This window comes from Ovis canadensis, chromosome 23, assembly GCF_042477335.2.
Source record: "Ovis canadensis isolate MfBH-ARS-UI-01 breed Bighorn chromosome 23, ARS-UI_OviCan_v2, whole genome shotgun sequence".
NCBI classification, from domain to species: domain Eukaryota; kingdom Metazoa; phylum Chordata; class Mammalia; order Artiodactyla; family Bovidae; genus Ovis; species Ovis canadensis.
Window position 1 is genome coordinate 20821776 of NC_091267.1, and position 576716 is coordinate 21398491.

The following is a 576716-nucleotide window of genomic DNA, read 5'->3' on the forward strand; positions in this document are numbered from 1 at the left end:
CCGCCTGGAGATGCAGGAGACCCCGGTTCATTTCCTGGGTCTGGAAGATCCACTGGAGAAGGGTTAGGCTACACACTCCAGTATTCTTGGGCTTCCCTAGTGGCTCAGCTGGTAAAGAATCTGCCTGCAATGCTGGAGACTTGGATTTGACCCCTGGATTGGGAAGATCCCCTGGAGAAGGGAAAGGTTACCCATTCCAGTATTCTGGCCTACAGAATTCCATGGACTGTATTTTTTAATATTCCAGATATTGAAAAATACATTGAATAAGACCATTACCCTTTAATCTCATGACCGAATAAGACTGAACTCTCCAGTTTACTCTCAATGTTATTAAAATTTCTAGCTGCAGTTTTTGATGTGGCTTCAGTTGAGCTAATTTATCTTACTTTTAACTTTTATCATTTCTAATGAAGATCTTCAGAAGCAAATTTGAATTTTTTTAGCTCACGTGGTAAAAGGACAAAGTGGTATAATGGCTCAGTAGTTTGTAGAGACATACAAACTTTGAGCCTTTTTATAATCTTGGATGTCTGTTTGATCATCATTTCAATGGCTAATGAATAGCAAGATATTATAAATTTGGTTTATTGACAAAAATATCATTATATTATTTTGCTGTGCACTGTCATTCTCAAAGCACTTTCTTATGTTATTCCATTTAAGTTTTAAACAACTCTAAGATGTAGGCAAGGTAAATATTATTATCCCAATTGACAATTGAGGCAAAAAAAATCCAGAGACACTGTGTGTCCAACTGTGTTTTGTCAGTTGGTTTAACTGAGGAACTCTTACATCCCAGAATCTCCTTTTTAAATATGATTATGGGTTGCTGCTGCTGCTGCTAAGTCACTTCAGTCGTGTCCGACTCTGTGTGAACCCATAGACGGCAGCTTACCAGGCTCCCCCGTCCCTGGGATTCTCCAGGCAAGAACACTGGAGTGGGTTGCCATTTCTTTCTCCAATGCATGAAAGTGAAAAGTGAAAAGGAAGTCGCTAATTATGGGTTAGAATTGGCCAAAATAGAGCTTTCATGAGATGTGGGCCACTGGGTATTGCTCTCTGTAGGTCATTTTGGGAAATGTTGATGAACAATTGGAGAAGGTCTAGCACGTTCTAGTTTGTCTTTGCCCCTCTATTGTATGTCTTATTTTTCTTATCTTTTCAAAGAATCAAATTTTGGTTCCATTGATTTTTTTCCTATTATTTTCAATTGCATCGATCTGCTCTGTTTTTAAAATTATTTTCTTTATTCTGCTTGCCTTAGGTTTATTTTGTTCTTTTTCCTCTGGTTACCTAAGGTGTAAGCTTAAGTTATTGATTTTAGATTCTTCTTCCTTTTCAGTCTTGGCATGTGTGTGTGTGTGTGTTAGTTGCTCAGTCATGTCTGATTTTTTGCAACCCCATGGACCACAGCCCACCAGACTCCCCTGTCTATGGAATTCTCCAGGCAAGAACACTGGAGTGACTTGCTATTCCATTCTCCATCAGTCTTGGCATACAATGCTATAAATTTCATTTCATCCCCCAAATTCTCTATGTGTGTTAGTCACTCAGTCATGTCTCACTCTTTGAGATCCCATGGACTATAGCCCACGAGGCTCCATGGAATTCTCCAGGCAAGAATAGTGGAGTGGGCAGCCATTTCCTTCTCCAGAGAATCTTATCTACCCAGGGATCAAACCCAGGTCCTCTACAATGCAGGCAGATTCTTTACCAGCTGAGCCACTCTGGTAAGCTATAATTTTATTTTTATCAAATTAAAAAATTTTGGATTTCTCTTGAGGCTTCTTGGGTTATTCAAAAATGTGCTTTTAAAGTCTCTCTGTATTTTTGGATTTCTCTGCTATATTTCTCTTATGGAACTCTGATTTAGTTTTATTGTAGCCTGAAAATATTATTTGTATGATTTCTCTTCTTTTAGATTTATTAAGGTGTGTTTTATGGTCCAGAATATGGCCTACCATGGGGAATATTTCATGTGAGCTTGGGAAGAATGTACATTCTGCTGTTGGATGTAAAATCCTATAAGTGATCAGTAGATCAAACTGACTGATAGTGCTGTTCAGGTCACCATACTCTTTCTGATTTTCTCCTCGTTTGATGGATCACATGCGGATAGAGGCAGGTTGCAGTCTCCAACCATAGCTATGGATTCGTCTATGTCACCTCTAATAGAAGAATTTATAAACGTCACACAGACATCTTATCAGCTTTTGCCTCATGGATTTTGATATTTTGTTATTAGGAACATATGCTTTTGGGACTGTCAATTTTTTTTTTTTCTTTTTTTGAGAATTGACAACCTTTTCACATACGATGTGCTTTTTATCCCTGATAACATTCCTTGTTCTGAAGTCTGCCTTGTCTGAAGTCAAATAGTTGCTCTGGCTTTCCTTTGAATAGTGGCAGCATGTCTTGTCCACCTCCGGCTGTGGGCTGAACCATGGCAAACGCCCCCCAGGAGCCCTCCCAGTGGCCTGGATGCTATGCTCTGGAAGCATACTCACTCTCAGTCCGTGTGTGTGCGTACATGTCCCCCCCTTGGCTGTGGCCATTCCTTCCCCTGCACGTCCTCTGGCCCAGAGCCTGGTCCCCACAGCTGGCTGTGCCTTCGAGGTGAGACTTCAGGGCTCTGTGATTCTGACCGAGGGTTGGGAGCCCTTGGCATTGACGGGGGCTTGCTTGAGAGATGGCACGAACCAGCTCCTGTACTGACAAGTCTAGAATGAGGGCCCCCGGCAACTGGGGGGGTGGTGCCCTGGTGTTTCTCATCCAAGGGCTCTCATTCTTACCCCACCCCTCACCCCACCCAGGAGCTCCTGGGATCAGGAGACATGGGGCTCCGTTGGGGATGAATGTTCCTGACACTGACTTGGGCCTTTTCTGGGTTCCTCTTCGCTGCCCTGACCCTCTGCACACCCCAGCTTGTTGTGAGCTTCTACCTGGACCTGCCTTTTACTCCCCACTAAAGTGTTGTTGTTCAGTCGTTAAATCATGTCATACTCTTTGCGACCCCCATGGACTGCAGCATTCCAGGCCTCCCTGTCCTCGACTCTCTCCCGGAGTTTCCTCAAATTCATGTCCATTGAGGTGGTGATAATATCTAACCATCTCATCCTGAGTTGCCCTCTTCTCCTGCCTTCAGTCTTTCCCAGCATCAAGGTCTTGTCTAATGAATCAGCTCTTCGCATCAAGGGGTCAGAGTATTGGAGCTTCAGCTTTGGCATCTTTTCTTCCGGTGAATATTCCTTTGGAGTGTAGGTCTTTGTTACAGAGAAGGCTCTCAGCTTGTTTCACAGTTTGATCCTGTTCTTTCCTGGCTAGATCTGTGAGGGGGTCTTGGATCCTCTTGGTGAGAATTTGGTGGCTTTCGGGTCCCTCTCAGACTGTGGTCCCCATGAGTTTCTCACACTCATATTAGTCCACAGCTGTATCCAGCAATTCATCCAGCTGACTGTTTAGATGTCCCTGTTAGTTTTCCGCCACAGCACTCTGTGTGAGGAGACGCTGCTTGCTGTAGGTCTCTGGATGTGTCTCTCTGCAGATTTTGGGGTGGAGGTTTGCCTTGGAACCTCAGTTTTCTGATAGGTTCAAGAAAAGAGATTTTAGTTTGTTCAGCTTTTTCTTATCATCATGGCCATTGCCAAGTGCTTTCTATGTTGGCATTAAAGCCAAAGTCCTTACCTGAGTGTTTTTGATATGTATGTTTCCTGCTATCTTGGTTTCTGACCTCTTTTTCTGTCCTGATCTTGTGGTGCTTCAGTAGGGTGGTCTGACACTAGACCCCCATGCTTCTGACTCTCTCTGTTCCATACTGATTTCTGGCTTCCTTTCATAAGCTACAGATCTGGCTGACAAAAATTTCTATGGTTTATTAAAATTGAGCACAAATAAAACATAGACTATAGTTGGAAGGTTTGTGTGGATTGTATGGTCATACTCAGTTTCCCTGACTATTCAGATCAACATCAGGCCTCCTAAACTTTTAGTCCAAAAAGAATCAAAAAGGGAGGGAGGTTCAAGTGGAGGGAATGTATGTATACCTATTGCTCCTTTGCAGATTCATGTTGATGTATGGCAGAAACCAACACAATATTGTTAAGCAATTATCCTCCAATTAAAGATAAATTAAAAAGAAACAAAAGGTAGTAAAGAGACATTCTATCTCAAGCCACAAGAAGACAGTAATATGTCAAGTCTACCAGTCGGCAAAAACTAGGTCAGAGGCACTGTCAGTAACACCCACCCAGAGAATACAGTCTGTCTGAGGCACCAGACTTAATGATTTTTTTTTTTTTTTTTGGATTCTACTAAAATGAATGAAATGTGAGTCGGGAAAGTGTTTCCCTGGTTACATGTATTAAGTATTAATTTATTTTAAAGATTATTGCACAAAAGGTAAACGAGAGTCAGAAGAATGCCCGGCTAAGAAGAAAGAAGGCAGTCACAGCATGATCGGGGTGTATCTATGAGCATTTGGTTTCCGTGGAAGAAATACACAATGGAAAGCAAGGCAAACAAAACAGAATGGCAACCTGAGAAAGTCCATACATCCAGAGTTACACAGTTCTAGTTAGTTATATGCTTTTATAAATGGGTGAAAGTGTCACTTTAACATGAACAATAGACCCAAGTTATAATTGCCTTATAGCTTCTTCACTCCATAGGGCCATAAACCAAGATTTTCTCGATAGATCACTGAACAATTTCTTCTAAAATGTTACCCTCTTTCTCTTTACATGTTAATGGGGTGGTACTGAAGTTGAACATTTTTATTAAGTTAGACTGAAAAACAGACAACCCACTACAGCCCAAGTCCTATTACCATCACTTCCCGATCAGATCACAACGTTAATAATGACCACCAGTGGTTACTGTAAGAATCACACGTCATTTAAGGAAGAGATGGTGTCTAGACAGGAAATAAAAAAGACAAAGATGATGTCTTTTACTCGAGTCATCAGCAATGGCCTGAATTATTTGAGAGCTCACAGAGTTCTGACTCATTCAAAATAACGCTCCCATCTCTACCCATCAGCCCAACTTAAACACTCAGTTAAATATAGCATATAAATATTATTGCTTAAAATATCACACGTCGTAATATAAAGTCTCTCTGGGGCTACAGTGCCTCTTGGATAAATATACATCTTAGGTCTACATTGAAGAGCTGGGAAGGACAAATGTAGCACAAAGGATGGAATTTCTACATTTTGTTCATGTATGTAGTGAGCAGGTTGTACTATAGGCAATGTTAATTTTACCTGAGATATCAAATATCACCCCAAGTAAGTCTATGCTGGGCACAGTGTTAAAAGTAGCAGTGGGCAAGCTTTCCTGTGTCATACCTAGTCCTGCCACTTCCTATTTCTAAATTTATGATGATTTATTTTAGTTACACTCCTTAGAATCCTCAGTGGTCCATGCAGTTTAAAATTTAGAATGTCATTCCCTGTCAGTATTCAGGAAGAGGGACCAATGGTGAGGAAAGGGGGGTGGTGCGGAGCTGAACAGAACATTCACAAAATCTCCTTTGTGGCATTGTTACTTTAGATTATATCCCTGACAGTGAGGTGGCTGTAGTTAGAGTGAGTGAAATGGATTATTTCTGGCTAATGGACCTAATGGGCTTCCCTGATGGCTCAAAAGTAAAGAATTCACCTGGAATACAGGAGACGCAGGAGACGTGGGTTCAATCCCTGGGCCAGAAAGATCTCCTGGAGGAGGACTTGGCAACCCACTCCAGGATTCTTGCTGGGAAAATCACTTGGACGGAGGAGCCTGGCAGGCTACAGTCCATGGGATCACAGAGTCAGACATGACTGAAGCAACTGAGCTGAATGGCCCTAATATTTATCGTTTTTGGATATCAAACTCTACTTCAGTTCAGTTCAGTTCAGTTCAGTCACTCAGTCGTGTCCGACTCTTTGCGACCCCATGAATCACAGCACGCCAGGCCTCCCTGTCCATCACCAACTCCTGGAGTTCACTCAGACTCATGTCCATCGAGTCCGTGATGCCATCCAGCCATCTCATCCTCTGCCATCCACTTCTCCTCCTGCCCTCAATCCTTCCCAGCATCAGAGTCTTTTCCAATGAGTCAACTCTTCGCATGAGGTGGCCAAAGTACTGGAGTTTCAGCTTTAGCATCATTCCCTCCAGAGAAATCCCAGGGCTGATCTCCTTCAGAATGGACTGGTTGGATCTCCTTGCAGTCCAAGGGACTCTCGAGAGTCTTCTCCAACACCACAGTTCAAAAGCATCAATTCTTTGACGATCAGCTTTCTTCACAGTCCAATTCTCACATCCATACATGACCACTGGAAAAACCATAGCCTTGACTAGATGGACCTTTGTTGGCAAAGTAATGTCTCTGTTTTGAATATGCTATCTAGGTTGGTCATAACTTTCCTTCCAAGGAGTAAGCATCTTTTAATTTCATGGCTGCAGTCACCATCTGCAGTGATTTTAGAGCCCCCCAAAATAAAGTCTGACACTGTTTCCCCATCTATTTCCCATGAAGTGATGGGATCAGATGCCATGATCTTCGTTTTCTGAATGTTGAGCTTTAAGCCAACTTTTTCCCTCTCCACTTTCACTTTCATCAAGAGGCTTTTTAGTTCCTCTTCACTTTCTGCCATAAGGGTGGTGTTATCTGCATATTTTGAGCACCCTCTTCCAACAACACAAGAGAAGACTCTACACATGGACATCACCAGATGGTCAACACAGAAATCAGATGGATTATATTCTTTGCAGCCAAAGATGGAGAAGCTCTATACAGTCAACAAAAATAAGACCAGGAGCTGACTGTGGCTCAGATCATGAACTCCTTGTTACCAAATTCAGACTTAAATTGAAGAAAGTAGGGAAAACCGATAGACCATTCAGGTATGACCTAAATCAAATCCCTTATGATTATACAGTGGAAGTGATAAATAGACTTAAGGGCCTAGATGTGATAGATAGAGTGCCTGATGAACTATGGAATGAGGTTCCTGACATTGTACAGGAGACAGGGATCAAGACCATCCCCATGGAAAAGGAATGCAAAAAAGCACAATGGCTGTCTGAGGAGGCCTTACAAATAGCTGTGAAAAGAAGAGAAGCAAAAAGCAAAGGAGAAAAGGAAAGATATAAGCCTCTGAATGCAGAGTTCCAAAGAATAGCAAGAAGAGATAAGAAAGCCTTCCTCAGCGATCAATGCAAAGAAATAGAGGAAAACAACAGAATGGGAAGGACTAGAGATCTCTTCGAGAAATTAGAGAAACTCTACTTAGGTCTCTGAAATAAAAATGTATTTGTTAAAAAACTATAAATTTCAAAAATAGCAAGGTCCTTAAAACATTTTTTTAATGAATATTGAAACAAAGAAGGATCAAGTGACATTAGCTGAACAGCGCTAAACTGAATATACCTGCTTCATAACTTGAAATCCATCCATTTCCTTAAATAGTGAGTTCCTTAAAGGATGATCCAAGTCTTATTCTCTTTTGAATACCCAGCTCTTAGAAGATTCAATTAATGTTTTTTAAAATTAAATTTTGAGATAGTAGGTTTTTTTTCTTTTGGCTACCTTATAATCAAAGTTTGCAAATATTCAGAAGAGTATTAGGTATGTAGAACAGGTCTCTGTAAAATTCACACAGACATAGAAAGTGATGGAGAGCCCGTATGTGTCTTATGTACATATTTGCATCAGGAGGAATAGAGGATTTTAGAGAAAGTGGTTTAGCAAAATTTATGACTGAAATAGCAAGAAGTATTTTTGGAGTTATGTTAGACTGCTGCTGCTGCTGCTGCTAAGTCACTTCAGTCTCTGTGTGACCCCATAGACTATGCTGCTTAATAATTTCTTGTGATTAAAAAAAAAGGTGGGTCTAAATATTTAGAGAGAAAGAGATAGAAAAGAAGGAAGAGGAGGGGGGAAGAGGAAGGGGGAGGAGGGGGAAGGTGGGAAAGGAGGGGGAGGAGGGGGAAGTTGGGAAAAGAGGGGGAAGTTGGGAAAAGAGGGGGAGGAGGTGAGGGTGGGAAAGGAGGGAGAGGAGGAGAGGGTGGAAAAGGAGGGGGAGGATAGGAAAGGAGGGGGAGGGTGGGAAAGGAGGAGGGGGAGGGTGGGTAAGGAGGGGGAGAGTGGATAAGGAGGGGGAGGAGGGGGAGGGTGGGAAAGGAGGGAGAGGGTGGGAAAGCAGAGAAAGGAGGGGGAAAGTGGGAAAGGAGGGGGAGGGTGTGAAGGAGGGGGAGGGTGGGAAAGGAGGGGGAGTGTGGGAAAGGAAGGGGAGGAGGGGAAGGGTGGGAAATGAGGGGGAAGAGGGGTAGGAGGGGGAGGAGGGGGAAAGGAGGGGGAGGGGCAGAAAGTGGGAAAGGGGGAGGGGGAGAGGGTGGGAAAGGAGGGGGAGGGTGGGAAAGGAAGGGGAGGAGGGGAAGGGTGGGAAATGAGGGGGAAGAGGCTGAGGAGGGGGAGGAGGGGGAAAGGAGGGGGAGGGTGGGAAAGGAAGGGGAGGAGGGAGAGTGTGGGAAAGGAAGGAGAGGAGGGGGAGGGTGGGAAAGGAGGGAAAAGAGGGGGAGGAGGGAGAAAGGAGGGAGAGGGCAGAAGGTGGGAAAGGAGGGGAAGGAGGGGGAGAGGGTGGGAAAGGAGGAGGAGGAGGGGGAAGGTGAAAAGGAGGGGCAGGGTAGGAAAGGAGGGGGAAGGGGGGGAGGGTGGGGGAAGAGGAAATGCAGAGAAACAGTTTTGAGAAAGGGATTTGGGGAGCCTGATGAGGCTGGTCTTTCTTCCTTTCCCTGCACCCTTATTTCTAGTCATCTCAGGTTTTGCGTGGAAGCCACACGCTTTGCCATCAGAGCTCACACCTGGCACTGATACGTATCAAGAATATTTCAAAGGAGGTGAGAACAAGAGCCAAGAGGTATGGGCTGTCCTGTACTCATGTTCTGTTGGTAGCAAGCATTCAGGAAGTACTTATCCACTGACTCGCTTTTGCGATTATACAAACCAGCAGCCTGATTTCCTAAAATACCTAGATATTAGGATAATTCATGTTTCCATGAATATTTAGATACTCTATCTAGTTCTTGCTCAAACATTGATTTTAAAAATTACCATATGGATATCAAAATTAGGTATATTGGTCTAATATTTTCTTGAATACTTGGAAATAAAGATAGCAGTTTTTCCATCTTGGGAGAATTACCAGATTTGGTTTTTTTGTACATTACAAAAATAGCATAGTAATTGCTTTTGGGCTGTACCCTCCGACCTGCATTTATTCAATGTCTTGCTGCTGCTAAGTCGCTTCAGTCATGTCCGACTCTGTGCGACCCCAGAGACGCCAACCCACCAGGATCCCCCGTCCCTGGGATTCTCCAGGCAAGAATACTGGAGTGGGTTGCCATCTCCTTCTCCAATGCATGAAAGTGAAAAGTGAAAGTGAAGTCACTCAGTCGTGTCCGACTCTTAGAGACCCCATGGACTGCAGCCTACCAGGCTCCTCTGTCCATGGGATTTTCCAGGCAGGAGTACTGGAGTGGGGCGCCATTGCCTTCTCCACTCAATGTCTTATGTCGGCTCTAAACTTATACAAGCTTTTGTAATTTTCATACGCTTTCCCCAGTAAACATGATCCCCATGATTTTAATAGTGACAGAAAGGGAAAGAAAACTCCATCAAGTTCACATCAATTTGCTCTGGAAGCACATAGAAGTCATAGACAGAAGCAGCTGTTTCATTCAGCATTTAGAAAGAATGAGTGTTTGCACCACCATCGCCCTCCTAAGCATTTTCAGCCTTCTACTGGCTGCGCAGAATTGAAAACAATCATACATTTTTCATTGCTGTCCTCCAATTCATGACCTTGCCAGACCTGCTTGAAGCAGGACATTTCAGCACTAGGACTGACCTCGTACTTCAAGCTTCCTCTCCCGTTTTGATTTCTATGATACTATGGAAGCTTCACTTTCTCTCTCTAAAGCCATGACTCTACAAAAGGACAAAAATATTCCTAACTAATTTGGTAATAGCGAATAAGAAATGCCCAGCTAATATTTAAAGATTAAGTTTGAGAAACAGATTCTGCAAGTCTAAATCCAAGTCACAAAGGATTCTGTGTCACAAGAGAGAAAGTAGTAAAGAAAGCCACTGATGTCTAGCACAGTCATGACCACACACATTTCACTTTGGACGTTCAATCCTTTTCTACCAAATGCTCATTTTCAATAATTTTCTTTATTTATTAGAGGATGAGCATGGTTCTGGAGGAAAGCTGTTTTCTAGTTGTCTGACACTGCGAAAGCCACTTAAAAATTCTGGATATGGCTTCACTAGTAAATGTGTTGATTGCCAATGTCATTTTCAACATTGATATTCTATGATTCTGTCAAACCAGAGTCAACCTAATAAAAATTATATTATACCAGAGTTAGGAAAACACTGGAAATGCATAATAAACTCTCAGTAACCGTACATTAAATAAAGGCCTTCTTTTACTTTATTTTGAAAATAGCAAGCCAGTAAGTGAAGGAATAAGTGACATTTTAAAGGTTAGCAGAATATGATTGTCAAAATTCTGTTTAATTACATAGTTACAGCTCATCACACAATAACAAAAATTAAGGAAATCATATACTATTACAGTTTCAACAATATCAAATAACTTGTGAGTAAAAACTATCAATTTAGATGTTCAAAGTCTTGATCATGCAAAGTTGTATTCTTGAACTGCTTTTCCTTTTTTACAGTGGGGTGGGGGAAATTTTAATACTGTGCAACTATAACATCTTCCTGGTAGTCATATCTTTTGTAAATTGCTTAAAATTATGAATAAGATGTTAATAAGTTTCCTCTATTAAGAATTGAGATATAGAAACTATGAATTCAGAAGATGGTAATTCTTGAGCTATGCATTTCATGTATTTTACCAAGGGGAATAATCACACAGACAGATTTTTAAATAATTTAATTTCCTAATTTTATTATTGCCGCATTATAATAATATTTTCTGTTCTGCCAGAAATTCACATTTAGTTTCCAGGGACAGCTCTTTCCTTGCATTCGTTTTCCAAAGGTGGCCCAATGTTAAGTAGAGATGTCCCCAAACTGTTATTTATCTGGGATAAATTGTGATTCAAGATAAAGGATGTCAAATCACATATTTTCCAAAAGAAGCAAATTTGCAATGGATATTTTATTTCTTAACAAGGGCCTAGTGTCCAGTTATTTACCAAAATGCTCATAAACAGTAAATGGAATCAATGACAAATGACATATGTTTACAATGTACCGTATAAAACTTCACAAAGTATATATAAATTAATTTAAAAGAGTTTTACATAAAGCAAACATATAGCACACAATTTAATATAGTTTGAAGATTCATAGGGATGAGGAATTTACAAGATGGGATAATTCTGTGTAGACCTAAGAAAAAGATCATTGTAGTGGAACATAGACTGTAGGTAAAAAGTCAAAAATGTGTGTGCGTGACAGAAAGATAGGGCATGTGTAGAGTGAGAGAGAGGTTCTCTGCAGGTCTCCTGTTGTCTGCAGTAAAGATGGTACTGGCTTTCATGCATTATTTATTGTCAAGGGGTAGACTGATTTGTTGCTATGATTTATATACTGCCTGCTATAACTAAAATAATTGTATCATAACTGGAAAGAAATTCTATTTCAGGTTGTCACAAAAAGTTGGAGCTCCATTTTGCCCCCCTCTGCCCACCGATACAGCCATATATATTTGTGATAAAAGAAAGCATTGTTCCTTGAATTATGCAATATATATGTAAATCTAAATTTTATTAATCAAATTATTTGTCAACCTATATCAGTCATACTAATTTCAAATTCATATTTAATATTAAGATACCCCTGTCATTTTCACTTTTCCTGCCTTTTCAGCTTCTGTCAAATAGTTAATGATATTGAAACACCATAAAAACCTTCTTATAATTTTTTTTTGAGAGAAATCCTACAGTGACTTAAAAAAAATTCTTTAAATCATCTCAGTTTTCTTTTCCTCCTGAATTTAGGTTTTAAATGTCAGATTTCTGAAAATAAGCAACTCTTATGAGTCTTATGTGGATCATTTGAGTGTTAAGATAGTAATCAAGTTCCAGCATGAACACAACTACAGAGCTAGCATGGAGACCTTGTGCCATTTGACTCACAATTCTGTGTCTACAAAAAGGGTTGAATTTATGTTCCTTAAAACCATCCTAAAATCAGAGCACAGACTGAAAAAGCTAACTGTGTCAGCTACTAAACCTACCAAAATAACTATTAGAAAATTTAAATCCAGTCAGTTTTCTTCAAACCAGAATAGCAGGCAGAGAAAACAAAGCAAAATAAAAATTTGCTAGGTAGAATTAGTAGAATAAAGTTGGTGTATTTTGATTACAAATGTATTTTTCCTCTCCTTTAAGTGTATACAAGATGTTAAAATCTTCAACAAGAGAAAAGTGTATGAAAATCACAAGTAAAATGTGTTTTTCATATTATTTAATAATTTAACTTATTTACTTATCTAAAGTTAATTTAAATAATTGCCTACTGAAGTATGTAAGAAAAAACTTGATATTTAAGGTATTTTAATGTAAAAAAATGCCATTCCCCAAATTTCAGTTGAAAATGGAAGCTTTTTGAGTTCCCAGGAAAAAAAATGTAGCCTAGATATTATTATCTAACAAAGCTGTGACAATTGAAATAAATAATGAAACAAAAGTGCTACAGAGTGATAAAGATCCCGGAAACAATACTCATAAATATATATGATGAACTGGCAGGAATACAAAACATAGACATCTACTTAATTTTTTTTGTTCAACTATCACATTAGGATAAGTAAATCTGGATTTCCAACAAAGAACTCAGTAATACTATAAAAGTAATAAAACTTATCTTAATCACTTATGACCTACAACCAGTCTAATGAATTGCCTCATCAAGCCTTTCTATTGAACTAGTGGTGATGGGTTCAGGAAGAGTTAGAAACATCTGAAAAACATCTGAAAAACAGGGAGAGACACTTACACGTGCAAGGGCCTATTTACTTGTGTGGCATTTCTCAGCTCCCACCATGTCTCACTGGGAGATGCCATGGAGCCAAGGAAACATTCCTGGATTAGAAGCCTGAAACGAGGCAGGACTGTTCCTGACCATTTCTTTGCCTTTACATGAATTACAATACCAACAGGTTTGGGTTTTCTCCTGAGCAGAGCATAAAGTGGAAATGTTCTCCTACGTGATTGCTTTCAGAGCTGGCTAGCATTCCATCTATCTAGAAAGGGTGTCCAACATCTAATGATACTTCCCCAAGAAGTATCCTGTGTCTCCACTAATTGTAATAGTTGCAGAAATGTACAACAAAGATTCACATTCTCAGGTAAGAAAGGGAGGATTTGTGGTCATTTCAGAAAGCAAAAGTGGGTGACTCTTTCCAATAGACTGATAGGGAACACACATGTGAGGCTGTTGACCTTTTAATTAGCCCCCAAGCAGTGTCACAGCTAATAGACCTTTGTGTTGAAACTCAAATGAGGTTGACTGTACAGAGATGATCGTGTTACTGAAGAGATGTTTAACCATGGGTGTTTTGTGATACACATTCTTTTGTGTGCGATAATGTTCACTAAACCGAAGGAAGCATACTTGATACGTGTTGTCTTTCTGTGGTGACTTCAAAACCTGATAAACTGACGTCTTCTTTTGATTGCATACTTAGTGTGAGGTGAAACTAGTAAAGGCCACATCTGTGACATAGAACTGAGGTCAGAATGTGAAGACAGCAGAGTCTGGGGTCATGCTGGACACTTCCCTGGAGTCTTTGTAACTTTGTCTGAACTGTTGCTCTCCTGACTCATCCCGTCATCTTGTTCTGCCCACCTCCAGGGGACACTGCACTCCACACGTTACATAGGCTAGAGGCATATTACCTGCTATAATTATTAACATAGGTCCAGTGGCAAATTTTTATCTATTTTGAGAAGGCCAAGGTCAGGGGATTGTCAAGTATATTAATAATTGGTAAAGTAATTTGAAATTGAAAGGTATTCAAAGTCATCACTGATTTGGAGAAAATGTCTAATTTTCACTTTGAGCAGTTTTCAGTATAATATTTGCTATAAGACACAAAGTGTTAGAGGCCTAAGTTCAGCCCCACTGAATGTAGACTGCACATTTATTGTGCTGTGTTGTAAAAATAAAATCTGGACTATAATTTTTTTTTACAAGAATATAATTTTCTCAGCTTCTTTTCACTGTAGCATTAGCAGTCCATTTTAGTAAATGGCTAAAATAACCTAGGGAGTAGGGTACTCATGCTTTTTACTGATTTTCTGAGATTCTGGCCAAAGAATGAGGGGCAGACATCAATTTTTATATTTTTAATATCTACTATAAAGATACCACATGCAATAAATTGGATTTGTAGAAACTACTAATAGTGCAAAGTTATTTACCCATCCACTGCTTCTATGCTGGACAAAAAGAATAAGTGGTTAATCATTTTATAGGTGATAAATTATTTTCAAAACATAATTGCCCAGTGAAGACAGAGGAAAATTGTATAAGATACAAGGACTAGCACTTTTTCACTACTTGGTGAAAAAGATGAGGTTTACTTTTAATAAATACATTTCACTTTATTTCACATGCTCTATCAAACAGCATCTTCCCTAACATATAAGTAAATAGGTATTTCTTATTTCATTAAGTTCAAATGGCAGTAGTGGCCAAAACCTACTGATTCATAAGTATTTATTGTATAAACAATTTAGTTCTGATTAGTATCATTTGATGAATAAGTGAAAGAAATGTTTTCTTTTTCCCTCCCACCAGGATAAAAAACCATTGGGTCACAGTTATTTTGTACTTCTCTGCATAAATATAACCTCATGGCTTGGTCGTGTGTACAGCAATTAATATTATCAGAAGAAAAAACGGGGACATAAAAAAATAAATCCCTTCAGATAATCTTTCCATGAAATATGTGTGTCTTCCAGGCTTTCTCTGCGCTCAGAAGAGCCTCTGTGACTTGTGTTGGGTTCTTTGACCACGAGTTTCTTCCAACCCGATGTGGGAATTCTGACCACCTTCATCCACCTGTCTAAATCTGGGTGGAAAGCCATCTGAGTTTCAGAAGGAGTCAAAAGATGTTTTTGGTTTGTAACTGTCACTACCTCATGATGAAAAAGTCACATGTATATTAAAGAAGAAGATAGTTTCTGAAGGGAGAGAAATGCTTGCAAAGTGTAGAGGCATCTTTAGTCAAAAACCTACAACCTCGAGTGAGCTGGATACACGCCTATGACCCCTCTTCTGACTGCTATGGTTCTGGCTTTACGAAGTTCCAGCAGACTGGTTCAGTAACTTCATCTTTGGTTTGTGTAGAACATTTATCTGCTTGTCACGCTGATTACAATGTGCATTGCCTTATGCCAAGTATATTAGGTTAATATAAATTGTCCTATCTGTTCATTTAACAGTTTCGACTTAGTTACAATTTTAAGTATAGCTAGAGGAGTAGGCTAGAATAAGTCTCCAAAAATTTACCACGAAATCTTTTATAGCATTATTCTCATTGTGATAAGATTGGGTTAAGGACACAGGAAGGAAATTTCTCTCTCACTGACTCCTTTTATGACATGATTCTCTGAATGAACTGGCCCAAGGTTATGCCTGATCTTTGGGACCCCTCCTCAGTTACACTCACTGGTAATGATCACAAGCAAATGGCCTTCTGGAAACTACTTCATGCAGGTATCCTGTCTCCCGCCAAACAGACACAAGAGCAGACTCGTCTAATCAGCAGAATCTCCCCCTCCCGGCCCCCTCCCCAGACCTGCTGTCTGTACTGCTGGCACATTAATAACGCTGAGACGTAAATCAGGACCTCTGAGGGTCTCTCCCCCTAAGTCCCTTGTAGAAACTTGTGGTCTCTAGGCAACAGCTCTACCGAGTGAGCCGCAGGAGGCTTGCTGTGAACGCGGCACCACTAGGAGCTGGGCTCAAATGGTCTCAGCCAGGAGTCGCTCTGATGTGTTTCTTTAAGGGCATTTCCAACGCAAATGCCACGTGCTCAGGTAATTCGGAGGTGTTCAACCCTGGAAGCTGGGACTTCAGGGAAGGCTGTATGAACATCAGCAACCCATCTCCTGCTCTTCTGCTGTGTCAGCAAAAGTCACAGCACAGAGCGTTTGAGTAATTTTCTTTTTACCCCTGAAAGCTTAGGATAATTATTTTTCACAACCACATTAACTCTTATGATTAGCATCTTGATGGCATTTTCAAACTCATCTGAGAGATGTGGAGAGTCTAGGTAGTGGCTATAAGTGTGAAATTTTTCAAGGAGGGACTGGATACTGCTTTTATCTAGTAGTAACTGTCTATAATGAACTGTCAATCTGCATTCAAGCTATGCCCATGGGTGAAAGAACAGTCTCATCACAGGTCAGCAAATCAGGTACCCTTTCAATAGACTAACTTTGAAAGCTTAAACAATTTTGATATTGAAAAAAAAATCAGGTTTTCATCTTACAAGACCTAGGATCATGGTTCTTTAAATCCACCTTGGAGTGTTGGGAGCTGACCATTTTAGGCATGTGGCATCAGACAATTCAGGCAGAATGATTTTTATTTTTACTTGAGTAAACTCTAAACTAGAAAAAAATATCTATGTTGACCTGAATTAGCCAAACTTCTCCAGTTCATGTGGGAATCACCACTTCCTTTTAAACCTTATAGGTCTGTCATTAGTCTCAGGGATGAAAAAACTTTTTGTTGTTGTTGGATACATTTTCTCTTATAATCCCAGCCAACCCATATCCAGTCAAAGGAGAGTAAAACCCAGCTAATTCTGGTTATGTAGTAATTACAAGCCCCTGATGGCTATCTGAGAACAGCATCTCTAATGCTTAAGAATGATACCTACCATCCTTTCCATGCTCTTCTTCTCTTGACTGCAAAATGTCTGAGTTCTTTTAAAGTGTATTTTTTTCCCCCTTAATCAGATTGTCATTTAGAGTCCTTTTCCTCCACGTTAAGTGGAAGCTGATTGGGGATCACACCCTATCTTCCCATGTAGCTCAGAGGGGGCCCAAGGGAGAAACATCATCAACAACAAGGGGTACTTAAACAGAAAGACAGGGCCGTGACGTGACGAGCAGGATAGCCAGATTGCTTCCTTCGCTTCCAGAGTAGTTCCCCGTTCTCACACTGTCACCTCCGTTTGTCATAGGAGCAGACGTGAATACATAAATACTTTGCTGATAAGAAGCCTTTTTTTTTTTTTACAGGACTATTTTAAAAATAGTTATTCAACATAACAATCTTAATTTTAATGCACCAAATTACAGTTTTCAACAATTTAAGTGAGCATATCCTGTCACTCTCGGCACACATGGATATATACGTGTTAGATATAGATGGATACAGCAATATCCATATCTGTATTTGTCTACAGACACACACACACACACACACACACACACACAGCACACACACAGAATAGAGCTACAAGGCCCTGGGTAATAGTGTTCTAAATTTTGTGTTCCCTTAACTGTCACTGGGCTTACTTATATGGAGAGTTGTGATACCATTTGTAGAGCTTACTGAATTTGTCCCTGTTGAAACTCTCCAAGCCACACAGCTTGTGGCGGGTCACCTTTCTGCCCAAAGACAGACCTCTCATCAGGTGGGAGGACTGAGCCCAGAGTAATAATGCCAGGGGTAATGCCCTCACCCAGGTCTGGTCCAGTCCAGCTTGGCAACTTCTCACCCTGCCCAGGTTCCTGCTGCTGTCAGACCCAAAGAATTTTATTTAAATGACTGTTCAGACGATTTGAATTCTATTTTTGTAAAACACCGACTCCCCCCCCTCCCCCCCACCCCATCCCAAGAAACTCAATAAATAAAGGACTTAGCCACAGAATCAAGGGAGCAGAACTCCAGTTTTGAACCTTCTACCGGGACTGGGGCCAGACCCGACCCAGGTCAATGTTCCCTGCAGTTGGTCCTCAGAGGGCGCATGCCCCGCAGGCAGGCGGTCCGGACAGACGGTCTCTCTGGTCTCAGCCTCGCCCTGGGTGTCACTGGATGAGGCTGGAACTGTAGCTGAAGCCGTAGCTGCTGGAGCGCGATAGGGCCGGCTGCGTCTCCTCGCTCTGCTCCGAGGCATAGCTGGGGAAGGTCTGCGCACGTGACATCTTCGAGGGCCCGAAACCGTGACCTGGAGGGGACAGAAGGAGAGCTGTTACGGGGGGGCTGGCTTGGTACCGGGGGCTGGCTCCGAGGGGCGCCGGGCGAGGGGGCAGCGAGCGCCCAGCGGCTGGTTCCTGGGGGGTGGCTAGGATGTGGTCTTCAGGGCCCAGTTTTGGACCCGGGTGGTGTCAGAAATTCTGGATGCCGGAGAGCTAGGGAGGACTTTCTAGGGATCTCAGACTTCTACTGTCCTTCAGTCTCTGGAACAAAAGCACAAAATCTCCCCCCACGACCAAAAGCTGCTTTTGGTGGAGAATCTGTAAACGCCTTCTTTTCTTTGATGGTCCCTTTTCAGCATACAGGAAAGAATGATACACTCCTTAAAACCTTTTTGAGCAGCCAACTTCATTTTATCCTAACCAGTGTCAATATCAGGAAAAAATACACAGGGGGATAGCGTTTCAGGAGCCCAGGTGAGTAAAGGCACCCACTTCATGATGCAGTTATTAACCCAGTTAGAGTGGTCTAAAAGCTAACTCTTATGGACAATTTATTAAAAAATATATATATATCTACGATTTTATAGCATAGATGTAAACCTGCGGTGAGAACTTTAATGCAAAATCCAAAGGTGATTACTGGGAAACTAATGGCACCCCACTCCAGTACTCTTGCCTGGGAAATCCCATGGATGAAGGAGCCTGGTAGGCTGCAGTCCATGGGGTCGCTGAGTCGAATAGGACTGAGCGACTTCACTTTCACTTTTCAATTTCATGCATTGGAGGAGGAAATGGCAAGCCACTCCAGTGTTCTTGCCTGGAGAATCTCAGGGATGGGGGAGCCTGGTGGGCTGCCGTCTATGGGGTCGCACAGAGTCGGACATGACTGAAGCAACTTAGCAGCAGCAGCAGCAGTGGAATGCTAACATCAGGAGAAAGGATGCATTCTCTGGCCTCAAGTGGACTTCCCAGGTGTCTGTTCTAAATGAATCAGGATTGTTCTTCGCACATGAGGATGAGTATCTGATGGATGAGCTCAGTGCAGAGAGAAGATGGAATAGATGCGGTGTGCTGTGCTCTCGGACCATCTGCATCACACAAAGCAAGAAACGCACTGAGTCTGGTTGATACGTTTTCTGGTCTCTGTGGCGAGAAACCCAGGGAAGACGGTCTGCTAAGACAGAAAGAGCAAACTCTGCTCCCTTTACAAGCTTACGCGCTTAAAGCCGGTCTCAGCATCTTCGGGTGTGTCTGAGGACCCAGAACCCTATCCTTGTTGAGATGTGGGGAGGAAATGCAGATACATCGGGTAATAATAAAAAGCTAATTAAAGTGGTAGAATCTCCTAACATTAAGAAAAATCGTGAGAACGGAGCCTTCTGTTCGAGGTAAATACCCTTTTAGGGGCACTGTTAGCCCGGTTCTCTGGGTGAGCCTCAGAGCAGGGCAGGGCGGAGAGGGCCCCACCGCCCCTGCCAGCCTGCGCATCTCCCGGCCTCCAGAACTTCGCACTCCCTCTCCTCCCTCTCCGGGTCCAGAAACCCCGTCTCCTCTCTCTGCTCCTTCAGGCCTGAGGGTGGCGGGCTGCCTTGCTTCTGCCTGTCGCTCATGTGTCCTCATCGGCTCAGTACCTGGATCCACAGCTCATCCAAACCTCAGCTGAACGTGTCTTCTCTTTCCTGTTGGACCATGAAGATGCTGTGAGGAAAGGGAAGCTGGGTGTTGGGGGGAAGATGGAGCCACCAGAGGCGAGGTCAGGAGTGGGGTCTGGGGAGCTGGCCCCGCGTGACCGGCTGTAACTGACTTTGAGAGACTACTGGTGTCTGGGTTTGTCCGTTCCCTTCTCTGCACGGTCTGTATGACAGCAGTGGTATAATATGGCTTTTTGAGTCTGAAATCAGTGTGTATCAATTAAATTCATACATGTAAAATGCATCGTCCCTGGTGGCTCAGTGGTAAAGGGTTTGCCTGCCAGTGTAGGAGATGTAGGTTTGATCCCTGGGATGGGAAGATCTCCTGGAGAAGGAGTTGGCAGCCCACTCCAGTATTCTTGCCTAGAGAATCCCATGGACAGAGGAGCCTGGTGGGCTCCCGTCCAAAGGGCCACAGAGTCAGGCATGACTTAGCGACTAGACAATAACAAGTCTGTCATCCTAGCAAGAAACAGATGCCATGAGGGCCCTCCTCCAGTAGGGCCACCACAGGGGCAGTCAGTGAAGACTTCCCTAAGGAGGTGGCCTTTTTACATGGTGCTTGTATGACAGGGTTAGGATACACTGACCTGATACTGGAAACTTCACTTAAAATTTTAAAGTTTGCTTCCTTATCTCACCATTGACTTGCTGGATGATAATTCATAGTTCTTATAGGAGGAGAGACTAGCATTCATGAGCAAAAACCAGTTGGAAGTCCTAATGTTAAGACCATGTTACTGGCCTTGGTTTTACCTTGTTACTTAAAAAAAAAAAATTAGAAATATCTGAAAGAGAGCAATGTGACAGCATACCTTTAGTTCACATTACTTGTGGCCTGAAGGCTAAGGTTGGAGTTGTGAAGATAGAAGCGTCTTTGCCCACCCACACAGGTTTTGACCCTGGAATCTTGGTGTAAAACTTCAGTCATTTAAGTAACATTTGCCAAGCAGCTACTAAAACAGTTCAAGATTCCACAGGGAAGACAAAGTAGTGGAAACCACGGTCCCTGCGTTTCTGGGGTCCACAAGCTGCTTTGGGACACTCATTAGACAGGGACAGGCAGCAGCAGACAGCCAGTGCAGGGTCTGCGCAGCCAGTGCTGTCTGGGAGCAAAGCGGGATGCCAGCGTGGCCCATGGGCTTGGTTCCAGGGCTGTACACGTCAGTCCAGCCATCACAGTGATCCCTGCTCCAGACTGTGCAGACCCGCCAAGCCCTCAACGGAAACAGCCCTGAGTTCAAATCCAGCCCTACTATCCCTTTTTGAGCCTCATTTTCTTGCACAGACAGGACACACTTTCCTAAGGTTTTTTTTTTTGGGGGGGGGGTCATGCTACATGGCATGTGCAATCTTAGTTCCCCAACCAGGGATCGAACCCCAACCCTTGCCCCCTGTAGTGGAAGCACAGAGTCTTAACCACTGGACCACTGGGGAAGTCCCCTTCCTAAGGCATTTTGAGGGTTAAACAAAACAACAGGTAGCACAATGGGAAAAGAATCTGCCTGCAGTGCAGGAGACCCAGGTTAGATCCCTGGGTCGCGACAATCCCCTGGAGGAGGAAATGGCAACCCACTCCAGTATTCTTGCCTGGAAAATTCTATGGACAGAGAAGCCTGGCAGGGGTCATGGGATTGCAAAGAGTTGGATATGACTGAACACACACACATACTTTCAAACGAAACAACATACAGGAAAACACTTGGGGTGGTAGGTGCCTAATAAATGTTAGTTTTTCCCCTTCTTTCTACATTGAATGCGTCCACACTCTTGTCTGACTTCCTATTCAGTGTCTATACTTTCTCCATCATCGCTGTGTGCCGTCCTCATTATGACAGGCTTTGAATATTGTTCTCATTCAGTCATCTTGAAGATTTCATCATCTCCTCTACAAAGAGTTTCTAGTCTAATTGGAAATGGTGAATTTTTCTTACCTCAGTCATGTCTTTACAGTTGATAAGTGATGCTATTTAATACTTATCACAAAAATAATATACTTCAATCTGAGCTGAACTTATGCTTAATAAATGCTGTTTGATTTTGGCAACTATGAGTATGGGAAGAAAAGAGAGAAATAATTAATCATTTTCTCAACGTTCATTTGAATTCTGCCCCTAGGCACTGTTGATGAAAACAAAACAAAAAACAGAAATCAACTTTGTGGCTTAAAAACTTCCTGGAATAGACCTGTTCACTCCACTCAACAGAGACTCTATTTCAGTTCTTTCTAAACTTCCCCTCCGGTGCCTTGCGCTCAGTCCTGTCTGACTCTGTACGACCCCATGGACTGCAGCCCGACAGCCTCCAGGCAAGAACACTGGAATGGGTTACCGTGCCCTCCTCCAGGGGATCAGGGACTATTATTTTCTTGACTTTTTCTCTGGGAGGTATTTGTACTTGCTAATGAAATTCTTTAATTTGCTTTAAGATTACATAAAATGATTAGACATAATGTGTAATTTTTCATCTTCAATTATCAAAAAAGGAAAATTTTAAAAGTTCATGCTACCATGTTTCTGATATAAATTGCATCACACTAATTTACATTCCCACCTAGAGGGTATTAAAATACTTTTTATCCTAATGTTAGATAGATCTGGATTATTAGATTAAAAAATTCTGCCAACTTGAAGGATAAAAAATTGCATCTTGTTTAATTTCTTTTTGCTACAATTAAGTGTTTAACTTTTGTAGTCAAGTGTTTGTGGTTTCTGGTTTTGTGTCTTGAAATAAGTCCTTCTTTTATCACCTTATTAAAATATTTTCTTACAAGTTGTTTTCACATTTTCATAAATTTCCTCTACTATCTTCAGCTTTTTAATTCATTGTAAATCTCTCTCGGTTCCTGCCCTGAGGATCCTGTGTTGTGCGATGGTTGATCGTGTTAGCTCTGACGGAAGAGGACACGGGTTTGCGTTCTCACTCTGTCCCTTGACACTTCTGTCCCTCAAGTGTATAATGGCAGTTGTAATAGTTTCTGTCAATAGGATCATGTGCTAAATGTGTTAATTCATGATAGCACAGTCTCATAGTGTATTACATTCGTGTGTGTATCACACAGGATTAACACTGAGAGCAGGGTATACTGTGGTACACACACACGCAGCCCACCAGTTCAGTCTTCACAGCCGGCTACTGGGGAGAAGCAAAGCGTTTCCAGTAACACCTCTCATTAATCCTTTGTTATGAGGTTCATGAGTCTCAGTGTGGGTATTTTTCCGAAGGCGTCATGAGGTTTTTTTTTGTTCAATCAAGGAACAAAGGTGTCTAATTTCTGGGAAATACTTCTGAATTATTATTATAATTTTGGTTGATTATTTCCCTCCCACCATTTTTCTCTGCCCTCTCTCCCACCTTTGTTCTTTTTCTAACCTTCTATTATGTATATGTTCCAGGGCTGTTCTAACAGTTTTCCGGTCTTTTCCATCTTCACTCTCTTTTGTGCTGCTTTATTTTGTGGATTTGAGGTTTACTTTACCTTCCAAGCTTACTAAATTATAAAAAAGATTCTGCTACTCTAATTTTAATTTCAAAAACCTTTCTTTTCCCTTTGTCCTTCCCTGCTTTGTTCTCCTTTCTTTAATATACATTCATATATTTTGTTATTCATCATGGCACTTTCACCCCCAAAATGATGGACCTTTTTGGCTTATTTCGTAAGTAGATATTTAAATATTCCTTTTTTTTTTTTTAGGTTCTCAGCCTTTTAATGCATTTAGCATCTGAGGGATGTAGACTTCTCTGAAGATTTTGGGAACCAAAACACTTGGATTCTAGAGGCTTGCGCTAATGGTTATCTCACAGACACTCCCTCCGTCTCTCCCTCTGTCTCTGAGAAGCAGCACATGGCTGTTCATTTCCTGACGGAGAGCTCCCGGGACTTGGATGTTTGCGATGGATGCCCTTTATCTTTGGAACCCCTTCCTTCCCTCATTGGCAGAATCCAAATCTCTGGGCCTTCCGCCACTCATCTCTTTAAAGATTAGAACATTTTGAATGGAAAAATGCATATTATTTAATTCTATGTAGTACCCTCCTCTAGTTACGAAAAACTGATGAGTTAGCAGCCACATTCTCATGCTGGGAAAAGAAAAATCAAACACAATATCCTTCTAATACTTTAATTTGCCTTAAAGATGGTTTAATTTGATTCAGACAGAATTATGTTTTTTAATACCCATTTCATAAATTTTCTAGATCAAAAATAGTCTTCTATTATTTTGGTTGATGTACCATTTATTTATTCCTGTTGCGTACATTTCATTTCTCTTGTATTCTAATTACCTACTGGGATCTAATTTTATACAGCTGTGATATTAATTTTCTACAACTGTAAAATTTAGTTGAACTCTGTCAGTGGACTGCATTTGAGTAGCTGTGGAATTTGTAAGCAATCTGTGGCAGCTGATAAAATGGTAAATATTAACATGGGATAATCAAAGTTGAAACAGTAGAGAATAAAAATTATTCTATTAACTAGTGAAAAAAAGTTATTAATGGTGCTCAAAAAGAGGAATGGGACAATATTATAAAAATTAGATATATTTAGTTTTTGAGCTATAAATTTTTCATTGCTATTTTCAAGAGTTTAGGTATAAATTTTTTAATATAATGTTAATATAAATTTGTTTAGTTGCTAAGTTGTGTCCAGCTCTTTTATGACCCCATGAACTGTAGCTTGCCAGGCTCCTCTGTCCGTGGGATTTCTCAGGCAAGAATATTGGAGTGGGATGCCATTTCCTTCTCTGTTAATATAAATGAGTTACATATTGATACACCTTTTTCCCATTTTGAATGTATTTATAGAAAGTTTTAGCAATCAAAGAACTATTAAGGATCATGAAGCAGGGTGTGCCCAGTTCAAGCTGAGATCGGCAGAACTAGTATCTGAAGCATTTTAACAAATTTGCTACCTAGTCACATTAATTGCCTGCAAAGTAATTACAAGAATACATATCAGCTGATCATCCTTAAGATGACATCTTAAGGAGAAGATGGAGAATTTCATTTGCTGTAATTCTTCTCTAAAGATTTTAAACAAATGCATAGAAACACTTTTCCAAGAGAGTGAGGCTTTCCTATATAGTATACGAGATTTATTATGAGTTATAAATTATAGATTTGATTTACAACAGAAATAGAAAAAATTGAATGTCACATACATTTACACAGGAGGAAGTTTGCAAAAAAAAAAAAAAAGACTAAATTGAGGGAGATAAACAAGTTGACTGAAAATTTGCTGCCAGGTTTTCATATAACGTGGTGCAGTTTTATTCTGCGGTGGATACAATGAGCTTGCATTTAGTCTGAGGACTCGGAGATGAGTTTGAGGATGTGTGTCCAGAAACCTGCTTAGCACTCAACACATCTGATTTCTCATCTCATCCTATGAAGAAATTTGCCTTGAACTTCTCCTACTAGTAAGGATTAGGTTGATTTTTCAGAGACCTGGGAAACATTCTGATAACCACAAACAAAATTATGTCTTCTTAGGTTTTCTAAAAATACTTATTTGACAGTGTTGGGGTCTTAGTTGTGGGCCCTTAGTTCCCTGACTAGGGATCGAACCCACAGCCCCTCTATTGGAAGGCGGATTCTTAGTCACCGGACTACCAGGGATGTCTCTGTCTTCTTAGATTTGTAAACGTTTTGTTTGTCTGCATAAGACCACAGTACCCAAACAGTCATGGCTTTCAGACTCTGTATCTCATCATTAGGAATCAGGCCCTCCTGATGCTCATGATGAAAGATAAAGCTCTGGATGGTGAGTTGTAGCAGGTGAGATGGAAGCATGGAGAGGGCACACCCTGGGGAGTCTGTTACATCTTATGAAGCCGACTGGATTTTTTTTCTAATGGATGAGGAAGAGTTTTGAATGATTTGAAGATGAGTGATTGGATCAGAGTTGCTGGCTTACTCAATGAGACTACAGAGGAGCTGTTGGCAATCCTTTCCCACCACACAACTGAGAGATAAAATTCAGCCCCAGAGAGAACAATTTCTCAGAGAAGGTGTTTCGAAGGTAGAAAGAAGCCTCTGATTTTATGTACATTTCCTTAGGTTTACTTATCATTCTTCCTTATTATCTCCAGCTAATCAGCATTCCTCCAAGTCCAATAACAGAGATGAAAACTGCTGGTATCAACTTGCACAAGAATGAGGCCAAAATGAGTGGGTGTAGTGAGAAGTGAGGATGTTTATTCTTGCTGCGAAAGACTTATGAGTACCTCTCAGTATAATTATATTCAATATTTTAAGTTTCCTCATGTAGTCAATAAACTGCGAGGATTTCAGAACCTGGAAATCTGAAGCCTAGAGTTTCTGGTTAGTAGTGCTTCCTGGTAGGCCGATATTGCAGTGATTTCTCTAGTTGCTTTGAAAATAGCCAGATAAATAGAGAATAGGAGATCTGCGATTCATGAAAATGGAGTTAGGGAGTATAGAGCAAAGGAGGTGATGTGGACATTTCTTTTATGAAAAAGTACTGCCAAAATTCCAAAGCACTTTTCCAGGCGGGCTGAGAAATTGTTGGTATGCATTTTACCATCCGTGTACCCAGCAGACAGCAATGAAAGCCGTCTTAATCCCCAGTTAGTTTTTAATTAAAAAAATTAATTTTATTGTGTTTTTTGGCTGTGTTGAGTCTTTGTTGCTGTGCAGGTTTTCTGTTTAGGGTGAGAGGGGGCCACAGGCTCCTCCTGTGATACTCGTTGCAGGGCACCAGCCCCCGGGCGGACGGTCTTCAGTAGCTGTGGCTCCGAGGCTCGGTAGCTGTGGCGCATGGGCTCAGTTGCCCCGGAACTTGGGATCTTCCCGGACCAAGGAGCAAACCCACGTCCCCTGCACTGGCAGGTGGATTCCCAACCACTGGACCACCAGGCAAGCCCTTTTAATTTTTAATTAGTTATCTTTATGTTAGCTCTGTGAGAGATTGAAATGTATTTTCATCAGTTATTTTTTTTAACAGTAGTACTCATGTCAAAAGGCTGAACGATGTTTGTGGAATTATTGCCATTGTATAATGTCACGTTGCCTGTAGTCATATCACTGAAAACAGGCTAGGACAGGGAAGGGTTGGGAGCACAGCCACTGAGGCTGGTACTGGCCTCACTGGGTGACCTCGGGTCGGATACGATTGGGCATTAAGTAGCTGAGTGCTCGGGTCATGATATTACTGCTCATTAATATGGAGCACTAACTGTGTCCCAGGAAGTGGCAGAGGTTTCACTTGCATTGATTGACTTAATCCACCTGGTAGCCCTGCAGGACTGGCCCTCTTGCCCTCTCTCCTGGGCACACAGACACCATGGTTGGAGGCCAGGCTGCTGGCTCTAAACACTTCAGTGACCCCAGAAAGTTGTCTACCCCACAGTTAGCACAACAACCAGAGAAAGAGGCATGATTTTGAAAACAAAAACATATTTTAGAGGCAAGGGAGCAAGCAGGCCTCATGGCTTTTTTTTTTTTTTCTTATAATTCCCCTCAGTTATATTCATTTTCTAAAGAGCACAGGATAATCTGAATTACTTGTATTTCATGTTTCTTGATAATAAGAATATGGAGATTCACTGTTTTTTCCCCCCAAAAGTCTATATTTCTTTATGTTTTACTTCAATTTTATAATTGTGAAACTCAGAAGTGTTAGTTTTTATCTTTTTCTTTTTTAATATTTAACAATCACTTACTAAAATAGCCTCAATGGTAGAGAATCTGCCTGCCATGCAATCGAGATGCAGATTTGATTCCTGGGTCAGGAAGATCCCCTAGAGAAGGAAATGGTAACCTACTCCAGTGTTCTTGCCGGGAAAATCCCATGGACAGAGGAGCCTGACAGACTATAGTCCATGGGGTTGCAAAGAGTTGGACATGACTGAAGTGACTCAGTAGCAGTAGCAGCTTCTAGAAATAGGATGCTAAATCTTATAAAATTATCAGTAACCCCTTTGGATTGATCTTAGATTATGTCCAAAATGGTGAATTGGCCATTGTTACCAAATTCACTCATTTTCACTACCGCTGTGGAACATAATATTTTAATGAAAACCATTTATGTTTACATAATTAATAACATTAACTTAGTATAAATTGATACATCATGTAAAAATTAAAATTTGTAATGAAGTCAGAGACAGAACAGCTTTATGGTTGCTCAAGTCTTCATGCCTCTATATAAGCCTATTCTAATTCTTATCGACTTCGAAAAACTTCTAGTTCTGGGAAATTTGGCCAGCTCTTTAAGGAAACATACTAGTTTATATTGTTTCCTATGTGATATATAAAAATAAATTGCAAAGACCTTGAAAAGAAGTGAAAAAATAAGCATTAAAGATCATTAGAAAGAAACTTAGGAAAATAGTTCAAATTGGGAGATTTTTCTAAGTATAAAAGCAATTGAAGTTAAAATACAGGATCATTTGTCACTGTTTGACACCAAGTCTAAAAGGATGAAATTTTGAGTTTAACCCCCCTGAAGCTGGACAGCATTCAGTTCTTTGAAGCCTCAATTTTAATGACTTTCCCAGGAAAGCATTCATTAGCTCTCATTTATATGTCAGAAAACATTTCAGCTGGGCTGATTCACTGAGGGGTCCTGATAGTGGTGGTGAGGGGCCTTGAAGTGGTCATAAAACTATTTTTGTTAAAAAATTTACAGGAAGTTACTTTTTTACCTAAGACAAGGCTGCCCAATGTGAGTACATTGTCTACTTTCTTTGCTTTGGATGGATATATAAGTATAAATATATATGGGCTTCCCTAGTTTTGGTAGTGGCAAAGAATCTGACTGCCAGTGCAGAAGATGCAAGAGACATGGGTTCAATCCCTGGGTCGGAAAGATCCCCTGAAGGAGGGTATGGCAACCCACTCCAGTATTCTTGCCTGGGAAATCCCATGGACAGAGGAGCCTGGTGGGTTACAGTCCACGTGGCCACAAAGAGTCAGATAAGACTGAGCAACTGAGCCCATACACACATAAATATATATTTGTGTGTATATATATATTTGTTTCAGGCTGGTAATACTATCATCTGACGATTGCAACTTTGGGTCTTGAGTCATGTGTATTTTTAAAACAGCATTTTTTTTAATAGACAACGCATTCCAAACATGAATCCAATGAAATGATAATGAAAGAATCAGTGAAGATGCGTGTAGCAACTAAGACAAAGAACAGGTATCTCGCAGGAGCTGGAAACACGGAATCATAGACAAGGGACCAGGAGGACGCTGAACAAAGAGAAAGGAGAGCATTTCCGCTTGACCCCTTGAATTCCATGCAGTCCTGTATGAATTCGGCCACAGCAAATAGGCCCTCCTGTTTCCTTTCATCAGGAGGAGATTAGAAATTGTCATTCTTAGAAAGAAAATGAAGCTGAGAAGTTCAGCTGCGTAAGAAACATATTCCTCTCAGCCTGGGAGATGGGAGCTTGGACCTTGAGAACTGCTGCTTTGGGCAGACCAGCAGCCTTTCCTTGGTTTACGCCTCGAGCAGAGTTACCAGACAGCAGTGAAAATGGTTTCGGCAGGCTTAGAAACACACTGAGATGGCAGAGTACTACACCTTTTAGAAACGCTGAGGAGAAACTGGATGGGGCACACAGGAACGTTAAATAATTTGGGGTGTGATAGACTTGAGTTCAGCATCCTGCTGTAACTGAAGCCTGAGGTTCCTCTCTGTCTGTGGGATGAGAAGGGGCCTAGAAACCCCCCAGAGCCTTGAAGCAGAAGTGAGACAGTAACTAAACCAGCACAGGGGGCGGATCCCCCCATGGTGCGCTAATGCCTTCATTTCTGCTTCCCTTTTATTTGCAATGTGTTTCTAGATATTGTTGAATTGACTCAACGAGGCGCTGATACACTGGAGAGATAATTTTTTTTTCTAAAAATGGAGGAGGGAAAAGTGAGTTGCTTTGGGGGTTCTTGTTTGGAAAAGCCTGACAGCTGGAGGTCTGATGGCTGCAAGTTCTCTGTCACCTACGGACAAAGAATGAGAGGCTTTAAAAATGAAGAAAATGTTCGTGCCTCTTCATCTTGGCATTGGTCGCTGAAACAGGAGAGCGTGGCCAGGAGACAAAAGCTTGTCTGGTACTGAGAAGGGGTGTTTCAACACTGAACACAGGATTCTTGCCTAGTTTCCTGGCCTCCTGGACTTGCTGTTTTGGTGAGCAGCACCCATCAACGGGACAGCCCGGGTCAGCGAGCTGCGGCCGGTCTGGTCTGAGGGCTCTGCCACCATTAGCCACTGAGTCCTGCAGTTTCTTCCTCCCTGAAGCCTCGTGAATCCACGTGCTTTCTTCGTGCTCACTCCCTTCACCCTAAATTTCCCACCAGGTTTATGGCTGCAGCCGCCCATCTGGTCTTCCTGACAGCAGTGTCTCCCTTCTCGGATCTGTTCTTTGTGGGGGTGACTGTGAGCATCGGGGCGTCCCTCCCCTCCACACCGGTCCAGGATAAAGGCAGACTCGCCTGCACAGCACCTATGTATACAGGGTCCTCAGTGCTGGTGACACGGGTGTGATTAGAGGACTCTTTACTCAACCCCCACGTGCAAAATCCATCAGTTCCACCCCTTTCCAATAAAACTCCTCGTAAAAAACATTGTTTCATTTATAAATAAGCTCTAGACTTCCTCTAGGGCTTCCTTTTCAGGGAGGGGGATGTATTTCCCTTTTATTGATTTATTTAAATTAATTTTTACAGGCGTGTAGTTGGGATGAGGCTGGGAGAGCAGGCGTGGAGGTGGAGATTGGGAAAAGATGAAGCTGGAGAAGTGAGCGTGGCTCAAATTGCGTGAATATATGTGGAACCCAGGGCTTTCTTTTAACCAGACTGTTAAGCCTCAGACTCTCTCATACATAACATATGTTTATAAACATGTCAGAACTTCCCCTGATGACTCTGATTTCAGCGTGCTCCACCCCACCTCGGCTCCCCCAGCCCCTTTCAAAAGGACACGCAGTTCCCCAGGAAGGCAGTTCCCTGCCTGTGGCCTGGGCTCCTTCCCCCCGCGGCAGTGTGCCCCCTCGCCCTCTTTTGCACCCACTCTTTCAAACTGGTTCCTGTTTTTCTTAAAGAATTCACGTAGGACGCCTCAGAGAGTTCTGCACACCATCTCACCTGGCCTGATCCTGAGCCGCTACATGGCACTCTTACCCTCTCCTGCGTATCCAGCTCACCTCTTAACTCTTTGCCTTCATATCTCCTCTGTGAGCTTATCCTGAATGTGAGGAAAGAAGGTCTATTTACCTTTGTGTCTGTGGAGCTTGTGAAAGGCCAGGCTCCCAGAGGGCACTCAGTAAATGTTAATGCATAAAACTGTGAGAAATGCATGCAGCAGCTCTATGCAGAGAAGGTAGACTCATGTCTCATGGATCTCCTTGCACATGTTTGGTGGTCAGTAATTACTTTGTTGAATCAGAATAATTGAACGATATGGCCTGGTTCTGGCCAACTGGGAAATGATAATCCTTTTAAAAATAAGAACTTTAATAATAGTGTAAGACTATATATGATTGTCAAATGTATGCCATAGGTGTATAGGAGAATGAGGAAATGATTATTTTTAGCTGCCTCATAATATACTGATCTCAACAAATATACCAGTTTAAAAGGTTTTTCACAATCTAAACAGATGTGAGTTGAGTGGAAAAATGAGGAAAGTAAGAGTTTGCTGGTAGACAATCCTGTCTGAGCCTCCCTCCCCTCTGCGTGTTTTGTGAGCAAAGGCAGGGAGGGCCCTTGTTCTGAAAGATGGAACAAGCATCTCCCTCTGGAGACGAGGGAAGATTATGTCCCTCACAGTAAGGATGTCTCCCTCTGGGACAAAGTGTGGGCTGGATCATAAAATACAAGGGTTCCCTATGCTGTGATTCCTTTCCTGTAACACAACCTTCTTCATATTGGGTGTCACCTGGCCCTCTCTGCACCTCCCTGTGAGAAATGGGACTCAGGAACCCGACAGAAATGCTGGTGCACTGGCTAATACTATTGCTCTGAGTAATAAAGCTTCCTGGGTCTCTGATCCAGGCATCCCGCCTCTCCTGCTGGCATCCATGAAACTGCGGCAGGCCGACTGGCCAGCTGGTACAGGGCGTGAAATCTTAGACCCTCACAGTTCTCGACAGTATTAATACATAGTGATGCTTAATGCTTTTTTACCGTAAGGGTGGGCTTCCCTCGTGGCTTAGATGGTAAAGAATCTGCCAGCAATGTGGGAGACCTGGGTTCGATCTCTGGGTTGGGAAGATCCCCTGGAGGAGGACATGGCAACCCGCTCTAGTGCTTTTGCCTGGAGAATCCCAGGGACAGAGGAGCCCGGCGGGCTACAGTCCACCGGGTCACAAAGACTTGGGCATGACTAAGCGACTAAGCAGAGCACGGCATAAAGGCAGTGACTCCCAGTTTCTGTTGGATTTTTACACTGACTTATTATTTAGTAATACTTTGCTAAGCTTCAGTGAAATTCTTCCTTTTGTGAAATCATCATGGCTTTATGAAATAATTTCATGATAGTGACCAGCAGCACAGTTTCAGAGAGAGAGCTGAATAACTCCTTGATATGTGAGAGAGAGAGAAAGAAAGAATATGGATATGTTGGAATTCTTACTGGAGAACAGAAAATTAGGTGAGTGGTTCTCTTACCACTCAAATGCATGGGGAAGAAATAATTATTAATGGAAATTAATTTCCAATAAAGGTAGTCCAGTCATCTAAGAAGAATTATCCAAACTGTTTCTTATAAGGCACATAGATTTTTGTTGCTGCTACTGCTTTGATGTGGGGAATCTCTTTTTCAGATATTTTTTTTAAACAATAGCATGCTCTCAATGTAAAAATAAAATGGGGGATAAAAATCAGAGTGCTTATTTGATTTTCCCAGCGAAAAAAGAAACACTTGTTTTAGGACAAACACAAAGCAGAGAAAATGAATGATTCCTGCAGTTTTAGAATGAAGCTTTTATCTTGTTAGAGTCTTTGTTAAGAACAGCGAAAAGCAAGTTTAAATTCTGAATATGGAAAATTGTTCTCGAAGATTTTCTGCCCTTTAAAATTGCTCTGAGAGATGATTGCTACACCACAATAGGGAGCTTTAAAGATAGAAAATAAAGAGATTACAGGGTAAATAGCCTGCAAGCTGTGATGGTTAACATTCAGGGGATGCGTCACTGGTGAATATATCATTTATCAGAGTTCTTTGGTGAATATAGTTTCCTTTGTTTCCTTGACAGACAGTTAAACTGAACTGAGAAGATGCAGTCAATGTATTTTAGAATGTCCTGTTAACCACTGTCAGAATGTGGAGTGGACAGCAGAGAAACATGGCCCATACAGGAAGCATGGTGCAGGGGCTGTGAGAAGCTGGTTGACAATCAGACAGCTCTGTCTATTGATAACTTTCAGTTACCGACTCGGTTCATTATTCTTAAGCATTTTAACCACTACGTGTCATTTTCACAGGATGGTTGAAATGTGAGTTGATTGAAAAAATTTGATCCTATAATAAGTGACTGGTCGATGATTGTTATTGATATTCACAAACTTTTGAATGATTTTCCCTTTCGTTTAATAACAAAAGGTCCTGACAGTGTTTATGTATTGCATCTGTATGTTTAAATTTAAATTTACCAGTTAAAGTTAGCACGGGCTTCCCTTGTGGCTCAGCTGGTAAAAAATCTGCCTGCAATGCAGGAGACTTAGGTTCAATCCCTGGGTTGGGAAGATCCCCTGGAGAAGGGAAAGGCTACCCACTCTAGTATTCTTGCCTGGATAATTCCATGGACTGAATAGTCCATGGGGTCACAAAGAGTCAGACATGACTGAGCAACTTTCAAAGTCAGCACAACTTTAAATCTCTTGAGTAGAAAGAGATATGGTATAAAAGCAGTAATCAGTGTGTGTTCAGTGGCTTGATCGTATCTGACTCTTTGTGACCCCGTGGACTGTAGCCCACCAGGCTCCTCCATCCACTCCTGGTGGTACCGCTGGACACCTGGGTGTACTTTTTAAGAATATTTTTTGCTTCTGTAAATATAGGCAGACATTCTCTGATACCAGTACCAATGACAGTAAAACCGAAACTCTTGTATATGTGCAAAATGTTTCTTTTTGGTCTCTTTTCACATTGTTTCATGAAGCCTGCCCGGTGGAGAACTACTTGTAGATGTCCTTGGGGTTGTGCCGCCGTGTCTGGCAGCCTTGCAGGGAGGGAGCGCCTGCAGGCTGGGTGGTCTTTGCTGAGTGTGAACTTGGCTGGGCCACAGCCCTGGTTTCAATCAAACACTAACTTAAGTGCTGCTCGGAGGAGTTTCGTAGGTGTGATTAGAGTCCACAGGGAGGGAGATGATCCCAGAGAATCTGGTGGAGCTGATTCCATCAGGTGAAAGACCAGCACCGAGGGTTTCAGTCCTGCCTGTTAACAGCAGCTTCACATTTGATAGTCAATAAAAAAGTGATACTCACAAACTTATGAATGATTTGCCTTTTTGTTTGACAACAGAAGGTCCTAGAAGTGTTTGCATATTGCATCTATGTGTTTAAATTTAAATTTACCAGTTAAAGTAAGCACAACTTTAAATCTCTGGGTGGAGAGAAATAGGATATAAAAATAGCAATCAATATATGCTCAGTTGCTATGTTGTGTCTGACTTTTTGTGACCCCTTGGACTGCAGCCTGCCAGGCTCCTCTGTCCATGGGATTTTGCCGGCAGGAATACTGGAGTGGGTTGCCATTTCCTTCTCCAGGGGATCTTCACATCCTAGAGTCCCTACCTGCTCTTCCTGAGGTTGTGGTCTGTGGGTCTGTTTTAAAAATAATTCTATTGTTTGTTTATTTTGGCTGTGCTGGGTCTTCGCTGCTGCAGGTGGCCTTTCTCTAGTTGTAGTGAGTGGGGCTGTTCATGGACCGGCGGCAGGATGCTCACTGTGCATGAGCTTGTGATGGTCAGGACGCTGGACTGAACTCAGCGGTTACAGGACTGTGGTGGACTGAACTGTGTCCCACTAGATTCACTGGTTGAAGCTCTAACCTTTAGTGTGACTGATTTGGAGAGAAAGCTTTTAGGATGTAAGTTAGTTGAATGAGCTTATAAGAGTGAGTCCTAATCAGATAGCACTGGTGACTTCATGAGAAGAGAAAGCAGTCTATCTACACTCACTGAGCAAAGGTCATGGGAGTTCACAGCAAGAAAGCAGCCATCTACAAGCCAGGAAGAAAGCTCTCACCAAAATCTGACCCTGCCGATGCCCTGATGTTGGACTTCCTGTCTCCAGAAGTGTGAGAGAATCAATTTCTCAGGTTTAACCACTTAGTCTACGGTATTTGGTTATGGCAGCATCAGTAAATTGTGGAGGGATTGATTTTAGGGCCAAACATCCTCAAGGACCATTTTCATTATTGCCTCATTTATTAAGAAGAAAACTGAAGCTTTTTCACTTAACAAAGAGCTAACACATCTGAACTGATCAGCAGTAGTGATCAGCGGTGATTGCTGACTGGCTACTGGAGGTGTACAAGGCGTTTCAGGAAAGAATAAGAAAAAAACAGAAAAGCTGGGCTCAGATTCAACGAACGAACACCTATGTGCAGGAACAGTCAAAATGTAACACCATTAAAAGCTTAGTCTGCACGTCCTGCTGATGCTCGTCGAAGCTGTGGGTCTATTGTCTGGTAACGGGGACGTGCAAGGATTGTCTCCTCCATAAATAACATGTCGAATGCACAACGTTCTCCTTCGCGGTTTTCTTCAGGCTCAAGCTGGTGGACACAGCTGTCACTTTTGCTGCAGTGGCCCTCCTGTAGCCCTCGCTGGGGCCTCTGCTGTGGCCCTGGCTGTCTCTTCCTTTCCGTGGTCCTCCTGGCCTAGCTTTCAAAGGTCAGGAACAATTCCTAAACCAGTGGCTCCAAAGACCTCCTCTACAGTGGACAAGCTCTCAGACCAAAGGCAGGATTTGCTGATCTGGATTTAAATCCTGTTTGCCTGTAACTGGAAGTCACTGAAAGGCCCCAGGTTTTGCATTTTTTAAGTGGGGGTAATATTTACCTTGTGGCTTAGGTTAAGTAGAAAGTGTTTTAAACAGAGTGACCCATGTGAGGGCCTCCCAGGTGGCATTAGTGATAAAGAATCCAGCTGCCAGTGCAGGAGACTTGGGTTTGGTCCCTGAGTTGGAAAGATCCCCTGGAGGAGGAAATGGCCATCCGCTCCAGTATTCTTGCCTGGAGGATCCCATGGACAGAGGAGTCTGGTGGGCTACAGTCCACAGGGCTGCAGAGAGTCAGATGCAACTGAGCACATGCATAACCCATGAGAAGTTCTTTGCACAGCACTTACTCCTGTAAGTGCTGCAAACACATTAGCTGGTTATGTTTATGACCATGGAATAAGATACCCCAGAGCAACAGATCTCCAACTTTCCTGGTCATAAAACATCATCCGTTCACTGCAAATCTGCTTTAAGGCTGTGGAGTTAATTTGCTAATTTGCTCATGGGGAATGGGTCTAATTATTGTGATATGTGTGGCCACTGTGTATTATTATGCACAGTTCTTGTGTTTTGGAAGAGGAGCACACTGCACTGGAGGTGGAAAATGGTCAGTTCTGTTGGCCAAGAGACATGTAGGAGCAGCTACTGTCATCCAATGTCCAGCACATCAGACTAGACAGGAGCTGGGCAGTGCCCAGGGTGTTCACTGCTGGAATTTGATTCTTCAGCAACCCAAAGTAGGACCAATGGGATTACCGAGGGCCTCCTAATGGATTCAGGAGATTGTTTTATGTTTTAAAAATTATCACTGAATGGAGGATATGAATTAGGATGTTTGATCTGTCTCTAAAACTGCTATTTGTTGTTGTTCAGTTGCTAAGTCATGTCTGATTCTGTGACCCCATGGACTGCAGCATGCCAGGCTTCCTATCCCTCACCATCTCCAAATGTTTGCTTAAACTTGTGTCCACTGAGTCAGTGATGCCATCCAACCATCTCATCCTCTGTCTCCCCCTTCTCCTCTTGCCCTCAGTCTTTCCCAGCATCAGGATCTTTTCCAAGGAGATCTTTGCATCTGGTGGCCCAAGAATTGTAGTTTTAGTTTTATCATCAGTCTTTCCAGTGAATACTCGGGGTTGATTTTCTTTGATTGACTGGTTTGATCTCCTTACAGTCCAAGGGACTCTCAAGAGTTTTTTCCAGCATCATAGTTCAAAAACATCAGTTCTTTGGTGCTCAGCCTTTTTTATGGTCCAACTCTTACATCCATACATGACTACTGGAAAAACCATAGTTTTGACTATATGGATCTTTGTCAGCAAAGTGACGTCTCTGATTTTTAATATGCTGTCTAGTTTGGTCATAGCTTTTCTTCCAAGGAGCAAGTGTCTTTTAATTTCATGACTGCAGGCACCACCCAAAGTGATTTTGGAGCCCGCCCCTCACCTCCCGCAAAAAAAAATCTGTCACTGTTTCCACTTTTTCACCATCTATTTGCCATGAAGTGCTAGGACTGGATACCATGATCTTAGTTTTTTGAATGTTGAGTTTTAAGCCAGCTTTTCAGTCTCTCACTTTCATCAAGAAGTTTTTTAGTTCCTCTTCGCTTTCTGCCATTAAAGTGGTATCATCTACATAGCTGAGGTTGATGATATATATCCCAGCAGTCTTGATTCCAGCTTGTGAGTCATCCAGCCCAGCATTTCACATGATGTACTCTGCATATAAGTTAAATAAGCATGGTGACAATATACAGCCTTGATGTACTCCTTTCCCAATTTTGAACCAGTCCATTGTTTCATGTCTGGTTCTAACTGTTGCTTCTTGTCCTGCATACAGGTTTCTCAGGAGGCAGGTAATCTGGTCTAGTATTCCCATCTCTCTAAGAATTTTCTATAATTTGTTGTGATCTACATAATCAAAAGTGTTCAGTTCAGTCACTCAGTCATGTCCGACTCTTTGTGATGCCATGAACTGAAGCACGCCACGCCTCCCTGTCCATCACCAACTCCCAGAACCTACCCAAACTCATGTCCATTGAGTTGGTGATGCCATCCAACCATCTTATCCTCTGTCGTCCCCTTCTCCTGCCTTCAGTATTTCCCACCATCAGGGTCTTTTCCAATGCGTCAGCTTTTCACATCAGGTGGCCAAAGTATTGGAGTTTCAGCTTCAACATCAGTTCTTCCAATGAACACCCAGGACTGATCTCCTTAAGGATGGATTGGTTGGATCTCCTTGCAGTCCTAGGGACTCTCAAGAGACTTCTTCAACACCACAGTGCAAAAGCATCAACTCTTCAGTGCTCAGCTTTCTTTATAGTCCAACTCTCACATCCATACATTACTACTGGAAAAAACCATATCCTTGACTAGACAGACCTTTGTTGGCAAAGTAATGTCTCTGGTTTTTAATATGCTGTCTAGGTTGGTCATGACTTTCCTTCCAAGGAGTAAGCGTCTTTTAATTTCATGGCTGCAATCACCATCTGCAGTGATTTTGGAGCCCCCCAAAATAAAAGTCAGCCACTGTTTCCCCATCTATTTTCCATGAAGTGATGGGACTGGATGCCATGATCTTAATGTTCAGCTTTAAGCCAACTTTTTCACTCTCCTGTTTCACTTTCATCAAGAGGCTCTTTAGTTCTTCTTCACTTTCTGCCATAAGGGTGGTGTCATCTGCATATTTGAGGTTATTGATATTTCTCCTGGCAATCTTGATTCCAGCTTGTGCTTCATCCAGCCCAGTGTTTCTCATGATGTACTCTGCATATAAGTTAATTTAGCGTAGTTAATGAAGCAGAAGTAGATGGTTTTTTGGAATTCCCTTGCTTTTTCTATGACCCAGCAGATGCTGGGATTTGACCTCTGGCTTCTCTGCCTTTTTTAAATCCACCTTGTACATCTGGAAGTTCTTAGTGCACATACTCCTGAAACATAGCTTGAAGGATTTTGAGCATAATCTTGCTAGCATGTGAAATGAGTCCAACTGTATGGTAATTTGAATATTCTTTGGCATTGCCTTTCTTTGGGGTTGGAATGAAAACTGACCTTTTCCAGCCCTGTGGCCACTGCTGAGTTTTCTACATTTGCTGTCATATTGAGTGTAGCACTTTAATAGCATCAAGATATTTGATGATGACTTTTCTTAAGTCATATTATTTTTGGATAGCATAATCATATCCGTAGAAAATAGCATTTTTCAGAAATCCTGATGCTGCTGCTAAGTCACTTCAGTCGTGTCCGACTCTGTGCAACCCCATAGAGGGCAGCCCACCAGGCTACCCCATCCCTGGGATTCTCCAGGCAAGAATACTAGAGTGGGTTGCCATTTCCTTCTCCAATGCATGAGGACATAAAATGTAGGAGAGAAAATACAGTTGCATAAATTGACACCTGTGCAGATTATTTTTCATGCAAATATGTTTAATCAGTGAAATGAAAATGAAACCAAAAAACATATTTTAACCAAATACTGATAAATCTCAAGGCATATTATCTATTCAATAGGAGGATAGGATTGAATCCTATAATATTTCACTTTTTAGGTTATGAACTGTAAAATATCAGAAATATGGCATGCAAGCCTAAAATACATACATTCAGATTTTAAAAATGTGATTATAACAAAGTTTTTTTGGTCATCTGTCAAACTTGGTTTGCTTTCATTTGCATGATTTATTCCTGTAACCATATTCTTATATCAGAGCACGGCAGTCATGTAGGAGCTGCAGTGCTAATCACGTTAACTCTGCAGATGCTCAGACCTTCTTCCTGGCCCCAGGTAATGGCTTCAGTGCCAATTTTAGCACACAGCTCCATAACATAGTATTGTTTATATTGATCTCTCTGTCTAAGGAATCCCTGGTGGCTCAATAAAGAATCTTCCTGTCAATGAAAGAGATGCTGGTTCGATCGCCGGGTTGGAAGATCCCCTGGAGAAGGAAATGGCAATGAGCTTGCCCGGAGAGTCCCACGGACCGAGGAACCTGGCGGGCGACAGTCATGAGGTGGCAAAGAGTCTGACAGGACTGAGCGGCTGAATCACCACCACAGCTGTCTGTTTGGCTGCCTCTTAGTTGCGGCACAGGGACTCTCTAGTTCTAACCCGCGGGCTTAGTAGTATCAGCACCCAGGCAGAGTTGCACCTCCTCACAATGAATCTTAGCTCTCAGGGACTGAACCTGTGTCCCCTGCATTGGAAGGTGGATTCTTAACCACTGGGCCGCCAGGGAGGTCCCTACGGTACTGTTTTTTATTCACATTTCTTTTCTCTGATGCATTTCCAATCACAGAAGGATTTCCTGTTGACTGCAGGGTGAGAAACCAAACGATATGAAGATGAGTAAAAGCAAGCCCATGTTCCCGCCTTCCTCCATTCCCCGCTGAGATGCTGCCTGTCTCTCTGCAGCTCTACCCCGGGGCCTCCGACCGCACCTGCCCCGCGGCCTCCCTCCCTCCCGGAGCTTCGCTTTCCTGCCCCCTTGGCGGCTTCCCCGGGTGCACCAGGCCCTGGTGTGCCCCCGCACCTTTCTGCTCTGGTCGCAGTGCCCGGTGCCCGGGGACCAGCCCGTTTCCCCTTTCATTCTTACAGAGGTCAGATTTTCAGACTGCCTGCAGTGATTTCAGAATTATCGAAGAGAAATGAAAATCCAGCCCCGACTCCACTGTACCTTTCTCCCTTATCCGGCCACTCTGGCTCTACTGGTCCCATGCCCCCTGAGGGGCTGCGGCTTCATTTCTCACAGCACCCCTCCCCCATGTCTAATGTAGCCTTTAAAACACGTATTTGTTGTTGAGGTCCAGCTTTGCGATCAGGAAGCTCTCCTTCTGCCCACTCCTTTCACTTCTCTTTGCGGTTGGTACTAGTTTCTGATTGCTGGCTCCTATATTTTTAATCAGCTCTTCTTCTAATTGCTTTTCTCAAGGCCACCCAGCTCTACGCCAGGGTCTGTCCCTTCTTCTCTCCTGGGGCCCCGCCCATCACTCCCCCAGCACCTGCTCCCATCACTTCCGGGTTACACCCTGTTCCTTCCTCTCTCCTAAGGCTGCACTCATCACTCCCTCAGCACCTGCTCCCATCACTTCCGGGTTACACCCTGTTGGCCACAGGTCTCAGTTTTGATCAAAGTAGGAAAATGTTTATATGTGGCGGTCAGGCTTCAGATATTTTCACAGATAATTACTTTTTCAATTTTAAAACCAGCACTGAGAAGTAAGAGGGAAGGCGTTGTTACTTGGTACTTGGAGTGACACCCTGGGGGCTGGTGTGACATTGCTAAGGTCTGTCAGGTGCCCGTGAGATTACAGCTCAGATCGCCAAATTCCTGGTTGTGTGTCTGCTCCCTCACATCATGCTCTAGGTGTCCTCTGAGCTCCGCTTCGTGGAGGCTGGAATATCAGATGTCTAACGACAAAGCTCTGGTTAGTCCCCTTCCTCCATTTTACTCCTCAAATGAGGTCCAGTTCTGCCACTCAAAAAAATGCAGTCATCTCTGTGAATAGTACAGGATATTCTCTGGGAAGTCAGATCTGGGAGTCCTTCTGACTTTATTGTCCAGTGATTTGTGTCAACCTGTCATTCAAAAAGTGGAACAAAATGGGATGGGGTTGTTTGGAATTTAAGCATTTATCAGAATCACCTGAAGGTTTGCTGCACACGTCTCCGGGGCTCCACCCCTAGAATTTCTGACTCAGTAGGTCTGGGCTTGCATTTTTGACAAGTTGCCTGATGCGAATGCTGCCGACTTGGGGATAACACTGTAAGAACTACTTTGTTGTTTAGTCACGTTAGTCGTGTTTGACTCTTTTGCGATCCCGTGGACTGTAGCTCACAGGTTCCTCTGTCCATGGGGTTCTCCAGGCAAGAATACCGGAGTGGGTTGCCATTCCCTTCTCCAGGGGATCTCCTGGACCTAGGGACTGAACCTGCTTCTCCGGCATTGGCAGTCATGTTCTTCACCACTGAGCCACTTGGAAGAACACGTGCCCACGTAATTTCTAAATTCCTCTAAATACCAACCAGTTGTGATTGGGAGTGACAGCGCTCACCATCAGTGAGCTGCTGATGACACCACATCCCTTGGCGCTTTTGATGACGGTCAACTGGAGGCTGGAGATAGAGGATGTGCATAATAACACCCCCAGCACTTCCTGCAGGCCTGCTTGAAGCTAGGTGTGAATCCAGTGTTGGTCCTCTTTTCCATTTGAATGTATGATGAACTTGGATGGCTAGTGTTTGTTTTAGAAATTTGTAGAGACATAAAAGCCAGTCTGCATGCAATCTGATTCCTGAATGAGCTTGTCACTTAGCATAATAGTGTCATATAATAACCTGCCTGGTGGTGTAAGTCTCCAGTTACCTTGCCTGCCTTGTACAATACTGATCCTTAAGGTTGATGGTAATGGGACTACAGTGACTGATGAGTGGGATTTTATTCTGTAATTCTGGGTCTCAGAAAATTACACAGAAAAGGAATTTATTTGGGTTCTGTAGCTGGTTTCTAGTCAGGGCAGGAGCTGCAAAATTTATGTTTCTTATCTATGATTCTGCTAGGTTCATGGGTTCTGAGGGAAATAATCCTATTTTCCTGCTAATAAATACAGGGTAAACTCATTAATTACACTGAGATTAATCTGGCATTTAGCACAGACACTAAAAGAGCACTGCATTGAGTATTTGACCTTTTACAATATTAACAGTTGGAACGGGCTAAAATTTAACATACAGCACAAGTCCAAAAATAGAATTAGCAGCAGGCTCCAGAGAATTTTTGTATTTCATTCAGCTGTCTTCCCATAAGAAATTACAGGCAGTGAAACCATCTAAGAAGACATAAATAAAACTGATTTTCTAAACTGTGTGGATACCATTAAATATATCATTTATTATACTAATTATATAATAGTAATTCTCTTTGGTGCTTTGCTAGGTTAGAGAGCTAAAAAGAGGCCAGATAAGAAAGACATTTAAATGGGTGTAATGCAAATTTCAATTTATAACTTTGAAATATATCCAAGAAATCTTGAAGGAAAAGTAAACAGTAAGGCTACACAATCTTTTTGTTTGGTTCTGTTTTTTTTTTATTTTTTTATTTTTAGTATACACATCCACACAACATAAACTCAGTTTCAGAAACCAAATAATAATAAGGGAAATTATTATAATACCATGTCCTTTAATAATAAAATGAAAAAACTTGTTTGAAAGGACAGATACAATTAATGACTTTTCTTCAGAGTTTATTCATATATTTGTACCCTAAGAAGTTTCAGCTAAGCCTGTGAACCTTTGGCCAAAGTTCAAGAAAATGTTTATTGCTTGTTAATGGACAGTGTTCAAACATTATCATGTATGTGCTTTCTATCAGATCAGGATTTATTTGGGAGAAGATCTGTTTGGAAATACTCTGGCCTGTCTTTTTTCTTTTTTTTCTTCCTGTGTGTAAGAGAACCATCTTAATAGTGCTGTGGTTTATCTGGAAAACTGAATGAAGATTACTGAACTGTAGAAACAAGTTCAATCCAAATTATAGCACCATCTATTTTGCATGTGGCTACGTGTATTGAAAAAGAGCCAAGTCTGTTTTTTGCATGGATTTTACATGGATTATTTCATCAATATTATTATTATTTCTTTCTCATCGCTCATTTCTTTCATGAAAACTCTCAGTGGCCTTCATACCCCTCCTCTCATCTTCATCCTCCCCTCACAGTACATAACAGGTGAAATAAGACCACCGTCTAGGTGCTCATGAACCTCCCTCCTCTGAGATGGAAGTACATCCCTCAGTGATGAGTTTTAATGTCTCGCCAGCATGTACGCCTCCCTTTAGATTATAAACCACAGGTGCAGGAGCCATGTCTCTTTATGTGCTGTCCAAGTTCTGACTTCTGATGGCACTTAATCATAAGAATCATCAAATGAGCGAGTTAGAAAGTGCTCTTCCAAACGCCTCCATCTTGGCAGTAAAAGGATTAACTACAGCTTGCCCTGAACTGTCGCCCTGACGTGCTTCCAGGGTGTAAGGAGTCCCCTTACCTTCTGAGCAGAAATGTATTTTGACCCTTCCCCTGTTGCTAAACTTCTTCATTCTTTATTTTTATCCTGCCCTGCAGAGACTCCATTTGGTAGATACCCTGCACCAAAGTTAGAAAAAATTTATGACACAGAAAACACCAATACCAGTTGGCAGTCTGTGTTAATATCTAAGATGGCAGAGCAAGCATATGTGAGACTAAGGAAATTCATGGCTTACGGTTTCCTGAGGAAGCTTAAGAGGTAGTTTGGGTCCAGTAATAAGATACCTAAGTTACGGGGATATGAAGCACAGCACGGTGACTGTAGCTAACAATATTGGATTGTATTTTGGAGGTGCTAAAAAGGAGATGTTAAAGGGTCTCATCACCGGAAAATTACTGTGATGTTTAACAGCAAAATAAACAGAAAACCAAACCAAAAAACACAAACATGAAACAGTCTAAATGTTTGACAGTTGGAGTTGTTTATATGGATTAATCTACAGACCTACTGCTTGGAATATCATTTAGCTATTATGAGTGATGATGTACAAAGATATTAATGATGTGGCATTAATATCAGCCATGACAGACTGTTAAGGAAAAGGCTGATTAAAAAGTAGTATTGAAGGTAAGATGCGCTGAGTAAACAATTCAAACCAAACGAAAAGACTGGGTATATCTTTACACATAAATACAACATGACAGTCTCTGGGAGATGGTTTTTGTTAGGGACCAAACGACGGGCTCTAGGACCTGAGTCATGTTTACCAGAAAGAGACAGGATATGCGCTCATCCTGCCTGGCCAATCATGTAACGCCAGCTACTCCTGTAACTGAGACAAAGAACTGCCTGTATATAAGCCGCCATACTCCTTTGTTCGGGGCTCTTGTCGGATTCCCTTGTGTGGGATGAGACTTGGGCCCTAGCGTGCTAGAGATAAACTCCCTTCTTGCCCTTGCATTACTGTGGTGGACTTGCTCTCTCTCTCAGTCGGTTCAGAGATACAGGCTTGGAGCATAACATTTGGGGGCTCGTCTGGGATCTCCATCCCGCTGGGGAGGACAACTCTCCTGGTAGAAGGGAGTAACCTTTTTAGGAGATAAGAGCTCTGAGCACCGGTGCTAACGTTGCAGAAGCCCAGATTAAGTCCAGCGTAAGGCCGGGGCCCGGTTTTGTGCTGGGGAGGCAGCTGGCTCTGTGAACATCCTGCAGGTAAGATTGAGTGCATTGTCGGTGGCCACCTTGTGTTTGTTATCTGTTTGTCTATTTGTGGTGTCTGCGTTGCTCTTTGTGTGCTCTGTTGGCTCCCAGTGTACTTCTCTGTGATCATGGGACAAACAACTTCTACTCCTTTATCTCTTATGATTAACCACTTCTCTGATTTCAAGTCTAGAGCACAGAATCTATCACTGCTGGTGAAGAAAAGCAAGTTAGTAACTTTTTGTTCTGCCGAGTGGCCTGCTTTTGATGTCAGCTGGCCACAAGAAGGCACCTTCAGCCTGCCTACTATTCAAGCGGTCAGAAAGAAGGTGCTCACTCCCTACCCTTCGGGACACCCAGCCAGACCAAACTCCATACATTTTGGTCTGACAGGACCTGGTGGAAAACCCCCTGGCCTGGCTAAAACCTTTTGTTTTTCAGCCCCTCACTTCCCTTCCCTCTTCCCCGCCCTTGCTTCCACAGGTTCCACAGGTTTCATCGGGAGAAGCCAGAAAGAGAACCAAGCCTTCAGCTCCTCCCAGAAAAAGGGGCCCCGCCTAGGGAACTCAGGGAAAGGCAAAAAAAAAAAAAAAAAAAAAAAAGGCCGGCGTAGCGGAAGAAGACCCGGAGGTTCCCTCCTCCACAGTTCATGCGTTTCTGGTCCGGGCGGAGCCAGCCAGAGAGGGTGGAGGACGGACATATCAGTATTGGCCCTTCTCCACTAGTGATTTGTACAATTGGAAAACCCAGACTCCCTCCTTCTCTGAAAAACCGCAGGGTCTTATTGATCTTTTAGAGTCTATCCTGTTTACTCACAATCCCACTTGGGATGATTATCAGCAACTGTTACAGGTACTTTTTACTACAGAGGAGCGTGAACGGATCCTGTCAGAAGCCCGGAAAAATGTGCCAGGGGCGGATGGGAGGCCCACAATACAGCCTAACCTCATTGAGGAGGGGTTCCCCTTGGTGCGACCCAACTGGGACTTCGAACGCGCCGAAGGTAGGGAGCGTCTCTGAGTGTACCGTCAGACTCTCATGGCTGGCCTTAGAGCGGCCGCCAGAAAGCCAACTAATTTGGCCAAAATAAATTCAGTGAGACAAGAGCCAAATGAGAGCCCAGCAGCCTTCCTGGAAAGGATAATGGAAGCTTTTAGACAGTATACCCCTATGGACCCACAGGCAGATGAGTCACGAGCGGCAGTTATGTTACATTTGTAAATCAAGCAGCCCCCGATATTAGAAAAAAGTTACAAAAGATAGAGAGGTTAAGTGAACAATCCTTGCAAGATCTAGTGAGGGCAGCCGAGAGAGTTTTTAATCATAGAGAGACCCCAGAAGAGAGAGAGGACCACATTAAAAGAGAAGAAAGAAAATTTAGAGCTGAAGAAAACCGTAAAAATAAAAAAGAGCTGGCCCAGATATTTTTTGCTGGGGTTGAAAACAAAAACAGGTTCCAGAAAAAAAAAAAAAAATTAGACTCAAAAACTGAAAAAAAAAAGTAAGCTTAAAAAAAAAAACCAATTGCGTTTAGTAGAGTTTGGACATTGAAAAGATAAATGCCCCAAGAAAAATCTAAAAGAGGGGCCCAAGAACCCCCAAAACGAGACTCCCTCCCTAGACAGTCATATCCTCTACGCAGGTGAGGATAGGGACTAGGGGGGTCAGGGCTCAAAGCCCCTCCCCAAGTTCTGGGTAACTATAAATGTGGAGGGGAAACCGGTTGGCTTCATGGTGGACATGGGGGCCCAATACTCAGTCTTAAACCAAAAAGATGGACCTATGTCTAAAAAAAGTAGCTGGGTGCAGGGAGCAACCGGGACTAAACGATATGGATGGACTACAAAACGGTAAGTGAACTTAGGGGCCCACCAGGTGACCCATTCTTTTCTGGTGATATGTGAGTGTCCAGCGCCCTTGTTGGAAAGGGATTTACTGTCTAAAGTAAATGCCCAAATTCATTTCAACCACGGACAAGTGTTGGTTCTAGATGGGACCGGGCATCCTCTTCAGGTCTTGTCTCTGGCATTAAAAGATGAATACAGACTCTACTTGCCAGAGGCCCCAGCAACAATAAGCCCCAAAGTACAGCCATGGGTTCAAAGATACCCTCAGGCCTGGGCTGAAACAGCAGGAATGGGACTAGCCAAACAGAGGCCCCCTATCATTGTGGAACTGAAAGCCAGTGCTTCCCCGGTGAGGGTACGACAGTATCCCATGAGTCAAGAGGCTCGACAAGGAATTACTCCTCATATACAATGCCTCATAGACGCTGGGGTCCTGAAAAGGTGCCGGCCCCCATGGAACACTCCCCTGTTGCCTGTGAAAAAGCCTGGGGGAACTGATTTTAGACCGGTTCAAGATCTACGAGAAGTCAACAAACGGGTGAATGATATTCATCCTATGGTTCCTAACCCTAATACACTGCTAAGCAACTTGCCTCCAAACTACATTTGGTACACTGTTTTAGATTTAAAAGATGCCTTTTTCAGTTTGCCTCTTGCCCCCACAAGCCAAGAGATCTTTGCCTTTGAATGGCAAAAAGACGGTGGTCAGACCCCTGTGCAGCTGACATGGACTCGCTTACCACAGGGTTTCAAAAACTCGCCAACGTTATTTAATGAGGCCCTGGACGAAGACGTCCGTGAGTATCGGGTTGAATACCCTACCATTGTTTTATTACAATATGTTGATGACCTTATGCTGGCAGCGGCTACAGAGAAAGAGTGCCAAGAGGCAACAGGTGACCTTCTCCAAACCTTGGGGACTTTAGGTTACAGGGCCAGTGCCAAAAAGGCCCAGATTGCCAAGCAAGAGGTTACATACCTCAGTTATAAGATAAAACAGGGCCAGAGGTGGCTAACACAGGCTATGGAAAAAACCATCCTCCAGATCCCTGAGCCGGCTAACCCTAGACAAGTGAGAGAATTTCTGGGAACTGTGGGATATTGCCGGTTATGGATCTTGGGGTTTGCAGAAAAGGCCAGGCCCCTATATGAAGGGACCAAAGAAAACAAGGACTGAAAATGGACTGAGCCAATGAAAGAGGCCTTCCAAGAGCTCAGGCGAGCCTTGCTAGAAGCTCCTGCCCTTGCCCTCCCTGATCCATCTAAGCCTTTCCAATTATTTGTAGATGAAAAGCGGGGGATAGAAAAAGGGGTACTAACACAGAGATGGGGACCATGGAAGCGACCTGTAGCTTACCTTTCCAAGAGACTGGACCCAGTGGCAGCCGGATGGCCACCTTACCTCTGTATCATCGTGGCCACCACGCTCGTAGTCCACGATGCTAATAAACTGACTTATGGACAGAGACTCTTGGTCTACACTCCTCATGCCATAGATAGAGTTTTAAAGCAACCCCCAGGTAAATGGATTTCTAATGCCGGCTTGACGCACTACCAGGCCTTGCTACTTGACACCCCACGCATTCATTTCCAAACGTCCTGCACTCTAAATCCGACCACTCTTTTGCCCAATCTGGAGGAAAATAGCCCCCTCCATGATTGTGATGAGATACTGGCCGGGGTAACAGCAATGCGAAAGGACTTAACCGATACTCCACTGGATAACAGTGAGCTAAAATGGTTCACAGATGGCAGCAGTTATATAAAAGATGGACAGAGATGGGCGGGAGCCGCAGTAGTAGATGACTCTGGACAGACAATATGGGCAGAGGCCCTTCCCCTGGATACCTCAGCACAAAAGGCAGAGTTAATTGCCCTGATTCAAGCATCAGAGAGAGCCAAAGGAAAAAATAACTATTTTCACTGACAGTCGCTATGCTTTTGGCACGGTACACATCCAGGGCCCGATATATCAGGAACAGGGGTTTTTGACAGCTGAAGGAAAAAAAATTAAAAACTTGCCTGAAGTCCGTAGACTTTTAGAGGCTGTACAGATGCCTTGGGCTGTGTACACGTACCTGGACATCAGAACGGTGACAGCCCCACAGCACGAGGGAATCGTGCCACAGACCTGGCAGCTCAAAAAGTAGCTGATGAAGATTTCATCACCCCTGTGTTGGCGATCGGACTTCCACCTCCAGGTATGGGAACTCTGCCCCCAACCCCTGAGTATTCATCCACAGACCTTTCTTGGATCCAAAAACACACCAACCTTCAAAAAGGTGAAGATGGATGGTACCGAGACTCAGACGGCTGCTTGATACTCCCTGCTCAGTTGGGACGGCAACTATGTGAGCATTTACACTTGTCTACTCATCTGGGAAAAAAAAAGACTCTGATGCTCTTTCAAACTGCGCACCTGCGATTTCCCCAGCACCAGACAACTGTAAAGAACATAGTGCATGCTTGTAAGGCATGTCAACAGATGAGGCCAGGAAAAGGGCAACATGCAGGACTGAGGTATCGGGGAGAAGGACCAGGGCAACACTGGGAAATAGATTTCACCGAGGTAAGGCCAGGCAAGTATGGTTACTGGGACTTGTTAGTGTTGGTGGATACCTTCTCAGGGTGGGTGGAGGCTTTTCCTACAAAGGGAGAAACCGTGATGATAGTGGCAAAAAAGATTTTAGAAGAAATAGTTCCCAGGTTTGGCCTGCCAGTGACCATCGGCTCTGATAATGGACCTGGTTTTGTGAGTCAAATAGTTCAGAGCCTTGCCCTAGTGCTGGGGACTAAATGGAAGTTACATTGTGAATACAGTCCACAGAGCTCAGGGCAAATAAAAAAATGAATCAGACTCTAAAAGAAACTTTAACTAAATTGGCTATAGAGACTGGCGGGGACTGGGTGACCCTCCTTCCCTTCGCCCTCTTCCGTGCGCGTAATACTCCTTATCAACTTAATCTGACCCCATTTGAAATTCTGTATGGGAGACCTCCCCCTGTATGTCCAATATTTAAAGGAAAGAAACTACCGCCTCCCACGTTGGGACAATTCTAAGAGGCCTTGATGGCCTTAAGCAAGGTGCACTCTCATGTCTGAAAACTGCTCCAGAAAATACATGTGGGTCAAAATAAAAAAACTATTCCCTCACATGACATTGGCCCAAGAGATTGGGTATGGGTCAAAAGGCACCAAACCAAGGCACTAAAACCCAAATAAAAGGGTCCTTATGTTGTTCTTCTTACCACCCAACTGCCCTAAAGGTCGACGGTATCAGGCCTTGGGTACATTGCAACCATGTACGCCCAGCTACTTCAGCAGAACAAGGAGATGCTAAAAAAATAAAAAGCGTCTCTACACCCGTCCAACCCCCTGAGGCTGAAGCTCCGGCGTCGTTGACAAGACCAAGACAACTTGTCTAGACCATCTTATGGATGACCATGTTACTCTGCTCCGAAGCTGCCAGCGTGAACCTGCACCAACCCGTCAGAATCACCTGGAAACTGCAAAATGGACTAACACGTGAAATGCTTAACTCCACCACTGCAATACATCCACCAAATACTTGGTGGCCGGACTTATACTTTGACTTTAAGCCGGTGGTAAATGTACCCTAAAAGAGGGGCAAGCTCTGAAATCATGCATTCTGGGCATGTCCAGGTGCGCCCAGGCATAACTAAAAGATCTGTGGGGGGATTCAGGGGGGACTCTGTGCTGCCCTAAAAAAAGAGTGTTGTTTTTATGCTGATCACACAAAAATAGTTAAAAAATCTATGGCCAAAATAAGAGAGGGACTAGCCCAACATAAATGAGAACGTGAGGCTCAAGAAAGATGGTTTGAGTCTTGGTTTCAACAATCCCCTTGGTTGACCACCCTAATCTCCACCTTGCTGGGACCCCTGCTAATACTTTTACTAATGCTTACCTCTGGCCCATATATTATCAATAGACTTGTAGCCTTTGTAAAGAAACGCATAAATACAATACAGCTGTTTGTGCTTCGACAACAATATCAAACTGTGTCTCAGGACCAAGAGAAAGATTCCTCTATATGATCTAAGGTCAGGGGGGAATATTAGGGACCAAACGACGGGCTCTAGGACCTGAGTCATGTTTACCAGAAAGAGACAGGATATGCGCTCATCCTGCCTGGCCAATCATGTAACGCCAGCTACTCCTGTAACTGAGACAAAGAACTGCCTGTATATAAGCCGCCATACTCCTTTGTTTGGGGCTCTTGTCGAATTCCCTTGTGTGGGATGAGACTTGGGCCCTAGCGCGCTAGAGATAAACTCCCTTCTTGCCCTTGCATTACTGTGGTGGACTTGCTCTCTCTCTCAGTCGGTTCGGAGATACGGGCTTGGAGCATAACAGTTTTAAACATTTTATTTTATTCTCATTTCTCATTTTATTCTCAGTGCTTTATTCTTTCCCCAAATTTTCAATTCCCCAAAATTATTTTAATCAGAAGTATTTGTACTTACAGATAGATGTAAAATAGTAACTTGCTTGAATAAATATTCTTGGAGAGTTTATAATTTTGTAATTCTGTTGTCCTAAAATATGCCAGCTACTGTTTACTGCCTAGACAATTGCCCATTTTGCCTTTTCTCCTTGTGGTAAGAAGCCAGGGTGGAAATATTTTGATCTCAGGGAAGTCAGGATTTTCCTTCAGCCAAGGAGATAAATAGTGACTATGACTAGTAAGCTCATCACAGCAGTTCCTTCCTCTTGGCCCAGTTACTAACTTTGCTAGCCTCCCTTGTCCACAGAGATGCCCATAATTTCAGAATTCTGGCCCATTAAATGGAAGACGTCTGCATGGAAATTTGGAGAGATTTCCTTCACTGATTAAAAAATGAATAAGCCTCATAATAGAAAAGCTTCTTGTTTCTTCCTTTTGCATTTTGAGAGTGAGTGTGAAGCCTGGAGCTCTGGCAGTCATCTTGTGAGCAAGAGTTACAAGCATGAGGGCAAAAGGAAACTGGCTAAACACAACATAACAGAAGCATTGAAAGAGACTGGATCCCCAGTGTCACCACCGAGCTGCTAAACCCGCAAGAGCCTCCAAATGATCAGGCTTTTTTATATGATAAAGAAATGAACTATTGGTGTAAATGTCAGTTAGTTTTAAAAACTAACAAAAAAATTCCAAAGTATTACATGAAGTCCATTAGCAAAATTAGATGGTGAGATTGTAGCTATCTTTAAAAAAAATACTCTTAGAGTACCCCCACCCCATAAACACATTTTTTGAAAATGTATTTGAAAAGAGAGAATGTTGTAAACAATGTATTTGTTATAGTGCAGTCTGGAGTTGTTTCTCTTTCTAATGTGTTTGAGACCATGGTATCTGGTCCCATCACTTCATGGCAAATAGATGGGGAAACAATGGAAACAGTGACAGACTTTTATTTTGGGGGGCTCCAAAATCACTGCAGATGGTGACTGTAGCCATGAAATTAAAAGAAGATGCTTGCTCCTTGGAAGAAAAGTTATGACCAACCTAGATAGCATATTTGAAAGCAGAGACATTACTTTGCCAACAAAGGTCCATCTAGTCAAAGTTATGGTTTTTTCCAGTAGTCATGTATGGATGTGAGAGTTGGACTATAAAGCTGAGTGCCAAAGAATTAATGCTTTTGAACTGTGGTGTTGGAGAAGTCTCTTGAGATCCCTTGGACTGCAAGGAGATCCAACCAGTCCATCCTAAAGGAGATCAGTCCTGGGTGTTCATTGGAAGGACTGATGCTGAAGCTGAAACTCCAAAAATTTGGCTACCTGATGCGAAGAGCTGACTTATTTGAAAAGACCCTGATGCTGGGAAAGATTGAAGGCAGGAGGAGAAGGGGATGACAGAGGATGAGAGATTGTTGGATGGCATTACTGACTCAATGGACACGAGTCTGAGTAAACTTGGGGGGTTGGTGATGGACAGGGAGGCCTGGCGTGCTGCAGCCCATGGGGTTGCAAAGAGTCAGACATGACTGAGCTGAACTGAATGTGTGTGTCCAACTCTTCGTGACCCCATAGACTGTAGCCCACCAGGCTTCTGTGTCCATGGGATTCTCCAGGCAAGAATACTGGAGTGGGTTGCCATGCCCTCCTCCAGGGGATCTTTCCTACCGAGGGATCCAACCCTGTTCTCCTGCATTGCGGGCACATTCTTTACCATCTGAGTCACAAGGGCAGCCCCTCTTTCCTAGTAGTGGTGCCCAAAATGTTGTTCCCCTGACACCCAGCCAACTGGGGGCTACTCTCTGTTTGTGAGGGGACAGAGGCGGGTGGTGGCTTCCTGCTGTCCTCGGGCACCTGGTGTGGGAGATGCTGATGCACTCCGCTATAGCACAGTAAGTCTCGGGGCGGCGCTGGCCCCCACGGGCTGCCTGCTCAAGGCTCAGCTGCCAGCCTTCATCTCAGGCTTGAGCTTTCAGCTCACATGAATACTACAAATGTCGGTTTTGAAAAATAAAAAGAAAAAAACTTAAGTGGCCTTTAAAATTTTATTTTTGGCTGTGCAGGGTTTTGTCTACGTGTGATGAGCAGGGGCTACGCCAGCTGTGTGACTGCGTGGCTTCTCTCATTGCTCAGCACTGGGTCTGGGCACACAGGCTCCAGCAGTTGCGGCACGTGGGCTCAGTAGTTGCGGCATGTGGGCTCAGTAGTTGGGGTGCACGAGCTTAGTTGCTCTGTGGCATGTGGGATCTTCCTGGATCAGGGACTAAACCTGTGTCTCTTGCTTGGCAAGTGGATTCTTTACCACTGAGCCACCAGGGAAGCCCCAGTGGCCTCTTAAACTGTGGAGAAATAGTTGTCTTTTTTGAATTTTTTTTACTGGAGTACACACTGCTTTACAATGTTGTGTTAGTTTCTGCTGCATGGTGGAGTGAATCGGTCACATGTATACATATATCCCCTCAAGAGGGAGGGGGCAGACATGTAGAGCCTCGAGCTGACCGCCCTGTGTATACAGCAGCCTCCCACTAGCCGTCTGTTTTACATATGAGGGGGTATGTGTATCAGTCCTGCTTTCCCCGAATTTTCATCTTCGATAGTTTTTTCGACAGTTAAACAAATTCCCAACTATGTGGTAGTGAAACAAAAGCCCAGCATTCTCTAGCACAGAGGTGACCTCAAATGGGCAGTGTTCTCTGTGGATTAGCCTAAAATGTGATGAAAAGTTTAACAGCCAGAGAGTCAGAGCTGCAGTGATAGTTCTTGTATCCGGTCAGGCGACTGTTTTCCTACTGCTGCTGTAACGAATGGGTACAGACTTAAGACCTTTAAAAGCACTGACTATTCATGGCGTCGCAAAGAGTCAGACACGACTGAGCAACTGAACTGAACTGATTCTCTTGTAGTCCTGGAGGTGGAGTCTGAAGGGCATGTCCCTGCACAGAAAGGCCAGCAGGTGGCGCCAGCTGCAGCCTGTTTCCTTGCCTCGGCCGGCTCCTCACTGGAGGCTTATGACCCTAGAGCCTCATCTTTCCTCCGTCTGCTCCCACAGTCAGCTCACCTTGTCCCTATTCTGTAGCCACATCAGGTCTCACCAGTCCATATCCTTAACTGAGTCGCCCCTGCAGAGTCTCTCTGTCATGTCAGGTCCTGGGGATTTGGACACGATGGATGTCTTTGGGGAACCATTATCCAGCCAACGGCAACAGTCAGACCATTAAGTAAAAATAATACTGACAACTGAGCCCATATTGTGTTCCATGCATTATTCTAAGACCTTGAAAATGGGTAAAGTGAACATTTAGGAGAAAAATATTAACGCACTTTAATACTTGTGTCTTTATGTGATTAAGTACTATAATTATTCTCATTTGACAGATGAAGATAATAAAGTATAGAGACACTAACTAGTTTACCTGAGACCATAACGCTTGAAGAGGCAGAGGGGTTCTTCAGTCCTAACCAAGAATCCCTGCTCCTTCTCTGTACCACATGCCACCTTGATCTCCTGTGACTGGAGGTTCATGGGGTGATGGGAGGGTTAGCAGAACGAGATAAGCTCTATATTTCAGGTTCTAATGGATTCTTTCCAACTTAAGGTCCTAAGTACATTTTGCCCAATGAGAAAAATTCTAATGGTATCTTAGTTGTAGCAGCAAAGTCATTAAAGCAAATGTTTCAAATTCATTCATTATATTCTTTGGGAAGAGTCTAGTGTAGGGGGAAAGTCACATTTTTTAAATACAGACTTCACCAAAATGTTAGTAATGACATGTCTAAGCTGGCCCAGAGTGAGCTTTTCACAGGTGGGGTCTGAGAGGCCAGATTATGTATCAGACAGCTGATAACTAGTGAAAAAGAAACTCCATGTTTTTCAGAGGCCATGTTCATAAATGAATTTTAAAAATCTAGCATTCTGAAACTATTATGAAGCCAACAAAGGAGAAGTCTGGAGAAAATAAAACACATGAACATTTTTTATAAAATTATTAATTCTGACAAAATAAAGTAACAAAACTTTTTGTGTTAAGGCAAGCCTATTAGATATGTATACAGATAGAGTGCATATGTTTAATAATAGCACTTAATATCTTTCCCAGAAACATAATGGGCAATTTCTGAAGCATAAGTGATTTCTGAAAAGAGGAACTAAAAAGAGGAAAAATAAATGTAGATATAATTTAACTTCTTTGTTATAAGCAATTTGAAAATATAATGGGGGAGAGCAGAATGTGATTGTAATGTAGAATGTATTTTAAAATCCCATTTATTGAGAAGCCATTTGGTAAATGGTATACCTAAAGAAAAATATTCACATACTTTGAAATTAGGGAAATTCATAGATTAGTGGCTTTAGAGTTCATTTACTGTTTCAATGCAATAGAAAAAGGAAGCCAAATTGGCTCCAAATGTTGTGTTTTTATAGCACATGTGGAGATAAAGAAAAGCTAAGACTAGTAAAAATAACTCCATAAAGATAAGCTGAATGTTTCTTTCCTGCTGATTTCAGTTTGTTGCCTTAAAATTGTAATAGGCTGGGGACGGACTCCCACCCCTTGAAAGACGGCTGTTATAATTACTCCTCTTTGCTTTTATATTCAAGTCACGGGGCTTGGGGAATGAAGCTGTGCAGCTCAGTTTAGCGGGTTTCTCAGCTGACGATAGCTGAGATCCAAGCAGTCAAGTGTGAGGAAAGTAACAGAGGTAGGTCGTCAGGCCGGGCATGGATGCAGACGAGATGGGCTCTCCGCGGAGAACCACAGCTCGGGTTTACTACGCTGTGTCCTCCGCAGATGACGGAAGCAGCCTCGTTACTCAGGACGGTGATTCTTCGTGACCAAACCATTACATTTCAATGCCACGGCCAAAACTTGTTGTTAGAGTAGTTTCCTTTGTAGAGCTAACTCACTTGTTAGGGGCACTTCCTGAGCTTGGATGCTCGTCAAGAAAATGTCAGAGGTGCTCAAGCAATGCTAAGGAAGTATAGGTATCTTTCCTTATACCTTTTATGACCTTTTTCAGAATGAACAGTTTCAGTGATTTTAGAATGGTGTTTTTCAAAGCCCATTTGTTGTCTTTTGGGTCATAGGCAAGTCAAAGTTAATGACTTTATTTATGTATGAAACGAGGTTAGGCGTTCCCAGATTTAAAAATATTGAGTCTGTTTCACATATTGCTGCTGACAAAAATTTTTCTAAAAAAAAAAAGAGCTGCTAATTTTGAAATATCTTAATGAATTTTGAAAGAACATGATTACAGTATTTAAAATTCAAGTGAAAAAATTTCCTTTTAGCTCGCAACTCTACTTTCTTGCTTCTTGGTCCATATATTAGGATTAGGAGTAGTAGTTAGCAGTAGCAGTAGAAGAATGATCATAGCACTCATTTTAAGTTTATGATGTGCTAGGATTTATGGTTTCTATAGACATATTAAATTCTGTTTACAAGCCAGTGACTTGCTAAAAAGATTTTTAGTTCTGTTTTGCACATTAGCAAACAGATTTATGGTAGGTAAGTTTTCTGCCCAGACTGTAGAGCCAGTACTCTAGTAATGTTGGTTTGGCCTCAAAACCAACGCCCGCATCCCCTCCAAAATGCTACAAAACATGAAGTGAAAACAGTTGTCTCTGTAAACTGAAAACTTAGAAAAAAAAATAAGCAGGGTGTTTCTTTCTAAATTTTATAATATTAAGAATAATATCAATGAATAACACACTATTGTTTCAGTTTATTTAAGAGATTCCAAAAGTATACAAAACAGAAAATAAAAGAATTCTGTTCTCCTCAAACCTGGTAAGATCAATTTATGGCATTTTTGATAGCCAAATTTTCACAAAGATTTGATGACATTTTAATATGCAAATATTATGTAATTAATCGAGTTAATTTTTAAAATTATGATTTTACTTTTTTGAGTTGTTTTAACTTCACAGCAAAATTGCAAGTGCAGAGATTTCCCATGCTCACTGCCCCTACACAAGTGTAGCTTCCCCTGTTATCAACACCACCCACTAGATGTTACGTTTGTCACAGTAGATTAGCCTAATTTATTTTAGGGTTCACTCACGGTGTTGTACATTCTATGAGTTTGGACAAATGTATAAAGACATTTATCCATAATTATGGTATCATACAGAGTATCTTCACTGTCCTAAAAATCCTCCTTGCTCTGTCTGTAAAACTCCCCTCGACTGACCCTGGCAACCACTGATCTTTTTACTGTCTCTATAGTTTTGCTTTTCTCCAAATGTCATATAGTTGGAATCATAATTACATAGAAAGCATAGGTTAGTGAATTACTACAAAGAGAACACAATTAAACCCATCATTCAGGTTAAGCAACGTAACTGTGTCTTCCTGTCCTGAATCATTCAGTTTGCCCATCCTCATCACAGTCCTCTCCCTCCAAAATAACCCCTGTCCTGACATTCACAGTTGCCAGTTCCCTATGTTTCTCTATGGCGTTAACCGCTCAAGCGTGCATTCCTAGTCAGCGTGGTTCATTCTTGCCCATTTTAAAAAAGCTTGACTATATCTTTTATGTCTCTTTCAGTCCACAGGTTCTCTCTCTCACTTTATTCACCTCACCATTTATCCGTTAAAGACCCTGGACTGGCTGACCTGCAGGGTTGAGGGGCCCACAGGCTGGACTCCCCGTGTCACGTTTATATATGTGCAGGTCAGTATATTCTGCTCTTCTTCATTTGCAGAAAATTAGCTGTATATGGAAACTTTATCAGATATATAAGATTGACAACTTATATAAATGATTTTTGACTAAGATGCCAAATCAATTCAGTGGGGGAAAATGAAGTCTGTTTGATTTTTGAACAGCTTGTACTAGAACAACTTAGTATCTATAGAGATTTGGGGAAAAAAATCCTCTTCCTACTTCACTCTTTGTAGAAAAGTCAATTTGAGGTGAATCAAAGGCCTAATTGTAATAGTGAGACCACAGGGCTGCTAGGAGAAAACTAGAAGACAGTCCTTGTGTTCTTGAGGTGAGCAATGTATTCTCAGACAGGACTGAGCACAAAGCACAGAAGAAAATGGTGTGAAGCTGGAGCTTTCCAAAGTTAAAAACTTCTGCTCCACAAAGGACTGCAGTCAGCAAGTGCAGAGGCAAGCCACAGCAAGGGAAAGAGTTTGCAATATTTATACTTGACAGACAACTTATATCAGGAAAATACAGAGAACACCTATAAATCAAAAATAACGAGACCTAAAACCCAGGGTTGAAAGAAGCAAAAGGCTTGAACAGAAGTGGGCACAGGGAAAGATGTTCAGCTTAATACTCACGTCACTGCAGATAAAAAACTGATCTAGAGCAGCACACCCAAGGAGAATCACTGAAGGTGAAATCTTGAAACACCAAGATGGGATGGGAAACTGCGGTAACTACACGCCCACCTGAACGACTGGCATAGGAGAGATGGACAGCATCAGACGTGGAAGAGCAGCTGGAACTCTCCCAGGTGGTTGGTGGGAATGTAAAGTAACAGGCTTGGGGGTTTCCTACAAACTTAAACACACATCCAACTTATTACCTAGTGATTCTTCCCCGATTATTTACCCAAGAGCAATGAAAACATATGCCCAAAAAGACTTGTACAAGATTGTTTTTCAGTTTTACTCATGATAATGAAAACTGGGAATAATTCACAAAACAATCAGCAAGAGGATTAATAAATTGTGTACTGGACAATAAGGGGGCAATATTTAATTAAAAAAACCCCAAACACTATACTGTACAACAGTCTAAGTATCAAAAATGTGTTGTGAGAATGAAGTCAGAGATGATGATATACAACGTCTGATTACATTTTTAGAAGTCTAAGAACAAGTTAAATTTCCATGGTGATTGAGGTCTGAAAGGAGTTGTTTTGTGGTGGGGAATTTGACTGGAAAGATACACAAGTGAACTTTACGAGGTGATAGAAAGGTTCTGTGTTTAGATGGTGGTTATGTGAGTGTAATTTCAAACCTGGAAAATCTGAACTTAACCATCTGTTGATTGTATGTAAATTATAACTATAAAAAATTATATGGGAAAACAAATCAATCAAGTTGGTTTATTGTAAGAGCCTGTATCAAAGTCCAGAGTGTAAGCTGTGATGAAAATCTGCATCAAGAATCATGTTGAAAGAGGAAAATTGTATGGAGGCAACACCTTATTTTTCAGGCTTAAAGATTAATAGATATTTAATGAAAGAATGAACAGAAAGAAGAAATGAATATAAGACAGTGATAGGTGAGGAAATGAAAAGATGCTCACTGCCAACTTCTAGAGAAAATAAACTATGTAATACTATTTGTAATACAAAGTATGGAATAGTGTCAGCAAAGAAAAAGAAATGTGGCAGTTCAACAGTGAAAAACACTGTATTGAGTTGGGGGAATCTGTGATAGAGAAAGCCTTAGTAGAAGAAGTAGAAGATAACTTACCTATGAAAATTTGCATTAACAATTCACCTGTATTGTATATTTTAAACTTAGTATATTAACAATTTTGAGCTATATTTTCCCTAGCACTGAAAAATAGAAGATTCTGGCCCTACCTTGATGTATAAGGGTATTTTTTAAAGGTTAATGTCATTTCAAGATGTTAGCATCCTGAGGTGACATTCTGACATTTTTATAGGCATCCTGAATGGAAATAAAAAGCCAAAAGGCAATTCAGAAAATGAGACATGGCTTATCTAGCATGTGGTAAATAATTTTCAGGCAAGTGTAACAAAAATGTGACAAAAATGAAAGTAAAGCAAACAATGACACACACTTTCCTAGTTGTTCTATTTTTTTTCACATTTAATATGCATTTGGTGAGTGCATATGACATTTTCTGACTCCAGTGATGGTGGCATTTTATTCCCACAAAAAGGATACAGCTGTTTTCTTAGAGAATTCTAGAAGAATTATGCCACAAAGAATTTCTACATCATTTGTCTTCTTCCTTTCAGTTGGTGAGAAGACCTATCCCTCAGGGTAGGTTTTGTGCACGAGCAAATCACTGGTTTCTAATTCACTTCTCTAAAGTATAGGCAGTGGCCACAGGACTGGAAAAGGTCGGTTTTCATTCCAATGCTAAAGAAAGGCAATGCCAAAGATTGCTCAACCTACTGCACAATTGCACTCATCTCACACGCTAGTAAAGTAATGCTCAAAATTCTCCAAGCCAGGCTTCAACAGTACGTGAACCATGAACTTCCAGATGTTCAAGCTGGATTTTGAAAAGGCAGAGGAACCAGAGATCAAATTGCCAACATCCACTGGATCATCGAAAAAGCAAGACAGTTCAAGAAAAACATCTATTTCTGCTTTATTGACTATGTGAAAGCCTTTGACTGCATGGATCACAACAACCTGTGGAAAATTCTGCAAGAGATGGGAATACCAGACCACCTGACCTGCCTCTCAAGGAATCTGTATGCAGGTCAGGAAGCAACAGTTAGAACTGGACATGAAACAACAGACTGGTTCCAAATAGGGAAAGGTGTACGTCAAGGCTGTATATTGTCACCCTGCTTATTTAACTTCTATGCAGAGTACATTGTGCGAAATGCCAGGCTGGATGAAGCACAAGCTGAAATCAAAATTGCTGGGAGAAACATCAGTAATCTCAGTGATGTGGATGACACCACCCTTATGGCAGAAAGCAAAGAAGAACTAAAGAGCCTCTTGATGAAAGTGAAAGAAGAGAGTGAAAAAGTTGGCTTAAAGCTCAACATTCAGAAAACTAAGATCATGGCATCCAGTCCCATCACTTTATGGCAAATAGATGGGGAAACAATGGAAATAGAGACTTTTGGGCTCCAAAATCACCGCAGATGGTGACTGTAGCCATGAAATTAAAAAGATGCTTACTCCTTGGAAGAAAAGTCATGACCAACCTAGATAGCATATTAAAAAGCAGAGACAAAAAAAACAAAAACAAAAACAAATAAAAAGCAGAGACATTACTTTGCCAACAAATGTCTGTCTAGTCAAAGCTATGGTTTTTCCAGGAGTCATGTATGGATGTGAGAGTTGGACTATAAAGAAAGCTGAGTGCTGAAGAATTGATGCTTTTGAACTGTGGTGCTGAAGGAGACTCTTGAAAGTCCTTGGACTGCAAGGAGATCCAACCAGTCCATCCTAAAGGAAACCAATCCTGAATACTTACTGGAAGGACTGATGCTGAAGCTGAAACTCCAATACTTTGGCCACTGGATGTGAAGAACTGACTCACTGGAAAAGACCCTGATGCTGGGAAAGATTGAAGGCAGGAAGATAAAGGGAAGACAGAGGATGAGATGGTTGGATGGCATCACTGACTAAATGGACATGCGTTTGAGCAAGCTCTGAGAGTTGGTGATGGACAGGGAAGCCTGGTGTGTTGCAGTCCATGGGGTTGCAAAGAGTTAGATATGACTGAGCGACTGAACTGATTGCCAGTTTCCAGAAAATAATCGCCATAGTGAGGCTGAGTTGTCACGAGACACGAGCTGATTTCAAGAATCTTCCTAAAAAGTATTCACATGGACCTAGGGTGCTTTTAACCCGAGTGTACCCTCTGCGCAGGATACCACCCTCTGCAGGAATCATGCAACAGCAAATAGCTCCCTTATCCTTATCCTAGGCTGCCCCAAAAGTAGGCCATGAGGATCAGAAGCCATGGCCACCTGCAGCCTTGTCGCTGGCTTGACAGTTGGGGGCTCTGACTACGCTTTCTTCTCTGGAACAGTGCTGAGCCCCTAACTGGACACGTACATTTCCTATGTTCATTCATGGCAGGAAATTTCAGGGAGTTGCCAGTGACTTTTAAAATTTTTCTGTAAACTATTATGGAGCAAGATTTGCTCTCTTTTGAAATGTATCGAGCTCAGCAAATTCTGCTTCTAAGGGTATGTGCGTTCAGACGTTAGATTGTCCCAAGCTGACAGCGTTCCCTCCGAGACAGTGGTCTTAGGCTCAGAAGGCTGGTTTTGGGTTGGCCAAAATGTTTGTTTGAGACTTTCTGCAACATCTCATGGAAAAACCTGAACTTTTTGGCCAACCCAGTACACAGGTGAGAGCCGACAGAAAGGATGTCATTTCTGCCAAATTCATGTGTTAGACGTACATGCAGCCTTCCCAGGTGGCTCAGTGGTAAAGAATCTGCTTACTGATGCAGGACTTGCAGGAGACATGGGTTTGACCCCTGGGTCAGGAAAGATCCCCTGGAGAAGAAAATAGCAACCCACTCCAGTGTTCTTGGCTGGAAATTTCCATGGACAGAGGAGCCTGGTGGGCTACAATTCATGGGGTCTCAGAGTGGGACATGACCGAGTGACTGAGCGCCATAACCATAGACTTAATATGTTGGTGTGCTCAGCCGTGTCCGACTCCTTGCGACCCCACGGACTGTAGCCTGCCGGGCTCCTCTGTCTGTGGGATTCCCCGGGCAAGAGTACTGGAGTGGGCTGCTATTTCCTCCTCCAGGGGATTTTCCTGACCCAGGGATAGAAGCCGCGTCTCCTGCATTGACAGGCGGTTTCTTTACTGCTCAGCCACCTGGGGAAGCCCCTGTTAGACTTACAAAGAGTACAGTGATTGGAACCAAGGGCAAGCGCAAATATCCCCGGAGGCGGATTCACAGTGACAACTTTTCCATCGTGTGCAAAGGCAGAGTTAAGGTTAGAGGAACTGGGACCGTGGATCCCAAACATCCTGAAAAGCAAGCCAGGCTCTCTGGTGTTTCCAGGGCCTTTCTCCGGGTTTCTTCTCCGCTTCCCATCATCCTGTCATGAGGCCCTCCGGAAGTGCCAGGGACCCGCCGCTGTCTAATCCACTACTGGGACTTCCCTGCACTGCCCACCACCCAGGTCACCATTGTGACATCTCATTTCTCCTCTCGCAGAGACACTCAGGCAGAAAGTTCATTCTTTTAGAAAGTGCCCCAAGCCCTGAGTTACAGGACAACTGTGGTTCACAGGGATGTGACCAGCTCTGTCTCTATGTGGTTGGATTACTCAGAGGAAGAATAAGCCTGGACAGATACACAGAGCTGTTTCTCCCTGCTTTCCCACTTATCAGTAGGTAGTTACAAGGGGATAAAACTTCTCGTTAAAGACCCTTACTTTGAGTGCAGCAAGACTTTCTATTTACCCTGCCTGCCAAATGAGTAAAATTCCCAAACTGTGGTCTCATTAAGTGAGTCCGTTTGTATAGCAGGAACTTGGTCATACAGAAGACCAGGCCCTTTGCCTGGGGGTACAGTCAGTACTCAGGCAACATGTTACATGGACACAGCATCAGAACTGGACCCCTCTCCTCACATTAAACAGTGTTTTCTGAGCTTTTTAATCTTTATCTCTGCTTTCTCTGATGATCAGCTCATACCATCTTTCAGTGGATCGTTATTAAATCTTGCAAACTGTTTGTACCTGCTGTTTCATAGTTCAAAATAAATAAATTCTTAGCTCTACAGAACTATCCCCATATCCTTCATCACACGTTTAAAGAGATTGAAGGATTTCTACAATCACTGTGAAACATACTGAGTGAGGTAGATTGAAGGGCTGAGCGTACCAAGCTCACCGGACCTCAGCTACACCTGGTCCACATTTTACAAGAGAACTGTACAGTTCCGAGAGGTGGTCAACTTGTCCAGGGTTGTGTGAGAAGCTAATGACAGAAGCGAGATGAAAACCCAGGTCTCTCAGCATCTGGAATAACTGTCAGCAGGACCTGAAGACCACAGGGTCGGAGAGCATAGCGTCACTCTGGTCATTTGGCATGCCTGTTCTGAAATCCCGAGCTCTGTCTCCATCTGCAAACTAGGATGTGCTGTCGCTACTTCCACTGCCAGTAATCTTAAGCCAAAGTAGCGCTTCATTTGAGGAAATGGTATCACTGGGTTTTAAAGCTGAAAAATCAAAATGAGGGGGAAAAGCACATTTTTTGTCCGTTTGAAAAATAGATATTCACTTTCCATAGAATTACTTTCTCCTTTACCTTCCCTGGTGGCTCAGAGGGTAAAGCGTCTGCCTGCCAATGTAGGGGACCAGGTTCAAATCCAGGGTCAGGAAGGAAATGGCAAGCCACTCCAGTACTCTTGCCTGGATGGAGGAGCCTGGGAAGCTACGGTCCATGGGATTGCCAAGAGTCAAACATGACTGAGCAACTCCACTTTACCTATTGACATTAATACATACCTCTGTAGGGAGGTAACACGCAGCCCAGAACACCACAAAATATTTTGCAGAAACCAAGCTAAAATGTTTTGGATATCTGGTAGATCTATATGCTGTTGAATAGTCCTATACAATAGTGCTACAACTGAATAACCACACTTGTTGTGCTAGCAATGATGATGGGACCCAAGTGACAGGAAAAGTGGGCGGGATCCAATGACCACGAGACAAATAATATTCTAATACTTGTTTAAATAGACCACACTCATTTTCAGTGGAGACTACTCCTATTTTTCTAGAATTTGCATCATGTAAAATTTATTTCCTAAAGGATTATTTACCAAAATGATCATGGACGACAAAACCTAAGTGAGCATGTGATGTGCTGTCATTACAAAGCTCAAGAACTGACTGTTTTTATTTGTGATAGGTGATATTCACCCACACACCAGGATCTGGTTCAGCCCTGTGTGACTGCACGTATGCTAAATATAGATGACTGAGATCTAAGTATCTTCCATAGAGTTTAAAAGGAATTGCAAACATTCTTACGTAGAATGTTGGCTTCAGCTACTCAGCACAGTTAGAAACATGGTCTAGATTTTGTCATGTGATTCTCAAAAACACCACATTTTAAATGGCAGAGATGCCCAGTGCTTTGGCCGAATGAGAAGACATCCTCTCCTTTGAGAAGATCCCTGACCACAGGTAACAGAGGGCTAGGGGTTTAACCTGTGCTCTGTTCAACTGTGAGGACGTGGGGCTTGTCATCTGCTGTGGCCACAAAGGGAAATTGGTGGTGATTTTCAGCATGTGACTATGTCACAGAGGAGAGGTGTTTTTGCCTCTCAGACACAGTATCTCCTCAGACTCGCTGCATTGCAGCCTCTGCTCACATGCTCACAGCTGTGTAGGGACCTTCATGGCAGAATGCCTGCTGGATATTCAAATTAAGAAGAAAAAATGTTTAAAAATTTATTCTGAACATGAGATTCAGATAGTCACAGCTGAAATCTTAGTGGTTACCCACAGTTACATTTGGAATAAACCTAGGTTTAATATATTTAATCTGGTTGGATATCACTAGTAAATTGATACATATTTCAGGAAAAGTATTGCAAAGTATGGCTGTGTTAATGTTCCTTAAAATGTTATTTTTAGCAGCTCTGACAATCACAACCATAGTCGCAGTTACACTCAGTTATTAAAGAATAAATGTAGGGGGTCTGATGAGCATAGGGATTGCAGTTGATGTATTATGTACTTGCAAGTTGCTAAGACAGTAGATTTTGAATGTTTTTTGCGCAAAAAAGGGTAATTATGGAAGGTGGTGGCAGCGTTAAGAAATGCTATGGGAGTAATCATTTCTTAGTACAAAGTATATCAAATTAACACATACACCTTAAACTTTCACAATAGTATATCTCATATATAAAGTTTTAAAAATTATAAACAGATATACAGTTAAAATTGGTGATTTTGTGTTTGGGGTTACTGCAGCCTACCAGGCTCCTCTGTCCATGGGAGTTTCCAGGCAAGAGTACTGGAGTGGGGTGCCATTGCCTTCTCCACAACAATATAAGAGATGATAATTTCATTTTTAAAAGTTTTTTAGTTACAGACACACACACATCTTACCAAATGGTCACACATCTGTTTATAGTGTATTTTGTGAAAATTTGGGGAGGTCTGCCAATGTCTTGGACTGGCCAAAAAGTTTGTTCGGCTTAAAGTAAAAGATTTTTCCATTTTAAACAAGAACTTTATCCATTAACATATTCCCTAATGGGATGAACTTTTTGGCTAATCTAGTAACTTAAGCATTTTTAAGATAGAGAAATTTAAATGGGGAACAAAAGAAAACTAAGATATATCCTACAAGATAGATGGTTTACTTGTAAAACCAGTTTATATAAATATGTTATTTATTTGACATAATAATTTACATAAATTCTATCAGTAAGTACTAATTACTCTAGTGAAAAGAATTCAGAATCAGGGGTGAAAACTGTACTGCCTTCATTTTTCACAAATCATCATACACACTTGGGCTTTTACGATCATGTCTGTAAACAAAATATACGGGCTTGGTTTTGATTTGGCAACTTTTTAAAATGGCAAAACATTATTTACCGTTAAGACCGGCACTGAATGACGCTCTTCTCTTTCCTGTTGTAAGATATATGGGGCATGCCAAGCAGGTTGAAGTGAGCGGAAGAGAGGGACTCCATTGTGTTGTAATGAATCACATTATTTCTGTACTTATGAATGCCTTGCCAGAAGTGAAAACACAGGGAAGTGAAACCAATTTTTTACCCTCCTAATTTACAAAGTGGGACTATTACAGAAGTAAACGAGACAGCCAATTCTGATCAAGTGCTCCACCCTCATTACCTGGCAGTGACTGTTGCTGACATGGGTGCGTTTCGGAGGCGTGGTGACCACAATCCACACTCTGACTGCACTCGGCGCAGTGTTTTACAAGCCAGCCCCTCTGGCCAGTGTTCCAGACGATCAGTGAGGACCACTTGTACGGCTTTATTCAGAAGCGCCAAGCTTAAATGGATCCCATGCTTCACGTGACTTTAATGCTGGCATCTCCACCTACTCCTTCATTTCTATTTGCTGCAGAACACTGGAAGCTTCCCTCCTGCCCCTCTGTTCCCCGACACGGCATAAATGGAACGGAGCCCTCTAATCTCTTCTCATGACGAGGAGCCGTTTATGCTCCTCAGCTGGGCCCATCCCCACAGGAATCCATCATTACTCTGTGTGTCTGAGCTAGGCGGTTGCTCAGGGGTGAGGGGGGCTCCAGAGACCCCTACGTTTCTGCTGACATGGGCGCACCCCCTGGTCCGGTGTGGTTCTGCTCCCTGGAGGGCTGGTTAATTAACCTGCTCTGTGAAGAGAACTTCATGACCCTCAGTTCAGGGGAGACCCACATCACCTTCAGTTTTTCTAAAACTCGTTAGCACTTCAGAAACTGAAGTACAAGACAAGGTGTTGATCTTTAGAGGTTTGAGGGTTTCAGACAGGGTCCTCTCCTGTTTAACCCACGTCCACTGAGTGGGTTCAGGAAGACTGTGCCATTGGAGGGTTTCCTAGGGGCGCCGGTGACTCAGTGCTTCCTTCAGAAACACTCTAAGAGAGGCTCACAGACTTAGAGAACGAGCTTCTGGTGGCCGGGGGAAAGGAAAGGATAAGTAGGGAGTTTGGGATGGACATGTACATACTACTGTATTTAGAATGGATCAGCAACAAGGCCCTATGCATGGCACAGGGAGCTCTGCTCAACGTTATGTGGCAGCCTGGATGGGAGGGGAGTTTGGGGGACAATGGATACGTGCATATGTACAGCTGAGTCCCTCCACTGTGCACCTGAAACTGTCACAAGGCTGTTCATTGGCTATGCTCCAGTACAAAATAAAAAGCTTAAAAAATACTCTTAAGGATGCTAATAAGTAAACAGGAACCAGGGTATGGACACCCTCAGAAGCAAGTGTAATTTTGAAGCTGAATGTATTTAAAATACACGTGGACAGAAAAGGGAGGAGACTAGAGATGAGTTATAACTTTTCAAGGTGAGACTCGAAAGATCCTTTGCTCCTCTGTTGGGCTGACTTGGGTTTCCCCAGACCCTGTAGGGACCCAGAGCCCCTCATCTCTGCTCACGGGGCCGCCTTGGGCAGAAGAGTTTGACAACAGGTTCTGAGTGATACTGGAACCACCTTTTAGATGGTCATTGTGAAACAGCCCAGAATCCCACTACTGGCAGTGATGGAGGACTGGGCTGAATTTACTTCCTGATGGTGCTGTGCACGCTTAGTTGCCCAGTCGTGTCAGACTCTTATGACCCCGTGCACTGTAGCCCACCAGTCACCTCTGTCCATGAAGATTCTCTAGGCAAGAATGCTGGAGTGGGTTGCTATGCCCTCCTCCAGGGGATCCTCCCAATCCAGGGATCTAACCCAGGTCTCCTGCTTTGTAGGCAGATTCTTTACCATCTGAGCCACAAGGGGAGCCCAAGCATACTGGAGTGGGTACCCTTTCCCTTCTCCAGGGGATCTTCCCAACCCAGGAATGAAACCAGGGTCTCCTGCATTGTAGGTGGATTCTTTACCAGCTGAGCTACCAGGGAAGTCCACTTCCTGATTTAGTTCAGTTCAGTTCAGTCGCTCAGTTGTGTCCAACTCTTTGTGACCCCATGAATTGCAGCACACCAGGCCTCCCTGTCCATCACCAACTCCTGGAGTTTACTCAAACTCATGTCCATCGGGTGGGTGATGCCATCCAGCTGTCTCATCCTCTGTTGTCCCCTTTTCCTCCTGCCCCCAAGCCCTCCCAGCATCAGAGTCTTTTCCAAAGAGTCAACTCTTTGCATGAGGTGGCTAAAGTACTGGAGTTTCAGCTTTAGCATCATTCCTTCCAATGAACACCCAGGACTGATCTCCTTTAGAATGGACTGGTTGGATCTCCTTGCAGTCCAAGGGACTCTCAAGAGTCTTCTCCAATGCCACAGTTCAAAAGCATCAGTTCTTCGGTGCTCAGCCTTCTTCACAGTCCAACTCTCACATCCATACATGACCACTGGAAAAACCATAACCTTGACTAGATGGACCTTTGTTGGCAAAGTAATGTCTCTGCTATAAACAACTAAAAAAAGTAGATACAGTATATGAAACAACTGACTTTGGACAGTAGGCTGCATGAGAATGTGACCCCAGACAGAAGTAGAACCCGTGAGGTCCGCGTGAATCCTCCTCTTTGCACACAGATTCCCTGGCCTTTCTCGCTGCCACATGGACAAGGGTAAGAGTGTGAATGGAGGCCCACAGCCCATTTCTAAATGTTCATATGTTATAAATAAAGCCTGCATGTTGTCAAAGCACAGATGCTATAGCCCCTGATATTGACAAATAAACATTATGACAAACCAAGTGTATTGATCTTGCTGCTGGTGACAGTTATTTTGAGAAAATCGTCAAGCTGTACATTCGGATCTCGGTAGTTTTCTAATTCGGTTGATTCATATGGAATTGCTTTGGGACTACAAAAATGGTCATCATGTGGCTCATCTTTGTATATATTAATATATGGTTTTGGTATGAATAAATGTCTGCAAAGTATCAAAGTTTACTGATTTTAATGATTGAAATAATCCCAAGTACTTTTTTTTTTTTTAGCACAAGGAAACTAGATATACGTAAGATAATGAAAATGGGAAAATCAACAAACATGAAAATAGTAACAAACTCTTAAGGAGTGTGAGAATGAATTACAAGCTTGTTTTTTTTAAAAAAATCATTTGTGACCTATTGTAGTATTTTTTTAAAAATAGAAATGGTTCAATAAAACAGAACTTGCTCTTTCCTCCTGGTGCAGCTTCTTCAGGGAGATGAATGAAGCTTTAGAAAATATTAAACACATGAAATTTCCAGATAGCTCTAGGTTTAAAAAATTTTTCTCTAGACATAGAGAGAAAAAGAGGAGCTCACTTCTTCAAAATGTCTATTCTTTATTTGGTCTCTATGTGCATTGATTCTATGCTCACGTGCTCACTTGTGTCTGACTCTTCGCGACCCCATGGACTGTAACCCGCCAGGCTCCTCTGTCCATGGATTCTCCAAGCAAGAATACTGGAGTAGCCGTTTTCTTCTCCAAGAGATCTTCCCCACCCAGGGATTGAACCTGACTCTCCTGCTTTACAGGTGGATTCTTTACCAACACAGCCACCAGAGAGAAGCCATTCTCTCTATAATGTCTCCATTTTTTCCCCTTTGTAATTAAGATGCTTTATTAATTCTGGACCATAATAAAACAGCTACATTATTCTTTCCGATCTCTTATTTATCCTAAGCAAATCCCATATCACAAATGTGAATAACGGGCTGTCCAATTTTGCAAAGAACTCCTTTTCTTTAATGAAATCTCTCTCTTCTGTTATAAAACATGTTACTTGGGACTTTACAGGTGGTCTAGTGGTTAAGAATCCACCTTCCAATGCAGGGGGAAGGGGTTCGATCCCTGTTCAGGGAACTAAGATTGCACACGCCATGGGGCAACTAAGCCTGAGTGCTGTAACTAGAGAAGCCCTTATACCACAACTAAGACCAACACAGTCAAACAAATAAATAAGAGAAAAAAGTAAAACACGGGGGAGTATGGCTACCGTGCCCACCTCTTTTAACGGGTGGGGCCCGGTCACCTCTTTATAAAACAAGAAAGAAAAGAAAATATATAATTTTAGTTGTTTACAACAAAGTTTTCTTTCAAAGGTAAATACCATGTCAAGGTAGTCATTTAGATGAAAAGGTCATTTGTACTTTGATAAGTTTGCTTTTGACAGAGGAAATGTCACCATCTTAGAAATTTATCTTCCAAACTACTTCCTTTTGTATAACTCAACATGATGATTTTAATCATACAAAATTCAACTAAAATGATCATTATTGTATAATCCCATTGATTATCATGTTAAGTGTACTTTTTAGTCTAGCTTTTCCATCTGTAGTGGAGACATTTATCTGCGTAATAAAGAAAAATCTATTTAGTTACACTAGTAATGGAGTGTTTTTTCATAATTTTACCTATATATATATAATATATATATATAGGTATATAACATACCTATATGTTACATAGGTAAAAGCCTTTGTTATATATAGGTATCCTATATATCTATATATTATATAGGTATATTGCTGTGCTGTGCTTAGTCACTCAGTTGTGTCTGACTCTGTGATTCCATGGACTGTCGCTCACCAGGCTCCTCTGTCCATGGGGATTCTCCAGGCAAGAATACTGGAGCGGGTTGCAGGCCCTCTTTCAGGGGGTCTTCCCAACCCAGAGATCGTATTGGAGTCTCCTGTATTGCAGGTGGATTCTTCACCAGCTGAGCTACCAGGGAAGCCCATAGGTATATTATATAGGTAAAAACCTATATTATAGTTTTGCCTTCTCTGCATAATTATAAGTTTTAGATAAGTAAATCATAACATCACTAACATTTACTTCTGACCACATACAATGTATCGCTGATTAGCACTGATAAAACTGAGCTAGTTTACTTCAAGTTAGTGATAATTTTGCAAGTAAAAGTATCCTATGAACAGACAGTGGTGACAACTTCCATATTTTGTTCACGAAATCTAGAGAAAGTCACAGGAGAAAACATCACAGTCACACTTACCCACCAAGGCTATGTGCTTCACTCTTCTTTTGGAAAACACTTTTTAAAAATAGCACTAAAGAACAATTTCTCTCATTTAAGAGTGCAAATTATTTAAGTTAAGGAAAACAATCTTCTGACATCCTCTGAACATTCTAAAGAGAACAAGCAAATGAAGTTGAAATTTGGAAACTGTTCGCAAAGTATTTTCTCTTGTTAGCCAAGTGCCTGCAGGTATAGCAGAGACAGTGCATAGTATAATATTTCCAACAGACGGCTGCCTGCCACTCTGTGAGCAGAGAAATCCACAGAAACCTCGCCAGGCTAAACTAAGGAATCCCACATGTGACTCCACAGGAGACAGACCACAGACATCCACACCTTTGGGGCCACTGAAAAACAAGCTGACCCCAAACACAGAACTTTCCCATTCTATGTGCTTTCAGAAATCTAAAACGTGATTGCCTGGTTTTCACTTAAAATCCTAGTCCTATTTTATAATTTGCCCTGATCATGGAGTCAACTGTATAATGAATTCTCATACATAGCAGGAGATATTGTCTACTGTTCTGTGTTGTATGCAAATAGGTTGTGTCTGCCCCAATTTTTTATTCTATGTTCAGTTCAGTTCAGTCGCTCAGTTGTGTCTGACTCTTTGCGACCCCATGAATCGCAGCACGCCAGGCCTCCCTGTCCATCACCAACTCCCGGAGTTCACTCACACTCACGTCCAGTGAGTCGGTGATGCCATCTAGCCATCGCATCCTCTGTCGTCCCTTTCTCCTCCTGCCCCCAATCCCTCTCAGCATCAGAGTCTTTTCCAATGAGTCAACTCTTCGCATGAGGTGGCCAAAGTACTGGAGTTTCAGCTTTAGCATCATTCCTTCCAAAGAAATCCCAGGGCTGATCTCCTTCAGAATGGACTGGTTGGATCTCCTTGCAGTCCAAGGGACTCTCAAGAGTCTTCTCCAACACCACAGTTCAAAAGCATCAATTCTTCAGCACTCAGCCTTCTTCACAGTCCAACTCTCACATCCATACATGACTACTGGAAAAACCATAGCCTTGACTAGATGGACCTTAGTTGGCAAAGTAATGTCTCTGCTTTTGAATGTGCTGTCTAGGTTGGTCATAACTTTTCTTCCAAGGAGTAAGCGTCTTTTAATTTCATGGCTGCAGTCACCATCTGTGTTACTGACACATAACCTTCATTCCTAATTATAATTTTAGAATTACATATTTATGTTTAAATATATTAAGTAATATATTGATATTAAATATATAATATCATATACAGGATACTACAAGTTATATTAACACATATTAATGTATTATAGTATATTATGTTAATATGTTATAATTAATATATTAATATATGTTTCATATATTATTATTTATTCATATGTAAAGGTGGGCCCACGTTTTCATGTCCTATTGTTTATATAATTATACAATCATTTATATAATTCAGATAAAAATAAGATATTTTCTTTTTCCAGTAATAGTACAGTAAACAAGATGCTTTGGCTTTGCAGGTGGCTCTAATGGTAAAGAACACACCTGCTAACGTGGGTTCAGTCCCTGGGTTGGGAAAGTCCCCTGGAGGAGGGCAACCCACTCCAGTATTCTTGCTGGAGAGCCCCATGGAAGGAGGAGCCCAACAGGCTGCAGTCTATAGGGCTGCACACAGTCAGACATGACTGAAGTGACTTAGCATGCACACAAGGCCTCGTCACAGCTGGTGTGAAAGGGACATGACTTAAAAACATTTCCCTGTGTAAGCAAAAGCTGATTCTATTACAAGTAGCAAACTTGAGTTGACTTGCCTCCTATTATTAGCTGGGATTAGTGGGCCCAGCTGCAGCTAGGGAGCTGGCTGACCACAAACAGGATGCTCTCACTGGATTCAGATGATTTTTTTACAAAAGTGAAAATATGAAAAATATGTCAAATGTAGACTCAAAAGACAGAAAAGGTCAGGTTCAGGTTTGAAGGACTCTGAAGGCAGAAGTCGCTGGGCCGCTAACATCATTTACCAGGAAAAAAAACAGGGAAGAACGTCCTATATATGAAGTCAAATGAATTATGGTACAACGGCAGGTTAAACACACACACAGAGAAGGACAGGGAGCTGAAGAGGGAAACCAAGCAGGACCCTGTGGGGCTTCTGGGCACAGAAGACTCTGTGTCCCCTATTTCTCGTTTGTTGGAAACAGACTCCAATCTCTTGACCCTCCCTGAGTTCCAAAGGGCAGGGAAGAGAGAGGATGCAGAGACAAGGAAGAGCAGTCAAGAAACAGGCCCCCGCTCTGCCTCAAGGGATACACATAACGGTATCTTCAAGCTCTTTATAGCACTAATGAGGGTGAAAGAGGAGAGTGAAAAAGCTGGCTTAAAACTCAACATTCAAAAAACAAGGATCATGGCATCCAGTCCCATCACTTCATGGCAAGTAGATGGGGAAACAGTGAAAAAAGTGTCAGACTTATTTTCTTGGGTTCCAAAATCACTGAAGATGGTGACTGCAGCCATGAAATTAAAAGACGCCTGCTCCTTGGAAGAAAAACTATGACAAATCTAGACAGTGTATTAAAAAGCAGAGACATTACTTTGCTGACAAAGGCCCATATAATCACAAGACGGCAGAGCAGAAGGATGTGCGCTCATCTTCTCATGAGAGAACTCCAAAATTACAACTTGCTGCTGAACCACCTACAGGAGAATGTTCGATCCCACCAAAAGAAGATACCCACATCCAAGGGCAAAGGAGAAACCCCAGCAGACTGTAGGAGGGGCAAAATCTCATTTAGAATCAAATGCCACACCAGCCAGAGAAGCTCAGAGGGCTCAAACAAAATCTAGTGTGCACCAGGAGACACCACAGAGACTGACCAGACCTGCCTTTGAGTGTTTGAGTGTCTCCTGCGGAGGCACAGGTCAGCAGTGGCCTGCTGCAGGGGCACAGGCTATGGGTACAGCAGTCCTGGGTGTGGCAAAAGCTCTCTAGGAGGAGGTCGCCAATAACCCCACAAAAGAGCCACCAGAACTTATATAGGACTTGGGGAAACAGACTCTTGGAAGGCACAAACAAAACCTTGTGTACACCAAGACCCAGGAGAAAGGAGCAGTGACCCCACAGGAGACTGACCCAGACTTGCCTGTGAGTGTCCAGGAGTCTCTGGCAGAGGCCTGAGTTGGTGGTGGCCTGCTGCAGGGTTGGGGGTACGTTGTGTAGCAGTGCCTGCATGGGACCTTTTGAAGGAGGTCGCCATTATCTTCATTACCTCCACCATAGTTTGGTCTCAGGTTAAACAGCAGGGAGGGCCAAAGCCCTGCTTATCAGCAGAAAATCTAATTAAAGATTTACTGAGCATGGCCCTGCTCATCAGAACAAGACCCAGTTTCTCTTACAGTCAGTCTCTCCCATCAGGAAGCTTCCATAAGCCTCTCATCCTTATCCCTGTCAGAGAGAAGACAGAATGAAAACCACAAGCACAGAAACCTAACCAATCTGATCACATCGACCACAGCCTTGTCTAACTCAATGAAACTATAAGCCATGCTGTGTAGGGCCACCTAAGACGGACGGAACATGGTGGAGAGTTCTGACAAAATGTGGCCCACTGGAGAAGGGAATGGCAAACCACTTCAGTATTCTTGCCTTGAGAACCCCATGAACAGTATGAAAAGGCAAAAAGACAGGACACTGAAAAATGAACTTCCCAGGTCGGTAGGTGTCCAATATGCTACTGGAGAAGAGGGGAGAAATAACTCCAGAAAGAATGAAGAGATGGAGCCAAAGTAACAACAACACCCAGTTGTGAATGTGACTAGTGATGGAAGTAAAGTCTGATGCTGTAAAGAACAATATTGCATAGGAACCTAGAATGTTAGGTCCATGAATCAAGGCAAATTGGAACTGGTCAAACAGGAGACAGCAAGAGTGAAGATCAACATTTTAGGAATCAGTGAAGTAAAATGGACTGGAATGGGTGAATTTAACTCAGATGATGATTATATCTACTACTGTGGGCAAGAATCCCTTAGAAGAACTGGAGTAGCCATCATAGTCAACAAAAGAGTCCGAAATGTAGTACTTGGATGCAACCTCGAAAACAACAGAATGATCTCTGTTCATTTCCAAGGCAAACCATTCAATATTACAATAATCCAAGTCTATGCCCCAACCAGTAATGCTGAAGAAGCTGAAGTTGAATGGCTCTATGAAGACCTACAAGACCTTCTAGAACTAACTCTAAAAGAAGATGTCCTTTTCATTACAGGGGACTGGTATGCAAAAGCAGGAAGTTAGGAGATACCTGGAGTAACAGGCAAGTTTGGCCTTGGAGTGAAAAATGAAGCAGGGCAAAGGCTAAAAGAGTTTTGCCAAGAGAACTCACCAATCATAGCAAACACCCTCTTCAAACAACACAAGAGAACAATCTACACATGGACATCACCAGATGGTCAATACCCAAATCAGATTGTTCATATTCTTTGCAGCCAAAGATGGAGAAGCTCTATACAGTTAGCAAAAACAAGACCAGAAGTTGACTGGCTCAGATCATGAACTCCTTACGGCAAAATTCAGACTTAAATTGAAGAAAGTAGGGAAAATCACTAGACAATTCAGGTATGACCTAAATCAAATCCCTTAGATTGTACAGTGGAAGTGACAAATAGGTTCAAGGGATTAGATCTGATAGACAGAGTGCCTGAAGAACTATGGATGGAGGTTTGTGACACTGTACAGGAGGCAGTGATCAAGACCATCCCCAAGAAAAAGAAATGCAAAATGGCAAAATGGTTGTCTGAGGAGGCCTGACAATTAGCTGAGAAAAGAAGAGAAGCCAAAGGCAAAGGAGAAAAGGAAAGATATGGCCATTTGAATGCAGAGTTCCAAAGAATAGCAAGGAAAGATAAGAAGGCCTTCCTTAGTGATCAATGCCAAGAAATAGAGGAAAACAACAGAACGGGAAAGATTGGAGATCTTTTTAAGAAAATTAGAGATACCAAGGGAACATGTCATACAAAGATGGTCACAATAAAGAAATGGTATGGACCTAACAGAAGCAGAAGATACTAAGTAGAGGTGGCAAGAATATACACAAGAACTACACAAAAAAGATCTTTATGACCCAGATAACCACGATGGTGTGATCATTCACCTGGAGCCAGACAACCTGGAATGTGAAGTCAAATGGACCTTAGGAAGCATCACTATGAACAAAGCTAGTGAAGGTGATGGGATTCCAGTTGAGCTGTTGCAAATCCTGAAAGATAACACTGTGAAAGTGTTGCACTCAATATGCCAGCAAATTTGGAAAACTCAGCAGTGGCCATGGAATGGAAAAGGTCTGTTTTCATTCCAATCCCAAAGGAAGGCAATGCCAAAGAATGTTCAAACTACTGCACAATTACACTCATCTCACATGCTAGCAAAGTAATGCTCAAAATTCTCCAAGTGGGGCTGCAACTTACTTCCAGATGTTCAAGCTAGATTTAGAAAAGGCAGAGGAACCAGAGATCAAATTGCCAACATCCATTGAATCATTGATAAGGAAGACAGTTCCAGAAAAACATCTACTTCTGCTTTATTGACTATGCCAAAGCTTTGACTGTGTGGATCACAACAGACTGTGGAAAATTCTTAAAGATGGGAATACCAGACCACCTTACCTGCCTCCTGAGAAATCTGTGTACAGGTCAAGAACCAGCAGTTAGAACTGGACATGGAACAACAGACTGGTTTCAAATAGGGAAAGGAGTACATCAAGGCTGTATACTGTCACCTTGCTTATTTAAATTATATGCAGAGTACATCATGCAAAATGCTGGGCTGGATGAAGCACAAGGTGGAATCAAGATTGCCACGAGAAATATCAGTAATCTCAGATATGCAGATGACACCACCCTTATGGCAGAAAGCAAAGAGGCACTAAAGAGCCTCTTGATGAAAGTGAAAGAGGAGAGTGAAAAAGTTGGCTTAAAATTCAACTTTCAGGAAACTAAGATCATGGCATCTGGTCCCATCATTTCATGGCAAATAGATGGGGAAACAATGGAAACAGTGAAAGACTTTATTTTTGGGGGCTCCAAAATCACTGTAGATGGTGACTGCAGCCATGAAATTAAAAGGCACTTGCTCCTTGGAAGAAAATCTATGCCAACCTAGACATCATATTAAAAAGTAGAGACATTACTTTGCCGACAAAAGTCCATCTAGTCAAAGCTATGGTTTTTCTAGTAGTCATGTCTGGATGTGAGAGTTGGACTATATAGAAAGCTGAGCGCCAAAGAATTCATGCTTTTGTACTGTGGTGCTGGAGAAGACTCTTGAGGGTCCCTTGGTCTACAAGGACATCCAACCAGTCCATCCTAAAGGAAATCAGTCCTGAATATTCACTGGAAGGAGTAATGCTGAAGCTGAAACTCCAATCCTTTGGCCACCTGATGCAAAGAACTGAGTCACTGGAAACGACCCTGATGCTGGGAAAGACTGAAGGTGGGAGGAGAAGGGGACGGCAGAAGATGAGATGGTTGGATGGCATCACCGACTCAATGGACATGAGTATGAGCAAGCTCTGGGAGTTGGTGATGAACAGGGAAGCCTGGTGTGCTGCAGTCCATGGGGTGCAAAGAGCTGGAGATGACTAAGCGACTGAACTGAACTGATGGTTTTCTGATAGTCATGTATAGATGTGAGAGTTGGTCCATAAGAAGATTGAGCACCAAAGAATTGATGCTTTTGAACTGTGGTGACGGAGAAGACTCTTGAGAGCCTTGGACAGTAAGAGCATCAAACCAGTCAATACTAACGTTAGTCAACCCTGAATATTCACTTGAGGGACTGACACTGAAGCTCCAATACTTTGGCTACCTGATGTGAAGAGCTGACTCATTGGAAAAGACCTTGATGCTGGGAAAGACTGAGACCAGAAGGAGAAGGGGACGACAGAGGATGAGATGGTTAGACATCATCACTGACTCAATAGACATGAGGTTGAGCAAACTCTGGGACTAGTGAACAACAGGGAAGACTGGCATGCTGCAGTCCATGGCGGTCACAAAGAGTTGGACAGGACTTAGTGACTGAACAACAAGAACAAGAACAAAACTTATGCAACCACAATTTAAAGTTTTAAAATATTGGATGTTTTCAGTTTGAAGTAGTAAACTTTGAATTAGCATGTATTATTTATAGAGCAGTGGGGTAAGTGCCAGAACTTTACTGAAGGCCACATCCCAGCTTAAATTTATATTAACTCTGCAGTATAATTTTAACATCCCTGGAAGAGGGCATGGCAGCTCGCTCCAGTATTCTTGCCTGGAGAATCCCCCGGACAGAGCCTGGTGGGCTACAGTCATTAGGGTTGCACAGAGTCAGACATGACTGAAGTGACTTAGCACGCATGCATAATTTTAATGATGTGAATTTCCTGATGTTTCTCATTTTTTCTTATTCTCCAATCATGACATCATCCAGATGTCATATTCTTTGGCAGATAAAAGAAAATAAGGCGACTTAGCAGCAGCAGCAGCAGCAGCAAGAGGTAGAAATGAGGTTAAAAAAACAGAACAAAAAACAGAATCAGGAAGAAAAATACAAGTGAACTGTTTTTCCTCTCAAGATTCTTCTATGTAGTTTCTAGTTTGTGAAGCATAGCTTAATAGGTACATTTTCAAGGGAAGTGATAAACAGTGGACAGCAATGAGCCAAATGGTCCTGTGTGTGTGTAGACGTGTGTGTGTGTGTACATGTTTGAGCATATGCACCCAAATCCATGACAGAGACAGCTGACCTTCTGTCGTGGTTGTGTTAACCTTTCCTTGAGCTAATATTATGTACCAATTTTATCCCCTACAGAATAAAATGGAATATATTTTTTCCATAAAAGTTTGATTAATATAGAACTACATGTGTTACCTACTGCGTTTTAGAATTGCACGGTAGAAGCTTGATGGAGGAAAATCAAGTAGAGAGACCAAGTTTCAGGTTTAATTCAAGTCTGAAACTGAAGTTTCAATTCCAGGTTTGAATCAGAGAGTGAAGCAGTCTGTTTGAATAAGGCCCTCGTTAGATTATCGCAATCCAATATACTATCTGGAAGCTCTGTGCCTTTTAGTAACTACTTTTTATACCTAATAGGCCAGGATTAAGTGGCTGTTGTATTTCACACTGAGTTATATTCCATTTTCACTGTGCTAGACTTAATTAACTAAACTGTGCCTTTCACCTGTGGTCCAGCCAGTAGAATGTACCTGGTGATGAACCCGACTTGGTAATAATGGGATCAAGCAAAGCTGGTCTACCTGGGGAGAGAGGCTGTGCCTGGGGCAGGCACCAAGTGCTCAGAAAGGTTCTCAGGAGACAGGACGGGTGAGTCGTCAGAATGGATCTTGGGTGGGAGTGCAGGCTGCGGTGGGTTCACCTCTTCGTCACTGAGCTGGATAAAGTCCTTCAGGAGTTTTTAACTCCCCAGCCTGGAAAATGGAGTCCTGTTTTCCTTAGGCTACATGGACTGTGTGATGCAAACTTGGGAGGAGTGTCACCTCCTTAGAGGGTAAGAGCTGGCTTATACTGAGGGGGGAAAGAAAAAACCAATGAAGACTTAAGCCTGACATTGTCCCTTTTCCTCTTGCATCAGAAACTTAGGTTAGAGTTAGTTTTTCTCGAATTTCAGATGCTGGAAATGTATTTCTTTTTTTAATTTTTAATTTTACGTCCTTAAAAAATTTTTTTTCTCTAATTGGAGGATAACTGCTTTACAATGTTGTGTTGGTTTTTGCTGTGTGACAGTGTGAATCAGCCATAAGTGTACATATATCCTCTCCCTCTTGAGCCTCCCACTCCCGGAATAATATTATTAAAGCTAGATTTTTATAACGTCCTTAGAACAAAACAGAATTCTTCATGCATAGTGGAAACTCTATAATAACATTTTAAAGTAAAAAAGTGGAATAAACTGGAGTAGGATAGCATGATTCTCTGTCTGGGAAAGAAACTTCTCAGCGTGAATTTAATTTACTTCAATATATTGACAATGGTTAATGACTAGGGAACCTTTACGCCTCATGTGGACAATCTCATTTAAGCACCGTAATAGGTACTATTATCCTTGGTTTAGAGATGAAGACAGTGACGCTTAGAAAGATTAAGTAAATGGCCCCAAGACACACAACTTAGCTCTGGTAAATATTCAAACTCTGATTAACTTAGCTCCCAAACTCAAGACTGTAGCTTCTGCAGGTAGAGCCTCTTCATCATGACTGAGCCCCCAAATTTGGTGGCGCCATGGGGATAAAAAAAAAAATCAAACTTGCTACCTCACAACCTAGTGGAAGAAGCAGGTTTGTAAACAAATACATTGATGTATGAAAGTTAGACTTGAACGTCTGGGAGCCTGGAAGAGCGAGTGACGGACTGTGCGTGCAGTGCACGCTGAGACTATTGTAGCATTTTTATCTGACGTCTGTTTTGGGGGTGCAGATACCCAGGGAGGCCCTTCCCTGCACTCACCCTTCGTAAGGCAAGGCCATGCTGTAGGCGTCATGCGCTGTTGTGCTGTGCTCAGTCATGTCCCACTCTTATGTGACCCCGTGGACTGTAGCCCACCAGGCTCCTCTGTCCATGGGATTCTCCGGGCAAGAATACCGAGTGGGTTGCTGTTTCCTCCTCTAGGGGAATCTTCCTGACTTGGGGATCGAACCCACATCTCTTGGATGGGCAAGCAGATTCTCAACTGCTGAGCCATCTGGGAAGCCCACCATAAATGTTCACATAGATGAAAACTGATGATTCTAAAAACTAGCTCTTGTTTTTAATGGTTGTGGTAGAATCTCCAAAGGCAGGCCCCGGCCCTAGGGAAGACGTGTGATGTATTTGGCTGCCAGGGACCCAGCCAGACTGACTCACCCCACAACGTGCAGATCACATTCTGGGAAGACACGTGGCTCATGAAGTTCCTTTCTACCACTAGTGCAGAAGTCTCTGTGTGTTTTACTTGCTGCAGGAGGCTTTCATTAACTTTGCAATTTGGAAAACATCATATCATGAAAATTTAAACAGAAGACCTCGATGGAAGCAATTTAAAAACCACGCAAACGAAATTGAATGGGCAGTAAAAGAGGACAGAGGGTCAGAGCCGACGAAGAGTAAGTAAATCCTTTGATTTACCTCCCTCGTCTCCGCCAGAACTCTATTTACTATCTTCCGAAGGTTATCTCTAATTCTAATTGCCTGTTTGCATCCTGTCCTTCGGAGAAATGGGCGCCGCGGATGCCCTTTCGGCGAACCTAAACTGCCTTCGGTGTAACCAGGTGCGCTGCTGTGCTAACTCGGGGTCTGAAGCTAATTATGGGCGATGGGCAGAGGGCGGGCTTAAGGCAGTTCAGAACTGGCACGTGAGTATTAATCAGCGTTAATAAAAGCAGAACTCCAAAGTTATCACCTTTACAAATGGCACCTCCAATGGTTCTTAATTCAAAGAGCAAAGCTGTTCAGACTGTTCAAAAATGAGTCCCAGCCTATCTCATAAAAACTGGTGCAAAAAAGGAGTCAATAAATGTATCAGGGAACTTTGACGGGTAACACCAAGTCCCCTAAGCCGGTGCACGGGGCTCATTTCCGGCCCATATTCTCGAGGCCCCTTCCATCACTGTGACGTGTGGGAGAACTCACCCCGGAGGGGAGCGGCAGACGGAGACAGAAACCTGGCTACCAGGGGCAGGAGCCTCGGCATCTCCTGGCGCCTCCTGGGCCACCTGAGCGAGGACCAGCAGCTGCGAGCATCGGTGTCCAGGGAGAATGACGGTCCTTTAGCGAGCAGCAGACATGCCAGCTGTTCAGGCAGGCAGCCTGGCTGTGCAGGACATGGGCCGCCGGGCCGCTGGGGCTGGGTGCTGCTCCTTGAGACACAGGCTGAGGACTGTCCTCAGGGAGCGGTATCGACGCTACCCCTGCCAATAGCTTTTCAATGCATTTTCTATGGCAACCTGCTCCGGTATTCTTCCCTGGATAATCCCATGAACAGAGGGCCCTGGCAGGGTGCAGTCTGTGGGGCCGCAAAGAGTCGGATATGACCGAGCGACTAACACTACTACTACTAAGTTTAAAGTGGGAACGCTTTTAATAAGAGGTGTAAGTAAAGATGACGTCAGCTTGATGTCTGATGCAAACTTGATTCCTCCCATAATCTATTTAAATTCGTACTTATGACACGTTTCTTTGTTAAATGCGGCTGCTTTTTTGTTAAATGCAGCATTTCACCATTGACCTTCAGGCTTCAGACTTTCCCCAAAGCTCTGTGCTCCAGAGCTCTGAGTGATGAAAGCCCCAAACCTTTTGACATTCTCTGGGCGTCTCTGGTGGCTCAGATGGTAAAGAAACTGCCTACAATACAGGAGACCCGGGTTCAAACCCTGGGTCAGGAAAATCCCTTGGAGAAGGGAATGGCAACCCACTCCAGTATTCTTGCCTGGAGAATCCTACAGACAGTGCTTGGGGGGCTATAGTCCATGGGATCACAAAGAGTCAGACATGACTGAAGCGACTGACTCTGTTCCATAATCTGTTGTGTACATAAGTAGAATTGTGATTAAAAGTCATGTTGATGTATAGCAAAAACCATCACAATATTGTAAATAATAGAGTAACTAAAAAGCCTCTTGATGAAAATAAAAGAGGAGAGTGAAAAAGTTGGCTTAAAGCTCAACATCCAGAAAATGAAGATCATGGCATCTGGTCCCATCACTCCATGTGAATAGATGGGGAAACAGTGTCAGACTTTATTTTGGGGGGCTCCAAAATCACTGCAGATGGTGACTGCAGCCATGAAATTAAAAGATGCTTACTCCTTGGAAGAAAAGTTATGACCAACCTAGATAGTATATTCAAAAGCAGAGACATTACTTTGCCGACTAAGGTCAGTCTAGTCAAGGCTATGGTTTTTCCAGTAGTCATGTATGGATGTGAGAGTTGGACTTTGAAGAAGATCGAGCGCTGAAGAATTGATGCTTTTGAACTGTGGTGTTGGAGAAGACTCTTGAGAGTCCCTTGGACTGCAAGGAGATCCAACCAGTCCATTCTGAAGGAGGTCAGCCCTGGGATTTCTTTGGAGGGAATGATGCTGAAGCTGAAACTCCAGTACTTTGGCCACCTGATGCGAAGAGTTGACTCATTGGAAAAGACTTTCATGCTAGGAGGGATTGGGGGCAGGAGGAGAATGGGACGACAGAGGATGAGATGGCTGGATGGCATCACTGACTTGATGGATGTGAGTCTGAGTGAACTCTGGGAGTTGGTGATGGACAGGGAGGCCTGGCATGCTGCGATTCATGGGGTTGCAAAGAGTCGGACACGACTGAGCGACTGAACTGAACTGAACTGAAGGACAACTCTGACTCCCTTACTGGAAGCAGCTTCCATGTCCCTTTTGTTTGTTTATCCCTGTTTTCCTTAGACTTTAATCATAAAGACTGGATCGTTAGACAACAGTTAATGTAGCTCCTGATTTCTGCTTTCCTAAATATACACCTTAGGGCTTCCCAGGTGGCACAGTGGTAAAGAATTCATCTGCTAATACAGGAGACTACGGTTTGATCCCTTGGTTAGGAAGATCCCCTGGAGAAGGAATTGGCAACCCACTCTAGAATTCTTGCCTGGAAAACTCCATGGACAGAGGAGTCCATGGGGGCTAGAATCCACGGGGTCGCAAAGAGTAGGACATGACTGAGCACACACACAAAAGCGTACACTTAATCTAGCCTGTTGATTCCTTTCCTAGATTAGAAGGAATAATTAAGTAGTTAAAGAAGCTAGGTCTCTACCCTTAGCTTCTTCTCCTTTGCAAATCCCCAGGCCGACTCTCCTGGCAAGACAGCATCCTAAGGATGATGGGGAGAAGTCAGCAGGCCTGCATGCAAGAGAAAATGATGAATAATCTGACTTCCTGCCTCAATGATTAACTGAGATTGTTCCCCCTCTTTTCCCTTTAAAAGCTCTCATGGCTGAGCAGAATCTTGGGAGTTGGTTTCCAGACATGAGGCCACCATCTCCCCAGATCACCAGCTTTTCTGAATAAAGTTCTTTCTTCTCTACCGAATTCTGCTCCTCAATTTCCTGGCTGTTGAGCGGTGAGCAGCTGAACCTGTACTCGCTTACATTACGGACTTTTTTTTCTTTTTCTCCCTCCCTTTCTTTTTGCTTTTCTGAGTGTTTCTCACCTTCCCAACACATTTTCTGCTGAAGGCTTTAGAACTAAAATCACAGTTCTGATATGAGTAAAACAAATAGTGTGTTTTAAGCCTTCACTTTTGGACCAAGAGTTCCTTGAGACTAGAAAGAGCATCATGAGAAGGTGCAGTGACATAAATGTTTGTCATAAATGCAGAAGTTAGAGACATAGAAAAACTACCTTCTAATAAGAATCAATCATCCTGACTGCCCACTAAAAATCGAGAAGTCTTTATGAACACCCTCTGCAGGAAGGGGAGTCAGAACCCATCACAGCCGTTTAGGGGCAGAGATTTTCAACAGCAGCAGCCTTGGATTTAGCCACCTAAAGGTGAATTATTCTGTTTGTCAATTTTTTTTTTTTTTTTTTGACTCCAGAGAGCTAGTGTCCAACAGGGAAGCTGTAAGAGCCCACTCTTTCTGAGCGCCTAGTGGGAGATCTGGAAGATTACATTGCACCTCTTTTCCAGACATTAGTGTAAACACAGGATGTCAGTATTGATATGTCAATCTCTTAAGTCTATCTTGCCTCTACGGTTATAGAGTAGATGACAGAAATGAATACAGTAAAACCAAAGAGAGTGCAGTTTTGAGGGTGATAGGCAGCTGAAGTTATAGGTAAGTCCTGTAGAGAATGGATTTGGTTTCACACCAGGAATTTTTTTTTTTCCACTTCCAGTACATGTGCTGCTTATTAATGAATTCCAATCTATTAAACTTTAAGCATATTAACTTCCCCCTATTACCTTGTGAATGAAAGCCTGATGAATTGAATTCGTACTGGCCTCAGCTCCACGGTGAGAATGCTCACAGTAGGCTGGAAAGACCCTAATGATATTTTTAGTCCCCGATGCCACCTGCGGTTTACTCGATGATGTGTCTCCCCCCAGTGTCAGTTGTCCTCGGACTCTGGACGATCAGTGACGGCAGCTGCTTGACCATGTTCCCCTCCTTGTAAAGAGGTGGTACCACTTTAAGGAGCACAAGTGAGGACTGAGATGCAAAAAACCACACTTGTATATGTAGTTTAGTGGGATGAAGGGGTGATGAGATTGTCTCTATTTTCCTTCTCTCTCTTTTTAAACATCTGCCTGCAATGCAGGAGACCCCCTGGTTCAATTCCTAGGTTGGGAAGATTCACTGGAGAAGAGATAGGCTACTCACTCCAGTATTCTTAGGCTTCCCTCGTGGCTCAGCTACTAAAGAATCCACCTGCAATGCAGGAGACCTTGGTTCGATCTCTGGGTTGGGAAGATCTCCTGGAGAAGGGCATGACAACCCACTCCAGCACTCCAGTATTCTGGCCTGGAGAATTCCATGGGCTGTATAGTATATGCGGTCACAATGAGTCGGACACAACTGAGTGACTTTTTTCACTTTTAATTTATTTGGGCTTCTCAGCTGGCACAGCAGTAAAGAATCCGCCTGCCAATACAGGAGATGCAAGAGACATGGGTTCGATACCTGGGTCAGGAAGATCCACATCCTGAGGAGGTGGATGAGGAGGAAATGGCAACTCATTCTCTACAATATTTTTGCCTGGAAAACTCCATGGACAGAGAAGCCTGGTGGGTTACAGTCCATGGTGTTGCAGAGCTGGACATACCTGAGCACGCAGACGAGGTATGCAATGCAAAAATAAATGCCCAGCAGAGTGAAATGTACTCTGCATTGAATACATTTTATAGTTATCTGATTTACAGTAATTACCTTCATCAATGCATTTTTTTTTGTCAGCTACAAGCAACAACCAGAGAAGAATGTGACATTGAGATTGAAGGGGTTCAGAACAAGCCTCCCCAAAATGTTCCACCTTGGCCAGTGGATTATTTTGAGCCAAAGACAATCAAGGCCCAGAAGACACAGGAAGAGTTTTTAACCTCCTGTTTAATTGCCTAAAAGAATCCAGACTGAGTGCCTGGCTCAGATGCAGAGCTGTTACCAGAGATAACTTTTATCAGAAGGACCAATCTGTGTGGCAGGGCAAACATCTAATTACCAAACACCTGCCCTTCTTGTCACCTGTGTCCTGCCACCCACCTCTACCCTTGGAAGCCCTAGGCCCTGTCCCTTCCCTTAGCTCAGAACACTGGATAAGCCTCAGCCACCATTCTTGGCTTTGGGTCTCATGGGAATCCCTAATGTATACCATTACATTTATTTTTCTCCTGTTAATTTCACATCAATTTAATTATTAGACCAGCCAAAGAACCCTGAAGGGTAGAAGGTATATTTTTCCTCCCCAACACAATCATCTAAATAGATCATAACTAATAAGGCATTTGAAACCCTTAACTGGAAATATTAGTGAGATAAATCTTAGAGTATCTAATCACTTATTGATTCTGTTTTATTGTGTAAATCACCACTGTCCTCCAACAAGTCTCACGGCAATGTTTTCAGCAATTTCACTGCCTTCTGGTATTTTCTGTTGGGCGCTTATGACATTATTTTGGAAGTTATCCACCTAAATCTTAATACTACCTTCAGAGAAAAGTTTTCCATGTTACCATGAAAATCACAATCTTTTATTTGCTGGAATTATAGACCAAAACCTTGTTAGAACCCAAAGTTATCAGTAGAGTTGTTCCAACCCATTTCCAACTTATTTGTAGTAGTATTTATACAACTTATTTGCAGTAGCTTAGAGATTTAGTTGTTTTTGTTTTCTTCTTTGAATATTCCATATTTTTAGTTTTCTTCTATTGAATATTTACAGATATATGATTATATTTAAATAAAAATAAATTTATATTAAAAGCATATTTTCTAATTATTTCTAACCACAGGAACAAGCAAGATGAATATTACAAGATCACGACTCGGGCAATTTAAGTGTGTAGTGCTGGCATTTCTGGAGGGAACCAATGGAATGAGAAGCACATCTTCTCTGATTCATGAACTGTCAGAGCAGTCTCCCCTCCCTTTCCCAGTCCTCTAGTCCTTATCCTATTAAAGATCTTCTCATACAAATAAATAATACAAAAAATAATCATGACCTGTTAAATACAGTAGTCAAGTTGGTGGTAAGACAGTTCATTTAAAATATCAAATGCAATTATCTTCCATAAATGACTAAAATGGTTTTGCTTTTTCCTGCAGAATGTATCTTAATCATTCATTCCCACTCATTGAATCTCATTATTCTAGGTCTGAAACTCTGGCAAGCAAATATTGCTTAAAAAATTACACTATTTCAGGTTGTTTGTCACCATTTTTTTTCCTCTCAAAACATTTAGTGTTGTTAATACGAGCAAAAGTTAATGCATAAAAAGAAGACTATTCTGAGTGCCTAATTACGTTGAAGGTTATAACGGTCATTCCTTCACCTGATATTTACTGGGTAGCCCCTACATTCAAGCCTCTTGTGCTCAAAAAAAGGTTTGTCTGATGAGAGTTTTCAGCTGTGTGTGTGTTTGGTTTTGTTTTAAGCCTTATTTTCCCTAGTTCCTGCTTCCTCCTCTCTTGGTCAGTTATTAGTTTCTTGCAGCTGAATATTTTATTTGAAGGATAAGTTTATTCATTAAGGACAGAAGGGAAGAAACAGGAAGAGAACTGTGGAAGCTGAGTTCTGCTGTTATTGATCAAATACCTGCCACTGTTAATCTGATTCATCTGCACGTCTATGCAGTCAACCATTTACCATTAGGAAAAATACAGAAGCAACGGATTTACACTCCTCTCCTCCTGCTCTGCTCCCTCCCAAATGGTTTCGACATCAACCTTAAAACTGTAAGAGTTCATGGAGCATCTCATGATGGAGCCAGCAGTCAGCCTCCTGAACAGAGAGTCAACCCTCTTATGGCAAAAAGATGCTAAGAGGCAAACCCTTGGTAAGACACAGCAGGAAACAGACCCTGGTAGTAGCCACTTTTAGCTTCTGACAATGTTTGTATCATTTTTTCAGTTCCACTCCTTCGCCAAAGCAGTTCCTCGGCCCTTGGTTAGCTTTGGGATAATTTTTACCATGAGTCTATGAAATAATAATTTTAGAAAAGCCACGGTAAGTCTCAGAGCTCCCACTGTGGGCGGGGAAAGCAGATAAGTGAAAATGGGGGAGAAGCAAGCAGGGCAAATACAAAGCAAACTGTGTGGCTCCTGGTTTCACCCCCAGGAAGCCCACTTGCCTTGCAAACTGTAGATTTCTCCAACGCTGCTCTGCCGGGTGATGTGGTGCCAGTAAGCACTGCGAGGAAGAGAGATCGATTTGGATAACGTCATGGGTTCCGTCAAGCTTGTCTGGAGCTAAAAGAAAAAGAAACTGTGTCTCAGGCTTTACTTAAAATATGCAATTGAAATCGGCTCTTGAAAAAGTTCAGGGTTAAATATGAGTGACATATAATAGACTCTGTTACAGGTTCGTGCATAACATGCTGTTTCAAGATATCATTGGGGGGTGGGCTGCGCTGGGCGGACTTGAAGGATCTTAGTTCCCTGACTGGGGATTGAACCCGGGGCCACCGCAGTGAAAGTGCTGAGTCCTAACCACTGGATCGCCAGGGAAGTCCCAAGATCGTCATTTTCAAGTAAGGAAAATTGTGACTTAAAAAAATATGAAATGAACACTTGTAAACAATTGATCTCATTAATTCAGAAGTGAAGTGAAGTCGCTTAGTCGTATCCGACTCTTTGCGACCCCGTGGACTATAGCCCACAAGGCTCCTCCGTCCATGGGATTCTCCAGGCAAGAGTACTGGAGTGGGTTGCCATTTCCTTCTCCAGGGGATCTTCCCGACCCAGGGATCGAACCCAGGTCTCCTGCATCGTAGTCAGACGCTTTAACCTCTGAGCCACCAGGGAAGCCAAAGTTGGTCAGGAACGCGGGTGAAGAACCACAGTGGTGATCCATTCTATTCCACCAGATAAGTTTATCTACATTTCTATAAGCGAGAATTACCTGCATGACTATCAGCGCTCTACAGTTTACTGGACTGTAAAATAACTCAACAAATGGAGGTGCAACCCCTATCAGAAACAGATGCCCAAAATAGCGGCAAATGCAAGATAGCATTTCCTTTTCACCCATTTGAGTGTCTGTTGGGCTGCACCCCCAGACCTATTCTAGGCTGAAGAAAGAGCCCAGAGTCAGAGACATCAGTGGTTTAAAGGCCACAGTCCCCAACCTTTTTGGCACCAGGACCGATTTCCTGGAAGAGAATTTTCCCACAGATGGGGTGGGGCAGATGGTTTGGGGATGGTTCAAATCCATTACATTTATTGTGCATTTTATTCCTATAGTTATTACAACAGCCCCACCTCAGAGCATCAGGCATTCGATCCCAGAGTTTGGGGGGCCTTGGTTTAACGGATGGGGAAGCTCACATGTTGGAAGCAAGGTCCTGGAGTGACGCCCCACCGTGTGGGGTGAATACAGCAGCAGTGTTTGCTGGGGCGGGTCGGAGATCGCCAGTTACAGTGGGATGGACGTCAGGAGGGCTTGTTAGTTACCAGGGTAACCAGCAGAGGTGCCAGAGGCTCCTCAGCACCCCTTTGATTAGGGCAAGCACCAGGGGGGGCTGGGGTGGGCGTCCCAGGTGACTCTAGTGGTAAAGAACCCATCTGCCAAGGCAGGAGACTCAGGTTCCATCCCTGGGTCGGGAAGATCCCCTGGAGGGCATGGTAACCCACTCCAGTATTCTTCCCTGGTGAATTTCCACCCTCCATAGGGTTGCAAAGGGTCGGACAAAACTGAATTGACTTAGCACAGGGCCTGGGGCAAGTGCTTAGGCAGGTCAGTTATGCGAGCAGATTGTAGGTGAGGCAGACACCAGCCAGGCAGGGGACGGACAGAGAGCAAGAGGACAGCCATGCTGAGGAGCCTGACCACACAGCATCGTCCGTTGTTCCTGACACCCGCTCCCAGCCTCGCCCCATGGCTCCTTCCTCAAACAGACCTTATTCCTCACTCCTTGAATAGAAAAAGTGCTTTCCCTGAGAAGTTCTGTGATAAAAGGGTGCTGCGTGCCTGGGTGCTCAGCTGCTTCAGTCGTGTCTGACTCTTTGTGACCCCATGGACTGTAGCCCGCCAGGCTCCTCTGTCCATGGGATTCTCCAGGCAAGAATACTGCAGTGGGTTGCCCTGCCCTCCTCAAAGGGATGGTATCTTTTCTGATTTGAAAGATAAACTTAAGGTTAGTGACAGAGATCCACACATCACGTCAGGTAATGCTCAGACACATGATTAGTTCAAAGAGAATGATACTTTACATTGCATTTTTAAGAAGAAATTCATTGTTATTGATTCAGAAGTCCTAGAACTGGTTTTGTCTGGCCTTGGCGTACATTTCTCTGATGTAACCTGAGTCAATGTGCACTTTCTGACAATGGGTGATCCTCTAATTAATAACACTGCACACGTCCCCTTTATTTAGTGACTGACTCCTGGCAAAACTGGGAGTCATAAGGTCACCTTGGAGTCCCATTTGCTCGCTGGTGGTGGACCCTGCCCCATGGGACTTGTATGTCACATCCGGAGTCATTGCCCTTCCGAGAAGGTGCCGTCCAGAGCCCCTGATATGATAAGTTAACAATAGGGCCTTAAAGCCACATAAAACTAGAAGGGTTTTAAATTTTAACTAAAGATGAAGCCATAGGATTGGAACGTATTTGTTTGATTTCACTTTTTAGTAGGGAGGACTGCTGTGTCTTGCCCTAGAAGTGCCCTACTTGCTGAATCTGAGAGTCTAACTCTCTTGAAGGTCTTTTTCTTTTTTATAAAGGATGGCTCCAAACATAGCAACAATGCAGCCAATTTTTCAAAATTTGCTGTATTTCAAAATTGTTCTTTTTTATTATGAAATGGGTATACTAACACACTGACACGCCATGGTTGGTAGACAGGGGGTATAAGTGCTGTGCCAAGTCCCTTCAGTTGTGTCTGACTCTTTGTGACCCCATGGCCTTCCCTGGTGACTCAAATGGTAAAGAATTTGAAGCAGCTGCAATGCGAGAGACCCAGGTTCAATCTCTGGGTTGGGAAGATCCCCTGGAGAAGCGCATGGCAACCCACTCCAGTATTCATGTCTGGAGAATCTCATGGATAAAGAAGCCTGGAGGGTCGCAGTCCATGGGATTGCAGAGTTGGATATGACTGAAGCACTTAAAGTGAAAGTGTTAGTCCCTCAGCTGTGTCCGACTCTTTGGGACCCTATGGACTGTAGCCCGTCAGGCTCCTCCATCCATGGGATTCTCCAGGCAAGAATACTAGAGTGGGTTGCCACGCGCTTCTCCAGGGGATCTTCCCAACCCAGAGATTGAACCCCTGTTTCTTAAGTCTCCTGTATTGACAGGCGGGTTCTTTACCACTAGCGCCACCTCGGCTGTTAGGGAGAAGCCAAAACGTCTGGGTCACAGAAGGGCAGTGGAGGACTGACAAAGTGACAAAGACAAAGTGAAGTCACTCAGTCGTGCCGGACTCTGGGACCCCATGGACAGTAGCCTGCACCAGGCTCCTCCGTCCATGGGATTTTCTTGGCAAGAGTACAGAGTGGGTTGCCATTTCCTTCTCCAGGGAATCTTCCCAACCCAGGGATCGAACCCAGGTCTCCTGCCTTGTAGACAGATGCTTTATCGTCTGAGCCATCAGGGAAGTTCTTGACAAGGTACTGAAGACCGCTGCAAATTATTGGAAAGCCTGCATTCAGAAACAGGGCATCTAGGTTCCAACCTTTCATGGCTGGGCTGGCTGGCGACTGCTCTGACCGATAAGGGCTGGTACTGTGACACTGTCCGTTTCGGGCACGCCCTTTAAGACCCTGAAGGCAGTCTCTTCTTGCCTCCCTTGTTCTGGGTCACCAGGTGAGCCTCACTGCTCTGAGGCTGCCGTGGGCTGAGGAAGCCCCAGCTCACGGTGTCCACAGGCCATGTAAATCGTGGTTTGACTCCCAGAAATCCAACTACGTTCATCTTACAGATGGAAAAATCCAAGTCCAGGAAAATTCAGGGATTTGCTCCAGGTAAAATCCCGCGTGCAGAACCCGCAACAGAAAACAGTTCTCCAGACTTCTGAGTCCACTGCTCTTTATCCCATTTATATGCTGATCTCTCCTGGGAAGGCGAGCTTCCTCCTGCATGAATGACGACATGTGACAACACAGCCTTGTGTTTCGAGAGGATTTTTGCTGCCAAGAAGCAGCAGGAAGCGCCTGACCACTGATGTGACTTCTGTGATTTCACTGATGTGATTTCCCAGCACCTCTTCCCATTTTACTATTTTCCAGCTTATACCCCTGCGTCCTGCAATTTCCCTTCGCTGTTCTGGGACCCTGCTGGCCCTTGTGATAAAACTTAATGCTTATTTGTGTTCACCTACATAAAATTCATGTGTATTTTTAAAAAAAAACTGTTAAAAATCAATTTTCCTTTTGTGCTGACTCTCCCTAATTATTGTCTTGAATTTTAAAAAATCATATTAGGACAAAAGTTACCATTTATAGATGAGCAGTTAGGAGTCATTCTCTATGTGCCTTGACCTACGCAAATTGGTTTCACAGGTTATCTCCTTTAATATCCACATAAATTATCAACAAATGTGCCATCTGACTTTTATAGACAAAGGAGATGGGGCCCTGGGGGGGTCATGGGACTTGTTCACGGTGCCACAGCCAGTGGGCAATGCCTCTGGGCCTTGGAGCCCATGACATCCTTCCCTCTTTACCATAGTTCATTGTAAAATAATTGATTGGAAACTTCCTATTCAAAAAGCAGGTAAGATGAGAATTACACCAGTTGGGTCAATTCCACTGGACTGAGGCAGGAACGTGAGCGCCTCTCTCCTATGTTCAAAAATAGAAGACCACGATTTGTGTGGCAGAGTCACAGAGCTAAGCCCACTGGCTTTGTGGTCCGCAACTTGTTATCAAAGATCAACACCACAGTCGCCTAGCCATTTGACTTCAGGCAAGGTATGTAAACTTTTTTTTTTCCCAAGATTCAATTTTTCCTTATCTCTAAATTAAAGATAAGACACATTAATACAATGTGCCTTCAGTGTTGTTGTAAATATATGATGCTTTTAGTATGAAAAGCACACTCATGTCCAAAGCGCTCAGTGAAGACCACCGATCTAAGTCTAAGAGCTCAATAGAAGTAAAAAAACTCATTCCACCCTCTCCTTCCCCTGCTGTATTTGTAAGTCCATCAGTTCAGTTCAGTCGCTCAGTCGTGTCTGACTCTTTGCGACCCCATGAATCGCAGCACGCCAGGCCTCCCTGTCTATCACCAACTCCCGGAGTTCACTCAGATTCACGTCAATCGAGTCAGTGATTCCATCCAGCCATCTCATCCTCTGTCGTCCCCTTCTCCTCCTGCCGCCAATCCTTCCCAACATCAAAGTCTTTTCCAATGAGTCAACTCTTCACATGAGGTGGCCAAAGTACTGGAGTTTCAGCTTTAGCATCATTCCTTCCAAAGAAATACCAGGGCTGATCTCCTTCAGAATGGACTGCTTGGATCTCCTTGCAGTCCAAGGAACTCTTAAGAGTCTTCTCCAACACCACAGTTCAAAAGCATCAATTCTTCAGTGCTCAGCCTTCTTCACAGTCCAACTCTCACATCCATACATGCCCACAGGAAAAACCATAGCCTTGACTAGACGGATAGACATGCAGCTTTGGAGAAGGCAATGGCACCCCACTCCAGTACTCTTGCTTGGAAAAATCCCATGGATGGAGAAGCCTGGTGGGCTGCAGTCCATGGGGTCGCTGAGTCAGACACGACTGAGCGACTTCACTTTCACTTTTCCCTTTCATGCATTGGAGAAGGCAATAGCAACCCACTCCAGTGTTATTGCCTGGAGAATCCCAGGGACATGGGAGCCTGGTAGGCTGCCGTCTGTGGGGTTGCACAGAGCCAGACACGACTGAAGCGATATAGCAGCAGCAGCAGCAGCAGCAGACATGCAGCTTATCAGAAACACATAACCCAATCAAAAAATGGGTGTAAGTCCTAAACAGACATTTCTCCAACAAAGACATACAGATGGCCAACATACCTAAAAAAGATGCTCAAAATCGCTCATTATTCGAGATCTGCAAATCAAAACTACAATGAGGCAACACCTCACAGCCATGAACATGGTCATCATCAAAAAATGACAAACAAAAAATGCTGGAAAGGATGTGGAGATAAAGGGAAAACCATCTTGCACAGTTGGTAGGAATGGAAATTGATACAGCCACTCTGGAGGATCCTTAAAATACTAGGAATAAAGCTACCATATGACCCAGCAATCCCACTACTGGGCATGTACCCCGAGAAAACCAGTCTTCAAAAAGACACAGCTTCTCTGTACGATGAAGAGTTAAAACATGCCTCACATGGGCACATATGCTGACCAGGCCCTGGTTTGTCTGAGACAAGGGGAATGGGTGGGGAAACCCTGTAGATGAGACGCAGGGCAGAAATCCAGGTGGTGGGGCAGAGTGTTCATGTGATGTGGGACATGCTGGTCAGCGTAAGAAAAAAACACGCTGCTTCATAAGGAAAAGCTCAACACCAGTGCACTCCCTCAAGATCAGTTAGTTTTATTTGTTCTTGGAAAAGAGCTCATGAAACTCGAAAGCTGCACAGAAATCGAAGCCCAGGAGACCGTCCGCCAGCCAAGCTTGGCACTGTTAGGGTTCTGCCAGTCCTCTGGAGCTAGAAAGTTTATGGATGACAGGCTTCTCACAGACTTGACTTAATTCTCAGTAGGGGACACACTCTTAATCTTCCATTTTATTCAACATAAATGGGAAAAAAATAGAATACACCTTGCTGAGTATGCTGCTGCTACTAAGTCGCTTCAGTCGTGTCCGACTCTGCGTGACCCCATAGACGGCAACCCACCACGGTCCCCCATCCCTGGGATTCTCCAGGCAAGAACACTGGAATGGGTTGCCATTTCCTTCTCCAATGCATGAAAGTGAAAAGTGAAAGTGAAGTCGCTCAGTCGTGTCCGACCCTTAGCGACCCCATGGACTGCAGCCTACCAGGCTCCTCCGTCCATGGGATTTTCTAGGCAAGAGTACTGGAGTGCGTTGCCATTGCCTTCTCCTTGCTGAGTATAAATGCTCACAAATAAAACGTAGTTTATATGGTTGTGTACTGGAAGTTGTTAGGTGACGTTTAAAATTGGACTTTGTAGGATAGTATTTTCATTAACTTGAAACAAAATAGATGTCATCAGTACATATTTTAAATCGCATATTGACCAAAATACTTTCACAGGGTGTGAAAAAAAGCTGGACTTTGGAATAACATCAGAAATTATTACAAACATCTACATAAATACTTTGAATGCCACTCTAACCTATAGTCAGTAAGGTTTTTTTTTTTTTAATGTTTATCGGCTTGCATCTTTTGCCTCCTTTTTTTTTTCTTTATGGTATTTTGTTGTTGTTTTAATCTGTTTAGCTTTAGGCCATGCCATGCAGCACATGAGATCTTAGTTCCCCAACCAGGGATGGGATTCACGCTCCTGGAGTGGGAGCTCACAGTCTTAATCACAGGCCCACCAGGGAAGTCCCAGTAATGCTTTTAAGAATAAGTATTCTTTATCTATCTATCATCTGTAAGCAGATACATTTACAGAGCTACCCTTTGAATCTAAGGAATATGATGAATACATTAAATTAAAACATTAATTAAACATTAAATTTCATAGGTGTTTTAAATAAAAGTTTTGCTGTCATTTGATTTTGAAGTATATGGAGGCCGTAATACGTGTATGTAATTAATTTCCAGTGTATGCATATAGTGAATTCTGGGATGAACTTTTAAAATTTTACCCATTTAAAATGAAAGGTTTTCCTTTTGCCATGTTCTGAATTACCTATAATTACTGAGCTTTCACTAAAGACCAGGTGGTAGCCTGACCCTCTGAAGTGGATCTTATTGCTCCTTCTTCCTTCTTTTAAGGAGAGGTAGCCAAGACACAGTGGAGGTAAGTGACTTGCAGGAGGTCACACAGCTCTGCTGGTGTTTCCCTAGAGTCTCCCTGGTTACCGACCATGCTGTGCAGCTTCCACATAGTGTGTGTGCATCCAGGGATTGACAACTATGCTCACATTCTTTAACTGTAGCCTGAATGATCTTCTCATGCAATTCTTACATCAATTTCTTAGATTTTTGTTTGTCTCTACTGGCCTGCTGCCCCACACCCATTTTACAGCATTGTCTCTAAGAGGAGTTGGTCTGATTCTTTGGGTTGTATGCATATATGTCATATACGTTTGTATGCTGAGTCATTTTGACTGACTTTTGAAATGTTTTTTTTTTTTTTTTCCTCTCTTAAGGATATTACTCTTGTAATTGGGGCTTTCCTGGTGGCTCACTGGGTAAAGAATCTGCCTGCCAAGCAGGAGACTTGGGTTCGATCCCTGGGTTGTGAAGATCTGGAGAAGGAAATGGCAACCCACTCCAGTATTCTTGCTTGGAGAATCCCATGGACAAGAGAAGTCTGGTGGGCTACAGTCCCCAGAGTCAAAAAGAGTTGGACACGACTCAGTGACAAAAAAACAACACTCCTGTAATTGCCAAGAGCAGACTGTATGCCTCTGAATAAGTAAGACTACTATAGTTTAAAGAAATGAAAAAGAACAATATTTGTAGATTTCTCTACTACTGTTCTAGTCTAGCAATATAAATAAAAGAAACAAAATTGTGTCTTTTTAAACACAGTTGAACTTTTTAATGTTAAACATTAATTTTTCTTATACCTTATAATTGTAATCAAGTTGATTATATGTTATACATATATGATATATAACACATTTTTTGAAGTAACATCTAGAGTCATAGAAACTTCTAAAGAAAAACAAAACACACAATCTAAATAAAATTTTGACCATCACGCTATGTCTCAGCATGATGTATTAGAAAAATTACATACTGCCTTCCTGTCATTTCCATCTCATTTGTGTATTTATTGCAGATAGAAATTAGTATTTTCTTTGTTTTTGTTTTTGTTTAGAAACTAATTTTCCTTTAGTGTTCTGAAACATCAGGAACACAGGCCCATGTTAGTTATCAACTCTAATAATTTGTTCTAACTGAGCTTGTGTTAGTTTAATCAGTGTCGGCCAATCAGTAAAAGAAAATTTCACAAAAATGCAAACAGCATTTCCCAGCAGGGAACTGGTCATTGTCAGTAATAATGAAGGCTCTTATCTGCTGGTTAATAATTGATAATACTGAGCAAGAGAGTCAAGAATAGAACTTTGAAGAAAGAATTCACAAGCAGATATTCCTATATTTTGGTTGTCACATACCATTTGCCATCATAAATCACATATTTAAGCAACTTATAGAATTTCATAACATTCTATGACTAAACCTAGAAAAGAGATTGCAAAAAATGTTAACATTTTCCTGTCTATAGCTTATAAGATTATTTTGCTTCCAAATTCTTCACCTTTTCAGTATGGGAGAACTAGTTTTTTTTTCCCCTCATAGCTGATAGAGATTCACATAAAATGCAGGTATGAAGAACGCTGTCACTCAAAAGAAAGCCAAACTGCCCAGGACAGGTCCCATTCTGGAAGCTTTCCTATTTCTTCAAAATGTATAAATGGGCACACTGTACTCCCCGCCTCGTTAGACAGGGACTCGAAAAGAACTGAAAGATATAATTTACTGCCAGTTGGGAATAACAGTTTAGAGTCTTCAGAATACTTACGACAAGTATTATGGTATTTTATACACTCCAGGATGCCATCATTAGAAAGACACATGATTTTATGGAGCACTAGGAAAGAACAGTGCTGCTAATTAAACCGTTAACTCTCATCTGACTTGAGAGACATTAAACTGTGAAAAAGATACCCAGCTTGGAGTTCATGCCATGGAATAGCATTTCCTTGGTCATACAGCTCCTTAGACAAGAACTATTTCATAGGCTGGTAGCAGTGAATACCTGGGTAAGATCTGTGATCATGTATAAATCTGGAAGGGCAAATACACTAACTTCGAGTCGCAGTCTAAGTCAGTTGTACATGAAACAGCTTTGTTCTCCCCTCTCCCCTTGCGCTCCTCTGAGGCAGGCGGCATTAGACCTACTACGTGCCAATGGGGTGGCTGGAGAGACAGACAGTGCTGCCTCCTCACCAGAAATTACTTTTCATCTTACATTATAAAGTGAAATAAGATCATTTGTTTTTAAATGCTTACTGTTCAAAAGGCTTACTGTTTGGGGAACAGTAAAAGTTTCTAGTTTGTTAAATGTGTGACTTTAACTCTCTTTTACTTCTAGCAACAAAAGCAAGTAAAATGACAGCTCTTAGAGAAAGAAAACTATTTGTTTTCTAGGAAGGACATGCTACGTGAGACTTATGTTGTTCTTCTCCATCCACTGGAGCTTAGGAAGACCACAGAAGTGACAATTTTGGACAGTAGCCCCTTTAAGTCCTGCCAGTGGTGTTTTTTAGGCATTACCATGGTTTGCTATCTTGCTCATATTTCAACACCACCAATGCTGTAAAAAGCCTCTTGATAAAAGTGAAAGTGGAGAGTGAAAAAGTTGGCTTAAAGCTCAACATTCAGAAAACGAAGATCATGGCATCTGGTCCCATTACTTCAAGGCAAATACATGGGGAAACAGTGGAAACAGGGTCAGATTTTATTTTTGGGGGCTCCAAAATCATTGCAGATGGTGACTGCAGCCATGAAATTAAAAGATGCTTACTCCTTGGAAGAAAAGTTATGACCAACCTAGATAGCATATTCAAAAGCAGAGACATTACTTTGCCAACAAAGGTACGTCTAGTCAAGGCTATGGTTTTTCCAGTGGTCATGTATGGATGTGAGAGTTGGACTGTGAAGAAATCTGAGAGCCAAAGAATTGATGCATTTGAACTGTGGTGTTGGAGAAGACTCTTGAGAGTCCCTTGGATTGCAAGGAGATCCAACCAGTCCATTCTGAAGGAGATCAGCCCTGGGATTTCTTTGGAGAGAATGATGCTAAAGCTGAAACTCCAGTACTTTGGTCACCTCATGCAAAGAGTTGACTCATTGGAAAAGACTCTGATGCTGGGAGGGATTGGGGGTAGGAGGAGAAGGGGACGGCAGAGGATAAGATGGCTGGATGGCATCACTGACTCGATGGACGCGAGTCTGAGTGAACTCTGGGAGTTGGTGATGGACAGGGAGGCCTGGCATGCTGCGATTCATGGGGTAGCAAAGAGTCGGACACAGCTGAGTGACTGAACTGAACTGAACTGAACTGATGCTGTTTGTCCTTAAATTGTGCACAGAGCTTTTCAGGTGACGAGGAAGCAAGAATGACTGAAAACAGGAGCATTCCAGACACTATGTTTTTAAAGGACAAACTGTAACTTTTATTATGGGGGGTTCTTTGCTTTTAAATCACATTGTTACAAAGTTAGAAATGACTAGCCCCTCTTCCTTCACTTATTTTTGATAAGCTATAAGGGAAAACCTGGGTTTTGAAAATTTCATTTATGTCTTCTCATCATGTCCCTGTGGACATTTCATAGCACTTGTAAAGCTTAAGAACATACAAAGCAAATTAAAACAAGAAGTTTCTTTTAAATTATTTGTGTTTGTGTGTATAATTTTATGTGTATGTGTGTAACAGATCCATTGAAATCCAAAATTAAATTATTTCAGGACCTTTGAGGTCTTGTGGACGATGAGGTCAGCCTACACTCACCCTCCAGGGGCCGGGCCATGCAAGCACCTTTGACATGCGTGTTTTGATGAATGGCTGTTATCACTGAAACAATGGAAACTTTCCTTAAAAATGTTGCACATGCAAAGTGGAGCACCTTTGTTTTTGGCAACAAAATTAGAAGAACTTGGAGTGTTTTATCTAAGATTATGACCTCCATGAAAGTGAAAGTGAAAGTGAAGTTGCTCAGTCATGTCTGACTCTTTGCGACCCCATGGACGGTAACCTACCAGGCTCCACAGTCCATGGGATTTTCCAGACAAGAATACTGGAGTGGGCTGCCATTTCCTTTTCCAGGGTATCTTCCCAATCCAGGGATCGAACCTGGGTCTTCTGCATTGCAGACAGACGCTTTACCATCTTAGCCACTAGGGAAGCCCAATAGAAACAAATTCGAGAGGTGCCACTGGTTTAAATATGTAGCTTTAATAATTTCCCTTGTGTTCTCAAATAATTTGAAAGTTGATAGTCACACTTTTTCACCCAATTTAAGCCACTGGATGGTCAAAGATGCCCCGAGCCTGCTATTTTAATATCTGTCCCCTTCCCCTTCCATCTTCAAGCACCCAGGTCTATGGTGTACCCCGATCCTGGCTTCTACTGCCTGAGATCTCAGTTGGTGGACCTTCCATCTGTACCATCTCCATCATAGCAATAGCCTCCCTCCTCTCCCCTTGCTTCTCAGTGGCACAGGATAAGACAAAATACAACTGCATCAAAGGCAAGGGGGAATTAAATTTGGTGTTGCAAATCTTTTGGCACAAGGTACAGGTGTACTTGAAAGGGACAAACATATTACTGAGCTACAGCTGGGAACAAAAATATCGTGTCTTCACCACCATTGCAGATCTTAAAATTGTTCAACATCACCATCATAATAATGAACCTTTCACAGTACCTCCTGTGTGCCAGGTCTGTTCTCAGCACTTTGTATGCATTAATGCACAGATACATCATTATAACCAAATCAGTAGAATGATTATATACCCATTCTACAGACAGAGGAAAATGAGACATTTAGAGGTTAAATGAGCTGCTCAAGATTATATAGTCCATGAGTAGGAGAACCAGAATGGGAAGCCAGCACACTGAGTGCTGTCCTTACTGCAGACAATTACAGTTGCTTGAAAGAGCTCCTGGACTCTCCTTCATGAAAATACCATCTAAGAGCCTCTACTTATGAGCATTTTGCCTGCTCAGAACAACCAGAAGTAAAGAACTACACTTATTGACTAAGGCTTCCCTGGTGGCTTAGAGGGTAAAGCGTCCACCTGCAATGCAGGAGCCCCGGGTTCAATCCCTGAGTTGAGAAGATCCCCTGGAGAAGGAAACAGCAACCCACTCCAGTACTCTTGCCTGGAAAATCCCATGGACGGAGGAGCCTGGGAGGCTGAAGTCCATGGGGGTCACAAACAGTCAGTACTCTTGCCTGGAAAATCCCATGGATGGAGGAGCCTGGGAGGCTGAAGTCCATGGGGTCGCAAAGAGTCAGACATGATTGAGCAACTTCACTTTGACACCTGTTGACTAATAGCAAATGACCTCACAGTTGTTAATTTTAGGTGAAAATGAACACTAGCAGATTATAAATATGGGCTGATAATGATTGTGCCAGTTACTCAAATAATTTGAAATTTGGTAGTTATACATTTTTTTCTCCCAATTTAAGCCATTAGAAAAATGTCATATTAATTAGATAATTATTAAAATAATTTAAATTTAACCCAAATCTTTCTAAAGACTAAACCCTACCAACCTCCTGGTGGTGCTTCATCAATTAATCCCGAAGTCTCATATTAATAATCCTCTTTATGTTCTAGCTACTCTTTTACCTCCCACTGAAGGCCAAATGGAAGCGTGACTTGCACTTGCCACCCTTAGATATTCGGAAGGCTCTTTAAACCATATCTTGGATAGAGAGATAAAAATGTATATGTAGTATTGACAAAATTTGAAATGTATTAAGAATAATGTAAAATCATTTCTTAAACCACTTTGTCTTCTTACATTTAAAAGATAATTTTATATTTCAAGTTATTACGTATTTGAAATTTTTTAAAGTCCAAATAAAATAATACTACATAGAAAGCCCCATAGTCTTTTAATGGAATAGAATTATGAGTATTTTTCTGGGTAGTGACCCATCTATTTCTCAAAATTCTACTTTTGTTCTTTCATAGATGGGTTCTTATACATCCCTATCAATTCTGCAGAAAGACAATATTGATCTCTTTTGATGATCAATGACCAATAATAATTCTTTTGTTTGCTTTTCAAAGAAGTTAGTAGTAAAGCTTATATTGTTTTCCAGATACTTGTAAATTTTGCTATTTCAGATTCTTTATGAAATTATTTCTAAGCTCGACCTCGAAACTACAGCATAGTTCCAGGACAGGATAATAGACAACTGGTAAACAGAATAAGTGCCTTTTGAAAACATTTTAGTATTGGCTCTGAAACATGGACAGAAAGAGCTAGAAGTTTCAGAGAATTTAAAATAAATACAAAGACAGAAAGAAAAATGGAATGCTTTCTGGTAGAAACGTATTTTCCTTGTTATTGTGGGTCCACATTCACATCGCTGATTGTCTGGCTACGTGTGGAGATATGCAGAGAGCACCACTCCGTTTGACTCTCTGGGCACTCTATCCCTCTTTGGGTAACCATGGCAACAGGTCATAGGTACATACACAAAGTGCATGGCTCCCTGCAGTAGCCACAAACAGCTTCTTTTGTCATAAGCTGGATAGAATATTCGAGAGATGAGGTTCGGTAATTGGGACAAGCTCTCAGGGCCGGGGTTGGGGGTGGACACTCAGGCGCTGGCCTGAATGGGCCCACATGTACACGATGCGCATTGGAGCTCAGGGACATTCATTTCCAAGCTGTTAGGTTACCAAGGAAGGGGCCTTACCCGGGCCTTCTGCTCCATTTCTAGCATTAATCTCTCATGCTGCTCAGCTATGGCCAGTGTCGCAGAATGGACCTTCTGATAGATCATTTCTCCTTCCCTTGTTTGAAAAGTGAACAGGCCTTCTCCTGTGTCACACATTCTGTGAGAACAGAGACAGGGAGACAGATGGGTCTTCATGTGCTCAAGTGCTCAACAGTTGTCGCCCTGTAACCCCCTCCGCCTTGACCCACACAGGCATGAGTGAAGCAGATTCATCCTGGACCAAACCAACCAACCAACCAGCCGGCTAACCAACCAATGCGTCTATAAACTGTGCACGAGGATGACACTATGGGTGAATATCCATGCACATTTGGAATTTTAAAGATGAAGTGTTCACAGCACTGTAAAAGCAATTTCAGTTATGACAGTGCATGTCTTACCAATATTTAAAGAATAAAAACAAACTGTTGTTTTAAGAACCTTCACATTGATATCATAGCACTATCTCCTATGACTTGATAGCTCTTGAAATGTTAAGAATGAAAATCTGCAATTTTATACTCATTGCAGCAGGAACCAAGGAGCAGACTTTAAGGATCTGCATACATAGGTTGAAGCTTTTATTCAAACTGAAGAATCCTTACATAAATCTCAGTATACACTAAGAGACAACATGCCAGAGAGGAGACTCAACATGGATGTATGAATATTTGTTTGAACCTTGGCTCAGCCACTTACCAGCAGTGTGACCTTGAGCAAGATAACCCTCCTTTCAACATCTCCAGCAGGAAAAATTATAATACACATGTCATAAGATCATTATGACAGTTAAGAGATGACACAATATTTTTAGTGTCATTTAGCATGTATTAAGTGCTCAAAAATGTTGGTTACTCTTATTTTCATCATACAGAAAATATGAAACTAATCTAAATATCCACCATACAGAATCTGTTTGTGTAAATATAATATTTTTATCTGATGGACTATTACAAAGCTATTATTGTGTCATTTATGAAAGCACATAATAACATTGAAACTCTTTTTCTTCTTTTGGCCATGCCACATGGCTTGTGAAATCTCAGTTCCCTAACCAGAGATTCAACCTGGACCACAGCAGTGAAAGCACGGAATCCTAACCACCTGGCCACCAGGGAACTGGTTAAAATTCTTACAATGTAAATTCAAGTGGAAAAAAAATCAGAATACAAATTCCTTTTCAATTATTTAAGTATGATGACTTTTTAAAATGGGGTTTCCTAGGTGGTGCTAATGGTAAAGAACCCATTTGCCAATGCAGGGGACTTAAGAGACATGAGTTTGATCCCTGGGTCAGGAAGATCCCCTGAAGGAGGAAATGGCAACCCATTCCAGTATTCTTGGCTGGGAAATCACATGGAGAGAGGAGCCTCATGGACTATAGTCCCTGGCATCACAAAGAGTAGGACGTGACTGAAACGGCTTAGCACTCATGCACCTCTAAAACAATTTTTTCTTGGAATAAAACCACTGACAGTTTCTCAGGCAGCAAGATTATGGATATATTTTATTAACCAAGACTAATTCAACTTTATTTTTTTGGGCTCCAAAATCACTGCAGATGGTGATTGCAGCTATGAAATTAAAAGACGCTTACTCCTTGGAAGAAAAATTATGACCAACCTAGATAGCATATTCAAAAGCAGAGACATTACTTTGCCAACAAAGGTCCATTTAGTCAAGGCTATGGTTTTTTTTCCAGTGGTCATGTATGCATGTGAGAGTTGGACTGTGAAGAAAGCTGAGCACCAAAGAACTGATGCTTTTGAACTGTGGTGTTGGAGAAGACTCTTGAGAGTCCCTTGGACTGCAAGGAGATCCAACCAGTCCATCCTAAAGGAGATCAGTCCTGGGTGTTCATTGGAGGGACTGATGCTGAAGCTGAAACTCCAATACTTTGGCCACCTCATGCGAAGAGTTGACTCATTGGAAAAGACTCTGATGCTGGGAGGGACTGGGGGCAGGAGGAGAAGAGGGTGACAGAAGATGAGATGGCTGGATGGCATCACCGACTTGATGGACATGAGTCTGGGTAAACTCCAGGAGTTGGTGACGGACAGGGAGGTTTGGTGTACTGTGGTTCATGGAGTTGCAAAGAGTCGGATATGACTGAGCAACTGAACTGAACAGAACTGAATTCTAAAATAAAAATAATTAATTAGTATTTTAAACCGGCTTTTAAAAGTAGTTGGAGGCCTTCAAAAAGAGGCACTGAGTATTAGTATGATGTTCCCATTCACAGACTGGATATTAACAGGACTGCCGTGTTGGTGTTTTCAGGCTGTAATACCAAAAGATCTGCATGAAATACTCATGAGGCCAACCTCCATCTTCCATCACCAAAGAGATTTTAGATTCTTCTCTGTGATTTTCCGAGGAGTTTTGGTAGAAAATAAATGTCTCAAGAGGCTTTAGAAATTACAGAGGCTGCGACTGCTAGCCCTTAGGGCCCCATAGAGCCAGCACTTAGCTTCTGTGAAAGAGATCTTAATAAAATTCACACAGCGTGAAATGGAAAGTCTGAGGGAAAAATGAAGAGTTTTCACAAAGTGAAACGAATGAGCTTTCTTTGTTGATTCCGAGGAGTAAAGAACTCCAACAGGAAGAGCAGGCAAAACATTGATAAACGGTGAGCCCATCTCATTTAAGGTTGAGTTTCGTTCACTGTCACTGGAAAAACACTGCTTATTAGCCTTTGGAAATCAGATAATGAAGATACAAATTGTTATTTTATACCTAGTCACTGAGATGCACAGGTCTAACCCTTTGCCACTTCCTGGGACTTAACTATGTATGCCTAGTGGGGGTGTCTGAAGGCATACAGAAGGGATTGTATTATTTTTCCTCCAACCTCTGAAATAAAAACTTCATACATTGGTCAAGAAACCAGGAATTAGAACACACTGGCTTAAAATAACAGAGAACATTTGGGCAGAAGATGCTATTTTCTCAACAGATACCCAAAGCCAAGGTGAAATTACACTTCTTCAGTACAGTTGGCTTAGATTTATGACTTCTGTCAGCAGTGTTGGAATAAACAGTTTACGTTTTTCCTAGTTACTATTTAAAACATTTACTCTTGGGAGTGGTAAGGAACAGATAAGATCTTTTCCTTATATGTCTAAACAGTTTTGTGGTAGTAAGCCAGTGCTAGAGAGGACAAGATGAGACATGAAATCACTGTGATGACCGATGCCTTGCTCCTCAACGTGGTCCCCTGACCAGCATCACTGGGAGCTGTCCAGAGTGCTGAAGTGGAACCTTCATTTTGACATTAAAAAAATTTTTTTTTACATTGGAATATAATTGCTATGACAAAGGATGCAAGAAGATACAATGGAGAAAAGAGAGCCTTTTCAATAAGAGGTGCTGGGAAATCTGGACAGATGCATGTAAAAGACTGAAATTAGAACAGTATCTAACACTATACACAAAAATAAACTCAAAATGGATTAAAGATGTAAATGTAAGACTGGACACTGTAAAACTCTTAGAGGAAAACATGAGAAAAACACTCTTTGACATAAGCCACAGAAAGATCTTTTATGACCCACTTCCTAGAGCAATGAAAACAAAACAAAAATAAACAAATAGGACCTAATTAAACTTAAAAGCTCTTTGTACAGCAAAGGAAATCATAAACAAGATGACAGCCCTCAGATGGGAGAAAACATCTGCAAATGAAGCAATGGACAAAAGATTAATCTCTAAAATATACAAGCAGCTCATGAAGCTTGATAAAAACAAGCCAATCAGAACCTGCATTGTGACAATATGCTTGCACATACATTATAGTTTGAAAAATACTGGCGTATAGAACTCTTTCCATAGGTCACCATGTCATCCAAGGGAGTGGGGGATGATACTTGGGACACATAAGAGGAAAAATTAGGAGTGATATTTGTGCAGTTTAAGACTGTGACCTGTGGACCTGAAAGAAAGGAAGAAGTATGACAAAATGGACAAAAAGCAAAAAAGAACACTTTCCGTAACTTGGGAAGAACTAAGATAGTCACACATAGTAAACAACAGAGTCTGAAATGCAGTACTTGGGTGCAATCTCAAAAATGACTGAATGATCTCTGTTCATTTCCAAGGGAAACCATTGAATATCACAGTAATCCAAGTTTCTGCCCCAAATAGTAATGCTGAAGAAGCTGAAGTTGAATGGTTCTATGAAGACCTATAGGATCTTCTAGAACTAACACCCAATAAAGATGTCTTTTTCATTATACGGGACTGAAATGCAAAAGCAGGAAGTCAAAAGATACCTGCAGTAATAGGCAAATTTGACCTTGGAGTACAGAATGAAGCAGGGGGAAATGCTAACAGAGTTTTGCCAAGAGAATGCACTGGTCATAGCAAACACCCTCTTCCAGGAACAAAAGAGAAGACTGTACACATGGACATCACCAGATGGTCAATGCTGGAATCAGACTGATTATATTTTTGGCAGACAAAGATGGAGAAGCTCTATACAGTCAGCAAAAACATGACCAGGAACTAACTGTGACTCAGATCATGAACTCCCTATTCCAAAATTCAGATTTCAATGGAAGAAAGTAGAGAAAACCACTAGACCATTCAGGTATGACCTAAATCAAATTCCTTACAATTATACAGTGGAAGTGAAAAATAGATTCAAGGGATTAGACCTGATAGAGTGACTGAAGAACTATGGACAGAGGTTCATCAGACTATACAGGAGGCAGTGATCAAGACCATCCCCAAGAAAAAGAAATGCAGAAAGGCAAAATGGTTGTCTGAGGAGGCCTTACAAATAGCTGAGAAAAGAAGAGAAGTGAAAGGCAAAAGAGAAAAGGAAAGACGTACCCATTTGAATGGAGAGTTCCAAAGAATAGCAAGGAGAGATAAGAAAGCCTTCTTCAGTGATTAATGCAAAGAAATAGAGGAAAACAATAGAGTGCAAAGAAATAGAGGAAAACAATAGAGTGGGAAAGACTAGAGATCTCATCAAGAAAATTAGAGATACCAAGGGAACATTTCATGCAAAGATGGGCTCGATAAAGGACAGAAATGGTATGGACCTAACAGAAGCAGAAGATATTAAGAAGAGGTAGCAAGAATACACAGAAGAACTGTACAAAAAAGATCTTCATGACCCAGATAACCAGGATGGTGTTATCATTCAACTAGAGCCAGACATCCCGGAATGCGAAGTCAAGTGGGCCTTAGGAAGCATCACTATGAACAAAGCTAGTGGAGGTGATGGGATTCCAGTTGAGCTATTTCAAATCCTAAAGAATGATGCTGTGAAAGTGCTGCACTCAATATTCCAGCAAATTTGGAAAACTCAGCAGTGGCCACAGGACTGGAAAAGGTCAGTTTTCATTCCAATCCCAAAGAAGGGCAATGCCAAAGAATGTTCCAACTACCACACAATTGCACTCATCTCACAGGCTAACAAAGTAATGCTCAGAATCCTCCAAACCAGGCTTCAACAGTACATGAACTGTGCACTTCCAGATGTTCAAGCTGGATTTAGAAATGGCAGAGGAGTGAGAGATCAAACTGGTAACATCTGTTGAATCATCAAAAAAGCAAGAGAGTTCCAGAAAAACATCTACTTCTTCTTTATTGACTACGCCAATGCCTTTGTGTGGATCACAACGAACTGTGGAAAATTCTTCAAGAGATGGGAATACCAGACCACCTTATTTGCCTCCTGAAATCTGTATGCAGATAAAGAAACAACAGTTAGAACTGGACATGGAACAACAGACTGGTTCCAAATCGGGAAAGGAATACATCAAGGCTGTATATTGTCACCCTGCTTATTTAACTTCCATGCAGAGAACATCATGAGAAATGCCAGGCTGGATGAAGCACAAGCTGGAATCAAGATTGCCGGGAGAAATATCAATAACCTCGGATATGCAGATGACACAACTCTTATGGCAGAAAGCGAAGGAGAACTAAAGAGCCTCTTGATGAAAGTGAAAGGAGTGAAAAAAAGTTGGCTTAAAACAACATTCAGACTTTATTTTTCGGGGCTCCAAAATCACTGCAGATGGTGACTGCAGTCATGAAATTAAAAGACGCTTACTCCTTGGAAGAAAAGTTATGACCAACCTAGATAGCACATTCAAAAGCAGAGACATTACTTTGCAAACTAAGGTCCGTCTAGTCAAGGCTATGGTTTTTCCTGTGGTCATGTATGGACATGAGAGTTGGACTGTGAAGAAGGCTGAGCACCGAAGAACTGATGCTTTTGAACTGTGGTGTTGGAGAAGACTCTTGAGAGTTCCTTGGATTGCAAGGAGATCCAACCAGTCCATTCTGAAGGAGATCAACCCTGGGATTTCCTTGGAAGGAATGTTGCTAAAGCTGAAGCTCCAGTACTTTGGTCAACTCATGCGAAGAGTTGACTCATTGGAAAAGCCTCTGATGCTGGGAGGGATTGGGGGCAGGAGGAGAAGGGGACGACAGAGGATGAGATGGCTGGATGGCATCACGGACTCGATAGACGTGAGTCTGAGTGAACTCCGGGAGTTGGTGATGGACAGGGAGGCCTGGCATGCTGTGATTCATGGGGTCACAAAGAGTCGGACACGACTGAGCGACTGAACTGAAGTGAACTGAAAACAACATTCAGAAAACTAAAATCACGGCATCCAGTCCCATCACTTCAAAGTAAATAGACGGGGAAACAACGGAAACAGTGAGAAACTTTATTTTTGGGGGCTCCAAAATCACTGCAAATGCTGACTGCAGCCATGAAATTAAACGACGCTTGCTCCTTGGAAGGAAAGCTATGCTAACTTAGCATATTAAAAAGCAGAGACATTACTTTGCCTAAAAAGGTCCATCTAGCCAAAGCTATGGTTTGTCCAGTAGTCATGTCTGGATGTGAGAGTTGGACTATAAAGAAAGCTGAGCGCCAAAGAATTGATGCTTTTGAACTGTGGTGTTGGAGAAGATTCTTGAGAGTCCCCTGGACTGCAAGGAGATCCAACCAGTCCATCCTAAAGGAAATCAGTCCTGAATATTCATTGGAAGGACTGATGCTGAAGCCGAAGCTCCAATACTTTGGCCACCTGATGCAAAGAACTGACTCATTGGAAAAGACACTGCTGCTGGGAAGGATTGAAGGCGGAAGGAGAAGGGAATGATAGAGGATGAGATGGTTGGATGGCATCACCGACTTGATGGACATGAGTTTGAGCAAGCTCTGGGAGTTGGTGATGGACAGGGAAGCCTGGTATGCTGCAGTCCATGGAGTTGCAGAGGCAGACACGACTGAGTGACTGAACTCAACTGAATTGAAAATAGAGGTGCTACTTACATCTGAATATCCTAATTCCCACCAGTAACATGTACATTCCTCAACTGCACTGATGTGAAGAATAAGTCACAATAGGGACAATGTCTGTGTGTCCTGATTGCAAACTTGAATTCTTTTGAAATGTATAAACAATGACAAATGTTATCTCTCTTCATACTTAACAAGGTAGTTGCACAAAATTAATACTTCTTATCTAAAATAAGAGGTTAAAGAGTAGAAACTCTAAGGTCACTTTCAGCTTTAAAACAGTCTGGGGCCACATAAAATTCTCAGAAGTAAATAGGAATGGGCTTAGTTGCTCAGTCACATCTGACTCTGCCCGCCAGGCTCCTCTGTCCATGGGATTCTCCAGGCAAGAATACTGGATCTTCCTGACCCAGAAATCAAACCTGCATCTCTTATGTCTCCTGCATTTCAGGCAGGTTCTTTACCACTAGCACCACATGGGAAGCCTAAAGATACAGACAAGCTGGCAGCTCTGGGATTCAAACTGATGCCCCCAAAGAGACTGGAGCCTTAATCCAGCACCTTTGACTGCTTGGCCACGTTACCCTGCTTGTCGTAGGTTGTTAATATATTTTGTATGTATATTTGATGTATATTGTATGTATATTTGGATGTAACAGGAATAAAAACAATCTTAGTCTTTTTGTTCAATGGCTCTTTTGCAAATTCCATTCCTCTAGGGATTTGAGGGCATGCTCTCGCCTCACCACTCTAGTCCAGAACCCTTGACATGGCAGTCTTGTCTCCACTGTGTTCTCCTGTGGTACTATTTACAATAGCCCAGATGTGGGAGGAGCCTAAAGGTGCTGACAGATGGATCGAGGACTTGTGGTACACATGTACAGTGGAATATTCCTCAGCCATAAAAGAAATGAAATTGGGTCATTTGTAGAGACATGGGTGGACCTAGAATCTGCCATACAGAGTGAAGTAAGTCAGAAAAACAAATATCATGTTTTAACAAATAAATGTGGAATCTAGAAAAATAATACAGGTGAATCTATTTGCAGGGTAAGACTAGAGACACAGACACAGAGAACACGTGGACGTGTGGACACGGCGCGGGAAAGGAGAAGGCGGGATGAATGGGGAGAGCAGCTCCAACAAATACCCACTACCAAGCGTAAAACAGGTAACCAGTGGGAAGCTGCTGTCTGGTACAGGGGGCTCAGCTTGGTGCTCAGTGGTCACCCAGAAGGTGGGATGGGAGTGAGAGGGAAGGAGCTTCAGGAGGGAGAGTATACATGTATACAGTGACTGAGCCACTTCCTTGCACAGCAAAAATGAACACAACATTGTAAAGCAATTACATGCCAAAAAAAAAAAAAAAAAAAAGAGAGAGAGAGAAAGAATCAGAGTTCACTGTGAAGGTCTGTATTCACACGAAACTGAACTCCTTCTGTGAATGCACTCACTCTGTATCAACCTAGAGAGGTGCATGGGTCCAAAGTTTCCTTCAAGGGGAGAAGAAACCCTAAAAGATGGTGCCATGGAGGCAATCTCACTTGAGAAAAAGCCCCTGTCATGCAGTCACTACACCACTGCCCTCTTTTTCTTGTCCTTAGGTCTCAAAATCAGCTTTTTATTTTTTCCACTTTTTAGTTTTTTTTTTAATTGAAGGCTAATTGCTTTACAGAATTTTGCTGTTTTCTGTCAAACCTCAGCATGAATCAGCCATAGGTATACATATATCCCCTCCCTTCTGAACCTCATTCCCATCTCCCTCCCCATCCCACCCCAAAGAGCCCCTCTTTGAGTCTCATGAGCCTTAGAGAAAATCCCATTGGCTCTCTATTTTACTTATAGTAATGTAGTTTTCATGTATGGATGTGAGAGTTGGACTGTGAAGAAGGCTGAGTGCCGAAGAATTGATGCTTTTGAACTGTGGTGTTGGAGAAGACTCTTGAGAGTCCCTTGGACTGCAAGGAGATCCAGCCAGTCCATTCTGAAGGAGATCAACCCTGGGATTTCTTTGGAGGGAATGATGCTGAAGCTGAAACTCCAGTACCTTGGCCACCTCATGCAAAGAGTTGACTCATTGGAAAAGACTCTGATGCTGGGAGGGATTGGGGGCAGTAGGAGAAGGGGACGACCGAGGATGGGTAGCTGGATGGCATCACGGACTCGATGGACACGAGTCTGAGTGAACTCCAGGAGTTGGTGATGGACAGGGAGGCCTGGCGTGCTGCAGTTCATGGGGTTGCAAAGAGTTGGACACGACTGAGCGACTGAACTGAACTGAACTGACTGAATGTAGTTTTCATTGTTACTCTTTCTATACATCTCACCCTCTCCTCTCCTCTCCCCATGTCCATAAATCTGTTCTCTATGCCTGTTTCTCCATTGCTGCCCTGTATGTAAATTCTTCAGTACCATTTTTCTTATTCTGTATATATAGATTAGAATATGATATTCATCTTTCTCTTTCTGACTCAGATCACTCTGTATAATAGGTTCTAGGTTCATCCACCTCATCAGGACTGACTCAAATGCACTCCTTTTTATGCCTGAGTAATATTCCATTGTGTATATGCACCACAGCTTCTTTATCCATTCCTCTGTCGATGGACATCTAGGTTGCTTCCATGTTCTAGCTATTGTAAAAGTGCTGCAATGAACAATGGGATACATGTGTCTTTTTCAATTTTGGTTCCCTCAGGGTATATGCTGAGGAGTGGAATTCCTGAGTCATATGGTGGTTTTATTCCTAGTTTTTTAAGGAGTTTCCATACCATCTTCCATAGTGGCTGTATCATTTTACATTCCCACCAACAGTGCAAGAGCATTCCCTTTTCTCCACACCCTCTCCAGCATTTATTGTTTGTAGACTTTTTTTTTTATCATGGCCATCCTGACCAGTGTGAGGTGGTATCTCATTGTAGCTTTCATTTGCATTTCTCTAATAATGAGCGATAAGGAGTTCATGACCTGAGCCACAGTCAGCTCAATGAAGATTAGCGGGAAAAATATCAATAACCTCAGATATGCAGATGACACCACCCTTATCGCAGAAAGTAAGGAGGAACTAAAAAGCCTCTTGATGAAAGTGAAAGAGGAGAGTGAAAAAGTTGGCTTAAAGCTCAACATTCAGAAAACGAAGATCATAGCATCTGGTCCCATCACTTCATGGGAAATAGATGGGGAAACAGTGTCAGACTTTATTTTTTGAGGCTCCAAATCACTGCAGATGGTGATTGCAGCCATGAAATTAAAAGATGCTTACTCCTTGGAAGGAAAATTATGACTAACCTAGATAGCATATTCAAAAGTAGAGACATTATTTTGCCAACAAAAGTCTGTCTAATCAAGGCTATGGTTTTTCCTGTGGTCATGTATGGATGTGAGAGTTGGACTGTGAAGAAAGCTGAGTGCTGAAGAATTGATGCTTTTGAACTGTGTTGTTGAAGAAGACTCTTGAGAGTCCCTTGGACTGCAAGGAGATCCAACCAGTCCATTCTGGTTGATCAGTCCTGGGTGCTCTTTGGAAGGACGTATGCTAAAGCTTAAACTCCAATACTTGGCCACCTCATGCAAAGAGTTGACTCTTTGGAAAAGACTCTGATGCTGGGAAGATTGGGGGCAGGAGGAGAAGGGGACGACAGAGGATGAGATGGCTGGATGGCATCACTGACTCGATGGACATGAGTTTGAGTGAACTCCGGCAGTTGGTGATGGACAGGGAGGCCTGGTGTGCTGGGATTCATGGGGTCACAAAGAGTCGGACATGACTGAGTGACTGAACTGAACTGAACTGAATAATGAGTGATGTTGAGTATCTTTTCATGTGTTTGTTAGCCATATGTATGTCTTCTTTGGAGAAATGTGTTTAGGTCTTTCTCCTACATTTTGATTGGGTTGTCTGTTTTTCTGGCATTGAGTTGTATGAGCTGCTTGTATATTTTGGGAATTAATCCTCTGTGAGTTTTCATTTGCTATTATTTTTTTTCCCATTCTGAGGGTTGTCTTTTCATCTTGCTTATAGTTTCCTTTGCTGTGTAAAAGCTTTTAAGTTTAATCAGGTCCCACTTGTTTCCTTTTCTTTTTATTTCCATTACTCTAGGAGGTGGGTCATAGAGGATCTTGCTTTGATTTATGTCATCGAGTGTTCTGCCTATGTTTTCCTCTAAAAGTTATATAGTTTCTGGTCTTATATTTAGGTCTTTAATCCATTTTGAGTTTATCTTTGTGTATGGTGTTAGGAAGTATTCTAATTTCATTCTTTTACATATAGCTGTCCAGTTTTCCCAGCACCATTTATTGAATAGGCCGTCTTTGCCCCATTGTATATTCTTGCATTCTTTGTAAAAAACAAGGTACTCATAGGTGCATGGGTTTATTTCTGGGCTTTCTATCTTGTTCCATTGGTCTATATTTCTGTTTTTGTGCCAGTACCATCCTGTCTTGATGACTGTAGCTTTGTAGTATAATCTGAAGTCAGGCAGGTTGATTCCTCCAGATCTATTCTTGTTTTTCAAGACTGCTTCAGCTTTTTGGGGTCTTTAGTGTTTCCATATGAATTGTGAAATTTTTTGTTCTAGTTCTATGAAAAATGCCATTGGTAGTCTGATAGGGATCACACTGAATGTGTAGATTGCATTTGGTAGTACAGTCATTTTCACAATATTGATTCTTCCTATCCAGGAACATGGAATATCTCTCCATCTGTTTATGTCATCTTTGATTTCTTTCATCAGTATTATAATTTTCTGTATACAGTTCTTTTGTCTCCTTAGGTAAGTTTATTCCTAGATATTTAATTCTTTTTGTTGCAATGGTGAATCAGATTGATTCCTTGATTTCTCTTTCTGATTTTTCATTGTTAGTATATAGAAATGCAAGTGATTTTGTGTATTAACTTTGTATCCTGCAACTTTGCTGAACTCACTGATTAGATCTAGTAATTTTCTGATACTACCTGTATGGTTTTCTATGTACAGTATCATGTCACCTGCAAACAGTGAGAGATTTACTTCTTCTTTTCTGATCTAGATTCCTTTTATTTCACTTTCTTCTTCTTAGCTAGGACTTCCAGAACTATGCTGAATAATAGTGGTGAAAGTGGACACCCTTGTCTTGTTCTGATCTTAGGGGGAACGCTTTCAGCTTTTCACAACTGAGAATAATGTTTGCTGTAGCATTAGTTGCTTGGCCATGTCTGACTCTGTGACCCCATGGACTGTGACTCACCAGGCTCCTTTGTCCATGGGATTCTCCAGGCAAGAATAATGGAGTGGATTGCCATTCCCTTCTCCAAAATGGGTGCTGAATTTTATCAGAGGCTTTTTCTGCATCTATTGAGATGATCATATGGTTTTTATCTTTCAATTTGTTAATATGGTGTATCGCATTGATTTGTATATTGAAGAATCCATGTATTCCTGGAATAAACCCAGCTTGATCATGGTATATGAGCTTTTTGAATTGCTGCTGAATCCTGTTTGCTAAAATTTTGTTGAGGATTTTTGCATCTATGTTCATCAGTGATACTGGTCTGTAGTTTTGTTTTCTTCTTCTTCTTCTTCTTCTTTTTGCATTGTTTTTGTCTGGTTTTGGTATTAGGGTGATGGTGGCCTTGTAGAATAAGTTTGGAAGTGTTCCTTCCTCCACAATTTTTTGAAAGAGTTTTAGAAGGATAGCCATTAGCTTCTCACTAAATGTTTGATAGAATTCTCCTCTGAAGCCATCCGGTCCTGGGCTTTGTTTTTTGGGAGATTCTTGATCATGGTTTCAATTTAAGTGCCTGTAATTGGGTTGTTCATGGTTTCTGTTTCTTCCTGGTTCAGTCTAGAAAGACTGGACTTTTCTAAGAATCTGTCCATTTCTTCCAGGTTATCCATTTTATTGCCATATTGCTTATAATCCTTTGTGTTTCTGCATTGTCTGTTACAACCTCTCCTTTTTCATTTCTAATTTTGTTGATTTGATTCTTCTTTTTTTCTTGATGAGTCTGGCTAAAGGTTTGTCAATTTTGTTTATCTTCTAAAAGAACCAGCTTTTAGTTTTATTAATTTTTACTATTGTTTTTTATTTATTTCTGCTTGGATCTTTATGATTTCTTTCCTTCTACTAGTTTTGGTTTTGTTGTTGTTCTTCCTTTTCCAATTGGTTTAGGTGTGACGTTAGGTTGTCTATTTGATGTTTTTTTTTTTTTTTTCCCCCTTGTGGTAGGATTTGTATTGCTATAAACTTCCTCTTAGAACTGCTTTTGCTGCATCCCATAGGTTTTGAGTTGTCACGTTTTGTCATTTGATTCTAGAATTTTTTTATTTCCCTTTTGATTTCTCCAGTAACCTGTCGGTTATTTAGAAACATGTTGTTTAATCTCCATGTGTTTGTGTTTCTCACAGTTTTTTTTTTCTTGTAATTGATATCTAGTCTCATAGTGTTGTGGTCAGAGATGCTTGATATGATTTCAATTTTCTTAAATTTACCGAGGTCTGATTTGTGACCCAAGATGTGGTCTATCCTGGAGAATGTTCCATGTGCACTTGAGAAGAAGGTGTATTCTTCTGCATTTGGATGGAATATCTTGAGGATATCAATGAGATCCATCTCATCTAATGTATCATTTAAGACTTGTGCTTAATTATTAATTTTCTGTCTTATTGGTGTGAGTGGGGTGTTAAAGTCTCCTTCTGTTATTGTGTTACTGTCTGTTTCTCCTTTTAAGTCTGGTAGTGTTTGACTTATGTATTGAGGTGCTCCTATTTTGGGTACATAGATATTTACAATCGTTATGTCTTCCTCTTGGATTGATACCTTGATCATTATGTAGTGTCCTTCCTTATCTCCTGTAATCTTCTTTATTTTAAGGGCTATTTTGCCTGATACGAGGATTGCTACTCCAGCTTTCTTTTGCTTCCCACCTGCATGGAATATATTTTTCCATCCTCTCACTTTCAGTCTCTGTGTGTCATGAGGTCTGAAGTGGGTTTCTTATAGACACCATATCTATGGGTCTTGTTTTTGTAACCATTCAGCCAGTCTGTGTCTTTTAGTTGGAGCATTTAATCCATTTATATTTAAAGTAATTATTGATATATATGTTCCTGTTGCCATTTTCTTAGTTGTTTGGGGTTGATTTTGTAGATCTTTTTTCTTCTCTTGTATTTCTTGACTATGTAAGTCTCTTTGACATTTGCTGTAAAGCTGGTTTGGTGGTACTGAATTCTCTTAACTTTTGCTTGTCTGAGAAGCTTTTTATTTCTCCATCAATTTTGAATGAGACCCTTGCTAGGTACTGTAATCTTGGTTGTAGATTTTCTTCTTTCAGTTACTTTAAATATCCTGCCATTCCCTTCTGGCCTGCAGAGTTTCTGCTGAAAGATCAGCTGTTAAATGTATGGGGTCTCGCTTGTATGTTATTTGTTCTTTTTCCCTTGATGCTTCTAATATCCTTTCTTTGTGTTTAGTTTTTGTTCGTTTGATTAGTATGTGCCTTGGTGTGTTTCTCCTTGCCTTTATCCTGTATGGGACTCTTTGTGCCTCTTGGACTTGATTGACTATTTCCGTTTCCATGTTGGGGAAATTTTCAAGTAAAATTTCTTCAAAAATTTTCTCATATGCTTTCTTTTTCTCTTTTTCTTCTGGGACCCCTATAATTTGAATGTTGGTGCATTTAATATGGTGTCAGAGGTCTCTGAGACTGTCCTCAGCTTTTTTCATTCTTTTTACATTATTCTGCTCTTCATAAGTTATTTCCACCATTTTATCTTCCAGCTCACTGATTTGTTCTTCTGCTTTTGATTTCTTCTGGAGTATTTTTAATTTCTATCATTGTGTTGTTTGTGTATTTATTCTTTAATTCTTCTAGGTCTTTGTTAATTGATTGTTGCACTTTCTCCCTTCTGTTTTCAAGGTTTTTGATCATCTTTGCTATCATTATTCTGAATTCTTTCTCGGGTAGTTTGCCTATTTCCTCTTCATTTATTTGGACTTCTGTGTTTCCAGTTTGTTCCTTCATTTGTATAGTATTTCTCTGCCTTTTCATTATTATTTTTTTTAACTTATTGTGTTTGAGGTCTCCTTTTCCTTAAAGGTTGAATTCTTTCTTCCTTTTGGTTTCTGCCCTTCTAAAAGGCCCAGTGGTTTCTGTAAGCTTCGTATAGGGTGAGATTTGTGCTGAGTTTTTGTTTGTTTGTTTTTCCTCTGATGGGCAAGGCTGAGTGAGGTGGTAATCCTGTCTGCTGATGATTGGGTTTGTATTTTTGTTTTGTTTGTTGTTTAGATGAGGCGTCCTGCACAGGGTGCTACTGGTGGTTGGGTGATGCTGGGTCTTGTATTCAAGTGGTTTCCTTTGTGTGAGTTCTCACTATCTGATACTCCTTCGGGTTAGTTCTCTGATAATCTAGGGTCTTGGAGTTAGTGCTCTTACTCCAAAGGCTCAGGGCTTGATGTCTGGTCAGGAACAAAAATTTTACAAGTGGTTTGTTATGGCATTAACTGAGAGTAAGACAAATATCCAAAAATTAGAAACCAATGATGAATCCCTGACAAATGGCAGTTACAAAATCAGGCAAATAATAATTAAAATAATAGAATATACACATATACATATACACTCTTGAGCAAAGTCAAAACAGTCCAAGAAAAATAAAGTACAGTAGACTGACCCAGCGAACAGAGGAAATAAAAAATTATATTTACCAGTTAAGAACAAAACTAACTAAAGCACAAACTGGAAAACAAAACTAAAGCAAGGTGCCAAGTGGGGAATAAAACAATGAAAACACAACTAATAAGTATGTTGAGAGAAAAGGAAAGAAAGAATAATATGCAAAGTTAAATAGAGGTAGATAAAGATTTATATACATTAAAGATTAACTGCAAAGGGAAGAGAACAGTAGGACAAGCAAACAAAGGAATAAATGTAGAAAAAATAATAATAGGTTTAAAAAATTAAAAATTAAAATTAAAAGAAGAGAAAGAGGAAAAAAAGGAAAACTCCACAGAATTGAAAAAGCCCAATATAGAAGCAGAGGTTTATAACAACAATAAAAAATGTGACTGAGGAAAAAAAAATAAAGCTCAAAAGTTTAATTAGATTTCATAGTGCCAATAAAATCAACTACAACAGAGGGGGAATAAAAAGAAAAAAAATCCAAAAGAATCTACATAACAAGTCAAAACATAAGAATAACAAATGTTTTTCTTGAGTCACTGCTGTCAGGGTCCTTTCCCTCGCTGGGAGTCACAGTCCACCTCATCTTCCTAGGATGCCCTCCAACACTGTGCTGGTCTCTGGACCTGCTGCAGGGGCAGCCCAGGTTCTAATCTGGTTCTACTGCTCTGTGTTCTTGACTCCAACATCCACAGCTAACAGAACTAGTGCGTTTTTTTGTGTGTGTGAGCTCTCAATGACCTTTTATATATTCCATAGACACCGTCTGCCTAGTTGATCGTGTGGATTTAATCTGCAGCTTGTACAGCTGGTGGGAAGGTTTTGGGTCTTCTTCCTTAGACACACTGACCCTGAGTTTCAATTGTGGTTTTATTTCCACCTCTGCATGTGGGTGTCCACTGGGGTTTGCTCCTGAGGCTGCTCTGGAGGGCTTGGGTCTGCCCCAGTGAGGGCCAGGTGTGGAGGTGGTGCAGCTGCTTGGGTCACAGGGGTTCTGGCAGCACCAGCTACTCTGGAGTTGGCGGCTAGGGCAGCAGGAAATATAGTGCTCTAGAAGGGTATGGCAACCAGTATTGGCCAATACACTCCAGTATTCTTGCCTGGAGAATCCCCCCTGACAGAGAAGCCTGGCAGGCCACAGTCTACAGGGTCACAAAGAGTTGGACATGACAAAAGCAACCCTGTGTGCGTGGACACAAGAGTTTTTTCCCTGCGGCAGCTCTGCCCCAGTGAGAGCTGAGTGTGAAGGTGGTGCAGCTGCTTGGCTTGTGGGGACCCTGGCAGTGCCAAGTGTGCAGGGACACAGACTGCTTCCATGGCAGGAGTTATGGCCCTATCAGAGTCTTTTTTCAGCCTCTTGTAGCTGGTGATCAGAAGGCCTCTTTGGCCAGATTTTCTTCGTAGCTCCACCCATTCAGGCACTTAGAGGGCTCCCTTGCCTGGGATCCTTCTCTGTTGTTTGGCACATCTGCCCCCTGGCTGGGGTCCTATTCTGTAGATTGGCGCATCAGGCACTTAAAGGGGCAACCTGGGTGTGGTCCTGCTCTGTAGTTCAGTGTGTCAGGCTTTTGATGGGCCAGCCTCTCTATTGTTCAGCTGCTGATGCTGGCCTGTGAGGAGAGAGAGGTTATGGTGATGGCTCCACCCCCTACACGTGACTCAGCAGTATCACCTTGCTTCCATGGCTACCCAGCTTTCCTCCACAGGCATTTCCCACCATGATCTCCTCCCTCACATCCCCTCGATCTGTCTCTCCACAGTCAACCACAGCCCTCACCCTGGGACTGCTCCACAATCCCTAAACTCAGCTCCCAGCTGCTGCACCTTCCAGGGGATCTGTGTCCCTGTCTGGGGTATGCATGGCTGGGGTGAGGACTATCTGATTCTCATTCCATTTAGGTTGCCACAGGTCAGCTCTTTCACTCTAAGCCTTAAATGTTTCCCCTCTGACTCAGACATTTGCCCTGATGTGCAAATCAGACCCCTGCTTCAGTTCCCCCACCCGCAGAGGGCAGGTCCAGTCCTTCTAACACTCCTGTTTTCCCCCTAGTTTCTTCATCCTACTGAGTTTTGCATGGGTCTATATATTCCTTTCCACTGGCCAGGTCTTCCTGCCCGCTTTCCGGTGGCATTCGGCATGCACATCTGTGTCTGAAGCTGTATTCCTGATGTATTCGTGGAGAGAGATGTACTCCACGTCCACCTACTCCTCTGCCATCCTGTTCTCTCCAAACTCAGCTCTTTATGAATGAGTGATGTCAGAATTCCAGCCTTTCCTCCAAATGACAAGCAAAAGAATTCTGCCAAGAAGGAAACAGTTTAAGAAGTGAAAATGGATGCTTTTAAAATAATTCTCTATGGGTCTTTAGATAAAATTAGACCTGTAGACCTCTGGCAATTCGGTCCATCTTCACACTGTGTCATTTCATTCCTGCAGTATGTTTTGCGATTTTAACCTTTATTTAGTGACTAGATATTTATTCTCTGTTCACACAGAAATTCTAACTCTCTACAATGGTGTTAAAACAGGAGCACTTTCCTGAAAACCCAGTGGTGCTTCTTTCATTCATTTAATGTTTAATTATGGAAAGGAATGAAATTCTTAAAAGCACAACTCTTCTGGAGAACAGTGCAAACCTATTAACACTTTTTTTCCTGATAACAGTTTAATTTTTATTGTCACTCAACAATGCTAGCATTTTACATCTTTTTTTTTAGCAGCTATGAAAAAGGCTGAAGTTTCTGTTTAAAACGTTGGTAAGTCAGATGTTGCTTTATGGTAAGAAATGATAAGCAAAATTGACAAACAGATGAAAGCAAGAGTAAGGAAAGTCTAGAAACAGACTCAATTCATACGAGAGTTAAACATGTGATACAAGTGTCACCTCATATCTGTGGGGGAAAGCTGGACTGGTCAATAAGCTGTGTTTGGACAACAGCCATTTGGAAAAGTATTTCAATCCATATTTCTGCTTCCACTGCTATAAATTCAAGAAACAACAACAGCAAAAAAGTAAGAGAAGAAAGTAGGAAAGAATTCCTAAAGTTAGAAAATAGCAGGGTTTCAAGCTACAACCCAACACAAAAAGTGACAAAAGACTAATAAATCTGCCTGTGAATTACTAGCATGAACTAGGAAATGGCAAATTAAATACTAGGAAAAATATTTGAAATTCACAACACTGATAACTTCTGATGCCTGTAAGTTAGGTATACTATCAGTAAGTACTTTGTTTATAGGGTTTGTTTGATCATTAAATGAACTAATACATGTAAATTTTAAAACAGTGTTTATAATTATAACTCATGAAATAGTACTTCTATTCTTATTACTACTACCAAATGGATATCTAAAACACTGCTAAATTAGTAAAAAAAACAAAAAGGTGACTATAATGTTTATAGTGTGCTAACAGTTTTGTAAAAAAAAGTACATGGGGAAGAATTTATATAAATCTTGACTTATATGTACATTAAGCTGTGGAGGAATGCGCAAGAACTGTCTTATTAGTTGGGGATGAAATGAACATGACTGGCACTCCATGAGTATGGGAGAGACACTTTCCACTGATTCTTCTTTATGCAAACCGTCATATCAAATAAAGGAACGCTATCAATTTATTAATTTAATTAAATTAGACCACATTAAAACTTAAATCAAAGGTCCAAAGACCCTCCCTTACAGGGTTTTTTTGTGCAGATGTGGCGCTTACAATGTTCTCAGCTCAGTCCCTTGGCAAATAACAGGCTGCCCTTGGCAGTCATGGGGGACTGGCTCCAAGGGTGGGTACCCAAATCTAAGCATGCTCAAGCTCCTTATATAAAGTGATGCAGTACACTCAGCCCTCAGTATCAGCAGTTTCCCATCTGCGGATCAATGCTCAGTTGATTAAATTTGTGGATGTGGAACCCGCAGATAATGAGTGCCGACTGTACACCTTGCTGTTAAATTTGTACAATACTGTAGTAGTGACTTAAAGGCCTCCCTTCCAGCTTAAACACACCCACAGCATATATACATTTATATGCACATTTACTCTCTTTCCAGTCAGCACAGGCATCTCATCTGATTTTCAAGGGGACCAAGATTATGCAGAGTTCTGGCTTATAAATGGGCTTCCCTGGTGGCTCAAACAGTAAAGAATCTGCCTACAATGTGGGAGACTCGGGTTCAATCCTTGTGTCGGGAACATCCCCTGGAGAAGGGAATGGCTACCCACTCCAGTGTTCTTGCCTGGAGAATCCCACGGAGAGAGGAGCCTGGAGGGCTGTAGTCCATGTGATCTCAAAGGGTCAGACACGACTGAGTGACTAGTACCACCATCTGGGTTGTAAAGCACTGAGACAATACCCACTACCCATAGCAATGTTGCTGCTGCTGCTGCTGCTAAGTCGCTTCAATCATGTCCAACTCTGTGCGACCCCACAGATGGCAGCCCACCAGGCTCCCCCGTCCCTGGGATTCTCCAGGCAAGAACACTGGAGTGGGTTGCCAGTTCCTTCTCCAATTCATGAAAGTAAAAAGTGAAAGTGAAGATACTCAGTCATGTCTGACTCTTCACAACCCTATGGACTGCAGCCTATCAGGCTCCTCTGTCCATGGGATTTTCCAGGCAAGAGTACTGGAGTGGGTTGCCATTGCCTTCTCCGACCCATAGCAATGAGAGGAAATGATAACAGCCAGCTTTTGGGGGAACACCTATAGTGCCAGGCGTGGTGATAAATGCTGTGTGTCCATTACCTCATTGAGCTTCACAACACTCTACAAGGCTCCCATCATTCTGTTTTACAGAAAAATACCATGCTAAGGAGGCTAAGAAATTTGCCCAAGGTCATTAAAATCGAGGTGGCTGAGCCATGATCTGAACCCAGCCATATGATTTTGGAGTCTAGGCTTACTACCACTTAGCTCGGTTGCATTCATTCAAGATGAGCAGCAGAAAAGCAGGCATAGCTGTTTCATCATGACGCTTTTTGTAGTGGCATGACAAACCATAGGACAGGGCTTGGGATAAAACATCTTAAAAGCACTCTCCTTTGCCGCAGTTCCATTTTGATCAAATCAGCTTTTCAAGACACATACCTCAATGGCATGGAGGAGGGCATGGCAACTTATTCCAGTACTCTTGCCTCGAGAATCCCATGGACAAAGGAGCCTGGAAGGCTACAGTCCATACTGTTGCAAAGAGTTGGACATGACTGAAGTGACTTAGCACACACACACATCTCAAAGGCATATGTGCACCAGGAAAATGCACATTAAGGTAAATTGATCAGAACTGTCAAACTGGACTCAAACATGCTCTGGACTCCCAGCTTCTTGTCAAGTCCTTTGTAAGGAGGAAAATATAATAGAACATCTGCCATCTGTCTCCTGACTGGACGACTGTACGTGTTTAATGCATACGGTGGCTGTTCTTGCTTTTATCACTGTTGGTACCTTAGGGCTACAAAGCTGTCCATCACACAAGCTGAAAAACTCAGTCCTACAAGGAGATCTAGATTTTAGTCCAGGCTCCATTGCAAATTAGCCTGAAGTGACACTTTTGATCCTTTATAAAACTAGGTTACAATGAAAGAGTTGATATAATGATCTCTAAGGTACGAATTTCTTCCAATATTCTATAATTCCTCCACCCATGTACTCAGTGATGACCAAATTATAATCACACTAATTAAAATATCTCCATCTGTACACAATTTTCCTACTATTCTACTCTATTTACTTTTTCTTATTGCCAAATGTTCTCTCTTGGTTTTTCATCTCCATGAAAAAGCCAGCCGAGTCTCCCAGAAGCAGTCTGAAGTTCTGGCTTCATAAAATCCTTGAGAAGATACATATATAACATGTTCTTTTTCTTACTTTCTTTCCTACCTCAAAAGTTGAGAACTGAAAAGTCCACCAGGTGAGGATGTAAATAAGCCATAACACTTTAGTTGCTATTTAGAATCTCAAAATTTGATCCTAGGGCTTCCCTAGTGATTCAGTGGTAAAGAATCTGCCTGCCAATGCAGGATGGAAGTGGAAGTGTCAGTCGCTCAGTCGTGTCCGACTCTGCAGCCCCAGGGACTGCAGCCCTCCAGGCTTCTTGCCTGGGCCTCTCCAGGCAAGAATACTGCAGTGGGTTGCCATTCCCTTCTCTAGGAGATCTTCCTAATCCAAAAATTGAATTCATGTCTCTTGTGTCTCCTCATTACATGTGGATTCTTTACCACTGAGCCACTAGGGAATACTGATAACTGTATCCCCTTAGAGCAAAAGAACAAGTAATCAGGGTTTAGAAATTATATTTTATTCTCTTTTTGCTCCAAGTGTAGTTAATTAAAATAATTTTTTAAATTATTTGAAAGATACTTTCACTGTTTCAAGTGACTATGGAGGAAAGTGCTTAAATTATAGCTAAATGAGAAAAAAAATCAAGCTTATACTTGATTTTATGTTGGTAATATTGTCTTTTCTTCTCTGCTTATATTTGGTGATGGTTTAGCCACTAAGTCATGTCTGACTCTTGTGACCTCATGGGTTGCAGCCCACCAGGCTCCTTCGTCTATGGGGCTCTCCAGGCAAGAACAATGGAGTGGGTTGACATTTCCTTCTCCAGGGGATCCCTCCTGACCCAGGGACTGAACCGAGGTCTCCTGCACTGCAGGCAGATTCTTTACTGACTGAGTTACCAGGGCAGCCCAATTGCGTATATTTATTCATTTGATGACATTTTTTGAGGAGCATCAGTTAATAATGTGTCAGGTTCTATATTAGCTTCTAGATAGTATTTTATAAATCATATTTTTAAAACAAGTAAATAATAAACATTAACTCATGAGCTGCATCTGCTTTCATTATCAATCTACCCACCTACCTACCTATCTTTCTGTGTGTTTACTTTTTCATTTAAAAACTCAGAAAATGAGTAGATGGCTATATGAAATACATGACACAATAACAGATTTTGAAGAACTGAACTGGTTATCAAATTGCCAACATCCATTGGATCATAAAAAAGCAAGGGGATTCCAGAAAAACATCTATTTCTGCTTTATTGACTATGTCAAAGCCTTTGACTGTGTGGATCACAAAAAAGTATGGGAAATTCTTCAAGAGATGGGAACACCAGACCACTTGACCTGCCTCCTGAGAAATCTGTATGCAGGTCAAAAAGCAATAGCTAGAACCGGACATGGAACAACAGACTGGTTCCAAATCAGGAAAGGAATACGTCAAGGCTGTGTATATTGTCACCCTGCTTGTTTAACTTATATGCAGAGTACATCATGAGAAACACTGGGCTGCATGAAGCACAAGTTGGAATCAAGATTGCTGGAAGAAATATCAATAACCTCAGATATGCAGATGACACCACCCTTATGGCAGAAAGTGAAGAGGAACTAAAGAGCCTCTCGATGAAAGTGAAAGAGGAGCATGAAAATGTTGGCTTAAAGCTCAACATTCAAACAATGAAGATCATGGCATCCGGTCCCATCACTTCATGGCAAATAGATGGGGAAACAATGCAAGCAGTGAGTGACTTTATTTTTTGGGCTTTAAAATCATTGCTGATGGTGACTGCAGCCATGAAATCAAAAGACGTTTGCTTCTTGGAAGAAAATCTATGAGCAACCTAGACAGCATATTAAAAAGCAGAGACATTACTTTGCTGACAAATGTCTGTCTAGTCAAAACTATGGTTTTTCCAGTAGTCATGTCTGGATGTGAGAGTGGGACTATAAAGAAAGCTGAGCGCCAAAGATTTGATGCTCTTGAACTGCGGTGTTGGAGAAGATTCTTGAGAGTCCCTTGGACTGCAAGGAGATCCAACCAGTCCATACTAAAGGAAATCAGTCCTGAATATTCATTGGATGGACTGAGGCTGAAGTGGCAACTCTAATACTTTGGCCACTTGATGCAAGAACTGACTCACTGGAAAAGACCCTGGGTCTGGGAAAGACTGAAGGCGGGAGGAGAAGGGGACAATGGAGGATGAGATGGTTGGATGGCATCATTGACTGGATGGACATGAATTTGAGTAAGCTCTGAGAGTTGGTGATGGACAGGGAAGCCTGGCATGCTGCAGTCCATGGGGTCGCAAAGAGTTGGACATGACTGAGCGACTGAACTGAACTGAACTGGTTGTTCTTATTGTGTTAAAGTTTTCTCTAGAGGCTTTTAGTTGATAGATCATTGATGCAGTATAACTTTCAGACTTTTACTGCCACTATTAAAACAAGCCACCCAGTCAAATGGTACAACACATATCATTCTAAGACACTGAGGGAGAATACTGACTGGTATCCCAAAGGATGTGGGCATATCTGTATACTACGGCTTTTTCATTTGTTTAAAAACAGAAACTAAAATTAATACCATTAAAAAACGAAACTACTAAAATTTTTAAAAATTAAAGAATTTCAAATGTAGACACTTAGATTTTTAAAAATAATTTCTGATGCCATCATTCCAGGTCAGAAAACTTTAAACCTTAATTTTGAAACTTCCTTTATAGTTTAAATTGCATTCTTTAAAAGTATCTGAAGTGAACATATGGTGAGCAGAGAATCTAAATTACCTTCAAAGTAGAAGTTAAAAAATGAAATCAATATTTCCCCTCAAATAAAAATACCAATTTTTTATATCTCTCAATATTATTAATCTTAGGTACAAGATTTTAGTGCTCATTAAGGTTCAGATTGAGGGCTGCCCCAGTGGCTCAGTGGTAAAGTATTCACCTGAAATTCAGGAGATGTGGGTTTGATCCCTGGGTCAGGAAGATCCCCTGGAGAAGGGCATGGCAACCCACTCCAGTATTCTTGCTGGGAAAATCCTACGGACAGGGGAGCCTGGTGGGCTGCAGGGCAGGGGGTCACAAAGAATCGGACATGACTGAGTGACTGAGCACACATCAGTATTAAAGAAGCTTTTGTCATTGTCAAAAAACCACAGGAAGAGCTCAAACCTAAGAGGTATTCTCAGATGTTGAGCGTAGAGGTTAGATGTGCTAGAACAAGCCCCAGTGACCTAGATTTCAGACACTTCAGAGAAGAGTCCACCTGGAGGAGGGTCAGGGGGTCAGGCATATTCGGGCGCTGCAGTCCTTTCATGCTGGGAGTAGGGGAGGATGAATTAGTAAGCTACAAGTGATCTCTCGGGTGAGATTCACACTTGGTAAGAAATGGGAGAAACAGTACGGAGGGAGAGAGGGAGCAGCAAATCAACAAAAAATTTAAGAAGAAAAAAGACGCTCAGGAAAGGTCAGGGAGTCCAATAGTGATAAACATCCACAAGGAGTGCGTGGAAATAATGATTATTCAAGCGGGAACGTCCTTCAGTGAACAAGCTGGCTAAGTCCTGAGGACACAGAAGGTTCTGAGAGCCAGACAGGAGGGAGTGAGGATCAGCACGAGCCAAGGAAGTAGCTAACTTTAATATGTAAGTGTTATTTTCAGAGTTCCATCATCAGAGAATATTCTGGATTCTCCCGGCTCGTCCTGTCGACAGCCCTGGCTGATGCACTGAGTGCATTGCCCTGATATTTTAACGGAGTGGGTGGGTGAGACCATCAAAGTCTCCCTGTTTATTAACAACTTCAGCTATGAGGCCCGGGGGGTAATAAAATCAGGGTTAGATGCTCAGGTGTGAAAGGAGAGACTTAGCGAAAAGGTGAACAGAGCTGGGCGAAGGTGTGCAGCCTCTTCCTGAATTTTTAGCTCTGCTTAATTTTGTCTGACTCCAGGTATACTTTGTTTCATGTGTTCAGGATAATGGGGATTGATCCTGTACATTAAATAAATACTATAGGTGATACTTTTGCCGATTTCAGCATGAAACTATTTCTTTTAGAGCACATCGTGATGGTTTCCTGCTCCACCGAATGTAGACGAGAACTAAGGGCTCCACAGAACCTTCTCGCAGGACCAAATGCTCATTAGCTTGTTTATTCAATCAACAAACACTTATTTGTCCATCACTGCATGCAAGGCATACAGTGCCTGACTCTTCACCTGACTCTGCAAATGGCTGTGTAAAGCTGGGTGGTGATTTGGAAAAGGAACCCAAATAAATGAGATTCTGGTACTTTATATGAGTGGTTTATACTCTATCTGCCACCTCCAGTTCACCAGTGTCTCCAGGCCTGGACCCAAATACATTCCCTTCATGTTTCCAGAAATATCTTCAATCATTAATTAAACATCTTCAGGGAAGTTAAAGGTCTGGTGGTAAGAATGAATTAATCACTTGGAGTAACTGAGACGTATTTATAGAAATAGAGTTATGCTTTTTCTGGAAAGGGCAATTTCAAGTCTTTAGCAGTGGAAACCACTGTAACGTTGGTTTTAACTAGCCAGGGGGCTGCCTGAAGATACTGGTGTCCTAGTGGGTCAGATGGAGGAAAGGAGAAGACACAAAACATCCCAGGTAACAGATGATGCCATCTTAATATTCCTCATGATTCTGGCAGGAGCTGGTTAAGGCACCTCATGCAGTTGGCTGAACAACTGGACCTTTCTTAGGCTCTTTGAATTCTCCGTAGCAGAAGGGGCCAGCAGAGATGGGAGAACGCAGAGGAGCTGACTACCAGCATCCTCTTCTCTAGCTGCCATCTCTGCTCAAGATGAAATACTGGGGAAATGTCAAGGAGGTGGGAGTTTACTGGACTGTTTTCACTGTTCTCAGTCCAGCCCCAACTGCTGTAAAGAAATGGAATAAAAATGCCACAGGGCAAAGTAGTTGAGAGAAATTTACTCTTTCACCCTTGAGATCTAATGGGAATTCAAACAGTATACATTTTATTTCATTTTTCTTAATGGTCAAAGCCTTCGGCTACTTCTTGTAAATATCTATCACGAATGGAAGCAATCATAGTGAAAAATATCCCTTTCCGCTTTGCTAGTAGCTCAAGCTCCATGAAGCTCTCGTTTGAAATGCCACCTTCTCTATGGACAAAAGATCATCTGTTGCTAAGGAATATCTATATGATTTCCCTTTTCTTATCACGTAAAAGGATGTTGCATGTGTGCGTGCTAAGTTGCTTGTCGTGTCTGACTCTTTGTGACTCTATGGACCGTAATCCGCCAGGTTCCTCCATCCATGGGATTCTCCAGGCAAGAATACTGCAGTGGGTTACCATGCCCTTCTCCAGGGGATCTTCCCAACCCAGGGACAGAACCCATGTCTCTGATATCTTCTGCATTGGCTGGTGAGTTCTTTACCACTAGAGCCACTTGGGAAGCCCCATGTAAGGATGTTACAGAATCTCAACATTCTCGGTTGCTTTGTTGTCTATCATTCTAGATGCTTGAGGTGTAAAGTTATCTTATGTTTATAGTATAGTATAGTATGAATTATATAAACATAAGTAAGATATGTTATTCAATTATATAAATGAATTTATATAACTCATTTTTTTCTATCTAGGGATTGATCCCTGGTTTTAATTCCCAAGGATTGTTTATCTCACTGTTTTCATTAGGTTTACCTACAGATTAAAGGTGAGAGGAATTTGCAAGGTAGTGAACAAAAGAGCACTCGAAAGCACAACTCCTCCAATTTGTGTTTAAGTCAGAGGAAGCAGTCAAGGTTTGGGGACCAGGGTTAAGAGTCCGAGCAGCCCTGGGTTGCAGGGGGTGGAAGCCACAGGGATATACAAAGCCTGGAGCAGACACCCAATGTCCCAGGAGAACACACGGAGGAGCCAAGTGGCTCGGGCTCAGCCTGGAGGCCTTGGGAAAGTCAGCTGACTTCAAAGTTGGGCGCTCATCAATAAAAACCATGCCTTTCTTTCTCTTGTCTATAGCAACTTTCTTCATAATTGCCAAAGAAGGCAGTGGCCCCCACTCCAGCACTCTTGCCTGGAAAATCCCATGATCGGAGGAGCCTGGTAGGCTGCAGTCCATGGGGTTGGAAAGAGTCGGACACGACTGAGCAACTTCACTTTCTCTTTTCATTTTCGTGCATTGGAGAAGGAAATGGCAACCCACTCCAGTGTTCTTGCCTGGAGAATCCCAGGGACGGGGGAGCCTGGTGGGCTGCTGTCTGTGGGGTCGCACAGAGTTGGACACGACTGAAGCGACTTAGCAGTAGCAGCAGTCTTTATAACTGCTTAATCTTGAATGCAATGAAAATATCCTTCATTAGGTGAATGGATAGATAAACAGTGTAAAACCATTTGTCCCACACTCTAAAGGACTGCTATGAGGATCAAAATGTGGAGGCATCATGGAAACCATTAAGGACTATGAAATGCAGGGCGTTATTATCAACAGTGTGATTCTGCGAGAAGGTTCGGCCAGGGCACTCCTGCATCTGGGGAGCCCCTGCTTCCTCCTGGGCTATGTCTTCTGGCTGCTCTGGAATAGCACCCGCCTCTGCTGCACCTCCCCGGTGAGGCTACATTGTGAACGTTTGGAGATGATGCTTCCTGTTATCAAACTATGGCTCGCAAGGCCTCTGGCAGGCTCGATCGCACCCTGGTGAATACTCTGTCCAACCAGCAATTGTCCCCGTCAGAGAATTTGCCTGTGAAACACAGTTTCCTCTGGTAAAGTGGCAGCTTTCCACTGGGGAAACATGCCACTCGCTGCCACAAACACAGACAATACTGGAGAAGGGAACAGAAAGCACTTTGCTGTTTCCCCAGCTCATGTAAAGGTCTTTACTCAACCTGTTTCTCCTGCAGTGGAAGGTTTGATTTGTATGGCTCTAGCAATGTTGCCTTTTTGGAAATTCATCGTTTCTCAAGGGCTGTGCTGTCTTCCCCCTACACCAAGTTTCACTATGTTTAGTGCAGAATGTGTAAGTGATGTAGTTAGAATTGCAGGCAAAATAACCTATTCCCATTGAACCCAGGTCTCCCGCATTGCAGGCAGATTCTTTACCAGCTGAGCCACAAAGGAAGCCCTAAATAACCCATTACTACACCTATTGTCAACTTTCTGCATATTTAATAGAAATGCAGGCTATAAAACTATGTACAGGTCATCAGGACTGGCCTGAATGAAATGGCTTGGTTTCTGACTGGATTTGGGTGACCTTATATATTTTTCTCTGGGGTTCTATTTAAAATATGGCAATTCACTTTGGCACGAAGAGTAAGAAAACAACTTCTCTTAGTGAGAATGATTTCTTAGTGTTCCTGTTACTGTGAGTTCACTCTGAAGTAGGTTTACAGGTAAGGGGAGTGATGGGACATAATTCCTCAGGATGCTGTGTTGTCATTTTAGATTTTGGTGCCAAATACTTGTCATTAATATTTTAAATTAACATTAATGTGATTGAATCTAACTTTAGAAATATCAAGTGTTTTGCTATTAATGCAAACACAGAGGAAAGGAAAGAACAATTTACCATTTAAATCGTGTGGACTAGAGTCTTACCAGAGAGAGAGCACAGGCTTCGAACACACTAGAGGTTTGGCTTAGAGGACTTCTCACTCTGGGCTAAAGAGTATCTGGATGGAAGATGACACCACAGGTCCTGTGCTCAGGACAGTAGGCTTAGCCTCAGCTCTAAAGGTTATCCAGACAGCCTTCTATCCTGAGGCATGACTGCCTGGGGAGCACGCCCTCAATAGCGTGGATCCTTCAGAAAACTGTGATAATGATCAGGCAGAGAAATTTGAGAGCTGCGTTTTAAAAACTGGATGCTCGGTACATTCGAAACGTCATGCTTGTCCAGTCCCTGCCAAGTCTGAGAGGTGCCGAGGAGATGGGCATTTTGGGGAAAAAACATGGCAGTTGTCACTAAAGCTGAGTCACTGGTGTCTTCTGAGGTTTAGATCAAAGGCTGGGACCCGAGGCTGGCATCCGATGCCGGTGTCTCTACATCAAGAGGGAGTTGCTAGACTCCTTGAGGGCGCTCATTTGAAGTTAAGAATAATAACTTACTTGGAAAGCACTCTCTCCTATAAATATGAATGGAGATTTCAAAGGTATAAATGTGAATATGTTCCTAAAGAACATATTCAGGGTAGCACAGCTTTTCAGCAGTGACCCAGACTCAAATATATGATTTCATTTTATTGTTTTTCAGTCGCTAAGTCAAGTCCAATTCTGTGACCCCATGGGCTGCAGTATGCCAGGGTTCCCTGTCTTTTACTATCTCCCAGAGTTTGCTCAAACTCATGTCCATTGAGTCGGTAATTGATGCCATCCAACAATCTCATCCTCTGCTGCCCTCTTCTTCACCTGCCCTCAATCTTTCCCAACATCAAGGTCTTTTCCAGTGAGTCTGCTCTTCATATCACATGGCCAAAATACTGGAGCTTCAGCTTCAGCTTCAGTCCTTCCTGTGAATCTTCAGGGTTGACTTCCTTTAGGACGGACTGGTTTGATCCCCTTGCAGTCCAAAGGACTCTCAAGAGGCTTCTCCAACACTGTATTTGAGAACATCTTCCAGTAAAGAATCTGCCTGCCAGGAGACGTGGGTTCAATCCCTGGGTTGAGAAGATCCTCTGGAGAAGGAAATGGCAGCCTATACCAGTATTCTTGCCTGGAGAATTCCATGGACAGAGGAGCCTGGCGGGCTACAGTCCATGGGTTGCAAGGAGTCACACATGACTGAGTGGCTAACACTTCATTTTATTACTTGGAATTAAATTAAGATCTTCACTGAAAAGAGATATAAGATAACCCTGCATCTTCTCTGAGGGAGCTTTTAATTCCCTCCCAAGTTACCATAACATTCCAAATCGATGGATACCCTTGAATTGACCATTTTTTAAAATTTGTTTTTAATTGGAGATAACTCCTTTACAATTCTGTGTTGGTTTCTACCATCCTGTTTTTATTCTAAAAGTTCTCTTATAATTTAAGCCTCTGTTTAAAGACAGATCAAGCAGGTTTTACCCAGTAGCTCTCACTAGAGAGGATAAACTGTTAATGATCCTTTGACTTCTTTCTATTTAAAAAGACAACACTGTTTATATTATTTATATTTTTATGCTGTCTTTTGTAACCTCAAGAAAAATCACTCTTTTCTATTTATTTTCTCTGTTTTTATTGTTCTCATCAATAAATGTACAAAATACATACTTTAAGTAAATTCATAATAATGCCTCCGCTGCATTTAAAAAATTCTTTCCAAGGCAGCTGGCTTAGGAAAGAACTAATATAATTAGCATTTTTTGATGGATGGCTCGTGTCAAGACAGAGAGATGAAAATGCTTGCTGCAGTGAAAGAATATATCTGAACGTGCACCGCATGCAACAGAAGAAAGTGACTGAGGACAGTGAATTAAGTTTCCTTTTTTTTTGTTTTACACAACTGAAGCATTATTCTTCCTAGTTTTAGAATTTATATCGTCATAAACACATTTTTATTGAAAAACCTCCTCTTTATTTCCATGTTGAGTTTTGGCTAGATCTACACCTAGCTGCTCTGGTGAGCACTTCATGGAGTCCCTGCCACTGGAAGATGAGGAAAGTTAACAAAACAACACAAGACCCTCACTCCTCAAGTCAATATTTAACTTAGGCCACAAACAGCTTCAGATAATTAAGCAAATATATTTTGTATGTCAGCTATGTCCCAGGAATATATATGCTTGTTGGCAAAAGGAAAAGTAGGGATATGTTTTACAACACTTACTAAAGTGATCTTCTGAAAGAATATTTTAATCTAGACATTGGTGTAATATCTTAGGTACGTAGTGATAGGCTCTTCTTATTTATGGCCTGATGGAGGCAAGCTTTAAAATTTATGTGCAGTTTTTATGCTGGTGAACACAAACAATATTAAGATGAAAATTATAAGAAAGTCAAGATTGAATCTCAAATACATTTTTGGGGAAAGCTGTCCATGGGGCATTTCTAAGATATACAGGTCATTCTTTTAGATTGTATTTACTCTTTTATATAGAATTCATGCTTTAGATTTTAATGTATGTTCATTTGATTAAAGCTGTCACTCTCGATGAACATAGTTAATTAGCATCCTAGGTGTTTGTCCCTCCCAATTCCTACACCTTCCATGTTACACTATGATTTAACCAGATGTTTACGGCAACAGCGTTCTGGGTTGTCTTTAGTTTTTCATGTAATTATGCATCACAAGCACCATAGGTTAGCTTTCCAGGTGGCGCTCAAGGTAAAGAATCCGTCTGCCAATGCAGGAGATATGAGATGAACGAGAGGTGGGTTCAGTCCCTGGGTTGGAAAGATCCCCTGGAGGAAGAAATGGCAACCCACTCCAGTATTCTTGCCTGGAGAATCTCACCGACAGAGGAGCTGGGAGGGGCTACATACAGTCCACAGGCTGGCAAAGAGTCGGACACGACTGAGCACAAACATTGTTGGTAAGCATTGATGATTTTCCAATTTCATTCTTTTGTGTTTAGCTTCTGCTTACTCAAAGTGAAATGTTCATTGTTTCTGAATTATCCTATTTAACTACATAAATTACTTCTCCATTCTAGTGCTAAAGCACATTCAGGTTATTTTCATGTTGTGGTTCTTACCACGTATATAAATACTTGAATCCATGTCTCTTGGTGGACACGTGCAACATTTCTATTCTATATATAATGTGGCACATACAAACCCTTATATCGATTTTTGTTTTATAGCAAAGATAGTAGTAGAGAATACTGGAGAATGGTCACTGTTTTAAATAAATGGTGCTGAGTCAACTGGATAACTGTAAGGAAAAGACGGGCTCGATAAAGGACAGAAATGGTATGGACCTAACAGAAGCAGAAGACATTAAGAAGGGTGGCAAGAATACACGGAAGAACTGTACAAAAAAGATCTTCACGACCCAGATAATCATGATGATGTGATCACTAATCTAGAGCCAGACATCTTGGAATGTGAAGTCAAGTGGGCCTTAGAAAGCATCACTACAAACAAAACTAGCGGAGGTGATGGAATTCCAGTTGAGCTATTTCAAATCCTGAAAGATGATGCTGTGAAAGTGCTGCACTCAATATGCCAGCAAATTTGGAAAACTCAGCTGTGGCCACAGGACTGGAAAAGGTCAGTTTTCATTCCAATCCCAAAGAAAGGCAATGCCAAAGAATGCTCAAACTACCACACAATTGCACTCATCTCACATGCTAGTAAAGTAATGCTCAAAATTCTCCAAGCCAGGCTTCAGCAATACGTGAACCATGAACTCCCTGATGTTCAAGCTGGTTTTAGAAAAGGCAGAGGAACCAGAGATCAAATTGCCAACATCCGCTGGATCATGGAAAAAGCAAGAGAGTTCCAGAAAAACATCTATTTCTGCTTTATTGACTATGCCAAAGTCTTTGACTGTGTGGATCACAATAAACTGTTGAAAATTCTGAGAGAGATGGGAATACCAGACTACCTGACCTGCCTCTTGAGAAATCTGTATGCAGGTCAGGAAGCAACAGTTAGAACTGGACATGGAACAACAGACTGGTTCCAAATAGGAAAAGGAGTACGTCAAGGCTGTATATTGTCACCCTGCTTATTTAACTTATATGCAAAGTACATCATGAGAAACGCTAGACTGGAAGAAATATAAGCTGGAATCAAGATTGCTGGGAGAAATCACAATAACCTCATATATGCAGATGACATCACCCTTATGGCAGAAAGTGAAGAGGAGCTGAAAAGCCTCTTGATGAAAGTGAAAGAGGAGAATGGAAAAGTTGGCTTAAAGCTCAACATTCAGAAAACGAAGATCATGGCATCCGGTCCCATCACTTCATGGCAAATAGATGGGTAAACAGTGGAAACAGTGTCAGACTTTATTTTGGGGGGCTCCAAAATCACTGCAGATGGTGACTGCAGCCATGAAATTAAAAGATGCTTACTCCTTGGAAGAAAAGTTATGACCAACCTAGATAGCATATTCAAAGGCAGAGACATTACTTTGCTGACTAAGGTCCATCTAGTCAAGGATATGGTTTTTCCTGTGATCATGTATGGATGTGAGAGTTGGACTGTGAAGAAGGCTGAGTGCCAAAGAATTGATGCTTTTGAACTGTGGTGTTGAAGAAGACTCTTGAGAGTCCCTTGGACTGCAAGGAGATCCAACCTGTCCATTCTGAAGGAGATCAGCCCTGGGATTTCTTTGGAAGGAATGATGCTGAAGCTGAAACTCTAGTACTTCGGCCACCTCATGAGAAGAGTTGACTCATTGGAAAAGACTCTGATGCTGGGAGGGATTGGGGGCAGGAGGAGAAAGGGACGACCGAGGATGAGATGGCTGGATGGCATCACGGACTCGATGGACATGAGTCTGAGTGAACTCCGGGAGATGGTGATGAACAGGGAGGCCTGGCGTGCTGCAATTCATGGGGTCGCAAAGAGTCGGACACGACTGAGCGACTGAACTGATTGACTGATGTGTCTTCCAATGGACAAACATGTATTCCTCTGCTAATGCTATGCTGCTAAAAATAATTTAACTTTATAATATGTCTAATTATCTGATAGGACTTGCCTTCTCAGCTTGTTCTTTAAGAATGAATTGGAAAACTCATACAACTTTTCCATTTTCATTTACAGATATTTTTTAGAATCAGCTTTTAAAGTTTCACATCTTTACTTATTTCATTTATCTTTATTCAATATTTCATTTCTAATCTTCTGTGAATAGTTTCCTTTGGCATGACGTCCATCTTTCTATATATTTATATTTCCTTTGGCAAAAAGTCTGCTATCTGAGTTGGTATGTATGAAACATTTTAATTTTGCATTTATTCTTGAATAATTTTTTTCCAAGAGTAGAATTCTGAGTGACAGTTATTTCTCTTTAGTACTTCATAGGTATCATTCCATTTTTTTCTGGCTTTCATAATTTCTGTTGAGCTGCTAGCTATAAATTACACTGTAACCTCAGAAAGTAACCTATTTCTTTCTAAAGGCAGTGCTCTTTTTATTTATCCATCTTAGGTTTAGTAGAAATTCTTCACTCTATGATATGATGCTTTTTATTTTTGAAAATTCTCGGCCATTATATCCTCAAATGTTGCACGTGTCCGATTTTTCCTGCTCCCTTACTCTAGAACTCCAATAAAGTAAAGGATCTGCCTGGTAATGCAGGGTGACATGGGTTTGAGCCCTGGTCTGGGAGGATTCCACATGCTGTAGAGCAACTAAGCCCGTGTGCCACAGCTATTGAGCTGTGCTCTAGAACCTGGGAGCCATACCTCCTGAATCCCCTGCACCCTAGGACCTGTGCTCCAAACAAGAGGCCACCGCAATGAGAAGCTGGAGTCCCACAGCTAGAGAGGAGCCAGTGTAGCAGTGAAGACCCGGCCCAGCCCCCCAAAAAATAAAGTAAGTAAAATTATAAATAGAACATGGAATAAAGGCTTTAACATTAACAGAAGTAATTTGCTGCACTAGGAGAGTGCTGGAAGGCTTGGGTCACAATGAAGGAATTACCTGTAGACAGGGATGGGGAAGGGAAAAACGCATGCTGCATGGAAATTGCCCATTTTCCTCAGTTTTCAGACAGCTGCTGCGTGCTCCTACTCCAAGAGTACTTACTTCAAGAGTATCTACTCTTTTCCTCTCTTTATGTAGGCAGATATATCCCTATCTATTTATCTATCAAGAAATCATTCATAAGTATAACACCATAACATCTTGTGAAGCCAGTAGCTACTATGCTTAAAAACGCAAGTCAGATGATAAAGTACATAAATACCACCAATAAAGTCTTCTGTTTGCTAACTCAAGGTTCCATGCTTAATCTTTAAAGCATGTTTTGTTCATGAGAATTAATGTTAATGTAAACCACTCATCACCCACATGGAGCCTAGATGTTGATTACAATTTGCTTTCAACAATTTAGTTCTATTCTTTGCTCTTCTAAGACTATATAATTACTAAGGTTCAGAATATAGTAAACCATTATTTTGTACTCCCTATGTCTTAGCTCTTTAGGTTTTGAGCAGACTCCAGTTTTCATTTTTGTCAGAGTCTAGTACGTTGATGTACCACTTTGGATGGTTATCCTGGTTCTCTTTGCCAGTACTGACCCAGGTCAATGCTATCTCTGATCTCATTAAAAATTAGAGGTAAATAGAGCACTAGTGCACGGGAGATGAAGTAAGTGTCCATACTGAATACTGCTGAATTTATTTGACAGGTGGAACTCGTGGCTACTATAAAACACCAGGCAAGTTATCCTCTGTTTATGAGAAGTAAAGGTGTTAATGGGCTTCCCAGGTGGCATCAGTGGTAAAGAACCCCCTGCCAGTGCAGGAGACAGAGGAGACATGGGTTTGATCGACGATCCCCTGGAGGAGGGCACGGCAACCCACTCCAGTATTCTTGCCTGGAGAATCTCATGGGCAGAGGACCCTAGCAGGCTACAGTCCCTGAGGTTGCAAAGGATTGGACATGACTGAAGCGAGTTAGCATGCACGCACAAGGCCATTAGTACAATGAAAAGTGATTACTCACCCTATGAGCATGCCACAAAATATGTTTCCTTTTTTAAAACTAAATAGGGGCCTCATCATAGTAGTGGAGAAACAATTTCTGTAACAATTTAAAAATCTTGTTCTTTCCAAACCCTGCCTCAGTTCCTTCCTTGACAAAACGTGCTCTATTGTTACTCCCAATTCACAGAAGAGTTCCTGCTTTCTGAATAATGACTCAAATGACTCAACACTTCCTCTGGCTGCGTGGAAACTGCCTGTTTCCCTCAGCTGTCACACAGCTGCTGTGTACTCTTCCTTCCCTTCCATCCACTGCAGACCACTTCAAACGCACCAACATGCAAATCTACTCCTCAGGTTTCCAAGGCTTCATGTGGACCCCTCAGGTTCCTTTGTCTTCATTCCCATCTCCTGGGGTGACAAGGATTCCGCAACTTCCTACTGATTGTAAATACATTCTTGCTGATTGTAAATTGTAAAGAAAGAATTACATTTCTCAATGGAATAAACCTTAAAATATATTACTGTATTAACTATATCTTTATTTTCTGTGTTCTGATGCTTTGATTGTTGTTATTCAGTCTTTAAGTCATACTTGACTCTTTGCAACCCCATGGACTGCAGCATGCCAGGCTTCCCTGTCCTTCGCTATCTCCTGGATTTGCTCAAATTCATGTCCGTTGAGTCAATGATGCTAGCGAACCATCTCATCCTCTGTCGCCCGCTTTTTCTTTTGCCTTCAGTCTTTCCCAGCATCAGGGTCTTTTCCAATGAGTTGGCTCTTTGCATCAGGTGGCCAAAGTATTGGAGCTTCAGCTTTAGCATCAGTCCTTCCAATGAATATTCAGGACTGATTTCCTTTAGGATTGACTGCTTTGATCTTGCTGTCCAAGGGACTCTCAAGAGTTTTCTCCAGCACCACAATTTGAAAGCATCAATTCTTCAGTGCTCAGCCTTCTTTATCATCCATACATGACTACTGGGAAAATCATAGCTTTGACTATATGGACCTTTGTGGGCAAAGTGATGTTTCTCCTTTTTAATATACTATCTAGGTTTTTCATAACTTTCCTTTCAAAGAGCAAAGGCCTTTTAATTTCATGAGTGCAGTCATGATCCATAGTGATTCTGGAGCCCAACAAAATAAAACATTTAGGGTTTTGCAAACCCTAGAGGGACAGCCCCTCCCAGGGTTGGCTGATTCCTAGAGATAGCAAACCACCTGTAAGGACACTTCTCAAATGCAAACCAACCAACCCAGAGTCCATATCCCCAACCACCTTCTCTATGGGGCTCTCACACCTGAGCCACTACTCACAGATTCAGGGTCTTTACCAATGAGTTAGTTCTTTGCATCAGGTAGCCAAAGGATTGGAGTTTCAGCTTCAGCATCAGTCCTTCCAATGAACACCCAGGACTGATTTCCTTTAGGATGAACTGGATGGATCTCCTTGCAAGTCCAAGGGACTCTCAAGAGTCTTCTCAAACACCACAGTTCAAAAGCATCAGTTCTTCAGCACTCAGCTTTCTTTATGGTTCAACTCTCACATCCATATGACTACTGGAAAAACCATAGCCTTGACTAGAGGGAACTTTGTTGGCAAAGTAATGTCTCTGCTTTTTAATAAGCTGTCTAGGTTGGTCATAACTTTTCTTCTAAGGAGCAAGAGTCTTTTAATTTCATGGCTGCAGTCACCATCTGCAGTGATTTTGGAGCCCCCCAAAATAAAGTCTGTCACTGTTTTCACTCTTTCCCCATCTATTTACCATGAAGTGATGGGACCTGATGCCATGATCTTTGTTTTCTGAATGTTGAGCTTTAAGCCAACTTTTTCACTCTCCTGTTTCACTTTCATCAAGAGGCTCTTTAGTTCTTCTTCACTTTTTGCCATAAGGGTGGCATCATCTGCATATCTGAGGTTATTGATATTTCTTGGAAACTGTCAGTGATCAATTATCTTTTCAGTGGCATTCATCTGATCCATAGGCCTCACCATTCTGTGTTGTGCTTAGTCACTCAGTCTGGACCGATTCTTTGTGACCCTATGGACTGTAGCCCACCAAGCTCCCCTGTCCATGGAATTTTCCAGGCAAGATACTGGAGTGGGTTGCCAAGTCCTCTTCTGGGGGATCTTCCCAACCCAGGGATCAAACCCAGGTCTTCCGGAATGCAGGTGGATTCTTTACCATCTGAGCCAGCAGGGAAGCCCAAGAATATTGGTGTGGTTAGCCTATCCCTTCTGCATGGGAGCTTCCCAACCCAGGGATTGAACCAAGGTCTCCTGCATTGCAGGAGGATTCTTTACCAACTGAGCTATCTGTGAAGCCCAGGCCTCACCATACTTAGATATTAATAAAACCCACTAAAATGATTACCCACATACTCTGATTCTTTTGTTTATGAGAACTTCTTGGGCACAATATGAAATATATTTCCCATTTTTCCTATCATTTTTATAAAATATTTATTTTTTAAAGCTTATGTTTTATTCACAGAGAAATATATTTTTAAATGTGTTGTAATAAATACTTCTGCATATTATTATTTGTATTTCAAAAGCTTTTTGTCATAAGATATTGTATTGCATGGGGCTCCCCGGGTGGTGCTAGTGATAAAGAACCCACCTGCCAATTCAGGAGACATAAGAGATGCGGTTTCGATCCCTGGTTTGGGAAGATCTCCTGGAGGAGGGCGTGGCAACCTCTCCAGTATTCTTGCCTGAAGAATCCCAAGGACAGAGGAGCCTGGCAGGCTATAGTCTGTAGGGTTGTAAAGAGTTGGACTTGACTGAAGCGACTGAGCATGTGTGCACTGTATTTTTTATATAGGGTTTCAAATTTAGTAATATGTCTATATTTGGAGTACAGAAATTCATGGAATCAAATGAATCAGGCTCTGACTGTGATGCAGAAAGTGTGAGAGAATTTTCCTTAAAAGCAGAGCTCACTGGTATATGTGAAACAAGAAACTACAATCTGTTTAAACTTCTGAAACTGGTATATAGATAAAAGAGCTGTAGTATATTCACACCAACTCCACTCTTGGGTATATATTCACAGAAACATGTGGTCCGAAAGGATACATGTACCCCAATGTTCACTACACCACTTTTTAAATAGCCAAGGCATGGAAGCAACCTAATTGGCCATTGACAGGGGAATGGATAAAGAAGATGTGCTTTATATATATATATGTATAATGGAATATTATTGAGTCATTAAAAAGAATGAAGGGCTTCCCAGGTGGCTCAGGGGTAAAGAATACACCTGCCAGTGCAGGAGACATGGGTTTGATCCCTGGGTCATGAACAGCCCCTGGAGAAGGAGATGGAAATCACTCCAGTACTCTTGCTTGGGAAATCTCACGGACAGAGGAGCCTGGCAGGCTACAGACCATGGGGCCACAAAAGAGTCAGACGCCACTGAGCGACTGAACAACAAAAAAGATGGAATAGTGCCATCTGCAGCAACATGGATGGACCCAGAGACTATCATACTGAGTGAAGTCAGACAGAGAAGGCAAAATATTGTATGATATAGCTTTTATGTGGAATCTAAAAAGAAATGGTAGAAATGAACTTATTTACAAAGCAGACTCATAGGCTTAGAGAACAAACCTACAGTTATGGGGAGAGGAGAGGGATAGTCAGGGAGTTTGGAATGAGCATGAACACTCTGCTATATTTAAAACGGATAATGAACAAGGACCTACTCTATAGCACATGTAAAACTGCTCAATGTTGCGTGGCGGCCTGGATGGGAGGGGAGTTTGGGGGAGAATGGATACATGTGTTTGAATAGCTGAGTCCCTTTGCAGTCCACCTGAAATATCATAACATTGTTAATTGGCTATACCCCAATATAAAATAAAAATTAAGGAAAAAAGGAATAGACTCCTGTATATGAAGCACTATGTGTATGTGTTAATTGCTCAACTATGTTTGACTCTTTGTGACCCCAAGGACTGTAGCCTGCCAGACTCCTCTGTCCATGGGATTCTCCAGGCACAAATACTGGAGTGGGTTGCCATTTCCTTCTCCATGGATGAAACACAATGGAAGAGTCTAAAAAGTCATTATGCTACGTGAAAGTAGCCAGACATATATTGAAATGATATTCTGGAAAAAAACCAAACTTTAAGGATAGGAATCAGGGGATGGGGGTGAGGTGGGTGGTTCTGCTTGCTTGGTATTCATTTGGCAATTAGAAATAATTCACAAATGATTCTTAGCAGAAATAGAAGAATTTAAAACGCCACTCTAGTGCAGTAGTTATAAGTAACCAGGGGAGGGTAGTTCTGTCAATTTTGCAGAGCCTGCCATCGTAAAGCAACTCTGAACAACTGAAGCATCTGAGAATGTTCTTGAAACAACACAGGGACATTTTAAAGGTGGACATTTATAGGAAAAGAATAGTAAGGGTGTATAGCAGAATCAGCAAAATTTGTACAGCAAAATTCTGTACAAATAAAGACAGAAAACAAAACTCTAGTAGGTTGAGATTTTCACCATTTCTATAGTAAAGAGGAAATAGAAAGATCTATAATATTAATAGAACTTCACTGTGACACATTTATATTAACAGTTTGTCATTTATAACTGGTAATCAAAGTCAGCAATCTACTGAAGCGCTCCCCATTTCTCATTACACAGTGCCATTCTCACCCAAAATTTTCAGTGAACTCCTCAAAGTGGAGCTTTGTAGAATAATATGGACTAAGTGGGCTTCAAATAAGGAATCCCCTCAATATTCAGGTAGGTAGAAAAAGAGACAGAGTTTTATCTGGAAGAGTTCTCTGTTCACTCTGACCACCGCCCCCGCCCCCGCCCCCAAGAAGAGAGAAACTAGTTTTTACCCTGCTACGTAAAGGTCTGAGGAATATAAATGAATCCATTTGAATAGTTGGGATTTGACTGCTGAAATGATGTTGCCGAAGAATTCCTTTCCCTTTCTTCAGACTTTATATTCACAAAGGTGAAAGTGTTAGTCGCTCAGTCGTGTCTGACTCTTTGTGACCCCTAGGACTGTAGCCCGCCAGGCTCCTCTGTCCATGGGATTCTCCAGGCAAGAATGCTGGGGTGGGTAGCTGTTCCCTTCTCCAGGAGATCTTCCAGATCCAGGGATCGAACCTGGGTCTCCCACATTGCAGGCAGATTCTTTCCTATCTGAGCCACTAGGGAAGTCCATATTCACAAATAAAGTAGCTAATTCCAGCAGAATTATGAATGGCTTATCTTCTGACTCTTGCTGAGTGAATCAGTTTCTGCAGACTGTCTTAATAGCAATACAGTGAATGCAAACATAGTCACCTGAGAATGCATAAGTAGAGCGGGTTCAGAGTGGTAACAGGGAAACAAATAGACAGTAAGTGGGGACTTCCAGTGCTTACAAGGCCCATCTGACTTGTTTGAAACACAATCCCTTGACAGAGCAACAGGGAGTGAGTCGTTCAAATGTAACATTAGAGAGAGGCTTTTATTTCAAAGGCTGTAAGATTGGAAGAATTCATTCATCTGCAGAGCCTAATGTCAAAAGTTGTGCTTCTCATTCCTCACCAGCCCTGTGGTTAACAATGCACTTGACTGACAGTTCTGCCATGCAGAACAGGGTGTGAATGTGTGCGTGTGTGCTGGGGGGTGGGGGCAAACTGAGGCCTCGGCTTGAAAAGCTGTCAGTCCCCATGCTGCCTAGTCTGTTAGCATGGGTGCACAGCAAGCTGGGGTCCAATTCCTAATTTCTCTTTTAAAACAGAAAACTCTGGTGTCTGTTAAGTTCAGATAGTGCCTTAAAAATTTAAAAGACACAATCGATCTAATTAATAATAACTGGGGCTCCTGTATACTGCATAGCATTTAATGCTAAAAATGACCCTATGGCCTCAGCAAAATTCATCTCCAGTTTTCAGATGAGAATCTGACATTTAAAGGAGTTGACGCACAAGAGAATTTTAATCCAGAATCGATTGCCTGAGATTTCATATTCTAGTCTAAACCACTTCCTTACATGAACTTAATGTGAGAAATTTATAATACCACAGTGTCAAAGTTGGTCAGAGAAAAAGGTTTTTTCAGTCTAATGCTTTTTCGTAGGGAACAAGTTTTCTAAATTACATTGATCACAACAAATATAACAAATAAAAATAAATATACAGAATGAATTTGTGGCAAGATTTGATTTATGCACATACATATTATTCATAGCCAATCTTTCTTGATTCATATACCCTTGGAATAATTCTGTGAGCCAATGAAAACATAATTCAACTTACGTAAGTTCTTTACATGTTGACAAATATACTCATCATATTTTAGAGAATGTCACTGCATTCATAAAATATTTATTACTTAAAAATATTGCTAAATATTTAATAATCAAGATGAATTGTCCTTCAAAATCTCCTTCTCAGCTCTTTTTATCTAACTAGGGTGGTATATTGGTATTCACGTCTATTTGAAACATGTTTTTTATTTTTCTTCTGACGCGTGTATGTGCTCAGTCATGTTGGACTCTTTGTGACCCCATGGACTGTAGCCTGCCAGGCTCCTCTCTCCATGGGATTCTCCTCCAGGCAAGAATACTGGAGTGGGTTGCCATTTTCTTCTTCAGGGAATCTTCTCGACCTAGGGATCAAACCTATATCTTTTGCATCGGCAGGTGGGTTCTTTACCTCTAGCACCACCTAGGAAGCCATATATATTGCTAAACATATGTACATTTAGGGATTGATCATTTATAAGAAGTGTTAATGGATCATAATGTCTTTCTGAATGCATATGATTTATTCCCTGTCAACCATCTTTGAGCATATTGGGGATGAGCCAATCCAAAGGGTCAGACCATCAAGAGATTTTACTGAACATAAAATCTTACCCCAACCAAGAGGCACAGCCAAGGCAAGAGAAGTGGTCGAGCCACTCTGCACCACTGAGAGCAGCTCCTCAGGACCTCCCCCCACTGCTCATGCGCACAGTCAGCTTCAGACTACGTGAGTTCTCGGAGTGGTGCGTACGGCAGGCACACCCACAGGGAGGTAGGAAAGATGTAGCTTTATTTCCTACCCCAAATATGTAGTTTAGGTGGTATTTAGCCTAGGGAGCACTGACTCAAGCCCACTGGTTGTAGGACTGCTGATCACAGGCAGTCTTAAACCAGGAGCATCCTGCTAAAAGCATCCTACAAATATCCTTTGTCTATTTACTAGGAGGGCTGTAAGCATGTTTGGGGTTTCCCAGGCAGTGCTGGTGGTACAGAATCCTCCTGCTGATGCAAGAGATGTAAGAGACAGGGGGTTTGATCCGTGGGTTGGGAAGATGCCCTGGAGAAGGGAATGGCAACCCACCACAGTATTCGTACCTGGAGAATCCCATGGACAGAGGAGCCTGGTGGGCTACAATGGGGTCACAAAGAGTCAGACACAACTGAAGTGATTCAGCATGCACGCACACACAGTAACCAACTATACAGGACTAGACTGGACCACTTGCTTTCTTTCTGTCCCCTGGATGTTCCTTCAGTGTTACTCAGGAGAGAAAGTGGATCCCAGACCAGGAGCTTTATTAACTCCTCTCTCCACAGTCTGATACATTGTTGAACCTGTAATTTTTAAAAATCATTTTTCTTGGACCTTTGTCTCCTGCATCAGCAGGTGAATTCTTTACCGCTAAACACCAGGGGCAAGCCCAAAAATATTTATGAATTTTAGATCTCATTAGAGTCATGGGCTTCCCCAGGAGGCTCGGTGGTTAAGAATCTGTCTGCCAAATACAGGTGACGTGGGTTTGATCCCTGAGTCGGGAATACCGTCTGGAGAAGGAAACGGCTACCCACTCTAGTATTCTTGCCTGGAGAATTCCATGGACAGAGGGGCCTGATTGGCTACAGTCCACGGGGTTGCAAAGAGTTGGACACAACTGAGCACAATCCATATTTCTGCTTTTTGTTTCTTTGTCAGGCTTTCCTTGAACCAGGTAACACATTCTAGGGATAGACTGTAAGCTAGGTATACTATATATCCCTTCAAAGAGTAAGGGACTCAGTAACATTTTTTGTGTAAGAAAGAGTAACAGACACATTTTAGTCTACATAACCTAGCATGTAAAGTATTTTTAAATTTCTAAATTAAAATTTTAGTAAATGTAGGATCCTGTGGCCTCATATATAAATTGATGTTATACATTCTTCTGTTTCAGAGTTCTAAGAGATTGTTTTTTTTTTTTTTAAGTTCATGAGTGGTTTATTTGACTTGATTTTTTTTTTTTAGATAGATATGCTTTATTTATCAAGATACATATGCCTTATTTGGTCTTCCCAGGTGGCCCTAGTATAAAAGAACCTGGCTGCCAATTCAGGAGACATAAGAGACCCAGGTTCAATCCCTGGGTTGGGAAGATCCCCTGAAGAAGGAAATGGCAACCCACTCCAGTATTCTTGGCTGGAGAATCCCCATGGAAAGAGGAGCCTGACAGGCTACAGTCCATGGGGAGCAAAGAGTCGGACACGACTGAGCGACTGTTTATTTACATTTATGCTTTATTTATCCTTTTGCTGCACTGCACGTGGGATCTTGGTTCCCTGACCAGGGATGGAACTGTGCCCTCTGCAGTGGAAGCGCAGAGCCTTACTACTGGACGGCCAGGGAAGTCAGAGACTGTCTGCTTAGGGAGACTGACTTCTCGTGCAATTTAACAAGTTTTAGGAGGGAAGATCTTGGAGAGAGTGTGACATTTTGGAGGGACTGGATCAGGACGTGTCAGGTTGAAAAGAGACAGGGACAGCAAAACAGATGCAAAAGTGGATACTATTCACTGAAGAGAAGGAAGAGAAAGGAGAGAAAGGGGAGAGGTGTGGGGAGGGAAGGAGGGGAGGGAGGGGAGAAGCCGGAGGTGCAGAGGGAACCTTCTGTGAATGAGGAAAGGCAGGCGGAGTCCCACACCTCGGAGAGTGTAATAATGAAAGGACGATGCAGGAACGGGCTTCCTTTCTTCCAAATTCACCCTCACTTCACGAAACAGGAATATGTCACCGGCAACTGAGACACCAAAGGAATGAAAATAATACTCTTTCTTAACACTCTTCCCGTGATTTGCAGCGCAGCTTATCTGTCAGATTTTGTTGTAATAGGATCTAAGTGAAGAAAACACCAGACAGTTGGAAATAATAACTGAGGTTTTGCTCTCACTTGTCTGCCTCCCGAAGTGGCGGAACTGTCGCTATTATCTCTGCTGTCTCACTAGAGTCGAAAAGGCCTGCCTTAGAGACGTCTTGCTCCCTGCTTGACTTGACTGAGCCAGAGAGCCGCAGAAGCGGAGCCCGGCTTCGGGTCTTGCAGGCGACACTGCCCTGCTGGCCAGGGATGGCCACTGCCCTCGCTCACCCCGCAGACTTTGATGGCAGAGCCCCGGCTCGCTGCAAGCAGCAGCCTCTCCTCTGAAACGGCTCTGGGGGCAGCGGGAGGCTGACAGGCCGTGCGGGACTCTGCCATCCGTGTTCAGTCTACGGGATAGAGGATCTGTGTGGGTCAGTGTGGGAGCATCCAGTTTGATGCATCCAGGGAGCATCAAACGACTGTGTATGCGTGAGCGAGAGAAAGAGAGAGAGAACAAGCGAGCTGTGGAGGGTGGGTTAGGAGGCGGGCAGTTCCAGGGGGACCAGGCGACAGGGACAGAAGTGAAAGAGAGCCGATCGCAGGAGGTGCAGAATGACAGGCGCCCAGGAAGCGTGCTGGAAGGAGGGGCGCCCCCGAGCAGCGCTCAGCTCCCTGAGGAGCCCGAGAACGTGCCAAAGAGGAGGCGCACAGCAGAGGAGGGCCGCGGCCATCCAGGGGAGCCCCACGGCCCCCAGTACGGCCACTCTGAGGGCAGGACCCGAGCGACGGCAGAAGCGGGGTCTGAAGTGGACGGCCCGAGCTGGAGCACCGCCCGGCTCGCGCGTGGGGCCGCGGAGACCCGACGGGCAGGAGGCGGGCCTCGAGCAGGAGAGCAGCCGAGGTGCAGCTGATGGTAACAGGCCGCAGCGTGCTCACCGGCGTCCTCCCTTCCTGCTGCGCTGGGTTCATTCGCTCTCTGCAAACAACTGTACCCCACCGTCTCCTGCATCAAGTCTTGGACTACCTTTCTCCAGCCTCACAGTTACCTTGCTTCCTATTTGACCAAGAAAAGAGACGTGATCAGAAGACCACTTCCACACGCCTCTATCCGATCCTCAAATGCCTGCCTCCCCTTATTCCTCCATTATATCAGCCTCCATTACACTTTCCTGTTTAAAAGGATTTTTTTTTTTACATGTAGCCACTGACTTGTTCACTAGATCCTGTTTCCTTTCAACTCAAAGATACTGATTAGTGATGTTTCCCTCTTTCTTCTGTTTTATTTTTTCCCTCTTCATAGTATGACTCCCACGTGCATGCAGATTTTTTTTTAATATAGCTTGCCTTCAAAACAATTTAACGTCACATTCTTTTACAGCTACTTCTGTTTCTGTTATCTTCACAATAAAATTTCTTGAGACGTTGTCCTTGCTGACTCCACTTTCTCTCCTCTCATTTTCTTTGGAATCCACTCCAATCTTCTTTCCCCACGATTCCACTGAAATAGGTCTTTCCAAGTCTACCAGTGGCCTCTGATTTGCAAAATCAACATGACACTTCTCAAGCTTCACCTTACTCATCCTGTCTGCAGCACTTAACACGGTTAATATTATCTACTTCTTAAGGCACTTTTGCTTCCAGAGTAAGTAATAGATGTTTGTATCTTCTCTTCTCAAAAGTGAGGCATCCAGGTATATAACTTAAAAGCTATCTACATGCTGGGGATTCTTTCCTGATATACAGACACATACATACAGCCACTTTCTGAAATTCCCCCTGAAAGTCCACAAGGTATCTCCAACTTACCAAGTCAAAAAACAAACAAGACTCAGGCTCACTTGTCATGGATTATTATGTTATCTTTTACAGGCACAGAAAGAAAATCTAAGTAAAATAAGGTAGCCAAGGAATTTATAAAACCTTTGCACATACTGAGTCCAACTCTTCTGAATCAACTCAGAATTATCAATGTCCTTTGGTTTTCTTTTTTTCACAAAATATTATTCTATTTGTCATCAGCAAGTTAGTGATACACATTTCTTCATTAAAGAGTATGCTGATTTTGACTTTAAAATTTTCTTCTGAACCCCTGACACCTACTTTACAAGTTTTATGCTGCCTGGTGGATATTTTGTCTACCAGATGGTGCTCACAGTTTTGTTTTTCTCAAATGGCCCTAAAGGTTTCTTGAGTGAAACGCTGGAAAGCTGACATGGTACTGAAATATAATTAAACTCAAGAAGTAAAGCACCCACATTACACATAGGTTCAAGAGAAGGGATGAAAACTCTGGCATCCATGACTAAGGCTGTGAACCTGCGACAATGGCAACTGTACACTTCCGCCCCCTGCTGGCCACCATCGGATGATGCCATTCAGTGTAAGGTGCAGTAGTAGCAGGGGCTTCCCAGGTGGCTCAGGGAATACCTGGCAATGCAGGAACCGCAGGAGGTGCGGGTTCAATCCCTGGGTTGGGAAGATCCCCGGTGAAGGAAATGGCAACCTACTCCAGTATTCTTTCCTGGGAAGTACCATTGACAGAGGAGCCTGGTGGGCTATAATACATAGGGTTGCAAAGAGTCAGACAAGACTGAGCAGGCCATGAGCACACTGTGAGCACACATGGAATTCTCCAGGCAAGAATACTTGAGTGGGTAGCCAGTCCCTTCTGTAGGGGATCTTCTCGACCCAGGGATAGAACCTGGGGTCTCCTGAATTGCTGGCAGATTCTTTACCGTCCAAACCACCAGAGAAGCCCCGTAGTAACTACATATATCTCAATTCCAGACATGTGAAAATAAGTGCATCTTTTGAATGAAGGAATCAATAAGCAATAAAAGAATGGTCCAATTGTTCTAAAGAAGCCAGCCTGCATCTCCTGTGAGATGAGAGTCTCATTGGTGGATGTGGAGACGTGCCACCATCCAAGGAGATCAAACCGGAACTTCTCATTGATTTTTCTTCCTCTTGATTCCAGCAATCATTCCTTGATTGAATGACTATTACTAAAGTTTAGGAACTTTCGAAGGAGAATTAAAAAACCTAAAAGGAAGGCCAAACCTGTCATTGGAATCCCTATAGACCAATTAATGAAAAGCAATTCACACTAAAGCATGTGTGGGTTCAATAAAAATGTACTGAACTTTAAAGTTAATGGAGCAAAAACTAAGATCAGAGCCTCCATTTCTTGATAAGAACAGTTTCCTAAGTCATTTAATTAATGCTTTATCCTAGGGGGAAAAAATTAGTCCCAGCGTTGTAGTGGCAAGAGATTTAGCAAATTAAACACACACATAGAAGACACCAGCATCCTCAAAGACTTTGTCTTAGCTTTACTTCTCTGGAATTAAAGAAGAGCTTACGTAGACATGTGAATTTTTAAATCACATATATCCTTGATGCAAATTTTCCAGAAGGAGACCTTTCTTCCCTATACTCTAATAGTTAAAACTCAGTTGAATATGATAACTTAATCTTTTTGTGACATCAAAAATCCCATTAATGTTCTAAGGTGCCTCCAATCATTTATCAAATACCATGATGTTTTAGAGAAACAGAGAAGAGTAACACATACTCCCTGTTTTTAGTGAGCTCATAGGGTTCTTGGAGAAACCGATGGACCAATGGTTATAATACAAAGTAGGAATTGTAATAAAAGATTTAGTGAGTAGGTATTGAAATCACAAAAAGGTTGTGGATTAGGAAAATAAACCACACATTCCATAGGGTCGCAAAGAGTCGGACACTGCAGAAGCAACTTAGCACAGATGCTCTCACAGGCTGTGTAAGTAAAAACAAAAAAATAAAGCTTCAAATAATAACTTCAAACCTCAATGCCTTAACACAACAAATGTTTACTCCTCATTCAAGCTATGTGTTATGCATCTCTGGGCAAATCACCAGGGCAAAGTGGATTCAGAAACTGAGGCGGCTGAGATCCCATGGTTAAGACATCTCAACACTAGAACATTTCAGCTGTACAGTGGGTAAAAGGGATGGGTGACCCCATGGACTGCAGCACACCAGGCTTCCCTGTTCTTCACTATCTCCTGGAGTTTGCTTACACCCATGTCCACTGAGTTGATTCTATTCAACCATCTCATCTTGTCCCCTTCTCCTCCTGCCTTCAATCTTTCTGGTATCAGGATCTTTTCCAATGAGTCAGCTCTTCACATCAGGTGGCCAAAGTATTGGAGCTTCAGCATCAGTCCTTCCAATGTACATTCAGGGAATGATGTCTCACGTGGCCCCACCTAATTGCAAGGGCAAAGGTAAATACAGGGGAGGAGGTGGAAATTAAAACACGCTTGCTCCTTGGAAGAAAAATTATGACCAACCTAGACAGCATATTAAAAAGAAGAGACATTACTTTGTTAACAAAGGTCTGTCTAGTCAAAGCTATTGTTTTTCCAGTAGTCATGTATGGATGTGAGAGTCCATAAAGAAGGCTGAGAGCCAAACAATTGACGCTTTCCAACTGTAGTACTGGAGAAGACTCTTGAGAGTCCCTTGGACTGAAAGCAGATCAAACTAGTTTATCATAAAGGAAATCAATCCTGAATATTCGTTGGAAGGACTGATGCTGGAGCTGCAACTCCAATGCTTTGGTCACCTGATGCAAAGAGCTGACTCAATGGAAAAGACCCCAATTTTGGGAAAGTTTGAGGGCAGGAGGAAAAATGAGTGACAAAGGATGAGATGGTTGGATGGCATCATCAACTCAATGGACATGAATCTAAGCAAACTTTGGGAGATAGTGAAGGACAAGGGCGGTTGCTGTGCTGCAGTCCATGGGGCTGCAAAGAGTTGGACACAGTATAGCGACTGAACAACAACAAACAGTAATATTGGAGACTGTACACTTAATCTCTTCTTTTTCTTGTGGCTGTTTTAACTTACTCTTGTCACTTAAAAGACTTCCTTAACTTTATCTCTTACTCTTTTGTGACTCAACATACTTATCTTTCCAGGGTTGCAGGGTTTTAATTTTTTTCAAATCCCTTTCATCTTTGCTTGCAAGTTCTCAGATTATTCCCGAGATCCTTTCTTTGTGGTATCTGGACAGCCAACAAACATTTTGTTTTCTAACTTCTTCCCTTTGATACTGTTGGGAAACACAATTAAAAACAAAATCTTCCAATCTAGAAATCCTCTCCACAAAAGTAATAAAGAAAGAAAACACTCTTGTTATTGTTTTCATGTTAAACCAGAATATGATACACATTTCAGGCAATCTGCTGAGAGATGGCAAAGACAGAAAGACATCTCGCCCTTTTTATAGTTAAAAGCAGATAGAAGGCACTATGTACATGTTCTCAAGATAAACGACACTGGTCTCAAGGGATGAGAGGGCTTCACAGCACCATTTTCCAGACAGAGTTCATTCTCGATTCACCTGGTAACTCTAGTGACAACCCAGACTAGCTAACTGGCTTTATCTAGAGGAAAAACAAACTTTTCACACCTTTATGAGAGAAGAGGGTTTTGCAATGTGGAGTCAAGTATCAATGCAGTTAGGTTCCTCCCCTCCCACAGCAACTGGGGGTTAGGGGGGTTCTCTTCTTTGATGTTTAACTTTCAAAGATGTGGCTCCAGAGTCCCTGAAATAAAGGCACTCCTGGTTCTTAAAGCTGACAAAAGCCCATTTTGTTTTCAAAAGGGTTTATATACATTTCAAAGAGAGAAATCTTAGGGCTTCCCTGGTGGCTCAGACAGTAGGAGAGACCCGGGTTTGATCCCTAGGTTGGGAAGATCCCCTGGAGAAAGAAATGATAACTCCAGTATTCTTGCGTGTGAAACCCCATGGATAGAGGAGCCTGGAGGGCTGCAGTCCATGGGATCACAGAGTCCAACATGACTGAGTGACTAATACCACTTCAAAGAGGGAAGAAAGTACTAACAATTTTGTTGTGGTGGATTCATGTCAATGTATGGCAAAACCAATACAGTATTGTAAAGTAAAATAAAGTAAAAATAAAAATTAAAAAAAAATAAAGTAAATGTTCTAAGAAAAAGGAAGGGGAGAGCAATCTTTCCCTGATTTTTAACAGAGAATGAAGCCTCTTAATTTTTAGGTTTTTTAAAAATGTTTTTGAGGAACTGCCATACTGCTTTCCATAGGGGCTCTACAAACCTTACATTCCCACCAATAGTGCCCAAGGTTTCCGAGTTTTCTACAACCACACCAACACATTGCTATTGTTGTGGTTATCATTATTTTGATTGTAGCCCTCCTACTTGTGTGAGGAGGCATCTCATCATAGTTTTAATTTGCATTTTACTGAAAGTTTCTTATAGGTGCTTTTAGGACTTTCTTTTCAGGTGCTATTGTCTGTCTGCATATCTTCTTTGGAGAAATGCTTACTTAAGTCATTTGTGCATTTTTTGTGTGTGTGTGTGTGTTGTTTGTTTTTTGTTGTTATGAACTTTTTGAAGTTCTCTCTATACTCCAGACATTAACCATTTATCAGATATGACTTGTAAATATTTTCTCCTGATTTACGAGTTGCCTCTTTACTCCATTGATATTGTCTTTTGATGCACAAATTCCTTAAATTGTTAATAAGTTCCAACTTGTCTGTTTTTTCCTTTGTTGCCTTTTTGTGTCATATTCAAGAAATCACTGCCCAATCCGAAGCTGTAAAGTTCTGCTCTACATTTTCTTAGAGGAGTTTTATAGTTTCAGATGTTAAATGTAGGTCTTCGATTTGTTTTGACTTAATGTTTGTGATACACAGTAGTGATGGGCCAACTTCATCCTTTTGCGTGTGGATATACAGTTTTTCCAATTATCTGTTGAAAGACTTTCACCATTGAATTTTAGCAGCCTTGCCAAAAATCATTTGAGCATACATGTGAAACTCTTCCCTTTTTTAAAATTTACTTTTAAATTAAAACATTTCCATCTAGCAGCATTCACTCTTTGTGCTAGACAGTTCTCTGGGGTTTGACAGATGTATAGAATGACGTATCCACCACCACCATCAGGATAAATATCAGTTCCGCCACCGCCCTGACATTGCCCTTCTGTCGTTCCCCTGCTTCTGCACAGCACCCCCTCCACGGCAATCACTAGTCTCCCTCCTGACCTCATAGCTCTATCCCCCATGTGCGTGGCATCATAGCGTACGCTGTTTGCTGGATCTGGCCTCTCACTTAGAACAAGGCATCTTTGATGCACTCATGGTGTATGTCATGCACTCCCTTTTGATGCTGAGTAGCTCTCTATAGGAGAAGGTGATGGCACCCCACTCCAGTACTCTTGCCTGGAAAATCCCACGGACAGAAGAGCCTGGTAGGCTGCGGTCCATGGGGTCGCAAAGAGTCGGACACGACTGAAGTGACTTGGCAGCAGCAGCAGCAGCAGCTCTCTATAGATTTATCATAGTTTGTTTACCCATTCAGTGAAGGATACTTGGTTTGTCCAGTTTTGGGCAATGATGAATAAAATGGCAACACTCATGTACAGATTTTGGTATGAGCATGTATTTTTATCTTTTGCGAGATAATACCAAGAAGTAGGAACCCGGATCAGATCTTCAGGCAATGTTGAGGTTTCTTTTAAAAACTTCAAAGTTTCTTTCCAAATCACTGTAGCACGCTACATTCCCACCAAAACTGTATGTGTTCCATCTGCTGTGCATCCTGTCTGCATTTGGTATTGTCAGATTTTCCTTTTTAACTTTAGCCACTATAATAGCTATGCAGTTGTATCTCATCATAGTTTTAATTTGCATTCCCCTAATGAATAATTAGAGAAGGAACTGGTAACCCACTCCAGTGGTTTTGCCTGGAGAATCCCAAGGACAGAGGAGTCTGGTGGGTTAGAGTCCATGGGGTCGCAAAAAATCAGACACAACAGAGCGACTAACATACACACACAGCAAAAAGTTAGGTTCGGCATCTTTTAGTGTGATTATTGATCAGTGAGATGTCTTTTTTGGTGAAGTATCTGCTTATATTTTTTGCCTGTTTTTAAAGCTGGGTTTCATTTTTTCTTATTTTTGACTTGGAAATTCTTTATATATTTTCGATACAAGTGCATTGTCTAATACGTGACTTCTGAATATCTTCTCTAGATCAGTGTCTGGACTTTCAGTCCCTTAAAAGTGTCTCTTGCAGAGACAAGTTTTTAATTTTGATGCAGTCTAATTTATCTTTTGTGGGGAGGGTAATCATGCTTTGGTATCCTATTTAAAAACTCTCTGCCTTACCTTTTATTATAACTGAGTGGTCATACATAACAGGAGGAGGGTTTCTCTCTGCATGACTGATGGAAAAGCTTTTTAAGGACTGAACAAGCCTCTGTGACATCAGGGAATCCTTGATTATAGCACACAGAGCATTTGCTTCCATTCACCATCTTCCTGTGGGAACTGTACTGCTTTTTATTTCCAATTATTAAAAATCTGTAACCAGATTGTTCCCAGGTTTCAGAGACAATACTATCAGAGTTAGTAAGACATATATTTTAAGCACCAATTGTTATATTAAGTGTTTTGCTGAATAGAGAGGTTATGTTTTGAACAATAATGTTATAAAAATTGATTTGGAGATCGTTTAATCTTGTTCTGCAGGCCTTTGAGCTCATCCTGACTTTTGCTTACAATACTTATAAGTTTCATTAAGTGGAAAAGCCCCATCAGCAAATTTAAAAAGTGCTTTTATCTTCTACAGGGTAAAACTGCACATTATCATGACTCCTGTGACATCCTCTGCAGGTCTGGATATCTTGTTTTGATTTTTTGATTAAATAAGCTTGCATGATAAACCAGGTTGCTTTCACTTTTAAAGTGCTCTTTTATGGTTAACTAGAAGGCAATGGCACCCTACTCCAGTACTCTTGCCTGGAAAATACCAGGGACAGAGGAGCCTGGTAGGCTGCAGTCCATGGAGTCGCAAAGAATCGGACATGACTGAGTGACTTCACTTTCACTTTTCACTTTCATGCATTGGAGAAGGAAATGGCAACCCACTCTAGTGTTCTTGCCTGGAGAATCCCAGGGACGGTGGAGCCTAGTGGGCTGCCATCCATGGAGTCACACAGAGTCGGACATGACTGAAGCGACTTGGCAGCAGCAGCATCACCAGCAGCAGCAGCAATTACTCTAAGCAGTCAGGAGGCTGTGACTTCCTCTCCCAGGCCATGCCCTCTGAGTGAGGGCAGTTCCCAGTGAAAACTCCCTGGTCCTCCTCTCCTGTCCTCACCTGCATGGGCGTATGAGTACAACTGTCGGGATGCGAGAGGTGTGTTCCTCCAGAAAGAATGATCTTGCTCCATTTCTACCATTCATGCTTATATTTTATTGGTACGGTAGAATTTAAAATGCATTTTTAAGAAAGCTCGTCAGTAGGGAGCCCAGAGCCTGGGCTCTACAAGAGAAGTCCTTGCAGTAAGCCCGTGCACTGCCGCTGAGGGTGTCCCCGCTCACCACAACCAGAGAAAATGCAGGCAGCAACAAAGACCCGGCGCGGCCAAGCAAATAAGCAAAGTTGTACAAGGCCTGTCAGTAGAAAAAAGGCTAGTTTGACACCCAGTTTTATCACTTTCCAGTACATGCGGTAGTACAAGTAAACGGCTAGAAACTGCCTCCAAATGCTGTGCTCTGTGCGGAGAGGCACAAAATAAAACACAGAAGATGGAGCTCTTGAGCTCAAGGTCTGCTGTGCTGACACCACAAAACTGACCTGCCAGGTTCTCCTTTAAACTGTCCCGTGTCATCACCCATGCCCCCCCACACCCCTTCTCCCAGTCCTGACTCGGGGAACTGGGTCGAACATGAACAAAACTTTCTGATCTTGGTTACCTTTAATAGGAGTGAGATCTTTTGGAGTTTACAAAATAGATGCACAGAACAATGGTCAATATTCCAAGGGCAAGGGACACCCAAAATGCAGAGAAGGAAGAACATACAAGTGAACAGTACCCACAAGGACAAACCTCTAAACATAAAGAAACAGAGGAGAAAAGAAAAAAAAATTAACAAGATATCCAAGTCCTCTCTTAAAATAGAATCATCTAAATCATCTTTTTAATGCCTGTAGTTATGGGGTCAAGAACGCTCTTTGCACCATTAGAGGGTGTGTGAATTGAAACTGCTTTGAAAGCAATTTGCTATACTGTGAAGAACCTATGGCTTTTGACCCAGGAATTCTGCTTTAAAAAGGCTCTGCTAAGAAAATAATCAGATATTTGTACATCTTTTCACAGATGGTCAGTGTGGCTTTATTTATAATAGTTCATTTTGGGAACACCCTAATGTTAAATTGATGACAGTACAGCGATATGTTCAGATACCATATGGTCACAAAAATCTTGACTTTATACGACTTTACAGAAGATTACTTCTCAATATAATATTAAATGAAAATACATTGATTTTAAAATACATTGGAAGGAAGTACAGCAAAATATTAAAAGCCATTTTCTCAAGATGCAGAAATAGTAAGTGATTGTAAGCTTTTCTTTCCAACTACTCCCTCAAAAGCCTGGCTTGACTTTTAAAATCAGACGATATAAAGTATTTTTTAAAAAATATTCATTTATTTCTTTGGCTGTGTCGGGTCTTAGCTGCCTCACCCAGGATCTTTGGTTATAGCGTGCTGGCTCTCTATCTGGCGCATGCAGTTGTGGCAATCAGGCTCAGCTGCCCATGACATGTGGGATCTTCATTCCCTGACCAGGCATCGAACCTGCACCCCCGGCCTGGCACGGAGGATTCTTAACCACCTGGTGGAGCTAGTGGTAAAGAACCCGCCTGCCAATGCAGAAGACAAGAGACGCGGGTTCAATCCCTGAGTCGGGAAGACCCTCTGGAGGAGGGCATTGCAACCCGCTCCAGTATTCTTGCCTGGAGAATCCCATGGACACAGGAACTTGGCAGGTTAAAGTCCATAGAGTCGCAAAGAGTTGGACACCACTGAAGGGACTTAGCATGCAGACCGCTAAGGAAGTCCCAATGTCAAGTATTAAAACATCTCAATACTAAGGAAAAAGGGAGACCTACAAGGAAAACGTAAAAAGTGCAAGGCCTGCCTCAGGTTACAAGAACAGACTTCTGCCCTTACTGTACCTACCTAGGAATCAAGGCCCGCTGTCGCGCACAGCTTCAAGGAGCACCCTCAAAGCTCCATCCAGAAATGCTCACAGCTCTCTCCCCTTCCTCGGCCTCATTCCTCCCAGGGGAAGTGTTTTGTTGTAAAAGTGACAAATGCTCACTGTCAAACCTCAAACAGTGTAAAAGTATATAAAATAAGAGTAAGTGCCCTCCTGCTTTCCCCCCACTTTTTTTTCCACGTTAAAAGCACTGAGGGACAATTTGCATGGAATGATGTGCACTGATACCAAGTAAACAGCTCCACGGCTCTCGACAAATGTCAGGATACAGGGCACGGCCACCCCCCACAGGTCCTGTGTGTTCCCTGGAGTCCATCCTCTCCCGACCCGAGGCAACCATTCATTTGCTTTCTGTCGCTATAAATCAGTTTTGTCTGTTGCACGGTTTCTTACCAATGTTACAACGACATTTTGGAGATTCATCTGTGCTGTGTGTGTCATGGTAGGTAGAACTCTGTTGCATAACTGCCTTCATTTGTCTACTCAGTCACATGGCGACCTCATAATTACCTTATAAGGCCACTGATTCATTTTTAGAATGTGATAAATCATATCCCCAAGTGTGAATACATTAGACACTTCTGATATAGAATCCCCAAACCTAAGTCTTATCTTGGATGAGTGACAACAATATCACAAAGGGGTCACAACATAATGACTTGATACAGTTGATTGAAGCTCATGTCTAAATCCATATCTGTGAATAATGATTGTGAAGCAAGCATTTATTTTAGACATTTATGGATTCCGACCATATGCTGTGATCAAGAAATCAGTGTATCTGTCTTGACATACTACATTTAAAATCTGAGTCACACATTCCATAAATTATGGATTTGCCAACTTTCTTTTCAGTCATTCTGAATTAATATCAATATTTATACTTGACTAATGCTATTAACATAAACATCTGGATAAATGAATATTGCATTAAATTATCTCAAACCTAAAAAGTAATATTTAAGCAATTTTATATAAGACTCCTTTCAACATTTTTTCCTTAAAAAAAAAATCCACAAAAGTAATGCCAGTAAGGACATGTTGACTTTTATGGAAATCCTACTGCACCAAAAATATAGAAGGATGCACCCAAAATCTCACAAATATACTTCAAGATAAAAAATAATTATGAAACTACTTTGATGCCAGCACAAAAGACTGAAGTTATTTTGAATGGGGTAATTAACCTGCCATAGAATTAACACAGTTTCATCCAGATTATCAACAAGGATCTAAAGAAATTATACTTTTGGTGACCTCTAACCTTTACGAAAACAACCATCTATCTGAGCACAGAACCTTGGTCCCAGGCGCCCCCTGCATGTTGCTTCTGCCCTCAGAGCTTACCTGCCCGACTCAAATGTGAACCACGTCGAGTCCCGCCCATATCTCCTCAGTGAGCTGAGGGGCCACATCACCAGCTTGACCTTGGCATTGTGGATATCCCAGAGATAGATATTCTCGTGTGTGATCTGCATTGTGCATTCGCCATAAATGTCCAGATTTGGTGTAGGCATAAGGTACACATTGAATCGTTCTGCAAAGAAACAAGGGATGGAGGCAATGAAGTGAAAAGAGGTGTGACTTTTACGGCAGCACTATGTTAACCTGTATACCTACCTACAGCCTGCAAAAAGGGTCACTGTGTTCCTTGGTGACACCCATACACATTGTGAAACTCTCTTTTTCCATTTTGTGGGAAAAGGGGTTGATGCATTCTTCATCATTCAGTCATTCACTCATTCTTCAACTTCTTGTGGCTTGTATCCTGTCTGTGTGTGTGTGTGTGTGTGTGTGTGTGTGCGCGTGCGCATGTGCTCAGTTGTGCCTAACTCTGAGACGCCATGGACTGTAGCCCACCATGCTCCTCTGTCCATGGGATTTCCTGGGCAAGAATACTGGAATTGCCATTTCCTTTTCCATGCATCCTCTATGGTGTGGATTAAATGGTTAAATTGTACCATGGGAACATAAGGGCAAAAAGCTAATTGGAGTCTCTGCCCAAATGGTGTTACTGTCTGCTTCTTCACACAATCTTAAGTGGATGTCATATAAACAACTCCAGGGAGGAATGCCTTATCTAATTTACACAAGAACTTACTCAATTTTACCTCTGTGGCATGAAGTGTTTAATGCCCACTCAGATTGACTCTCCAAGCACAGAGTACTCATGATCAAATTCAGCATATGATAAATGCAGATATTCGTGACTGCCTTCTGCAGAACTTCAGCCATTGTTCCAGTAAGCAAAATAAAACCACATAAATGCTTTCATTCCTGGATATTTTGTAGTTGAAAATCTATTAGGCAATGATTCCAAACCCTTTATAAATGTCTATGTATGTCAAATGCCATTGCAAAATTCTGCAGCCCTCAATTCCCATTTAAATGCATTAGAATATACTTTATTTTGAAAGATAAGGCCAGTTGGTAAGTTCCAGGAAGTAAAGAATTTGGTATGACCTACAAAGGGTCTTTATAAAATATCCCTAATTCCTAGCACCTTATCTTTGGTATGCACCAAAATGTTAACTAATAAATTAAGTGAAATAAACATATCCCAAGAAGAAGTAAATATATCCTTGTCAATCTTAAAAAAAATCAACTCTGACTATTCATTGAAAAGACTGATGCTGACCAGGAAGCTCCAATACTTTGGCCACCTGATGCAAAGAGCTGACTCCTTGGAAAAGATCTTGATGCTGGGAAAGACTGAAGGCAGGAGGGGAAGGGGCAACAGAAGATGAGATGGTTGAATGGTATCACCGGCTCAATGGACATGCATTTGAGCAAACTCAGGGAGATATAGAAAGTCAGGGAAGCCTGGCATGCTGTAGTCCATGGGGTCTCAAAGAGCGGACATGACTTAGTGACTGAGTAACAATATGACGAATATCAGGACTTCCCAGGTGGCTCAGTGGTAAAGAATCTGCCTGCCAATGCAGGAGACGCAGGTTCGATCTCTGGATTGGGAAGATCCCCTGGAATAGGAAATGGCAACTCACTTCAACATTCTTGCCTGGGAAATTCCATGGACAGAGGAGCCTGGCAGGCTACAGTCCTTGGAGTCTCAAAGAGTCAGACAGGACTGAGCGACTAAAAAACAATGAATATGGGCTGCAAGAATTGAGGAATTACAAAAAAATGAGTCATGACAACAGAAAGTTTAAGAATTACTAGCAGATACATCTTCGTGAGTTTTAACTTAATTGTGAACAGTGCTTTAAAGGCAGAGCTGTCGCATGAATTATTTGGAGAGGCATAATCGTGCAGCTGCAGTTGGTCAAGGACTGAGATATTTTCAAATATGCTACCATCCATCAGAATGTTACAGTCTTAGACACTATATATTTGCTGGTCCTGAGCTGCAACTCAGGTGGTTGTAGTGGCCGTGCAGGCACAGGAGGGCCTAGAGGAGCTATCCCACGTTGAAGGTCAGGAAGGGCAGGGTGAGGAGATACCCTTCATCCAAGGTAAGGAGGAGCAGCCACGCCTTGCTGGAGCAGCCATGAAGAGATACCCTATGCCCAAGGTAAGAAAAACCCAAGGAAGATGGTAGGTGTTGCAAGAGGGCATCAGAGGGCAGACACCCTGAAACCATACTACAGAAAACTAGTCAATCTAATCACACTAGGACCACAGCCTTGCCTAACTCAATGAAACTAAGCCATGCCCACGGGGCAACCCAAGACAGGCGGGTTATGGTGGAGTGGTCTGACGGAAAGTGGTCCACTGGAGAAGGGAATGGCAAACCACTTCAGTATTCTTGCCTTGAGAACCCCATGAATAGTGAAGACGCAAAATGATAGGATACTGAAATAGGAACTCCCCAGGTCAGTAGCTGCCCAACATGCTACTGGAGATCAGTGGAGAAATAACTTCAGAAAGAACGAAGGGATGGAGCCAAAGCAAAAACAATACCCAATGGTGGATGTGACTGGTGATAAAAGCAAGGTCCGATGCTGTAAAGAGCAATATTGCATAGGAACCTGGAATGTCAGGTCCATGAATCAACGCAAATTGGAAGTGGTCAAACAAGAGATGGCAAGTATGAAGGTCGACATTCCAGAAAGCAAACTAAAATGAACCGGAATGGGTGAATTTAACTCAGATGATCATTATATGTACTACTGCAGGCATGAATCCCTCAGAAGAAATGGTGTAGCCATTATGGTCAACAAAAGAGTCTGAAACGAAGTACTTGGATGCAATGCCAAAAACGACAGAATGATCTCTGTTCGTTTCCAAAGCAAACTATTCAATATCACAGTAATCTAAGTCTATGCCCCAACCAGTAACACTGAAGAAGCTGAAGTTGAACGGTTCTATGAAGACCTACAAGACATTTTAGAACTAACACCCAAAAAAGTTGTCCCTTTCATTATAGAGGACAGGAATGCCAAAGTAGGAAGTCAAGAAACACTAGGAGTAACAGGCAGATTTGGCCTTGGAATGCGGAATGAAGCAGAGCAAAGACTAATAGAATTTTGCCAAGAAAATGCACTGGCCATATCAAACACCCTCTTCCAACAACACAAGAGAAGACTCTACACATGGACATCACCAGATGCTCAACACCGAAATCAGATGGATTATATTCTTTGCAGCCAAAGATGGGGAAGCTCTATACAGTCAACAAAAACAAGACCAGGAGCTGACTGTGGCTCAGATCATGAACTCCTTATTACCAAATTCAGACTTAAATTGAAGAAAGTAGGGAAAGCCGCTAGACCATTCAGGTATGACCTAAATCAAATCCCTTATAATTGTACAGTGGAAGTGAGAAATAGATTTAAGGGCCTAGATCTGATAGATAGAGTGCCTGATGAACTATGGAATGAGGTTCGTGACATTGTACAGGAGACAGGGATCAAGACCATCCCCATGGAAAAGAAATGCAAAAAAGCAAAATGGCTGTCTGGGGAGGCCTTACAACTAGCTGTGAAAAGAAGAGAGGTAAAAAGCAAAGGAGAAAAGGAAAGATATAAGCATCTGAATGCAGAGTTCCAAAGAATAGCAAGAAGAGATAAGAAAGCCTTCTTCAGCAATCAATGCAAAGAAATAGAGGAAAAGAACAGAATGGGAAAGACTAAGTTTTCTCTTCAAGCAAATTAGAGATACCAAGGGAACATTTCATGCAAAGATGGGCTCAATAAAGGACAGAAATGGTATGGACCTAACAGAAGCAGAAGACATTAAGAAGAGGTGGCAAGAATACACTGAAGAACTGTACAAAAAAGATCTTCACGACCCAGATAATCATGATGATGTGATCACTCATCTAGAGCCAGACATCCTGGAATGTGAAGTCAAGTGGGCCTTACAAAGCATCACTACGAACAAAGCTAGTGGAGGTGATGAAATTCCAGTGGAGCTGTTCCAAATCCTGAAAGATGATGCTGTGAAAGTGCTGCACTCAATACGCCAGCAAATTTGGAAAACTCAGCAGTGGCCACAGGACTGGAAAAGGTCAGTTTTCATTTCAATCCCAAAGAAAGGCAATGCCAAAGAATGCTCAAACTACCACACAATTGCACTCATCTCACATGCTAGTACACTCCAGTACTCTTGCCTGGAAAATCCCATGGATGGAGGAGCCTGGTAAGCTGCAGTCCATGGGGTCGCTAAGAGTCGGACACAACTGAGAGACTTCACTTTCACTTTTCACTTTCATGCAATGGAGAAGGAAATGGCAACCCACTCCAGCGTTCTTGCCTGGAGAATCCCAGGAATGGTGGAGCCTGATGGGCTGCCATCTATTGGGTCGCACAGAGTTGGACACGACTGAAGCGACTTAGTAGCAGCAGCAGCAGCACATGCTAGTAAAGTAATGCTCAAAATTCTCCAAGCCAGGCTTCAGCAATATGTGAACCGTGAACTTCCTGATGTTCAAGCTGGTTTTAGAAAAGGCAGAGGAACCAGAGATCAAGTTGCCAACATCCGCTGGATCATCGAAAAAGCAAGAGAATTCCAGAAAAACATCTGTTTCTGCTTTATTGACTATGCCAAAGCCTGTGACTGTGTGGATCACATTAAACTGTGGAAAATTCTGAAAAGGAGATGGGAATACCAGACCACCTGACTGCCTCTTGAGAAATCTGTATGCAGGTCAGGAAGCAACAGTTAGAAATGGACATGAAACAACAGACTGGTTCCAAATAGGAAAAGGAGTACGTCAAGGCTGTATACTGTCACCCTGCTTATTTAACTTCTATGCAGGGTACATCATGAGAAACGATGGACTGGAAGAAACACAAGCTGGAATCAAGATTGCCGGGAGAAATATCAATAACCTCAGATATGCAGATGACACCACCCTTATGGCAGAAAGTGAAGAGGAACTAAAAGGCCTCTTGATGAAAGTGAAAGTGGAGAGTGAAAAAGTTGGCTTAAAGCTCAACATTCAGAAAACTAAGATCATGGCGTCTGATCCCTTCACTTCATGGCAAATAGATGGGGAACAGTGGAAACAGTGTCAGACTTTATTTTTTTGGGCTCCAAAATCACTGCAGATGGTGACGAGCCATGAAATTAAAAGACGCTTACTCCTTGGAAGAAAAGTTACGACCAACCTAGATAGTATATTCAAAAGCAGAGACATTACTTTGCCAACTAAGGTCCATCTAGTCAAGGCTATGGTTTTTCCAGTGGTCATGTAAGATGTGAGAGTTGGACTGTGAAGAAATCTGAGTGCTGAAAAATTGATGCTTTTGAACTGTGGTGTTGAAGAAGACTCTTGAGAGTCCCTTGGACTGCAAGGAGATCCAACCTGTCCATTCTGAAGGAGATCAGCCCTGGTATTTCTTTGGAAGGAATGATGCTAAAGCTGAAACTCCAGTACTTTGGCCACCTCATGCGAAGAGCTGACTCATTGGAGAAGTCTCTGATGCTGGGAGGGATTGGGGACAGGAGGAGAAAGGGACGACAGAGGATGAGATGGCTGGATGGCATCACCGACTCGATGTACGTGAGTCTGGGTGAACTCCGGGAGTTGGTGATGGACACGGAGGACTGGTGTGCTGCGATTCATGGGGTCGCAAAGAGTCGGACACGACTGAGCGACTGAACTGAACTGAACTGAACTGAGCTGCAACTGTCTATATAATGGAAAGAATTGTTACGGTTGCAGGTATTTTGTAAAGCAAAGATTTTCTGATGCCAAGTTGGTTACGTTAAACTTAAGCACAATAGTTTGAAATTTAGTAACCATATGGACACTATTTATGTTCAGTGTCTAAATATTTTGGGACCAAAAATAATGATTCAATATTTTACCTAGATTGTTGACCCATGAAAGTATTATAGATATAGATTTCATATAATAATTATTTCAAATAATTACAGTTATTTCCTAAAGAAAAAGGCACAATGAGGTATGTTGTATAGCTGAGAAATGAAGAAAGGACACTGTCCTATCAGTTATCTTCAATGAAAGCCTGTATCTGTAGCTCCATGTTGCTACTGTTGTTCAGTCACTAAGTCATGCCTGACTCTTCACGACCTCATGGACTGCAGCATGCCAGGCTTCCTTGTCTTCCACTTTCTCCTGAGCTTTTCTCAAATTCATGTCCATTGAGTTAGTGACATCATCTAACTATCTCATCCTCAGTTGTCCCCTTCTCCTTTTGCCTTCAGTCTTTCCCAGCATCAGGGTCTTCTCCAATGAGTCAGTTTTTCGCATCAGGTGGCCAAAGTATTGGAGCTTCTGCTTCAGCATCAGTCCTTCCAATGAATATTTAGGACTAATTTCCTTTAGAATTGACTGGTTTGATCTCCTTGCTGTCCAAGGGACTCTCATGAGAGTCTTCTCCAACATCACAATTTGAAAGCATCAGTTCTTTGGTGCTCAGCCTTCTTTATGGTCCAGCTCTCACATCCATATATGACTACTGGAAAAACCATAGGTTTGACTAGACAGACCTTTGTCAGCAAAGTGATGTCTCTGTTTTTTAATATGCTCTCTAGTTTTGCATAGCTTTTCTTCCAAGGAGCAAGTAAGTGTCTTAAATTCATGGCTGCAGTCACCGTCTGCAGTGACTTTGGAGCCCTATAAAATAAAATAAAATCTGCCACTGTTTCCATTCTTTTTTCCCATCTATTTGCCATGAAATGATGGGATGAGATGCCATGATCTTAGTTTTCTGAATCCTGAGTTTCAAGCCAACTTTTTCATTAATGATATCTGTCTGCAATTTTTTTATATTGACTTTTTCTGGCTTCAGTATCTGGTTATAGTGGCTTCATAAAAAGAATTGTGAAATAATCCCTCCTCTTCTGCTTTCTGAAAAAGTTTGCATAGGACTAACATTATTTCTCTTTTAAACAGAATTCAAGAGTGCACAGTACGTGACTGGAGTTTGAGTATGGGATGTTGTACATTTTTCATTTTAATTTCTTGAATGGATACAGGGATCTTTAGGTTTTCTATTTTTTTCTTGAATCGTTTGGGTAATTTGAATCTCTATTAAGCAATAACAGTTTTATTTACAAAGTCTATAATCAGAGATAATATTTTCAATTTTTCTTTTATGGCAGATGGAAATTAAAAACATTTTTCCCCATTTTCTGCTCTGATTTTAAGATTTATTATAATCTGAGCTCTGAGAATGTTATTACTACAATTAGGATTTTAAACTATGCTGAAAGAAAAATGCAGAACTTTACAAAATATATTTTAAAAGTGAAAGGCTGAAAATTAACGATCTAAACATCTACCTAAAAGATTCGAAAAAGAATCCTGCAATTAAACTCAAAATGGCGGAGCAACTAACAGTGATTAGACATAGTGAGTGAGAGCATTTTAAATTATACTGAAAAAAGTTTTAATAAATAAGTTACCATCTGATGATGCCAATTAAGAGGGAAAAAAGCCATAAAGAACCCACAGGAAGTATAAAAGGAGCTATCACTACAGTATAGACAGATATTAAGAAGGTAATACAAGGATGTTGTTATTAAATTTATGTCAGTAATTTTGAAACTTTGTAAGAAATCCAAGAAACTTTGTAAGAAATCATCCAATCATTTTAGGAATGATTTTCCTAAAATCATTGGTAGATGTTCTGAAGCTAATTATAATCAATAGTTTATTACCCTGAGTTTTCAAACTTTAGTGCATATTAGGGCTCCTGGGGTTATCAAAATAACAGACATCTGGCCCCACATCCCAGAGATATTTACTTTAAAGGTGTGGGGCCCAGAATTCTGTTTAATGCACACTTGATGTGAATGAATTGAAGACATTCAGAATATGCTAGAGAAATACTGTCTTTCCTGGTGGACGTTGTGCTACTTGCTTTCAGTTCAGTTCAGTTCAGTTCAGTCGCTCAGCCATGTCCGACTCTGCGACCCCAAGAAGCACAGCACGCCAGCCCTCCCTGTCCATCACCAACTCCCGGAGTTCACTCAAACTCACGTCCATCGAGTCAGTGATGCCATCCAGCCATCTCATCCTCTGTCGTCCCCTTCTCCTCCGGCCCCCAATCCCTCCCAGCATCAGAGACTTTTCCAATGAGTTAACTCTTCGCATGAGGTGGCCAAAGTGTTGGAGTTTCAGTTTTAGCATCAGTCCTTCCAATGAACACCCAGGACTGATCTCCTTTAGGATGAACTGGTTGGATCTCCTTGCAGTCCAAGGGACTCTCAAGAGTCTTCTCCAGTACCACAGTTCAAAAGCATCAATTCTTTGGTGCTTAGCTTTCTTCACAGTCCAACTCTCACATCCATACATGACCATAGGAAAAACCATAGCCTTGACTAGACGGACCTTTGTTGGCAAAGTAATGTTTTTGCCTTTGAATATGCTATCTAGGTTGGTCATAACTTTTCTTCCAAGGAGTAAGCGTCTTTTAATTTCATGGCTGCAATCACCATCTGCAGTGATTTTGGAGCCCCCAAAAATAAAGTCTGACACTGTTTCCTCTGTTCCCCATCTATTTGCCATGAAGTGATGGGACCGGATGCCATGATCTTAGTTTTCTGAATGTTGAGCTTTAAGCCAACTTTTTCGCTCTCCTCTTTCACTTTCATCAAGAGGCTTTTTAGTCCCTCTTCAACTTTCTGCCATTAGAGTGGTGTCATCTGCATATCTGAGGGTATTGATATTTCTCCCGGCAATCTTGATTCCAGCTTGTGTTTCTTCCAGTCCAGCGTTTCTCATGATGTACTCTGCATATAAGTTAAATAAGCAGGGTGACAATATACAGTCTTGACGGACTCCTTTACTATTTGGAGCCAGTCTGTTGTTCCATGTCCGTTTCTAACTGTTGCTTCTTGACCTGCATATAGGTTTCTCAAGAAGCAGGTCAGGTGGTCTGGTATTCCCATCTCTTTAAGAATTTTCCACAGTTTATTGTGATCCACACAGTCAAAGGCTTTGGCATAGTCAATAAAGCAGAAATAGATGTTTTTCTGGAATTCTCTTGCTTTTTTGATGATCCAGCGGATGTTGGCAACTTGATCTCTGGTTCCTCTGCCTTTTCTAAAACCAGCTTGAACATTTGGAAGTTCACGATTCACGTATTGTTGAAGCGTGGCTTGGAGAATTTTGAGCATTAGTTTACTAGCGTGTGAGATGAGTGAAACTGTTTTGCACGTGGTATTTAATCCTTACTACCATCCTGTGGGATGTGTACCAACAGTATCATCCTCAAGGGCAGGAATTTGAGATTTAGAGCACTTTAGTCCCTTGACCCTGGCCCCAGAGCCCATGAGAAGTGGACACTTATGTTCCTCAGGCTAAGGGTCTGACTTTCAAGCTTTACACTATAGTTTTACTGTAGCAGGAAAAGAACAAATCATCAAAAGTTGGATATATCCAAAATGACATTAGTGAACACTGAGATTTCTTTTCTCTTTGTGTGTGTGTGTATGTTTGTGCTTGTTTTCTGTGAAATGAGGAGTCATTTAACTTGGTTTTTCATCACAGTTCCATCTATCCATCTTTCTTTGTGTGAACCAAGAGCACAGCATACCTATGGCTGTTTCACATTGATGTATGGCAGAAACCAACACAGCATTGTAAAGCAGTCATCCTCCAATTAAAAATAAATTAACTACAGGTTTTGGGTTGTTGTGTTTTCATTTTCATTAGTTTCTATGCATATTTTGATTTCTTTTTTGATTTCTTCTGTGATTTGTTGGTTATTCAGAAGTGTGTTGTTCATCCTCCATATGTAGGAATTTTTAATAGTTAATAGCAATACAGGCATACCTCAAGAAACAAGAAAAAAGTCAAATAAATAACCTAACTCTACAACTAAAGCAACTAGAAAAGGAAGAGTTGGAGAACCCCAGAGTTAGTAGATGGAAAGAAATCTTAAAAATTAGGACAGAAATAAATGCAAAAGAAACAAAAGAGACCATAGCAAAAATCAACAAAGCCAAAAGCTGGTTCTTTGAAAGGATAAATAAAATTGACAAACCATTAGCCAGACTCATCAAGAAGCAAAGAGAGAAAAATCAAATCAATAAAATTAGAAATGAAAATGGAGAGATCACAACAGACAACACAGAAATACAAAGGATCATAAGAGACTACTATCAGCAGTTGTATGCCAATAAAATGGACAACGTGGAAGAAATGGACAAATTCTTAGAAAAGTACAATTTTCCAAAACTGAACCAGGAAGAAACAGAAAATCTTAACAGACCCATCACAAGCACGGAAATTGAAACTGTAATCAGAAATCTTCCAGCAAACAAAAGCCCAGGTCCAGACGGCTTCACAGCTGAATTCTACCAAAAATTTTGAGAAGAGCTAACACCTATCCTCCTCAAACTCTTCCAGAAAATTGCAGAGGAAGGTAAACTTCCAAACTCATTCTATGAGGCCACCATCACCCTAATACCAAAACCTGACAAAGATGTCACAAAAAAAGAAAACTACAGGCCAATATCACTGATAAACATAGATGCAAAAATCCTCAACAAAATCTAGCAATCAGAATCCAACAACACATTAAAAAGATCATACACCATGACCAAGTGGGCTTTATCCCAGGGATGCAAGGATTCTTCAATATCCGCAAATCAATCAATGTAATTCACCACATTAACAAATTGAAAAATAAAAACTATATGATTATCTCAATAGATGCAGAGAAGGCCTTTGACAAAATTCAACATCCTTTTATGATAAAAACTCTCCAGAAAGCAGGAATAGAAGGAACATACCTCAACATAATAAAAGCTATCTATGACAAACCCACAGCAAACATTATCCTCAATGGTGAAAAATTGAAAGCATTTCCCCTAAAGTCAGGAACAAGACAAGGGTGTCCACTTTCACCGCTACTATTCAACATAGTTCTGGAAGTTTTGGCCACAGCAATCAGAGCAGAAAAAGAAATAAAAGGAATCCAAATTGGAAAAGAAGAAGTAAAACTCTCACTCTTTGCAGATGACATGATCCTCTACATGGAAAACCCTAAAGACTCCACCAGAAAATTACTAGAGCTCATCAATGAATATAGTAAAGTTGCAGGATATAAAATCAACACACAGAAATCCCTTGCATTCCTATACACGAATAATGAGAAAGTAGAAAAAGAAATTAAGGAAACAATTCCATTCTCCATTGCAACGAAAAGAATAAAATACTTAGAAATATATCTACCTAAAGAAACTAAAGACATATATATAGAAAACTATAAAACACTGATGAAAGAAATCAAAGAGGGCACTAATAGATGGAGAAATATACCATGTTCATGGATCAGAAGAATCAATATAGTGAAAATGAGTATACTACCCAAAGCAATTTACAAATTCAATGCAATCCCTATCAAGCTATCAGCCACATTTTTCACAGAACTAGAACAAATAATTTCAAGATTTGTATGGAAATACAAAAAACCTCGAATAGCCAAAGCAATCTTGAGAAAGAAGAATGGAACTGGAGAAATCAACTTGCCTGACTTCAGGATCTACTACAAAGCCACAGTCATCAAGACAGTATGGTACTGGCACAAAGACAGACATATAGATCAATGGAACAAAATAGAAAGCCCAGAGATAAGTCCACACACATATGGACACCTTATCTTTGACAAAGGAGGCAAGAATATACAATGGAGTAAAGACAATCTCTTCAACAAGTGGTGCTGGGAAAACTGGTCAACCACTTGTAAAAGAATGAAACTAGATCACTTCCTAACACCGCACACAAAAATAAACTCAAAATGGATTAAAGATCTAAATGTAAGATCAGAAACTATAAAACTCCTAGAGGAGAACATAGGCAAAACACTCTCAGACATAAATCACAGCAGGATCCTCTATGATCCACCTCCCAGAATTCTGGAAATAAAAGCAAAAATAAACAAATGGGATCTAATTAAAATTAAAAGCTTCTGCACAACAAAGGAAAATATAAGCAAGGTGAAAAGACAGCCTTCTGAATGGGAGAAAATAATAGCAAATGAAGCAACTGACAAACAACTAATCTCAAAAATATACAAGCAACTTCTGCAGCTCAATTCCAGAAAAATAAACGACCCAATCAAAAAATGGGCCAAAGAACTAAATAGACATTTCTCCAAAGAAGACATACGGATGGCTATCAAACACATGAAAAGATGCTCAACATCACTCATTATTAGAGAAATGCAAATCAAAACCACAATGAGGTACCACTTCACACCAGTCAGAATGGCTGCGATCCAAAAATCTGCAAGCAATAAATGCTGGAGAGGGTGTGGAGAAACGGGAACCCTCCTACACTGTTGGTGGGAATGCAAACTAGTACAGCCACTATGGAGAACAGTGTGGAGATTCCTTAAAAAACTGCAAATAGAACTACCTTATGACCCAGCAATCCCACTTCTGGGCATACACACCGAGGAAACCAGAATTGAAAGAGACACATGTACCCCAATGTTCATCGCAGCACTGTTTATAATAGCCAGGACATGGAAACAACCTAGATGTCCATCAGCAGAGGAATGGATAAGAAAGCTGTGGTACATATACACAATGGAGTATTACTCAGCCGTTAAAAAGAATTCATTTGAATCAGTTCTGATGAGATGGATGAAACTGGAGCCAATTATACAGAGTGAAGTAAGCCAGAAAGAAAAACACCAATACAGTATACTAACACATATATATGGAATTTAGGAAGATGGCAATGACGACCCTGTATGCAAGACAGGGAAAGAGACACAGATGTGTATAACAGACTTTTAGACTCAGAGGGAGAGGGAGAGGGTGGGATGATTTGGGAGAATGACATTCTAACATGTATACTATCATGTAAGAATTGAATCGCCAGTCTATGTCTGACGCAGGATGCAGCATGCTTGGGGCTGGTGCATGGGGATGACCCAGCGAGATGTTATGGGGAGGGAGGTGGGAGGGGGGTTCATGTTTGGGAACGCATGTAAGAATTAAAGATTTTAAAATTTAAAAGATAAAAAACTAAAAAAAAAATAAAAAAATAAATTAACTAATTTTTAAAAGATTTAAGAAATACAGAAAAATAAACAATGATTGATACACCTTGTGGGTGTGAGTTTGTCTTGCTTACTACTCTGTAAGCTTCTTAAAAGTAATGGCCCTACTTTGTATGAAGGGAACGGCAACACACTCCAGTATTCTTGCCTGGAGAATCCCATGGACAGCGGAGCCTGGTGGGCTACGGTCCATGGGGTCACGAGAGAGGGACACAACTTAGTGACTAAACCACATTTCCTCAGCTTAGTTCTCACACAGCACAGCCTCAGAATTCTCTGATGAATGAATAATGAATGAGTGAATGGCATACAGGGGTGTCTGAGTGGAATGTAGGGAGCATGGTTACTGGGGTAACCAAAGTAAATAATTTGCAAACAACGCTGGAGTACTGTTTTGCTCCCGGAGAAAGGTTATATGCATATTCTTTGACTAAAAGAAGGAATTCATGAGAATTCTAGCCCATTTCTAAGCAGGGACTCTTGGTCCTGGGAAAAAACCAAACCCTCAAATCTGACTCTGAATTAACCCAATGACAAAGTCTGAGGTCACTTCTCCATTTTGTTCTGGAGGGTGATCTCTTACATGAATAGCAAAACAGATCCTTGAATCCACTTGCAGCTGTAACAGCAGGAACTTCCTACAAGTGGCTGGCTTCTTGGTTGTGATGCTTACCTCTGCTACTAGTGATTAATACGTAACATTTGTTTCCTAGGATTGCTATTATGTATTGTGAGACTCCTTTCTAAATAAATATGACTGTAACACTGAATCAAAATGTTTTCTAAGGTCAGCATGAAATCGGTCAGTCGTGTCCACTCTTTGCGACCCCATGGACTATACAGTCTATGGAATTCTCCAGGCCAGAATACTGCAGTGGGTAGCCTTTTCCTTCCCCAGGGGGTCTTCCTAACCCAGGGATCGAACCCAGGCCTCCTGCATTGTAGGCGGATTCTTTTTTTTTTTTTCTTTTACTTATTTTGCTTTACAATACTGTGTTGGTTTTGCCATACATCAACACGAATCCGCCACGGGTGTATACGTGTTCCCAATCCCGAACCCCCCTCCCACCCAAGCTTGGCAGGTGGATTCTTTACCCGCTGAGCCACAAGGGAAGTCACAAGGTCAGCCATGAGGTCAGCACAGGCTATCTTAAATACAGCTGAAAGATGTGAAGAGTCTGAAAGCTGTAAGAAGTTAAAAGTTGAGATTGTCCACTTAATATGCACTCTTTTGTGTTATCTGAAGTCTAAGAATAAGTATGCGTGTGTGTCTGTGTGTGGGTAGGTGGGTGTGGCATGCTAGCCTCCCTTACTTTCCGTATACCATGCAGATTCTGAATCAATAGGGAAACAGCTGACAGCACTAGCCAAAGATGATTAATGCAAAGAATTTAATCAATAATCACTTATCTTAGCAACACACGTTATACCTTTAAAAATTATTTGCAGGGTATACAGTGGTGGTTTAGTCACTAAGTTGCGTCCGACTCTTGCGACCCCACGGACACAAGAACCCATCAGGCTCCTCTGTCTGTGGGATTCTCCAGGCAAGACTACTGGAGTGCATTGCCATTTCCTTCTCCAGAGGAACTTCCTGACCCAGGGATTGAACCCAGGTCTCCTGCATTGCTGCTGCTGCTAAGTCGTTTCAGTCGTGTCCAACTCTGTGCGACTCCATATACGGCAGCCCACCAGGCTCCCCTTTCCCTGGGATTCTCCAGGCAAGAACACTGGAGTGGGTTGCCATTTCCTTCTCCAATGCATGAAAGTGAAAAGTGAAACTGAAGTTGCTCAGTCATGTCCGACTCTTAGTGATCCCACGGACTGCAGCCTACGAGTCTCCACCGTCCATGGGATTTTCCAGGCAAGAGTACTGGAGTGGGGTGCCATTGCCTTCTCCCTCCTGCACTGCAGGCAGATTCTTTACCAACTGAGCTACAAGGGAAGCCCCTGCAGGGTATATGAACTGGGCAAACTCCGGGATGATGAGGGACAGGGGAGCCTGGCGAGCTGCAGTCCATGGAGCTGCGAAGGGTCAGACACGACTTGGCAACTGAATAAAACCATGCCCAGTATATTAACAATGCATATATATGGCACCTAGAAAAATGGTATTAATGAACCCATTTGCAGAGAAGGGATGGAGATGCAAAGAATGTCTTTGTGGATACGGTAGGGGAAGGAAAGAACCGAACATGGAGAAAGAAGCATGGACATATATACACCACAATGCGTAAAACAGACAGCTGGTGAGAAGTTGCTGTGTAACACAGGAAGCCCAGATAGGCGCCCTGTGACGGTCTGGAGGGGTGGAGTGGGGAGGGGAGGGTGGCTCAGCAGCGATGATATATGTGCAATTACGGCTGAATTGTGCTGTTGTACCGCAGCAACCATGACAACACTATAAAGCAATTTTCCTCCAATTAAAGAAAAAATAAACAAGTCGCACAAATGTTTGTTGTTAGCTAGTCTCAGAGTAAATAAGACCAAGCTGTTTGAAGAGTCAAGAAAACCTTCAAGGACAAGTAGCAATTTTGAATGTCGAGAAATATGCTGTGGTCGGGACTGAGCAGTGGGTCTTCTCTTGGTGATGGGACTCCACAAAACCACCATGAGCCACAAATGATACAATAATTTATGACATCAATTCTGCACACATGTGCGTCTCATTGCTTAGGAGTAATTTCAAATGGAATCCAAGCCCATCATTGATAACATATTAAAATAATGTTTCTGATGAAAAAGAAATGGTAGAATAACTCTGAAATGCCTGAAGGAGAAACCCCTGAATCTGTAATAACAAATCTTTCATAAAGGAATGATTGTAATCTGAATGTATTAATGACTTCAAGCATGTATCAGGAAGTTAAAGTTTTGTTTACATGAACAGATGTTATGATTAAAAACTGTGGAAGGACAGTTTTACAAGATAACATTGTTTTAAAAAATACTTGCATTAGCTAAACCAACAAATACTTTCCCTGCATGTAGTGAAATGAACAGGTGTCCTGTCTAACAAACAGATGTGTCCCTAAAGCAATTCTAGGGCTCAAGGGAGAGGATACACATTGATTAACAAGCACTCTTAGTCTTCAGCATGAGATTTTTATGGATTACTTCTAGTTATTTCAGGGCGGATCTTGAAATGGGATTATCATATTTATGGAAGAGGTCCATTGATTAGGAAGCGACAAAACTGGGGAATGCCAGTAACAACCTGTGCCAATCTGTGTGTGTGTGTGTGTGTGTGTGTGTGTGTTGGCAGCATGTATACACATATTCACTGGGATTTTTAAGCTACCAATAGTTGAGGCTGCAATTTTGACATTCTGTTGAGATTTATGCCTTCCGCATTGTCCTATGGTATAAATCACTATCTTACAAAGTTGTAGCTAGAGTTCAATGGGCCAAAAGAAATGGAGGAAAAATGCTGTTATCTGGACTTGACGAAGCATTTTAAAGAAAGTGTATGAAGACTGGAAGAGGTGGAAGGAATGGCTATGTCCATGGCCTTGGGAGTCAGGGAGAAATTCTCCCACGTGGAAGGTGTTTCCTGGGGAAAAGAAATCCTCCCAGCTAGGATTTTCCTTTGAAAGCTTAATATGGAAGAGTCTCAATGTGTGTGTGAGTATGTGAGTGTGTGTGCGAGTATGTGTGTGTGTGTGTGTGTATGAGTGTGTGTGTGTGTGTGTGTGTGTGTGTGTGTGTGAGTGTGTGTGATGTCTGCTAGTTTCCTTTAGGGTACCATGTACTTTCAGGAAGTCATTTAAATGGATCAAACACTACCTTCTCTAACTATTACTATATACTAAAAGCACATATAACCCTTTGTATGAATTTAGGATTATTTAAAAATATCATTATTTAAAAATATCATTATAATATCACTGGATGATATTATAACTTTAGGTCTTCTCTAAACTATATGCAGGAATTAATTTTTGATTTCTTTATTTTTACTTGGGCTTAAATAAGCAGACTTGTGCTTTTTTTTTTTAAATCTAAGCATGAGTTAGTCTTTATTTTATATTATCTCCTGTAACCATCATGATAACACCATAAATCAGTTTATTTTCACACAGTAGCAAACTGAAATTAGAAGTGACTAAGGAACTTGATCTATTTAAGGAGTGTAGCCCACATTCAAGTTGCATCCTAAGGAGTTTACTTACTAGGCTAAATCTGCTTTTGCTTCTTACACAGCTCTTGCTATTTAATTCTGTGTTTGTCCTATCCTAAAAAATTTATATTAAAATTTTACCTTTATATAGTAGGTAAATTACTTTGACATTATTATCAAATCAGCAATAAAAATTATAATAATCAAAAGAGTACATTATAGGAACCATATACAACCCCAGATTTTTAAGGTAAAAGCATATAACTCACACTAAACAAGTTGCACACAGCAATGACTCCACCCACAGGCCTAATTTATTCACTTTCTTCATATTTTCTGTACGTAGTACTTGACGAATGTTTATTGGTAAAGAGTTTTTTCCTTCTTCTCTCAAACAGAATGAGCAGCATATTTTAAGCAATATGATTATGGATGCTCTGTACTTAGCACAGTTCTCAGAAAATAAGTCAGAGAGATGAAATCCAAGGAAGTGTGGGAAAGAAACTGAAATATCAAAAGTAAGCTAGAAAAAAAGTCACAGGAATGCCTTCATGACTTTCTGAAACTAGCAACATGGGCAAAATTTGCGCCTGTATATGTTCATGATTAGTTAGGAGGGGAAAAACATTTTTTTCAGTTCAGCAAAAAACAAAAAGCAATGATTTTTAATGGTCTATAAGATATGATGGTTATCAGAACATTATTATATATAATGAAGTCACCATCAGTGTTATCCTGATATATTTTTACCTGTGCTGTCTAGTGTATAACCACAGATTATTCCAGAATTTCTTTTAACAACTAGTGTCAAGCTTCACCAATATCCCTCATTATTTTTAAAAACACTAGTCATTAGAAATTAATAACATTGGAAAGTTACTATTTTCATACCACTAGATATTCCAGTGATGACAGTTCATTTTAAAAGTGGAGGGGAAAAAGCTCGTTACACTACTCTGATTGCATTATTCAGAGGCTTTAGACAAGAAGATGCAGCATAAATTCTTAAGAGACATCAGAAAAGTTAAACTAGAGAATAGTACAGTAATATGTCACATAAACCTCAATTCTGTTATCTACACTCTGAGTTTTCAAGCATTCTACTTCCTCAGGTGTAGTACAGACTTCCCTTGTGGCTCAGCTGGTAAAGAATCTGCCTGCAAGGTTGGAGACCTGGGTTCAATCCCTGGGTTGGGAAGTTCCCCTGGAGAAGGGAAAGGCTACCCACTGCAGTATTCTAGCCTAAGAATTCCATGGACTGTATAGTCCACAGGGTTGCAAAGAGTCAGACGTGACCGAGGGTCTTTCATTTTCACTTTCAGGTGTAGTATGGAGGTGTAGTATGAAATTAGAAGTGGTCAAATAGGAGATGGCAAGAGCAAACATCAACATTTTAGGAATCAATGAACTAAAATGGACTGGAATGGCTGAATTTAACTCAGATGACTATTATATCTACTACTGTGGGCAAGAATCCCTTAGAAGAAATGGAGTAGCCATCACAGTCAACAAAAGAGTCCAAAATGCAGTACTGGATGCAATCTCAAAAACAACAAAATCATCTCTGTTTCCAGGCAAACTATTCAATATCTACATGGTAATCCAAGTCTATGCTGCAACCAGCAATGCTGAAGAAGCTGAAGTTGAATGGTTCTATGAAGACCTACAAGACCTTCTAAAACTAACACCCCCAAAAGATGTCCTTTTTATATAGGGGACTGGAACGCAAAAGTAGGAAGTCAAGAAATACCTGAAGTAACAGCAAATTTGGCCTTGGCGTACAGAATGAAGCAGGGTAAAAGCTAACAGAGTTTTGCCAAAAGAACGCACTGGTCATAGCAAACACCCTCTTCCAACAACACAAGAGAAGACTCTACACATGGACATCACTAGATGGTCAACACCAAAATCAGATTGATTATATTCTTTGCAGCCAAAGATGCAGAAGCTATATAGAGTCAGCACAAACAAGACTGGGAGCTGACTGTGGCTCAGATCATGAACTCCTTATTGCCCAAATCAGACTTAAATTGAAGAAAGTAGGAAAAACCACCTGATTATTTCAGTATGACCTAAATTAAATCCCTTACAACTATACAGTGGAAGTGACAAATAGATTCAAGGGATTAAATATTACAGAGTGCCTGAAGAACTATGGATGGAGGTTCCTGACACTGTACAGGAGGCAGTGATCAAGGCTATCCTCAAGAAAAAGAAATGCAAAAAGGCAAAATGGTTGTCTGAGGAGGCCTCACAATTAGCTGAGAAAAGAAGAGAAGCAAAAGGCAAAGAAGAAAAGGAAAGATATAGCCATTTAAATGCAGAGTTCCAAACAATAGCAAGGAGAGATAAAGCCTTCCTCAGTGATCAGTGCCAAGAAATAGAGGAAAACAATAGAATGGGAAAGACTAGAGATCTCTTCAAGAAAATTAGAGATACCAAGGGAACTTCTCATGCAAAGATGGGCTCGATAAAGGACAGAAATGGTATGGACCTAACAGAAGCAGAAGATATTAAGAAGAGGTGGCAAGAATACACAGAAGAACTATACAAAAAAGATTTTCATGACCCAGATAATCACAATGGTGTGATCACTCATCTAGAGCCAGACATCCTGGAATGCAAAGTCAAGTGGGCCTTAGGAAGCATCACTACAAACAAAGCTAGTGGAGGTGATGGAACTCCAGTGGAGCTATTTCAAGTCCTAAAAGATGATGCTGTGACAGTGCTGCACTCAATATGCCAGCAAATTTGGAAAACTCAGCAGTGGCCACAGGACTGGAAAAGGTCAGTTTTCATTTCAATCCCAAAGTAAGGCAATGCCAAAGAATGCTCAAACTACTGCACAACTGCACTCATTTCACACATTAGCAAAGTAATGCTCAAAATTCTCCAAGCCAGGCTTCAACAGTACATGAACTGTGAACTTCCAGACGTTCAAGCTGGATTTAGAAAAGGCAGAGGAACCAGAGATCAAATTTCTAGTATCCGTTGGATCACTGAAAAAGCAAGAGAATTCCAGCAAATCATCTATTTCTGCTTTATTGACAATGCCAGAGCCTTTGATTGTGTGGATCACAACAAACAGAAAATTCTGAAAGAGATGGGAATACCAGACTACCTGACCTGCCCCCTGAGAAATCAGTATGCAGGTCAAGAAGCAACAGTTAGAACCAGACATGGAACAACAGACTGGTTCCACTGGGAAAGGAGTAGGTCACCGCTGTATATTGCCATCCTACTTATTTAACTTATAAGCAGAATACATCATGAGAAATGCTAGACTGGATGAAGCACAATCTGGAATCAAGATTGCTGGGAAAAATATCAATAACCTCATATATGCAGATGACATCACCCTTCTGACAAAACAAAGAACTAAAGGGCCTCTTGATGAAAGAGAAAAAAGAGAGTGAAAAAGTTCCTTAAAACTCAACATTCAGAAAACTAAGATCATGGCATCTAGTCCCACTACTTCATCAAATAGATGGGGAAACTGGAAACAGTGAGAGACTTTATTTTGGGGGGCTCCAAAATCACTGCAGATGGTGACTGCAGCCATGAAATCAAAAGATGCTTGCTCCTTGAAAGAAAAGTTATGACCAACCTAGACAGCTTATTACAAAGCAGAGACATTACTTTGCCAACAAAGGACGGTCTAGTCAAAGCTACGGTTTTTCCAGTAGTCATGTATGGATGTGACAGTGGGACTATAAAGAAAGCTGAGTATCAAAGAATTGATGTTTTTGAGTGTTGGAGAAGATCCTGGGACTGCAAGGAGATCCAGCCAGTCCATCCTAAAGGAAACCAGTCCTGAATATTCATTGGAAGGACTGATGCTGAAGCTGAAACTCCAATACTCTGGCCACCTGATGTGAAGAACTGACTCATTGGAAAAGACCCTGATGCTGGGAAAGATTGAAGGTGGGAGGGAAGGGAGTGACAGAGGATGACATGGTTGGATGGCATCACTGACTTGATGGACATGAGTGAGTAAACTCCAGGAGCCGGTGATGGACAGGGAGGCCTGGTGTGCTACAGTCCATGGGGTTGCAAAGAGTCGGACACGACTGAGCAACTGAAATGAAGTGAACTGTTGCTGTGGACTGAACTGTGTCTCCCTAAATTCATAGGTTTAAGCCCTAACTGCCAAGGTGATAGGATAGGAGATGGAGACTTTGGGAGTAATTAAGTTTAGAGGAATCATAAGGATGGGGTCCTCATAATGAATGAGCACCCTTCTAAGGAAGGATAGGAGACAGTTTGTTCTTCTCTCCCTCTACCACATGGGTCCACAGCAAGAGCTTGGCCTTCAAAGCTGTGAGGAATTCACTCCTGTTGTCCGAGCCACCCAGTCTGTGGTATTTTGTTATGGCAGCCTGAGCAAAGATATACTATTCTCCATATTCCCTAAAATCTACTGAAAATCAGCATAAGCCAAGATTGTTTATTTAGACTCCAAATCTATGACAATGCTTCAAGAAGAAATGTAGGACTACTACTGTCCATTCAAAACCTTATGTACAGTGAGTTAATGTATTGATTATTTATTGAAATAAATGGCAATGTCACAGAGCAAGAATGTAGGGGACCTGGGCTGTACCTTAGCATTTTTCTAGGTGGTATGCAGTCTTGAGACAGATCCTTAAAAGCTGAGGTTGATCAGTATACTTTCCTTTAAAGGATTGGTCTGATGTAACCCAGTGTTCATAGCAGCATTATTTACACAGCTAGGATATAGCAGCGACCTCAATGTCCAACACACATAAATGGATAAAGAAGCTATAGGACATATATACAATGGAATATTACTTAGCAATAAAAAGGAATGCATTTGAGTCAGTTCCGGTGAGGTGGATGAACCTAGAGCCTGTTATACAGAATGAAGTAAGTCAGAAAGAGAACAATAGTATAGTAACGGATACATATGCAATCTAGAAAGATAGTAATGATGAACATATTTGCAGGGCAGGAACAGAGACATAGACATAGAGAACAGACTTTGGACACAGTGAGGGATGGAGGGGTTGGAGCAAATTGAGAGACTAGCATTGAAACATATTCATCACCATATGTAAAACAGAGAGCTAATGGGAAGTTGCTGTATAATACGGGTGCTTGTCCCACAGCTCATCCTGGTGGTTTGTGACAACCTGAAGGGGTGGGATGGGGTGGGGGCTGGGGGGGAGGCTCAAGAGAGAGGGGGCATATGTATACAAGTGGCTGATTCACGTTGTTGCACGGCAGAAGCCAACAGAATACTGTAAAGTGATTATCCTCCAATTAAAACTATTTTTTTTAAAAAAAGATTGGTCCCAAACATTTCTGAGATCCTTTCAGTTTCAAAGTTCGACAACTCCCCGTGCACTTTAAAGGGAAGGACGGAGCCGCACACTTACCGTTCTGCTCCCTCTGCACGCCTGCCGCCAGGAGATCGGGCTCCCCGAGGCTGATGTCATTGAGCCGGGTCCCCAGACACTCCATGCAGAGGTGTTTGCACCACTCCTCAGCCTCCAGCTCTGAAAAGAAGCACAGGCCATCAGAGTCAGGCGAGGCTGCCTGGGAAGGATGGAGAGGACTGCTTCCTGAACCAACTACCCAGGCAAGTGGTGAGCCTTAAAAATCCACTTTAAGAAAGCTAGAAAGCTGTATTCAAGAAGTGAAATAAAACAGCCTCCATGACTGTTGCCCATGATTTGACATTATAACATTATGTATCTATTGTATCTTAAAGATATTTTAAGTTATCCCTATGTAATTTACGGAGAAGGCAATGGCACCCCACTCCAGTACTCCTGTCTGGAAAATCCTATGAACGAAGGAGCCTGGTAGGCTGCAGTCCATGGGGTCGCTAAGAGTTGGATACGACTATACGACTGAGCGACTTCCCTTTCACTTTTCACTTTCATGCATTGGAGAAGGAAATGGCAACCCACTCCAGTGTTCTTGCCTGGAGAATCCCAGAGACGGGGGAGCCTGGTGGGCTGCCATCTATGGGGTGGCACAGAGTCGGACATGACTGAAGTGACTTAGCAGTATGTAATTTATCTTATTTATAAAGAATAGACTGAGAAGATTTGTTTACTATCCAGTATACTTAAGATTGATTTAGTTTGAGGAGAGAACGCACTTAATTTAAATATTAAATATAAAAATTATGAAGTATATAATATTTAATTAAATATAAAGTAAAAATATGTAAGTGAAAAGCTGGAAAATGTCAAACTAAATGTGCGAATGTCTTCCTGAATGTAACGTTGGTTTGTGCAAACGGAAGGTCTGATCTTTGAGCCATTCTGAACTGCAGTGGATCACAGATCAATGAAAGAACGTGACCATTTTTTTTCCTACAAACATCAGAAGTTTGTAAAGTAAGGGCCATCCTTACTTTAAAAACGTAGGGATAGGATATTGAAAATAACTTTCCCCTTTCAGTTCAGTTCAGTCGCTCAGTCGTGTCCGACTCTTTGCGACCCCATGAATCGCAGCACGCCAGGCCTCCCTGTCCATCACCAACTTCCGGAGTCCCCTTTAGAAAGCTACAATTGCCTAAAGATATTGATTAGATCACTCTTTACTGCCGTTACTCTGCAACTTCTCGGTATCTGTGTTTTTCCTTTGCTGAAAACATGAGAGTATCTCACACCTCACTGAATCTTGCAGTATTAAATGCTTCCACAAACATGGATGAATTTGAACCTAATATAAGACCTAGGTGGGCGAGATGGTTAAGGATTAGTGGCATACCTGTCTCATATCCTAGCGTGGGTCAGCACCAAAACAGAATTGGAAGCAAAGAGTTCTAACTATTTTTGTATCCAAAAGAGTATGAGGTTAGAAATTTGGGGCCAAGCCCTCAAATCAATTCACAGAAATTGAATAAGAGCTTTCCAATGACATCTGCCTAGAGAATAGAACTCTGTGGGAGACTGTGGGTTCTTTTTACTTTCTAACAATATTCCATGGTCTTGATAAAAGGGGAATTTCTGACTTTTCCATGTAGCATAATTCTGTACTATAGCCATTTAATATAGATTTCCTTTAAAGTTCTTGCTGCTCTCCGTGGATCACATTCCAGCCCTTGCCTTGGCATTTTAAATCCCCATAACAATGTCATCTGTGACAAGGTTTCTTGACTCCAGGGATGTGAGCACCAACTTCTCTGCTCCACGGCCAATGCCATCAAACCTGGCTAACACTTTCATCCTGTGCTGGGTCACTCTGCCTTAGCATCAAGAATGAGTTTCACCAATGAGATATCAAGTCAAATTTGTCATTTATTTTTACTTTTATCAAGACCATGGAATATTGTTAGAAAATAAAAAGAACACACAGTCTCCCACAGAGCACTATTCTCATAAAAACAACAGTTCCCATGTTCCAATCACAAAAGTGATTTTTCTTCACAAAAGGTATGGTTAGTATCCTTCAAGGATGGTTCTCTGTGATGTTAGTCACTGCGCCTGCCTACATCAAGGAGAAGGTAGATTCTCATGTGGCCTGGTTTGGGTGATGGGCTTTTCCTCAGGAATCTAGAAATAAATCTAGAAAATAAACCTTCCCATTCACTCTATGATGTTTAGTTGCTAAATTGTGTCTGACTCTGCAACTTCATGGACTGTAGCCCACCAGGCTCCACTGTCCATGGAATTCTCAGGCAAGAATTCTGGAGTGGGTTGCCATTGCCTTCTCCAGGAGATCTTCCCCACCCAGGGATTGAACCTGAGTCTTCTGCATTGGCAGGCAGAGTCTCTACCACTGAGGCACCAGGGAAGCCCAGGACTACTATAATGACAAAAAGGCGTGGGGAGACTCACAGCTTTCTAAAAAACTCTTTTTCTTCTAGAAACAGAATGCCAGCATTCATAGAAAAAATTTATAGAAGCAACAGCAGCACATATCAAAAATAATTTTTATTAGGTATATGAGTTTCGACTTAGATAATTTATGAAAGTTTTGAAAGCTTCTCTAACAACGATCAGAATCTCAAGCCAATTTCCATGACATGTCTCTAGAAGTCCTTGACATTTCTGGGAAGGGACACAACATGACTCCAGCTTTTTCTTTTTACATTTCAATGTTTTGAATGTTTCTCAGAACTATAATACTTTAAATCACTAGTGAAGTCACACGCAGGTAACACCTCATCTGCAGGACTACCTGGTAGTATTTCCAGGACCCCAAAGACAGAAAGAAGAGTATCTACGATGCTATTTGAGGTGAAAATAAAAGTGTTAAATATGACAAGGCATCTTTGCACCAACGTTCCTTTTAATGTTTCTGGCCTCATGGTCCAGTGGTTCACGGGGTGTGGAGCTAGGATTCTCATTATCAAGATTTCCTGGGAGTTTGTTGAAACTGGAGATCTCCCCATTCCAGTCCTTGCTTGTTTGTTTAGTCCCTCAACTGTGTCTGAATATTTGCGACTCTTTGAGGGCAGGAGGAGAAGGGGACAGCAGAGGGTGAGATGGTTGGATGGTATCACTGACTCGTGGACGTGAGTCTGAGTAGGCTCCGGCAGTTGGTGATGTATAGGGAGGCCTAGCGTGCTGCAGGCTATGGGGTTGCAAAGAGTTGGACACGACTGAGTGACTGAACTGAACTGAACTGAGGGCTGTGGCTGAGCCTGGAGGAGCAGGGCTCTAGGACCTAGGCTGAGCAGCAAGCAGGGAACCTGTTCAGGGACATGCAGGGCGAGCAGCAAAGGGAGGGTGTATGTGAGTGCGTGTGTTGGTGTGTGTCTTTGTGTGAGTGTGTATCAGTGCATGTGAGTGTGTCTAAGTGTCTATCAGTGCACGTGAGTGTGTATATGAGTGTGTCAGTGAGTATTTGTTGGAGTGAGTGATGAGTGAGTCCGTGGGTCTATGTATCAGTATGTGAGTGTGTGAGGCATTTGTGTCAGAGTATGAGTAAGCATTGTGTGTCTGTGTGAGTGTGTGTCTGCACCGATGTGCTGGAGGAACCAGGCTGCATGGATGGTGGCCAGGACTGAAATGGGGAGGCAGGTCCAGGAGCCACACCGCTGCCTGTGACCAGCGCGGGTCAGCCCTGAGGTCACGGTCAAGTCTGAGAAGCAGTCGGCACTCTGGCCGTCCTCTTCTGGGTTGTGTTTGGCTCAGTTAGATCAGCCCCAAACGTGCACGTCATGTCAAAAGTGTTCACCTTTGTAGGCTGCACGCTTGATCTAACAGTCTTGCAGACAAGTACATTTGTTTGGGAATTATACAAGGCTTTGCGGTTTAAAATCTGTTTTCAATGGTCACATTTCAAATAATTATAGCTATGCTTTTTGTTTTTTTTTCTTAGGCAAATGCTCTGTATTGAAGTCCTTTAATATCTTTTATTGCATGTTAATTTACTTTGTCCCATCATTATTTAACTAGCCTTTTTTCTCCCAGTTAACCTTACATCATTCACCTTTCAATTTTCACAGAACTGAGCAGATTAAATACATGGGCAATAATCTCAACCCACTGCATTTTAAAATAATTATTTTCCCATAGATTCAGTGCCTTTTGTCTTCATTTTATCTTTCAAACATCTATCTTGCTCTATACATAGTGTGTAAATAATGAAATTTCTTTGTGGAGAAATAAAGGCAGAAAATGTTCTACAACGTTTTCTGCATTTTCCTCTTCATGGTGGAAGTGCTTTTTCATTTACATGTCTTTTTTGGGTAGCCTGCAGCTATGTTCAAATTCTTAATTCAGATAAATAACTTTTCTCTGGCACAGAAACCTCAATAACATTTTCATTATGTATAGGATTAGTTAAATAGAGAAATCTGGCAATTTCCAAAAGAGAAAAGCTGAAAGATGTTTATGAATAACATGACAAATAGGAGAGAAGAGACACTAAACTAACTGAGTGAATTATGAGACAAACGGGTTATTGATTGTAGGGAAAATGACGATCAGCAGTCCTGCAAAGGAGAGATACAGTCATAGACGGATGGCCACTCCTGAGTGTCTTCCCATCACTTCTTTTTAGAATTCTGGGGAAAGTACAGTTATATTCCTCTGCATAAGAGGAGGTCTTTACACCAGACTCTTAATAAATACTTACTGAATAAATGATTAAATTTAAGCTTAATTACTTTCACTAAATTTAGGCCTTAGGATAATGACATGAGCGTTAAATGATCCAAAAGGAGCTTTGAAAACAGTGAAAAATTTTCTCCCACATATACAGAAAACAGGCTGTCAGCTAAAATCGTATAGCAGAATTAAAAATAGCACCAACTCAGTCTCATGGTAATTTATTGTAAGATGCAGGCAAGACTAGCTTTATGTGGAAATAAAAAATTAGTCCTCATTAAATCTGGCTTTTATTGAAAATCTTAGCAAAATGTAGGTAAAATAATACTGCTTTGTCTTCAGCAAAATCAGGAACTTTTAAGTATACGTAATTTTTATCTGCTGGGCAGATTTTCCATAAATCGGTGATAAATGTTTTTTTGTGTGTGTGTGTTATTAAAGTCTTCTTCAGTTCAGTTCTGTTCAGTCACTCAGTCATGTCCGACTCTTTGCGACCCCATGAATCACAGCACGCCAGGCCTCCCTGTCCATCTCCATCTCCTGGAGTTCACTCAGACTCACGTCCATCGAGTCCGTGATGCCATCCAGCCATCTCATCCTCGGTCGTCCCCTTCTCCTCCTGCCCCCAATCCCTCCCAGCATCAGAGTCTTTTCCAATGAGTCAACTCTTCGCATGAGGTGGCCAAAGTACTGGAGCTTCAGCTTTAGCATCATTCCTTCCAAAGAAATCCCAGATCTCCTTCAGGATGGACTGGTTGGATCTCTTTGCAGTCCAAGGGACTCTCAAGAGTCTTCTCCAACACCACAGTTCAAAAGCATCAAGTCTTCGGCCCTCAGCCTTCTTCACAGTCCAACTCTCACATCCATACATGACCACAAGAAAAACAATAGCCTTGACTAGACGGACCTTAGTTGGCAAAGTAATGTCTCTGCTTTTGAATGTGCTATCTAGGTTGGTCATAACTTTTCTTCCAAGGAGTAAGTGTCTTTTAATTTCATGGCTGCAATCACCATCTGCAGTGATTTTAGAGCCCAAAAAATAAAGTCTGACACTGTTTCCACTGTTTACCCATCTATTTCCCATGAAGTGATGGGACCGGATGCCATGATCTTCATTTTCTGAATGTTGAGCTTTAAGCCAACTTTTTCACTCTGCTCTTTCACTTTCATCAGGAGGTTTTTTAGCTCCTCTTCATTTTCTGCCATAAGGGTGGTGTCATCTGCATATATGAGGTTATTGATATTTCTCCCGGAAATCTTGATTCCAGCTTGTGTTTCTTCCAGTCCAGCGTTTCTCATGATGTATTATGCATAGAAGTCAAATAAGCAGGGTGACAATATACAGCCTTGACGTACTCCTTTTCCTATTTGGAAGCAGTCTGTTGTTCCATGTCCAGTTCTAACTGTTGCTTCCTGACTTGCATACAGATTTCTCAAGAGGCAGGTTAGGTGGTCTGGTATTCCCATCTCTTTCAGAATTTTACACAGTTGATTGTCATCCACACAGTCAAAGGCTTTGGCATAGTCAATAAAGCAGAAATAGATGTTTTTCTGGAACTCACTTGCTTTTTCCATGATCCAGCGGATGTTGGCAATTTGATCTCTGGTTCCTCTGCCTTATTGAAAACCAGCTTGAACATCAGGGAGTTTACGGTTCATGTATTGCTGAAGCCTGGCTTGGAGAATTTTGAGCATTACTTTACTAGCATGTGAGATGAGCACAATTGTGTGGTAGTTTGACCATTCTTTGGCAGTGCCTTTCCTTGGGACTGGAATGAAAACTGACCTTTTCCAGTCCTGTGGCCACTGCTGAGTTTTCCAAATTTGCTGGCATATTGAGTGCAGCACTTTCACAGCATCATCTTTCAGGATTTGAAACAGCTCCACTGGAATTCCATCACCTCCACTAGCTTTGTTCATAATGATGCCTTCTATGGCCCACTTGACTTCACATTCCAGGATGTCTGGCTCTACGTGAGTGATCACACCATCATGATTATCTGGGTCATGAAGATCTTTTTTGTGTAGTTCTTCTGTGTATTCTTGCCACCTCTTCTTAATATCTTCTGCTTCTGTTAGGTCCATACCATTTCTGTCCTTTATCGAGCCCATCTTTGCATGAAATGTTCCCTTGGTATCTCTAACTTGCTTGAAGAGAAAAATTAGTCTTTCCCATTCTGTTCTTTTCCTCTATTTCTTTGCATTGATCACTGAAGAAGGCTTTCTTCTCTCTTCTTGCTATTCTTTGGAACTCTGCATTCAGATGCTTATATCTTTCCTTTTCTCCTTTGCTTTTCACCTCTCTTCTTTTCACAGCTAGTTGTAAGGCCTCCCCAGACAGCCATTTTGCTTTTTTGCATTTCTTTTCCATGGGGATGGTCTTGATCCCTGTCTCCTGTACAATGTCACGAACCTCAGTCCATAGTTCATCAGGCACTCTATCTATCAGATCTAGGCCCTTAAATCTAATTCTCACTTCCACTCTACAATTATAAGGGATTTGATTTAGGTCATACCTGAATGGTCTAGCGGCTTTCCCTACTTTCTTCAATTTAAGTCTGAATTTGGTAATAAGGAGTTCATGATCTGAGCCACAGTCAGCTCCTGGTCTTGTTTTTGTTGATTGTATAGAGCTTCTCCATCTTTGGCTGCAAAGAATAGAATCAACTTGATTTCGGTGTTGACCATCTGGTGATGTCCATGTGTAGAGTCTTCTCTTGTGTTGTTGGAAGAGGGTGTTTGCTATGACCAGCGCATTTGCTTGGCAAAACTCTATTAGTCTTTGCCCTGCTTCATTCCACATTCCAAGGCCAAATTTGCCTGTTACTCCTAGTGTTTCTTGACTTCCTACTTTTGCATTCCAGTCCCCTATAATGAAAAGGACAGCTTTTTTCAGAGCTGGCGCACTGAGCGCAGGTGGCTGCGAGCTGGTGCACTGAGCATGGCCGAGAGGAGCTACCCCACATCTGAGGTCAGGGGCAGCGGCCTAGAGTGCCTGGCTGCGACGGCGCAGAAACGGCCAAGAAGAGCTACCCTGCGTCCGAGGTCAGTGGTGCCCGGGAGGAGCAGTGGCTGTGCTTTGCTGGAGCAGCCGTGAAGAGATTACCCACGCCCAAGGTAAGAGAAACCCAAGTATGATGGTAGGTGTTGCAAGAGGGCATCAGAGGGCAGACACACTGAAACCATACTCACAGAAAGCTAGTCAATCTAATCACACTAGGACCACAGCCTTGTCTAACTCAATGAAACTAAGCCATGCCTGCGGGGCAACCCATGATGGGTGGGTCATGGTGGAGAGGTCTGACAGAATGTGGTCCACTGGAGAAGGGAATGGCAAGCCACTTCAGTATTCTTGTCTTGAGAACCCCATGAACAGTATGAAAAGGCAAAATGATAGCATACCGAAAGAGGAACTCCCCAGGTCTTTAGGTGCCCAATATGCTACTGGAGATCAGTGGAGAAATAACTCCAGAAAGGATGAAGGGATGGAGCCAAAGCAAAAACAATACCCAGTTGTGGATGTGACTGGTGATAGAAGCAAGATCCGATGCTGTAAAGAGCAATATTGCACAGGAACCTGGAATGTCAGGTCCATGAATCAGTGCAAATTGGAAGTGGTCAAACAAGAGATGGCAAGGGTGAACGTTGACATTCTAGGAATCAGCGAACTAAAATGGACTGGAATGGGTGAATGTAACTCAGATGACCATTATATCTGCTACTGCGGGCAGGAATCCCTCAGAAGAAATGTTGTAGCCATCATGGTCAACAAAAGAGTCTGAAATGCAGTACTTGGATGCAATCTCAAAAACGACAGAATGATCTCTGTTCGTCTCCAAGGCAAATCATTCAATACCACAGTAATCCAAGTCTATGTCCCAACAAACAACGCTGAAGAAGCTGAAGTTAAACGGTTTTATGAAGACCTACAAGACCTTTTAGAACTAACACTGCCCCCCCCCCCAAAAAAAAAGTCTTCTTAGATACACGCTTTTCTGGAAAGTGAAGAATAAAAGTCTCCTGATGTAGACTGTTGCTTAAAGACTACAAAGAACTCTCTTATTGTTATTTGAAATTTATAGGGCCATTAAAATATACATTTTGATGATACTTTTCATTCTGAAAAATTGGCACCTACTTGTTACTTAGCTGGCCTTGTGGATGCATTATGGGCTTTTCTGTTTGTCTTACTTTTTCTGTAGTAGGAAGACAAGAAGACAGTGACAGCTGACCTGCTCACTTCAGCTAAGACAAGAAGAAGGTTGAGCTCACAGCAATGAGCCCCATCTGTTGAAGTCCGATGGCCAGGATTGATCCGTTTGGAGATGTGGAACTTTTCGTTTTCTAAAAGAACCTGTTTTGTTTGGTTCCTTCAGACCCAATTTTGGATTTCACATCTTTCCTTTAAATCTCCATTTCATTCTGTGTTTACTGTTATCATAGCCTTTATGAGGTGGTATAGCGGTTTAGTCATTCAGTCATGTCTGACTCTGCGACCCCATGGACTCTAGCCCACGAGGCTCCTCTGTCCGTGGGGTTTTCCAGGGAAGAATACTTCAGGGGGTTGCCATTCCCTCTTCCAGGGGGAACTTCCCGACACAGGGATTGAACCTGTGTCTCTTGTATTGCAGGCAGTCTCCTGTCTTGCAGGCAGATTCTTTACTGACTGAGTTACAAGGGAAGCCCCATAGCCTTTATACTACTGAGCTATTTGTCTGTCCTTCCAAAACCAATATATTCTGATATCGGAGTGAGGGAGACACTGATATAGTCTAGAATGGGTGCAGCACTTGGATATGGAAACTAATAAATGAATGTGGAGGGACTTCCCTGGTAGTCCAGTGGTTGAGAATCTGCCTTCCAATGCAAGGAAAACGGATTTGATCCCTAGTCCTGAAACATTCGACCCGTCATGAAGCAACCGAGCCTGTGTGCTGTAACTACTGAGCCCACGCTCACTAGAGCTGGTGCTCTGAGACTCGAGAAGCCACTGCAACAGAAGTCCGTGCACTGCGACCAGAGAAGGCCCACGTGCAGCAGTGAAGACTCAGCACCGCCAGAATGAGTAAATGGAGGAATGATCGTAAAGACTCAGCACCGCCAGAATGAGTAAATGGAGGAATGATTCTAGAAAGACTCAGCATCGCCAGAATGAGTAAATGGAGGAATGATTGTAAAAAGACTCAGCACCGCCAGAATGAGTAAATGGAGGAATGATTCTAGAAAGACTCAGCACCGCCAGAATGAAGAAACGAAGGAATGATTCTAAAAAGACTCAGCACCGCCAGAATGAAGAAATGAAGGAATGATTCTAAGAAGACTCAGCACCGCCAGAATGAAGAAATGAAGGAATGATTCTAAAAAGACTCAGCACCTTCAGAATGAAGAAATGAAGGAATGATTCTAGAAAGACTCAGCACCGCCAGAATGAAGAAATGAAGGAATGATTCTAGAAAGACTCAGCACCACCAGAATGAGTAAATGGAGGAAACATTCTAAGAAGACTCAGCACCGCCAGAATGAGTAAATGAAGGAATGGTTCTAAAAAGACTCAGCACCGCCAGAATGAGTAAATGGAGGAATGATTCTAAAAAGACTCAGCACCGCCAAAATGAAGAAATGAAGGAATGATTCTAAAAAGACTCAGCACCGCCAGAATGAAGAAATGAAGGAATGATTCTAGAAAGACTCAGCACCACCAGAATGAGTAAATGGAGGAAACATTCTAAGAAGACTCAGCACCGCCAGAATGAGTAAATGGAGGAATGATTCTAAAAAGACTCAGCACCGCCAGAATGAAGAAATGAAGGAATGATTCTAGAAAGACTCAGCACCGCCAGAATGAGTAAATGGAGGAATAATTCTAAAAAGACTCAGCACAGCCAAAGTGAATAAATGAATGAGTAGATAAGTAATTTTAAAATGACTCAGCACAGCCAAATAAATGAATGAGTAGATAATTTTAAAAAGACAGCACAGCCAAAAACAAATAAATGAATGATTCAATAATAATTTTTTTTTCTAAAATAGAGCTTTTGTCTTAGTCATGTTGTCATAAGGCCTAAAAGCAATTCCTTTCTACACAGCAAACATGAAGTACTTGGGAGCAGAAAGGAAAACACTTGAGAGGAGAGCAGAGTGTTGGAATATGGCAATGTGGCCAGTGCTGTGGTTAGCTGTGGAAGACTGTGACAGAAACCACACAGAGCTCTGAGACAGTTTCTCTTGGTGGAGCACAATTGATTACAGAAAGCCTTGACGGCCGCTCAGAGTATGGAATGGTACTTGGTCAACAGCCCCAGTGAACCTGGGCTTGTGTTATCCTCAGAGCTCCCAGAAAGGAACGCAGCCTTGCCGGCCCTTCAGTTTCTGCCCAGTGAGCCTGCTGTTAGACTTCTGTCCTTTAGAATTCTAAGATGATGAATCTGTGTTGGTTTAAGCTGCTGCGTGTGGTGTCCTTTTTAATGTAAGAAACGGGACAACAAAACAAACAACAAAGGCCAATTAGTCTCTTCCTTTCTACCAGGAAAACCTCCAGGCAAGCAAATTAATTTAAGGGGATGTGATCTGTGAAAAATTAGGAGGGTATATAGATCTGGATGGAGCATGATGTGATTACATCTGTTTGAAGCTTAAGAAATAAAATAATGAGGAAAGATTTGCTACTCAACAGTGGGGTTAGGAAGTCTCAAAACAGAGAATGCAAGAACTGCCAAGAATTAACCAAGAAAAAGCAGGGGGATGGGGGAGGGATGCTGAAAGAGGACTGAGGTGAGGTGGAGCAATCACTGCAAAGGTGAAACTCAGCTAGAGCCTAAAGATTTAAGAAAGGACCAGGTAACTGGGTACATGATCTACAGGGAAGGGATGTAAAGGATGAAGAGAGATCATATAAAAGGCTAATACGACTTAAAGGGACACACTGGGTTTAGAGGATCAACAGTGGTTTTTGTGGACAGTCTTCCAATTATATAACCTTCCAGGGAGGGGAAAAAAAGGCCAAAAAGGCCAAAAAGAAGAAGTAGCCTTTAGCAACTGGGTGGCGGAGAAGAAAAGAAGAAAAAGTAGAAAATGTATATATGTGATACCGTGCAGCATTTGTCTCTCTCTGTCTGGCTTATTTCATTTGCCACAATGCCTCCAGGGCTTCCTTCTTTTTAAGGCTGAATAATATCCCATCGCATATGGACCACATTTTCTTTATCTGTTCAACTGTTGATGGACATTTAGGTGCTTCCATACCTTGGCTTGTGTGAATATGCTGTCATGAATAGGGGAATAAATATATCTCTTTGAGATAATGATGTCTTTTTCTTTAGATATATTACCAGAAGTAGGAAATGGCAACTGTTCCAGTATTCTTGCCTGGATAATCCCATGGACAGAGGAGCCTGGTAGGTTACAGTCCGTGGGGTCACACAGAGTCAGACACGAATAAGTGACTGAGAACCAGCAGGCAGGAATACAGCCCATGTGATGGCTCTATTTTTAATTTCTTGAGGAACTTCCACACTGTTTTCCATAGTGTGTGCACCAAGTTATATTTCCGCCAACAGTGTACAAGGGTTCCCTTTTCTCCACATCCTGGCCAGCGGAGAATTTGTTATCCCTTGCCTATTGCATATATGGTCAGTTAATTTTCTAAAAAGGCACCAAAAATACACAAAGAAAAAGTTCTTCTTTATTGAAGTAAACTTTATAATACTGGCGAAAGAGATTAAAAATCCATAGGATTCTCCAGGCAAGAATACTGGAGTGGATTGCCATTTCCTTCTCCAGGGGATCTTCCTGACCCAGGGATCGAACCCGGGTCTCCCGCACTGGAGGCAGATGCTTTAACCTCTGAGCCACCAGGAAAGCCCCTCTTATGCTTAGATTCAGCTAAAGCTACCACCTCAATATAGTTAAATATCCTCACATTCTGAAAACATTCTGAAGAGATCCATGACTCTCTCATCCATTCACTCATGATCTAAAAGTAGAAATGTAAGACCAAGTGGCCGCCTTTGCTTGCAATGTCTCCCGATACCCATGCTGGAGTAAACCACCACCACAGAGACTAAGGGCAAGGATCTGAGTACAGATTTGGCAGCCTAGGAGAGAGGACCACGGAGATTCCTCTAATTCTGAAAGGGAGGCGCCACACACCCTATTCCTCACTCAAGCCAAGGGAGGGTGTGCTCCTGTGCATCTCTGGGTATGTGTGAGGGGAGGCTATGTATCCATGGTGATAGAACCTCTCCTACATACATATTAGTGACTAAAGCTGTTGTTTTCACTCTTGGGATCAGAATCTCCTTATTGAATTTTCTGTTCTACCTACTTGTCAATTAGGTGAGGAGAATGACTGGAAAGAGACCCAAAGCCGGCACTGGAGACTGACGGACATTCTCAGACAATAGACGGCAAAGATAAAACTTTAGTGTGTCCCAAGCGGACCCTGCTGAGGTCCAAGAGGGCTGTCCGCTGGCTGGACAGGAGACCCAGGGACAGGAAGCTCTGCATATACCCTGGTGGTGGTCGCCAGTAGGGGTCAGCAAGGGACACTCAGCGGTGGAGTGCAGGGAGGCGGCCATCTGCTCAAAGAGCTCCCAAGACCCACCCAAACAGACCCTGCAGCTCAGAGACCATGCGTGTCCATGGCTCCTAGGCTGGCCAATCAAACAGGCGGCAGGGTCCCTGCTTCCATCCTTCTTCTCTGGACCCAACACTACAGTGAAGCCAGAATGTGCGGGTGAGGAGGTCATGGAGAGGTTATGCCCCATCTTCCCTGAAGCCTGAGTGGGGGAGAGGGAGCTGTGATCTAAGTCAAAGTCTGGCAGGCCTGGATTTTAAGACCAAAGTGACCCGGGAAGGAGCTGGGGAGGGCAATCTGACAAGAGACAGCGGAAGCTACACTGAGAGAAAACACCAACCTCCCCAGAATGCAGACTCCACACTCTTCTGGTTCCATGCAAGTTCCCCAGTCACATTCTGATCAAAAAGGAAATATCCTTGCTTAAAGTAATTTCCTTAATAGGGAGAAAGAAAATATAATAAAATGGTGCTTTAAACTATGAAGAGTTTAAAGAGATTTTATATAAGAATAGAGAGGCTTAACAGACAAAATTGGTCAGGAAATATTCTCTGACATTAAGATTGGGATTTGTTAAAAGCTCCACTTCAGTCAGTACAAAACACATAACTGTTTCAGGGGGGAAAGGATAGCAAAACTCCCCAATTCTTTTTGGAAACATTGTTGTTTAGCCACCAGGTCCTGTCCGACTCTTTGCGACCTCATGAACTGTTGCACGCCAGTCTCCCCTGTTCTCCACTATCTCCTGGAGTTTGCTCAAATTCACGTTCATTGAGTTGGTGATGCTATCTAACAATCTCATCTTCTGCCACCCTCTTCTCCTTTTGCCTTCAATCTTTCCCAGCATCAGGGTCCAAGGGATTCTCAAGGGCTTTCTGTACGTCTCCAGAGTGTCTTAGTTAAACATTTTCCAAACAGCAGTGCTCCACAATGTGTCTGTACTGTCATAATCAACCTGAGGATAACACAGGGACCATCCAGTTATTATCTCTCACTGGCGTCTGTTTTCACATCCCAGGTGGATTTTAGATTGAAGAGACTTCCTATGCTCAATTGACTTGTGAATTTTAAATTCTCTTGCGGAATCTTAAAATAAAACTAGGGAAGGCATGGCCCCAGAGCATAGCAAGACTTGGAGGATGGGGTGAATGCAAAATTGCTTCTGAGTACAGCGTGGTTTAGGGTTTTCCCTGCGGCCAAAGGGATTGGCTGAATCCATTCCACTTTTTAACCGAGTCCCTAAGGGCGACATTGCCCAGCGTATCTGCAGGTACAAGTTGGCTTTCACTTTCTTGTCTTTGTTAATAACTGCACTATCTTTTAAGTGACTTGAGAACTGAAACACTGTTCCAAGGAGATAGCAAGAAATAATTTCCAAGCAGCTTAGGGATGTTTCCGAAAAACATTCTTTCATTTCCTTCATTAGCTTTGAACTAAGATGAAAAATGTCACCTTGAAGGCTGGATCCACCCTACGGCTTAAATTCATTTGTCCCCAGTAAGTATTTCTATGAAAGCAACTATTTTAACTTGGCTGAAGGTCGGTTTTGTAGCAATATGTTTAGTATGGCTGTTTGATTATTGTAGAGTTGGTGAGAGAACAAAGCTACATTGACATGGCACAAGAGATTAATTTTCAAATCATTATCACTTTGCTTATTTATGGATCACAGTTGATTTTTTCCCCTAAAGTACAGATTTTCAACCTGATGATAAAAAGTTTCAAGTCAACTGATGCACACTCATGCAAAATTTGGTTTGGTTAGAATGAATCAATGTGAAACTGTGTACAAATATTTTCTATTTGAAAGAAATCATCTCTCAACAAAGACTGGAAGATAAAAGACACAAATAAACAATAAGGAGAGAGCTTAAAATCTGGAGAATATAGTTAAGTTAGAAGAAAAACATTTTCAAGGAAAGACTCTCTTTACAGGAAATGGCAGTAAAGAAAGCAGTAAGTTGTATTAGGATCAAGTATTTAAAAAGTACCTAAAAGTACATGCTGATTAAAACGTGAGTCTCAAGTCAGAGTGTGGGAGAAAGGAGAGAAGAAAACAGATTTGCTCCTGGAATTCTGAATCAAAATGCTTTGGGGAGATTCAATCCTGGGTTTATTTAGAAGAACTAGCTTGAGAAACCTATATGCAGGTCAGGAAGCAACAGTTAGAAATGGACAAGGAGCAACAGACTGGTTCCAAATAGGAAAAGGAGTCCGTCAAGGCTGTATATTGTCACCCCGCTTATTTAACTTATATGCAGAGTACATCATGAGAAACGCTGGGCTGATAGAAGCACAAGCTGGAATCAAGATTGCAGGAAGAAATATCAATAACCTCAGATATGCAGATGACATCACACTTAAGGCAGAAAGTGAAGAGGAACTAAAAAGCCTTTTGAGGAAAGTGAAAGAGGAGGGTGAAAAAGGTGGCTTACAGCTCAACATTCAGAAAACAAAGATCATGGCATCTGGTCCCATTACTTCATGGCAAATAGATGGGGAAACAATGGAAACAGTGTCAGACTTTATTTTTGGGGGCTCCAAAATCACTGCAGATGGTGATTGCAGCCATGAAATTAAAAGACGCTTACTCCTTGGAAAGAAAGTTATGACCAACCTAGACAGCATATTCAAAAGCAGAGACGTTACTTTGCCAACAAAGGTCCGTCTAGTCAAGGCTATGGTTTTTCTTGTGGTCATGTATGGATGTGAGAGTTGGACTGTGAAGAAAGCTAAGCGCCGAAGAATTGATGCTTTTGAACTGTGTTGTTGAAGAAGGCTCTTGAGAGTCCCTTGGACTGCAAGGAGATCCAACCTGTCCATTCTAAAGCAGATCAGTCCTGAGTGTTCTTTGGAAGGACTGATGCTAAAGCTGAAACTCCAGTACTTTGGCCACCTCCCGTGAAGAGTTGACTCATTGGAAAAGACTCTGATGCTGGGAGGGATTGGGGGCCGGAGGAGAAGGGGACGACAGAGGATGAGATGGCTGGATGGCATCACCGACTCGATGGACGTGAGTCTGAGTGAACTCCGGGAGTTGGTGATGGACAGGGAGGCCTGGCGTGCTGCGATTCATGGGGTCGCAAAGAGTGGGACACGACTGAGCGACTGAACTGAACTGAGGTTGAAAATAGGCTATTTCTCTTCCTATTACTGTTTGTCTTTTGCTAAGTCCAGAAGTCAGCTTCTCAGAGTGGTCGCGAGGTGAGTGTAATTATGATTCAGACAAAGAAATAAGAAGATGTCTGTAATGTGCATTTATAGCCTGGGGTGATTGATTACAATCTTCATGTATTTTAAGCACTCTTTCTAGTTTTCCTTCACACTGTATCTATGTTTTTATTCAGTTTTAAAAGTTAACCCAGTAAATTAAAATTATAATTTAATAAACAATTATTTTAGGCAAGAAGACCAAAATTAACTAGATGATCATTAATTATACTACATTTTGATATTTTCTGATAAAAATGAGCTAAATTTTACAACCATTATCCCAATGATTGCACAGAGAGAATTTTGACTTATTATTCTAAAGTGTAATGGGAAGGGGCTCCACCTTTTTGACCCTCTCAACCAACCTGGACGTCTAGCACCATGAATCTATTCTCTCCCTCTACAAGCCTGCTTTGGTTTTTTGTGTGTTTTGTTTTTAGATTTTACATGTAAGAGATCATAAGGTGTTTGTCTTTTTCTGCCTGACTTATTTCACCTAGCACAATGTCCTTGAGATCCATTCCCACTATTGCAAATGGCAGGGTTTTATTATTTTTTATGGCTGAATAATATTCACACACACATATATACACACACATATATACATATGTATACATACATATATATATAGCTGTCCAGTCTTCCCAAAATCATCTATTGAAGAGACTATTCTTTCCTAATTAGAGAGGGGTTCTTCCTGAAATTTTAGTTCTGATGATTGTATCATTTGAGAGAGAAATGTGAAATTATTTTAGTGATTGTGTTAGGATCAAACTCCCCACGAAAGCCAGCCTCCTGCATTGGTTTGCTCCATCCTAAAACAGAGAATGAGAGAGAGAGGATGGCAGCCTCTTTGAGCTTTGTATTTTGGAGTCAGAACCTACAAGCTGGTACTAATCTTCCATTCATTAATTTTTGCTCAGGTAGACACAGACACTGCATCCTACTCCTCTTACCCTGCAAAGTAACACATTTAGTTGTTAATTCAGGTCCACGACCCCAGATATGAACAACTGGTGTCCCTTCCAGGCTGTCACGCACAGTGTCTGTCTCAGAAGCGCAGAAAACATCCAGAAGAGACTTAAAAGTGGCCTTCAGGGCTGCCCCGGCGACTCAGATGGAAAATAATCTGCCTCCAGTGCAGGAGACTGGGGTTTGATTCCTGAGTCTGGAAGATCCCCTGGAGAAGACAATGCAACCCACTCCAGCATTCTTGCCCAGAGGATGTCATGGACAGAGGAGCCTGGCGGGCAGAGTTGGACCCGGCTGAACGACTACCAGTTTCGGGAAGGAAGTCCACTGGGGCCTTTCCTGTCAGCCAGCGGCTTGCACATCTATTTCTCACACGCGGAACAGCCGCTCCCAAGCGGACCTGGGGATGTGCTGAGGGTGAAGGGACGCCACAGCAGAGGCACCCCCCGCCCCTCCTCACATGTTAGGGACACACCCTGAGCTTCCGCATCAGCTGACTCAATTCTACTCTTCACTGCTTATAACACAACATGGGATTTCTGACTGTTCATCCAACTATGCTTAAAACCTAGTACTTACTCAATGTCCAGAAAGATAGTCTCCTAGCAAGTAATCGCAGGTCCACCCAGATTAAGGTCACTTTAGCCATTTCCAAGACACGCCCAGACACACCAGGGCTGTAAAGCTCTAGGCAGTGCGTGTTACCGCTGTCTGAGGCTCTAACTACCGTCACTGAGTTTAACGGTTGGCCTGTTCCTGTCCACAGCGCCCTTGACTTTATCTCAGGTGGCTTCACTGACAAAATTCTGCTGGTAAATGTGAGCACTGCACATAGTTTCTCAGGGAATTGACTCTTAAATAAAAACACAAAAGGAATGCGTTGTGCAGAAACACGTACCATTATGTGATTATCTTCTTTTGCAAAATAACAGCATGTATAGCCTTCTTTCTTCTGTTACTGGTCAGTTCAGCTCCTTCTTAGGGACCCTATCTTTTAATACTTTACCCTGCCTCCTTTTTAAAACAATCACCTCTTATAATAGCAAAGCCTGGATGTTGCTAGTTTCTTCTGAAAAATCAGAAGCGGAGAAAGTGGGGGTGACCCACGGGGTTAGGAGCTGGAGTGGCGGGAGCCCAGGCTGCCAGGAGCCCCCTTTCCACGTGGATTTAGGGGCTGCAGAACCAGACGCGGTGATTGCACGTGTACAGAGTTCTACCATTCGACTGCAAAGTACGAAGGAAGTTTTCAAACTCTGTATATTTGCTTTTAATATGTTTTCAAATGTTCAGAGTAGGAAAAAGTATCCCCTTAAGGGAACTGGAGGGCATTGGAAAGACTGATGCTGAAACTCCAAGACTTTGGCCACCTGACGGGAAGAGGTGACTCACTGGAAAAAACCCTGATGCTGGGAAAGACTGAAGGCAGGTGGAGAAGGGGATGACAGAGGAAGAGATGGTTGGCTGGATGGCATCACCGACTCAATGGACATGAGTTTGAGCAAGCTCTTGGAGATGGTAAGCCTGGCGTGCTACAACCCATAGGATTGCAAACAGCTGGACACGACTTAGTGACTGAACAACAAGGTACAATTCATCTTTCCTCATTCCTTTTATTTCTATTACCTGGGACCTAACTTTTGTGTGTGTTTATCTTGTAAGAAACAAAATTAAAAAAAAATTTAAAAAAAAAAAAGAAAGAAACATATAACCAGATTTTTCAAACCAATGTGATATCTCTTTTAAAAAAGTGTAGATATTTACATTTATTTGGATTTTTATCAACCATTTCAAGTTTTCCGCTTGTAAATACAGCCTCCCCACCCACCTTTCCTTGTTCTCTTCTCTACCGAAGGTTCTCAGACTTTGCTGAGCCTTCGAGTCACCCGGAGAGCTTGTTCAGTGGATTCTTGGACCCCCCACTCACAGAGGTCCCGATTCAGCAGTTCTGAAGTGGGGCCTGAGAACCTGCACTTCTTACAAGTTCCCTGTTTTGCTGCTGATGTTAAGACCATACTACCCGATTTTCTTTATTTTCTTTATTTTCTACCCTTCTCGTGTAGAAGAAAAAAGTGATCTTAAAACACTTCAATAATTTCCTCTCCTCTTTGAAACATATTATTTTCCTGTAACATTTGTAACTTAAGTCTCTTATCTTTAAAGTCCTAAAATAGTGATTATTTTTAGCATTTTATATCGAAGTTACTCCAAATTTGCTGCTAAGTCACTTCAGCCGTGTCCCCACGACTCTGTGTGACCCCATAGACGGCAGCCCACCAGGCTCTCCCGTCCCTGGGATTCTCCAGGCAAGAACACTGGAGTGGGTTTGCCGTTTCCTTCTCCAATGTATGAAAGTGAAAAGTGAAAGTGAAGACGCTCTGTCATATCCGACCCTCAGCGAGCCCATGGACTGCAGCAGCCTTCCAGGCTCCTCCAACCATGGGATTTTCCAGACAAGAGTATTGGAGTGGGGTGCCACTGCCTTCTCTGTACTCCAAATTTAGCAACTGTTTATTTATTATTCTTAGTCAACATTTACTGGACTTGTATTAATACTATTAACACGTGAAAGTGCTTTGCAAGTATTGACTTGTTTCCCTCTCATAAGACACTCGTGATGCAATTGCTATGATCACTTTCGTGTTTATTTTATATGTAGAAACTGAAGCACAGAGAGGTGAATGAGTTTTCTCTTAGCCACGCAGCACGGCTGGCTCTGGCACCTACGTCCTTAACCACCCTCACCACTGAGATGTGCAACCTTCTGTTTTCAATTTCCTTCTTCCTAAAGAATACATTTTTAGTACTTTTTGTGAAGTGTCAGGTTAATACATTTCCTCAGTTTTCATATTTCTGAAAATGTCTCTCTACCTTCACTCTTGAATGACATTCTGACAGTTATTTTTCTCCAGCATTTAAAAAATATTTTTCTAGTGTCTTGCTGCTGACATTGAGGTCATCTATTCATCTGCCATTTCTTGCTAAAGGTAGTCTGATTTTTGGGGGGTGTTGCTATTAAGATTTTTTTTGCTTTATATTTAATCTTTCATAAGTTGGTTTTATGTTAACGCTTGAAGACACATATCTTTCTTCAGTTCTGAGATTTTTTTCATCTATTTTGAGTTTTGGCTCTCTCCTATTCACTCTGTTTCTTTCTTGGAAAACTTGTCAGATGTATGTTAAGCATAATTTGGATATTTGCTTTCTCTTTTAAAGAGTTATGTCCCATAACCTAATATTTCTGTCTCTTCATATTTTGTGCTGCATTCTTGATTTCCTCAGATTCATCTTCTAATTAACTTGTAATTTCTTCAGTCTTTTTTTTTTCAGTCCTTTCAATTTCAGTAACTTAAAAAAAATCTAGAAATTCTAGTGATTTATTTTGTCTACATCCTGTTTTTATATTACTATGTTCTTCTGACGTGATGTGTATTTGTTTATCATACTTATTTATTTTAAATGCAAGTATAATATTTAAGATTCTTTTTAAACTTTTCCTATTATTTCTGGTTCTTAGGGCACTAATATACCTTTTTTCAATCAGCTGACTTTTTTTCATTGTGACTTTTTCATACGGTTTGTACTGTTTTATTGTAATTTCATCTTCAGAAAGTTTTTCTCTCCTCTGGAAATCTTATAAGCCTAATAGTCTTAAAGTGTCTGAACAAAAAACACTGTTTTGGTTTTGCCTTCTTCAAAATACTACAGCAGTAAGCACCTCTGGATAAACTCTGAGTCTAATCCCAGCTTGGGATTCTTTCCTTATGCAAGTAGCTTCTATTAATACATTATATTCATCTGCGGGGCGAGCTCTCATTTCTGTGATTCATTTCCACCTCACCTCTGAGATGAATGCCAGCCCTTCTCACTGCCTTCTCAGTCCTTTGTTGATCAACAAAGGAATCTCTGTCCTACTTCGCAGAGGAAATAGAAGTCATCATTACGGAAGACTTCCCATTACAAAACATACAAACATCTGCGCCCGTCTTTTCTATGAAGCCCCCTGCTAACAACAGAGGTGCCAAGAACAGCAGAGGTAAAAGGGCAACGAAGGGGTTGGAAGGCACAACAGAGCCCATCAATATCCTGCAGATGGTAAAACAAACTGACCGAGAGGCAGAGGTAGAAGAGGCAAAAATAATTAGACTCTCTATTAATCAGTGGAATGAGAAAAACAACAGAAGACATTGTCAAATAATATTTTAAACACGTCCAGTGATGAAAGGCAGGAATCAAGCTACCTTTTTGAGTACCAAAAATAAAGGGATGACTCAGAGATCTTTCAGTGAGAGAAAAAAGTATGCCACAAGCAACAACCACCTATCAAAAATGGCTATTTCAGCTGTGGCATCACAAGCAAGAATGCAGTGGAAAGATGTCTTCAGAATTATAAGATAAATTTTTATCAATCTATTATCCAATGCCTAGATAAATTATAGATTAAACATTAAAGGAAAATCAACAGCTTTTCCTCACATATATCCTCAACCAAGTTCCAAATATTCATGAATCTTTTCTGGACTATTCCTTCTGGCCCTCTCTGATACTGGTCTGTTTGTTTATCCATCACTCGCAAAACATAGTTATAATAACTGTGGCTTCTTAATATGTTTTGCTATCAAGTGGGACAAGTCTCTTCTTCTCCCCTGTCTTTATCCAAATTTTTCTTATTTTTTAGTATTTTCCTTTTTAATTTTGGTAAGAAGGCTCACCATGTTCTTATTAAGAGGTCTGTCCTCTTAATGTTTCAAGTGTACAACACAGTATCATGAACTGCAGTCACACTGTTGTATAGAAGATCTGTACAAGTTATTACCTTACTTAACTGAAACTTTATACTCCTTGGATAGCAAGGGTTTCTCCCCTTCACTGGATATGGTCATTTTTGATCCATTTATACCAAAATATCACTGAAAATTTGAGAAGCCAAGACACAAACTTGTGAAAGTCTTTTCAGTTTTCTATTATTCCATATTAAATGCAGAGCAAGCAACCTCCAGACATTTTCTGCACGGCTCCTTTCTGTTTAGGGCTGGCGTGGCTCAGCCAGGATGGGGAAAAGATGACTGGACTGCTATCCACTCCCGGGGGCAGACGCTCTGCCCACAGAACCTGGAGGCCACGATCGGGGCAGGCGGTGTCCTGACCCTCTGTCACTTCTCTTCCTCTCATTTGTGAGTATACTACGGTCCACGACACACCCAGAAGCAGCGCACCCTATATTCTATCCACAGATACATAAAATCAACAATGCTTTCTTTTTGTTTTAACAAGAAGGGAACTTTATAAGGAATTTTCAGAAATTCTTGTCTTACATGTGCCTGTCTCATTGTCTTACTTTACCTAAGAACAAAAGACAGGGGACACAGAGTGTTAATCCTAGGTACCTTTTCTTGGAAAGGAAATCCATTCCTTGGTGGTTTTTGGGCATCTAAGCTTCATGCAGGGGACTCTTAACGGGTGTCTCTTGAAAGATCTATGTTAGAATCAGTGCTCATGTTTTATTTTTTAAATTGTGATTATTAGGGTTCCAGTGCACAAACAGATGAATATAGAAAGACTAAACATAATTTACATTCTATAGAGACTTACATATTTTTATTCAGGTCTTATATGTTTCTCAAATTGTTTACTTTGAGGAATATGATGAGAATGTCACTTCAAATCAGTAAATTTGTTTTCATTACCTTTTATAAATATGTATTGCTTCTTTGTAAGTCTTTAATTTCCATGTATTGATTTTTTATCATGCCACTTTACTAAACTCATTAATTTAAATACATTTTTTATTGATTTTATTTTGCACTTTCTAATTATACAGTCAGAATTTTCTGTGACTCAACTATTTAAAAAAGACAGTCATGCAGAATTTCCTCATGGCAACATAAATTAATTGCCAAGCTCTGAAAGTATCTATTGAGGTTGACAAGTTTCTTCATCTTAAAAGAAGGGGACAAACTCCTGCCAGTGAAAGGGACGCAACCATGGGACACATCCCTGACGAACGACCCCTTTTCTCATCATTACTGTGGATTTGTGCAAATTCAGGCCATTCAATGAAGAGCATCAGTTTTTAGAGCTCTGACCAGGGACTTGGTTTATATCGTCACAAAGTATTTCTGTAACAGCGTTGTTGTGACTATTTTTAAAACAAATATAAAGTTACTATTTCTCTTTTGTACATGTAGACAAGCCTTTTAAATATAATGAGTGACAAGTATTGAAAAAGTACTAACCTCTCTCTCATGCCTGAGGTTTGCCTGTATTCCTAGAGAGAGATGCAGTCACAGACCCTCAAATGGGAAGTTGTATGGATAATGAGAAAAGTTAGGGGCACTCTGGTGCCAGGAAATGATTAGGCTATGCCATCTGGATAACACTATGCTCCAATAATATCATATCCAGTGGGACTGTGTGCTTAACAGCACAAACTTTGTCTCTCTCTCTTTTAGTAAATTCAGCTCATGTTCTCTCTCAATTTATAGGTTTTAAAAAATACTGTACATCTGAAATTGGCCAGGGATTTGACCTCTTGCATAGAAACCAAGAAAGAAAAAAGAATCTACTGCTGTTTCCAATTGCTGATGGGAATAGGAGGCTGTTTTGACTACTTTCCACGGCCCAGGTCTAGGTACAAGCAGACGCATATTGGCACTTAGTCAAGGAAAACGTGCCTGCTCCAGACTGCGGAATCCCAGGTACAGAGGTGCTTCCTACCAGTTACTATGGGGTATTCAGGGCACTCGTTCCCACACCCTCACACTGCCTAATTCTCAGTTCTTATTCTGAAGATACTAGAGCATCTTGGCAGCATGAGATGCTCCCGTTGTCTCTTCCTTTCAATCTACAATTAGTAAGACCTCTATAAAGTAACAAAGGTGCCTCTGTCCAACATGCCAGGATGCTGGAAAACTTCACCCACCTGCGCATCTGAAGGTGGGTGAACGGGAACACAGAGAGGAGGTGGAGCTGTGGGAACAGTGGACGAGGTGCCGCCAGTGCTGGCCCTCCAGCAGCGGCAGCTGAGCCCACAGCCCCAGAGAATCTGGAGCAGCAAGGGAGGCAGTGCCCCTGACCCCAGCCTTCTGGCTGTGGCAGCACGTGGCCATGGGGAGATGGCAGCAGTGCCCGTGGCTCCTATGACCCCTTCCTATGGCTGCAGAAGCTCTAGCAACTCTGCCCCCTGTTCCTCCATGGACAGCTCCTGTGGACCTGCTAACCTCACCACAGCGGACACACGCATGACCTAGCACCCGCTCGCCCCTTTCTTCCCCTGTAGCGGCAGAGCTTGTGACACCAGAGACCCCAAACGTAGTGTAGGTACCTGCCATCCCTGTGCCCCAGGTGACAACCCTGGTGACACCTGTGGCATCAAGGTACCAACTACCCAGAGGCACAAGCAGTGACAAGATGCTCCAACGCAAACAGAGGCAGCCCAGGTAAGGGACACCGAAAACTTGCCCCTAGTGCCGCATACTGGAAAAGAAGAGAAAGGACCCTAACTACTAACCTGCTGAATCATTATGTGTGTATGCATGCTCAGTCACTCAGTTGTGTCTGACTCTTTGCAACCTACCAGGCTCCTCTGTCCATGGAATTCTCTTATAATCAGGTTATAAAAGCTTCAGTTAAAGAAGAATGGTGTTTGCTATTTCAAAGAGGAACAGCAAGAAGAACAACTCATCAGGACTTTTTAGAACCTCGGTAACATGGCATCACAAAAAGAAAATGACGATTCTTCAGAAACCAAAATGAAAGTAATGGAATACTGCGATCTGATAGAGAATTCAAAATCCCGACCCTGAAGAAACAATGAGCTACAAGAAAACTCAGAAAGGTAGTTCCATGAGCTCAGAAATAAAACTGATGAACAGAAGAAATACTTTACTAAAGATACTGAGACTTTAAAAAAAGAACCAAAGAAAGTCTGGAACTAAATAACTCAATGAGATGAAGAATGCGTTAGAAAGCACTGGAAGTAGAGAAGACCATAGGGAAGAGAGAATTCGTGAGCTTGAAGATAGAAATCTAGAAATAATACTGATAGAAGAAAAGAGAGAATTAAGAGCTAACGAAATGAAAAAAAAAATTAAAACTCTATCTATCTATTAAGAAGAGTAACATTAAGGTAATGGGTATCCAGAAGGAGAAGAGAAGAGAGCTGTGTGTTTATCTAAAGAAATAATAGCAGAAAACTTCCCAAACCTGGGGAAGAAACTGGATATACGAGTTCACTGAGCTAAAAGAACACTCTCAGAAGTCCATGACAAAGAATTTTAAAGGTAACCAGGGGAAAAAAGGATGGTAAATGCAAAGAAATCACCCTAGAGATTTCTCAGTAGAAGCCCTACAGGCCAGGGGGAGGTGGAGTGACATTCTCAAATACCAAAAGATAAAAACTGTCATTGAAGAATACTCTATCAACATGATCTAGGCTTTTGCAAACAAACAAAACAAAACAAAACAAAATAAACAAAAACTGACGGAGATCATCAACACCAGATCTGCCTTAGAAGAAATGTTGAAAGGAGCTCTTCTATTTGAAACAAAAGGCAAAAGTACACGAAGCTTTGAGTAATATGAAAATGGACAGAATCGGAAAACTGCAGCACTATCCCAGATTTAGTTGCTAAACACTTAACTATAGCATAACTGTTAAAATAACTACAGATACCTAGTAAAAATAACTATAGCTACCCAGGCAAGAATACTGGAGTGTGTTGCCATTTCCTTCTCCAGGGAATCTTTCCATCCCAAGGATCGAATCTGTGTTTCCAGCTTTGGCAGGCAGATGCTTAACCAGTGAACCACCAGAGAGGCTCTATAGCTACTTCAACTTGGTAACAAATTTACGACATAAAAAGAGGAAAGAATGCTTCTTCACGCATTTTAAGAGGCCAACACTACCTGATACCAAGACCAGACAAAGACAATACACACAAAAAGAAAACTACAGGTCAATATCTATGATGAACAAAGATGCAAAAATCCTGAACGAAACAGTGGCAAAGTGAATGAAGTAACAATTACAAAGATCATACACCATGATCAAATGGGTTTCATTCACTCCAGGGATGCAAGGATGGTTCAACATCCACAAATCAGTGCGACAACACATTAACAAAATGAAGAATAAAATGCATATGGTCATCTCAACAGATGCCGAAAAAAGGATTCTGATCAAGTTCAGCATCCCTTTATGATAATAAATTCTCAATAAAATGGGTATAGAAGGAACGTACTCCAACAGAATAAAGGCCAAATATGATAAACCCATAGCTAGCATCATACTCAGTGTTAGATACTGAATTTATCCTTTCAATCCTTTATTTTCCCAACAGAAAAGATACAAAAAATGTGCTTTGGTTTTGTTTGTTTGCTTCTTTTCGGGAGCAGACACATTGTAACCCTGGTTTGCATTTAACTTACAAATATTCTGAAATTCAGCACAATAATTTTGAATTTAGTTTTTTAATAGTTACCTCAGCTATTATAGTACAGAACTGTAGGAAACTAAAATCCGTATGAAGATGTGAATGTGATCATAGTTTCCCTTTCTAGGTGTATGGAGACAAAGGTAAAACAAAATTTTGAAAGCGCTTTGCAACAAGAAAAAGAGGAAAAAAGGAGGTCCCAAGCTTCGTGATTATTCTAAACTAAGTATCTTATAGCCTCTACGTCACTGTACACTGGTTCTAAAACAAAGCTGCACATGCACAAATGAATAAAGATGAATTCATCCTCACTCTGCCTGGGTGGTTCAAACCACTGCCTTTACAAGTAGGGTCCAGTTTGCATTGTCCCTGTCTGCAGTCAGAGGAGGGACTTTCTGTGGCCCATTCATCACATTTTCTACTGCACTGTTTATACTGCCACATGCTATTACCCTGAAGGCATGGAGCTGGTTTCCAACACTTCTGTTTTCAGACGTGTCTTTTAAATATGTAGGACATAAGCTTCCATGTCACCGAAGTCTCCCTAATGCATTTGAATCCTCTTTTCCATACCTTCACCTAAAAGTTTATAGGAACATAGGAAGTTCTTGGGCTAAGTGGGGAGTAGTGTGTTGAAGAAACAAGATCATACTGTGTCTCTCTCTCTCACACAGACACACATACACATACACACACACACCTTCCTCTAAAGTCTTAGGTGTCTTACTCCCCGTGGTGGTATTCATCTAGCTTCGAATCTCATTTCTCTGTTTGTACATTCATATAACAATATAATTAACTATGAAGGAACTAAGATTTAGCTTCTTTATTTAGATGCTATATATAAAAAGCAGAGGCATTACTTTGCCAACAAAGGTCCGTCTAGTCAAGGCTATGGTTTTTCCAATAGTCATGTATGGATGTGAGAGTTGGACTATAAGGAAAACTGAGTGCTGAAGAATTGATGCTTTTGAACTGTGGTGTTGGAGAAGACTCTTGAGAGTTCCTTGGACTGCAAGGAGATCCAACCAGTCCATTTTAAAGGAAATCAGTCCTGAATATTCACTGGAAGGACTGATGCTGAAGCTGAAACTGCAATACTTTGGCCACCTGAGGCAAAGAACTGACTCACTGGAAAAGACTGAAGATACTGAATCTTTCCCGGATGCTGGGAAATATTGAAGGCAGGAGGAAAAGGGGACGACAGAGGATGAGATGGTTGAATGGCATCACCAACGAGAGTTGGTGATGGATGGGGAAGCCTAGTGTGTTGCAGTCCACAGGGTCACAAAGATTCGGACATGACTGAGTGACTGAACTGAACTGATAGCAATTCCACCTGTTACCCTTTCATGGATGCTGGCTGATGACAAGAAACTCTTGGGTCAGAGAAAAAGGACTTTACTACTGAAGACATAGCAGTCAGCATCAGTATCAGGAGGTTCTGAGAAGCTAAAACACTCTTAACAAAGAATAATAAAGTCGACAGATTCACTCTACTCAACATTAAGGCTTATGATGTAACTACAGTAATCAATGGTACAGTCTTGGCAGGAGGTAGATCATGGCTCACGGACTTACAAGTAAAAAGCAAAACTATAAAACTAAATTGCTGGGGGCCAGTGTGAGGAACTCCGCCCATGGCAAAGGTCATGAGGAAGGAGGCTTGGCATACGCAAAGGTGTGATCAAGCCTCAGGAAACCCTCTGTTTCCCGAGCATCTACCCCCAAAACCAGAGTCTGTTTTATGCTCTCACCTACACCTCTGACTTTATGGGGGGCTCTCCCCCATAACCATTTCTCTCGGAGAAGGAGTTAACTTGCAGCTCCAAGTCAATAAAAACTCCTGGGCGTGACAAGAGTGTTTCAGCTTATGAACTCCTCTGAAGGTTATCTAGCCCACCTGTATAGGTTCGTCCGGCCACATGTGATTGTTTACAGCCTCCCAACCTGAGAGGCATGAGATGTTTTAGACTTACTAAAGGCAAATTCTTTTGGGGACTTAGAAATTATTAGTATAGTGGGTTGGTTAGGAATTATATTGGTGAAGAGTTTTTTCATTTGTTGTGCCAATAATTGCTGCTAATTCCCTGCCCTGGGTGGGACAAGGGTGTCTCAGGTCAAACCTCTCTGCTGGCAAACTAGCTTGTGTGACAGGATTATCCATGCTCCTGCCACTACGCACATGCCACCATAAATAGCACAGAGAGTTTTGGAGTATTTTGAAAGTCTTAATTAGCATAGGGCTTTTCTCATTGTTGAGTCAATGATTGCCGCCAGGCCTCCATATCCTTAGGCACCTGGGAATATATTAACCAATGTATTTGCAATATAGAAAAGGAAATATAGTAGTTTTAAGGTTAGCAATACTAGACTTTTTGAGTTAATGAATTTTCTCTTTTGTAATAGATCACTGTACTTTGTTATAAATCACTGTGTCTTTGCTATGTAAAAATGTAACTTTATCACTATCTTAAGGCTAAATAGATCTTAAGGGGAGCATTGGTGAAAGGATTTTCATTTGTTGGGCTGATGTTTGCTGCTAAATCTCCATATTCCCTGTCCTTATAATGAATATAACTAACATATAGGTGAAATAAGTATTAACCTTTAAGCATATAGGAGAAATAAGTATTAACCTTTAAGATTAATCATGTTAAGCTTGGGTTAAATAAATTCCTTTTTTGATTGTAACTCACTACACCCTCACCCTATAGGAATGCAACTTTATTTGGAGGGTGGTGCTTGGTTTAAGAAAAAACACCCTTGGAAAAAATAAGTTTTTTGGTTATCAGAAAGAAAGGATCATAAAATGTCAGCAGGTCTCATGGCCAGAAGATGATGTAAATTCCCTAAGACCTTTTTATGTGAAGTACCTGATTTTGATAAAGGTCAGGACTGCTGACCCCGCGTGACTCTGTATTCATCCCTATGTGTAACGAAAGGTATATAAGCAAACCCCAAAATAAAGACATCGGATCAGTTTCCGGAAAGACTGATTCCCCATGTCGCTTCTTTCTTGCTCCCCATTTCTCTAGCTGAATTCCCATCTGGAGCATGGATGCTATTCCACGTAAACCAAGTTATTCAGCCTCTTTTTCTCCACTAATTTTCCTACTACACTATCCATTTCTAATCTCTCTATATATCTGTAATTAAATATATATTTTTCCAAGGATGCTGACTCCGTCCCCACCTTCGAATCACCCTGGATCCACTGGGGCTGGACCCCGGCACTAAATAAAAAGTAGAAAAAAATCTTGAACAAAGACTAGACAAAGAATTCTTAGGTTTGACGTCAAAAGCATGACTCATAAAAAGAAAAAGCGGATACACTGGGCCTCATCAAAGTGAAAAGCTTTTTTCTCTTTAAAAGTTCATGTAAAGAAGATGAAAATAAAACCTACCCACTGGGAGAAAAAATTTATAAACCACTTATCTAACAAAGCACTAATATCTAAACAGTATAAAGAACTTTCAAAACTTAACAGTAAAAATAGTTTAAAAATCTAGTTAGAAAATGGGCAAAAGATGCAAGCAGATATATGAATGAAGAGAACGCATGAATGACAGATAAGAACATGACAAGGTGCTCAGCATCCCTTACAATTAAGGAAACATAAACTATGAACACAACGAGGTATCATTACACACCTATCAAAACGGCTAAAATAAATAATTGTGACAACAACAGATGCTGGGGGGCATGTAAAATGGGACAGGCATTATAAAAACCATGCACCTACTATTTTAACCAGCAGTGGATCTCTTGAGCATTTATCCTAGGTCAATGAAAACTTATGCCCACACAAAAACTTACACATGAGTACCTATATCAGCTTTATTGTCAAGGCTCCAAACTGGAAACAACCCATAGGTCCTTCAGCAGGTGAATGATTAAACATATTTCAATAAAATCACATAATGAACGGAGAAGGCAATGGCACCCCACTCCAGTACTCCTGCCTGGGAAATCCCATGGGCGGAGAAGCCTGGTAGGCTGCAGTCCATGGGGTCGCTAAGAGTCGGACACGACTGAGCGACTTCACTTTCACTTTTCACTTTCATGCATTGGAGAAGGAAATGGCAACCCACTCCAGTGTTCTTGCCTGGAGAATCCCAGGGACGGGGGAGCCTGGTGGGCTACGGTCTATGGGGTCGCACAGAGTCGGACACGACTGAAGTGACTTAGCTTAGCAGTAGCACGTAATGAAACACCCAGGAGCAAACTACTGACATATGCAGGGAGGTATCATTCTACCTGTTACATGAATATAACAAGATATTTTCAAAGGGACTGGGTTGAGTGACAAAAGACAGTTTCTAAAAGTTACATACTGTATGATTCCATTTAGGTAGCACTTTGAAAGTGAAAATTTAGAGATGGAGGTCAATTACTGTGGGTTAGAGACAGGGGTGGGGTGGGGTAGGATAAGAGATGGGTGTGGTTATAAAAGAGCAACAGGAGAAATCCTTGTGATGTTGGAGTGGGTCGATATCTTGATTGTGGTGGTGGATACACAAACCTACCCAGGTGATAAGTGTATAAAACTACACACACACACACACACACACACACACACACACAGGAGAAAAATCTGAATAGACTGGTGGATTATAACAATGTCAGTATCCTGGTTGTGATATTACACTACAGTTTTACAAAATGCTCTCATATTAATTTCAACTGCACATGAATGCAATAACCTTAATAAAAATTTCAATTAAAATAATATAAATGGTTTATAACAGTGAGTATAAAAGGAATCCATGAGATCATAATGCTACTAGGATCAGAAAGCAATCAAATAAAAATACATAAATAATAAGGAAAAATTCTTCTTTACATACTAAGGCCACCTAAAGATAGAAGTCATAGTAAAATCTCTGTTTTGAGGTTATCAGTGTGACATTTGATTCAGACATTGATCACCGATGGATATTTAACCCACTGGGCTCATGTTTGTGAGGAAAACATATGAATTACAAAGGGGAAGAGTTACTTTTACAGAAGGGAAATTTGGCAAAGTCTACCATCTCCAAAGGACATCAGCTGTAAACCCCCATAAGGGGACAAACTGATATTGTGCACCTTCTAATGACAGGCCGCATCACTCACACAGTTATTCTTGAAAAAATGTTTAACCTGAGGGGAAAATACAACAAATCCAGGCTGAGGGGTATTGTGAAAGACAAGTTCCTGTTCTCTTCCATCATCTCAATATCTTGGAAGACAAAAAGGAAAAATGAAAAAAGGCGGGGAGATTAAATAAAGGAGATTAAAGATGACAACCAATGCAATGAGCCAGTTTTGGGAGAACAGAATACGAAACAGGGACTCTTATTATTTTACCAGTATTAAATGTCTTGTATATGACAATGCATTGTTGTTTAGTCGCTAAGTCGTGTCTGGCTCTTTTGTGACCCCATGGACTACAGTCTGCCAGGCTCTTCTGTCCATGGGATTCTCCAGGCAAGAATACTGGCGAGGGTTGCCATTTCCTTCTGCAGGGGATCTTCCCAACCCAGGGACAGAACCTTCATTTTCTGCTTTGGCAGGCGGATTCTTCACAGCTGAACAACCTGGGAAGCCCTTGATAACATATTGTACTCACATAACATTTTTTTTAAAAAAATATTGAAATATACACAGTAGATATGATGATGTCTACAATCCACTTCAAAAATTCAGTTGAAAAGTTCGGAGAGGTACACAGAGACAGGGAGAGGGAAAAGAAGTCAATTAATATTGTAAACCAACAGCCACTGGGCTCAAGTGTAAATTATATTCCTCCAATTTTCCTCAAGTTTGCAATTTTTCAAAACACAAAAACCCAGGGGCTATTAAATTCCCCTAAATAAAATTTCTAAATATATTGGCATTGTTGCTCTCAACAGAGTAAGGGAGGGTGGCTGGGAAGGAAGAGAACAGAACACACAGTTTCACCCTCGGGTAATTATTCTGCAGAACACTTCTTATGTTTTCCATGCTATTCCTGTGCATGGCAAGATGGCTGTGGTAGCAGTTGGCTCTTTGGAGATTTAGGATCCTATGTCATTAAACACTGATATTTAAGGAGCTAGTTGAAAATTCAAGTCAAGAAGCCATATTTAAAAATAATAGTCATAAACATGTACCCTAATATTCACAGTAGCATTGTTTACAACTGTCAAGATATGGAAGCAACCTAAGTGTCCATCAACAGACAATGAATACATATAGCATCTCTTCAGTCAGTCAGCTCAGTCACTCAGTCGTGTCTGACTCTTTGTGACCCCATGGACTGCAGCATGCCAGGCTTCCCCGTCCATCACCAACTCCTGGAATTTGCTCAAACTCATGTCCATCGAGTTGGTGATGCCATCCAACCATCTCATCCCCTGTCGTCACCTTCTCCTCCTTCAACCTTTCAACCTCCTCCTTCTCTCCTGCCTTCAACCTTTCCCAGCATTAGGATCTTTTCTAATGAGTTAGCTCTTCCCATCTGGTGGCCAAAGTATTGGAACTTCAGCTTCAATGTCAGTCCTTCCAATGAATATTCAGGGTTGATTTTCTTTAGTATTGACTGGTTTGGTCTCCTTGCAGTCCCAGGGACTCTCAAGAGTCTTCTACAACACCACATTTCAAAAGCATCGATTCTTTAGTGCTCAGCTTTCTTTATGGTCCACATCTTACACACACACATATACAATGGGATACTACTGAGCCATAAAAATAATTAAATTTTCTCATTTGCAGCAACATGGATGGCATTGGAAGACATTATACTAAGTGAAATAAGTGAGATAGAGAAAGACAAGTACTGTATAATATCACTTATAAAGTGAAGTCTGAAATAAAACAAACTAGTGAATATGACAAAAAATAAAATAATAGTTATTTTGGGGTAGTGTTCTTATTGTAGAGATTCTAATATAACAGAATTACCACGGGCAGCTGAAATCTAGCTCACAAGACAACTCATGATGATACAAATACAGAATAATAACAAGTTTGAATTACTTTCATGGTTTATCATCCATTTCTTTAAGCAGTTTCTAAGCCTCGTTCCAAACTTAATGAATTAAAAACTCTGTGGGTAGCTCTGGACTCTAAAATTTAGTCTAATTCTTCAAAAACATTAATCAGCTGAGGTCTGTGAACCACTGGCGTAAGGTGTTATTGCTATTGTTCAAATATAAAAACAAATGCAGTTATGTTGCCCATTACAACATCTAGTCAATGGTTTAACTGCAAACTGTTCATGGAATAACTTTGGCACTACTTCCTGTTTGTTTCATCATTAAACTTGTGTTTAGTTTTTTATGGAGATAAGCAGAAAACACGTATTTTAAAGCACACAGAGGAACTTTCTTGGCGGTTTAGTGGTTAAGATGCTGCTTCCACTGCAGGGGCCACTGGTTCGACCCCTGGTTGGGGAACTGAGATCCCACAGGCCCTGTGGCACAGCCAAAAAAAAATTCCTGTATGCAAGACAGCAAAAGAGACACAGATGTGTAGAGTGGACTTTTGGACTCAGAGGGAGAGGGAGAAGGTGGGATGATTTGGGAGAATGGCATTGAAACATGTATATTATGATGTAAGAAATGAATCGCCAGTCTATGTCTGATGCAGGATACAGGATGCTTGGGGCTGGTGCACGGGGATGACCCAGAGAGATGTTATGGGGAGGGAGGTGGGAGGGGGGTTCATGTTTGGGAACACATGTACCCCTGTGGTGGATTCATGTCAATGTATGGCAAAACCAATACAGTATTGTAAAGTAAAATAAAGTAAAAATTAAAAAAAAAAGTGTTTAAGAATAGCTCTGATATATATTTCACTTCTGTTAAATTGGCTAAAATAAAAAAAATTAAAAGCCAGTGAAAAGCAAGCAATTTTACTAATCTGTTACTGGGCAGCCAACATTGTTTAGAACAAGTGAAGAGTACACTGTTAAGAAAGAAAGAATAATGAACAGCATTCTGAAAGAGATGTCAGATGGCTAAATGGTTGTATCATTTTATGCTCTTGGAATAAGACTGTGTTTTTCCACGTCTTGTTAGCCACTCATCAAACACAGACACTTGGCCACTTCCTTTAGTAAAGTTTGAGTCCTGATTCTACAACTATGAAAGCCCACCTACAATCCAATGGTCCTTCCATCCCCCTCCTCAGTCTCCTCCTCTCTTTTTCCCAAAGTATGTTGCTGTCACTTCTGTCACTCAGCTAAGAGGTGACTGAGTTGCTCTGAGCAGGGAGGTTTTTCAGTTGTTGCTGGCCATGCACAAGTGAACTACCACGCCATTTTCTCCATTCATCAATATACACCACCGTATGTAAAGCAGATAGTGGGGATTTGTTACATAACTCAGGGAGCTCACACCCTGCGCTCTGTGAGAACCTAGAGGGGTGGGATTGGGTGGGAGGTGGGAGGCAGGGGACATAGGCACACCTATGACTGATTCATGTTGATGTATGGCAGGAACCAACACAATACTGGAAAGCAATCATCCTTCAATTTAAAGTAAATAAGACAAAGAAACAGAACTGAGCTATCACACTGCTGTAGAAACCATGCTGCCAGCTTGGAAACAGAGACTCTGAATGGCTGGGCATTTTATCCAGTGGCATGGAGTGGAATACAGCACAGTCTTTCTGACTCCAGAGTGCTCTTACACAACTCTGCCTCTACGAGGTTGCTGTTGTTTGGTCACTAAGTTGTGTCTGACTCTTTGTGACCCCATGGACTGTAACCTGCCAGGCTCCTCTGTATGGGATTTCCCAGGCAAGGATACTGGAGTGGGGTGCCATTTCGCTCTCCAGGGATCTTCCCAAACCAGGGAATCAAACTTGTGTCTCCTGCATTGGCAAGCGGATTCTTTACCTCTGAGCCACTAGAATGAGAAAAAAATTGCTTACCAGGAAAACTCAAACTGATGAGGAAGCTTAAAGGCAGTCAGATTCTCTTTGAGATAAAATCTGAGTACCCCTTTCAAAGAATAGATGAAGAATTGCCAAGGAAAAGAGTGGGAATACCAGACTGAGCACGTCTGTGAACAGCAATTTCTCAGGCAGCTGGCAATAAGACAGTAGCCCTCAGTAGGGCCAGAGAGTGAGTCTAGCTTGGCATGCAAAGGGCTTGGGGGCCAGCCAAATTATTCAGATTTTACTAGGCAATATGGAAACATCAAAGGCTTTTTACTAGAACTATGCTATAGGTTAATCAAACATTTTCATTTACAACAAATTGAGCAGAGATGCCAGAATCAGGAGAACTAGATAAAAAGATCACCAAGAAACATTTGCTCAATGCGCTCATGGTCACCTGGAAACCAACTGTTGACCCTCATCATCAATTAATAGGGCCATGATCTAGCTATGAAAATCAGAAAAGGACGAGGGACATTGTGGGAGATCATTCTCCTCTAAGTTAGGGACAGGAAAGAAACAGTAATGTAAGGGGTGAAGAAACTCAGATATCTCTTGGCCAATTAATACTGATGTCATGTCTCATGTGTTCTGTTGACAGTCACATTTTTTTCTTTCTTTTCTCTTTCTGACTCTCCTTCCCCTCCCCACACCCACATCCTTTCTTCCTTTTTTCTTGAATTCATTAAGTTCCCTCCAAGCATTAGATGCCGTGCTTTGGTCAGCCCCTAACCAAAAGGAGTAAAACAGTAAATAAGGCTTCTCATTAGGATCCTGTTGTGTCTTACAGCAGAATTAGAAAGGTGTGAATGAGGACCAGCATGCACAAAGATGCAAAGGTGTTGGCCAGGGTGTCAGAAAGCTGTACGAGAACAGCTGGGAAAGACTTTATAGAGAAGACAGGTGAGGAGTCAGTTCCGTTGACTTCACAGGAACCCCTTTACCAAATTCTCCCCAGCCCCTTCCGTCATCCCCATGAAGCATGGGCTCCTGCTGGTTTTCTTAAGTTACAGAAAGGGTTCTTCATGGCTGCAAAGTGTCTGCACTACAGCAGCCACAGGATTGGAAGACACTTAGACTTTTTGCAAATCTGTTTCTTGAAGTGGCTCTTAAGGGTCTTGGATTTCCTTCTGTTCACACACTACTGGAGAAATGGACTCCCTGATGAAGTTTTCTCCTTGATTCATATATGCTTCTAGCTTCTGTTATTACCTTTCTTTTACTCCTCTCTCCTTGACTGTAGGAGAAAGGACACAGAATTTGACATTTAAAAATCCCAGTTTCATTTACCAGCTGTGTGACTTGAGCCTGTTTTTTCAGCTACAGAATGAGGACAAAAGACCTACCTCCCAGGATGGCAAATATCAAGTGAGAATCATGTATCCTGTCAGTGGTGCAGCAGCACATTAATTCCTATTACTATTCAATAGCTTTATAAAACCTCATTTCTAATTAGCCATCATCTCTCTTGTAATATCACATATACATCATCTGTATGTACATATACACATACTTATCTTTTACATTTCCTTAAGTAGGCATCTGGTCCTTTAGAGTAGGGGTCCCCAACCTCCAGGATCTAATGCCTGATGACCTGAGGTGGAGGTGATATAATAATAATAGGAATAAAGTGCATAATAAATGCAATGTGCTTGAATCATTCTGAAACCACTGCCCTCTTGCTGGTCTGTGGAAAAACTGTCTTCCATAAAAACCATCCCTGGTGCCAAAAGGGTCGGGGACTGTTGCTGTAGAGGATGAGCCTTCATCTTTCTTTGAGCTACTCTAATAAATAGCTAAAGAACCAGGAATAAATCATTTAAGAGTTCACATAGCAACCAGGAACATAAACTTAACCACAAATCAATAATATAAATCATATTAATCTGCTAAATCAAATCGAAGCCAAACACTAAAGTCCTCTTGACTCAACCTTGACCTGATATGTTTTGGAAAAGTCATTATTAATCACTTAAACCTGATTTATTTATGGAAATAAACATTTGTGGTTTCCTAATATTACAAAGCAAGATAACTATACCCTAGGCCAGTGTTTCGCCAACTTGTCCCGTGGCCAAAAAATCACCTGATATGTTTGAAAAGAATGAAGATTCCTGGGCTTCACCCTACATTAGAATCAGAAAGAAAGGAGACGACAGAATCTGTGAAAAAATGAAAGTGTTATTTCCTCAGTCGGGCCCATGCTTTGCAATCCCCTGGACTGTTGCCTGCCAGGCTCCTCTGTCCATGGAATTCTCCGGGCAAGAATACTGCAGTGGGTTGCCATTCCCTTTTCCAGGGGATCTTCCCGACCCAGGGGTCAAAGCCAGGTCTCCTGCATTGTGGCAGATTCTTTACTGCCTGAGCCACCAGAGAAACCCACCAGTTCATCCCAAAGGCCAGGTGATTTTTATAACCTGGGAGATAGATGACAGAGTGCATTATAGAAGCAGTTGGCCAGCTATAGCTTCGAGGCCAAATCCAGATTGTTCCATGCTTTTGTAAATAAAGTTTTATTGGAACAGAGTCACATTCATTTGTATTGTCAATTGCTGCTTTCACACAGCTATAGCAAAGTTGAGCAGTGTCAACAGAGACTGTATGACTCACAAAGCCTACAATATGATCTGGCTCCTTGTAAAAATGGTTTGCCAACTCCTACTCTAGAGAAACATCTAAGGCAATAGGAAGATCATGGATTAGGGAATCAGGAACTGTGAGTTTATAGTTTACAGTTCTACAAAAAAACAGTGGGCTCTAGGTAGGACATTCAGTCTTTGAGAAACCAAAGCTTGTGATCTGAAAATAGCTAAGCACAGGTAAAATGTAGATCTGCCCTTAGGAGATCATAGAAAGAAGTCTTTTTTTTTTTTTTCTGAAAACTTAGAAGTCTTCCAACTAAAATATCAAGATCCTTTGATATTTTGCTGCAAGTACTACTAAACCACCAAAATAAGTATGTAACTCAAAGGCTCTGAGAGGTAGCTCTTTAACCCTTTGCTGAATAAAAAAGGAGAAATCATTTACTGAGTGATTGATAGGATACTTCTCTCAAAACGTGTAAATATGGGAAGAAGTTAAAAATTTTTTTGTGATAAAATGTTTGAGAACTACCAAATTAGATGTTCTCTGATGTCCCTTTGAATTCTAAAATTCCGTGAACGCAAATACACCACTTGGATACTTCAAAGGTATCATGATCACTTCTCTTTTTTTCTTCCTGAATGATGAGAAGGCCAAGGCACTGGGAGGGGAAGAAGGTGAATGGCTAAAACAAAGATTAAATGGAGTTATGTATGTACATAAGTCTGGTAACTGCTGAACTGAAAAAGGATAAAAGTGTCTTTTCATTGCTTTTCTACTCTCTTTTGGAAGCTTTAATATGTAAATGTGCCTGATGTATTTTCAAAAGGGGAGACATAGTATATTGTATTTCCCAAACTCATATAACTGTGAACACTCATTTTTCTGAACATCTCTTGTGACCTCTTTTCTACAGAAAACACTGCTTTAAATAATGATGATCAGTGGGCTGTTACATTGATTTACGATAGAATAAAGCTGAGTGGCAAGAGCAATTTGGTTGTAAGATCAAGAGGATGGGGGGCAGTGGGGAGAGGTTGGGGATCTCTATCCTGCAGGCTCCAGGTAATGCCTCTGGTGCCAGGCAGTTGGTGCGGCATTGGAGTGAGGCAGGGGCTCTGCATTCAGGACAGAAAAATAAAGTCTTTCAAGTCCACACACACACTCAATCATCACAGAAACACATACTACGTGCTAGACTGAAGTCACTCCACCTACTTACACCCTCACTTTCCAGGCTGTATTTTTGCCTCTCTGACCTTATCTTGGCTTTTAAAATGACGATGACCATCTCTGAGCTGGACTTCATTTGCATAAGTGCGTGTGTTCTGCAGGTGTTTAGTCGCTAAATTGTGTCTGACCCTATTGAGGCCCTATTGACTCTACTGCAGCCTGCCAGGCTCCTCTGTCCATGACATTCTCCAGGCAAGAATATTGGAGTGGGTTGGCCACATCCTTCTGGGGGATCTTCCCGACTCAGGGATTGAACACTTGTCCCCTGCAATGGCAAGTGGATTCTTTACCATGAGCCACCAGGGAAGCACCGAGAATTGGGCAGTTAAAGCTTTAAGGATATTTCAGCTTTGGAACACATGATGTGCGTGGGCATGTTAGGAAATCAATACAAAATGAATCAGCAGTAAGGCTCCAGCCGAAGTGAGAGTCACTTTAGTGTGATTCTTTGACTCTTCTCAGCATTATGCCCTTGGCAGAGAACAGATAAAGCTGTTACTGTGGGAAAGATAGATTTTATTGCTGGTACAGCGCACACAGCATACAGAAGGTCAGTGGGATGAGGGGGCCAAGAGAGCTTGGATCTTGAACCGTGGTGGTTGGATATACCCAAGAAAACCAAAGTGACACTGATAAAAAGAACATCAGAAGGCTTATACTACCTAATTTTGAGACTTACTATAAATAAAACCCTAAGTAATTAAGACAGAGTGGCTTTGGCATAAATACAGACAGATAACATCAAAGAGGAAGAGAGAATCCATAAAGAGACCCATACATGGATGAATGATGGATTTTCTTTTAAAGCATTAATATATTTCAAAGAGTAAGACAGTCCATTCGAAACATGGTGTTGGAACAAATGCGTATCTATATAGAAAAATGAACGCTGACTCCTTTCTCACTCCATACGCTAAAATGTGAATGGATGATGGCCCTGCAAATGAAAGCCTTGCGTTCACACTACCAACTCCACACCAGTGTCCACACTAACTCTTCCCCTCACTCGCTCCTCTCCAGCCACACCGCCCACGTTGGTGCGTAGGCACGTGCTTCCCTCTGTCTAGAATCTCCAGGTCTGCTCACAGCTTATTCCTTGCCCAAGTCAGGTCTTGGCTCAGTTGTCACCATTTCAGGTAGACCTTTCCTGAATGGGCAATGTGGGAGACCCAGGTTGGATCCCTGGGTTCGGAAGATCCCCTGGAGGAGGGCATGGCAACCCATTCCAGTATTCTTGCCTAGAGAATCCCATGGACAGAGGAGCCTGGCGGGCTACAGTCCATGGGGTCACAAAGAATTGGACCCAGCTGAGCGACTTACGCCTTCCTGAATACCTCACTGGAAACTGTCTCTGTACCCTGGATCACTTCCCAGTCTCTAACCCTGCCATGTTTTTGTTCATTGCCCTTATTATTACCTGGAATTACATGTTCATTTTTTTTACTTGTCCTTTTTCTGTCTCCCCATCCAGAATGTTTTCTCTTGGTCTGAATTTTATCTGCCTTGATCATTTCTCAAACCTCAAGCAAAGAGTAGGCAACCCGTAACTATTTATTGAATTAGTAACAGTAACTGCTATATGGAGAAGGCAATGGCACCCCCCTCCAGTACTCTATAAGCTGAGTCGTGTCCTACTCTTTGTGGTCCCATGGACTATAGACCACCAGACTCCTCTGTCCATGGGATTCTCTAGGCAAGAATACTGGAATGGGTTGCTATGCCCTCCTCCAGGGGATCTTCCTGACCCAGGGATTGAACCGGCATCTCTCATGTCTCCTGCATTGGTAGATGGGTTCTTTACCAGTAGCATCGCCTGGGAATCCAGTTCACCCAATGCCACACTACAGTTCTGTGTAGGGCATAGTACTGAACTCAAGTTATCTAACTCCCCTATTGGATATTTTATTCTTGAATTTGTTTTTCAAGAGGAGAAAACACAGAACCACACTGCATCTTTCTGGCTGGAAGATAGCTGTCTGATATTCCTCTAGTTGAACTTTTGAACTGTGGTATTTTTGAACTGTAGTGTTGGAGAAGACTCTTGAGAGTTCCTTGGACTACAGGGAGATCAATCCAGTTAATACTAAAGGAAATCAACCCTGAATATTCATTGGAAGGACTGATGCTGAAGCTGAAACTCCAATACTTTTGCCACCTGATGTGAAGAACTGACTCACTGGAAAAGACCCTGATGCTGGGAAAGGCTGAAAGTGGGAGGAAAAGGGGATGACAGAGGACGAGATGGTTGGAGGGCATCACTGACTCAATGGACATGCGTTTGAGCAGGCTCCAGGAGTTGGTGATGGACAGGGAAGCCTGGTGTGCTACATTCCATGGGGTTTCAGAGTTGGACACGACTGAGTGCCTGAACTGAACTGATTCTTCTAGCTATGATTAGAACAAACTCACTGCTAAATTAATAGCCTATTTTTCTTCTCTATTCTCATGCAAGCCTTTCAGTATTTTTTTTCCCTTATTTATTCTTTTCTTTTTCCCTAAAGACTAGAACCGGTGAGCAAATGACAGCCATTTAAAAATGTTCCCATATTCATTATTTGACACAGAAGTTTATGTTTTGAGTTAAACTATTTGTTACATGATCTCACAAACATCTTCCAATACAAACTACTCATTGTACCATCCACTTTTGCCAGAATTCAAGAGTGGAAATGGCAACCTGGGTATCACTGAGTGATGAGTTAGATGGCTTTCTTTAATCCAATAAGTAAATGGCTACATTTTATGAGTGAAAAGATTTATTTAGATATAATCTGCTTGAATCGAATCACCAGTCTATGTCCGATGCAGGATACAGCATGCTTGGGGCTGGTGCATGGGGATGACCCAAAGGGATGTTGTGGGGAGGGAGGTGGGAGGGGGGGTTCATGTTTGGGATCGCATGCACACCCGTGGTGGATCCATGTCAATGTATGGCAAAACCAATATGGTATTGTAAAGTAAAATAAAGTAAAAATAAAAATTAAAAAAATAGATTTGAAAGAAAAATATTAATTTTTAAAAATTCAAAATTCCTGGTCAATAAATATTTGGCATATAATTCTAAATTGTGGCCAAAATAATTTACAAGTTAGAACTTGGCTGCAGAATTGATTATAAGAGAAGATAAATGGAAACCTATAGGGAAAAATATACTCTGCAAGACAAAATGAGCTATAGTCTCAAAAAGTTTAGCTTCATGGTTAGCAGTATAAGTTTTGCAAGAAGTCTTTGGGCTTATATTTTAGCTCTGTCAGTTATAAAATGTATGAGTCTGAGCAATTTCTTAAACTGCCTTACCAACATTTCCTTGTCTGTAAAATGTGAGTGTTCATTGCAGGTGATTATTGTGAGGAAAAGTAAGTTGAAAGTGTGAGTTGTTCAGTCATGTCCAACTCTTTGCGACCTCATGAACTATAGCCTGCCAGGCCCCTCTGTCCATAGGATTTTCCAGACAAGAATAATGGAGTGGGTTTCCATTTCCTTCTCCAAGGGATCTTCCTGACCCAGGGATCGAACCCGGGGTTCGATCATGCTATTCTAAACTATCATGCTATTCACTGAAGTCCTCCAGTCACACATTAACTGTCAGTGCCTCAAATTCCATTTATAAATTACTGTCAGGATTCTGTTGGCCAGCCATTTGCTAGAGGTATCCATCAGTCTCAGAAGATACTGGGCTTAGACATTAACAATGATATCTTCTGTAAATCCATAGTGCTTGGATTTTCTCATCCATGGGGACAGTTAGCAAGCATGCTTTTCCAGATAATCTCTGTTTGGTGTATCCATGGCTGATGCTTGATTGAGGAGGAACACTGAAATGCATTTTTAAAATTCAACACAAGAGTTGCTTTTTCAAAGCAGATTTAGCTAGAGGAAACTTATTAGAACAGGAATAATTCCCTGGCAAAGAAATGCATCCTAATTCAACAATGAATACCACATTGGATGTTGCTTATTTAATGATTTTAGTTGACTCCTTCAGACTGCAAAATAACCCTCAGTTACTGGCATTTTTAAATATTGAAAGTTACTTGGGGGCATCTACTTTTTACAGCTTCAAGAAATTATCTGAAGAAAAGGCCTAAGAATTTACCTTTTCCTGAATAACACACAGTATTCAGGAATACCCAAAACATTTTGCAGAAGCATTTCATGGGAATTTGACAAAGATTTGTAATGTACAAGGCAATACATGCAGTTAGAGTATAATTTGACCATTCAGCAGAGAACAAAAAAAAAAAAATCCAAAATAATGCCTGGAGCTTTGAAAAGAGAAATGCATATAATGATTAATGCTCTATGAGACTTGGGGGACATTTCCTCAGGAAGAACCATATATCTACCCCCCATTATTATGATTTCAATTTTTTATGGCACTTTACATGGTAACAGCGAGGCTCTTAGTCTAAATTCAGCCCTTTGGCTATCTTTTGACAGTCTATTTGTGTTCTGATTTCATGAATAATAAATGACTGAATGTGAAGAAATATATAGCCTTTCTCACTCACGCAAAAAGTTTCAAGATAAAATACATTTAAAAACTTTGCTTGTTGTTTAGTCACTAAGTCATGTCCAACTCTTTTGCAACCCCATGGGCTGTAGCCCACCAAGGTTCCTCTGTCCATGGGATTTCTGCCATTTTCTTCTCCATTTAAACGTAAATGCTACTGTTTTTTTTTTTTTAATCCAAAATAATAAAATTAGACAAAGTGAGCCATTCTCCACCCTCCCCTCCATTCCAAAGAGGCATGGTGTAATAAAAAGAGCAATGGAGTCAAGAAGTCATTTTCCAGCTGGTCTTGGAAACACCATTAAAATGATCAGAGTCTGGCTGGATCCTTCAGGCATTTCTTGAGTGCTTTACTGTTCACAAGTAGAGACATGCCAGGGGGATATGTGTTCAGGGTAGACTTGCCTTCTTGTCGTTCAGTTGCCAAGTCGTGTCTGACACTTCCTGACCCCATGGATTGCAACACGCCAGGCTTCCCTGTCCCTCACTGCCTCCCTAATAGATTGTCAACAGGAACTAAAAAATTATTAAAACATGACAAATGCAGAGTTGACTGTATATTACAGTTTCTCTTGGAACTGTGCTGGAGAGCTGAAGGTAATGAAGATCTGGGGCTGAAGGAAGGTTTGAATTGGGGTGCAGCATCCTCAGGACCCATATGTCATCCCAGAATCAATCTTTCAACATAGAAATGATGGCTTCCAGCCCTTAACTACATGGGGATGGGCTTCAACAAGAAATGATGGATTCCAGCCCTTAAGTACATGGGGCGGGCTTCAACAAGAAATGATGGATTCCAGCCCTTAACTATATGGAGACAGGCTTCAACAACCTCCATTTAAATGTACTGCTTTCTCTTCTTACTTCCATGTTGACATGATTTATCTAGTTTTTTTGCTGTTGCTCAGTTGCTAAGTCATATCTGACTCTTTGTGACCCCATGGACTGGAGCATGCCAGACTTCCTACCTCACTGTCTCCTGGAGCATGCTCAAATTCATGTCCATTGAGTCAGTGATGCTATTTAACCATCTAATTCTCTGCTGCCCTCTTCTCCTGCCCACAGTCTTTCCCAGCATCAGGGTCTTTTCCAATGTGTTGCCTCTTCACATCAGATGGTCAAATTATTGGATCTTCAGCTTCAGCATCAGTCCTTCCAATGAACATTCAGGGTTGATTTGCTTCAGGATTTACTAGTTTGATCCTAGTTCCATAGGAATTGTCAATTCAAGTCTCTAGCTAATGGGAACAATGTTGTCCCCATTGGGCCATCCAAATGGAAACTCGTATAGGACCATGAATCTATTGTGGTTGGCAGTTATAAAAGAAAAATATTAACTAGCTCCTCAATGCCAAGTTCAGATGATGGTTTTTATCCCACTTCTAAGTAAATTAATAGCACAATAACATTATATTGCTAATTTCTCTCTCAAAAATAATGACAGATGCTGGGAGAAAGATGAAGGAAAGGAGTCTGTCAGGCTGCCACTCTTCTAATTAGGTACAGAATGTGGGATGCAAAATATGTCAGGAATACGTTTAATATGTGACCATGTAGTATGATAGGGAAAAATAGCATATCAGAAGTGAGCAACAATCATTTCTGACATCTTATTCTGAAGCTCAGTGAGCTTCCATCTGAGCTTGTGTACACTGAGATTACAGAAAGACTGCCACTTGCTGTGTCTCTGAAGACCATGACACTCTTCTGCATTGCTCCAGGGGGAGCAGGCTATAAAGACCATAAAATGAAGCTACTGGATAGGTTTGGAGTTGCCCCAAAACTCTCAGAACAGCTGCCGGGTTAATTTGGCAGGAACCATAATCCTCAAACTGGCAGACCCTCAACATTCCCTCTGATTAGCTATGAGACCCTAAAATATTTCAGCCTTTGTGAATAAATTAGCAGTTGTTTTCCTACTATAGGATCATTTTTCTAGCCAAGGAATAGGTGCCCTCTGGTGCTGTGACTAAGCACTTAACCTTGATGTCTAATCAAGCATTTTTTTTTTTTTAACTTTATGTCCTATATACTAATTTAAAATTTTTTCTTTTTTTTTTAAACTTTCTATTTTGCATTGGGGGTATAGCCAATTAACAATATTGTGATAGTTTTAGGTGAACAGCAAAGGGGCTCAGTCATACATACACATGTACCCATTCTCCCCCAAATTCCCCTCCCATCCAGGCTGCCACATAACATTGAGCAGAGTTCCCTGTGCTATACAGGAAACTGTTGGTTACCCATTCGAAATATAGCAGTGTGTACATGTCCATCCCAAACCCCCTAAATATCCCTTCCCCCACCCCAGCAACCGTAAGTTTGTTCTCTGTTTTGTAAGTTCATTTGTATCATTTCTTTTTTAGATTCCACATATAAGGGATGTCATATGACATTTCACCTTCTCTGTCTGACTTCACTCAGTAGGACGCTCTCTAGGTCCATCCATGTTGCTGAAAATGCCATTATTTCATTCTTTTTAATGGCTGAGTAATATTCCACTGTATAAATGTACCATATCTTCTTTATCCATTCCTCTGATCAAGCATCTTAATGTTCCCCTAGCTGGACTCTAGGCCTCTGATACCCTGCTTTCCATACCCTGATTACAGAATCCAGATGGCCTAACCACAGATGTCCTTCTCTCCCTTTTCCTAGAGCATTCACTTTGTCCTTTTATAGGAGTTAAGTCTTTTTAAGAGTGTGATTCCTGGTTTTACTCACCAAGAATTATTTGACAGAATCTGTTTGAGACGGAACCATCTCCTAGTGTCTGTGAGAGGGAAACAGCCTCTCTTCCCTGGATGCCTTGCTCCAAGTTGCACAACTACCTCCCAGAGATAAGTACTTTTACTTTCCTCTGGGTTAGACCAGTTCTTCCTGATTCTTGCTCGTTTTCTTGACAGCACTTATCACCAACCTATTAAACATTTTACTTATTTGTTGTGATTATTTTTTTAGCCTCCTTCAACTAGATTATGAGCTTTCCTGGTGGCTCAGACAGTGAAGAATCTGCCTGCCAATGCAGGAGACCTGGCTTTGACCCCTGGGTGGGGAAGATCCCCTGGAGAAGGGAATGGATACCCACTCCAGTCTTCTTGCTGGAGAATCCCATGGACAGAGGAGCCTGGTGTGCTATAGTCCGCGGGGTTGCAAAGAGTCGTATGACTAGGTACATGCACATGTGAGGATGTCAACCTGATTAAAAGCTCTTTGCAGACATGAATCTCCCTCTGCTTGTTCACAGCTGTATCCTTAATGTCTGGAACCAAGCCTTTACATGGCAGACATTTAATAAATAAATTATTTTTGAATTAATGAAGGAAGAAATATAGAAAGGTGCACATATTCTTTTCATTGTTGTCAACTAACTTTACACCTAAAACAACTGGAGAAAAGAGAACGAGACCCGCCCCCGCAAATTAGCAGAAGGAAAGAAATCATAAAGATCTGAGCAGAAGTAAATACAAAGAAATGAAAGAAACAATAGTAAAGATTAATAAAACTAAAAGCTGGTTCTTTGAGAAGCAAAATTGACAAACCTTTAGTCAGATTCATCAAGAAAAAAAGAGAGAAGAATCAAATCAACAAAATTAGAAATGAAAAAGGAGAGGATACAACAGACAATGCAGAAATACAAAGGATTATAAGAGACTATCATGAACAACTATATGGCAATAAAATGAATAATCTGGAAGAAACGGAGAGATTCTTAGAAAAGTTCAGTCTTCCAAGACTGAACCAGAAAGATATAGAAATCATGAACAACCCAATTACAAGCACTGAAATTGAAGTTGTGACCAAAAATCTCCCCCAAAACAAAAGCCCAGGACCAGATGGCTTCACAGGAGAATTCTATCAAATATTTAGAGAAGAGCTAATGCCTACCCTTCTAAAACTCTCTCAAAAAGTTGCAGAGGAAGGAACACCTCCAAACTCCTTCCACAAGGACACCATCACCCTGACATCAAAACCAAAGACAACACACAAAAAGAAAACTACAGGCAAATATCACTGATGAACACAGATGCAAAAATCATCAACAAAATATTAGCAAACAGAATTCAGCAACACATCAAAAAGCTCATAAACCATGACCAAGTTGGGTTTATTCCACAGATGCAAGGATTCTTCAGTATACACAAATCAATCCATAAGATACACATATTAACAAATTGAAAGATAAAAACTATACGATCATCTCAATTGATGCAGAAAAAGCCTTTGACAAAATTCAGCACCATTTTATGATTAAAACTCTTTAAAAAATGGGCATCAAAGGAACCTACATCAACATAGTAAAGGCCATATATGATAAGCCTACAACAAACATTATTCTCAATGGTGAAAAACGGAAAGCATTCCCCCTAAGATCAGGAATAAAACAAGGGTGTCTACTTTCAGCATTATTATTCAACATAGTTTTGGAAGTCCTAGCTACAGCAATCAGAGAAGAAAAAGAAATAAAAGGAATCCAGATTGGAAAAGAAGAAGTAAAGCTCTCACTGTTTGCAGGTGACATGATAAAGACAGTAGCAGAAAAATACTAGAGCTAATCAGTGAACTTAGCAAAGTTGCAGGATACAAAATCAATACACAGAAATCACTTGCCTTTCTAAATACTAACAATGAAAAATCAGAAAGAGCAACTAAGGAATCAATTGTATTCACCATTTCAACAAAGAGAATAAAATATCTAGGAATAAACTTACCTAAGGAGACAAAAGAACTGTACACAGAAAATTATAAGACACTTATGAAAAAAATCAAAGATGACATAAACAGATGGAGAGATACTCCATGTTCCTGGGTAGGAAGAATCAATATTGTGAAAATGACTATACTACCAAAGCAATCTATAGTTTCAATGTGATATCTATCAAATTACCAATGGCATTTTTGACAGAACTAGAACAAAAAAATTTCACAATTCATATGGAAACACAAAAGATCCTGACTAGCCAAAGCAGTCTTGAGAAAGGATGGAACTAGACGAATCAACCTTCCTGACTTCAGATTATACTACAAAGACAGTATCATCAAGACAGTATGGTACTGACACAAAAACAGAAATATAGACCAATGGAACAAGATATAAAGTCCAGAAATAAACCCATGCACCTATGGGTACCTTATTTTTGACAAAGGAGGCAGGAATATACAATGGGGCAAAGACAGCCTCTTCAATAAATGATGCTGGGAAAACTGGACAGCTACATGTGAAAGAATGAAATCAGAACACTTTGTAACACTCTACATAAAGATAAAATGGATTAAATACCTAAATGTATGACCAGAAACTATAAAACTTTTAGAGGAAAACATAGGCAGAACACTTGATGACATAAATCAAAGCAAGATCCTCTATGACCTGTGTCCTAGAGTAATGGAAATAAAAGGAAAAGTAAATAAGTGGGACCTGATTTAACTTAAAAGCTTTTTCACAGAAAAGGAAACTATAAACAAGGTGAAAAGACAACCCTCAGAATGGGAGAAAATAATAGCAAATGAAACAACTGACAAAGGATTAATTTCCAAAATATACAAGCAGCTCATACAACTTAAGACCAGAAAAACAAACAACCCAATCAAAAAGTGGGAGAATGACCTAAACAGACATTTCTCCAAAGAAGTCACTAGATGGCTAACAAACATATGAAAAGATGCTCAACATTGCTCATTATTAAAGAAATGCAAATTGAAACTACAATGAGATATCACCTCACACTGGTCAGAATGGCCATCACCAAAATGTCTACAAACAATAAATGCTGGAGAGGGTGTGGAGAAAAGGGAATGCTCTTGCACTCTTCGTGGGAATGTAAATTGATACAGCCACCATGCAGGATGGTATGGAAATTCCTTAGAAAACTAGGAATAAAACCACCATCTGACCCAGCAATCCCACTCCTAGGCATATACCGAGTGTTAGTTGCTTAGTCGTGTCCAACTCTTTGCGACCCCATGGACTGTAGCCCACCAGGCTGCTCTGTCCATGGCATTTTCCAGGCAAGAGTACTGCAGTGGGTTGTTATTCCCTTCTCCAAGGCATACACCTTGAGGAAACAAAAATTGAAACAGACACATATATCCCATTGTTCGGTGCAGCACTATTCACAATAGCTAGAACATGGAAGCAACCTAGATGTCCATCAACAGATGAAGGGATAAAGAAGCAGTGGTACATAAATACAATAGAATATTACTCAGCCATAAAAAGGAACACATTTGAGTCAGTTCTAATGTGGTAGATGAACCTAGAGCCTATTATACAGAGTGAAGTGAGTCAGAAAGAGAAAGATAAATATCGTATACTAATGCATATGTACCGATTCTAGAAAAATGATACTGAAGAATTCATTTGCAGGGCAACAAAGGAGAAAAAGTAAAAGAGAATAGACTTATGGACATGAGGAGAGGGGAGGAGAGGGTGAGATGTATGAAAGAGTAACATGGAAACTTACATTACCATATGTAAAACAGAGAGCCAACAGGAATTTGCTGTATGGCTCAGGAAATTCAAACAGGGTCTCTGTATCAACCTAGAGGGGTGGGATGGGGAGGGAGATGGGAGGGAGTTTCAAAGGGATGGGATATATGTATATCTATGGCTGATTTATGTTGTGGTTTGACAGAAAACAGTAAAATTCTGTAAAGCAATTATCATTCAATTAAAAAATAAGTAAAATTTTAAAAAAGAGTCAGTGTGGATGGATTGAGTGGGGGTTTAAAGTTATAAGGTGAGAGGGCAAAGGGCAAAGGTTATGTTAACTAGTTTTTCTAATCAGGAGTGAATGGTGGAATTAGATGTTATCTGAAGTCAAGGGTGTTAGCAGCATCTTTGATGTGAAAGTGAACAGAGGTATGGGGCCAAGAAAAGAGGTATGGGGCCACATTTCCCTACTCCAAGTCTCAGAATTCACTTAGTTCAAGCCATGAAAATACTTCCCTGGTGGGTCAGATGGTAAAAGCGTCTGCTTGCAATATGGGAGACCCAGGTTCAATCCCTGGGTCGGGAAGATCCCCTGGAGAAGGAAAAGGCAACCCACTCCAATATTCTTGCCTGGAAAATGCCAAGGATGGAGGAGCCTTGTAGGCTACAGTCCATGGGGTCCCAAAGAGTCAGAAACAACTGAACAACTTCACTTTCACTTTTCATGAAAATACTTAACCTTTTAGTGACTTTGTTTTCACAGAGATATTTATGAGATAAAATTTTGAAACAAAAATTAAACAGGCTTTAACATCATAGAGCCTGAGTATGTGAACATTTTCTCATAGAGAGCCAGTATTTGAGGTGAACAGTGAGTCCTGGTCCAAAGAAATCATATGAAAATGATAACAGTGCTGCTATTACTGACATAGAAAAGAGTTAAATGATCTGCATCTTTTCTGAAGCTAATTTAAGACACCTTGGGAAAAAAAATACTTCTTAAGCTTTGAATACTTCTTTCTATCTTCAGGATTTGAATTTATACATAGGAGCATATCTATTTGATGTTAGACTTATGAAACAAAGATAAATATTTATTATCAATAACAGACATAAGGAGTCTGGGGCAGAGTTGGCTGATGTTGATGGGCCCTTGTTATGTGTAGGACCTACTGTAAAATTTATTCTTAAAAGCAGAGTCTCAACCAAGACAACTGAAGGTGAGTCGCCCTTCTGAGAAACACTATCAGAGAACTGGATCAAGCCATAGATTTTTATTTCCCTGACAAATTATAAAACAAACTTACTCTCTGGCCATAAAACATGCTCCTCTTAGGATTTTGACTCATGAAAATGTAATAAAACCACTCCAACTTGTGACCTTAAAGTGAATTCTAATTTGGTCTTGACACTAATAAAGAGTTTACTGCATCCTCAGGTCACCTACTCACACTGCTTTATAGCCTTTTAAGTGGCACTTGGGGTATTACCTATGTGATAAGGACATGGACAATGCTAGGAAAAAAAAAATAGAAGAAAACTAGTTTGCAGATCTGAAGAGTTGCCTTGTCAAGTTATTCTAGAATGTATTTCAGCCTTCAGTATATTTTAGTAATGACTTTAAGAGCAGTATTTAAAAGATAAAAATTTATAGGTGATACCCAGTAGAATGAGATGTAGAGAGGCTTTAAAAAAGTACTGACCTTCAAAAAAGTTTGGAAAAGCAGATAGGAGGAAAAAGGACCATATGGATAAAATTAGGTATAACTCCTACAGCATAGTGTAAAAGAATGCACAAAATACTATTTTATACGTGCAAGTTGGGAAGAAACTGGCTTCTAGTATGTAATCTAAAGTGATTCAAAATCAAGATTCATTATAAAATGAAGAGCAAATAAAATGACATAAGAGAAAAAAATACTTAGTGATAATTAATTTAAAACTATGGCCCCTAAAAATAATCAGAAAGCAATTCTGTCATGAAATTCATGGCTAGGTTTTTGTTTGGTTAACTGGATATGGTTTAGGTGAAACAGGGCAAGACTCTATGGTTCTTGTCCCCCACGTCCTCCACCTGCCTTTTTTTCTGTGGAAAAACTTTAGCAAAGAAATAGTTTAATCAGAGAAATGAGAACATGCAGACACAAAGAAAAACAGCCAAAGGAGACCAAATAATAATAGTTTAGTCATTAAGCTTAGTCAAGGACTTTTAGTTCCTGCTCAAGGGCCATACATAATATTCTGAGCCATATCCTATGAGCTGTCTTATAGATACTGAAACCTCACCAGGTGAAAGAAGCTAATGACATGATGACCAGACTGTAGCTATGACATAAGCTGCTGGAATTCTGAGAATTGGTCTCAAAGATATGAGAACAAACTGCCCTGGAGGTTAACTGCACTTAAAACAATTAAGATGATGCAGGTCAGACCACTGATAACCAATTTCAAGATGACCGTCAGAGCTGACTGTGCTGTTTCTACATGTAGCCTCCTCCCAGCCTATAAATCTCTTGCTCATTGATTGTCAGTGAGGGGGGAGTTGACACTTGGGAGAGCTGTCTGCCCCATTCCATTGTTGGCATCCAAAAGAAAGCTAACTTTTCAACTTACCTTTACATCAATCTGGGCTCTTTACTGTCTTCTGAGTGATGAGCAGTGGACCTGGGTTTGGTAACACAAGAATCTAATGGAGAGCCAAAGATTAAAGGAAGAGATTTAACATTTCCCTGGGTTCCTATCTGGTTTTAGATTACCAATGAATAAAGCTTGAAATACAATTCTGCTGCTGGCATTTGCTATAAGAAAAGCTTGCTTTATTTTAAACCTATGTTAGGTCATTGTCTTTCTCAGCTGATAGGTGAGAGAAGTAGAAGTCATAATGATTTACTAAATCTTCTGGCACCAAAAGGGATGATGACACAGCTTTAAACTAACCTTTTTAAGGACAGATTTCAGAAAGGGGGAGAGAATTTCAGGGGCCAAAAATTAAGGCAAATCTACTTCTAAATTGTCTTTAGATTTATCTAAAAACATCACTTTTCCAACAAAGGTCCATCTAGTCAAGGCTATGGTTTTTCCAGTAGTCAAGTATGGATGTGAGAGTTGGACTATGAAGAAAGCTGAGCGCCAAAGAATTGATGTTTTTGAACTGTGGTGTTGGAGAAGACTTTTGAGAGTCCCTTGGACTGCTAGGAGATCTAACCAGTCCATCCTAAAGGAAATCAGTCCTGAATATGCATTAGGAGGACTGATGTTGAAGCTGAAGCTCTAATACTTTGGCCACCGGATGCGACCCTTTTGAAAAGATCCTAATGCTGGGAAAGATTGACGGTGGGAGAAGGGGATGACAGAGGATGAAATGGTTGGATGGCATCACTGACTCAATGGACATGAGTTTTAGCAAACTCCAAGAGATGGTGAAGGATAGGGAAGCCTGGTGTAAAACAGTCCATGGGGTCACAAAGAGTCAGACACACCCGAGTGACTGAACAACAACAAAAACTCCCCAAATACTGAAACGGCACTGGTCCCTTAGTCTACACCAAAACTCGAGAGAAAATTGAGCCAAAAGTGGTGTAGTTACCACAACGGGCTTACTCTATACTAAGGATTATATATCTACAACGTCTTTCTGTATATGTTTGTTTGTGTGTGTGTTCTAATACATTTATTAGAACCCACTCTAATATTCTTGCCTGGAAAATTCTATGGACAGAGGAGCCTGGCAGGTGACAGTCCATGAGGTCACAACGAGTTGGACATGACTGAGTGACTAACACACACACACACATATATACTTTATATCTATGCTGCTATTCGTTAGCAGCACTCTAAATTATTCCTTTTTGCAGATGCCAACATCAAATTTAAAATATATGTAATGCAGCAACTAGGACTATAGTTCCCCAATTCACATTCCTGGCTCTAGCACTTACTAATTATGGGCATCATCGCAGCTTCCCTGTGCCTTTATTTCATCACCTCTAAGATGGGAATGACTGCCTGTTACAAGTTCTGTGAGAATTGCTGTGAGATTGAAATGAAGCCACAGCACAGAACACAGTGCTGGAAACACAACGCATGCATGGCTGCCGAGTTGCTTCAGTCCTTTTAGACTCTTCGCGACCCTATGGACTGCAGAGTTCCAGGTTCCTACGTCCGTGGGATTCTCCAGGCATCCCAGGTGAGAATACTGGAGTGGGCTGCCATTTCCTTCTCCAGGGGATCTTCCTGATTAACCTGCGTCTCTTGTGTCTCCTGCATCAGCAGGCAGGTTCTTTACCACTAGCTCCACTTGGACACCAACCATAATTAAAGGGATTTAATCTGTTGCTTGGAGTCACAGAGGAAATAATTGGCTGAACGGGATTCATCTGTTTCCTCTGCTTACTTTCTTAGAAGACGGAGAACTTCTCCTGGAAATATGATTGTGCATATTATGAGCCAATATTAACTAGACAGCACAGATGTTTAATAAATTATTTAGACCTAGGTTGAATTTTACTCCCCTAGTTATGCTTTCAGAGAAGAAAATGGCACCCCACTCCAGTACTCTTGCCTGGAAAATCCCATGGATGGAGGAGCCTGGTGGGCTGCAGTCCAGGGGGTCGCTAAGAGTCGGACACGACTGAGCGACTTCACTTTCACTTTTCACTTCCATGCATTGGAGAAGGAAATGGCAACCCACTCCAGTGTTCTTGCCTGGAGAATCCCAGGGACAGGGGAGCCTGGTGGGCTGCCGTCTGTGGGGTCGCACAGAGTTGGACACAAATGAAGCAACTTAGCAGCAGCAGCAGCAGTTATGCTTTAGTTAGATTTTAACACCTTATCCCTATATGGGAAAACTTCCCCAATATAATACATGGAAGTTCACATTAATTATCATAGTCTATAAACAAAGTATTGTGGAAATAGGGAGATGGCAATTCCAATGTGAATGGGTTTATTTCACTTTTATATGATTCAAGAGTGGTAGTGATAAACATGAGTGATTTTTTTGCTTCCCAGTTGGGTCAGCTCAGTTCAGTTCAGTTGCTCAGTCATGTCCAACTCTTTGAGACCCCATGGACTGCAGCATGCCAGGATTCCCTGTCCATCACCAAACCCTGGAGCTGCTCAAACTCATGTCCATTGAGTTGGTGGTACCAACCAACTGTTTTGTCCTCTGTCGTCCCCTTCTCTTCCTGCCCTCAATCTTTCCCAGCATCAGGGACTTTTCCAATGAATCAGTTCTTTGTATCAGATGGCCAAAGGATTGGAGCTTCAGCTTCAACACCAGTCCTTCCAATGATGATTTCCTTTAAAATGGACTGGCTGGATCTCCTTGCAGTCCAAGGGACTTTCAAGAGTCTTCTGCAACACCACAGTTCAAAAGCATCAGTTCTTCAGCGCTCAGCTTTCTTTATGGTCCAACTCTCACATCCATACATGACTACTGGAAAAACCATAGCTTTGACTAGATGGACCTTTGTCAGCAAAGTAATGTCTCTGCTTTTTAATATGTTGTCTAGGTTTGTCATAGCAACAAACCTATAAATTCTTATCTTCCTGAAGTTCACAAGTGAGAGCTGGCCTCAAGGTCAATGGTTTTGTTTGTTTGTTTTTACACTTGTATCCCTTAAACACTAACAATAGTTGTTGCACCTACTAGTTGTTCGAATCTCTGAATCTCAAGTTTCTTTGTGTCATTATGCAATTTCCATTCAATGTCTGCAAGCTCTTTACCTGAAGAGGCCATGGTGACTTGCATAGTCTAATTTGCTGCTTACGTCTGCCTCACTATTTATAAATGATATTAGTATGATTTAGTGAATGATGACTATGTTGTTAGAAGTAGTCCACCTAAAGACAGAAAAACATAGCTTGAAGCAAACGGCAACAGAGTATTTAAACACAGAATCCTATTGCTCATTTCATAGCATTTTTCATGACACACTAAAAAAAGATGCTTTGGGCTGCAGACATTAACAGGCAGCTTTGTGATATATTCTGCCCCAAAATTATAGTTATCAAAACAAATAAATCCTTCAGATGTCAATGTGATGTACGTCCATAATACAAAGCTGGAATTCACAGGAGACAAAGGTTATCAAACAGTGGACTAGATATAATTCTCCAGTCTCTATTTTCTTTCCTTATACAGCTGGTGAACATCATAAAGATACAGTGATAGCTTTATAAATTAATAAGAAGGTGTGGGCCTGGAAAAAACAAAAAATAGGAAAGAAATTTAATAGGATTTCCCATGAGACATTTCTTAGCATAGTACCAGGCTCAGTGGATCGTGTTTCTAGCATCTAAATCTGTTGAAATGTGAAAAATTCAAAAGGGAAATTAACACACTATGTTTTATTTGCAAGTCATAAAATTAAAATAGTATATTTAATCATCATAAGATTATTATAATATTATATTGGTTTATCTTCTACTGCCTGTGTGCTCAGTCGTGTCTGACTCTTTGTAACCTTATGGACAGTAGCCCACCAGGCTCCTCTGTCAGTGGGATTCTCCAGGCAAGAATACTGAAGTGGGTTGCCATTACTTCCTCCAGGGAATCTTCCCAACCCAGGGATGGAACCCAAATCTCCTGCACTGGCAGGTAGATTCTTTCCTACTGAGTCACTTGGGAAGCCCCATAATATTTTAATATCATTATAAAATAATAATATTTTCCTATTAAAAAATTATATGCTCCCAATAAAGAAACACAAATACAACAGGATAAACTTTTAATGATATTTTAAATATACATATATTTTTTTAATTTTTATTTTTACTTTATTTTACTTTACAATACTGTATTGGTTTTGCCATACATTGACATGAATCCGCCACGGGTGTACATGAGTTCCCAAACATGAACCCCCCTCCCACCTCCCACCTGATATCATCTCTCTGGATCATCCCCGTGCACCAGCTCCAAGCATCCTGTATCCTGCATTGGACATAGACTGGCGATTCGTTTCTTACATGATAGTATACATGTTTCAATGCCATTCTCCCAAATCATCCCACCCTCTCCCTCTCCCTCAGAGTCCAAAAGTCTGCTCTACACATCTGTGTCTCTTTTGCTGTCTCGCATACAGGGTCATCATTACCATCTTTCTAAATTCCATATATATGTGTTAGTATACTGTATTGGTGTTTTTCTTTCAGGCTTACTTCACTCTGTATATTGGCTCCAGTTTCATCCATCTCATTAGAACTGATTCAAACTATTCTTTAGAACTGTATTAGAACTGTATTAGAACTGTATTCTTTTCAGTGGCAGTCATTTTCTCTTTCAAAACATGTGATTGGTAACAACATAGTTTGTGTGAAACTAATATGTGCCAGCCATCATCTTTTCTTGTTTAGGAATTAATTATTTCTCATAAGTGAAATTTCCAAATAACTGAAGTTTGTATCTTTCATTAAATCTATTTTCACATATTCCAGCATCAAACTTCACTTATTTTTTTCAGTTGACTCCACTGAGTATCTCAGCCCTACATCCTTGAACTCCATCCCAACTACCAATCTACTGCTGATTCTACCTTATTTTCAAACTCAGTCACCCCCTCATGGCCCCACTCTCATCCTTATTCAGTTTAAACGCTAATGTCAACCATGATAATCACCCCAGACCCCCAAAGTCAACTTCCTTGACTCTCTCCCTTGCTGCTTCTTATTCACTTGCCAAAACAAGACAGAAAAATACATACATTCCTAAGCACTCTGAATAGAGAGAAAAAGAGAAAGGCATACAATTAAATGTTAGTAATGAGAAGAGAACTATACAAATGAAAGGAAATTAGAATAATAAGTTACATATTAATAAGAGCTAACACTAACAAGCACTTATGAAGCCCAGTTAACCTGCTCAGTGATCAACAACTTTAGTACTTTATGTAATTGTCCTTTTAAAGATGACAAGGGCAAGGTTTGTGAAAGGGAAGTTCCTTTTTCCCAAACACATGACTAGAAAAGGGAGAATGGCATTGAAACGTGTATACTATCATGTAAGAAATGAATTGCCAGTCTAGGTTCGATACAGGATACAGGATGCTTGGGGCTGGTGCACTGGGATGACCCAGAGAGATGATATGGGGAGGGTGGTGGGAGGGGGGTTCAGGATTGGGAACTCATGTACACCCGTGGTGGATTCATGTCAATGTATGGCAAAACCAATACAGTATCGTAAAGTAAAAAAAATAAAGAGCAAAAAACAAAACAAAACAAAACAAACAAAAAACAAAAAAATAAAGATAGGAAAGCCATTTTTCAAGAAAAAAAAAAAAAGAAAGTAGAAAGTCAGTATTTGAACTCAGGCAGTTGACGGAGGCTGTGGTCTTGCCTGGTCAGACACAAAGAACTCTGAAAACCAGGATAAAACAAACAGTGTTTCAGGAAAATAAAATTACCACAATGCCTGCAGCTGGAAGCAGAACGCCTGCCTGGCCAAGAAGTCTATAAACAAAATAACATGGTTTCAGAAGCAACGTGGAAATAATATTTCACTTGTTTTCTAAACTGTTGGCGAGCTTAAAAACATGAATACTTGGACATTCATTTTTATGAACATTGATAATATTCTGATATCAAAGCCTGTCTAGGAAAGTAACAAAAATTCATAGACCCCCCACCTTAACTGTGAATATAGTTGTAAAAATCCTGTTAACAGAAAATTGAATTTGTTCATTAAGAATAATGCTTCAACATGTCCAATTGGGTCTGACTCTTGAAACATAAAGATAATATTCACTACCATTTGTCAAATGCTTAATATGTACCAGGTGTTGTTCTTTTGATACTAAATCTTTATTACCCCATGAGGTGAAATTGTTATTGGTCCCTTTTACAGAGGAGGAATTGGGACGCAGGGAGCATCTGAACTCAGACAGGGTGGCTCCAGAGTATGATTTTGGCCATGACTTTGCAGGAAATATATTATCATAGTTCATCCTATTAACTGTTTGAGGGAAAAGAGCCATGTAATTATACTGCTGACTTTGAGGGAATCGACATATTTTAAGAACATGACTTTTCTATCAGAAATAGAGCATAATATAGCCCTGTAGTGATATAAAATGAAGGAACTAGGATCACAGAAGATCACAAATATGACAATGAGGAAAAATAGCAACTTTCCAAAGACTAGAGGATGAAACACAGTTTTACAAATTTCAAAAAATATGTAAAATAATAAGCCATGATTCTAGAAATAAATGTAAACATAATAAACCCATAATTCACAAATGTTTAATAACTAAAACATGTAATTACAATTTTAGGGATTATACAACGGCAGCCAAAAGTATGTGTCACCTATTTATAGTGTATTTGATTTATTTATTCCTTAAGGCAGTTGTTGGGCCAGTGGCTTATAATATTATTACTTATTTTTTGTTTATGTCTGTCATTTTAATAATATATATTAATATTCTAATAAAGTAATAAAATATTACTAAAATAATATTCTAATAAAGTAATAAAATCAATAGACAAATTAAACAACTTTTTAGACAATAAAGATAAAAGAGAACATCACTGATATTTCTTAACCAAAACAAAGTCATAAATATGAATTTCAGTCTTTCATGTTTTATGACACACAGACATATTTGGGTGTATATGCGCCTGTGTGTTTACATGTGTTTATACACTTGTTCAAAATACTGGATCACCTTATAGCACATTTTATGAACTGCATTATTCACTTAATAAATGATCTCCATCTTTTCAAGTTAACCAATAGAAATTTACATCATCAGTTTTAATTGCTGCAAATTATTTTTTTTTAATCAGTGACAAACTAGTGGACAATTACTGTATTAAGTTTTATGTTTCATTAAAAAGCACTGTAGTGATCTTCCTTGAACATAAATTTGTCTATATCCTAACTTTGATCCATGGCGCTTATTTGCTTATAACTTGATATCTTTACTGGCAAATCCCTATTTTTGACGTTACTTGTGGGACTCCTGAGAAATTATGTGCCATTGAAGGAGAAGTACCAATACTGAGTCATTTTAGATAAACTTTTGGGCTTGCAATGTCCAGAATCACAAAAGTGGTATAATGTTACAAAAATTCCAGGGAGGGCAGGAGAGGAAGCCTAGGAGAAGAAGTCTCCTAGACATTTTTCTTTTCTTGCATTTGAATATTTTTAAAATTAATGACTTTTTACTGAAAGCTTTGAATTCTGTTTCCCTAGTTTGTAGGAGCCCAGGAACTGTCTGCTGCTCCCAAGGCACAGCTGTGAGGAGCAAGGCATGTCCCATGTTCATTATAGAGATGAACAAAGGCTCCCAGGTCTTGAAAGCTTTCTCCTCATTCCTTCTTTTTGTGGTACTTCCTTGCTCCTTAGAAGAAAAGCTATGATCAATCTAGACAGCATATTAAAAAGCAGTGACATTCCTTTGTTGACAAAGTTCTGTCTAGTCAAAGCTATGGCTTTTCCAGTAGTCATGTATAGATGTAAGAATTGGACTATAATGAAAGCTGAGCACCACAGAATTAATGCTTTTGAACTGTGGTGTTGGAGAAGACTCTTGAGTCTCTTGGACTGCAGGGAGATCAAACTAGTCAATCCTAAAGGAAATCAACTCTGAATATTCAATGGAAGGAGTGATGCTGAAGCTGAAACTCCAATACTTTGGCCACCTGATGCAAAGAACTGGACTCGTTTGAAAAGACCTTGATGTTGGGAAAGATTGAAGGTGGGAGGAAAAGGGGACAACAGAGGACGAGATGGTTGGATGGCATCACTGACTTAGTGGACATCAGTTTGACCAAGCTCCGGGAGTTCGTGATGGACAGGAAGGACTGGCATGCTGCAGTCCATGGGGTCACAAATAGTCGGAAACAACTGAGTGACTGAACTGAGTTTCTCTGTCTCATAAGCTGAAATATGCACTGGAATATTTGTTATATTTTGCTTAGTGCTTACTTCTATTTTCAGTACATAAAGCAGCCTTATTTTTGGAGACAGGAAGCCTGTATCCCTTTGATAATCAGAAAAAAAAGTTTTTAAAAAATAACTTTAATTTGCTCCATTTGGACATGTTCAAAACAGCATCCAAACTCTGGAGCTCCTCTCAGCTATTTCCATTCCTCTTCCTCTGCTCCCAAAACTACTTTGAAAACATGAATAAATTTCATCATTTCTTGTTTAAATTTATACTCGAAATTATTTTTTCTCTCCACTGATCTGTTGAAAGCCATTCAAAGCCCTCCACAAATGACATATTATATATATAAAATATGGAAATATATATATATGTATATAGGGATGTCTTTACTTTTTAAAAATGTTGTTTTATTCTTTATTCATTTATTCAGTTGTGCTGGGTCTTTGATCTCTGTTGTGGCATGTGGGATCTTTAGTTTCAGCATATGTGATCCAGTTCCCTGATGAGGGATCAAATCCAGGCCCCCTCCATTGGGAGCACAGAGTCTTAGCCACAGGACCATCAAGGAAGTCCCTAATGACATATATATATGTCATATATATGTGTGACATAATGACATATATATATTTCTTAAATATATATATATATATATATATATATTTAAACCTGATTTGGAAGAGCTCTGCATTAGTAGTAGGACTGCCAACTAAACAGGCTGGGTGGTTTAATGGTGTGTGTGCTCAGTCATGCCTGACTCTTTGTGACCCCTTGGATGGTAGCCCACCAGGCTCCTCTGTCCATGGGATTCTCCAGGCAAGAATATCGGAGTGGGTTGCCATTTCCTTCTCCAGGAGATCTTCCTTACCCAGGGATCAAACCTGTGTCTCCCACGTCTCCTGCATTAGTGTGTGGATTCCCTACCACTGAGCCACCGTTGAACATTAATTGTTTAAAACATTTTCTAGAAAGCTTAAAGAAGACAGTCTTACATATTTTTAAGCCTTTTTTTTTAATGAGATGAGTTGCCTCTTTAAGAAACATACTCAGTTCTAAGTCTTCATTCAGCACTTCAAATTAAAATTTTTTTCTGAATAAAAATATTCAAACCACTTTTCTGCTTCAAAGATTTCAAAAGTCTGGCGCCCAATTATAGATGGCTTGCTATCTCAGAAAAAACAGTTCCATATAACAGAATAACATATGGTACAATTTTGGAGTGACACATCAAAGGTAATAGTCTTTATGTAAATTCTGAATATAAAGCAAAAGTACATTTTCTTAATGTGCAGGAATAAGGAATGACAACGATGCCTTCCCATCTGATCATTTCCCAGCTGACACCCTGTGGTAATTGTTCATAAAACTTAAAAAATATTTTGTGCAGTCTTGCCAGGAGAGCAGTTAGTTCTAACTTTCCGCAGCTTGATTGACTTTGGGGGAAATCTACTTGGTTCGCTCCAAGAAAGAGCATGAGAGCTGGATAGGGTTTCACGGTATGAAATGATAGGTAGAGAACCACGCAGAGGCAGCCCCTCTGAGGGGCAGCGTGCTGGACCCAAAGATGGCATGACAGGGTGAGACAGGGTCCTGACCCAGCAGATAGTCAGTTAGCTGAAGCTCATTTTAGTGTGTACAAAGTTCAAAAGTAGGGATCTAAAGCAGGTGAGGGCCTCCCAGGTGGTGCTAGTGGCAAAGAACTCACCCGCTAACGCAGGAGATGTAAGGGACTCTGGTTCTATCCCTGGGTTGGGAATATTCCCTGGAGGAGGAACTGGCAACCCATTCCAGTATTCTTGCCTGGAGAAGCCCATGAGTAGAGCCTGGTGGGCTACAGCCCATGGGGTCAAAAACAGTTAGACATGACTGAAGTGACTAAACAAAGGGGTGAAGGAGAGGGTGGGACGAATTGAGAGATTAGCACTGACATGTATACACTATCATTTGTAAAATAGTCAGCTAGTGGGGAGCTGCTGTATAGCACAGGAGCTCAGCTCGGTGCTCTGGGATGACTTAGAAGGGAGGGGTGGGAGAGGGAGGGAGGCTCAAGAGGAAGTGGATGTATGTATACATAGAGCTGATTCAAGCTGCACAGCAGAAACCAATGCAACACTGCAAAGCGATTATACTCCAATAGAAATAACTTTTCATTTATCTTAAAAAAAAAGAAAGTAGAGCCAGGGTAAAACTGAAAGAGCAAACCACTGGAATTGGAACTTAGACAGAAGACTCTAGGGATATGTGTTAGGTTTTATTCTCCAGTCACCAATTTCTAGAGTTTATCAGTCTTGGGTGAATAAAGCAGGATATGTCAGTATCACACATGTTACACTTTATAGTATATGCTTTCGTTGTTGTTCAGTCTCTTAAGTCTCGTCTAACTCTTTGTGACCCATGGACTGCAGCACACCAGGCTTCCCTGTCCTTCACCATCTCCTGGAGTTTGCTCACACTCATGCACATTGAGTCAGGGATGCCATCCAGTTATTATATCCTCTGCTTAATATAACTGTTAATCAGCTTATACAGTTTCTTCTCATAACAAACTAATTTGTCTTTATTTTCAATGTCTCAAATCAAAGAACCTCTTTCAGGTGATGGTGCGTTAGTCCCATTCACCTTCAGTCAATTCAGCTGCTCAGTCGTGTCTGACTTTTTAAGACCCCATGGACTGCAGCACGCTGTGGGGTCGCAAAGAGTCAGACACGACTGAGGGATTGAACTGACTGAAGGTGAATGGGACTAATGTAGTCATCTCAAATGGCATCAACTCACCTCAGCCACAATTCTAGTGTCTATGAAGGGACTGCTCTGGACTGAATCTACAAGACCACCCCACTTATCTCCATTACACATCAGTACCTTGACACTGTAGAGTAATAAGTCATTAAATTTTGCTTAAACCAGTTCTATCTGATTTGTTAACTAGCATACCAATCTTATAAAACCATGTCTAAATTTTACAAGATGCATATAGTCTTGTTATGAGAGGGTGCAACTGGAGGTTTGGCATTTTTATTCCATGTGAATCTGAAGGAGCATTAAAAATTCAAAGTCTCATTACACTGTCACTGCTACACAGCGTTTCACTTTCTCTAAAGAAATAACTTGGAGATCACAATACATTTCAGATCACATAGGGCCACTAGCTTCTGTTTTTTAAATCACTTCTTCCAAATCTCATAGCAGGATAGCTAAGAACCAGATGGTTATAAATGGGCAATTCTATTCTGCAGTGACTGAGTCAGCTACAAATATAAGTTGTTACAACTTCATTCAAGTTGTCTTTTGTATCAAACAATCGATAAACCAAAAAGTCTCCCATTATCCCCAAAGTAAAAAGACTGCTCATAAAAGAGCCTTCCTGACATCACTTGAACTTGAAGAAGTATGTTTATCCACAGACCATGTGACTGAGCAGCTGCAGGGAACTTTTTTCTAATGTCACACCCTGATTTGACTTCTTAAAGTGTTAGTCACTCCATCATGTCTGACTCTTTGCGACCCCATAGACTGTAGCCCACCAGGCTCCTCTGTCCATGGGATTTTCCAGGGAAGAATACTGGAGTGGGTTGCCATTTCCTTCTCCAGGGGATCTTCCTAAACCAGGGATCAAACCTGGGTCTTCTGCATTGCAGGCAGATTCTTTATCATCTGAGCCACTAGGGAAGTTGACTACTTAAATGCAATACTGCCGGGAGCCATCACGGGAGATCCCACCCATGACAAGGTCATGTGGAAGAGAACTGTTAAACAAGGCTTCAGAATTCAACGGGCTCCCTAGGCTTTCTCGAGCATCTACCCCAAAACCAGAATCTGTCTGTTTTACTATTTCATGACTTTCACCAACTCCTCTGACATTAACAGGGGGCTTTTCCTGACCACCTTTCTCTGGAGAAAATTAACTTAGGGCTACAGCTAATAAGTCTCCTGGACATGAGAGGAATATTTCCAATCAAAACCCCTCTGTTAGCATTTTAGCTTGCTTGGCAGATATATCCAGACTCTTGCAGCTACACATGTGATTATTTACAGCCTCCCGACTGTGAGAGGCACAGAAAGCCTAAAACATAGAGCCTTTCAAAGAGTTAAGTTATTAGAGTAGTGCTAATGTAGGATTTCATTATTGGGCCAATGCTTGTTGCTAAGTTCCCATATCTCTTATCCACTGTGCACTGGGAGTGCATTAGTTATCATAGTTGGAAAGTAAGAAACACAAGTGTAGCCTTGAAATTAACCACATCAAACTTTTGAGCTAATTGGTTCTTTCTTGTAACTTACTACACCTTTGCTCTGTGAGAAATGTAACTTGTTTAATATTTTTTGAGGCTGACATAGATTAGAAATATAAGAAAAAACATTTCAAAGGAAAATAAGTTTTCTGGTTGAGAAGCCTTTATCAAAAGAGGGTCATAAAATGTTCACAGACCTCCAAGGCCAGAAGATAATGTACACAATATTGTTTATGGGAAAGGTTTGCAGAAAAAATCCTCGTTTCGATAAAGACAAAACAGATGTAGTGTTTGGGCTGACTCTGTATGACTTTGCATCTTTCATTTCCCTCTATGTACAAGTAAAGGTATAAAAGACCCTTTTGAAAATAAAAACAATGGGCCTCCCTTGAAGAAGCTTGGTCACCCCGTGTTTTTCTTTTTTCTCTTTTTTTTCTCTCTTACTTTCTTTTTTCAGGTTGATCCCTTGGAGCATAGCGGCTCCCTGCGTTCACTTATCTGCCCGGGTTTCTAAGACCTGAACGGGAAGGCGCTCTGCGTCTTCACTCCCTCGGGAGACCGGGAGGGCACCTGTGGCCTCCGTGAACAGGGCAAACTTCTTGTCTCGAAGTTTTATTGGCTTTCTATGTAAACCAAGGAATATCAGCCTCTTTCTCTCCTCTGTTTTCTTATCTACAATATTCTTTCCTTATCTCTCTCTAAATCAATCGCCTACGCCGTTTTTCCTTCAGGTTCCCCTGGGTCCTGCAGGGCCTGGACTCCGGCACAATACAATTGACATCCTCCTTACTGGATAAATACCAGCTGTTATTTTAAGCTCTGCAAACCAGATTTTAACAACTGAAAGTCATATTTGACTATGAACTGAACAATCATCAGAATTTGTGAATTGTTGCCCTAGCTTACTTTTATCAAATTAAACTTAATACTACAAACTTGAAAACTTCTATAACCTGGGGCCATACTTGAGGAGACTTTCCTTCATCCTTAAGCAGAAGTTGAGCCCTATATTATTATTATCCTATTATTATAACTGCAATTTAATTACTATTAAGTAATCTACATGGTTCAAAGGAGTTCTTAATCAGGAAAGGGGAATTTAGAAAAATCAAATAAAAAGCATTTTTGGTAAAATAACACACACATATTTTATTATAATATTAATGAATAGTAATTGGAGTTTATAGTAGTCCAAGAACATATTCTTACTCCAGTGCTTCTAAACCTTTAATGCAGGTGCATAACCAGTTCATTTCTAATGTTCACAGGTCCGATGCCACAGGTGGGAGGCAATACAGGTTTTGCAATTGCATATACAATAAAAATGTTAGGCAAAAATGGCTTAAATGTGTGCCTATTACCTGTCAATCTAAATTCAAGAGTGATCTTTGACTGCATCTTTTTTGGACTTATTTGTGGGAGGAAAGAGTATTGGAAACCTGAGAAGCAGAAAAAATCATAGAAAATCCTCTGGAAAAAGATGTCTTCTTAAAACAGTAATAAAATATAAGATACAGGTATATTTTACTGACAAATATAAACAATTACAGGGAAAGACATTATTTTAAAATATAATGTTTTCTTGGAAACAAACCTAAAGGATTTGGAAAATACAATGTGAATAAACTGAAACAGGTATTAACTGATATCCAGGTATTCTAGGTATAAAGTATTACTTGTGTAAAAATTTTTAAAATTTTAATGATAAACATATCAATATATTGGATTTGGGTTTTACACAAATATTTTTCATTTTACTGTGGGAGAATTTATTCAATTATGAATATTCTATTATAAATTCTGAATGGGAGAAATTATAAAAATAACTGTATTACAGAATAAATTCAATGCTTCAAGTAATTATTTAGGAAATTAACTAGGTTGTTCAGACTTTAAATATTATTTGTTCTAAATTATTTGGAGATAACTTTTCAGATTTCATATACTGACAAAGACATAGCTGAGTTGTTTTTTCCTTTTCTCTTTTCCTTAATGAAGATAACAGAAACTATTACCCAACCTCTGGGTTTCCAACAGCTAAGCAATCTGCTTATTCACCAGAAGGACTGATGCTGAAGCTGAAACTCCAATGCTTTGGCCACCTGATGCTAAGAGCTGAGTCATTTGAAAAGACCCTGACGCTGGGAAAGATTGAAGGCGGGAAGAGAAGGGGACAACAGAGGATGATGAGATGGTTGGATGGCATCACTAACTCGATGGACATGAGTTTCAGTAAGTTCTGGGAGTTGGTGATGGACAGGGAGGCCTGGCATGCTGCAGTCCATGGGTTCGCAGAGTCAGAGACGACTGAGCGACTGAATTGAACTGAGGCAATCTACCCCTTTAGTCACTAGGAAACGAACATACTCCAAAAACAGAAGAATGAACAAAGGCTCTCTTTTCAGGGAATAGCAAATGTAGAAATTTTCATTTGTATTGAAGAATGTATTACTCACAGCAGTTACAGCAGACCTGGTGGGCCGTGGTGATTTGCACACACACACAGGACACTGATCACCATCCCCCACTCACCGTCACAACACAGAGCAATCTGTTACTTGGCAATTTAAGCAATTTTTCCCATGAGGCAGTCAAATTAATCTCTTAAACTTGTTTTGAAAAAGGAGAATGATAAACATATCATGATAATAAAAATTAAGTATAAATTTTACTCATTGACTAATTCAACAAATGTTCCTTAGCACGGTGGGAGGGGAATTTTTGTGGCGTGGGGGAGAAAGAAACCAGAGTCATGTTTTCATTGAGCTTAAAATCTCACAGAGCAGAGAGATTCTGAAGAGAGTACATGAAGTCCAAGCTCCAGTGCTAAGGGCGGGGGGTGTGGAGGCATGCCATCCTAAGCTGAGGATGGAAGGAAACAGGGAAGTAACTGGGTGAAGTGTGTGTGAGGGCTGACTAGGCTGGGGGAGCCCGTGCAAGGACCACAGGTTAGGAAGGAGCAAGACGCCCATGTGACCGAGTGCACATGTGTCTCTGTGCTCGTGAAGCATACACAGGCTGCACAGGTACACATTTAGATTTGTTTTTGTTGCTTGTTGTGATTACTGTCAGTTTCTTTATAGAATATTAGAATATACCACTTCCTATTTCTGCAATTCTCTGCCTACTCTGTTTTTAACCTAAAAATACATCATCATCTAGATGGCTAGTGCAAAACCGCTATGTAAGACAGGGAGCCAGCCTGGCACTCTGTGATGACTTGGAGGGAAGGGATGGTGGGAGGGGAGGGAGGTTCACAAGGGAGGGGACATATATAATTATGCATGGTTTGCATTGTTGTAAGGCAGAAACCAGCACAGCATTGTAAAGCAACTTTCCTCCAATTAAAATATAAATGAAAAAATATATCATAGATGACCTTACAGATAACTGATATAGATCTAATATTTTATTGCAAATTTTACTGAGATAATTGTAGATTCGTACATAGTAGTAAGAAATACTACACAGAGATCCTGCGTATATTTTGCCTACTTTCCTCCAGTGTTAGTATTCTGAGGAAGTATACTACAACATCATAACCAGGAGATTGACGCTGGAAGACCACTGATTTTATTCAGATTTCCTCAGTTTTACCTGTGTGTGCGTGAAGTCTGACACAATTTATCACTCGTGTGGGTTGTGTATGCACCACTATCATCAAGATAACCACTCAGTTCCAACAGAAGCTCATGTTACCCTTTTATGACCACACAGTCCTGCTCTCCACACACCCAGTTCAGTTCAGTTCAGTTCAGTTCAGTTGCTCAGTCGTGTCTGACTCTTTGTGACCCCATGAACTGCAGCACACCAGGCCTCCCTGTCCATCACCAAGTCCCAGAGTTCACCCAAACTCATGTCCATTGAGTCAGTGATGCCATCCAGCCATCTCATCCTCTGTCGTCCCCTTCTCCTCCTGCCCCCAATCCCTCCCAGCATCAGAGTCTTTTCTAATGAGTCAACTCTTCGCATGAGGTGGCCAAAGTACTGGAGTCTCAGGTTCAGCATCATTCCTTCCAAAGAACTCCCAGGACCAATCTCCTTTAGAAAGGACTGGTTGGGTCTCCTTGCAGTCCAAGGGACTCTCAAGAGTTTTCTCCAACACCACAGTTCAAAAACATCAATTCTTTGGTGCTCAGCTTTCTTCACAGTCCGACTCTCACATCCATACATGACCACTGGAAAAACCATAGCCTTGACTAGACAGACCTTAGTCGGCAAAGTAATGTCTCTGCTTTTGAATATGCTATCTAGGTTGGTCATAACTTTCCTTCCAAGGAGTAAGCGTCTTTGAGTTTCATGGCTGCAATCACCATCTGCAGTGATTTTGGAGCCCCCCAGTATAAAGTCTGACACCGTTTCCACTGTTTCCCCATCTATTTCCCATGACATGATGGGAGCAGATGCCATGATCTTAGGCCCTATCCCTAATCTCTAGCAACTAACATGTCCTCCATTTGTAAAATGCTTCCTTTTACAGATGCTGTATAAATGAAATCACAGAGTGTATAATCTTTTGGGGCTGTCCTTTCTTCACTGGGCATAATTCACTTGAGATTCCTCCAGACTGCTGTATGTATCAAATGTTTGCTCCTTTTTACTATTGAGGAGTAGTTCATGGGGTCGGTATACCACAGTTTGTTGAAGCATCTCTGGGCTCTTTCCAGTTCTGGACTATTATGAATAAAGCTATTATGAGCACTTTTTGTACAGGTGTGTGTTTGTGTGTGTGTGTGAGTATGTTTTCTTTTTTTCTCTTCCTGAGATACATATTCAAGAGTGCAATTGCTGGACTGTGTAATAATTACATATTTAATTGTATAAGAAGCTGCCACCCATTTTCCAGGGTGGCTGTACCACGTGACATTCCTACCAGCAACGTATGAGTTGATCCAGTGTTTCCTGCAGCCATATGAGCATTCAGCGGTCTCACTTTTTTTTTTTTTTAATTTTAGCCATTTAGACAGATGCATAGTGATGTCTCCTTATGGTCTAACTTGGATGTCCCTGATGACTAACTTTTCAAAAACTTCATGGTTACATTCACATATGCCTGTGCCTGTGCTAAGTCACATCAGTCGTGTCTGATTCTTGTGACCCCACTGACTGTAGCCCACCAGGCTCCTCCATGAAATTCTCCAGGCAAGAATACTGGAGTGGGTTACCATGCCCTCCTCCAGGAGATCCTCCCGACCCAGGGACAGAACCCATCTCCTGTGCCTGCTGCATTGGCAGGCAGTTTCTTTACCACTGTGCCACCTGGACACCTCACATATGCATAATTTCATACAAATGGGACAGTCTGTATGCTGGATATTTTTTTCTGTTCACTGTATTTTCTTACTTTTCCTTTTTGCTTGCTGATTTTACCCATCTTCCTTTCTATCCGACTTCATTATCATCTCTTCTCACCCAGGTAATGCTTGTGAAGACACACACTCTTTCTCTCACTTTTTCTTTTACAAAATGTGACTCAGTACATACTTCTCTGCTGGTTCTTTTGCCTGAAGAACTACACTTCACAAAATGCCTTTAAGCTAATTGGGTTATTTAGAATTCTTTCTAGTGATTGTATAATATTTCATGATAAGGATATACTATGATTTATTCAATAATTTTCTTGATAGGCATTCAGCAATTTTGTTATCATTACACATAATGTATAATACACCAAATACGTTACCCAAAAGGTTCACTGAGTCAAGGGTATACATGTTTACAACAGCAGTTGTCAGTTTTCTTGAAAAAATAATTGAAACAATTCACATTCCCACTAACCATTATGACAATTTTATCTGCATTTTCATTCCAAATAAATGTGAGAGCTCGTTTTAATCTTGGCTTTAATCTTGTTATTTTGATTTTCACAACTCTGACTGCTTTTCAGTGTAGTCTGTTTCCATATAATTTTGTCATTTTGATAAAAGATATAGACTACTGCATCTTAGTATCTATCCAAAAAACATAACTTCCGAGGAAAAGTACTCAAATTCCTTATCAGTTTTTAAGTACTTCCTTTTTTCCCACTGGCATGCCATGAAGTTAAGACAATTTTAAAAAGCTGTGCCATGACTTTTTAAACATTTTTACTACCATCTAAAAGCAGATTGTTACATCTACATATTAAAAATGGTTTAAAAAATAATACCCTCAAATTAATCATAATTTAAGCTAGCTGAAAACTCTCTGCAAGAATTGCACACAGAAGCATTCTTCATTTTTACACTTAGATCGTGCCTCAGCTTCACTGTCAGGAAACTCTTCTCTTGGAATTTAAGGCCATTTTCTTTGAGTGAAGAGACCTTCATTTCTCAAAATTCTACCATGAAACCACCACCAATGACAACGTAAATAAAATCTTCCAATTTCAGACTTGGGGTTTACAGCTGTGAGCCTAAATTTCAGAATTAGAGCAGAAACCAACACAATGTAAAGCAACTGTTCTCCAGTTAATAATAAATAAATTAAAATAAAAAACAAATTTCAGAATTATGCAGAAACATAATTCAATATCCTTCTTATCTGAAATAATAGCCTCCAGTACTGTCTCTGTACCCGAAACACAACTCAGGACAACTGAAAACTGTAAAACAACAGTGAAAACCGAAACATACAAACAACAGAGAAAATGATATTTTATCTGTTTTGGAAAACTAGTTTTCTGGGAGTTATTAGGTTTAATCTAAGACATTATTTAAGAGCTCAGAGAAAACTGAAGTGGTCAAGTAGTAAGACAGTGAACAAGAAGGCACAGATGTTAATATATGATTATTCATGGATATTAATATATGATACTAGCAAGGCTGGGACAGGTTCTATTATCACATGGGGATTTATATTACCAGAAAGACTTCTATTCAACCACCACAAAAGTCAATTCTAAATGATGAAATGAGGTCAGATGGCAATTGAAGAAAGTATATAAAAAGGATAAAGGCATTCAAGGAAAGAGGAACACTTTGACACATTCTAATTCAATTTAGCAAAACTAAGATAAGTGCAGGTGAGTAGGTATGAGCAATTTATTTAGGCAAAGTGACCTTATCAGTCTTGAATAATATAATCCAGTAATAAATACACCCATAAACTTTAACCATAAATACAGAAGGTTTACTCCTTTTAAAAAGTTACTTAACAAAGCATCTCCTAAAGACTTAACCATGATTTTAAGTTCACATCTTTCAAAGACGTAGTGCTTTCTGCTTCCATCCAGTATAAAATGAAAACACCATTTCATTGAGAAAAATCTTTAAAAAACTATAATAAGCCAACTAATATATTACACAGTACAGGGATTCCAGGGCTTCTCGGGTGGCTCAGCTGGTAAAGAATCCACCTGCAACGGGGGAGACCTGGGTTCAATCCCTGGGTTGAGAAGATCCCTTGGAGAAGGGAACGGCTACCCACTCCAGTATTCCAGCCCAGAGAATTCCTATGACTGTATAGTCCATGGGGTCACAAAGAGTCAGACACGACTGAGCGACTTTCACTTTTCACAGGAATTCCAAAATGAGAAACACCATGAGTTCCAAAGATAAACTGCCTAGTGTCTCAATAACGTCAGAGTGCTTTATGAACTGGGATGCTAAAATTCAATCTGAAACGTATTTAACTTGTAATACTGAGGATCTATGAAAGCAACCAATTGCTCACAGGTCTGCTCTGGAGTGTCTAGGGACCGTGGCTGTGCTCCCGTGCCACACTTTTACACTGTTAACGCCTTACCACCTGCCTCCAACGGCACTTGGCAAGAGCCAGAGCACATGTCAGGAGCTTGCTCTAACAAACACCCCCACAGGCATTGTTTGCTTAATTCTCCAAGCTTGGATGGAAACCTCAGAAGTCCTCAGACCACCTGGGAACAAAATCCAGACACAGCCAGAAAACAAACAGGCACCCATAAGATCTGTAGCAACAGAGAGACCAAGCTTACTAATAGTCTTCCACAGCACATTCTCACCACAATAAGCCATGCAGTTCATAGGTGGATCTTAATCCATCTGGGCTATTGTCTCAGAAGCAGCTCCAGGGCTGTGATTGCTTACCTGATTCACACGCAAATGTCTTTGACGTTTCATCATGAAAGATAATTGCCACTGCATGCTTCTTTGTCTCTCGAGGCAGCCTGGTTATATTTTTGATGTTGTGCAGTTCAGTTACCTTGAACAAAAAACATTTTAAACTTAGCATACAGTACATGCTCTATGCTGGGTGCTCACACAAAATGATCCGTTATTACTGTCCTAAGTCACTTTCCAATGGATATTTTTACTTGTTTCTAATTAACAGGAGTCAAATACCATGCGGAATGAAAACAAAATACTTTTTCGGTGCCATCAATTGTGGTTATGCTTTGCTCAATTTTGAAAGAGTCTAAAAATTATGTAGAAGAATAACTCTGAAAGCAAGGACTCCTGTGTTTTTTAAACATTGTATCTTTTACAAACAATAGCCAGTATGACACACAGAAGAGTCTCAATAAGTTTCCATTAAATACGGATTGGATTTAACATCTCAGCTGTCTTCTAAAACCCACTCATCATGCAAGTCCCTGGTAGAAATGCAGTCTAACTGACACCTGTCAATCAGCAGACAGTGACTCTAAAATTCTGGTCTGGAAACATTACATATAAGCAATGGACTTCCATCCCAGACCAAACCACAAAGTGTTCACGGACGCTTATACCCGTGACTGCCACCCTGTTCTCTCACCAAGGCTCATTCGTGATTTATGGACCCACGTTAACACCTCTACTCTTTTGGCAACTAATAATTGTAATGAACAAGTATTTTAGCTCTCAGTTGTATGGGTATAAGGCTTTCTGCTGTAACTTGTGCATTTTTATTTCTCTTCACAGTCCCTAGAAATGAGCAGTTTGTCTACTTCCCCACTTACTCTGCAAGTACAACTTTACGATAAAAATGTGTGAGTTAATTTCTAAAATGCCCTCAACATGCTACGTCAGTATTTTCTTCTAATAAAAGATCCAACAGGTTCATTTTCATTTCCATTTATATAAATACTTAAAATTTTCTCTTCAAGTTTCTTTGACCTATGTGCATTGTTCACTCTCCAAGTATTTCAGAATTTTCTAGCTATTTTCTATTATTGGTTTCCAGTTTCACTGCATTCTAGTTTAATTTCATATGGTAGAGAGAAGGTACGCTACGGTTTCCATTTTTTAAAAATTGGTTATGTTCTATAGCCCAAACTACCGCTCAAACTAGCGCACAATTGCATTCATCTCACACGTTAGTAAAGTAATGATCAAAATTCTCCAAGCCAGGCTTCAGCAATACGTGAACCATGAACTTCCAGATATTCAAGCTGGTTTTAGAAAAGGCAGAGGAACTAGAGATCAAATTGCCAACATCCGCTGGATTATGGAAAAAGCAAGAGAATTCCAGAAAAGACATCTATTTCTGCTTTATTGACTATGCCAAAGCATATTTTGAATATGCTTTCTGAATAGTTTAAGTCAACTTTTTGGCTTAGTTTTAAGCCAGTTTTTTCACTCTTCTCTTTCATTTTCATCAAGAGGCTCTTTAGTTCTTTTTCTGACATAAGGGTGGTGTCATCTCCCTATCTGAGGTGTTGATATTTCTCCTGGCAAACTTGATTTCAGTTTGTGCTACTCTGCATATAAGTTAAATAAGCAGGGTGACAATATACAACCTTGGTGTACTCCTTTCCCAATTTAGAACCAGTCTGTTCCATGTCTAGTTCTAACTGTTGCTTCTTGACCTGCATACAGATTTCTCAGGAGACAGGTCAGGTGGTCTGGTATTCCCATCTCTTGAAGAATTTTCCACAGTTTCTTATGATCCAAACAGTCAAAGGCTGTGGCATATTCAATAAGCAGAAGTAGATGTTTTTCTGGAACTCTCTTGCTTTTTTGATGATCAAATGTTGGCAATTTAATCTCTGGTTCCTCTGCCTTTTCTAAATCCAACTTGAACATCTGGAAGTTCATGGTTCATGTACTTGACTTGGAGAATTTTGAGCATTACTTTGCTAGTGTTTGAGATGAATGCAATTGTGCAGTAGTTTGAACATTCTTTGGCATTGCCTTTCTTTGGGATTGAAATGAAAACTGACCTTTTCCAGTCCTGTGGCCACTGCTGAGTTTTCCAAATTTGCTGGCATATTGAGTGCAGCACTTTCACAGCATCATCTTTTAGGATTTGAAATAGCTCAACTGGAATTCCATCACCTCCACTAGCTTTGTTCACAGTGATGCTTCCCAAGGCCCACTTGACTTTGCATTTCAGGATGTCTGGCTCAAGGTCAGTGATCACACCATTGTGGTTATCTGGGTCATGAAGATCTTTTTTTGTACAGTTCTTCTGTGTATTCTTGCCATCTTAAGGATTCTTGCCATCTTACAGATATGAGAGTTGGACCACAAAGAAGACTGAGTGGCGAAGAATTGATGCTTTTGAACTGTGGTGCTGGAAAAGAGTCCTGAGAGTTCCCTGGACTGCAAGGAGATCAAACGAATTGATCCTAAAGGAAATCAACCCTGAATATTCACTGGAAGGACTGATGCTGAAGGTGAGGCTCCAGTATTTGGCCATGTGATGTGAAGAGCTAACTGATTAGTTAGAAAAGACTCTGATGATGGGAAAGATTGAAGGCAGAATGAGAATGGCAGCAGAGGATGAGACGGTTTGATAGCACTGCTTACTAAATGCACATAAATTTGGGCAAATTCTAGGAGATAGTAAAGGACAGGGAAGCCTGGCATGTTGCCGTCCATCAGGTCAAAAGAGCTACACATGACTCAGTGACTGAACGACAACAAAGTATGATTTTCTATATCCACATATTTTTAATTTATAGATGTCTTAACATTTACGATGGGTTTCTTTATGACAGTGTATAGTTGCATCTTGTTTGATCCACTCTGACAATCCTCATCTTTTAATTGGTGCATTTAAGCCATTGATATTCAAAGTAAATATCGGTGTAACTGGACTAATATATAGAATATTTGTACTGGTTTTCTATTTCTTGTCCGTCTTCTTTGTTTCTATTTTATCTTTCACTCTTTTCCTGTCTTTTGTGGTTTTAATTGTGAATTTTATATGATTCCATTTTTCCTCCTTTCTGACATGTTATGACATGATGTCATATATGACATCATATATATATTTTTATAAATGTATACAAAATCAAATATATTGTTGATGCTATTTTGAACAAACTGTCACCAGTTAGATCAATTAAGAATAAGAAAAAATGAAACTTTTTATTTTATCTCCACTTACACCTTTTTGATGCTTTTCCTTTCTTTATATAGATCTGAGTATCTAACCTACATTATTATTTTCTCTAAAGAAATAATTTTAACATTTTTTACAAAGTCTTACCAGCAATAAATTCAATTTTGTTTGAAAAAGTCAATTTCTGCTTCACTTTTAAAGATAATTTTACAGGGCATATAGAACTCTAGGTCGATGGGTATTTTTCATCTTAAACATTAAATATAGTTAGCTCTCGATATCCTAGGGTTCCACATCGTCAGATTCAACCAACCTTGGATGGGGTACTACTTTTACGATCCACAGCTGGTTGAATCCGAGGACATGGGACCTGCAGATATGAGACTCAGCTGTGCTTGCTATTTTATGTAAGGGTTTTAGGCATCCATGGATTTTTGTATCTGTGGAGGATACTGGAACTGATTCCCCGTTAGATACCGAGAGATGGCTGTGTTTCACTCTAATCTGTTGCTTGCATAGTTTCTGAGGGAAAGGTAAATGTAATTCCTCTTTGTTCCTCTATGGAGAAGGTGGTTTTTCCTCTCTCTGGTTTCTTTCAGGATTTTTCCCTTGATTTTCCATAGTTGAAAATGCCTAGGTATACTTTTCATTCATTTTTTTTTTGTGGGGAGCAGTAATACTGCTTGGGGTTCACTGAGATTCCTGGATCTGTAGTTATGTGTCTGACATTAATTTGAGGAAAATTGCTAGTTATTATTGGTAGAATTTTTCTTTCTTCTCATGTTGGTACTTCCATTGTGCGTATATTATACCTTTTATAGATGTCCCAACAGTGCTGGAGTATTGGTTTTACTTTTACTATTTCAGTCTCTGTTCCCTCTGCTTTTCAGCTTTGGAGGTGTCTTTTTATTCATTTACTTATGGCTGTTCTGGGTCTTTGTTGCTGCACAGGCTTTTCTCTAGTTGCAGTGAGCGGAGGCTACTCTCCAGTTGCCTTGCAGGAGCTGCTTACTGTGGTGGCTCCTCTTGTTTGCAGCACAGGGTCTAGGGCACAGGCTTCAGTGGCTGCAGCACATGGCCTCAGTGGTTGCAGCTCCCGGGCTCTAAAACTCAGGCTCAACAGCTGTGGAGCATGGGCTCATCTCCTCAGCGTGTGGGATTCTTCCAGATCAGGGATTGAACTCATGTCTCCTGCATTGGCGGGTGGGTTGTTTACCACTGAGCCACCAGGGAACCCTGGAAGTTTCTACTGAGACATCCTCAAGCTTGTAGATTCTTTCATCAGCCATGTCCAGTGTTGATGCAGCCATCGAAGGCATCCTTCATTTCTGTTACAGTATTTTTTCTTTTTTTGGTTCCTTAGACTTTCTGTCTCTTCTGACAGTTCCCATCTGTTCTTGCATACTGTCTACTTTATCCACTAGCACCCTTAGTGTAGTAATCATGGTTGTTTTAAATCCCTGGTCTGATAATTTCAACATCCCTGCCTTTTCTGATTTTGATGTTCCATCTATCTCTTCAAATTGTATATTTTGAAGAGATATTTTCAAATATCTTTGAAACGCTATTGGTGTTTTATCTTTTGGTCATGCCTTGTAATTGTTTCTTGGTAGTCATTGACTTTTATTTTTTTGGTAATATTTTCTTTTAAAATCTGTGATGATTTGGACTTCTAGCCTCATAAAATAACAAGCTTATCACTCAAGGTTGCTGTGCAGTCTGTCCAGAGGGGCCCTTATGGTCTCTGTCATAATAAATTTATAGTCTATAGTCTACATGCTGGAAAAATTATTTTAATATTTAAAAATACTTATTTTTTCTCTCCTTGTCATTATTTCATTTAACATGCAAAACTAAAATTGGTAAGACAAGTAATTTTAAGTTAAATAAACTAAAAATGGTTTGCTTCATATATATGCATGTATAAAAACACCTACATATGTGTATATATGCATTCATATGTGAATTTATACATATACTATAGCTATCTATTTATCTAAAAAAAAAACTCATTTTCTCTTCCACAGAAGAAAAATTAGGCACTAGTATCTTAAAGTGTCAGATCCCGGGGAGAAAGATGAGAATTTTTTTTGGAACAATGATTTGTATATTATATTTGAAGTACATTAAAGCATACTCTCAACAATAATACTCTTAAATTTTTAAATCATTTGATAATGGACTCAAGTAATAGTTAAGCCAAATTTTATTCTAAAATAGTAGATTAAAGATATTTTAAAAAGAGACATTATTTCCACATGGTATTAATTTTAATAAGCAAATGATCTTACCAAAATTAAGTAGAGTTTAAAAGCAATGAAGATCATGTGTTGTTTAAGAACAGATACTATCTATGTTGCTGCTGCTGCTGCTACTAAGTCGCTTCAGTTGTGTCCGACTCTGCGCGACCCCATAGATGGAAGCCCACCAGGCTCCCCTGTCCCCGGGATTCTCCAGGCAAGAACACTGGAGTGGGCTGCCATTTCCTTCTCCATGTTAGGTGAGTACAAAAGTAATATGCCACTATATAAGATATATATAATATCAAGTTGTGTCAAAAAATATCATAAAAACTTTATTATTCTGCTCCAAGGCCTTTTCAAAATATTTTTATTTACAAATATAAAAGAATATTGGAATATTGCATAGGACATCCTTTTTTCACCTCATAGCAAAAAATCAACAGAGCAAATTAATAAACAGCCTAGCAAAATGCAGCAAGCACTAGAGATTTTCTAACTTTTGTGCCACAGGCAATCAGACAAACAATGTAGTTCTAACAAAGTGTTTGGTCTTCTGTAAAATTCACATTTAGAAATGCAGAGAAGCTCTTCAAGCAGACATGGTTACACTGGTTTCCACAACAGCGTGAGGCTTTTTGTTGATCAACAGTGCAATGCTACCCACTTCAGTGTGTGCCCTAACAAACTGAAGGGATACCAGGAAGCAGAGCACTCACGGAGGCATAAAATCTCACCTCTCAGATTGTGGTTAGGAAGTTCAAGAGTTCTGTTAGATAACAAAATGTTACAAAATCATACTGGAAGATTTTCTAAGGACTTGGTATATCTTTGGAACTTGCATGCATGCATGCTCAGTCGCTTCCGTTGTGTCGGACTCTGCGACCTTATGAACTGTAGCCCGCCAGGCTCCTCTGTCCATGGGGATTCTCCAGACAAGAATACTGGAGTCAGATGTTACGCCCTCCTGCAGGGGATCTTCCCAACCCAGGGATCGAATCTGCATCTCTTATGTTTCCTGCATTGGTGGGTGGGTTCTCTACAGTCAGTGCCACCTCGGAAACCCCTTGGAATCTGATATATCTTTAATTCAAAATTTATTTTAAAAATATTTAGAATCATAGCAATTCAGGTCAAGATATATCTGAATCTCTTGTCCTCACTTTCCACTTTCAGTACTAAATGATTTTATGACCCAGTACAAAACTGTTTGCATTTTCTTAGAGGAAGGTAATTTTTAAAATAATATCTTTAAATGCTTTAAAATAAAAATATTTTTATTGGTCTACAACCTAACAGTGTGACATAAAACTGTGAACTTATTATTGAGTGTGAAATCCTTGTGTGCATGCTAAGTCACTTCAGGCCTGTCCGATTCTTTGAGACCCCATGGGCTGTAGCCCACCAGGCTTGTCTGTGGGATTTTCCAGGCAAGAATACTGGAGTGGGTTGCTATGTGTTTCTCCAGGGGATCTTCCAGATCCAAGGATTGAACCCATGTCTCCCGCATTGGCAGGCGAATTCTTTACCACTAGCACCATGAAACCCTAGAGCATTTCAATAATATATATCTATAAATTATTACATCATTTAATAATTCAACCCATATTTCTGAAATATTAATTTTTCATATTGCCCTAAAAGGATAAAACAGTTTAATAATAAGGCATTAAAATAATTAAGTATGATATCAGCAGAATTTAATTAAAGGAAAAATTACTTGAAAATAATTCAGGTTGTTCAAGTCTTAAGTCAATAAATGCCATGGTCAGTAATTTAAAATACTGAGGTCTAGTAAGTGTATGTAGGTATGCAAAAACAGCATGTTTTACACCTTAAATATATACAATTTTTATTTTGTTATTTTAAAAAGAATATAGTAACTGGACTTTCTTGGTGACTCAGTAGGAAAGATTTTTGTCTGCAATGCAGAAGACGCAGTTTTGATCCCTGGGTCGGGAAGTTCCCCCAAGGGAGGAAATGGCAAACCCTCCCCAGTATTCTTGCCTTGGAAATTCCTTGGACAGAGGAGTCTGGCAGGCTTTGGTCTACGGGGTCGAAGAGCAGTGGACACAACCTAGCGACTAAACAACAACCTTGTTTGGAGCCACTGCCTCGATTCCTGCTGCAGTTTTACCTATTATTGCCTTTGCTCCAAAACAAAGTGAAAATGACAAGTAATATGTTAGTGTTACGATGAAAAGAGTGCTGCCTGCAAGGACAATTCTGAGGTCCACTGTTTCAAACGCAGGCTTCTCTCGGGCCCACAACACCTGCTCTGTCCTGAAACTCTGCCAGCATCTATTTCATGCACACACCCCTTCTCCCTTCCCCTCCACAACTTCACTACTGCCCTTTCTCATCTCAAATATTTCCATTTGTTTTTCCATCTGCCTTCATACCCTTCATCTTCCATTGTCTTGTTCACACTGGTCTTAGACTTATATTTTTAACCCAAACGTTTTATCATGCCCCTTCATTTATCATGCCTTCAGTTAGTTAGTCAGTGTTAGATGCTAAGTCGTGTCTGACACTTTGCAACGACTGTAGTCTGCCAGGCTCCCCTGTCCAAGGCATTCTCCAGGCCAGAATACTGGAGTGGGTGGCCATTTCCTTCTCCAGGGACTCTTAATCCAAAGATTAAACCTGGGTCTCCCACATTGCAGGCAGATTCTTTACTGTCTGAGCCGCAAGGCATTAAAACCATTTAATTACACCTTAAAATTAAGTTCTCACTCCTTAGCAAGGACTCAATGACTTTAATGACTCAGTTCCTTCCTGGAAATTGAATATCATCTTTCTCTACATTAACCTTGAACATAAGTTAGTGTCCAGCCATGTACAAAGTCTTTGAGTTGTCTTGAATAGAAATGTGCTCTTTAAAGGTAATGCTAAAGCTGAAGCTCCAATACTTTGGCTACCTGATGTGAAGAGCTGACTTATTAGAAAAGGCCCTGATGCTCAGAAAGATTGATGGCAGGAGGAGAAGGGGGTGACAGCGGATGAGGCGGTTAGATAGCATCACTGACTCAATGGACATGAATTTGAGCAAACTCCAGGGATAGTGGAGGACAGAGGAGCCTGGCGTGCTAGTTTATGAGCTTGCAAAGAGTCAGACACGACTTAGCGATGGTACAACAGCATTCAAAGGTTACAGAGTCTTTAACAGAATAATCTTCTTGGAGCTTCCTTCAGCTTCCTATCAAGCTCACAATCATTCATCAAGACCAACAAGCCTCCCTTAACCTTCCCTGAATGACTCATGCACAGTTAATAGCCTGTCGCTGATGGTGGTGGTAGGTGGTGTTTCTCAAGCCCTTGACAGTGTGATCTGAATTTAGATGGCTTCCTGACTCATTATGAAATCTGGTTGTGTTTGTACAGTGGACTCAGTAAGTAAATTATTGAGTTGTTCCTTTATTAATTCATGTCATTTATTTATCAATTCTCTACATAACTAGACTTCTATATAGGATTTTTTTTTTCATTTTAAATATATGCTTTTCTCAGTGAAGACGAGTAGACACCTGTTAAGTGATTGGCTCTTTCATATCTGATGAGAAAAGAAAAGATTAAAGATAAAGAAGAGGATAGCATACCACTTCACTGCGCTATATGTTCTGAAATGGAGGGCATATTTCTGTGTATCACTTAATAAGACCAAACAAAAGAGAAGCTGCTTCACTTGCAGATGAAAATAGTTCATTAGATTTTAGTTGTTCTACCATTACTTAGTTTGTAGAACTTTCAGGAGGAATCTGATATGGGCTAAAGGGCATAGTGATATTTTCTCCAATTAAGCCCAAGTTTTTCAGAGAGATCTTCTTTGCATACTTAGCAAAGTTAGGATGAACAAATTAAGGTTTACAGTAAAATTTAAAAATTACCATACTATTATGCTATATATCTTTCCCCTTAGCCTAACTGTGCATATTAAACTATTCACTTTCAGTTCAGTTCACTCACTCAGTCGTGTCCTATTCTTTGCGACCCCATGAATCGCAACATGTCAGGCCTCCCTGTCCATCACCAACTCCCGGAGTTCACTCAGACTCATGTTCATCGAGTCAGTGATTCCATCCAGCCATCTCATCCTCTGTCGTCCCCTTCTCCTCCTGCCCCCAATCCCTCCCAGCATCAGAGTTTTTTCCAATGAGTCAACTCTTCACGCTGAGGTGGCCAAAGTACTGGAGCTTCAGCTTTAGCATCCTTCCTTCCAAAGAAATCCCAGGGCTGATCTCCTTCAGAATGGACTGGTTGGATCTCCTTGCAGTCCAAGGGACTCTCAAGAGTCTCCTCCAACACCACGGTTCAAAAGCATCAATTCTTCAGTGCTCAGCCTTCTTCACAGTCCAACTCTCACATCCATACATGACCACAGAATAACCATAGCCTTGACTAGACATACCTTAGTCGGCAAAGTAATGTCTCTGCTTTTGCAAATGCTATCCAGGTTGGTCATAACTTTTCTTCCAAGGAGTAAGTGTCTTTTAATTCATGGCTGCAGTCACCATCTGCAGTGATTTCGGAGCCCCCCAAAATAAAGTCTGACACTGTTTCCACTGTTTCCCATCTATTTCCCATGAAGTGATGGGACCGGATGCCATGATCTTCGTTTTCTGAATGTTGAGCTTTAAGCCAACTTTTCCACTCCCCTCTTTCACTTTCACCAAGAGGCTTTTTAGTTCCCCTTCAACTTTCTGCCATAAGGGTGGTGTCATCTGCATATATGAGGTTATTGATATTTCTCCTGGCAATCTTGATTCCAGCTTGTGTTTCTTCCAGTCCAGCATTTCTCATGATGTATTATGCATATAAGTTAAATAAGCAGGGTGACAATATACAGCCTTGGTGTACTCCTTTTCCTATTTGGAACCAGTCTGTTGTTCCATGTCCAGTTCTAACTGTTGCTTCCTGGTCTGCATACAGATTTCTCAAGAGGCAGGTCAGGTGGTCTGGTATTCCCATCTCTTTCAGAATTTTCCACAGTTTATTGTGATCCACACAGTCAAAAGCTTTGGCATAGTCAATCAAGCAGATATAGATGTTTTTCTGGAACTCTCTTGCTTTTTCCATGATCCAGCGGATGTTGGCAATTTGATCTCTGGTTCCTCTGCCTTTTCTAAAACCAGCTTCTCACAAGCATAAAATAAATTTTCAGTAATTAATATACAGATAAATAACTGAAAAAAAGCCTGTTAGGTGAATATTTTTTTTAATTTTAAAGTATCTCATCAGTTTACTGTCATGACAATTGAGATTAGATACTGCCTATTGAGGCATTCAGTTTCTTCCTTTAAAGATAATTATATTTTGAAAAGTTAAAGAACTTAACTTTCAGATTTTTTTCAAGTATATTCAAATGAACCAGAATACAAACTGCACTCTTCTTTCTTATTAATCTTACTAATAATTCTTATCTCTCCTGACATTTTACTAATCTCCTATGGTGGTTTTAATTAGGTTAGAGTTTTTATTTTTGGGAATAAACACTTTAGAAGATAGTTTAATAAAATTCTCTTCATTGGGATAGAGAATATTGATTTTCCAGTAAGAGAAAAGGTGAAAAACTTACTAAAGTTGTAGATTATTTCAATTATTACATATCAATCTCTTTTGAAAGCCCAAGTCCTAAGTGTTCATAATTATAATTTAAGTATTGGTGTTACCCTATATATTGTATGCTTTAATATTCTGGTCACAATATTTGAATAGAAAGTGTATAATTGCTTCCTTCCAAAAATTTTATATCTATTTTCCAATAGCTGTTTCCTTATATTTATCTATCACTGAAAAATATGAAATGTGTACCATTGAAGAAATCAATATAACTCATTTTTTAAGCTCCTTGTGACACACTTTCAGGTTTGCTGTCTGACAATCCCAACATGTTCATAATCAATAACCACAAAAGTTCTGTTGTCAGCTGGCAGAGTTGTAAAGAATCTGCCTGCCAATGCAGGAGACACAAGAGACACAGATTTGATCCTTGGGTTGGGAAAATCCTTTGGAGAAGGAAATGGCAACCCACTCCAGTATTCTTGCCTGGAAAATCCCGTGGACAGAGAAGCCTGGTGGGCTCCAGTCCACAGGGTCACAAAGAGCCAGACGCACCTGAGCAAGCACACGCCACTCAAATATTAAACTACATTACAAAATGCATCTTCTAGAGAAAATAATTATGGATAAAATTACAGTAGACTTAGAATTAACTATAACAGTCACCGTTGGCTGTCTACTCAGCATCCCGTTCCAGCTCCTTCATTCCTAATAGAACCTGATTTTGTTTGTTGTGCACCCCTATGTCATGTCACCCATTTACCCAGGCATCGCTCACTCTCAGTATCATGGCAGAATCTGTTACTCCTGGGGTTATAGTCTCCTTGCTCATGATTAGTTTAAGAAAGACCATATGACCTAAATATAACCAGTGTCTTGTGAACAGAAGTCTTCTGGTGGCTTCAGAGAAATGTTTTCCAATCTGGAGGTAACCACCAGATGAATCTAGCCCCTTCTCCAGGGGATGCTGTGTTGTCTGGGTGTCACAATTCAGAGATGCTTCAGCTATCATTCTAGTAGACTGAAGATGAGGGCAACCATACAAATGGCAGAGCAGAGACAGGAAAGAGAGGAAAACAACAACAACAACAACAACACAGGTCCTTAATTTTCATTCTTGATCAAGAATTAATAATGAACCTACCCTGGAGCCATTTTCTTTTTCTGGACATGCTGCAATACGTGAGCATGCTCGTCTTTAAGTTGTTTGAATTGGGGTTTCTGTTGCTTTCAACCAAAATCATTCTACCTTACAACACCGAGAGCTGAGCTGTCCTCACTTCACCAAAAGGAAACGGCTGTCCTCTCGGGGTGGCCAGCACAAGCTAGAGTGATGACCAGAACCTGGCCACGCCTCCTGCTTCTCACACTGGTGCTCTTCCCACCAGTTTATGCGATAGCTACTGCTCTGAAATCCATGCTATTTAATAATGGCAAACAATGGCTAATTGAGACATCATCCCAGGAAGGAGAATTCAACTACAAAAGAGCCTCAGATTGCAGGAAGGATGAAAGGTATCCCAGAAAACTCTTTATGTTATTACTCCAAAATTATTTTGAAGTTGTCTATTACAGAAAAAAAAAAAAAGAAAATCTATTTTCAGGGCTAAGAAATGCAGAACATCAGTACAAAGGAAAAATAAGCACTAAACAGGAAATCTCCATAGCTCTTTCCTCCCCCCTCCCTCCCACCACCGCCCCCCCCCCCACCCCATCCTGGTCTCTCTCTCAACATGTTTCATTGACTCTAAAAACAAAAAGGCATGAAACAGGTCTGTCAGCTCTCACGTCATTCTCCCCTTGAGAGGCAAAGCTTTGCTACACAGATACTAGCAGAGATACCACAGCTTCTAGGACTTTACTCAGTAGATGCACAACTTTAGATATTTTAGTGACAGTAATGAGTAGAAGAGCGCCCTTCCCAGTGGTATGTCAGGTCCTAAACCCCAGAACCTGTGACTGGGAACTTATTTGGGAAAAGGGGTCTTTGCAGGTGTGATTAAGGGCAGGACCTTGAGAGGGGTGCATCCTGGATTCAGTGAGGACACTGATGACAAGTCCTGAGAACAGAAGAGCAGAGGGAGCTGTGAGGCAGGACACAGTGGACACGGCCACGTGCGTGTAGGCTGAACGGACCCCTGGAGCCACCAGAGGCTGAGGATCCTCTCAGAGACTCTGGGGGTGCAGCCCAGCCAACACCCTGACCCTTGACCTCTGATCCTCAGAAATTAGAGAAAATAAACTGCAATTTTAAGACAAATCTGCAGTAGTCTGTTAGGCTAACCTAGGAAACTTACATGATTCAGTTCAGTTTAGTTCACTCAATCATGTCCAACTTTTTGCAACCCCACGCCATGCCTCCCTGTCCATCACCAACTCCTAGAGTCTACCCAAATTCATGTCCATTGAGTCAGTGATGCCATCCAACCATCTCATCCTCTATCGTCCCTTTCTCCTCCTGCCTTCAATCTTTCCCAGCATCAGGGTCTTTTCAAATGAGTCAGTTCTTTGCATCAGGTGGCCAAAGTATTGGAGTTTCAGCTTCAGCATCAGTCCTTCCAATGAACACTCAGGACTGATTTCCTTTAGGATGGACTGGTTGGATCTCCTTGCAGTCCAAGGGATTCTCAAGAGTCTTCTCCAACATGATTACACAGTGTTATTTGAGTTTGGACAACCAATTTGTGCTTTAAAGTCAGTTGTCCTGAGTGAAGGTAAAATGACAGGAAGAAAATGACAAAAAATGTCTACAGAGACCTATTTCTCTAGATATTAGTTTCCTAAGAAGCAAAGAACACATCTGTATTTACCTTGAGTCACCTAAAGCATAGCTAACATCAGAAAGTGTCTAAAAGTAGTTCTCAAAATTGATAGACTCCATGAGAAAAATCACATGGTTACCTCGGCAGGCTGAAAAAAAATAATATCATTGATACAGTTCAATACCTTTATGAGAAAAAGACCCCTAGATATATGAAGAATAGAAAGGGATTTTATTTACAATTGATTCACCAAAACTTGTTTTACTCTATGCACAAGTACTAGACACAGTCCCTTTCCTACTGGAAGAATGGCAAAGGGGCTCTTGATCAGGTAGCACAGGTCCTGGACAGGAAGGTAAGAAAAAGACTAAGAAAGGAGGAGACAGAAGTATCCATATTTGCAGACGGTATGATCACCGATATGAAAATACAAACAGCACTAATAGGAAAAAACTATTAAAACAAAAGTATACAGCAGTTATCAAATATAGTTAACGCAAGAGACTAACAGGATCCGTATACACAAACAATTGTTAATTAGAAAAAATTACCTTCACTATAGCAAGAAAAACTGTAAAGTACCCATGGATTTTTTTTTTTTTTTTTTACCCATGGATTTTGTTGGAGAAAAATTTAAAACTTAAAGAGAGAAGATAAAGTAAAGTGAAAGTGTTAGCTGCTCAGTTGTGTCCGATTTTTTGTGACCCCACAGACTGTAGCCCACCAGGCTCCTCTGTCTATGGGATTCTCCAGGCAAGAATCCTGGAGTAGGGTGCCATTCCCTTCTCCAGGGGATCAGAACCCAGATCTCCTGCATTGCAGGCAGATTCTTTACTGTCTGAGCCACCAGGGAAGCCCAAAGTAAAAAAAAGCATATTCCATGCCCTTAGATAAATTGCTAAGGTACCTATGTAAAGTAAGAACTGAGTGTGTTTGGGAAACAATTGCTCTAGAAAATGCTATAACATCATGTGATCTGGTGGCAGTTTAAGACAAGTGGCATGTTAGTGGTCCAAGAACAAACATCCAGACAGTACAGAGTAGAAAAATCTGAGGAAAACGTTACGTGTGCGAGTATCGCCTCCTGGGAAGCCCTGTGAAATACATGCCACCACAATAACTGAGAAAATAGCTCATTTAACAAATAGACTAGTGAAAACTGAGTCCCTAAGTATTAAAAAAAATGGAGTTCCTAACTTCATATAAGATCTGGACACCAGATAGATGAAAGACAAAACTATAATCCTAATTGAATAAAATGCCAGATGATACCTTTGTGATGTATGGTGTAGGGATGTAGGGAAGTATTTCTTAAAGAAAGCTTCTGAAGCCTAACTGGCAAAGGGGCAAATTTGAATACATCCAAGTTTGGAGATTTCTGGACTCCAGAAAGTGAATAGACAGTTGACAGAGGTGAGAATTTATTTATAATATCTAAAACTGAAGTAAGACTAGTGTTTAGAATAGACAGAAAACCTCATAAAACAGCCAGAAAAATAAAGGGACCCCAGTATGATATGGACCAATGATACGATCAAATGGTTCAGAGAAGAATAAATTTGGAAAGCAATTATGCATAGGAAGAATTTCCCAAATTCACTGGCAATAGAAAAACATTATGCTCAAACACAATTGAATATCACTTCACACCCAGCAGATTGGGAAAACTTAAAGAGTAACGGTAGGTGTCAATGAAAACGTGAGAATACAGAACCGTCATGTACCAAGTAGATAGATAGAGTGGAGATGCTTTCCGGAAATTCACCTGGTTGCACATATTCAGGCACTCCCACACTCAACACAATGATCTCATTCTTTTTATATATCCCAGAAAACTGCTCGCATTGGGTCATAAAGACACAGAACTAAAATCTTAATTACCGCAGTCTGAGGTAATGAGCAGTAGGTGGCTATCTAGTTTCTATCACTGGGAGAAATGGAGAAGTTTGCCCAATGGATGCAAACCATCGGGCTCAGTGTAACAGAAGCAACTGACAAACAGGTCTTAAAAGCCATAATGCAGCAAGAATTAAAAATAAGAAGCACAATAAGTTATAATACAATATCAAGTGAATTTACAAAGCAGGACATGTTCAAGAAATCAACCGTATACACTTATAAGATTCACATAAAGTTTTCCATCAAACTCATTATAATGATAATGGAAGTGGAGAGATGAATGGGATTAGAAATGAGAAGAAAATAGACTAATCAATTATAGAGATGAATGATGATAGCAATTAAATCAATCTTTGCAGCTGAGTTCTATCACACTTCAGTTCACTTTCAGTTCAGTTCAGTCGCTCAGTCATGTCTGACTCTTTGCAACCCCATGAACGCCAGGCCTCCCTGTCCATTACCAACTCCCAGAGTCCACCCAAACTCATGGCCATTGAGTCGGTGATGCCATCCAACCATCTCATCCTCTGTCATCCCCTTCTCCTCCTGCCCTCAATCTTTCCCAGCATCAGGGTCTTTTCAAATGAGTCAGCTCTATGCATCAGGTGGCCAAAGTATTGGAGTTTCAGCTTCAAAATCAGTCTTACCAATAAAAACCCAGGACTGATTTCCTTTAGGATGGACTGGTTGGATCTCCCTGAAGTCCAAGGGACTCTCAAGAGTCTTCTCCAACACCACAGTTCAAAAGCATCAATTCTTCTGCACGCAGCTTTCTTTATAGTACAACTCTCACATCCATACATGACCACTGGAAAAACCATAGACTTGACTAGATGGACCTTTGTTGACAAAGTAATGTCTCTGCTTTTTAATATGCTGTCTAGGTTGGTCATAACTTTCCTTCCAAGGAGCAAGTGTCTTTTAATTTCATGGCTGCAATCACCATTTGCAGTGATTTTGGAGCCCAGAAAAATAAAGTCAGCCACTGTTTCCAGTTTCCCCATCTATTTGCCATGAAATGATGGGACCGGATGCCATGATCTTAGTTTCCTGAATGTTGAGATTTAAGCCAACTTTTTCACTCTCCTCTTCACTTTCATCAAGAGGCTCTTTAGTTCTTCTTCACTTTCTGCCATAAGGATGATGTCATCTGCATATCTGAGGTTATTGATATTTCTCCTGGCAATCTTTGTTTTTTTTTTTTTAGTTTTTTATTTTTTAAATTTTAAAATCTTTAATTCTTACATGCGTTCCCAAACATGAACCCCCCTCCCACCTCCCTCCCCATAACATCTCTCTGGGTCATCCCCATGCACCAGCCCCAAGCATGCTGCATCCTGCGTCAGACATATTCCAGCTTGTGCTTCCTCCAGCTCAGCGTTTCTCATGATGTACTCTGCATATAAGTTAAATAAGCAAGGTGACAATATACAGCCTTGACATACTCTTTTTCCTATTTGGAAGCAGTCTGTTGTTCCATGTCCAGTTCTAACTGTTGCTTCCTGACCTGCATACAGATTTCTCAAGAGGCAGGCCAGGTAGTCTGGTATTCCCAACTCTTTCAGAATTTTCCAGTTTATTGTGATCCACACAGTCACCGGCTTTGGCATAGTCAATAAAGCAGACTTAGATGCTTTTCTGGAACTCTTGCTTTTTCAATGATCCAGCAGATGTTGGCAATCTGATCTCTGGTTCTTCTGCCTTTTCTAAAACCAACTTGAACATCTGGAAGTTCACGGTTCATGTATTGCTGAAGCCTAGCTTGGAGAAATTTGGCCAGTCCTGTGGCCAGAACTGGAAAAGGTCATTTTTTTCTTTTCTATCACACTAGAAAAACAAAAAGAAGGAAGGAAGGAGAGGGAAGAGGGGAAGCGAGAGAGGGAAGAGAGGGAGGGAGAGAGGGAGGGAGGGAAATCCACTTTCCATAGAAAGTCAACTGAATGATATTCTAATGAAATTCTAGCAGGTCAACTGCTATTAATTATATGACAATTATAACTTCCCAGTGCTCTGAGTTAGTCTTCCGCTCAGCTCTCTATGGCCTAGTATGTGATAACTCCTAATATAGCTAATGGGAACAATTATGTTTCTTTAGTAAAGGACACAGAGTGGAAAAGAGTATGATCACTGGTTTAGTTGTTTAGTTGCTAAGCCGTGTTCGGCTTTCTGCAAACCCATGGACTGTAGACTCCGCTGTCCATGGAATTTTCCAGGCAAGAATACTGGAGTGGGTTGCCATTAAAGTGAAAGCAACATTCCAATTATCGTTCGAATGTGATTATAGTGCATAATATATCCAAGCTTGGGGGATAATAATGGGTCTGACCTTGTGAGTTTACTTGCAAGGTAGAACTGGAATAAAAGAGAGCAAAGCTGACTTTTAGGTCCACCATCAGCGAGTCAGGTGTACCAGCTCTAAGACTATGAGAACTTCCTGGTAGCTCCAAGATTAGGACAATTCCCAATACACCAAGAAAACCTTTTTATGAAAGGGTAAAAGGATTAGTGGAGAAATACAGTCTACTGCAAATCCGATTAAATTTTAATTTTATAGTACCCGGATTTCTATGATTAACTTGTTTCAAAGGAAAACTAGGGGGAAAATAGTTGCATAACACTTAACAATCTCTCTCTTATTTTCTTTCTTTGTCTCCAAATAAATAGGGGAAAAACATTAATTTCCCTGAATATTGTATATAAGGAATTCAATCACCTCTTCAGTCTAGACATCAAATTATGTATAAAAATAATTTTGATTTCAAAATTATTTCTACACATAATTTAACAAATGCAATAATTATCATCAAAACAAGAATTTCACTGACTCTCAAAGCCTATGGTTCCTTGAACTAAGAATATGTTCTCTAAATAAAATCAGGTTAGAGGATATTATTGGTTTCTAACTTAAGACTGTTTCATGGGCAATTAACATTTTACCTTTTGTTACTGAAGTATTAGATGTAAAAAGGATTTATAATTTTTAAAATATTATATAAATTTGAAACAAACATTAAACACCATTATTTATCAAAGATGCTATATAGATATTTATAGCAAGGCACAAAGTCATAATTCAAGAATAAAGTCTCACTGAAACATCCTTAAAATTGTAAGTTGTAAATAAATATGCATTCATTACTTGAAATGTAATACATAACATTCCATTAATGATAGAAAAACAATTTATCCTCAGTGAACATTATGCAATTATCGTTTCTCCTGCTGCATCTGTCAGATATTACACAATTAAGTCGAGTTTGTTAATGGGTAAAAGGAGATTTTGAAAAACTCCAGATGCATTGATGATATTCTGAAATAATAATTAAGGGCATTGGATCTAAATCCATTATATATATGTAAAAATGCTTCAGAAATGATGGAAATAATGTCATAACAAAATCATGCTGTTGAATATTCTTTCTCAAATTACTATCTGATATACCAGGGAAAATGGCTTGTTTGAAACTACAAATTACTTTATCATGCAAATTGGTCTCAGAATTTTTCTAAAGTTGGTATGAAAAATGTCCCTGGTTTCAAAGATGCAAAATCTGAGGCAGAAATGACTTGTATAACCCTAACTGTTTTATATTTACACATCATCTTACATGAAATTGTCATCTTACTTTCTGAGCTATAATATTATTTGCATTTTGCAGATAGGAAAGTGAGAGAAAGACATTGTTTAAATCACACTACACTTTCTCCTGATGTAGTACCACTGTGTATGACAGCCTACACACAAGTGAGTAGTTTAAAAAAGTGAACAAAGACAGTAATTTTCCTAACATAAATCTTACTGCTGCATACTCTAAATCAAGCCCAGAATACTCTTACAGCTATTTTCTAAGAGTGTGATTCCTATTTCTCACAGAAGAGATGACTCTCATGGACCAGTAGGTAATAAACAAATCATAATGACTGAGTGGTTGCTTTTCTAAGACTTCCTTAAACCACACAGAACGATCATTACTGAAGATTTCTTAGATGCTGCAAAATTTCAACTGGCCTTGACTCAAAATTACAAAGATCAAGTCTACCTCTGCAAGTTCCTTATTGTTTTGGGAGCACAACTTCACAAAGTCTCTCCATCCAGAAGTCTTTACCCATGGCCTTTCTGCTGATCCCCACCTCTGTCAGTCAAGTATATCCAGCCTTGGGCATAGCCCCCCTTCATCTTATCCCACATCAAACCAACATTTTGTATTCCATTTCTATGAGTCTTCCCTGAATGACTAGCACTAGCACTCAGATATTATGAGACAATTAATAGATGACCATGGAACCAGGAACCAAGGTGTGTGTCCATGGAAGCTTCTGTTCAAGAAACTGAGAAGTCTTCAAACTAAGGGATTATACGAGGATGAATGAATGAATGAGTAAATACACAAGTGGATACAATGCCTTAACCTGAGTAAGTGAATATCACTCACTTGTTCCAGTGAACTTATCCCAGAAGTTCACTTACGGGAACTTCTGGAGGGGTTTCAGGAGGATCTGCACCAATGATTATTCTTCACATGGTGCCCAGGAGCTGCTCATCTAAGCATTAAGCTATTTCTTCATGGAATCAAAGCGAAAATCTTCAAGACATCACATTGTACACAGTGCTACTTTCACATTTCCCGATGCTTTTCCTTCTAGCAAAAGGATATGCTCTATTTATAGGTGGCTAGTCTTCATAAGGACATTTTCATCTTTTCCCCAATTCTCTTGGATGTTTACATATAGTTAAATACTGACAACTCCAATAGGAGTAAAGAGGATGGAATAAAATGATGTTTTCAATGTCAGGTTGTCAGCGATTTAGAAATAAGACTGGTCCCAAAACGAGCATTGCTTTTCTTGCGTCACGTAGAACTTCGCATAGGTCTATCTTCATTCATCCTTCTAAGGGACTTTATTTATATTTTCCTCCCCACAGACTGCACTCATATTTACTTTGTTAAAATTTCTATAAACTGTTTCTTTTTCATCTGCTTAGGAAATTAAGGAAAATTTATTTGCTGATTCTATGTAAATTGCTTTAGCTCAGTTTTCATTGAGGATAAATTTGTTTTGAATATCTGTTATGACAATTATATACAGCCACATTTTCAACCCTAATGCATTTTTAATAACTCGCTTCAGCAGCTAGTGATTTGAATTTCAAATTTCTTTCTGCCAAGAAGTAAAAAAAAGTACATACCATCTTATGGCAGTTTCATATAAAAATTGATTTATGCTGAAAGATCTCTCTCACAGTAAACATATCAAATGTCTAAATGAGATCATTAATACTCATAAGCTCTAGAATATGTATGTTCCACATAGAGTATAGCATTAATTTAAACTTGGTGCAGAAATAATTGTATCTTTAGATTATTTTTCAGAAGCCCCTCACTTAGGTTCGAAACATTTCATTTGATTGATTATTTTAATTAATTGCTATTGAACACTACAGAGTATTTTAGAACAAATCAAAATAACTGACTAATCACAAATTTAAGGTATTTCAGTTCAGTTCAGTTACTCAGTCGTGTCTGACTCTTTGCGACCCCATAAATTGCAGCATGCCAGGCCCCCCATCCATCACCAACTCCCGAGTTCACTCAAACTCGTGTCCATTGAGTCGGTGATGCCATCCAGCCATCTCATCCTCTGTCGTCCCCTTCTCCTCTTGCCTCCAATCCCTCCCAGCATCAGGGTTTTTTCCAACGAGTCAACTCTTTGTATGAGGTGGCCAAAGTATTGGAGTTTCAGCTTTAGTATTTAAACATTAACAAATTGAATAATTTGGAAAATCCATAAAGGTCTATATCTTTAGGCCATCTTGAAAATGAAGTCTTTTTTCCCCCCAGTTCTGGTGATCTGATAATTGGACTGACCATCAGTGCTTGAGGGAAAACAAAGATTTTTAAATATGCCACATTTTTTCACACAGAGGCCTTTCTTTATTGACCTGCCTGGCAGAGGCTGTTGCTGTTGCTCAGTCTCTACGTTGTGCCCGAGTCTTTGTGGCCCCACGGACTGCAGCACACCAGGTTCCTCTGTCCTCCACTGTCTCCAGAGTTTGCTCACATCCATGTTCGTTGAGTCGGCCATGCAATCGAACCATCTCATCCTCTGGGTTGCCTTCAATCTTTTGTCTCCCCTTTGGTCTGCAATCTTTGCCAGCATCAGGGGCTTTTCCAGGGAGTCGGTTCTTCTCATCTCATGGCCAACGTGGTGGAGCCTCAGCTTCAGCATCAGTTCTTCCAATGAACATTCAGAGTTAGGACTGACTGGTTTCATCTCCTTGCTGTCCAAGGGACTCTCAGGAGTCTTCTCCAGCATTAAAATTCCAGAGGACTTTAGAATCATCTCTTTAGAATTTTTCCATTTTTCAGCTAGTAGTATATTTAAAGAGTCCTGGTAGTGACTATACATTTTATAAATAATACTGGTTAGGATTTTCATGTTTATTTTACTAGCAGTTTCTCACTTAAACAGGACTTTTCATAATATTCTAACATTCCTTGAATTAGCTGTTTTTTTTTTTTTTTTTCAGTCCAAGTTTCTACTTTTTGGTTTGTAAGTCTAGATAAATTTATAATTAAAATATCTGTGAAATATTCTAATGTCACCCGAAGGTTGGAACTAAGCTTAGTATCTCTTAGGAAAATGGTTTATTTTATACTGATAAGGGGCTTTCCTGATAGCTTAATTGGTAAAGAAACTGCCTGCAATTCAGAAGACCCCAGTTCAATTCCTGGGTCAGGAAGATCATCTGGAGAAGGGATTGGCTACCCACTCCAGTATTCTTGCGCTTCCCTTGTGACTCAGCTGGTAAAGAATCCTCCTGCAATGCAGGAGACCTGGGTTTGATCCCTGGGTTGGGATGATCCCCCAGAGAAGGGAACAGCTACCCACTCCAGTATTCTGGCCTGGAGAATTCCATGGTCTGTATAGTCCACGGGGTCACAAAGAGTCAGACACGACTGAGCGACTTCCACTTTCACTTCACTTCAAGGTTTTACAGATGTTAATATACACTCATCTTCATAAGAATTCTCTTCAATTGATCTCCTGGGTAGTTTCACTATAATCTGGCTGCACTTCCAATTGTTTAATAGTAGATACGTGTATATACCATATATAAATACCTCAAAATCTAACATGTGAACAATGACCTTTTCTTCACCCTGTCTCTGTGAACAGCACGACCACCCATCCCTCATCCAGTTCCTGAAAGGCATCAAGTCTCACTCCTGTCTCTTCCATTTCCCCAATATCCAATCAGTCACTAAGTCTTTTTTCTTACTGCAGGTGTTTTGCAGGGCAGTGTTAGTGCCTCCTGCGCGATAGTGCGCAGCGGGTGTATGGAGACGCGCGCCCGTGCCTCGTGGGCCCCTCTCCCATGCCCAGTCCGCCCCTCTGGGCGAGCCCGGGCCCCGCGCGGAGCCCGCTGTGCTGTGCTGCAGGTCCCCACTCTCTGACACGCGGCGGTGCACGTGTGCCAGTGCCACTCTCCCAGCTCATCCCGCCCTCCCTGCCCCCTGGTTTACATGCCCGTCGTCTACATTTGCATCTCCAGCCCTGCCCTGGAAACCAGTTCATCTGTACCATTTTCTAGATTGCACATATATGCACTAATATATGATGTTTTGTTTCTCTTTCTGACTTACTTCATTCTGTATGACAGACACTAGGTCCATCCACGTCTCCAGTAAGTCTTCCTAATTCTCCTTGACTGTATCTGGAAAATATCACCAAAATCTATCTCCTCTTCATTCACTTCACCTTTCTCCATTCAGGAGTGTGTTGTCTATTTTGGGGAAATGACAATATTACAGCATTTAATTATACTGTTTCTCTATGTATATTCTATTAGCCTATCCATTTGACGTGATGTCACACAAACTGTTTTTTTCTAAATACATATTTGATGATATGAAAAACCATTTAAAACCCTTCACAACTGCTCTGTTGCTTAAAGGACAAAGGTCAAAGTCACATGGAAGGCATTTATGACCCTTCACTGACCCCATCCACGTCCTTCGAGCTTACCATCCATCACCGTAGTCCTCGCAAGCTTTGCCAACACTAGATAGATACCTCAGATTTTCTTCAACTCACCATACAGTGTAACTTTTCAGTATGTTTATTCACCTTTTCTCCCTCATATAATGCATTCCTCTCCATTATTTTGCTTTGTCAAAAACAGAGCGATCTAAAGAAGCGCCTTGGAAAGTCCTGTTCTCCAGAGATAGACAACCGTTCCCTTGTACTTTTATTACCACTTTTCATCGTATTTCATTACAGTTAGCCATTTATAACCTTACTTTCTCAGATTGTAAAACCATACGACGATAATGATAAGAACTCAACATTTTCTGACTGCTCTAGCCTCAGAGAGTTCACAGGTAGTATCTTCTTTATGGCTCAGTACTCATAGAGAAGGAGGGCGACTCTCCCTACCGGAAAAAGAAGAAGAGCATCTTATCTTCACCCTCTGAACTTCAGTATCTATTTTGTTACTGGACATTGTTGTCTCACAGAACAACGTATCTTGCTGTTGCTGTTCAGTCACTAAGTCGTGTCTGACTTTGTGACACCAAGCAAGGACTGGGGCATGCCAGGCTTCCCTGTCTTTCATGCGCATTGAGTCAGTGATGCTATCTGACCATCTCATTTTCTGTTGCCTGCTTCTACTGCCTTCAATCTTTCCCAACATCAGGGTCTTTTCCAATGAGTCAGCTCCTTGCATCAGGTGGCCAAAATATTTTATATATCTAATTAAAATAGCACTTTATTTGTTCTACTGAATTGGGTTTGATTGTCACCTCCCAATATTCAGGGCAAGCCTCTTTTCCTTCGTAGCAGAAAGGAAATTACTTTTATAGGCAAGATGCACCCGTATGTTCCTTATCTCATCCAGTGAAAGCAAATATTTACATGGAAAGTTTTTACTTTAACTTGAGGAACATCAGAGTTGCCTAAAGGTGATATAATTTTGATGGCTAGGTACAACTTTATTGTGTGTGAGTGATAAAGAATGGCAGTATTGACTAATAGAAGAGATGATAAATGAGACTTTAAATAATGCTAGCTGTATATTAAGAAAAAAAAGAAGCAAAAATCAGTGTCATGGAGCTACTTAAGACTGTAGGAAGAAGAACAGAAGTAGTGAGGTTGATACGAATATTTTGGTTTGGATGCCTAAGAGACATTTCAAACTTAACATATACAAAGTGGAAAGCTTGTGATTTTTTTTTTTTTCACTCTAAGCCTATAATAAGATAGCCAGTCAAGCATTAGGCAAAACTTGCTAAAAGAGTATTAAAATAAGAGAAGAGACCATTTATATATTTTCCTGAAAGCACCCTTTAAGATTTCTTATTACTGATGAATCATGACGAAATTGTTCTTCTATATCAAAACTGGTCTAACTTCATGGTATTACTTTGCAATCACCAAAGAAAAAATAAGATAAAATTTCTGAAAGGAAATTTAAATCACTAGGAAACAGAATTAGGCTCTCGAATGCTGTGAAGGATAAGTTGCAATAACAGAAAACTTTAATCTTCCTAACACACCCACCAGAAAAGTACATTTTAGCTGTCACATACACTGAATCTAGTTATTAATGTGCTTTAGGAAGCTCCAAGCTACAGTCAGTGATATCTGTTTAGTTATTTATTAGAAGATGAACCATTCCTATTCTCACTGTGCTCCGCAGGATCTTTCGTGACTCAATTTTCACAGACTGGAGAAAGCTCACATACATAAATTGTGTATGTTTTAAAAGTGTTAGTGATAGTTTTCTAACATTAATTTTTATTTAACCCATTTATATCTACAGTCATTTTCTTCTTCTTTTTTTGTTAAAATGAAAGCTCTCTGGTTCTGTTAAAGACCAAACCCTATCATTATACAAAGGAAACATCTAATCATCGCATCTTTGGTCTACTAGATTATTCCCACTGGCATACAAGGATATTAAATACATTTCATATTTTAAAAACAACTGTTATACACAGGCTCAATTTTACAGCAAAATATCTTGAAAATAATTGCCTGGGTTGCTATTTGTTTTTTCCCCCTCAATCTCCTGCAAGCTACTCCAAGTGAAATTAGTCCCCATATTTCATTGAAAAAATTCTTGGCAAAGCCATCGAAGACCATGTTATAAATCCAACAGTCCCTTTTCTGTCACCTTTCTCAATCTCTAAAACTAGACACAGATGACCATTCGTTCAGAATTTTTAAAAAATGTATGTTCAAGTGTTTTTAGCACAGTTTTCTCTTAGTTTCCAATGGTCTACCCTTCAAGTTATTCTTCTGCTCTTACTGCCTGCTGTTCTCAGCTTTCTCTCCTGGACCCTTCACCTCTGCTAATCCTTTAAGTGTTGGAATGTTAATTATCTCCTTTTCCTTCATTTTCTCCTAATGACATTTTATCCAGTGCTCCAGAGTAAAGTACTATCAACAGGCCAATGACAGTCAAATGAATAACTTCAACAGTGACATTTCTCCCACCCAAGCCCACATCTGTTTATCTAATTGACTACTTGACATTTTAGTTTGAATACCTAATATACATTTCAAATTTAACATATGCTAAGTGAAATCTTCTGATTTGTACTCAAAGGCTGCTCTTCTGTTTTCCTCGTCTTCATAAACTGCACCATTCCTCATCTCTGTTGCTCAAGTACATGAATCCAACCCTTCATTTACACACTACATTTAATCCATAATTACTTCCAGTCTGTTTTCACAAACTATACCCAAAATTTGTCCTTTAACCTCCAACTTCAATACTATCAAATTCATTGAAATTACCATCATATCTAGTCTAGATGAATAATGGCCAGTATTTGCTAAATTAACCATATGACATCTTTGTCTAGTTTTGGTTTTCGGTTTTGGTTTTATCAGTCTGATAAAGTGAGTTCGAAAGGGTTTCCTCTTTATATTTTCCTTAAGAATTTATGTGGATTCTTTTTTCACTTTAAATATGTTATAGTATTAATTAACAAGTGAAATGATATGGAGATCAAGTTTTTTGGTAGGAATATTATTGAACTGTAAGTTAAAAGTTTTTATTAGATCTTGAACTACTGAATAAGCCTGGGTGGTTTGTGTCTTTCAAGGAGTTTGTCTATTTCATTTAATTTGTCAAAAATTTTAAATCACATTTGTTCACAATATACTCTTATTATCCTTTTAATATTTGTAGAATTTGTAGTGGATAACCCATCTACTCATCCCAGTCTTTGATTTTTTAAAATATTTTTTCTTGATAAATTTGCTTAACAGTTTATCAAGTAAATTTTTTTTTTTTAAAGAAGCAGCTATGGACTTTATAAAATTTCCTTATTATTACTTTGGTTTTTATTTCATTGATATTTTCTCCTCCATTTATTGTTTCTTGGTAATGTAAGAACTTACAGATATACATTTCCCTGTAATTACTCATGTAGTTCTATATTCCACACATGTTGATACTTGTATTTTATGATTTTTGAGTTTAGAATATTTGCTAATAGCCTCTGTGACTACTGCATTTCCTTTTTGATTATTACCCCTTGGAATATGCTAATTCCCAAATAATTAGCATTTACTTGATAACGCCAACTTCTAATTTAAATTATTTATGGTCAGAGAACACACTCTTTATGACTTCAAGTCTTTTCAATTTATTAAGACTTGCTCATATTGAATTAAAGTTATCTGCATACGGGTGTCTTTTCACTGGAATACAAACTCTTTCAGGGTACGTATATCTCAGTATCCCCAGTGAAGAGCCCAGGGCAAGGTATAAATCAGATACCTTATTTCAGTCTAAACTATTAACCTTAATAAGTGGTTACAATACTGGAATGTTGCCATTTGTCAAGTAAAAGATGGCTGAGTATGAGGACTCTAGATGCACTGGCTAGAAAGTGGGCAGCCAGGATACATCAATGACCAGCAGGCAAGTGTTCTGACCAGGAATCCACAGAACACATACTATGCTTAGTCTTTCAAAATTTTACTCAAAAACTAAATGTCACAGACATACCTGGTAGTTTCTTATTAAGTCAGGTTTAAAACTATTGCCACGATCTTTATCATCAAACAAAATATCAACATGACTTCAGGCTACAAATATCTTTTCCTCTAAAAACAGACATGTGATATAACGATTTTAAAATCCATGTACTCAAGAGAAAACCAAACTCCCATGAGCTTATAAGTGTTTTGGCAGGAACTTAAACTTGGATTCTCCAGTTATAAACGTGTATGAATATATAGACTACCTCATAGAGAGTTAAAGAAGTTCACATTTTAAGCCTTATGATAGAGGTTCAAGTCTAAAACAAATGACTGCTGGCTATTTGTGTAATAAAATTGGTTAGCACATGATTGCTGAATAATCTATTTCTAATAGATTTTACCTTTCAGAGCAGTTTTATGTTCACTGCAATACTGAGCAGAAATTACAGAGATTTCCCTTTTACTGCCTGCCCCCCTATGCATGTGGGCTTCCCAGGTGGTACAGTGGTAAAGAATCCACCTGTCAATGCAGGAGACACAAGAGATGCAGGTTCAATCCCTGGGTCAGGAAGATCCCCTGGAGGAGTGCATGGCAACTCACTGCAGCATTCTTGTCTGGAGAGGACCATGGACAAAGAAGCCTGGAGGGCTACAGTCCACGGGGTCGCAAGAGTCGGATATGACTGAGCACACACACACACGGACAGCCTCTCCCATTAGCAACATCCTCACCAGATGGCACATTTGTTATAACTCACGAATGAATCTGCTTTAATATAACATAATCACCCAAAGTTCATATTTTATAGCAAGGTTCACTCTTGGTGTTGTATGTCTTATGGCTTTGGACAAATGTATAATGGCATACATTCACCGTTATAATAAAGGGTAGTTTCACTCTCCTAAAAACCTTTGTTGTTCAGTTGCTAAGCTGTGCCCAACTTTTGCGACCCCAAGGACTGCAGCAAGCCAGGGCTTCCCTATTCTTCACAAAAAATCCTTGGTGCTATGCTTATTTAGCCCTGCCATGCTCCTCGTCCCTGGAATACACTCTATCTTTTAATAAAAGAAGAAATAAGAACTATATATCACAGAAAATAAGTTCCACAGACTCATTACAGTATTCAGGGTAACTTATTCTTTGTTACCGCCGTGAAGGAATTAAGCTCTTCCCTAAGCTTATGTGGGCATTCTGTCAAAAAGCAACACTGCTCCGCAGTTCTGCATTCTGATCATGAATCCTCCATCTTACTAGCAAATACCTAACTTGTTTTGACATTATCACCAGAGATAACTTTCAGCAGCACATTCAGCATCATTCTACGGTGATTTCTTACATATTTTTAACTTTCAACTCATACTCACATATTTTTAGGAAATTGATATTTGACTCATAGGATTTATGCCACATCTCTACATATCAGCATGCACAACGATCTCTTTCTTGTGAAGCTGTAAACATCAAGTGCTTTGAACATTAACAGTGTCATTAACACTGCTCACACCAGCCTCAAAAGTTTTATCTCCTAAACATTGCCCACAGTTAAAATCAAAGTAACAAATGCACAATTAACCTGAACAGAGGGAAACTGCCTACTCAGCACCTTGGGAAATGATCTGGTTGAGTTATGAGGCATCTCATTTTGCAAAGTAGCAATAAAAATGAGCCTTTCATTTTGCAGAGGTACCACTGGCATTTACAGTAGATGATTAAAATAAAGGAGAAAAATAACTTTTGCATTTTATCAGCACAGGGACGTTTTATCCTAGCCATGCATTATGGCCTCTGCAGATTTTATCTATCAAAAGAAATGTCTCCACAGTTGTTGCCAAGGGTCCAGTTATTCCCCAGAGATTCCAGAGACCATGACTTACCTTATGAAAGTTCCTGAAATATGCTGCCTTCTCATCGGGAAATTTTTCTAGCCTTCTGGGTCCTTTACTAGATGCCTTCTTGAAAACCAACCAGCAACGTCTGAAAATCTGAAAGGAAATACAGGAATCTTATTCTCTCTCTTTTTACATGCATTTAGTAGCATCAGAGGTTTATCTATTCAACTAAGCCAGTGGGAATAAATTGTTTTAAATGCACTTGTTTTACAGAGAGAAAAAATTGGGATCATAGGCATGTTATTCTTTCATATATCAGCAAAACTTTAAAACCATATTAAATATAAAATTTTATGTGAAAAAAATTTGTGTTGTGAGATTTTCAGTGCACTGGTTCCAATCCTCTTCAGTCTAATTAAATCATCTGGGTATCAACACCATAAAAAATTCTTACATTCTAGTGACGCACAATTCTGTTTTCCATGATAATGAAGTAACAATGGACTAACTTAAGTACTTTCATAATGCTCAATTTACTATTTTTGGAGAGACATCACATTTAAAAATTAACTTATCTTGTACTATTAATTTTAAAAAACCTAAACGCTCATATATTACTTTAGAAAATGAAAGAGATGTTTGTTATAATGGATACATCTATTTCATCCTTTATATTTTCATAGCAACTAGTATTTATTAAGTTCTTATTGGTGCAATAAGCATTTTAAAATAAATTTTAAGTAAATTAAAAAATTTAGACACATTAATCCTCATATTCACTATATGAGGTTGCCAGCACTTTAGGATAGTTAAAAGTATCAGGATTTGAACATACATCTGTCTGAACAAACATCTCTTCAGCTTTAGTTTAAAAAAAATAGAGGAATGTATTATACAAACACAGGCCCTTCTCTCTGGACTTCCTCCTGACTTACAGGACTGATTCTTACACGATCAACTCAAGCCCCGCTTATCACCCTCCCTCCGCAGGCATGTTTAAGGCAAAGTAATTAAAAGAGTCTCCTTTTCAACCACCGAAGAGGTCCAGAAATACAAATTTCCTATTTCAAAGTCTTATAGAAATGTATATTTTTGCGGGAGTTAATATTCTCCATTGCCGGAAAATCAGATCACTCTATTTCTTTTCTATGTCTTTATTTAAACTGCAAAGTGGCTATGCACGTGCAGGTTAAGTAGCTTCAGTAGCGATTGACTCTTTGCAACCCTATGGACTGCAGCCCTCCAGGCTCCTCTGTCCATGGGATTTTCCAGGCAAGAATACTGGAGTGGGTTGCCATGCCCTTCTCCTGGGGATCTTCCTGACCCAGGGATTGAACCGGCATCTTTTAGGTCTCCTATACTGGCAAGCAGCGTCTTCACCACTAGCGCCACCTGGGAACTAATACAGGCCAGATACTGTAATTCCTCTGGAGTGTGCATTGTTCGTTTTTCACTAGAAGACAGTCTTTACCCTGTTCAAAGGCACTCAGAACAGTCACGTGAAGACCTTTTCATCATAAAAGCAGAATAAACAGAATGATTCAAATACACAATTTCACTTTACTCTTGCCAGCTTTTCCAGCTCCTTCCTGGTGGCTTTGCAAAGTGAGTGAAGGGCAGCCCCGGGCTTCCAGCACATCTGACTGCATCTCTTCTCCACCAGGTGGAGATGTGTCTCCTCCCATCACAAGTCTCCTAACCCCTCACTGGAAACAAGGAGTTAGCCTTTCAGAGCTCCAGCTCTTCTTTCTACATGCTTGCGCATCACACGCAAAGTTCTAGTTATTTATTTGCTGACCCCTTATTAATCTCCATCCCAAAGTAAAACATTAGAAGATGTAATATAAATGTTGATAATAATATGATATCAGCATATGGTTTGTTGGATTCCTCAGCCCAATGTGATGGTTTGGAGGTGGGGCCCCTAGGGAGGTAATTAGGATTAGATGAGATCTTGAGGGTGGGGCCCTCAGGATGGGATTAGTGTCCTAATGGGTTATGTCCTTATGTAAAGAATCTGCCTGCAGGATACCACCTGCAGGGCAGGAGACTCAGGTTCGATTCCTGGATCAGCAAGATCCCCTGGAGAAGGAAATGGCAACCCACTCCAGTATTCTTGCCTGGAAAATCCCATGGACAGAGGAGTCTGGCGGGCTATAGTCCATGGAGTTGCAAAGAGTAGGACATGACTGAGCACCTAAATCATCACCATCAAGACAAGACACCAGAGAGCATGCCCTCTCTCCATGCCCTCACAGAGAGGTCACGTGGGCATGTGGTGAGATGGTGGCTGTGGGCAAGCCAGGAAGAGGGCTCTCCTTAGAACCTGATGACACTGGCCCTTGATCTTGGACTTCTAGCCCCCAGAACTGTGAAAAAAATTAATGTTTGTTGTTTATGTCACCCAGTCTACAGCATTGCATTATGGAAGCCCACAATGACTAAGACAGATACTTCTCCAGATTTTGTTTTATTAGCAGAGTAGTAGTCATAGTAGTATTGTGAAAGTGAAAACAGTTACATGAATCTGAGTAGAAATTTGAGAGATTAGAGGTATATAAATAAACATATAATTTGCAAAGTGGGACATATATAGTTATTAGTGGGGCATATATAAATTAGTAGTATTTATCTCATGATTATTTTTAGTGGGTTGGGAATTCTAGTTGAGGTAGAAAGATCCTGTTTGAATGGAACTGAGACCCGAAACTCTGGTAATACAGTTGCTGTTCTTTCCTACAGAAGAATTATTTTCCTTGTACCCTGCGCACTTTATTGCTCAGGAACCATGGTGATGTTCAAATGAAGTCTTGTAATGTTCATGGAAATACACAAATACACTGACTGCAGTGTCCCAGCTATGGGACAACACTATTTTCTGCTAAAGAGAGAGATAAACATTGTCAGAAGGCATAAGTATTTCCATTTAGGCACTCGATATTGCTATAGAACAAATCTGATAACAGATAATAAGGGAAAATAGATTTGGTATTTTTGATAGTATCTTATCTCTTTGCTATTACATTAACAGGCAACCACATATAGATAAAACTGATTGCTAAAGACACGATGTAATAGACTGTTTGCCAAGCAAAGGTCTTCAAGTTATTATTTCCTTGCTTTGGGATAATTCTAGATTTATAAAACACTAGCAAAAATGTAAAAGATTTCACCCAACTTCTCCTAATATTAACATCCTCAATAAACATGATACATTTTTCTAAAACTGAGAAATAAACATTGGTAAAATGCTATTATCGAAAATACAGATTCTTTTCAGAAATCAGTTTTTTCCCACCAATGTCCTATTTCGCTTTGGGCCCAGTCCAGGGTTTCCCTGGTGGCTTAGAGGTGAAGAATCTGCCTGCCAGTGCAGGAGACACAGGTTTGATCCCTGGGTCAGGAAGATCTCTGGAGAAGGAAATGGCAACCACTCCAGTATTCCTGCCTGGGAAATCCCATGGACAGTGGAGCCTGTCCATGAGGTCTCAAAAGAGTCAGACATGGCTTAGCGACTGAACACCAACCAGGTGACCATGCTGGACTCAGTTTCCTGTCTCCTTGCGTGTGGACAGTGCTCAACCGTGTCTGGCTCTTTGCAAACCCACGGACCCTCCAGGCTCCTCTGGCCATGGGATTCTCTAGGCAAGAATAACAGAGTGGGTTGCCATTTCCTACTCCAGGGGATCTTCCTGACCCAGGGATCGAACCTGTGTCTCTTATGTCTCCTGCACTGGCAGGCAGGTTCTTTGCCACTGCGCCACCTGAGCTTCCTGTCTCCTCCCCTGTCTCCTTAGTCTCCTCTGATCTTTGATAGTTTCTTAGCTTTTTTACTTTTTATGACCCTGACAGTATGGAAGACTATTGGTCAGGCGTTTTGCAAAAAAGTTCCTCAATTTCTGTTTATCTCAATAAAATAATTTTTGATATTTCAAAAGTCTAATGAAAATCTCACAATAAAGTGATTAAAATAAAATAATTTACTGGGAAAAATAGTACAAATTATCATGACTGTGGACTAGTTATATTTTGATGTTTATTTGGTTTTTAAATTATTTCATAAATGCTAATAAATGCAGAGGGTTTCATTTTTGGCTTTTATTGTCTTATGTTTTTTTCAAAACATTTTGCTTTGTGATGGGAGTCAGATAATAAAAAGGGACTTGATGCTGAGAATTTGTAAGTACCATTCTGTGTCAATGTGAAGTCAAATTCAGCACGACTCAGCACGCTGAAAGCCACCTTCAGACCAGAAACATGCAATTCATGGGAGCATGAGGAAATCACCTCTCTGTTCCTCTTTACCAAGCAGGATTTCAAAGTGTGCTATGCTCTGCTTTAGGCCCTATAGCTGATGCCTGATATGATTATGTTGGCAAAATTCTGGAGATGAGCAGCAAAAATGACTGCTTTAGTCCAGGAGGGCTGTAAGCACTTGTGGCACAGTGGTAAAGAATCTGCCTGCAATGCAGGAGACTCGGGTTCCATCCCTGGGTTGGCAAGATCTGCTGGAGAAGGAAATAGCAGCCCACTCTAGTATTCTTGCCTGGAGAATTCCACAGACAGAGGAGCCTGGCAGCCTACAGTCCATGGGGTCAGAGTCAGACATGACTGAGCAACTAACACTTAGACCTCCAGGAAATCACTCCTCTGAAAATAAAAAATAAAGGAACAGGTCTTATTTTGCTTATTTTTTGAGTGCATGAAACAGATCCATACTAATTAAATAGGTATTTTTATTTTTGTTCCATGAGACAGGACATACGTCAGTGCCCTTCATTAGCAGCGTGTGGGCGGACAGATACTGCTTGGCTGTTCAAGGGCATGCGAACATGCAGGGACCATTTGGCTGGTTATCGACAGGATTAATTGCCTGCAGGAAGATTCACCTTCTCAAGAGTCCTGTCCCTTCTCGGAAGACATGCCTGCCATTGCTATTCAAGATGCTGCTTCATTCTCTCCTGGGGAATTAACCCTTATCACCTTCTCATTCACAGCTATCTCCTAAACATGTCAGTGGTCTCACCAAACAGGCTCCTGGGTACCTTTCGGGTTTTCCTTCTAGAAAATTCCATGTTGCTGCCAGGAGTGCAGGAATCCCCAGGATGCAAAACTGCTCCACACCTCAGTTTTCTACCGCATTAGCCAGCCAGGAAGCTTGCCATAGTCAAATACCGGCTGGATTCCCTGCCACCTGATGAAAACCCTCTTGCTGCTGCTGCTGCTGCTAAGTCGCTTCAGTCGTGTCCGACCCTGTGCGGCCCCAGAGATGGAAGCCCACCAGGCTCAGCCGTCCCTGGGATTCTCCAGGCAAGAACACTGGAGTGGGTTGCTATTTCCTTCTCCAGTGCAGGAAAGTGAAAAGTGAAAGAAGTCGCTCAGTCATGTCCTACTCTTTGCAACCCCATGGACTGCAGCCTACCAGGCTCCTCCGTCCATGGGATTTTCCAGGCAAGAGTACTGGAGTGGGGTGCCATCGCCTTCTCCAGAAAACCCTCTCACCTCATGAAAGAAAGAGATTGCTATGAAAACCCTCTTACCTCATAGCAATCTCTTTCTTTCATGCTGTCTCCTCTCCAAAGTAATTTTACACAAAGGGCATCCTTTTTCCATTTAAGACTCACTGTGATGTAGGCGGTTTGATTTCTTGGCTGGAGTTCCTAGCCGTAACAGTGCTATTTACCGAGGATCCATTCCTAAGATTTGACTTGACTAAAAATTGGATCTAATGGGACTGTTCCGTCACAAGATGGTGACCTAATGAACTCTGCACTTCAGGTAGGATTTTGGTTAAAACACTTGGGAGAACTTTTCATTATACAAGTTGTCAAATGTGAGGGTCCATTGCCCTAAATGGAGTGATAGAAATTTCATTTCTGGGGATTTCAGAGAATACAGAAGACAGTGGCATATCCAGAGCATCTTACATTTGTTTTCCCTTCTGAAAGCAAGATACTATATATATAATTACTTGGGCTATAGGATTCAATTGTTTACTTATAACTGCATATAAGATGACTATATCAAGACAACAAATAACCAACCAAGTAAGTAAAGCCCATTCAGGAATAGTTACTGCAGGCTCATGTTATGAGTAAATTCAATTACTTAGTCCTGGGTCTTTGTCCTCTCACAAAATGTATATGGTACTATGAAAGACACACTGTGTTTTTGCAAAAAGTTAATATACAGGATTAAGCTTAATGCACAGATGAGTTTAGCTTCAGCTATCTCTTCAGCAGGGATATGAACTTTCAATACTGACATATTTAATTGCTGTCAAATATATACCAATATTAGAATCAGTCTCAACCATTCATTCATTCAAAAAAATACTTGAGAGCTCTTTGTTCCCTGGATATGGTAGTAAAAAAAAAAAAATACAGATTAAAACAGTAACAGCAACCAAAAGCACAAAACTTTTTGCCCTTACGGAAACAGAGTTTCTGCCTCTTGGAACATCCATTCAACTGGGTAGCCAGATGATGGTAGATAAATAAGTGCATTTGTAAATAGCATTTTTCAGTTGTGCTAAGTGCTATGGAGGGGTGGCAAGGGAAGGCTCACCCATGAGCCCACATTTCAGCAGTAGAAAGGGTGATGCAGACATTTGGGGAAAAGGTGCTTCAGTAAGACAAAACTATAAGAGCAAATGCCCTAATGAGGGAGTCTGCCTGAACTATTATTCCAAGAACTGCAAAGAGCCAGTATGGAGGGCGGTGAACCACAGTAAGGATTGTAGGAAATAAGAAAAATATGGGAGACCCAGGTCAGGGAAGATCTCAGCTTTAAGAATTCAATCAGATTCATCAACTCTTTCTCTAAGTTATAGTAGATGTTCTTAAACTGAAGTCTAAGCAAATTTAGGATTATAAATTAAACAAAAGTCACAAACAGAATGAAATTAAAAAAACAGAGGTACAGGGTCAGAAATCTTAGGCATTTCAGATTGATTTCTCTTAAATGCCTAGATTTTTCAAGGCACATGTCATCTCTAAACTGTAAGACCTGCAGTTGTCAATTTGCAGTGTCTACAGTCCTGTGGCTTCTGGGTGTCCAGAGAATAGACTACTAGAATCAAGTATAGCCACTGTGAGTCCTCCTTTGTATACACTTGTAACTCTGGATATAGTTCACAGCCTACTGAGTTCCCTGAAACAAATGCAGTGGCTCTCTGATAAATGTAAACCCAAAGGGTTTTCTCTAACTGTGAACTGATTAGAAATACTTAAGAATACAAAAGCAATGAAAAGAAGTGAGCCAAAGGTAACTTTAAAGGTTTTATAAGGGGAATCTTGGTGGCTCAAGCAGTAAAGAATTCACCTGCAATGGAGGAGACCTTGCTTTGATCCCCCAGTCAGGAAGATTCCCTGGAGAATGGAACAGCAACCCACTCCAGTATTCTTGCCTGAAGAATTCCATGGACAGAGGAGCCTGGCAGGCTACAGTTCATGGGGTCCCAAATAGTCAGACAAGACTGAGCAACTCACACTTTTAAGCAGCCCACAGTGTAAAAAAAGCAGAGTATATTTTTAGGGATGGGGAGATGAAAATACGTTTTCTTAAATATCTACAAGTCTAAATACATTCATTTTAATCTGTAACTTAATTTAGCAAAAAGCTAATATCTCATAAAATGTAAGAATTCATATCACTAGTTCAAAGATTGTTTTCATTAATATTTTAGTGTTTTAAAAATACTTCTACTGGCCATTTCTGTTTTAGATTATATAATATTTGACTGTAAAAAGCAGAGATCATCAAGGATGAGAGGAAGCAGTGTATACGGCTATCCATTTATGTTTATATATAAATGCATTTGCCCTTACATCTATTTGCCTTTTAAAATCTCAGTTTACATATGTATATAAATAATACATATAAATCTGCAGCAATCTCTATGTAAACACTCACCTATTTAAATATAAACCATATAACAAAGAAATTAAAAACTTCTTTCCTTTCTCCTTGGAGCATAATTTAAGTTTAATTTTAAAAGAGAAAGTTCTCACCAATTTTGTTTACTCAAAACTTTGCACCATTCACCACTGTTAGATGCAAAATATAAATATTGCTATCCATTAACAGTGAAATATGCATATCTCATTTTTTTTCATTTCATGGTTGGAAAGTCCAAAATAAGTGTTCATCTTTTCTGTTTCTATTGTCTTGCTTTCTCTTTATCTTAATAATCCAGAAGAACAGTTGGAAATTCACAAAAGGCAAATGATGATTCCCCCAAGTCTCACCATTCCCAGTATTTGTGGAGGCCGACTGTTTTTTGTTTTCCGCCTGAATATACATAGTTCTCTCTACTGCATTTGTCTACCAGGCCATCCATGAAATGCTGGGAGAGAACACACACATGGTTGAGAGTCAGAGCCAGAAATGGAACGCTTCACAGCAGCACCAAGGTTTAGATGGAGAGTGTGAAATTGTCATCATCATGAGAATGAAAACCAGTTGTCCAGCAGACCTGGGACGCAGTAACCCAAGCAGGTAGCAATTTTTAGAAACCATTACAGCGCTGGAAGGATACCTACAATTATTAACCCTCTCTTCTTGCTCCCCACTTTCAGACATGATACAGAACAAAATACCCTTGCTCTTCGCTCAAAATCTCCAGGAAAGAACCATGTCTTCTGGCTTTTAGTTTATCTAAAATCAGAGTAACTCTTTGGCTCTATCAACTTAGTTTTTGGAAACTGATGGTGTTTTATTTTCATCAGTCAGCTGTAGAGGCATAATGCTACTGTAAGTGAAAACTCTATTCCCAGGTACAACCTGTATGCTTCTGTTTTATGGACTCAGTTACTATGGGGCTCAAGGAAGTACAAGTCAAACACGCAAATCACAGCTCAAAATATTTCCTCTTCAGTTTACTTCTCCTTTCGTTTTTTTTTTTTTATATTTTCTCCACGTTAACCATATTTTTAGTCACATAAGCTTCAGATCTTGGTGCTGTCATTAATTTTCCCCTTTACCTGCACCATCTCAAAATCTGTGGGCAAAATACAAAAACGAGAGGCTCTTGTGATGTAATAAGAATGGGCTGAATTGAGGAAAACACACATACACACACAAACACACACACACAAACATACCCCCTTAGGAAAGAAACAAAAGATATAAATACAAATGGCAGAAGACCTTAAAAGCCAAAGAGAGTTTTCATTTCATGCAGCAGAAAATGGACTCAACAGTTTCACATACACATACCCCCTGAGGAAAGAAATAAAGGATATAAGTACAAATGGCAGAAGACCTCAAAAGTCAAAGAGAGTTTTCATTTAATGCAGCAGAAAACAGAGACAACAGTTTTATTAAGCGAGTGATATTATGGGACTAATATTTTTAAATATTAGATCAGTAGCAAGGTTCATATAATGGTGCCCTCAGTAGCTCAGTTACGTCCGACTCTTTGTGATCCCAGGGACTGTAGCCCACCGGGCTCCTCTGTCCATGGAATTTTCAGGCAAGAATACTAGAGCAGGATGCCATTTCCTTCTCCAGGGGATCTTTACGACCCAGGGATCAAATGACAATAGAATAATTTCTTTAGATAATCAGTACATTCACACCAGAGGAGATGAGAACTCAGCCACTGCTGAGGGCAGCAGAGAGAGAGGAGATGAAATCCAAGATGAAAAGCATTACAAGAAAAATTTGAACTTCATAATAAACTTAATACAAGTGAAGAACTAAAGATATATCTAAGTTTTTATACCTAGATAGCTAAGTGAATGATGGCATTCATGCAACTGTCACAAAACCTAGAAATGAGTTCAGTTTTAGATATGCTGTTTAATATGATATTTAAACAACTGTGCTACCAAAACTGTTCTGAACAAAGTTAAAAACTGCAGTCTTCTGCAAAATGGATGCTTTCCACACTTCCCAAGAATAACTTCTCACCATTAAACTATATCCTCCTTGTGAAAACAGAAAACTTCACTTTCTGGACATAAATTTGCAGTTTCATTCAATGTTGATTCAACATCCAGTGCTTTTTTGAACACTTACTGCCTCTTTAAAACTATAAAGTACAATATACTTAAAATGTTGAATCAGCAAACACATTTCCATTACTTGTTTCAAATTGGTGTATCAACCTGACTTAAATCTACATACCTGTGAACTGTCTTGAATAAAATGTTTAAACCCAGCATAGAATTATTCCATGCCTCTTGTAATCCACTGTTTTTTAAAGGTAATGGTATTATTCAGATGTTGCTTTCAAATGAGGAATATATAGGAAGGTTTCAACTGATAAGACATGAGTTTTCTGGCAACAAATTTGATTATATCTGAAGGTACCTTTTTGTTGTAGAAAGGGGACCCCTTTCAGGGCCTGAAAGGGGCTCTTGTCTAACATTTGGGAATGAGTTTCTGAGGAGACACACATGCTGACAAAGCAAGCTGGGAAGGGGTGCCCGACGAGTGGAGAGCCAGAGGGTAACGGAGCCCAGGGGGGCTGCTCCACCACGGGACTCATGCTCTCGGGTTTTATGGCAATGGGGTTAGTTTCCAGGTCGTCTCTGGCTGCTCACTGACTTAGGGGCCTTCCTGGTGGTGCCTGCATCTCTCAGCCAAGGTGGGCGCCAGTGAGGAGGATTCTGGGAGCTGACAGGATGTGTGGCGTCACCTTTTGACCTTTCCCACATTCTCCCAGTTGGGGGTGGCTGAAGAAAAGTTATGACCAACCTAGACAGCATATTGAAAAGCAGAGACATTACTTTGCTGACTAAGGTCCATCTAGTCAAGGCTATGGTTTTTCCAGTGGTCATGTATGGATGTGAGAGTTGGACTGTGAAGAAGGCTGAGCGCCGAAGAATTGATGCTTTTGAACTGTGGTGTTGGAGAAGACTCTTGAGAGTCCCTTGGACTACAAGGAGATCCAACCAGTCCATTCTGAAGGAGATCAGCCCTGGGACTTCTTTGGAAGGAATGATGCTAAAGCTGAAACTCCAGTACTTTGGCCACCTCATGCAAAGAGTTGACTCATTAGAAAAGACTTTGATGCTGGGAGGGATTGGGGGCAGGAGGAGAAGGGGACGACAGAAGATGAGATGGCTGGATGGCATCACGGACTCGATGGATGTGAGTCTGAGTGAACTCCGGGAGTTGGTGATGGACAGGGAGGCCTGGCGTGCTGCGATTCATGGGGTCGCAAAGAGTCGGACAGGACTGAACTGACTAACTGACTGAGAGTTCTGTGTTCCTTACCAGGACCTTACTGTCATAAAATAACTCACATGAACGGTTCCTATGGTGCCTGGCCAGGGTCGGAGGCATCAGTCAGTGTGCTTCCCTTAATAGTTTCATTTCAGTCCGCCATAAATAGCTGTCAGGTTTAGTAATTAACTTAAAGAATTATGAAAATGTCAGTTGCCAGAGAAGTTCTGTAATGACCTTTAAGAAATTCCAGAACTTGTAGGGTCAGTAGTTACTAACCTTTAAGTTCTCATTTTCATATGTGTACCGCATATGACATATCCTGGGCTTCCCAGGTGGCGCTAGTGGTAAAGAACCTGCCTGCCAATGCAGGTTATGACGTTAACAGATGTGGGTTCAATCCCTGAGTCAGGAAGATTCCCTGGAGGAGGAAATGGCAACCCACTCCAGTATTCTTGCCTGGAGCATCCCATGGGCAGAGGAGCCTGGTGGGCTACAGTCATAAAGAGACAGACTTGTCTGAAGCGACTTAGCTCACACACATGCATGCCATATCTTAAAGTTAATGTATATCCTTCCAATCAAAAACTTTAATATATCAACTATATCTGATACCTTTATTAACAACATTAATTAGTTTTTATATTTCACATTGTGCAAGATAGTATAAAATGTTACATATGAAACATTATAAAACCTAACACTTCCAATTATATGACAGAGCTTGTTGATATACTATTTTGTTGTAGACAGTCCTTGCTCTCAAGGGCTGGAAACTAGCCAGTGAGGAAGAATTACCCATTTATTCTGATAAACTGAAAACTTCAGCACAGCTACAACATTTCATGTCTAAAAACTCAAGTGATGAGAGAGACAAAAAAAAAAAATGCTAATGAAGAGTGAAAAGAAGAATGATCTGAAACTGACTTTCCTTCTAAAGCCTACGAAACCTACAGGCAACACGGGGCTTGCTTGTCAGTATACCCACGAAGAACTCTTCAATCCAAGTGCTTAGTTATAAATAAATGTTTGCCTCTCAAACAGACTGTTCTGAAAATACCCATTTGAACCTTTGTATCCTGTCATTCTAGAATGAAATTTTGTCCAGAAATAAGTGATTTTTTTTTAAAAAAAGATCAAGAATAAAGAAAGTATCAAGATCTAAACTAACTGGTTTTGAAAGTATGGGTTTCTTGAAGCGTTAGGCATTAATCCATGCTCCATAGCTGAACAGAAGCTTATTTCCTCATAGCATGGAAAAGACATGAAAGCTTCAGGAGTTTGAAAATCCAGGGAAGAAATAGCTTAAAGGGTGACTGATTGCAAATGTATAAAGCTCGTTTTGAAATGAAATGTCTTAAGTGAGAGGTTTTACTCAGAAAAGAAAATTAATTTCTTTGCAAAATGTACACAGTGTTTCTTATCTACTTGACACTTTTTTTTTCTACTTTACATTTTTGTGTCTCTCATGTGCCCTAATTTAATTTTAGCTGCTGTTTAAAAAATGTACTGGCTTTCTGTTTAGAGCTACATAATTAGATTCGGATGCTCTTTTCTTGATTTAGTGTTATTTGAATTTTGTGGTTTAACCTGACTTTTTCTCTTTATTCATCATGTTGGGCATCACTTCAATCATGCAGCAGCAGCAACGCTGACTTTCAGTAATAGTGACGATAAAGGTGGCACCTCAAACGCAGAAAGGATAACAAACATTTTAAATTTGGAAAAAAAGTATCAAATTTGTATCCATGACTTTGACCCAGCATTCTCTCATTCTGAATTTTACACCATCAATTCATTTGCATTCATAACAATGTTATGTGGATAAATGATATACTACAGGGTTGCTGGTAATAGCAAAGTAACCATAATACCTGTTGATAAGAACTTGCCAAATACACTATAGTACATTTACAAGATGGGTAAGACAGCTTTCTACATTCTGATTGAAAATATCTCCAGCTTATGTTTATGTGTGGAGAAATGCCTTGCTTTTTCATACACATGTGTCTTTTGCACGAGAAAGAAAGCAAATGAAAAATATTCTGCTACATGTTCTTGGATCTCCATAAAGGAACACTAGAACTGCAAAAAAGAACTTTAAAAATTGGTTCCACCACAGGATTGATGGGTAGGGTCTAGGTCTACCAAGATGAGGGTGGGAGAGATACTTTTCAATTCATGAATTATGTACCACTAATATTCCTTACCTACCTGGTAAGGAATACTAAAATATGATCAACAAGGGTTTAAAGCTCCATAGACATATTTTGACTGCTGAAAGAAAATTTATATGGGCAGCCAATGGAGGCTCCACGGTCACATTTGCATTTTAGAATGGCTGACTCTGGCATTGAGGTGCAGAGTAGGTTGATGAGGAAATGCCTGAGGCATGGAGGTCTCTTACTTTGGCTTTACTTCTAAAAATAATTGCCATTCAGTACCCAAATTTGTCATGTTAAGTGCTTTCTTACTCAACCCTCACACCAATATTGTGTGGTAATAACTGCTATTATTTCCATTTTACTGATGAAACAACTGAGGCTCAAACTGTCTACCAATCTTGGAGGACCAAGGACAACATGTTGCATGGGGGAGGGGAGAGAAAAGGGAGGGGGAAAAGAAGAAGGGGAAGCTGGACATTTAAAGGGAAATGGAGACACTGTACTGTACATTTGAAAGTTGCTAAGAGAATAGATCTTAAAAGTTCTCAACATAGGAAAAAAATTGTAACTATGCACAGTGGTGTATGCTAACTAGTTTTGATAGTTCTTTGCAAAATATATACATGTATCAAAATCATTGTTAAACTAATACAATCTCATATGTCGACTATTGTTGTTGTTCAGTTGCTCTGAAGCATGCCAGGCTTCCTGGTCCCTCACTATCTCCCAGGGTTAGCCCAAGTTTATCTCCATTGCGTCAGTGATGCCATTCAGCCATCTCATCCTCTGACACCTTCTTCTCCTTCTGCCCTCAATCTTTCCCAGCATCACAGCATCAAGGACTTTTCCAGTGAGTCGGCTGTTCATGTCAGATGACCAAAATACTGGAGCTTCAGCTTCAGCATCAGTCCTTCCAACAAGTATTCAGGGTTGATTTCCCTTATGATTGACTGGTTTGATCTCCTTGCTGTCCAGGGGGCTTTCAGGAGTCTTCTCCAGTGCCACAGTTCGAAGGCATTGATTCTTTGGTGCTCTGCCTTCTTTACGGTCCAGCTCTTACAACCATACATGACCACTGGGAAGACCAGAGCCTTGATTATACGGACCTCTGTTGGCAGAATAATGTCTTGGCTTTTCAACACACTGTCTAGGTTTGTCATAGTTTTCCTGCCAAGAAACAGTCATCTGATTTCATGGTTGTAGTCACTATATGCAGTGATTTTGCATCCCAAGAAGAGGAAATCTATCATTGCTTCCACTTTTCCCCTCCTATTTGCCATGAAGTAACGGGGCTAGAAGAAGCACAAGCTGGAATCAAGACTGCCAGGAGAAATATCAATAACCTCAGATATGCAGATGACACCACCCTTATGGCAGACAGTGAAGACGAACTAAAAAGCCTCTTGATGAAAGTGAAAGAGGAGAGTGGAAAAGTTGGCTTAGAGCTCAACATTCAGAAAATGAAGATCGTGACATCTGGTCCCATCACTTCACGGGAAATAGATGGGGAAACAGTGGAAACAGTGTCAGACTTTATTTTGGGGGGCTCCAAAATCACTGCAGATGGTGACTGCAGCCATGAAATTAAAAGACGCTTACTCCTTGGAAGAAAATTTATGACCAACCTAGATAGCATTTGCAAAAGCAGAGACATTACTTTGCCAACTAAGGTCTATCTAGTCAAGGCTATGGTTTTTCCAGTGGTCATGTATGGGTGTGAGAGTTGGACTATGAAGAAAGCTAAGCGCCGAAGACTTGATGCTTTTGAACTGTGGTGTTGCAGAAGACTCTTGAAGGTCCCTTGGACTGCAAGGAGATCCAACCAGTCCATTCTGAAGGAGATCAGCCCTGGGATTTCTTTGGAGGGAATGATGCTGAAGCTGAAACTCCAGTACTTTGGCTACCTCATGCGAAGAGTTGACTCATTAGAAAAGACTCTGATGCTGGGAGGGATTGGGGGCAGGAGGAGAAGGGGACGACAGAGGATGAGATGGCTGGATGGCATCACTGACTCAATGGACATGGGTCTGAGTAAACTCTGGGAGTTGGTGATGGACAGCGAGGCCTGGCGTGCTGAGATTCATGGGGTCGCAAAGAGTCGGACATGACTAAGCAACTGAACTGAACTGAACTGAACTCAATGGGGCTGGATGCCATGATCTTAAGCTCTTTTAATGTTAGTTTTAAGCCAGCTCTTTCACTCTCCTCCTTCACCCTTATCAAAGGGCTCTTTAGTTCTTCTTCATTTCCTGTCATTAGAGTGGTATTATCCACATATCTGCTGATGTTTCTCCCACCTATGTCAGTTGTATCTCAGTTAAAAGTATACATAGAGATAAAGGGGAAGAGTGGTAACTGGGATAGATTGGGAGTTTAAGATGGACAGGTACACACTACTACATTTACAGTGGATAACCAACAAGGACCTACCATATATCATAGGGCCCTCTACTCAATATTACTAACAACTTAAATGGGAAAACAATTTGAAAAAGAATAGAACAGGTACATGTGTAACTGAATCACTTTGCTGTACACCTGAAACTAATAAAACATTGTGAATCAACTGTACTCGGATACAAAATAAAAATTTAAATATGCAAAAAATAATAGAAGGGAATGGAGGAAAGGAATTCCCAGGAAGACAATCAGAAAGGGAACAGGAGTTAACTGAAGAGCTAATATTCAGTAAATAAGACAGTAGGAATATAAGGGTGATGAAGTAGAAGAGAAATCTTCTAAGGAACCTATTTTAACTATTCCTTTGGGGTAAAATAAAATGCAATGTGTAGCCTGCATGAAAGAAATGACATTAACAATGAGACAGCAGGTCCACGGTGGTCTCTGCTGTAATGTAAATGTTACAGGATTTGCTTATCTGTTTCCTCACTCTTTTCATATTTATCTTCTATGTAAGTTCTCATACATCAAAATAACATTTCTACTGTCAAAATGTATTTTTCCAACCAACAAGATACTTGGAAAAAGAGCGTACTTAACTAGTTTTTGAAAAACTAATGACAGCCCTGTAATTTCACGTATCTGTCATGTGTCACAGTAGTAAAATCAAATTGAACATAGCAGGTTTATTTTAAAATCTCTGCTTTGATACAAGTCCTTATGAAAAATCCTTCAATCATTCCTTTATAAAAAATAGTAATACAAAAAGCTTCTAAGAAGCTTATTTTTACTAGAAGCTCTATCTCTGATACATCTTAGATACCATGGACTATATATAAATGCAATTTTAAGATGTACTGTTATAAAAAATCATACAAAAGCAAAGAAAATTCCCTCTGCAAAAGAGATTTCATTGGCATCTTGGCCTGGCAACCCCTGATGATGTCTCTGAAATGTATTTGCCAGATAGCAGGCATAAATTATTCTTATTTAAAAGCATAAAATCAGAAGAGGAATAGAAGCCTGCATATTTGTATAAAATTAACAGCCTTCTAGATGTAAAGGACACAATGGATATGAGTTTGAGCAAACTCTGGGAGTTAGTGCAGGGAAGCCTTCACTGTCAGGGAAGCCTGGCAAGCTGAAGTTCATGGGGTCACAAAGAGTTGGACACGACTTAGTGTCCAAAACAAGACATAGAGGAATAATCCAACTCTTTATCAGTACATCTTATTCATACTAGTGTTAACTGCTCAGTCATGTCTGACTCTTTGAGACCCCATGGACTGTAGCCCTCCAGGCTCCTCTGTCCATGGGACTCTCCAAGCAAGAATACTGGAGTGGGTTGCCACTCCCTTCTCCAGGGGATCTTTCCAACCCAGGGATTGAATGCAGTTCTCTTGCACTGCAGGTAGATTCATTACCATCTGAGCCATCAGGGAAGTCTTATCCATATTAAATGCTCAATAATTATCTGAGAGTATAGATCCTTAAATGCAAATCAGCTCAATAAATATTCACAGAACACTGACTATAAGCCACTGTACTAGGCACTGGCCAATGCAATAATGAATGGATCCTGGCTTGATGGAACATGCAGTCCAGTGGGGCAGAACAGCACGCAAAGACTAATTTCAACTCATTAAAGAGCACCACAGTAGTGATGCTTTCAATGCACTGAGACAAAGAGGAGCATTTGATACAGCCTGAGAAGAAAGGCTGGATGAAGAAAAGCTGATTAGAGAGAGAGAAGCAGGCAACATCAGCAGCAGGAAGCAAGTCTTTTATAAAATCAAATTGGTATCATCTGGTGAATCATTTTCCTTGTAATTACTTGAATAGGATTTAAATAGTACTTCTTTCTTGTATGTTAATGTGTATATTCTTTTGTCTGTATGACAGTTTTGATGAATTAATTTCAGATATATGAAATTGGTCCCTCGTTCATACATTAACTAGCTACGCGATACTGGTTCCAAATCACTTGAGCTTACTTATTCTCTCCTATAAGATGGAGTTGAACAAGTCATTTAATTCTTTAGTCACTTCAGTTCAGTTCAGTCACTCAGTCGTGTTCGACTTGTTGAGACGCCATAGACTGCAGCACCCCAGGACTCCCTGTCCATCACCAACTCCCGGAGTTTACCCAAATTCATGTCCATTGAGTCAGTGATGCCATCCAACCATCTCATCCTCTGTTGCCCCCTTCTCCTCCTGCCCTCAATCTTCCCCAGCATCAGGGTCTTTTCAAATGAGTCAGTTCTTCACATCAGGTGGCCAAAGTACTGGAGTTTCAGCTTCAACATCAGTCCTTCCAATGAATACCCTGTACTGATCTCCTTTAGGATGGACTGGTTGGATCTCCTTGAAGTCCAAGGGACTCTCAAGAGTCTTCTCCAACACCACAGTTCAAATCAATTCTTCAGTCCTCAGCTTTCTTTATAGTCCAACTCTCACATCCATACATGACCACTGGAAAAACCATAGCCTTGACTAGACAGACCTTTGTTGGCAAAATAATGTCTCTGCTTTTTAATATGCTGTGTAGGTTGGTCATAACTTTCCTTCCAAGGAGTAAGCGTCTTTGAATTTCATGGCTGCAGTCACCACCTGCAGTGATTTTGGAACCCCCCCCCAAAATAAAAGTATGCCACTGTTTCCATTGTTTCTCCATCTATTTGCCATGAAGTGATGGGACCAGATGCCATGATCTTAGTTTCCTGAACATTGAGCTTTAAGCCAACTTTTTCGCTCTCTTCTTTCACTTTCATCAAGAGGTTCTTTTTTTTTTTTTTTTATGTGTACGGGCCTGGACTCATTTATTTATTTATTTTTTTATTTATTTATTTTTTTTTTAATTTTAGTTTTTTATTTTTTAAATTTTAAAATCTTTAATTCTTACATGCATTCCCAAACATGAACCGCCCTCCCACCTCCCTCCCCATAACATCTTTCTGGGTCATCCCCATGCACCAGCCCCAAGCATGCTGCATCCTGCGTCAGACATAGACTGGCGATTTATTCACATGATAGTATACATGTTAGAATGTCATTCTCCCAAATCATCCCACCCTCTCCCTCTCCCTCTGAGTCCAAAAGTCCGTTATACACATCTGTGTCTCTTTCCCTGTCTTGCATACAGGGTCGTCATTGCCATCTTCCTAAATTCCATATATATGTGTTAGTATACTGTATTGGTGTTTTTCTTTCTGGCTTACTTCACTCTGTATAATCGGCTCCAGTTTCATCCATCTCATCAGAACTGATTCAAATGAATTCTTTTTAACGGCTGAGTAATACTCCATTGTGTATATATACCACAGCTTGCTTATCCATTCATCTGCTGATGGACATCTAGGTTGTTTCCATGTCCTGGCTATTATCATTATTAGAGAAATGCAAATCAAAACCACAATGAGGTACCACTTCACACCAGTCAGAATGGCTGCGATCCAAAAATCTGCAAGCAATAAATGCTGGAGAGGGTGTGGAGAAAAGGGAACCCTCCTACACTGTTGGTGGGAATGCAAACTAGTACAGCCACTATGGAGAACAGTGTGGAGATTCCTTAAAAAATTGCAAATAGAACTCCCTTATGACCCAGCAATCCCACTGCTGGGCATACACACCGAGGAAACCAGAATTGAAAGAGACACATGTACCCCAATGTTCATCGCAGCACTGTTTATAAGAGGTTCTTTAGTTCTTCTTCACTTTCTGCCATAAGGGTGGTATCATCTGCATATCTGAGGTTATTAGTATTTCTCCCAGCGATCTTGATTCCAGCTTGGGCTTCCTCCAGCCCACCATTTCTCATGATGTACTCTGCATATAAGTTAAATAAGCAGGGTGACAATATACAGCCTTGACATACTCCTTTTCCTATTTGGAACCAGTCCATTGTTCCATGTCCAGTTCTAACTGTTGTTTCCTGACCTGCCTACAGGTTTTTCAAGAGGCAGGTCAGGTGGTCTGGTATTCCCATCTCTTTCAGAATTGTCCACACTTTATTGTGATCCACACAGTCAAAGGCTATGGCATAGTCAATAGGGCAGAAATAGATGTTTCTCTGGAACTCTCTTCGATGATCCAACGGATGTTGGCAATTTGATCTCTGGTTCCTCTGCCTTTTCTAAAACCAGCTTGAACATCTGGAATTTCACGGTTCAAGTACTGTTGAAGCATGGCTTGGAGAATTTTGAGCATTACCTTGCTAGCATGTGAGATGAGTGCAATTGTGTGGTAGTTTGAACATTCTTTGGCATTGCCTTTCTTTAGTCACTTAAGAGTCGTTTAAAACAAAACACATCATGATTTATTGTGGATATATTAACACTGTGAATACACAGGCTATATCTCTGCCATTTATTGTTTAAAATTAAGAATGATTAAGAATAGTGATGTGAGAAGTTTTATAAGATAATGATATCTATATTATAAAATTTTCAAATAGTATAAAAGTACATAGAAGACAGAAAGCCATCTAGCTATCAGAAATAACTGTCATTAATAAAGTGACCAACATTTTATACAGATTCTTTCAATGAAGTCAGAGAATTTTACAAAAATGAGATGTTTAATAAAACTATATTTAATTTAATAATAGCAAAATATTCATTCTACTTTTCTGTTTTAATATATTTTGTTGTTCATTTGCTAAGTCATATATTTAGCAGGTTGTATTTCATTAGTCATATTTTTACATATCCAAATGTATGGCATTTAATTTGTACTTTGGTAATAACTGAATAAAGTATACATAAAGATAAATGTACATAAAGATAAATGTACTCAAAACTATTTAAATTCTCTTACCATAGATTCTCTATTCCTGAGTTAATTATTCCCATGCAGTTTTCAGTGGGCCTGATTTTATTGCCAAGTTATTTGTTCTAAGAAAGATCTGTAGGTGTAATTCCTTGAATTCTTACATATTGAATACTGTCACATGTCCTCTTTATATTCATTGACTATTTAGCTGGATTGAATTTCGTGGTAAATGCCTGATTCTGTGAGACTTACAGACATTGTGTAATTATGTAGATATTGCATCTGGCACTGGTCCTTTTCTATGACAGCTCCATTTATTGCCTGGCAGGATTTGTACTTCATTATTATTTTTTAAGAATTCTTTCTAGGTGTTATATAATTCCTAAGACATTTCATGTTTAAGAATATAAGTCCGTTCCACTGACATTTGGGTAACAATTTGGCCAAGTACTAATACAATATTTTTTGGAAAACATTTCCTATCACTCAGAACTTTGTAGGTACTGATATACTATACTCTAGAATCCAAAGTTGCATAAGAAAATTTTAGACTCATTTGAGTGATCCCATTGTCAATTGTTTTCTTCTCTGGATGGAAATCTGAAGAACTCAAGATATTTCTTAGTATAGTCTAAGAGTAAAGACACTAATAATAAAACACAGAGGTAACATCTTTGAAATCAAGAACATGATTAGAATGTCCAGTGTCATATATGTTACATATAATTCCTAGAAAGTTCATTAATCAAGAAAAAGCTATATAAGTGTTAAGAAAACATCAAGGAAACAGAAGTGATCATTATTTATAGTTTATAGAAATTATATTGCCTGCATTAAAAAAAACAAGTTATAATAATCATAATTTTTAAAACCTCTACATGGTATTTTATGCAACTTTGTAAATCTGAAATCATGGCAGGTGTTAAAGAAGAACAAGGTAAAGGGTTTTCCCATTCTGCTATGAAGATTTAAGGTGGAGGTACGGTAATTAAGACATGTGGTATTGATACAGAGACAGATAAGGGACAAGTGGAAACTACTATGGGGCCACCAACTGGCAGACACATGTGGGACACTGAGGCATGGCAGAGCTGGGATTCAGAACAACAGAGTTAAAGCCTGCTCAATAAATGGTAAGGGGAAAACTCATTATTCACACGGCAAAAACAAAGACTATGTTTCCAACCTCTCACCTTATACAAAATCAGTTCCTGTGAATAAATACTGTAAATAAAAGAGGCAATGCTTTAAAACTTTTAGAACCAAATAAAGGATAACAAGTTCATTATATACATACTTGAGAAAGAATATTTTAAGCCTTACATCAAACTCACAAGATATAAACACAAATATTGAGGGACATAACTATATTGAAATTTACGGGGATGATCCGGAGGGATGATGTGGGGTGGGAGGTGGGAGGGGGGTTCATGTTTGGGAGCTCATGTACACCCGTGGCGGATTCATGTCAATGTATGCCAAAACCAATACAGCATTGTAAAGCAAAATAAAGTAAAAATAAAAATTGAAAAAAATAAAAATAAAAATAGAGTGCTATTCGTCAAAATATATCATTAACGCTTTTTAAATTCCTGGAGATGATATGTGAAACAGATAAGAGATGACAACATGTATATGACTTATTATGCACATCTGGATATTCTGAGTGAAGGCCAGTAGTAAGCCAGGACACATGAAAAAATACACAAAAGGTATTCAGTTGTAGATAAAAAAAATTCTTCTAGATTTGTGGACAATATTTAAGTATTGATTTTTTAAATTATTTAAACCTATGAGTGGTTTAAACATTGCAAAAAAAAAAAAGACTTTAAGAGAAGAAAAATTTTAATTTTATTCAGTTCACATTGGAGCATTTTATCATCCCAGTTCCTGCTCTCTCTCAAACTTGGGGAAACTAAATATTACTGCTTGTAAGTTATGGGAGTTTCCCTGTCTCTAATAAGAATCAGAAAGAATCCAGACTTTATTAGAATTTACTGTTCTAATGGGATAGTTTTGACGCACCAGAGATTAGTTAGCTACTTGAGGTAAAACTCAGGGCATTCAATTCAAAATTTTCAGCATGTGGGCAAGATATGGCCAAGAATCACTGTTAGGCTAAATTAGAGCCTGAATTGAAACACACAGAAAGAACAAGGACTGCGGCTGGGAAAAAGAATGGAGCTACAAAAGCAAACCGGGAGCGGATGCCAAATATAACAGATGTTCCAGAGGTGCAGGGCAGAACCATCAACACAGACAGGCATGAGAGAGGGCAGAGTGCAAAATTCCTTAGCACCTGGTGAGAGTATCAGATTGCATTCATGTATCAGTAATTTTACATCACATTTCTCTAAATCTCCATATGTCCTGGCTCTCAGAGCAATCACTTTATGTAGCTGATAATTGGAGCATGGCTTTCCCATGCTGTGGACTGACCAAATAACACATTCATGTACTCAAACTCTCAGGAAGTATATACAAATAGAAGGTTCATTTTGAATACATTTTATATTAACTGCATCAAAATTTAAAAATAATTTTGTCTGATTCTTATTTATTAGGATGAAAAAGTAAAAGATGTTTGTTTAAACATCATTCATCTAATGAGATCATCTAAATGATTCTAGCTTTAATTTCATACATGTGAAAAGGGGGACAAAATAACTGCCCTAAAATCATCCTCACTTCATAATTAAACATTTAGAATTAGAATTTAATTCTGCTAATCTTGAGCTAGTATTATCCCCTTATTCCATATACCTTCCTATTAGAAAGTGAGACAGTAACACAGTGCTTCATACAGGGTACCTTGTTGATTGGCTAATTTAATTTTTATTATATATAAAATGTCACACTTAGATGAATATTTAATAACAATCATGAAAAATTTTAATATATAAAATATATACAATTTTGTTGTTATGCAGTTGCTCAGTCATATCCAACTCTTTGTGACCCCCATGGACTGCAGCATGCCAGGCTTTCCTGTCCTTCACCATCCCCCAGAGCTTGCTCAAACTCATGTCCATCGAGTTGGTGATGTCTACCAACCATCCTGTCCTCTGTAGTCTCCTTATCCTCCTGCCTTCAATCTTTCCCAGCATCACGATCCTCTCTAATGAGTCGGCTCTTCATATTAGGTGGCTGAAGTATTGGAGTGTCAGCTTCAGCATTGGTCCTTCCAATGAATATTCACGGTTGATTTCCTTTAGGATTGACTGGTTGGATCTCCTTGCAGCCCAAGGGACTCTCAAGAGTCTTCTCCAACACCACAGTTCAAAAGCATCAATTCTTCGGCACTCAGCCTTCTTTATGGTCCAACTCTAACATCCATACATGACTACTGGAAAAACAGCCATCTTGCACTTATATCATATACAACAGTATATAGAAGTAATATAGGCTATATAGGTTTCCCGGGTGGCTTAGCAAAAAAGAATCTCCTTTTCAGGAGATGCAAGTTTGATCCCTGGGTCAGGAAGATCCCCTGGAGAAGGGAATGGCTATGCATGCCAGTATTCTTGTCTGGAGAATTTCATGGACAAAGGAACCTGGTGGGCTACAGTCCATGTGGTCAAAAGTCAGACACGACTGAGTAATTAACATTTTAACTTTTCTTTCACCTGTGAATTCATGTATAGGATTAAGCATCTTATTTCCTATGTTACAGAGAAATATAATTCTGGAGAACAGAGAGAGATATAGCCAGAGATCTGGGTTAAACATGCTACTAACAGCAGCAGAACTTGCAAACTAGTTCTTACTGTCTTACTTAGTGCCTCTTCAGTTTTGCTAGATTCAGATTCAAGACAAGGATGAGTCATCCCACCAGAGGACAAATGCTCTGGCATGGACAATGATGCCTAGAAGTAAACAGAAGGCATAAAAATTGGAAAGGAAGAAGAAAACTGTCTTCATTTTCAGATAATATAATTTTATATTTTAAAGAGCTAAGAGACGTCTAAGGAACAAGAGCTAACAAAATAACTATGTTGAAAACAGGAATTCTACTGAAGATCTGAAATAACAAAGATGACTGCTTTTCTGTATAGTAGTAACCGACAGTGGGAAAATAAAGTTTAAAAGATAAAGCAATATAAAATACTTGGAAAAACACATACCAAGATCTAAGAAAGACCTCTATACTGAAAACTACACAACTCTTGAAAGAATTAAAGAAGCTGCATACAAAGGGACATCGCCAACAAAAGTCTGTATGGTCAAAGCTATGGTTTTTCCAGTAGTCATGTATAGATATGAGAGTTGGACCATAAAGAAGGTTGAGTGCCGAAGAATTGATGCTTTTGAAATGTGGTGTTGGAGAAGACCCTTGAGAGTCACTTGGACTGCAAGGAAATCAAACCTGTCAGTCCTAAAGGAAATCAACTCTGAATATTTATTGGAAGGACCGATGCTGAAGCTGAAGCTCCAATACTTTGGCCACCTGATGTGAAGAGCTGACTCATTAAAAAAGACCCTGATGCTGGGAAAGCTTGAAGGCAGGAAAAGGGGCTCTAGTTAAGTATTTAACAACTAAATTTGGTGTACAACTGGAGTGTTCCAATTCTGTTCATTTTCAAATCTGTTGTTTGGTCGCTGAGTCATGTCTGACTATTTGTGACCCCATGTATTGCAGGATACCAGGCTTCCCTGTCCTTCACTGTCTCCTAGAGTTTTCTCAAACTCATGTCCATTGAGTTGGTGAGCCATCCAACCATCTCATCCTCTGTTGTCTCCTAAGCCTAATGGTTAACAGGTACATACTATTTATATTCTCGAATTTGGTTTTTGGCTTTATAAATATGCTAGTTACAAAGTGAATTGTGATTTGTTTTATTCTATTTAAAATCATCTTAAATACCCTAGTTATAGTGAGGGCTTATAGCCTACTCAGAATGCAACGAAGCCAGACTGTTCTGTGTGAGTCTATGTGTCTTTCAGTATCATGCTCAGTCACTCAGTTGTGTCCAACTCAGCGACCCCATGGACTGTAGCCTGCCAGGCTCCTCTGTCCATGGGGTTCTCCAGGCAAGAATACTGGAATGGGTTGCCATTTCCTCCTTTAGGGGATCTTCCTGACCCAGGAATGGAACCCACATCTTCTGCATTGCAGGCAGATTCTTTAGGACTGAGCTACCCAGAAAGGCCCCATCTTTCAGTATATAATCAGCACACTGAAAGTTATTCAAAAAACTATATCCTATCTTACCCCACTTTTTGTCTTGAAGGGACTAGGCACACAAACTCTTAAATAAATAAATTTGATTGTCTTAAATATATCAGCATTTATTCAAAACCAACTAAATCCAAGACCCAGAATATTCAAAGAAGGGATGAACAAGGCTTGGTTCTATGCAGATTAGCTACACTAACCATGAAATAATATAGCTGCTATAATTTGAGTAAACACAGAAAGATCTGGAACTACAAACAAACCGTGTTTTACTCCGCTGCTTTTCTTTCCAATTATTTTAAGTCCTTCTAAATAACTGGAGAACAAAAGTCTTAAGTGATACATTTTGTTATAATAATATATCACATTTAACATATCCACAGGTCAGACAAAAATCTGACTTCCTTTATCTTAGAAAACTTATAAGAACAGATCCATACATGGCTGATCTGATTATATGAGTGGTTCTATTCAATCTTGCTATTTGAAGACATACATGTACACAAATATACCCACAAAGGGATTTCTGGTGGTTCCCTCCATCCTCCAGACATTTGCTGGTAATCAAATATTTCTATTAAAGTATAAAAGACCAATGTTTTAGGAATTTTAAAAAGAAAGAATAATTTCCTTGATTTCAAACCAAGGGAGAAATAACTTAAAGAGAAAATAAAGCAGTTTGCTTTAATAAGAATCTTATAAAATTTAAAATTGTATAATAAATTTATAAATTATATATTTTCATTAAATACTGAAAACAAAATAATGAATTTGTCTATATGGAATGTATTATAACATGTACTTCTTCTTTGAATAAAATAATTACTGAAGTTTCTTTCCTGTAGCTGTCAGGTTAATGATCATATTTGCATAATAGGAATCTATTCTATTTTTTTACTCTTTTCTGTGCATAATTCTTAGTATCTTATTTTGATTCAGTTTGACTGAATAGAAAAACCTGTTGTCATAACGTTTGTTATTGTTGAGTCACTAAATTGTGTCCAACTCTTTTGTGGTCTCACGGACTGTGGCTAGCCAGGGTTCTCAGTCCACAGAATTTCCCAGGCAAGAATACTTAGTGGGGATAAGGCTCTTTGCTAAGAAAATATTGCTTATTTTGAGAAATATTCAATCACTATTGAAATCTTATTTTTAAAACAATTTTAGTTCCATATATATCCTAAGGCCATTGACAGACAATACTCATTTAAAGTATCACCTAATTTGTTAAGAAAACTATTATCTGATCCCATGTATCCAATTACAGTTTTGAATGATGATGAAATACATTCTGACCAGAACTGACAGGAAAAGCCTTTATTTTCTTCTTCTTTTTTTTTAATGAGAAAATGCCCCTTCTTTGGCTATTGTTTCATGAAGTAGTGCTGTGTAGACTGAAAATGGTATGGAGAACTTTGCCAGCACGTCTTGATTAAAGTTCTACCTTCCCAGGGTTAATTGCAAAACTGAAAAGGGAGGAGAGCTCTGTGTTTAAAGAGGGCTCTCAATGGCCCCCCACTCCAGCACTCTTGCCTGGAAAATCCCATGGACAGAGGAGCCCGGTAGGCTGTACTCCAGGGGGTCGCTAAGAGTTGGACACAACTGAGCGGCTTCACTTTCACCTTTCACTTTCATGCATTGGAGAAGGAAATGGCAACCCACTCCAGTGTTCTTGCCTGGAGAATCCCAGGGACGGGGGAGCCTGGTGGGCTGCAGTCCATGGGGTCGCACAGAGTCGGACACGACTGAAGCGACTTAGCAGCAGCAGCATCACTGAATTCTGACAGAAACCTGCGAGATGTACTTTCACAAGTAACATCTAGTGTTTCCAACAGACAGGCATGACCTTGTTTTGCTGTGCTTCATGTTGTTGGGATTCTCAGACATTGCATTTTCTTTCCAAATTGAAGGCTTGTGGCAACCTTGTGTTGAACAAGTCTGTAGACACTGCTTTTCCAACAGCACTCTTTTTAAACTAAGGTATGTACACTGTTTTTTAGATATAATGCTATTGCACACTTAACAGACTACAGTACACTATAAATATATAACTTTTATATGTGCTGGGATTAAAGAGTAGGGCATGTATTAAAATCACATAGAAAATTAACAAGTTTTTAATGTGTATATATGTCATACAAAAAATTCTCTTGTTTCCTTATCAAATTATGATAAGTATTAAAGTCTTTATTTTATTAGTGGCCAATTAGGAAATTTGATTTGGCATACATTTATTTTCAAGGGCTCAGCTTAAATTAATATTAAACTATGAAATCAGCAGGTTCTTCCTGATGAGTGCCATTAGCCTACAAAATTACTGCCTGATGAAAATTGGCTCCCCAATGAAAAATTCATTCATAAAGTTTAGAAATTCTTAAGAAATAAAAGGTTACATTTATTAATAACTCTGATTGGTAATGCCCTTTTAAAAGAAATTCTCAAACAGGAAAACTAACCAATGGATTTATTCATTTATTTGTAAAATACCTGTTGGTAATCGACTTACTTTTAATCTGTAAAGATGAGCCAATTCAAATTTCCTAAGCAAAAATTAAAAACAAAAAGCTATTGTACTTTTCAGAAAATCACTCCAGGTTACAATATTGATTTTCTGCTTAGTCAACATATAGATGAAAATGTTATTAACATGCTGGCATACATGCATTGTTTCCATCAATTTTTAACCATTTAAAGAATCCATCAAAAAATTATGCTTTTATTACTTGCTGTCATTATCTTCCAAAGAAAACATTCTATACATACCTGGACAATTAATTTTCTCATACAATTTGAACAAATAGCATAAGAAGAGCCTAGGAGTCTAGGCTGACTCTCTCTCTGGGATCCCTCACAAAGAAAGTAAGCTCGTGAACCAGTTGTCAACACACAGCCTCCTAGGGCAGGTGTGTGGTGCCCAGACCAGCAGTTTCAGCATCACCTGGGAAAAAATGATGAATCAAAATCCCTGAGGGTGAGGTCCAGCAGCTTACATTTCAACAATCCTTCCAAGCGATTCTGACATATATGAAATGTACTATTTAAGAATGTATTTTAAGGGACTTCCCTGACGACCCAGTGGTTAAGACTCTGTGTCCCAGTGCAGAGGGCCCACTGTCATTCCTTGATCAGGGAACTAGATTCCATATACCACAATTAAAGATCCTGCTTGCCACAGTGAAGACCGGGCACAGCCGAACAAACAGACCAATAAATAAAATTAAAAATAGCTCATCTGCAATATCTTTTTTAAAAAGAATTCACTTTAAATAGAACATTAGATCATTCTTTGAGTCCACACACAAAAATAAACTCAAAGTGGATTAAAGACCTAAATGTAAGACTAGATACTATAAAACTCTTAGAGGAAAACTTAGGCAGGATTTCTGACATAAATCACAGCAATATCTTTTTCCATCCACCTCTGAAAGTAATGGAAATAAAAACAAAAATAAAGAAATGGGACCTAATTAAACTCAAAGGCTTTCGCACAGCAAAGGAAAACATAAACAAAACAAAAGACAACCCAGAGACTAGGAGAATGTTTGCAGATGATGTGACCCACAAGGGATTAGTCTCCAAAATTTAGAAACAGCTCCTGAGGATTAATATCACTGAAACAAACAACCCAATCAAAATATGGGCAGAAGACCTAAACAGATAATTCTCCAAAGAAGACACTGCCAAGAGTCACATGAAAAGATGTTCAATATCGCTAATTACTAGAGAAATGCAAAGCAAAACTACAATGAGGTATCACCTCACACCAATCAGAAATGGATATCATCAAATAGTAAATGTTGGAGAGGGTGTGGAGAGAAAGGAACTCTGCTACACTGTTGGTGGGAATATAAACTGGTACAGCCAGTGTGGACAACAGTATGGAGGTTCCCTAAAAAATGAAAATAGAGTTGCCATATGATCCTGAAATTCCACTCCTGGCACATATGGTCCAAAAGGATACATACATCCAAATGTTCATTGTAGCACTGTTTATAGCAGGTAAGACGCAGAAGCAACCTAAATGTCTATTGACAGAGAAATGGATAAAGAGGATATGGTACATATATACCATGAAATATTACTCATCCATTAAAAAGAATGAAATAATGTCATTTGCAGCAACATGGATGGACCTAGAGATTGTCATATTGAATGATGTAAGTCAGACAGAGAAAGAGAAATATAGTTTGATATTGCTTATATGTGGAACCTTAAAAAACAATACAAATGAACTTATTTACAAAACAGAAACACACTTACAGACTCAGAGAAGGAACTTATGGGGGGAACGGTGTGAGGGGAGGGACAGTCAGGGAGTTTGGGATTGACATGTACACACTGCTACATTTGAAATGGATAACCAACAAGGACCTACTGTATAACACAGGGAACTTGGCTCAGTATTATGTAACAACCTATATGGGAAAAGAAATTTGAAAAAGAAAAGACATGGGTATTGGGTTTGCCAAAAAGTTCACATGGGTTTTCCATAAGCTGTTATGGAAAAACTCAGATGAACTTTTTGGCCAACTCAGTGTATGTATAACTGAATCACTTTGCTGTACCCCTGAAACTAACACAACATTGTTAATCAACTCTGCTGCTGCTGCTGCTGCTAAGTCACTTCAGTCGTGTCCAACTCTGTGCGACCCCATAGACGGCAGCCCACCAGGCTCCCCTTTCCCTGGGATTCTCCAGGCAAGAACACTGGAGTGGGTTGCCATTTCCTTCTCCAATGCATCAAAGTGAAAAGTCAAAGTGAAGTCACTAAGTTGTGTCCAACTCTTAGCGACCCCCTGGACTGCAGCCTACCAGGCTCCTCCATCCATGGGATTTTCAAGGCAAGAGTACTGGAGTGGGTTGCCATTGCAACTCTACTCTGATATAAAATAAAAAGTTTAAAAAATGTATTTTGTTCAGCAATAATAATGAGCAAAGATTTAAAGGAAGAAAACAGAGTCTTTGGGGCAGAAGGTACTTATGTTGTGGTATACCTGGTGTGATATTTTGCAATTACTGCCTCATACAGCAGAAGTTGGAACCCAGAATATTTGTACTCCTTTCCAACTCAAGGACAGGATTCCTTAATTGAGTGTTACATGCATAAATAAGTGGAGATTGCAGAGGGAAGCTTCTTTAGAGAACACAGTTTGGAGTTCACTGAGAAATGAAAGCAAGGTCTGAAATGGAGGTATAAGATTGTGCTGATGATGGGAATTCAAAAGAACTGGCCAGCGGAAAAAGTTGTAAAGCAATGAAGAGTTACTGGTTAGTTGGACAGGAGAGTAAAGGAGAAAGAAAGGAAAACTGCAATTATTAAACAAAGACTAGAATGGAATTTATGGCACTTTCAATAATGCTTGGTGTATTACTACAATTTGGTTTAGGTGGTAGGTCATCTAATTTACTATGGAATTTAATGTAATTTCCTTTCATTACAGATGGCGAGGAGGATATAAATAGAAGTGTTGAGAAAGAGAAAAAAAAATCACAGGGAAAACTGTAATACTAAACCAATACACAATGTTCACTGCAAGATTTGACCACAAAAATCCAGAAATGCAGGTGGTTTCTGTCTGGTGATTTATGCAGTTCTTGATTCCTTTTATACTGCTAGATCCATTGTGTTTTGTTCTTTGGACCTGACAGGGCAACAGAAATTCACGTTTGCTTTCTTTTTTCCTGGAAAGAGGTGATAGTGAGCAACACAATGTAAGCACTGCCAGTTGCTCTAAAGCATTGCTTGTTTTAATAGTTTCCAACCGAGAGAGATATTGAACAACGTTACATGTGTCATGATGGTGCTACAGATTAATTAACGTGGTCCAGGCAGAATTACAGCAGGAATGATGAACACTTAGATGACGGAGATCCAATTTTATCAAACCTCACATTTAAATAGAAAGTTTGAACAATAAATGCTGGAGTGGAGGACTATTTAGAGATCCTTAGCATTTTAAAAACTGGCAAGATGAGAGCCTTCCTTGAGAGAGGAATTGTTATAATCAGTGAGTTAGGCTACAGTTCGGGGAATTTCCTGTATCAATGCCAAACACAAAGTCCTTGCACTAATTCCCTTTGATTCAGAAGTCTAATATACTGTTAGAACCCCTCAAGGAGTAATTTGTTTCAAAGTTATTTTCTGCCTTATACAAACTCTAGTTATTTTGTGTGCTAAATCACTTCAGTCTTGTCTGACTCTGTGTGATCCCATGGACCATGGCCCACCAGGCTCCTCTGTCCATGGGATTCTCCAGGCAAGAATACTGGAGTGGGCTGCCATGCCCTCTTCCAGGGGTTCTTCCCAACCCAGGGATCTAGCCCATGTCTCTTATGGTCTCCTTCATTGGCAGGCAAGTTCTTTACCACTAGTGCCACCTGGAAGCCCCTGGTTATCTTAGAAAAGTTGAAGTCTGAAAGGAAAATGATTAGAAAATATTAGCTGATACTGTATCCAAGAGAATAGAAGATAAGAACATTCTTCCTAGAGTAGCCTCAAGGCTAATCTGGTTTCACTGTTAATTTACTATGATATTAATAATTTATATATCTCAGTCTTGGTTTATGCATCTGTAAGATGAAGCATTTGTATTAGAAGACAGCTTTACAATTATGCTTACAACTAAGTTTAAGGTTCCTTAATGGTGACTATTATTAAGGCACAGAAAACAGAATCACTAGTTTTTATGTCAGAGAAGGCAATGGCACCCCACTCCAGCACTCTTGCCTGGAAAATCCCATGGACAAAGGACCTCGTGGGCTGCTGTCTATGGGGTCGCACAGAGTCGGACATGACTGAAGCGACTTAGCAGCAGCAGTAGCAACAGCAGCAGTTCTTATGTGGAAAATCAGATCAACAAAAGCTCAGCCATTTGCCTTATAAAAGTAGGCTCCCTATTTTTGTACAAGTCAGTAGTAATTAAAGGATTTTCAATTAAAAGTATGTATATCTAAGATATATTTTCTTGGACTCCAAAATCACTGCAGACAGTGACTGCAGCCATGAAATTAAAAGACACTTACTCCTTGGAAGAAAAGCTACAACCAACCTAGACAGTGTATTAAACAGAAGAGAAATTACTTTGCCGACAAAGATCTGTATAGTCAATGCCATTATTTTACCACTAGTCATGTACAGAGTGACAGCTGGACCATAAAGAAGGCTGAGGAACTAAAGAACTGATGCTTTTGAACTATGGTGCTGGAGAAGACTCTTGAGAGTCCCTTGGACTGCAAGGCGATCCAACCAGTCCATCCAAAAGGAAATCAGTCCTGAATATTCATTGGAAGGACTGATGCTGAAGCTAAAGTTCTAATACTTTGGCCACCTTATGGGAAGAGCCGACTCACTGGAAAAGATCCTGATGCTGGGAATGACTGAGGGCAGGATGAGAAGGGGACGACAGAGGATGAGACTGTTGGATGGCATCACTGACTCAAAGGACATGAGTTTGAGTAAGCTCCACGAGACGGTGAAGGGCAGGGAAGGCTGGCATCCTGCAGTCCATGGGGTTGCAGAGCTGGACTCTGCTTAGCAACTGAACAGTAATAACAGTATCTAAGATAGAATGTAGAATGTGACTAAATAATATACATGTTTGAAATGACCTCACTGAAGTGGACGCTTTTGAACTGTGGTGTTGGAGAAGACTCCTGGGAGTCCCTTGGACTGCAAGAAGATCCAACCAGTCCATCCTAGGGGAGAGTCCATCCTGGGTGTTCATTGGAAGGACTGATGTTGAAGCTGAAACTCCAATACTTTGGCCACCTCATGCGAAGAGCTGACTCATTGGAAAAGACCCTGATGCTGGGAGGGATTGGGGGCAGGAAGAGAAGGGGACAACAGAGGATGAGATGGTTGCATGGCATCACTGACTCGATGGACATGAGTTTGGGTAAACTCTGGGAGATGGTGATGGACAGGGAGGCCTGGCGTGCTGCAGTTCATGCGGCTGCAAAGAGTTGGACATGACTGAATGACTGAACTGAACTGAACTGAATTGGATGAGGGAATAGGTGCTGAATTAAGTAACTTTGAAAAGGAGGGGAGACTGTGAGATTAACAGCAAAAAGAATAATACAAATCACAGACTCTTATGGACAAAGCTGCTTCCCACAGAAGTTGCCGTTGTTGTTCAGTCACTAAGTCATGTCCGACTCTTTGCGACCCCATGGAGTGCAGCATGCCAGGCTCCTCCCACCTCTGCTATCTCCCAGTTTGCTCAAACTCACATCTGCCCACAGAAGTACAGGACAATCATTCTGAAACTATTATACTCGTAACCTGGAATTAAAAAATTAGGCAAAGATGGTGGTGGTAGGTACCAGGTTTCTTTCTCACTGTTGGAATGGGAGGTCTCAGATAAGCAAGGGGAGATGGAAGGATCGACCTGATGATGAATGAGATATGGAGACATCAGTAGGAACTCAAGTTTCACTTAATATAGAGATTCATGTTTATAGTTATAAGTAGTTACACATATGAATATATACATGGGTTAGTATACACCCCTATATTCCCTGTTCTCCCAGCAACTTAATGTAAAACACATATATTCTTCTCAAGTGTGCATGAAACAGTGTCCAGGATAGACCATACACGGAACCATAAAAGAAACCTTAACTTTAAATGGAATGAAATCACACAAAGTTCCAAGACTACAGTGAAATGAGATTAGGAATCACTAACAAAAGAAATTTGGAAAATTTCTATATGACTCTCCAACTCCCCTGCTAGAGCTTTATTCAAGAAAAATGAAAACACAGGCCCACACAAAAGTCTGTATATGAATGTTGACAGTAGCATTATTAACCATAGTCAAAAAGCACAAACAAGCCAAATGGCCATTACATGATGAGTAGATAATCAAAGTGAGAGACCGCCATGCAGTGGAATACCGTTTGGCAATATACAGGAACAAAGTACACATACATGCTGCAGCACTGACGAACCTTGAAAACATGATACTAAGTGAAAGAAGTCCCCAAAGACCACATATTGTATGCTTCTATTTGTATGAAATGTACAGAACAGGCACATCAATAGAAATCACTCATCAGCAGCTGTCTAGGCTTGCAGAATTGCGAAAAAAATGGAAGTGAAGGGTAATGGTTATAGAATTTCTTTCTATGGTGATGAAAACGTTCTAAATTTGATTGGGTGATGCAAGAAGAAATCTGTGACTATTCCAACAATCATTAAATTGTACACATTAAAGGGGTAAACTGTAAGGTTGTCATTTATTTCTCAAAAAGCTGGTATTAAAATATAGCAAGGAAAGGAAGAGTATGTATAAATTTATTACAAAATGCATTTTTATAAATATGACTTACTGAATAAATTTTAAATTGTGTCCTCTTTGATTTCTTTCATCAGTGTTTTATAGTTTTCTATATATAGGTCTTTAGTTTCTTTAGGTAGATATATTCCTAAGTATATTTTATTCTTTTCATTGCAATGGAGAATGGAATTGTTTCCTTAATTTCTTTTTCTACTTTCTCATTATTCGTGTATAGGAATGCAAGGGATTTCTGTGTGTTGATTTTATATCCTGCAACTTTACTATATTCATTGATTAGCTCTAGTAATTTTCTGGTGGAGTCTTTAGGGTTTTCCATGTAGAGGATCATGTCATCTGCAAAGAGTGAGAGTTTTACTTCTTCTTTTCCAATTTGGATTCCTTTTATTTCTTTTTCTGCTCTGATTGCTGTGGCCAAAACTTCCAGAACTATGTTGAATAGTAGCGGTGAAAGTGGACACCCTTGTCTTGTTCCTGACTTTAGGGGAAATGCTTTCAATTTTTCACCATTGAGGATAATGTTTGCTGTGGGTTTGTCATAGATAGCTTTTATTATGTTGAGGTATGTTCCTTCTATTCCTGCTTTCTGGAGAGTTTTTATCATAAATGGATGTTGAATTTTGTCAAAGGCCTTCTCTGCATCTATTGAGATAATCATATGGTTTTTATTTTTCAATTTGTTAATGTGGTGAATTACATTGATTGATTTGCGGATATTGAAGAATCCTTGCATCCCTGGGATAAAGCCCACTTGGTCATGGTGTATGATCTTTTTAATGTGTTGTTGGATTCTGATTGCTAGAATTTTGTTGAGGATTTTTGCATCTATGTTTATCAGTGATATTGGCCTGTAGTTTTCTTTTTTTGTGACATCTTTGTCAGGTTTTGGTATTAAGGTGATACCATGTTCATGGATTGGAAGAATCAATATAGTGAAAATGAGTATATTACCCAAAGCAATTTACAAATTCAATGCAATCCCTATCAAGCTACCAGCCACATTTTTCACAGAACTAGAACAAATAATTTCAAGATTTGTATGGAAATACAAAAAACCTCGAATAGCCAAAGCAATCTTGAGAAAGAAGAATGGAACTGGAGGAATCAACTTGCCTGACTTCAGGCTCTACAACAAAGCCACAGTCATCAAGACAGTATGGTACTGGCACAAAGACAGACATATAGATCAATGGAACAACATAGAAAGCCCAGAGATAAATCCACACACATATGGACACCTTATCTTTGACAAAGGAGGCAAGAATACACAATGGAGTAAAGACAATCTCTTTAACAAGTGGTGCTGGGAAAACTGGTCAACCACTTGTAAAAGAATGAAACTAGATCACTTTCTAACACTGCACACAAAAATAAACTCAAAATGGATTAAAGATCTAAATGTAAGATCAGAAACTATAAAACTCCTAGAGGAGAACATAGGCAAAACACTCTCAGACATAAATCACAGCAGGATCCTCTATGATCCACCTCCCAGAATTCTGGAAATAAAAGCAAAAATAAACAAATGGGATCTAATTAAAATTAAAAGCTTCTGCACAACAAAGGAAAATAGAAGCAAGGTGAAAAGACAGCCTTCTGAATGGGAGAAAATAATAGCAAATGAAGCAACTGACAAACAACTAATCTCAAAAATATACAAGCAACCTATACAGCTCAATTCCAGAAAAATAAACGACCCAATCAAAAAATGGGCCAAAGAACTAAATAGACATTTCTCCAAAGAAGACATATGGATGGCTAACAAACACATGAAAAGATGCTCAACATCACTCATTATTAGAGAAATGCAAATCAAAACCACAATGAGGTACCACTTCACACCAGTCAGAATGGCTGCGATCCAAAAATCTGCAAGCAATAAATGCTGGAGAGGGTGTGGAGAAAAGGGAACCCTCCTACACTGTTGGTGAGAATGCAAACTAGTACAGCCACTACGGAGAACAGTGTGGAGATTCCTTTAAAAATTGCAAATAGAACTACCTTATGACCCAGCAATCCCACCGCTGGGCATACACACCGAGGAAACCAGAATTGAAAGAGACACATGTACCTCAATGTTCATCGCAGCACTGTTTATAATAGCCAGGACATGGAAACAACCTAGATGTCCATCAGCAGATGAATGGATAAGAAAGCTGTGGTACATATACACAATGGAGTATTACTCAGCCATAAAAAAGAATTCATTTGAATCAGTTCTGATGAGATGGATGAAACTGGAGCCGATTATACAGAGTGAAGTAAGCCAGAAAGAAAAACACCAATACAGTATACTAACACATATATATGGAATTTAGGAAGATGGCAATGACGACCCTGTATGCAAGACAGGGAAAGAGACACAGATGTGTATAACGGACTTTTGGACTCAGAGGGAGAGGGAGAGGGTGGGATGATTTGGGAGAATGAGATTCTAACATGTATACTATCATGTAAGAATTGAATCGCCAGTCTATGTCTGACGCAGGATGCAGCATGCTTGGTGCATGGGGATGACCCAGAGAGATGTTATGGGGAGGGAGGTGGGAGGGGGGTTCATGTTTGGGAACGTGTGTAAGAATTAAAGATTTTAAAATTTAAAAAATAAAAAACTAAAAAATAAAATAAAATGTAAAGCACAAACATGAAAAAAAATAAAATAAAAATAAAAAATAAAAAATTAAAAAAAATAAATAAATTGTGTAGCTCAGTGGTGTTAAAACTTTATGTGGCCCATACAAAGTATAGACCACGGGCCAGATTTATGCCTGACTCAAATGGCGCAGTGGTAAAGAATCTGCCTGCCAATGCAGGAGGTACAAGAGACATGGGTTCAATACCTGTGTCAAGAAGATCTCCTGCAGTGGGGAAATGGCAACCCACTCCAGTATTCTTGCCTGAAAAGTCCTATGGACAGAGTAGACTGACAGGGTATAATTCATGGTGTCACAGAGTCAGACACAACCGAAGCAACTTAGCACGCAAAGACCCAAGAATAATTTTTACATTTCTAAATGACTGAACAATAGGAGAAGACTATTTCATGACAGGTGGAAATTATATGAAATTCACATTTCAATATCCATTTCATTGGGCCCTAGCCATGTTCATTCATTTATGCACTATGGTAGTTTTTACAATACAGTGGCTCAGCTGAGTGCTTGTGACTTTACGGTCCACAAAGGAGCCTAAAATATTTACTATTTGGGTTTCTGCAGGGAAAAAATGGCTATATTTCCCAGTCACGGTAAGGAGCCCAGAGCAGGGAAATATATAGTTAAGTGTACTAGTGTGTATCAGAACTAAAGCAGTGAAGATGAAAAAGAGATATTGGATTCAAATTAAACAGCATGACAGATTAATTACACGTCTCCTGTGCTTTCTGCATGGCAAGTGGATTCTTTAGCACTGAGCCACCAGGAACTCTAAAGTGAACATTACTTAGAATCTACTTAGATAACTGAAGGCCCTAATGCTATATCCATACTCTCCAGTTCATTAAGTCACTACACATTCTTACTCAGGAAAGACGACGTAACTGACACTCAAGCTTCACCACCCGACTTTGGAGAAATGCTCTAAGCACATTAAACTGTGTACAGCCAAACCTCGGAGGTATTATGGGTTCGATTCCAGACCACCAAAATAAACAATATCACAATAAAGCGAGTCCACATGAATTTTTTTATCTCCTGGTGCTTATATGAATTATATTCATACTATACTGTAGTCTACAAGGTGTGCAGTAGAATTATGGCTTAAAAAACATGCATTAATTAAATATATTAATGAAAAAATAATCTACTGCTAAAAAATGGTCAACTATGCCCTCAGTGAGTCATAATATTTTTTCAATAGCTACATCACAGATCATGGTAATAAATACAGTAACAAAAAATTTTGGAATCTTGTCAAAACTACCATAATGTGACACAGACGAAATGTGAGCAAATGCTATTGAAAAAATGGTGTCGATGGACTTGCTTGATGCAGAGTTGCCACAAAACTTCAATTTGGAAAAAGATCCATGATTTGTGAAGTGCAACAAAGCAAAAAACACAATAAAACAAAGTACGTCTGTATAATAACACATGAAATAGAAGAAGGTTTGATAAAAGACACTTTCTGCTCAGGGGTTGTGACACACAAAACATTTGCAAAGTACTGCTTGTTCAGGTTGCTTAATTTATAATACTTTCAAGTTTTTAATTTTTAATAATTCACTCTGTAGCCTCCATTCTTACCAGAACTGTCCACTTTGACCAAAATAGCAGCAAAATCACAAAATTAATGTGTTCTTCAAACAAAAAATAAAGATTTCATCCATATAAGGGTAGAGAAGTTACTGCATAAGACATACACGGATGTGAATAGAATCTTTGATAAGAGTTAGACTTCTTCACCTGTGCATTTGAAGACATCACCTCTTCACTCTCCCAGCTGCTGAAAAACTGAGATGGAAGTTGGAAAAACATTTGAATGTATAAATTTAAGAACCAGGAATACCTTCAGATCAATTTTCAAGTCAATATTTAACTTTTAAATCACGTGGACCTAATGCATTTGCAGATGGTGTGCTCAGTCATGTCTGACTCCTTTGCTACCCCATGGACTATAGCCCGCCTGGCTCCTCTCTCCATGGGATCTCCCAGGTGAGAATACTGGAGTGGGTTGCCAGTTCCTTCTCCAGGAGATCTTCCCAACCCAGGGATCAAATCCATGTCTCTTGCATTGGCAGGCAGACTCTTCATCACTATCACCACCTGCACATGGAAGTTCCATTTGCAGATTATGAGCAGAAAATTCCTGTAGCTCAGATGACCATAACCATTACCAGAAAGAACGCATGCTTCATGAAATTATCAACAGCACAAACATCAATGCTGCTGACACAGCAGTTCTCCTTTGGCCCAGTTAATATATACAGAAAAACATAAACAAATAAAACTAAAGAAACAAGGGGGGAAAAACCTCACATAAAGAAAAAAAATGTTTTTCTTTCACAGCAGATCAATATCTACAATGTCTGAAAAAACCATTAAAGTGAAAACATTTTTAACCATCTAGCAAAGATCTGTTTTGAAACCAAAATGGAAAAGCTGGGATAAACCAGTAGATCATATCTATGGCATTCCAATCCCAAAGAAAGGCAATGCCAAAGAATGCTCAAACTACCACACATTGCAATCATCTCATATGCTAGCAAAGTAATGCTCAAAATTCTCCAAGCCAGGCTTCAACAGTATGTGAACCATGAACTTCCAGATGTTCAAGCTGGATTTAGAAAAGGCAGACGAACCAGAGATCAAATTGCCAACACCTGTTGGATCATCGAAAAAGCGAGAGAGTTCCAGAAAAACATCTACTTCTGCTTTATTGACTATGCCAAAGACTGTGTGGATCACACCAAACTGTAGAAAATTCTTAAAGAGATGGATACACCAGACCACCTTACCTGCCTCCTGAGAAATATGTATGCAGGTCAGGAAGCAACAGTCAGAACTGGACGTGGAACAACAGACTGGTTCCAAATAGGAAAAGGAATACGTCAAGGCTGTATATTGTCACCATGCTTATTTAACTTATATACAGAGAACACCATGAGAAATCCTGGGCTGGATGAAGCACAATCTGGAATCAAAATTGCTGGGAGAAATATCAATAACCTTAGATATGCAGATAATATGACACTTATGGCAGAAAGTGAAGAAGAATTAAAGAGCCTCTTGATGAAAATGAAAAAGAAGAGTGAAAAAGTTGGCTTAAAACTCAACATTCAGAATACTAAGAGCATGGCATCTGGTCCCATCACTTCATGGCAAATAGATGGGGAAACAGTGGAAACAGTGGCTGACTTTATTTTGGGGGGCTCTAAAATCACTGCAGATGGTGACTGCAGCCATGAAATTAAAAGACACTTACTCCTTGAAAGAAAAGCTATGAGCAACCTTGATAGCATATTAAAAAGCAGACATTACTTTGCCAATAAAGGTCTGTCTAGTCAAAACTATGATTTTTCCAGTAGTCATGTATGGATGTGAGAGTTGGACTATAAAGAAAGCTGAGCGCTGAAGAATTGATGGTTTTGAACTATGGTGTTGGAGAAGACTCTTGAGAGTCCCTTGGATTGCAAGGAGATCCAACCAGTCCATCCTAAAGGAAATCAGTCCTGGATATTCATTGGCAGGACTGATGCTGAAGCTGAAACTCCAATACTTTGACCACCTGATGCAAGGAACTGACTCATTCGAAAAGACCCTGATGCTGGGAAAGATTGAAGGCAGGAGGAGAAGGCAGAGGATGGGATGGTTGGATGACATCACCAACTCGATGGCAATGAGTTTGAATAAGCTCTATGAGTTGGTGATGGACAGAGAGGCCTGGCATGCTACATTCCTTGGGTCACAAGAGTCGACACGACTGAGTGAATGAACTGAACTGACTGATGGCATGTATTACACTAAACTAATCTTAGAGAGTTTAAATTGAGATTTGTTTCTCTGGAGGATAGAAAAGGCTATAAGTTATTTTTCAAGTGAAGTACATATTACGCATGTTGCTTGATTTTTCTAAAAAATAATTGGTAACTACTCATGGAACATAAGCATTAAAATAGGTTCATTTAAATTTTTCAATCAAATCGCCTCATTCCTCATCCACATTTCATAAAATACTAATTTTAGATCAAGTTGGTGGCTCTGTGTACAACTTCTGTTGGTGGACTGTGTCATTCATGAAGATGAGCTTTATTGAATCAAAGCTTAGAAATATGGGCTTCAGTGAAAAATCTGTGGGAATCTGAGAGGCATTACATAACAAGTCAAAAATAAAACAACGTAGTAATAAATTTATGTTACACGTTTCCAGCCACTCCAACATTCTGTTTTGCCAGTCCACTGACTTCCTGGATCCCACCCACAACCCCTAGCTTTCTTTCTGGACTCTTTCTTTCCCTTTCAGAGCAATTAACCCTTGTCTCCTTGCCTCCTTTCTTACCCATCATAACCATACGGCTGCTGCTGCTAAGTCACTTTAGTCGTGTCCGACTCTGTGCGACCCCATGGATGGCAGCCCACCAGGCTCCCCTGTCCCTGGGATTCTCCAGGCAAGAACACTGGAGTGGGTTGCCATTTCCTTCTCCAATGCATGAAAGTGAAAAGTGAAAGTGAAGTCGCTCAGTCATGTCCGACTCTTAGGGACCCCCTGGACTGCAGCCTACCAGGCTCCTCCGTCCATGGGATTTTCCAGGCAAGAGTATTGGAGTGGGGTGCCATTGCCTTCTCCATAACCAGGTTCAAAAAACAAGACAAGCTCCTGTTGCCATGATTTATCTTCCTTTGAAAGCAGGAAGGGAATTAAGAAAGATAGATTTATTTTCCTCTGTCACATTTTTGAACTGTAATTCAGTAAGTTTTGAAAAGCTAGAAGATAATTTAATAACGTGGAACAATACTCCACATCTCAGAAGATATCATGAAAGCTAGATAGAATCATATCTATAAATTTCACGAGAACTATTACTTTTGCCCAAACCAAGTCAGTTACTGACATAAAAATGTTTATATGAAAACAATTTATTTTAATTAATGAATCCAGAATATAGACAATCAATAATTCTATTTCCCTTGGAAAGAATAATTTAGTTGTGCAAGTATCTATGTATTTTCTCCTAAAAGAATAAAGGTCTATTGTAAACTTTTGTTCCACAGAAAATTTTGAGCCTCTGTGTTATCTTCTCATTGTCTGTTAAAAATGTACTTAAAATACTATGTTTGACTTTAAAAAAATCCTTTCTTAAAGGTTGCTGCAAAGATGGAAATAAATCCACAAGTTTAAAAAATAATGGTAAATTTCAAGATATTAGATGCGGCAAACTTTCTAAAAGAACCCAGAACACTGTCAAAATAATGTTAAACGATTTGGTTGACTTTTGTCTCACATGACTTAAGATAAAGATCTTTGATTATTGCTGTTGTTCATTTGCTCAGTCATGTCCGTCTTTTTGAGACTCCATGGATTGCAGCATGCCAGGCTTCCCTGTCCTCTATCTCCCAGAATTTGTTCAAACTCATGGCCATTGAGTCAGTGATGGCATCCAACCATCTCATCCTCTGTCGTCCCCTTCTCCTCCTTCCCTCACTCTTTCCCAGAATCAGGTCTTTTCCAGATGATAAAGAAACTAAATTATATACTACCTCACATAGTGTCAGAGGTTAAGTATATATTATTATTTAAAACATGCAACAGTAAAATAAAATCTCAGACATTTATTTCTAAAAGTGAAATTTGATAGTACATATAAATATTTAAGCAAAATTTTAAAATGCAGAATATCACTTTGCAACTGCAGTGCCATCTCATATATAGAATAGATATTTTATCAGAACAATCCATTAAAAACTAAGCTTTATGGACTAATATCTTTTAATTCATCAGTGTGTTTATTGTTATTACCATCCTATATTTTATATTTCATTAACTGCTTTTACATCCTGCTTGTCAAAATATGAACCATGTAGTGAGAGACCAGGTCTTTTTAATCATTTTATCCCACACAGTTTAGGTAGGACTTCCCATATTTCATAGTGGTAAACTGAACTGAACTGAAAGAAAACATCCTGGCTGACCTCACCCTATTACACAGTTTTCTAAAGCAAAATTAAAAAAAAAAGATCTGAACCAATCAGTGATTCAAAAAAAGAAATAAATTAAGATTTAAAAACCTTGAGTCTACAACATATATAATACTCAAGTATATTTAAAAATATACGAAGAAGATGATATGATTTAAATCACTTCAGCTTACTCTAATAATACTTCACCCAAATCCAATAGTGTAATAACTATTTTTAACCAGGGTAATTAGTAACTAAGTCTTTTAAATAAGCAAATATACTTTCTTTAAAAAAAATCACCTTCAGAAACATGATTTCTAAATCATGGAGGGTAACTAAAGCGGCAAGGAACTATACAATGCACGCATGCCAAGTCGCTTCAGTCCTGTCTGATCTTTGGACACCTATGGACTGTAGCCCGCCAGGCTCCTCTGTTCCTGGGCTTAAGAACACTGGAGTGGGTAGCCATGCCCTCCTCCAGGGGTCTTCCGGACCCAGGGATCAAACCCACGACTCTTGCATCTCCCGCCTTGCAGGCAAGTTCTTTACCACTAGTGCCACCTGGTAAGCCCATAAAATGCATCAATTACCCTTAATGTAATAAACATTAAGGTTTTCGTATATAATGAATTGAGATTAGAATTCAATGTATTCAAAGGTATTTCATTTGCACAGAATTTTATTTATTTCACGACACGACTGAAGCAACTTAGTAGCAGCAGCAGCAGTCTTACTTTAATTATGCTGCTCAGACTAACAGTGTCCTAGACACATTTTTGGCAGTGTTATTTTATGCAATTAAACTGTAACAAGCAATAAAATTTCCCTTTAAAAGTGGAAACTAAAAAACCCCCGAAGTCCTACATTAAATTATGTAACCTTTCTACTGAAGGCTCTATTATATTAACAATGCCGATGTGACAGTTTATATTGATAAATATTAACACTAGTTTTCTTTATAATCATATTTATGCCATTTATACAAGATTTATTATGCTATTTCAAACACTCAAGAAAACTTTTTCTAGTTGTAAAAGTAATATGATGCCATTATTGAAAATTTAGAATAGTAAAATTTATAAAAATCATATATTTTAATGTTTACTTCCAAAGTAGCTTTTTTCAATATTAGTATATTTTTCCAAATTATATTAACATTTTTCCAAAATTGTGGAGCTCCTTTTTAATGAGCTTTTTACGCACTCCATTTTAATCAACATCTTCCTAAAAATCTAAGCAATCTCCCCAAATCTTAATGTTTAATAACTCCATACAAATCCAATAAATGGATTTAATTTATTTAAATTTTGCTTATATTTGTGGCATTCAGTTAATTTTTATGATATATGTGAATAATGAAAATATTCTTGTATCTAAATTATTTTCTTCTGCTTCTTTATTTCAATTGCTTAGTTTTACTAGTAAGTGACTATAACTGTAATGTGGCACTTGAAGGCTTTTTTAAAAATTCAAGAGGAAATATTAAATTATCCCCCCCAAAGTCTACACCAATATACATTTATCTTCACAGTTTGCAATTATGTTCAACACAATTTTATGTTCTAAATAATCAAAACATAAATATTTCTTCTATATTTGTTTGTATATAATGAAACTTTAAATATATAATTTTCAAAGTTATACTGAGTCAGTGTCCTTCACTGGGTTCATTCTATCAAATAACCCTTTCTGCATAGCATGATTTTAATGTTTAATCCTACCTTTTACTCTTTTAAGACATATTCTGTTTTCTTTAGCCAAGAAGATGAAGTTCTGCAAAGATTCAGTTCAGCTCAGTCATGTCCAGCTATTTGTGACCCCATGGACTGTAGCATGCCAGGCCTCCCTGTCCATCACCAACTCCTGGAGTTTACTCAAACTCATGTCCATTGAATCAGTGATGCCATTCAACCATCTCATCCTCTGTCATCTTCTTCTCCTCCCACCTTCAATCTTTCCCAGCATCAAGGTCTTTTCCAATGAGTCAGTTCCTCACATCAGATGGCCAAAGTACTGGAGTTTCAGCTTCAGCATCAGTCCTTCCAATGAATATTCAGGAAATATGATTTCCTTTAGGATGGACAGGTTGGATCTCCTTGCAGTCCAAAGGACTCTCAAGAGTCTTCTCCAAAGATTATCCTCGTATTATCTTGCCAAATATCTATGAATTTTCTGCTGCTGACTCCTCACATAATTTTCACATAAAATTTTCAAATTCAAATACCTGAACAACAGTAATAATGATTCTAGGCAAAATGATCAATGTTGCTACCTAATTTACACATTTAAGTGTTTAAAACATGATGTACTGAAGTGCTTGCTCATAAATGAGCATAAAAAGGAAGATGCCTAAGAAGGAAGAGGAGGATAATAAGCAGATAGACAGGGAGAGGAACCTGCGCTGGGGGCAGGACACATCAAAAAGTAATAATAATATTGAAAGGGATGAGGAGGGCTGGAAAGGATACCTCGTTTAGGCATTCTGTGTTGGAGTATGCATATTTTTGGCTTCCCAGGTGGTGGGAGTAGCCTCAGTACATCTGCAGGTTGGCTGTGAACTCCTCTGGAATAGAAACTTAAATCGTGTTGGAAATTACAAAGCTTCAGAAAAGTGAGAATTGATGATCAGTGTCTCCTAAATAATGAAACCAAAACAATATATACTAAAGTGAGTACTGGTGAAAATTAAGCATGGTCTAAAGAATATGGAAATGTATGACCCTTATCTGTCTGAGAACTTTATAAGACATATTAGTGTGCTTGAAAGCTCTATAATGATGAAACATTCCCTCAATTATAAGGCTTCCTAAACTAATGGAGAAGGTGATGGCACCCCACTCCAGTACTCTTGCCTGGAAAATCCCATGGATGGAGGGGCCTGGTAGGCTGCAGTCCATGGGGTCGCTAAGAGTCGGACGCGACTGAGCGACTTCACTTTGACTTTTCACTTTCATGCATTGGAGAAGGAAATGGCAACCCACTCCAGTGTTCTTGTCTGGAGAATCCCAGGGACAGGGGAGCCTGGTGGGCTGCTATCTATGGGGTTGCACAGAGTCGGACACAACTGAAATGGCTTAGCAGCAACAGCAGCAGCAAACTTAATTACAGAGAGAGAGAGAGAGAGAGAGAGAGAGAGAGAGAGAGAGAGAGCGCCTATTATTATTCTATGAACCTAGTGTTACACAAAAGGTTTTATTTTTCCTCAAAAAAGGCTGATGTAAAGTTACTCAGCCAGGGCAAGTGAAGTCAAAACACCAGTGCCATGCATGTTCCACATCCATATTATTTCTCTGTGGATTTCTCTGATTTTTCTCTCTCCTCTGTTTCATTTTAGACATGTTTATTTTTCCAAATTCATTCTATTTTTGTTTCATCTGAGGTGTAGCAGAAACAAAGAGTATTAAAAATAGCTTGCATGATCTTTAACTCATGCCTGCATCCCTCATTTATTCAGTATGTCACCGGCTTTGTGCTAACGATGCCCTCAGAGGGCTGAGAAACAGAGGGAGACAAGACAAATGACTGACCAAGCGGTAACAAAACGGGAGCTTATCTGGTGACTATCAGGAAACACTGAAGCTGGAGGGATGCTGAATTCATTACCAGGTTCACCGTAGAACCAGAAAAAAATAGCTGATCTTTCCTCTTATATGCATTAGAAAGGTTATCTGACCACAAACATATGGGAAATCTCTCTTCAGTTATACATATTTATATAATATAATGCTTTGAGGTCTAAAAGAAGTCTCAGAAGAAATGGTAGATGTGATAAATTGTACACAATTAAACATGTTGGATAAAATAATTTTGGTGGAAAAATACTTGTTTCATACAGTGAAAAAAAGGTAAGGCAAGGTGAGGTAAGGTGAAGTCGCTCAGTCGTGTCTGACTCTTTGTGACCCCACAGACTGTAGCCTACCAGGCTCTTCCATCCATGGGATTTTCCAGGCAAGAGTACTGGAGTGGGTTGCCATTTCCTTCTCCAGAGGATCTTCCCAACCCAGGGATCGAACCCAGGTCTCCCGCATTATAGGCAGACACTTTACCGTCTGAGCCACCAGGGTAAGCATGTTAAAAAAAAAAAAAAAAAGAACCAAAACAGAAGACTTACATTATCTTGACCTTAACAAGAGAATCCACATACAAAGAGCCAATTTGAAGTCATTACAAATTCACCAATCATTCTAACAGTTACCCACCACCCACCATGTCATCCAAGTAATTTAGGGGAACTTCCAATTAGTCTGAGATTATAGACAGAAAAGACAGATCTGAGTGTTGTTGAATGGCGCCACCTACAAAGGCATATGCTGATGACCTGTGTGTCCAAAAGAATGGGGAACTCTAGCCATGACTGGTCTCAAAAGGAAGGGAACACACTTCCCAGTTACTTGGCAAGGCAGGGCACATAGGGAAGCGACTTTGTCTTTCCTGCTGGCAAGAAATACAATTTAATGTTTAGATAAAAATGGATTCTTAAAAACATAATTTTTATGAGACAAATGATGTGTAATAAACTAATACACTTGTAGCTCAAATGACATCAGTTATGATTTTGAAAGTTAATGAGCTAATCCCCTATTTGTTTGTTAACATCAAGGGTATCTATATGTGTTATATGGACTCTGTTTTCATTTTAAAGTTTCTGAATACATTACATGGTTTATTCATTATCTTTCAGGATTCAGTCAACTATTTGGCTAATAAACAATTTTACAACATGATATCCTATTAAAATTTTTAGGAATTCACCTCTCAAGAGGAAAAAAAATCTAAATGGAAAATGATCTTATACTTTATCCTTTTTGCATATTTGACTCTGGATTGACGTTGCTTAATGTCTTAAAATATATACTCAACAAATTATATGCATTAACAGGAAGTTAAAACCTAACCAGAGAGAATATATTTTACCTTAAAATGGACTTTTGTGTGTGCATCTTCAGTCGTGTCCAGCTCCTTGTGACCTCATGCACTGTGGCCCACTAGGCTCCTCTGTCCATGGGATTTTCCAGGCAAGAATACTGGAGTGGGTTGCCATATCCTCCTCCAGGGGATTTTCCCCACCCAGGCATTGAACCCACATCTCCTGCACTGGCAAGCAGGTTCTTTACCACTAGTGTCAGCCAGGGTGCCCAAAATGGACTTGGTGTTTATTAAATTTTAATCTGTCAAATGTTACCATGAAATGAGAAATACATTTGATTGCAGAGAGCTTAGTTTCTAGAAGACAATGCAATTATATTCTAAAGATAAAATATATTTTCACTAGTTTACTAGCTTTTAAGATAAAATTATAATATAGCAGTCTTACAATACTAAGAAATGTGTTGGTCTTCTAGTAAGTAAGAACTATTTATCATTGAATTTTTTAAATAGCTAAGCTATTGAGTCAAACTAAGATCTCACGATAAAAAATGATGCTACACTACTTCTCTGCTGGTTTGCTGCCCTAGAATTTTACCACAATGCATATATTGACAAAAGTCTCTCCTATTATGCAAGATTTTCTAATGATAAAAATGTCTCTTTGTGTTTTATCAGAGAATGAAATGTAGGCATTGGACCCAAAAGGAAAATACTGTTCTTCATCAGTGTTAGGTTGGATAGAAATGAAATGATTTTTTCTTTGTTTGGAAATTGCTTAAAGCTGGAAATTCTCATTATCTGGAGTGACTGCAACTTTCCATAAGCAAATTATGGTCCCTACGTGCTGAGGTCAGTTGTACCGAAGGGTGTTCCTCTGTCAAAACCCTAAATTAATCAAGTGCCAAGCCTGACTGCACTTATGTAACTCTGTCAGACATTTGCATTTGCATTTTCATATGTGCACATTTGCATTTTCATATGTGTACATACGGACAGACAGGACTGAGTGACTAAAACAAAAACATCAAAGAGCACTGAGGCAAGGCAGACTCAGAGACTTGGAAAACAAATGTATGCTTACCAAAAGGGAAACACTGGGGAGGTATAAGTTAGGAGTTTGGGATTAACACTTACACACTAGAAGGAAGTGTTAGTTGCTCAGTCGTGTCCTACTCTTGTGACCCCGTGGACTGTAGCCCACCAGGCTCCTCTTGTCCATGGGATTTTCCAGGCAAAGATATTGGAGTGGGTTTCCATTCCCTTCTCCGGGAGATCTTCTGGACTCAGGGATTGAACCCGGGTCTCCAAATTGCAGGTAGATTCTTTGCCGTTTGAGCCACCAGGGAGGCCAACATACACGATACTATATATAAAATAGACAACCAACAAGGACCTACTGCATTGCACAGGGAACTCTACTCACTATTCTGTAATAACGTATATGGGAAAAGAACCTGAAAAAGAACGAATATTTGTATATGTATAATTGAATCACTTTGTTGTATGACTGAAACTAATACAACATTTTTTTAATAATTTTTTTTAAAAGAGGATGCTTTTTAATTCCAAGGACAGTGGGGGTGGGAGGGTGATAAAAAGAGTGAACAGAAAATCAACTAATATCCACTATAATCAGCATTCCTGTGACTGTCAGGATCAACTTAAAAAATCTGCTCAACCATAACCCAATGGGTACTACCAAACAAACCTCTCTTCCATTCTGTATCCAAGCTGTACCAATTCATGGATTTCTCAGGGTTATCTAACACTCTGCTAAAATGTGTTAATATAGGTGTAATAGGTTTAGTCTATTGGATGCTTAATTTATCACATTCTAGAAAAGATTTAGTGAAAGACAATATTAAGATAGCTGTATTGTATATCTGCAAGGCAAACTGTTTAAACTTTTGTAGGATATTTCCTAAATATGGATGAGATGTTTCCGAGGTAACAATCAGTGGGATCACCAAATTTGAAACTTTCAATATGCCATGTGCCTTACCCAAATGTTGCTCCTACTTGTGTTATTGTTATTTTATAATAACAATAATAAATTGGAATAATGACAATGTGCCTGTGTGTATAAGACTGCATCTCCCTAAGTGAGTATCTGCATAAAAATGATAAAATCGAAGGAAGGGTTTATAGACTTAAGTTCTCTTACTTTTTTTTTTTTTTAACATGAGCCCTTCAAGTATTTGTCCTTAATTCCTAGGCAAGTAGTTACTGTATCTTAACTCCCCAATGAAATTAAGGCTGAGTTAAAAATAATTGAAAAGAAATAGTCCCACAAACACAGTATTACAGATCTGTACCTTGTTCCTCATTTGGAATGTAATGCATCCCTAAAATAAGGGACTGTCATAATGTATTAGAGCAATGTGCCAAGATATAAACAGCAGGTGATATGGGAGAGACATGGTTCAAGGTCATGAAGAGTTACATAATGCTATAATAATAGGGTGTGAAAGATATGAGAGAAGATATGAGAGAACTCATGCAAATAGGAGTCACCTGTTTGCATAAATCACCTCTACCTCCAAAATTAATTTCCTCTGCTAATGTTTTGTTTCAATTTTGCATTTTTTATTAATTAGATACCATTGCCAGAGAATTTGTACTCTTCCCTAGCCTGCCCACTTAACTTCACTCAGTCAATCAATTCTGAATATTCACTGGAAGGACTGATGCTAAAGTTGAAGCTCCAATATTTTGGCCACCTAATGCAAAGAGACGACTCATTGGAAAAGAAACTGATGCTGGGAAAGATTGAAGGTGGGAGGAGAAGGGGATGACGGAAAAGAAGATGGTTGGATGGCATCACCAACTCAATAGACATGAGTTTGAACAAACTCCAGGAGACAGTGAAGGACATTTAAGCCTGGCATGCGGCATGCAGTTCATGGGGTCACAAAGAGTCATACACAGCTTAGTGACTGAACAACAACATGATTTGGTAACATGTATAACTTTGTCCAAATAAAAAATAATTTAGACAAAGAGAAAAAAAGAAGGGGGCCAGAGAAAAGATGAAGCTGAAGAGGAAAAGAAAAAGCAAAGGTCAATAAATCAAAATTAAAATAATTTTTTTAAAAATTAGTACAGTAATGTAATCCTTGAGTTAAAATTAGTTGTTAAGTGGGTTTATAAAATGAGTGATTGATCAAATTGACTAAGTCAAATCTGATTTCCTTTCTCTTTTATAACAATTTAGGATAATAACACTTATTGTATGTTGAGTAAAGGTAATTTTAAAACCCTTGTATTATTGCCAATATACAGATATATACATCATTTTGGATACAATACAAATTTGTGACATTCACATTGGTAATATCCTTTCAGAAAACCTTTAAAAATTTTAAAAACAATTGGGCTCAGTTATTTGGCATTGAAATGTAATAAGCTAAACAACAAAACTCCAAATCATTTCATTCATTAAAAAACATTTGGCATTAGTGTTTTAAAAGTAATTAGTGAAGAAGTTAATATAAATGCAGGTGTCAATATTCACAAAAGCAAAACTGATGGGACAATCAGTGAGAAGCAAGGTACCTTGTCAACTGATTAAAGATGTTTTCATTATTTAATGATGGGTATTACCAAAAAGCAATATTGTACAATTCTAACATCATGAAAAAGAAATATACTAGTAATAAAGAATTAAACAGACAATACCCAGCAGCTCCAATTCAGTGTAATAAATTTACATTTTATTGCTTTTTGTGCTTAATAAGAATTCCGGGATTCATTTGTTGAAAACATTTTCAAATTTTAGCCAAAATAATTCTAAAATAATAATAAGATCATGAAGCACAAATTAGGGTATTAATCTCCTAGGAGAGTAATCGTAGGGTAAACTTTACACTGAATCATCATTTTTCCATTAGACTTCTGTGCTGCAACACTGATTTAATAAAACTACCATCCAGACAGAGCCGTTCAACCAAATTGAACGTTACTAGCATAAAACTGTTGCTGCTGCTGCGGTTCCCATAAAATGTCTTGGAAATAACGACAGCATTGCACATCCATTTGCTGATGCATAAAGGCACAGGACCCTGAGAGCATCAATAACAGCATTAATTGCAATTTAGTTGTATTCACTCAAGAATAAAATCCTATAGGGAGTGCTTTATTTAAACTGGAGGAATCATATTTAATATAAGTGTATATATTACTCATATTTGGGGAGTGTTGGGGAATATTTTATGGGTGTGAAGGAAATTAACATGCTTTAATCAAGCACTTATATATATAAATTTATTGCTTCACTCTGTATTATGTAATTTCATATTCAAAGTCCTCAAATTTTTATTGTAATAAAATTGAGATATTAATGGAAAACTGGGGAAAACATTTAAATATTTTTCATGTGAAATCTCAAAATCCCTAGATCACAAGACCTGTAAATGATCAAAAATTCTTTAAAATTTATCTGAATGACCCATGTCTTGAAAACATATGTTAGGTGTTAAACTATCATAAAGTGATATTCATATAATCATATGTAAAAAGATGCTTCTTTTCTTTAAGAAGGAAAAATATTTCCTCTTGAATAGATTGCTAATGAGGACAATCTCAGAGACCTCTGGGACAATGTTAAACACCCTAACATTCGAATCATAGGAGTTCCAGAAGAAGAAGACAAAAAGAAAGACCATGAAAAAATACTTGAGGAGATAACAGTTGAAAACTTCCCTAAAATGGGGAAGGAAATCATCACCCAAGTCGGAGAGAGTCCCAAACAGGATAAACCCAAGGTGAAACATCCCAAGACACATATTAATCAAATAACAAAGATCAAACACAGAGAACAAATATTAAAAGCTGCAAGGAAAAACAACAAATAACACACAAGGGGATTCCCATAAGGATAACAGCTTTCAATAGAAACTCTTCAGGCCAGGAGGGAATGTCAGGACATACTTAAAGTGATGAAAGAAAATAACCTACAGCCCAGATTACTGTACCCAGAAAGGATCTCATTCAAATATGAAGGAGAAATCAAAAGCTTTCAGACAAGCAAAAGCAGAGAGAATTCACCAAGACCAAACCAGCTCTCCAACAAATGCTAAAGGATCTTCTCTAGACAGGAAGCACAAAAAGGGTATATAAACTCGAACCCAAAACAATAAAGTAAATGGCAACAGGATCATACTTATTAATAACTACCTTAAATGTAAATGGGTTGAATGCCCCAACCAAAAGACAAAGACTGGCTGAATGGATACAAAAACAAGACCCCTATATATGTTGTCTACAAGAGACCCTCCTCAAAACAAAGGACACATACAGACTGAAAGTGAAGGGCTGGAAAAAGATATTCCATGCAAATAGAGACCAAAAAGAAAGCAGGAGTAGCAATACTCATATAATATAAAATGGACTTTAAAACAAGGCTGTGAAAAGACACAAAGATGGACACTACATAATGATCAAAAGATCAATCCAAGAAGAAGATATAACAATTATAAATATATATGCACCCAATATAGGAGCACTGCAATATGTAAGACAAATGCTAACAAGTGTGAAAAGGGAAATTAACAATAACACGATAATAGTGGCAGACTGTAATACCCCACTCACACCTATGGACAGATCAACTAAACAGAAAATTAACAAGGAAACACAAACTTTAAATGATACATTAGATCAGTTAGACCTAATTGATACCTATAGGACATTTCACCCCAAAACAATGAATTTCACCGTTTTCTCAAGTGCACATGGAAACTTCTCCAGGACAGATCACATCCTGGGCCATAAATCTAACCTTGGTAAATTAAAAAAAAATTGAAATCATTCCAAGAATCTTTTCTGACCACAATGCAGTAAGATTAGATCTCAAATACAGGAGAAAAACAATTAAAAATTCCAACATATGGAGGCTGAACAACACATTGCTGAATAACCAACAAATCACAGAAGAAATAAAAAAGAAATCAAAATATGCATAGAAATGAATGAAAATTACAACACAACAACCCAAACCCTGTGGGACACTGTGAAAGCAGTGCTAAGGGGAAGGTTCATAGCAATACAGGCATATCTCAAGAAACAAGAAAAAAGTCAAATAAATAACTTAACTCCACACCTAAAGCAATTAGAAAAGGAAGAAATGAAGAACCTCAGGGTTAGAAGAAGGAAAGAAATCTTAAAAATTAGGGCAGAAATAAATGCAAAAGAAACAAAAGAGACCATAGCAAAAATCAACAAAGCCAAAAGCTGGTTCTTTGAGAGGATAAATAAAATTGACAAACCATTAGCCAGACTCATCAAGAAACAAAGGGAGAAAAATCAAATCAATAAAATTAGAAATGAAAATGGAGAGATCACAACAGACAACACAGAAATACAAAGGATCATAAGAGACTACTATCAGCAACAATATGCCAATAAAATGGACAACTTAGAAGAAATGGATGAACTCTTAGTAAAGTACAACATTCCAAAACTGAACCAGAAAGAAACAGAAAATCTTAACAGACGCATCACAAGCACAGAAATGGAAATTGTAATCAGAAATCTTCCAACAAACAAAAGTCCAGGTCCAGATGGCTTCACAGCTGAATTCTACCAAAAATTTCGAGAAGAGCTAACACCTATCCTACTCAAACTCTTCTAGAAAACTGCAGAGGAAGGTAAACTTCCAAACTCATTCTATGAGGCCACCATCACCCTAATACCAAAACTTGGCAAAGATGCCACAGAAAAAGAAAACTACAGGCCAATATCACTGATAAACATAGATGCAAAAATCCTCAACAAAATTCTGGCAATCAGAATCCAACAACACATTAAAAAGATCATACACCATGACCAAGTGGGCTTTATCCCTGGGATGCAAGGATTCTTCAACATCCGCAAATCAATGTAATTCACCACATTAACAAATTGAAAAATAAAAACCATATGATTATCTCAATAGATGCAGAGAAAGCCTTTGACAAAATCCATGTATGATAAAAAACCCTCCAGAAAGCAGGAATAGAAGGAACATACCTCAACATAATAAAAGCTATCTATTACAAACCCACAGCAAACATTATCCTCAATGGTGAAAAATTGAAAGCATTTCCCCTAAAGTCAGGAACAAGACAAGGGTGCCCACTCTCACCACTACTATTCAACATAGTTTAGGAAGTTTGGGCCACAGCAATCAGAGCAGAAAAAGAAATAAAAGAAATGCAAATTGGAAAAGAAGAAGTAAAACTCTCACTATTTGCAGATGACATGATCCTCTACATAGAAAACCCTAAAGACTCCACCAGAAAACGAGCTAATTAATGAATATAGTAAAGTTACAGGATATAAAATCAACACACAGAAATCCCTTGCATTCCTATACACTAATAATGAGAAAATAGAAAGAGAAATTAAGGAAACAATTCCATTCACCATTGCAATGAAAAGAACAAAATACTTAGGAATATATCTACCTAAAGAAACTAAAGACCTATATATAGAAAACTATAAAACACTGGTGAAAGAAATCAAGAGGACACTAATAGATGGAGAAATATATCATGTTCATGGATCAGAAGAATCAATATAGTGAAAATGAGTACACTACCCAAAGCAATCTATAGATTCAATGCAATCCCTATCAAGCTACCAACGGTATTTTTCACAGAGCTTGAAAAAATAATTTCACAATTTGTATGGAAATACTAAAAACTTCAAATAGCCAAAGCAATCTTGAGAAAGAAGAATGGAACTGGAGGAATCAACTTGCCTGACTTCAGGCTCTACTACAAAGCCACAGTCATCAAGACAGTATGGTACTGGCACAAAGACAGACATATAGATCAATGGAACAAAATAGAAAGCCCAGAGATAAATTCACACACCTATGGACACCTTATCATTGACAAAGGAGGCAAGAATATACAATGGAGAAAAGACAATCTCTTTAACAAGTGGTGCTGGGAAAACTGGTCAACCACTTGTAAAAGAATGAAACTAGAACACTTTCTAACACCACACACAAAAATAAACTCAAAATGGATTAAACATCTAAATGTATAACGGAAACTATAAAACTCTTAGAGGAGAACATAGGCAAAACACTCTCAGACATACATCACAGCAGGATCCTCTATGACCCACCTCCCAGAATATTGGAAATAAAAGCAAAAATAAACAAATGGGACCTAGTTAAAATCAAAAGCTTCTGCACAACAAAGGATATTATAAGCAAGTTGAAAAGACAGCCTTCAGAATGGGAGAAAATAATAGCAAATGAAGCAACTGACAAACAACTAATCTCAAAGATATACAAGCAACTCCTGTAGCTCAATTCCAGAAAAATAAACGACCCAATCAAAAAAATGGGCCAAAGAACTAAACAGACATTTCTCCAAAGAAAACATACAGATGGCTAACAAACACATGAAAAGATACTCAATATCACTCATTATCAGAGAAATGCAAGTCAAAATCACAATGAAGTACCATTTCACACCAGTCAGAATGGCTGCTATCCAAAAGTCTACAAGCAATAAATGCTGGAGAGGGTGTGGAGAAAAGGGAACCCTCTTACACTGTTGGTGGAAATGCAAACTAGTACAGCCACTATGGAGAACAGTGCGGAGATTTCTTGAAAAACTGGAAATAGAACTGCCGTATGACCCAGCAATCCCACTGTTGGGCATACACACCAAGGAAACCAAAATTGAAAGAGACACATGTACCCCAATGTTCACTGCAGCTCTGTTTATAATAGCCAGGACATGGAAGCAACCTAGAGGTCGATCAGCAGACGAATGGATAAGCAAGCTGTGGTACATATACACAATGGAGTATTAATCAGCCATTACAAAAATACATTTGAATCAGTTCTAATGAGGTGGATGAAACTGGAGCCGATTATACAGAGTGAAGTAAGTCAGAAAGAAAAACACCAATAGAGTATAATAATGTATACATATGGAATTTAGAAAGATAGTAATGATAACCCTGTATGTGAGACAGCAAAAGAAACACAGATGTATAGAACAGTCTTTTGGACTCTGTGGGAGAGCGTGAGAGGTGGATTGTTTGGGAGAATGGCATTGAAACACGTATATTATTATATGTGAAATGAATCGCCAGTCCAGGTTCCATGCATGATACAGGTTGCTCGGGGCTGGTGCACTGGGATGACTCAGAGGGAGGGGATGGGGAGGGAGGCGGGAGGGGGGGTTCAGGATGAGGAACATATGTACATCCATGGTGGATTCTTGTCAATGTATGGCAAAACCAAAACAATATTGTAAAGTAATTAGCCTCCAATTAAAATAAATAAATTTATATTAAAAAACAAAACAAAACCAAAAAAGAATAGATTTCTAAAGAATATGTATTCATATAAATACATTTTATATTTGAATATTATTCATTATATCCCTTTCATTCATAATATTAATTGGGTGAAAAATGTTTATTACTGAGCTTAATAAGTCCATTGATCTAGGTTATAAGACTACAAATGGCAAACATTAAAATAAGCACTAACCAAAGGCTAGGGTGAGATAAGTATTAGGCATGTGTTTAAATACTGAATTAAACTTCTTATATACTGTCTATTCCCTCCTTAGGTTAATTTCAAGAAAAGTTGTGTTTCTTAAGAATTGTTGTACCTATTTTAAGCAATTCTGGTGTCCTCTCCTTGCTTGTATTTTGTTAAATGGAATGAGATGATTTGGATAATTTCAATTCAGACTTGGAAATTTGCACTTAATAGATTTTTTGGACTCACATATTTCTAAAAGATTTTTTTTGGAGACAACTACTCATCTAGCTGCCAAGATTAAATGACAGTTCTCTGCATTACAGGTACCTCACTAACTCTCAGAGTAGACATGACTGTCACCTAGATTGGTAATCAGTTAAATATTTGACATGAAAACCTATTGTATTATAACTTTCCATTGTGACTCTATGTGGAGGATATGACTAAAGATTCATCATCTGAATCACTGAAAACTCACAGAATTTCTTTACTTCTCAAAAGTTATTTTTCTTGAAACAATCTTTTAGCCATGAATATAACATTTCCTCTATTATTCAAGAAGAAAAGTGACTGCTTATTCTTTTTTCTGTCTTGGAATAAAAAATCAGTCTAAAAAATATTACTGAATACAAAATGACATGTTTTTCAAATTATATTTCTAAATTTCCTTTTTGTAAATGAAATTAAAGATTTGTATTCTTTGTTAAGGTGATGATATTGGTTAAGGTAAGAAATATTAACCAAAAGGAAATTCCTGTTTTTAAAAATACCACATATATTGAGCTGAAAAATAAATATTTGTGCTTATAAGATAGTGTAAAGTGAACAATGCGAAGAAATAAAGGAAAACAATAAAATGGGAAAGCCTAGAGATCTCTTCAAAAAAGCTAGAGATACCAAGGGAACATTTCATGAAAAGATGGGCTCAATAAAGGACAGAAACAGTATGGACCTCACACAAGCACAGAGATTAAGACGAGGTGGCAAGAATACACAGGAGACCTGTACAAAAAGGTCTTAAAGACTCAGATAACCACAATAGCGTGCTCACTCATCTAGAGAGAGACATCCTGGAGTGTGAGGTCAAGTGACCCTTAGGAAACATCCCTATGAACAAAGCTAATGGAGGTGATGGAATTACAGCTGAACTATTTCAAATCCTAAAAGATGAAGACTGATAAAGTGCTGCACTCAATATGCCTGCAAATTTGGAAAACTCGGCAGTGGCCACAGGACTGGAAAAGGTCAGTTTCCATTCCAATCCCAAAGAAGGGCAATGCCAAAGAATGTTCAAACTACCACACAATTGCACTCATCTCACATGCTAGCAAGGTAATACTCAAAATCCTTCAAGCTAGCTTTCAATAGTACATGTGTGAACCGAGAATGTCCACATGTACAAGCTGGATTTAGAAAAGGCGTCTGACTGCAATGCAGGAGACGTGGGGTTTGATCCCTGGGTTGGGAAGATTCCCTGGAGTAGGAAATGGAAACCCACTCCAGTATCCTTGCCTGGAAAATCCCATGGACAGAAGAAGAGCCTGGCAGGCTGTACAGTCCATGGGGTCACAAAGAGTCAGACATGACTGAGCGACTAACACACACAGAAAAGGCAGAGGACCCAGAGATCAAACTGCCAACATCTGTTGGATCATCAAAAAAGCAAGCGAGTTCCAGAAAAACATCTATTTCTGCTTTATTGACTATGCCAAAGCCTTTGGCTGTGTGGATCACAACAAACTGGAAAATTCTTCAAGAGATGGGAATACCAGACCACCTTATCTGCCTCCTGAGAAATCTGCATGCAGGTCAGGAAGCAACAGTTAGAACCAGACAGGTAGTGATTGTGGCTATTAAGACAGATAAGGCAGGGTTAGGAAGGTGAGAGCCAGCACAGTGAGTATATTTCTGTGCATTTGACAGCCTTCCTCCTGTTTGGTGGGTCAGATGGTAAAGAATCTGCCTGCAATGTGGGAGACCCAGGTTCGGTCCCTGGGTGGGGAAGATCCCCTGAAGAAGACAATGGTAACCCACTCCAGTATTCTTGCCTGGAGAATTTCATAGACAGAGGAGCCTGGTGGGCTACAGTCTACAGTGTCACAAAGAGTCAGACACAACTGAACAGCTAACATTGACTGATAGTTATTAACTAATTGGCTGCTCATATTTTGACCATTATCCTTAGTTGCTCTATCTAGAGCAGTGGCTCTCAAATTTTAGCACGTATTAAAATTCCCCAGAATGCTTATTTCAAGACCTTTAGTGCTCTACCGGCAGAGCCTAGGATTCTACAGAATCATAGGCTAGGAATTTGAGCTCTAACAAGCTCCATGTGATACTAATGCTACTATTCCAGAACCAGCATCGTTACTGCTCTTGGGTATTTAAGGAAGTGATGTGTCTAACACTTTTCCATTGTGTATGATATAAGTTTAGATCAACAATTGGATGTCACCAAACTCTCATGTAAAAATATTGTTATTTTTATAACTTTAAATATTTTAAACTGTGCATTTTCAAAAAAAGAAATGTGTTATTCTTCCTACAGGCTTTATGTCGCTACATGAGATAATTAGAAATACAGATGCACAACACTCAACTCTTCAGTTTTCTGTCTGCTACTGGCCAGATGATTATCTCTGCACTAAAAAAAGAGATAGATTTGGGAATGAATGCTTTCTTACAAATATAGCCATAATGAACCTATCTGAGCTCTCAGTTTAGAGATGTCTATTATTAATATCTCTGGTTCTCTGCTGCACATTGATTGCCATTTACTGAGTGGTAACGTCTAGCCAGTTGGCAAAAAAAAAAATAATGATGATTTATATATTTAGATAGCATGTTACATTTCTGAAACATGCGTAGGCAACCTATTACACACAAATTCAAATTCAACAGATACAATAAACAACCTCCTACTACATACAAATTCATATTCAACAGATACAATAAACAACCTCCAAGACCAAAGCTGTGTGCAAAATAACACCATGATAAATGATTACTGCAATTGAGAAAACCCTCAGTCATGCTGGAATTAATATTCAGCACTGATTCTTAGTTCTTCCTTAGGAAATATACAGATAAAAAACTAAATACTTCGCCAATTTATGATCTTCAGTACATCACACAAAGGATATACAGTACACTAATGGGAACAAAGAGATGATATTTCAGAATCTCAAATTTAGCCACATGCCGTTTTATTGAAATTTCAGAAAACACTTTTTCTAAGCCTGAAGCTATTTTCAGAATAAGTATTCAAGAACATATTTTTTTAAAAAACCATTATATAATGTACACAAAACATGTATTTATTGTGTCATAAAATGATAGGCAATATAATTTCTCAGTTGTTGGCTTTTTTCCTTTTGTGAAGGGCATTTGAGCCAATGAAGACAGCAAAGGGCAAAAGCTATACATTTCCTCTAGGAATTAGTCAAGAAAAGTATTCACTAATGATTTAAATAAACTCAGCAGATGTTCTGTACTGATAACATTGTTCAGTTTAGACAATTTCCATTTCATTGGTGTTATTACTATTAATAGCTGACATTTACTGAGTGCTTAGTATATGCCATGCCATGTGTGGTAATTTTACATTTCAACAAACTTTTTATTTCAAGAAGTAGAGAATACATAACTTTCAGCCCCTGGTATACAATTGATTTTGAAAGTCATGTATGAATTTATATAATCACTGATAGTGTATAAATAATTTTGCACATTCCTTTCCATATTAGAAATTATGTATACAAATTTTTCTTACCTTTCGGTATGCGTTCTTATATGTTTTGTGGAAGGAGAAAATTCTTATGTAGTTTGTTAATACTGTTTTAGTGAAACAGCTAACTGTATTCCTATCTTAATTAGTATATACACTCAAGCAATGTTGTGAGCAACCCCAGAGAATCATTTCTATAAAGAAATACATTTAAGTATTGAATCCAATTAAACTTCTGCAACCCTGAAAATTATAAATATATAATGCTAATACATTATCTCGACATATGATGGGGGCTTCCCTGGTGACTCAGATGGTAAAGAATCCACCTGCAACGCAGGAGACCTAAGTTCGATCCCTCGGTTGCGAAGATTCCCTGGAGGAGGGCATGGCAACCCACTCCAGTATTCTTGCCTGGAGAATCCCCATGGACAGAGGAGCCTGGTGGGCTACAGTCCACAGGGTCACAAAGAGTTGGGCATGACTAAGCGACTAAGCACACACGTGCAGACAAATGATAGGCTAACTTTGCCTACTAATAATTCTAGGGAATTTTGAGAGAGTAATGTTTGTTATTTGTTTAAAAAGCAAATCCAAAAGAGAAAAATAATTTTTCAATGATGATTTTCATTTTCTTTAGTATATTCTTACTGTTGTATTTCCTATTTTTTATAACAAATATCTACTTAATATATAGTTGGAAAACACTTAGGCAAGTAAAGTTTATTCACTGGAACCACTGAACTGGAAGTGACTGAGTAAACATCTACTCCAGTGGTCAATCTTTTCTGCAATCATTATTTATTTTTAAATAAAATATTTCTTGGAAGCCAAAATGAATAAAAGCAATGAACCTTCTAGTTTTGCAAAATTCTATCATTTGTGAAAAACAATTCCTTATTCATAGAAACTCTAAACATTTCTGTGTTCTGACAAACACCCCCAAGATCCCCATGCAGACACCGTTTGCGGTCCTCCTGATTTCTCAGCCAGGTTTGTTGTTGTTTAGCTGCTTAGTTGTGTCTTTGTGACCCTAGGAATTGTAGCCCACTGGATTCCTCTGTCCATGGAATTTTCCAGGCCAGAATACTGGAGAGGGTTGCCATTTCCTTCTCCAGGGGTTATTCCCAACCCAGGGATTGAACCTGTGCCACCTGGATTGGTAGGTAGATTTTTTATCACTGAGCTAGCAGGGAAGCCTCACAATTTCCTACCAATATTTATTTCATTCTAGAGTCTATCAGATAGAAGAATCATCTCTCCTCAAACTGAGTTGCATATTTGAATATCTTATCCTCTGTTCGCTAATCTTAATTTAAAGCCCATTTCTGGAATTTCCTCCTGGAAGCTGGGGGACCCTCTGACAACCTTGACCAACAGCATCTGACACTATGAAGCATTTCCAGTCCCAGGCAAGGCAGTGAATGGTCTAGGAGCTTCTCTCCAGTTTGCTGAAAGCCAGCTGGCATGTAAGGGTGTGACTGTACCAGGAGAACCAGGCTTGAGGAGCTTGAGCCCCAGGGGAGAGGCTGTGGAGGTTGAGGCGGCCAGAGGAGAGGAGACATGTGAACCAAGAAACCAAACAACCTGGAAAGAGATCCCAGCCTCAGGGACTCCCACTGGCACCCCATCCATCAAGGACAATCCACTCAGCAAGCCCTTCCCCATGGTGGCAAAATTTGAATAAAATAGAATCATTGTTTCTAGCCTCTAAATTGTGGGGTAATAGATGTGGTAGCAATAAAAAGCAAAACAAATGATGTTTCTGTCATTCTAACAATTTTGTGTTATATGAGCCTATCTTAATTTGTCCAGGCATGAACTTATAAACATATAACCAGTTCCATGTGGTTAATTATTCAAGGCACATGGCCCAGCAGCTTAATGCCTCTTTCTTGTTGCCAAAAAGGTTACCCCAGGCTTAAAAGAGCCTGGTACCATACCAAAAACAAAAAACAAAACACACACACACACATACACACACACACAAAACACCAGCAATTTCTTATTTTCAATGTGCAAAAGAAAAAAGCAAGAAAGTTTAAATATATGAATCTTTATCTGGTTGTCATATTTTCCCACACACAATTTCTATCTAGAATAGTAAGTTTTGAGTTTATTTCTGAAAATTTCTGTGATTCAATACATTACATGCATACTTGAGAAAATAAGAGAAGTTTAATATATATAAATATAAAAGCATTTTCCTCAAAGGTCACAGGAAGACTAATTTGTTTATCAATTGATTTTCCTCTATCTTTAGACTTTTAATCTGAAATGTATCTTAAATATTAAACAATGGAAACAAATGTTTCACAGGGGAAATAAATGTCAGAGGCTTAAACAACACTACAGAAATTTCTGTCAATGATTTAAACTTCACTGTCAAATATTTACATAACATAGTTTAAATGAAAGCAAAAACTATGCACTTACTGTGAATGAAGTGGCTTTTTCCAAAGGATAATTCTTTTTAAGAGCTTGTTCAAAATCTATTGTGGATGATTTAATAAGATTTCATTATTTCGACTCTTTTGATCCCAGCAACTGTAAGATTTTTCTGCATTTTCACAGTTCCTTTATTAACTGTGATATATATATAATTCTATACTTTCTGCATTCACTGTGAAAATATTACTATAAAATTATTAAACCACAAGCATCCCCTGCTTTTCAAAAGTTCCCATTATGCCATTTCACTTTTACAAAAATCTACATTAGTAGCTGTTTTCGATAACCAAAAGAAATCTGAAGAGGATATTTGCTTTCACTAAAGGTGAAAAGCAAGAACAGGATTCAGCACTGGTTTTCCAAGGAGCCAATTTCTGGCGTGCTACAGCCCATGGGGTCGCAGGGGTGTCAAACACAACTGAGCAACTGAACACGAAAAATAATACAAAGGAAGCATCCCCCTAGAGAAGCGGGACCGGGGCAGCCAAGCTCTTTTCCTGGTGACTCTCAGCATCTCAGTGTCAAGCCGCCACAGCTTTAATCTGTGTCTATGAGCATCTGCGCTTTATCTTGATCTACTTTGTGCCTCCGTTAGCAAGATGTGTCCTAATGTAACTGCTTCTTCTCTTTACACCATTTTGGCTTCTGAAAGCTTTTGTAGAACATTCTACCTTCAGACAGTGTGGGAAAGCTGTACCATGACTTATGCTCTTTCAGTGATTAAGGTCTTTACTTATCATCAGTGATTTCCTCATAAAAACACAATTCTCACATATACAACCATGTACTCACACTCAGTTACTTCAGTTGTGTTAGATTCTTTGTGACCCTATGGACCAGCCTGCAAGGCTCCTCTGCCCTGGGGATTTTCCAGGCAAGAATACTAGAGTGGATTACCATGTCCTCCTCCAGGGGATCTTCCTGATCCAGGGAATAAACTCTCATCTCATGCATCTCCTGAACTGCAGGTGGATTTTTTACCGCTGACCCACTGGGGAAGCCTTATATGGCATTACAGATTAGAAAGTTAATTTTTAGATTAGAATTAGATAATTAAAATACTCAAACATCAAGTAAACAAGAATATGCTTGTCACAAGTGGATTCAATCGCTATGAGAAGTCCTTCAAAGGTATATGTGCTCATACTTTGTTGAAATTTTAAAGACACTGTTGACAAGAAGCTCAAATTCCATTTTTTATACCATTTATCTTAAAATCAATTCAGTGATAAATATGAAGTGATTTTCTATTGGTTTTCAAATGATCCTTCAGTAGCAAAAGTTTTGGGGGGTAAGGGGGATGGTAGGAAAACCTTCCTCACAATTGCAATGAATGAAACAGCGGAGGGTATCTCTGTTCTAGGGGATGGAGGCTGGGGACTGGGCCTATTTCTGCCCCTGACCTCCCTCTTCTGCTGAGATAACTCCAGTGTATCTGGAGTTGGAAGCATCAGTATCACTGATGTTGGAAGCGCCGGTATCACTGATGAAAATCACTGTGTCTTTTGGAGTGAACAATGAGTGGGTTTAAACAAAACGTCAGTTAAAAGTCATCCACATTTGTCACGGCCTGCCAGCAAGACACACGACACACCAGTGAGCTGAGCACTAGTTGGAAACTATTTTCAGGTTATAAACAGTGTCCATTCTTCGAGACGAGAGACCATTCACCAAACATTCTAGCTGCTCTCCCTGCTTCCTGGCCCTTTGCCCTTATGGAAGCAAAGGCTCCCATATTGTGACTCATCTATAAAGCAACATCTGCCGCCTTCAGCTCAGATAGGGGAAAGTGCTTGCGAGATCCCGTAGCCTCCTAACCATCTGTGATGCCAGCCAAGAAGACCTGTGTCAAACGGACATGGCGGCACTTTCATCAACTGGCTCCCTGGTGACCACACGAAGCAGGCCCCAAACCAGCCCAAGGCATTTGTTACACATTTGCTTCAACTCTTCAAACAGAGGAATGATCTTCTCTCCTAATTAAACACTCTTATTCTTCCACTACTTTTTGACAGTGTGACACAGAGACTGATAATCAGCCATCTATCTAGTAGAATTTTTCAAGAATGTGCCTGACCTAATCATTTGTATTGGAGTCACTCTATCTCCTTCTCCAAGTGCTGTACAAATTCTCTATTTTTCAATATTCATATATATTACTGCCTATAGGGCTTGGACCTCCTGCTCAGTTGCTAAAGAATCCACCTGCAATGCAGGAGACCCCAGTTTGATTCCTGGGTTGGGAAGATCCACTGGAGAAGGGATAGGCTATCCACTCCAGTATTCTTGGGTTTCCCTTGTGGCTCAGCTGGTAAAGAATCTGCCTACAGTGCGGGAGACCTGGGTTTGATCCCTGGGTTGGGAAGATCCCCTGGAGAAGGGAACGGCCATCCACTCCAGTATTCTGGCCTGGAGAATTCCATATACAGTCCATGGGGTCACAAAGAGTTGAACATGACTGAGTGACTTTCACTTTCACTATATAGGTCTTAATAGAAATTGATTTTTTAATCTAAAAAAATGCTTTGAAGAATCAATAACTAATGAAATCATTCAACAAATATGTATTGAACAATTCCTGAAACATGGTAGGCTGTTATTTGGTATCTGTTGTACATTAATGAATACAAGTGTGACATGATTTGGGGCTTGAGAACATATAAATATACATTGTGAATATATATGTATATATTATGTGAATACATATGCACAGATAACATATATATATCTTTTGTAAATATTTTACTCTAGAGATATAGAAAGAATCTGAGACTGTTCATGGGAATATTTCTAAAATTATTAAAATTATTTTTTTTCTGTGCTATAAGAGGTGGAGGGAGAGAAAACTATAACAGCTGTCATTCTATGTTTAGGGAAAGATATGCAGTATGTTTGCATTTAAATTTTTCAGTAGAATCAGAGAATATTTTGTCTGATCACTTAAACCAGAGTAGAAAAGTGTTTTTTCTAGAGCTTTACCAATTCTACCTTCCTAAGAAGGGTGAACCAGATGAGCCAGTGGTCAACAAGGCCTTTCTTTACTCTTCTGAAGGATCTCAATATTAGAGGATGACAAAAGTGTCACCCTCCCATCTCAGATACAGACTTGGGGGGAAGGATCACATGGATGATGGACAATGAGGATGAGACCACAGGACATCTGCTGCCCGATTTGGTCTACTTTCCAGGCCAGTGGGACAGAGTTAAACAAATACCTGCAGCCATGACTTTCCAAAGGTACAAGGGAAAGGGCCAGTTTTTTCTTTTTCTAATCTATTAATAAGCTTTATAAGGTACATTAAAAGTTAATATTTTAAAAATAAACATATTTAAAATGTAAATATGTTTATATTTTTTAAAATTCAACCTAAAATCACTCTGCCAAATGACTATGAAGTCTTCAAGCCTGGTTCTCACTTTTGGCCCTAACTCACCTGGACTGAGAATGTAAGCTGTGTGTCCCAGCTTCACCCCAGCCACATCACATGCTGAAAAGTTGATTCAAGAGTCCCAAATCAGACCTTAAAGGTGAGAACAGGATATGCTGTAAAATACAGTTGATCCTTATTATCTGAGAATTCTACATTTGAGAATTCATCTACTGATATTTTTATAATCCCAAGATCAACTTGGGTCAACCAATGCTCACACATATCCAGTTGAGGTCTTATAACACAAGGCTCCATCTTCTTTGTCTCAAGTCTCTTAACTATAAACTAGGATATTTTTTTTTCACATTCTATTTATTTGCCACATTTTTCACACTTGTGTGCATTTTGTGGGTGATTTCATTGTTTAAAATAGCCCCAAGCACAGCACTGAAGTGCTGCCCAATGTCCCTGATCAGGCACAAGAAGGTTACAACATGCCTTAGGGAGGAAACAGGCATGCCAGATAACCTTAGTCCAAGCATGAGTTACAATGCTGTTGATGTGCATTGTTCAATGTTAACGAATCAACAATATATGCTGGAGTATCTTTAAACAGAAACACACTAAAAATACACTTAAAATACATGTATGTATTGATCGCTTGATGAAAATGCTGTGACTAGTCATTGGCAGGGCCTAAGTCTGTATTTCTTTTAAGAACAATGGTTCAGTATTAGCTAATTCAATGCTTTTTGGTGACTTCATAAAATGTAACTACCATGAATAACAAGAATTAACTACATACACAACTCTTTCCTTAAATGACTGTGGCAGAGTTATTTTTTTCAAGCCAACTAGAAGCTGTCTAAAAATGTAGTTTAAAAATACACTTATACGTTAATTCTTCATGAGTTGGAAACAAAAATTTTTCAAAATATATTATCTGAGGATGGACCAAGCTTAAAATCCTTTTAGACTTAGCTATACTAATTCTGTAATTAACCTAAGAAATACAAAATACAAAACCCAAAAACGTCTGGCAGAATTTTAGGACTGTACTGTCAAAGAAAGATAGTTTCTAAATTTAGGCTTCTTTCTCATCACCAAAAATAAATCAACAGAGTATCTCCATGCATACTTATGAAGCTGAGACATTTATTTGGATTCCTTCTATAAAATAAATATTTCAGTTGCTTACAGAATAGAGACTGTAAATTTTTTTACAAAGCATACACATATTACCTAGAAATCAGTTTGTCAAAGTGTCTTCTAAGAATAGATTTCTATAAACCAACAGTGGCTGATATATTCTTGTAAGAAACTTTGAGAAACTGATTTGTATTCTGATAGGCCTGATAGCTCAGCTGGTAAAGAATCTGCCTGCAATGTGGGAGACCTGGGTTTGATCCCTGGGTTGGGAAGATCCCCTGAAGAAGGGAAACATTACCCACTCCAGTATTCTGGCCTGGAGAATTCCATGGACGGTAGTCCATGAGGTTGCAATGAGTTGTACACAACTGAGCGACTTTCACTTTCACTTTTGAGGTAACGCTTGGGCCTTCAGTTCAGTTCAGTTCAGTTCAGTCGCTCAGTCATGTCCCACTCTTTGTGACCCCATGAATCGCAACACATCAGGGCTCCCTGCCCATCACTAACTCTCGGAGTTCACTCAGACCCACATCCATTGAGTCCGTGATGCCATCCAGCCATCTCATCCTCGGTCGTCCCCTTCTCCCCCTGCCCCCAATCCCTCCCAGCATCAGACTCTTTTCCAATGAGTCAACTCTTCGCATGAGGTGGCCAAAGTACTGGAGCTTCAGCTTTAGCATCATTCCTTCCAAAGAAATCCCAGGGCTGATCTCCTTCAGAATGGACTGGTTGGATCTCCTTGCAGTCCAAGGGACTCTCAAGAGTCTTCTGCAACACCACAGTTCAAAAGCACCAATTCTTCGGCGCTCAGCCTTCTTCACAGTCCAACTCACATTCATACATGACCACTGGAAAAACCATAGCCTTGACGAGACAGACCTTAGTGGGAAAAGAAATGTCTCTGCTTTTGAATATACTATCTAGGTTGGTCATAACTTTTCTTCCAAGGAGTAAGCGTCTTTTAATTTCATGGCTGCAGTCACCATCTGCAGTGATCTTGGAGCCCCAAAAAATAAAGTCTGACACTGTTTCTACTGTTTCCCCATTTCCCATGAACTGATGGGACCAGATGCCATGATCTTGTTTTCTGAATGTTGAGCTTTAAGCCAACTTTTCCACTCTCCTCTTTCACTTTCATCAAGAGGCTTTTTAGCTCCTTTTCACTTTCTGCCATAAGGGTGGTGTCATCTGCATATCTGAGGTTAGTGATATTTCTCCCGGCAATCTTGATTCCAGCTTGTGTTTCTCCCAGCCCAGCGTTTCTCATGATGTACTCTGCACAGAAGTTAAATAAGCAGGGTGACAATATACAGCCTTGACGTACTCCTTTTCCTATTTGGAACCAGTCTGTTGTTCCATGTCCAGTTCTAACTGTTGCTTCCTGACCTGCATACAGATTTCTCAAGAGGCAGGTTAGGTGTTCTGGTATTCCCATCTCTTTCAGAATTTTCCACAGTTTATTGTGATCCACACAATCAAAGGCTTTGGCATAGTCAACAAAGCAGAAATAGATGTTTTTCTGGAACTCTCTCGCTTTTTCCATGATCCAGTGGATGTTGACAATTTGATCTCTGGTTCCTCTGCCTTTTCTAAAACCAGCTTGAACATCAGGGAGTTCACAGTTAACATATTGCTGAAGCCTGGCTTGGAGAATTTTGACCATTACTTTACTAGCATGTGAGATGAGTGCAATTCTGCGGTAGTTTGAGCATTCTTTGGCATTGCCTTTCTTTGGGATCAGAATGAAAACTGACCTTTAGTCCTGTGGCCACTGCTGAGTTTTCCAAATTTGCTGGCATATTTAGTGCGGCACTTTCATAGCATCATCTTTCAGGATTTGAAACAGCTCAACTGGAATTCCATCGCCTTCACTAGCTTTGTTCATAGGCCCTAGGCTTTATAAATTAAGCAAACAGGGCCTTTTCTGGTGGCTCAGTGGTAAAGAATCTGCCTGCCAATGCAGGAGACATGGGTTCAATCCCTAGTCCGGGAAGATCCCTCATGCCTCAGGGCAACTAAGCCCATGCACCACAACTACTGAGCTACAGCAACAACTGCTGCAGCCTGCATGCTCAGTCTATGCTCTGTAATAACAGAAGCCTCCACGAGGAGAAACCCACACGCCGAAACCAAGAGTAGCCCCCACGCTTCACAACTGGAAAAAAGCCTGTATGGCAATGGAGACCCAGCACAGGCCAAAATAAAAGAAAGAAAGAAAATTATTTTAAAAGAAGCAAACAGTAATTCAAAATACATTAAGGTCACAGGATGTCAGCAAAGAGCAGAACACCTCAACCTGTTAGCTGATACAATTAATTAATCTGGATTAATTCTTGAGTAGTTAAATATTCTTGCTTATTTGGAAAATCTAAAAAAAGGTGTAAATAATCAAATAAACAGGCATGCAGATTACTGGACAAAAACATTATTTTAATCATTAAAGAAAAGCAATTAACTTCTGTAACTAGTAGGAAAAAAACCTCGAAAGCCGATGTCTTTCTTTACATTTTGTTATGTCAAGTATGAGTAAAGCCTGCAGTCTGCTAAGGCACTGTTTTCTTTAAGCAAGTATATCCTGCACAATGTGACCTAGCAACCTGGTGGGAACAGTTTCTGGAGGTTTGAACTTCACCTGCTGTTACCGAGGACAAAGGACTTCAAAGACTCTCATGTCAGAAATTTCAGGAGACAGGAGTGGGCAACACAAGCAAAATCATTTGATGATATAAATTTAGAGAATGACATTAATTATAGGAGAGGCTACATAAATATTTTAAAAGAGCTACCTCATTTCCATAAAATAATTTAGTCAAGGATGTATAACCAACAAATGGAAAATGTGTTACGTTCTTGTCACTGCTGTGTTGTATTCATATTCATATCTTTGAGATTCATCTCAAAGTGAGATAAGATGGGGCCAAAAAGAAGAGACAGTTTCCCATTTGTATCATTTATGAGCTTAAATCTTATAAATTACACATTAATAGGCTTAAAAAATATAAGAGCACAGTCTATAAGCTATTATTGAAAAATTAAACTCCATAGTTCATCTTTAAAATAGAGAATACCATTTTAAGGTAAGTTATCACTATCATTAAATATATTTTATTATTTCTATTAATATGTGATTAATAACAATCCATTCAGCTATATTAGTATATCAACAAATAGACTGTAACATCTCATTAGTTCAGATGCTAAAGAATTAAATGAGTTTTAAGTGTGCCAATTTATTAATAACTCTTGAGGTGGACCTGCTCCCTCTTGATTTTTGTCTAAATTTATTAGGGGGTTTGATAATTAAATTAAGATCAGGTCATTACCACATTCTCACATGAGACTCAACAGATGCAAATGAAATGTTTAATCACATTAGTGTCATCCTTCATTCAAAATACTTTGTGAATTTTATGCATTTCCTTAAATTATTTTTATATCTCTACTTAAGAGTGTTAAATACCTTTTTTCCTCATGGGAAGAAATTACAATTCCATGTTGACTGATACTATAGATAGCAAAGCATATTTCCTTTTTTTATGAAAATGTGCCAAAGTTAATGAAGAAATTACCTGGAGAAGAATGTTTTAACTTATAAATATTAACTTTTACTAATGGGTCATTTTTCTTCCAATCAGTATCAGTTCAGTTGCTCAGTCATGTCTGACTCTTTGCGAACCTATGGACTGCAGTATGCCAGGCCTACCTGTCCATCACCAACTCCCAGAGCCTGCTCAAACTCATGTCCATTGAGTTGGTGATGCCATCCAACCATCTCATACTTTGTCGTCCCCTTCTTCTCTCACCAACTTTTCCCAGCATCAGGGTCTTTTTCAAAGAGTCAGTTCTTAGCATCAGGTGACCAAAGTATTGGAGCTTCAGCTTCGGCACCAGTCCTTCCAATGAATAGTCAGGACTGATTTCCTTTAGGATGGACTGGTTGGATCTCCTTGCAGTCCAAGGGACTCTCAAGAGTCTTCTCCAACACCACAGTTCAAAAGCACCAATTCTTCGGCACTCAGCTTTCTTTACGGTCCAACTCACATCCATATATGACTACTGGAAAAACCATCGCTTTGACTAGATGGACCTTTGTTGGCAAAGGAATGTCTCTGCTTTTTAATATGCTTTCAGTTGGTCATAGCTCTTCTTCCAAGGAGCAAATATCTTTTGATTTCATGGCTGCAGTCACTACCTGCATCTTTAATTTCAAGGCTGCAGTTGTGATTTTGGAGCCCAAGAAAACTGTCACTGTTTTCATTGTTTCCCCATCTATTTGCCATGAAGTGATGGGACCGGATGTCATGATCTTAACTTTTGAATGGTGAGTTTTAAGCCAGCTTTTTCACTCTCCTCTTTCACTTTCATCAAAAGACTCTTCAGTTCCTCTTCACTTTCTGCCATAAGAGTAGCATCATCTGCATATCTGAGGTTACTGATATTTCTCCCTGCAATTTTGATTTCAGCTTGTGCTTCATCCAGCCTGGCATTTCGCATGAGGTACTCTGCATATAAATTAAATAAGTAGGGTGACAACATACAGCCTTGACATACTCCTTTCCCAATTTCTTCCAAAGAGCTCACAATTAGATCTCTAAAAATGGAGTGGGTAGCCATTCCCTTCTCCGGGGGATCTTCCAGACCCACGGATCAAACCTAGGTCTTCAACACTGCAGGAGGATTCTTTACTGTCTGAGCCACCAGGGAAACCCTTACAAATGTATTATGGTGGGCATGTTACCGAAACATATCTGCAGTGAGATACAAGTGGAGTAAAACGCTGTCCTCGAATCCTCAGAATCCTGCAAAACGTGCTTCTGTATTTACTATCATGTATCAACTGACTTACATATGCATTATATACTGAGGGCAAGGTATAGAAGTCTCATTCAATAATCACTCCAGCTAGCCCTGTTAAATGCACTACATGCTGCTAGACTTTAAGTAAGTAAATAAGTATTAGTTGCTCAGTTGTGCCTGACTCTGCAACCCCATGGAATGCAGCTCACCAGGCTCTTGTGTCCATGAGATTTTCCAGGTAAGGATACTGGAGTGGGTTGCCATTTCCTTCTCCAGGGGATCTTCCTGACCCAGGGATCGAACCCAGGTCTCCTGCACTGCAGGCAGATTCTTTACCGACCCCCATTTATATTATCCCATCTTCTCTGGATTACTCCAGAACTCTTTAGTGAATTCCATTCTCATATTTTTAACTGGAATCCTTCTGGATAAAACTGTCCATTATGAAATCAATATTTCCTCCCCTCTCTCCCACTAACTAATCCCTTGTTCTTTGTTTATTCTTTTTGTTTATAGAACCACAGGTTGCTAGGACAGACTTCCTGCATTTGTTTTTTAGTTAAACCCTTCCCTACCTTGTAACATAAGCACTGAGTGGACTAAACATTAACGAAATAGTTTAGCAAAAATGAAACTAAAAAATATCTAAATTGGATATGTACCAAAAATACAGCTTAATTGAAATCTATACCATCATCTGGCAATCTATTCCTACAACTGAAAAAGCATCAGGCAACTGAAGAAAAATAAGTAGTTGAAATGACATGAACCAAAAAACATCTGCACAGCAAAGAGAACAATCTCTGACTATTTCCAACAGTCCTTGAGACTGATGCTCTCACTTGAAATGGATCTGTGAAACCTGTGTCTACACTTGAGACTTGATGGGATTCTCCCAAAGATGAAAGATCTTCCAGCCTTTATTTCAAATAGCATTGTCACCACTGGGTTATCACACACTCTATGTAATACAGCAGTACACAGTCATCACTCCACCACACCCCTCTTTAAACATAATACTATCCCTATGCCACAAGCAGTCTGTTTGGAAGGCTGCCATGCAAACAGTTTCAGGGATGGGATCATTAAGAAGACTCATATCCTCAGGACCTCCACTGACTTGTTCCACCGGTCCCCTCCTGAGTACCCCCCATCTCACTGCACCCTGGTCAAGCTCTGCACCCAGAAGCTGATCTGCATAGACTAGAGAGCAAGGCCCTATGCTTCCAGCTGGTCCCAGCTGGGTTCTGACAGAACGAAGTTCCATGAGATATGGGAGGGGGGCTTGTACTGCGTGTCCCTTCTCTCCCCCTCAGGCTTCAGCAGGCACCACTGCCCCCCTCCCCAGGCCACTCCCTTGGGCGGCCCCTCTGTCATCCTCGGCTCCTATCTGGCCATCAGTCCCTTCTCTTGTTCTTCATGCCTGGGCACAGCAGGGGGTGACTCCTGCCCTCTCCTGGCTTTTGTTGGTTTCCCTTACCCATCTCACCTACGGTAAGATTGCTCTAACTCCTTCTGAGAGGGCCATCTTTTTCCTCCAGGAGCCTGAAATAACAAAGGGACAGTTTTGTGTAGTTTTCCAAGAAACCCCCTGACTGCTGTTTCATTCTTGGGAAAATAAAATAAGAATTCATGAGTTCTCAGAAACTTGTATTCCTTATGAGACAAAGAGTTTAGGAACATCTGGAAAATGTCTTGCTTTTGTATATATTTTTTTCCATATGAAAAAATTCACATATGTGCATATATCTAGGAAAAATATTATCCCTACATGTTAAAGAAAAATTAATCAAAACATTATAAAACTCTTTTACAATCTATATGTGGATCAAATCAATTATACCACAGTCATGAAAAACTACCTGTGAAGAACCGAATTTAAAATGTCAGGTACCAGGCAAAGATGCTCATATTGTTAATGCCTGTTGAGTAGAGATGGAAGGTCAGTATTTATAAAGCAGAATGGAGACAGTTTCTCAAGTGGGCAGCAAAACAAGAATAGCTCTTACATATTTACTAGATGAGCTGATATGTCTAAAGGAAGACAATTAATTTTCAAGCAGATATATAACTCATTATGATACCAGTAAGTGCTTCCCTGGTGGCTCAGATGGTAAAGAATCTGCCCGCAATGCAGGAGACCCTGGTTCAATCCCTAGGTTGGGAAGATTCCCCTGGAGAAAAGAAAGTCTACCTACTCCAGTATGCTTGCCTGGAGAATTCCATGAATAGAGGAGGAGCCTGGCAGGCTATCCGTGGGGTCACAAAGAGTTGGACACGATGGAGCGACTAACACTTTCACTTTTCATGATACCAGTAAGACCCAAGCCTCCTTAGTTTTGGGAACATAATTTCAGGTAAAGCTGGGGCAGTTTAAACCAGGGCTCACCTAGGGACATGTCCAGTGCAACGCTCAGCAGCACACCAGACAGTGAATTTCTCTCTTCAAAATTTTAAATGATTTGCAAATAATTCTGTGACAAATGTTTCCTGTTTTTTCTTTGTTTTATACTTCCAATTTCAAAGTACTGTATTTTTTACTACCTCATTAGGACAAGTCACAAAATACTAAGGAAGTATTTGTAATCAATACGATTGCATTTTCACAGGGTCTCACTGCTTTGTTTTCACTTTATGTCTTGTAAACTAGTTACTCTCTGTAAGATGATACTTCTGGTTTTCCAAGTTTCCCAGTGAAAATAAGATTCCAATATTATCTTCTACTTAACCACAGCCTCCTTTTTTCTAAGATGATCATACATGTTATACAATTATCTTTTTATGTTGTACTAATGCAGATTAAAATTTGATCTGCATATTAAACATTGATCATCATAAAATATTGATCTGCACAGCAATAAAATACATTGCTATTCATTAGCTATATTATTTCTTCAGTAGTGACTTGTTGACTTTTTGTTAATTTATAAAAATCAACACAAATATGCCCACCTAGAACTCAAAAGTTAAACATCTGGCCCAGGATTTATTTAGAAACTTTGATAAAATATAAATTTTATACAAGATAACATTTTTTTTTCAAATATGCAGAATAGATAATCGATGTTTAATGAAACATTACATTCCATTGCACATTTTGATTTGGTTCAAGTTTTTAGAAAATATCATTGGCTGTAGTATTTCTGAAGAGATTGTTTTAGTTTTATTGTTGGTGAGAATTACAAGAGAACATTAATTTTTATTTTTGACAAAAGTTACCCCAGCTCTGGATACACAGATTGGAAAACATTTCATCAGGAAATCTGCGGAACTATTTTAGTTATGCTATGTCGAAAGATTTTCTTGCCCAAGAAGCTAAAGGCGGTTTCAAAGGGAGTTATGTGTTGGTTTAAAAATGAAAAATGGCATTAAAAAGATTTTTGACACATTTTCTAACCAATATGCTTTTGAAATATATTAAATCTTATTGAAACCATACCAAGAGTCAAATCAAATGTCTCATAGGGAAACATTTTAATTTAAAGATCCAAGCACATATTTTCTGGATGAGCCTAAATAAAATATGTTTGTCATATGTATTAGAATAAAGTGAAAAGTGAAAGTGAAAGTCGCTCAGTCTGTATCAGACTCTTTGTGACCCCATGGACTGTACAGTCCATGGAATTCTCCAGGCCAGGATACTGGGGTGGGTAAGGTATTAGAATAGAGAAGCCTGAATTTGCAATTTATCTCAAAATTCAGATTATTTAACCTTTCAAGTGATTTTGTGTTTCTCTAATACAGTCGCTTTTTAATTATGCACACACAATTATACAGTCTCCAAGAAAAGAGAGAAGAGAATGCATATGTGCCTGCATGAGAAACAGAGACGAAGGAAGAAGACCCCCAAGCTCACACACACCTGAACCCACATAACGAAGGCTAGATTATGGAGGGTCTAAAAAGTAATTTTGCAATGGACTTCCCTGGTGGCTCAGATGGTAAAGCCTCTATCTGCAATGTGGGAGACCCAGGTTCGATCCCTGGGTCAGGAAGATCCCCTGGAGAAGGAAATGGCAATCCACTCCAGTATTCTTGCCTGGGAAATCCCATGGATGGAGGAGCCTGGTGGGCTAGAGTCCATAGGGTCGCAAAGAGTCGGAGACAACTGAGCGACTTCACTTCCTTCCTGAAAAATCCTATTGCAGTGAAGCTTTTTCTATGGTTTTCCTTCTTTCAATAGGAAGGATAATACTACCTGAAATAAAGGGTCATTGAGTCTGAAGGATGGTTTTCTTGAATCTTCACTGTGTCTTAAAAGCTTAGGTATGTTGGGATGGAAAAAATACTCATTTTTAAAAGCTCATTTTACACTGAAAAGCAAAGCATTAAGCCATTTCTGGAGAGTAAGCAGGCTAAATATATATACAGGTTATTACTACTGACAGGAAGGTGCCCTCTGCGTTGGGAGGAAGAAAGAAAACAGGCACAAAAAAACAGGGCAGGATTCCAGAATCCACAGCCTTGTTGCCCTCAAACTTCCATTAGGTGTGAACTTCAAGAGGGCTGGTGACGGAAGAGTCCGGAAAGAGTGAACAGGCGCTATAAGCAATAGGAACATGTGTACATCCTGGTTCCATCTGTAACCCTGCAGAGGTCTCCATGGCAAGCTACGTGGTCAAAGTGATCTCCAGCCACTATGAAGGTCAAGAAAGGACCCGAAGCAATGTTCTTGAGTCTCTTTCCCAAGTGTGAGATGTGGAAGGGACCTCATACACCTGCATGTTACCCAGCAAGGACATGGGAGACCTCAGTGAGGGTCTAGCTGACCCCAGAGCAGAGACTCACGGCAGTAGGTCCAAGACAGGCCAGAGGCACAGCAGAGTGATGCAGGAGTATCTTCAGTGGTGGCAAGAACTTAGGTGAGTCTGTGTTAACAGGGACCAAGGGATGTGACCCTGGAAATCTATCAGGGACCATCACTTCACTATTGTGATTATGTAAACTAATTAGAGATACTTTTATATGTTTTTCCTTTGTTGTTAAGTCGCTAAGTCATGCCCAACTCTGCAACCCCATGGACTGTAGCCAACCAGGCTCCCCTGTCCATGGGATTTTCCAGGCAAGAATACTGGAGTGGGTTTCCATTTCTTTCTCCAGGGGATCTTCCCAACCCAGAGATTGAAACTGTGTCTCCTGCATTGTATTCTTTACCACTGACACCACTAGGGAAGCCTGCTGTTTTCATCACTCAACCTTTAAACTTTTAACTAAAAATAGCTTTATAATTAAAGTTATATTTAGGGTTGCAAGATTTGGCAAATAAAAATACAAACATTGCGTCACACTTATACTAAAAAAATTCATTGTTTACTTGAAATTCAAACTTAATTGTGTATCCTCCACTCTATTTGACAAGTATATTTGTAATTAAATGGCAAGTTCAAACTCTTAAACTTGGGAAGCAAGATTAGTCTCATAAAATATAGAATGTTAATCTTTCCACCTACGTCTGTACTGGTGAAATTTTTATTGTACTATATGAGGTAAATATAAAATGTACTTTCCCTCTGATGTGTAGGTTAACACTGCTATAAAACAAAAGGAGGAAATGCCAGCAATTATCTTTGAAGGGGTTTCAAACAGTGTTGAGATTCTCCACACAGATCAGAACAGGGCAGATACAATAACCTACTCTTAGAATTCTTTGTTTCTTGTTAAGGAGTTCTTGAAATAGATAAGGTGTTAGCCTCTGGGCCAGGCATTTTTAACTGAGAAAGGGAAAAATGTTTCTTTGAAGAAAAAGAGAGGTCAGACATGTGTGGGTTTTCCCCAAATATGACGAAATGGAAAAGACGACAAAGAGAAAAGCGTTCCAGAAATAACTGAAGAATCTTTTTCCTCCTGACCTGAGTGAGGAGTAGGAGGAGAAGTCCCAGAAACCGGGGAGGAGGGGAAGGACCAGGCCGATTCCAAGGCCAGTCATTAAGGGAGCCCAGGCTGGAATTCCACCAAAACCTTAATCCCAGAGGCAGGACTTTAATCTGCCTCCTTTTCTTCTGAGGAAGGTGAGTCCCAGGGGGGATCTTCAGCACAGGGACTGAGGACAGCACCCCAGGAGGGATGGGGAAGCTGCATCCAGCGAGCATGCCGCTTCCTGGGGTGGGTGTCAAGCTCGGAACTTGGCCAAGGTCATCAGGCAGGCTCCACCTGTCTCTGCTTGTCTCCTTAGCTGCAAATGAAGGAACCTTCCAAGTGGTTTTCTGAAACTGTTTTCTGGCTTTTCATATACAGCATTGGGGGAATCATTTCTTAAGTGTGGTCATGCTTCGGTTTCCTTGTACGTAAAAGAGGGCCATTTATGTCACCTAACTGATAAGCGTTGTTTGGGAAACTGATATGAGATAATGTGTGTAAAACATTCATCACGGTCTCTGCCTAATAAATAAATGCAAACTGGTACAATAATAACTTAATGATTATTATTATCCTATAACAACTCTGCAAGGTGAGTGCTGTGGTGAAATGGAGGCAATACACTTGCCGTGAAAAACGGGGTAGGACAGAATTCTCAGTATGAGCACACACAGGCAGATTTCATTAGCTGCCTGCAAAGATTTGTTACTTCCTGGAATCAACCAAAACCTATTCTCTGTTTCAGATATCAGAAGTAAAATTCATTCATTCGATATTTACTGATTAGAATTTTCTTCCAAGCATGACAATATTGTAACAGCAGCTTCAGTGGTCTCCCTGATTCTCTTCTGACCCCTCCAACCCTCATCCACTTTTAACACAGCAGCCAGCTATGTGTGGTCCTGTCGCTCACTCATTTCCAACTCTTTGCAACCCTGTGGCCTGTAGCCCACCAAGCTCCTCTGTCCATGGGATTTCCCAAGTAAGAATACTGAAATGGGTTGCCATTTCCTTCTCCAGAGGACCTTCTTGACCCAGGGACTGAACCTATGTCTCCAGCATTGCAGGCAGAGTCTTTACTATCTGAGCTACCAGGGAATACACAGTATATATAATACATACGTGTATAATATATTCAAAATAACTATATATAATATATACACTCTCTATATAGTTTCTATTGAATGCATTCTGTTTGACACAAAATGTAGTAGAAACCCCATCTGTTAAGTAACACATTTCTCAAGGATATGGAACATCTCTGGTGGCTCAGACAGTAAAGAACCCACCTGCAATGTGGGAGACCCAGGTTTGATCCCTGGGTCGGGAAGATCCCCTGGAGAAGGGAATGGCAACCCACTCCAGTATTCTTTTTTTTTTTAATTTTTATTTTTACTTTATTTTATAATACTGTATTGGTTTTGCCATACATTGACATGAATCCACCATGGGTGTACATGCGATCCCAAATATGAACCCCCCTCCCACCTCCTTCCCCACAATATCCCTCTGGGTCATCCCCGTGCACCAGCCCCAAGCATGCTGTATCCTGCATCGGACATAGACTGGCGATTCGAAGCTTACATGATAGTATACATGTTTCAATGCCATTCTCCCAAATCATCCCACCCTCTCCCTCTCCCTCTGACTCCAGTATTCTTGCCTGGAGAATCCCATGGACAGAGAAGCCTGGCGGGCTACAATTCATGGGGTCGCAAAGAGTTGGACGTGACTGAGCAAATAACACTCCTCAAGGGTACAAATACTCTCCATGACTTCTCATAGGATCTTGTTCATACCAGAGCATCAAATTTATTACCTGTGTTATCAGTGTGCTGAGTTTAACTGAGTTTCAAAATCTAAGTACAACAAAATTTAATGGGAAGACCTGTTCAGTGACATGTTTCTATTTGTTAAGTAAGTATTCATAATTTGCTTCCTGAAATACAGAAGCCTCCTTTACTGTATAAAAGGAACATAATTCCACTGTAATGAGAAATATCAAATTCCCACCATTATATAATGGCAACTGGATATATAATACAAGTCAGGCAGTGATACATGAATCATGATAATCACCAAAGGAGGATAAATTGTGAATTAATAAAGAGGCTCATAGTAAGAAACAAGGTGGATTTCTCATTTCATTTGAAAGTAATAAAATAACTTCAAAATTAAATCACTGCCTATTGCAGGCATAGGGCTATTCAGAAGTGCCAACTGTTTTTCCATGCTATTACTCACAGTAAATTGGGGAGCCACCATACTCTTTAAATCACTTTGGTAACTATATCACTTATCACTTCTAATATAGATAGAGCAAGAACAACAATTGTTAATACCATGACTAGTGGTTAATATGTACCTCATAAAAATAACTATCATGAATGAAACAGAAAAGAGTATACTCAGACTTTTGGATTTCTGGTATAGTAAGTTTTGATTATCTGGTGGAATATAGAAGAATATTTTTTTAAAAGGACCAACTTTTTCAGTATATATGTAAGAGATATAAGAAATTAACTGACTTGATAATAGCTAAAGAGCTTCCCTGGTGGCTCAGAGGTAAAGAATATGCATGCAATGCAGGAGACCCAGGTTTGATCCCTGGATCAAGAAGATCCCTTGGAGAAGAGAATGGCAACCCACTCCAGTATTCTTGCCTGGAGGATCCCATGGACACAGGAGCCTGATGGGCTACAGTCCATGGGGCTGCAAAGGTTGGATGTAACTGAGCACACACGTGAGGTGTGTCACTAGACAGCTTTCTAGAAAACACACATAAATTATTAACTTATACAATATTATGAGTCAAACACAGATTCCCTGAATACAGACTAGGAAAGAAAACTCAGTGTTTCCTCCAGTTCAGTTCAGTAGCTCAGTCATGTCTAACTCTTTGCGACCCCATGGACTGCAGTATGTAAGGCCTACCTGTCCACCAGCAACTCCCGGAGTTTACTAAACTCATGTCCATTGAGTCAGTGATGCCATCCCACCATCTCATCCTCTGTCGTCCCCTTCTCTTCCCGCCTTCAACCTTTCCCAGGATCAGGGTCTTTTCAAATGAGTCAGCTCTTCACATCAGGTGGCCAAAGTATTGGAGTTTCAGCTTCAGCATTAGTCCTTCCAATGAATATTCAGGACTGATTTCCTTTAGGATGGACTGGTCAGATCTCTTTGCAGTCCCAGGTACTCTCAAGGGTATTCTCCAATACCACAGTTCAAAAGCATCAATTCTTCAGCATTCAGCTGTAAAGCTGAGTCCAACTCTCACATCCATACATGACTACTGGAAAAACCATAGCTTTGACTTAACAGACCTTTGCCAGCAAAGTAATGTCTCTGCTTTTTAATATGCTGTCTAGGTTGGTCATACTTTTTCTTCCAAGGAGCAAGCGTCTTTTAATTTCATGGATGCAGTCAACATCTGTAGTGATTTTGGAGCCCCCCAAAATAGTTTGTTACTATTTCCACTGTTTCCCCATCTATTGCCATGAAGTGATGGGACCAGATGCCATGATCTTAGTTTTCTGAATGTTGAGTTTTAAGCCAACTTTTTCACTCTTTAGTTCTTCTTCGCTTTCTTCCATAAGGGTGGTGTCATCTACATATCTGAGTTTATTGATATTTCTCCTCACAATCTTGATTCCAGTTTGTGCTTCAACCAGCCCAGCATTTCTCATGATGTACTCTGCATATAAGTTAAATAAGCACGGTGAAAAATATACAGCCTTGACATACCCCTTCCCCCATTTGGAACCAGTCTGTTGTTCCATGTCCAGCTCTGCTGCTTCTTGACCTGCATACAGATTTCTCAAGAGGCAGACCAGGTGGTCTGGTACAACCATCTCTTGAAGAATCTTCCAGTTCGTTGTGATTCACACAGTCATAGGCTTTGGCATAGTCAATAAAGCAGAAATAGATGTTTTACTGGAACTCTTTTGCATTTTCAATGATCCAACGGATGTTGGCAATTTGATCTCTGGTTCCTCTGCCTTTTCTAAATCCAGCTTGAACACCTGGAAGTTCATGGTTCACCCACTATTGAAGCCTGGCTTGGAGAATTTTGAGTATTACTTTGCTAGCATGTGAGATGAGTGCAATTGTGCAGTAGTTTGAACATTCTTTGGCATTGCCCTTCTTTGAGATTTGAATGAAAAATGACGTTTTCAAGTCCTGTGGCCACTGCTGAGTTTTCCAGATTTGCTGGGAAATTGAATGTAGCACATTCACAGCATCATCTTTTAGGATTTGAACTAGCTCAACTGGAATTCCATCACCTCCTGCTTCCTAAGGCACACTTGACTTCACAGTATTTCCTTGAGAAATCACAAATCACTGTTGAAACTGCTCAAGTTTTAGTGTGTTTCACTTCTGTAACAGGACCACTTCGCATTCCTGATTCAAGGCAAATTTTACCTAATTCATTGCCAATTTTCACTCATGTTAAGGTAAATATTTGCTTCCTTAACATTCACATTCATCTTTTATAAACAGTCATCTGATCTTACATGAGAGTATCAATAACTTCAGAAACTAATTTGTAATTTGCTATTGCATATTACACCATCTTTTATCGGCTATAAAGAATACAGTATATTTTAACCATTCTTTCAAATATTTACTAATCTTATCCTCCTCTTTGGTGGCTGCACGAGCGCAGGAGTGCTGAGAGGAGCTACTCCACGTTCAAGGTCAGGAGGAGCAGCTGTGAGGAGACACCCCTCATCCAAGGTAAGAGCAGCGGCTGCACTTTGCTGAAGCAGGCGTGAAGAGATACCCTACGTCCCAGCTAAGAGAAACCCACGTAAGATGGTAGGTGTTATGAGAGGCATCAGAGGGCAGAAACACAAACCATAATCACAGAAGATTAGTCAATCTAATCACACGGACCACAGCCTTGTCTAACTCAATGAAACTAAGCCATGTCGGATGGGGCCAGCCAAGATGGGCGGGTCATGGTGGAGAGGTCTGACAGAATGTGGTCCACTGGAGAAGGGAATGGCAAACCACTTCAGTATTCTTGCCTTGAGAACCCCATGAACATAATGAAAAGGCAAAATGATAGGATACTGAAAGTGGAACTCCCCAGGTCAGTAGCTGCCCAATATGCTACTGTAGATCAGTGGAGAATACTCAGTTGTGGATGTGACTGGTGATAGAAGCAAGGTCCAGTGCTGTAAAGAGCAATATGGCATAGGAACCTGGAATGTTAGGTCCATGAATCAAGGCAAATTGGAAGCAATCAAACAGGAGATGGCAAGTGTGAATGTCGACATTCTAGGGAGCAGTGAACTAAAATGGACTGGAATGGATGAATTTAAATCAGATGACCACTATATCTACTACTGTGGGCAGGAATCCTTTAGAAGAAATGGAGTAGCCATCATGGTCAACAAAGAGTCCAAAATGCAGTACTTGGATGCAATCTCAAAAACGACAGAATGATCTCTGTTCGTTTCCAAGGAAAACCATTCAATATTGCAGTAATCCAAGTCTATGCCCCAACAGGTAATGCTGAAGAAGCTGAAGTTGAACAGTTCTATGAAGACCTACAAGACCTTTTAGAACTAACACTCAAAAAAGATGTCCTTTTCATTATAGGGGACTGGGATGCAAAAATAGGAAGTCAAGAAACACCTGGAGTAACAGGCAAATTTGGCCTTGGAATGCTGTATGAAGCAGGGCAAAGGCTAATAAGAGTTTTGCCAAGAGAATGCACTGGTCATAGCAAACACCCTCTTCCAACAACACAAGAGAAGACTGTACATGTGGATATCGCCAGATGGTCAACACCAAAATCAGATTCATTATATTCTTTGCAGCCAAAGATGGAGAAGCTCTATACAGTCAAAAAAACAAGACCAGGAGCTGACTGTGGCTCACAGAATGAACTCCTTATTGCCAAATTCAGACTTAAATTGAAGAAAGTAGGGAAAACCACTAGACTATTCAGGTATGACCTAAATCAAATCCCTTATGATTATACAGTGGAAGTGAGAAATAGATTTAAGGGACTAGATCTGATAGATAGAGTGCATGATGAACTATGGATGAAGGTTCGTGACATTGTACAGGAGACAGGGATCAAGACCATCCCCATGGAAAAGAAATGCAAAGCAAAATGGCTGTCTGGGTAGGAATTACAAACAGCTGTGAAAAGAAGAGAGGTAAAAGCAAAGGAGAAAAGGAAAGATACAAGTATCTGAATGCAGAGTTCCAAAGAGTAGCAAAAAGAGATAAGAAAGCCTTCCTCAGCGATCAATGCAAAGAAATAGAGGAAAACAACAGATGGGAAAGACTAGAGATCTCTTCAAGAAAATTAGAGACACCAAGGGAACATTTCATGCAAAGATGGGCTTGATAAAGGACAGAAATGGTATGGACCTAAGAGAAGCAGAAGATATTAAGAAGAGGTGGCAAGAATACACAGAACTGTACAAAAAAGAGCTTCATGGCCAAGATAATCACAATGGTGTGATCACTCACTTAGAGCCAAACATTCTGGAATGTGAAGTCAAGTGGGCCTTAGGAAGCATCACTACAAACAAAGCTAGTGGAGGTGATGGAATTCCTATTGAGCTCTTTCAAATCCTGAAAGATGATGCTCTGAAAGTGCGGCACTCAATATGCCAGCAAATTTGGAAAACTCAGCAGTGACCACAGGACTGGAAAAGGTCAGTTTTCATTCCAATCCCAAAGAAATGCAATGCCAAAGAATGCTCAAACTACCACACAATTGCACTCATCTCACACGCTAATAAAGTAACGCTCAAAATTCTCCAAGCCAGGCTTCAGCAATATGTGAACTGTCAACTTCCAAATGTTCAAGCTGGTTTTAAAAAAGGCAGGGGAACCAGAGATCAAATTGCCAACATATGCTGGATCATGGAAAAAGCAAGAGAGATCCAGAAAAACATCTATTTCTGCTTTATTGATTATGCCAAAGCCTTTGACTGTGTGGTTCACAACAAACTGTGGAATATTCTGAAACAGATGGGAATACCAGACCCCCTGACCTGCCTCTTGAGAAACCTATATGCAGATCAGGAAGCAACAGTTAGAACTGGACACGGAAGAACCGACTGGTTCCAAATAGGAAAAGGAATATGTCATGGCTGTATATTGTCACCCTGCTTATTTAACTTCTATGCAGAGTACATCATGAGAAACGCTGGGCTCGAAGAAGCACGAGGTGGAATCAAGATTGCCCAGAGAAATACCAATAACCTCAGATATGCAGATGACATCACCCTTATGGCAGAAAGTGAAGAGGAACTAAAAAGCCTCTTGATTAAAGTGAAAGAGGAGAGTGGAAAGTTGGCTTAAAGTTCAACATTCAGAAAACGAAGATCATGGCATTTGGTCCCATCACTTCATGGGAAATAGATGGGGAAACAGTGGAAACAGTGTCAGAGTTTATTTTTTGGGGCTCCAAAATCACTGCAGATGATTGCAGCCATGAAGTTCAAAGACGCTTACTCCTTGGAAGGAAAGTTATGACCAACCTAGATAGCATATTAAAAAGCCAGAGACATTACTTTGCCAACAAAGGTACGTCTAGTCAAGGCTATGGTTTTTCCAGTGGTCATGTATGGATGTGAAGGTTGGACTGTGAAGAAAGCTGAGCATCGAAGAATTGGTGCTTTTGAACTGTGGTATTGGAGAAGACTCTTGAGAGTCCCTTGGACTGCAAGGAGATCCAACCAGTCCATCTTAAAGGAGATCAGCCCTGCGTGTTCTTTGGAAGGTCTGATGCTAAAGCTGAAACTCCAATACTTTGGCCACCTCATGCGAAGAGTTGACTCATTGGAAAAGACTTTGATGCTGGGAGGGATTGGGGGCAGGAGGAGAAGGGGATGACAGAGGATGAGATGGCTGGATGGCATCACCGACTCAATGGACATGAGTTTGGGTGAACTCTGGGAGTTGGCGATAGACAGAGAGCCCTGGTGTGTTACAATTAATGGGGTCACAAAGAGTCGGGCACAACTGAGCGACTGAACTGAACTATCTTCCTCTTTATAGCATTATTAAATAAGAAAATGGTCTGACTAGCATTTTCCCTGTATTAAAATATGTAGACAGAATGCATCCTTGCCAAAAATAATATTAATAATCAGTAAGGTTAAAATGAGTCATGGTTTCTAAAATGTTGCTGCCTATCTTCAGCATTCAGTGCCTTCACAGTCTCCTCTTCTTCCTACTTAAGTAAAACAGGGAAGGCAAAGGAATCTTTATTTCCCTTGGTTTCAGTATAAAAGTAACTTAGATCAACACCTTACTCATCAGAAAAGAGTATTTCATTATGAACAGAAGTCCTGTTTCCCATCTCTCTCCTCTGTCTTTCTCCAATTTCTGTATTGCATTATGTACATGTAATACACAGTATTACATTATGAATATGGCTAATTTATCATGAAACAAATTAGAGGATTCTCGCTTCTTCATCCTGCTTTCTGTTTTTGAAAACCTTTCAAAGACAGAAAAATGTGTACAATTTATTTTAAATTTAAGGGCTGAAAGAAAATTCCATTAAGAACTTTGCTTATTCTTTTACAGTCACATCACAAAAATCCAAAAAAGTAAAATCAGTTCCTTCTGTCCTAAATGAAGATGTAAGTTTATCAATATCTGCTTTCCATGATTTTGTATTATTAAAAAACTGAAGGTCCTGTGATCTAGGAATGAAATCAAACATTCTGCACAACAAAATCAGTGAACTGGTTTCTAGTTGCACGTATGTGCGTGTGTGTGTGCATTTAATAATCAATTAAGTTATATTAAAATGCTACACGGAAATATAAGTAATTTGATGAAATGAAAGTTAATTTGAAGTCCATGTAAAGAGCAATTACCCTAAAAACTATGGTCTGAAATTTAAGCATAGCGATTATTTCTGGTTTTGTTTTTCATAGAATCAGGTCATGATTAGTTTTACATAATAATATTATACATCTTTAAAGACATTTGCACTGTTTATTAATTCAGGCTGGCTCTGCTCAAAATTAGCCCAAATTGCAAACATTTTATGACAAATATAAGACATCTACAGCATTTCACCTACTGAATGGTATGGATTATGCTTCTACAGTATCTTATAGATCATTTTCCTTCATTAATTTGTCAGAGCAAAATACTTCAAGAAACATCTCTGTCTTAGCCTGGAGATGTTGAAAGAAAAGTATCAAAATGCATTAGCTTCAGGCTCTCAAAATCTAACAAAAAGCCCCATTTAAAAAAGTCAAATAATTGTCATCAAACTTTCAAGACACAGATAACTCTGGGAATCTGTTTCCCCTTAAAGAACAGAAAAGTGGACCTTTAATACCTAAAATTCAAAAAGCAAAATAAACATACCCCCTCCACTGTGATGTATACCATATTCACAATCTCCTGAGACAAGCTTTCAGCTATAAAGTTCTTACAAAATGCCAATGCCACATCAGGATAGGTGGCAAATGATGAGAATTCACATTGATTAGATGATTTCTTTTCAGATATGAGTCTAACATTATGCAAACATGTATGTAAACAACACTCATAAGGTTATTACACTCATTAAGTGTGTTACAATTACATCTGAAGCCCAGGACTCACTGTGCACTTTAAAAATTGCCAAATCTTTAGATGGCCCAGATGTTTATGCTTTGATGCCCAGAGTTCAGAATGCTAGAAATACAAGATGAAGCACTTTAACAAAAAGCTGACAAAAACCTATAGTAGATAATATTTTCAAACAAAAGCAGCAGTAATTACAAGGATGGCAGTTTAAACTGTATTCGATGTCAATAAGATGTTGGGCCCTATCCTGGTGATACAGACACACTAGCAAGAAATCTCAAGAGAGATCACGATGGAAACGGTAAGACATACACACACATGCACACACACATGTACGCAAGCTCAGGGCAAGAGACAGGGAAAGGCAAACTATTTATAGCGCATAAAACTGGGACGTGCTCCGTGAACTTCTTTATCAAGTATCTTATTCAGGCGTAAGTTGGTTAAACGTTTCAATTAAGTTTAACGAGAAAACTTGAGTATTTCATCTAACCAAACACATTCTTAAGAAGGAAAGGGAGCGGGCGAGGCCACCAGTACGTAGCCACGTGCTACCTGCGGGGAGCTGACCAAATCTCGCGAACAGGAGGAAGAGTGGGCGTGGTGACACAGACTGTGTGATGCCGAGCCAAAGACTAACTTGCAAGTACCACTGCGGAAAGTCCTGCATCACCGGCAGAGCTGCCTGCCATCCCTTCAGGCTCACAGAATGGGAAAGACAGGACAGCTCCTAACGGCTTGAGTTACTTGGGCATAGCGCTAAAATAATTGCTCATGCTCCCAAGGGAAACCACCTTTCCGATGTTTAAATGCTATTAATCTGGATTTGTTGAATTCTGCACAGATTTGAGGGCTTCTGTAATCTTCTAGAAAAAGGATTAATCACTTAATATCCTACAAGAATGCTCTATAAAAACATTTTTTAAAAGCCGAAGCAATTCACCAAAGCTTTCAATAAAAATAAAGATCAGAAATCAAGCACAAATAGGACAGGAATTTTCTATCATTTACAAGAATGTGCTGAATAAATACACCTCTAAATATACATGACATTTAGAATTTTTAATACCAGAATGGAAAGAAGCAATAATGTAATCAAAATATTCATGGAAAGCTGATGTTTGAGGATACAGTTTTTAAATATTCTTAACTATCCTACCCAAGGCGAAGTTCCAGGACAGATAGACAGACAGACAGACAGACAGACACACACACACACACACACACACACACACACACACACAGAGCAGGTTAAAAGGACCAACCATGAGGCAGAAAGTGTTGCTACTCAGGGAATTCCAAAGTGAGCAGGAACTGGGTGGAGATGAGACTTGAAAGACAGAAGTGAGATTTTTAACACAAAAAATATTGAAAGAAGATAATACATTATTTAGCATAGATGTCACAATTCTACCAGTTGTTTACAAATAAAAAATAACAGATTCAGTGGCTTAGTTAGAAAATCCTAAATTCACAAAAGTGTCAGCTAACATAAATTTCTGATACTGCCCATGAAAGTTACGAATGATATCAAACTTAATTACTATTTCAGATGTAATATATATATACAAACGTTAATATATTTACATACAAATATAATGATCAAACCCACCTAGTAGTTTTACTAAGTGGCTTTACAATATAAAGCCATTGTATATTTTAGTTTCACACACATAAAAACTTCTTGGTATCTTTCTAATTGGTATTTATATAAATATATATAAATCAATGCATATGTTATAGATATATTATTACATCATTGACATGCTATATTACTTTGACACATGTATCTTCTTATTATTGCATTATAACAGGATATAGTAACATCATTAGGCCCATTTCTGGTGATGTGAAGTTTTATCATTTAAATTGTGAATATTCTCTTTGCTATTTTTTCTCAGTGATTGATGATGCCAGAGTAATTTAATTACTACTTTAGTAATTGTAAGAGAATATTTTCTATTTCTGTCACTGATTTTGTGCTTTTATTGCTCATCCTTTGGTAAAAAGGGTTTCTTTCTCCCTAACACCCCTTATGTTATTTATTGTGCCTGTAAGTAAGGATAGGCTTTAAGGCTTATGGGAAATGGCTAGGGGACACACAGAAACAAGCTGGAAGAGGCTGCCATGGGCCACATTAGGGTCAATTTAAGTATCAAAGTAAATAATGACAGGAATTGACTACAAACTGAGTTTTTAAGGTTCCATAAATGACATTAGAGAAATAAGAGTCATTTTTAAACACAAATAACATACTAACAGGAAAGTAACTCCATTATATAATGACCTTTATCCATAGATATAACATCAAAGTAATATTACATTCTTTAATAAAATTATCTGAAATATATAGCTTTATACAAATTACATATATGCAAGCCAAGTATCAGATGTAATGAATATACTGCTTTTGCATTTATATTGAGTTTTCTTCCTGACTGAATTATCAAATAGTATTCATTGTGCTCAGTGAAAGGAAAAGTTCTAACCACAGTGAGAGGAGCCTGGTCATGAAGAGGATAAATATAGAAAGAGAAGACACTATACTCTGCTATAATCACCAGTAGTAAGTAGAACTGTTCTGAGCACAGGTTCTAGGGACAAGGCTGACTAGGATTTACCCTTATTTAAGAATTTGCTACTTACTCACCAGGGGTTTCCCCAGTGGCTCAGTGGTAACAAATCCACCTACAAAGCAGATGCAGGTTCGATCCCTGGGTTGGGAAGATCCCCTGGAGGAGGAAATGGCAACCCACTCCAGTCTTCTTGCCTGAGAAACCCCATGAACAGAGGGGCCATACAGTCCATGGGGTTGCAAAGAGGTGGGCATTACTGAGTGACTGAACACACACACACACACACACACCAGACACCTGACTTTCCCCAAATATAAAAAGAAGCATGTATTAAATTATTTAAAAAGCAAAATGTCAAAAACATTGGCACATTTTAAGTATTCAATAAAGGTTAGTCATTTATTATTATTGGTGTTATCAACTGGATAAAATAAAGACCAACAAAGAAAGAAGGCAAGAAAAAAAAGAAAGTAGATTCAAAGTAAGAAAGAATGCAAACCATTTAGAAAAACTGGCGAGTGCTGGAAAGTATAAAAGGAAAATCTTATCTGTTATGGCATGTAATAAATTAAATAGTACTTTAATGAAATAATTTATTTTTGAAACATATTCCTGAAGAAAAACAATATTTTACTATCAACTCTTTATTTAAAAGCACATTTTGATGCCATAGATATGGTTCCTCATTTTAATGCATGAATGAGAAACATTTGTTTGTATATGGCAGAAATAAATCTGAACTCGTGTCTCCTCTATTTCAAACATTTAAAGTTCTTAATCCCTTCTTTAAACTCTCATTTTTAATCTAGATACACTGTGTGTGTTAGTCGCTCAGTTGTGTCTGACCCACGAACTATCCATGGGATTCTCCAGGCAAGAACACTGGAGTGGATTGCTGTTCCCTTCTCCAGAGGATCTTCCTGACCCACGGATCAAACCCAGGTCTCCTGCATTGCAGGCAGATTCTTTATCATCTGAGCTATAGGGAAGATCTCAGATACACTAGAGTAATGGAAATCTCTTTTAAGAACTGGCATTTCAAACTAGTTGTTCATTCTTTTGTAGAAAAAAAGATTAATGTTGTGATTATTTGCATGGATTTAAAAAAGATAAATGAGTTCAAATTGCCCATAATTTAGCTTTTTGAATATACATGATAAGCCATTTGCCAATACAGCTGCAGGTAATTTTACTGAAAGAAAAGGATTGCCAATATTTTACAATTTATGCTGTGGCATTTGCCCTTAAAATGTTCTGCTTTTCTCATCTGCTGTCAGTTAAAATCCTGAGTCTCTAAGGATCTTACTTGCCATTTCTATGTAAAACAAACAGACACAGTGATCAAATTACCTCCCAACATACAACTGTGACTCTGGACAAGTCTAATGAACATGCCACATTTACCAAAAAGGGAGAAAGCACTTGGAAAGGAACTTACTGAGATATTCTGCAGTATGAATTATTTTATATATGAACAATATATAAATATAGCATACATCACAGTCCATGAACAGGGGATGTATGGATAGGCATATTAAAAGAATGAAGGTGGGCCCTTTAAGTGTTAGTTGCTCAGTCATGTCTATTTGCAACCCCATGGACGGTAGCCCGCCAGGCTCCTTTGTCCATGGAATTCTCCAGGCAAGAATCCTGGAGCGGGTTGCTATTCCATTCTCATGGGATCTTCCAAACCCAGGAATCGAACCTGGGTATCCTGCATTGCAGGCAGACTGTTTACCACTGAGGCTCCAGGGAAGCCCCTTTACACCAGATACCATACTTACCTTAAAGATTGAAAAAAAAGGAGTCAATTTTTCATTACTGCATATTAAATTACATTCAAAAATATTGAAATGCAAGATATCCAGGTTGGGATGACCCCTGTGAGAAGGAAATGACAACCCACTCCAGTATTCTTGCCTGGAAAATTCCGTGGATAAAGGAGCCTAGCAGGCTACAGTCCCAGGGATCACAAAGAGTCGGACATGACTAAATGACCAACACAGTAAATCATGGACCAAACACCTATGTCTTACCCATCATGGCACAATAGGCAATGGATGAGTTAAAAATAGAACTGCTTTAAGAATTTGATCAGGCCTTTCAGAAGTCAGAGCACACATCATAGCAAGCCCAGGAAAGTGTTACCTGCATTCAACAGCAATTGTTTACTGTGAAATTTGGAGAAAGAAATGTTATATTGGTTTTCAAAATTATTTAAGTATATATAACTGATATAATTTGTGATTGGCTATGACTTTTTACATTCTGCATAATTGGAAAGTCTTGTAAAGTGGAAAAAAATTTGTCTACAAAACTGTTTTCAAATGTAATAAACTTTCATGAATACTAAATTGAGTAATTAATGAAGTTTACATAATATTGTCATTCAGACATTTAATTAAACATTTATTCATTTTGAAAAATATAAATAAAAATATTGATACAAAAGTTCATAATGTAATGTCTACCATAAATGTGATTATTTCCAAGTGAGAATGAAAAATACTGTTCATAGATGTATTATGAACAAGAAAAGCAAACTCATCCCACATGCAACTCTTTAACAACAAGTCCTTTGCACAGCTACCTAAGAATAACAAAAATTAATAACTATAAGACCACAGAGGACTAGACCATAAGTAAATTTTATCAATCACTAGAGAGAAAGAACTAGCCTGATTATATAACAGATAGTGAAATATAGTCCATGTTACACCTTAATCCTGATTTTCTGACTGGTTAGCTCTTCTTTTTATTTTCAAAGTGTTCTGGTTTTGGTGGTGAATCATTTCATCACACTATATACAGTCTGTATTTTGTATATTCTACTTTTTAAAAATATGGTCATTTATATAGAAGTTATTCAATCAGTATTTGCTAAATGCATATTATATATGTCACTTTTCATTATTGCTAATATTTGATTTTAAAGATATCATAGTTCCTTACTATTCAGAACTCAAGGATATATTTAATAATCTCTCACTAGGAGCATAGCATGGTATAATCAACTATTAAGACCCCATATGGAATTATATCATCAAAATAGCAATGTAGGGAACTCCAGGGCTCCATTTTTTCACAAAAGCAACTAAAACACCAGCACAAAACTGTCAGAGTTAACTTTTGTGGAGCTCTGGATTCAAGTCAGAATCTCACAATGACCAGGGGCAAACTTACTGAAGAAAGATGCTGCTGCATTTTCATAAGAGAGACCCCTCACATTTTTAATTGCCTGCATCCCATCTCCCAATTTGAGATTACCAGTGGCCAGTGAGACAAGAGACCATACTCTTGGCACAGGCTACTAGTGCCAGAAGGCACGACATGGATGCTATTCTCAAAGAATTGTGGTTGTGTTTTCTGACCTGTTTGATAGCTCCCTGAACTACTAGCTTCTTTTCTTTGCATTCAAATGGGTATGTCTTACCTTTTCTCCTTTGCTTTAGCTTCACTTCATTCAAAAGATTTAGCTTCTTTTCATTCAAAAGATAAACCTATTTGAATGTAGAGTTCCAAATAGCAAGGAGAGAGAAGAAAGCCTTCCTCAATGATCAATGGAAAGAAATAGTGATACCGAGGGAACATTTCATGCAAAGATGGGCACAATAAAGGACAGAAATGGTAAGGACCTAACAGAAGCAGAAGATATTAAGAAGAGGTGGCAAGAATACACAGAAATATACTAAAAAGATCTTCATGACCCAGATAACCACAATGGTGTGATCACTCAACAAGAGCCAGACATCCTGGAATGTGAAGTCAAGTGGACCTTAAGAAACATCACTATGAACAAAGCTAGTGGAGGTGATGGAATTCCAGTTGAGCTATTTCAAATCCTAAAAGATGATGCTGTGAAAGTGCTGCACTCAATATGCCAGCAAATTTGGAAAACTCAGCAGTGGCCACAGGACTGGAAAAGGTCGGTTTTCATTCCAATCCCAAAGAAAGGCAATGCCAAAGAATGCTCAAACTACTGCATAATTGCATTCATCTCACACACTAACAAAGTAATACTCAAAATTCTCCAAGCCAGGCTTCAACAATACGTGAACTGTGAACTTCTATTCCTGAACACAATCCTGTGTTCAGGCTGCATTTAGAAAAGGCAGAGGAACCAGAGATCCAATTGCCAACATCCGTTGGATCATTGAAAAAGCAAGAGTGTTCCAGAAAAACATCTACTTTTGCTTTACTGACTATGACAAGGCCTTTGTGTGTATCACAACAACTGTGGAAAATTCTGAAAGAGATGGGAATACTGGACCACCTGATCTGCCTCTTGAGAAATCTGTATGCAGGTCAAGAAGCAACAGTTAGAACTGAACATGGAACAACAGACTGGTTCCTAATCAGGAAAGGAGTATGTCAAGGCTGTATATTTTCACCCTGCTTATTTAACTTATGTACATAGTACATCATGCAAAATGCAGGACTGGATGAAGTACAAGCTAGAATCAAGATTGCCAGGAGGAATATCAATAGCCTCAGATATGCAGATGACACCACCCTTATGGCAGAAAGCAAAGAAGAATTAAAGAGCCTCTTGATGAAAGTGAAAGAGAGTGAAAAAGTTGGCCTAAAACTCACCATTCAGAAAACTAAGATCATGGCATCTGATCCCATTACTTCACGGCAAATAGATGGGGAAACAATGGTAACAGTAAGAGAATTTATTTTGGGGAGCTCCAAAATCATTGCAGACGGTGACTGGAGCCATGATATTAAAAGACACTTGCTCCTTGAAAGAAAACCTATGACCGATCTAGACAGCATATTAAAAAGAAGAGACATTCCTTTGCCAACAAAGGTCCATCTAGTCAAAGGTATAGTTTTTCCAGCAGTCATGTACAGATGTGAGAGTTGGACTATGAAGAAAGCTGAGTGCCAAAGAATTGATGTGTTTGAACTGTGATGTTGGAAAAGACTCTTTAGAGTCTCTTGGACTGCAACGAGATCCAACCTGTCAATCCTAAATGAAATCAGTCCTGAGTATTCATTGGAAGGGCTGATGCTGAAACTGAAACTCTAATACTTTGGCCTGATGTGAAGAACTGACTCATTGGAAAAGACCCTGATGCTGGGAAAGGTTGAAGGCGGGAGGAGAAGGGAATGACAGCAGATGAGATGGTTGGATGGCATCACCAGCTCAATGGACATGAGTTTGAGTAAGCTCCGGGAGTTGGTGGTGGATAAGGAAGCCTGGTATGCTGCAGTCCATGGGGTCGCAAAGAGTCAGACACGACTAAGCAAGTGAACTGAACTGAACAACTACATGAGGGCTTACAGTGTTGAACTGAGGCATTCCCAGGCTGGGGTAGCATTTGCCAAAAGCACTTAAAGGCAAAAATACTGGCCACAGATGTCCAAATCAAGGGATAACAGTCAGGACAAGCAATAGACCAAAAGCCAGGGAGAAAGAGGTTGGGAAAAGAAATATGAGGCAAAATAAAAGCTTGTAAAAGATGTGTGTATATTGGGCAACTGAGAAGACCACGCACATGCCCAGAGCTGTACACTTAATGCTGAAAAGAGGGAGGACAAGCTACACATTCACCTCTCTGTCAATTTCAAGTTTCCTGCCAGCATAGTGAAGGCTAAGGCAGAGTTGTAAATGGTCTGGATGAGTACTGAAGGATTGAGCAGAGGAAAGGAAATTTATAAATATGGGAGCACAGATATATGAACTAGGGGACAGAAAAACAACAGAGAAAAATCAACAAAACCTAAGACTGATTCTTTAAAAAAATAAAAATGAGTAAAACGACAAACTTTCAGTTAGACTAACCAAGAAAAAAAGAGAGAAGATTCAAATTACTGTAATCAGAAATGAAAGTGGGGACATTACTACAGACCTACTAGAAATCCAAAGGATTAGAAGAGATAGTATGAACAACTGCATACTGAAAATTTAGAAAATGTAGATGAAATGAACAAACTCCTAGAAACACAAACTACCAAAACTGATTGAAGAAGAAAGAGAAAATGTAAACAGATTTATAACAAGTAAGAGGTTAAATTAATGACTAAACTTTACCCCTACAGGAAATCCCAGCATTAGATAGCCTAACTGGTGAATTAAGCAAATTTTTCAAACAAGAATTAACATCAATTCATTTCTACCTCCTGCAGATAACTGATAGAAAAGGAGTGGGGAACACTCCCATTTCATTCTATTAGAAGACTGCTATCTTGGCACCAAAGCCAAATAAGGACGTCATAAAGAAACAAAAACAAACAAGAAAAAACTATAGACCAATTATCCTTATGAAACTATATGCAGAACTCTTCAACAAAATACTAGCGTATTAAACCTGGCAGCATATTAGAAAAATTACACAACATGACCAAGTGGGACTTAGGAAGGCAAGTGTGGTTCAACATATAAAAACCAATCAAAGTAAGACACCACAATAGACTGAAGGAAAATCCCTGTCACACAATAATCTCAATTGATGCAAAAATAGCATGTGACAAAATCCAAAACTTCATGATAAAAACACTGAATAAACTAGGAATAGAAGGAAACTTCCTCAGCCTAATAAAGGGCATCTATGAAAAATCCATAGCTGACATTACATTCAGTGATGAGAAACAGAAAGCTCTCACCCTAACATCAGGAATAAAGACAAGATAGACAGTCTAGTCACTACTATTCACCATTGTACTAACCAGAACTTTTAGGCAATTAAAAAGAAAACAAAGAATCAATATAGTGAAAATGAGCATACTACCCAAGGCAATCTATAGATTCAATGCAATCCCTATCAAGCTACCAATGGTATTTTTCACAGAGCTTGAAAATATAACTTCACAATTTGTATGGAAATACAAAAAACCTTGAATAGCCAAAGCAATCTTGAGAAAGAAGAATGGAACTTGAGGAATCAACCTGCCTGACTTCAGGCTCTACTACAAAGCCACAGTCATCAAGACAGTATGCTACTGGCACAAAGACAGAAATTAGATCAATGGAACAAAATAGAAAGCCCAGAGATAAATTCACACACCTATGGACACCTTATCTTTGACAAAGGAGGCAAGAATATACAATGGAGAAAAGACAATCTCTTTAACAAGTGGTACTGGGAAAACTGGTCAACCACTAGTAAAAGAATGAAACTAGAACACTTTGTAACATCACACACAAAAATAAACTCAGAATGGATTACAGATCTAAAGGTAAGACCAGAAACTATAAAACTCCTAGAGGAGAACATAGGCAAAACACTCTCCGACATACATCACAGCAGGATCCTCTATGACCCACCTCCCAGAATATTGGAAATAAAAGCAAAAATAAACAAATGGGACCTAGTTAAAATTAAAAGCTTCTGCACAACAAAGAAGCTATAAGCAAGGTGAAAAGACAGCCTTCAGAATGGGAGAAAATAATAGCAAATGAAGCAACTGACAAACAACTAATCTCAAAAATATACAAGCAACTCCTGTAGCTCAATTCCAGAAAAATAAACAATCCAATCAATAAATGGGCCAAAGAACTAAACAGACATTTCTCCAAAGAAGACACACAGATGGCTAACAAACACATGAAAAGATGCTCAATATCACTCATTATCAGAGAAATGCAAATCAAAACCACAGTGAGGTACCATTTCACACCAGTCAGAATGGCTGCTATCCAAAAGTCTATAAGCAATAAATGCTGGAGAGGGTGTGAAGAAAAGGGAACCCTCTTACACTGTTGGTGAGAATGCAAACTAGCACAGCCACTATGGAGAACAGTGTGGAGATTCCTTAAAAAACTGGAAAGAGAATTGCCATATTACCCAGCAATCCCACTGCTGGGCATACACACCAAGGAAACTAGAACTGAAAGAGACATGTGTACCCCAATGTTCATTGCAGCACTGTTTATAATAGCCAGGACATGGAGGCAACTTAGAGGTCAATCAGCAGACGAATGGATAAGCAAGCTGTGGTACATATACACACAATGGAGTATTACTCAGCCATTAAAAAGAATACATTTGAGTCAGTTCTAATGAGGTGGACGAAACTGGAGCCTATTATACAGAGTGAAGTAAGCCAGAAAGAAAAACACCAATAGTAATGCATGTATATGGAATTTAGAAATATGGTAACGATAACCCTCTATGTGAGACAGCAAAAGAGACACAGAGGTATAGAACAGTCTTTTGGGCTTTGTGGGAGAGGGAGAGGGTGAGATGATTTGGGAGAATGGCAATGAAACATGTATAATATCATTAAGAAACGAATCACCAGTCCAGGTTCAATGCAGGATACAGGATGCTTGGGGCTGGTGCACTGGGATGACCCAGAGGGATAGTATGGGGAGGGAGGTGGGAGGGGGTTCAGAATGGGGAACACATGTACACCCATGGCAGATTCATGTTGATGTATGGCAAAACCAATACAATATTGTAAAATAAATAAATAAATAAACATCATTAATTTTAAAAAAGACATCCAAGTTGGAAAAAAGTAAAGTATCTCTACTTACAAAAAACCTAATCTTATATATAGAAAATCCACACACAAAAAATCATTAAAACTAATAAAATCAGTAAAGTAGCAGAATACAAGGTCAACACATGAGAAAATCAGCTGTAATTCTATACACTATTAATGAAAAATCTGAAAAGGAATTTAAGAAAACAATTCAATTTTGATTATATCAAAAATATAATACTCAAGATTAAATTTAAACAAAAAGGGACAAGACTTGTACACTGAAACTCTAAAGCACTGCCCCCCAAATTCTTAAATACCTCAATAAATGGAAAGAAATCCCATGTTCATCTATCAGAGAACTTAATAATGTTAAAATGGCCATACCCCAACCCCTGCAAGTGATCCATGTAATCAATAAAATTCCCATCAAAATCTCATTAGCCTTTTGCAAAAACTTATATTATTCAAAATCCGCATGCAATTTTAAGCACTCCAAATTTCCAAAATAACCATGATAAACAACAGAGCTGGAGGACTCAGTTCTCAACTTTAAAACTTAGTACAAAGCTACAATAATCATAAGAATGCAGTGTTGCCATTAGGACAGACATGTGGGTCAATGAAATAGAACAGTCTAAAAATAAATCCACACATCTGTGGCCAGTTGATTTTGAACAAGGGTGCCATAACCATTCTAAAGGGAAGGAATAATCTCTTCAATAAATGGTGCTATTACCTGGAAACAGAAAAGAATGAACTGGAACCTCACTCAAGCCACAGAAAAAATTAACATAAAAGTGAATCAAAGACCTAAATGTAAGAGTTAAAGCTATAAAACTATTAGAAGAAAACATGGGAGTAAGTCTACATAACACTGGATTTGGCAGGGGAATCTCAGATATGATACCAACAGCACAAGCAACAGAAGAAAAATAGATAAAACTGGATTTCATCAAAATTAATTTTTTGTGCATCAAAGCATATTACCAATAAAATGAAAAGAGGAGAGCCTACTTTAGAATAGAAGAAAAAATGCAAGTCATAAATATGATAAGGGTTTATTTTTCCAGAACATATAAAGGAAATTTACAGTACAACAACCAAAAGCAACAAACTATCTCCCCACAAAGGACTTGGGTAGGCATTTTCCCAAAGATAAATATCCAACTAGCCCATGAAATGATGTTTAAATATACACGTTCAACAAGTCACTAGAGAAATGAAAATCAAAACCACTAGAGAAACTTACATCCACCAGGATGGCCATCATAATCGCAGTCACAACAACAAAGAAAATAACAAGTGTTGGCAACTATATGGATAAGTTGGACTCTTCATACACTGCTGATAGAATGTAAAATGGAGCAGTTATTGTTTAAAACAGTTTGGAGATTCCTCAAGAAGTGAAACAAGGAATTAATATTAATATACAAGACAGCAATTACATTCATCTGTATATATTCAAAATAATTTTTAAAGGTATCACCAAAAGCTCGTACACAAATGTCCACAGAAGTACTATTTTTGATTACCCAAAGGTAGAAACATCCCAAATACCCATCAACTGATGACTGGGTAAACAAAATATATATTCATACAATGAAGCACTATTCATGCATAAATGAAATACATGCTACATAACATAGATGAACCTCATAAAAAGTCACACTATTTATATATCCTGAATAGTTAAATGCATAGAGACAGAGGCAAACTGGTGACTGCCGGGGGCTGAGGGAGTATGAAATAGATAGTGATTGAGTATGGAATAGGGTTTTCCTTTGGGGTGATGAAAATGTTTTGGAACTGGACAAGAATAACAGTTGCACAACACTATCAATGTACTTAATTCTACTGAATGATACTTTAAAATGGTTCAGTTCAGTTGCTCAGTCGTGTCCGACTCTTTGCGACCCCATGAATCGTAGCACACCAGGCCTCCCTGTCCATCACCAACTCCCAGAGTTCACTCAGACTCACGTCCATCGAGTCAGTGATGCCATGCAGCCATCTCATCCTCTGCCGTCCCATTCTCCTCCTGCCCCCAATCCCTCCCAGCATCAGACTCTTTTCCAATGAGTCAACTCTTTGCATGAGGTGGCCAAAGTACTGGAGTTTCAGCTTCAGCATCATTCCCTCCAAAGAAATCCCAGGGCTGATCTCCTTCAGAATGGACTGGTTGGATCTCCTTGCAGTCCAAGGGACTCTCAAGAGTCTTCTTCAACACCACAGTTCAAAAGCATCAATTCTTAAGTTTATACTAATATGATTTTGCTTCAATAATATAATCTTTCTTAGAAAAAAAAAAAAGAAAAACTAATATGGTGATCAGCACTGAGGAGATAGCAATACAGATAACACAAATTCTCCCTGTGAGGTTTTTAACCAAGTAAACCTCAGAGAAACAATTACAAAACGGTCATAGTTCATATGTGGGGTTGGAGAGTTGGGAAATGCATCCTTGGAAAATGACCACGAATTGAACCAACACTATATGTTGCCCCTTTGGCACAGTTGTGAAGGCAGCAAGTTCCTGGGTCAAATATTCTTTGACTCTTCAAATAGCCAGCCATCACGATATATCTCCAATGATCTTATATTGCAAGTGAACTGGCTTCGGTGGTGAGTGCCATACCTTCCAAAAAACATCAGAGGTCTTTAAAAATTCCAAATTGCCTCCTGAACTTGATCCTTGATTAGTGCAGCCATTTCCCTGAAGTCATCTAAAATTATCTTAAAACTTGCATTTTTAATTCCCTGCTTACTATCCTTCCTGGCTTGCTTTACAGGTTGCAAGAAACAGACACGAATTCAACTTTCTCCAGCTTAGCAAGAGTAACCTCTGACCTAACCAGAGCTGTGGAGAGCTGGGTCCCCCAGTATTTGTAATAACAATTACATACACTTCTATAATACTCTACTTGTATCACTTTTCCAAACAAATGACTTACATGATTTAACTCATTTACTCATCACTCCAACACTATTTTGCAAGGAGACTAGAGATCAAAGAGGAGATAAATATCCCCAGGTCACATTGCTAGGAAGTGCTGGATCTGGGTTTCAAGCTGAGACAGTCCTGCTTTAGAATCCATACACTGAACTAATACGTAAAGATTCTCACAAGGCCTCTGTATTCAGGAGGTAGTCAAATTTCACGTTCAGACACTAAAGTCATTTTTTAAATACAGAGATGGTCTAAAACCAACATGTGAAAATCATGTTCTTAATTCAATAGATTCTATATAATCTTTTATTTTGAAAGAAATTAATTCAGGCCCTGAACTTACTGATGCATTCATTATAAGGTAGACTATTTATGCCAAATGAAAATAAGCTGAGTCATCTCCATTATTTTGAAATAAAATAAGTGTGAAGTATCATTCATTCCCTCTCCCCATTTGTTTATATATTAATTCAATACATACTTCTAAGCACTGGCTATGGGTCGGCCTTGTGCTATGAGAATGTAGTGAGAAATACCAGAAGTGATCTTTAACCTCATGGAATTCACAGTCAGTGAGACAAGCACTAAAACAATATTCATACAGATGTATAATGTAAGATTATGATAGTTATTTTGTGAGGAAAATGGAAGTGGCTTCAAAATAATAATGACCAGCATGTAAAAAAAAAATCAAATGGAAATTAAATTTCTATTGCCGAAAAATAATTTGCCAAGCCTATTAAGAATCCTGAAAGATACTTAAAAAGAAGAAGCCCATAAAAGATAATTCCAAATAATTTTGTTAAAATTCATAAGATGAGCAAATTTATCCCATTTTAGGGAACAAACAAATCAAAATAACATTAATGGTGAAATGTAATAAAAATAAAGCATAAGTAAAGAAAGCCTGATTAATTATGCAAGGATTGTACACAATTCAGGATTATCCAAATCCTCTGATCCCTTATTTTGTTCCCTTACTCCATTTCTGCATATTTTAATCCCCAGCTTAAATCGTTATCTCCTTTCCAAAGTATCATTCTGAACTCTGCCCTCCTTCCAGCCAGCACATTTGTTCTTTTCTCTCAATATCCAAAATACTTGATTGTGTCTTTTGTAAGGCACTCAGAACATTTGGTGTTGCACTGTGTGTATCAGGGTTTTACCTCTACCTGAACCATCTCTTTGTACCACAGAGCACCTGGAGTGCTTTTCACAGGCAACAGCTGTTGAGTGAACAATTATTCTGTTTTCCCCTGGCAGTTGATATTTCTATTATAAAAAAAGAATAACAGATTTGTAGCTACGTTTATTGCTACACCATCCAATGCATATTCTAGTGAACCAAACAATATAATTCACTGACTCAGAAATAACTTGCAAATTTAAGCTACCTACATCAACCATATTTGAATGAGTCACTAGGGGTAGGTTTGGTATGGCTCTAAACATTTTTTACACGATACACATTTCAAAACAAGCAATTCATCTTAAGTTGTACAATAGATGTTATGTACAATAGATGTTATGTACAGATGCCCTATTGAATTTATTTGCTCTTGTCTTCTAATGCCATCCATTGAAAAAATGTTTCAAAAAGCAAAAAGGAATTGAGATCCTGAAACACCAACCACAAAATAGTACAATGAACAGAATGACATAATTTTCAGTTTCAAAAATTAAATACAGCGTGGTCCAGTGGTTAAGACTGTGCTCTCAACCCAGTGGGTTCAGGTTCCACCTCTGGTGAAGGAACTAGACCTTGCATGCCCCAACTAAGAGCACAAGTGTGGAAAACAAATATTCTTTTGTTTGCATGCAGTAACTAAGACCCAGAGGAGTCAAATAGTTTTTTTTTTTTTTTAATAAGCACAGCTACAACAGAATATTTGGCATACTTTTATTCTATTTTTGACAGTAACACAGTATTATAACAATAACTGCAATGAAATGGCACTTTAACTTCACTTGGTATTGATAGAAAGTAGGGTTTTTTTGGTCCGCTATTAATTCTGATTTAATATTTTAAAAAAACACACACAATTTACTAGGAATAGAAAGTATAGAGAACTGATTTTAAAAGTTGAATCCTCATGGTTTTTTATTTCTATTGTAAATTCAAAGCTTAGAGTAGTCAATTTAAAAAAAACTAGCACATTGAGAAAGTGGGATTTGAAATATCCCAAGAAGCTGCTGAATTTCACTACCCACTCACTCAGTACTCTCAACTATTCAACGAACAGTTGTTTTTCTCTTTAAAGATAGCAATTTTACACGATCATTTTTTGTTTCATGGTCAGCATTTTTCATAGGCAAGGCAAGCAAAATACATTTTTTTAATAAGAATGGATCTTCGAGGAGAAAAACGCAATTTTTTTACAGAAAGTGAGGATAATAGAGAAACCAAATTCTTCTCCTCAGAAGCAGTAAATGTTTGAAGACAGTGAAACTGTCTACAGCATTCTCAGTGAAAAAGGCTGTAATTGTAGAAACACAATCAGCTACATTTTCGCTACATTTACTTAAATGTAGCTCAACTTATTGTTCAAGTGTTAAAGTACTGTAGCAAGCAGATACTCCCACGGAGGCAATAAGTCAAAGGACAGGCATACCTCGTTTTGTTGGGCTTCCCAGAAAGTGAATGGTTTAAAAATGGAAGGTTTGAGGCATTCCAGCCTCCAGCAGGTCTGCTGCTGCTGCTGCTGCTGCTAAGTCTCTTCAGTCATGTCCCACTCTGTGCGACCCCATAAACGGCAGCCTACCAGGCTCCCCTGTTACTGGGATTCTCCAGGCAAGGACACTGGAGTGGGTTTATTTGGGCCATTTCTCTAGAAGCACCTGCTCATTTCACGGCTGTGTTGCTTGTTGCTAATTCTCATGATATTTCAGACCTTCTACCAACAAAAAACTTACTACTGGCTGAAGGAGTGCATGATGGTTAGGACTGTTTAGCAGGGAGGTGTATTTTAATTAATGCATGTGTATTTTAATTAATGCATGTGCATTTTTCAATACAGAATGCTATAGCTCACTTAAACTACAATGTAGTGTGAACATAGCTTTTATTTTATGTATCTACTTATTTATTTTTGACTGTGCTGGGTGGGTCTTTGTTGCTGCACAGGCTTCTCCCTGGTTGGAGCTAGCAGGGGCTGCTCTTCTCTGCGATGATGTGTGGGCTTCTCATTGCGGGGGCTTCTCTTGTTTTGGAGCCTGGACTCTAGAGCACAGGCTCAGTAGTTGTGGCACATGGACTTTGTGGCTCACCAGCATGTGGGATCTTCCTGGATCAGGAGTCGAACTGTGTCTCCTGCATTGGCAGGCGGAGTCTTTACCACTGAGCCATTAGGGGAGCCCCGAACATGGCTTTTATCTGCACTGGGAAACAAAAAATTCCTGGAACTCGACTGCAATATTCTCTTTCAGGCAGTGGTCTGGAAGGGAACCTCTGATGGCTTCAAGGTATGCCTGTACTCACGACTACTTTTAAAATGTCCTTAAAAACAACTATTTAATAATAGCATCCTGCTAATCCAATGCCTTTCAAAACAAAGGAATCAAGAACAGGGAGGCTGTGATGGCTCATATAACAGTTAATATACAACCAAGGTAAGGCATAAGAATTATAATTACAAAACAAGATGTAAATATTGAAAACTGTAACAAGTTAGAATAGTATGCAAAAATCAGGAAGAGAACCATAAGTGTGTTGACTTTATCAATTTTCATAGCAGAGAATAAAGAGATATGATCTTAAATTATCTTAAATATTATCTATAAATCTAAAGAAAAAGCACATATAAACAAAGAGAAATTTTACCTCAGAGGGATGAAACTGAGAGGAAAAAATTCTAATGTAAAAATGTATCTATAAAATTTTTCTTGAATGCAATAATATATATTCTCTGAAAATAAAAACAAACATAATAAATTGGAAATAATTTAGGGAAAAATAAACAAACAAAAGTATTTTTCAATACATACATTAAAGTGCAAAGATAATACTTAATGCTATTCTGCATCCTGAACTTCTTACCATGTCATCATCAATCCTGACTTACTGAAACAAAGCCCCAGTTCAAGACCCATCTCTGCAAGGAATTCCTTCCCACTTGTCTGCAATCTACTGGAAACTGTCTCTATCCCCATAAGCACAGAGCAGACAAATGTAGTACTGTTGCCAGCAGCCAGTATTTAATTAGCCAAACTGTGAATAAGATTCATTTTTACATTCTGAAACCTTGCTGAAATACAGCAATATGTCTATCTGCTCCCTCTTGTCTCAAAATAGTATTATATTATGAACAATGAGCTTAAAGTTTCACCTTTCTCACTCAGTTTATCTATGGGTTTGCTATCTTTTTATATATTCAGAATAACTGCAATATTAAAATTGTTCAATTTAACAATTTTAGGGAAAATTTTCACTAAAATTTTAATTACAATTAAAATTTAGTGTATTTTTACATTTTTAAATCTTTTTCATGGGTTATTGTAACATATAGTTTCTTATAATTTAATGACTATGGTTTAAAGAAACAATGCTTAAAGGCAGGATGCTGTTTATAATGAAGTAAAATTAAAAATAAGATAGAGAATTATTCTGTTTTGTAAGATATTAACTTAAGAGAAAACAGGATAAAGGGCATACAGAATTCTCTGTACTATTTTTTTGTAACTTTTATGTAAAATTATCTCAAATAAAAAAGTTACAAATTATATAACTTTGATGCAACAATTCCACTTCTAAGACATTATCCAGGAGGTAAGAGGAATCCAACAGTAGCAAATATGTTAAACTAATTATATAATACCCACAAATCATACCCATTGAAAATTGAAAATTTATTATGGGAAAGTAAAAATTATCTTGAAGTGCAAACAGCAGTCCTACTGTTTGCTGTGCTGTAACAAAAGTTCTGCCCTATATTTTATAATCTATATTCCCTACTGTATATAAGCCATAGTCTCTATATTTTATAATCTAATCATCAGTGTAATACAAAGCAGAATAAGCTAAAGGCTGGGTTTCCCAGATGGCACTAGTGGTGAAGACCCCACCGGCCAGTGCGGGAAACATAAGACATGTGGGTTAAATCCCTGAGTCAGAAAGATCCCCTGGAGAAGGAAATGGAAACCTGCTCCAGTATTATTATTATTGTTTTAATGTATTTATTTATTTGGCGGTGCCAGGTCTTACTTGTGGCATGTGGGATCATACCCAGGTCCATCTACACTGGGAGCATGGAATCTTAGCCACTGGACCACCAGGGAAGTCCCCACTCCAGTATTCTTGCCTAGAAAATCCGACAGACAGGAGACTGGTGGGCTACAATCCATGGGGTTGCAAAGAGTAGGACGTGACTAAGCGACTAGGCACTAAGTCAAATTCAAGTAAGTGCAGGAGCTGGATATCAAATCCATTCAGTCATTCAACAGTTAACATTTATGTGTCTCCTTCTCAGAGTCAACAATCGGACTGAGCACCGGTGGGGGCTGGGGTAGGGGTGGTGATGGGCAAGAGAGGCAAGGTCCCTGTCCTACAGGGGCTTATGGGGATGAGTTCCCTCTATTTCATTATTTGTTAATAGTATAAATGGGCTTCCCTGGTGGGTCATGGGGAAAGAAACTGCCTGCAATGCAGGAGCTGCAGGTTTGACTCCTGGGTCAGGAAGATACCCTAGAGTGGGGCATGGCAACCCACTCCAGTATTCCTGCCTGGAGAATCCCACGGACAGAGGAGCCTGGCGGACTACAGCCCATGGGATCGCAAAGAGTCAGACAGGACTGAAGCGACTTGAGCACACATATACGATAGTACAGACATGGCATCTACAGTACTTAGTAAATGGTCCATATTTTAGTCATGCTCATTTTCTCACAGAAATTAAGACCCAAATGTTCTCTATCAGAACACAAAATGTTTTAAGAAATTATCACTGGTATTTATGTTCACCAATCTACAAAATGTTAATGTAAAAGACAGTTCATAATTGCTTACTTCTTAGTTTTCACTAGAAATTAAGGTTTTTAAGTTGAGAGTTCTCATTTAAGCGTGTAACTAAAACAAAAGGAATAATATGGAAACACTTCAATACTCAGTAGGAAGTAGGATATGTGTTTTCAATAAAGGAGGTATGAGAAAACAAAAAAAGAAATTTGAACTCAAGATGTTTTTTAAGGTAGTCTGAAAGTACTCCTTTGGGCTTTCATTTCCATATGGGTAACATTAAGGCATTGAAATATCATGTCTAAAGGTCATTTTTAATTGCATTTCCAATATTAAGTCAAGGAAAAGGAATTAATTCTCAGTGAAGTTTCTGATGCAACTTAATAACAAATCCCAAAATGCAAATGACAAAAGATTAAAAATCCTGGACAACTTTGGAGAGGAAGTATTCATATTAAGTTTGCTGGAGGCAGAGAGTAAGATCGAGGCTCATTACACACAATTGAACAGTGGGGAGAGAACAGGGATACAACCCACAGAGATAGAGAAACTTTGTCTATGAAAAACACTGCATTGAACCTGAAAGGAAAAGGACAGACTATTTAACAATAATGATGAGAAAACTGGCTGAATATTTAGAAACATAAATCTGATCGTTATCTCCACACTAAGAATTATTCCAGGTGAACTGACAAACCTACACATGAAAATTAAAATTGAGAATGGTTAGAATAAAATGTAGAAGAATATCTTTATGATCTATAGTAGGTCAGGGAAGAAATTCTCTAAAAATAAAAAAAGGTAAGTATGTATTTCTAGCTACAGTAGGCTAAAGATCAAATAATCTTAAAGATAGTCTTGCCCAATGCCTTAGTATATAGACAGAGAAATACAATCAAGGAGGACACAATCAGAAAATCAAGTATATAGCTAGTAAGTAAGTAAGTGAAAGTCACTCAGTCCTGTCTGACTCTTTGCGACCCCATGGACTATAGTTCATGGAATTCTCCAGGTCAGAATACTGGAGCAGGTAATCTTTCCCTTCTTCAGGGGATCTTCCCAACCCAGGGACTGAACCCAGATCTCCCACATTGCAGGCGGGTTCTTTACCAGCTGAACCATCTAGTAGTATAGCTTAATTTTCTGATTGTCCCCTTGACTTGAATACTTTATGTGATTTCGTATATTTTAATTCAGAAACAGTTCTTCAATATTTTAATTCAGAATCATTTTGTATCTGATTACAGATGGTTAAAGGATGCCATTTTAAAAAATTCTTGCTTAAAAATAAGAAATTGCATTAATGAATAAAATAAAATACTGTAAAAATAAACTCAAATTTTCTTACATTTTAAAAATCTTACAGAATAAGCATAATTGTGGGATAATTGTAAACTAATTTCATGAGCAAATAAATTGAAAAGCAGGAAAAAGGAATATAAAAAAATAAGAGCAAAGCACTATAAACAATTGAAAACAAAGAGAGGGAAAACCACATGTTGTTTAGAAATGATGGAAAAGGCTTGGCAAATGCAGTGACTTTTTAAATGGTCTTAGGACTTCCCCGGTGGTCAAGGGTTAGGAATTTGCCTGCAAATGCAAGGGACACAGCTGCTATCCGTGGTTCAGGAGGACCCCACATGCCTTGCAGTAGCTAGGGGCATGTGCCACAACTACTGAGCCCAGGCTTCAGAGCCCATGCACTGAAATGAAGCGGGGCCTCCACGCACCACAGCTAGAGAAACCCCACACACAGCAACAGAAATAAACAACACACTTTTAAAACATATTTTTAAAAAAGTTAAATTGTCTCAAGGACAGGTAGCACTGTGACAAGCCATGACCGTGAGAGCAGGACGAATGTTACATACAAAGTGTATACAATCAAGAGGCCGGAGGTGGGAAAACCCACCCATTTTCTAACACACAAAAGTCACCATGACAGCAATGCTCTTCTCTTATTTTTGCTGCCTATCCTGGCTCTTTCTTGCATTTTTTGGCTTGATTTCTATATAGCATCCCCACTTCCAATACTGATCATACCAACTCACACCTCAAATGCATAATTATTATTGTATGACTCGCCTGCTTAAAACTCCTCTTCTGAAAAATCAATGAATACACATCACGGTCGTAATTTATTATAACTTTAAATATCTTCTAAAATCCCCACTCCAGAATACTTTACACACAAGTGGTGCTGGGTCACTCGTGGTTCACACACTCAGATATTCCATGACCTTTGTCCTGCCCAGGTTACTCCATTATTCACCCAATCCTTCCTCCACACCCACTTGATGAGCCCTCCCATTCATCAGAACTAACTCAGTCACCTCTACTTGGGACCTTCTGGGTTCTCGGTAGCAAAATCCCCTCCTATCTTCTTCACCATCTTCCCTTGCAAAAGGTGCATGTGACTCTCCATGGCAACTGTGTGTTTCATTTTGACTCCCTTATTAAATGTGCTCCTTGAAGGCAAGATTCGTGCTCTTTGCTTTGATGTGTCCTAGGCACCTACACAGTGTCTGCACAGAGCAAGACCTCAACCCATTCAATATTCAATTAGATCCAAGATACACAATAACAATAGTTTTCCTCCAAGTCAGTATCAACCACTTAGAAAAAGTCATTTAAAAAGATTTCATTCAAAGCAGCAGCAAAACCTTTAAAGTGCATTAAGAGTAAATACAACAAAATGTTGGAAATATATGCAGACATGAAAAATTGGACCTGTTTAACAAGCTCATGGATAAGAATATTTAATAAATGAAGGTGAAAAAAATTGGCTTACCATATGGAAAGCAATAGATTACCAATGTAAAGCCTAAAATGAGGATTAACTGCAGATTGATTAAAGATCGAAATGTATACATGCTTAAATGCATGAAAACAACTGACGAAAATATAAAAATAGCAGTTTTATATTACCATGTGGAGTAAATTCTTAAATAAGATACAAAAAGCATAAGCCATAAAGAAAGTATATTTGATTTCATTAAAATTTAAAATATCAGGAAGACACAAGAGACTATAAGCAAATTTAAAGGCAAGTCATAATGTGAGACAAGATAATTATATAGTTTATTAACTGCATTTGAATAGTGTTCAAAATACAATGAGAACCCTTGTGAACCATTAAGAAAAAAACATCACATAGAAAAATGGGCAGCGGAACTGAAGAGATAGTTCATAAACCAGGAACATCAACTGATCAACAAACATATGAAAACATGTTCAAACTGTAGAGAATATATAACTTTCACACATCCACTTCCCCATGGGAAGAAAAAGTCTCATCTGAAAATACCCAGTGTTGGTGTGGAGGCAGGGCAGAGGATATCAAACTCAGGAGAGAATATATCTGGATGGATCATCTGGGAACAATTTGGCAAAATCTAATTTGTGTCGATCTATGCCCAGAAATGGAGAAGGAAATGGCAATCCACTCCAGTACTATTGCCTGGAAAATCCCATGGACAGAGGAGCCTGGCAGGCTGCAGTCTATGGGGTCGCAAAGAGTTGGATACAACAGAGCGACTTCACTTCACTTCTAGTATTCTTGCCTAGAAAATTCCACGAACAGAGGAACCTGGTCACTTACAGTCTATGGAGTTTCAAAAAGTCAGACACCACTGAGCGACTGAGCACACACAAGCCCAGAAAATCTGCCTCTAAGTATATAACCTAGAAAAAAAATGAATTGATAAAGATCTGGTACAGATAAACAATGGAATATTACTCGGCCATAACAAGAAATGAAATTAGGTCATTTGTAGAGATGTGGATGAACCTGCTGCTACTGCTAAGTTGCTTCAGTCATGTCCAACTCTATGCAACCTCACAGATGGCAGCCCACCTGGGCTCCTCCATCCCTGGGATTCTCCAGGCAAGAACACTGGAATGGGTTGCCATTTCCTTTTCCAATGCATGAAAGTGAAAAGTGAAACTGAAGTTGCTCAGTCGTGTCCGACCCTCAGCGAACCCATGGACTGCAGCCTTCCACGCTCCTCTGTCCATGGGATTTTCCAGGCAAGAATACTGGAGTGGGGTGCCGTTGCCTTCTCCGTGGATGAACCTAGAGTGTGTCATACAGAGCGAAGTTAAGTCAGTAAAAGAAAAATAAGTATCATATATTAATGCACGTATGTGGAATCTAGAAAAATGGTACAGATGAACCTAGTTCTGAAGCAGGAATAGAGACACAGACATAGAGAGTGGATGTGTGGAAGTCAAGGGAAGGGTGGGGTGAACTGGGAGATTAAGACTGACATGCATACACTACCATGTGTGAAACAGACAGCTAGTGGGAAGCTGCTGCCGAGCACAGGGAGCTCAGCTCAGTGCCCCGTGATGACCTAGAGGGGTGGGGTTGGGGGAGTGGAAAAGAGGCTCAAGAAGGAGGCAATATATGTGTACATATAGCTGGTTGTACATCAGAAACTTGCACAACATTGTAAAGCAACTATACACCAATAATAATAATAATACAAATTTTCACAATTGTACTAGGAAATACAAATTGTGTGATATTTATACCAAGGGACAGTGCACAGAAGTAAAACTGAATAAACAGGAACTCCATCAAAATTGCTAAAATCTCAAAAACAATCTTGAGCAAAGACAAATATTTTTCAGGAAGTTACAGAGTATATGATTCTAATCATGCAAAGCTGAAACTATGCAAAGCAATAGTGAGTATTATTCAAATAAATTTCAAAATGTAATAAATGTAGAAATACTATGTATATAGCATTATAAACTTAAGTGTACTTCTGAAGTTACTGTGTTGGGATACAAAGTGAAAGTCGCTCAGTCATGTCTGACTCTGCGACCCTATGGACTATACAGTCCATGGAATCCTCCAGGCCAGAATACTGGAGTGGGTAGCCTTTCCCTTCTCCAAGGGATCTTCCCAACCCAGGGACTGAACCCAGGTCTCCCGCATGGTAGGCGGATTCTTTACCAGCTGAGCCACAAAGGAAGCCCATGTTGGGATACAAAAGTGGCCTCAAATTGACCCATTTTATTTCTACTATTAAAAAACTGAAGTAAATATGGCAAAATATTATTTTAAGACAGTTATATACACTCTGCTTGAATTTTTAATAATTTAAAGTAATATGGCAATAGCTATTACTTCTGAGGATGTAATATAATAAGTTCTCTCATTTCATTGCAACAACTGGAACAATTATTAGTGAGCAAACTGAAAATTTTAAAAACTGCAATTCTACTTCGAACCACACTCCTTGGAGAAACTTGGATATATGGGATCAGGAAGAATTATATAAGTGTATTTGTTGAAGTATGGTTTATAATAGCAAAAACAGCAAAACCTCAGTGATGTGCATTAACAGAGGAAGTATAGTTTATGTATATAATACAGGACAATACAACCAACAAAATAAACTAGATCTATGGAGAAGGCAATGGCACCCCTGGAAAATCCCATGGACAGAGGAGCTTGGTGGGCTGCAGTCCATGGGGTAGCTAGGAGTCGGACACGACTGAGCGACTTCACTTTCACTTTTTACCTTCATGCATTGGAAAAGGAAATGGCAACCCACTCCAGTGTTCTTGCCTGGAGAATCCCACGGACGGGGGAGCCTAGTGGGCTGCCATCTATGGGGTCACGCCGAGTCGGACATGGCTGAAGCGACTTAGCAGCAGCAGCAGCAAGTAGTAATGTGGATAAATATTGAATACAGTTGTTCAGTGTGTCAAAAGCAAGAGGTTCAAACAGGTCTGCAACTCTCAGCGTTTTTTCTATCTTAAAAAATTTGAAACAAAAAAAATACAGGATTAGATTGGTAAAATATGGGTAGTCTGCATGTGTTGGTTTATAGTATGATTCCATGTAGCTTCCAGTATGTTTGAAACATTCATTAAAAAAACTAAATGAAACAATAGTAGATATTGTCAATAGCTTTGAATTATAAGTTTTAGTTTAATTATTACTCTAGGTAATGAGAACCCTGGGAAAATTTAAGAGGGGGGAATTATATGTTTCAGACTGAAATTTAGGAAAATTAATCTGGCAGAAGTACAAGGAAAATTGAGCTGGTAGTAAAAAGAACCACTGGAAAATCTCACCAACATTTAAGCCTGAAGTTAAAAAAGCAGAATTTCAACTGGAAAGAGACCACAGAGGACGGACATCCCCGGTCAGCACCAGTAAGATATGGCATTTGGTTGTCTGCAGTGACTCAGAGAAACGGAAGAGCCATCATCATCTCTGAGATCTGAAACTGAGTCATTCTGAAAAGACTGACAATGTTAACAGAAATATCTACTTATACATGTTTCTATATGACAAAGTGGCTGGTTTGAGGAAAAAATACAGTATGTTCTATGTAGACTCATTGCATTGGGGGTGCAGTATGGGTAATAAAAGCAGGAAAATTTTCATAAAAATTTGGGCATGCCAATCTGGAGATTGGAAATGAGATTAAAGTTTAAAATATCTACTTTAGATAAATTTTTTGAGAAATAGGAATAAAACCGTACTGCATGCTAAACTGTTTCAGTCATTTCTGACTTTTTGAGACCCTGTGAACTGTAGCCCACTAGACTCCTCTGTCTGTGGGATTCTCCAGGCAAGAACACTGGAGTGGGTTGCTGTTTCCTCCTCCAGGATATCTTCCCGACCCAGGGATCAAACCCATCTCTCTCATGTCTCCTGCATTGGCAGGCGGGTTCTTTACCACTAGTGCCACCTGGGAAGCCCAAAACTGTAGCGCTCAGGACTAAATAAGGATTCTAAGAATAGGTTAAGTTTAAGAAACAGATGATTTCCCCTTGAAAATTAGTTTACGTACTTTGCATGGATGATAAAAAAAAAGTTTAAAACTAAAAAAAAAAAAAAGAAAGAAACATGATTGAGAGAAGTCTTACAATGGTGAGTGCTGGGAGGCTGGGAGGAGGAGCAGAAGCCAGTGAAAGCTGAAGATGCGGCCGAAAAGGCAGAGGGAGGCACCAGTTCAGGGCAACCTCGCCTTCCACACGGACGTGACAGCAGGTATCCACAGCAAGATCAGGTGCGCTATGGCTGAAAATCGGTAAGGTATATGTAATGGCAAGTCCAGAAGTGGAGGGCTTTCTAGGTGATACTACCTGCGCTTCTATTAGCTGAAACAAATCGGACAGTTGGGAAAAAAAACAAAACATTGAACGACAGAGAAGAACTAGTCATCAAAGTCCAGGAGGCTCAGCACTCCAGGAAGGGAAGCATGGCAGCCCAATGCAGGGGCAGCCAAGGCGTGATCACCCTGGCAACCTTCACTCTGGTTACCACGCCTTGACTCACATCAATCCGCATGCATCATTTTGCCAGACTAAAATGTCTAAAACAGCTTTCACCAAGTAATTGCCCTGGATTAAAACTCTGCCACGTTCCCACTGTGTATCAAATAAAAAATCCAGTGAAGTGTGTCACCGAAAGCAAAGAAAGAAGTACTGTTCCAAAGAGGTGAAATGTATTAAATACTCCAAAAAAGGATGATATTTCTTCACTGTGGCAAGTCAAGTCAGTGCTTATTATTTAGAAACATTAATGTCAATAGATGAAATAGTGTGTGGTCTATTGCGTACCTGCAACTTTGAGTAGTTTATCTTATTTACAGCTAACAGTAACCCTATAGAATAGTCTTTGGCATGTGACAATCAATTTACAGATGAGATACAGAGTTGGAAAGTCATCAGACTCAACAAAAGGTCTTTCCAGAGCTCTCCTCTCCATGACACTGTGCTAATGCTCGAAGCCTGGAACTCTTAAATTGAGGCTTAAATCTTGTGAATAACCTGAAATACTGAGATTTCCTCAAGTAGAGTTTTGTGGAGAGTTGTTTCAGGGACCAAAAGAATGTAATCATTGCTAGAAGAGGGGGATCCATCGGTTTCATCTAAGTCATAAAGTGACATGTCAGAAAAGCGAAAATCAAGGAAATGGAACAAGACCTATTTCAGAATTATGCTTTTACATATAGGGCTATTTTTTATGATGGTTTTCATGTTTAACAATAAACAGTGTGAAAGTTGCTCAGTCATCTCCGACTCTGTGGACCCCATGGAGTATACAGTCCATGGAATTCTCCAGGCCAGAATACTGGAGTAGGTAGCCATTCCCTTCTCCTGGGGATCTTCCCAACCCAGGGATTGAACCCAAGTCTCCTGCATTGCGGGCAGATTCTTTACCAGCTGAGCTACCAGGGAAGCACTTAAAAATAAAGACAAGGGTGAAAATTTCACAATTCTCAAACACATTTAAAGTGAAACACACAACAAAATTTCAGGGCTGGAAGATTACATGCAGCTCAAGGAAAGTGGTAATGAGATCTGAGGACCCACTGGAGACACTACCTTTGAGATTAGGAATTCAGACTCAGTAGAGACAAAGTATTAGAACAGAGACATTGAATGGCTGTCATCTACATTGGGAGAGATCTACACAAAATAGGAGTTTCATAATTTGTACAGGTCATAAAGAAAAAGTATCGTTCGTTCAGCCGTGTTCTGACTCTTTGTTATCCTAGTGGACTGCAGCCTGCCAGTTCCCTCTGTCCAAGGTGTTTCCCAGGCAAGAATACTGGAGTGGGTTGCCATTTCCTCCCCCAGGGAATCTTTCTGTGTCTCTGGCACTGGCAGGTGGATTCTCTACCACTGAGCCACCAGGGAAGCCCAAGAAAAAACACATGCCATGTCCTAATCAAGGATGCCACATCAGAGGGGAGCCTCTACTGGGGTGAGAGTGAAATGCATTGTCATCAAAATGTGTGCAGTGGTTAGCTGGTATTCTTAGAAGAAACTAGAAATGACTATAAAAGAATGACACTTTTGGACACATGGTATTTTATCTTACCTCGCTTAAAATCTTCCTGTAGAAAATAAAGATGGTATCTAATCTCCCTGGTGAAGAATGAGCTACTTTAAAGGGGGACCATACAGAAAAGTATGTTTCAAAATGTAAAATGCTATAACAATACAAGTTGTTGGTATGATTCTTAATGGAAAATTCCTCTTGCTCAAAAAGTTATTACAAGGTTCTAACTCATATAACTATTTGAAATTTCACAACCAATATTAAAAATCAATATACACATAAAGCATAGTCAAAATAGCAACTGAAACATATAATACAACACAATATAAGAAATACAAGGGATATTATATAACTGCTTTTTTTTTTTTTAATATTGGTAGCCTTTAAACAAAACATTCTCTCCAAAACACAAATGCACTTTGGGGGGTTTTGTTGTTACGTGGTGTGTTTTTGGAGAAGCTAAATTTTAGTGCTTTCTCAAAGAATTTTCAGAAAGGGCCTTTAGATGAAGTTAAAAAATATTACAGAAAAATGAAGCACAGGGTAACATGTTTTAGGTAAGATGTAAGGCATATGCTAGCTGATATATTCCCTACTACAGCCTTTGTATTGCAATTCAGTTGATATTCCTAAGGCTAATTACAAACAGGAAAGTTACAAAGTGCCTTCAAGACAGCAGTGCCAATACTACTTTGGTGTCAGTCAAAACCCTGGTAGTGCAGTTCTGAATAAACTTATCTAAAAATTTAACAAAGATGTATTGACATTGGGTCTTACTCATCTCAGAACCCTGCAGAGCAGAGACCACTACTAGACTTAAAGGTTGTTCAGTGGCTAAGTCATGTCTGGCTCTTTGTGACCCCATCCTTCCTCCTTTAGCATGCTAGTCCCCTATGATGAAAAGGACATCTTTTTTTTTGGTGTTAGCACTAGAAGGTCTTGGAGGTCTTCATAGAACTGCTGGACTTCGTCTTCTTCACCATTAGCGGCTGTGGCACAGACTGGGATTACTGTGATGTTGAATGGTTTGCCTTAGAAACAAACAGAGATCATGTCATTTTTGAGATTGCCTTTCAGATTCTTCTACTGACTGTGAGGGCCACTCTACTTCTTCTAAGGGATTTCTGCCCACAGTAGTAGATGTAATGGTCCCCTGACTTGCAGGCATTGATGCAAATTTTTCTTTTCCTTCTTTTTACTGCTTTATCTTGATATATTTCATATTAATATAGCCTTAGTTAATATTTAAAAACAATCATGATATTTTTAATTGAAAAATGTACCAAATAGGTTATAGATTCTAATTACATAGAAAAATGATTATTTCCTTCACCACTGATTCTGAATCCGATATGCTTCAGGTGTCATACTGTTTTTCAAAAGTACTCTTACGGTTCCCCCTTCATGTCTTATCCAGCTACTGAAATTAACTTGTCATCAGATAGCATAACAACTGAAACTGTTCCTAGATGCTTTATTTGGGACTTCATTTACTTTATATTCTGGGCAGTTTTATTATCGTTTAAAAAGGAGCTGCAATGAGGTAATATCTTGGGAATCAAAATAGCTAATGGCACTTTTGGATGGGAATGTAGCCAAGTGGTCTCTTACTGGAGATATAAAAAGAAATTCCATTGAAATTGTTGCTGACCTTTATCTTCCTCTAAGTAATGGCATTTTTCTAAAATTTGGACAAGGTGGCTCACTTCGAATTCAGAAGCAAAGGCAGAGAAGTTTTCATTGCTGTTTGCTTCCACAGTCAATGGAGTATTCAAGCTGCTTGCCTCCTAGTAATTAAGGAGTCCTGTGGGCAAACCTAGCTCATCTAAGCCTCCTTCACAGAGAACACTCACTTGCAACTGCAAAATAATCAAAATTTGTATTTTTCACAAATCAAAGAGAGAAGACGTCTACTTCAAACTAAGTAAGCTTCTGCACGGCAAAAGAAACCATCAACAAAATAAAAAGGCAACCTATGAAATAAGAGAAAATATTTGCCAATCATTTATCTGATAAGGGGTTAATATCCAAAATAAAACCTTAACAACAGTATTACAAATGGGCAGAAGACTTAAATAGATATTTCCGAAGAAGATATGTGGATGTTATACAAATGAAATCACATAGCATATTACCTTTGGGGATTTTTTTTTTCACTCAATATAATTCTCTCAAGATTCACCTTTAGGGGGTAACAAGAGTTTAATCATTTTCACTACTGAGTAGTATTACATGATGAGGATGTCCTACAGTTTAACCATTTATCCTATGATGGATATCTGGCTTGTTTTCAGTTTGGGGATATTTAAAATAAAGCTGCTGTGAACATTTGTATGGTTTTCATGGGAACAAAAGTCTTCATTTCCCTGGGATAAATTACTGATGGTACTGCTGATGGCTGTATGGCCACTGCATAGTTTAAGAAACTGCCACATTATTTTCAAGAGTGTCTGAACCAAATCACCTTCCCAAGAGCAGTGTATGAGTGATTCAGGTTTTCTGTATCCTGTCAGTATTTGGTGGTGTCACTGTTTTTCATTTTAGCCTTTCTAATAGGTATTTACTGATAACTCATGATGTTTTTAATTTGCATGTCACTAATGGACGCTTACTCCTTGGAAGGACAGTTATGACCAACCTAGACAGCATATTAAAAAGCAGAGGCATTACTTTGCCAACAAAGGTCCATCTAGTCAAGGCTATGGTTTTTCCAGTGGTCATGTATGGATGTGAGAGTTGGACTGTGAAGAAAGCTGAGCACCAAAGAATTGATGCTTTTGAACTGTGGTGTTGGAGAAGACTCTTGAGAGTCCCTTGGACTACAAGGAGATCCAACCTGTCCATTCTAAAGGAGATCAGCCCTGGGATTTCTTTGGAAGGAATGATGCTAAAGCTGAAACTCCAGTACTTTGGCCACCTCATGCGAAGAGTTGACTCATTGGAAAAGACTGATGCTGGAAGGGATTGGGGGCAGGAGGAAAAGGGGATGACAGAGGATGAGATGGCTGGATGGCATCACTGACTGGATGGACGTGAGTCTGAGTGAACTCTGGGAGTTGGTGATGGACAGGAAAGCCTGGCGTGCTGCAATTCATGGGGTCGCAAACAGATGGACACGACTGAGCGACTGAACTGAACTGAATGGCTAATGATGTTGACATCTGTTCATGTGTTTATCAACTTTTGTGAAGTATCAGTTCATGTTTTTTGCCCATTTCCTAACTGAATTGTTGTTTTTAAAATTTAACTTAGAGTTTTAAGAGTTTTTTATTCTCGTTATCTGTTAGAGACATGTGGTTTGTAAATAATTCCTCCCCCCATAGCTTTTTAAAATTCTCTTAACAGCCTCTTTCATAAAGCAAAAGTTTTCATTTTAATGAAGTTAATTTATCAAGTTTTCCTTTTAAGGGTCACATTTTTGGATCAACTCCTTGCCTAGTCCTAGTTCCCAAATATTTTCTTTTATGTTTTGTTACAAATTTCATACTTTTACTTTTTACACTTAAATCACTAATCTATTTTGAGCTATAAGGTGTGAGGTTTATGTTGAGATTCATTTATTTTGCCTATGGATGTCCAAAGTTTCCCAGCACATTTGTTTGAAAGATATCCTTTCTTCATCAAATTGTTTTTGTATCTTTGTCAAAAATTTGTTGGGTATATTAGAAAATCTTTTTTTCTTCATTATATGGTCTAAATGTATGCTTCCATTGAAGCTCCTAAACTTCTCCATGGATGAGCAGAGTAATTCACTAAATATGCTTTAAATGTCCTCGCTAGGAGTGACTACAGCAGAAAATGAATTCTAGCATCTACATATTCCTAAGGACAATTACTTAATCATCAATGCTCTAAAAATTAGTTACTTTAGAATATATTTAGCATATATTGGATGTAAGTATATTTTCAAATTTAATTTCATCACTTCCAATAATGCTGTCTTATTTGTTGGGTGTCTTAGTTGCTACTAGTTGTGATCAAAGCTGACACTGGCTGATTCAGATGAGAAAACATTGATTTAATATTTTATTACCTCAAATCAGGAAGAGCAGGCGAGAGAACAAGGTAAAAAGCACTGTATTCACAGTTGAATAGACAATAGTGAACTGGAAGGACTGTCGGTAGTAAACCTCTGTCTTGAATCTCTGAGACACAAAACTATGGCAAAAGAAGGAAAAAAACCAAAAGGCACAAGACATGTGGTACAAATGATTTAACGTGCGAGGAGAAAGAACAGACAGAATTAATGTGTGAAAGAGTAATGGTAGATCGTCTTTCAGAGCTGCAGGAAAACATCAAGCCATGGAATAAGCAGCACTATACACCCCCAAATAATGAACAGAATAAACACTGCACCTCCGCATTTCATAGCAAACCCCCTGAAAACCAGGAAAAGGGGAAGTTACAAGTGGTCAGAAGAAAAAAGACCAATCCAAAAGGTAACAGGATGCCTGATAGCTGACTTCTCAATGCAAACAATAATAGGTTGAAGAACTGGTTCTTCTCTGTGCTGAGGAGAAAAAAACAAATACGTCAGTGATTCTCAGAGCTAGCCACTAGAATTATCAGCACCCCACTTGGTCTCCTTGCCAAAAGTCATACTTGACTGCAATCCTTTTATACACCCAAGATTCGTGGATATTGCTAATTTGAGAATAAACATTTAACCTTTCTTGTAAACACATTAGTGACCTCCCAGACCCTCAGCATAGTGCAAGCCCCTTTAGTCTGGTCCTTTACTTCAATGTTCCATACTCATCCTGGGAACGGCAATATACAGTCCCTCACAAGTACTGAGAACCATTTTTTTGGTTAAGGGCTAAGTAATGTACAGATTTCGGCAAAGTATCAGGGTGCAACAGTATGTGTGTTAAGTAGCCTTTGGAAGTGTAAACAGTTGCTATGTTCTAAATGTACAGAAGAGTACATTTCATACTTATTCATAAATTTGGTACCTTAAAGTTATACATCATGATTTGTGACTGGATGTACTTTTATTTAAGGCTCCCCTGAAAGGTCCATCTAGTCAAAGCTATGGTTTTTCCAGTAGTCATGTATGGATGTGAGAGTTGGACTATAAAGAAAGCTGAATGCTGAAGAATGGATGCTTTTGAACTGTGGTATTGGAGAAGACTCTTGAGAATTCCTTAGACAGCAAGAAGATCCAACCAGTTCATCCTACAGGAAATCAGTCCTGAATATTCATTGGAAGAACTGATGCTGAAGTTGAAACTCCAATACTTTGGCCACCTGATGCAAAGAACCGACTCATTGGAAAAGACCCTGATGCTGGGAAAGATTGAGGGCAGGAGGAGAAGGGGACGACAGAGGATGAAATGGTTGGATGGCACCACGGACTCAATGGACATGAGTTTGCATAAGCTCTGGGAATGGGTGATGGAAAGGGAAGCCTGGTGTGCTGCAGTCCATGGGGTCACAAAGAGTCAGGCACGACTGAGCGACTGAACTGAACTGGTGGTTCAGATGGTAAAGAATCTGTCTGCAATGCGGGAGACCTGGATTCAATCCCTGGGTGAGGAAGGTCCCCTGGAGGAAGGGAATGGCTATCCACTCCAGGGAATGGCTATCCATTCTTGCCTGGAGAATCCCATGGACAGAGGAGCTATAGTCCATGGGGTCACAAAGAGCTGGACACGACTAAGCGACTAACACTTTTGGGGACTTCCCTGGTGGTTCACAGTTACAAAGCTAATACTTAAAGATTCCAAAGTGTAATGAAGTCGACAAAAGCATCAGTAAAATAACATGGGTCCTTTCTACAGCACAGTCCCAAGGGTCTTTAAAGCACTCAGAGAGATATAATTCCTTTTTCCTAGTAAGTTAAATGAAAGGCATAGCTTTTCAGGCAAGTTCAAATATGTCAAAAGTATTTTTTCATTCTTTTTCTTGAATAACATGTGAAAAGTTTTACTAGACTTATATAGACAGAGATATAGAATTTTCTCTTACTGGCTGCCACCCTTTAAAAGTTGCAATTTTTAAAACATACATTAAAATTCAATTTTAAACTAATACCAAACATTTTTCCAAATAAAAGTATAATGTGAAGATGTAACAATTTATATAATGAATATAAGACATTTTATGAACATTTTATTCTCCTGGAGTAGGGCTAGGTGCCTTTACATAGTTAGGGAAGATAACAATTCATCACTAACTAACAAGGGCTAACAACATGTTTGGAAATATATACATATTCTACTTAATATATAACATAAATTATATATATGCATGTATTTAAGTATGTGTCAATATGTACATTCGTAGACATGTACACTGGAGAAGGCAATGGCACCCCACTCCAGTACTCTTGCCTGGAAAATCCCATGGACACAGGAGCCTGGTAGGCTGCAGTCCATGGGGTCACTAAGAGTCGGACACGACTGAGCGACTTCACTTTGACTTTTCACTTTCATGCATTGGAGAAGGAAATGGCAACCCACTCCAGTATTCTTGCCTAGAGAATTCCAGGGACGGGGGGAGCCTGGTGCGCTGCCATCTATGGGGTCGCACAGAGTTGGACACGACTGAAGTGACTTAGCAGCAGCAGCAGCAGACATGTACACATGCATATTTTAAAGGTTAATGAATGGTCAGAAAATGTATTTATATTTACAAAAAAATCAAGAGAAAAATAACTATACATGTTTACACATGTAATACATCATATATTTAAACAGTTACAAATATAACTGAGAATGGCATATAGGCAATTTTAAAAAATAAGGAAACTAAGAAAAGAAAAGGAACATCACTTAAGTATGCATGGTTCAATTCCTGCCACTTAAAAGCAGCTGGCTACAAAAATAAATAACTGATCCCAGCCTCTTAGATAGCGTTCACAGTATATTTCAGTGCTGTCTGATGTTAAAGACATTGGGCATCTTCTTGCTGAATAACTGTATCACCCCTTGATTTGCCAGATCCCAGTAAATGTGTATTATTTTTTAGTTGTGTTTTTCTTTAAATAAACTAACTTTCCATTAGGTTAATTCAAACATAAGCTTTTATATAACCACCTTAAATAAAAGACCATTTTTCATAAATAAAGGTAATGATAAAATAAACAGATTTAAATATTTGTAAAGCATTTTAAATTCTACCAGAAGACTGTCAGTTTTTGAAATTTGTTTTGTTTTCTTAAAAGGAGAGATCATCTGGGTTTTAGATGGTACAATGGAAATGAAATCATGGCCATTTAAAGTGGACTAGAGAAATATCAGTATAGAGACTCCTTATTGTGGCAAAGATTCTCTTACTACCTAGCAGTTTTTCTAGCTTTACTGAGATATAATTGGCATGAAACACTGTATAAGCTTAAGGTGTCCATCATAATGACTTCATATGCATATACTGTGATCTGATCAACGTAATTAGTTTGTGTGCTCAGTCACTCAGTCATGTCCGACTCTGGGTGACCCCATGAACTATAGCCTGCCAGGCTTCTCTGTCCATGGAAATTTTCCAGGCAAAAATACTGGAGTGGTTGCCATTTCCTTCTCTAATTCAAATGGCTTATTATGATCTAGCTGGAACAACAAGTTAGAATAAAAATACTTCAAAACAATGGCCACTTATTTCAAATACATAACTTCAGATTAAACTTTTTTTTTACATTATTTTATACTCATCCACAATGTCAACCTTTACAGAGCACCTCTGAAATACTCTTAAGGAAACTGGGAATGTAAAACTTATAGAGATAGTGACCACCCTTTGGTTACCCTACGTACAATTCATTTTGGTCGTCTGGAAGATCTCCCTGAGTGCTGAGCATAATCTTTGTTATCTGAGGGGACACCATCTTCTAAAGTTCACCTTGCCAGCAGTCACGTATAAACCTATCAAGACAAAAGCTGAGATATGAACTCTCATATCTCACCCCTGATTTAATGACTTCCCCCAGGTATTACATGGGAATAATCATTTCATATCAAAATCCAGCAAAATGTTTTGGTTTGGTTTTTACAGGTAGGCTTACTTTTATTTTCTTTGCTTTCTGGCTTTAAGGTTTGAAAATGCAAAAACAAACAAACAAACAAACAAAAAACCAAAACTTAGTCATGCCGATATGCATAGGTAGGAATGTTTTAAAAAGGAAAAAAAATCTCACTAATGCAGATAATAGAGTTTCTTAGGATAGCTAAAATGTCATATCCACAAACATATGGCTGCAAACCAATTAATACAGAGAAACTGAATAGATGGTATACAAGACCATTTTCTACTACAAAATTCTAAGAAGAAGTGAGACTTGTAGACAGATGGAGAAATAAGCGGCATATACACCTAACATTAAACATATACATAACATAAAAACCTGAATTTAGCACAGAGAGCTCAGCTCTGTGTTCTGTGATGACCTAGATGGGTAGAACTGGGGGCAAGGGAGGTCTAAGAGGAAGGAGATATATGCATACATATAGCTGACTCACTTCATTGTATAGCAAACAATAACACAACAATGTAAAGCAATTAAACTCCAACAAAAAATGTAGAGCTAAAGTAATTGGAATTTTATACATTCTAAATCCATATTTAATGAGAAAGAGATAAATAATAAATCATCATTTATATAACAGATCCACTTCAGAAGGCAAAATGCTTAGCATACACAGTATTCAGAAATGAGTAAGGATTTAAAGGTATCCAAGTGTGGATCACAATAAACTGTGGAAAATTCTGAAAGAGATGGCAATACCAGACCACCTGACCTGCCTCTTGAGAAATGTGTATGCAGGCCAGGAAGCAACAGTTAGAACTGGACATGGAACAACAGACTGGTTCCAAATAGGAAAAGGAGTACGTCAAGGCTGTATATTGTCACCATGCTTATTTAACTTATATGCAGAGTACATCATGAGAAATGATGCACTGGAAGAAACACAAGCTGGAATCAAGATTGCCGGGAGAAATATCAATAACCTCAGATATGCAGATGATACCACCCTTATGGCAGAAAGTGAAGACGAACTAAAAAGCCTCTTGATTAAAGTAAAAGAGGAGAGTGAAAAAGTTGGCTTAAAGCTCAACATTCAGAAAATGAAGATCATGACATCCGGTCCCATCACTCCATGGGAAATAGATGGGGAAACAGTGGAAACAGTGTCAGACTTTATTTTGGGGGGCTCCAAAATCACTGCGGATGGTGACTGCAGCCATGAAATTAAAAGATGCTTACTCCTTGGAAGAAAAGTTATGACCAACCTAGATAGCATATTCAAAAGCAGAGACATTACTTTGCCGACTAAGGTCCGTCTAGTCAAGGCTATGGTTTTTCCAGTAGTCATGTATGTATGTGAGAGTTGGACTGTGAAGAAGGCTGAGTGCCAAAGAATTGATGCTTTTGAACTGTGGTGTTGAAGAAGACTCTTGAGAGTTCCTTTGACTGCAAGGAGATCCAGCCAGTCCATTCTAAAGGAGATCAACCCTGGGATTTCTTTGGAAGGAATGATACTAAAGCTGAAACTCCAGTACTTTGACCACCTCATGTGAAGAGTTGACTCATTGGAAAAGACTCTGATGCTGGGAGGGATTGGGGGCAGGATGAAAAGGGGACGACCGAGGATGAGATGGCTGGATGGCATCACTGACTCGATGGACGCGAGTCTGGGTGAACTCCGGGAGTTGGTGATGAACAGGGAGGTCTGGCATGCTGCGATTCATGGGGTCCCAAAGAGTCGGACATGACTGAGTGACTGAACTGAACTGAAGGCTGTATATTGTCACCTTGATTATTTAACTCATATGCAGAGTACATCATGAGAAATGCTGGACTGGAAGAAGCACGAGGTGGAATCAAGATTGCCTGGAGAAATACCAATAACCTCAGATATGCAGATGAAACCACCCTTATGGCAGAAAGTGAAGAGGATCTAAAAAGCCTCTTGATTAAAGTGAAAGAGGAGAGTGAAAAAGTTGGCTTAAAGCTCAACATTCAGAAAACAAAGATCATGGCATCCGGTCCCATCACTTCATGGGAAATAGATGGGGAAACAGTGGAAACAGTGTCAGACTGTATTCTTTTGGGCTCCAAAGTCACTGCAGATGGTGACCGCAGCCGTGAAATTAAAAGACACTTACTCCTTGGAAGAAAAGTTATGACCAACCTAGATAGCATATTGAAAAGCAGAGACATTACTTTGCCAACAAAGGTCCATCTAGTCAAGGCTATGGTTTTTCCAATGGTCATGTATGGATGTGAGAGTTGGACTGTGAAGAAAGCTGAGCCTCAAAGAACTGATGCTTTTGAACTGTGGTGTTGAAGAAGACTCTTGAGAGTCCCTTGGACTGCAAGGAGATCCAACCTGTCCATTCTAAAGGAGATCAGCCCTGGGTGTTCTTTAAAAGGAATGATGCTAAAGCTGAAACTCCAATCTTTGGCCATCTCATGTGAAGAGTTGCCTCTTTGGAAAAGACTCTGATGCTGGGAGGGATTGGGAGCCGGAGGAGAAGGGGACGACAGAGGATGAGATGGCTGGATGGCATCACCGACTCAACGGATGTGAGTTTGAGTGAACTCTGGGTGTTGGTGGTGTACAGGGAGGCCTGGCGTGCTGCGATTCATGGGGTCCCAAAGAGTCGGACACGACTGAGTGACTGAACTGAACTGAACTGAATACAACTTCCACATCTTAAATCCTTAGATTGAGAACTTATACCTGTGGTAATGATCCTGAAAGTACTTTCAAACTTTTGAATGGTCAAAATTATTTTGCCTGTATCTTATGTTAAATATATTTATTATATCAAAACTAAGATCATGGCATCTGGTCCCATCACTTCCTGGGAAATAGATGGGGAAACAGTGGAAACAGTATCAGACTTTATTTTGGGGGCTCCAAAATCACTGCAGATGGTGATTGCAGCCATGAAATTAAAAGATGCCTACTCCTTGGAAGGAAAGTTATGACCAACCTAGACAGCATATTAAAGCAGAGATATTATTTTGCCAACAAAGGTCCGTCTAGTCAAGGCTATAGTTTTTGCAGTAGTCATGTATGGATGTGAGAGTTGGACTATAAAGAAAGCTGAGTGCTGAAGAATTGATGCTTTTGAACTGTGGTGTTGGAGAAGACTCTTGAGAGTCCCTTGGACTGTAAGGAGATCAAACCAGTCCATCCTAAAGGAGATCAGTCCTGGCTGTTCATTGGAAGGACTGATGCTGAAGCTGAAACTCCAATACTTTGGCCACCACATGTGAAGAGTTGACTCATTGGAAAAGACAAGCTGGGAGGGATTGGGGGCAGGAGGAGAAGGGTACGACAGAGGATGCGATGGCTGGATGGCATCACCAACTCGATGGAGATGAGTTTGGGTGAACTTCGGGAGTTGATGATGGACAGGAAGGCCTGATGTGCTGTGACTCATGGGGTCGCAAAGAGTCGGACACGCCTGAGCGACTGAACTGAACTGAATTATTGGCAAACTCCTAATGCATTTCATACACAACATAATCTCTTTTCACAAAACACTTTCTAGAGATTTGGGAATCCAGAAATTTTTTTTAATGCTCTGCGGCTGCTATGTTGCTTCAGTCATGTCCGACTCTGTGCGACCCCATAGACGGCAGCCCACCAGGCTCCTGCATCCAAGGGGTTTTCCAGGCAAGAGTACTGGAGTGGGTTGCCATTGCCTTCTCCTTTATATGCTCTAGGGACCAAAAATATGCAAATGCACACACAAAGGTTCCTATTTGTATTAATGAGGGAGATTCTATAAAGGGACACATTTTCAGAAAACATGTCTCATGAAAACATACTCCCTTCCATCATCAGGTAAAAGCTGTTTATAAAAGGACAGGAAAACTCAGAAGAGCTTGCAAGAAGCAGACAAGTAATCATCAGACAGGAATGGGGGTGTCTTGAGGTTTTAATCCAGGAGGGAAAGAGGGCAAGGGACAGACGAATCTATGATCAGTTGTTAGAACAAATGGAGACCATGCAGAAGAGAAAACCCTCAACAGATGATGAGCTCATCATCATCTGATCTGCTCATCAGATACTCCAGAAGTGTGCTCTACTTTCACCTGCTTCCTCTACAGCTGGGTGGGGACACAGTGATTACCATAAGTCTCCTACATATGAACCTCAAGTTGCAAACTTTCAAAGACGCCAGTGTGCCCCTGTTTGCCAACTGTTGTACTGTACTACTGTACTTTTCAAGGTACTGTACTGTAAGGTTAAAAATGTTTTCTCTTTTGTGTGTTCTTTAGGTATTATTTGTGTGAAAAGTATTACAAACCTACCACCATACAGTAGTATATAGCCGATTATATTAGCTGGGTAACAAGGCTAACTCTGTTGGACTTCGGAACAAACTGGACTCACCAGCACTATCGGAATGGACCTCATTCTTACGTAGGGGGCTTGCTGTATTCCTGACCTAATACACCATGAGTAGTGGTGATATAGAAGATGCTGTGCTGTACTAAATCACTTCAGTCGGGTTCAACTCTCTGCGACCCTATGAACTGTAGCCCACCAGCCTCCTCTATCCATGGGGTTCTCCAGGCAAGAATACTGGAATGAGTTGCCATGCCCTCCTCAAGGGAATCTTCCCCACCCAGGGATCAAACCCACATCACTATACGTCTCCTGCATTGGCAGGTGGGTTCTTCACCACTAGTGCCACCTGGGAAGCTCCACTTACAGTTGATAATAACCCTGACTTAATACAACCTGACTCTGGAATATTCATACACACACAACCAGTGTACACAAGCTGACAAACAGTCGATGCTGCATAATTATTTAACCATTTGTTGAATGTGTAATACCACCGTATCCTGAGACACTGCTTCAATACCCACACATACCACGCCAACCTCTCACCTGAGTACTAAGAACTAGAAAAAAGCTGCATAAAATACTATCTGTGAACTCCTGCCTGTGAATATGCACGTTGATGTATTTGAATAAAATTCCTTGAGAACAATGGCATGAGAGCCTAGAGACAGTCAAGTTTCAGAATCACAGTAGCCTATTTGCAGTCTGGAACTTGTGCACTGATGACAGTGATGGTAATGATGTGATGTCATTCCACTATGCTGCGTTTACTGCTGCTATATTTTTAGAGTCAATAAACTAAGTATAAAGTGACTAAGTTTCAGTGATTGTGTTCTATCTGCAAACCAAGAATAGCTGGGGTATTTTGTAATATATGCCTTGTTGATTAAACTTAACCCATTAGAGGTTAGAAGAAAAACAGATAATCAAGGCTAAGAAATAAACAATACTGACCAACATGCGTTTGCTTTATTTTTATTACAGCTTTTAAGTACTCTTTTCTTTAAAAAGAAAACACTGGCCACCATGGTATCCTGTGAATTATAACATTAATCATGCAACAGATAAGATGGTGAGAAGAACTCAACTATTGTAAACGCTTTTAAATCCTGCAAAATGAAAATATAGAAACAGTAATGTATTACAATGAAAAATAATACAGAATTTAAAGAAATGGATTCTTTATGAGTCATGTCATTGTATTTTTAATAATTGAACACCTTTAAAGATGCAATAATTTAACAAGAATATTTTTAAAGGGCAAAAGTAAAATTCAGGAAAATGATTCTGTTTTTTTCCTCAAAATTATTTTCCTAAATGGAAGAAAAACTGATTGAGTGTAGACAAATTTCAAAGCAAAAAAGTGTTTAACATTTACCACTTCATCCAACTATTTGGCTGAAGAACCATCCACAACAGGTAGCACTGCTGCTGCTGCTGCTAAGTCACTTCAGTGGAGTTAGACTCTAGTTTCTATTAAAAGACACATGGCAGGGGCCCTTTCAAACACTGACCCGGAAGCACCTCTGGAAAAGTTGCCCCACAGGGTAGAGGGCAGGAAAGGCTTTTCTGCCCTCATTCAGCATAACCATAAGCACTAACTTGTGAGGAGTAAAGGGCATATTAAACATTTTATCTCAAAATATATTTTCATGTCATCCTTTTTATCTCTGATATGATTGGCCTCATACCTAGCCCTTCTCCCTCCCCTTAGAATACTATAAAACTTATTTCCTGAAAGCATGGCTTCTATCCATAGTAAATCAAATATCTGTGCATATTTAATTAGATTTCTATTTTGAAACTTAACCCATAAAAGAACTATTATGTATCCACTGAGTTAAAAATATTTTGCTTACAAAAGTTCATAGTTCTGAGTCCATAAAATTAGGAATATGTATTATTAACTATGAAAATGAATGCTTAGATAATTCCTATATCTCTGATTTTGGGGTATGACTATACGTTTTCATTTTTAAGGCACACAATATTTACTTAGTGTTTTAACTATCTTAAGGGACACATTTAAAACTTACTAAGCTTTACAGAATCACGTGTGTGAAGTTCTGTCATTTGAACTCCCTCTTTTGAATACTACCATATTCTGAATAGAAAAGTTTCTAAAGTTTAAGTAAATAATATTTTCCAAAACAGTCAAAGCTAATGTAGCTTAATATTTTGATTTACTATTAAAAGCAGACAAAACTGTTTCAACACCAACCTATGAAATTCATATTTCTCAAGCAGAAATGGAACACAAAAGCAAGCCCAATGAACATAAACATGCTTTTACTGTTTTCTGGGTCCTTTACACAGGCATAGTTCTACACAGTGAGTGTGGAAACAGAGGCTTTGGAAAGGAAATGAACATTGGCACCCATCTTTAGGGGGGAAACTGTCTGGTGAACCAAGAGGACATTTCAAAGGCTGCAAATGTCGTAGTTACCCAAGAAGGATTCAATACCCTTCCCCTGGATCCTATCTTATAATTAAGTAGCAAATTCGGTTTTAATTGTAGGAAATCCTGGAAAGCTCTGACGGGGGAGGAATCCTACAGACTCCAAGGCCAAGTGCGCAAGGAGGTGATTTCTCAGCGTTCTGCTCCTTATTCTGATTTTCACATACAGGGTAACTGTTCAACCAGATGCCCGTCTCCCCGCGGGGCTGAAATCACCCACCAGCTTATAGCGTATGAGGTGTCAGACACAATGGAAATTTCAAGGAGAGGAGCCAGAGTGCCGAGCAGGCACCCTGTGGGAGAGCAAAGGGCGTCAAAGGTCAAGTTCCTGAAACCCTTCTCGTCCGGCCCACCCCCACGCTCTAGTTCCACATCTCGCGTTTCGGCTGATGGCTCTGGGGGCCACAGATGGAAGCACCGTGTCCCGGCCGCGCGCAGCTTTTCCCGGGGCGTTCTTGCTTCCTTCTCCGGGAAAGAACGCGTTCCTCTACCCAGAGGAGCCCCGAAACCTGGCCTAGGGCGCCCGCCCTCTCCCGCCCGGTGGGGCGCCAGGCTGCGGGGGAGGGTCGTCACCCAGATCTGTGCTCCCCACTTGGACGAATCTGCTGGGGCTCGAGAAGGGGTCCCGTGTGTCCTTGGGGGTACCGTCCGCATCTCGAAAGTGAAGCCAGCAGGGGCAGCACCCACAGGCAAGTCAGCCCGGCCCCTTCCTCCGGCCCCGGGCACCTGCCCCCACCAACTGGCCACGCAGCGGCTCCTGGGTGCGGGTGATCCTTCTTTTGGGGACTCTGCCCTTCCTTAGTTTTCCAACGATATATTAACTATCTAGCATTTATCTTCTCCTTTTTTCTTTTCCTTTATTTCCCCTCCTTCCTTCCCTTTAAATGAGAAAAGACGTCTCCCTCCTTCCCTCCCTCTCCAAGTTAAGAGGGCTCATCTCTTCAGCAGAGAAAGCAGGGAATGTTCTCGGTCAAGGCCGCGTGGCCCCAGCATCCCGGAGCTCCGCAGAAATGGAACTCAGAGAAGAGTGAGGCGGAGAGACATCCAGGGAATCGGGAAAATCGGCACCCTGGCCTCCGCACATGGAGCGTCCCTCGCGCCCTGGACCGGCCCGGCCCGGCCCGGTGGGTGTCAGGACTCAACTCCACGTTGCGCCTCCCCGAGGGGGCCCCCGCCCCGCGCTCCGACCCTGCAGCTCCGCACTCACACCCCTACGTCCGCCTAGTCTGGGCAGTGCTCCGCCCGGGTGACCCCCCCTCTCCGGCTCCCTCCAGTCCACATCCCGGGTCCTCTACCACCGTCTACGCGTTCCTCTTACCTCCTCCTCCGGTCATTAGTGAAGTTTTTACAGCCCTCAAGGGTCTACACTGTCTCTCTCTCAAATCGGGCAGATCATCTTTCAAAAGACGGTGAGCGGGTCTCCAGAAACTTTTCGGCCGCCGAGGCTCCCGGGTCAGCGACCGTGAGCACACGCCTGGCGCGCATACCCAGGAGCAGGTCCACCTGTCCGGGCGCACCCCGAGCCGGGGAGCCTGCCCGCCGGCAACCGCAAAACTCGCCAGCTCGCCCCGCAGAGACGCGCGGCGCTACCCGGGCATCGAAAGAGAAATTGGAAATGGGCTGGGGCAGCGGGGACTGGGAAACGGTGACGATTTTGGATACACACTCACAGGAGCGTGTGTCCACGCCCTGCACACCGAGCGGTTGTACCCCGAAGGCGCACACTTCCCGAGACCAGAGCCCTGTCGATGCTCTGAATGTAACCCCCTCTCCGGGGCGCATCCATCTCGGAACTGATCATCCTTTCGCCTAGGCGACTTCTCAGTCTGGGTCTGAACCAGCGCCGCGCACGGGAGGATGCGGATCCGGGGGCTCCTGGCGCCCGAGCCCCATCTCCGAGACCCCCCGCCCCCCACCCCAAGGCAGGTGCGGGCCCCCAGCGCGGCCGAGCAACAAGCGGGCCGTGCGCCGGGGAGCCGGGTCCCTGTCCGCCTCCGTCCGCGCGTGGGTCACCTCTCCCCGCCCCCCACCGCCAGCCGCGCCAAACGGGCGCCGGGGACAAGAGAGCCGCGCGGGCGACTCACCCCCAGCTTCCTGCTGCGGATTTTCACGTAGCCCTGCTTGACTATGTCGTTAAAGTTGGAGGCCATGGTTGGCGCGCTCGGCTTCCCCGGGTCGAGAGCCGCCGCCGTCCGCCGCGGGGTCCGCGCAGGTCTCGCATGCAGCCGGCCGCCCCCGAGCTCCCGCCGCCGGGGACGCGGGCGGGGTGGCGGGGCGACCGCGGGCGGGGAGCGAAGGCGGCCCGGCGCTGCGAGCCGCGCGCGCCCTCCGCGTCCCGGTCCTCACCTCCGCCCCCGCCGCGCGCCGCCGCCGCCGCCCCCGGCCAGCACCCTCGGGCCGGCGGCTCCCTCGGCGGCGCGGCGCCGGCCGGAGCGCACCCGCGCCGGGGAGGGGCGGGCCGGGGGGGCGGGCCGACTCGCCCGCGCGCCTCCCTCCCCGCGGCCCGCGCGGCGGCGGGGCCCGGAGACGCTCGCCAGACGCGCTCCATCACTCGCGGCTCCGGCGCCGCGCTCCTCCCGCCGCCCCGCGCCCCGCTCCCACCCCGGCAGCCGGGGCCCGCTGCGCTCTCCCCGGTCGCGGGGTTCTTCCCCGGGCTCTGGCTCTCCACGCCCCGGGCCGCACCCCGGTGACCCCAGGGCGGAGGTGGGGGGGGGGTATGCTCCCCGGGAAGATAGGCCAAGGAGGTGGGGGCGAGACAATTGTTTATTTCGAGGTCCGTGTTTACAGTGCGATTTGATTCCTGCCGCACACGCTCGCGTGCCCAGTCTGCGCCCCGTTAAGAAGTGTAAAATCGAGCCCTTCCCGGTGCACACAAAGAGACCGATCGTGCGCATGTGTCTAGTCCCTCGGCTGCTGGGGAGACTGGAGCGATCAGGCGAGGCGCCGGCCGCCGACGTCGTCTCCCGAAGAGGCGGCTGGCCCTGGGTTGGAGTAATGTGTGCCGGCGTTTTCCTGAACTGTGGCTAAAAGCAGCTCGTGGCTCCCCGTCTTCTAGAGGAAATGGAGACCACAGCTGCTCCCAGTGGACGCAAACGATTCATTGAAACGTTCCACTCAACAAAGCAACGAAGAACTTTGTCCCCTTAATGTATGAACACATGACATTCAAGTCGGCTCTTCTCTGTTGTAAAAGAAATCTTAAGCTAAAAATCGTTTGATAAGATTGGAGGGAAAACGACGGAGTATCAAATGTTGGCTGAGGCAATGTAAGGATTTGTGCTAGAGGAAAGGATATTTAATACCTTAGTAGGTAAGGGTGTTTCTAATTAAGGAAAAAATGTATCAAGATTGAAAATTTTCTAAGTGACTCCTTTATTTATAGTCAATATTGAATATAACTTCAAAAGATCGTGTTTCTTTCTGCTTATTTGGGTTAGCAGTATTTTTCTAAGTTTTCAGATAAATTTTCTTAGCTCTATTGGGATAATAGTAAGAGAGAAAGGAAACTACTTGATTGAGGGGAGGAAAATACTAAAATTTGCAGGATAAAGTAATATGCCCTTCACTCTACTAAATGGATGCCCCAAGGGTGATTTTTGTCCAGACATTAGCAAGAGTCTCCATCTAAAACCGTTATAACCCGGTGGAAACTCTGACTTATCTAAACAGCACACTATTCCTATCTGCTCATCTATGTAACCAGCACTGTTTGAAGACACAGTCATGCGGAGGACCAGGTGCTAGGCAGATCTCGATATATCCAATCACATGGCAATATTTCTTAGGCTGTCACTCTGGAATGAGCTCAAATTCTGACCTTTCCAGAAAACTTGCATAAACTCCCTATTGACTCCATGTGATTCCCCTTCTCCAAACACCTGGAGCATGCGTGTGCCTAGTCCACAGGAGCTAAATCTCTTCAGCTGTGTTGGACTCTGTGACCCCATGAGCTGTGCTCCTCCGTCCATGGGATTCTCCAGCAAGCATACTGGAGTGGGTTGCCATTTCCTTCTTCAGGGGATCTTCCCACCCCAGGGATCGAACCCACGTCTCTCACGTCTTCCACATTGACAGGCAGGTTCTTTACCACTAGTGCCACCTGGGAAGTCCCATTTGATACTACCTGGCTATTATTGGTTTCCTTTATCTGAAGACTGTTTTAGATTTGCAAATACTTTAAATACATTCAGTCCTCTTTGCAACCCAAGGAGACTTGCCATTTAATAGATGAGGAAACTGAAGCTCAGAGATGTTCAGTTTCAGAGGCACAATTTGAAGACAGGTTTTGTGTTCACAATAATTTCCCTGACCACTAACTTCCACCATCACTTATATAGTAATTGGTTTCCACAAATCAATTGTAAGCTGTTTGAAGTCAGGGATTAATTTTGTCTCAGCAACAATCTTAGGGCATACTCAAGGATAAAATAAGGGTGGTAGCTCTGGCTTTTAAAGATTATGGAAAGATGATGCCTTTGTTCATATGCTTATGTAGGTCTCTGTAATGCCCTAATATGATTTAACTATTTTCCTGTATTTACTTTTGATTCTTAGACTGCTGGTATAGTAATTTGTATGTGTATGTATATGTGAGTGTGTGTCTACAACAAAATTTCCTCCCCCTCTTTTTATACTGTTTGTTTGCCTCCTGAAAACACTAGGCTATGCTGTATAAATTTGTCATGTAAATTTTTCCAGATATGGATTGGTTGCTTGTATTCTCATGGCATCATTTATTTTAGTCACCTAAGTCTCAAACTATTAACGTGACTTATACATTTGAGTACATTCTTCTTTTTATTTTCAAGAATAATTTATGAGGTGTTGTATATATCCTACTGAATCACATCAAGGGTAACAAAATGTCTGATGCTCCCATTTGTTGGAGAAATCAAGTCTTGTCAGCTTGATCCATACATTACAAAATTCTCCTTCAAACTTCCACTTAATGGATTTGTAGCTTCTGATGATCACAGTTTAGATACATTCTTACAGATTGCAATGCTGTGATTTTCTGATTTGATTTCATTCCTGCGTTTATGAATTATTTTCTTACAAAACTCCTTTGCAAACTACAGGACTGCCCTGAGATAGATTCCTTGTAAGAAAGGCAGGGAATATGCTTGATTCTTAACCTATATCAACCCTTTTTTTTTTCCCCCAGAAATACTGACTATGTTATAACAAACACAAAAGGAAACTCTGCTCCTTTTAGAATACCATCAAAGATGGTGTTTTGTGTATGTGACATGTCAACCCAACACAGTGCAAATTCTTTTCGCTGTTTGAATTCCTCCATCCTTGACCAAAAGGAACTGCTTCAGTAGAGGCTTTTTGTGTTTCTGTCAGTTTCCCATGAACCTTAATAGCTTTGCTGTGATCAATCACAAGATATCTCAGGCTCATCTTGCACATTTCCAACTCAAGACCTGGAATCCATTATGTCTTCTAGGAACCTTTGTTCCTTTTAATGGGAAATGAAATTCATTTCCCATAATCTGGTTACCAGTTTATTCTTTTTGCTACTGATTCTATGCTTTTCAGTTATTGAGAAATGAAACACTCTTCTTTTAGGAATAAATCTTAAAAGAGAAAAATTCTCAGGTTGTACAAATATTTCCAGTACAAATGAATGTTGACAGATTTGATATTTAAAGATTGCTTCTTTTCTTTTAAGGTTTCATTATGTGAAATATTTACAGATTTCCAAATTCAAACCTACCAAACAAGGTGCATTGAGAGATAATAGCTCTGATTTCTGTCCCTTCCTTCTGTTTTCTACTTCTCTTTTTAAGAAGCCATTTTTATCAGTTTGGGGTTTATCTTTCCACTGTTATTTTTGGCTATATAAGACAAGACACATGTGTGCTCCTATTTCTATATTAGTTACCAAAAATTGCATACTGTTCACACTTTTATCACTATAGTACCCATCCTCCAAACCGGGACCTCAAGATCCCCATCTCTTGGCCTGATGGGTTCATGTAATCCACCATTTGAGTCTGGGCTGGATATTTTGATTAACTTCTAGTGGACGGAATGGCAGAAGTGATGGGTGTCCTTCCTAGATTAAGTTATAAAAGACTGTGGCTTCTCTCTTGGGTGATCTTGGTTGGAGGCTCGCCCTTGGGGAAACCAGCTGCCACAATGTAAAGCAATCCGATGGAGAGGCCCCTGTAAATAAACCTGGAGGTAGACCTTCTCAGGCTTTCCAACAACCAAGGTGACCTACCTCACAGGTGGATTCTCCCCCAGGGAAGCCTTTAAAGACACCGCCCAGGCTGACAATTGGAGAAAGACCCAAAGACAATCAGCCACCTAAGTTGCTGCCGCTGCTGCTAAGTCGCTTCAGTCGTGTCCGACTCTGTGTGACCCCATAGAGAGCAGCCCACCAGGCTCCCCTGTCCCTGGGATTCTCAAGGCAAGAACACTGGAGTGGGTTGCCATTTCCTTCTCCAATGCATGAAAGTAAAAAGTGAAAGTGAAGTCGCTCAGTTGTGTCTGACTCTTCGTGACCCCATGGACTGCAGCCTACCAGGCTCCTCCATCCATGGGATTTTCCAGGCAAGAGTAATGGAGCGGGGTGCCATTGTCTTCACCTAAGTTGCTACTGAAAGTGAAAGAGAAGTCGCTCAGTCATGTCTGACTCTTTGAGACTCCATGGACTGTAGCCTGCCAGGTTCCTCCATCCATGGGATTTTCCAGGCAAGAATACTGGAGTGGGTTGTCATTTCTACTAGCTGTTTCTAAATAACAGAAGTAGTAAGATAACAAATGCTTGTCTCCATCTGCTAATTTGGGGGTAAGTTATTATTGGTATGCATAAATGGATAAATAGATTTTTGTTACCTGGAAGTAGGGTGCTGCCTTAAACCAAAACTGTATAATTGGGGAATGGTTTTGGAATCCATCACTGGTCTTGAGGAGCGTATTGGTGAAAGCTTTAAGTAACTGGCACACACTATTTGCAAAAGTTTGGAGACTAAAGACACTGTGAGTGAGATCTTACAATAAAGCAAGGAAAATAATTGGAAATAAGAGGACGGAGCATTCTGGTTAGGTAGTGGAAGGAAACTTAGCAATATACCTTTTTGCAACTATGTGGAAACTAGGAGAATATACCTCATAAACTGTGTCATCAAGATAAGATTTCCAGGCAAAGTATTGGTGGGGGAGCCTTTTTCTTCTTCCTATTTAGTAAAATGAGAGAGGAGAAAGATAAACTGAAGAAAGGACCATTAAAGAAAAAGGAGCCAAGAACTGATGTTTTTTAATGTTCTCAGCCTTTCCAAGCCAAAATAGTGCCAAAGTTAAGAAAAGGCTTTTGAACAAAGATCTAATCTTGGGCACTACTGTGAAAATTTGCTCTAAAGATACAGCCAAGAATGTGACTGTAAAATATGTATCTTTTAAGATTTCAGAAAATTAATGATTTTATTCACTTCCTTGGCTGTATCTTTAAACCAAAATTTTTGGCAGTGTCCTGGATGAGATCCAATAAAGAGATTCACAAGAAACCCACAAAGCTCTTAAAAGAGCTATATATGCAGGAACAGAAATAAACAATCATGTGGAATGAGAGGCACTTTGACTCAGAAAACAACAACAACAAAAAGCTACCTTTCATGAAAAAGTAAATATGATTGATTACTCAGAGGCAGGAATTAAATGTCTAGAAAGAAGAATCAATAATTGTGGAGAAGTATTAGCAGATGGTGATTACAGCCATGAAATTAAAAGATGCTTACTCCTTGGAAGGAAAGTTATGACCAACCTAGATAGCATATTAAAAATCAGAGACATTACTTTGCCAACAAACGTCCGTCTAGTCAAGGCTATGGTTTTTCCAGTAGTCATGTATGGATGTGAGAGTTGGACTGTGAAGAAAGCTGAGTGCCGAAGAATTGATGCTTTTGAACTGTGGTGTTGGAGAAGACTCTTGAGAGTCCCTTGGACTGCAAGGAGATCCAACCAGTCCATTCTGAAGATCAGTCCTGGGTGTTCATTGGAAGGACTGATGCTGAAGCTGAAACCCCAATACTTTGGCCACCTCACGCGAAGAGTTGACTCATTGGAAAAGACCCTGATGCTGGGAGGAACTGGGGGCAGAAGGAGAAGGGGACTACAGAGGATGAGATGGCTGGATGGCATCACCGACTCAATGGACGTGAGTCTGAGTGAACTCCGGGAGATGGTGATGGACAGGGAGGCCTGGCTGTGATTCATGGGGTCGCAAAGAGACGGACACAACTGAGCAACTGAACTGAACTAAACTGAACTGCTTCCTTCATCTTCAGGACTAATCTGGGAGCGTCCATCATTTTCTCATTTAGATTTCAGAATTGTTAGGAGCCATGATTCTGCATGCTTTTTTCTGCCTCCTTTTGAGCAGGAATGTGTATATAGTAGTTGTACTGTGCTTGTCCGACCATTACATGTTGGAACTGTGGGAGGCAGCTTCCTTGTGTTTTTAGATTCAAAAGTCTACAGTTTGAGAATGAAATCCACATTTGAGAAACTGCCTGAGGTACCACACTTGAAGACCCACACTGACAACAGCACCTGTCTTATATGACAAGATTTGGTACTTTGAGCTCATATTCTAAAGAAATGAGAATCTCAGGGGTCTTAGGAAAGGTAAACATATTTTGTATGTGAGGGACATGAATCACTGGGATCCAAAAGGCAGATTGTCGTTGGCAGCTTCGAAAAGGGGTCACAGAGATCCGCCTAGTTCCTTGTAAAAGCCTCTCCTTCAGTGTGGGCTGGATTTGTGAGGTGAAGTTGAGCAAACACAGTAGGGCAGGAGTGATGAGATGTCACTTTCCAGATTAGGTCATCAAAACACACAGGTGTCTCGCCTCATTCTCTCAGGGATCTCTCCCCATCTTTAATAGACAAAATGAGCATACCTCTTCTTCAGTGCTGCTGCTGTTGCTGCTAAGTCGCTTCAGTCGTGTCCGTCTCTGTGCGACCCCATAGACGGCAGCCCACCAGGCTCCCCCGTCCCTGGGATTCTTCAGGCAAGAACACTGGAGTAGGTTGCCATTTCCTTCTCCAAAGCATGAAAGTGAAAAGTGAAAGTGAAGTCGCTCAGTCAGTGGTGCCCTCTAAAAGTAGTACGAATCCATGTAAAAACTTGAAATACTAGAAATATAAAATATTCCACAGCTTTTCATATTATTTTATGAATAATTTTTTAATGAATCTGGTTTTCCCTTGACTTTAGGATAAGTTTTGTTTATCAGGGGGAAAAGGCTAAGTTAAGCTGGCCTTCTTCCCTTGTATCATGAAGTGTTCCAAGGATGTAGCTTCTCAATGCATTCATCTTGACACATTCTGTGATTGACTTACTAAACTGGTTCTGGTACCTGTTCCCCTGTGAAGCTGGGCGGGGGGAGGGGAGGGCTTCATGCCTGCTTGAAATACTCAGGACCCCAGGTGGGTGTCCTGCTATCTAACTTACTTCTGACATGGTCTACCCAGAGATAGCATTGATATTCTGAGGGTTAAGAAATCTGACTCTTACCAGACTGCACCCCCTTCCTTCCCTCCACCCACCTCCAGGCTCCAGTCACGAGTCTAAGCCGTTACCTCTACCTCTGACTGCCTGCATATACATCAGAGGCTTCCAAGCCCCCCACCACCCCGCCCCTTCTCTGGCTTGATTTTGATTCATTTGCTAGAGTGGCTCACAGAGCTCAGAGAAACATTTTACTTACTAGGTTATTGGTTTATTCCACGGCCTTTCTGAGGTCACACTGCTCTCCCAGCACCTCCACGTGTTCACCAACCTGGGAGCTCTCCAAATCTTGTCATTTGGAGTTTTTATGGAGGCTCTATTTGCATAGGTGGGCTTCCCAGGTGGCGCTAGTGGTAAAGAACTGCCTGCCAATGCAGGAGACAGAGGAGACATGGGTTTAATCCCTGGGTCCGGAAGATCCCCTGGAGGAGGAAATGGCAACCCACTCCAGTATTCCTCCCGGGATAATCCCATGGACAGAGGAGCCTGGCCAGCCACAGTCCATGGGCTGGAGAAGAGCGGGACATGACTGAGTGACAGCGCGCACACACTCACATTACATAAGCATGAGTAATTAAATCATAAACTTTAATTGACTCAACCTCCAGCCCCTCTCTCTGGTCCCTGGGAGGTCAAGGGGGTAAGGCTGAAAATCCAAAACTTCAATCACAGGATTGGTTCTCCCAACAACCAGGCTTCAACCTTAGGTGACTTCTGGGGATTCCAAAATCACCTCATTGACATCACTAAAGAAACTATGACCTCTTGGCCTCTTAGGAATTTCCAAGGGTTTTAGAATCTCTGCACTAGAACCAAGTAGAAGACCAAATATACATTTCTAAAGTCACAGTATCAGTCCTACTGGGTCTCCTTCTTTTTTAATATTTGAAATTTTTTGTGTTCATACTGTTGGAATTTTCACTTTTATTCCATTCCTAATAGGCTTTGCCTTTCAAAGAGTACTAAGGACTGAGGCCCAGGTCACTTACTCCACTTACACATTTTGTTGTGGTTGTTTAGTCGATAAATCGTGTCCAACTCTTTTGTGACTTCATGGACTGTAGCCTGCCAGGCTCCTCTGTCCACGGGATTTCTCAGACAAGAATATCATTTCTTCCTGCAGGAGATTTTCCCAGCTCAGGGACTGAACCTTTGTTTCCTGCATTGGCAGATGGATTCTTTACTGCTGAGCCACCAGGGAAGCCCGACTTATATGATGCAACATCACAAATATCTTTATGATTTTAAATTAATATATTGTGTTATATATACAGCTGAAAAAAAACTTTGACATTTGCATTTCTAGTCTCTTTCTTCTTTGTAATAGTTTGAGTTCCTTTCTTTTGATTATGTTTACAAGATGTAACATTAAGCATCATAATTGATGCTTTCGAACTGTGGTGTTGGAGAAGACTCTTGAGAGTCCCTTGGACTGCAAGGAGATCAAAGCAGTCAATCCTAAAAGAAATCAGTCCTGAATATTCATTGGAATGACTGATGCTGAAGCTGAAACTCCAATACTTTGGCCACCTCACGCGAAGAGTTGACTCATTGGAAAAGACCCTGATGCTGGGAAAGATTGAAGGCAGCATGAGAAGGGGACGACAGAGGATGAGATGGTTGGATGGCATCACTGACTTGATGGATATGAGTTTGAGCAAGCTCCAGGAGTTGGTGATGGACAGGGAAGCCTGGCATGCTGCAGTCCATGGAGTCGCAAAGAGTCGGACACAACTGAGCGACTGAACTGAACTGAACAAGATGTAGGTCTATTCTTTTCTCATTAATTATCTGTTGTTTTTAGTAATAAGTTCCATTCATTTTATTTTTTGCTTACCTTTAACACATAGCTTAAAAATGTAGGCCAAAAGATTTTATAAATTCAATAACTAGTTTCCAGCTATATGTAGTCATAGTCCTATTCCTAGAGTCAGCCATATTTTAAAAGTCTTATATTTAGTTATTTGAGAGTTACTCCAAATTAACTGAAAGCTTGCCCTACTGTTTCTTTATTTCTCAATTTTAGAATTTATCTGGTATCAATTTTTTTCAAGGATTAATGCTTTTTCCCATATCTAGAGTTATACTATGAGAATCATTGATCTTGTAGAACTGTATATTTGATCAGTTGTTTAAGTTACCTAATCATCATTATTTTTATGAAAGGTTTAGTCACACATTTGATAATTTGAGAAACAATAATCTTGTAAAATATCAGAATGTAAGTAATATAGCTAATAATGTTAATAAGTTCATAGGTGACGGTGGTGCTGGAGAAGACTCCTATGAGTCTCTTGCACAGTGAGATCAAACCAGTCAATCTTAAAGGAAATCAACCCTGAATAGTCATTGGAAGGACTGATGTTGAAGCAGAAGTTCCAATATTTTAGCCACCTGATGCAAAGAGCTGACTCACTGGAAAAGACCTTGATGCTGAGAAAAATTGACGGCAAAAGGAGAAAGGGATGGCAGATGATGAGATGGTTAAATAGCACCATGAATTCAATGGACGTGAATTTGAGCAAACGCCAGGGGATAATGGAAGACAAAGGATCTGGTTGTACTTTAGTCTGTGGGGTCTAAAAAAGTCAGGCACACTTAAGGACTGAACAAGAAGAATAATCTAAGTTTAAAACTTCTACCGGGTGTGGCTGAATATCTCCCCAGGTGGTCTGACCAATCATTTTTGCACCAAACTCTGTCTTTAAGGGAAAGTTCACTGAAGATGCCTGCACATAAAGGATGAGCAGTGAGTTATCCTTACCCCTTACAGAATTCAGGAAGGAATGTTATCTTCTAAGGAGTTACATGGTTGGGGTCAAAACAAGAAAATGATCTTTATGGTTGAGCACATTGGGGAGGTCTGGTGAAATCATCCTGCAGCCTCACACTTAGAGAGGAAGGAGGAGGCCCAAATAGCTAGAGAAAAATTTTATGTTTAAATTTTTCTTGTCTTGCCTTAAAATAGGATTCTTTTTTCCTCAACACAATCCCTTATAAAAGAAAAACATGAACAGGAATAATAGGATGCTCCCATATTGGAGTTCCACAACCCTGAGGTTGACTGCCCACTAGAGAGATACTATCCTTGCAAATCTGTCTAGTTCAAGATAAATGCGCAACATTCCCATCTCTACTAGTTTCTTAACAAATCTTTGATGCTAATCTTACATATGATGTTCAACTTCTCTGTTTTTCAAAAACATCATTAATCTTTGCCACTCACATTTCATCTCTGAAACCTTATTTGTTGGAGAAATAGCAAGAGCATCAGAGCAAGACAAATTATAACCTCCATGAGCCTCAGTTTTTTGGCAATTAACCAAGGTGAATATCAATGATTTAGAGATGTCTGTTAACATTAGGTAATATGATGTCCCTGGTACAGTGCCCATCTCATAGTTTATATAAAAATGAATATCAACTGTCCTCTTCTGTCTTAAAATAATTGTTTTGGTATAAGGGTTTAGCCTTTCTGTATTTCTAGGGACATTATATCTTGAATCACAGATAATCAGTGTCATCTAAATGTATCACAACTGTCCACATTATTTTTCAACTTGAAGAGATAATTAAACTTTTTTTTAGAAAAAAATAGCTTATTTAGTTCAAACTAATGACCAGTCCAAATATATATATGTATATAAACACATTCATTGGAAAAAACCCTCATGCTGTGAAAGATTGAGGGCAGGAGGAGAAGGGGGCAACAGAGAATGAGATGGTTGAATGGCATCACTGACTCAATGGACATGAGCTGGAGCAAACTCAGGGAGATAGTGAAGGACAGGGAAGCCTGGCGTGCTGCAGTCCATGGGGCTGCAAAGAGTCACACATGACTTAGCGACTAGACAACAACAATGATCTTAAGTTTCTTTAGTAAAATTAAAGTGGGTATCCAATGCAAACAAAGTGTTCTGTGTAATCGGTTTGATGATCAAATGACAGATGAAAGCAGCATAACTTTAAAGCATATTATAAATACAAGTTGCATTATCTATAACTCCATTGACTACAAATCATTTAAAAAATATTTAGAGGTTAGTGAAAAAAGAACATTTACTTCACCAAAGACTGCACTTAACTCTCTAAAGCAGACTTAGATAAATATCACAGATATTTGCTTGTTCAAGGTGTGAAAGAAATTCAGCATATCCAGTGTGGCAGCCTACCCCAACCTTTTTTGGCACCAGGACTGGTATTGTGGAAGACAATTTTTCTGTGGATTTGGGTGGGGGGAGGGTGGTTTCAGGATGATTCAAGAATATTACATTTATTATGCACTTTATTTCTGTCATTATTATGTCAGCTTCACCTCAGAATGCCGGGCATTAGATCCTGGAGGTTGGGAACCCCAGCAGTGAGGAATATAGAGAACCATTTAAATAAATAGAAGCAGTTACTGAATTAAAGTATGCAAAAATGACTCATAGAGGGTACTTACCACACATTTTTAAAATAAAGATAATATTGATTCTAAATAAAGAGACAGCGTGTTGTATAAAAATAGAGCTGGATAAATTAAGAATGTACATAAAAGATGGAAGCTTAAAACTTCCTCTGAAAGAACAAGTCAGAATCATCAGAAAAGAAACTCAAATCAGTGACAAGAAGTTTATTCTTGAGGAGCATTTAAAAAGTGAATAGGAAAAAGACAATGGGAGGAATTTTTTTGTTCCTCTGAGGATACGCCAGCATATACTAAGGCTGAATGACGGCTCTCTGGCTTAGTGAGTCATAGGAGATTTTATAGACCACGGGGACCAGGCAAGGCTCTGGGTCAGTTGTGACTCAGAGAGGCAATTTCTCACCAAGTTTCACAAACCCCAGTGATTCATCAGTGTCTTCCTTCTTCAATCCCTTCTCATTACCACGGCAATTCATACAACTCAAGGGAGTCAGAAAAGGTGTCAGAGTTTATCTTCTATTCCCTGAATTTCAAATATCCATTGGAGCAAGTTTCAATCAGAACACAGTTGTAAATATCAGGTGCATAATGTCATTTAATTCAGGCAAAGAGAGAAAAACAGAATCACTGGAAAATGAATGTGGAACTACCTGACTGTTTAAAAATATGTTGCATTTATGCTGTAATATCAGATCCCACACCCTAGGTGGTTCATTGGTAAAGAATCTGCCTGCCAATGCAGGAGACACAGGAGGCAGGGTTTGATGCCTGGGTCAGGAAGATCCCCTGGAGGAGGAAATGGCAACCTACTCCAGTATAATTGCCTGGGAAATCTCATGGACAGAGGAGCCTGGCAGCCTACACTCCATGGGGGCACAAAAAGCTAGACATGACTGAACGACTGAATACTCATCAGATCCATGGCAGACAATTAAGGAAAGAACAAATGCAAAGCTTTCTGTTTACTTGAGTTCACTTCAGTAGTATTTGAATATTAGGTTTCCTTAAGATTAATTTTTGTAGAAAGCAATGGCAACGCACTCCAGTACTCTTGCCTGGGAAGTCCCATGGACGGAGGAGCCTGGTGGGCTGCAGTCCATGGGGTCGCAAAGAGTTGGACGCGACTGAGCAACTTCACTTTGACTTTTCACTTTCATGCATTGGAGAAGGAAATGGCAACCCACTCCAGTGTTCTTGCCTGGAGAATCCCAGGGACGGGGGAGCCTCGTGGGCTGCTGCCTATGGGGTCACACAGAGTTGGACACGACTGAAGCGACTTAGCAGGATTAATTTTAGGTATTTATCATAGCAGTTCTCTGAAAATGAGAGGAGATTAAAAGTAGCCTACACAATAAAGATAGAAGATAAAATAGATGGCAAGGAATCACAAAATGGGGAATTGTTTTTAAAAGACATGAAGATTAACACCAGGAAATGGTTTGAACGTGAAAATCTGGAAAGTTTCACTAACTATAGGTTATACTTTATTATATCTTATAAGCCCACAATATATCCATGAGATGTTTGTAATTCAAATGTGACTATTTTCTAGGTAATGTTAAATATCTCAATTTCAAAAATGTAAACATATATAACAGCACTATATGAAATGAAACTGTCAAATTTAAATGGACCTGTAAAAGGCAGACAAAAATAAATAACATTTTACAATTCATAGTAAAACCTGTATGTTAATTGTAAAGCACTAGTCAAATTCCAACCACAACTTTTTTTTTTAAAAACAACTACTCAGTTTGAAGTATATTTTGGTTAAAGAAGCAGTTAAAATTCAGTAGATTAATTAAAATATGTAATAAAGGTACATGATAGAAAATACTATGGGCCATATACTCAAAGTTTACTAAGACATAAATTCATGGTAGTAAATTATATCATTATTAAAAATAAAGGATAAATTGAATGGAACATATTGAGTTTACTTTGTAAATAATCCTTCATTAATCCTTACAGATGTCCTGAAAGGTATTTATCACTCTAAGATGAAAAAAACTCAAGTGCAGAGGGGTTAAGTAACCTGCTGCAAATACAGTTTCTATATATTTTATCTGTCTGGATTAGGAACTTGCAATGTTTATTGCTGTAATTTTCTCAAGAATAGAAATAAAGAAACTATTTAACAGTAATATATTTTCAGTGAAATAAAATAGAAGGATTGTTATACTAGTTATAAGTACATGCAAATTAAAAAATAGCTAAATAGTAATATTGATGCGGAGAAGGCAATGGCGCCCCACTCCAGTACTCTTGCCTGGAAAATCCCATGGATGGAGGAGCCTGGTAGGCTGTAGTCCATGGGGTCACTAAGAGTCGGACACGACTGAGCGACTTCATTTTCACTTTTCACTTTTATGCCTTTGAGAAGGAAATGGCAACCCACTCCAGTGTTCTTGCCTGGAGAATCCCAGGGACGGGGGAGCCTGGTGGGCTTCTGTCTATGGGGTCGAACAGAGTCAGACACAACTGAAGCGACTTAGCAGCAGCAGTAATATTGATGAGTCCAGGAATGACTCATCAGTATTTCTGAAAATACTGATCTAATATTCAAAAGAAGGTAAATTATAAATATAATTGAAAAATGAAAGAACAAAATATGTAATGATTTTTAAGTGAAAAGAAAATAGTATTACATAGAAAGTTATGCTGAACAATTTAATGAATGGAAACACATCCTTAAAGATAAAATCAAAACTATTTTTAAGGTTAACAGTTTTAATAGTGTCAGTCGCTTAGTCCTGTCCAACTCTGCCACCACATGGACTATAGCTTGGCAGGTTCTTCAGTCCATGGAATTCTCCAGGCCAGAATACTGAAGTGGGTAGCCATTCCCTTCTCCAGGGGGTCTTCCCGACCCAGGGACTGAACCCAGGTCTCCTGCATTGCAGGCAGATTCTTTCCCATCTGAGACAGCAGATTCTTTCACAATTCAACAGATTAATCAAGCTATTAATTAAAACAGCAGTTTTACCCTGGGCATTGTCCTAAGCACAAAGCCTATAGCTGTGAATATTACACAGACATGACCATCATGAGACATCACCTCATGCCTGTTAGAATGGTTACTATGGAAAAAAAAAAAAAAGAAAGAACAAATGTTGGCAAGAATGCAGAGAAAAGGGAACCCTTGTGCACTGTTGATAGGCATGTAAATTGGTAAAGCCATTATGAAAACAGTATGGAGGTTCCTCAAAATATTAAACCTAGAACTTCCATTGTTGTTGTTCAGTTGCCAAGTTGTGTTCAATTATGTGACCCTATGGACTGCAACACTCCAGGTTTCTCCATCCTTCACTATCTCCTGGAGTTTGCTCAAATTATTGTCCACTGAGTTGGTGATGCTATCCAACCATCTCATCCTTTGTTGCCCTCTTCTACCATTTCTGAGTATTTATCTGAAGAAAATAAAAACATTAATTGGGAAAGATATAGGCACCCCCATGTTCCAGCAGCTTTATTTACAATAGATGAGATATGGAAACAACCTAAATGTCCATTAGTAGATGAATGAATACAGAAATTGTGAGATGCACACATATACAAATGAGTATTATTCAGTCATTAAAAGCAGTGAAATCTCGCCATGTGCAGTGACACAGGTGGGCCTCTAGGTACTATGCTAAGTGAAATAAGTCAGATGTAGAAAGACAAACCCCGTATGTTTTCACTTACATGTGGATTCTCAGAAAGAAAAACAAACAGTACATTCATAGATATGGAGAATGGATAGTTAGTTGCCCTGGGGGAAGGATGGGAGAAATGAATGAAATTTTTTGTTGTTTTTGTTTAAATAAGTTGAATATAACATTAAATTAAAAAAGAGACCAACCTAGTTCAAGCCCTCATCTTTTTAAGTACCATATGAAGGAATAAGGGCTTCCCTGGTGGCTCAGTGGTAAAGAAGCTGCCTGCAATGCAGGAGATCTAGGTTCAATCCCTGATTTGGGAAGATATGCTGGAGAAGGGAATGGCCATGCACTCCAGTATTCCTACCTGGAGAATTCCATGGACAGAGGAACCTGGAGGGCTACAGTCTGTAGGGTCACAAAGAGTAGGACACGACTGAGTGACTAACCTCCTGAAGCAATAAACTAACCATCATGGATGACACTGAAAAAATTAAAATTCAATTCCATTGTTTGCTGACACCAATAAATACCTAAGACCTGATCATTTCTTGGTACATTAAAGAACAGGTTATTCACATATTGCATAGTGTGCTAGAGAAAATAACTATAAAAAGTGTTCAGATTAATTTTACATAGCTATTAGAACATTCATCCAATCTGGAAAATAATGGTAAGAAAAATAATTCCAGGGAAACTCATGGTGAGATTGGGCATTCTGTCTGCAGTCTGCCCCAATCAGCTCTAGTGTTGTCGTTGCCCTTCCAACATGGGTCCTTTTAGCTGGTGTGGCTTATGTCAGTTGGAGATCAAGTTTGGTGCAGAAGCCAAGGAAAGGTATACGCTGATCATGAGCCCAAGCTCCAGAACACATGCTCTCTGGTACAGGTGGTGGGCGGGGCTACTTTATGGTGAATCTCAACAGTTCTCACCGAACTGGTACAGTTCATGTCCAGATCAGTGTGCTAGGTGCAGTGTCTCTACACTGGCAGCCGCCATCTTGAGCTGACTGGATGTCCTGTGAAGCGCTTCTGCCCACCGCCGGCAGCTGAGGTGTTGGGCGCCATTTTGTTCCGCCGTTCTGGTCTGAAAGGCTGGGTGTGAGTCCTCTGTCCGCCCCATCCTCAGAGCGGGTGAAACCTGACTAAGCACAAAGGAGAACAAGGCTAGACTTTATTACCCAGATTCTATTTTTATCTACCAGGCATTGTTCATGGGTTTGACTGGTGACACTGTCCCTTTGGGGAGATTCTTAATTGTAGACAGTTTTGACAGAAGGGATCTTCCCACCAGGGGATCTTTCCCACCTCTCAAGGAACATCACAGTTCCCAGACCCATCTGCCAGGGTTCTGGATCCTGGAAGGACAAGCACAGGCTGCACCTGGGCCATGAGGCATTCTCTCTGGGAATCTTGTGTCTTGGCCTCAGAACAAGTTCGCTTCTCTTGTGTGCCTGGCTGTGACTGGCTGTCTCTCCATTAGAGCTCCTTTGGCTCCTGTTCTATAAGTCTAGTTTCAGCCTTCTGACCATTCTGTGTGTTTCCAATAGTCACCAGTCAAGGTCTTCCTAGCTTAAGATGGCTTGTGTTACTTGCACATAATACCAGCTAGCAAGATAGGAACATAAAAATTCCAATGAATATTCTAACAGTGAAATTAAAATGAAGTTATAAAATTAAGATGTTAAACTTACTTCTTTCCTCAAAGAAGCTTAAGGATGGGTTAGGAGGAAATTCTCAGTAAAATAGAATAGGCACATAGACATTTCATTAAAATGTGAAAATCTATTTGGTAAAATTCAATATCTACACATTTACTAAAAACTCTTCATAATAGGGGGCTTCACTTGTGGTTCAGCTGGTAAGAATCCACCTGCAATGCTGGAGACCTGGGTTGGGGAGATTCCTCTGGAGAAGGGAATGGCTACCCACTCCAGTACTCTGGCCTGGAGAATCCCATGGACTGTATAATCCATGGGGTCGCAGAGTCAGACATGACTGAGCCACTTTGACTTTCTTCATAATAGGAGCATTCGTTTATTTATGTAACAAAGAAAGTCGTTCCTTATTTTGTAATTTTTCCCAATTTTTAAAATGAAAATTTTGGGGGGTATAGTTGCATTACAATATTGTGTTAGTTTCTGCTATACAGTAAACTGAATCAGTTATATGTATATGTGTGTGTATGGGTGCTAAGTCACTTCAGTTGTGTCTGACTCGTTGTGACCCCACTGCAGCACACCAGGCCATGGTTCTCCAGGCAAGAATACTGGAGTGAGTTGCAATGCCCTCCTCCAAGGGATCTTCCCAACCCAGGGATCAAACCCACATCTCTATGTCTCCGGCATTGGCAGGCAGATTCTTTATCACTAGTGCCACCGGGGAAGCCCCTATCAGTTCAGTTCAGTTGCTCAGTTGTGTCTGACTCTTTGTGACCCCATGGACTGCAACAAACCAGGCCTCCTTGTCCACCACAAACTCCCAGAGCTTGCTCAAACTCATGTCCATTGAGTTAGTGATGCCATCTGCGCTGCCATAGGAAGCCCTATACTTATACATATATCCCCTCTTTTTGGATTTCCTTCCCATTTAGGTCACCACAGAGCATTGAATTCCCTGTGCTATATAATGGGTTGTCATTTGTTAATCTATTTTATACATAGTATTGTATAAATGTCAATTCCAATCTCTCAGTCCATTCTACTTCCCCTTACCCCCCTCATATCCTTATGTTTGTTCACTATATCTCTATTTCTGCTTTGCAAATAAGTTCATTGCTATAGTTTCTCTAGATTCCACATATAAGCGTTGTTATATGGTATTTGCTTTTCTCTGATTTACTACTTCCTCCAGGTCCATCCGCATCTCTGCAAATTGCACAATTTCAGTTTTTTTTTTAATTGTCCTTGTTTTATGCCTGAGTAATAGTCCGTTGTATGTATGTACTACATTTTTATCCATTCCTCTGTTGATGGACATCTAGGTTCGTTCCATGTCCTGCCTATTATAAATAGTGCTGCAATGAATATTGGAGTGTATGTCTTTTTGAATTATGGCTTTCTCAAGGTATATATCCAGAAGTGGGAGCTCTGGGTCATATGGTAATTCTATTTTTAGTGTTTTTAAGGGACCTCCATACTATTCATATGGCTGAACCAAATTGCATTCTCCCCAACAGTGTATGAGGGTTCCCGCTTCTCCATACCCTCTTCAGCAATTATTGTTGTAGATTTGTCTATGATGGCCATTCTGACTGATGTGAAGTGATGCCTCTATGGGGGCAAGGACACTGACAGCAGAAGCCTCAGGAAAATATTATTACTATTTTGTTTGTTTTTTGTTACCAACTTTTTTCATAATAAAAAACTTATCGTAGAAAATCCAGAAAACAGGAGATTATCAGAAGATTAATTTACATAAACCTTTTAAAGCAGTTGGACAATATATGTGGCTTTGTTAGCTTAGATAGCAATACCTTAAATGCCTTAAGGTCACAAAAGTATCATCGTGCAAGACCTCAGGATCCTAAACCCACCTGACTCGAAGGCTTCTGCTTGTAGGGCAGGCTTGTTGTTACACTCAGGACTGCACTTCTAACTGCATTCCAAATACTGCATGGAAATCATTTGATTGATATGATGAATCACTTAATTGTTGTGTCATTGCCCATAGTATCCACACTAACCTTTCTTTTTTTTTTTAAATGAATTCCGTTGGTCTTTCTGGCATATTCTATGTTCATTTTATCCTTCAGTCATTCATTTATTCGTTCAACAAATATTTATGGAGCACTTATAATGGGACAGGGTATTCTAGACACTTGGGAAAACAGTGGTGAACAAGACAGACAAGAACTTCTGCCCTTCTGGAATGGAAATTTTAGTTAAAAAAAAAAAAGAAAGCAAAGTACTGTAGTGTTTTAGGTTGTGAAAACTCTAAATTTAACTCTAAACAGAAGGAAGCAAAGCATTCAACACATTTCTTCCAATATCTTTACAGAAGTTGCTAGATGGCTCTTGCTGGAGGCACAGAGTAGGTACCACATTTATGTTACAGATGAGAAATTAGACTTACAGAGATTAGACCACTGTGGATACCTGACTGGTGGGGCATTTAGCACCAGGCATCTAAGAGTGAAGTCTGGGCTAAACTACACGTGCATTATCCCAAACTCAGCCTTTCCTCACATAGGGTAAATCAGAACTGTCTTTAGAAATAGGTTCTTATCGGGCAAGGAGGAAGAACAGATCTTAAGAATTATGAGGACATTTTCCTCATGTCTGTAGAGTAATGAAATACTGTAGCTGATGTCTGGTGAATCATTACTGAAGATATGGAAAGTAACTGTGTATCAACGTGATTCATCCAATTCAAAGATATGCTTTTGTCTTAGGTGACAATCTATATGGTAAATAACCCAGCTACTGCTCTTTGCTGGGGCCTCAACTAAAATAATATATCTTCTTGAGGCTGTTTCTTTTTTTATTTTCCCCCTGGTATCTCCATGTTTTCAGACAAAAGTCAATGATTTCTTTATCCTTTATAGTAAAAGTAATTAATATTATATTCTTGAAAATGCATTCAGTTCAGTTCAGTTGCTCAGTCATGTCCGACTCTTTGCGACCCTGTGGACTGCAGCACGCCAGGCTTCCCTGAGAGTCACCAACTCTGGAAGCTTGTTCAAACTCATTTCCATTGAGTCGGTGATGCCATCAAACCATCTCATCCTCTATCATGCCCTTCTCCTCCTGCCTTCAATCTTTTCCAGCATCAGGGTCTTTTCAAATGAGTCAGTTCTTCACATCAGGTGGGCAAAGTATTGGAGCTTCAGCTTCAGCATCTGTCCTTCCAATGAATATTCAGGACTGATTTCCTTTAGGATGGACTGGTTGGATCGCCTTCCAGTCCAAGAGACTCTCAAGGGTCTTCTCCAATACCACAGTTCAAAAGTATCAATTATTTGGCATAGAAAATACATAGATTTAATATTTTCTAGTGTGAACAGAGAATTACATATCCAATATAATAAACTGAGCACTCCATTATTATAAAGACAATTTCTGATATGCCTTTCCATATATACAGTTGAGCACATATTAATTTGAATATGATAAATGCTCAATAAAAATTCATATGTGGGGTGAATCAATGTAATAACAAATGTTATAGTTAGGAAAATAAGAGATAAAAAGCAAATATCAAATGTGACTGGAATCCTTATAAGAATCAGAACATTTTAAGGATAAATGTTAGACTTTAATTTCTTGTTTTTGTGTGAAGCTGAAAATTGACAAAGTTTTAGAATAAAGTGAACAAGACAACTCATCTTTCTGGTACATGGGTTAGTATCGAGTACATTGATTCTGCTCTAGGGCCAGATGACTCTTGTGAAGATTATAAAAAGGATATATTTTCCTTGAGTTTTATTGATTTCTTGGCAAAAAATTTAAGCTTAAGAGGAGGGGGAGAAAAAAATGGTGGATATATCTGTAATATGGATAGGATGCAGGAAATCTTGTCTGTCAAGGGATAAAGAAAGTCGATAAAAGGAAGCCTCAGCAGTTCTTGGGAGAAATTATTGTAAAGCATATCAGAAATCATGTTCATGACTTTGGATGGCACAACATATGGGTCACAGATAGAATGAACTTGAGATTTAAATATGAGTTAGAAAAATGCAATCACAAGGTATCACAGGATCCTGAGAGCTAGAATATAGGCATGTAGAAATGTACATTGTACAAAAGGAACATGTCTGACAGAATGTGCCAGTTATTGATTGCCATGGATAGAAATGCATCTAACTATGCATGCCTTCATATGCCTAAGAATATAAGCATGGTAGGCTACATGTGAGTGAGGAAGAGAGAAAGAAATGAGAAGGAGTCAGAAAGAGAGAGACAGAGAGGGAAGAAGAAAGAGAGAGACTGCAGGGGAAAGAGAATAAAGGAACCAGGGAAGAATAGAGGAAGAGAAAGCTCGAGAAAAGGAGAAGGGGTCCAGAGGGAGACAGGAAGGGAAAGAGGAAGGCAGGGAAAAGGGAGAAAGAGAGAGAGGTACTAAAGCTATTTCCCTCAGATGGAAAAGAATAGGTGAGCTAAACAGCTCCTGTTTGTGTCTCCAATAACAGATTGTGATATGGAAGGCTATATTTTCAAAGATATGTTCAGATGAGTTCTTCTACTAAAGTCAGAATTATGATTATCTTCAAGTAAGTAGTTAGAGTGAGTGTTTGAAAAGGAAATTTGAATTTTTATGGTCTTCAAGAATAAAGCTGGGATACAGAGATGGAATGCACAAGAAAGGATTTTTTTCCCTTCATTCACCGCAGTCATTCAGAAATAGCTCTTTCTGAGCTATTCAGGAAGAATGTATCTGATTTCAGGGGATCATATTTTGCCACCAGGGGAAGTTTCAAGAGAGTCTTATTCTTCTATTTCCTGAATTCAGTTCAGTTGAGTTCAGTTCAGGCACTCAGTTGTGTCCGACTCTTTGCGACCCCATGAATCGCAGCACGCCAGGCCTCCCTGTCCATCACCAACTCCCAGAGTTCACTCAGACTCACGTCCATCCAGTCAGTGATGCCATCCAGCCATCTCATCCTCTGTCGTCCCCTTCTCCTCCTGCCCCCAATCCCTCCCAGCATCAGTCTTTTCCAATGAGTCAACTCTTCGCATGAGGTGACCAAAGTACTGGAGTTTCAGCTTTAGCATCATTCCTTCCAAAGAAATCCCAGGGCTGATCTCCTTCAGAATGGACTGGCGGGATCTCCTTGCAGTCCAAGGGACTCTCAAGAATCTTCTCCAACACCAGTTACTTTATAATAAATAACTTATCTTATCATTTCTATTATGGGGAAAAAAAGACTCTTTCTAATGTTGTTTTTGTTCTCATGTTAATCATGTAGGAAAAGATAACGAACCCTATTGAAGGGGTGAGGATGGCAGGGTAGAAAAATCTCAAACCATCTGTCATTTGAGTGCCTGTTTTCCTCAGATCTTTCACCTGCGCCTTCTCATTCAATTATCCCTGATATAAGAAAAGTGTTATTATTCCGAACCACTTGATAGGAAAGCTAAATCTGGGTAAAGCAACCCGATCAAGGTCTCAACTTGTTTACTTGACTACACACTGCTTACTTTTCTCCACGGCACACTGCCTCTTTAATCAGACTAACTCTGGGGGAAATCAGGTGCATGAAAACCCCCTGAAGTCCAGAGCTCTTTAGAGACATTTTGCAGGCAGATACAAAAAGAGCTGTCTTTCATTGTCCTTTCACTCACTGATTCCTGGGAAGAACCACTAAGATGACTTACTCCACTAGACTTCTGTTGCATATGAGAATGGTTCTTCTGTCTCCAGCGATGAGGTACTTTGAAATCCATCTTTGAACTTATCTAGAGACTTTTTGATTAGAGATACCAAGGGAATATTTCATGCAAAGATGGGAACAATAAAGGACAGACATGGTAGGGACCTAACAGAAGTAGAAGATATTAAGAAGAGGTGACAAGAATACACAGAAGAACTGTACAAAAAAGATCTTCATGACCCAGATAATCACGATGGTGTGATCACTCACGTAGAGCCAGACATCCTGGAATGAGAAGTCAAGTGGGCTTTAGAAAGCATCACTACGAACAAAGCTAGTGGAGGTGATAGAATTCCAGTTGAGTTATTTCAAATCTGAAAGATGACACTGTGAAAGTGCTGCACTCAATATGCCAGCAAATTTGGAAAACTCATCAGTGGCCACAGGACTGGAAAAGGTCAGTTTTCATTCCAATCCCCCAAAAAGGCAATGCCAACGAATGCTCAAACTACCACACAATTGCACTCATCTCACACGCTAGTAAAGTAATGCTAAAATACTCCAAGGCAGTCTTCAGCAATATGTGAACCATGAACATCCAGATGTTCAAGCTGGTTTTAGAAAAGGCAGAAGAACCAGAGATCAAATTGCCAACATATGCTGGATCATGGAAAAAGCAAGAGAGTTCCAGAAAAACATCTATTTCTGCTTTATTGACTATGCCAAAGCCTTTGACTGTGTGGATGACAACAAACTGTGGAAAATTCTGAGAGAGATGGGAATACCAGACCACCTGACCTGCCTCTTGAGAAACCTACATGCAGGTCAGGAAGCAACAGTTAGAACTGGACACGGAAGAACAGACTGGTTCCAAATAGGAAAAGGAGTACATCAAGGCTGTATATTGGCACCCTGCTTATTTAACTTATATGAAGAGTACATCATGAGAAATTCTGGGCTGGAGGAAGCACAAGCTGGAATCAAGATTACCAGGAGAAATATCAGTAACCTCATATATGGAGATGACAGCACCCTTGTGGTAGAAAGTGAAGAACTAAAGAACCTCCCGATGAAAGTGAAAGAAGAGAGTGAAAAAGTTGGCTTAAAGTTCAACATTCAGAAAACTAAGATCGTGGCATTTGGTCCCATCACTTCATGGCAAATAGATGGAGAAACAGTGGAAACAGAGTCAGACTTTATTTTTGGGGACTCCAGAATCACTGCAGATGGTGATTGTAGCCATGAAATTCAAAGACGCTTACTCCTTGGGAGGAAAGTTATGACCAACCTAGACAGCACATTCAAAAGCAAAGACATTACTTAGCCAACAAAGGTCCATCTAGTCAAGGCTATAGTTTTTCCAGTGGTCATGTATGGATGTGAGAGTTGGACTATAAAGAAAGCTGAGTGCTAAAGAATTGATGCTTTGAACTGTGGTGTTGGAGAAGACTCTTGAGAGTCCCTTGGACTTCAAGGAGATCTAACCAGTCTATCCTAAAGGAGATCAGTCCTGGGTGTTCATTGGAAGGACTGATGTTGAGGTTGAAGCTCTAATACTTTGGTCACCTGATGTGAAGAGCTGATTCATTTGAAAATACCCTGATGCTGGGAAAGACTGAGGGCAGGAGAAGGGGATGACAGAGGATGAGATGGTTGGATGGCATCACCGACTCGATGGACATGGGTTTGGGTGGACTCCAGGAGTTAGTGATGGACAGGGAGGCCTGGGATGCTGTGGTTCATGGGGTCGCAAAGAGTTGTGCAGGACTGAGCAACTGAACTGAACTGAAGAGACTTTGTGTGTGAGAGATCATGAAGCTGACTGTGCTTCTCATATTTTTTTTGAATACGACCTCCTGGTAATACTTCAGGAGAAGGAAATGCCAACTGACTCCAGTACTCTTGCCTGGAAACGCCCATGGGTGGAGGAGCCTGGTAGGCTGTAGTCCATGGGGTTGCTAAGGGTCGGGCATGACTGAACGACTTCACTTTCACTTTTCACTTTCATGCATTAGAGAAGGAAATGGCAACCCACGCCAGTGTTCTTGCCTGGAGACTCCCAGCGATGGGGGAGCCTGGTGGGCTACTGTCTATGGGGTCGCACAGAGTCAGACACTACTGAATCGACTTAGCAGCAGCAGCAGCAGTAGTACTTCATCATAATACTTAGTTACAGAACAATATAAATGTAGCATGGGTTTTTGGAACCAGACAAAAGAGAGCATAAGCATTAGCATTTGCACATTTGGGGACATTTTAGAGAAGTGGATGTGACATTAAGGGTGACACAGGTATCAGTGTGGTCTGATTGGAGTGGAGATTGTAGAAACAGTATTTCCAGGTTCTCAAGCTATGAAGATTAGAAAATTTAAGATGCCAAAGTAGAGTATCAATACTCTAGGACAGTAAGAAGAAATGGAAAGTCTGATAACGGTGGAGGGCAGCTGACATACCTTCTTTCTATTATATTTTTCACTGACTTAAAAAATTTTTTAATCTATAAATGAATTCTATGAATTTTAATTAGCATAATAAAATGGTGCTTGACTATTCTGTCATATAGTAGGGATTCGGTAAACTTTTATTTAGCTTAACCTTTATTCCATGACTTATATAGACTTAAATAGACTTAAGTATTTGTATGTGGATAATTCTTATACCTAAGGCATTAAATTATAGTATAAAAACAGTGCTTTAATGTTGCTAAGTATTTAAGTGTTCTCTGAAGGTTGTTTCTGAAAGCCTATTACTGCTTTCTTTAGGAGAGCAGTAAATTGTGAATACATTTAGTCTTGTTGTTCTTCCAAATGAAAATATGATAAAAAGGAGTAAGGCATTCCATGTTTTGGTTTATGATGAAGGTTAGGATTTGTCCTTTGGCTGGAGTCAATGTGGAAAATAAATTCTAGAAGCCACTTGGTTTTAAAAAATTGTTTCTGCAGTATACTTTGTTATGCAACTCTTGCTGTACCAGAAATGGAAGAGTCATGTTAAGGTAAAGAACACTGGGAGGTGTGTGTAAGGCGCTGGGTGGTAGAAATGTGGGGTTATTCGATGCCTATTCTTTACAAGGAAAGTTGTGAGAGACCTAGACACTGTATTACAAAGCAGAGACATCGTATTAAAAAGCAGAGACAGAACCTATGGTTTTTCCAGCAGTCATGTATGGATATGACAGACCGTAAGGAAGTGTGAGCACTGAAGAATTGATGCTTTCAAATTGTGTTGGAGAAGACTCTTGAGAATTCCTTGGACAGCAAAGAGATCAAACCAGTGTATCCTAAAGGAAACGAACCCTGAATATTCACTGGAAGGACTGATGTTGAAGCGGAAGCTCCAATACTTTGGCCAACTGATGTAAAGAACTGACTCATTGGAAAAGACCCTGATGCTGGGAAAAGTTGAAGGCAAAAGGAGAAGGAGGTAGTCGATGATGAGATGGTTAGATTGTATCACTGACTCAATGGACATGAATCTGAGCAAACTCTGGGAATTGGTGAATGACAGAAAAGCCTGGCATGCTGCAGTCCATGGGGTTGCAAAAGTCAGACATGAATTAGTGACTGAACAATAACAACAATCCAACTGAAAGTTCAGGAGAGGTCCTGAAATAAAAGGACACTCAGATCAGAAAAAACTGTGAAGTAGGTGTTTATACTTACACAAGTATTCAAATGATGTGCCACTTGAAGTCATATGTTCATCTGTCTCTGAGTCTACTGAGTGACTGAACTGACCTGAACCGAAGAAATGAAAATCAAAGCAGTCAATCCTAAAAGAAATCAACCCTGAATATTCATGGAAGAAGTGATGCTGAAGCTGAAGCTGCAATACACTGGCCCCCTGATGAGAAGACCGAGATCATTGGGAAAGACTCAGACATTGGGAAAGATTGAAGGCAAAAGAAGAAGAGGGCAGCAGAGTATGAGATGGTTAGATAGCATCACTGACTATGAATCTGAGCAAAGTCTGGGAGACAGTGAAGGACAGGGAAGCCTAGCATTTCCCAATCCATGGGGTCGCAAAGAGTTGGACTTCAATTCAGTTCATTTCAGTCGCTCAGTCATGTCCATCTCTTTGCGACCCCATGAATCGCAGCATACCAGGCCTTCCTGTCTATCACCAACTCCGGGGAGTTCATTCAAACTCATGTCTATCGAGTTGGTGATGCCTTCCAGCCATCTCATCCTCTGTCGTCCCCTTTTCCTCCTGCCCCCAATCCCTCCCAGCATCAGAGTCTTTTCCAATGAGTCAACTCTTTGCATGAGGTGGCCAAAGTACTGGAGATTCAGCTTTAGCATCATTCCTTCCAAAGAACATCCAGGGCTGATCTCCTTTAGAATGGACTGGTTGGATCTCCTTGCAGTCCAAGGGACTCTCAAGAGTCTTCTCCAACATCACAGTTCAAAAGCATCAATTCTTCGGTGCTCAGCCTTCTTCACAGTCCAACTCTCACATCCATACATGACCACTGGAAAAACCATAGCCTTGACTATACGAACCTTTGTTGGCAAACTAATGTCTCTGCTTGACTTAGGGACTGAGTAACAACAGAGAAATGGAAGCAAATGAATGTAAGACTTGAGGGGTCCTAGAGAAAGAGATCAGATGTTAGAAATAGGAAGAGTGTGAAAGAGTCCATGGTCGTTACCAAGCACACTTCCTGGGTTATTCTTCTGATCTGTCCTTTTGCTATCTGTGAATAACTTGCCCATGCATCATCTTTCTTAGAATCTGGGAGGTTCTTCCTTATCTGTGATCCTCAGTGGTCTAGTCTGAAGTCCATGATGGAGAAATTTCTCATAAGGGCTGGTGCAGGCATAGGACAAAGAGTAACTGAAAATTAAACAGTCGTGTCTTTGTAAAGATCTGTAATTTCTGTGGCAATACAACTTTCTCAAGTTTTGGCGGTGTTCATGTCTATTTGCTTTCAATGCATTCTACATGAAGTTAATCATACACGTAGTTTTGAAAATTGATGACTCACCTCTTTTATTTACCGGGACTCTTGTTTGCACATCTCTCTTCCCCTCAGTTTAATGGCAATTACCTTTAGGCCATGGGAAATAATAGACTTGGAGAACAAGGAAGGCACTCTTAATTAGGTTGGTATCATTGGACTGGCTTGTAGACAAACGTCTCTCTTGTATCTTGGGTTACATGTACAGTTGGCTTTTCCAGTCCTGGAAAGCTGCAAATTGTTGGACTCTCAACCATTTTAAGTGGGAGTCCATAGCACAGAGAGCAACCTTTAGTGAAATTATATTCTTTTATTTTTCTCAGTATTTGGTCAACTCTCACCTCACCATGTCTCTTGATACCTCGTTAAAAGCATTAAGAAGCAGTCAAGGTATATCAGTATTGTGATTTTTTTTTGCCTACCCTGATAACAACAGACTTATTGGGCAAAGTTTATGCTCACAAATTCTCAATTTAGCTCTATCAGAAATTCATTTGAACTTGTCCCTCACCCTCATATTCCATTATGTACCATGTCTAACATATTTTAATTTCTAATTACTTCTCAAATGCAATAATAATTTCCTATCTCCCTGTAACCATGTGGACAAGCTGTTTAGAAGACTGCTGACTGGAGGCAGAAATCATTTAGAAAATAAATTATTTTTTGACAGACAAACTATATTCAAATAATAATCATGGAATGACTATATATCATAAATGTGTGGTTAGTCAAAAATACATCTGCATTAGTTATTTCCCAAGGCTGATATTCAGCTGTATGAAATAGAAGAATAATACACTAATTTTCAAAAAATATATTCTTAAATTGATAGATTCTGTAATTTCTTTTATTTAGATCCTAAGAATGTCTACTAATGTCTTCCTGTATGAGCTATGGCAATGAAGATAAATAGGATTTTCTCTCTGGTCTTTAGGACATAAACCCTGATTTGTTCATTTAACAAATATTTACTCTTGTGTTTTGTTTGTTCTGTACCCACGCTGTGTTGCATCCTGAGAATACATTAGGAAAGACAGATATGGAGACAGAGTCTGATAGAAAGATGGATTTTAAAGTGATGAAAACCCATGTGAATTTATAATTATGAAATCAGAAAGGTGTTGTTTAAAACAGAGGATGCTTTACATGAAGGAACAAAGCAGAGAGATCTTTATCAGACTGGGTTATCAGAGCAGACTTCTCCAAGAGACTGCTGTTTAAAGCACTTTATCTGCTTATTTAACTTCACATTCTTGTATTTTATGGACATGCTTTTGGAATTCATTAATTAGAAATGAGAAAATGAGATATGTTCTAAATAGGTTAAATAGAAGTTTCAGGTTAACCACTTCACCTAAAAATTTCAGATGAGTCCTAAAATATCAGGAATTATTTCAAAATATTTTCATAATCCAAATAATTGAATGCAACTTTTATTATTTTTCATTATACTTTTCTCTTTGCTTCTTTCTTTCCTTACCCCTAACCAAGTGAAATCCTATTGTTTTGTGTAATATTTCAGAAATCCCATCACTCCTCTACTTAAAGCCCTTCAACACTTTACTTTGAACTCAGAGTCAACTCAAATCCCTTCTTTTGGGCTACAAAACTTCTTGTGTGATTTGTGTCCATTTCCCTCCAATCATACTGCGCTGTTTCCTCTCATATGCTGCTCGAAGAAATGTGATCAACACTTGGGAAAAGTGTTGAAGAAAGCAATTTGGGTGAATATATTAAAATTATAAAATCACTCTGACCCACTGTTTGTCATTTATGGAAATGGAGACATGCTGGTTGGAGAAGGCAATGGCACCCCACTCCAGTACTCTTGCCTGGAAAATCCCATGGATGGAGGAGCCTGGTAGGCTGCAGTCCATTGGATCGTGAAGAGTCGGACACGACTGAGCGCCTTCACTTTCACTTTTCACTTTCATGTGTTGGAGAAAGAAATGGCAACGCACTCCAGTGTTCTTGCCTGGGGGCTGCTGTCTATGGGGTTGCACAAAGTTGGACACGACTGAAGCAACTTAGCAGCAGCAGCGGCAGCAGACATGCTGGTACTGATAATAGAGACTTTGTACATGGAGGTTTTTTTCAATTGGAGGACAATTGTTTTACAAGATTGTGGTGATCTCTACCATACATCAAAGTGAATCAGTCATAATTATGTATATTATCCCCTGCTTCTTGATCCTCTTTGCTCCCCTATTTCACCCTTCCAGGTTGTTACAGAGCGCCAGGCTGGCTCCCTGTGTTATATACAGCAGATCTCACTAGTTATCTGTTTTACACATGATAGTATATATATGTGAATGTTACTTTCTCAGTTTGTCCTACCCTCTCCTTCCTGCGCTGTGTCCACCAGGCCTTTCTCAATGTCTACATCTTCATTTCTTCTCTGTAAATAGGTTCATCAGTACTATTTTTCTAGATTCCTTATATATGTGTTGTGTGTATGCATGCGTGTGTGTTAAGTCATTTCAGTCATGTTGGACTCTTTGCAACCTCATGGACTGTGGTCTCCCAGGCTCCTCTGTCCATGGGATCCTCCAGGCAAGAATACTGGAGTGGGTTGCCATGCCCTTCTCCAGGGGATCTTCCCGACCCAGGAACTGAACCCGTGTCTCTTATGTCTCCTGCATTGGCAGGTGGGTTCTTTACCACTAGAGCTACCAAGAAGCCCTATACATGCCTTAATATATTCTATTTGTTGGAACTGGAGGTTTAATGCAGAAGTTCTTTGTTTCAGTAAAAATCAGTTAACAAACACTGAAAACCATCTTAATATTCATCAGTTTGTGAAAGACCCTGGAAGGTTATTTTAAGGAAACCTTTGTTGCCAACTAAAAGACATATTTGGTATTGATTTTAAAATGCATTTTTTTTTCAGGTATCTGAGAATAAGTTTGTCAGGGCAAAGATCCGATGCTGTATGGTAGAGTGGAGTTGTCACAGTGGAGATGCGAAAATGTCTCTGGTTGGTTCAAATCAACTAGACATATGGTTTTCTTCCTCTTTCTGAGTCTCCCTGTGCGCCAAGCTGAGTGTGAGCTAGTGAAGAGGTTAATATTCATTCAAGCTTGAGCTTGAGAAGAAAAGACATGGAGAGAAAGATGGGAGAAGTAAGACAAAAATCTTAAGAGATAACCTGAGTCAAAGAAAGTTAGCTGAGTAAGAGAGACATGCTTCAAAGCAGCTTAAATATATTATCCTTTATTAAGAAAAGACCCTGATGCTGGGAAAGATTGAAGGCAGAGGGACAAGAGGGCAACAGAGGATGAGATGGTTGGATGGCATCACCAACTCAATGGGCATGAACTGGGGCAAACTCTGGGAGATGGTGAGGGAGGGACAGGGAAGCCTGGCATGCTGCAGTCCGTGGGGACTGGAAGAGTCAAAACGGACTTGGTGACTAAACAACAATATATTAAGAAATGTGAAAGGAAAGAAGAAAGTAAAATATGGTTTAAAGTTCTTTATGTGTTAAATCATGGATAACTAGATGAAACCAGGATTACAGTTTGGATGAAATATAAATGGGGGTAGATTATGCATAAGTGTATAGTTAGCTAATATAGCAACTTTATTACCAGCAACTTGTTCTTTTCTTCATAAATTTGAATACATAAAATGAAGTTTTTATTTAGGCATTTAGCTACTGATTCTGGCAAAGGGTTGTACATCATCAAATTTGATAATGCATAGTGACAGGATACATAGTAAGATTAAAATTGGAGTTTAGAAAACTATCATAGCAATTCTGTAGATAAATAAAGGGCAGATGGATGGAAGAGCCTTATTTTTTTGTGAGTTCAACTTAGTGTTTAGAAAATCAGGTCAGAATAGTAGCTCAGAGAGACTGATTTTTTCAGTGGAGTTCTCTGTCAGCTTTGTTTGGAGGCTGCTAGAGACTTCTCACATTTGTGCTGACAGTTTTCAAAGGCTTCAGCTGATTTTTAAGCTGGGAAAGTTAAACTCTTTCTAGACTTTTCAAAAGTCAGCCTTATCTGTGCTTACAGATATACTTCTGTATTTCACGACTGAGTTTTCAGTGTAGTTGTTAAGAAATAACTACTTATTCATATCTGTTTTTTAGAATTTTAAGGTAAAGGATGACAAGTGTCCTTTTAATTAGCAATGTTATCAAATATATTAACAGAGTTTAGAATTGAAGGCACATAAAAATAACTCAAAGATGATTCTTTAGCCAATTATGGAAAGTACTAACTTCCATTCTGGAACTAGCTTTATTGATGCAAAAATTTGATGTAGAATGTATGCTTTTTGAAAAATAAAATACTTAGGGCAGTATTACATTAATATGGTGAAAGAAAATTATCTCTGGTTGCAGATGACATGATCTTATAGGTAGAAAATCTTAAAGACTCCATAAAACAAAGACAAACTTTTATAATTAATAGACAAACTCAGTAATGTTGCAGAGTACAAAATCAATATATAAAAATCAGTTAATTTCTGTACATTAACAACAAATTATCTGGAAAAATTTTAAATATGAATAAAATTAAACAAAGAGTAAAGATTTGTACACTGAAAACTATAAAACGTTGATGAAAGAAAAATTTAAAAGATAAAAATAAATGGAACGATATCCCATGTTCATAGACTTAAGTAATTAATATTAGTAAAGTGCCCATTCATGCATAGATTCAATGAAATTCTAATTTAAATCTCAATGGAATTTTCTACAGAAATAAAAAAGAAAGCCTAAAACTCACATGAAACTACAAGATACCATGAATAGTTCAAACAACTTTGAGACAGAGCAAAGCTGGAGGCATCACACATCCTGATTCCAAAATATATTGCAAAATGACAGTACTTTAAAATAGTACTTTAACTGGTATAAAGACAAACATACAAACCAATGGAGCATCTGGATGGTCTAGAGCCATTTCACTGTCCAAAAAAAAAAAAAAAAGTTCTGGGCATAGAATAAAGAAATTGATCAGCTCAGTTGCTCAGTTGTGTCTGAGTCTTTGGAATCCCATGGACTGCAGCATGCCAGGCCTTCCTGTCCATCACCAACTCCTGGAGTTTACTCAAACTCATGTCTGTTGAGTCAGTGATGCCCTCCAACCATTTCATCCTCTGTTGTCCCCTTCTCCTCTTGCCTTCAATCTTTCCCAGCATCAGGGTCTTTTCAAATGAGTCAGCTCTTCGCACCAGGTGGCCGAAGTACTGGAGTTTCAGCTTCAGCATCAGACCTTCCAGTGAACATTTAGGACTGATTTCCTTTAGGATGGACTGGTTGGATCTTCCTGCAGTCCAAGGGACTGTCAAGAGTCTTCTCCTGTCAGGAGCTGCATTAGGCGTTACTGACAACATGGAGGCACGGCCCCAGGCCCCCCTCCTCATTCCAAAGGCCCAGACCTGGGATGAAGGAGTTAGGCCTTGTAATTCTGACTTGTTTTTTCCTCTCCTCTGCTGAGATGACTGAAAAGGAATATTAAGGTGCTTGTTGTTGTTGAGAGGAGCATGAGAAGGCACAAAGCCTTCTTCAGCTGTGCTCAGAAAATAATTCATAAAGTTAATCATTGACATTTGTTCAAGGACTTTTACAAAAGAGTGTTCCAGGATGAGCACATAGGCCGTAGCTTGAGGCCATGGGAGGGATTGCTATCTGAAGCCTATTTGTGAGGAGAATGTTTATGGCAAAGGAGTTTACTGAATTTAGGGCTTAGAAATAATTAAAACAGTTAGAAGTTAAAGATTTAAGGAATGTTGTAAAGTTAGCATATTTTACTATAGTTTATAGAAGTTAGGAATTTTTAGAGACACTATAGCTAGAAGCCTTTTTAAGAGATAGTGAGCTCAGGATGTTAGGGGCAAACAGGATTTAGGAAGATAAGCAGTAAACTGAGGAATGTAGCATGAGTTACAATGTAATCACAAGTTAACTATAGGACACCTTAGAAGAGGTAGATAATAGATGATAAGGCTGATTCCCAAAGAATCACTAAAGCAGGAACTCTCTTTGAAGAGCAAAAATGATTTATGGAGATAATAAATCTGGGAGAGGGGGAACTGAAAATGTCAAACCTCTGGCCTAATGTTTTTGTAAAAGTATAAAAGAGAATCTTAAACTTGAAATAAACAGGCAGTCCAAAAGAAAACTGAGAGGCTGCCTCATCACCGACACCGTCCATCTCGTCAGGTTGAATCCCTGGCTACTGCAGCTGGACTCTGGCATTCTCCAATACCACAGTTCAAAAGGATCAGTTCTTCAGCGCTCAGCTTTCTTTATAGTCCAACTCTCACATCCATACATGACCGCTGGAAAAACCATAGCCTTGACTAGATGGACCTTTGTTGACAAAGGAGTGTCTCTGCTTTTTAATATGCTGCCTAGCTTTTCTTCCAAGAAGTAAGCGTCTTTTAATTTCATGGCTGCGGTCACCATCTGCAGTGACTTTGGAGCCCCAAAAAGTGAAGTCTGCCACTGTTTTCACTGTTTCTCCATCTCTTTGCCATGAAGTGATGGGACCAGAAGCCATGATCTTTGTTTTCTAAATGTTGAACTTTAAGCCAACTTTTTCACTCTCCTTTTTCATTTTCATCAAGAGGCTCTTTAGTTCTCCTTCACTTTCTGCCATAAGGGTGGTGTCATCTGCATATCTGTGGTTATTGATATGTCTCCCGGCAATCTTGATTCCAGCCTGTGCTTCATCCAGCCCAGCATTTCTCATGATGTACCCTGCATATAAGTTAAATATGCAGGGTGACAGTATACAGCCTTGATGTACTCCTTTTCCTATCTGAAACCAGTCTGTTGTTCCATGTCCATTTCTAACTGTTGCTTCCTGACCTGCATACAGGTTTCTCAAGAGGCAGGTCAGGAGGTCTGGTATTCCTATCTGTTTCAGAATTTTCCACAGTTTGTTGTGATCCACACAGTCAAAGGCTTTGGCATAATCAATAAAGCAGAAAAAGAAATTATTAAAGGGAGGAAATGAGTCAATTCTAGCAAACTCAGAGAAGGCAATGGCAACCCATTCCAGTACTCTTGCCTGGAAAATCCCATGGATGGAGGAGCCTGGCAGGCTACAGTCCATGGGGTCGCTAAGAGTCGGACACGACTGAGTGACTTCACTTTCACTTTTCACTTGCATGCATTGGAGAAGGAAATGGCAACCCACTCCAGTATTCTTGCCTGGAGAATTCCAGGGACGGCAGAGCCTGGTGGACTGCCATCTATGGGGTCGCACAGAGTTGGACACGACTGAAGTGACTTAGCAGCAGCAGCAGCAAACCCAGTATAAAAATATCCTGCATGTATTACAGAAGGAAAGAAACCAAGTTAAATCAAGTGAAGAATAAACCTGGATTTTCAGAAATCCAGCTGAACCTTCTTGAAAGGAATAAGACAATGGCAGAGAGAATTAGTGTGAAAAGCACATTCCATGATTGTAGAAAAAAAGCAACATAAAGTAATTTATGTTTCAATGTTTGGAAGATTCAAAAATTGCATAAAAATACCTCATGGATTGTAGCTCCTGTGTCCATGGACTTCTCCAGGCAAGTATACTGGAGTGGGTTGCCATTTCCTTCTCCAGGGCATGTTCCCAACTGACAGACCGAACTGGGGTCTCCTGCATTGCTGGCAGATTCTTTACCATCTGAGCCACCAGGGAAGCCCAAGACAAAAAATCAACATAAAGTAATTTATATTTCAATGTTTGGAAGATTCAAAAATTGGATAAAAACACACATATTGAAGAGAACATGCACAATTAGTGGTTCTTACAGGTTCCTTTTGGCAAAGGTTTCAAAAGCGTCAAATAACAGCTACAGATCATTAATCTGAAGGTAGTTTTCCAACTAAAGGGATGAAGAAGCATCATTACTAGAAGGTAGTTCTTGTAGGGTTCAAGTTTTCCTATAATAAGAGGCAGTGGAACCAGAGCCACTGTGCCCCAGGAATTTGAAAGTTTGCTCAGAAAATTAATAGATCCTGTCTCAGATAGACACGAGCCACGGTACAACATTGGATCAGAAAAATGTGAGTCAGGGGAGAAATAGAAATTTCTGCCTTTGGTTGTAAAATGGAGATGCATCAAATGTGATCTACTGCTGTCCTCTTTCCATTGGAATTTTCTAGATTTCCAAGACAGTAGTAGAATTTCAATGCCAAAGTATAAGGATATAGATGTATGTTTAAGTCAACCTTTTTTGCAGATGCCATATTTGCATATAAAGAAAAACAATGCTTTTCAGGATTGTTGCTTCCAAACAAATGTGAATTTATAGGCCATGGATTTTGAATAACAGAAATGGACTGGTTATCCTTCTGGCCTGGGTGATTCCGTGAAGATGATCTCTGTAGATTCTGTGTCTCCTGAGTCTCCTGATTTTCCAACTAAAACAACTTGATCTCCTTCATTTGGTTTGTCCTGTGGATTTTGGTAACACTGTGTACTGAGTCCTTGGAACATAACTTTCCTGGGATTACTGCTACAAGTCTCATGATGGTCCTGTTTTCCAAATTTTATGATGATGGAGACAGCAAATTGAATATTTGGCAGTCTATGAACCCTTTCACGGCTTCTCCGATGACTCAGCAGGTAAAGAATCCACCTGCAATGCGGGAGACACAGGAGATGACGGCTCAATACCTGGATTGGGATGATCTCCTGGAGAAGGAAATGGCAACCCATTCCAGTATTCTTGTCTGGAAAATCCCATGGATGGAGGAGCCTGGTGGGCTATAGCCCACGGGGTTGCAAAGAGTCAGACACTATTGAGTGACTAAACACACACGTACACATGAACCCTTTTAAACTAATAAAAGTGAAACTGTTGAGAGATTTGGTTCACCTCTAAGTTCTCAGGCCCTGAAGGATTCACACCCAGTGAAAAGAGAAATAGCCCAAGCTGCTTCCGGCTGCTATAAGAAGCATATTTCCAGGCAGTCATCAAGAACACCTCTGCTGCTGCTGCTAAGTTGCTTCAGTTGTGTCTGACTCTGTGCGACTGCATAGACAGCAGCCCACCAGGCTCCCCTGTCCCTGGGATTCTCCAGGCAAGAACACTGGAATGGGTTGCCATTTCCTTCTCCAATGCATGAAAGTAAAAAGTGAAAGTGAAGTTGCTCAATCGTTTCTGACTCTCAGCAACCCCATGGACTGCAGCCTACCAGGCTTCCCTGTGCATGTGAATGAGATTAAATAGGGTAAGAAGTTGAGGAAGACATGCTTTTCCCCCTCAAATGTAACAAAATTTTGGATTTTAGGATTTTTAACTTATAAGAACAAAATAGTTGATTTTAATGGCATTGGACTTTTATCTTTAAATTTTAACTTGAAAAGAAGTTGCCTAGTTGACCTTTAATTTCTCGCTAGGAATTTTATAATCATGTAGAATTAAAATTGGGGCATATCTCAGTTGACATTTTTAAATGAGATTTTTGCCTTGGGTTTTATTCATTTCATATCACTGTTGGCTTCTGATTTCACAGTACTTAGAGGCTGGATATGACTTTGGATTTAAAAAAAAAAAGGTATAGAATGGAAATGGGATGACTGAGTAGTATTTAAATCATATGCTTTTTTCACCCATGTTAAAGACCAGTGAGGTCCTAGAAAGATATCCAAAGGACCTGCATTTGGCGTAAAGGGAGTAGATTCCTGAAGGTGGGGCAGGGCTGCATTAATACATGGTGTAAAATAGACAGGTAGTGGGAAGCTGCTGTATAGCACAGGGATCTCAACCTGGTGCTCTGTGACCACCTAGAGGGGTGGGATGGGGGGTGGACTGGGAGGGAGGCTCAGGAGGGAGGCTCAGGAGGGATACATATAGCTGGCTCACACTGTTGTATGGCAGAAACCAACACAATATGGGAAAGCAATTATCCTACAATTCAGTTCAGTTCAGTTCATTGGCTCAGTTGTGTCTGACTCTTTGGAACCCCATGGACTGCAGCATGCCAGGCCTCCGTGTCCATCACCAGCTCCCGGAGTTTACTCAAGCTCATGTCCATTGAGTCAATGATGGCATCCAACCACCTCATCCTCTGTCGCCCTCTTCTCCTCCTGCCTGCAATCTTTCCCAGCATCAGGGTCTTTTCTAATGAGTCAGTTCTTCACATCAGGTGGCCGAAGTACTGGAGTACACACGTCCTCCAATTAAAAATACATTTAAAAAAAATGAATAAAATAAAAATGCAGGCTTGTCTCCAACCTCAGGGAGTGTCATACCCCTTTTTAGAGCAGGAATAGTGATTAGGCACAAAGAATCCTCAGGCCAAAATCGTCTCAGATGAATGCAGGTCTCAGCCTGACAGGGAAGGCTGCTCCCTGCTTTCTCTTGTTTTGTGAATAGGGAGCTTCTCCAGACCAACCAAAGCCAATCCACCCTTCCTTCTCTTCACCCGTAGTGTGGTACACAAACTTCATAGATTGGTAAACTTGGAGAAAAAAGAAAAAACTAGGTGTGTATAGCTCAACACTGCCCTCACTTTTCCTTCTGGGAATCAGTTGCTAACAATGAGAACATAATTTAATTTTGCTGGCAAATAGATGGAGAGTGTCATAATTCTGAGGTTTGGGTGATATTTGTCTTTTCCCAAGCTCTCTGCTTCAATTTACCTTCAGTAATAAGCTGATATTTTGGCAGACAGAGTTGTAATTGATTCTCAAACTATTTGGAATCTGATGAAGAGGTGTGATCATTACTGTAGGATCTTCCCTGAGGGGCTCTGAGCAGTGAATACTATTATTCCTATTTTAAAGAAGGAATAGAAATACTGAGTTTAAATTATGATGTATAGGATCACACATATAAGTAGATAAATTGTGACTGAGTTCCCTGTAATGCTACTCTAGAGACTGTGTTCTTAACTATGTTATATCCCCCTGTGAAAAGTTGAGTTTCTGAGAATGTAGCCACAGATAAAACAAAACAAAACAAAACAAAGGTAACAGAATAAAAGCCCAGGATATTCAAGAGCAGTGATGAGACTTTTGGCCAAAATTTTCACACTTTCTTTCTCTTTCCCTCTCACCTCCAATTTCTCTCATCTTTGGGATTAATTTAGCCCAGGCTTAAGGACTGTTTTCTATCAGTTACTTGGCGAGAGCCAGTTTGAGGCTTTTGTGGGGGAATTATGTGTCTGGAGACTATTAATAATAGTGGGTGATACTGAAGAGGGGATAGAAAGTTATGGATCTTGGGAAGAGGTTGACCTGCCAAGATCTGTGTTTGTGATAAAAGAGGGTCAAACTCAATCTACCATGTGTTTGTCTGATCTTCCTGGCTCCCTAGACACTGATAAGGAGCTTATGGGAGCCCTGCCTGGGAAACATAAAGAACCTGGGAACAGGGATGTGCTTCAAAACTAGGATTCGAAACCTGCTTTCTGATAATTCCTAGTACATAGTTGTAGTTGTTAAGTCTCTAAGTTGTGTCTGACTCTCTTGTGATCCCATGGACTGTAGCCCATCAGGCTCCTCTGTCTTTGGGATTTCCCAGGCAAGAATACTGCAGTGGCTTGCCATTTCCTCCTCAAGGGGACCCAGGGATGGAACCCCTGTCTCCTAAAATGGCAGGTGGATTCTTTACTGCTGAGCTACCCAGGAAGCGTAGCATGTAGACTTTGCCCCATATCTCATATGGCTTTCTACCACTGGGGAGTTGCTATCATTTAGGGTACTCTCCAGACTTAGCCTTATGATTCCACAAAGAAACACAGATTGGTAGAGGCATTCTGAATGCAGACCACAAGGAAATGGTAAATGGCAAAGTAAAGCTGCTGGGAAATATATGCTATTAAAAAAATTATTATATCTGAGATTTAAATGGAGCCTACATAAGTGCAGCTACTCACATAATAATTCCTGGAGAAAACAAAAAGAAATGATTTCTCAACTGAAAATTTTGGGTAATTAAGTATGGTACTTTCTTTCTGTAGTAGCTGCTTGGTACATAAAATGCAGATATTAATATAAAATACAGAGCAAAAATTTAGAAGACATTAATATACACATACATATATGTGTGTATACTATATATATATGTACAAATGTATTAATGTACATATATGTGTGTGTGCATGTGTGTGTAAAAAGCAGAGATATCATTTTGCCAACAAAGGTGCGTATAGTCAAAGCTATGGTTTTTCCAGTAGTCAAGTACAGATGTGAGAGCTGGACCATAAAGAAGGCTGAGTGCCAGAGAATTGATTCTTTCAAACTGTGATGCTGGAGAAGACTTTTGAGGGTCCCTTGGACTGCAAGGAGATCCAACCAGTCCATCCTAAAGGAGATCAGTCCTGGGTGTTCATTGGAAGGACTGATGCTGAAGCTGAAGCTTCAATACTTTGGCCACCTGATGTGATGAGCCAATTCATTGGAAAAGGCTCTGATAATGGGAAAGATTCAGGGCAGGAGGAGTAGGGGGCAACAGAGGATGAGATTGTTGGATAGCATCACTGACTCAATGGACATGAGTTTGAGTAAACTTTGGGAGATAGTTAAGGACAGGGAAGCCTGGCGTGCGTGTTGCCGTTCATGGGGTTGCAAAGAGTTGAACATGACTTAGTGACTGAAGCCACTGAATAGAAACCCCACACATTTTCCCCAGGAAGACATTTTAGGTCCCATGAGCCCTCAGTAGGATTTACTGAAGGGAGACAGGTGGCAGAAGATGGTGGCAAAGCTGGTTTTGGACAAGAACAGTAACAAAGCTTGGGATCTGATTTTAGGCACCATCCCTAACGGTAAATGCTATGAAAGTGAAAGTGAAAGTCTCTCAGTTGTGTCCAACTCTTTTCAACCCCATGGACTATATCCATGGAATTGTCCAGGCCAGAATACTGGAGTGGGTAGCCTTTCTTTCTCCAGGGGATCTTCCCAACCCAAGGATCGAACCCAGGTCTCCTGTATTGCAGGCGGATTCTTTGCCAGCTGAGCCACAAGGGAAGTAAATACTATTAGTAAGTAAGTTAATGTTAGTCACAGTCATGCCCAACTCTTTGGAACCCCATGGACTGCAGCCCACCAGGCTCCTCTATCCATGAGATTTTCCAGGCAAGGGTACTGGAGTGGATAGCCATTTCCATCTCCAGGAGATCTTCCCAGCCCAGGGGTTGAACCTGGGTCTCCTACACTGCAGGCAGATTCTTTACTGACTGAGCTACATGGGAAGCCCAGTAAGTGCTATAGGTCTCATTAAATTCTATAGCTTGAATATAGGTAAACCGTGTTTCTAAAACATTTTAGCTAACCATAAAATTGATTACTTTTTTTTAAAAAATAAGAGCCTATTTGTCACATTCACTGTGCTAAAAAACAAGTCAGTAATTTTTCCAATGAACGTACATCTCTAACGCTTACCTTGTGTTCAGCCACTGGCTTCAGAAGAATTCTTCTTTTTGTGTCTGATGCATCAAATCCTGCTTTTTGAATAGCATTATGTTTCCTTCGAGTAAACCACTCACAGAATGTTCAATTCAGTTCATACAATTAAAGCTCATAAATATTTTCTGAGCACACACTGTCTTTCACAGACGCAAAATAATAGCAAATTGTCATAATCATAATAACCATCTTATGGCATTTAAGAATCTGCTAGGGGACGTTAATTTTGAACACCACAAATAGATGTATAAAAATTACTGCAAACATGACAGAAGTGTTATTTTCAAATAATAGTAATTGGTCAATTCAGCATTTTCCCCAGGGTGACATTGAGGTCCCAGGTGCCTTATGTAGCATTATGTCATTTGGGGGAGAGCATCTGGACTTCAGCTGGCAACTGCCCATGCTGTTAGCAGCTAAGATGTACATGATATATTATCCCTGTTGGGGTTTTAGTTTTCAAAATTACTCCATGCTGGAATCCCCTAAGAAGTCTGGATGAAATATGAGCTGCTGGGAATGTATGTATAAGAACAGAAGTACAGATGGGGATGGTCTACAGTGGGATCGCACTTTAACTCAGCTCACAGACCTCTCCTGAACATTCAGCACATGCATTTCCTGTTCTTGTTAGTAGTACACAATATTAGAAGAAGACATTTATGTTCCAAGAGCAAATGACATAGAAGCTAACATTCTGTAGCTATTCAACTAACCATCTGACAATGAAGCTACTGCCAAGTCACTTCAGTCATGTCCGACTCTGTGCGACCCCAGAGACGGCAGCCCAACAGGCTTCTCCATTCCTTGGATTCTCCAGGCAGGAACAGTGGAGTGGGTTGCCATTCCCTTCTCCAACGCATGAAAGTGAAAAGTGAAAGTGAAGTTGCTCAGTCGTGTCCGACTCCTAGCAACCCCATGGACTGCAGCCTACCAGGCTCCTCCGTCCATGGGATTTTCCAGGCAAGAGTACTAGAGTGGGCAGCCATTACCTTCTCCACTGACAATGAAGGGAAATGACTTATTCATATATGCTAGGCCAAGATATTTTTCATCACCTACTATTCTGGAAAAAAGTGACAGAAGTTGTATTCCATTAACATAAAAAAATAAATCCAAGAAAGAAGAAGCTATGGGACATATAAAATATTGGAAAACTGCATGGTTAAGTCTAAATTATTATTGAAGGACAACTTTTTCATTTAATACAAATAAGAATTAGATGTTTTAAACAAGAAATTGGAAAGGTAGTGATCTCACAGTTAAAATTAGGAGTTACAACTAAGCAAACTTTTTTTTTTGTTGGTGTATAGACAAAGATTACCATCTTTGTTCAAAAAAGCAAAACAAACAAAAAATAACCCTACATTGTGTAAAGTGTTACACGTGTGTTCAGTTGTTAAGTCATGTCCAACTCATTGCGACCCCATCGACTACCCCACCAGGCTCCTCTGCCCATGGAATTTTCCAGGCAAGAATACTTGAGTGGGTAGTCATTGCTACTGAGGGGATCTTTCTGACCCAGGGATTGAATCTGCATCTCTTGCATTGGTAGACAGATTCTTCACTGCAGTATAAAGTAATACAAGACATTTATTAATCTATCAATATATAATCTTTTGAGGAAATTAGTGCTTAATGGAGAATACACATTTTTCTTAGTATCCATAAAACATTAAAATAATTGACCATTTACTCAACATGGAAAGAAAAAAAGCATAATAAAACCAAAAGAGGTGAAATCATACATATTTATTCTCTGAATATAAAATAAAACTTATTAAAAAATGAATAGTGCAAACTACCCTTCAACTGTTAAATTTGAGAGTTAAAATTAAAACATCTAAATATATTAGGTTAATTTTTAAAAAATCAAGTTCTATTATAAGTAAATGAAATGAAAGCATTAAATATCAAACCCATGGAGTCTAAAATTATAGAGGACAATTAAAAACTTAAATGTCATAGAGAACAAAATAAACTGAGGATAAGCAAAAAAACCTTTAAATTCATGAATTTAGAGAAAAATAAAAATTTAAAAATGGGCAATATGGAGGATTTAACATGAAATGGAAAATTTTAATTAAGTCCGTGGTTTATGATTGCTTAAGGTAAACAATACTTTGGCTACCTGGTGTGCAGAGCCGACTCATTGGGAAAGGCCCTGATGCTAGAAAAGACTGAAGGCAAAAAGAGAAGGGGAGACAGAGGATGAGATGGTTGAATGGCATCACCAACTCAGTGGACATGAGTTGGAGCAAACTCATGAGAGGTAGTCAAGGATAGATGAGCCTGGCATGCTTCAGTCCATGGAGTTGCAAAGAGTCAGACCAACTTAGTAAGAGTCAGTTCCCAGGCAGGTTGAAAAGAACTCTGGGGGTCCCCAAGGAGAGAGGGGTCTGGGGTTCTCAAGGAGGAGGTAGATGTCTGAAATTCTCAAAGAGGAAGAAAGGACAAACATTCTTTTTTCCTCTACGTTCCTTAGTCTTAGTCACATAAAACATTTTTATCTTTGAGCCTGGAACTGATGATTATACAACAAACAACTCAGTTTAAACTCTGTTCAGTTCAGTTCAGTCGCTTAGTTGTGTCCGACTCTTTGCGACCCCATGAATCGCAGCACGCCAGGCCTCCCTGTCCATCACCAACTCCGGGGAGTTCACTCAGACTCACGTCCATCTAGTCAGTGATGCCATCCAGCCATCTCATCCTCTGTCATCCCCTTTTCCTCCTGCCCCCAATCCCTCCCAGCATCAGAGTCTTTTCCAATGAGTCAGCTCTTCACATGAGGTGGCCGAAGTACTGGAGTTTCAGCTTTAGCATCATTCCTTCCAAAGAAATCCCAGGGCTGATCTCCTTCAGAATGGACTGGTTGGATCTCCTTGCAGTCCAAGGGACTCTCAAGAGTCTTCTCCAACACCACAGTTCAAAAGCATCAATTCTTCGATGCTCAGCCTTCTTCACAGTCCAACTCTCACATCCATACATGACCACAGGAAAAACCATAGCCTTGACTAGATGGACCTTTGTTGGCAAAGTAATGTCTCTGCTTTTGAATATACTATCTAGGTTGCTCATAACTTTTCTTCCAAGGAGTAAGCGTCTTTTAATTTCATGGCTGCAGTCACCATCTGCAGTGATTTTGGAGCGCCCAAAAATAAAGCCTGACACTGTTTCCACTGTTTCTCCATCTATTTCCCATGAAGTGATGAGACCAGATGCCATGATCTTCGTTTTCTGAATGTTGAGCTTTAAGCCAACTTTTTCACTCTCCTCTTTCACTTTCATCAAGAGGCTTTTTAGTTCCTCTTCACTTTCTGCCATAAGGGTGGTGTCATCTGCATATCTGAGGTTCTTGATATTTCTCCCGGCAATCTTGATATAACAGCAATGTATCCTGCTTGAGGACAGTTTCTCCTTCCTGAAAATCTTCTGGCTAATCTTGTTATCTTAAAATGTAAATTATGGGAGTGGGTCTAGTAAGGTCTTTACAACCTCCAGACATTCTTTTGATTCATTGTAATAACTAATTTAAAAGTATATAACTTCCCTGATGGCTCAGAGGTTAAAGCATCTGCCTGGAATGAGAGAGACCTGGGTTCGATCCCTGGGTCGGGAAGATCCCCTGGAGAAGGAAATGGCAACCCACTCCAGTACTCTTGCTTGGAGAATCCCATGCAGGGAGGAGCCTGGTGGGCTACAGTCCATGGGGTCACAAAGAGTCAGATGCGACTTCACTTTCACTTTCACTTGCTAACACTAGCGAAGGGGGCACTCTCCATCCACCTTTTGATGTCTATGTCAGAAGCTTTCCCTATCCCTTTTCTTACTTTAATAAAACTTTATTACACAAAAGTTCTGAGTGATCAAGCCTCATCTCTGGCCCCAGATTGAATTCTTCTCCTCCAGAGGCCAAGAATCCCGGGGTCTTTCATGGTTAAGCAACAACCTTTCATTAGTGACTGAACAACAAACAGCAATGTAAACAATATAACAATGTATGGATTTATGAGGCATAGCTCTCTGGAAAATGCCACATAATTTAAGCACAAAACTGGGCATAAAATAAAGATACATGATAATGCAAATATGTCCTGGTCTAAGGACAGGACAGGTTTCTTAAAGATCTCACCTCTTCCTCTGTCTTTCCCATGTAAGAAAGGACAAGGGAAAATACCTCTGATACCCCAGGCTCCTATTTTTTTCACTCAGGTCTATTGATTATTTGTATTCTTTAATTTATTAGAAAAGTTCAATACTGAATAAATTTTCTGATATGTTTGAGTCTGATTGGACAATTTCATTTTTTATGCTGCCTTAGCTAGTAAATGATGGAATTAAATTTCCCATTCTTATACACAGCAGAGCAACACAGATGGTTCTAGATGCTTATGATATTTTTTGGTTGTTTTTAGTCTTATTAATCATCAAAGACCATGCTCTACTAAGGTTCTGAAAAGAATTCATTCTCTAATTTTGTTTTTTCATAAAGGTTCAGCCTATACTTCGCAACATTCATTACAACAGAAATCCTTGTTTCCAGTGAAGAGACTCTAGACATTCTATTTATTGTATCTAGACATACAAAATTTGCTACTAATAAATATCCAAAATAAATTTACCTTTAATAAAATATAGATATTTTATAGCAGATTTGCAAATTATCTTTTCCAGCATTCCCAAAACAAAATAAAAATTAGCATTTGTATAGTAGTTTATAATTTACAATCAAGTTATACGTAAACTGCCCCAGTGATAACAAAACACACTGAAGGGAGTTTCTGCAAATCATTGAATAAGGTTTATTATGGACTTTATCAACTGATTTAATGTAATTCTAAGAATCTTACTACACTAGGATTTATCTATACCACTTCTCAGGTGACACTAGTGGTAGAGAACCTGCCTGCTGATGCAAGAGATGTGGTTCAATCCCTGGGTCAGAAGTTTTGCACCATGCTTTTCTCTCTTCAGTTGAACAGTTTCTCAGACTCATGGTACTGTGTATTGGATTTGTTGTTGTTGTTGTTGTTCAGTCACTAAGTTGTGTCCAACTCTTTGCAACCCCATGCACTGCAGCATGCCAGGCTTTTCTATCCTTCACTAGCTCCTTGAGTTTGCTCAAACTCATGTCCATTGAGTCGGTGATGCCATTCAACCATCTCATCCTCTGTCCCCCTCTTCTCCTCCTGCCCTCAATCTTTCCCAGCATCATGGTCTTTTCCAATGAGCTGGCTCTCTGCATTAGGTGGTCAAAGTATTGGAGCTTCGGCCTCAACATCAGTCCTTCCAGTGAATATTCAGGAATCATTCAATATTCAGTTGATTTCCTTTAGGATTGACTGGTTTGATCTTACAGTCCAAGGGACTCTTAAGAGTCTTCTCCAGCACCACAGTTTGAAAGCATCAGTTCTTCAGCACTCAACCTTCTTTATGGTCCAATTCTCACATCAGTATAAGACTACTAGAAAAACCATAGTGTTGACTAACAATCCTTCATTGGCAAAGTGATGTCTCTGTTTTTTAATACACTGTCTAGATTTATTATAGCTTTTCTTCCAAGGAGCAAGCTTCTTTTAATTTTGTGGCTGCAATCACTATCTGCAGTGATTTTGGAGCCCAAGAAATAAGTTCTGTCACCGTTTTCACTTTTTCCTCATCTATTTGCCATGAAGTGATGGGACTGGATGCCGTGATCTTAGATTTTTGAATGTTTTAAGCCAGCGTTTTCACTCTCCACTTTAACCTTCATCAAGAGGCTCTTTAGCTTGCTTTCTGCCACTGTAGTGCTATCATCTGCATATGTGAGGTTGATGACTTCAGGAGATGTACCTAGGTACCCAGGGACTGGGCTTCCCTGGTCGCTCAGTCTGTAAAGAATCTGCCTGCAGTGTAGGAGACCCAAGTTTGATTCCTGGGTTGGGAAGATTCCCTGGAGAAGGAAATGGCAACCCATTCCAGAATTCTTACTGGAAAATTTCATGGACAGAAGAGCATGGTGGGCTATAGTCCATGGGGTCGCATGAGTTGGACATGACTTAGTGACTAAACCACCACCAAAGTACTGATAGCCATTTTATCTCTTTTTGGGAGAGAGTTGCCTTGCATTATGTTTTGGGGTTATGTTAATTACTCTTAAAATTCAGCCACAATCCCAAAATAATGTTCAGTTGCCTAAAACCTCAATTGCTATGTCAACTTTCAACAGCAGCAGTATGAAAATACTAACAGGAAGGAGGAGAGAGAAGGAGAAAGTTGATGCTCACATGCACAATTGAGGAGCTGAACAAGCACAGCTACTGCAGTCTTCATTCCTGTCAGTCCTGATGAGACAGCCATGGGTATTTTTAACTTCCTTTTTCTACTATACCTCCGTGTTTCATTTCCTTTACCATAATCCTTTGGGAGAGCGAACTAAACCTGCACTTCATTCAGATTTTTCAATCTTGTACTTCTGGGTTAAAGTTGATGATTAGACAATTCAATCTGGACTACATAGCTATGAATTCAGATGACAGCAACATCATCCAACTAACATTTTCTTCAACTTACTTGCAAAATATCATAAAAGTGCATTTGAAGAAGGACTTCTGGTCGCTGAGGACAATGGGGTCAGCGTAGCTGTATATTTCCAAAAATATTCTTCCTAACCCATGAATAAAACCAGAAGAAAAGTAACTTCTATACAAAACTACATCCTCAGCATAGCTTGAAGACAAAGAATGCTGAAACTACAAAATAAATAAAAAGAAAGAATGTCACCAAACTCTATCATGCTTTCTCTCAAACAAAGCTACCTCCATCCAGTAACAAAGGCAGACTAAGAAACACTGTGGTGAAGGTATAAGAGGGAAGCTAATGAGAAGATGTCAGTGTAGCTTAGTTTGGGGAGAGGGGAAGGAAATGCCAAAAGATTAAATCTACCCTAAATAGGAATATACTGAGAAACTGTTCATGAGGATTTGGGCATAGAACAAAGAAAAATAATTCTAAGTATGCTCCATTTAAAGGTCTAGGTGCCATTTAAAGATCCAGAAACTATTTTTAAGCATGCATGATTTAAAAGGATGGTGGTGGTTTAGTCACTAAGTTGTGTCCAACTATGTGTGACTCCATGGACTGCAGCCTACCAGGTTCCTCTGTCCATGGGATTTTCCAGGCAAGAATACTAAAGTGGGTTGCCAGGTCCTTCTCCAGGGGATCTTCCCAACCCAGAGATTGAACCCTAGTCTCCTGCTTGGCAGGAAGATTCTTTAGCACTGAGCCACCTGGGAAGCTGATTTAAAGGAATAGGTATAATTAAATGAGGAATCTATTGAAATGTATAACTTCTAAATGAAGAAAAAAGGTCAAGCGAAAGGAAGAAACACCTTTGGCAACTGGGTGGTAAAAGAAAAAAAAATGAAAAGAAAATTTAGTATCCTGAAAGACAAATAACAACAAAAATATAGAAGGGTTCTTTGATAGGATTGTTAGATATAATATCAAGAGCACAAGCAACAAAAAGAAAAAAAAATAAATTCATTGAATTTTTTCAAAATGAAAAACTGTTGTGCACCAAAGGACATTAGCAAGAGACTGACAAGACCACATATGGAATGAAAGAAAATATTTGCAATTCCTTTATTTGATGGATGTCTAATATCCAAAATATGTGAAGAACACCTACAAATCAGCAAAAACAAGGGGAGGCAAATGACCCAATTAAATCATTGGTAAAATACTTGAGTAGACGCTTCTACAAAGACATACAGAAGATCAATAAATTCATGAAGTGCTTATCATCATTAGTCATTAAGGTAATGCAAGCATAAGCAAACCTTAAAGAAGTATCACTCCGATGATGGTAATAAAAACAATACTCTGAAAATATCACGTATTGGATAGGATGTGAAAATATTAGGACACTTCTACATCGCTGGGAGGAATGCAAAATTGTTCAGCCACTGTGGAATAGTTTGGCAGTTACTAAATGGCCTTTTCCCCACTCGTAGATATATACCCTAAAGAACTGAAAATAGGTACTCAAACTAGTATATGTGCATGTATCTTTAAAACAGAGCAATTTACATTATCCAAAAGATGAAAGCAACCCAAACACCTATCAATAGATGAATGGAAAAAGGAATTTTGATAAATACATGCAATGTAATCTAACTCACTCCAGTTTTAGTGGGATTAGGACAAGAAACATATATGTGTTTTACCTAGGCTTTCCCCTCTGAAACGGTAAATAAAGGATAACTAGGAATAAGCGTACATGATATTTTGGCCTGATTCTACTTTCTGAGGACTCATGGCCAACACAGATCATAAAATCAGGGATAGACCTTCTGTTGCATGAAAATTATATCTCTAATATAGGGATATACAAAAGGAAGTATTAGGTTGGCATCACAAAGATCTGCAGGGTGCATCTGTTTTCCTAGTAATGTTAGAAAACTTTACAACTGAAACAAAAGAAATCTCACACTAGTCCAGCACAGATGAACTTGATTTTAGATGAAATTTGAGAAGCCCAGACCTAAAGAGTGATTTGCAAAACTTTGATAATAAGAGAGAATGACTTTATTTAAAGTTGAGCAAAAAGCTACATTAGCTTTTAGAGTAGAATTTGTTGGTCAATCAGAGAAAGCTTTATATACAACAGCTTATAATCTATAATAAATGCAGGACAAAAGAAAGGAAGAAAGAGCTGAAAATTCAGAAGAAAGTATTATTATGGAATTCAGTAATCATAGAATACTTTAACATATTGGCATTTCCCATAAAATGCAAAAAAGCTCCAGTATAAAAAACAAACAAACAAACAAACAAAAAAACCACCTTGAGCATGTAGGCTAAGATATACATAGTCTGTACAGGCTGCATGAGTAATCAAATAGCAGCAGATTAATTAAAATACAACCAAAAAATAACTAACAAAATTAAAATATAAATCAACTAAGAAATCCAAAAAAAGGGCAAAGATTGGCATAACTGATAAATATGTGATTCAACCATATGCTTTTCACAAGATACACACTTTGAGATACTTTCAGAATAAAAAGATGGGAAAAAGTATGCCAAATATATAGTACTCTAATGAAAGGTAGGATGATTATACTAATATTAATACAAACAAAATAGACTATGAGACCAAAATTTTTAGTAGAGAAAATTGTTACTGGAGAAGGACATTTTATAATGATAAAAAGATGAGTCCATAGGAACATAAATTTATAAACATACATGCACCCAAGAACACAGTCAAAATGCATGAAGCAAAGCTGACAGAACTGAACAGACCAATAGATAACAAAATGGCAGCCAAGAGCATGGGTCTCATCCCTTCTTTCCCTCCCGAACACCTACCCCAACAAGCGCAGTTCAGTCCTGAGATGCGGAATGGAATGCATTGGTAGCAGTGATACACTATTATACTGTTGTTGCAACTTTCCTGAACACTACTGGGACTGGGGAAAGAGAAAGTCATCCAGTTCTGTCCTATGTTCCATCTCAAGATGGTTAGATGGACTTCTTGTGATGCCATCTACCCTCTTGATTATTTATTTAAACCACAATGCCAGTTCAACTAATTAGACATTATTTATAGTGTATTGATAATTCCTTAAAAATATCTGCCAAAGTTAACTTTCATATTAAAATTCATAACCACATTCTTAGTTTATTTTTTGTATGGTAATTTACATATGAAGTTATTTTCAACAGATATTGTTAAAGGAGCCATCAACACACTATAAACAATCACTTAGTTGTGTCTGACCCTTTGGAACCCCATGGGCTGCAGCATGCCAGGCTTCCCTGTCCTTCACCATCTCCTGGAGTTTGCTCAGACTCCTGTCCATTGAGTTAGTGATGCCATCCAACCATCTTATCTTCTGTCATCTCCTTCTCTGGCCTCGGATCGGGGACTTTTCCAATGATTTGGCTCTATGCATCAGGTGGCCAAACTATTGGAGCTGCAGCATCAGTCCTTCCAATGAATATTCAGAGTTGATTTCCTTTAGGATTGACTGGTTTGATCTTCTTGCTCTCCAAGGGACTCTCAACAGTCTTCTCCAGTACCACAGTTTGAAAGCATAAGTTCTTTGGTGCTCAGCCTTCTTTACAGTCCAACTCTCACATCCATACATGACTCCTGGAAAGACCATAGCTTTGACTCTATAGATCTTTGTTGGCAAGGTGATGTCTCTGTTTTTTAATATGCTGTCTAGGTTTGTCATAGCTGGAGAAAGGAATCACAAAACCACTCCAGTATTCTAGTCTTGAGAACCCCATGAACAGTACAAAAAGACAAAGAGTACTACTTACTTTACTGACGCTTCAAATATTTTGAAATTGGTTTGATAAATGCATGTTTCCTAGTTTATGTCTTATTAATGGTATTAAATTTAGAAGCTGAACTTAATAACTAAGCAATAGGTATTGAAATGAAGCATTAATTTGGAGTTATTTAACACCAAATCTTGGTCATAATAATGGTTAGACATTTTCATAGCTTTTTGAGCCTAATAAAAGCTTGAAAAATAATTTACATTGTTTGAAAATAATGAGACTTAATAAAACCCTTAATTGTAATATTTTATCACAGTTGAAGGATATCCTTTATTAATAAGAGAGCACTGTAACTAACCTGCTTAGTTGGCATTACTTAATAAATTAATTTGATTGATATTAATAGTCACTAATGTTAAAAACTTATACACTGATAAATTTCAATGCTAATGTAATTAAAAATGCTTTCATCAGTGATATGTCAATTCATACTTTTACATTTGGATTCTAATGGTACTAAATGTGATGGCTGAATATTTCTAAGTCTATTGAAATAATTATTAATTTTTTAACAATAATTCCTTTTAGCTTAATCTGTGAATTAAGCATTAAATAGTGATTTCAAGATGATATTGAATTTATATGCATATTCAATAGTTTCATGTTAGATTGTTGTATGTTTTGCAATTTGTAGAGTTGTATTTCCAATGTTAAGACTTTTAAATCGATATTATATAAGAAGAGAGTATATTATAAATATATATTTTGGATAACCAAGTAATTTTTTAAACAAAACTTTTTAAATTTCTTAAACTTATAGTGAAATATATAATAGTTTTTATTCTTTCTTCCCCACAAATCCATAGATGAGCTTCCCTGGTGGCTCAGACTGTAAAGCATCTGCCTACAATGCGGGAGATCCAGGTTCAATCCCTGGGTCGGGAATATCCCCTGGAGAAGGAAATGGCACCCCAGTCCAGTACTCTTGCCTGGAAAATCCCATGGATGGAGGAGCCTGGTGGGCTCCATATCATAGGGTGGCAAAGAGTTGGACACGACGGAGTGACCTCACTTTCACTTTCACAAATCCATTAAATTTACTAAAATATGAATACTATTTTTAATCCTGGTCCATGCTTCTCTGATGGCTCAGTGGTAAAGAATCTTCTTGCTAATGCAAGAAATGTAAGAGACACAGGTTTGATCCCTGGGTCAGGAAGATCCCTTGGAGAAGGAAATGGCAATCCTCTCCATTATTCTAGCCTGGAAAATGCCATGGACAGAGGAGCCTGGCAGGCGATAGTCTACGGGGTTGTAAAAGAGCTGGACATGACTTCACAACTAAACAACAACAACAGCAATGAATTGTGTGACTATAAAGCGGTTATTTATTCTCACATTAATAGACATTTTGATCACTTACAGATTTGGGATATCGCATATAAATTCTTTCTGTGATGTCAACAGAGGCATATGTTTCAATTTGTTAAATGTGAATCTTTTTATACTACTATAAGAAATTAATAAAACTTCTAGTTTTTTTACATCATAGCCAATATTGGTGCTATCAGGCTTTTTAATTTTTCTCACTTTAGTGACTGTGAAATAGTATCTTACTTTAATTTTTGTTGTGAATGTTGTTCAATCTCTCAGTCATGTTTGATTCTTTGTGACCCCATGCACTGCAGCACACCGGGCTTCCCTGCACTTCACCTTCTCCTGGAGTTTACTCAAACTTGTGTTCATTGAGTTTGTGATGTCATCCAAGTATCTCATCCTCTGTTCTTCCCTTCTTTGACTTTACTTTGATTTTCACCTACATTTCCCCCCAAAATTCTGATTTAGAGTAATATTTTATGAACTTATTGGCCATTTGTATATATTATTTTTTGAATTACTCACATTTCCCCTTTATTGTTTTGTATTTTTAAATAATTTTTCAGTTGTTTGCTGGTAGCATGTAAAAACAACTGATGTTTGTATACTTGTTGAAAGTGAAAATTGCTCAGTCATGTCTGATTCTTTGCGACCCCATGGCCCATACAGTCCATGGAATTCTCCAGGCCAGAACACTGGAGTGGGTACCCTTTCCCTTCTCCAGGGGATCTTCCCAACCCAAGGATTGAACGCAGGTCTCCTGTACTGCAGGTGGATTCCTTACAAGCTGAGACACCAGGAGCTGTTCCTGATTATTCACAGCACACAGACTTGCAGGGCCTCCATGTGATTCTGAATTTGAGAAGAAGCTATTTTAGACTCTATTTTACCTTTACATGGTCACAGTTGACTGCCATTAATATATCCATTTCTTGTCCTTTGTGATGTTTTTAATGCATTTTGTTTCTTTATATGTTATAAACCCCATAGTACATTGATATCATTATAAAACAAATAATCAATGGTCCTTGAAGTGATTTTGAAAAGAAAAACTCCATTATATGTAGAAGGCAGCAGAGGATGAGATGGTTGAATGGCATCACTGACTCAATGGACATTAGTCTGAGCAAACTCCAGGAGATACTGAAGGGCAGGCAAGCCTGGTGTGCTGCAGTCTGTGTGGTCACAAAGAGTCGGACACGACTTAGTGACTGAATGACGACAACAGATTGACATCTTGTTTTCTGTTGCTCTTCATTTCTTTCTTATGTGCAGGTTTCCATATGTTAAATGCTCTGTCTGCCTAAAGGAATTTATTTATCATTACTTAAAGTAATGATGTGCTGGTGATAAATTCCTTTGACTACTCGTTTTTTTTTTTCCCCTGAAAAAGTATCCTTATTTTGCCATTAATTTTTAAAAAATATTTTCACAGAGTATAGAATTCTGTGTTCCGTTCTATCTGTTAGTATATTTTTCTACATCACTAAAGGCATGCTTCTCCATTGTTTCTGACCAACCAAAGCCTTTGTCTATCTGAAAAAGCTATTTCCCCTGTCTTTCAAATATATTTCTTCCAGGAAAAGAATCCTAAGTTGGCAGCTTTCTTTAATAGCTTAAAGCTGTAAGTTATATGCATAAATTTCACTTACCACAGTTCAGTTAGGTAACACCGGTCTCTCAGCTGTAGAGTTAAAATTTCAATGATCACAGTATGTTAAATGTGAGTAATGACATAGAGTCAAAATTTTAGTTATCACAGTATATTAAATGTGAGTAATTTCATAAAGTACAAATATTGCTTCCAGCTGTTTAATCCAAAAATCACCATGTGAATAGTAGACACCTATTATGACTGGTGTCCCGTCACGTCAGGTCTTTCAGATTCTCCTAGTGATTGGTCACTGTGCAGCTGTTACGTCAGTTACACAAAGACAAAACGTGTCTACTTGTGCTCCTAGAGCCTCCCAGTGATAAACTTGTATGAAAGTTTACAGTGGATACTCAAAAGAGTTTCCTCTTTTTGGCCAGTAAAGATGAACATGCAGCAAAGGAGAGAAAGGGATGACATTTGCAAGTGAAATTCAAGTGGAACATAAATCAAATCATGGAAGGAATAGCTGATTGTGGGGATGTTGACATTTGTTTCTCAAGAAGCTCTAGACGCAGCCGGAGGAATGTCGTGAAAGCTAGTTTATCAATGTAATGAGGAAAGTGTTTTTGACAAAAAGGATGAAGATGTCCCACAGGAAATGATGTCAGCCCTGCCTGCCTTTTGTTTGTTTTATTCTCAGCTATGTTGTTGTTTTTGTTCACTCACTAAGTCATGCCTGATTCTTTGTGACCCCAGGGACTGCAGCACACCAGGCTTCCCTGTCCTTCACTATCTCCCAGAGTTTGCTCAGATTCAAGTCCATTGAGTCAGTGATGCTAGTGAACCATCTCATTCTCTGTGGACCCCTACTCTTTTTGCATTCAACCTTTCTCAGCATCAGGGTCTTTGCCAATGAGTCAGGTCTTCACATCGCTCTTCTCAGCTGTGTGCTGTGCTGTGCTTGTCACTCAGTTGTGTCTGATTCTTTGCAAATCCATGGACTGTAGCCCGCCAGGCTCCTCTGTCCATGGGATTTTTCAGGCAAGCGTACTGGAGTGGATTGCCGTTATCTTCTCTAGGGAAAATCTTCCCAACCCAGGTCTCCCACATTACAGGCAGATTCTTTGCCATTTGAGCCACCAGAGAAGCCCAAGAATACTGGAGTGGGTAGCTATCCCTTCTCCAGGGAATCTCCCTTATCCAGGAATCGAACTGGGGTCTCCTGAATTGCAGGAGAATTCTTTACCAGCTGAGTCACCAGGGAAGCCACTTCTATAGTGGGTTCTAAATAAATGTTATAATTTTAGTCAATATTTTGTTACTCTGCCACTGACTAGAAAATATAACTCCTTTTATTTTTTCCCAAATAGGATCATTTGGAGAAAACTAAGTTCCATACATCAGGTCACATATATAATTTTTGGTAATGGCTATCCTGATTTTTGTGTGCATGAAATAATCTTTCTATCACTGAAACAATCTTTCCATGACCCTCCTAGCAGAATCAGCTATCTCTTGCATGATTATTTTAGTGAATACCATCCCTCATCCATAAATCTTTTGTTGTCATATTGACTTGTGATTCAGTTGTTCACCTCTACATGTTAAATATGCCTTTGTTAGTCAAGGACTCTGACTTTAAATGATCAAATTGTCTTTGATTTACATCTTTCCTGAATGCTTACTGTGTGAAATGCATCTTTCTTATATATTTTATTAGGTTAGACTTTGGTTTATTAACTTTATTTAGAATTAAACATTACTGAGTTTCCATGTTTCATTAGTACTGGGAGCATGAAAGAAAAAAGGTGTTACTCTGCTTTCACAGAATCCTCTGAAGGAAAAATTTATATAGCATTTTCTTTTTAAAGAAATTCTCAATTATATAGGATAGACATAAAAACATATTTTAATTGGAAGATATCCAGATCATAAATTGAGAGTCATAGTCAGAAGATACACTTTTGTAACTAAGATTATTTTTTTGTGAGCTAAGAATTCTATAAGAATTATGGCTTTGTCATTTATAGCTTTTACAGAAAGAATCAATGATTATTTCTCTTATAGTCATGAAATTGGCATTTTCATTAAATTCACTTATTGAATATTTTTGATGTCTAAAAATGTTTATCTTTAAAGGTATTCTATAGGGAATAGAGGACAAACCAGAGTATTGAAAATTACCTTCAAGGGTGTTTAATAAGAACATAGTAAGAGATCATAGTGGAACCTATTAGTGATAGTTCTCAAAACATTTTCAGATACTTAATTTAATCAAATCTAGGAAAAGCCAAATCATACAACACAATAGGGAATGTGTACCTAGACAGAGTATAAAATAGAAAATAATAATTTCCAGTGTGCTTGCCTTGAAGATTGATGACCTAAAAGGATTTGAAAAATATCCAACATTTTTAAATTTAGCTTATTCCGTTTTCAGTGGTAGGTGATGGAGAACATATACAGAAAACTAGACATGGATTCTGTTTTCAATAAGAGTTTGGACCGTATCATGTTAAAACGTGTAAAGTAATAAGTTTTATATAGGGGATATTAATAAAGTATTGGTTTGGCCAAAAAGTTCATTTGGGTTTTTCCATAAGATCTTATGAAAAACTCAAACAAATTTTTGGCTAACTTAACACTATGGAAAGTAGGAATAAATAATTGAAGTCTGATGGCGAATAAATAAAAAAGCTTCCATTTCTTTAAAATGGTAAAGAGGAAGGATGCTAAATGTAGAAACCAAAGCCTGGAACAAAGTGAAAATGAAGAAAATAGAAAATAAACCAAGGTATAAATAGGTGCCAGACATACCTTGTCCCACTAAAAAACAAACAATAATGACAAAAACTCTTAAAGGATGAAGAATATAACTGAAAAATTTAGGTAGGAATCAGATTGTGGATGAACTTGGTCCTCTAGGTTTCCTATGGCCTTGGAGTTGATTCCAAGAAGGGATTAAAAAAACGGAATTAAAACCATTGTATAGGCTACTATTTTTTTTAAAAAAATGACAACAAAATAAAGTCACATACATCCATATTACCTTTGCATTATCACTCATATTCTGATGAATTTTATCTTAATTGGTAAAAATCCATTAGAACACAAGTGGGCAGTTCATAATTAAACTTTTGAGTGATTTCTTAATTACTTACTTGGTTAGAGAAAGCAAATGAAATCCAGGGCTATAGAGCTGCTTTATTGCTCTGACAGGAGAGTAAATCATATGCAAGAAAGCAGAGAAGCTCCAACAGATCTCCCTGGCCTTTGAGCAGAGTGGAACTCTTCACTGACAGCAACCACTTTTTTAAGAACCTCCTGGAAGAAAAGGAAATAGATGAGAATATGAACTCCATAATCATGGCAGACACATTTTAAAAGTCCTTTCCAGTAAACTAGAGTGTTTTGTCTGGTTCCAGCTGGCCAGGAGACTATTTCTGCTGTCATGATGATAAATGAACCTTGACATTCTCCATATTTGTCATATCTAGACTCAGTCATTATAATGTGCTTTATCTGAACATTAACACAGCAAGCAAATAAAACTGCAGTAAGCACAAAACAGAGAAGCTCACCTTCTGGTAGGAGCAAATCCCTCACAAACAGAAAGGCACTTGTTCACCACTGCCGCCATATACAAGAGTCAAAGGTTGAAGGGGTCCGGATGACTTTCTTGAGAGAACTGTGCCCTCAAGTTCATTATCTTTCTTTTCATAATGCCTCAGATTTTATCAAATGCAGGCTCATTTATCCCAAAACCATTTTTAAATTTATTTTTCTAATAAGGACTGTTTTTAAAGTTTTTATTGAATTTGTTACAATATTGTTTCTGTTTTATGTCTTGGTGTTTTGGCTGCAAGGCATGTGGGATCTTGGCTCCCTGACCAAGGATCGAACCTGCACCCTTTGCATTGGAAGGTGAAGTCTTAACCACTGGACCACCAGGGAGGTCTCCTCAATACTATTTTTAAGTTGATTGTTATATGAAGTAGTGATAATCTTGGGGGAAAAAAAGTTACTTTAACCTTCAACAAATGGATACATGGCAAGTTAAAGTTAAATAAATATCTGACTGTCATTTCCCCATTATTTCATAAAATCCTTAGCCTACAATATTCCTGCTTTGTTATTTGCACTACTTAGAAAGTTTCTTCTTAAAACTGAGCAGTATTTTCTCTTCATTGTAAATCATGCCCTTAGGACTCAGGAATCAAATTTCTCCATGAATATTGCCATTTGCCAACCTGTAAATCAACAGGTTGTTTTTTATTTCTGAGTCTATTTTTCCTCCTGGGCAAAATTACACTGGACTGCATATCTTAGAAATTAGGATTCACCAAAATTTTCAATGGGTATACGCCTAACTCTTTTAAGGTATACTTTAATGTTTGAAATCTCATTCTTTGGCTGAGAAAGCAGGTTATCATACATCTCATGTTTTGTAGTGTATGTCCAACAAATTAGAAGGCAGAGGGGGAGTGATATTTGGGATATGAAAGGCTGCAGTGAAGGAAAACAATATTTGAACTTCTAGGAAATATTGTAGCACATTCTAATGCTACAAGTTACCTGACAAACATGAAAAAATTAAAAATTTTTATAGTGTCTTATTGTGCAATTCTGAGAAGTAAGAATATGAACTACAATCTAGTGAAATTTGAGTATGAACTTAGTATTGAGTAGCACCAAAGTGTGACTTTTTCTTAACAGTGAGAAAAATAATACATTACTTCATTAGGTATATTAGATATCATAGTAACATGTATGTTATTAAAGTTATATTCCCTAGCATATAATAAATATTTTAAAACATGAGTTAGGACTTTGTGGGATATCTTTATATAAAAATAAACTTCCTGCTTGATGCCTATAGAATATTTGTATCAACCTTAACAATTTCATAGTATGAGTATTTTCTATGAGAATGTGTAAACTATTCATATTTTATGATATTACAAATCACAGACAAAGGCTTTCACAAATGTGTCACTGAATATTAATCACAGAGTCAAATATAGAACTTGTTTTCTTATTCAAGATCAAATATTGCAAGATAATTTTTTTTTTTACTTTTGTTAAGTAAGAAATATATTTTGTTGTTGTTCAGTTGCCAAGTCATGTCTGTTCAGTTGCCACCCCATGGACTGCAGCACACCAGGCTTCATAGTCCCTCAGCATCTCCTGGAGTTTGCCCAATTCATGTTCAATGCACTGGTGATCCCATCCAACCATCTCATCCAAAATTCAAAATGTTGCCAACATCAAATATGCTGCTTATAAACATAAGTATTTTCATAAAGCAGAAGAAATATATTTATAAGCAGCTTATTCAATGTTGGCAGTATTTGATTAGGCAGAAGTTACCTAAAATTTGAGAAGCTTATCCCTCTATATCCTACAATGCAGTTTTTGCAAAAATGAGTTTTAGTTCCACTTCTAGCCATGATGGAATCAGAGACATGATTAAGTAGTCCACAGTAAGCAACTGAAAACTGCACAAAATAGATTAAACAACTTTTGTTTTTCAGATATTGGATAATAAGTTGTTCAGGATTGTAATCACTGAGAAATAAAATAGGATCACTTTATTATTGCCTTGGCATTCTGTCTGCAGGCAGTGACTTTATGCATCCATACTTAAATTTACTTACATTTGTTTACCTATTTGGGCTTCCCACACAGTGCTAATGGTAAAGAAACTGCCAATGCAGGAAATGCAGGAGACAAGAGTTCCATCCCTGGGTGGGAAAGATCCCCTGGAGGAGGAAATGGCAAACCACTCCAGTATTCTTTCCTGGAGAATTCCTTGGATACAGGAGGCTGGCAGGCTACAGTCCATGGAGTCTCAAAGAGTCAGACATGATTGAGCGACTTAGCATGCATGCACATATTTATCTATTTATTTGACAATGGGACTGTTTTAAACATTTGCATTGTTTTGTTGCTGTAGTTCGGTTGCCCAGTCGTGTCCAACTGCAACCCCATGTACTGCAGCACAGCAAGCCTCCCTGTCCCTCACCATCTACAGGAGTTCACCCAAGTTCATGTCCATTGCATCGGTGATGTCATCCAGCCGTCACATCCTCTGATCCTGTCTTCTCCTTCTGCCCTCAATCTTTCCCATCATCAGGGACTTTTCCAATGAGAGTGACTATTCGCATCAGGTGACCAAAATACTGGAGCTTCAGCATCAGTCCTTCCATTGAGTATTCAGGGTTGATTTCCTTTAAGAAAAAACCATCTTACTTGAAATCTTGTTATATAAAATAAATTTAAAAAACTGAATTCCTTTTATTGAGGTGGGAAGGAAGATGAATTTTGCTTTTACCACCCTGAACACATTCTTAATGACACTAGTAGCAGAACTCTAGAAAACACAGTTGGAAAAGCTGTCATAAGATAAACTTATTCTAGCATATTAGACAGATTGTAAAATCTTGGTAGCATGCATTGTTTACATATTCTATTGAATATACCAAGTTTTGAAATTTAATTATTTAATATCAAACTGAAACATATATATACCTGTTCCATTATCTAGGCTCTGTCCATATTACCATAGGGATTTGAATGAGTCTTACTGTTTGATCGATATGGATCAATCTGTTTTTAACAAAGTTAGCCCAGTCATTGGAGCAATATAACTTATCCTTTGAATATGTTTGCTTTACATTGAACATGGTTACTTCTGAAAGACCAGATTCGCCATTTTAGGTGAAAAGTAATTTCCATACCTAATTTATGTTTTCTTGCAAAGGCAGCCCACATTGTTGATGTTTATTTTTAGTCTGAATTATCTCAATAAATTATCATTACTTGAGCATTCAGATTTAAGTAGATGATTAATGTAGAGTCTATTTAAAATGATGGATTAGAGTGATCACCATGATTTATTAAACCTTTCCACTAATATAGTCAACCTTCTAAAAATTTATACCTTTTGGACAAAAGTGTACACTTTTATCATTTTCAAATGAGAAAAGCATCATTTTAAAATTAAGTATACATTTTAGGCTATATATAAAAAAAGAGAAACTACAATGGCTAGCCTGGAATATAATTGTCATTCATTGAATCATTCAACTGCTTTCATTTTGATATACTTACTTATCTTGAGATTTCTGTAAGATATGAAAGTGTTTATGATTAGTTTTCAGTATATACATATATGTATATGAATTTTTAACTTAAAATCATTGTTCTGGTCTTTCTTATTTTGTCTAAAATGTGTTTTAAAGCTAGAATAAATATTCCACATTTATTCTAATTTATTCTGATAGTGAATTATCTAATGATTTAACATTTTAAGGATTTTTAAACTTATCAACACATCAACTATATCCAATATTTTCTCTAGGAGAAAAGAAAAAACTGAAATTTGAAAACAATTAAGTTGCATTCCCTTCAGAATCCATACCTCTTCTTAATTTTGACTCTTTTTAATGGGAAGGATTTTGCATTTTCTTGGGACATTAGTGTACTATTTACTGATATAGAAGTCAAAATGTCTAATTTATTTTTTTTTCAGGAGTGAACTTTTATTTTTTATTTTTTAAAAATAAGTTTATTGATTTTAATTGGAGGTTAATTACTTTACAATATTGTATTGGTTTTGCCATACATCAACATGTATCCACCACAGGTATACACTTGTTCCCCATCCTGAACCCCCCTCCCTCATACCTCCCCATACCATCCTTCTGGGTCATCCCAGTGCACCAGCCCCAAGCATCCAGTATCATGCTTTGAACCTGGACTGGCAAATCATTTCATATATGATATTATACATGTTTCAATGCCATTCTCCCAAATCATCCCACCCTCTTCCTCTCCCACAGAGTCCAAAAGACTGTTCTATACATCTGTGTCTCTTTTGCTGTCTTGCATACAGTGTTATCATTACCATCTTTCTAAATTCCATATATATGTGTTAGTATGCTGTATTGGTGTTTTTCTTTCTGGATTACTTCACTCTGTATAATAGGTTCCAGTTTCATCCACCTCATTAGAACCGATTCAAATGTGTTCTTTTTAATGGCTAAGTAATACTCCATTGTGTATATGTACCACAGCTTGCTTATCCATTCATCTGCTGATGGACATCTAGGATGCTGCCATGTCCCGGCTATTATAAAAAGTGCTGCGATGAACATTGGGGTGCATGTGACTCTTTCAATTCTGGTTTCCTCGGTGTGTATGCCCAGCAGCGGGATTGCTGGGTCATACAGCAGTTCTATTTGCAGTTTTTTAAGGAGTCTCCACACTGTTCTCCATAGTGGCTGTACTAGTTTGCATTCCCACCAATGGTGTAAGAGGGTTCCCTTTTCTCCACACCCTCTCCAGCATTTATTGCTTGTTGACTTTTGGATCACAGCCATTCTGACTGGCGTGAAATGGTACCTCATTGTGGTTTTGATTTGCATTTCTCTGATAATGAGTGATGTTGAGCATCTTTTCATGTGTTTGTTAGCCATCTGTATGTCTTCTTTGGAGAAATGTCTAATTAATTCTTTGGCCCATTTTTTGATTGGGTCATTTATTTTTCTGGAATTGAGCTGCAGGAGTTGCTTGTATATTTTTGAGATTAGTTGTTTGTCAGTTGCTTCATTTGCTATTATTTTCTCCCATTCAGAAGGCTGTCTTTTCACCTTGCTTATAGTTTCCTTTGTTGTGCAGAAGCTTTTAATTTTAATTAGGTCTCATTTGTTTATTTTTGCTTTTATTTCCAATATTCTGGGAGACGGGTCATAGAGGATCCTGCTGTGATGTATGTCAGAGAGTGTTTTGCCTATGTTCTCCTCTAGGAGTTTTATAGTTTCTGGTCTTACATTTAGATGTTTAATCCATTTTGAGTTTATTTTTGTGTATGGTGTTAGAAAGTGTTCTAGTTTCATTCTTTTACAAGTGGTTGACCAGTTTTCCCAGCACCACTTGTTAAAGAGATTGTCTTTTCTCCATTGTATATTCTTGCCTCCTTTGTCAAAGATAAGGTGTCCATAGGTGTGTGGATTTATCTCTGGGCTTTCTATTTTGTTCCATTGATCTATATGTCTGTCCTTGTTTCAGTACCATACTGTCTTGATGACTGTGGCTTTGTAGTAGAGCCTGAAGTCAGGCAAGTTGATTCCTCCAGTTCCATTCTTCTTTCTCAAGATTACTTTGGCTATTCGAGGTTTTTTGTATTTCCATACAAATTGTGAAATTATTTGTTCTAACTCTGTGAAAAATATTGTTGGTAGCTTGATAGGTTTGTGTAGTATACTCATTTTCACTATATTGATTCTTCCAATCCATGGACATGGTATATTTCTCCATCTATTAGTATCCTCTTTGATTTCTTTCACCAGTTTTATATATATAGGTTTTTAGTTTCTTTAGGTAGATATATTCCTAAGTATTTTATTCTCTTCATTGCAATGGTGAATGGAATTGTTTCCTTAATTTCTCTATTTTCTCATTATTAGTGTATAGGAATGCAAGGGATTTCTGTGTGTTGATTTTATATCTTGTAACTTTAGTACATTCATTGATTAGCTCTAGTAATTTTCTGGTGGAGTCTTTAGGGTTTTCTATGTAGAGGATCATGTCATCAGCAAACAGTGAGAGTTTTACTTCTTCTTTTCCAATTTGCGTTCCTTTTATTTCTTTTTCTGCTCTAATTGCTGTGGCCAAAACTTCCAAAACTATGTTGAATAGTAATGGTGAAAGTGGGCACCCTTGTCTTGTTCCTGGGGAAATGCTCTCAATTTTTCACCATTGAGGATAATGTTTGCTGTGGGTTTGTCATAGATAGCTTTTATTATGTTGAGGTGTGTTCCTTCTATTCCTGCTTTCTGGAGAGTTTTTATCATAAATAGATGTTGAATTTTGTCAAAGGCCTTCTCTGCATCTATTGAGATAATCATATGGTTTTTATTTTTCAATTTGTTAATGTGATGTATTACATTGATTGATTTGTGGATACTGAAGAATCCTTGCATCCCTGGGATAAAGCCCACTTGGTCATGATGTATGATCTTTTTAATGTGTTGTTGGATTCGATTGCTAGAATTTTGTTAAGAATTTTTGCATCTATGTTCATCAGTGACATTGGCCTGTAGTTTTCTTTTTTTGTGACATCTTTGTCAGGTTTTGGTATTAGGGTGATGGTGGCTTCATAGAATGAGTTTGGAAGTTTACCTTCCTCTGCAATTTTCTGGAGGAGTTTGAGTAGGATAGGTGTAGCTCTTCTCTAAATTTTTGGTAGAATTCAGCTGTGAAGTCGTCTGGACCTGGGCTTTTCTTTGCTGGAAGATTTCTGATTACAGTTTCAATTTCTATGCTTGTGATGGGTCTGTTAAGATTTTCTATTTCTTCCTGGTTCAGTTTTGGAAAGTTGTACTTTTCTAAGAATTTGTCAATTTCTTCCAAGTTGTCCATTTTATTGGCATATAATTGCTGATAGTAGTCTCTTATGATCCTTTGTATTTCTGTGTTGTCTGTTGTGATCTCTCCATTTTCATTTCTAATTTTATTGACTTGATTTTTCTCCCTTTGTTTCTTGAGGAGTCTGGCTAATGGTTTGTCAATTTTATTTATCCTTTCAAAGAACCAGCTTTTGGCTTTGTTGATTTTTGCTATGGAAGATATGTGCACATATACATTTATATAATAATATAATGAGTATATATGCATACAATATTTATATATTATTATTCATATAATGTGGTGGTGGTGGTTTAGTCACTAAGTCATGTCCTACTCTTTTAAACCCCATGAACTGCTGCCTGCCAGGCTCCTCTGTCCATGGGATTCTCCAGGCAAGAATACTGAAGTGGGTAGCCAGTTCCTTCTCTAATTCATATAATGTAAATCATTCCAAAACTCAACTGTTAAATTCAATAGAATTTTAACTAGAATTCTAGCAATGCTTTTCTGAATAGAAAGCAAAATGTTTATTTGTTCCACTGTGTTTAATGAACACACAAATGCCACAACTGGCATTAATCTTGTCCTTGAGCCTGTAGAGGAAACAAAATGTACACCCTTATGGTGTTTATCATCTGTAAGAGGTGAAATTCATTGTAAAACTACAAAATGTAATGTCAGGTAGGGATTAGTGACATGAGGAAAAAATAAGAAAAGATGCTAAAAGATATTAGAGAGATTGGTCTGGAACCATCTCTCTGAGGAAGTGACACCTAAATCAAGACGTGAGTGAAGTACATGAATACTTAATAAAAACTCTTCAGTTACATGGAGGAAAAGAATTATAAGCAGTTAGTGTCAATGTCTGAGGTTAAGAAAAAGATGAAAATGTGTGTTTTAAGATCAGCAAGGAGGTCACAGCAATTAAAAAAGAATCAGAAAAGCACTGTAGGAATTTGATTGAAATTGTGTTGAATTTAACTATTGAGTTTTGGAATAATTTACTTTATATAATGTTAAGTTTTCACATCCGTGGAATTTTTTTTCATTTGTTGATATCTTTTTCTTTTTTTTTTTTATAGTAGTTTTTAGTTTTATGAAGGCCCAGGACTCAGTAAATGTATTTCTAACTACATCATAATTTGTTGGTGTGATGGAGTATTTTTCTCATCTCTGTCCTGTATTCACAAAGAGTTGGACATGACTGAGCAACTGAACTGAACTGAACTGATCTCATATTCAGTCATCTTAATAAAACATTTAAGTTTAATGAATTCTGTGAATTTAAGTATAAAATCAAAACATTAGAAAACTCAATTTCTGTTTACTTAATGTTTATAATTATTTTTAGCTTAATACTTCTGTTACAATATTCTAGATAATTGCATTTAATAATGTTGGTAAACAGGCAATGTCAGTGTATTCCCAGATATTTTATTTATTTAATTTTTTCTTCTATTTTATCTTTACATATTTTTCTATATCTTGAGACGTTTTTCCACTGAATATTTTAAGCTTAATTTTGGGGTTTTACAGTTTTCCTCCTGTATTCGACAATACCTAATGAAGTTTTGAAATTGTGTAATGTTCTTTGAATTCCAAAAGTAGAATTACTTTGATTCAAGTGCTGCTTTGTTCTTCCTTCATCTCTGTCTTTTGAGTAACTACACCTAAGTGTTCCTCTTTTAGCCTCTTTTAAATGTCCCTAGATGGATTATTTTCCCTTGTCTGCTGCTTGGGACTAAGGTCTATCTACCCGGAAACCACGTGGAGAGTCAGGCCCGCGAGGGGGCTGTGCTGTGTTTGCAGTTGTGCGCTGGCCCTTCTGCAGGTAGCAGGTGGAACTGACTTGAGCCTGCCCCTCGGGGGATCAGAAACACCTGGAGGCTGTGTTTGACTCCTGTTCTGTAGACAGGCTAGGAAGGACAGACAATGTCATTTTCTTTAAGGAATGGTGGTGGTCAAGGCTTTTATTATGGGTCTCAGGGGCCCATATCACCAAGCTTCTCATTTCATTTCTTTCCCCAAATGCTCCTTCCTAGATCCCTGTTCAGTCTGAAAATCTGCACTTGTCTTTGCAGAGGTAGCCAGAGTTGTAACCATCTGGCCGTTAGCCTAGTAGCCCACAAAAAGCCTGACCTGAGAATGGTCGATGGATCCTGGGTTCTCTTAAAAGTAGTCTTTTCTCTATTATTGTTTTAAAATAGATGAGACTGTATAAAATTTTCACATTTGTCTAAAGTTAAAAATAAGACACTTAGGTTTCAGTTTACATGGTTAATTTAGATGAACGAAGATAACTCTGTAATATTCCAAATGCCTTTATTGGTACCTGATGAGTAATTTTCTTTTATATTTAAAATCAATCATGATTTAATAAATGTTAAATGCGGTATATATTTATATATACAGCTGAATTATCATTTTTATACAAACAATTGATTTATAGTTTCATTTTTGAAGATGAAAAATTTTATTTACATTCCCAAGATATTGAATTTTCACAATACTAAAAGAAAAAAATGTTTAAAAATCAGGCAATCCCCACTAAGTTTTAAGACATAGCTATAGCCAAGCTACCAGATGGCACGATTACAAGAAGTAATCAAAATTTTATGAGCATGTAGTTGGAACTTTAGGAGCTGTTCTATTGTTATAATGGTGCTGGAGATTTTAGTGAACTGTTAATTATGGTTTGAAAATAAATTAATTTTAGAGAATCATGGAATTTATCCCTGAGGGTTAAAGCTTAATCTCATAATAGAGCAAAACTTTAAAATATCATTCTGTGTGATATCAATAATGTCTTTATTTAAGAAAAGGAGTAATATAAAGAATTTAATGCCTCAGTGTAGACTAAGAAATCATCTCTATTTAAAATGGTGCTCTGGTCCCTAGATGCTTGTTGTGTCATGATATATGATGGTCTCATTGTTAATTAGGAAGACACTGAAAGGTTATGGGGGCTGAAGAAATGAGTCATGTCTTATGTGGGGACTCATTGTCCCTGGGCTGTCCTTCCTTCCTCAGATGAGTCCTGTTATTTTATCTGTTCTATGCGTGGCCTCAGGCAGTTCAGCAGATGTTGAACTGATAACCAAGGTTAAACATCTCTTGTGCCCTGTGACTGCCATCAACTGACGTGAGCAACCCAATTAACTAATTTTATACTTGTTTAGTGCCTCATTTCGGATTAAAGTCCTTATATATGATTTGATGATAGCAAAAACTTCTGTCTTCTACAAATCAGTAAAAATCAGACTAAAGTCCTCACCTCAACATCACGGGCTAGTATGCCTTTGATATTAGTATATTCACTGCAGATTTGCCATTTTATAATTTCTAGAACTTTTCTTGGGCTTCCCAAGGGTGTAGTGGTAAAGAATCCACCTGCCAATGCAGGACACACAAAAGACACAGGTTCAATACCTGGGTTGGAAAGATCCCCTGGAGGAGGAAATGGCAACCCACTCCAGTATTCTTGCCTGGAGAATTCCATGGACAGAGGAGCCTGGTGGGCTATAGTGTCTGGTGGGCTATAGTCTATGGGGTTGCAAATAGTTGGTCATGGCTGAGTACCAGATAATTGCACCAGGTGATGAAGACATCGTTTGTAAAGGTAAGCAAGATTTTTAATATGGTTAAAGAAATCAAGATCATATATTTTCAAGAAATCCTCTGCGCTCTTGTATGCATTCTTTGCTAGTATACTTTTTACAGTTACAAACACTAGAATCAGCCATGGATGTTGCAGGATAGAATATTAAGATAGCTTTTGCTAAAACATCACCAATAAAGGCATCACTGTTTATTTCTCCTGACTTCTCCTCATTTATCCAGGTTACCCCCACTAAAGTACATTTGTTATCTTCTATTTTTGATGTATGTCCTTACTCAGGGTTGGCCGCACAACTTGCTGGGAAACATGAGGCAATAACTTAAATGTTGTCAGTGTGTCAGAAAGGAAGCCAATGAACAATGCATTTTCTATGACAAGAATACAAGAAATCTGAGAATGCAACTATTGATAGAAGCTGTAGGAAAATGAAGAGATAATAGTAAAGGTTACTCTTTACTCTTGCCTACTCTTTAAAAATTATGAAATCCAAGTAATTTCAGACAAATTGAAAAAAATTAGAAAGAATAGATTTAAGAATGCATTTTCTCCATAAATGTCAAAGAATGAAACATCTCTTATAACACCTTTGTTTCTAGAGGGAACATTGCTGCTCCCACATAAAGGGCTAAGTGATTTTAAAAATAATCAAAATTTTTTTTAAAATTTAAATTTATTTATTTTAATTGGAAGTTAATTACTTTGCAACATTGTATTGGTTTTGCCATACATCAACATGAATCTGCCACGGTGTAAACGTGTTCCCCATCCTGAACCCCCCTCCCACCTCCCTCCCCGTACCATCCTTCTGGGTCATCCCAGTGCACCAGCCCCAAGGATCCTGTATCCTGCATTGAACCTGGACTGGTGATTCATTTCTTATATGATATTATACATGTTTCATTGCCATTCTCCCAAATCATCCCACCTTCTCCCTCTCCCACAGAGTCCAAAAGACTGTTCTATACAACTGTGTCTCTTTTGGTGTCTTGCATACAGGGTTATCATTACCATCTTTCTAAATTCCATATATATGCATTAGTATACTGTATTAGTGTTTTTCTTTCTGGCTTACTTCACTCTGTATAATATGCTCCAGTCAAACTTTTAATTTCAGAATCACTTTCGATTTCTAGAAAAGTTGTAAAGATAATACAGAGAGTCCCTTGTGCTCAGTTACTCAGTTGTGTCTGACTCTTTTTGACTCTATGGACTATAGCCCACCAGGCTCCTCGGTCTATGAGATTCTCCAGGTAAAAATATTGAAGTGGGTTGCCATTTCCTCCTCCAGGGGATCTTCCTGACCCAGGGATCAAACCCAGGTTTCCTGCATTGCAGGTGGATTCATTACCAACTGAGCCACCAGGGAAGCCTACAAATACTATAGACATTGTCTATAGTAATTTATTTGACATATGTTTTTAGCAAATTTTTTCTTACCTGCCTTTTGACAGCAGTAGCAGTAACATGTGATTTGTAAAAATATGTTGTGCAGATGGAACTATATTTCTGATCTCTGATTTTGACTGAAAAAAACTATAGTTTTACTAATTAAGAAAGAAACACACACACAATCAATAGTGGTGCTTGTTCTGGGTCCAGATGATTTTTTTCTGAATGTATGAATACAATGGAACCTTACTCTTCTCTTTAGCCCATATATGCCAAAGTAAATATTCACAATGCTACTGGACTTGTGTTAAAAACTACTATTCATGTATGGTTCCCATTGATGTTGGCTTTAATATAACTTTCAATTTTTCAGTTAATTATGAGACAAATATTTATTAACTCAATTCATTTACTCAGTGTTTCAGCTGAGAGATTTCAATTTATTCCATTTCAAATTTTGAAAAGGTTAACATAATTGGTCATGAAAACTGATATTACATTTTGTTTCATTCTCTTTCTGTGCAAGAAATAAATCCTATGATTTTGAATTACATCTATTATAGAATGTTTAAATATTTTAACATTAGCTGTTGCTGATAACATGGTTCTATAAAGCACAATAAAGATTTGTTTTAGTTGTTTCATTAGCTTGTAAACGATATTTGGGAAAGTGGGAGGAGGAAGAGCTTATTTCAGAGTATAGGATGTCTCTTCCTGAGCCTCAAAGATATTTCAAGGGTTTTTCATTTTAGGGAATGCTGGCGGAGAAGAAATTAAATTCATTTCTCAGGATTAAAGCTAAATTAATAATTTAATAAGGGAAATGAGGACATAACATAATTGGTGAAATGTGCATTTGTGAAGAGCTATCTTCACTCTATCATCAAATCTGGTAGAGACAGACCAATGCTCTGAAACCTTGCTTCAATATCCTTAAATATCCTAGACTGCAAACATGTTGCACTTCTAATACCACCATTTAAACAGCTATTAACACCATAAACATGTATAACCTTTGGCTCAGTTCAGTTCAGTCGCTCAGTTATGTCCGACTCCTCACTACCCCATGGCCGACAGAACGCCAGACCTCCCTATCCATCACCAACTCCCGGAGTTCAGACAAACTCACGTCCGTCAAGTCAGTGATGCCATCTAACCATCTCATCCTCTGTTGTACCCTTCTCCTGTCTTCAATCCTTCCCAGCATCAGGGTCTTTTCCAATGAGTCAGCTCTTTGCACCGGGTGGCCAAAGTATTGGAGTTTCAGCTTCAACATAAGTCCTTCCAATGATCATTCAGGACAGATCTCCTTTAGGATGGACTGGTTGCATCTCCTTGCAGTCCAAGGGACTCTCAAGAGTCTTCTCCAACACCACAGTTCAAAAGCATCAATTCTTCATTGCTCAGCTTTCTTTATAGTCCAACTCTCATATCCATACATGACTTCTAGAAAAACCATAGCTTTGACTAGACAGACCTTTGTTGGCAAAGTAATGTCTCTGCTTTTTAATATGCTGTCTAGGTTGGTCATAATTTTCCTTCCAAGGAGTAAGCATCTTAATTTCATGGCTGCAGTCACCATCTGCAGTGATTTTGGAGCCCCTCCAAATAAAGTTAGCCTTTGTTTCCACGGTTTCCCCATCTATTTGCCATGAAGTGATGGGGCCAGATGCCATGATCTTAGTTTTCTGAATGGTGAACTTTAAGCCAACTTTTTCACTCTCCTCTTTCACTTTCATCATGACCTTTGGTACAACCACAATAAGTGAGTTGAGATCCTATTATTGTGAGACACTGTACTAATTTTCTCATTTGTTTTTACCAGTTATCCTTTCAATGAGCAATAACTCTCAATTCCTTCCTCCATTTTGCACGATTAACTAAGTTTTGATGAGTCTAAATAACCAGCCTCAGATAACATTTCATATTTCCCCAAAGCCAGCGGGTGTTCCTTTCCTCATGCCACAGATCATGACACGTTTTTGTGTGTGGTTTATACCCCCAGTGACACCTTTTCTCTTGTTTACCTCTTGAATTCATATGAATTCCTTAAGATGTATTCCAAACATCTTGGTCAGCTCAAGTGCTTTCTTCTTAGGAAAGTCCTGCTGAGTTAAATGCTCCACCCTCTCTCCTCTTTATCTATTAGAGACACATTATATTTCACGGTAGCTTCCACATATAGAATCTCGTGAAATAAGACTATAGAATCCTTCAGAGCCAAAATTGCCTATTATTTGTCTTGATTTCCATAACATCTAGCACAGGCTTGGCACATCCATGCCAATTTTAGAATCAGAATTATTATAATGTTTGCCTATGATATCTATGTATTAAAAGGTGAAAATCAGAAGGAGTTGTTCTACATGTGCATCTGAAAAATATTTCCAGTGTGACATGAGTGGGAGAGTACATGCAAACAAAAGTTAAGAGATAGTAAATGACTGTTGCAAATAAAGCATAAGCCAAATGGAGTATATGTCAAGTGTTTTAAAAATTGAAAGGGAAAACTGTTGGAGATGATTCTGACATCCCCAATGTCCCAAGTCTGACAAATCCACATCCTGTAGATGTAAAAAAACAGATAAAGAATATCATAATATACTCTGGATCTTCAACTGTCATGTCGGGCTTCCCTTGACTCCAAATAGAATTTTATTAACTGAAAACTTTTTTCTAGATGAATTTTAGGAGCTGAATTTCATTACTCTGAAGTAATCTCTGATAAGTATGAAAACTCATGCACATAACAGCCCCTTGAAATAAGGCAAATATTTTATTTCACATCTCTTCAAAATAACGAGGATTACATGAGGCCAAATGATTTGCATTCCTCTTAATACTGCTGCTACGTTTTGAATCAGGGTATTATATAAGATTTTCAGCTTCCCATTTTCTTTTATTGGTATAAGGGGTGAGTGCTGTTCCTCAATGGGCCTTCATATCATGCTAAGAAGTTTGCTTTTTATAATGAACCAATGGTTTATCACTAAAGAGGCAAGTAGCCTGTGTCTTATAAAAACCCTCTGACACGAAGTAGAAGGAGACTAGAGGCGAGGAGATATAAATACGGGTGTGTAATATTTCTGTCAGTAAAGAGTGGAAGCCTTAGTTAAATGCAGTTGGAAATGGAGAAAAGGAGGACATTGTACTTTTGTATCTATATCCACATATGAAAATACATGGGTTTCCCTGGTGGCTGAGTGTAAAGAATCTGCCTGCAGTGCAGGAAACACAGGTTCAATCCCTGGGTCAGGACGATCCCCTGGATAAAGAAATGGTAACCCACTCGAGTATTTTTGCCTAGGAAATCTCATGGACAGAGGAGCCTGGAGGACTACAGTATATGGGCTCAAGAGTCTGACATGATTTAGTAACTAAACAGCATGAAAACACATAATCACACACACAGGCCTCTGCCCTGTAGAACCCTGGTAGATAAAGCATGATGATGCTCTTTCCCCTATGAAAACTTACATGCATCCGAAAATAACAACAAAACAGACATTAAAGTAGATATTTCTTGTGAAATCATATACCCTCATCAACTATATCAAGCTACAGAATTAAATTCATTAATGCTTTAGATTGTTTCAATATTGTTCTGTTCTCATTAGTCTTTCCAAAGGACAGAGACATATCAACCTCATTTCTTAATGAATTTAGAGTAAAGTCTTGCATATACATAGATTGCTTTCCAGTTGTAAACCTAGGGCTAAGGAGCCTTCTATGAAAGAATGAAGCTCGAAGTTTCAGTCACTTTCATGCCATATTAGGGACCTGATGGGACACTGAGTGTCAGGGAATGGTTAGCGGTTAGGTGTCAGTACCTGTGGGTACCTGGCAGCCCCCAGCAAGGGACTGTGATGAGAGGTGACATGCCTATTGAACCAGCAGCAGACATGGATGCAAACAAGCGTGAGACTTGCTGGTCGCGCGCTAGCACCCACCAGCAGTGAATGGGCTTGCCACTAGCCCTGGGGCTCCTATGACTATTCAGTGAATGGGGACATGTGTCAGTGGGGGTGGGGCGGTAGAGACTGGCGGGGAGTGCAGCCTGTGGGGATTGCAACTTTGAGGGACACCTTATGCATCAGAGACTGCTTAGCCTGGAGAACTTTGTCTTATTTCTAAGAAAGTCATTCTCTCCATTCTCTTACCTTTTATCTTCATAGTCTTTTTCAGAGATCATATTGTATCTGCTCTTTAGTTTGGAAGTCATACACTGGCCTTGGTCCAAAACCAATAAAATTTTTACTTGCCTAAGAATTATTAAACACTGGAAGAGGTCAGTGAGAAACCCTGAGAAATCTCTTTGAAGGTGACCTTTTAATTTTCTTTCTTTTTTTTTTTGACAAAATTCATCAAGGTTGTGGGCATTTTTATTTGAAAGCAAGGTTCAACTTATTTAATGTAAGATTATATAATGCCAAACCTGCCTTAAATTTCATGACAATAAAACATTCCTTTTAATCAGTCTTCCCAGTTACTTTGGCTTTGACTCAGACTGTTAAGAGAGTCAAGGTTTTGGCAGATGGATTCACATTGTTGAGTTGTCAGTGGTTTCTCCATTCAACTTCATTGCCATTGTGTTGGCTGATCACTTGCTAAGCAACCTACAGCAAGTACAGATGTGCGGTTTCATCAAATTGATGTTAGATATTTAAAAGGTGGATTTCATCAGACCTCAATTCACTTGTGTTTTTAATAAACCATTCTTAAAAATTCCATTTAACATGTATAAGGATATGACTCAGAAAAGAGCAATTTAACATTATAGTTTTTAAAAAAGTGCTAGGTTTGCAATTGTGAGAAGTACAGAAATGAAGCCTGTTTCATATACTTGGAAGTGGCGTAAGGCCTGTATGCTGGTTCCATGAATTTTAAGGTGAACATTAAGTCTATTGAATTGTCAGCACAAAGTATTCATCATGAAATAGGCCTACTTGCAGAAATTCTATGTAGTCTAAAGTTGGAGAAAAGGTGTGAAATTAACTTAACAGATGGAAGCAGGCTAAAGTAATTAAGCATTGAGAATTCAGTCCCTCTTATAGCTGCACAGAATGTTAAATCAGATGTTTGACCAGCGAGATCAGACAAAGAGAGAAATGTGCTTCTGCTCAGAATAATCTGTATATTTAATATATTCAAAGTGCTCCTGAATTGGTATATGGGCACTGAATATTACCTTAGTAGGAACAATTTTATTTTATATTATTTGAATCCTGCAAAATATGCTTATGGGAAAGTTTGAGTTCTAAAAGCAATTATCCTGTTATTATTTGTTCTCAGTATCTTGTATCATTTGTTCTCAGCTTTCAAATACAGAGAACGCTTCTCTAGTTAAATTCATTTAGTCAATTCAGTTGTCAAATAAAGTAAAGGACATGGGAAGAAACAGACTTGTCATTATTCAAACAAAGTGGCCCTGAATAAAATATTCTATCTACACTATGGCTTGGAAAATGCATTTTTCTGTGATTTTAAAATCATAAATTTATAATCATAAATACCATAATTCTGGCTAAAGAGAGATTTACATTGTAAACATCTATAATTTAGATATTTATAGAATATCTAACCTGATTTATTGAATTAAAATAATTTACATAAGCTTTGATTTTACTAGAGGTAGCCTCTGTGTTCCGTTGTACTGAACAGATTTACGGACATGGGAGGGGGTTGGTGAGGAAAGAAAGGGTGGGATTATGGAGAGAATAACATGGGAACATACATTGCTATATGTAAAATAGATTGCCAATGGGAATTTTCTGTATGACTCAGGAAACTCAAACCAGGGCTCTGTAACAACCTAGAGAGGAGGGAGGTGGGAGGGAGCTTCATGAGGGAGGGGATATAGGTATACTTAGGGCTGATTCAAAAGGAACAATGGACGGGTTCCAAAGTGGGGAAGGAGTACATCAAGGCTGCATATTGTCACTGTGCTTATTTAATTTATATGCAGAGTACATCATGCGAAATGCCAGGCTGGATGAAGCACAAGCTGGAATCAAGATTGCGGGAGAAATATCAATAACCTCAGATAGGCAGATGACACCACCCTTATGGCAGAAATGAAGAATTTAAGAGCCTCTTGATGAAAGTGAAAGGGGAGAGTGAAAAAGTTGACTTAAAGCTCAACATTCAAAAAACGAAGATCATGGCATCTGGTCCCATCACTTCATGGCAAATAGATGAGGAAACAATGAAAATAGTGAAAGACTTTATTTCTTGGCTCCAAAATCACTGCAGATGGTGATTGCAGTCATGAAATTAAAAGATGCTCCTTTGAAGAAAAGCCATGACCAAACTAGACAGCATATTAAAAAAGAGACATTCCTTTACTGACAGGGGTATGTCTGGTCAAAGCTATGGTTTTTCCAGTAGTCATGTATGGAAGTGAGAGTTGGACTATAAAGAAAGCTGAGCAATGGAGAACTGATGCTTTTAAACTGTGGTGTTGGAGACTCTTGAGAGTCCCTTGGACTGCAAGGAGATCAAACCAGTCAATCCTAAAGGAAATTAGTCCTGAATATTCATTGGAAGGACTGATGCTGAAGCTGAAACTCCAATACTCTGGCCACCTGATGTGAAGAACTGACTCATTGGAAAATCTCCTGATGCTGGGAAAGATTGAAGGAGGGAGGAGAAGGGGATGGCAGAGGATAACATAGTTGGATGGCCTCATTGACTCAATGGACATGAGTTTGAGCAAGTTCTGGGAGTTGGTGATGGACAGGGAGGCCTGGCTTGCTGCAGTCCATGGGGTTGCAATGAATCGGACATGATTGAGCAACTGAACTGAACTGAAGGCTGATTTATGTTGATGTTTGGCAGAAACCAACACAATACTGTAAAGCAATTATCCTTCAATTAAAAATATATAAATTAAAAAAAATTTAATAGCATTATCTTTGAATCAAAATTTATTTAAGCAGTTAGAACAATAAAATGAAGTGGTATTTTACTATAGCCCAAAGTGTAAAACTACTTATCCATGAATCCATATTGATATAAATGATTGAATAAATAGATAAATGGGGGAGGGTACAAGTGTCCCCTGCAGAAGAATTACAAATAATTTATGTCTATATAAATAAGTTATATAGATACCCTACTCTTGAAGAGGAGAAGCTTAATTCCCTAGTTCTTTTTTTTTTTTTTCCTTAACCACCCCACATGGCATTCAGAATCTTAGTTCCCCTAGTGGAGATCAAACCCATGCCCCCTGCAGTGGAAGCAGTCTTTTTTAAAAAAATGTATTTATTTTTAATTGGAGGATAATTGCTTCATAATATTGTGTTGGTTTCTGCCATACATCAACATGAATTAGCCACAGGTATACATATGTTCCCTTCCTTTTGAATCTCCGCCTGCCTCCCACTCCATCCCACCCGTCACTGAGCACCAGTTTGAACTCCCAGCATCATACAGCAAATTCCCATTGGTTATCTATTTAACATATGGTAATGTGTATGTTCAGAGAAGGCAATGGCACCCCACTTCAGTACTCTTGCCTGGACAATCCCATGGACAGAGGAGCCTGGTAGACTGCCCTCTATGGGGTCGCACAGAGTTGGACATGAGTGAAGTGACTTAGCAGCAGCAGCAATGTGTATGTTTCCATCTACTCCCTCAGTATTTCCCACCCTCTCCTTCCCCCACTGTGTCTACAATTTTATATCTGTGTCTCCATTGCTGCCTTGCAAATAAGTTCATCAGTACCATCTTTCTAGATTCCATTCATATATGTGTTAATATACAGTGTTTATTTTTCTTTCTGTCTTACTTCACTCTGTATAACAGGCTCTACGTTCATGCACCTCATTAGAACTGACTCAAAATGCATTCCTTTTCATGGCTGAGTAATATTCCATTATATATATGTACTACAGCTTCTTTATCCATTCATTTGTCAATGGACATCTAGGTTGCTCCCACGTCCTAGCTATTGTAAATAGTGCTGCAATTGGAAGTTCAGAGTCTTAACCACTTGACCACCAGGGAAGTCCTAAAACTCCTTTCTTCTTAAATCATAGCTGCAAATAGTGACTTCCTTCCAAAGAGTCAGTATGACAGGATAGGAGAGAGTAATGTCATAGAAGAGTCTGGCACATCCTTCCTCAGCCAGCTCATCAAGTTCAAGTCATGTGGATAGTATGTGTCTTTGATGTGACATGATAAAAATGGTGTGTTATCTTTGTGGTCTTCTTCCCCAATCAGATAACCCTGTTTTAATCGGAGAAAACTTCAGAGACATTCCAATAAAAGGACCTATTACAAAATGCCTGACCTATAATCCTAACTATATAAAACAACAGAAGTCAGACAGACTGTCACAGCCAAGAGGAGCCAGGGGTGTGTGGTGACTAAATGTAATATGGGAACCTGGGTAAGATCCTGCAACAGAAGAAGGACCTTAGGTAAAAATTAAAGAAATCTGAGTAACATATGGACTCTGGATAGTAGTGGTATGTCAATTAATTGTTCATTAATTGTAACAAATATGCTACAATAATGAAGACATTAATGATAGGGAAACTGGGTACAGAGTGTATGTTCTTCTTCTTAGTCTTCCTGTAAATTTAAAACTGTTCTAAAAAATAGACAATTTAAAATAATGTTTTAAAGTATATGTATATATACATACATACAAAACTTAAAAAAATAATCTGAAGTCATGATGTAGTGTTATGACCAATAAGATTTTTATAGATAAATAATAATTCTATTAATTAGAGAATTATAACTCTCTAAAACAAAGCTTTTAGTGACTTTTTTTTCAGTTGACAATTGTGAAGTTGATTTTGAGGTGATTAAAATGCTAATTTGGATGCCTAAATTACAAATTAAGAGTTGATTTTATCTGCTGACAAGTTGCTAAGAAACATCCCTCAGATTCTCAGATTTTTGTGTTAGGTGCTTCTTGCTCAGCTTAAATATTTGTTCAAGGCACAGGAATTTATCTTTAAGCTATTTTTGAGCTTCCTCACAGGTATGTCATGAGCATTTTCAGCTTGCCTAGTCTTTGAGAGTTGAAGGAATAGGTATAGCTTTGCTTTCAGGGAGGGCTTGTCAGGTATAATATGTTATTGTTTCATTATATCCACATCTTTTCCTCTGCAGAATTCTTATGTTATTTTGTTCCCAATCACATTTTAGAAATAATTATCATGAAGCTTTTCCTAAGCTCTCAACCTTCTCTATCTCCTTTGCACCTGTGATAGGCGGCAAAATATGTTCCCCAAAGCTGTCCATTTCCTAATCCCCCAAAGCTGGGACTATGTTAGGCCACATGGAAAAAGGAAATTAAGGTTGTAGATGGAACTAAGTTGCTGAATCTAATCTTAAGATAGGGATGTTATCCTATATTATCCACTTATACTGAACATAATCACAAAGATCTTTAAAAGTGGAAGTGGGGGAGAAAGAGGACAGCCAACAGGAGATGTGACTGAGGGACCGAGGTCAGAGGGATGCTCTGATGGCTTTGAATGTATGGGAGCCAGTCATAGGTCAAGGAATGCAGCAAACCTCTGGGCACTAAAGAAGGAAATGAATGAATTATCTCTGAACCTATGGACTAGAATGCACCCGGCTAACATCTCGATTTTGACATAGTGAGACCCATTTCAGATGAAAATGATAAATAACACATTTGTATGGCTTTAAGAGACTAAGTTTATAGTAATTTTTTATGATGGTCACTGGACACCAATACAACGACCCCAATATATGTTATGCTGTGCAGGCATTTAATAAGCATTCTTTCATGATACTGTGCCCTTATTTTTTCATTCATATTTTCCCAAAGGACTGTAAATTCTACCAGGTCAAGAAATATATTTTTTTGCAGGCAATACCATACTTGGGCCATATTTTGGTGCTAAGTAAATAATTACTGATCAATAGATAATATAACATATCAGACAAATGTTTACACTTTGAGAAAGATGAGACTCACAGCTTCTTTGATTTTTGGTTTCCTCACTTATAAACATCAAAATTGTGTTCTCATGGTTATTAATTAGAATATTAGAGTGAAATTGAATATTAACCTGAAGGCATTATGCAGATATAAAGTTTTATAATTAAGTGACTTTAGTTTTCTGCTTGTCACTGCCCTTTTCCCAACAAATCTGATGAATACTTGATAGAATTCTACCTCATTCATCTTTTCTTCAGCATGAATCATATAGCTTTTCTACTTATTGTTCAAAAATAGGTACCTAATTGTTATCTTAATTAGATATAGTAAATTTGAGTTAAATCAAAGAAAGCATAATGAATTAAAAAGAGGAAAAAGATTTTATTGTTATCCTAAGAGCTATTTCTTGCCTTCCTTTTTCTGAATTTTTTCTAAGAATGTGGCTCCTTATTGTTTTAAGTGTCTGCAGTATCATTCACAGTACCTTTTAAAAGATGGGTAAATGCTAAATGGTGACAATGGTATTATGATAGAATTATATGATTTACTCAACTCTATAAGTAAGAAAATAAGTTTGTGCTTGAATTACCCATAGCCACAGTCTCCACATATAAGCTATAGGGTCCAATTCTCCATTTCTATACCACGTTTTAGCCAAGCATCTTTTAGTCAGGGTTACAGTAAAGGGCAAAGTTCCAAAGCAAATATGCAAACTGTTAAAGATTTGGGAACTTATGTGAGTACTGCAGGGTCTCTACCTGAATTCCTTTCTTTTACCATGAAAACTTTATTTTTCAGCGAGGTGTCTAGAATTCTCCTGTTCTCAGTGACTTCCTGACCAAAGAAAAATATCACTGTTCTTAAGCCTACCAGGTTACTTGCATTTTAAGGTTTTCAGCTAACTCTGGGATGAAAAAATTTGGCTATGCTGGAATGAATTTCAACCATCACTGAGCAAATTGTGAATGAGGATTTTGGTACTAGAGAGCTAATATTCTAAAATCTTATCACCTAGGCAGCAGCATATACTGCTCTTTTCTGAGAACGGCTCTGCTGTTCCTATTACTTAGCATATCAGTGTCAGAGCTTGAAACACCCTTGACCCTGGGAAAATAAGCAAAGTTTCAATGTATCATATCTCTGCAAAAATGAAGTTTTTATAATGAGGTTCCCTCATATAGTACTTTAATATCAGTGGTTTTGTAAGATTTAATCAGTACATTTTTAAAGCATGTAGAGATCCTTTAAGGATGACAGTTAACCAATAGAAAGATTTTCTGTTACCTGCTATCTTCTGTTACATTACATACTAAAAAAATATAGCTTTGATATTTGAGGGAAAGAAAAGTGTGTTGGGGGTAGGATTTCCTAAGTGTTTTATGATGGAATAATGCAGATATATGAAATTAATTCATGAATGCAAGCAGTTTTACAATGCAGGTCATAAAAACTATATTTGATGAACAGTTCTTGTTCAGAATTAATGTTCACATTTTCTCAAATTTCTGTCATTTAGATTGAAGTGATTTCACTTTAGATTTGCCAGTTCACTTAACCTCATGATTCTCTTCTATAATGTTTTGTCATTTTTCAAATTTTCAATTTCTATACGGCTTTTTGGCAGCAATAATTCACTATCTACCAAAAGTGCTGGAATATGTTATATTATATCCTAAGCAAAATTTTCATATTACTTAAGATGTTCCTTGGTAATTTTCTATTGCCTAGAAACACTAATAAAAACTTTATATTTTGGGTCATTTCTAGATTTAACTATTAAGTTAGAAGTTATGCCTCAGTTCAGTTCAGTCCAATCACTCAGTTGTGTCCGACTTTTTGTGACCCCATGGACTGCAGCACGCCAGGCCGTCCTGTCCATCAACACTCCCAGAGCTTACTCAAACTCATGTCCATCAATCATGATGCCATCCAGCCATCTCATCCTCTGTCATCCCCTTCTCCTTTCACCTTCAATCTTTCCCAGCATCAGGGTCTTTTCACTGAGTCAGTTCTTAGCATCAGGTGACCAAGTTTTGGAGTTTCAGCTTCAGCATCAGTCCTTCCAATGAACGTTCAGGACTGATTTCCTTTAGGATGGACTAATTGGATCTTCTTTCAGTCCAAGGGACTCTCAAGAGTCTTCTTCAACTCCACGGTTCAAAAGCATCAATTCTTTGGTGCTCAGCTTTTTTTAAAGTCCACCTCTCTCATCCATACATGACTACTGGAAAAACTATAGATTTGACTAGACGGACCTTTGTTGGGAGTGTAGTGTTTCTGCTTTTCAATATGCTGTCTACCTAGCTTTTCTTTCAAGGAGCAAGTATCTTTTAATTTCAAGGCCATGAAGTTATACCTGCTTACTATTAATTATATCTTCCAATACATGGAAACCAATCTATAGACTATTTGTAGTAAACTTGCTAAAGCTGATTCCAAAAGCCAAATGAGTCATTTACAGTCTGAAGACTAGAAAAAGAGGAGAAAACTGAGTCGTTTTAAGCTAGTTGTGTCCCAATGTTTCACTAATTATTGTTGGCAAGTGTGAGTCATAATGATCAACGCTCCATCATCATTTTAGGACACATAGATGAATTAAAAAACTATTATACTGCTTGGCTTTATTAGCTATCATATTTCCTACTGAGTTTCAATGCTAGAGTCAATTTTTGTCCAATTAATTGCCATAACAAGTTCCAATTATCAGTTCAGTACATAGTCTCTCTCTTTCAATCTCTTTGTTTCAGGGTTCACAAGTGCTTAACAATCACAAGTACATGTGTGCCCAGTCATGTCTGACTCTTTGCTGCCCTATGGACTGTAGCCTGCCCGGGTCCTCTATCCATGAGATTTTTCAGGCAAGAATACTGGAGTGGGTTGCATTTCCTCCTCCAAGGGATCTTCCTGACCCGGGGATGGAACTTATGTCTCTTGCATTGGCAGGTGGATTCTTTACCACTGAGCCACCTGGGAAGCCCCAACAATTACATAGCCATAAGAAGAAACTCCTTAGCATGCGCCTTAAATATTACTAAATTCATTTTCACATAAGGAGCATTTTACCATGAAGCCACTTTGGTCCTCTGTTTCTGTTGAAACCCAGAAATATAAATTATATGTTTCAAAGGAGGATTCCAGACTTCTTTGTAATTCATGCAAAGATGGTTTCTGCAAATATCATCAGTCAACCAAAGAAGATAGAAGATATAAGAAAAGCACTGGAGATTAAGGAAGATTAATTGAAAAAGTTGTTACTCTACTGGGAGTTCGTCTCCCAAACCAAAGCCCAGAAAAGGTGCTTCAGCACAATGACCTAGATCGTTTGATATTGGTTTCCCACAGTGAAAGTGAAAGTCCGAATCTTTGTGACCCCATGGACTGTAGCCCACCAGGCTCCTCCATCCATGGAATTTTCCAGGCAAGAATACTGGAGTGGGTTGCCATTTCCTTCTCCAGGGGTTCTTCCCGACTGAGGGATCGAACCCAGGTCTCCCACATTGCAGGCAGACACTTTTACCCTCTGAACCACCAGGGAAACCCACAGTGAACACGTGTTCAATTCATGACTGAGAAACAGACACGCAAGAACTTGGCTCTGTAACTTGTAATGGCAAGAAAAGGAGTGATGTTAGCGCTAGACTGTGAAATCAGAGGTCTGTGAGTGCTTCCCACAGATGAGAGAAAATCAGCATGAAGTTGCTGTAGAACTCATCTTGGAGGGCATCCTGGAGACCAGTGGGAACTATAGTAGGAAGGAGAAAGAGAAGGAAGAAGAGGAGAAGGAGAAGTAGCCTTGAAAGCACACATCCAGGTGCTCAGATCCTCCAGGTAGAGCGATAATGGGAGGAACTGCTGGTCTCCACAGACCCGCAGTGCATCGGATCAGCAGGGAAAGTGGCAGCTCTTTACAGGACCAGGACACGCACGTGTGCTTCTCTCATCCTCCAAACAACCTGAAATCTAAAGAGTCTCAAAATCAGAGTCAGCAAGGAGAGTGGAAACGCAGATGGAGAAAAAGGGAAAGCAAACACCTCAGCCCCTTTTCTTGACTGGTTTCCAGCAGCCAGAGCTGGGGGAGGGGGCTCCCTATGAATGCAATTCGAAGATTTACTCATAACTGGAATCAAGTATATTATTTACGTGAACCTTTTTGGGAGTAGAAATAACTGAAGCTCCTGTTATCATCTGAAAATAGCCAGAGGACTCATGAGCAACTATTTTATTTGTTGTCTAATGGTGCAGGAAAGAACCAGTATCTAAAATAAGATTGCTATGGACTGTGGAGAGAGGAGATAAAATGCAGGGCTTTTAAAATTTGATCCTGTGAGGCCTGCTTTTTAACTCTAACAGAGCACGTGCGTGTGTGCTAAGTTGCTTCAGTCGTGTCTGACTCTTCGTAACCCCATGGACCGTAGCCAGCCAGGCTCCTCTGCCCAGGGGTGTCTCCTGGCAAGCATACTGGAATGGGTTGCCATGCTTGCCTCCAGAGGATCTTCCCCACCCAGGGATCAAACCCGTGCCTCCTACATCTTCTGCACTGGCAGATGGGGTCTTTACCACTATGGCCACCTGCTACCTGGGAAACCCCTAATCAAGCATATTTGGGGTAAAAATGAATGGGTAAGTGAGATGAATGAATGAGTGAATGAGCAAATAAACAAAACCAAATAATAAACACTTTTCTAAATCCAGTTTCCTCTACTGGTATATTCATTCACCTAGCTCCTTATATTAACCGTTCAAGTATAGCCCATTTTTTTTCTGAAAATATTACTTTATGTGTCTTTCTATTGAAATGTTTCCTATTAATTTTTAAAAAATTATTTGTGTCTATATAGTATCAAATTATGTATCTCAAGGAAACTTTTAAAAATCAAAATTTCTTTGATTTAATGGCTTTTCTTATATTTATCCTCAGATATATTTATGAATTTGTTATGGCATTGTCATTTATGCTTTTAAGATTTCTTTATTATGAGATATATAAACCATTTAAAGCCATAGATGTGACATTAAATTCTGTGAGAAATACCACTTTCAAAATTATTATTACATTTAAAGTCATTAGAATCAATTATTTGATTAAAATGAAATCATTTTAATTTTGTATTATTTAACTTTATATGTACTTTATATTACTTTAGCTTTATAAAATGTAGCCTTATAGATACATTAATATTTAGCTAAATTAAGGGTGTCCTCTTTATGCAAATAAATAGAATATATATTATTAACCAGATAATTCTGGATACTATATAACATAAAGGAAAAGGGGGCATTATCATTTATGCTTTTAAGGTTTCTTTACTATGGGGCATAGAAACTATTTCAGGTCATAGGTGGGATTTAAGTGATGGTAAATTCTGTGAGCAAATTAGTTGGGGAGCAACATCCACCCCTTATGGCGAACGTGAACATCTCTGGTGCTGACCCCACATTCTGCCTCCATTCACATCTTCAGAAGCAGCACTGGGGCTCCAGGAAAGTTTCTGTCCTGGACATCAGCTCAGTATCTGAGTGTCATTGCTTCTGGGCACTTCAACACTGGAGCCAGGAGGGTGATGCACGTGTACTGACCCAGGGATGCCTGGCGTGTTGCAGTCCATGGGGTCAGAAAGAGTCGGGCACAACTTAGCAACTGTACAACAACAACATACTCATGCATATGCAGGTGTGTGTGTGTGTGTGTGTGTGTGTAAGTATGTATTTATGTCTGTCTGTCTGTCTGTCTATCCATAATGAGTTCATACTGACACCTCTGATTTCATTGCAGCACCACAGAGTTCTTTTTGGTCTTTCCTTTTTCTCACACAGATTATATTTTCAATCTTCATATACACATAAAATAGATTACCAACCAGATTACAACATTTATGCACAGCTTCTGTTTTTAACCTTACAGTGTCTATTCAAGACATCATTTAAAAAATTTTCTTAGATTAGCTCTTTCCTCACCTTCCACTTTCAGCATGCTTATATTATAAATTTGTAATAGAGTTAGGTTTGTTAGTGCTTATATTCCCTATGTGGGATCCTGCCAAATCCTACTTGGTTTCCTTTTTTATTTATATATATTTTAAAAATTAAATTCTGCTTCCCTCTCAGGCTCACACTGTCTCCCACACAAGTATTATGTTGTCTTTATGACGCCTACAATATGGGTTTTTATTTAAGTTGGTTATTCAGGCGAAATTGATCTGGATGCTGCAGATGTACAGAATGTGTTAGGCTGTCTGGTTAACCTGTCATGTAGTTACTGAACAAGCACCATGACTGAGAGTGTGTTTAAAGGAAAGATGACTGACAGTAGATCTAAGAGTAGATCCTCAGCTCTTAGAAGGTAACTCAGAGAAACAATACATGCACAGATCAATATTTTACTTTGGCTTGTGAATCTTTTTTATGTAATGGATACTTGGCTCCTAAAAAATGTCCTTTAATTTTCAAATGATATATCTTTCTCTTATGGACTGAACTTTTGTGTTCTTCCCAAAATGCATATGTTTAAATCATAACTTCCAATTGGATGGTATTTGGAGGTAGAGGCTTTGGAGGTAATCAGGTCATGGGAGGGGGGAAACCTTCATTATAGGGTTAGTACCCTTAGAAGATGAGACAGAGTGAGCTTGCTTTCTCTCTCTGGTCTCCACTATGTGATGTCACAATAAGAAGATCATCCTCAGTAAACCAGGAAGATGGCAGTAGCCTAAAATCCACCCAAGCTGGGTCCCTTGGGCTTCCAGAACTGTGAAAAATGAAAGATTGTTGTATCAGTCACCAAGTATAATGTATTTTTGTCTGATCAACCACTAGATAAGAAACACAAAATCAGGGCTTAGATTCTAACCCACTGGATTTGGAAGACTCTGGTTGTTTGGAATTATATTGGTAGTGTGCAAAAGACACTAGGCATGATACAGTAGCAATGAAGTCTATCTTCAGTAAGTAATGAAATAGTTAAAGAGGAAAGTGTGAAAACAACTTACAGGATATTTTGATAAGAACCAATCCCAGAAACTTCAGGCTATATAGGGGTCAAACTGAATCATCCCAATGGGGGCTTTTGAAGACATTACTGTCATGACCAGCAAGAAAAATTCAAGTGATGAAGCCATACTTCATTTTTTCTAACATGAATTTAACTTTGTTACACATCAGAAAATTTAATTGGTAAGGTGAGCTGCCATTGGATACATATGGATGTGAAATATTAATAGGTAGAAAAAAAGATGCCTAACCTAGTAACAAGTTCAAAATGGTATGATGCCATCTTTACTCTCAGAAATGATTCTAAGATTCTCACTGAGAAAGAGTAGCTCTAGATTTTCTGTCTGTCATTTTCCTGTAAGTTTTGTTGGGAAAGTTTTTCCAAATGTGATATAACTTGTAAATCAACTATACTCCAACAACAACAAAAAAATTTTTAATGTGATAAACTGAGAGAGTAATTTAGTAGTGTATTTTGGTTTTGATATTTCAAGGCATTCTTTTATATAGAATGCTTCATTGCAGTTATGTTCAAGGTGACAGCCCTCTATTAATTTTAATGCCCAGAAAAATTATTGAGATCACCATTTACCTTCACAAGTAATTATATCTGAAGTTAGGAAAACAACCTAAAATCAGGTTATATCTACTAAATTGAAGCAGTACACATCATATGCATTCATAGAGAACTATTTGCTAGCCTTACTGTATCATAAAACCAACGTCTTATACATTATTTCCAAAAATAATATCTTTTTTATTTCCCACATGTTCCTCTCTATCTCTCCATTTCTCCAAAGAAAAAAATGTCGATGGTGTTGGCAACTAAAAGTTGAAATTGGAAACCAAAGTATACACTTTTAATGTCTAGAAGAAGAAAAAAACTGCATGGATTTAAAAATAAATGCTAGCTCTTATTAGTGAAGTAGAGGGAAGAGGGTTGAGTCAACCAAACATTCCAGGGTTCCATCCACCAGAAGGAAGGGAGGCATGTCCAGGTGAGGGGAGAACTTGAGCAGTCCACTATCTTCATCACAGACTTTCAGTTACCCATGGTGCTTCCATCGTGGCTCAGCTGGTAAAGAATCCACCTGCAAAGTGGGAGACCTGAGTTCCATTCCTGGGTTGGGAAGATCCCCAGGAAAAAAGAACAGCTAACCACTGCAGTATTCTGGCCTGAAGAATTCCAGGGACTGTATCGTCCACGGGGTCACAAAGAGTCGGACACGACTGAGTGAGTGACTTTCTTTGTCTTTCATATTACTTTATATGACTTGTCTCTCTTCTCTGTGGAGCTTCCTGAGAATAAGTATCAAGAATTGCTGAACTTAGTGGTTACATATAAAATTTTGGAATGTAATTCTTTGGGAATTAAATATTGAGTTAATTGCCCTTTTTGCAACAATGAACATGAGAGTGCAGATATTTTTTGAGATCTTGATTTTAATACTTTTGTATATATACCCATAAGTGGGACTACTGGATTATGTGGTAGTTCTATTTTTAAATTTTGAGGAAATTCCATTCTGTTTTCATAGTGTCTGCACCGTTTTGTTTTCCCACTAACCATGAATAAGAATTTGAGTTTCTTCACACTCTCACCAATACTTTTTTCTTTTTTGCTAATAGCCATCCTAATGGCAAATAGATGGGAAACAAAGGAAACTGTGCAGACTTTATTTCTTGGGCTCCAGAATCACTGCAGATGGTGACTGCAGCCATGAAATTAAAAGATGCTCCTTGGAAGAAAAGCTATGACAAATCTAGACAGTCCTTTAAAAAGCAGAGACATTACTTTGCCAACAAAGGTCCATATAGTCAAAGCTATGGTTTTCCAGTAGTCATATATGGATGTGAGAGTTCGACCATAAAGAAGGCTGAGTGCCAAAGAATCGATGCTTTTGGAACGATGGTGCTGGAGAAGACTCTTGAGAGTTCCTTGGACAGCAAGGAGATTAAACCAGTCAATTCTACAGGAAATCATTCCTGAATATTCATTGGAAGGACTGATGTTGAAGTTGATGCTCCAATACTCTGGCCACTTGATGCGAAGAGCTGACTCATTGGAAAGGCCCCTGATGCTGGGAAAGATTGAGGTCAGGAGGAGAAGGAGATGACAGAGGATGAGATTGGAATCACGGACTCAACGGACATGAGTTTGAGCAAACTCTGGGAGATAGTGAAGGACAGGAAAGGGTGATGCTGCAGTCCACGGGGTCACACATAGTTGGACAGGACTTAGCGACTGAACAACAAAATCCTGATGGTATGAAGTGATATCTCATTGTGGTTTTGATGGGCATTTCCCTGATGATTAATGATGCTGAGCATCTTTTCATATACCTGTTGATTATACACATGTCTTCTTTGGAGAAATTTCCACTCCAGTCTTTGTCCATTTTAAAATGTTTTGTTGTCGTCGTTTTAATTTTGTTTTTGTTTTTTTGCTATTGACTTATAGACCTTTTGTTTATATTTTGGATATTGACCCCTTATCAGATATATAATTTGAAAAATTTTTTTCCCATCCCTTAGGTTGCTTTTCATTGTGTTCAATTTTTCTTTTGCTGTGCAGAACTTTCTAGTTTGATGTAGTCCCATGTGTCTCTTTTAGCTTTTGTTGCTTATCCTTTTGGTATAAATCATTGCCTAGGCTAATGTCATGAGTTTTTCCCTTGTTTGCTTTTTCTAGGAGTTTTGCAGTTTAAAGTTTTACATTTAAATCTTTAACATCTAGCCTTTAAAAAAGAATGAAATCCTGACATGTGTGACAACTTGGTTGAGCCTGGAAGACATTATTGTAAATGAAACAAGCAAATCACAAGAGGACAAATACTTCATGATTCCACTTATATAAGGTATCTGCTGCTGCTGCTGCTAAGCCACTTCAGTTGTGTCCAACTCTTTGCAACCCCATAGACGGCAGCCCACCAGGCTCCCCCGTCCCTGGGATTCTCTAGGCAAGAACACTGGAGTGGGTTGCCATTTCCTTCTCCAATGCATAAAAATGAAGAGTGAAAGTGAAGTCGCTCAGTCACGTCCGACTCTTAGCGACCCCATGGACTGCAGCCTACCAGGCTCCTCTGTCCATGGGATTTTCTAGACAAGAGTACTGGAGTGGGGTGCCATTGCCTTCTCTGATACAAGGTATCTAGAATAGTCAAACCCATAGAAACAGGGACTAGAATGGTAAGTGCCAGATATTGAGGGGAGAGTAAAATAGGGAATTGTTTGGCAGATATAAAGTTTCAGTTATAAAAGATGAATAAGTTCTAGCGATCCACTGTACAACGCTGCGGCTATAGTCAATACTGTATTATGCACTTAGCATTTTGTTAAGAGAAGGGATCTCATGTTAAGTGTTCTTACCAAAATAAAATAAATAAATAAGGTTAAAACATGCAGATGGTCAATAAGCATATGACAAGATGCTCAACCTTGCAAATCAAAATGACTGTGAGGTTTTACCTCACACTGGTCAGGATGGCCATCATTGAAAAGTCTACAAATAATAAATTCTGAAGAGGGTGTGGCGAAAAGGGAACCCTCCTACACTGTTGATGGGAATGTAAATTGGTGCAGCCACTATGCAAAACAATATGGAGGTTCCTTTAAAAACTAAAAATAGAGTTACCATATGATCCACCAATCCCACTCTTGAGGATATATCTGAAAAAGATGAAAACTCTAATTCAAAAAGGTACATGCATCCCAGTGTTTATAGCAGCACTATTTATAATAATTGAGCCAAGGATGGAACCTGAATGTCCATTGGCAGGTAAATGAATAAAGAAGATGTGGGGACTATGTGTATGTGTGTATACTCACTCACATATATACAATAGAATACTACTCAACCTAGAAAAATAATGAAATAATGCCATTTGCTGCAACATGGGTGGACCTAGGGATTATCATACTCAATTGTAAGTCAGAGAGAGACAAATATATGACAACACTTATATGTGGGATCTAAATTAAAAAATCATACAAATGAGCTTATTTACAAAACAGAAATACAGATATAGAAAACAAACTTATGGTTTCCAAAGTGGAAGGGCAAGAGGGATAAATTAGGAGTTTTGGATTAGCAGATACACACATTGCTATATAAAAAATAGATAAACGATAAGGACCTACTACATAGCACAGGGAACTGTATTCAATATCTTGTAATAAACTATAATGGAAAAGAAAAAAAGAATTGCATGATGTAAATAGGAAATAAGAATGCCACAGATCAATTTAGAACATACCAAGTGTGGGAAAGGTTTTCATGTTGAATCATAACATTCAAATTTTTAGTTCATCTGGAATTAATTTTGTTCTATGAGGTGAAGTTAGACTAACTTGATTAGGTTTTTCCTGAAGAAGAAGCAATTATATCTGTACTATTCTGACTTTTGGTTTCTATGCTTTTCTCTCTTGGTTTCTATGATTCATTTTACATATATTATGCTATATTAACTTGAAAAAAGGAAATCTCCTGGTGATTATATGGAGGAAATGCTGCTTAATATTACAGTTACTTCCCTAATCAACTCTTTGTTCCACTACAATTTATCTACCATATATTTCACCTCAACAGCCATTCTCATAGACCTGTTTTGGGAGTGGTGGTGATTCTTTTCTTTTGAATTTAAATATCTGAAAATTCACCTTTCCAGAAATCTCTGGCTCCATGTTTTGTGTGTGTGTGTGTGTGTGTGTGTGTGTGTGTGTGTGTGTGTGTGTTTTATGGACCATTTTAAAAGTCTTTATTGATTTTGTTGTTGTTTGGTCACTAAATTGTGTCTGACTCTTTGGCAACCTCATGGCCTATAGCCACCAGGCTCCTCAATCCATGGGATTTCCCAGGCAGGAAGACTGGAGTGGGTTGCCATTTTCTTCTCTAGTGGGTCTGCCCAACCCAGGGATAGAACCTGGGTCTCCTGCACTGACAGGCAGATTACCACTGAGACACCTGGACAGCCCCTCAATATTGCTTCTGCTTTATGTTTTGGCTTTTTGGCCATGAGATTTATAGTGTCTTAGCTCCTAGACCAGGGATTGAAACTGTACCCCCTGTATTGGAAGGGGAAGTCTTAACCCTGGACCACTAGGGAAGTCCCAGCCTCCATGCTTTTTAAGGGAAGAAAATTTCAAATTAAATGAAAATTCCTCTGACACTCAACTTAACTCTTACTGAGCAATCTTTCAGTCTCTTTCTTAAATTCACCTCAATAAACAACAGGATTAAAGCATGAAAAATATGGTGATTTATCTGAGTGATTCAGTTTCCCAGATTGGTCTTTGAGGATTGTCTACAAATGACCCAAATTCTAGCCAAGAGCAGCTCTACTTTATAGCCACTCTGAATGTCACCTTGTTATTGCAACATATCCAATCCCTCAACTCTGGTACTTGGTACAGGAGTGTTGAAAAAGTGAAGCCATTTCTTTTCTGTTGTTTTTCACTTGAGTGGCCAAAAATATTTTATTTTTACCCAAAATAACAGCAGCACACTGCTAGGTTTCTGCCTCAAGGTCATGTAAACTTCCTAGTCCATATTCTAATGTTGTCCACTGGCAAGTTGACGGATTTACTCTCCGGGGACATTGTCCTTGTCTTTTAAATTTATAACATCAAGTATGAAATGACAAGTTTTTTACTCTAGAAGAGGAAGACAGCTAAGCCTTCTGCAAATCAATGGCATTTCTGAAGTTTCTGGGCGTCCAATGACTCAGGCCACAAGGGTAGATATGTGAAGAGCAAGAAGCTGTGTCTTGAACATCACACCAAGGAGAAGGTATAGGAAGACCAGTGTAACATTTTAGATTTTAAGTGACTAGGACCACCAAGTGAGTGACTTTCTCCAACTCATTTCTGTTATGACTCCCATAGCTGTTTACTACACAGAGGGAAATCTTTACAAGTTCACTCGTGCTTGACTATCTAGAAGAGAGGTGATAAACTTGAGGCAAGAATTTCAATAGGAGAATTACAAGAAATATTTCTTTGGGAAATTGGAACAAAGACATATTTTTCTTCATGCATGCTAAGTTGCTTCAGGCATGTCTAACTCTGCAACCCCATGGATTGTAGCCCACCAGGCTCCTTTGTCAATCGGATTTTCCTGGTAAGAATATTGGAGTGGTTGCCATTTCTTTCTCCAGGGGATCTTCCCAACCCTGCGGATTTGAATCTGCATCTCCTGCAGCTCCTGATTTGGCAGGTGGATTCTTTACCTCTTGTGCCACCATGGAAGTCCCTATTTTTTCTTTATATGTGTAAATAATTCACATTTTGGAAAATAGAATTTGGCTTGCTTTAGAATCTACTGGAGTCTAAATACTTGATCACAGGTTATTAGATAGCTTTTCAACCCAAGCTACACATTAAGCTGGCAGATAAATTATACATCTTGAAGCAAAGTTGATTTACCCCAACAGAGTGGTATGTGTCTTCAAATTGTTTCCTTATTAAATGGCATCAGTATGAAACATTTGATGCCAGTGTCACTGAAAACACAAGTTTCTTAAATTAGCAGATTCCTCAAACACTTCGTGTAGATGTATCTGTGGTTCTAAAAATCTGAGTCCTAAAAATAAACACTTTCTGGAGTTTCAAAAGAGGTCTCTTATTGTTATAAGATATAAAATAGTAATTCTTTTCTTCATAGGTATCTTTACAAGGAAAGATTTTAGTATTCTGAGCATTCACAGGAATGACCTCAGAAAAGACATCCTGGACATGAATTTGAGCAAGAAGTTGATTGCTCATTCTGCTTGGAAGGTGAGTTAGTGTGCAATCAGGAACAGAACCTACAACTGGGTAGGTCGACAAAGAGAGCTGGGAAGAATAGGAGGAGGCAAAGTGTTTGACACACAGTAGACGGCAGCCTCTAAGACAATGACATTATTATTGTCTCTTAGTTATTGATGACCTAATATATAACCCAGTCCTGTGAGATTTATAAGCAACCAATTGATTATAAAAGGCATGACCACCGCGCTTAAATTCTTCAGGAAAAATAGCTTCCTAATAACAGCTTGGAGAAGACTCTCGAGAGTCACCTGGACTACAAGAGATCCAACCAGTCCATCCTAAAGGAAATCAGTCCTGAATATTCATTGGAAGGACTGATGCTGAAGCTGAAACTCCAATACTTTGGCCACCTGATGTGAAGAGCTGACTCATTGGAATAGACCCTGATGCTGGGAAGGATTGAAGGCAGGAGAAGAAGGGGACAACAGAGGATGAAATGGTTGGATGGCATCACTGACTCGATGGACATGAGTTTAAGTAAGCTCTGGGAGTTAGTGATGGACAGGGAGGCCTGGTGTGCTGCGATTCATGGGGTCACAAAGAGTCAGACACGACTGAGCGACTGAACTGAACTGAACTGAACTGAATAGCAGCTTGTGGTCATTCCAGTCGTCGCTTCCTGGTTGATCTGTATATTTTATAGGTCATGAGATGGTTCCTTATGGTTCCTCCATACCTTTTAGAGTATCCTTACAATAAGTAGATAATTCTGTATCAGCTAAGATAATATGCATGTGTCTTTTTCTTTCAACACAAAATAATCTAACTTGTACAAATTAAGTAGAATAATGATTTTTAAAATATTAACATGTGCCACTTTCTTAGAGTTTCCCAGGTGACCCAATGGTAAAGAATCCACTTGCCAATGCAGGAGATTCAGGAGATGTGGGTTCAATCCTTGGCTTGGGCAGATTCCGTGGAGAGGGAAATGTCAACCCACTCGAATATTCTTGCCTGGAGAATCCCATGGACAGAGAAGCATGTGGGTTACTGTCCATGGGGTCACAAAGAGTCGGACACAACTGAGTGACTGAGCATGCACGCATGCCATTTTCTTAGACTCTGAAAAGAAAGGTGTTACATCTGCAAAAGAAGGGGCTGTCATTTACTCCGGGACTGTCAGATATATCAACACTTATGGTGGCATATTCTTAGCAACTAAATGCCTAATCAAGATTTTTAAGGAAGATGTCAGGTTTCTTTTTTCCATTTTCAGACAAGACCTTGGAAAATAGAGGGAGAGGGATTTTATGTTGGCACAGGAGATGTCTGTGTTAAGTTTTACCCTGTACCTAAAACCGCCGAGTTGAATTTTAAAATGAAGAGATACAGTAATGTAAACCTTGAAATGTTGAGGAATCTGAGAGCAGCAGAAATAGTTCTGTATGTCCTACAGTCTATATAAACTAGGTAGACAGTTTCGAGAGAGAAGTCTACTCCATTGTGAAGGAGCAGCAGGGAATAGAAACTTCCGTGTGATGCCTTCAATGCATTATTCCAGATGAAGAGAGGTTTCTAACGAATGTAGAATACTTGGCTGTTAGAGACTGTGCATGTCTGTTTGTGTGTGCGTGTGTGTGAGTACTAGTTGCTGAGTCATATCCAACTCTTTGTAACCCCATGGACTGTAACCTGGCAGGCTCCTCTGCCCATGGAATTCTCCAGGCAAGAATACTGGACTGGGTTGCAATTCCCTTCTTCGGGAGATTTTCCTGTCCCAGGTCTCCTGCATTGCAGCCAGTTTCTTTACCATCTGAGCCACTAGGGAAGCCCAGAGAATGTCAAATGGTTTGGGGATTTCATAATTCAGAACTCTGGAGCACAAAGCTTTGGGGAAAGTCTGAAGCATTTAGGTCAATGGCAAAATGCAGCATTTAACAAAAAAGCAGCAACATTTAATATGCAATGCAGCTTCTAACAAAGAAACTTGCCATCAAGTACGAATTTAAAGTAGATTCTGGGAGGAATCAAGTTTGCATCAGACATGAAGCTGACGTCATCTTTACTTACACCTCTTATTAAAAGCGTCCCCACTTTAAACCTAGTAGTAGTGTTAGTCGCTCGGTCATATCCGACTCTTTGCGGCCCCACAGACTGCACCCTGCCAGGGTCCTCTGTTCATGGGATTCTCCAGGCAAGAATACTGGAGTGGGTTGCCATTCCCTTCTCCAGAGGATCTTTCCAACCCAGGAATTGAGCCTGGGTCTCCTGTGTTTCAGGCAGATTCTTTACTGTCTGAGCTATAAGTTCAGTAATTTCCTGTTGGTCCATTGAACCAGCTCTTTGATTTTAGCTGGACCTCCAAACTGTACCAGAGAAAATCATTCATGGTTATTCCTCTCAGCAACCAGTGTTTCATTTTTACAACTTAAATATAAGAGTTATAAAATATAAAATTTGTAAATTATTGAAAGCTATATGAACAGTTAGATCACAGCACTCAGGACCAGGCCTGAGAGAAGAAGGGAAGGTTAGGCAGAAACAGGCAGCGTCTAAGATGTAGAAGTTATTCTTGCAGTCGTGATCCACTGTGAAATCACCCCTCAACAGTGTTTAACTTGTTGGGAATTAGAAACCACACAATGAATAGTGTTTTTCTTGTAATGCTATATCCTGTCATTTCAACCTTGAGACCTTAGTGTATACATGCCTTTGTGATCTTTAACATTGTGTATCTTCCACTGGTGCCAAGATGATTCCTTTTAATATTAGGTTTTCAGTCTTACTACAAAGTGTTAATTTAGGTCTGACAAAACTTAACAGAGAATCATTCCACAATATTCCTCCTTGCCACTATATATATACATACATACATATATATATGCATACACATGAATATATAATGTTAATCTTATGTATATGTATGTATGTGTGTGCTTAGTCACTCAGTGGTGTCCAACTTTTTGCAGTCCCATGGACTATGGCCCATCAATCTCCTCTTGTCCATTGAATTTTTTAGGCAAGAATGCTGGAGTGGGTTACCGTTTCCCTCCTCCAGGAAATCTTCTTAACCAGGGATAGAACATGCACATCTCTTGCATCTCCTGCTAAGGCCACCTGGGAAGCCCCGTGTATATGTGTGTGTGTATATATATAATATACATATATATAACATGGAATATCTTCAGAAATCTATCAAAAGGAAGTCAGTTTTCACTAGTGTATAAATTATTCCAACATACACTTGTCCAAAGGCAGCAAGTTAACATTAATGAATTACTATATTAGAGAGACTTCAGGTACCAAGATATTTGAATGTTTAAGATATTTCTGAGTTTCCATTCATGAAGGCATTTCTCCAAGAAATATTTGTTGAATGACTACTATTAATCAAAATTATTCTCAATATTGGGTTAGTTAGTTAGTTCAGTCGCTCAGTCGTGTCTGACTCTTTGCAACCCCATGAATTGCAGCACCCCAGGCCTCCCTGTCCATCACCAACTCCTGGAGTTCACTCAGACTCACATCCATTGAGTCAGTGGTGCCATCCAGCCATCTCATCCTTGGTCGTCCCCTTCTCCTCCTGCCCCCAATCCCTCCCAGCATCAGAGTCTTTTCCAATGAGTCAACTCTTCGCATGAGGTGGCCAAAGTACTGGAGCTTCAGCTTTAGCATCATTCCTTCCAAAGAAATCCCAGGGCTGATCTCCTTCAGAATGGACTGGTTGGATCTCCTTGCAGTCCAAAGGACTCTCAAGAGTCTTCTCCAACACCACAGTTCAAAAGCATCAGTTCTTCGGTGTTCAGCCTTCTTCACAGTCCAACTCTCGCATCCATACATGACTACTGGAAAAACCATAGCCTTGACTAGACGGACCTTAGTCAGCAAAGAAATGTCTCTGCTTTTGAATATGCTATCTAGATTGGTCATAACTTTTCTCCCAAGGAGCAAGCGTCTTTTAATTTCATGGCTGCAGTCACCATCTTCAGTGATTTTGGATCCCCCAAAATAAAGTCTGACACTGTTTCCACTGTTTCCCCATCTATTTCCCATGAACTGATGGGACCGGATGCCATGATCTTCGTTTTCTGAATGTTGAGCTTTAAGCCAACTTTTTCACTCTCCTCTTTCACTTTCATCAAGAGGCTTTTTAGTTCCTCTTCACTTTCTACCATAAGGGTGGTGTCATCTGCATATCTGAGGTTATTGATATTTCTCCCAGCAATCTTGATTCCAGCTTGTGTTTCTTCAGTCCAACATTTCTCATGATGTACTCTGCATAAAAGTTAAATAAGCAGGGTGACAATATACAGCCTTGAAGCACTCCTTTTCCTATTTGGAACCAGTCTGTTGTTCCATGTCCAGTTCTAACTGTTGTTCCTGGCCTGCATACAGATTTCTCAAGAGGCAGGTCAGGTGGTCTGGTATTCCCATCTCTTGAAGAATTTTCTGCAGTTTATTGTGATCCACACAGTCAAAGGCTTTGGAATAGTCAATAAAGGAGAAATAGATGTTTTTCTGGAACTCTCTTGCTTTTTCCATGATCCAGTGGATGTTGGCAATTTGATCTCTGGTTCCTCTGCCTCTTCTAAAACCAGCTTGAATATCAGGAAGTTCACGGTTCACATATTGTTGAAGCCTGGCTTGGAGAATTTTGAGCATTACTTTACTAGCGTGTGAGATGAGTGCAATTGTGCGGTAGTTTGAGCATTCTTTGGCATTGCATTTCTTTGGGATTGGAATGAAAACTGACCTTTTCCAGTCCTGTGGCCACTGCTGAGTTTTCCAAATTTGCTGGCATATTGAGTGCAGCACTTTCACAGCATCATCTTTCAGGATTTTAAACAGCTCAACTGGATAGTGATGCTTTCTAAGGCCCACTTGACTTCACATTCCAGGATGTCTGGCTCTAGTTGAGTGATCACACCATCGTGATTATCCAGGTCATGAAGATCTTTTTTGTACAGTTCTTCTGTGTATTGGGTATATAATGGCAAATATTGGAAGGACTGATGTTGAAGCTGAAACTCTAATACTCTGGCCACATGATGCATAGAGCGGACTCATTGGAACAGACTCTGATTCTGGGAAAGATTGAGGGCAGGAGGAGAAGGGGACGACAGAGGATAAGATGGTTGGATGGCATCACCAACTCAATGACATGGGTTTGGGTGGACTCTGGGAGTTGGTGATGGACCAGGAGGCCTGGCATGGGGTCACAGAGTCGACATGACTGAGTGACTGAACTGAACTGAATGGCAAATAAGATAATTTAAAAGTTTATAGAATAGTTGAAAAACATGACAATCAACAAATAAAGTAAAAAGATAATTTTAGATTACCTCAAGTGATATGAAGGGAGTAAATTGGATAATGTAATCCAAGAATGATTGTGAAGAGACCACTTTAGATAAAGTGGTCAAGTAAGGTTCCTTCCAGCACAGATATTTGTAATAGCAGAAGAATGAAAAGGCACAAACCCTTTGAAGACTCCACAAAAGAGCATTTTAAGTAGGAGGAACAAAAATTACAGTGTAAAAGAATCCTGAGAAATACTATTTCTTTAAGTTATATAGTGAATAGATAGGTAGAATGTAAGAGTGGAAAGAAATATAGATCAGTTAAGAAGCTAATACAGTAACTTCAGAAAGAGAGCATGTTGTTTTGAAATAGAATTAAGAGGTACTTAAGTTATATTTTGAAGGTATAATTCACAAAATTTAGTGGTGGAATGGTTTGGGAGCTGGGAAGGAGGGAATAATAGAAAGAGAGATACAGACAGCTATTAGGAATGCTTTGAGCTGCAAGTACCAGAGTAACTGACTGTAGTGGTTCAACATATGAGGGTTACAGGAAACCTGGCAGCAAGCGTTCGCTGGCAACGGTTCCATTCTTACTAATTCCATCAAAGATCCGTGCTATATTCCAGGTCCTAAATCCTTTACTGGAGGAAATTTTACTCATCTATTTCCTGCCTCTCTTTCACATGAAAGCAAACACAACTTCAGGTATCATGTCCACCTATTGAAAGAAGGGAAAAGTAAAGAGATTTAGTGCCATGAGTTACATCTATTCCTTTGATCGGGACCATAAAAATCAGCTTAGAAACCTCAAAATTTCTTGCTGTCTTTTACATTGGTTGGAACCTGGTCACGTGGCAACCTTTGGCTGTAGGCATGAATGGGAAACATGTATTTCTTGTTTCCTAGACTATAGAGTGAAGAATAAATGAAGAAAAGGGGATTGGTCAGTATTAGGAGTTGCTGATGAAGTGTCCACAGGAGGGTTCAGTGACAATGTCTGGCTTTTCAGCTTGATCTAAACAGGGATGCTGTTTAGAAAAGAGGAGGGAAGCAACACTAGAGGGGAACAATAAATTAAAAGTTTTGTTTTAGATGTGATATGGTCATGTGAATTTGATACAACCCTTAAAAAACCGTGTGAGAATGTTAAGGAGAATACAACTGGATATGATTCTAAAGGACTGGTCAGAGCTAGAGGCTTCTTGGACTTCACAGTAGCACTAGTAAAGAACCCGCCTGCTGATGCAGGAGATGGAGAAGACATTGATTCAATCCCTGAGCCAGATAGATCCCCTGGAGGACGGCATGGCAACACACTCCAATATTCTTGCCTGGAAAATCCCATGGACAGAGGAGCCTGGAGGGCTGCAGTCCATAGGGGTACAAAGACTTGGACATGACTGAGGTGACTTAGCATACAGATGCAGAGGCTTCTTAGTTGTTGTTGGTTAGTTGTTAAGTCCAGCTTTTTTGTAACCCCATGGACTGTAGCCCACCAGACTCCTCTGTCCATGGGATTTCCCAGGTAAGAATACTGGAGTGGATTGTCATTTCCTTCTCCAGGGCATCTTCCTGACCCAGGGATTGAACCTGCCTCTCATGTGTCTCCTGCATTGGCAAGTGGATTCTTTACCACTGGGCCAGGACAACATAAATCACATGCATGGATTTCAAAAATCTGATCACTTCTAAGATCTGCTTTCCCCATCTAGTTCGTTTTATTTTCTAATATTAGAAAGGAAAGGATTACTCTAGTATTAGAAAGGAAGAAAGGGAAAAAGGAAGAAAAGAGGGAGTTAATAAGGTATGATTTTTCAGAGGAAAGAAAACAAAGACTATATCTGCATAAAATCAGATTATAATTTTTGTGGGGGGATTAATTTGAGAGTTTAATTTTTGTTTTTGATAATGGAATGCCTAAAAATTTCAGATTATAAAGGATAAAAGGTAAAAAATTTTAATTTATATATATGTGTTTGGACAGCGGTTAATGTTAGAATATGCACATTCTACTATATAGCTTTGGGCTTCTCTGGTAGCTCAGATGGTAAAGAATCTGCCTGCAGTGCGGGAGACCTGGGTTTGATGCCTGGGATTGGAAGATCCTCTAGAGGAGGGCATGGCAACCCACTCCAGTATTCTTGCCTGGAGAATCCCCCATGGACAGAGGAGCCTGGCGGGCTACAGGCCATGCGGTGGAAAAGAGTTGGACATGACTGAGTGACTAAGCACAGCACAGCGTATATAGTTGTATATGTCAAACTTTTTCATTTAATCTATATGAAATATGTTCCAATAGCAGATAAAGTAAATAACATTTAAGTAGTTAAAGGCAAAAAAAAAAATTTAAAGGTGTTATTGTGTGAATTATGTGTGTGTATATATACATATATATGTATATACTTCAAATACTGTACAAAGCCAGTCTTTCTGATGAATAGCAACTTTTTAATGAATTCAGATGATATTACACTGAGCTATAGAAATGGAGAAGTTATGTTTGTTCTACTCATCCTAAATCTGAATAAAAAGCAGTATTTAAAAGCTTGTAAAATCCTCACCTAGTACATTTTTTTCTCTTACAAAGCATTTTAATTTTAAGTATTATTGTTTTTCATTTTCATAGAATGTGGGGATCTTGCAACTCCTTATTCTTTTATGTTTTTCCCATTGAAAATATGTCCCACAATAAATCATTTTGATATTGAATATTATTTGGTTTCCTTTCTTCTGATCCCAGTCCATGGCTTCTTGAAAAAAAAAAAATAGGTGAAATGACAATGAAGGAAAAATAATTACCAAATCCATATTTAAAACTCGTTTTGTATTTAAGCTCAGAGGAAACACCTCAGTTCAGTTCAGTTCAGTCGCTCAGTAGTGTCCCACTCTTTGCAACCCCATGAATCGCAGCAGCCCAGGCCTCCCTGTCCATCACCAACTCCCGGAGTTCACTCAGACTCACATCCATCGAGTCGATGATGCCATCCAGCCATCGCATCCTCTGTCGTCCCCTTCTCCTCCTGCCCCCAATCCCTCCCAGCATCAGAGTCTTTCCCAATGAGTCAACTCTTTGCATGAGGTGGCCAAAGTACTGGAGCTTCAGCTTTAGCATCATTCCTTCCAAAGAAATCCCAGGGCTGATCTCCTTCAGAATGGACTGGTTGGATCTCCTTGCAGTCCAAGGGACTCTCAAGAGTCTTCTCCAACACCACAGTTCAAAAGCATCAATTCTTCGGCGCTCAGCCTTCTTCACAGTCCAACTCTCACATCCATACATGACTACTGGCAAAACCATAGCCTTAACTAGATGGACCTTTGTTGGGAAATACCTAGATGTATTTAATTACAATCATAGGACAATAATTGCATACATTAGAATCTGCTAGAGCATCTTTCATATGTTTTCAGATTCTGTATGAAAAGGCATAAAAGATAACATTATAATTATATGAGTTGTTTGATGGGTCTTCTGAAATATCTGTCCAGTAATCTAATTTCATTCTGCTCCATGGTACCCTCTTTTAGGGTCTTGAGTGTTTTACCTTACTGAAACATTTGTGGGGAATGTAACATTATATTTGATTAATAAATATTTTCATTCATATAATAATATTAATTAAGCATCTAACATGTTCATGGTATCAGTGCTAGGATACTGGGGACTAGGCCTGTAGTTCGTATCAAGATATTTAACAAATAGTGGCACAGGCAAATATGATAAATAGATTATATTAAATTTGAGTGCTGTAAGCTTTGTATAATTGAAGATAAGGTAAAATGCATTGCAAGCCTTTAAGAATAAAGAAATAGTTTAAGCCAAGTTATAGAAAGTATACAGTGCATTCAGAATGAAACATATTGCAGTAAGTCTGGGGGATACAGAGCATATTAATAGGAAGAAAAATTGAATAAAAGTTTTGCAGACATAGTTTGGGAACTTTGTAAAGAATTAGGAAGTTAGTGTGTTTGCAATGATGAGTACCTATTTTGTAAGAGCACAGTGAGAATTATCCAAGTTGGTGACATACTCTGAAATTTTATCACTTCAGAGCCACATGTTTGAATAATGCGGTCCAGATAGCATTCTCTTAACACATCTCTGGTTCCTTCACACAGCATAGTTTGTCTCATTGAAATGCAGGCAAGAGGTTAAGGGGACTCTGTAAATGAATACCTAATCCAGGGATTCAGAATTGTCCAAACATAAGACTTAATGTTTTTTAAGAAGCTTCGGAGACTAGAAAGAATTCCAGAGATGATTAATATTACCCAATTCAAACTGAGAATGGTTAAACATGTATATTTTCTATATGAAGAGTTTAGAAATGTTTATGTATACAATAAATGTGTGAGTAAGGACAAGCAGCTAGGTTCTCAGTGGGCCATGTCTAGATCAGCTAGAAAGGATGTGAAAAATGTCAAGTGAAGAATGCCTGTGATCCGTGAGGTCTAAGCATCTAATCTAAGAGGGCCTAGCTTGTGAGTATGGCAAAGAGCATACCTACAGCTGGGGCGAACCACTTCTGCACATGCCCTACCCATCCACACAATCTTACCTACTCATGTTACTTAGGATTATGATTTTTAAGGAGGAATGAGAGAGAGTGTATCATGTGGATAGCCTCAGTTAATCTGAATTTGTCATGACCACCACCCTGTTTCACCATAAATCTAAAGTGTTAACCATCCTCTTTAAGAATTACAAAATGGGTGAATTTGTCCAAGTGTAGGAATACCGCTAAAACTTTTCTCTGTAACCTTTTATCAGCAGCAACAATAGAACCAAAACTTACTGTATTAGCTCAAATGCTTTATTTCAGCTTTTATTCTAATTTTATTTTTGCCATTCTACCATTGGATGATTTTAAAGTATATTCTATGGTTGATTGTAGACTATGTGTGCAATTTAACATCCAGCACTATGTAACTTTAATAAGAAATTGTTTACCTTTTGTCTTGAAGATAACAACTAAGAAATAGAATTCTTACACTTCCTTTCGTTTTTATTCACAAAGCAAGCACAGCAAAATAAGTGTGATGAGAGCATACAACATCCAGGATAAAACCTAAAGGTTTATTGAGGTAAAGATTTTATCAGGGGTAATTGCTTTACTGTGTTGTATTGGTTTCTGCTGTTCAATGAAGTGAATCCATTCTAAGTAAGTAAGTGTTGACCGACTCTTTGCGACCCCATGGACTGCAGCTCACCAGGTTCCTCTGTCCATGGGCCTTTCCAGGCAAGAATGCTGGAGTGGGTTGCCATTTCCTTCTCCAGGGGATCTTCCTAACCCAAGGATCAAACCCCAGGTCTCCTGCACTGCAGGCAGATTCTTTACCGACTGAGCTACAAGGGAAGCCTATGTATGCATATATCCCCTTCTTATAGGACCTCCCTTCGCGGACTATCCCACCTCTCTAGGTCATCACAAAGCATCAAGCCGAGCTCCCTGTGCTGTTCAGCAGGTTCCAATGAGCCATCTGTTTCACACACGGTACATAGTAGTGACTATACTGCTGCTGCTGCTGCTGCTAAGTCACTTCAGTCATGTCTGACTCTGTGCAGCCCCATAGACGGCAGCCCACCAGGCTCCCCCATCCCTGGGATTCTCCAGGCAAGAACACTGGAGTGGATTGCCATTTCCTTCTCCAAGTGACCATACTGCAATCTCCCAATTCAGTCCCCCACCCCCCACCATGTCCACACATCTATTCCCTACATCTGAATCTCTAGTCCTGCCCTGCAAATAGGTTCATCTGTACCATTTATATTGTATATTAACACATATATGCACAAGCTGGGATTGAGATGGCCAGGAGAAATAACAACAACCTCAGATATGCAGATGACACCACTCTTATGGCAGAAAGTGAAGAGGAACTGAAGAGCCTCTTGATGAAAGTGAAAGAGGAGAGTGAAAAAGCTGGCTTAAAACTCAACATTCAAAAAACTAAGATCATAGCATTCAGTTCCATCACTTCATGACAAATAGATAGGGGAAAACTGGAAACAGTGGCAGATTTTATTTTCTTGGGCTCCAAATTCACTGTGAAAGGTGACTGCAGCTATGAAGTTAAAAGATGTTTGTCCCTTGGAATGAAAGCTATGACCAGCCTAGACAGTACCACAAAAAAACAAAGACATCACTTTGCCAACAAAGATCTGTCTAGTCAAACCTATGGCTTTTCCAGTGGTCATGTATAGATGTGAGAGTTGGACCATAAAGAAGGTTAAGCTGCCGAAGAATTGATGCTTTCAAATTGTGTTTTTGGAGAAGATTCTTCCATGGTGGCTCAGATGGTAACCTACAATGCGGGTCCTCAGAGGGACCTGGGTTCGATCCCTGGGTCAGAAAGATCCCTTGGAGAAGGAAATGGCAACCCACTCCAGTACTCTTGCCTGAAAAAATCCCATGGATGGAGAAGCCTGGTAGGTTACAGTCCATGGTGTCACAAAGAGTCACACACGACTGAGCAACTTCACTTTCACTTTCTTGAGAGTCCCTTGAACTGCAAGGACATTAAACCAGTCAATCCTAAAGGAAATCAGTCCTGAATATTTATTGGAAGGACTGATGCTGAAGCTCCAGTACTTTGGTCACCTGATGCAAAGAGCCAAATCATTGGAAAATACTCTTGTGCTGGGAAGGATTGAGGGCAGGTGGAGAAGGAGATGAAAGAGGACAAGATGCTTGGATGGCATCATGGGCTCAGTGGACAAGAGTTTGAGCAAACCCTGGGACATACTGAAGAACAGGGAACACTGGTGTGCTGCAGTCCATAGGGTTGCAAAGAGTCAAACACAACTTAGCAACTGAACAATAAAATGAGTAAAAAATACTAATCACCGAGTCCAAAATATATTTGCAATTACTACCTTCACCAGTGGAAAGAGGCTCTTTTAGTTCTTTTCCTTAGGGGAAAATTATATGAGAGAAGTTACAAATTATTATTTGTAAATGCCATTGTGGGCAAAATTCTAAATAATGCAGAAGCTTCAAAAATAATAATTCAATTAGCAAATGGGAGAATGATAGACTTCATATGTTTTTATCATTCTTTAAAAATTTCTGAACTGGAAAGGAAAAATAAATGCTATATTTCTTTTCATGACATAGTTAACTCCACATTAATTAAAACATTTGACAATGCTTAAAAGTTTCTATACCAGTAAGCCGAGAAAATTGATGTGCTACTTGTTAAGTTTCACCTTAAAGAAATTTCAGTTTATATGAACACATTGAAATGCCTGTAAGAATTTTTTTTCTTATTAAATATGAAGAATGGGAATTTTTCTATGAAACTCTCTGTCTTGTTATTTAAAAATAAGAAGCACAGTAATATCTGTTTTATGATAGATTTTTAAGTTATCATAATATATGGAGAAGAATCATTTAAAGGTCGTATTTATCACCAAAAATGATAGAGATAGTGCTTGAGTGTTTAATATTACATAAATGATTTCAACATTTAATCTTCTTTTTTATGCCAAGTAGGAAGCAAAAAAGTTGAGGATAAGACAATGTAATACAATTTTAAGTCATTTTTGGAATGATTGCTTCTCTTTCAAAGACAACATTAATGAGCTATATTTCCTCTAAAAGAAATGCTGAGATTACATTTACTTTTCTACCCACCCCCCCCCCCCAACCCCCGCAGCACTTAACATTCCTCGTTCTTATTTGCTTTGGCTTGTTCTGCTTTCTTTCTCTCCATATCATCTATAATGCAAAGCCTGTCAAAATGGGATGGGATGCATTTCTTAGAACGTAAACCACTTTAGAAATATCTTTGTAGCCGAAGATAAAATGAAGCGTAAAAAGCGTGTAAATTGATTTAACATTTCCCCCCAAATAAGAGCATTTAAAAATCCTGAACCTACTATTGTTCATGCTTTAGGCTTAGAGGATTCAAGAAGAAAGAAAATGCCACTGCTCAAATTTTTCTTCACCTTTTGAAAACGGTTTTGGAAAATGTGATTGTTCCCATTGTGAATAGAGATCCTCGAGCAAGAAGATCTTTTAAGCATATTTGGACAAATGCCACCTTCATCTTAAAAGGAAGAAATGAAGAAGAGAAACTGACCTGCTCCCAAAATTTTATACTTAGGTACATAATCATGCTAGGATTAAATAAAAACAATAATGAGTATATGGGATAACTTAAAGGTCTGAGAATGTTTTGAGTTCATTCATGATCAGATAGAGCTGAGATAAATTTGAGAACAGAAATTTCCTATTATTCTCACACAAGTTTTATTGTGACTAAATCTATGGTAGAAGGGTTTTTGCTGTAATACAGTGTTACCAAAATTCACATGTGAATTAAATTTTGCTCAAAAGTTAACCAAATAAGAAGTTTGGAATATAATATTTAGCTGGTAAATGTGCTAAATTAGCTCTACTTTCACTGGACTTCAGGCTAGAACTGTATTCACTTGTTGTGAGGTTGCTATTTGTATCGGGGACAGTTGCACTGGGATAAATTATTGAAAAATTAAGCTCTGGATACTAAGAAAAGTCAACTGCAATATATTTTTTGTGAAAAAGAACAAATTGAAGGCAACCATTTTTACTAATAACAATTTTATAATAATATTAATAAATTCTTCAACAAAGTCAAATCAAAATCCTAGTCTGTTAAAGCAGAAAATGAAGATTGTGATTAGTGAAAGTCAAAATACAAATGTAATGCAATACAGTACAAAGGGGGCTTCAAATGGTGTAGTCTGGATTTGGTTTATAATGAAAAAAGAAAGAAGTAAATTAGAGCCTTGGAACAAATGAAGTATTAAGAAAGATTATTCTGAAAGATAGATTCAAATCTGGAAGATGATTTGGAGAAAGAGTGGCTTATCTTAAATAAACAACAGATTAAAAACAGAAATAAAGCCCAAGTTAGCGTTTGTTACTATAGCAGTATACAGATTGAGGTCAAAAAGACCTGCCCCGAGTACATTTTAAAAAATGCATATTCTGGACTCAATGCAGAAAGTCAGCCTAAATAAATATGAAACAACTTTCAATATGAACAGGGACTTGTTTTTGTAAGAAACACATAACATGCGCCTATAAAATGAGGATGATTTAAGTAAAAGACACAACAGCAATATATTCTGTAGCTTAGAACATATTACCTTTTCTTTTTTCATGTATCATTATGAACCCATGACATTTTAGCTTCAATTATTTTCTAATTAAAGTTTGTATTCATCCTTGGATGCTCAACTGTCAACACTTTGTTCAACAGGAGTCCCTTTATATGCACTTTTGTTACAATTCCTTGAACCTTGGAATAATATTCTGCTTTCTGGCACCAGAGTATGTTTCAGGCTCACGTTTGACAGATGGAATTACCTGTATCTTCTTGGAACTCTTCATCTCCTTAGTAAACAATGGAAACTTAGGGTGATACTATCTTTTGACCATTTTGGTGGTCAGAGGTAAGACTCCTGGAAATTACATGCCCTTTTAAAGACAAGAATTCACACTGGAATTTCAATTCAGTTCTAATATGATAGTGTTCCACTTAAAATGCTTAATGCTGTAAGTGAACTTCATTTTTCTATATTTAAAACACTAATTACTAAGAAGTTTCAAAATACAGCCATCTCTTGCTGTCTGTGAGGGACTGACTGCAAGAACCCCTACAGATACCAAAATCCGCAAGTCTCAAATTCCTTACATAAACTGGCATGGTGTTTGTGTATAACTTAGTATTGGAACTAAATTCTTTCTATTAAAGCTTTTAAGTTGATTGTTATTTCCTGTAGAGCTAAAGCTTTTCTTTATGCTATTATATAAGATAGCCTTTTACACCACATTTAATGTATCATCAGTTCAATTCAGTTCAGTTGCTCAATCATGTCTGACTCTTTGTGACCCCATGAACTGCAGCACGCCAGCCTTCCCTGTCCATCACCCACTCCTGGAGCTTGCTCAGACTCATGTCCAATGAGTCCGTGATGCCATCCAACCAACTGATTCTCTGTCATCCCCTTCTCCTCCTGCGTTCAGTCTTTCCCAGCATCATGGTCTTTTCCAATGAGTCAAATCTTTGCATGAGGTGGCCACAGTATTGGAGTTTCAGCTTCAGCATCCGTCCTTCCAATGAATATTCAGGACTGATTTACTTTAGGATGGACTGGTTGGATCTCCTTGTAGTCCAAGGGACTCTCAAGAGTCTTCTCCAACACCACAGTTCAAAACCATCAATTCTTTGGCACTCAGCTTTCCTTATGGTCCAACTCTCACATCCACACATGACTACTGGAAAAACCATAGCTTTGACCAGATGGATGTTTGTCAGCAAAGTAATGTCTCTGCTTTTTAATATGCTGTCTCAGTTGGTCATAGCTTTTCTTCCAAGGAGCAAGCGTCTTTTAATTTCATGGCTGCAGTCACCATCTGCAGTGATTTTGGAGCACCCAAATTAAACTCTTTCCACTTCTTCCCCATCTATTTGCCATGATGTGATGGGACTGGATGCCATGAACTTAGTTTATAAGCCAACTTTTTCACTCTCCTCTTTCACTTTCATCAAGAGGCTTTTTAGTTCTTCTTTGCTTTCTGCCATAAGGGTGGTGTCATCTGCACATCTGAGGTTACTGATATTTTCCCCAGCAATCTTGATCCCAGCTTGTGCTTCTTCCAGCCAAGCATTTCTCATGATGTAGTCTACATATAAGTTAAATAAGCGGGGTCACAATATACAGAGTTGATGTACTCCTTTTCTGATTTGGAACCAGTCTGTTGTTCCATGTCCAGTTCTAACTGTTGCCTCTTGACCTGCATACAGATTTCTCAAGAGGCAAGTCAGGTGGTCTGGTATTTCGATTTCTAAGAATTTTCCACAGTTCGTTGTGATGCACACAGTCAAAGGCTTTGGCATAGTCAATAAAGCAGAAATAGATGTTTTTCTGGAACTCTCTTGCTTTTTCAATGATCCAGCAGATGTTGGCAATTTGATCTCTGGCCCCTCTGCCTTTTCTAAAACCAGCTTGAACATTTAGAAGTCATGGTTCATGTACTTTTGAAGCCTGGCTTGGAGAATTTTGACATTACTTTACTAGCGTGTAAGATGAGTGCAGTTGTGTGGTAGTTTGAGCATTCTTTGTGGACATTTTACTAAACATCTCTTTTTCAATAACATGATGCTTTGACTTCATACATCTTTGTTCTTTTAAGCAGTCTTATTCTAAAAACAAAATTCCCTATCATGAAATCCAAAATTTCAGATGCCATTGGGAATGCATGTAAGAATTAAAGATTTTAAAATTAAAAATAAATAAATAAATAAATAAAAAAGAAAAGTATAGATATCTATTTCCATGATAAACTCTTACTTCCACCAAAAAATTAACAATGTTAGGAAAGATAAAGCTTATATAAACTCTGTATAAAATTAATGTTTATTTTTTTAGATTGTAGAGATTTCATTTATAGATTCACATTTTTAAAGCATTATTTATAAAATTCAAAGTCACTTAAATCCTAAAACATTTCAGTGCTAATACTAAAGCCCTATTACACTTATGCAGGTGTTTGTATACTTTGATTCAGTGAAGAAATGCAAATTCTACCAGGAAATTAGTATATGTTGTGTCTCAAATATCCAGTTTTTTTTATTACTAGTAACTGTGTTCATTTCCATGAAAAAACCCCAAAATATTCTTCTAAAATAAATAAGACAAAACAGTAAGTTTTCAGTTTTATTGTACTATTCATACTTTAAAATAACTTTTTCAAATTTAAATGGAATTTAACATTCTTCTTGAAAAATGAAGGGACTAATGAATAACTCTTCAACCAATGGATGAGGTTTGGAGGAGATGTTGATCACTCTTTAAAATCTGGATATTTGCTATTAGAAGATTTAAAACTGACTCTTGAAAAAATAAAGACCTTTCAGCCTTTGAGTAGTTAATCCTTTTATCATTTCCTTGGCTTGCAGCCTGCTCCTATCACTCCATTAGTTAAATTTCTTTCTAAATATAAGATTGTGCTTTTAAAATGAGAGAGCATTTTTAGTTTAATAAGTTCAATCCTTATAATTCTTAACTTCAGAAAAATGATTCACAACCATTCTGTCTTTTTAGCTAGAAACACTACATCTAAGCAAAGAACTTAAACGTCTTCTGTAGTTTTACTACAGAATGTCTTTTTTCCATTTTTTAGAAACATTTTTTTGGAGGCAGCTCTTCCAGTGTCTTTGGTTTGGCATGCTACGTCGATTCTGCCCTTCTGCACCTCATCTCTCATCAGGACACTGGCCTATATGAACCTCAACACCAGGGATTCTCATTTCCTGTTAGCCAGTGGAAACCCTAGAAGAAGGTCAGAGAAAGGGAATGACAAGAGATGAGGACTTTCATTTCCACTCAACGCTTCAAAGTCACCTTAGGCTGGGAGCATCTCTACGACCACGTCCCAAGATGCATCCTTCTGGGTTCCGGTGACTGCTCTCCAGGAGCACCCAACACTGCTACCTGGAGGTCACTGCCTTGCTCTGCGATTCCGCCACACTCTGCTCATAATTTGTAAATATCATGTTTATTAAACTCCCCCTAAAGTATACTAATTTAATTGCACCACCGCTATCTGTTAGGTCTATGACTGTTCCAGGAGCCTTTCCAAAGATTCCTTCTTGAAACATGAGTTCTCTGAAGAATTTTTTTAGTTCAATAAGCTTATGTTTGTTTTTAGAAGAATCACAATACTTCTAAGTTCTTTTTGGTGGTTGTAAATCCTTAGGATGCAAAATAAAAGAGCATTTCAGATATTAAAATGTAATGGCTTATAGTCATACATCTTTAATTTGGTTTCTACTCAATGATTCTTGATTAGGATATATTATTTCAAATACACACAATCCTTTACTGTTGCATCCTAAATGATAAAGCCTTCTTTGAAAGGAAAATTTCCCCATTTTTGCTATTTCTAAGTTTTCAAATTTAAGATTCAAAATCTTAAGAAATTATTTAAAATAAAATAGATTTCTTCTCAGGAGTATTCTTCAGTTTGTTTAATAACAATGGGTGTCCTTTAGCTTATGGAATGGGTTTTACCTGGTGGGTGTTAAAGAATTTAATTTTTCCCCTCTTTGGCATATCTCTTGCTGATTTGAAACCTTTTGTTACAGTGCCTCCATGGCGTAATTTTGTATTTAGATAATCTGATAGAAGAATTGCTGACATTCAGGGGATTGGAAGCTGAGCAAAGTTGTTGTAGGTAGTCTTGGGGCAGAGTAGGAATTAGAAGCCGGGGATCAAAAAGATGTATGGGTCTTTCCACAGTTAGGGGGAATAAAGTCCACTGTTGGTCTTGCTTTGTGTCTAGAAGCAACATTTGGTGTTTCATGAACTTTGCACTTTCTCTTTTATAATTTTTTAAAATTATTATCATTATTTAGCTTAGTGTTAATTTCCTGTGGTTGGCTGGGGCCTGAGCTTCTCAATGTAAAAGTTTGGTCTTTTGCCTTTGTAGGTTATTATTATTATTTTAGCAAACAAAGTATCTACCTGAATTCTCTCCCTTTTCCCTCTCACCACTTGGTGGTCTGCAGTTTCATGATCATTCTTGGATATCTGCAGGAAGAAGTCAAGGATTTTAAAATATCTTTTGTGGGCGCTACTTTCCATTGAAACCATGGGACAGTATTAGTGGAGCTAAGACTTACCAGGTCACAGAAGGTCATATTTTAACACAATTTCTAATATATTCAAACCTCAGCATAAGTCTACAAAGCAGATACTATTATTTTCATCCCTTTTTTAGGTCTTATAAAAAATTAATAAACATGAACTTCAATTAAACAGAGCCAAGAGACCTGAAGGGGAAACTCTCACACCCTAACCACTAAAGCAGAGACAAACAGGAAGATGGGGCTCAGCCAATGAGAGATGATGACAGCTCAGCCACAGACTTTTGTCCACTATAGCTCCCCCAAATTCCTTCCCCCGGCTCCTCTGTAAAAGAATTCTGTCCATTTACACAAGGGACTTGCATTTGACTTACCATGGTTGCAGACCCAAAATTGCATTCTTTATTAATCCTGAAAAAAACCCATTTTTGCTAGAGAAATAACTGTCAGTTCATTTATTTTAGGTCAACAAGTTGAAACACAAAGTAATTTGTTCATGGTTTGAACTAAGGCACTCTTGGTTACAGGCTTCCCTGGTGGCTCAAGGGCAAAGAATCCTCTTGCAATGCAGGAGATGAGGGTTCAATCCCTGGGTCAGGAAGATCCCATGGAGAAGGAAATGGCAACCCACTCCAGTATTCTTGCCTGGGCAATCACATGGACAGAGGAGCCTGGTGGGTTAGAGTCCATGGGGTCATGAAGAGTTGGAGACGACTGAGCAACTGAACCACCACCACTCTTGGGTACAGAGTCTGTCTGTAATCTCAATCTGTAATTGGTGAATTTACATGATTTATATTGAAAGTGAAATAATACATCCAATAGAATACAGTGGTATTACTATCTACCATATTTGTTACTATTTTCTCTTTGTTACCCTTATGTTTTTTTCTAATTTTGTCTTCCACTCTTTTTTTGCCTTTTGTGGTTTAATTGAGCATTGTATGTAATTTAATTTCTTTTCTTTCTTAGCATATCAATTATACTACTTTTTTTTAAAACTATTTTTACACTGAACAAACTTATCTGTGAGATGAATTAAGAATAGGAAACATAACAGATTTCATTTTTACTTTCACTTACTCTTTTTTCTGTGCACTTTCTTTACTTTTTTAGATCCAAGTTTCTGACCTATATCATTTTTTCTTCTCTCTAAAGAGCTTCTTTTAACATTTCTTTCAAGGATGGGCTAGTGGCAATAAAGTGCCTCAATTTTAGTTTGTCTGAGAAGGTCTTTATTTCTGCTTCACTTGCAAAGGGTAATTTCACAGGATAATTTTCTATATCTTTGATCTTCAGTAATTTGAAATCATTTGTCTAAGTGTAGAGCTTTTTAATTTAAACTTTTCTTTAAAAATTTTTATCCTCTGTTTTTGAGAAGCTTCTTGGACCTGTGGTTTTGTGTCTGATGTTAACTTGGGGAAATTCTCAATTATTATTATTATTTCATATATTTCTTCTGTTCTTTTCTTTGTTCTCCTTTGGATATTCCCATTTCTCACATGCTATACTTCAACAGTTGTCCCACAGTCTTTGGATGTTCTGTTTTTTCAGTCTGTGTTCTTTGCTTGTCAGTTTTCAAGGATTTTACTGCTGTATGCTCTAGCTCAGAGATTCTTTCATCAGCTATGTCCAGTCTCCTGATAGCCCCTCAAAGGCGCTCTTCATTCTGTTGTAGTGGTTTTTATCTCTAGCATTTCTTTTTGGTTTTTTCTTAGTATCCCCATCTGCTTACATTGCCCATCTGTTCTTGCATGCTGTCTACATTTTCCATTAGAGCCCTCAGTATATAATCTTAACTGTTTTAAATTCCCAGTCTGATAATTCCACCATCTCTGCCATGTCTGGTTCTGATTCTTGTTCTGTTTCTTCTAATTGTGTTTTATGTCCTTTGATACACATTGTAATTTTTTGTTGATAGCCAGGCATGATGACTGGTTAGAAGGTACTGCTGTAAATATGTCTTTAGTCGTGGGGTGGTCAGGTGTGGGTGAAGAATTTGCTAGTTGGATAATTATGTCTCAGTCTTTTAGGGATGCTATGCCTGTGAACTGTGAACTTCACAAGTGTTTTTAATACTTTTTCTGCTTCTTTAGTGGAAGAGAATGGTTAAAACAGGCAGGAGTTGGTGTTTCCCTCCTTCCACACTCAAGTCAGGAGCCTGCTGGAGTGGGTATTCACCTTCCCCCAGGTGAGTCAGATTCTGATAACAACCAGAAAGTTGGCCTAAAGTTAACTAGCTTCCCCTGTGGGCAAGTCTTAAGGAGACCAGAGTGCTTTGGGGTAATTCAAAATGGCTCCTCTCCCTTTGTCCTGCAGTTATTGTGAGAGGATTTTTCTCAGCTATTTCCTGTGTGAATCTGGTCTAGACCCTGGAATAAAACCCCTAGGGTTGTGGGGGTCCCCCTCTGACTGAGTCCCCCTGGAGTTTGTCAATAGAGTTGTCCACACTGAGCCTGCAGCAATTCGTCGATTACAGTTCTTGTTTTCCTATGTTGACGCTGGTCCCTGTGGTGGTTTCTGCTTGTTCCCCTCTGTTTGGGTAAGTTATTTCCTTTTGTATTTACCTGTTGGTTTGTTCATCCTCATGGGCAGCAGTTTGGTTTGTTTCTCTACCTCATATGGATTCTAAAATAGTTGATATTTTCATTCTCTTTATTTTTTTTACTTGAGTTAGGATAGAATGGGGGTTTCTGAGTTCTTTACATGCAGAACCAGAAATGGGATAGCCCCCTTTATATACTTTAAAATATTTCATTCTTGGTTTGGTTAAATATGTAACCAATTTGTTTCTTAGTAACCCATGATCCTATCTTAAGAAACTGTAAAGCTGTTATATTCCAAAAGAAGAAAAAAAGTATACAGAAAAGCGCACAAATTATATATATTCTTACATCTCTGATATTTTACATGCCCCCAAATCTAATTCCCCGGAGAATATCCTTTGTGACTAAAACCACCTTAAAGGGCCCCTGGAAAATAAAAAAAAGATTTGTTCTTTCACCTTGTAAAAAGAAAGGTGTTAGATACCATTAAGGGCTTACATGGAAAATGTCATGTCTTTAGGTTAAATTGATATAGGTAAAATATTATTAATATAAATCAGAAATTGTAAGTTTTATGGAAAATCTAAAGATTGTCAAAGCTCTTGTTAACTTGCTTCTATCAGCAGCCTAATGCTTGAAATTATAGTATTGTGCCATCAGATATAAATTCATTTTGTAATTTTGATGACAACTTTTCTTTAGTTTGAATCAAGTATCTTCTAGGATAATGGTTTTCAGCTGGGGTTACACATCCCTTACCTATGGAGTTTTGTTAATATGCAGACTTAACAAGCTCTTGATTATCTTGATATATTAATAATATATTCTAGTGATAAATTGGTATATTAATGGCATATAACCTAATGATATATTTTATGAGATCTTATTCCTCTGTAAAAATTATATTCACCCATTTTTATGTATTAGATATAGTATCTAGTCTTCTGAAATCCATTTTGACTTCGTTTTGCACACTTCAGAAGTAACCATATTTCCCTACTGCCTTTTCTTAATGAACCCACATCAAATCTTTCACTTTTGAAAATTATCAGCAAAATATAACCATAGCCATTTTACTGTTTTAAATAGCTTTAACCAATTATTTTTTATTATGATCAAAAGCCCTCATGTATACAAAGCTTGGCATATTGTGAAGCCACAGAAATACCCTCTAGAACCACTATTGGAGCATGCAATTAATGCTTCACCCATTCCTCAGTTCTGTAGTATAATCCCCTAGTCCTATTCTGGAGCCTGATCTTTTTTTGCCTGATATAAATCTTGAAGATTAGCGTCTGCCTTACACTCATAAACTGGAAGAAAAGACTTTTTCTATATTCCAACTTGAGAGAAGACTGAATATGAATCAATGATATACTGGCCAATAAATAATAATTGTCTCACTCTACTACTAATTGATTTATCAATTAGAGCAACAGAAAAAACCTAGTTTTTGGAGCCAGTTTAATTCTCCAGAGCTTCAAGCTTAGCCCAGGAGGAGTGGGCAGATAAAGTCCATTATATTACTTGAGAGGCCAGCCAACCACTATTTCCTGAAATTTCACATTTGGTAATTCATCAGTTGCTATCTTGAAGGTTTCCCTGTTTTCAAGCTCCTCTTACAAACATTTATCCCTGAAGGAAGCAATGATTTAAAACCATTTGAGAAAGATCACTGACAGCTCTGTGAGACCAAGATTAGGGTCCATAAAGGCAGAGAGAAAAACCTGATAGGGAACTGAGAATAAAAGTTATCTTTTACCAAGTTCAGATTTTGCTTGCATTCTGATCCTTTTAATTGAAAAGGGGATGTTTAATTGAATTACATAATTATAGTATAATGGCATTTTAATTTTGAAAAGAACCTTAAGAATGAGTAGTCCAACCCTTTCATTTTAAAAATGAGGAAGAGTTCCATTAATTAAAATATTGCAATTCAACCCATAGGAAAGGAACCTTTCTGTGTTTATTACTGCTCAAGCATAACCAAAAATGCTCCTTAGAAAGTAAATTTGTGATCAAAGTAGTGACCCAAATTGTTTTTTGTAGAGTAGTAACTGAACTATGGCAAAACTGAAACTCTATCTTATTGGCAGAATGACATTTCACTTATTAGGACAGCAGTTTTGGGTAGCACAGAGACACTAGATTTGGTTAGTTCATAGGACAGGAATATTAGCTGTCTGATAGGCATGCTTTAGGATTTAATTATTTAATCAACTTTCTTAAAAACAATAATGCAACACGTTCACTTTGGGAATTAAACTTGAGATGAAAGAGAGAAAGAAAAGAACTTTAGCTCTTCTAATGTAGCAGTATTTTATCCTACTTATTTTGTGTTAAATTCCTGGCTTTCTGCAAACTGAGAGAAGCAAAGTAGCATTATCAGAACTTCAAAGGGCCATCAAAGGATGCACCATTAACTGTGGGCAGAATGACAACAAAGATGTAGAGAAATACACTCTATTGCAATTTCCTGAGTGACATAAAATTGTATAAAGTAAGCTTGGAGCCCAAAACAAGCAGTGAAACTGCTTCCCTCATAGCTCAGTTGGTAAAGAATCTGCCTGCAAAGAAGAAGCTAGTTCGATTCCTGGGTCATAAAGCTCCCCTGGAGAAGGGAAAGGCTACCCAATCCATTATTCTGGCCTGGAGAATTCCATGGACTGTATAGTCCATGGGGTCACAAAGAGTCAGACATGAATGAGCAACTTTCACTTCACTAATTCACTAGAAAGTGTTATAGCTGCAACTGAGCACTTCATGATACGGTTTACCAACCAGTAAGGCATGTACTCAAAACAGTAGACAAAGTCACAATATATACACAGATCCAGCAAAGCTGCAGCACCTTTAAAAGTGCTATAGCTAGAAAACATGATGATAAAATTAGCTTGATATGTAAATGATACCAACCACTAAATTTGCTTCATAAATAAACAGCAACCTTGCTGAGTTCAACAGGATGAAGCTAACAAATGTGTAGATAAGATGGTGCAATCCCTGAATCTGTTTCACAGATTTAACATCCCTTGTCCACTGAATCTCTCCACCCATAGGGTACACCTATGCTCCTGGTGATAAACCCAGTGTGTGATACACCCCTAATTCAATGGCAGTGACCAGTGACTTCTGGCCTCTATACAGAATAGCTTATAACACTCTTTGGAGAATTGGAACTTGGAAAACTGAGAAATTGACTATTTAGTCATAGTCAGTTGAAGTCATAACAATGTGCAAACAAGTGATAAGGGGTTGATATGAAAAAAAGAACAAAATCAACAGGTAGAAAGAATTTGTGCTATCATGAAAAAGATTATTTTTTTTGCTTTCAAGAGTATAGGGTTCTTGCCAGAGTTTCAATTCATACGTTAGATGGGAGACATGTGGCAATCTGAAGTTCCTGGTCTTGAATTTCCTTCTGTCTGACTCACTTCTTCCCTTAAATCCTTGCCCAAATCCCCTTTTCTCCCTATGCTAAGGTAATTGAGTGAATCTCTATGCTCTTAAACTGAACAGAGCTCTGCATAGTTCAAATACAAATGGGAACAGCATTATAAGAAGAGAGAAATGAATACCGAAGCTCATGATTTCACCAAAGACAACTGATGTCTTTTGGTTTGACTAGATGGTTTCATCCTTCAGTACTTTCATTCTATGTTTGACTTTTTCAGAAACCTTACAAAATTTTATATTTTTCTTCAGAGTTCTGGAATTTCAAACCAATACTGGCATCAAATACCTTCTAGTAGTTAATAAAGTTATCTTAAGATATGCTATTTAAGAAATAGAAGCATGTTGCAGTGGATCTCCAATTTTAAAGAAATCTGTTTAAGAGCTGCATATGCTTAACATTTTTACCAAATCTACTATAACACAGATAGAAAATCAAGTTAGATACTTTGGAGTGGGGAAAGAGATCTTTATTGTGTCACCTTCCTAGATCCATACCTTGAAATCAGTTTTAGATTACCTAGAAAGATGATAGGAACTTTAGCTTGCAGACAGATTTACTGTATATTAAAAGGTACAAAATCTGAATTGTTTTCTCTATTCTCTGTGGCCTTCATCAGGGGTGATCAGGAAACAAGGTTAAGTTCTTATAGGGTTAATTATGTTGGACTTATCTTTTTTCTCACACACAAGCTTAATTATATTCATCATCACTTAGGTCTCTATCCCATGTAGCCAACTGGGATTGGGATTTGGTCATGATAAAGTGGAGAATTTAGGGCTTTAGACTGGGCCTCCCTGGTGACTCAGACAGTTAAAAAAAAAAAAAAAGTCTGCCTGCGAAGCAAGAGATCTGGGTTCGATTCCTGTGTCAGGCTGATCCCCTGGAGAAGGAAATGGCAACCCACTCCAGTTTTCTTACCTGGAGAATTCCATGGACAGAGGGGTTTGGTGGGCTACAATCCAAGAAGTCACAGTCGGACAGTTCAGTTCAGTTGCTCAGTCGTGTCCAACTCATGGACTGCAGCATGCCAGGCTTCCCTGTCCATTACCAATTCCCAGAGCTTACTCAAACTCATGTCCATTGAGTTGGTGATGCCATCCAACCAACTCATCCTCTGTCATCCCCTTCTCATCCTGCCTTCAATCTTTCCAGCATCAGAGTCTTTTCCTGAGTCATTTCTTCCCATCAGGTGGCCAAATTATTGGAGCTTCAGCATTAATCCTTCCAATGAATAATCAGGGGTGATTTCCTTTAGGACTGACTGGTTGGATCTCCTGGCAGTCCAAGGGATGCTTAAGAGTCTTCTTCAACACTGCAGTTCAAAAGCATCAATTCTTCAGTGCTCAGGTTTCTTTATGGTCCAGCTCTCACATCCACACATGATTACTGGAAAAACCATAGCTTGGACTTGACAGACCTTTGATGGCAAAGTAATTTCTCTGCTTTTCAATATGCTGTCTAGCTTGGTTATAGCTTTTCTTCCAAGGAGCAAACTTCTTTTAATTTTATGGCTGTAGTCACCATCTGCAGTGATTTTTGCCCAAGAAAACAAAGTCTGTCATTCTTTCCATTGTTTCCCCACCTGTTTGCCATGAAGTGATGGGACTGGATGCCATGATCTTCGTTTTTAAGCTAGCTTGTTCACTGTCCTCTTTCACTTTCATCAAAGGTTCTGTAATTCCTCTCTGCTTTCTGCCATGCGGGTGGTGTCATCTGCATATCTGAGGTTATTGATATTTCTCCTGGCAATCTTGATTCCAGCTTGTGCTTCATCCAGTCTGGAATTTCTCATGATGTACTCCACATAAAAGTTAAATAAGCACGGTGACAATATGCAGCTTTAACCTACTCATTTCCTGATTTGGAACCATTCTATTGTTCCATGTCCATTTCTAACTGTTGCTTCTTGAACTGCAAACAGATTCTCAGGAAGCAAGTAAGGTGGTCTGATATTCCCATCTCTAAGAATTTTCCGCAGTTTGTTGTGAGCCACACAGTCAAAGGCTTTGGCATAGTCAATAAAGCAGAAGTAGATGTTTTTCTGGAACTCTCCTGCTTTTTTGATGATCCAATGGATGTTAGCAGTTTGATATCTGGTTCCTCCTGCCTTTTCTAAAACCAGCTTGAACATCTGGAAGTTCACAGTTCATGTACTGTTGAAGCCTGGCTGGGAGAATTTTGAACATTACTTTGCTAGTGTGTGAGATGAGTACAACTGTGTGGTAGTTTGAGCATTCTTTGGTATTGCCTTTTTTTGAGATTGGAGTGAAAACTGACCTTTTCCAGTCCAGTGACCACTAATGAGTTTTCCAAATTTGCTGGCATATTGAGTACAGCACTTTCACAGCTTCCCCTTTTAGGGTTTGAAATAGCTCAACTGGAATTCCATCACCTCCACTAGCTTGTTCATAGTGATGCTCCCTAAGGCCCACTTGACTTCACATTCTAGAATGTCTGGCTCTAGGTGAGTGATCACACCATCGTGGTTATCTGGGTCATGAAGATATTTTTTGTACAATTCTTCTTTGTATTCTTGTGACCTCTTTATATCTCCTGCTTCTGTTAGGTCCATACCATTTCTGTCCTTTATCGAGCCCATCTTTGCATGAAATGTTCCCTTGATATCTCTAATTTTCTTGAAGAGATCTCTAGTCTTTCCCATTCTGTTGTTTTCCTCTATTTCTTTGCATTGATCACTGAGGAAGGCTTTCTTATCTCTCCTTGATATTCTTTGGAACTCTGCATTCAGATGGGTATATCTTTCCTTTTCTCCTTTGCCTTTCACTTCTCTTCTTTTCACAACTATTTGTAAGCCTCCTTAGACAACCATTTTGCCTTTTGTATTTCTTTTTCTTGGGGATGGTATTGAACACTGCTACCTGTACAGCATCATGGACCTCTGTCCATAGTTCTTCAGGCACCCTGTCTATTAAATCTAATGCCTTGAATCTATCTGTCACTTCCACTGTATAATCGTAAGGGATTTGATTTAGGTCATACCTGAATGGTGTAGTGATTTTCCCTACTTTCTCCAATTTAAGTCTGAATTTGGCAATAAGGAGTTCATGATCTAAGTCATGGCCAGCTCCTGGGCTTATTTTTGCTGACTGTATAGAGCTTCTCCATCTTTGGCTGCAAAGAATATAATCAGTCTGATTTCTATATTGACCATTTGGTGGTGTCCCTGTGTAGAGTCGTCTCTTGTGTTATTTGAAGAGTGTGTTTGCTATGACCAGTGCATTCTCATGGCAAAACTCTCTTAGCCTTTGTCCTGCTTCATTCTATACTCCAAGGCCAAATGTGCCTATTACTCCAGGTATCTCTTGGCTTCCTACTTTTGCATTACAATCCCCCATGAGGAAAAGGACATATTTTTTAGGGTGTTAGTTCTAGAAGGTCATGTAGGTCTTCATAGAACCATTCAATTTCAGTTTTTCAGCATTACATGGATTACTCTAATATTGGATGGTTTGCCTTGAAAACGAACAGAGATCATTCTGTCATTTTTGAGATTGTACCCAAGTATGTATTTTGGACTCTTTTAGACTATGAGGGTTACTCTGTTTCTTCTAAGGGATTCTTGCCCACAGTAGGAGACATAATGGTCATCTGAGTTAAATTCACCCATTCTGATCCTTTTTAGTTCATTGATTCCTAAAATGTTGATGTTCATTCTTGCCATCTCCTGTTTGACTACTTCCAATTTACCCTGATTAATGGACCTAACATTCCAGGTTCCTATGCAATATTGTTCTTTACAGCACTGGACTTTGCTACCATCACCAGTCACATCCACAACTGGGCATTGTTTTAGCTTTGGCTCCGTCTCTTCATTCTTTCTGGAGTTATTTTTCCACTCTTCTCCATAGCATGTTGGGCACCTACTGACCTGAGGAGTTCGTCTTTCAGTGTCCTATCCTTTTGCTTTTTCATACTGTTCATGGGGTTCTCAAGGCAAGAATGCTGAAGTGGTTTGCCATTCCCTTCTCTAGTGGACCACCTTTTGTCAGAACTCTCCACTATGACCTGTCTGTCTTGGGTGGCCCTACACAGCATAGCTCATAGTTTCAACAAGCTAGACAATGCTGTAGTCCATGTGATCAGTTTGGTTAATTTTCTGTGATTGTGGTTTTCATTCTGTCTGCCCTCTGAAAGATAAGGATAAGAGGCTTATGGAAGCTTCCTGATAACAAATAGCACACACAAAACAATCTGAAGGCTAAGTATCATAACTCTGGGTAACCTAAAAGAAATAAGTTTGGGTGGCCCCATTTGCTTCTTTGTAAACATTGTACCAGCAAGTTGGTAAGGTTGTGAGTTAAAACCAGATTCAGACCTTCCTGGATTCCCAGCCAAATACCTTCTAGCAGCAGTTCCACGATGACCCTTAACACATGCCCACTCTGAGTTTAGGTAAAAGCTGTTTACTGGGTACAGTACAGTCACAACTGACATTCCTTAGACGCCATAGGTGGTTTGTAAAATGAAGATTGTATAAATTAAGTATTTTCCTTGACAGTTGCTTAGAAAATCTCCACATTGGAGTCTAATATGTGATTTCCCACTAAGTTTTCTCACCAGTATGAAGCCAATTACACTTTTTAGTTGAGCATCCAGTGAATTAGTCATCTGTATCCAGGTGATATACTGTAACAAAACTATGTGCCTTTAACTGATGGATTCACATTCAAATCTTGAAATGCTTATGTTATGAACAGTCTGAGGAAGCTGACAGAGAAGGCAATGGCACCCCACTCCAGTACTCTTGCCTGGAAAATCCCATGGATGGAGGAGCCTGGTGGGCTGCAGCCCATGGGGTTGCTAAGAGTCGGACATGAGAAAGCTGAACACAGCTGGGATGAGCACTGATTCACACCTCCTCTCACACTGACACTAGGGTAGGTGCTCATGGACTAGCATGCGTGCACGCTCAGTCACTCAGTCATGACTGACTCTATGCGACCCCGTGGACTGTAACTTGTCAGTTTCCTCTGTCCATGGAGTTTTCCAAGGAAGAACAGTGGAGTGGGTTGCCATTCCCTACTCTAGGGGATCTTGGTGACCCAGGGATTGAACTCATATCTGTTACATCTCCTGCAATGGCAGGCAGATTCTTTACCACTAGCATGTCCTGGGAAGCCCCTCATGGACTAGAAGTCATCTGAAATCCTCACCATTTAAATTCCTACTCTTTTTTCTCTCTTGGAATTACACTACATTTACTTAGGTTGAATAAGTATATGTTATCATTTCACTGTCTAAACAGTATGAATGGCACTGTTTTAAAAATCTGAGAGGAAAAATAAAGATATATGAGAGGTAGTCTTTATTCTTTGGAGAGAATATGAGTACAAACAAGAAATAAGTAACCATGATTGCAAAGGGATTTATAATAACTAATTTATGCAAAGATAAGTGATACAGAGAAAATAATCAATGCAACTTCAGAAATGGATCGTGTAGGTCAGTGAGGGAGATTCTGAAAGATCTATCCTGTTTTTGAAGATGCTACAGAAAAGTTGGAGGCCATCTTGGTCATTTATGACCATAACTTGGCACTACTCGTTAAATTTTATTCTCTGCTAATACTGGACCAGTGTACTTGGCTACATTTGAAACTATGATCAATTTTTTTTTTTGGTACATGGACTAGCTCATCCATCATGCCAACTTCCTTCTAGCCTGTGCGAGTCATATCCAATCTTGGGAATTATGAGAATCAAACTTTCTCTGTTTCTACTTCCTGCTTCATCTATGTGCTTTGTCATAAGTTTGTTACTTATCAGCTAGAAACAGTCATGATCTTGAATGAAGATGGCATAGTTTGGAAAAAGAGTCTGAAGACAGATTACCTGAGTTTGAATCCATCTGTGGTGTGCTGTGCTTAGTTGCTCAGTTGTGTCCAACTCTTAACACAACTACAACTACTAACACATATTAGATACGTAACTTCATTGCAAAACTATTACCCCCTGTATTCTTTAGTTTCACTATACCTTAAGTATAACAGTATCTGACTTAATGAGGTAATATTTGTAAAATGCCATTACTCAGTTTTAAATCTTGGCTCTGATTTATGTTATTCTCTAACTGAGTAGACTATTACTGTGCATTCTCTTTAATGAGCACTCTTGAAACTGATAAAAATCTTATGGTAGATGATATAGAAAGGCACTTTACATATTGAAATAATTTAGCTATTAGCTGAAATGCAATTTATTTGTTTCATTAAGCATTCCTTATCAAAGGGCTTGCTTATCTATTAATTCTTCCCCTTGCTGTTATAAATACACTTAATTACTTTCTTCAACTGACACGGTCTTCCTTATTTCTGAAGAACATATATCACCTATCCTCTTTCAAATAGCCTTCCCTGATACCTTTCAGGCTTGACAAAGTATTCTGTTCTCCTTCCACACTTTCTGGGATGAATTTTATCATGACACTTTGAGCATTATACTGAAATGATCTGTTTGGCAGTTTGTAAGCAGACTGAGAGACTCTCTAGAGAAGGGTAATTTGGTTTTCTCATTTGTATCCTTGACACCTTTTGTAGTGCCAAAATGTAAGGAACTCTTCAATGTTGAATTGAACTTGACCTTTGTTGTGATCACAAAGATAACAAAGGGTATTAAGAGAACTTGCAAGATTAAGGTCTGTAATACAAAGGCATATTTGTTACCACAGAGAATTCTTTCTAAAGAAATCAATGAAGAAGCCTTGGGAAATGATGCAGCACAAAACAACTTTGTTTTTATTTCTTAGTGTAACATTATCCACTTAAAATGAGGAATGGTAGAAAATGTCTCTAAAATCACTCGTGGAATATTGAGCTCTCTTACAAATTATTCTTCAGAGAATTTAGATCTTTGCAGGAATGCTGATTTCTGTACTTACAGGAAATTATATGTCTTTTTTTTTCAATGTTAATTTTAACATCAAATAACTCCCTCAAACAACCACATCATAAAAGGATCAGTCTTCTTGTACAAGTAATTATTTATGTTAATTGTAGTCATTAGAATTGAAATTGATGAGAAAAAGTATACTCAAAAGATAACATCTGAACATTTTAATAGTATGTGGTAAACATTAGATAAAGTTATAAGAATATTAAAAGATGTGTTTAACAATGTAGTTAGATGACAAGAATATTTTAATTATCCTCAAGTAAGAACAGATCTTACAAAAGCTTGGAACACATATCAAAAAGCAGGAAAAAAGGAACAGTTTACTGAAGGCATACTTTAAATACAATTTAAATAATCAATTAAAAGATCACCACCAGGGGACTTCCCTGGTGGTCCAGTGGTTAAGACTTTGTCTTCCAATGCAGGAGGTACAGGTTCCATCCCTGGTCTGGAAGCTGAGATCCCACATGCCTCACAGCCAAAAACCCCAAAAAACGTAAAACAGAAGTAATACTGAAACAAATTCAATAAAGATTAAAAAAAAAAAAAATCATCCCCAAGCTTGAAGTGACCACAAAGTTTTGGGTTAAATATAAAAGCTGATATTTGCTGATATATATCAGCTGATATATAGCTGATATTTGCTATAATATTGTTTAGTAAAATAAAATGTTTTTATATTTATAAAAATACAAGTATATTTACTGTATGCTGCTGCTGCTAAGTTGCTTCAGTCGTGTCCGACTCTGTGTGACCCCATAGATGGAAGCCCACCAGGCTCTCCCGTCCCTGGGATTCTCCAGGCAAGAATACTGGAGTGGGTTGCCATTTCCTTCTCCAATGCATGAAAGTGAAAAGTGAAAGGGAAGTTGCTCAGTCGTCTCCGCCTACCAGGCTCCTCAGTCCATGGGATTTTCCAGGCAAGAGTACTGGAGTGGGGTGCCATCAAAGAAGCAGAATAATTCAGAGGCAAGAAAATCATGCATGGTCCCTCAAAAAAAATTTGTCTAGGCTATAAATTGCAAATCTGACTTAAAGTCGTAGATTGAATTTAATGGTTTCTGAAAGATTTGACTTCTCTAGATCAGTTTTGCACCACATGTCATAAGAATTCCCCAAAGTCTGTACACTTGTTGGTTTTTGTAGTCATGTTTGATAGGTAACTATATGTTTACAAAGCATATAGTTAGAACTACATTTAATTTCTAAAAAATTTGACTGGCTTTTGTTTATTAAAAGATACATTTTATGCTTATTTGTCATAAAGACTTTCATTAATTAGACTATCCCATTGTTAATTAAATGAAAACAACTAAAGAGCTACCTATTAAGATATTTTTATATTAGTTCCTATTATAAATCCTATTTTGAAGTTAGCATAAATTGCCCTTTAACAGAATTTTGGGATTCTGGCTAGAGTTACTGGGAAATTAGATTTATTAGATTCAAAATTTGCTTAGCTTTTTTTTTTTTTTTAATTGAAGGATAGTTTATTTAAAATGTTGTGTTAGTTTCAGGTATACAGCAAAATTATTCAATTATACATATATATGTATCCTTTTTCAGATTCTTTTATTATACATTTTTGTTCCTGTTCAGTCTCTAAGTTGTGTTTGACTCTTTGCAACCTCATGGACTGCAACACGCCAGGCTCCTCTGTCCTCCACTGTCTTCTGGAGTTTGCTCAGATTCATGTCCATTGAGTTGGTGATGCTGTTTAACCATCTCATCCTCTGTTGCCCTCTTCTCCTTTTGTGATCAGTCTTTCCCAACATCAAGGTTTTTTCCAATGAGTCAGCTCTTTGCATCAGGGAGCCAAGTATTGGAACATCAGCTTCAGTCTTTCCAATGAATATTCAGGGTTGATTTCCTGTACGATTGAATGGTTTGATCTCCTTGGAGTTCAAGGGACTCTCAAGAGTCTTCTCTAGCACCACAATTCAAAAGTACCAATTCTTTGGTGCTCAGCGTTCTTTATAGTCTGGCTCTCACATCTGACTACTGGAAAAACTGTAGCTTTGACTATACAGACCTTTGTTGGCAAAGTGATGTCTCTGCTTTTTAATGCACTGACTTTTAATAATATGACAAATAGATTTGTCATAGCTTTTTACACATTATTGCAAGATATTTAATGTTTCCTGTGCTATGCAGTAGATGCCTATTGTTTATCTATTTTATATACAGTAATGTGTATCTGTTAATCCCAAGCTCCTATTTATCCCTCCCCCTTTCCCCTTTGATAACCATAAGTTTGTTTGCTATGTCTGAGAGTCTGTTTCTGTTTTGTATATAAGTTCACTTGTGCCATATTTTAGATTCCACATATGAGTGATATTATATGATCTGGTCTTTGTCTGACTTACTTCAATTAGTATGATAATATCTAGGTCCATCCATGTTGCTAAAAATGGCATTATTTCATTCTTTGTGTTTGTTAAATTTTATTTATTACTATTAAATTTTCTCAAGTTATTACATCAGATCATGTTGAGTAACTCATACACCCTAAATGCTGTTGGTTTTCTGAGTCATTCCTGAGGAATTGTCAAGCCCAGAGGCTGAAGGTGGTAGGCAGATACTGGAGAACATAACCCAGATACATATTCAATTCTGGGAATTTTGTGTGAATAGCTAATAGGGTTTCTAGTCTGTCCAGGGTTCTAGATGTATTTTCAACCCCGAAACATCAACAGTCATTTCCTGGGTTTTACTTGCTGGGCACATGGCAGCCTCGGGTCACATGCAGTCCTTAGATGAGAAGGATGTTGTTAACTGGATGGCTTATGGGATATGGGTCCTGGGGTGTGGACCCCAGGAGCTCAGGAAGAAAGAAACAGGCTCAGAGTCAAACCCGCTGGCTTGACTGTGATGCAGTTTTCCTCACTTAGGTCTGCCTCCAGCCACCTACATCTTGATTCATCTCCCCCGGCCAACAGTGAGTGTTTGGTGTGAGGCATTAGGGTTGTGGCGGGTATACCAGGATCCCTTTTCCTTTTTCTTGCTTCCTAGTTTCTCATCTGTCGTGCGACTGTTTGGGAAGCTGTAACTTAATATTATATTATCGTCAGCAAAACAGCAGTGGGAAGATGATTTCCGCCCTGCTGGCCAAAGAGCTGTCTGTATGAGAGCAACCTGTCTTTTTCTTTCCTCTCTGGTCATATGGAAGGCCAGATGTCACAGGAAGTGTTTTATAACTTGCTGACTCTGTGAATGTTCCAGAAAATATAAATGACTCTAAAACTTAAAGTATTCATGTATAAAGGTCTGTTGTTTTGGATTATGGCCATGTTGAGGGTTCACCCACAGAGTCACTGACAGAAAAGTGTTTGGACTTACCTTTTGACCTTGAGACATATCCATGTATGGAACTTTGTAGGGGGGGAGGGCTTGTTAAAGATGACATAGGAAGTACTGTCCCCTACCCCCTTGTGGCTGCCTTCAAGCTGTGCTCTCATTGGCCAGTAGTTATTGGGAATAAACCACCTCTGAAGACCAAAAGACAGGGAGCCCCAATCTATAAGTAGTTCCTACTGCTGCTACTGCTACTGCAAAGTTGCTTCAGTTGTATCCAACTCTGTGAGACCCCATAGACGGCAGCCCACCAGGCTCCCCTGTCCCTGGGATTCTCCAGGCAAGAACACTGGAGTGGGTTGCCATTTCCTTCTCCAATGCATGAAAGTGAAAAGTGAAAGCAAAGTCGCCCAGTCGTGTCCGGCCTAAGAGCCTCCTAAAGCCTTGCATGGGACAGACAAAAAGCTTTGCATGTGACACAGAGCATAGCCATCTTTTCTGAAGTGGGCTGAAACTGGGTGCTGTATGGAAGTGGAAAGAGTAAGAAGTAACTCCTGCTGATGATTCCTCCTGGAGACTGGCCGGATGGTCCATAATTAGGCCAAATCTGTGTTCAATCAATCCCCCCCCCAACTATTTTAAAAAATTATTTTTAATTGGAGGATAATTGCCTTACAGTGTTGTGCTGGATTCTGCTGTACAGCAATGTGAATCAGCTACAGGTAGTTATATATATATATTCCCTGCTTCTTGAGCCTCCCACCCCACATGCCACTCATCTAGGTCCTCGCAGAACACCACACTGAGCTCACCTGCGCTGTGCTGCGGGTTCCCACTAGCTGCCTGTTTCACCCGTGGTAGGGTGTCTGTGTCAGTGCTCCTCTCTCAATTCACCCCACTCTGTCCTTCTCCAACTGGGTCCACAAGTCCATTCTTTATGTCTGTGTCTCTATTCCTGCCTTGCAGGAATGGTTTATCAGAACCATTTTTCTAGATCCCGCATATATATACACACACATATATATGCATTAATATATGGCATTTGTTTTTCTCTTTCTGACTTGCTTTGTTTAACAGGCTCTAGGTTTATCCACCTATCTACAACTGACTCAAATTCATTCCTTTTTATGGCCAAGTTATAGTCCATTGTATATATGTACCACAGCTTCTTTATCCATTCATCCGTTGATGGACACCTAGGTTGCTTCCATGTCCTGGCTGTGTAAATAATGCTACAGTGAATATTGGGGTAAATGTGTCCTCTTGAATTAAGGTTTCCTCAGAGTATGTGCTCAGTAGTGGGATTTCTGGGTCACAGTATTTTTATTTCTAGTTTTTTAAAAGAATCTGCATATACATCGTCTCCAAAACAAGTTGATGACTCATGTGGCCCAATCCCAGTTGAAAAGGCTGCATGTGTCTCCATGAAAATATCAGTGGAGACTTAAAAATATTCTTTAGCAAGACAAGGTTAGTAACATCAGCACCAAAAATTCCTGGAAGTGAGGAGTCATTGTCAGCAGTCACAGATCCTGAATGAGAGATATTAAAAACAAAACAGTCAATAAATAAAAGAGAAAGATGGATCAAAGGTGAAGAAAGTGTGGGGAGAGATTATAATTAGAAACCACTGAGAACAAAATAACCTAAGACAAAAGGGAAGGCAAAACCAAAACTAGCTGGCTATTTATATCATCCCCAAGAAAAAGAAACACAAAAAGGCAAAATGGTGGTCTGAGGAGGCCTTAAAAATACTTGAGAAAAGAAGAGAAGCTAAAGGCAAAGGGGAAATGGAATGATATACCCATTTGAAAGCAGAGTTTCAAAAAGTAGCAAGGAGAGATAAGAAAGCCTTCTTCAATGATCAGTGCAAAGAAATAGAAGAAATGAATAGAATAGGAAAGACTAGAGATCTCTTCAAGAAAATGAAAGATACCAAGAGAACTTTTCATGCAAAAGTGGGCATAGTAAAGGACAGAAATGGTATGGACCTAACAGAAGCAGAAGATTAAGAAGAGTTGGGAAGAATACACAGAAGAGCTATACAAAAAAGATCTTCATGACCCCGATAATCACAATGGTGTGATCACTCACCTAAAGCCAAACATCCTGGAATGCAAAGCCAAGTGTGACTTAGGAAGCATCACTACAAACAAACCTAGTGGAGGTGATAGAATTCCACTGGAGCCATTTCAAATCCTAAAAGATGATGCTGTGAAAGTGCTGCACTCAACATACCAGCATATTTGGAAAACTCAGCAGTGGCCACAGGACTGGAAAAGGTCAGTTTTCATTCCAATCCCAAAGAAAGGCAATGCCAAAGAATGTTCAAGCTACTGCACAATTGCACTCATCTCACACGCTAGTAAAGTAATGCTCAAAATTCTCCAAGCCAGGCTTCAGTAAAACGTGAACCATGAACTTCCAGATGTTCAAGCTGGTTTTAGAAAAGGCAGAGGAACCAGAGATCAAATTGCCAACATCCACTGGATCATCAAAAAAGTGAGAGAGTTCCAGAAAAACATCTATTTCTGCTTTATTGACTATGCCAAAGCCTTTGTCTGTGTGGATCACAGCAGACTGAGGAAAATTCCTAAAGAGATGGAAATACCAGACCACCTGACCTGCATCCTGAGAGATCTGTATGGAGGTCAAGAGCCAACAGTTAAAACTGGACATGGAATAACAGACTGGTTCCAAACTGGAAAAGGAGTACACCAAGGCTGTATATTGTCACCCTGCTTATTTAACTTATATGCAGAGTACATCATGTGAGATGCCAGGCTAGATGAAACACAAGCTAGAGTCAAGATTGCTGGGAGAAATATCAGTTACCTCAGATATGCAGATAATACCAGCCTCATGGCAGAAAGTGAAGAGGTACTAAAGAGCCTCTTGATGAAAGTGAAAGAGGAGAATGAAAAAGCTGGCTTAAAAACAAAAAAATGAACATCATGGCATCCACTTCCAACACTTCATGGCAAACAGATGGGGAAATAATGGAAAGAGTGACAGACTTTATATTTTTGGGCTCCAAAATCACTGCTAATGGTGACTGCAGCTATGAAATTAAAAGATGCTTGCTCCTTGGAAGAAAAGCTGTGACCAACCTATATATCATATTAAAAAGCAGATGCTGTACTTTGTCAACAAAGGTCAAAGCTATGGTTTTTCCAGTAGTCATGTATGGATGTGAGAGTTGGAATATAAAGAGAGCTGAGTGCTGAAGAACTGATGCTTTTGAACTGTTGTATTGGAGAAGACTCTTGAGAGTCCCTTGGACTGCAAGGAGATCCAATCAGTCTATCCTAAAGGAAATAAGTCCTGAATATTCATTGGAAAGACTGATGCTGAAGCTGAAACTCCAATACTCTGGCCACTTGATGGGAAGAATTGACTCATTTGGAAAGACCTTTATGCTGAGAAAGATTTTAGGTGGGAGAAGAAGGGGACAACAGAAGATGAGATAGTTGGATGGCATCACCGACTCAATGGACATGAGTTTGAGCAAGCTCCTGGAGTTATTGAAGGACAGGGAAGCCTGGTGTGCTGCAGTCTGTTGGGTCGCAAAGATTCAGACACAGCTGATTGGCTGAACTGAACTGACTTATTTACATCATGGCCCAGTGTGTGCTAAGTCACTTCAGTCGTGTCTGACTCCGTGTGACCCTATGGTCTGTAGCCTGCCATGCCCCTCTGTCCATGGGATTTTCCAGGCAAGAGTATTGGAGTGGGTTGCCATTTCCTTCTTGAGGGGATCTCTCTGACCCAGGGATTGAACCCACATCTCTGACATCTCCTGCAGTGGCGGGCAGATTCCTTACCACTAGTGCCATCTGGTAAACCCATCGTAGGTCAGAAACATCATTTATTATTTATTATTAAATCAATCCAATGAGGCTGAGAAACAGTTCAGTGCAGAGACAGATCGAGGAATTTGGTGGGTGGCTTAGAAGGATCACAGACTCAGATATTTTCTGACTGCTGTGAGAAAGGGTGGTTCAGCCCCATATAATATCAGCTCTCAGTGCACAGCAGAGGGAGTGCGGTGATTAATTTGAAAACCCCTGAGCTGCTGCAAGTGTGGAGCAGGCGGTGTGTTAAGGCTGTGATATAGGAAGTGTCCAGGTGGCCAAGTTTCTATGTAATGAGAAAACCTGTTTCCAGATTGTACTGTAAAGAAGAAGCTACCCTTCCCCCATCCAGATTCCCTGCCAGCCTGCCGAGGAAGCAGATTTTACATCTCTCTACATCTGCAGCCAAGAAGGGCACCAGCTAAGCCTGTGTAAATAGAAAGCTACAGGCCTGAGTTGGAGAGAGAGAAATCATTTCTCAGGGGTCAGCATCGATGGAAGCCAGAAATTAGCACTCCTTACATACAGGAAAGCCTTACTGCACGGGGTCCAGCTGAATGTGGGGCAGGATGAGAGCAGAAGTCAAGGACAAGTGGGCCAAGAGGCTGAGGGGGTGGGGTCTGCCTGTCTAATAGGTGACAGTGGAATATCACCCAAACCTAGAACCAAGTAGATCTTGACTCTGTCTAAAGAGATCAGCTAAGGACTCAGCTTATTTCTTATGGAGGAAGAAATAGATCCTCCCCTGAGGTATCTACTTTGTAGCATATGTGCTTGGTGGGCAGCCTATTCCCACCAGGGCATCTGCAGTGGTTGTTAAAATCCTTACTATTTGGTAAATAGCTGCTGTCCTGAGCCACAGTTCCTTTCCACATGCCCAGAAGTTGGATTTCTGCAGTTTTTTGAAAGTTGGTTCCTGGTTTCAGTCTTCAACTTCTTTAGGTGACCCAGGTCGCTGTCGATATCAAAGTAACAAAGCTGTCTGACAATGGTGGAATTTCTTGGGTGCTAACCTTTCTGCTATGTCAGTGATCAGTTCTTCCAATGAAATAGTTTTGGAAAATTCTCTTTCAGAGAGGCTTGTGGTTACAGTAATCTTGTGGTTCTGTCCTCTCTTGTTGGCGTGTTGAGATTGTTCTTGATTTTGTTTGCCATATCCAGGGGTGGATACTGTGTCTTCGTCAAGATAAACGTGTCCTCTCTTCTCCCACTCCAGCTCTGCCTTGACCTACACTACCCACAGTGCCAGGTCACCGTATGACCAACACACGTCCTTATATTGTGCCAGACTCCATCGTTTTATTAATGCAGCACAGAGGTCAAGCCTCTGTGGAACAGTTAGTAAGGATAGGCTTAGAAATGTCCACTCTGAAGGACTGTTCTCCACTCATTACTCATTCAAAACAACATAGAATTACAGGATATTTTTGATAAGAATAAAATAAAGCTAATATAATCTAGCTATTTTATATTCATTGAAGTAATTTATTCCTCAATATCTATGACAATTGGTCATTAAATCTTTTTTTTTTTCCTATCAATGAAAACACTTTATTAGAATACCAGAAGTCCTCACCTACAGTTTGAGTACCCATAACATGTAGGGGTGACCTATTTTTATAGTTGCATCTTAACTCTAAGTACTGATGCTTCTTTTCAATTATTTTTTAAATTTATTTTTTTATTGTAGGATAATTGCTTTACAATGTTGTTTTGGTTTCTGCCCTACAAGAACATGAATCAGCCACAGGTATACATATGTCCCCTCCCTCCACATATGGAATCTAGGAAGATAGTACTGATTAATCCTCTTCTTAATTATGTCCACTAATAAGTACACTTCACTATGATGAATATAACTATAGACACACACACACACACATACACTCGGCCCTCCATAGCTGTGGATTCTGTATCTGTAGATTGAATCAACTGTGGGTTGAATATATGGGGGTGGGGGATGGGAAATTCAGAGAATTCCAAAAAGGAAAACTTGAATTTTCCATATATTGGCAACTATTTATATAGCATTTTCATTGTGTTAGGTACTATATGTAATTTGGATATGATTTAAGGTATACAGGAGGAATTACTGATAAATAGTTTACATGCAAATACTGTGCTGTTCTATAAGGACTTGAGCATCGTTAGATTTTGGTATTCACGGGGACCCTGGAACCAATCTCCAAGGGATACCAAGAAATGACTGCACATATCTTCAATATCAGCATTTTTTTTTATAGATGAAGTCTACTTCTCAGTAATTTAAGAGAATGCAATAGATATGTTCATCTAGCCTCTGTCACAAGTCATCTCTACAACAGAGTTAGCCAGCTTCTTTCTTTCTCTTTCTGACTCATTTCACTCTGTATAATAGGCTTTAGGTTCATCTACCTCATTAGCACTGACTCAAATGCATTCCTCTTATGGCTAAGTAATATTCCATTGTATATATGGGCCACAGCTTCTATATCCATTCATCTGTTGCTGGACATCTAGGTTGCCCCTGAGAACTTACAGTGAATGGTGTGGCCAGATTCGTGGTCTCTGAAGGAGAAGATTTAACTCTGGGACCAAAGACAGTCTCAGTTACTCAGAACTTTGTGTAGATTTTCTTTAAAGTGAAAGTGACAGAAAAAGCTTCTGACATAGACATCAGAAGGGGGCAGGAGACTACCCACCTCAGTAGTTTAAGTGGGACCTTATACACTTCTCAACTGGCTGCTGAGAATAGATAAAAAGGATACCTCAAAGTTGTAAGAGTTCCACCAGACCCTTTCCCAAGGCATACATCTTACGATAACTTTGGCACAAAATTAGCCAGGGAAAACAGGGTTCCAGGCAATGCCTCTGGGTGTGATACTCTGTTGCTGTGTAATCAGGGGTGTAAGTCCTGAGAAGCAGGTTCCCAGGCAGGATTTGTTACAATTATAATTATTAATATAGAGCCTAAGGAAAGCATTTCCATGAGTAAGACATTGTGCTGTGTGATCCTAAAGAAAGGCCAGTTCTGGGGCAAGATAAGTTGTTACACAAGGCTAAAGGGCAGCCTGAGTGAGAATGTTCACTACCTCCTCAAAGGGCCTTGGATGGACCTGTCTAAGCTTTAACTCTGTCACTCCCATATCCTAGCTATTGTAAATAATGCTGCAACAGACACTGGGGTACATGCAAGGTAGGAAGGAGGTTCAAGAGGGAGGGGACTTATGTGTCCCTGTGGCTGATTCATGTTGATGTATGCCAGAAACCAGCACAACATTGTAAAGCAATTATCCTTCAAATTTAATTTTAAATTAAAACTTAAAAAAAGAGAAAGCTTATTTGAACTCAGATGCTGGAAACAGGCTAATCCCAGAGTGTTGCAAATACCTAAGGCCATTTTTTTCTCCCCTCAAAGGGTTCACAGTCCCCTAAGAGAGGCAGACAGACACACCACAAACTAACTAGATTACTATGTGGAAAGACAGTGGTCACCAAGGTGCAGAATGTGATGACTCCACAGAACACATCACCCAGACCGCGTAACCGTGGAAGGTGTCACCAAGAAGTAAAGGAGCCACGCGTCTCGTGAATTTCAGAGGAGTTAGAATGAGCAACTGGGAATGAGAGATGCTGAGGGTTCAAAGTGAATGAAGACACAGAAGATAACACTAAGCCTTTTCAAAAGGACAAGCACTTCAGTGCTGAGAACTCAGAGACTCACTGTGCCCCCAGGCTTCAGTATCTGAAGTCAACTTTCTTCTCTTCGTGGCCATGAGGGGATCCTATAGTGCTGCAACCCTCATTCTTGTCAACAGCAGGCATTGCTGTCCCTGAGCTTGTGCTGAACTTTCATCTTAATTTATGGCACAACCATCATGATGAAAGCACAGGCTGGAAAGTCAGACTGATGCTCAGCCACTTCTACTTGATTGGTTATCAATGGGCTATGTAACTTCTGTGGACTTTAAAAGCTTATTTGTAGAATGGTGGGTATACATAAAGCACCTACCTGAATCTCAAGAGTGTGAAGGATGAAGTAATCCACTGAATGACTACAACTTTGAAATGAGCATTCTATGAGTAGAGTAGCATGGTGCCTTGTCCGTAATGAATAAGAGAGCTAAGTGTTAGTCACTCAGTTGTGTCTGACTCTTTGTGACCTCATGGACTGCGGTCCACCAGAGTCCTCTGTCCATGGAATTCTCCAAGCAGCAATACTGGAGTGGGTTGTCATTTCCTTCTCCAGGGGATCTTCCCAACCCAGGGATAGAACTCAGATCTCCTGCATTGCAGGCATATTCTTTGCTGTCTGAGCCACCAGGGAAGCCCTCAATAATGAGGCTATTGGTATTATTTATCTTTATGATGATAACATTAGTATTAATACAAATTGACATGTTAATACCATTGTTATCTAACTATCCCTTTTAGTTAAAGACAAGGGAATAAACTGAAACCCTTGCCTCTCTTTTATTGTCCTCCTTTCCCCTATAGGAACATGTCACTGTGCAAATGCTCCTGCCCTGAAATTTCCGTTCATTTTTTATTACCATGATAAATCTTCCTCTAATATATGTATGTATAATCTTATACTTTTGATGAGTCTGGGATCTTTAGACGTATTTCCCTTGGAGGACACATGAAGGCAGGAATGTGCGATGACTGGCGAATGTTTCATAAGCACTGTTCAGTTTATGCTAATATCTAAGACATGCTACACTTGCGATGGTTGAAATGGTACCAATAATAAAAACAAACACCACAAGTGCAGAGACCCTCCTGGGATGGTGAACATTCCTGGAGATAAAGCTTTCCCTTGACCAGCGCTTTTGACAATACTTCTAAAATCAAAGCTAAGCAACACTTCTTCCTTGTGGAATGTTTTGCATTATATCATATTTGGAAGCAACTGTCTTGGGAGCGATCCACATTAGATGCAGCTCTATCTCGGTATAGCCTGCTGACCTCTGGGACACGCGAGATGGAGCAAAATTCCCAGGGAAGTTATCTCTGACTTCCCCACCAGGTCCCCCGCCTGTCCCCAACTTCAGCCTTGTTTGCTGACTTTCCAGGACTGGCCTGTTACTCTGTGCTCTGGCAGTGCTGACGGCCTCAGCCTGACCCCGACGTGTGCTGGGGTGGCCTGCACCCATTTCACAGGTTGGCTCCTGCCCAGCCAACAAGAGAAGGCTGCAGACAGGATCTGGAACGCGCTTTTCTCCAAACACGTTAAATTTTGCTTTATGTACATTTGCTGGGGTACCTGCCGTTACGTCTCTCTCTCCTACTGTGTTACAGACATGGCTCTTGATTCTGTCACACTGTCTCTGCAGTTTTCATGTCATCAAACAGTTCTCTTTTTTCCCATTTAGTCATAGGCCCTTTTGTTGAATAAATTTTGTCTCTGTTGCTATTCCAACCATGTCTAAGAACCTTGTCTCAAACAGGCCCAGAGAATTGACATTGCATCCTGCTTGTGTTCTATGTCATAGGCAGAATTAGCCTTTCATGCTTCCTAACAATTTGACCACTTTGCAGAGAATTCACTTACATTATTCTTTTAAAAGTATGTATTTTTATCCATTTTTTCCAGTATGTGAGGCTATTCAAGAATAGAGCCCTTTTATTTATTTTTAATCACTCCAACCCCTAGTACAGTACCTACCTGAATGAATGTTGGCTGAAGTTAAAAATATATTAATAACAACATCACTTTGTACTTTGCACTCAGTTAATCACTGAGCACTTCACTCAGGGAGGGGGGCTTAACACAAGCTCTTCAGATCTATGTAACAATTCCCTGCATGGCCAAACACTCTTTGAATCAAGATGAACCACAAACGCTTATGTTTTCTCCCCAATACTGTCTTACATTTAAGTCTAGCTGGAAATACTTGTGCACAAATTAAGCTTCTTAAAAGGCCACTACCATGAGATAAGTACTCTGTTATCTTCAAACTCTGCTTAAAAATTGGATGCAAGAATGCTGACTATTGACTACACAATGCATAATTAAGGTTCTGCTCAGCAAATAGAAAATCTAATTTAAGAAAACTGCTATCATGCCCCCCCACCCTGAAATTATTCCCTTGCTTTAACAAATAATTCTTTTCTGTTTTCACTATAGTACATGTATTATTGGACTATCTTGTATGGTTTAACACTAAATAAACAATCACTGCATGCAGAGTAAAGAGCAGGATATAATTATTCTAGAAGGTAATTTCTCCTTAGATGTTATGGGTTAGAAAAAAGGATAAAGTTCTATGTGTTTAGGGGGTGTTGGTCTTTCTATTGTTAATAGGCGATTCTTCTGGTTCAGCTGCCTACTCTTCAAGCTCATCACTTCCTCCACTCACTCTATCCACCTCCGTATCAGCTAGGTTTGTAAAGTCCAGTTGCTGGGAGAAAATGGCTCCCCTGTGCCATATACAGATGACATTTGTAAAATAATTTGGTTGCACTGGGAAAGGGAGTGCAGAAAAGATTTAAGGTTCATTACTTTCAGCATACGTAAAAACTTTCTTCTTCCGAAGACAAGTATAGGTTGTGATGGTTGACAGTGGTATTTGCACAGTTCTTTTAGAAAGGGCACAAAACTCTTAAGTTGTCACTAGATGACCAACATACCCAGCCCTGTCCTTCAAATGTATCCATAGCTCACAAACACTTCTCATCTTACTTTCTCATCTCGAAGAGATGATTAGATGGTTAGAAATTGGAACATTTACCCTGCCTGATAAAGTTCAGTACTCTTGGAAACTTCCTATCTGACTCTGCCACCTAAACTATCTCATTGTTTTTCTTATTTTGCCAAAATTCTTCTGCAGATGGTTAGCAATGAATAACTGGATCAACTAATCTCAGCTAATTTGGTAGAAAATTAATTATCTGCTTAAACTTACATAATGTCTTAAGCTAGCTAAAGAGCACTTAAGGGCATTAAAACTGTAATGATGTTGGAATGGGTGGAAGCAAAGCAGGATTTTATAGTTATTTTTGGTCAAGAGGACTATCATGGTCTTGTGGACAGTGGCTGTCCCTATTTGCAGTGAGGCCAGAGGAGAATTCAGCTAGCACAGCTCTCAGTTATCTTAGAATAATGTCTACTCACTGGTCCTGCTGTTCTTCCCAGGTCTGTGTGTCAGGGATAACCCGAGGTCAAATGGTTTTAGGCAGAACACTCTGAAGGCTTGTGCCTTTAATAGAGTAGAACTTCTTCTCATAAATCAGAGAGGCTCCCACTAAGATTTTATAATAGTGCATTTCATCCCTGTGTGAAAGACATGTTAGGATAATTAATCCTTTCCTGCCTAAGAAGATTTTAAGACAAAGGAAATCCGAGGGTCTCACATGGTCACTTTATAGATAAATATGTGGAGATGGAATTTGGAATTATAGTTTTTGTTTTAACGAGAACTTCAGAATCCATTGAAACACTGTAGATCTTGATATTAACACCTGACTTCGAGAAGAAGAGGAGGAGAATCTCCACTCCTGCAAGATACTGCAGGAGCTTATAAAAGGGAAATAAACAAGGCAGCATTCTGCTTCCATGGAACCTGCATTCTGCTGAACGCAAAATCCTAGCACATTTGTGTTTGAAAAGAAGATGAGATTATGAGAATGATTGAACATGGGTGACAGCTTTAAAACTGGTAAAAAATGAGAAGGAAGAAAATGAAAAGCATTAGTGTATGGCAACAGAAAGCCACTGATCATTCAAAAATCTCTAAATACTAAAGAAAGTAAAATATGTAATTGTATCACCTTCATGTATTTGAAATATTATACACATTGTAAAATCACTAAAGCCACATTATGTTTCTTTAGACAACGCTGATAATACAAATTTCAGCATACAAACTGAGACTAAGAAGGAAGCTAATTTTTTTCTGTAAAAAAATGAAAAAAATAAACCATACCTTAAAAAACTAGGGCTAAAACTACCATATGACCCAGAAATCCAAATGCTACCCATATATGCATATACCCTGAGAAAACCATAATTGAACAAAACATGTGTACCCAGTGTTCACAGCAACACAGCAGTGTTCACAGTTACAACAGCAAGTATGTGGAAGCACCCTAGATGTCCATTACCAGATGAATGGATAAAGAATTTGTGGCACTTATATACAATGGAATATTACTTGGCCATAAAATGAACACAGTTGAGTCAGTTCTAGTAAGGTGGATGAACCTAGAGCCTGTTATATAGAGTGAAATAAGTCAGAAAATCAAATTTTGTATACTAACATGTGTACACGGAATCTAGAAAAATGGAACTAATGAACTGATTTGCAAGGCAGGAATAGAGATGTAGACAGCAGACTTTGGACACAGCAGGAGCAGGAGAGGGTGGGACAAATTGAGAGAGAAGCATTGACATATACACACTACCGTGTGTAAAATAGATAGCCAGTGGGCAGCTGCTGTGTGGACACAGGGAGCTCAGCATGGCGCTCTGTGATGACTTAGAGGGGTAGGATGGGGTGGAGGGTGGCGGGAAGGCTCAAGAGGGAAGGGACATACGTATACTTGTGGCTGATTCACACTGTTGTATGGCAAAAGCCAACACAATGTTTGAAAGAATTATCCTCCAATTAAAAAAAAAAACACACACAACTAAGAAAAATCCATTTTTCAGTTTAAAGTCAATTGTTTTCCTTCATTTCATTTGCATTTCCATACTCTCCTATTTAGCTGAATCTATTTCTTTTTTTTTTTTTTTAAATTTCACTGTGTAGGAGAAGTCTATCAGTTTTGTTCCTAGTAATATTGTGGCATGACTTCTGGAGTTAAGCTTTGTCTACATGATAGGCAAAGTCTTACACTATTTCTAACTATGACTGTCCTCATTCTTTTCAGATGCATAGTTTTTTTTTTTTTTTTTTTGTATTTTTACTCTTTTCCTGATTTTCAGCAGTGCATAGATTGGCCAAGTAAAACTGCCATTTATCTGCAGATTGTCAGCATAGTCAATGAGCTCTGCCATCTGCCTAGCTGAGAAAGGTTCCTTGGTGAGCACACTGGAAGGACACTCTCACTTCCATAATAGCAGTTGCTCATCTGAAAGAAAGGAGAATTTTGCACACTTGTCTGATCTCTATGTCCCTGCTATGACGGAATCAAGCCTGGCACTGTCATTCGGACCTCTAATGTGATTAAGAAGATGTAGCAACTAACAGTTCATTCCTTACTGAAACATATTCTGCAGACTATGAAAAAAGAAAAGGCTTTAGATTTAAGATGATTTCATCTTCATGTTTTTCATTTATATAGATAAAATCTGAGCAGCTAAAAAAGTTAGGCAAAAAACACCTCTTCACTCCAAGTGATAGTATCACTCTCTAAACCTATCTCAGCTCTCCCTTCATTCTACTTAAATCTTTCTCATTTGCTACATAATGTTTAGGCAACCATTTAAAACCCTTTATGTTATGTCATCCAACTTCTCCTCTCTCAGCATGTAACTCAAATCTTCAATTTAAATTAGAAAGTGTTCAATGAACACAAGTGTCTGGTTGTTGTGTGTTCGCTCAGTCATGCCTGACTCTTTGCAGCCCCATGGAATGTAGCCTGCCAGGCTCCTCTGTGCATGGGATTCCTCACTCAAGAATACTGGAGTGGGTTGCCATTTCTTCCTCCGGGGGATCTTCTCCACCCAGAGATCAAACCCGTATCTCCTAAATTGGTGGGTGGGTTCTTTACCACTGAGCCACCAGCGAAGCTCAAGTATCTGATAAATGGATGCAAAACAGTGCAAATGGTTAGCTATGTTAAAGAACAGAAAAAGGAGAATACATAATATGCATACGTTCAGATGAGAGGAAAGACAATTTGAAGAAATGATATGATTATGCCGTGTGTGGGGGCGCTTTTCCACCTGTGTAGACAGAAAATTTGCTTTCAGCATGACTTTGATTATTTTATCAGTTCAGTTCAGTTCAGTCTCTCAGTAGTGTCCAACTCTTTGCGGTCCCATGAATCGCAGCACGCCAGGCCTCCCTATCCATCACCATCTCCCAGAGTTCACTCAGACTCATGTCCATCGAGTCCGTGATGCCATCCAGCCATCTCATCCTCGGTCGTCCCCTTCTCCTCCTGCCCCCAATCCCTCCCAACATCAGAGACTTTTCCAATGAGTCAACTCTTCGCATGAGGTGGCTAAAGTACTGGAGCTTCAGCTTTAGCATCATTCCCTCCAAAGTAATCCTGGGGTTGATCTTCAGAATGGACTGGTTGGATCTCCTTGCAGTCCAAGGGACTCTCAAGAGTGTCCTCCAACATCACAGTTCAAAAGCATCAATTCTTCGGTGTTCAGCCTTCTTCAGAGTCCAATTCTCACATCCATACATGACCACAGGAAAAACCATAGCCTTGACTAGACAGACCTTAGTCGGCAAAGTAATGTCTCTGCTTTTGAATATATTATCTAGGTTGGTCATAACTTTTCTTCCAAGGAGTAAGCGTCTTTTAATTTCATGGCTGCAGTCACCATCTGCAGTGATTTTGGGGCCACCCAAAATAAAGTCTGACACTGTTCCCACTGTTTCCCCATCTATTTCCCATGAAGTGATGGGACCAGATGCCATGATCTTCGTTTTCTGAATGTTGAGCTTTAAGCCAACTTTTTCACTCTCCTCTTTCACTTTCATCAAGAGGCTTTTTAGCTCCTCTTCACTTTCTGCCATAAGGGTGGTGTCATCTGCATATCTGAGGTTATTGATATTTCTCCCAGCAATCTTGATTCCAGCTTGTGTTTCTCCCAGTCCAGCGTTTCTCATGATGTACTCTGCATATAAGTTAAATAAGCAGGGTGACAATATACAGCCTTGATGTACTCCTTTTCCTATTTGGAACCAGTCTGTTGTTCCATGTCCAGTTCTAACTGTTGCTTCCTGACCTGCATAAAGATTTCTCAAGAGGCAGGTTAGGTGGTCTGGTATTCCCATCTCTCTCAGAATTGTCCACAGTTTATTGTGATCCACACAGTCAAAGGCTTTGGCATAGTCAATAAAGCAGAAATAGATGGTTTTCTGGAACTCTCTTGCTTTTTCGATGATCCAGTGGATGTTGGCAATTTGATCTTTGGTTCCCCTGCCTTTTCCAAAACCAGCTTGAACATCAAGGAGTTCACGGTTCACGTATTGCTGAAGCCTGGCTTGGAGAATTTTGAGCATTACTTTGCTAGTGTGTGAGATGAGTGCAATTGTGTGGTAGTTTGAGCGTTCTTTGGCATTGCCTTTCTTTGGGATTGGAATGAAAACTGACCTTTTCCAGTCCTGTGGCCACTGCTGAGTTTTCCAAATTTGCTGGCATATTGAGTATAGCACTTTCACAGCATCATCTTTCAGGATTTTAAACAGCTCAACTGGATAGTGATGCTTTCTAAGGCCCACTTGACTTCACATTCCAAGATGTCTGGCTCTAGATGAGTTATCACAGCATCCTGATTATCTGGGTCGTGAAGATCTTTTTTGTATAGTTCTTCCGTGTATTCTTGTCACCTCTTCTTAATATCTTCTGCTTCTGTTAGGTCCAGACCATTTCTGTCCTTTATCGAGCCCATCTTTGCATGAAATGTTCCCTTGGTATCTCTAATTTTCTTGAAGAGATTTCTACTCTTTCCCATTCTGTTGTTTCCCTCTATTTCTTTGCATTGATCACTGAAGAAGGCTTTCTTATCTCTTCTTGATATTCTTTGGAACTCTGTATTCAGATGCTTATATCTTACCTTTTCTCCTTTCCTTTTTGCCTCTCGTCTTTTCACAGCTATTTGTGAGGCCTCCCCAGACAGCCATTTTGCTTTTTTGCATTTCATTTCCATGGGGATAGTCTTGATCTGTACAAGAGAGACTTGATCTCTCTCCTGTACAATGTCATGAACCTCATTCCATAGTTCATCAGGTACTCTGTCAGATCTAGGCCCTTAAATCTATTTCTCACTTCCACTGTATAATCATAAGGGATTTGATTTAGGTCATACCTGAATGGTCTAGCGGTTTTCCCTACTTTCTTCAATTTGAGTCTGAATTTGGCAATAAGGAGTTCACGATCTGAGCCACAGTCAGCTCCTGGTCTTGTTTTTTTGACTGTATAGAGCTTCTCCATCTTTGGCTGCAAAGAATATAATCAATCTGATTTCGGTGTTGACTATCTGGTGATGTCCATGTGTAGAGTCTTGTATTGTGTTGTTGGAAGAGGCTGTTTGCTATGACCAGTGCATTTTCTTGGCAAAACTATTAGTCTTTGCCCTGCTTCATTCCACATTCCACGGCCAATTTGCCTGTTACTCCAGATGTTTCTTGACTTCCTACTTTTGCATTCCAGTCCCCTATAATGAAAAGGACATCTTTTTTGGGTGTTCTAAAAGGTCTTGGAGGTCTTCATAAAACTGTTCAGCTTCAGCTTCTTTAGTGTTACTGGTTGGGGCATAGACTCACATAACTGATATTGAATGGTTTGTCTTGGAGATGAACAGAGATCACTCTGTCATTTTTGAGAGTGCATCCAAGTACTACATTTCGGACTCTTTTGTTGACCATGATGGCTACTCCATTTCTTCTGAGGGATTCCTGCCCGCAGTAGTAGATATGATGGTCATCTGAGTTAAACTCACCCATTCCAGTCCATTTTAGTTCTCTGATTCCTAGAATGTTGACATTCACCCTTGCCATCTCTTGTTTGACCACTTCCAATTTGCCTTGATTCATGGACCTGACATTCCAGGTTCCTATGCAATATTGCTCTTTACAGCATCGGATCTTGCTTTTATCACCAGTCACATCCACAACTGGGTATTGTTTTTGCTTTGGCTCCATCCCTTTATTCTTTCTGGAGTTATTTCTCCACTGATCTCCAGTAGTGTGTTGGGCACCTACTGACCTGGAGAGTTCCTCTTTTGGTATCCTATCATTTTGCCTTTTCATACTGTTCATGGGGTTCTCAAGGCAAGAATACTGAAGTGGCTTGCCATTCCCTTCTCCAGGGGACCACATTCTGTCTCCACCATGACCCGCCCATCTTGGGTTGCCCCGCAGGCATGGCTTGGTTTCATTTAGTAAGAGAAGTGTGTGGTCCTAGTGTGATTAGATTGACTAGTTTTCTGTGAGTATGGTTTCAGTGTGTCTGCCCTCTGATGCCCTCTTGCAACACCTACCATCTTACTTGGGTTTCTCTTACCTTGGACGAGGGGTATCTCCTTACAGCCGCTGTTCCTGACCTTCCACGTGGGATCGCTCCTCTAGGCCCTCCTGTGCCTTTGCAACCACTGCTCCTCTGGTTGCTCCTCCCGGCTGCTGGCTCTGGCCTCGGGCTCGGGGTGGCTCATCAGGGTCACTGCCCCTGGCCTCAGGTGCGAGGTGTCTCTTCCCGGCCCCCCCTGACCTTGGTCGCGGGGTAGCTCCTCTCCACCGTTTCTGCGCCGCTGCAGCCTGGCACTCTAGGCTGCTGCCCCTGACCTCGGAAGCAGGGTAGCTCTTCACCGCCGCGCTTAAGTGCGGTGGCTCGCAGCCGCCTGCACTTAAGTGTGCCAGCTCAAGTGATTATTTTATATATGAATATAAAAATACATTTCTATACTCCCACATTACACTACAAGAATCTGTTTCCTAGAAAGAGAGATTTTGACCACTTACCAAGGCTGAATCTCCATGAATGAGTACTAATGTCACAGTAGCAAAGGGGTTAATGTGTGCTCAGTCTTGTTTGTCTCTTTAGCCCATCAGCTTCTCTGTCCATGGAATTTTTCAGGCAAGAATACTAGAGTGGGTTGCTTTTTCCTTCTCTAGGGGATCTTCCTGATGCAGGAACTGAACCTGAGCCTCTTGCATCTCCTGCATTGGCAGGCAGATTCTTCACCACTGTGACACCTGTTTGTTGACTTTTTCTTAAATCAGATTGGGGAAGTTAAAGACAGAATTTCATGTCATTGGAGTAAGTTTTTAAAAACTTTTTCTAAATCTATGTCACGATTACCCTGGAGGAGATGTTAGAAGAGAGAGTTCTTTTTGTTTTCAGGTTGCCTTATTATTTTTAGATTGTCTTTCATATTTTCATTTACATTTCCTTGTTACAGCATCTGGTTGTAAAGTTTCCCATGCTACTTATGCTGGGATAGAACCTTTCAACTTGTCCTTGTCCTGTTGACAATCTGTGGTCCTTGGGCATTGACTCCTTTACTGCCCCCTCTGTGTAAGCCATGGCAACCTTCTTTGAGTCCTCATGATATATTGTCCAGATTTTTAACATGATATTTATAAGTTTCCCTGTGGATATTTTCTTTTTTCCTTCTCAGTAATACTGAGATATCCCCAAATGTAAGAGTTTAGTGGGTTTTATGCCTTTTGTCCCCATTGTCTACCAAAGTACATGACATACATTGAATATAGGCATTTGGAAGCTGAAAAAAAAATCATAAAATCAGTCATTATTCTTCAATCCTTGAACAGACTATTTTGGTTTATCACTACTACATAAAATTTCAATATGCTAAAAATCAGCATAAAGGGCTTTTTAGTTATAAAGATGTAATTTACAGAATATAAAGTTTGAGATGTCAGGATGGTACAGACTTCCAGAGTGCAACTAACATGTCGATGAATTAGGTTTAGTCATGGATATTGGATGAGAGAAGGGAAAATTATATAGCAGATTCTATTTGGCATAATAAAACACAGAGGTAGGAATTAATATATTCCTTTTCAAAAGGTAATGCAAATAGCATTATTTCCACTTGTTAAGTGTCTCTCATGAAACACACACAGTGCCAGGTGTTTTTACACCTTTGCTCGCAAAACAACTGTGCCAGCTGGTTTTATGTAGGTTTCTAGACAGAGAGACTGAAATGCAGGTGCTTTATTAAACTTAAGTAGCAACAGTAGAATTTGAAGCCATCACTCATTTTCTCTGATCCTGAGATTATCTTGCTAAACCTCCAAGTCATAATTAAATCAATGCTGGGATAAAGTCATTTGTAAGAAGAAAAGAGGTATTATGAATTTTGAGTCCTTGTTTTGTGATAGCAAACATTATTTATATCTTAGATGGTAGTGATAGTATTCTACCCAACTTAAACTTTAGACAAATTAAAAGAAAATAATAATAGCCAATATTTTGTAATGTTTTACAGTTTAAGGTGGTTTTATTATAGTTAAGTTTATTTGGGCTTTTAGAAGATTTCAAGAGCACTGTTGCTTAAGTTGATCCAGAAAAGCATGAAACAGTTTCCTGAGGATTCTGAAATGTCACCAAATTAGTTTGATTTTCCTCTTCAAGTCTATTTCCCATCTAAAATGCAAATTTATTTATACACATTCTCCTCTCTCTCTCATACATATATATATATATATATATATCCAAAGACATATATATATATATATATATATATAGTGTTATATACGTTAATAATATTTTGTCTCAATTTAACAGATAATCATTTTATAGATTTAATCATCTCTTTTTGCAATTGATTATTTGGAATAAGTTCCAAAATTTCCTTGACCAGTTCACTGCAATGTAACATGGGTGCTCTGTTTCCTGAGATAACCTCATAAACATTGCACTTGCAGAAAACATGGAAAAAATGTCATTCTTTTTTTAATGGAATGACCTTGAAATCTAGGTAGGAAAATGCAGTTGAGTATAATTGGAACAATAAAGCTATTCACCAGAATTTAGATCCAGCAATTAAGTAGCAAAATTTTACAGTGTAAGTATTATATCAGAGTAGCAGTTAGAAAACGATATTAGACGTTTCTCCTCTGTTCTAGGACATACATCAGATAAATAACAGCTAGTTCAAACAACATCAAAGAAAGAAAAATTTCCAAATGAGCGGCAGACACAAAAATAACTGGATTCAAAGAAAGGAAAGATTATTGGAGGAGAGATAGCATGGAAAATGTTTTATCAAAGAGAAATGATCTGAAGTAGGTTTAAAGGAATGCACAACTTTTGGAGAAAGGAGTGACTTCTGGGTCTGAAAAAAAAAAAAAAACACAAAAAACAAAAACCAGGTAGATGGAAAAAGCAGAGGAATATGACAAAAATGGTGAAGAGACCAGTTGGGCCGTACTGAAAATTGAATGGTGGAGAGATGGTTTAAGAGCCAGTTTTAAGCCATGAATCTATCTTAACTGGCTGAGCATGAAGTAGTACTTTTGGTAACAGCAATATTAGATTTCAAGTACCCAGGCAAAAGAAGTAGAGTGAGAATTTTAGAAAATATTCTAGAAAGCAGAGTAGGCATTTTCCTCTAAATGCTGAAATTGTAAAATTATCCTCATAAATTAAGACATGCAATTTCAGACTTTAAAAATATAAACAGTATATCCAAAAGGAGTTTTGTATTCAAGTCTCCATAATTGATTTATTTAAAGTAAGCAATCCTAGAATTACAAGAACATAAAATTTTAACTTTGTTTTAATGAGCCCCTGAAAATGTTTACTTTATAAAAAACGTTTCCCATTTATTTTGTAAATGCTGTTCATGATCATTTTCTCTAGCATAAATGAATTATGCATGACTTTAGTGTAGAGTTTTTCTTCCTATGATGTGGAGACATTAAGGATTCAGAGTACTTTTAAAATATAATTTTGTAAAAAATGAAACAACGTTTTTAAATATTTAAGAGAATAAAACAAAGAAGCCATTCATTTTGCTATTAACCAATGCATGTCTTCCATGGGCCAAAGGGAATTTTTAAAGAAGTTCATAAAACCATAACATATGGGCAGAAAATGTTGATTTTTACACATTTTAAGAAGGGTGGTGTAATATGTTACTAAAAATTATAATAAAAAGGATTAGAGAGAAGAGGTACATCAATCAAAAAATGGTAGCCCTTTCATCCAAAATTCAGCTATATTATATAAGTACTGTGAAGAGAATATTCACTATTAATTCTGTTGTATGCATTAAATTATTAAATAATACATCTCATTTATTGTCATAATCATTGTTTTTGTTGAGTGAGTATTGTATGCTTACATGATAATGGCACATATTGGAATGTGGAACGTTTTCTTTTTCCTTGATTCATATGAATATGAAGCATAATATGCTTGGTGTTGATATATGGACACATACATACATATGTGTGTATACATATATCTGCCTTCAAAAGATTATTTCTGTTTATAATTCACATGATGATTTAGTTGCTAAGTTGTGTCTGACTCTTGCAACCCCATGGATTGTAGCCCACCAGGTTCCTCTGCTCATGGGATTTCCCGGGCAAGATTACTGGAGTGGGTTGCCATTTCCTTCTTCAGGGGATCTTCCCCACCCAGGGGTCAAAGCCCCTGTTTCCTGTGTCCCCTGCATTGTAGGCAGGTTCTTTACTTGCTGAGCTATCAGGGAAGCCATAATTCACAAGCATCCATACTAATTTACTAGGCAGAACAAAATATATTAGGTGAAGTAAATGATATTTTATTAAAAGATGAACAATGAAAAAGCAGTAATTATAAGGATAGGAGTTATGAAACATGCAAATTCAAATAACAGAGGATGAAGATATTTAAAGTAATTTTTGGCAAGCTTGCAGTATTTAGCTGAACATTTTATATGTAATTAGATTATGAAATAAAGCCAGCTGGCTCTGTAAAGCTTTAAATACTGTGTAAACACAAAAGCATATGGTCTTTTGACGATGTCAGCCTATTTCAATCTAGGTATGATACCTATCTGTTCTCAATAGTTTCAAACTTTTGAAGCAATTTTTCACTGGCTAAAAATAATTATGAAAATAATACATATCTGATCTATGCCAGTCAGTGACTTCTGTATATGTGTCAAATATGACACATGCCCCTTGTATTTTGTCACTCATTTAACTGGGCTATGCTGTGCTAAGTCATGTCCAACTCATTTTGATCCCATGGACTGTGACCCACCAGGTTCCTCTGTCTATGGGATTCCAAAGGCAAGAACACTGAAGTGGTTGCCATTTCCTCCTGCAGGGGATCTTGCCGACCCAGGGACTGACCCTGTGTTTCTTACACCTCCTGCATTGGCAGGTGGGTGTACTAGTGCCACCTGGGAAGCCCATTCATCTAATTAATAGATAATATTTGCCTTAACGGAGAAGGCAATGGCAACCCACTCCAGTACTCTTGCCTGAGAAATCCCATGGATGGAGGTGCATGATGGGCTACAGTCCATGGGGTCACTAAGAGTCGGATGTGACTGAGGGACTGCACTTTCACTTTTCACTTTCATGCACTGGAGAGGGAAATGGCAACCCACTCCAGTGTTCTTGCCTGGGAATCCCAGGGACGGGGAAGCCTGGTGGGCTGCTGTCTATGGGGTCACACAGAGTTGGACACGACTGAAGCAACTTAGCAGCAGCAGCAGCAGCATTTGCCTTAAGATTTTTGAATGGTTCAGTTCAGTTCAGTGGCTCAGTCGTATCCGACTCTTTTGACCCCGTGAATCGCAGCACGCCAGGCCTCCCTTTCCATCACCATCTCCCGGAGTTCACTCAAACTCACGTCCATTGAGTCAGTGATGCCATCCAGCCATTTCATCCTCTGTCATCCCCTTCTCCTCCTGCCCCCAATCCCTCCCAGCATCAAATTCTTTTCCAATGAGTCAATTCTTCACATGAGGTGGCCAAAGTACTGGAGTTTCAGCTTTAGCATCATTCCTTCCAAAGAACACCCAGGACTGATCTCCTTCAGAATGGACTGGTTGGATCTCCTTGCAGTCCAAGGGACTCTCAAGAGTCTTCTCCAACACCACAGTTCAAAAGCATCAATTCTTCAACACTCAGCCTTCTTCACAGTCCAACTCTCACATCCATACATGACCACTGAAAAAACCATAGTTAAGAATAATTAAATATAATTCCCCAGTTGGAACTTGCCAAGAAAGCATCTACAGTTTTGGAAGATATGTTCAAACAAGCATTTCTAGTTTCCAAGTTAATAATGTTGGCACTGCTAGATCCTACATTTTTTACTGATTTCCTTCCTCAAATTACTAAGTATTCAGACACATGCATAGGGTAATTTCTGTCAAAGCTTTCTCCCTTCAAAATTAATAAATAGGCAATTAAATTCATTAGAATAAATTTGAAAATAAGATGTTAATGTTTTTATTCACTTTAATTTTATATTCAGTTTTTATTACACATATTCTCTTATATTGAGAAATCATGAAATGTTAAACATGCTTTTGTAATCTTAAAATACCGAAGTCATTCCAGTTTCCGAGTATCTTGGTTGGAATAAGGTAATTATAGGAAGCATGAATCTGTTTGGACCATATACAGTTTTTTTTTTTTAAATTAGTTTTGCATTTGAAAAATATATAGGTTTGAAGTTGTTGTTCAGTTGCTGTCATGTCCTACTCTCTGCAACCCCATGGCCTGCAACACACCAGGTTTCCCTGGCCTTCAAAATCTCCCTGAGTTTGCTCAAACTCATGTCCATTGAGTTGGTGATGCCATGCAACCATCTCATCCTCTGTCACCCCTTTCTTCTCCTCCCCTCAGTCTTAGGTGGCCAAAGTATTGGAGCTTCAAGTTGGCTATTTACAAATATGTGACATTGATCTTTATAATACTTTTCTTTACATTCAAAGACTATGGCCAATACCATATATTTCCTTTTTCTCTTCTGTTACCTTTAATATAAAGTATGTAGTTATACTTTCAAATGAAAGTCTCTACATAGACAACTATATAACCACTTATTTTTCAAATCTCCTTCATAATTATTCCTGAACAGGCCTCTTCTATTCTGGTCTTTTCCTCTTTTCCTCATTTCAACTCATTTTATACTCGACCAGTAGTGTTAATAGAATATTCTCCCTTGGAAATTTCTTCAAGTATTCTGTTTTGTTTTTGAAAAATAAAAGTACAAACTTTTTAACCTGATTGTTAAACATTTCACGTTTCCTCTTGACTGTTCAAGTTTTCCACCTCAATTTTATGACATGTTATTTATCTTTAAAAATCATTTACATTAGCCAAATTGTACTGTTTGCTATTGTTCTCATCTCTCGGTGTCCATCACATGTGGTTCCCAAGGCCTCTCCCATTTTTATATGCAAGTTATTTCTGTAACAAGTTCAAGGTCAGGTTACACTGGCCTCTTCTGTTAGCCCTCTAATTTCCAGCTCACTTAATAGCCCATTCTCTCCCCCATGGAGTTTCATATCTATTATGAACCTTAGCCTATTTGTTTATAGTTAATGTCCAGCTGTCCACTGTTTATATTGGATTAGAAATTTCTTGAAAATAATCTTTCTCATCTCTTGGGCAATATTTATCACTTAGTATTTTTGATAAATGATTTTTCTCCATATCAGATATCCTCTCCAGCCTGTCTTATTTCCTAGGCAACAAAGCCCCAGGGTGCAAAAGAAAACATATCTTAATATTAATCTGGTATCATTTGAGAATCATAAATTATTATTCCATTACTTGGACATCTAAATACACATTTTATCTAAATAAAAATATACATTTATTTTCTAATTCTAAGAAACATTATATTTAAGGTAGTAAACCAAGTATTTTTAATTTTTACCCAGTAAAGTACTTTTGATATTAAACTTTCTAGAGTATGCCTATAATTTTCCTCTTTTTGCATTTGAGATTCTAAATCATCTTGATATTTTTTCCATTCTATGATGTATTGGATATTTGCTTTTTTATCAATGTTTGCATATGAGAGTTTCAGCATTAATTCTCACTTTCATATAACTCTGTTACCTCTTAGTAAAAGTTATCTATTCTCTTATCAGTGTATATGAATATGAAATTGAAGGTACAAAATAAACAGTATATCTTTTCTAACACATTGTTGAATATAGAATGATGTTTGGGCAAAATCAATAAAATATATGAAATCACCATAGAACGATTGCTCTAAGTGGCTCAAGTTATTTCAATGAAGTCCACTTGTCTATTAAAATCAAAATAAAGTCTTTGCAGCCTCTTTTAAAAAAGAATGGTATATGGAAATAAGATAATACTATTTTAAGAACAGAAACATACTTGGGAGGACTCTCTTTAACCTTTTTCACACACTAAATATTAACACCATTAGATTTAGCCACACAGCCTCTGGAAAATATAGATTAAAAATAAAGTGATAGGTGTGCTTCTTAAATTGTCAGCCAGCATTTGTAAATGTGACTTTATAGTTACTGTAGTTACAAACATAATGAAAAAGAGTTAAGTTACTTGCATCAGCAAATGGAAAGATTCTAAGGGTAAAGGACAATAAAAATCCATGAATTAGCATGAAGAAAGCTAATTTTTTTCTAGATCATCTTTTTCACAAGGACCAAACTTAGCATACGGGCTTTTATTCTAGACCTTGGAGATATTTATATTGATCCAATTTTTGATATATTCAGAGAAGACAAATATGAAATTTTCTTAGGTTCCTCAGCACACATGCATGCTCAGTTGAGTCCAACTCTGTGACCCCATGGGCTATAGCCCACCAGACTCTTCTGTCCATGGGATTCTCTGGGTAAGAATACTGGAGTGGGTTGCCATTTCTTTCCCCAGGGGATATTCCCAACCCAGGGACGAATCTGTGTCTCCAGAGTCTCACAACTGAATATAAGAGCTCTCCTTCCTAGTGGTCTACATAAGCAACAAGAAAAAAAAAAAAATTCAAGAGGAGGAGTATGTAAATGAACAAGTAATCGAGGAAGAACAAATACATAGACTATTTGGAAGGCATTACAGTGAAATCCTTTATAAATACTGATAAAAATTTGACTTTTATATAAACTTCTGAAGTTCTTATAAATATTTGTCAATGATGTAAGTGGGGAATTTGAGTCTCCTGTGATTCCATTGACATAATGCCCATGTTCATGATATAAATCATGGACTTGGAATCAGTCAGTTCAGTTCAGTCACTCAGTCGTGTCCCACTCTTTGCGACCCCATGAATTGCAGCATGCCAGGGCTCCCTGTTCATCACCATCTCCCAGAGATCACTCAGAATCACGTCCATCGAGTCCATGGTGCATCCAGCCATCTCACCCTCGGTCGTCCCCTTCTCCTCCTGCCCCCAATCCCTCCCAGCATCAGAGTCTTTTCCAATGAGTGAACTCTTAGCATGAGGTGGCCAAAGTACTGGAGTTTCAGCTTTAGCATCATTCCTTCCACAGAAATCCCAGGGTTGGTCTCCTTCAGAATGGACTGGTGGAGTCCAGTCCAAGGGACTCTCAAGAGTCTTCTCCAACACCACAGTTCAAAAGCATCAATTTTTCGGCACTCAGCCTTCTTCACAGTCCAATTCTCACATCCATACATGACCACAGGAAAAACCATAGCCTTGACTAGACAGACCTTAGTCGGCAAAGTAATGTCTCTGCTTTTGAATATACTATCTAGGTTGGTCATAACTTTTCTTCCAAGGAGTAAGCGTCTTTTAATTTCATGGCTGCAGTCACCATCTGCAGTGATTTTGGAGCCCCCCAAAATTAAGTCTGACACTGTTTCCACTGTTTCCCCATCTATTTCCCATGAAGTGATGGGACCAGATGCCATGATCTTCATTTTCTGAATGTTGAGCTTTAAGCCAACTTTTTCGCTCTCCTCTTTCACTTTCATCAAGAGGCTTTTTAGCTCCTCTTCACTTTCTGCCATAAGGATGGTGTCATC

The 576716-nt window shown here is 39.8% G+C and overlaps 1 protein-coding gene across 1 annotated transcript; it reads right to left on the reverse strand.

Moving 5' to 3' along the window:
• Positions 1–17272: 17272 nt before the first annotated feature.
• DOK6 (docking protein 6) lies at positions 17273–421960 on the reverse strand. The gene is made up of 8 exons (XM_069569174.1): positions 421616–421960; positions 287195–287302; positions 257679–257793; positions 184008–184127; positions 161383–161572; positions 103525–103663; positions 89071–89188; positions 17273–18221 (listed from the first exon to the last, which is right to left on the reverse strand). Exons 1-8 carry the CDS (start codon positions 421679–421681, stop codon positions 18082–18084), a joined length of 996 nt encoding a protein of 331 aa, XP_069425275.1. The 5' UTR covers positions 421682–421960; the 3' UTR covers positions 17273–18081.
• Positions 421961–576716: the final 154756 nt, after the last annotated feature.

What these genes read in the sequence shown, in the direction of transcription:
- DOK6 (XM_069569174.1), bottom strand. Translation starts at nt 421,681, where the DNA reads ATGGCCTCCAACTTTAACGACATAGTCAAGCAGGGCTACGTGAAAATC. An exon ending in GACATTTGCGTGTGAATCAG is followed by an intron (nt 184,128 to 257,678) that starts GTAAGCAATCAC and finishes GCTTCTTTTCAG; the next exon opens with AGCTGGAGGCTGAGGAGTGG. An exon ending in TTCACATTTGAGTCGGGCAG is followed by an intron (nt 103,664 to 161,382) that starts GTAAGCTCTGAG and finishes CTGTTCTCACAG; the next exon opens with AATGTGTGACACAGGAGAAG.